This window comes from Mastigoproctus giganteus, chromosome 9, assembly GCF_048544385.1.
Source record: "Mastigoproctus giganteus isolate SK-2022 chromosome 9, ASM4854438v1, whole genome shotgun sequence".
Lineage (NCBI taxonomy): Eukaryota > Metazoa > Arthropoda > Arachnida > Uropygi > Thelyphonidae > Mastigoproctus > Mastigoproctus giganteus.
Window position 1 is genome coordinate 77,553,603 of NC_143583.1, and position 576,716 is coordinate 78,130,318.

General features: G+C 37.6%; 2 protein-coding genes across 4 annotated transcripts; one reads left to right on the forward strand and one right to left on the reverse strand.

Moving 5' to 3' along the window:
• The first annotated feature begins 55,976 nt into the window (after positions 1 to 55,976).
• On the forward strand, positions 55,977 to 61,545 carry Trissin (trissin). Its single transcript, XM_090381604.1, has 2 exons — positions 55,977 to 56,070; positions 61,166 to 61,545. The coding sequence occupies exons 1-2, from the start codon at positions 56,043 to 56,045 to the stop codon at positions 61,519 to 61,521; spliced, it is 384 nt and encodes a 127-aa protein (XP_090237730.1). The 5' UTR covers positions 55,977 to 56,042; the 3' UTR covers positions 61,522 to 61,545.
• A 56,149-nt stretch (positions 61,546 to 117,694) lies between these two features.
• Positions 117,695 to 482,813, reverse strand: LOC150080474 (protein couch potato-like). 3 transcript variants are annotated; one of them, XM_090381012.1, is made up of 10 exons: positions 482,556 to 482,813; positions 193,515 to 193,592; positions 192,552 to 192,605; positions 189,915 to 189,977; positions 181,271 to 181,409; positions 143,382 to 143,518; positions 143,050 to 143,300; positions 137,148 to 137,217; positions 120,003 to 120,110; positions 117,695 to 118,443 (listed from the first exon to the last, which is right to left on the reverse strand). In XM_090381012.1, exons 1-10 carry the CDS (start codon positions 482,631 to 482,633, stop codon positions 118,426 to 118,428), a joined length of 996 nt encoding a protein of 331 aa, XP_090237138.1. In that variant the 5' UTR covers positions 482,634 to 482,813; the 3' UTR covers positions 117,695 to 118,425. The 3 variants fall into 3 exon arrangements, with proteins under 3 accessions (XP_090237138.1, XP_090237139.1, XP_090237137.1); XM_090381013.1 differs by having other exon boundaries at positions 143,050 to 143,270; positions 181,271 to 181,412; XM_090381011.1 differs by having other exon boundaries at positions 181,271 to 181,412.
• Between the last annotated feature and the right edge of the window lie 93,903 nt (positions 482,814 to 576,716).

Sequence of the window (576,716 nt, forward strand, 5' to 3'; positions counted from 1 at the left end):
TAGTACTCTAATACACTAATGAAAGCTGAGAAAGAAGGTGGCATTAGACTCGTATTTAAAAAGTCACCTATGCCATTTAGACATTCATTCCATTGTTTTATATATATATAAAACAATGGAATGCATATATATATATATATATATATATATATATATATATATATATATATATATATATATATATATATATATATATATATATATATATTGCTCTATGGCCAACCCATAGAGCCAATTAATTAAAGTTAAATTAAAAATTAAATTAAGCCAATCAATTAAAATTTAGCGCCGCCCCTAAAGATAGCACCAGTTCCAAATTATGTGAAATATCACTATAAACGGAGACAAAGACCGACTACAACACTTGGCCAAAAAATAAGAATAAATAAATAAAATAGACTGACCATTATATTCCATCTCGACTAGGCACTGAGTTCGCAAGAAAAGCAAAGAAGCATTTCATCCAGATTATTTGCAAAGTGTCGTACAAGCTGGTGGTGGATCAATGATTCTTTGGGGCTGCTTTAACCATAATAAATTAAGTCCCTCAATTGAAATACCAAACCAAGATGAATCAAGTTGACTTACAAATATTCTGAATGATCAGGTTATGTCTTTTACTGAACATTTCAGGAACACTGATACTCCTGTATCCAGGGATGACAACTGTTAGGTTCACAGGAACCCCCTACTGTTCTGAATTGATACGAGGAACACAAGGCAATGAGAGGACATTAATTCTACAGAGGACGTATAGGACTATCTTGAGCGGAAAGTGAAAGCACAACAACAACATCATCAACGAAATCGTAATGAATTAAGGGCTTAATTGTTTTAAGAATGGTCTAATATGATATACACTGTTTAAACGATCGAGTTCAATCCTTACCAACGAGAATTCATGAAGTGATTGCTGCTAAAGGGGGGGGGGGGTTGGTTCACATTATTAAATGAAAAATTACACAAGTGATTATTTTTTTTCCGGTGTGTTTATTTTATATTAATTTTCTATGAGAACTACCTCAGATTCCTCGATTCGAAATCATCACGGCAACTGTCTGTGCATCTAAAGAATCTGGCTGTGTTAATTAGGTAGTATACGTTGTCGCAGTTACAGATGTCATACATTAAAATCTATAAGCCATCGTAGGTCATACAGAGCCCATTGTTAACTCTGCTTCGTTCTGACTGATAGAGCATTCAAGTTGAAAATTTCTCTTTCCACTGGCTCGCTGGTCGAGAATATGAAAGAAAACCTTTAATGCAATATTGCAGAAGAAGAAATGACTGAAGCAATGGTTGCGATAGGTGTCCTTTAACACAGTGTGGAAGAAATCTGGTTTGAATCCTGTCAAGATATGAGGAATTTTACCATAGAATAGACACGATTTATAGATACAATAAGGTGAAGCCCCTTTGCCTTAGTTGTTGCTTTCGGAAGGATATTAACAGAGCACAAGTAAATGGCAGAAATGCTGAAATTTTTGTGATGGTAGAGATTACCATCATAAGTGATCGATTGATTAATGCCCCAATGACCTGTTGTTAAAACTGAACGAAGACATCATAAAGAGAAGAGAAAAAAATCAATTGGAGTTTTTCACTGTGGTTGAGCTAGTTGGTATCAGGTGAAGGTTGTTTTATTTCCAGAAAGCAGGTTTTTTAATCCTGAAAAGTGTACAAACTTGCCATATAATTCACTATTGGCAAATACAGAAGGCATACTGAAAGCACCAAAGCCTTATGTGGATTCGCACACTTTTAAAAGAACTCAAATTAAAGCAGAATGCAAGCTCAGAGAATCGCTGTAATAAGTGCATTTAAGCTTGGAACTTCATGAAAAAAAACTTATGGGTTCAGTATATTTTTTACGTTTATTTCATGGCTTTTAATTATTGAGTTAAGGTTTTTTTCGTCAGAAAAATGGTAACTGTTTCACAAAAATTGCAGGGAACATTAATGATTTTCTTCGCTTTTCCACCCTTAACAGTCCTGCAAAAAATAAACTGCATGATTTGGAGCTCAAAAATGAATAGTGTTCACCATCAGGAGTTAAGGTCTTCGTTGTATAAGCTCGAATTATGAAGCAAATTGCAAGGGGTTCTCCAACCATTCTTGATCAACAAAACTCGATGAGGGGGAGGATACAATTGATTATAATCTGAATTACACAGGTTATCTCCTTTGGAATCTTGTGTCTGAATTAAATAATAGAGCAGCTACCCCCTGATTGAGGAGCGCGCGTATAACCGTTCCCCGAAAACTTTCAAACGTTGTTAAAACTTGGAAACGGAAGCATTACAACATAAACGGGGATCATTTACTTGGCTTCTTTCACAAGTTAGCTGAGCTTCCGCACGACGGGTATTTCGGGAGCATTTCATAAGCCATAACACCTGATGCTTTCGGTCCTTCAGTTCCGTATGTTTGTGAGGTGTTCTTTGCATCTATAAAGGTGCATTGTGGATCATTTATGCTAATGAAGGTTGCTGCTTGATTTGAAGACACTTTCGAATATCCCACGGAGTTCTTTTTATAGCCTTCGTAAAGTTATATGTAATATAGTTTATTGTTGTTTTATATCATTTATATTATTCAAGTGCACTGCTAGCAATATAGCTGAAAAGACGCGGGCTAGGGTTAGCAATACTGAAACTTCGTGAATGAGGCATCAGTGAAATGTGGCTCAAAATTCTGTTCTAAGGCCAGTTTGTCTTTCTGCTTTATGAAATAATTCACGAAAAATCTCCTGAAAACAACAAGGCCGATCAATTCAATTAACTCTTCCTTTCACTTTAAAACGCCTTAGTAGTCTTCAACAAGATTAGAACCAGGATGTTACCAAAGGAGAAGTGAGCGACAAATAATCAGTTAACATGATCTGGACATTCTATTTGGCTAAAAGCGTTCGTCTGGTCATACTGTTTAGTAACTCTACGATTTATGTATTGCATTTAATTTTTATGCAAATTAGAATGGAATGCAATGTACTGTAATACTTCTCGTTGCATGACTGCCAAGTAACATGGCGAGACCATGCTTATAGATCTGACTTAGGGTTACACAGTCAGTTTACTCTTTCCTAACTCCTTCAGTGCAAAGACACTTAAATATTACAGCTACAGCCTGTAGTTCTCTTACTTTTTCCCATTTATCTCCTTTCAACTGCGGTTCCATCTTATTTATTCAATTATTTGGGCTTTTCGCGTGGTGCGAAAAACCAGAAGAGAGGACTATCTATGACTTCACTGAAACTAATACTGATGATGTTTTTAAGCAATAAAAAGATACATATCTAACAAAGACAGTGGAGGCACATCCTCACTTTCCGTTTTTATTAACGCTTCTAATCTGATAAATGTAGGTTATCGTGGATAGATCTGTTTGGTATAACAAAGAATTTTTGATATCTGTTTACCCTTCCTTTCCGCAGGGGAATTTCTTGAGGAAAGTAGGGGAACTTCCTTTTGGATATAACTGTACAACCGACAATCATGGCACATAAGTTTACTAATTTTGTGAAATCAACATTTTTGCGACAAGTTTGACGAGTTGGCTCACTGCTATCAGACTTAAATTTCCTTCTGGGAGGCCAATTATGAATGACTCCACATAACGTCTGAAGAGGTGGTGCAATTTCAGAAACTTGAAAATATTCTTTTACCCGAGGAAAGTAGACTTTTTTGGGTAGCTAAAGACTGATAGATAGATTTCATTATCTTCTCAAGAGTCAGAGGAAGATCTCCAACCGAAATTGTGTCGAAAATGGTATTTGTTTAGCTTTAGTGAGAAATTCATTTGTCAGTTCAGCGGATATTGCTTTTACCACGTGAGTCCTGATAGTAATGCAAAGTCTAACAAACAGTTCATTCGAGATTTTTCTAATATCAGTAAGCAGTTTGTTTAATCGGAAAGACTTGCGGATTCTTGATTTTTAGAGTGAAAAATAGCATTTAGTTGGCCAGTCTGTGAAGTTCATATTCCCTTAAAGAATCTCATAAAAAGTGTTTCAGATAAAACTTCAACTAGTTTCGATCAACTGTCTTTCTGTCTGGAATTGAGGGTGGAGGTGCTGATGATGAGTGGGAATCATTTGCTAAAATTCTAAATGGTGATCGCGATTACAAATTTATAATGGGACTGTTGTTCTTTAATGGATTTTAAGATTCATCCATAATTTCCTCAGGAAGAAGGAATTATCTGTACTACATCATGAGCTGATGGATTCAAGGGACGGTACTTAGTATGCACTCGCAGTAAACAGCGTTTCCGCTCTCTCTTAAACCGTGTTGAAAAAGGCCTTTGTCTCTTTAATGAAACCCTATGAGAAATACCTCTAAAAACCATGAGGTTAACTACAGAAATTATTTTTCTCCGAGAAAGTAGAATTTCCATTCCTCAAAACAAACAAACCAAACCAGCCTTATTAGCTTAGGGCATATTATTAAATTGGCGAGTATTTATTATTAAATCCATTTGTATTATTAAACAATACAACCCATTTGCAATGCGTGAGAAGGGAGACTTGAGTATTGCACGAATTTCATATTTCTATCAGTACTTTCCAATAAAACTGTTACAGAAACGTGCTTGAAAAGTAGTCTGTAACACAGTGGAACATAACAGTATTAGCGCGGAACTATAGTACCACGATGTGTTTAAATTAAACGTGGTTTGATCCCATATGACCATTGAATAGAGTAGATAAAAGTCAGCACTGGTCCGAGATTGACCAGAAAGCTGGTTTCCCCAGACCATGGAACAGTCATCATTATTATTTGAAATCCTTGAAATTGAGATCTCGCTGAAAAATTCGGGGCAGTCCCGATTTCAAGGATTCTTCCGAAATTTCATTGTTTGCTGAAATAGTGACATAGTGAGATAGTGTTCAGTGTCAAGAGTTACCGGGGGTCTCCCCCAACTCCGCTTAGTAACTCTGTGATGCATACAGTTCATGGTAAAGGCCAGAAAGTGTATGTGTGAGTTTAGGGTTTATGAAGTGTGGTACTATGTTGTGTTGTTCTTCTGGTCGTTTAGCCGCGGGGCCCCTTTTGGGATCCTATGTTTTCGTCATTCGCCACGTGGAGGTAGGCCAGGAAGTACGGAAGAGGCAATGACACACTGGCAGTGCTGCCACAGAGTCACTTAAGCTTTCCATGGAGGGTCCTTAAATAAATATATATATATTATAGTCGATCGAGCATGGTGATACAGTGCAAGAAGGGAGTGAAGCAGGTAACAAGTCCCGGAAAAGGAGAACAAGGCCTGGAAAAGGGAAGGAAGTCACACAGCAAGGGAGCCTTTGACCACTACTACGCCAAAGGCATAGTAGTGGTCAATGACAACTAGAATCTTACTCTGTCTAAAGACAGGGTTAGCAAATCCTGATATATCGAAAGTTAATCCTGATATATCGAAAGTTAATCCAGATATAGCGAAAGTTTTATCGACAGAGTAAAGCCTGTGAAGCGTATGGTAGGGGCATTCAGTTGGCTAAAGTCTAGGCATCATCATGGTCCTCAGTATAAGGACGGTGGAGGGTTATCCGTCTTGCGAACAGATCTTGAGCAATTTGGTGAACGCATGATAGTACTGTTCTTCTGTAATGCGCAGGTATTCATATCCCTTGGATCCTAGCGTAAAATATGCTAACAAGGTCGTCATAGAATGGACAGATGTATAGTAGATGGTTCCAGTTTTCAATCTGGCCACAAGAACAACAGAGATTTTCTATTATGTCCATAGAAGTCAATTTATGATTGATGGAACCACGCCCAGTTATCAGATACGTTCCGTAAAGACCTTGGGATGGAGATTTGGGGGAAACAAGTGAAACGTCGGGAAGAACGTTTTTGGTAATTCGACTCTTGACAGTCTCTGTCCATCTGGCTTGCCAGGTCTGTAGAAGCTTGCTTGCAATTAGTTTCTTCTCATTCTTGCTGTGATTGAGGGTGTTGATGGTATACCATCGTCGACCATCATCGACCTGCGAATTGTCAGTGCCCTTTAAACGCCACATACCGACCGACTGCTTATGCAGCACCTTTTTATCATTTCGCTCTGGAAGTCTGTAAACTTCGTCGATCGCGGCATATTGCATAAAAGTACTACAATCTCCTTGAAGGCTTACAAGCAAATTTTTATAGTTGTGTCTGACACGTGGTGCTTGGATAGGTAGGACGTGACCAACTTTCAAAGGAATGGTTCCCGCATATTAATAGTAGGGAAGTGTGTAAGACTAGTAAACTTAGTTTAATACACAGGCAATTTGCTTTCCGATCTGTTTCTGATTGTGGGACCGTATTAGAAGTTGATCCGATTTACAAGGAAGTGGATAATAATCTTCAACGGGCTTCAAGCTGGTCGGGTTCATCCCTTTTAACACTTCTCTTTCTTTATCCCTTTCAAAACTCTCTTTCCAACTAGACTAGTGCATGTAATTGTTTAATGGACTCAGAATAATAAGAAAGAGTAGTGATGGTGCCACAGACGAGGCACTTGTTAAAAACTTCCCGCTTCACCTTTTCTGACTAATTAATCTCCAGCAGGTTGATTACATTTTAAATTACCGAAGCTCACGATCGTTGGTTACAAAAGGTTAACTTGTTACGTAAATAAGGTGCGGTGTGTCACCATAAACAGCATTAACCGAGCTAAATAACGCAACAAATTGAAATCCACGGTTTCTTCTCAAAGTGATTAATATTACTGTCAACGTCACCAACTAAAGGAAGGTCCTGCGTCTGTCACTTCACTCTAAAATAAAATTTATCCATGTAGATCCGAGTTTATTGCAGATTTATCAAACACTTTCTTTCCCGGTTTTGTTTGGTGGCGACGTTGAAAGGGGAAAAAGAGAAATAAAGAGAGAATTCTCATTAATGCTCCTGGAACTGTGTCTGCCCTTTCCTTTATGGTTTTCAGGTATCTAATTTTTTCGTAGCATTCAAGAACTCAACATCTAAAGATCCTCTTCTCATTATAGTCCCCGACTTCCTAATTATTCTGTTGACTACCATAATTGCTTTTCATTCTCTGGTGTAAAGAACCTGTCATATTGCTTCGCAGACCTTATGTTATGATTTTTAACACCTGACGCAATTAGCAGGCTTAAACAAAATTCCTCCTTTTATCTTCGTTATTCGATGCAATAAAAAATGAGTTCCACATGTCATGCGCCTTTCGTTGTCAGATACATTTTGTGCAACAAATAGCGAATAAAACAAGTTAGGAAAGGTAATCTTTGCTTAACATTTCAGGCACGTTCTATACTGGTCTCAAGAAATGTTTATCAGCACTTCCCATGTGATGTTCAAGCGATGCGAAACAGTTGGGCAGTGTAGCTTCGAAGAAATCCCAAATTTCATTTAAAACGAAATATAAACTTTTATGAAAATCCTCTGTATTGGCATTCCAATTGTTACATGCGGATGCTCGGATGAAGATGGTAAAGACAATTATCTCAGCATTGGAAACAAGCAATTCTCAACTTCTGCCTGAAGTGGGAAGAAAAGCTAGGCCTTTTCTGCATGGGGTGAGAGAGCAGTGATGCCCTCTACTGTGCCATTAGCGAGAGAGCGAACAATAACGCACATTTCCAGCTTTTTCCACTTCGTCTACACGCTTTCATCAATATTAAATCATGGCTAGGATTTTCAAGCGCTTAACAACAGTTTTAATAACTAGTTTTTGGTTTGCATCAACACACTTTTGCTTTCCTTTTCTCTTTAACACTTGAAATGATTATATTATTGTGTCAGAAATAATAGAGCCATCTGAGAGAAATTAATATTTTATTCTAAGAAACAATGTTTCTTATCTCTCTTTCTCTCGATATGGCTGGATATTCTCCACTTGATGCTATCCATAAGTGAACAGTGCGCCTCTTCTGACAGGCCGCAAAGGCCACAATATCTGTCGAACATGTGCGAAGGTCATTATGAGATCGGATATAGAACTCTCCTATTGGATTAGCACTTGAATCACGTGTTAAAGAGATAACAGTCCACGGATGAAGACGCATCTATTTTAGAAGCACAATTTCAATCAGCATGTTTAAGAAAACCCTCGCGCCTATAAGCTATAAGTTACAGTAGTGAGAAAACCTTCTAATTACGATTGGAGAGCGTTGCAGTAAAGAATATCATAATTCCAATTCTAATTCTACAATCTGGCAAGAAGGCTAGTTATTAGACTAAGAAATATTTCGGATATAAACTCGGTTTACCATTTTTTCATAAACGTTGCATTCATATTCATAATAAGTGGTTAACTTATTTAATCTTAAAATTTGTTCTGGTGATAGGCTTTCGCATTTAGAGTACCCCCTACATCTTCGCTTCATTTTTAAAGAGTTGAAATGTTTACAGTAAGACCTGACTCATCTATGAAAGAAGGATATGTCCGCTCGTTGATTCACGAAAGGAACTATAAAAAATGGTTCGAAAGTCTCATTCATTTGAGTAATTTCTTGAGTAATTTCTTGTTACTCACCGCATCACAGTTGTCAGAGAAGAAGTCCAGATGAGAGTCGAGAAAGTGGATTTTCAGTGACATGTTGCAGCCTAATAGACGATACTTTTCTAGAAGGTTGTTCACAGTCTCAACGTAGTTTCCAGCTCTTTGGTTTCTCAGGAAGTCAGGCACAACACTTTTAAAGGCTTCCCAAGCTGCGTTCTCATTACCCTGGAGGACTTGCTTAAAGTTTTTATCCTCAAAGTTCACAAATTTGCGAACCAAGAAAGATTCCTTCTTTAACCTTAGCATCACTCAACAATGGAAATTGTCCCCTCAGGTATTTAAAAGCTTCTCCATCCTGGTTCATCTCCTTAACAAAGTTCTTCAGGAGTCCCAGTTTGATGTGTAAAGGGGACAGAAGAATTTTGCTTCGATCAACCAGAGGATTGTGCTGGACATTTGTTCCCAGGGGTGCAGATTTTCCCCTTATAGGCCAGGCTTTTCTCTTGTAGTGTGAGGACCTAGCTCGTCTATACCACTCACACAGGAACCAGCAGTTCTTCGTGTATCCCAACTGCATGCCCAGTAGTATCACAATCACCTTCAAGTCTCCACAGATCTGCCACTGGTGGTCTTTGTACTTCATTGCTTCTAGAATTAATTTCATATTCTCATGTGTCTCTTTTATGTGGACAAAAAATTATGATATTAGAGTCCCTTGTAAATGATTACATCTACCCATATTTATTTTGTCTGTAAATTGCGTGTGTTCTCTGGTGATTTGCCTGTTTGATGTACGAAAAAAACCGATTTTCTGGGGAAAAATACTATTATATTAGGCCATCCGAATAATTAAATTCATATGCCGTGCTTTCTTGGTTCGCAAATTTGTGAACTTTGAGCGAGTCCTCCAGGGTAATGAGAACGCAGCTTGGGAAGCCTTTAAAAGTATTGTGCCTGACTTCCTGAGAAACCGAAGAGCTGGAAACTATGTTGAGACCGTGAACAACCTTCTAGAAAAGTATCGTCTATTAGGATTCATCCAAGTGATCACTGAGTGTATATTTATACAGATGGAGGGTAAAAAAATGTTTGTAAATAAGAATAAGCCCTTCACTAGGATTTCTGGAGGCCGCTGATGATTACTTCAGAGTCTTTAAATGATCCAAATGTCCAGATCTCCTTTCAGCTTCCTATTCATATTGAAGTCAACTTAGTATTAGAGTTAAGCCATGTGATGTGGCCCAACATTTATATTGATTTTTGACTCGTAAGCTTGCTCTGGTTCTGTTAATATTAACGTGGAATGTTAATCGGAATTCCATACTGTGATCTCTGCATGCAATTAACCAAACCTTCAGCATAAAAGAGATGATGTCATTGCCTGTACTTGCATATTAATATGAGGAACACCTTTATAGTTGTTTGTTTGAAGTTAGAAGTGTCATCCATCACTCACCCGTGATTAAAATTCATATTCATTCAATAAACCAATTCAGGTTGAAGGAATGAGTTCTGTTATCATTCAAATTAGCGTTGATGTACTTGTGCGTTATATTCAACTGCTTGATGTCATGTTCTCAAATGGGTTAGAACAGACAGGTACTATTCCAATTTTTGATTTAGAGACAAAGGATCTCGATACATTGTGTTTTAATTTTCAGTAGTAAGATTTATGAAAATTTCGCTAAAGGCTATACGAGATTGATGTATTGCGTGCATTAAATTGAAAATTGGTGTATATGAGCTCATAATATTTGCATATGTGTATTTGTTCTCTCTCTAAAATTTTGCTAGTTATTTTAAATTAAGCCAAATATACAGGGTGTCCATAAAATATTTGCGCAGTGTAGTAACTTAGGTTATACAAGATAAAAAAAAGTCCGTAAAGTACATTGAAAAGGAAACTTTTATGCAAAAAATAATTACTTAATTTACTTTAATTTCGTTTTTTAATTTATTTTTCAGGTAATCTACCCTACAAAAGATGGCTTCAATAGAAGAGACAGTGAATTGTGTCCTGGCTAGCTGTGCTTAAGCACATATCAGCCGTTAGAAGAAATTATAAGACATATTACGGAACCTCATAGAAATTAAATTTCAAACTGGATGAAGAAGTTCAGAGACTGGTTCCAGTAATGATACACAGCGAACTGGAAGGCCCGGATTAAAGGAGGAGACTATGGCATCTTTTGAGGAATCTTTTCAGCAAAGACCACGAAAATTGCTAAGACGAACAACTCTGGAACTCGGTGTTCCAGAGATGGAACACCGAAATCGAACACTTAAAGCAACAATCCTACAAATTCTAAGAGTGAAATTGCACAGCGACCTTACAAGATTCAAGTGCATCAAACTTTGCTGGAAGAGGACTACCATGCATGATTTTCTTTCTTCACAAGTTTCATGAAAATGTTGAAAATGACATCTTATCCCTTGACAATCTAACGTTTAGTATGGAAGCAATGTTTCACATTAATGGTAATGTTAATCGCCATAATTGCTTTATTTGTAGGATACAAAGAAACCACAAGAGGCGTGGGAACATTTATCTCTAAACACTGGAGGTAAATGTTTCTAGAGGTAAACCTTGTATTGTATAAGTATTATATTTTTGAACGACGCTGTAGTGAATTGTATTTTTGAATAGCACACCATCTTGTTTCAAAATGGCGCACTCAATCATTATCCTTAAAACTCATATTTAGATCTAAACCAACTTTTTTGTAGGTGGAGGGGATATTTTTATTTTGATTCCTACATCGCGAACAAAAAGTGAAATAGGTTCCTTTGTACGTACTCAAAGAAACATAGGCTCCATCAGCTCAATTTGAAATCCAGATTTCCCTTGAATCGTACCAACAAATCTTAATTATCAAGGAAAAAACGTGTAGGTGACGCCTTCATGTTTAAAAGTTTAACACATATCTGTTCTCTACTGACTGATTATTAGCATATCTATAAGAAATATTTCTACTTAGGAAGGGAAAAAACTAATAGAAAGAACAAAAAACTCGAGTTGTTCAACGTGCTAAAACAACGTCTTGAAACCCATGAATAAAACATAGTGTGAAAAGTTAGCGTGACTATTTTTAGTGTCTCTTCTCTTGATGCAATGTTCTGCAAGAAACCGGCTACAAAATAATTGCTGTTTAAAGAAATATTAAGTTCAACTATGCTAATTTACAAATCTCTTTTTAACAAATTTCTTAGCGACAATTTTATGATAAAAAACAGAATTAGTTTCTCTTGGTCACTATTTACTTAGATAAAATACACAGGTCTCTCGAAGAAGTTGATAGTCAGAAGAAAAGGTGTTCTGGTATGTAATATTACGATGTGTGTATGCTGCAATGTGTTTTATTTTTAATACGAAAAGTCGCGTTTTTAATTCCGGTTTGAATTGAAAATTAGAAACAGGGTAAGGGAGATCTCGCTTTATTTATAATGTTCATCCAGTAACAGTAAATATTTTTCAGGCCTCTTCATTGTAGAAGATTTCTTTTCGCCTTTGATTCAAGCTTTTATTTATCTAAAACGTCAATATCCAAAGAATGGTAAATATATGCTAAGGCTGTTTGAATGCTGAGTCTTAACGTTTAAATATTTAATTGTGAAGAGTCTATGGACATTCCGAACTTACTCAGGACAACCAATAGTAATTGGAAGGATCAGAAGCAAAAGCTATGTTTGTCCAGAGCATGAATTAAAACTGAACTCTTTTTCAATGCATTGAATAGCGTAATTTTTCTTTCTCAAGATTATATCTCGAAAAGCGAGAAAGTAAAGGATTAGAACATTTTATTTCAACTGTTTGTTTGCTACTGCTTATGTAGATCACATTTAAATCATTGACAGCACAAAATTAACTAAACAAATATTAATCCTAAAGCAGATTACTTTTCGAATAGTTGGCATTTGCGAAATATTTGCAAATAAATAGAATTAGTGGTTGCATAATGGTGATTCTCAAGAGAATGTTATGACAGAAAGATTTATGATAAGCAGTATATCTACCTTAAGGGTTATTTCACGAAATGGCGAACATACTTTATTTTAATCCCGTTATCTTGATGAAAATTAGCAGTGCCAAAGCATTTATTGAAATGATTTTCCTCTAGTAATTATAGTTTTAGAGATATTATAGAAAATGAAGTATTTTAAATGTCATAAATTTCATTTAAACAAAAAATCTCTTGAGTTCAAGAGATTTGCTAAGAAATAGCACCAGTTGCGTACAAGATGATCAAAAACTAAGTTGAAAAACTTACTCTGTTGTAAATTTAAATATGCTCAGATGCGCTATCCGACGAAAAGGATATTAAAGTTATTTCGTTGGTATCATTTTGCTGCGAGTGTGGGTTTTTAATAAATATTTGCGCAAAAAATCTTCATCATAAAATTATCATGTTAAAAAAAATAAAATAAATAACGATTTTTATTTTGTTAAAGAAATAAATAATGAAAACAAAATAAATAAAGATTCTTTTTGTAATAGATTTCAGTCTTTTTATAAAACATAAAAGAAGTATTCTGTAACTGTTAAAATACGAAAACAAAATAAAAATTAAATTTGCCATTCATCATTGTCAGTTAGTTTAAAGAATTTGAACTTTCCACCCATAACAAAAGCGCCAGCCATGTAGTAAATTGGATGGTTCCGATCTTTACACCAAAAAGCTAGTTTCACCTCATCCCACAAGCGCACAATTGAGCTGAGATCTGGAGACTGATGAGCCCACCTCAGTATGAAGAATTCACTTTCATGTTCCTGGAACCAGTTCTGTGGGATATCCTGTAGGAAGGAACCATTTGCAGACGGATACGCTATGGACATGAAGGGATATAATTTGTTGAAAGCAATGTAGTATCCAAATTCTGCTCCACTTGTATAAAAGGAACCCAATGTGAACCACGAAAGCGCTACATACACAATTATACCTGTTGTTAACACCTGGCAGGTGGTCCATGGACTCAGCTGCTTTAGCCATATTTTGTACCACCCATCAGCGTGAAATACCAGGAACTGGAATTCATTCAGACCCTGCTACGTTATTCCAATGATCTAGCGTCCGGTGTTGGTGTATCTGAGCCCACTATGACCGTAATTTGTTGCTAAGAGGACTGAAACCCAGTCTGCGATACCAATAAGTGAAAAAATACGACAATTTGTGCGTTCTGAAATGCCTCTTTGGTTACCGTTGTTGTACCAGTTTATTTGTCTCCGTTGGCATCTCGCATCAACAAGCTACTTCAGGCCATAGAATCGCCATTGGCTGGACGTTATTTGGCTATTGGACCAAATTTGATACCCAAAAATCTAGAAAGAATGAAACAATAATAATGTTTCTCTCTACATTTTCAAAACATGTATAGGACAGGTTTCTTACTAAAACTGTACATAAGTGACAACATACTGTATCCTTTAGGTAGGTTTCGCATTCTTTGTTTGAATTAGTGATTTCCCCCTCTATATAACAGCTGCTAAATATTTATATTCTTTGTTGAATAAAACTCTTTTTGTAGTACAAAGAAGTTCTTATTTAATCCGAAACATTTTGGTTTATTTGTTTAAAGCTGTCTGTCTATAATCTACTTACACTTTGTGCAAAGAACTATCAAAGTTTTCTTATTTGATTGAGAACAATATTAAGTTTGAAGCGATGTGGATGTCGTCGGTAACTGAAAGGCTGCAAAATAACGAAGAAGATTGATTGATTTTGTATATTATCCATAACAAAAGATGCTGTTTTCTCTGTTTACATATTTACTGATAATTGGCTGTTCCCGCAGTTGCCTTTTAACTTATTTGAGGGTATGGTTTGTGTAAACTTTGCTTCCATATGAGGGCTCCCATTATATATATTTTGATATATATTCGGAGTCTTCGGGTCAAGTCCAAATAGTCTTTTTAACATCAACGAATTGAACAACAAGAAGATTGGCAGTTAAGTGGGTTATCACAAATCAGAACACGTCCCTTATTTTTGCCCTAAGATTTTCTGATAAATTATAGAGAACAAAATAACACGTTCTTTAAGGTTTTTAACAATCAATGGCGTCCTGTCATAAGGGCCATCGTTTATTGAAAATGCGAACGAGGGAAAAATCTATTTCACATTTCCAGAGTTTTGTGTTTAGCACAAAGTTGATTATGAAGAATACAAAATGCTGTACAGGATCTGTATTCAGCAGTGTCTCTAGTTGTTTATAATTTACCTAAATAGCAAGGCTATCTGGTATACAATTCAGTACACTCAGGTATACGTTTACAGTCCATACAAAGTTTACAGTTCCTACGATCATTCGTTCTTTCTCTCTTTTTCCATATTAGAAGGACATATCTCTCAAAACATGCTAACCGCAAAATATAATCTCCATAACAATTTTACATCTTCAATTCCTTAATAAGACTTGGCGTTGCTTTTACTGCTTAACAGCGAAACTCCATCCAAAATGGACATTTTAACGATGATATTCCGCATAGGAATTTCTTCTTCTCCATAAAACAATGTTAAAATTTCAATTACTTTGCTAATAATTGTGCTAACGTAGTTGCCTGTATTTAGCTGGTCAGTATGCTTGTTTTTAGGAATGAAAAACCAGTTTCCGGTGGGTTAAAAACGATAAAAACAAACACACAAACCTCCTCTGGCCACTACTCTGTTCATGAGGCCAAAAATCCATGAACAGAGTACATCATGATATTTTGGTTAGCTACGACAACCATAACTCGAGCGTGATCCACATTGTGTCAGAATAAGCGCAGCGAAGCCATCCACTTCACTATTGTGATAATAACCGCATATCTAGTTTGTTAGTTAGGAATAGTAGGATAAGGAGACTATATTCCCTAATGCGACTGCGACTTGGAGCTCCTGTGGTTTTCAATGTGCGTGTTATGACTATGAGAGTCTTAGTACATTTCCTTTTTCCGATCTCATGAAGATTCTTTCCAGCAAATACCACAATTATATTCATTTTCCTCAATATGGATCCTGAAAAAATTTTACACAAACAAACCATATTGAAAAGAAGGATTCACACTCACAGATCCAGGTGTAAACTATATCTGAAGTTAAAATATACAACCTGAAGGTTTCAGACCTCAGTTTGTAAAAATACTCCCTTGGCAATGGATATAAGAGAGAGAGAAATAAACCAATTTTAAGAAGAAGAAGAAGAAGAAAGTACTTAGGAGACCGCTTCTAAAACGGAATCAAAGCCTCTTTGATTCCGAAATCAAAGAATCAAAGAAGAAGAAGAAGAAAGTACTTAGGAGACCGCTTCTAAAACGGAATCAAAGCCTCTTTAATAGAAACAAAATCCTCGAACAGGTTGTTACTTCTCTAGGTCTACAGGACGCTTTGAATTCCTAAAATGTTTTCCAATGTATTTTTAATATTAGATATCAGCTATAAAATTCGTGAAATTATATACACCTTCGCCTAAAAGTTATGAAAAGTTTTTGAAATTAGCTATGACAATATAAAGTTAAATATAAAAAAACAAACTACAAAGTATTTTAACATTGTTATTAAGCACTGTCTGACAATATTGTCAGATTGTTATTAATATAACAATATAACTGGATAGATCCCATCCACCCCAGGTGCTGCTCTTCGTGGACTAATGTTATTAGTGGAGTCCCACAGGGCTTGGTGTTGGGTCCTCTTGTTTTGTATATTTATCAATGATATTGATGAAGGTATATCAGGCTTAATGTCGAAGTTTGTAGATGATACAAAGGTTGGCAGCGTTGTTAATGACAGTAAAGACAGTATGCTACTCCAACTGGATCTAGATAATTTGGGCAGATGGGCTAAGAAGTGGCAACTGAAGTTTAACCTTGACAAATGCAAAGTACTGCATATGGGTAGAAGTAACCCGAGAGAAACGTACCAACTGTGTAGTACTACACTTAAGGTGGTAGAAAATGAAAGAGACCTGGGAGTAATTGTGCAGTCAGATATGAAGTTTTCTGAGCAATGCAGACAGGCTGCCAGGGCAGGTCATGGGGTTTTGTCAATGATATACAGGAATTTTGCTAGCAGGGAAAAGGAGGTGATTATCCCTCTGTATAAGGCAATGGTCAGGCCACGCCTTGAGTACTGCGTACAGGTCTGGAGGCCTCATTTTAGGAAGGATGTAGATTTACTTGAGCGTGTACAGAGAAGGGCAACAAGATTGGTGAGGGGAATGAAGGGATCCTCTTATCAAGAGAGGCTTAAGTTCTGCAAGTTACAGCATCTGGAGACTAGGTACCTGCAAGTTGATCTGATCGAGGTTTATAAGTTCTTGAATGGGTTGAGCACACTGAATTCTGATGGGATCCTTCCAGTTGTTCAGATTACGAACCTAAGGGGGCATAAATTCAAATTAAGAAAAGACAGATGTAGAATAGATGTGCGGAAATTTGCCTTTAGCCAGCGGGTGGAATTGCTGGAACCAACTTCCATCTGTCGTTGTGGGGGTTGATAGGTTGAATAAATTTAAGGAGGAACTGGACAGGCATTTGGAGGGAATGGTATGATTTTTTTTTTTTTTTTTTTGGCTGATGCTGCATAAGCTCATACACTTGCTTTCTTGTATCACATGCCACTGCTACTACTACTACTACTACTACTACTACTACTACTACTGAAAATTTATTTAAAAACCTTAAATGATTAATATTAACAATTGCGCTGATTTTTCATCAAAAACAATTTATCATTGTCTTACACAGACGTGGCATTCTGACGTTTAATCTTATGATAGTGTTTATAATAGTCTAATTTACTTATTTATTTATAAGATGGGCAAACGTCGCGTACTTGATGATCTAAAAATGATCCCATAATAGCTCTATTGGGTTTAAGTCGGGCGATTATGGTGATCCCACCATAATTTGCAATACCCCTCCTTTATTTAGTTGCTAGAAAGTCCCTCGGGTCATTGTCTTGTTACAATATAACATGTCTTCCACAAAGTGAAGTCCAGAGGACATTGCATTATGTTCAAAAATGTTTTATAGTTTTATTTTTTTAAAATTCCTTTAATTCTGAAGATATCACCAATCCATAAAAACAGACGCAACACCAGATTATGATGGAATAACACTTGCTACAGTCAAGCACCACCCTGCTGGACTGTAGGCACTAAATAAAGTACCACCATTTTTTCTTCCATTGATCGATCGACTCACATTAACTCTACGCCTGGATCCAAAAAAATTTAAGTTTCGATTCATCCGTCCACAGAACATTTTTCCACTCCTCAATTGTTTAATGTTGATGGCTCTTAGCCCAAGCCAACTCCTCTTGAACTCAGCTCGGATTTCCGGTCAGTAAGTGGTTGACAGCGTTTAGAAATCAGTGCTGTGGTCTTATCTTGTGCTTCCGTTGTTACTTGAGATCGTCCTGATCGTGGGTTGTCCTTTAAACTGCTGGCCTCCTTGAATCGTCGAATTGTAGTTTGTACTCCTTTAAATGAAACACCTGTTGTTTTTCCAGCACTTCGCATGCAATAAATTTGTTTAATAAATAGCACTTCTTTCTTTTAATACTCAGTTAATAAACTTATTTTTTGCTGCTAAGTATGGTACATGTACTAGGAACAATAATTCTCATCACGGCGACATGGCCAGGAGTTTTACATTACATATGTGATTAAATTGGCTAAAATTACAGTTACATTTGAAATTATGAGTTACACAAAATTAAACATGCAAAAATGAAATTATAATAATAGGGAAATATACAGAGGAACGAACCGTTGTAACCCAGTTTGGAGGAATTTATCCCAGTTCAACAGATGCAATCCACTCGAGGAGAATGTGACGGTATTTGTAGTCGGTAGCCATTTTCTATAGGTTGACTCCAAGACGGAGCAGTGCCTGAATTTTGGGGAGTGCCTGGGCAGGTAGAAACCAACTACACAGTTTCAACCGGTTGTATTTGAAGGTTAGTGTGGGATCTGACCTCAAGAATGACAGAGGATTGTGCCACTGACAGAAATCCCAGATGTTTGTGGCGTTTATCACTCCTCTGTACATTTTTAATGTAGTCATTAAACGCCTGCTGTCAATTAACCTCGGGAGTCTGGGTACATTTAGCTGCTCAGCCATGTCAGTTGTTCTCAACTGAGGGGGTCGGCGATGCTTATTTGTGGCCCATTTCAGGGTCCAGTATTCACACGAGAACACCGGTTTTTGAAGTGAGTGCGACGCAGATGCCCAAATTTCATCAGCATATAAAATAACCGCATAAACAGTGGCTTGAAGATATCTGGTAGTGGTCGCGGCATCGTTGGAATGAAGTAAGTGTTGCTTCGCTCTCCAGCGTAGGGTGTTGAATCGCTTCGGGAGGTATTCTGTGTGAACATTAAATTTCAGCTTCGGATCAAAATAGACACTGAGGTCCTTATGACAGGTAAACACTTGGATGAGAGTACCTAAAACTGATGGTTGAATTACTGTTGGTTGCTGTTTCAATGAATAAATCATTATTGCAGATTTTGACGGGTTAAGGTTTAACCCAAACATCTTCAAGTAAGTTGAAAGGGCGATCAAGTTCCTTATTTCTTCCTATGTTTATCACGAAACACACAAAACTTAGACCAAACATACATTCTGAATGTTTTTTTATTATTATAAAACACTCTACTCCCTCTTTCTAGAATCATCTACAACGTTCAAGTACCTTCTAAAATGTTATACCACGTAACAGTCTTCTACTTCTTTCTAGAATATTCTAGAAATTTCTTAAATATTATTTAAGTTTTTTTTTTTACTTTAATACATAATAGAAGATATTTTAATAAAACTTTGTAAACAAGTTGTTCCTATTTTAATAAAAGTTTTGAAAATTAAGAAAAATGAAACGTTAATCCAAACTTTTAGATGTGTAATTAATAAGTCTCGCTACTTAAGATCCATTTAGGAAGTCCACCAGAAAATTAACCTATCTCAGCCTAAATCGCCCTTGGTCATTTATTTCTTATTATGCTCTCATAAAAAGCAGTGTGATTTTAAAAGGAAGTTAAATTCACCTCTGTATTTATGACCTCTTATATTATAACAAATAAAACTAGCTATTTTCTGTATACGACGTAATAATACCTTTAAGACCCTCCGTGTCTCTGACATTACTTTAAATAGACAACTTTAATCTCAATAAAGAATTCATCAGCCCCATTTTAGACAGTTCACAATTTTTAGAAAAAGAGATCAGTTGTCATCTGAGAGAAGAGCTTTGATGTATGTGCAGAAAATGAAGTTTTGATGCTATACATTTTTCGCGGATGCAGAAAATTAGATATGTGGGTATTTAAATTGAGTAATTCCGCTCGTGTGACTTTTCAAGATGACTTCTGCGTTCACATACACGTATCTTTCATATTTAGAACATGTGGTGGCTCCAAATATCTCATTGGACGCTGCTAAACAGAATTAAGCAGGCATCTGTTGGAATGATGTTTATTTTACGAACTAGTTAAGTATTTAAACAGCGATCATTCCAAAAAGGTTTGTGCAAATATCTTTCCCATCCCCCCACAGAGTAAGAAATTAAAAATTGAGTATCTTCCGAATCGTATAAAGCTTTCATGTTCTTGAACGTCAGATGGAATGCTGGAGCATTTGTTTTTCTTTCATTCTGTCTTTTTATTCCCTCTCTCTCTTTTTATTTACAGATTTCTAAAGATGTTTACGACTCAAATCTGGGCCGATTTTGTTCATTCCATTTGAAAGATGCACTTAATTTTAAATCAGTAATGAATCTATACGACTGAAAATGCCGCTAAAGAGAAACTCAGTTCCCCGATCAAAACGCAGATAAAATAAAATAAAAAAAGATTGCGCTAATTTGCGAATTCAAACTAACATGAATGTTTATTTATTGCAAGCTATTTCACTAGATTTTTTCTGTCATTATTAAGTTGGACAATATCTAAGAGAAAATTTGATGCCCACACTTTGTGAGTAGAATAAATAATCTGACTGCGATAAACTAAAAAATGTGAATTTAATAATAATCGCAACTAGCAATGCAGAACAAAATGAAGTCAGGTAGGTACAAATAAATAATTAAAGAATGGAATGTTGCACCACGTTACCAAAATAACTAACAAGCAGAATAAAGGATTCCTCCTGAAGAAGTTCATAGTCTCTCTCTCTCTCTCTCTGGTTAATTAATTAAAAATTAAAATATTCTTTTACAGCTTTTGAATGACCATGTTGAGAGGACATCACGTGGTTGTTCATCAAGATTCGATGTAATAGTAATAGTACTAGTAATCGTGGCATGTGATGCAAGTAAGCAAGTGTATGAGCTTATGTAGCATCAGCCAAAAAAAAATTCACACAACTGTTCCCTCTAAATGTTTGTCCAGTTCCTCCTTAAATTTATTTAACCACAATGGCAGATGGAAGTTTGTTCTAGCAATTAACCACCCGCTGGCTAAAGGCAAGTTTCCGCACATCTATTCTACAGCTGTCTTTCCTCAATTTGAATTTATGCCCCCTTAGGTTCGTAATCTGAATAAACTGGAAGAATCCCATCAGAATTCAGCGGCTCAACCCCTTCAAGGCCTTATACACCTCAATCAGATCATTAATAGATTTGATAGCGTAGACCTTCTAGGAATAACAGTATGAAGATGCTGTGGACGCCCATTGAAGCAGTGATCGATTAAGGTGGACTGTATCGTTTTTTCAAACACTTTTAGTAGTCCACAGGAAATAAAGATTGCTCTGTAGTCTCTGGGATCTTTTGGTTTATTCGTTTTTGGAACTGGTAAAGCATGGTAGATATTCCATATTGTCGGTGTGACACCAGTCGCGAGGATGCGGTTGAAGAGGTGACGTAACAGGTCAATCACATAGAAACTGCATATTTTTAGAATAAAGAGTGGAAATCCGTCCGACCAACTGTAGATTTATTGTAAAGGCTGTTTATTGCTTTCATAATCATTTCCCTTGATACCTTAACATGCGCAAGCTCGGTCCTGGCATTATCTATGATGGACGCTACATCGGATGTTTTTCCTGGTCAGAGTGGAATATTGGCTGTGTCCACAATTTTATCGTTTCTTCATCCATTTCCACCTGACGATCACCTGTAGACACGATATGCTTGGAATGCCTAAGTCTTCTCTGGATATATATATGATGTGCCTTTTTACGAACACGCAGGAAATTCGCTCCTTGTTTGTTGTAAGCGATGTGATCTAGCATGGAGCCAGACTTTTTCCAGGTTCTGTAGGCTTTTTGCTTTAGATTAAAAGCCTCTTTCGTTTCGGAGTTGAACCACCACTTAGTGTTTTAGGAGATTTTAATTGTCTTCGACGCACCAATATGAGAGCAATGTGTCTCAACTCGTTAGAAATTGCATTGATTGCCTCTTCCACTGGTTTGAAGCAGAGATTATTCCAATTAAATGCTTTGAGTTCAGTGAGGATAACATTTGGCTTGACTATGTTGGTTGAAAATGTAGTTACTGTTTGTACCGGGTCATCTGGTTTGGACACCGCGACTGAGGTTGCAGGTGCCTGTGCAATTTCAACCACTATTGGTAGGTGGTCCGACACGAATTTGGAGTTATAGCGTATGATTTGTATTTGTTCAAAATTGTGGTAGACGCTGTCCAGGAATTGATTTCCTCTGGTCGGTGGTGTATTCAGTGGGATGAGCCCGTAGGTCCGCATGGTATCTTCCATTTCTTGCCTTGCATCCTTATACCTTGGCAGAGGCAGGTTGAAATCTCCTAAAATGGTTGTTTGATATTGGGGCATAGATGAGCAGACATCCATGAGATAAGATCCTCTCTGATTGATGAGGTGTGTTCTGGTGGGAGATACACAAGGCAGATTTGGATCTCTTTTCATTTTTGTTGAAAATTGCAGTGATTGCTTCATAGTTTGATGTTTTACTGCTGTAGACATGTATCTGCCTGAAAGAGGTCTTGTAGAAGATGGCAACACCACCTCCTCTCTTATTCTTTCTGGAGTTTGCAATTTATTGATAATGAGTGGATGAGAGGAGCAATCCAAGTTGTTTTCCCTCATCAACCCATATTTCCGAGATGTATATGAAATCAATGTCTTCCTGGAGGAGCAGGGTTTGCAAGGTATGTAGCTTGTTAGTAAGGCTCCTAACATTTTGTAGAAAAAATCTTACTGTTGTTTGGTTTATATCCATTTGCATCTTGTCAATTCATTGCTATTGGTGTACACTAGGGGACTTGTGGTCGGTATCTTTTTTTGGTTTCGATGAATGGCTTAATTAAGGCTCCTGTCGGTCATACTGCTGGGTTAAGCACCTCGTGCAGATGTGCCTGAGGGTAAGACAGAACAAACGAGGAATATGATGGGTATTTTGTTTTAATGGCTCTAACATCTACCTTTACGCCAAGCTCTATGTTCAGGAAGCTTTTTATAGCAGTGGCCTGGGTAGTAGGCGCCAGCCTAATGATGAACAGCTTGGCCCGCGAAGTCACTGCTGTGATGTTGTAAGTTTCGCAAACTTGCCTGAGCCGGAAAGTTTCCATGGACGTTTCCATCCGTTGAGTACGCTTAATGGCTGAATTAAGGGCGTCCGTTCCGTCTGGATCTAGCATGGTGCATCTGGTAGACCTGTCCACATTTATGCTAGCAACTGCTGTCTGAACGACTTGTGCATAAGATCTGGTGGGTGCCTTGGCGTCAATTCGGGGTTTATGTGCTGTTCGCTTGGCAGGGGAAGAGAGGGCTGAGTTAGAGTCTCTACAGTGACAGCCGAAGGCTCGTCCAAGTTCTGTCGAAGGGGTAGTTGTTAAAGGGGAGCTGGGTAATTGGTCTCCCTGTGAATGCATGTTGCGGGAGGAGGGGGGGACCGAGGGTTCCGTTTGGGTGGCATCTGGTCACTGTGATTTTGCTGGTTATAGTTTGTTTGGTGGGGTACGTTGGACCTGTTGTCAAGTTGTCTGGAATGAGGCTCTATCTGTGCGCTTCTCTCTCTCTGCATCAGCCTTGCATTTGTATAACTTAACAAGTTCCTGTGACGATAGGATGTTGGTAATGACCGAGGCATCACCCAGTTTGGAGAGCTCTGTGAGGTTAACTAGATCCGTGACCAGAAATGTCAGATCCTTAATTTGTTGTAGATCCGTGACCAGAAATATCAGATTCTTAATTTGTTGTAGATCCGTGACCAGAAATGTCAGATCCTTAATTTGTTGTCTGAGCAGAAGTAGGTCATCACTAATTTCCGCATTCTCATTTTTGATTTCGATAATTATCGCTCAGAAGTTTTTCCAGATTCTTTTTCATCGGTTTCACCATAACCTCAAGATTGTGCCCTTGAGGAGACCTACTAAAGTTGTGAGGAGGCGGATCCTGGTAGGTAATTTCCTGTGTGGGATGAATGGTTGATGCGAAAGGGAGGGTGGTTGGGACAGTTTTCAGCTCTTCCCTAACAATAGGATTTTCGAGGTAGCATGTCTGACTAGCTCGCTTCATTCCCGTTCCTTGTTCTGTAGAGAGAAGCTGAGGTTCGCCCATAGTCATTGTTTCACATGACACTATCCGAATCGATGTCATCCTGCGCGAGAACTTGTTCACTGGGAATGCCCGTTTGGGTGGACGGGTTTCTTTCTGATCCTTCATTACTATGGAGTTGCGTAGGGCTGTTCTTCTTCTCAGACTCGACAGAGTGCCTACCACTCTTAGACCGTTCAGTGACAGGTGAATTGCTTTGGCAGTCTATTTTCGAAATCTCGAGCTCTCCGAGTGTTTTCTGACCTGAACGTGCGGCGCAATACATAGCCTCATTGTTGCTGTTTAGCACATCACACGGAATTTCATTCTCATTGACAGCTACGTGGTCTTTTGAGTTGCATAGGGTATCAGGCTTGAAACTACTGTTTTCTTCGTTGGCTCTTGACGGGGACATCGACTTGTCTGTTTTCGTGTAATTATTAGGCTCAATTCCTTAATTGAGCCTAATAATTACCATTAAATAAAAGGTACCATTAAATAAAAGGTCAATTTCAACCTTTTATTTAATGGTACTTTCTGATTTACAGGTGTTTTGCATTCTTGGCATTGGTAGGATTTTTGCTTCGCAATTGTCAATTTCGAAAGATTAATGACACAGCACGCCCCGAAGCTAAGTGAGCAGCTGACACATCGTATCGTTAGCGACGCAAGCTTTTGACATTGGCTGCAAGTGCATATACCGGGGAACATGCCTTTCTTCTGAGTAGGCATATTTAAACTCCGCCAGGTTATACCATAGTGGTATTAGAATATCTTTCTTTCCGTGATTTTAGAACTTAATCTCAGAATGCGAGTTTTCAATTCAATTCGCCACAATGACAATTTGTGGAACAGACTTCCATCCCTTGTGGTGGAGGTTGATAGCCTAAATAAGTTTAAGGCTCAGCTGGACAGGTATTTTGAACGAACAGAGGGGTGAAGTGGAAGTGGGTTTTTTTTTTTTTGGCTGATGCTGCATAAGCTTGCTTTCTTGCATCAAATGCCTCTACTAATGCTAATGCTAATTTGCAGATTTCCTTGCAGATTGCAGGCCTTTAGGCGCTGGAGTAGATACCACATGGGAATTGACCGCACTGACTGATTAAGGGATTTAATCGAGTAAATTGTGTGGCGACCTTGAACTCGGGCGGTTCTACATTAACCCTAAGCTGTACTCGGAAAATGTTTCACTGTAGATATGTATTATAAACGACAGAAAAATGACAATAAAGATTTACCTGTCAGAGATAGTTGGACGATATCTCCATCAATGGGTCGCTGACACTACAAGGAGTCTTCTGGTATTAAATTTATCATGGTGCACTGTTTTGAACACTGTTTTGGCACTAAACGAGGAGCAACCAAATGCGTGGCTGCTCACTATGTTCTAGAATTGGAGAGTGCAACGATCAAACTTTTCTGCTGGCACGGCTAAACTACACTTCTTTGACTGGAGAGGAGTGTTCCCACTTGCGTCCTAGCCTAAAGCGATCTTGTTTTGTCCTTACTGAGGGTAGACCACATATAAATACTTCCCAGAATTCAGACACGAAAAACGTAAATCACCCTATTCTCTCCTCACAAGGTACAACTTTAAAGGAATAGAGATACTTAAAAAAAAGAAAAGAAACATATACTTCTAGAGAATATTGCATTAATTTGATTTATTTTTCTACACACACCTCACCTAATCCGATATTTTTCTTCTAGCTCTTAAGTTTTTAGATGCATTTAAAGAAAAATTCTCTAAGCTGCTTCAGCTACACTCCTCATTGTTTTAACTTTTGCATTTCAATCATAACTGTTGCTCGGATGCTGTAGTGGAGTAGCTGTAGTACAAAGATCTCTGCGTTATATTCGACCCTAAACTCAGTTTCAAACACCATGTTGCAGACATTCACAACAAGGTCTGCAGAGCAAGATGGCTTGCCAAACAACATCTCCTTCATGTCACAGAGCCTGAGTACACGCTCCAATACATATACCGGTTTCTGCAGCCAGTCATCACCTACGGGTCAGAAACCTGGGCGTCGGCAACGAAAGCCACGCGAAAAACCATTGCATCTGATGAGCACTGGCTTCTTCGGTGGGTCCTCTTCAAGCATAAACTGCCACCACTCATACATACTTCAGATATCACCCAACTTCTAAATTACAGAAAAGTCTCCAAACGGATATTTGCTCTCCGCTTGCTTGTGTCAATTAAAATGATAGCGGGTGAAGTCAATACGCCAAATTTTTGGCAGATGTGCAATCGGAGGATCTCCCTAAAACCCTTAAGAGCCCTCCCTTCTCTGCAGTCTGTGGCGTGGAGGCTCAGAATAGGGGATAGATTCCTGCCCATGGAGATGCTCCACAACGTCCAGGAGATAGATGTTGACTACAAAAAGTTCATAGAGGACAAATCGTACAGAAGACGCATCATCAGGGACCAGCTTTCGTCTTCAACCGAGTGACTGTCATCGTCCTTTCATGTGTCTTCATTCCACCTGTTAATATTAATTTTATATGTAAAATATGTAATTATACGTTTTATGTCCTAATATATGTTTTAAGTAATTCTTCTTGTATAAGTTATTTAATGTTAAACCCCTAGCATTGTCGCTGTTGTGGGTATGGTAGATGACTTTCATCAACCGGTGAAATACCACCGCTTTGCTTATTGGAAGCTTGAAGTGGTGAAACCCATGTTTAGTCTCTAGAGCAAAGTTTCCGGCATCCCTCTCCCCCCATACTTCTCCTTCAACCCATGCACGGTACTAAGTACTATAGGTTTTGATACCTTTCGTGTTTGGGGTTTTCATAAAAAATATTATTGCATCAGGCAATCATGTAACCAATCACTGCCTGCAATAAAGATATTTAAATAAAGATATTTAAAAGTGGTGTGAATTGGATAAACTCAGAAAAAGAATCAAATGTTGTCGTGTAGAACCAAATATGATGCATTACCAGGATTACTCATTTGATTCTTTTTCTGAGCTTATCCAATTTCTCAATGTACTGGATTGACTGAACTGATTGTGTCTCTTTGGCAGTGATGCATCTGTATCATGGCACCCAGTGCTATGTTGCCATTTTTGAATCAAGTCCCTCTGTACCGTTTTGTTTCCGTTGTTGTGTTATCATTTCTGTACCTCATGAGGTTTCTTTGGTATGCTTTTCCCAAATCCAGGCCACTCCTATGAGAAGCTACAGGTGAAAACCTGACTGGTCCTTAAGTGTTGCCTTTGAGTAAGTGATTGTCTTCCCTATACAAACATGGAGGCCCGAAGACCAGCTTCGCACAGAAATCCAAAACGTACTCAATTAATTAGTTTTGGGCTGTTTTGATCTAATCGCATACATTTTTTTTTCTCCCCAATGCATTCTAAAAAATTGCACTATATTATCAAAGAGTTCGAAAACTATTTTATTAATTTTAATCCCAAAAAAAAAGATGGTCTTGCTATTTTATTTTACTTATTCGTTCTTATTGTTATTTTCTAATTATTATCTTCCTCTTCAAGCTTTCACAGAAATCGTGTTCTAGAAATCAGCATTCGAAGAGTATTTAAGGAGATTTATATAAAGTGAAGTTTTATTTAAAAACAAAGTCATAAATTTTTGTAGATTCTAGAAATAGTCTGTCTCATTTTGTGAAACAATTTGTTGGAAATATCTGAATAAAAATAAAAATAAAAATTCCTATTAATTAAGTGCCTACTATATTTATTGAATTGATCTTTCAAAACTAACAAAAAATACGCTGAAGATTAATTTATTAAAATATATTTAAAATAAAAATCGAAAGGTTTCGGAATACGAAACAATACCATTTTTTATTTGACAATACTTTTTGCCATAATAATTTAGTAATTAGGAACGGCTTTCTTGCAAAATACATTTTTTTTTTCATAGTTAATAGATATTACTTTTTATTTCTGTAAACTTATTTAATTTTTTGTTCTGTTTTGCGCATTATTACGTTACACGAGTTAATCACAAAAGGCGATGTTCGTTAATAGTTCTCTTTTTATCTACTAGAGGGCAGCGCACTGTTTATCTTATTTCGAAACTAAGACAAGCTTAAAGGCATTTTCGAAGTTCTTCGGAGTGCACTCGAGATGATGTTATCGTTCAGCAACACTCCGGTAACTAAGTTTTAATTAAGAGGATTTTCCTTCTTTATAGGACTTGTTCGGAATCAGTTCTAAGTAAAGGTTATTGAATCATTCCGCGAGTATTTTGAAGTTTGGATAATATTCAGATTTTCAAAAGAAAGTTTTAATAACCTCACAGCACTCACTATCTTGCAGAAAAATCGGGATGGAATATAGCGATTCATCATTGTGAAACAGATTTCGATTATCGATTTATTTTTATGTTCATTAGACACAAAGCATTCTCTGTTTAAATTCCATTTGCAAAGAATTAAAGACAAATATTCATTTCGGGTAATTAAAACAAACGAATTATCGATTCGCTTGTTTCCATTAACTGAATTAATAGGGGACCATCTGTTTGGTTAATATTCTGACGAGGAGGATATCATGTCTCTACAGAGTTTAAATAATTTATCTTTCAGATTTAAAAAAAAAAAAATTATATGCTGTTGTTGCAGAATTTTCAAATTCAATTCCAAAAAGTAGATGAGGTATGTACGTATGTATAGAGAAAGGGTGGCTCGTGCTGGCCTCTTGGCTACCCAAGAGCAGCAATCGCCCAGAAAGCTGGCTTCTGAATACTTGTCCCCACCACGGAAGGGTGGACCAGTTTCAGTAGGAGAGACACATAAGGCCTCAGTTTATGAGACATAAAAAATCACTTCTGGGGGATCCAGTCCAGAGGCACAATTCCGTATTAAGTAAACCTAGCGCAAACAAATTGGTATTTAACGATCCATGATTCATTATTAGAAATAGCGACTGCAAACTAGGTGTAAACCACTTTCTCACTTCTTAATTTGCTAAAAATGGATTGAACTGTTTAGTAACTCTTCTTGCATTAACAGTGTCCCATCTCTAGTCTGCCACAAATTCATTAATTCATCCATACATCTCTTCTTTTCTCTTTGTAATATCTGAATCTATATTAATTTCAATACCCATAACCATAGTAGGTATCTTTCTTTTAATCCTATAACACCCTCCTCGATAAACAATAAATAAATCCAATGGGATAGCCCTGCCAATACCTGAAGAGCAAGAGTAGAAAAGTTCTGCAAACAATGAAGCATATTACGTTGTATGGAGTTAAGTTTAGATTGAAATCTGCTTATCGCTGCTCTATGAAACCATGCTCCGGCATCAGACATTGCCATAGGATGAAATACTGCAACATTGTATAAACGCAATGTACTCAATGACAATCTCCAATCAGTTTCAGAAACTCTTACAATGGATCCGAAAAACTTCCTAACCTTATGGCTTAAATATTGCAAGTGTGGGTAATACGACAGTTTTTTTATCAATCATAGTCCCTAAATATTTAGTATCAGTAACCAATGGCAACCGAACTCTGTTAAGTTTCACTTAAGGTGGTCGATTACTGTCTAATTTAGTTTTTAAATTTATCATTTTAATCTTGTGGGGATTTATACTGAGCTTATAATTATATGCCCAATTGTTTAAATCTTCCAAGATACTATTTACATTTTGTTCCAAATTGGATCTTAGATTTCCTGAGACATTAATTGCGAGGTTGTCGGAAAATTCGGACAGTTAGAGCAAACTTGATTCAACCAATTCTGCAACACAAGTTCCAAATAAGAGGCCCTAGCACAGAACCCGGAAGACACCTTCTCAAAACCTGCCGTTTAAGGTGAAAAAATTGGGACTGTACTAATGCATATCTATTGGAGAAATAACTGTTGAACAGTTTATATAATTACATTGAACATTGAGCACATCTTAATTGAGCAAGAGCCACTTCCCGCCATAAGCGGTCAAAAGCTCCTTCAAAGTCAACAAAAACTGCAAGTTCGTACTTAGCAACAGAACATTCAACATGCCTATGAAAATCCACTAAAGCGTCTTCACAAGACTTACGAGGTGTAAACCCATATTGATTCGGAAATATTCTATTAAGTGACAATAAATCTACAAGACGCAATGCCATCAATTTTTCAAGAACTTTCCTTAGGTTTCCAAGAAGGGCTATCGGACGATAAGATCTAGGTTCCGTTATGGTTTCCCAGGTTTCCTTATAAGTTTAAGTAAGGCTATCTTCCATTCAACTGGAAAAAATCCCACAACCAGACACTTATTCATGAGCAAGCGAATCAGTGTAGAAAACATAAACACATTCTCCATCATGTCCATGCCTGGACACTTAGTCTAATTTAAATTCTTAATAATACCGGCAAGATCCTCCAATTTAAACTCTGCTGTTGACTCATGATTTACATATAACTGATTTTCTCTTCTTAACTCAGCTGGACTCAATATATCGTAAGCAGGATCGTCAATAGGAATAATTTGGACAGCAAAACTTCAATGGAATCATCCCAACCAACAGTTTTCTCAACTTTTGTTTTAACGATACTAAATACATCCAAACTTCTCAATTTATGCCGACATATTTTATATAATAATCCCCAGGGGTTCTAATTTCCAGATTCCTATACAAATGATCGCCACGTCTCTCGTTTCTGCAGGATTATAGCCTTTCTATAATTATTTTTTTAAAGTTTTCCGAACACTGAGCATATCATTAGCATTAGCATTAGCAAGGGCATATGATGCAAGAAAGCATGCTTATATAGCATCAGCCAAAAAAAAAAAAAATAAATAAATAAATAAAAATAACACACGCACACACACCCTTCTTATTTCACCCATCCACTCGCTCCAAATGTTTATCTAGTTCTGCCTTGAATCTATTTAAGCTGTCAACTTCTACAACGACAAAATAGAAGTCTGTTCCAGCAGTTAACCACCCGATGGCTAAAGGCAAACTTCCGCACACCTATCCTACAACCGTCTTTCCTCAATATGAATTTATACCCTCTCAGGCGATTATTCTGAGCAAGAGGAAGAATCCCATCAGCATTGAGCATGCTCAAACTATTCAAGGCTTTATACACCTCAATCAGATTATCTCGCAGGTGCCTAGTCTCCAGACACTGCAATCTGCAAAACTTAAGCCTGCCTTCGTAAGAGCAACCCTTTGTTCCATTCATTAATCTTGTTGCCCTACTTTATACTCGTTCCAGAAGCTCTACATCCTTCTTAAAATGAGGCCTCCATACCTGTATACAGTACTCAGTATTTTATTTGAGTAAATCAGAACAGCCTGTTAACTTCTTGTGCAGCCCAATCCCGATGTCGCTGATATCGTCTTCTTTCCCTATAAACAGACTTACGAGTTACTGTCAAATCATTGGTCTATAAATGGCAAGGCCGTGGTGTACAAACCTTCTTCTTTGTGGATTTACATGCTGCGTTAATAATAAATTCCTGCATAGTCTTCATGATATCTGCTGCCGCAGCCTGTACTAAACTTTGTTGAATCTGATAGAAAACTCTATAGAACTAGATTCATCAAACAAAGACCAGACAGCAGTTTTGATAGAAAATCTAATAAATTACGGCAGTTGATTTTGTCTATCATGCGATGTTATCTGAGTATCTACATGGAAAAATAGAACACGATGATCTCTAAATGTCCAATGTGTTTCAACACGCCAACTATGAATGCAATTTCGCATGAGAGATTATGCTAAAGTGGCATCTATGTTAGATCCTTCCATAGCTGCACAAAACGTCGAAGGCCGATTTGGCTCGTTCAACCAACACAAACAAATTATTACTAATGATGAACTCCTCTAATAGCATCTCCCTCGTATCGGTTGTTGGACTATACCACATCCTAGATTTATCATTGGCATGTCTAGTAATAATAATATTGTTAGAACGTAACCTACTCAATACAAACTCCAAATATTCTAAAACAATGCCGAAGTCCACCGAGGGAGAACAATACAAGGATTTAATACAGTATATTGGTAATATAACCCTTGTACTATGACAACGTCTAACTCTTTGTTATTAACAACAATACCGACCTTCGGATCATCGTGGACCGGGTGTTATAACCCTCGATATCCTACAATTTTGGAAGCTTGAACTAAATGCATCTTTACGCATATGGTTCCTAAATAGATATTACACATACACGATATGGTAGTAGTAGTAGTAGAGGAGGCATGTTGTGGGGGGAGGGGAAATATAAAAGGAATTGGTTTAATTTTATTTTGAATATTAATAATAATAATTCTTTATTAAATATTCTTTATTTGTTCTGTTCCCTTATAACTATATAGACCTCTATTCCTTACACCCCCACGTACACATCTGACTTTGCTTCACAGGAGAATTCCAGATTCGTGGGAACTTCTCAATTGTGTATAATTCCCTTCGGAAAGGCTGAGTGTTCAGGAATAACAAACTCACAAATTAATAAACAACAAAGTTTATTTACATATATATATATATACAACATAATATACAATTGAATTAAAAAAACATGTAATATGCATACAAAGTTAAATCAAGGATACCTTGCATAAATTATTCTTATTCCTGTTTCCATTCACTAGCTAATCTAAGTTGACCATTATATGAAAACACTGATTCATTCTTCTTGCCCTAACTAACTCCTAACACTTATACACCTTCACCATACCTATTTCACTTACTTCTGGATACAATTGTGTTTCTTATATTAACAATCAATATGCTATTTTCATCATTATACTCTGTGTCCTCACCATTCTGTTACAATACACTGAAGACCAATCTTAACTTTCCTAAAGTCTCTATTTGTTATTAGTCTTTCAGATGAACCAACAATTCTTCATCAATACAAACACTATATTCAATTATCTATCTTTAAAACATTCAAAGTTTCTTATATAATTCAATTACCTGTCCTTAACATAATCAAAACTTCTCATATAAACCTTACTACCCTTCTAACACATTATGATCATTTGAACAACAATTTAATCTATTACTCATCCTTCGTTTCCCTTGCATTTTACAATAACCTTTTTTTAACATAATAACTCTGTTAGTATATATAATTTACTTCAGAGATAATTTATCTATTATTTTACTTCTAGTGCTACCCCTTTTTTTAATTAATTACTATACTGTTTCACTATCAGTGCTTCTAGTCAACTTACAGTACTTAATACATATCTCACCTACTTATATCTTTTTTCTTTCCTTTCCTTTCCGGGGAGGTTTCAACCTTCCATTTTTGGCTCTCTGAGGATTGCCTTCATCTGCTTCACCTGAATCTGCTACAGATAATTTTCAGGAACTCTTGGCTGCATGGGACTGGCGTGCTTTCTCCACCTTATTCGGGCTACCTTCCATTCGCTGCTTCCTTCCTTCTCATCGAGCTACTAATTTTTCGGCTTCGCTCCTTCCCTCTCCACCTTATTAAAACTTATTCACAAAAAGAAAATTCACAGAGTATCTCACACTAACTCCTTCTCTACTCCACTTTTTACAGCTCATCCACAAGGAGATAGCTCGTAGGGTGCCACCCTCGCTTCTTCGGTCCACCTTTTAAAAACTTCTTATTAAATTAAGAAATATTTCACAGCGCTCGTTGCATTCGGGTCACTACCCTTGCCTTTCTTCCGATGTGGATTAGACTATAGCATACGGCCACTGCTATTGCCTTCCAATGACGGACAGGCTTATTCTCCTTACACTCCATAATTTCTAACACGACAGAAAACCAACTGTCCATGTTACTCACTCATTATTACTTATACCGATGAATAAACTCAACTGTCCTTCCTTACTCATTTTAACAAACACCGATCAGAATCTCAACTTTGTCTCCCCCTAACTCATTTCCATAAACACCCACATAAACTGAACTCAGGGTTCTGTCTCTCCATAATTTCTAACATGACAAAAAACTCAACCGTCTGCCCTAACTCATTTTTCCAAACGCCGACAAGAATCTAAACTTTGTCTCCCCTTAACTCATTTCCATACACACCCACATAAACTCAACTCAGGGTTCTGTGTTAACTCACATTTTCTAGCACGACAAAAAACCTCAACTGTGCCTCCCCTAACTTACTTCCATAAACACCCACATAAACTTAACTTGGGGTTCTGTGTTTCTCCCTCTGTTCACTCACTTTTTTCATCTGAATTACGTACCACCCCTATGTGTCAGGCTCGTCCTTGTTCTTAGTCTTAACCAATCTTTCTCGTTTTATCAACATTCACTCTGTCCCTATTTGCTCGTTTTATTTTCTCAAGCTGTCTCCTTATTGCTCGATCTAACTTCTTATTTTAAGAAATTTGTAAAATTTCTCAGGCTGTCTGTACCTTTGAAGTCAGCCGCTTATAGTTATACTTTAGCAGACTAATTTCACACGATCTACAAAACTTGCCATCACCGACAGCCAGACGCCAGTCTTAACTCTAATTCCAGCATTTGTCCCGTATTTGCTTCCTGTCTCTTCTCCAGGTGTCACCGATCAAAGAAATGTCCCGACAGTACCATGGTCCACTGCACCATTGTTTTCCAGAGTTAACTTCTATTACTAACAGCAGTTGCTACTCGTTTCCATTGTTTTGGTTTGTCCCTGTGTGCTGGGAACCGAAGTAACCCCTATTGCCTTTCAGCTTACCACTCCCCCTCTATAAACGTTGTCTAATTTAATCCCTTGCGAGTGACCTTAGTAATATTCTTGATTTGTAGGGTTTCGCTGCCCCATATTGCTATATTATAAGTTTTACTTTAAATTTATCTCACTTTTCTATAAAATATTAATCTTGTAAGATTTTACATCTTACAATGTGATACAAGAAAGCCAGCTTATGTAGCATCGGCCAAAAAAAAAAAAAAACATTTCACACATCCTTTAAACGTTTGTCCAGTTCCTCCTTGAATTTAATTAAGCCATCAACTTCCACAACAACAATGGAAGTTTGTTCCAGTAATAAACTACCCACTGGCTAAAGGCAAATTTCCGCAGATATATTCTACAATTTCATTCCTAAATTTGAATTTATACCCTCTCAGGTGCGGAATCTGAGCAAGTGGAAGAATCTCAACAGAGATGAGCCTGCTCAACCCGTTCAAGGCTTTATACACCTCAATCAGATCACCTCGCAGGTGCCTAATCTTCAGACCCTGCAATTTGCAGAATTTAAGCCTTTCTTGGTAAGAGGACCCCTTCGTTCCCCTAACCAATCTTGTTGCCCTTCTGCGTACTCGCTCAAACAACTCTACATCCTTCCTAAAATTAGGTCTTCAAGCCTGTACGCAGTACTCAAGGCGTGGCCTGACAAAGGGATAATCACCTGTTTTTCCCTACTACCAAAATTCCTTAATATCATTGACAATACCCCATGACCTGTGCCGACCGGGCTAGCCGGGTGGGTGAAGTGCCTGCCTAGCAACCCAAAGGTCGCGGGTTCGAATCCCGCCTCGGGCTTGGATCAAAGTACTGCAAAAACCTTGGGAGGTGCGCTATGGCCACAGAAGCCGGTGCGCCAAACTACTAAATTAAAAAAAAAAAAAAAAAAAAAAAAACCCATGACCTGCTCTGGCAACCTGTCTGCACTGCTCTGAAAATTTCATATCTGACTTCCCAATTATCCCCAGGTCTTTTTCATTTTACACTACCCTGAGCGTAGTACCGCACAGTTGGTATGCCACTGTGAGGCTACTGCTGTCCATTTTCAGTACTTTCCATTTGTCAAAGTTAAACTTCAGTTGCCACCTCTCAGCACATCTGCTGAACTTTGCGAGATCCTGTTGCAGTAGCGTACCGTCCTTACTGCCCTTAACAACCCTAACAACCTTCGTATCGTCTGCAAACTTGAACATTAAGTTTGATATACCTTCATTAATAATATCGTTGATTAAAATAGAAAACAACAATGAGCTCAACACGGTCCCCTGGGGAACTCCACTAATAACATTAGTCCATGAAGAGCAGTGGCCATTCATTATCGCTCTCTGTCTTCTCCCACTCAACCATCCCTTTCTCCATAGCAGCAATTTGCCTCCAATGCTAGACCAATTTGTGCAGCAGCCTTCCATGTGCAACAGTATCAAAAGCCTTCTTAAGATACAAGTATATGATATAAAAATTATCTTTTGCATCCAGTTCCTTTGTGACCACATCGTAGTATCAAATCAAATTGATCAGACAAGAGTTTCTTTTAACAAAACCATGCTGTGTCTGAATTATTACTGCAGTTTTGTCTAGATGATCCTGCAATGCAGCTTTAACCAGTGACTCCATTATTTTCCTTGGAACAGAAGTTAAACTAACTGGTCTGTAATTACTCGTGTCACCTTTAGATCCCCCTTCGTGAATTGGAGATATATTTGCACATCTTCAGTCCGTGGGAATTTCCTCTGAGTCCAAGAATGCTCTTATAATTATGTCTAAGGGTTTGCTTCCTGCCTTTGCCGCGTCCTTTAATATGACTGGATAGCTTCCATCTACTCCGGTGACTTTCTTATGTTTAACTTCAACATTTTCTCCTCCACATTGCTCTCAGTTATTACGAAACATTAAGCACCCTGTTACAGTTTGATAAACCGTAACAAGGTGCTTAATGATCCTGTTACAATTTATCAAACTGTAACAGGATCAAGATCATTGACAGTTTATTTGCATTATCCGTACCGCATTGTGACAATATTGCCTAGCAAACATATCCTCACTGGCCCTGATTGCTCTTCCCTGTTGATCTTCTAAATGTAGTAGATGAGGTAATACTTAATTTCTACATGAGTTTTGCTTTGTTCACTGGCAGTAAAAAAAAAACAAAAAAAAAACAAAAAAAAACAACTAATCAAAAGAAAACCGTATTTCGAGTAAGTCGCCGTAGCTGAGGTCAAACGCGAGGCACGCGTGACTGTGGTTTTATCGTATGTGACTGCTAAATTCAGGGATGTTCTTATATGTAAACTCCACTGACTCTATGTGACCATCTAGGAGTATAAAACTGTCATATTACGGACGCCTGAGAAAGATCTCATCTACCCATTTGTATTGTTTTCATAAATTTTGTGTACCCTCGGATAGGTTTGTTTGTTCAGCTGAGTCATCTTAATAGTAGCAACAACAGTAATAGTATTCACCGTAGAGAGCAAGGAAACCACAGGCTTTTGCTTCACTGGCCTTAATGTAAAAAATAAAATAAATGAGAATATATGCTTCCCTCCTCACGCTACGCGGTAACTACCCAGTTGACCTTGAATTTATTCAAACTGTCATCCTCAACTACTTGTGAGGGCAACTGGTTCCAGTAAACAACGTAAAAGAAAATGTAAATCTCAATCCCTGTAATTTAAATTTATGACCCCCTACTTTTGGAATTACTTATTACAGCGAGAATTCCACTTTCATTGATTTTACTAATCCCTCTCAGAGCCTTGTAAACCTCAATCAGGTCACCTCTGAGGTGTCTGGTTGTCAAGCTCTGTAGCCCTCACACGGTTGTCCTTCTGTCGATCTCGCCATTCGAGTTGTCCATCTTTGAACCCTTTCAAGAAGCTTAATGTCTTTTTTCAGATAAGATCTCTATACATGAACACAGTGTTCCAAATGTGCTCTTACAATTGCCTTATACAGTAGGATTATAACCTCCCTATCTATACAGGATAACATTGGATAACTCATTGATAGAACAGCAGGGATTTTTACCCTGCTCAGAAAACTTTATATCTGCCCGTATTGCAACTGCCAAACGCCTTTCTTCCTCTCTGGTTTTTAGTTAAACTCCACCATGTGTATAATTTATTCGGGAGTTGCTGCTCCCCATTTAGCAGCATTAAAACGCAGCTTCTACTTCTCTGACCATCTCTAAAGTTAAGTTTATTCAAGTCTTCCTGAAGGAGCGGTGCTTGATACTGATCATTAATGTCTGTACCACTCTTTACATCGTCTGCAAATTTTGACATCATGCCTTTTATTCCTTCGCAGATATCGTTTATGAAAAACAATAGTCCAAGAACTTATCCTTGGAGGACGCACTCCTGACATTACACCAATCTGAAGAATATTCATTAATCACTGCCTTCACCACTGCAGCCACCGAGTAATCCATCTTTCCAGTAATCCCAACATGTTCCAGCTTATACAGTAACCCCTCATGCGAGACTGGTCAAATGCTTTGTTAAAATCCAAATACACTATCTCAAAATTGTCTTCTACTTCCAGCTTATGAGTAACTGTGTCAAAAGAGTCTACTAAGTTAGTTAACCTCGATTTTCCCTCAACAAAACTATGTTCTTACCATTCTGAAGGATGGTTGCCATATCTATCTAAATATGGCAACCGTCCATATCTATCTAAATGTTTCCGGATTGCACTTTGAATCCCCTCTGAGATTTTCCCTACCCTTGAAGTCAGACTAATTGGTCTGTAGTTACCGATTTCACTCTTAGAACCTATAAAGTGACCTATATAAAAATAACTTATATAACCTTACAGCCTTTAGGTATTGTCGATACGTTGGCACTTCTCCACAAAGATTTTTTTTCCGAGTTTAAAGATAGATGCCCTCATAACTAAATCTCAATTAACCTCAATAGTGCAATACATTCCCTGGCGACCTCCCTCAACATTACTGGATATATGCTATTTTTAAACGATGAAAATATTTATTTTAATGTGCTATTTTTACGCATATCTATAACAAACTTAGCTATATCTCAATATCAATATTATATACTCTAACTGAAAGTTTGAAACATTCAAAGATGTAAAAAAATAAATGATAACCTTTTATAGTTTAATTATTGCACTGTTATCAAAATGCAGTAATTAAACTATAAAATTATAGATATATAACCGCTATATACTGATGCTTCATGGCCATATTGCCCTAGTGCAAATTCTAAACAACCTAAATTAAAACACAGTGTGGGGGGTGGAATAAAAGAACGATATTTTATATATTTAGTTATATTTATTTTATATTTTGTTTTTTCATTTGTTCCCCTTTTAGGTGTTTATCCACTTTATTCTTATTTCCCCCACTTACGCATCTGACTTTTACTTCCTAGGAGAATTCCAAATTCAAGGGAACTTCTCGATTAATTATAATTCCCTTCGGAAGAGATGGGTGTTCCAGGATGACGAACTACACACACAAATATATAATATAACATAGTTTATTTACATATACAGGGTGTTTCAGTTAAACGTTTCAGAACTTCTAAGAGGGGTAGGGTACATCCTGACAACTCGAAATCATATAGCAATGTGGGGTCGGAAATGCTTTCCTGAAGCGGTGTTGTACACAGAAGCACCATAAAGAAAAGAGACCGTAAGTGAGAAATCGTTTTAATAATACATGAAAAGAAGCAAAAGGTACATGGATTAAAGTAAGTGTTCGAAGTTTCTTCCACGGGCTACAATGCACGCCTCACATCTCCGACGCATGGACATCCGAACATTCTGGAATACTCCAGGCAGCATGTCCAGACACAGCAACCGGAGGATTATGCACCTCGTATTGCTTTCGCACAGTGGTACCTTGGAAAATGTGCTACAAATCCCCTTTTTCCTGCTGAAGTGTTGTTTTCCGATGAGGCATTCTTCACAAGGGAAGGAATTTTCAACACGCATAACGACCATATCTGGGCGGTCGAGAACCCGCATGCAATACGACGTCATGCAGCACAGATTCGATTTTCGGTCAATGTATGGGCCGGTATTATGGGAGACACCTCATCGGACCTTACCTGTTACCGTGTCGTCTAACCGGACCTATCTATTTGATCTTTCTGCAGCAAGTATTGCCACAACTTTTGAGAGATGAACAGATTTCTGCATCGACGCAACACACAATGTGGTTCCAACACGATGGAGCCCCTGCCCATTATAGCGGAGATGTTCGTAACTACCTGGATGTCACATTTGGTCAACAGTGGATCGGACGTGGTGGTCCCGTGCGTTGGCCTGCTCGGTCACCCGACCTATCATGTCTTGATTTTTATTTCTGGGGTCATATGAAATCGCTAGTTTATGACACCCCTGTTGACAATGCTGAGGAGCTGGTTGCAAGAATCGCAGTAGCTGCCGAAGAAATTCGAAATTCGCCTGGAGTATTCCAGAATGTTCGGATGTCCATGCGTCGGAGATGTGAGGCGTGCATTGTAGCCCGTGGAAGAAACTTCGAACACTTACTTTAATCCATGTACCTTTTGCTTCTTTTCATGTATTATTAAAACGATTTCTCACTTACGGTCTCTTTTCTTTATGGTGCTTCTGTGTACAACACCGCTTCAGGAAAGCATTTCCGACCCCACATTGCTATATGATTTCGAGTTGTCAGGATGTACCCTACCCCTCTTAGAAGTTCTGAAACGTTTAACTGAAACACCCTGTATATACAACATAAAAAATGAACAAACTGAGGCATGTACTATTAATATTCAACTTTGTCTACTTAGTATTAGTTATATATATAACTAAGTACATTGGTTATACTCTATTAATGTTATCCCTTCCTTTACAACACAAACGATATTAGTACAGCAACTGTTATAGTTTCTTCCTTGCACATGATCCATAAATTTCCTTACATGCTCCTTAATTCTTACCTTATACATTGGTTTAGGACTTTACCCTCCCCTTCCAAAATGCTAATCATACCTACATTTTCCAGGAAACAACTTATGACAAATATTCCCTTTCTCTCCTTTGCTTATAACATAACATATGTTTTATTATTAATCAAAGCCACTACTATCATTAACACCCTTTTCTTCTTCTTTAGTTACTTTCACTAATTACAGAGTTATACCTGTCAAATTTCTATTATTATTACCTAACTTACCTCTCTCTACATTACGTATATATTTTTATACATGTATATATATCTCTTGGTATCTTAAATCTCCACTAATCTGTTATTAGGGTCCTAAAGTCCTTTAAGGTAACGAGAATACTATGTTAGTCACTTACTTAATTTCTTCTTAGGCGGCTTCGCTGTTTTGGATCCTCCCACTCTTAGTTGGAAATGTCATCATCGTATATCAGGGCATTCATTCTAAAACTCCTAGCGAATTTTCTAATGGGGATCACAATTCTGGTATTCTGATGGACTCACTGTACACCTTAACTGGGCTGGCACGTTGCATACTATTATACTCCGTCGATAATATGGAGACTGCTATCTTCATCCTGAGCCCTTTTTCCAACTTACACGGGCTACTTCCATTCGCCACTTTATCGAGCTACTGATTCTGCGGGTTTCGCTCCCTTTCTCTCCACCTTATTAAAACCTTTCACAAGGAAAAACTCATAGGGTGCTACCCTCGTTTTCCCGCTCCACCTATTAAAAAACACTCAAGAAGAAGACCTCACAGGGCGCTACCCTGCTCTTTGCCCACCACGACCAAACACTCAACTGTTAACTGACACATATTTCCTGCAGCAACAGAACCCTCAACTGCCCATGTACTAACTCATCTTCGCAAAACACTCCCAAATTCTCAACTGTGTGTTGTGTCCAAACTATCTCACCCAACTATCAAACACCGACAAAAAGCTCAACTTAGTATAACATTAACCCATTTCCATTAATACCCACATCACTCCATTCTGTCTCTAACTCACATTTTTACAAAACCATCAGATACTGAACTCGGGGTTCTCTCTGTTTCTAACTCATCTTCATAACGATCCACATAAAGCTCAACTCACGGATCTGTCTCTTTCCCCCTGTTTACTCCTTTTTGTCATTTCAATCACGTACCGCCTAGTATGTCAGGTCTGCTCCTTTTTTTGTTCTATAACCAATCTTCTCCTTTTCTTCGACTTTCTTTCTGCCCTATTCGTCCTTCGACCTTTCTCAAGCTAATTTTACTATGTACAATTCAACCTCTTATTTTAATAAATTCTAATTTTCCCAGATGTCTGTTCCTTTGAAGCGCGCCGCTACTTTGTTTGTGCTTTTAACAAATTTGTTTTTCACTATCTTCTAACCTTGCGATCGCCGGTAGTCGGACGCCAATTTTAAATTCTCACCTGAGCATTTGACCCCTATTTACCACCTGGCTGGACTCCGGGTGTCCCCGATCAAAAGGAATGTCCGACCGATTGTGTCCTTCTCGTATTGTTCTGTCCTAGCCTAAATTGTTCGCACCTCCTCGCCAATAGCCATAGCCACGTTCGGCCCATAGTCTCCCACGCTACCTTGTCTACATTTAATCCCTTTGCCTGTGAGCCATTATCTAATTAGTATTTGTGACCAGTACTGTTCCGCTGCCCCATATTGCCATTTCCTAATCTTTATTTTACATTAATCTCACTTTTTTTTCTAAAATATTAAACATGTAAGATTTTACATCTTACAACAGGTTATTGAGCAACTAAGCTATGTACGCTGACTATGAAGACTGCTGTAACCCATTACTTCCTTGCAGTTTCTGTCTGTGATTTCAATTATTTTTTTTTTGTTAAACAGGATTTAGTTTTTTGCGGTTTGCCTTTTTTTCGATCTGTTTTAAAAATCATCTACAATTTTATGCTGTCCATACACATGCATGTGGTTCATGCCTTAACCAAGACGAACTTATTTCAAAAAACGCTGGTAATATATGAAATATTAATCACTGTCTTTTTATTGGTCGATGGAAAAACAACATCGATAACTGTTTGAGTATACTCTGTTAAACAGTTATATTCAGTTAAAGGCATCGCGAACCACATCGAACCCATATCTGTGCTGGCTATTCTGTGAGTTCTCCCTCATAGTGGGTTTGCCCTCTATCACTTTTGGAAAAATCTCTCATATCTTATCGCAGACACGAGGAATTTTAACGACCTTTTAAAACAGAGCTTTAATCATTCAATCCCAGGAGGAGAAATACAGATATAACACAACATAACACACGCTGTGTAACCACGTTATTGTCTCCCTTTAACTCCAAAAACAGCCTTGATTCATCATATCATTTAACTCAACGAGGTGTCAGAAGGTTGCCCGTCCATGTTGATTGAACTGCTTCCCACAGTTGTTACAAATTAGATGGTTGCACATCTCTACTTCGAAGAGCTCGTTCCACCTTATCCCACAGGTCCTCAATTGGATTGAGATTTGGTGATTGGTGGAGGCCACCGCAATTGGCTGAATTCATTCTTATGTTTCTGGAGACATTTTTGTACAATTCTGACTTTGTGAAATGACGTATTATCTTGCTGGAAAAATTGATTCACAGATAAACACACTACAGCCATGAAGGGATGCGCCTGGTCAGAAACATTTTACAGAAAGTCTCTTGCATAAAAATGTTGCTTTCCTAGTATCAAGGGGCCTAATGTGCACCACAAAACACTCCCTACACCATTATACCACCTGCACTGTTGACACCTGGCAGGAGGGGTTAAATGACTCATGCTGTTCTCGCCATATTCTCTCATTGAACTAAAAACAGCAAGCACTGAGATTCGTCAGACCGTGTAACGTTTTTTCAGTCTTTCACTGTTCATTGCTGGTGTTCTCGAGCCCACTGTAACCGTATCTTCTTGTTTTTCTTACTGGCGGAAGTGGAAACCAGTTCAGTAGTCGGCGGCGGTATCTGATATGTGACAAGATATGGCGAGTTATTGCGTTCCGAAATATATTTCGGTTACCACTATTATACTGGGTATAACAGTGGTAACCAAATGTTGTCATACTCAGTTGGCCTTTCTAATCAGCGGGTTGTTTCCAAATACAGAATCGCAGATGACTGGATGGTATTTGACCATTAGACGAATCGCAATACACCGAGGCACGCTTGTCCACGAAAACCCCAGAAGGTTGAAGTTTTCAGCTGTTATACTATCAGGGTAACAACCTACTGGCCGCCAATGAGGGGCCAAATAGCCCTGAAATTGGCGTGTGGGTGGTGGGGCCCACTGAGAATTTACTGGGGAAGCCTTATTCGAGGTATGATGAGATAGGCAACTCGTTGTAAAGGTATTCACAATATGAGATGTTATGTAATGATGCCACTGAGCAACTTCTATTGGTTTACCCTGAATAGAAATGATGAAAATGCATAATTTATATGGTAGTAAACAGTCAAAACATAAGCAAAACTGATTCGGAATTCGTAGGAATATTTCGAGCGAAGTTTATATTCTGAAAAACTGTTTCCTTGAAAAGTGTTGGCATTTAAGTACCCCTGGATGGCGTGTATTTTAAAGTGACCCATTTAAACTCCTCTTTTTCTTCTGGGAATATTAGATTCCCAGTATTTTAAGAAATGCATTTGAAATCATATTAACCAATGATATAAACTTAAGATGATTTTATATTCTTATTTCTATTTACAAATGAAAATCATATCTAAAATGTAGGCGACCCATAAATGAAAGTAACTTAATTCTCCTGAGTGGGATTCGAACAAAATATTAAATCATTAATAATAATTGGAAATTTGAGTAAGTCTCAGAATCCTATCAGGCTAAATTTAAAATGCAGCAAAGTAAACGAGACTTGTTGTTTACTTATCCATTAAAAACATATTTTTCAAATGGAGTAGTAATTAAGGATAATTGGAAACGGCGGTAAGGTAATCTGTCAAATAAGAAATTATAGGAAAGGCCTTAAGTAAAGCTTAACACATAGAAGAAAAAATCATTTTTAATTGATGAAACTGCATACAGCTGAGTGATTTCTAAAATAAAAGAACTTTCAGGGGAATATTACACTTGAGTCAGAATTTCGCAATTGGTATTACATTTTGCTAATTGATTCCTTTCTATTTACAACCGATATGGTTACATTCTTCTTAATGGCTGTAAATATCAATTAGCATTAGAAACTTAAGAATTCATTTGGGCCCTAGAGAAATTTTTTTTTAGGAAACCTGCATAATATTAGTGTTTTGAAACTAAATATTCCCACTCCGTAGTCTCCACTATTTCTGAGAATAGCGTGTATTTTAAAGTTACCCATTTAAATGTCCTTTTTTTTCTCTAGAACATTTGATTCCCAGTCGTTTACGAAATGCATTTCAAATCATATTAAACGATTATGTAATCTTCAAAAGATAGCTCTGCGGTTTACCACCAGGTAATGACCTAATTGAAGACAGTGGGTTTTGCCACAGGCAACTTTAGTTTTTTCTTTATCATAAAAAAATACGGCATTTAAGGGAAAAATCACCATCTACAGCTCCACAGTTTTGCCCGTGTCGTAATTGAGTATGTTTGATGAGCGGCACTTTAGGAATAGATTCTTGGTTCAGCCAAATTATTCAAGATAGTAGTCCTTCTCTGTGATGTTACGTCTGACTTCGAATAGATCAATGTACCAATCCATGCCAATAATAATGAAGTGGAAGGAGATGGACCGAGTGTACTATATTATTCATTCTTTATTATATTAGTAATTAAACGAGCTAGTAACTTCACAGACGGGTCCAGGACCAATGTACAATAATGATGTCTTTCATCATCATTGTTCCACTATCGCAGTAAGTGACACGATGCAGTCAACTTCAAATATACAGTTAACGCATGAACAAACCTCATTGCGTGGATGCCCAATGAAGCAGCACTCATCGATCTACAAAACAGAGGCTGAATGATTAATTTTAAATGTAACAACAGTAATTTTATTATTTGCTATATCTCGAATAAATAAAATGCTGTTTTTTTAAGAACTCCTATATTTTCATCCTTTCTGTATAAGTGAAGGAAATTATAAAAAAAAAAACATTCTAATTATCGAAAACCGATTTGTACTTCAGAAATAATTGTTAGAATCTTCGACCCTCAGTGTGGTCAACCACACTATTAGGTGTTTCGTCGATATGGTTTCTCCATTTGGAGCCCTGATTACGATCACTATCTTTAAGGCCGAGAATAATTTTGTGAGCTTTTTTCCTCACTGCAACTTCTAAAAACCAACCAGCCCAAACCACTCTAAACACAGTCTCCGGTGTTATCGATTTCCTATCTACACGAAAAACTGTTCATGTGTTATGAATAGTCAAACGGCAAATTTTACGCAAACATGATCTTAAGGTTTTAATCCCTTTTATACCCAGAATAATTTATCCTGTTTTATACCTGTTCTTCCCAGTATTTTTTGCTTTGTGACGAAAAGAATTTTTCCGTTATTTTTGGAATAATAAACGATTACCCACCTGGATCAGCTCCTAGATTGATATCTAGAAGTGTATAAACAAGGTTTTATTAAATATAATAAATAGAAAAACAAGGTAATAGTGATTATGGTCAATAGTTTAAATAAAAAAAGACTTAAATGTAACTTTATAAAAATACCCACTGCCACCAAAAAATTTGAATTTTAATTACTTCAGTGGGAACGATCATAAAACCAACAAAGTCTGGGGATCTAAAATACAGTAGATCCCCAACTTATACGTGGTTAGAACGGAGAATTTCTTGCGGAATTCTCACGCCATTAATTAAGCAATGTAGTATCATTTCATTAGTTAATGAAATGAAATTTTAAAGGCTAAAAAAGTATGGATTTCCATAGTACTCTTGTTAAACGTCTGCGTGTAGATTCAGTAGTACATGGATATTTTTCATTATTATTCATAGGATTTTTCCAGTAATTATTGCTAATCCTTGGCTAAAGTGCCCTGATGAGCTATTGTAACAAACAATGCGTGTTTATATCATTTCCTACACGATTAACAAGTTGGACTACTGGAAAATCAATGGGAACCGTCTACAATCGGATTGTTTGGATTTATGGTTGAAACTAAGGAAATAATATTTTTTATTTTTTCAGGCACATCATAGATCATATTAGATCATATTTTCTCCGCATATAAATATCTTTATATTGCGTGTATTCTGTGTTCGATTTGCTGTTTTCTGGACGAAAACCCCGAGTTTCCTGGAGAAAGAAAACCATAATACCCTCACCTGAGAACGACTAACTCAGCCACGTTGTGAAAAAGGTCCTAAAAATTCATCTTCGCATTGATGTAACTCGAATTCAGGTCTTTCCCACTAGGAGTGGGAGGATAGCGATTAGCATTCGTAGAGGCATATGATACAAGAAAGCAAGCTTATACAGCACAGCCAACAAAAAAAAAAAAAAAAAAAAACCTTCCCATTTCACCCTCCCTTTCGCGTCAAATATATGTCTAGTTCTGCCTTGAATTCATTAAACCTATCAACTTCCACAACGACAGATGGAAGTTTGTTCCATCAATCAACCACACGCTGACTAAAGGCAAACTTCCGCACATCTATCCTACAACTGTCTTTCCTCAAATTGAATTTATGCCCTCTCGGCGATTAATCTGGGCAAAAAGAAGATTCCCATCCGCATTGAGCATGCTCAACCATTCAAGGCCTTATACACCTCAGTCAGATCACCTCGCAGGTTCCTAGTCTCCAGACACTATAATTTTCAAAACTTAAGCCTTTCTTCGTAAGAGCAACCCTTTGTTCCATTCACTAATCTCGTTGTCCTTCTCTGTAATCGTTCCAGAAGCCTCTACAACCTTACTGAAATGAGGCCTCCAGACCTGTATACAGTATTCAAGGTGTGGCCAGACCATTGCCTTATACAAGAGGATAATTACCTCCTTTTCCTTGATAAAAAAATTCCTGTATATCATTGACAAGACACCATGAGCAGACCGTCTCTTGCAGACCGTCTGCACTGCTCAGAAAACTTCATATCTGCCTACACAATTACCCCCAGGTCCTTTGCATTCTCTGCCACCCTCAGTGCAGTACCACACAATTGATACGTTACTGGGATTACTGCTACCCATAAGTAGTACTATACATTTGTCAATGCTAAACTTCAGTTTCTATCACTCAGCCCATCTGCTCAACTTTTTCAGATCCTGTTGCAGTAGCGTACTGTCATTAGTGTCATTAACACCCCTACCAACCTTCGTATCGTCTGCAAACTTGTACATTAAGCTTGATGGGCCCATAACATTAGTTCATGAAGAGCAGTATCCATTGATTATTATTCTCTGTCTTCACCGAATCAACCATACCATTATCCATAGCAGCAATTTTCTCCAATGCTACACTGCTTCAATTTGTGCGGCAGTCTTCCATATGCAACAGTATCAAAAGCCTTCCTAAGATCCAAGTATATGATATCAAAATTATTCTTTGCATCCAGTTGCTTTGTGACTACATCATAGTATCCAATCAAATTGGTCAGAAAAGACTTCCCCTTAACAAACCGACGGTTTTTTTTCTGAATTATAACTGAAGTCAATGCTTCGTTAACCAATGCCTTCATTAATTTCCCGGGAACAGAAGTTAAACTAAGAGGTCTGTAATTGCTTGTGTCACCCTATGATCCTCCTTTATGAGTCGGGGTCACATTTGCACACTCCAGTCCATGGGTACCTCCTCTGAGTACAAGGAAGCTTTTATAATTATGGCTAAGGGTTTGCTTACTTCATTTTCTGCCTCATTAAATATAACAGGATAGATCCCATCCACCCCAGGTATCTTTCTTATGTTTATCTTCAACAATTTCTCCTCTACTTTGCTCTCACGAGGGCTAGGCTTTTCAGTATCAACATACCTGTAAAATACGCATATTCTGTGGTCTGTTTTCAGTCAGGAATGGGGGAAGGGGGTTTTCGCCCTCTGCCCGCGACCGACTAACCCGAACTCCACGTGAAAAGCCCATTAGAAGTTTCACTGAGAATTGCGATGAGAGAACATTAAAATGTGTTAAACTACGTTGAACACATTTTGTTAAAAATAACAAAAATTCAGGCATAATTATTTTAGAATTCCAGACTGTCTGCTAAATAGAAATTTAATAGAGAATTTATTAAATGTTTCATATCCTCTATATTTACTAATGCAGAGTTTAACGAAAAATAGGAGCAAAAAATAGACAAAGTACGCCAAGAAAATGATGTATATTTCAGAGAAAGCAAAATGGCTGCTATGTTTCTTCGCTTGCAGCTGTTTCTCCAGTAAAATTCTCCTTTTATTGTGAATTAAATATGATATGGAATGGTGGATGGTGGAAGTTCATGTTACTTGCGAATGCCGCTATTCGCTTATCTCTAACGTGTTTGTATACTCAGCTGGCTGTCGCCATCTCTTCAAACACAGCAACATTTATCTGGCTATTGTACTCTTGTCTTTCTTTTTTCTTTTTTTCCCTCCACATTCCGGAAAAGCCCTCGTTTCTGTCAGCAAAATTCTACTTAATATCTCCAAGCTTTCATATTCAAGACAAGGTTTTTTGCTAAAATGTAAAGAACATCTCTGAATACTCCAAAATAGCTGATCATATTAGTCTTATTCTTTTCTGTTTTCATACTGAAATAATTTAAATGCGAAGGTTTCTCATTAAAATACAACTATACCCGAAGAATAAAAATGATTTTCCACTGCCAACAAACCAGCAAATTGTAATCATGAAGCGAAATTATATTTCTCTGAAAGTAGGTTAGTTGTTGTACGATTTAAAAGCCCATGCTTGTTTTTGTTCCTCCGATTTTCAGCGCCATTGTATTTATTGGTTCTTTGCAGATAGTTGTAATCAGTAAATTAAAATTGTCTCCAAATTTTTTATTATTTTTATTATTAAATTCAGTTTATTTCCCAAGAAACCTTGGGTCACCCCGGGACGGCTCTGTGCCAGAAGGGTGTGAATACAGACTAAGGTGCGAGGAACACAGTGTACAATAAACAAGGGTACATTCGTGCTCGACCCGAGACTTTTACAGGGTTAAATAAACAATAATGTACAAAATATACAGTAATATACATGATTACATGAAAACAGAAAGTCTTTGCCATATACAAATAGGCAAGTTAAAAAAAAAAAAAAAAAAAAAAAGTCTGTCCAGGAGAAGGGGAGTATTATAAGTTCATAATCTGGTAACAGTTCTTGAGGATTTCCTTCCTGTAGGGCTTGTCTTCACAGAACCTATCAGGGTGGATCCTAAATTTATTGAAGATCCGAAGACAATTGGCTGGAAACATGTTCCTCAGGGAATCAATGTTTGACAGAGTAATACGTAGAGGGAGACAGGAGTCGGGGTGCTTCCCTCTTGCCCTCCTCGGGCCAGAGATTAATGCGGATACTGATGGAGCATCAATTCGCCTCGTTATAAGCCGTGCAAGCGTGAGAACATTTTTTGTCATGATGATATGTCTCCAGGGAGTGGTGCCCAGATTTGCTTGTAGGATAGATCTGGAGATAGTTAGGGGGTGCCCTACCACCCTGTTCATCCATCTAAGCAACCAGTACTCTAAACTGAGATACTTCTGAAGGTATGAGGCAGGGGCAGATGACCAAATTTCTGAAGCATAGAGAGGAATCGGCGTAATACATCTCAGGATGTGCCGAACAAGCAGCGCTGGCTGATGCACACCAACGAGCTCTTGACGCACTGCCCAAAGAGCAGCGTACGTCTTCTGCCTCATCCTGGCAAAGTGAGGCTGAAATGTGAGCCCAACGTCCCAGGTGAGGCCAAGATCAGTATGAGAGGTCACCTTTTGCACCGGTTCCCCACTCACAAAGATTTGGATATCATTTTTGGCTCTCCTCTTGGTTATTGTCAGTTGTGCTGATTTGGAAGGGCTCAGATGCAGCCCTATTGTGGCAAGATAACTTTCCAAGCTCAATATCTGCCTAGAAGCTTGCTGGTTGATATCATGAATCTGATGATTATGATCTGAGCTCACGTAGAACTTCAGATCGTCGGCATAGGGAACAAAGTTCGGATTCTGAGCAAGGAAAGGCTCCAAAACTGCTGCAAACAGTATAGCTGACAGTACACTTCCTTGTGGGATGCCTCTTGAGACGTCAATAGTTTCTTGAAAGTCATTGTGGGTCACAGACAGATGTCTAGGAAGTAAAATAGACTTCAAAATTTGAAGTAAGGTTTCCGCCAGGCCGAAGTAGTGTTTCAGAATGGTAAAAAGAGCTGGGAGGTGTATTCTGTCATAAGCCGATTTTATGTCGAGGAATATGATATCAACCTGTGATTTGTTGTTAAGGGTGTGCTGAATTCTGAAGAGGGTATCAAGAAGATTGGTAGTTGTCGATCTCCTTTGTAGAACGGTATGGAGGTACTCGGGCCTGTGTGCAAAGCAATTCTGGGCAATTGTTGGCTGAATTACTTTTTCGAAAATTTTGAGTAAAGAACAGCTGATGGATATTGGTCTCAGGTCTTTAGGAGATTTGGGTTTCTTGATCTTTGGAATGGGCTTAACATGGTAAGTTTTCCAAATTGAAGGAACTATTCCAGATTGCAGGATTTGTCTGTAAAGGTGAAGGAGAAGGTCGACTATATATGGGCTACAAATTTTGATAATAAAGAGTGGGAAACCATCCGGACCTACAGTGGCTTTGTTGGGTAGTTTATTGATGACATCAATTAGGGTCTCTCTAGTTATTTCTATTTCAGACAAGTGTGCCCTAGGTAACCAGTTCTCCTGCGAGAGAAAGGAATCAGAGTCAGGAAAATCTGCCTGCTGTAAGCTGAACTGTGCCCATTCCTGAACAAGCTTTTTGTCAATGGCTAGGTGATGATGATGATTCGAAAGGATCCTTCTACCACTCTTCAACCTATTGAGAACAGCTTGGTTAAGGACCAGCCTTTTTATTTTCAAGAAGCAAGCTCTTTCTTTCTTAAAGATGGAATGGTCTGAGGGAAGTTGAGTTTTCTGCCATTTCCGGTAGGCCTTCTGTTTCTTGATGAAAGCCATCTTAGTTTCCTTATTGAAACCCCGATTCGACCTGTTACCACTCCTGGTGATTCTGGCTGCACCATGTAGTGCAATTAACTTCAGTTGTTCCGACAAGAGCATAATGGCATCCTCCAACGGCTCAGAATAGAGACGCCCCCAGTCAAACCCAATCAAGCATTGGAGAATGATCTCTGGCTTCAGATATTTGATAGAGAAGGCTATCCTAGGTAATTCAGCAGAGTACTCGTCAGGTAACCCAAGGGAATTGTTCTGTAAGGATAGTTTACATGTAATTGGCGAGTGATCAGATTGGAATCGAAAGTTGCCAGGTAGGAGTTTGATATCTTTTAAGTTGTGGAAGATTAGGTCCAGTGCTTGACACGCTCTAGTTGGTTGCGTCACTAACCGTGTAAGGTTAAAGGCCCTCAAGAGCATTCCCATGCCTGGGCAGTGGCAAGTTAAAGTCACCTGCTACAACAGTTGGAATTTTAGGCATTAAGTTGGTTGCTAACCACGTGAGCAGCTCCGCTCTAGAGTCTTCATTGTGGTCCGGAGGAAGGTAAACCAGGCAGCATTGGATTTGAAGAAGAGGACTCCTCAGCGTCAGGGAGACTGCCTCAAAGTTGTTAGACTGGCTCACTCGTGTCCTTATTGGCCGGAAGCGATCGTTGAACAGGATTTCAACACCTCCGCCTCGCCCGTTAATTCTGTGATTTCCGATGTGTTTGTAAGGGGTGTTAAAATGGGTAAGATCAAGCTGTCTATCTGCCGCTAACCATGTTTCTGTATGGCAGATGATATCAAACTCATTAAGCAATAGGAGAGTCTGGAGACAATGAAGCTTGTTTTTTAGGCTGCGAACATTCTGCATAAACCAAAGAATCTCTCCTTCGTGTGAACCTGGTAGCAAGTCATCCTTTTGTAGCTATGGCTGTTTATCTCGCCTGGATCCGCTATAAGCGATCGATCTGCTCCTCTCTTGGAACGGCTTTATAAGGGTGCCTACCGGCCAGCAGCTAGAATCCAAGACGATATGCTTTGCATTCGCAGGGCAGGAGATGATAAAGGAAGAATAGGTAGGGTGTCTGGTTTTGATCGCTTTTGCGTCTAAGTTGATCCCATGTTCTTTGGCAAAGAGTGCCCTGATACTTTCCACTTTTGTTGCTGGTCCTAGTCTGGAAACAAAAATTCTCTCTCGGGTCTGGACAGCTGAAATATTATATATCTCCTCAAGTCTCCGCGACAGAGGGACCGAGGCAGGTTCAGTAGGAACCGACATATTAGGCTCCTCGCATGGAGTTTTGTTACCTTGTGTTTTCACAGTCAAAACACTTTGAGCGCAAGCCATTTGTGGCTTATGCCTGGGAAATTGCGCAAGATGGTTAATTTGGTCAGAGAGACAGAAGGCATCCGCTTGAGCATAGATCCGCTCCTCCCTGTTTTGGCGTGGGGTTTCTCTCATCTCCATCCTCTTGTAACCGCGCTGGGCCTGGTTCAGAACCTGGCCACCAGGCTTCTCGTGACGTCTTTTGCAAGGTTGGTGCAGATTAGATTCACCAGGAATAATACACTTGTCCTGTATAAAAGGGCTGTCAGCCTCGAAGGTCGGATCGCGCTGATGGAGAGCGGTGTGAGGGGGATGAGTACACAAAGGGTTCAACATCACGGCCGGGGCTACGATCTGTTCAGTTGTTTTGTCTGCAAAACGAGGTGAACTGTGCAGATTTTTGAGGTCTCGATTTCCTCGCTGGACGCGCTCAGTTTGAGTTGGAGGTCTTGGTAGTGCATCATCTGCTTCCTGTGAATGCTCCTGAGGTTCCAAATGGTCCATCACTGACGTCTGACTAGAGGGAAGACAGTAATCACTTATAAAGATTTTGAGATCCCTGAGTTGTTCATTCATTGATTCAAGAATTCAAGAATTCAAGAGTTCATTCAAGAATTTCCGTATTTTGGGCTCTGAGTTTTCTATTTTCGTCATTGAGGCAGGCAAGAGAGTCGATTATTGGGGACAAAATCTCCCCGAAAGTGATCTTAAATCTTTCAGGGAGGGCATTGAGTATGGAGGTGTTGTCCCTTAGAGCGCTTTTAATTGACGAACAATCAAAGGGGCTATTAACCTGCAAGTTTGCGGAGGCAGCAGGAGCGGTATCAAACTCCCTATTCGAAAATGCAACGTCTTTCCCAAAGCATAAGCTTAAATCTCCAGGTGTTCTCAAGGCAGGCGACACAATACTACCTTCAATCGAACTGCGCACATCAAGAACACCAGATGGGGTTTCTTCTGCAAGAGTGATAGTGGATATCTCTTCCTTCGAGATGTCCGCGCTTTTTGGGTTACTTGCGCAAAGGTGGCAGGTCCATTTTCTTCTCCGTTGTTTGTTCAACCTTTTAACTTTAGGTGGCTGGCAATCACGACAGAAGATTCTACGACACGTAACACAAAGTAATGCCGGAGCCTCGGGTTTGAACCCACATTCGGCACAGGACTTTTGCTGAACGCCCGTTCTATCCTTCATTGTATACAGTTGAATTAAAAGCGAAAGGTCTGAGCTGAAGAAGGGAGGGGATGGCACGTCGAGAAAGGCAGTAATCGGGTAGGTGAAACGCAGGGAGCAACAAAGTCTTGCTTCAATTGGTTGTGAATTTGTTGCGAATTACTTGTAGGACACCAAGATTTATCATACTGTGGAATCTAACCTACATGACTGCGTCCCTCCACAAGGTCATATGCGTATCGTAAATCGTTCGCACGAAACGTGACTTCGTGCAAGGCATTCCTACGAGACATCGCTGGCGTCTTTTTCACTGGTTTTCAAGATTTTCTGATTGCCGCGAGAATCTCGACGCCCAACAACGTTTAGAACCCAAGAAAAAACTTCTCACATTGATTAGGCTTGGCCTTCGAGTGATGGAAAAACAACTGGACAGTAACAGAGAAACAGCCCTTGCAGTTAAAGATTTCACAAGAGGATAAACAAAAAACCATTCAGACTCAAAGAAGTCATTCATATTGTGCGGATGATTCCTCGTTACTAGATTTGAATGTAACAGGGCACAAGTCGTGGTTTTTATAATACTATCCGTAAATAGAGACAAAGAATTAAATTGCTAACAAGTGTATAGGTGAAGGCAATTATTCTGAAAAATATTAAACGCTTCCTTCATTCTAATCTGGTTTTCTTTAAATTGACTGAGTCCTGGACCTTAATTGTCAAACCTTGCACATAATCTAGTTTTTGGCAAAGGAAATGTCTAATATTACCTTAATGATGAAAATGAAAAGTACCTGAGAGATTCAGAGATGAAATGCCATTCATAATAGTATAAGCAATTTCTAACTCTTCTGATAAGATAGTTGGGTCTAGGTACAAAGGAACAGCGCTTTTGACAGAGGTTATATGTGTTATCCAAGTGCCCGAACAAAATAATATTGCTTTCGTTTTATTTCCTTTATTTTTAGCTGACCAATTCCTGTAATTAAAATTATACAGATTTTATATAAAGCCTAGCACAAATATCTTTAAAATTAGAAACACAAAAATAGACAAAAGTGCTGAAAGGAGTGTGGAAATTTTGCATTCGCTGGACATCTAAAACTCTAAAAATTGATTACGGCCTACATTTAAATAATATATTATTGATCACATGGTAAAATTTAAAAGTAGGGATTCAGTCCCTACTTTAAATAATTCCATTTTAAGTGGAAACGTTTAGCACAGTCAATGAGTAGCTGGAGAAAACGGTTCCTTCGGTTGATTAATATTCAATTTCGAATATATGCCATCATTACTTTTACACATAACTACTATTTTACATAAAGTGTGTTTCGGTTCTGGCATATTGTGGGTTTATATAATAATCGCAGAATTATTACACTCGAGCGGTTTCTTGTCCTTACACTCAGATATAAGCAGTAAGATCATTTTAGAAGTGGTGCACTTAGTGTTAATTCTGCTGTCAAAGGCTTAACAACAAACTGGTGATTATCAGAAGCTGTCCTTTTCATCCTCCCCCTTTTTCGCTGTCTCTCTCCCTCTCTCTTATGGGATTAGAATGAATTCGTCGTAACTAGGCATCAATACAACCAAATCAGTACTCATAGCATCGTCCGTCCTTCCATTAAACTCCTTTATCCCTTGGGTTCCTTCTGCCCACCACTCTATCCCAGACATCGAAACCTCCTGAGAAGTTTAATGGAACTTCTTACTTCGGCGTCTTTGAAAGATTAGTTGTAAACACTTTTTTCTTACTTATTTTTTCCATAACCTTTGCACAACACCTGCTGCCATCTTCGGTAGGGAGAAACACCTATATAAACGAAAGCATGCTCTCATTACCAGTAAACTGATCAGCTGTCCGCGGCTTCAGACACTTCGCCCAGTGAACCCCGTCCTCCTAACTGACCATCACTCCAAAGATGTCACTCAGACCACTTGTAACTATAGGTAAGTTAAATTAGAGAAAACTTCATATAATATAAGATCGCTTTCTAGAATGCGTGTACCATTATCTCTTCTTATTGCCATCCAGCAACTCGATCTAAGCCAGCAAATATTCCGTGGTTTTGTAGTTCGTTTCCTCTATATAAATCAATTGTTGAAATTTTGATTTTTAATTGCAAAAATCTTTATTCTGGAAAGTTGCCATAAGTCGTTTTAATTATCAGTTTTCAGACTTATATTTAAAATAACAACCGTAAATTGCGTTATGAACATCCACGAACTTGTTGAACTTAATTCGCAATTCAATTCAATCTACAAAAAAGAACTTAATCGAACATAGTTTTCTAATTTGATTACCTTTAAACCGTTTTCAGTTTCCAAAAAAATCTACCATCTTTTAAAAATGAATGTTAATTTCTGATAGTTCGGATTATTATGACGACGAAAGGACGCTGTTTGTCCAGGAGCATTATACGAATGAAGTTCATGCATGTAGGAAAACAGAAAACCCCATAAGAGCCTTGTAGATACGTGTAGAATGATAAACAGAAAGAGTTTAACATTTAAGAGTTGGCAGTGATCTCCGTTCGTTTATTTTTCGTTATGATTTGACGTTCACGTTGGGCAGTTACACAGATCTTGGATTTTAGAAGTATTTTCTTGGAGTTGCAGTTGAGAATCGTGAGTTAAGTCTGTGTAGAAATGGTAGCGCTTCTTGGTTCCTGTTCTTTGCTGTGTTGGAGTATTACTTTGGTAAATGTCTGTGGAATCTATACAATGAGATAAGCTTTGACAGCAGCGCTAATTTTGATTCTGCTTTGCAAGGATTTGTTCCTCAATTAACAAATATTAACTAATATATTTAAAATATTTAAAATATATATATATATATATTAGTTTATAATTTTTATTTGTTTGCTCGTTTGAGTTGAACAGTAGCCTACAAAACTAAAGACCAACTTACGTGTCGGTCCTACTTTTAAATAAGTTCTGTAGTCCTAACTTAACGCATTCTTCTTGATATTTCATTAATTTTTCGCTTCCGATAGGTGTCATGCCTGATGAAGGGGCCAAATAGCCCACCAATCTTTGACAAAGTAAATCGCTCCATCAAACTAGATTCACAGAAATTCTAAAGCATTAAAAATTCTTCTATATGGGGTCAATTGGATGCATAATTCTACGGTCGGTTGTTTGAATTCAAAAAAGAACACCAAATTATCTTCTGCCCTTCATGGCAGTGTAGTGATTATTCCTCCAGCCTACCATTTGAAAACTGGATTCGATTTCGTTGTCAGACTGGACTGGTTATCATTATTTATGACAAAACGAACTTCGAAAAAGGTTGGCAAAGATATTCGGTTTCTCTGTTGGGTCCCTTCCTTACTATAACTCGGTGTTTTCATCTCGCAGAATGCAAAAACTGACCATAGAATTCACTTTTTAGACGTGATGTACCGATTGCATTGGTGGTTAATTCGGGTGGCCTAATATGACAATTTTTAAACATAGATTGGCAGGGACAGACAATCTCATGATGAGCTTCTTTACAGCTAAATTAATTAAAAACGTATTTGCGCTTTATTAGTTATCGTAACCAATATCAGTAACCAATTTTCGAATAAATGTTAGTGGCAGTCCCATCTCATATTGTAAAATTTTAAGAAACACATTAAGACATTAAGCCATTAAAGCTCCAATACTCTAAGGTCTCTGTCGATTGCATTCGAATTTGGAATCTACATATTTCAAAAATTACAAAAAAAAATTAGAGAAAAAATTATTCCAAAAGTGGTTTCAAATTCGTTACTACAGAAACAAAGAGCTCTTTTACTCAGAGCGAGTGATATCCTTCAACCATAGTAGGAAGAATGTGTTTTTTATCCTCATATGCTCTAACACCAGGAAATTTGACCACAGTCTCACTAATATCCTTTTGCATCGTAGTACGGAGTCTCAATGCTTCCCACGGTTTCTGATGGTCTTTAAAATGTGTTGTTAAATGATTTCTTATCAAACTGATTCACTTCGCATGCTGATATTCTCGCGACTATTACCAATACAAGTTTTGTACATTAATTCAACTATAATTTACATCAAATATTCGATCCACAATATGTGGGGTGTTCTCAATGTGGCGAAAATTTAAAACTGCGAAGGATTTGATTTATGCTCACGGGTTTGTGCATTTGATATTTACAATTGATCACCTCCAGTTCCGTTTCAAGAGGACAAGAGCTATTCGTGTGTACAGTTCAGTTGTGTACAATGGCGTTATTTCGTTCTGGAAAGTAGTTATTTTAAATAAATGTTGAATTGACTTGTGCAGAAGCAGTTTAAACGTAAATTTTATATGGAAAAGCCAATTGGAATTGGATTTGGAATTCGATAAAGACATTTAAGCGAACGGGAAACTTGAATGACCGCTGGTGTAGCAGAAGACCAAACAGTTTAAATGGAAAGTGTTGAAGACATGGAAATCCGTTCTTAAACAAGTTCTCGCAAATCGATTAGAAAGCTTGCAGAGAAAAGTTAAGAAGGTAGTACATGAACTTAAATAAACGCTGGTAGCCTATCTGCAATTGGTTTTTCTAGCATGTCGCTCTTGGGCTGGACGTTTTCGACAAGACAATTTTCACAAATGAAGTTTTTCCTGATCAAACTATATCGGTCGTTAACAGCAAAAGTACACGCATATCGCCAGTTTATTTTACTAAGACAGTAACCTCACTGAGCTATATTTCCATTCTTTGAATCTCTAGATGATGCAGTATGTGGCGAAGGCTACTCCTAACAGGATGGTTTGCCTCGCACACGTCTAGAGTTCAATGGCAGCTGATATACGAATAAATCGTAGAAAGACACAGTTAGGCTTTAGCTGCCCTTGTGTCGTTAATAATAAATTATTATTATTATTCCGGTTTGGTTACATGCCTAAAAATTAAGTTTAAAAGCAGTTTTGGTTCATAATGGCAACGAATTTCCATCAGTTCCTGTGTTTCATTCAGTTGGACTTAAAGAAAGTCATGAAAGCATGTCTAAGGTTCTAAATGCTATAAAATACAGTACTAGGATTATGGTTGGAACATATGCAGTGATCTTAAGATTATTGATTTGCTTGTTAGTTTGCGGGGGTGTCACAAAATATTGTTGTTTTTTTGTGTTTGTTGGACAGCCGTGCGAAAGAAGAACATTATATTGTGCAACATTCGGACGAGTTCCTACCAGGACAATGTGATGTAAAATATATTCCTTTAGTGCAATCAAACAAGTTCTTCTTCCACCCCAACACGTCAAACTTGGATGGATGAAAAATTTCGTGAAGGGACTAGATAAAGAAGGTAACGGATTTTCATACTTGAGAAGTGTGTTTCCTAATTTAACATATGCCAAACTTAAGGAAGGAATTTTCGTAGGACCCCAAATTAAGAAACTCTTGAAAGACGATGTGTTTGAAACCAGGTTAAAGGAAGTTGAATTGGCAGCTTAGTGATCATTTAAGTCGGTAGTACATGGTTTTTTGGGTAATAGGAAAGAAGAAAACTATGAAATGTTGGCGTCTAATTTACTCGATTGCTACAAAAACATGACTGTCGAATTTCGTCGAAAATTCATTTTTTTTATTCCCATCTCGAATTTTCCCCCGAAGATCTGGGAGATGTGAGTGATGAACCCTTGTTCTCTACTCACGCCTGTAAGGGTTCATCACTGAGATCCTGTAATGATGGGCGATTACTGCTGGTTCCTTGTGAAGGAGAGTAAGCAGGAATACAAGAGAAAATTCTTTAGTAGCAAGCATTTTTAATGATAGTTACAGTATGCTGATTATATATTATTGAAAAATAACTATTTCGCTATGATTTATGATATTTTTTCCGAAGTTAAATGAGTTATAGAGAACGTATGCATAATATTTTTTGCACTTGTATTATAGACTTGAATTATACATATATTCTGCCCTACCATTAATATCAGGACATCCCTCCATGGATGAAGAAACAGGTCCTATGCATGCAACACGTCACAGAACCTGCTATAAATATGCACACTGGGCTTCGAACAGACAATGGCAAAAGTGGGCATGCAAGATGACATGTTCAACAGAATTACCTCAACAGTTCAACAGAATTGATCACCTCAACAAATGCTAGACGCTGATTAACATGGTATAAGGAGCGCGAATCCTGGACTGTAGAGTAGTGGAAAACAGTCCTATGGACAGACGAGTCAAATTTCGCACTCTACCAGTCTGATTGCCATTCCTGGGTGTAGCGAATGCCAGGGGAACAGCTCCTTCCTGATTGTATCCTCCTAACAGTGAAGTTTGGTGGAGGCAGTGTCATGGTATGGGCTCCTTTCATGGTTTGGTTTGGGCCCATTAGTCGTTATCGATCAAACCATGAATGCTGTGCAATACCAGGACAGCCTGGACAGTTATGCGCTTCCAACATTATAGTAATACTTCGGGGAAGGCCCATACCTATATCAGCAAGACAACGCGCCATGCCATACTGCTCGTGTCCTAACAGAGTGGGTTGAGGACATGGGCGTGGAAAAGTTGGAGTGGCCAGCTCAGAGTGCTGATCTGAACCCTATCGGGGATGTATTTAATCGTCGAGATTGCCCAAAGAACAAGGCCGAAATGGTGGTTGCGTTAAAGGCAGAGTGGAGGAACATATCACCTGACATTTATAAAAAGCTGGTTGAGAGTATGACGCGAAGATTGAAGGCCTTCATAAAAGTAAAAGCTTTCAACATAAAATATTAAATGGTACAATAAAAGCTCTTTTTTTGTCTAAAGGCAGGTGGCCGGATATTTAATGGTAGGGCAATGTTTTTCAATTTGTAACTGGCGTAGTTTAAAATGTGTACATTTTTACAAGGTTTAATATGTTTTCACAAAAATTTGTGATGTAAAGAAACTCCGCTTGGGGTTTCTTTACACCTTGCCTTGATGCTTATACAATTTTAGAATGCAGTTTTGTTGATGTTTTATTCGATTAAATTATTCTCAGGTGACTACTCTACGACCTCCTACTTTCTTAAAGATAAATTGTAGGTTTATTCAGGCATAATCACACGTCTTTAATGATTTCAGGTTGCTACATCATGGCCATGGCGATACTTCTGACAGTTCTTCCCAATACCAACGTAGCGTCTTTGACCTGTAACGCGTGTGGACCAGAATGCGTAAACGCCTGTGGAACCGCTATGTTTCGAGCCTGCTGCTTCAATTATAATCGCAAACGAAGTGCCCCAGTGGATGTTCTCACTGATCAAGGATTCGGATTTAAGTCAGCGTCTGGAGATAACGGGGATGCGCTCAGTGCACTGCGTATGTCCTCTTCTCCACTGAAACTCCTCTATCACGATATCCTGCGTAGTATTGTCGATAACGATGATGGCAATTACTCAGACAGTAGGAAGAAGATCTATTTTGATAAAGACTATTAAAATATGACTATTGGGAATTTCCTGGGACCTTTTAATATTTGCTACAAGGATACACCGTCAATATGTAAATGCAAAACCTTCAAAAAAGAAAGATTAGTGAGGATTTGTACCTTTGCTTCATTATTTAATAAACAGTTCAAGTAACGTGTGTGTGTCTATTAGATCAAGTATCAGAGCTAATAGAAATAGCTTGTTATGTATTGATATTAATAGGACATATATTCGTGGATTTATAAACTAAATGAACTTATATTGGGTTTAACCCATTTGTCGATAACTTCTCTTAACCGTGTTGCTTTAAGCACCATCTAGTGATCTTAAATTGAATTGAACTTTCGTTATAATTTAATGAGGACACGGTATAGTTTCAGTTATTCGGGACACCCTATAAACTAAGATGAAATCTTTACTTTCTTTTGTAGTTTTACTCTGTCTTTCCTTTTTGTATGAGTGAGGAGCATGGGTGTCCAAAAAGGCTCAGCGAAACTCGAAGGTCTTTGCAATTCCCTGAGTATTATCTCAATTCTTGATGCCTTGTTAGAGTGCTTCCATCTGTTGACGGTACACGAAACTACCTCTATTTGAAATCATTTACTTTACTCAGCCTACTAGGTGCTGCCATCTAGAAATCTAGTAGAAAATTACAGCGTTATATATTTGGGATGATAACTTCTTTGCTATTTGAGTTTTGGCTCTCGACTTATCACGCTCTAAACAGAATAATAAGATAACGTAGAGGATTGGTAATTCTTTTAATTGTTATTATTGGTTCTTCCTGTTTGGTGCAACCCTCACTTAAAGATTCAGCTGGTAAATCAATTTCCCTTTATTTAATAGAATAATTATAAAACAAGCGCCACAATTTATTCAGAGTAATCAATGAAGTTTTATTTATGAAACTACATGTTGGAAGGTAGAACATCAGAGATTTTAATGCACAAAAAAAGGTAAATAACACTTAATTCACGTTAGTGGTACCTCCTTGAGAATTACTCGCTGCCATATTGTTTCAGTAACCTCATAGCTTCGTCTTTATCTCCATCAAGAATGCTATTTCCAGAATCTGAAAGATATACATCTTTGTTAGAAAGATTTATCACTAGCGGAAATTTGCCAATAAATGATTTTATGGTCATTGCGTATCGTAATATATCGTTAATATAAAGTTAAGCCTATTTTCAATGTTTGTTGAATAAATAAACGTGTATTTATCTATTTCATATAAACTGAACCGAACTTTGTTAACTTTGTTAATAGAACAAAAGATGTTGGAAGGGTTTCAAAAATCAGCTTTAACGTTCCTGTGTGTGTGTGTGTGTGTGGCAGAAATGCGTGGGCTCTGGTCACAGATAATTAGAGATAGAGAAACAGAGAGAGAGAGAGAGAGAGAGAGAGAGAGGGGGGGGGATTATTGTACCGCAAATCCGACGTCTTTAAGTAGAACATTTTGATGTAAATCAAAACCTTCTTAATAACCGGATTCTTGAAACCAACAATTTGGAACAACTTTCTCTCGCTACGTATCCCAAAATCCAATAAACCAATGGAAGGCAACAGAGCTATCTCCACATCTTGAGGTTTACTTAAAGATTTTGAAAAGACAATTTATCCATTCTAGTTGATCTGTGTTTCAGCGAAAGACCACGACATTTACATATCGTTATTCCAAGAAAGTTTATCCTTATGGGCTTTCTTGGATTAACGGTATGCAGATGCTGATTGGTCTTTTATTCATTATCTTTTCTTTATATTCTTTTATTTAACTGAGCTTAACTTTCAATGATCTCTAGGCAATCCAAATTGAATTCCAATTGAACAAAAAACAATTAGTCATTTTGCTACTCGATATCCAGACATCTTTCGACCTGTCAAAACCCATAGAGTTGGCCAATATCTTGCAACATTACTTTAGAATCGAAGCAAACCTTCTGGAAATGCTCGGTCAACAGCTTAGCAACAAGCGTGTTTTTATAGCGCGTGACCACCAAATGGAAACGGTAATTAAAAACTTTAGTCGGTGTGCCACAAGGAGGAATAGAATTTTCTCGTAGTTCTTTGCTATAGCCGTGGAGTTCTTCCTTGCAAAACACCCATAACTTCTTTACATATATCGATGATCTAAAGCTGCGCATCACCTCTGATGAGTTGGAAACTATAAGAACTGCGGATTAGCCTAGTTGTCTAAGGCGAGAGAGAGAGAGAGAGAGAGAGAGAGAGAGAGAGAGAGAGAGAGAGAGAGAGAGATGTATATGTGTGTGTAAAGAGCGAAAGTAACTAAGGAAAGTTATGAGACTTCAGTATACCGTGTCTGTGAATTGAGCGCACTCTATGATCGATTTCACTGTATTCTGAACGAAAAACCGAATTTCCGGGAGGAAAAACCATAGCACTCTCGCCAAAGACCGACTAGGCATTTTTTACCCGACGTAGGGAGGATGATTATTATATTCACTCTGCTGCCCACGAAGGTCGATGTCTAAAACTAAAGCTGAACGCACAGAAAGCAACTAGCTTTCTGCGAGTTCAGTTTTAGTCAGATCCGCTCTGTGTATCTGTGCTCTGGTCTGTTCCCCCTTCCCCATTACTCAACTCAATAGGTTTCTTGAGGTGGAATACCAGCTGCTAAGATGGCTAAACAGGGTGATAGGCAACCCCTTTAACATCCCTCGGAATGCGCTCTAGGGCTCTATCCAAATCTTGGAAAGAAACCCCCAGAAACCATCATCAACGAATTGAAACTGTGGATCTTTCCAAAATTCATCAACCAAATGGACATATCTAATATCTGATAAGTTGCCACCGACCCTTGCGCCATTGAACGAGCCCGGAGGTGTTCAATAACTAGTCCAATAACTCAATAACCACACAGTCGGATCCTACAACTCTCTAAAAATTGATGCCATAAATTTCTAAAGCTCTAAGGACTATAGTAGGAAATCCTGAAAGAAGAGTAAAAACATGAGAGTAATCACAAGTTCAGAATCATCGGAAGTTTTCAAAACTGTATTAATTTTCCAAATTAGTGCCATCAGAGATTACCCCATGCTATATTATCGAAATTCGACTCTCTCTGTCTCTCTCTCTGTCTTATATAAAATGAAAATATAAACTCAAAGGAATTTAAAAAAAAAAATAGAAAGCAAAGTTTTATAAATTATGAAAATTAATGGTTTAAATATATTGGTTCATGAAATTTAGCAATAAACTTAGATTTTAAACAAAGAATAACATATTTGTTTTTCAAAATTTCAACGAATTTTTAATTATCACTAAAACAGAACACGATGTTTCTACTCACTAATTATTCTAAAGGAAACGAAAATATTCAACATATATATGATATTTGAGTATATTATCTGCAATCTTCCTAGTATTATGTCCTTAAATTGCGTGTGTCGTTTTTTTTTTTGGTTGTAGCTGGACGAAAAACCGGAGTTTCCGGGAGAAAATAATCCTTACTGTCCTTACTGTCATGCTTGGACAGTAAGGATTATTACTAGAACAGTCTGAATTTTTTGTACTTAATTTCATAAACTTAAACTTCAGAAATTTCATTCGGTACACAGTATGCGACTTTATTACCAAATAAGCATTTTTTCCCCCTTTTTGATACATCAACTTTTCTTTACTTACCTTTTTGGAGTGTGTTGGAGAAGTCGTAAGTTGCCAAAGCCTGCTTCAATGCCATCTGGATAAACGGAATTTCCAGTAGCTCGTCTGGGGATAGACTGCCATTTCCATCACTATCGTATTTTTCGACAAACATTGACAAGAAATGCATAGTACGAGCCATTCTTTTCTGCCAAGAAAAATACAGAATGATAGCAAGTAATTAAAATATCGCCAAAGCAACTCAGGCTATGAAGAACATTATTTCGTTCCTGTAATTTGCGTATAAGTTAATTGTGGCTAATTGCGCCCTATTAATAATTAGTAGACAGATATAGAAAATGAAACTACATAGCCTTCTTGTTAGATATCTTTTTACTTGAGAAACAAACGTTTATATTTATATATTTTGAAGGAGATTGATGTTGAGGGCTAGTAGAAATGTCTTGCTTGAGAAATTGCTGTAGATAACTTCCTTAAATATCACCCCGGTGTGCCTAAATTTTAAGGAGGATATGCACGATCTTCATAAATGAAATTACTTCTGCCTGAAAGATTAATAGAGGAGAAGTTTCGGAGATAAAGCTGACGTTTTCAAATCAGTTTTTTTAATCTTTTGGGAAGTAGATGGATATTCACCATTAATCACTACGTTGCTAGATATCTTATGAATTCTCATGGAAGGGGGTCGTAGTGCATTGGCAAAGTAGCTTCATAAAGAATGAGAAATAACGATTATTTTAACTTATATTGAATGTTTTGTGTATAAGTTAGCATCACTTTAGTTAAGACGACTTTTACGTTAAGAAAGTCTTTATCGAAATATCCATGGAGTCTTAAATTGAATCTCCTGTTAATCTTGGAAATATATATAAAACGCGGTGTAAGTTTAAAGATAACTTTACTCAGTAATAATTTTAAAATATTACCGTGGGTTAGTACACTCCTTAAACGTTGATCTGCTCTTACAGAGTCAAACCATTCTTAAAAGGTAAATCGCGATGCAAGCTGGCAGTGATCACTGAAGAAACTGGTTTTCCAACTGCAAAAGGCAAGGCATAAGAGAGACTATGGGATTAATGATACTTAAACCTCTCATAAATAACTAGACTTTCATACTAAACTGGCTTAATCAAATACCTTTTTAAATATCAGATCAATTGCGTAAGTTTCTCTATCTTTTTCCATTGAATTTCTCCATAGATTAGTAATAAGTTCCTCTATGGATCCTAAAGTGATTGAGTCATATTGACCATTATTCAATTCTCCCGTTGAAAATTTCTAATAGTGTAAAACTGATGGTTTTTAATAGGAGCTTTTTTCTCTTTTTTGGAATAAAAAATGTTGAATATGTTTAACTTTTTATAAAATAGTAAAAATACCATATAAAAAAGTGTTTGAATGTTTTAGAATATTCCCCGAAGCCATTAAGGCGTCAGTATCTTATCGTAAGGTCGTTTTCCAAATTTTGTAAGAAGGCAGACCAACTCGGTCAAGTTGTGAGAAAAGTCCAAAAAGTCGTTTTTGGTCTTTTCTCTTGAGAAATATAGTTTGGCCATCGATAGATTGGAATCCACTCCTTTTCCATTGTATCTGAAAAAAAACTAAGACACTGTTCTACAAGGTTTTAAATAAGTTCTACAAGGTTTTAAATAAGTAAGTGCATAAAGGTAACAGAAACATGAGGCAAAGTTTTAACAAGCAATGAATAGAAAGATATACTCACTACAAAATCGGGGAGCGGACCATCCGCTCTCCTTCCCATTCTTGGGATAGAATTTGAAGTCTTTGTAAAGAATTGAGCCATGCACTGACTATTCAGGATTGTGCAAATAACAATACAGAGAAAGAAAATACGAAGGGGTAATCCTGAAATAATAAATGAATTTATATCGCATGTGACAACAAAATCATTGCAAGAATACTAAATATTTCAGTTGAATAACTGAACACTAGGAATTCAAATAAATCTGCTTTACCACCCTTTATAGCTACGTGCTAGATTTAATTCACTAAGTTGAATCTTATAGAAAAGAAGTATATAAAAAAAAAACATTACTCACCGCATACCATATCTGTTTAATCGTCCGAGACCCAACCGAAGGTTGACCTAAACCGTTCTTGTAATCTGATCTTGTTTTTCAACGCCGGTGTTCATTTACACATCGACTTGTGTCCGTTACTTGTTCTGGGTGTTGCGTTTCGCTCTTCCTAAATCCGAGGGTAAACGGTTGCCGGCAGGAGCCGTTATCCTAGCAGAAACGAAAGTGGGATGGACAGATAGATAACAGAGATATGTTACGAACGTGCCTCGGTGCCAAAATAAGCATCCTTCACTTTGTGAACAGAATATATACTGGTACCCGTGCCTAGGAGACACCACACAGGAAATTTCAATTACCAGAGGCAATATATTTGCCGACAGAAACTATATGGCTGGCAGTGAGAGGATCACGTTCGGAACATACAGCCAATCAGAGGTCATTGCTTTATCCTGGTCAGCTGAAACAACTATGAAGCCGGCCAACGTGCAGTACTTGAAACAACTTGAACAGTATTGATGTGCCTGTTTAAAAAAAAACAAATTAATTCAACAGCAGCACTAATCACACTCACGTTTCATTCTCTTACACTATCTTGGCAAATGCAATGGAACTGAAATTGAAACCTGCAACCTTTTCATGGTGCCAGCGACAAGTTCTTTTTTTTGCTATGTAAGTGACAGACATAACTGCTTATTCTCTTGATTTAACATTTCGTGATCATTCGCTTGACAAAGCTCATTTAGTGCTGTTGACAAGGAAGTTTACCATTGCTGATTGCCAGAAACCGAGGATTTTTTCTAAGAGATGAACGGCTAATGATGCGGGAGTAGTTAATCGCCACCAAAGCAAACAGGAGGACTTTGTTTTCTACAAAACAGTATGTTGGCGTTGTTGTCTACTTCAAGAGTGGGCTTCGCGGTGAGGGTAAAGAGGAGGGCACGTATAAAAACCCACCGCTCAACTATAACTTGAGTAATAGTCTTACAAATCCTTTTTTTCAGTTCGTTGATGATTTAAGGAAAAATATGGAACACTCGATCTTGTAGAAAACCCCACTAAAAGAAATCCAAAGGGGTCAGATCCGAAAAATGAGATGGGAGTGATATTGTGGCATCATTTCCCATCTATTAAATATAAAAATGTCAATTAAGAAAAGCCCCGAGATTGTTGAAGCATGTAAACATTGTGAATGTTATCATCTGCGATTTGGAGTCCATAAAAGATTGGTCATTTTAGGATTGTCACACAGACTCGTTAGGCTTTCCACTTCCTCATATTTGAATGCTGTGCTTCATGCAAAAGTAGAATGTATAACCATCGGTAACAGCCATGTTATCGTACTCCTCCATTCAGGCCAAATTTCCCCACAGAATGTTTTACATTCGACTTTATCTTATGTAGTAATTTAAGATAAAATTGATACATCTCAAAATAATCAGTCATATAATGAAATATGAATAAATGTTATCATTATTATGTGTTTGTTTTAGACTGGATTTATTCATTGCTTGAAGCATTTCTTGCGTGGCATATAGGTCATTTAATAATATTCATCAACATGGAAGCAGTTAATTTATGCTCTCGGGTATTCAGAGACAATCATACATCTGTTATTTGAGATATATTCCATCATTTTGGCTTAAATACACTATGAAAGCGACACTCTGTAGCCTAAACCCAACAGGCCTTTAAGAATTCCTCCGTTCTCTGACGGGATTCGAACCTATACCTCTCCAAGCGAGCGAGAAGTGTCGAAACACTATACTGCCAAAAGGATATCATCACCAACATCACTATAGTGCTATGTATTGTACCTGATTGGTTTAAGGTTTATTATTAGTATTTTTTTACCTGTAAATTTAAATTTAGATATTATTGTCTATTAAAATGACGGGATTCGAACCTATTTACTCCACTGCTTGATCACAATAAGAATATTCTTTGATAGATTGATAACCATTTGTTCACTAGAAAGCACAAATTCCTTATCCATCGCCTTTAATAACCCGAATTATGCAATTTGCAATCTATACTTGCTCTTGTAAATCATAATAAATACAAATAAATACATGAAATTAATTCCACATTATGTACATTATGTAATGTAATATAAACGACTGAATTTTACCTATCAGATTACTAAATGAATTGCATATTTCTAAGTTGCTTCTTTCCATTTTCCGAATAAAGTTTCCATTCTCCGTTAAAAATATTTGTTAAATATATCTGAAGAGATTTATTGGTGATTGTTTCTGCATCGTACTGCTGTTTATAATATTAAACTAAAGTTTTGTGAGTAAATATTACAGTACTACAGAATCAATTTATTATCAATTTACAGAAAATATACACGGAGCAACGTGGCCTTAGTCGCCGATGCTCTAAAACCCAATAAAAACAACAACAACCCGCCTAATTCTCCCTCTCATCCACCGATTGCAACTTATCCCATCACTCCACAACGTTCCTGTCTGAAAGTAAACTCCATCAGATCTAATTTACTGTTTTTCCCTAAAGATTTTATGGTTATGTCCCCTAGTTCTTGTCTTACTTATCTTAACCATCAGTGAGAATATTCGTCCTCCATTCATTTTACTAATCCTCCACCATGGGGGGAATAACTTCAGCTAAATCCCTCCCTAAGGTATATTATTGCTAAGCTCTGGAGACCACATCTTCTAAGCCCATCCGTATATACTTAGCTCTTTTTACCACCGTGGTCATCCTACTTTGCATCTACTCGAAATATGATCGCAGAATCGTCTTATAGAATGGAAAATAGCCTCCCTCTACTTACGAAATTCAGGAAAATCATAGATACAGTGGCATTCATTCATTTTTTTCATTTATTTACACACTCAAATATTATGTACAATTTCAAGAAACATAAACAATAATCTATATACAATTTTATGTACATTTTCATTCTCATATATATAATTACCCTAGCATATATATATTTTGTTCACAATACAGTTGAGGAAACACAGTACAAAACACGTGTGTGTGTGTCCTGGTATCAAGGGTGGCCCCTAGGCATAGCCCATCTCCACCTAGTGGATCTGTATTGAATGTAGGACCTCTGCAAAGGAGCAGCCACCACCTGGGCAGCTGCTGTCTGGTGCCTGTCCCCAGGCGCGAGTAGCCAGGCTTTTTTTTTTTTTTTTTTAAACCTTTTACATGCCAAAGTGCACGAAATCCCGCACCCACTGGAGGTAGTGCAATACCAGTGGGTGCCCGCTATCCCGCTCACAGGCTGCCCAGGCCTAGAGCCCGCAAAAAAAGAAAAAAAAAAAAAAAACAAGGCTGGAGCTCCAAAAACCCATTGAAGTCACACAGCCAAGACAAACATTTTTAAAGAACTGCAATTTTCAATAGCATTATATATCAGTTATCCTATTAAGTTTAGCATTAACAAGGAAATAAACTGTTAACATTGTTCACTATTTACATTACAGTGAGATTTACCACTCTCTCTCTCTGTTTGACAGTTCTAGCAACAGAATTTGAGAATTATTTACAGTCGTTTTTACAGCAACATTAGTTGTTACTTACCAATAGTTACATGTATTTCTGTTTTATACAATTGTAAAGACTGTCCAGTAGTTCAACTGTTCAGGAAATATAGTCTCATTTAATTTCTTCCCCGGTAGAATCTGAGCTTGTAGAGTAGGGCTATAGAAGTTCCTCAAGGCGATTTCCATGTAGATAGTTCACATAGTACTCCTGAGCTTGAGGCAGGAGAGGAAGTTCCCAGCATGCATTAAAGCACTCGGAGTAACACTAGCGTCCTTGCAGAAGGTTTTTCTATACGTGTAGCATTACATCAGTCAGAGAGCAGAAATTGGAGTTTTTTGTGTTCAATTGGCTTGATGGCATTTCAGATTATTGCAGGATTCATCCTATGGGGAGAAGATCTTATTTTATTTATTTTTCCCCCCCTTTTTAAATAAGATTTCATGAGAGAGAAGCGTGTTGGGGTGCGCAGAAGTATGGGTATTCTTAACTGTACGTTAAGCAATTATTTACAATTCTTCGAGGTTAGCTTCCTAATAATTTAGGCCCGTTTATACACAAAGCTTCTTGGAATCCCATCCAGCATCACTTAGAGGAGAAAGGGGTCTACCTGCTATTTCCTGTTGCGTTGATGGCTATCTTCCTATATGTTCTTCCCAAAAGTGAGTTAATCCGGATCATTATGACACCACAGTAGAGTTTCTAGCCGCAATTCTTTTCTTGAAAACTGCCGCAGAGAACTGTTGAAATGTAGTGAAGACATCAGAATTTTCGATGAGCAAATGTACATTATTTTCTGAGAGATTATTTATTTTACTCAGCAGTACCTGTCTTTCATTCGAATAATCATTACATTCAAAGAGAACGTGCTGCCATGTCTCAGATTCTCCGCAGTGACAGAAAGGATCAGGCTCAAGGCTCCTTTCGAAAAGTTTAGCCCTGAGCGATCCGTGGCCAGTCATTAGATATGATGTAGTCATGCTAGGCACAAACCATTTTGAGACTGTGGGTAATGATGCGAATTCAACATTTGAAATGTATCTTCGTGTAACCTCACCGTGTTCACTTTCAGCCCATCTTTGCTGCCAAACAGCGGTGAGTTCCTTCCATAGTCTTCGTTTTTCCTCTTTTATTCTGTTCGTAGGGTCTGTTACAATGTTAAAAATATTTACAGAAATTCCTTTTTTAAGATTGTAGATCATACCCCTGTAGGAGATATAAAGGTCCAGAGGCAGGGTTCCTGCTAGAACTTGTAGAGCATTATTCGACACCGTCCGAGGAGCTTGTAGAAGTGTGAGCAACACCGAACGCTGTAATGAAAGAAGTTTAGTCCTGGTCTTAGTTTTTGAGACCCTCCAGAACCAAACACCTGCTGCGTACGCAGCAATTGGTAGGAAGATAGTCTTATAGTATAAAGACAACGTCTTTTTGCAGAGGCCCCATTCTTTTCTGGAAATCCTTGCAATTCCAGCCGTGAAGTTTTTAATTTTCTCAGAAATTTTGGATACGTGAGTATGAAAGTTTAGTTTGTCATCGATTGTAAGTCCCAAGTACTTGGTGCTGGATACGTAGGGGATTTGTGAGCCATTTAGGATAACTCTGGGAGGTCTGCCATAATTGAATTGCTTTCGGAAAACCATGAAATTAGTTTTTGTAGGGGAAATTTTGAGCTTATTTAGATTGGCCCAGTTGGATAAATCATCCAATATTGTTTGGATCTTTTGTTCTAAGATTGTTCTCGACATTCCAGTAACGCCAACCGCCAAGTCGTCTGCATATGCAATTTTTTTGCAATCTCCATTTTTCTTTGTCAGCCATTGGTCTAAGACTGCATTCCAGAGGAGAGGCCCCAGGACTGAACCCTGCGGACACCCTCTGGAAGCAGTCGTGCTGTAAGTCAGGTGTTTGGCACAAACCTTGATCTGTCTGTCTTGAAAGTATGATCTCATAATTTGGTAGATATGATTATCACACATGGCTGATCGTAGCGACCCGAGGGCGCTCTCCCACCAGAGGGAGTCGAATGCGCCCTCGAAGTCCACGAACACCACCAAGACATACTTGCTGTGAGAATCCTGGATGTATTTCAGAAGAGAAATTATAGCATCTTCGGTCGAGTGACCCTTTTTGAATCCGTGTTGATGATCTGAGCACAATTGCTGGTCCGATAACATGCTTGCAATTCTGGGAGAAATTAATCTCTCAAATAGTTTCCCTAAGTTAGCCAGGAGGGATATTGGTCTGTACGCCCTTGGGTTTGTTTTGACTTTTCCAGGTTTATATAAAATTTTCAGTAGAGCTAGTTTCCAGGGTTTGGGAAAAAGTCCTTCGAGGAAGCATTTATTGTACATATTCAGTAGTATATTGGGAAACAGTTTAAAAAATTTCACAATTACCAAATTCTCTAGCAAGTCAATGCCAGGGCATTTTTTCTTATTGAGTTTAGCAGTAGCAGCTCCTAGTTCCACGAGAGTGAAAAGGCAAACATCGGTAGATCCAACATAATTCTGGTTTTTCCTCCTGATCTCTGCCTGTTCTGGAGTATCACAGTGAGGTAGATCCTTTGGAAACAAATTATCAACGATCGTTCCGACAGTAGAGTGCCAGTCTGTTGTTTCTAGGTTATTACTAATTACAGTCTGATAGATATCTCCACTTATCAGTTTATTCCTCATTATTTTATATATGATCCCCCAGGGGTTGGTATTCCCAACATCTTTGACCAAGTTTTGCCAGCAGGTCCTCTTACTTTCAGATATGGCTCGATGGAATAATTTTCTTTTCTCTCTATAACTGTTTTTCAGCCTTTCAACGTCCTCGTTAGAAAGATGTCTACTACGCTGATATAAGCGTCTGGCTTGTTGAGTTTGAAGCCTCAAATCAGAAAGCTGAGCGTTCCACCATGGCACTGAAGGCTTTCTTATATGTTTCCTTTTACTTGAGTTTGACATAGCTATATATAGATGTTGCTGAACAGTGTCTACATATTCTGAAGCCGATAGTTGGTTTAATGTTTCAGCATCCTCTCCATTAAATACTGTACGCAGATAATCCTCGAATTTTTTCCAGTTGACTTTATCCGTACGGTATCTTCTTAAGTCATGGACAGTCAAGTCATTGTGTTGGGAGTTCTTTGATATGTTGAACGTGATAGCCCTGTGATCGCTGTTCACCAAGGAGGGTTTTACGTCCCAGTTTCCAGTTTTGTCATCCATCCTTATGGAAGTAAGTGTGACGTCAATGTTTGATTCTCCGTTGGTAGTGGAGAAAGTAAATGGTTTATTTTGTACATTTTTAATACAAAGGCTGTGAGCCATAATTAAATTTTCAAATTGGGCTCCCCGAGGATCAGTGAAGCCACTGTTCCAGAACGTCGATTTGGCGTTCAGGTCCGCCGCCACCACCAAGTTATTATTTGCGAATTTATCACAGATCTTGTCCAGTAGGTGCAATGCTATATGCACATCTTCTGAGGGGGGACAGTATAGTGAAGTTAGGTAGAAAGAGATGGAACTAGAAGATACGAGGATACAGGTAGCATTCGCTGAGCATTCTCCTGTAATCGCAGTAATAACTAGTTCGTTATTAAACACAACAATTGCAGTTTTGGGTGGAGGATCACAAGTTGCTATGATTCTAGTGGAATTGGGGTAGCCCATGATTTTATGCGCTGTTCCACCTACTTGGGATGAATAATATGGTTCCTGTAGACAGACAATATCATAATTATGTTCTATGGCTACATTTCTGATCTCATCAGCTGCGGCTCGAGAGCGCTGTGCGTTTATCTGTAAAATTCTAATTGTATCTGTATTTTGAGAGTAGCCAAAGTTATTTCTGCTTGTAGTTGTATTATCCATCAACGATACGCTTATTTGCTAGTTCCATCGCTTTTAAAAACTCGGGGCACTTTCCATCCCTGACTGAGTGATTGGAGTCCTTGTTCTTGCGTTTACAGTTTATGCATTTTGGTGATTCTTCTCTGTTGGGGCACTCTGCGAAGATGTGACCCCCATTGGCACAGTGACTACATGACACGGTTTTATGAGAGCAATTTTGTGCAGAGTGCCCGTAGGCCAGGCACCTGAAACATTTGTTAACTACGGTGAATTTTCTGAACTTATGCGATGTAAAGCCTAAATATATTCGATTGTTTTGAAGTAAACAGTGGAGAAGTTGAGGATTGAATCCAATCACCCAGTTAGTAATACTGTTTCCAGAACCTGAGCTGAACCTAAATGTTGTACCCTCGTTTACCTCCTGTGTGGCAGACAAAAAAATTGCATCACCTTAGAAAAGTAACATTTGTAATGAAACGTATAAGATATTGTTTGATTACAGTCATTTTGTTTGTCGCAACGCAAAGGTTCACATAACGCTTCTATTTCATCAGACAGTAATTGCAAGGCATTGCATCAGCCGTTTCTATAAATACGGCGTTGGAAGGGTAAACACGCTCATTAGTATCCTGTTTTGGGGAGGTGTAAGCATCGCTCCATATGTTCAGTTGACACCAAGAAAAAAAAGTGTACCTGTTGGTCTGTCCCAGGAAGGGTTTTCTACGCGTGCTATCGCTGATAAAATAGGTTGCCACCAGTCAACAGTATCCCCGGGTTCTGAAATTAAAGTGTGAAACCTGTGATGTGAAGAGAAGACCTTGATCAGGCCATAAGAGAGTGACTACGCCTTATCAAGATCGATATTTGAAACGGCTATGCCTTCGTAATCGCCATTGTAGTGCTCTTGATCTAAAACTGGACTTTGAGATGGTGTTGAAACAAGTGCACGAACTAATCAAAGACGGCTTTCGGAATGTGGTCGTCTGCACGCCTATCGGCCCAAGAAGAAGCCTTTGTTCACCCAACAAATGACGAAGAAGCGACTTGTTTAGGCTAAAATGCACGTTTCATGGACAAAAGAACAATGGGACACCGCCATCTTTTCTGACGAATCGAAATTCAACCTACATGGCTCGGATGGAAAGCGATATGTGAGAAGACGAAAATCGGAGGCATACCATCCTGACTGCATAACACCGACTGTAAAGTTCCCCGCTGGTCAGATGGTGTCGGAATGTATAACAAGCAAAGGGTGGGGAGAATTAAGTTTATTAACGGAACTGTGAATGCAGAAACCTATCTTGGAGGAGTGTCTGAAACCCGTTATTAGGGATCGCCGTTCCGTTAGGGATTCTCAACAGGACTCAGCACCTTACCACACAGCAAAATTGATAAGTTTTATGATATTTAGATTTAATGATTAGTTTGTCTTCTTGTCTCACAAGGCTTAAAACATACTTACACCAATGTTTTCCCTCGTTTTACTCCCTTAAGGTGCAGTCATACCGCAGAAATACTGGCATTACGGTGTTGGACTGGACTGGCCTGGCGACAATCCAGATTTGAACCCTATTGAAAATTGCTGGTACATAATGTCGTCTAAAATAGCCCAGAAGAAGCCATAAGTAAGATTTAGCTGCAGGAGAGCATTGTATGGGCGTGGTACCACGAAATTGGGCAACCGTATATCCAGAAGTTGATTAACTCTATGCCAGATCGTTGCAAGGCTGAAATTGCAGCTCAAGGAGGAGCTGCAATTTCAAACAAACTTTGGAGGACTTATTTTGCTAATTTACAGTACATAATACTATTATGTTAACTTGTCATTTCAGGTTGTACACATAAATGCAATAAAATGTATGTTTGGTTGTCATCATTGCCATTTGCACGATTTCTCATAATTCCGTTAATTACGCATTTTACCCTTTGGGAAGATATTTATGGCAATTAGGTATATCAGGTGAAATCTTTTTATTGGATTTCATTCACAGGGTTATATATCCCATCTAACAAATCCATTTCAAACATTTCTCAACCCACTTTTTCGATGAGGAGAAAAACATTTCTCCTCATCGAAAAAGACATTATTTGCAAAATTCACAAGTGATGCAGTTTTTTTGTCCACCACTGAGAGCATCATGAGCTCTTCTTGCCGGCTATTTACATTGCTAGTTCAAATTTCACTTCTTTCTGTATTCATCCCTAGCTATATCTCATCCTGAATATCCTCTAGACAAACTGGAGCAGTATGGTATTAAGGGTAAGTTGCTGCAATGGGTAAAAGGATGGTTGAGTGGGAGAAGTCAGAGAGGTAATCAATGGACGCTGCTCTTCGTGGACTAATGTTATTAGTGGAGTCCTCCAGGGTTCGGTGTTGGGCTCGGTTTTGTTTTGTGTATTTATCAATGATATTGATGAAGGTATATGCAGCATCTAGAATGTCGAAGTTTGCAGATTATACAAATGTTGGCAGGGTTGTTAATGACAGTAATGGCATTGCGCTACTCCAACAAGATCTAGAAAATTTTGCCAGATGAGCTGAGAAGTGGCAACTGAAGTTTAACATTGGCAAATGCAAAGTATTGCATATGGGTAGAAGTAGCCCCAGAGAAACGTGCCACCTGTGTGGTATTACACTTAGGATGGTAGAAAATGAAAACGATCTGGAAGTAATTGTGCAGTCAGATATGAAATTTTATGAGCAATGCAGACAGGCAGCGAGAGAATGTCATGGAGTATTGTCAATGATATACACGAATTTTACTAGTAGGGTATGAGTTGATTATCCCTTTGTATAAGGCAATGGTCAGGCCACGCCTCGAGTACTGCGTACAGGTCTGGAGGCTTCAATTTAGGAAGGATGTAGAGTTGCTTGAGCGAGCACAAAGAGGGGCAACAAGATTGGCGAGGGAAACGAAAGGGTGGTCTTACGAAGAAAGGCTTATGTTCTGCAAGTTGCAGCATCTAGAGACTACGCACCTGTGAGGTGATCTGATTGAGGTGTATCAGGCCTTGAATGGGTTGAGCAGGCTCATCTCTGATTGGATTCTTCCTCTTGCTCAGATTAGGAACCTGATGGAGCATAAATTCAAATTGAGGAAAGACAGTTATAGAATAGATGTGTGGAAATTTGCCTTTAGCCAGAGTATAGTTGATTGCTGGAACAAACTTCCATCTGTCGTTGTGGAAGTTGATAGTTTAAATAAATTCAAGGAGGAACTGGACAAACGTTTAGAGGGAATGGATGTGTGAAATGGTTTTTTTTGGCTGATGCTACATAAGCTTACTTTCTTGCATCACATGCCTCAATTACTAATGCTACTACTCATCTCCTCATACAAATTACTCCTGGGTTTCTGTTCCCCAATTGCATTTATAGCGTTAAACTTTAGCTGGCGTATTACAGACCATATTTCAGATCAGTCCAAATACTTTTGAAGCAGCATAACCTGGTTCGGATCGTTAACTGCCCTCAACCTTCAAGTGGTCAGCAAACTTTGACAGTGTTCCCACTATTCCTTCATTAATATCCTATAGGAAAATAAGAAGCAGACGATGTCTGAGCAAGGATTCCCGAAGGATTCCATTAGATACTCCAGTCCACTGCGAAAAATAGCCATTTATTATTACCTCCGACTCCTGTCCTGTTCTTCAGCTAACTGAGTTCTCTCTCTGTAAACTTCAATTCGGTGTTATTGATAATGCGTTTGTACTAATTTTATACTGGTTGTATTCTGTATATTCTGTAGCTTTAACTTTTTTTTTTTTTTTTTTGCTCAACACTTACTTATTGTGGAACGTTATCAGCGCTGGGATGTCTAGCTCTTACAGCAAAGGTAACTGGTCATCCAGCGATGAAAGGATAGTAATCTTTGAAATGGTCCATCTGGATAATGAAGTCCTCTTCTTCCTTCAGGTGAGACTTCACATAGTTTGAGGTAAGAAAAACGAATCAGCAGCATCATCAGCATTCCACATAAAATGTACTTAAACATTTCTGCTTATACGACACCCCACCTCCGTCTTCGTTTGAAGGAGTCTACAGAAACACAGCAAAGTTTATAGATGTATAAAGAAGTCATTCGTGGATCTCACATCTTATAATTTTTATTAATTTATATTTAACTGATTATGCCAAATAATTGGACATCGTTCGTTAAAATTTAATTTCAAACGGCCATCCCTTCTTCTGTCAGTCACCAACTGACGTTATCATTATTTGATAACGTGAATTCGTCATCATGGAGGCAGAACATAAGTGTACACAATAAACGCTTTTGTTTGACAAATGCGATTTTAACGGCGATTTAAATTTGATTTTTATGAAACTGAAATCGATATTAAGTGTAGGGACCGTGCCCCTTCTCTGCATGTAGTTTACCACCCATAGTAACAATGTTAGTTACTGTACACCTCCTGATGAACGTTATTATCGGGTTGTTGAGAAACAATAGCAACCCCCCACCCCTTCGTATTGTCGTATAAAGCGCTGCACTCTCTCGACAGGTGTCCGAACTCAATTTAATTACCAAACCCACGCCTCGAGAGATGCCATGAGGGTACCAGGAGACCATAATTACGTTAGTTCGGTTAATAAAAAAGGCTCATACCTTGATCTCTTCGGGGCTAAATTTATTTGACTGTCGGAAGTTAATTGTGCGGTGTCAAAGATTTACCCAGACATCGAGACTCGTGTGCATAAAATGTAATTATGAAGCATCGCCAGGTGACAGTTCTAAGGATTAGGAAACAGACACCATCGCTGCGATGGTAATAAGTCTCTCAGGGTGATAGGAAGCAATTGATAATTGTAAATTTACTCCTTCGGGCTTGCTGTTGAGGGCCATTATGACAGCACAAAAAGAAAGCGCTCGGAAGATATCCACACTATTGTTAATTAGGACGCTAACTGATATTGTCTTATAGTAGCTACTCTCATTAAAGCTAGCGCATGATGAGGGTTGCCGCCTAAAATAGCTTTGCAGATCGATTAAGTTTCATTCAGTAAATCTTTGTGTATCAGCAGTAGTTTATACGAAACTTATAGCAAAATCAGTAGAAATAATAATTTCCTATGTTTCATCTTTTACTCAATAGATGGCGTTGACACTATATGCCACATTAATTCTCTGTTTCACCGTAGGCGGACACCAAAGGAAAGCTTGTCTTAACTAGTTTACATTTAAACCTGTTTTACGTAATATTTTGACATAGAAAACATAATATATAATTTTTTACGTGCACAGTTTGGTATTAAAATCATTTAACGTTTTATACATTTTGAATTACATATTTTTATAGAAGAATTGGCAGAACTGACACTGTGAGAGAGAGAGAGAGAGAGAGAGAGATCGATCACTGGAGTGTTGTCACTTTTTATTTTATATCAGTCCTTATATAAAAGTCACAACACTTCAGAGATCGATCTCTCTCTCTCTCTCTCTCTCTCTCTCTCTTTGACCTTGGGATGTAATGAAGCACTGTATTCAAACTTTATTGTGCAAAGTTTTAGTTTTGTAAAGACTAAAACAAACATCATACAAACCTAAAATCACTTCCAGATGACAGGAGATATCTCCAAGTTCTTATCCACAACCTGAAAATGTGATCAACTACTGTTGATCTTGACATATTAAGCTCACGACTGACAGACAGCATGGGCTTCGCACCAAACTTCCTCAAACCAGCTCTGCTGCATCTCGCTGACGTCTGTCCAGGATGATTCCACAAACAGGTGTCCTTTGTGAATTTTCCTTACCATTAGGGAACTGTAGGTCTGCTCGGTGGCTCCTTTTTAAACCTTGTTCGAAATTTACGTATAACAGCAGTGGCAGACTGGACTTGGTTGAACCAAAGCTCTATTGAGGGGTCGATAAATTAATCCATGACAGTTTTGCGATTATGCTGCCATCTACTGCAGCGCGCACATTCTTCGGTTGGTGAATAAAAATATGAAGATATCTTCTATCATCTCGAAGTGGCTTCAGGTTTGTATCATGTATCTTTTCACAAAATTAGTTTTGAAAAGGAGGATTGTGGACACCCGATATTATGTCATTTGTTCTGAGAAGAGACCTCCCACGCTGTACCTTTAATCAGTAGCGTTAACTTAGGTTGAAACAGAGCAGGAGGTCAAAAGTAAGTAATCTGCGGATTCTTCAACTTTAAACATTATTTTAAAATGTGGTAATAAACCGCAGTATTTTACAAATAAAACTAATTGTATAATTCTCGATAATTTTAAAAAGCCTTTGAAATATACTAAAAATAAGAATATTTTTATAACGCCATTGGATAATTTTTAAAGCAGCGGTATTCCATCTTTGAGTTCACAAATATTTGTAATTTATTCCATCTTTGGGTGTATAATAATTTTTATTATGCGCAATGGTGTTCCTGACTACATCTTGATGAAACTGTTCTGTTTAAATCACAATCGGACGATCTTGAGACAATATATCCAGTCATCGTGAAAATAAGAAAATAAAAAACAGAATTATAACAATTTAAGGCCAAGAATAAAAGTATCGATTTTTGTAACAGCTGGTTTAAAATATGATTCATTTTTGTTAATTTTCAAGACTGTCTCAGGTTTGTTAAATATGGAAGAAATAAATAAATATTTAAATCCATATCTCATATAAAAATTTAAATTGAAATTTATAAGTTGTGTATTAAGAATAGACGTGTGAAATACGTGGTTGGTTTAATAAATATTGGAAATTAGCAGTGTCGTTTTATGATATAAAACTATTTTAGAAATTGATACTAAAACACCCCAAACATAAGTGGTGTCTAGTGTCAGGGGTATGAGAACACTTTCAGCATCTCTGAGTTGGATGTATTTTGTATTGTCTGATAATACGTTCAAGGTATGTTGTATGTACACTCCCAGTAAAATTTTGGAACCACCTTTCATTTTTCTTAATTTTCAAAGTTTTTATTAAAATAGAACCAACTGGTTACCAAATTTGTATTAAAAGAACTTTCTAGAATATTCCAGAAACGTGCAGAAGACTCCTGAATGTGGTAAAATATTGTAGAAGATTCCTGAAAGTTACAGAAGATTTTAGAATATTCTAGAAAGTGGAAGTATTGTTTTAATATTGTAGAAGATTGTAGCTGTTGTACACTGAGTGTACAGAAATCATGGGATACCTACCTAGTAACGGGTAGGCCCGCTCGGATAAGGGCAGTCACACGGCGAGGCATTAAGTTCACTAAAGCGTTCCACAGGTATTTCAATCCATGCTTGCTGCACCGCTGTCCATAATTCCGTCGCATTCCTGAGTGGAGGATCCAAAGCTCAAACGGACCTTTCCACAGCATCGCAGAGATGCTCCACAGGGTTCATGTCCAGTGAACGGGAGGCCATTCCACTGTGGTAAAATCTGCAGAATGTTCTTCGAACCATGTTCTAGTCACCACGGCTCTGTGGGGAGGTGCATTGTCCTGCTGGCAAAGTCCATTGCCCTGTGGGTGCACGACAACCATGAAGAGATGCAGATGGTCTGCAAGGCAAGGATGGACATGTAACCTGGACCCGTTCAAAGATGCTTATAAACGTACCAGAGGTCTCAATGTGTGCCGGTTGAACACGCCACAGACCATTACCGACCGTCCACCTGCCTGAACAGTTCCTTGTTGACATGACGAGTGCATAGCTTCATGCAGTTTTTCCGCCAGATACGTACCCTCCCGTCCGCTCGAACTAAATGGAAATGGGACTCATCGGACCAGGAGATCCATCTCCAATCATTCAAGGTCCAGTGCCGATATGCTTTCGCCCAGTTGAGGCGTAGAATCCTGTGTCATGATGGGACGCCCATAACCTATTTCGGCTAATGATCGCCTGATGATCTTGGTGGAGATGTTTCTGGCAGCTCCCTCTTTGAAAGCGACGGTGATTTTGCCACTGTCGCTCGCAGGTTGGCTGAAACAATACAAGACAGACGTCGACGGCCAATTTCATTCAACACTTTTCTCCGCCCACAGCGCTATCCACGATGAGATGTTATTCCGGAAATGGCGTTTTTTTCCCGATACACTCTTGATACTGTATCGATAGTGTCATTTTTGTACCGCCTCTGCGATAGAGTGATCCATGCGTCGGACACCCACTATCATCCCTGTTTCAAAGGTCGTTTATCCATACTGAAATCGAATTACCGTCTATATACCTGCGAAGCGGTGTGTTCGTGCACTAGCGAGAAGAATGACAGTGTTGCATTGTCCAGGAACCAGGTATCCCATGAATTCTGTCCTTTCAGTGTAGTATAGTAGAGTACTGTATATTGTAGTAGATGTCAGAGTATTTTGGAATAATTATATTGTACTGTTTATTGTAATAGATTCCAGAGTATTTTCAACAGAAATTGAGGATTAAGAGCTATAACTTGTGAAATCGAACACCCATCATTCACAAAGAGTATTTGGTCTAAGCTTTGTGCATTTCGTGATTAACATGGCAAGAAATAAGGAACTGGGTGTTGAAAAACGAAGTGCTATTATTATTCTGTATAAAGAAAGTTATTCCATGAGAAGTACTGGCAAAAAAAACCAAAAAACTGGGCGTTTCATTTAGAGTTCAAACTACCATTCGGCGAATCAAGGAGATCAGCAGTTTAAAAAACAAAGCAAGATCAGGACGACCGTGCACAATAACAGAAGGACACATTTCTAAATGCAGTCGACGACTCACTGGATCTCAAATTCGAGCTGATTTCAATATGAACATAGAAACACCCTTGCCTACATCCACTGTAAAACGTTGTCTTCAACAAGCAGGACTTCATGTCATGTAGCGGTCCGAAAATCCTTATTAAAACCGAAAAATTGAAAAACACTGTTGTTTCGGCTAAGAGCCATCAACATCGGACAATTGAACAATGGAAAAAAGTACCATGGACGGATGAATTCAATCTGAGATTTTTTGATCCAAGCGTAGAGTTTACGTGAGATGATCAACTGAAGGTAAAATGGTGCTATATTGTTTATTGCCTGCAGTCAAGCACGGTGGTGGTTCCATCATGATCCCAGGTTGCTTCTGTTTTTTCTGAAGAGAAGAAATGAAAGAAAGAAAGTTATAAAAACATTCTTGAACATATAGCATAATGTAATATCCTCTCGATTTTGCCTTCGTGGAATAAATTTTATATTACAGAAAGGCAATGAAGCACTCTAAGCTGTGCAGAGACTTTCTAGCAACTAATCCACTGGAGGGGGGTGTTGCAAATTATGATGTGGCCACCTCAGTCGCTTGACTTAAACCCAATAGAGCTTTTATGAGCTCATCTACACCGTCAGTCCGTGAAGTCTGCCGGTCTTCACAAAATTTATGAGAAACCTTGCAGATTGCCTGAAATAACGTTAGTCAGGACACTGTTATAAAATTAATTGCCGGAATGGCATACCTGTGTAAGTCAGTGATTGCCCTGGCATACAAACCTGTGTATACAAGGGAATGTTAGAATAACTCATCGAAAGTTTTGCTATTGTCAAAGAAAATAAAACATTAATTTTATTTTGTTATTTTCCTTTTTTGGCATTTGATATTTACTAGCTGAATTTCAAGATTCAGGTGCTCATCAGAATCGCGAAGCATTAGTGTTTCTCCAAAACTATTGTACAAAAAGTAACACTCAATTATTCACCAACACGCAGCTAAAGAAATCAGATGGTAGGAAAATAAACGGATATATGGAGAAGAGAGAGAGAGAGAGAGAGAGAGAGAGAGAGAGAGAGAGAGAGAGAGAGAGAGACCTAAGTATAATGAAAGACGAAAGTCCAATTTGCGGAGGGTAATAAGAAAGAAACAAACCTCGCAAGAATTCCTCAATTGGTATTTGTGTGTGTCGGGTTGTTTCAAGTTTGTTCATTAGGTTTAGATAACATTTTTCGGTATTGGGAGATAAAATATGATTCGTGTGGTGCACCCTCCGTGCGCGGACTTGACAAAAGTTGTAATTCGGGATATTAACTGGAACTAAATGTTTAATTAGATTCCGAGTGAGCGCACGACACATGCGTGACAATGCTGCTTATATTTCCCGCAAACAACTGACATTAGCGTGTTGGTAACCATAAAGGACCTAAAAGAGAGTTTCTGGAGGTATTTAGCGACTCATTTCGAAAGTTGAGACTTGTTTTTCCTTTTTTGCTTCTCGTCAGATTACTTAGTCATTACCAAAAATGTTTACGAAGGATGTTACATTAAAAGAGAAAACATAAACCCATTATTCCTGCGCGTTCTGCGGCAGTAGTGAATGTATAATGTGGACTTTACACACAGAAATCAACTCCAGTCAAACATCATGATTTATTGAGGTCTCATTGTTGTTAACTGATAACGAAACCTGTTTCAGGTAATGTTCATCGAAAGGACGCCCTCTGTGATCGTAGAAACTATTAAATAAAAAGAAGAAATATTCAGAATTTTTCATTTCAAGTTCAAAATATTATTTCATTTAAAATAATATTTTAAAATTATAAATAAATTAATTAATTTAATTTACAGTTAAAATTAATATACAGGATGTTTCAAAAGTGATGGTCAATAATTTAAAGGTGAACTGTACAAACTACAATATGCAAAAAAAATAACAACTAGTAAACACTGGTCCTTAAGTGAATCGTTTTCGAGATATTGCACATTTCTAGTTGTTATTCACCACTGTCAAGGTGAACTGTACAGAGTTGGGATCCACCACTCACTTGTTTGTTTAGGTTAGGTTATGCTCATTCTCTCCCTTTCCCCTCTCTCAATGCTCTGAGACGTAGCAGACATACCAGTACTTGTCAAAGGACAGTCAACGTGGAAAGAGGTTATAGCAATGAAGAGTGAGCCGACATGCACTTCATGTATGGTAAAGCCAACGGCAGTGCACTCGAGGCTGCATGTTTGTACCAAGAAGCATTTCCCCACCGAAGGCAGCCCAACAGGCGCACATTCATCAGGGTACATCAACGCCTTAGAGAGCATGGGCGCTTCACACATGGTGTACGAGCAGGTAGGCCCAGAAGCATAACACCTGAAGTTGAGGAAAGGATGTTAGAAAGAATAGAACAAAATCCAGGAATTTCGATAAGTAGGGTTGCTCTGCAATAGCGTGTACTGAGTCATAGCAGTGTACATCGCCAATTACCGTACCCCTACCATATCCAGAATGTACAAGGTCTCAGCAATACAGACTACCTTCTCAGAGTGAACTTCTGCCAGTGGGTGCAACAACAGCGTGTACTAAACCTCCAATTTTTAAACAGCATTTTGTTCACTGACCAAGCTGGGTTTACTCATGATGGTATTTTTAATTTTCATAATTGTCACGTTTGGCTCGACGAAAATCCTAATGCAATTCACGAATCACGACATCAACGACGTTTCTCGTTGAATGTCTGGGCAAGACTACTAGGAGACCGTCTAATTGACCACACTTTCTGCCAAACAGGCTAACAGGAGAGAGCCGTACCTTCAGTTCCTGCAGAATGTTCTTGCACACCTCCTTGATGATGATAATGTTCCACTTCAGCAACGCCAGAACATGTGGTTTATGTAGGATGCTGCACCGACACATTTTGCTCGAGTTGTGACTCGGTATTTAACTGGAAGGTATGGTCAATGGTAGATAGGTAGAGTTGGGCCTGTAATGTGGCCTTCCAGATCACAGGACTCAAATCCTATGGATTTTTGTACCTGGGGTCATGTTAAAAGCTTGATGTACACTTCTGGCATTAACATAGTTGAGGAATTGCAGCGTCGGGTTGAAGGAACCTTTCAGCAAATCAGAAATGGCCTGCAAATCAGAAATGACCCAGGAGAGGATTCGCAACTCAATGCAGACAAGACTACAAAGCTGCGTACAGATGCAAGGATAGCATTTTGAACACCTTTTGTAACATCCTGTAACATGTAACATCTGTAAAATCCTGTGGTGTTGAAACCAAAAATTAAAAATGCATTATCTTATGTTTAATAAAACCTGGCTTAGCAAAGGATTCACAGCTTTTTGTTAAACTAGTGCTCCCATAGTCAGTGGCGGATCTTAACCGAAAATGTGCATTATCTCGAAAACGGTTCATTTGCGGCTCGATATTCACTGGGACTTTTTTTTCTTATTTTAGTTTGTACTTTTCACCTTTAAATTATTGACCATCATTTTTGAAACACCCTATTATATATAGCAAGAAATTTTGCCGAACTTGTACTAAACTGTCTGACTAACCGAAATAAGTACACTACTTGAGAGAACACGTTGAAAACGTGTAACTTGTGAAGCTTATGATGAAGCGGTACAAAATTTGGTATGGTAGTGTACCATAGAATAACGATGAAAGTAGGAGACAGAGAGAAACTTTGGACATGTATAAGAGGGCTTAAATAGGAATTAACAAAAAGATCGCATTACAAAAGTTGATACAAGATGCTCGAAAATATGGTCACATGACGTTAGTATGATGTATAATCCCCCCCCCCCTAACGGTGAAACATACCTGACAGCGGTGATCAATGCTCGATATAAGGGATTGGCTGCGGCGTGCAATGCGACGCCAAAAAGCGTTGTAAGATATAAAATCTTACAAGACAAAAAAGAAAAATATATGAGAGATTAATTAAAAGTGAAACTTCTGGTATAGTGAAAGGTGAGGTGAAACATTACAAATCACAAATATTGTTAAAGATAGTGGGTCACACGCTAGGGGATTAAATTAAGAGAAGGTTAAATTTAATGTAGGGACAGGTGTAACGTGAGAGCAAACTGTAGCAAAAGATAAAAGTATCAACGCCCATCAAAACGAAAGAGTAAGCAAGGATAGCGGGACTAAGCAGTGAGGGTCATTTTGTGGAAAGACAGGAGCAGGGTTGCTCGGGAGCAAACAATAGGTCGGGTGACCGGATTAGTCGCAGCGCCTCCTCTGATCAGCGACACCATAAGTTCCGAACAGGAAGTAAGGGTACGTCAGGTGTTCGAATTTAAATTAAGACAAATGTCTGCTCGTCGGTGATGGGAACCTTCACATGCGCTATTAACAAAGGGGTGAGTGGGAATAAGTGCACTTGTGTCCAGGGTCCGGCCAGTTGCGAAGACATGTGAGCCAAGTAAGGAAAGAATGCCAGTCCGCCACGGAATGAGAAAAGGTAGAGCCGAGAGTCGAGTTGTGTCCTTGTTGGAGAGAAAGGCCCAGAAAATAGTCCCCGAGAGAAGTCTAACGGAGAACCAGATATGGAAAGGATGATTAAGTTTCAAAAAGTCTAAGTAAAAATATAGTGAGGTAACGGTGAGGCGAACCTGCCCGAGATGAGATAGAGAAGCCCGAAAGTTCCCGGAGAGAGGAAGCGGAAAGCCCTAGAGAAGAGATCCAGTCCACCAATAGAAGTAAGTGGTCAGCTAACGAAATTATTACTTAATGACTTAAAGGACTCTAGAGAATGGATAGGGGAGTTAAGGGGAACATTTTAGCATACATGTGTAATCAGAAATATGTATGTGATGTGAACAATTAGAATAAGGTTCTAGAATAAGGTAAGAGAAAGGAGAAAGGAGAAAGGAAAAGAGAGATTGCCTTTAAATGAATAGATGTAAATTAACAAATTTCGGATGGGATAATTAGGAAGGATTATAAAGATGAACGTTATATACATGAAGTCCCGAATGTGATGTAATGGATGGTCGGGAGCATCGTTGCCAGCATAAGTGTTAGAAATAAGATATATGTAAGTATTAAAGATGATTATAATTGTACTAAGATAAAGTCTAAATAGGAAGAATTTATCATCATTATTGTGACTAGAAGAAGAGTATTGGATGTAGGAAGATTCGAATGTGGAATCTATGTTGATACAGCAGAGATAAAGGTGAGTTACTTAGAGAAGTCAGTGCCAATTAAATTATGGAAGTGTTAACAGCCTTGTGATATAGAGAAGGGTGATGTGCAGGAAGATAGTTTAACCTAGACGATAATCACATATCTTGTTCGGTAAGGTTAATACCTTTTAATTGTAATATGTACTTAACCATTGATCATTTCCATTCATGCAAATATGTATAATAAACGAATTGTATATAACTTGAGAAAAATTGTGTTTGGTCATTTTTGAACACACAGCCAAGTCCGAAGGGGGAGAGCACTAGTATAGAAACTCACTTCGGACCTGAAGTCTTCCGTGAGGCACCCAAGTCAGATTGCAAAGTGGGGATAGTGAAGGGGAATACATTAAGGATCCAAAGGGAATAAATATATATATATACATGTAAACGTAATTGTAATTAAAGTTAAGGTATAAGGAGGGTGATATAAGACATAAAGTGACAAAAGGGGAAGAAAGAAAACATAACCCTCACAGCGTCTCATACATGTTGGATCACATGGTGAGCTAAGGGATGAGGCCGTTGAGCAGAATTCCTCCACACTCGTGAACACCGTCTCCACCGTAAGTGTCCCTTTCTCTGATGTTGGAGGGATAGTCGCGTTCCTCGTTGTCTCCAGATGAAATAAGGTCTATAGTTTATTTGTAGGCTAAAACGAGACTCATCAGAGAATAGAACTGTATGCTACTTGTCAGGGCTCCAAGTGACATGTTCCTGGCACCAATTTCGATGAGGTTTGCGGTGAGCTGAAGTTTTTGGGATATACATTACATTATATTTTTTTTTTATAAAGCATCGGCGCTCCATCGATTCCATGCTCACTGTTGCCCAGTGACCTTTCAAAAGATGGGCTCAATGGTCAGTCTCTTTTAATTTGTACATCATATTACTGGTCGTTTTGTTGTTGTTGTTGTTGTAGATGTTCAGTTCCTTCCTAATGTTACACTTTTATCCCGAATGTGATGCCCAAATTATGGATAACAATACAACAGCGCTTCGTGGCAGAATCGTGCAAGAATAGTTCGGAGAACATGATGCGGATTTCCACCATCTTCCCTGGTCCCCACATTAACCTGATCTCAATCCTATTGAGAATGTGTGGAATATGCTGGGGAAAGCTATTCGGGAACGAAGTCCTTCAACCTTTGTCGCAGCCAAGCATTATTTTGCTGGAAAAATGGATACAATTTGACCAAAACGCACTAAAACACTTATAGAATCCATTTCGCGCTGCGCAATCGCTGTTTTCGAAACAAAGGCGGCCCGATTCGATACTGAATAAAGGTTCGTTTTTTTTTAATTTAATTTTATTTTTTTTGCCTAATATGTGCGTGTGTGTGTTGTGAAGGTAGTAAAGTATGTAAATGATGCCAAAAGGTTGGAAAGGTTTCAAATTGTAATTCATACTCGCTATAAAACCTCTCATTAATCATTTAATTTAAATATTGACACTTAAAGGTTAGCATAATATAGACAGTGTTTTAATTCCTTGCAAAAAAAAAAAAAAAAAAAAACACTGAGTCAGCCAATTTGTAAGATCACAAAAGCTTAGTCCATACCTAAATATCATCTCTGTTTTACTTCTCCGGTAGCGGATTACTGTTCATCAGGATCCATCGCACGCAGTTATGCCAGAAGACTCCACCGGATTGAAAATCCAGGGCTGCGTCATCGTTTGCTATAAACAGAAATGTTACATTTCAATAAGGAAATAAAATAAATCTTGCTCTTTCCTTCTCTAGCACTATCTGTTGACTTTTTGTTATTATTTCTAAAACTGGACATTATGGAGAATATCGTTTAGTTTCACTTAGACTATTTCCCAATTATTACAAAAAATTGACTTCAGTGACATCTTGGAAAGTAAAATAGTACTATAGTTATTGAAATTTGATATACTTAAAATACTTTAAGACAGTGTCATCTGCATCAGTTGCATTACAACTTCAAATAGATCTCATATCCGCGTGCTGTGAACACAGTTGACGCAGTAGCTGACGCAGGGGACATACTTTATAAAGGAGAAGTAAGTAAAGTAAGCGTACTCCTTGTTTGGTGAACCAACCAGTCACATTAAGGTCACTAATAAGTTAAAAATGGCTGAAAGAAGAACCATCTGATTGAGATTATTCCGCTGGAGAATAAGTGGAAGGGTTTAAACTTGCCATTCTTGAGAAGGTGTAGCTAGGCGGCTGAATGTTGTTCGCAGACTTTGGAGAGGTTTTCAAAGTCATTGTTTGGTACCAGGAGACTTTACGCAGATCAACCAAGAGGAATCATAAATGAATGAAGACGGATACATTCTACTGTTGGCACAAAGATACAGGTTGACAACACCATTTGGAACTACTTTCTGGCCGCGTGAGGGATATGTACTCCAAGTCGCATAACAGGAGAGAGCTTGAATTTACAAGGACAAAGCAATGGTGGTCTGCATTATTTACCTTTGAGTCCAGATTTGACTGGACTCAAAGGTAAATAATTGTTATAAATAGATTTGAAACCTGCTCTCAATTGCAGGAAGGGAGGGATGCAGCAATTCCTTGAAAATTTCATTGAAAGTTATATCTATTTGGGGGGGGAGAGTTTGCCGTGGTTTATTAACCTTCACTAATTACAAAAAGAGCACTGCAGTTGGTTTTTATTCAAAAACCTTTTTTTTTTTTAAATAAAATGTATTGGTTACTAAACGTGACTGCTTAGTGTGACATAGAGGTATTGAAGATTTCCGTTTTATAGACCCATTAATCATATTCAATAGGGTTATATTTTACACCATAATTTTGATATTTAAAATTACTTACTTGATCTTTTTCCAAATATACTTCCATTAAATGGAGGCTTCCGATAGCTTTCTACTTCAGTATTTAGGACGAACAGAGCCAAGCTCAGGATAACATATGTGGTGAGCAACATGATATACCTGCAATGAAAAGTATTAAGAATTTGTTTGCCTGCATAGAGAGGAGTTTTATGCGATAGCGAAATATTTATGGGGGGAATAAAGAGCTAAAATGCTTGATTTATAGCGCACGAAGTATCTTCTGCTTAGTGGCACCCAGGGAGAGCGACGTAGTCCGACTGATTATAGCTATACTACCATCAGCTCTCACAGGAGTCGTCATTACTTGACAGACTTAAGTGATGGGTAGATTAACACATTCGGCATCAGCCTTTCTGTTCATTTAGTTTCGCTGTAATTCTAGAGACAGAAATAGTATCTTGTAAATGATAATCTGATGCTGATGTTAATCACTTGCACATTCCAGTAATAGCGGTGACTGTAATTTTTTTCTTTTTAAAATGGCGCCTTTGATAATTTTTTTTTTATCAACAGTACAAGTGAAATGGTGGAACTTTCATGTTTTATTACTTCCAGTAAAAATATATGTACTAAAAACAGAAAGCTTAAAGCATGAAAATGTTTTGTCGAACCTCCAAAATTCCTCCAGTCTGCCCGAAGGTGAATCCAGTCTTCTCCAAATGAGTGATTCTCACTTGGAAGAGTGTGACTATTATTATTATACCGGTCTTCCAGCGTGATAGAGCCGCATTCGCTTCCGCCAAGGCGGTACTCGAACCCGGGACCATTAGGCTGGTAGTCCAGTGTCGTAACTACTGGGCCATCGCGCCCCAAGTGGAAGAATGTGAAAAGTGGTATGCAGAAAATATCACAAAACTGGTTTAGTCGACATAAAAAAAATATTTTTACTAAAATATTGTACGGATTATGGTAGACTCAGTCCAATCAATCGTCTTTTACACTTAATAAATATTTTAGAGTTAGATCCTGTTGTTGTTGTTGGCATTCACCATTTCATACAGCCGTACATTTATTTTTAGACTTTATTTTTATCGATCTGTGTTTTAAGCAACTTTAAAATGTCTTTAAATTTTATAAATGATCTTCAGAATTTAATTAGTGAATCCCTTGTCTTATTTCATTGAATCACTTATCTTAGTGTATTTACGTAGAGTTTAGCTTTTACATTATCAATATTTATTTAGTATTTTTTTCATGTTAGAGTTTTTGCATTGAAGTTTTTTTTGACAGTTTTAACAGATTCTAAAGACTGAAAATGTTTGTTTGGATGGATTGTTATCTTGTTTTTAGCTTTCATTATTATATTTTTACAGTACATTGTAATTGTAGTTTGACCTGTAATGTATGATAAAATTAAAATAAAAACATCTAACCACCCTAAATGTAGCTGCGAAAAATCCATTTGTCAATTAATTTTCGCGATATAAGATATAAGGTAGATGGATAAGCCGGATAGCAAGCCCTCGTAAGGTGATGCATGTAAGTCCTTGAGGCTGTCGTAGACATTCTCAGGTATGATTTGATAGCGCTTGCTACTTGGGAGTTTAAAACACTGCTGGAACTGAAATTCAGGTGAAACTTGAGACAAATGAACCGAATTTTTTCTGAAGTCCGATCGTTCTGTGAAAACCAAATTTTCTGCTTGCACATTCATGAAGGTGGAACTGTTAGTAGCTATGGGTATAACCCCCGTGTGGAAGCTCTGAAATACGGAACCTATTATACTGGAGGTGACCACCCAGATATGAACCAACGCTAGTAGGAGTCGAGGTGTGGCGTCCGAACACACTGTGGAATGCCTCCTTCCTGTGTTACAAGGCAATACGAGGTGGTAAATGACTTTCATTAACTGGTGCAACACGACCACTTTGCTTATTGGAGGCTATAAGTAATGAAACCCATGGTTAGTCTCCAAAGAAAAGTTTCTAAACCCTCCCCACATCTCTTCCATCGTGCAGTATGATCGATGTATGTTGAGGTTATGGTGGGCATTATGGCGAGATCCAGTTATCCTTACATTTCGAAGGTGCAGTTCTAAAATGGTGTTCACAGTCCTGCAGCTAGATAGTCCATCGGACCAAACCTATTGTTAACTGTCTAGGAGGCATCCGGATTAGCTAGTGTATAATCTCGCTGTCTCTAATCTGCCAGATAGTGACCGGAGAGGATTCCGAGTAGTGAGTATGTGGAGACATTGCAAGGCAAGGTTATGTTAAGGAGCCGGGTATCTACTCGCTGTATATACGCCATATCCATTTTCTTACTACTTAGTACACAATGAATAGTCAAACTAATAGAACAAACTAATCTGCGAAAGAGCGAAACCTCCCAATCACTTCCTCCTTTATTTCACAAATACGTATAAGCGGTCTCAATTCTAATCGGAATGATAACCGTTTCCATTTACAGTCTGTCAAGCTCAATTTATTTTTTATGACAGAATCCCAAGTATCTGTTGATTCAATCACTGACAGTGGTTGAATCTCTACGATTCCTTTCACTTCAAATGTGGTACTTATTCATATGTCCGCTCTGATGTTCCCTGTCAGAGATTTAATAACTTGGAATCTCCGCTTCTCGGTCTTCTTTGGTTTAAAATCTCACTACCCCGTTCTCCCAAATTCATCTCTTGCCTCTATCCATCTCCCAATTCCACTAATCATTCGAAACTCCTTGGCTTTCTCTCTTTGAATCTAGACTTTCTCCATCCAACTTTCCTAACAGTGAGGTGATTTTCATTGGCAATTTTAATATTCACAACTCCAGCTGATGGTAGATAGCTCGCTCGCTCTCTCTCTCTTAATGGTAGTGTTCTCCAAGACTCAATTCTTTCTCCCACTCTGTTCATCTTGTATATTAATGACGTCCTTCCAAACTGTAAATCCCATCCATAGTTTTGCTGATGATAGCACATTTCTAAACAAGATCACATATCACTATTAGGGATATGTGTCTGCCTTCTAATCTCTCTTGGTATAAGCATATTGCAAATACTTTTTTCTCTGCATCTAATAAAAATTTGGTTTTTCTCTTCCTCTCTCGACGTTGCTTTGTACACTGAAATCCGCTCTAGTGGAATATTGTTCCCGCATCTGGGGCGGTGCCCCCATAAGCTGCCTTAGGCTTCTAGACTCTATTCAAAAGAGAACAGTTAGTTTAATTAATGTATGACCCATCTCTTATAAAGTCTCTCCACTCACTGTCTCATAGACGTTCTATGTGCACTCTCTGCTTCTGAATTTTCTTCTATAATTCCCATTCTCTCTTCCAAACTAGTGCGAACACCTGCAGCGACTGGTCAGCAGCATCCTTTTACTGCACAACTTCAAACTTACAGAATCAACTTTTCTTCTTCCTCATTTATTCCTCCAACTTCCGTTTTCTGAAACAACCTTCCTTCATACGTATTTCTTGAAAATTACAATCTACAGAAATTCAAGTTTAATACGAAGTATCTTCTTTCATCTTCTCTATCTTCAACCCACGCATGGTACTACTACGATAGGTTCTAATACCTTTCGTTTTTGGGTTTTCATAAAAAACATGCATAATTTTTCATCGCTACCTTTGTTTCTGTGTTTATCAAAAGAATGAAACAGATTCATTCAGCAACAGTATTAGTAGTCAAAAATGATTCCAGGAAGCAAACGTATGTTCTATCCGCCACAAAAAATTACTAATTTCATTTGCGCCCTATAATAGTTTTCTAATTCCTCTTAAGATTATTCAAACTACACACTCCACAATACTAGATGTAAGTTTGTTTCAGCAATCAAATTCACTTTAGCTGAATTTGATTACCTCTCACCTGTCCCGTAACCTTCCTTCCTAAATTTAACTGTATTCTCAGTCATTTATGTTCTATGAGCAAGGGGAAGGACACTGACAACATTTAGTTTACTCAATCCATTTAAAGCCTTAAACACTTCAATCAGACCTCCTTGCAGGTTCCTGGTATCCAAAAGCTGGAATTTGCACAACTGAAGTCTTTATTGATAAGAATATTCTTTTGTTCCTCTAACTAATCTCGTTGCACTTCTCTGCACCCGTTTCAATAGATTCACATCCTTCTTAAAATGGCGATTTTAGACGTCTATGCAGTACTCAAGACGTGGCCTAATCATTATCTTAAAAATAATTATTACCTCTTTATCTCTGCACACTAAATTCCAGTATATTATTGGCAGAGCCCAACGAGCTGTTCTAGCAGCCTATCTGCACTCAGAGGAATTTACATCGGACTGTACAATTGCTCCTACGCATTTTTATTTGCTGTTACCATGAGTTAGGTACCACCCAAGTGGTACTTTATTCTCGAATTACTGCTGTCCAATTGCCGCACCTTGCATTCATCAATATTAAACCTGAATTTTCACTTTTCCGCCTCCTCCCCCCGTGCCACAAGTGTCCCTTTATCTAGTGCTTTCAGAGCACAGTGCATATCAGCAACTTCTCCCTAAAACGTGTGAGAAGACCCGGTTGGAATCCCGTCAATGACGCGAGAAATTCAAAAATTCCTGGATTTTTTCACAACTTGGCTGAGGTATTTGGTATCCAGCGAGGATTGTTTAGATTTTGCTCCCGGTAAATCGAGTTTTTCGTCTAGCAAACAGGCAAACTGACTATAGAATCCATTCAGTTCACAGACATAATATAAACGGCGCAATATGATCTAAGTCGCTGAAACGCCTAAAACTTTACAACAACAACAACAATGTTCTCAAGACTGAAATGAACGAAGATTTTGAATAAGTATATACACAACGCAGACAACTTTCTTTGAGTTATGTAAAACAAGCAAATGAATATTTAAAACGTATAACTTAAACTTCCAATTGCAATATTAGCAGAAGAAAAAAATCTTACAATAATAAAGGATCTTAGCAGTTGGATCATTAAGATAAATTAATACAGAAAGCTCGAGTCTTACCTCGTAAAACGGTTGCTTTGAATTTTAATCTGGAGGTCTGTTATGTAAATTCCTTTTATAGGTTTAAGGGCGAGTTGAGTCGTGAATGTGCTTCGCTACACAGCGTGGGAACGGTGTCGTGAGGAACACATTTTAAGTAAACTTAGTTAAGTTCTCGCTAATGAGGGAAAACACTTCATTTTGTAAATTTTTTGTGTTGCTGTTTATTCAAAGGAAAATAATTATCTTTCTGCTTCCATGGCGATCTTCTTCATCCTCAGGGTACATGCGTTTTTGGCCAATGACAGACTTTCTCTCCATACATCTTTTTTGTCAACTCTTTTACCATCTAACATGCCTCTTAATTAATCCCGTAATTATTACTTCGTGTTTCGGGTATGATTTTAGAACAATTCTTTCAAGAATCTATTTGAAATAAACTCTTCCAAGTGAAAATCCATCGCTCTTTTGAATACCTGCATATTCGATGGATATAATTAACTAACACGATCAAATAACATAAAGAAAATATTAACAGAAGTATTGACAATACACTGAATAATTCAATTATGCATGTGCAAAGAGATAAATGTGACAGAGGGTACGGGATTATTTTAGTCTGTGTTATATTAGGACCAGCAGTCAAAGTTTATAATAGTTACTGCGAAAATTCAACTCCAGAATGAGAAACAAATGGCCAAAAGTGATGGCTTGATGGATGTGAGATCTTATTGTAGAGACAGCAACCCAGCCACTGATTAAGTGGTACACAGAAAAGCCCTCGAAACATCTGAGCAATATCTGTGATGATTCCCAGCAAAAAAAGAAAGAAAGATTTTGATTTCAAACAGGGAAAAATGCAAAGATTCCTCATAATTCAAAATATGCCACCCTGATTCAGTTTACTCATGCGTTTTAGTCCTTATCCCTACCCCAAATAGGGTATATTTACTAAGGTTTGTACTCCTCACAAACCTTTAGGACTACAATTGGCTAAAACTAATCTAGTTCCCCTTATTTTAAGCTTTTCTAGATGAATGCATCTAACAGCATAATTCACAAGAATGTTCTGATATGAAATACTGAAGAGTTCTTGTTTCACGTTCCACATTAAAGAGAAGTATTTGGCCCTGAGATAATTGACATGATGTTCAAATGTTAGTTTTGTGTTCCAAATGAGATTAAGATCTTTATAATGTTTAGCTTTGATAACTGGAGATCCAAGAAGAACTTGAACATCGCGTCTAACAGGGATGCCGTCAAGACATCATCCAAAAGGCAGTAGCAAAAAGCGCTGCCGAAAGAACAGCCCCCTGTAGAATATCTCTCGTGACCTCAAAATACTGGTGAAAATTATTATGAGAAACCAAAAGCTTGCGTTTCTTCAATAACTTGGATAAAACAATTAGTAGGTTCAATATCTAAATATAATTGAAGTATGAATAGAAGGACACTGACCAGTAGCGTAGCCAGGACTTTTTTTGTTAGCAGGCATAGTCACGAAAAAGGGACCAATTGTCTAATGCTGAAAAGCGCCACAAGACCAGATTTCGACGTCAGGGGGGTACAATGTATCTGCTGACCCTACCCCGGCTACGCCACTGGCGGTGACATAATTTGATAAACGCAAATTTAAAGTTTAAGAATGCTACATCAAGCTGTGACCTTTTGTTGAGACTTCATAGAATGTAAAATAAAGTCTGAAGAAAACTTTAACCGTCGATCGACCTCGAAGGACGTTATGCAGGTAAGGTGGTCGATGCCCGAAACAGCATTCAAACAGTGCTCCATGGATGAGTTGTTGAAAATATTTAGTAGCCAGCATCCAGTTGAAAGAGTGTGTAATTTCTGGGTAACTTTGGGTTTCTGATTTTGACGATACGTTTGAAGACTTTAATCTAAACTTTAATTGTAAAACGTAGGAATCCATGTGCTCCTACAATACCTTTATTCTTCATTCTATAAATTATTTTTTTAAGTGCTTCTTTAGAGAGCGAGACCACCCTTAATTCCAATCTTGGGGAAACCCCATTCCACTTTGGATTACCAAAAGCTGTATTTTCTTCAAAATGTTCAAAGGTCTTCATTGTCCTTTCCTATACTGCCTACTATACTAAAATCCCATGAAGCACGGAGCATAGCTGTCTTTCTGCGTCTTTTACACTCAGACTACATAGCTGAAGCCAATGCACAATTTGGAGATCGTATGACAATGTCGACTTGAATGAAGTTCACTTGAAAGACAGTCTTAGAATTAAACTCACCATCATTCTTTGCGTTTACCAATAAATCAGATTCAAAGACAATAGGCTCATGATCCGAACGGAAACCGTCAATGATCTCAACAACATCCACATCCCTATGAATATGGAAAAGGAGATCAAGTTTCTGATTTCCTCTTGTTTGTCTTTGAGAGAGTTCGTCGAAAAGAACAGCTTTTATGGTTTAGAGTCTAATTAGTTTCAAGCTATAAGATGTCCTGGAGTGGAAAATTAAATACATTTTAATTAAATACGCTTATACTCCGGGACGACCACACGGTCAGAGGAGTTCACAAGACAGAGAAAATATACAAGAAACAGCGCCGTATTTAACAGTTACGGGCTTGAACTCCGGTCATTCAAAGCACCTGTAACTGATGCAACCTCGTCCCTGACCTCTCGGCTAGGGTGGCCGCTATTAAAATCTCCCAGTACCAAAGTAGGTTTAACCGGCTGAATATGGAGAGTCAAGCAATTCATTAGCTATGTCCTGACCTTGGAGTTATGATCCGGTGGTTGGTAGACAATGCAAATCTGAATGGACCGATCATTGTCTGCGCGGTAGCACAGTGGTATCGTCACTGTCCTCCCCACACCGGGTGGAAAAGGTCCGGGTTCAAATCCCGTCGATGACGCGAGGAACTTTAATGGGCTTTTCTCACTCCGTGGCTGAGTTAGTCGGTCTCAGGCGTAGAGAGCAAGGTTTCCCCCCAGAAACTGGGGGTTTTCGTCCAGCAAAACAGACAAATCGACCATAGAACACACGCAATTAACAGACATAAGACACAGCACGGCAGATGAATTTCATTATTGACCGATCATAACGTTTCAGTTTAAGGGAAAGGTCTTCAAACCATTATAAGCGCTTTAACCGTCCTATATGTTCTAAGAAGGTGTAATAGACCAAGGCACCAAAACTTCTTGCCCTTTCACCTCTACCATTTTCAATAAATTTATAGTTCCAGCTTGAAATCTGGAGATCAATATCTTTCTCTTGGCTAAGTCAGGTCTAAGTAAGGCAGATGAATGTGTAATCCTCTGAAATTAGAATGGCTAGCAATGCATCAAGCATATTAGCAGCGCTTCTAAAATTCTGAAGGAAGCATGAAAGAAGCAACTTTTTGGGTTGTCCATCACGTTTAATGGGTGTTTGTTCGGTAAGTTTCTATAAGGCTGAAGATGGTTGGTTTAAATATATCTCTCGGGATAAATTCCATGAAATTAAATCCTTTGGGCTATATTTTAGGATCAAGAATTTTTTGCAGTTCATGTGTTTTGCAGGTTATGTGAAAGGTTGCGTATGTAGAATGTCCAATGTTCATCTTTCTAACTGATGCCCTAATTCCTGTTTTCTCCATTATCAAATTGAAAATGCTCCTAGCATCCATATTTGAGTCCACTCTAGTGATGGATACTTCTCCATGGTCAGGCATCGATTTAACTGAAAAGGCATTGCCCAACCCAAAGAATAGCCAGTGTCTCATTAGCCGCTAGGACAATGAAAGCTCTCAGGTCCCTCCTGCGCCGTGAATATAGCATTGTTTCTCGGTAGTTTAGAGCGCCCAGTTAGATATGGCGTCTGTGTAATGTTATATTTCTTGCCAACATGTTTAATTATCGATGAAATTTGTTCAATTTCATCATGACTACACTACTGCAGCCATTGAAAAAATGATTTTTTTTAAGTGCAGTTCGATCCACTTCATGCATGAAATCCATCGTGTTCTGGTTCCTTTTCACAAGGTAAAATGTGAATTAGATCTGCCAGATTTGTACATTGCTATCGATTGTTTTCCTTGTTTAGAAATTCCCTGCTATTTTTTTGTTTTATTGGTGGTTTCGCTAGTCATTATATTAGTCATCCTGTCATTTCAACGAGGCTGAAGAAAAGATCAGCTGGCCATCTCGCTGTGCGCCAGCGAGAGTCTGTTGTTGTTGTTGTAGGGTTTTAGGAGCATCAGCGACTAAGGCCATATATCTGTATATTGTGTGTAAATTGCGTGTTTTCTAAGGTCGATGTTTTGCTGGACGAAAAACCTAGTTTGCGGGAGAAAAACCATGTAACCCTCTCCTGAGACCGACTAACTCAGCCACGTTGTGTAAAAGGCCCATAAAAATTCCTTCCACCCTGAGGGGATTCGAACTCAGGTCTTTTCCGCCCGGTGTGGAGAGCACAGCAATCCTACCAACTGTGCTACCCACAAGGGCAGTGAAGATCTCTTCCTTGGAGAAATCCTGAATGGGCCAATGACTCTTCCACTTGCTGTTATTCTTCTTCTTCTTCTTTGGTCCTTAGCTGGCAGCTGGGGGAGGCGGTTGGCCACGCAACCAGTATGCTGCTGTAGGTGCCGCAGGGTTTCGGACTTGCTCTGTGATGTTCTTCCATACCTTACGATCCATGGCGTCAGTCCTGGCCTGGTTAAGGTCGAGACGTCGGCTCTTCAAGTCATTTTCCACTTGCTTGGCCCACGTTTTTCTAGGCGCGGTCCGTTGGATGCTCCATTGGGTGGGTCGTTGTCTCCAAAGGAGTGTGGATGGTGTTCTGTTCGTGCCCATTCTACATACGTGGCCAAACCATCTAAGCCTTCGCTTCTGGATTTGGTCGGCAATGGTTGGTTGCTGTTGGCATCTGGCGCGGATGGTATCATTAGTGATGCGGTCGCGAAGAGAGATGCCCAAGATCTGCCGCAGGCATCGCATTTGGAATACCTCAAGTTTGTTCAAATCTAACTTGAGACAAATCCATGTTTCCGATCCGTAAAAAAGAATGGGCAGGATCAAAGTCCGGAAGAGTCGGATTTTAGTCTTTGTGGAAATGTTGGTCCTCTTCCACAGACACCATTTGAGCGAGGCGAACGCAGTGGCCGCCTGTCCAATTCTGCTGTGGATTTCCATGGTGGTTGCAACTTTCTTCTCCTGGACCAGCGACCCAAGGTATTTAAAGTCCTGCACTTGCTCGATCTGGACGCCTTCGAGATAGATGGTGGCTTGTGACCCATCTGTTGTCAGGGCCTTTGTCTTACCAGCATTGATCTTCAAACCGTATGGCCGGGCAATGCGGGCAATGTCGTAGAGGATGTCCGTGGCTTCAGCGTCGTTACCGGCAAGGATAGCACTATCATTAGCAAACATCAGGTCAGTCACATAGTGATCCTTGTCATATTGTATGCCCTGTTTGTTTCTGAATGCTTGCCTTATAATGGCGTCGACCACGATGTTGAAAAGCAACGGGGAGGCTACATCCCCTTGGCGGACTCCAGTTTGGATGGTAAATTCCTCAGATAAATCGTTCTGGATGCGCACCTGGCTGGTTAAACCGTTGTATGCAGTTTGGAGGAGTGTGACGACTTTTCGAGGGACATGTTCAACCTCTAGTAGTTTCCATAAGGCAGGCCGGTGGACACAGTCGAAAGCAGACTTAAAGTCAATGAAAACAATGACGGTTCGCTGTCCACACCGGATCCTCTCCTCCATCAGCTGACGAATGGCAAAGATTTGATCACAGCATCCTCGCCCGTGTCTAAATCCTGCCTGTTCTTCTCGACTGGTTTGCTCGCGATGTTTTTGCAGTTTTGACTGGATGATCTTCATAATCTTGCTGTTAATAAACATTCGCTCACAAGGGAGATGATATTCTAGACAGTTGACATGAGTATACGTGGAAATACCCTTAGAACGCGACTTATTAAAAAAAATTTCTAAGCGACACTCGGTGAGGGGAAGATGGAGGCTACCAGAAATTCATGTAATTACTTGTTCATAGCGTGCATGAAAAATTGAGTAATAATCTTCTACAGTGAAATGGCACTGTATTCTGAGATTTTTAGTTTTTTAGCATTATCCTGAAGCTTATATAGTGACTTTTCTCATCATTCAACAACAACTGTGAGTATTATTGAGCACAATAGCTCAATTTCACATTTTAACTCATTAGTTTTTAATCGAAGTCGTTAAAAACTGACTTGTTTTATTTCGCTTTTTTCTCAATACATGGCAACACTTGCCTGGTGCTCCCTTCTGCTCCATTTTTAAAAATAGAGTTGATAAAAAGTGTAGAAATAATTTTGCTAGTCTCTCTGAAAGTGAGTTTCTTTCTTGATATTCATACATATCTTAAGAAAACTTTTGTTTCTCGGCAGTTTATTTGATTCTGAGAACGGGGCTGGCGTGGTAGACAGATCCACGTAGAAAGGAAGAAAGAGGTAGATTGTGAGAGGAACAGGGACACTGTATAAAAGACATAGTAATCCCAAATGGTTGGGAAACATGGATAGGAATAATACGACCACCTTGTTCTTGGAGACAAGCACCCTAGCTGAGCAAACTCGTCGATGACCCTGTCTTATAGGGTCGCCAGCAGCCGAGGCCCTTGCTCCAAGAACAGCATGGTCGTATTATTTCTAGCCATGTTTCCCAACAGGTTTTTCAGAGTGTTTTCATGGGGGACAGAATTTGTGACCTGTGGAATGTAGTAATAAATTGCTACAAATGGGACCGAAATGTAGGTATTTATTAATGGATGATGGGGACGCAAACTGTAACGATATTTCAGTTATAAAACTACAATTGGTTAAGATAAGTGAAACTGATTTATTTGTGACATTCAATGAGAATCCAAGGGTGGGTTTGTAAAAATTGGCAATCCTTCACCATTCCATCAGGAATGGAGGTAAAGTCGGTTACTGAGTTCGCTGATGTGGCATTTTTCTGTGCTTCTTATTGTGAGATTATCATACCCTTCAAGAATCGTGAGTTCTGATGTACCGTACCTACACACACTCTTCTGATGCTCGCACAATGAAGGGCATTTATCCGATTTGTTGTTCTGGAATTAGCACGATTCGCGAAAAGGTGCTCCTCGTGCAGGCAACCGAAACTTGGACAACTTAAAAGGAAATTGTCTAAAGGTACATTGATGAGGGAAGCGATAAATTAATGTAGAAACTGACTGTGATTGGCATTGTGAAATAAAATTGAGGGAGGAAGAATTCCTAGTTGAAACCTGAGAGAGAGAGAGAGAGAGAGAGAGAGAAAGAGAGAGAGAAAGAGAGAGAGAGAGTTGTACGCCCCCTCAGAAACTTTTTTTTACTAAAAAAAAAGAGCAAATTGTTCATACAATACACATAGTTTACCAATACAACACACTGGACTTAGTTACTATGACACAATAAAAAATAATAAAAGATTATGTCGCTGGCTTACGGGTTATTTATATCACATACCCTCTTGAAGGAGTTGTCGAGGCTAGCACAGAGATTAAAATCACCGTCTTTCTACACCACGTAGTAAAAGTGTGTCATCGAATCCCACCAGCATGGGCGTCACTTTTTTAAGGGCGTATTTAAAACCTCTGACCAATTAGTCGGTTTCGTGCGGATTTACAACTATTTCTTTCGGAAACCAAGATTTTTCATCCAACAAGCAGAAAAATCGACCACATAATACATTGAATGTACAGAGACACATTACACGGATACCTTATTTAATTTGCCTTTATGAAATTGTAATAGTCGAACTAATGAAGTAAGCGTACAAAGGTGTCTTTGGTTGGATGTCAATTGTCATGTGAAATCTTTAGTGTAAAACCAGTCGTTAGCAGTTGCATGCGAGAGAGCGGGGCAACAGAGATATATTTATTTAAATTTTTGCAAGAGTTTAATAGCTTGTAGTCGATGGACTTTGTTACTCGACTTAGAAAACCCACGATCTTTTGCTGACTGTTTGGCTGATGCATCATGGCCCATTGGGTACCGATACTGCTCCCAACATTATAACCTCCTTGGGAGGTTATGATGGTAGTAGGAAGAACAGTAATTAATATCATTGCAGCAGGGGAGATACGTATTTCACAGGGTGTATGAAATTTAGCACTACACTTAATGAATGAAGATAGGAGCGAACATTGGCTGATGGAACTATAACTGCAGCGTTTACGGCAATACAATGAAAACAGAAAAGATTTCTAAAAGGATGTGGCTGGTAAACAATTTTGGTGCATTACTGTGTGCCAGATTCGAACAATGGAGCCAGGACAACAATGGAGGAATGGAACCAGGACAACAAGTCCATAATGCGCTTAACTATGGCAAAGTTATATGCATAGTTTTATTGATATGATGTGGTTGAAGTTTAGACTGCATTGTAGAGTTGTATCCGTTTGAGAAAAGCTAAAATTTTAGAAGGAGAGCAATAGTGAGAGCGGTGTTCGACCTGGAAAGCGAGGCAAACTCCAGCGAGTACTCATTGATTGCCTCATGTATAATAGTCACCGACAGTTTATCGGTCACTATTATATGGGGCAATTAATGAGTACAAGCTGGACAGTAAGCTGGGCGTTACAGTTTGTGCAGTGGTGGATCAGTGGGCGCAAGTAGATAAAGATGTATTACTTGTGTGTGTGTGCTTATCAGTAGATTTCTTCATGTCTCTTCTCTCGAATTTCCTGGTTTGAGAGAACAGACATGAAGAAATCGATTTTGCCGAATGAGTTGCAATTGTTCAAGAGATCGCTTCGTTATAATGAAATTGTAGTCTGAGAACCGGTATACTAAAGATTGGTCTATAGGATATGTAGCAGTTTTGGCAACTAGGTCGCAAGTTTGTTTCCGGCGATTCGAAACATGACCAGGGATTTAACCAAAGAGAAGTTGTTGTTGGTTCTGATTTAACTTAGTCAAGGTATTCCAGATCTGTCTGAGTAAGGGGTTATCATTCTTCTGCATAGCTCGGATAGCGCTGATGGAATTTGCATATATAACAATGTGCAATATGGTTGATGAGAGTGTGAAATTTTCGGCTATGTGGAAAGCACAGAGTTCTGCAGATGTGTTAGATGTGTTACAGCTGCTACATTCAGTAGGGAGTTTCCTGACAATGGTAATGTTGGGAAGTAATGTTGCTGCACCATAATGGCTGTCGGTTTTAGATCCATCCGTCTGGATTAGTATGTGTGTTGTGTATGCTGAGTTGTCAATTTGGCATGAATTTGCAGTATGTTCTATTTGGGTACAGTTGTCTGCGCGGATAGCACAGTGGTATCGTCACCGTCCTCCCCACACGGGGTAGAAAAGCCCCGGGTTCGAATCCCGTCGATGACGCGAGGAACATTAGTTGGCTTTTTTCACTCCGTGGCTGTGTTAGTCGGTCTCAGGAGTAGATACCAAGGTTTCCCCCCCCCCCAGAAATTGGGTTTTTTTTCATCCGGCAAATCGACCAAAAGACCACACGAAATTTACAGACAAAATAAATATATAGGTAGATGTAATAATTTACAAGGGACCCTAATATCATAATTTTGTTGGAGTATAGTGTGTTTTCCCCTGCTGTGAATGAAAGGTCGCGCAGTGGAATTTGATACGTCCAAGGCGGGGTTGTACAAGAGAGGCATATCCCTGTTGATGGGTGAGATCTGTGAAGGTTTGCTCATTTGGGAGAGAAAAGTGCATTCCAAGTTGACTGCTTTGGTTACTCTTTGAGTTTTACTGTGTAGTTTAACAAAAACATTTGTCTGCATAGATGCAAGGAGGTTTCATTTCCTTCGATATATAAGCTCAGAACTGGTGATGTATGGTGTTCCCCTGGCGCAAGACGAAAAGCACTGTGGTGTACAGGATCAAGCCAAAGTAAAGCGCTTGGTCTAGCAGAACTATAGAGTGCAAAGCCGTACTCTAGAGATGACCGTATTAATGCATGGTACAAATGTAGTAGTGCGCAACTGTCAACATCCCATATTGTGCCAGATAGCACTCTTAAAATGTTTAACTTCTTAATAGAAGTAATTCTTAAGAGTGTGCTTTAATATGTTCAAGGAAGGTAAGTTTTTGGTCAAATACCACACCAAGAAAGCGGACACTAGGAACCACTGATATTATTTGATTTTCTAGTAGAAATTCCGAGTATGAATGTAGTTTATGCTACCAGCAGAAGGGTATTCCAACCGTCTTTTGAAGTGAGAGGCGAAAACCATTGTTTTGGACTTATTTAACAATTTTGTTGATGTCACCTTGCATCAACAAAATTAGGTGAATGGCAGGAGATACTGAAGTCATCAGCGTACTAGACAATGGATACTCTTTTTATAGGTTTGCTTTAATGAATTCATTATTATGTGAAATAGAGCGACACTTATCACTGAACCTTGTAGGACCCCTTCTTCTTGGATAAAAGTAGGAGATATGTGGTTGTGAACCCTAAATTGAAATGAACGATGATATAGGAAGTTTTTGATAAACTGTAGCAGATGTTCAGGTAGTCCAAGATCGTATACGTTTCGAATTATACCATTTCATCAAAGGCTTTTTCTATGTCAAAGAGGAATATGACATGGTGTTCTCTCGTACAAAGATGTCATGGATGTTCATTTCTGTTCTAATCAATAGGTCAAGAGTGGATCTGACTTCACCGAAGCCGCATTGCACTGGATTTAGGAGGTCATTTTGAACTAAAAACCAGGATCGAGGGGCATTGATACCTTTTTTTTCCATGCCCTTGCTCATACAGCATACAACATCACCGACGCAATAGGTCGGAAATGTTGCGGATTTGTAGGATGTTTTCCTGGTTTCGGTAATCCCAAAATATAAGCATGACTATTATATTTAGCAATTCTGTGAGCATTGAGTATTTTCTTTAAATATTCTGTTGTAGAAAAGTAACCGTGTCTTAATTTTCAGTAAGTTACAGCCTTGTGGGCGGCACAGTTAGTATAATCACAGTCCTCCCCACCGGGTGGAAAAGACATGACTTAGAATACCGTCAAATATATGATACGAGGAATTTTATTAGGTCTTTTTCATAAGGTGCTGAGTTAGTCGGTTTGAGGCGAGGATAGCGTGGTTTTTTTCTCCCGGAAAATCTTTTTTTTTTTTTTTTCGTCCAACAAAGAAAATTGACTTCAGAACACGCTCAATTTACAGACAATATACATATAATGTATTCCATCTGGTCTGCTGCATTGAGCTTGGTGAAGGCTAGAGCGTGGTGCAATTTTAACATTGTGAAGGAGAGATTGTGTGGAGCATTTGATGCTGATTCAAAATTGAGCGAACATTTTTCGGCTTGTGCTTTGTGTGCCTGAAAATGGGCTGAGTAAGACGTCGTAGCTGAAATTTCCGCGAACAAATCGCCTAGTTAGCACGGGACGGTTGGAAGCAATTTTTTGAGTGCATTTTTTTAATTTTATTTTGGCCCATATCCCTTGTGTTTTTATAATTGTGGAAGAGCACCTTCTTTTTTCCCTTTTGCTGGTCTGCCCATTACGTTTTGCTCACCCGACTGTTAAAGAGCATGAAATGCGCAGTTGTTGGGAATTTCCTGAAGACATTCCATGATCTGTTCTCTTTTTTAGCTGCAATGTATTCGTTGTTCCACCACTTCTTTGAGCGTGCTGATATTTTTGTGGATTGTTTTGGAATCCTTGGTCTGCTGTTTATAGTATTTGTTTAGATATGCTACTGTCAACTTTTATGGATGCTCTTAGACCTACTTTTTTCCAGTACTGCTAGCTACTTCTATACATCCCTTTCAGCTTTGGAGAAGTTCCAAGCTGAAGGACTGGTACCAGTGAGCATATCACAGGATAATGATCGCTACCTAGCAGATTGCTATGAATAGCCCATCCAAATAAAGGATATATGACTGCTGAGCATAGAAAGACATCAGTAGTTGAAGCAGATCTTGTAGAAAGATGCGTATAATTGTGCGCTCCATTACTGAGAGTTATCGGATTGTATTAGTCAAGTAATTGTTCGATATTTTGTCTACGTTTGTTCAGGTTTTGATTTTCCCATAGCGGATAGAGACTGTTGAGGTCCCCTAGGATGCAGTAAGGTTGAAAAGGTAGGGTCGAAGCATTCGTAAGCTAAGTCGGTATAGTTTATATTTTGGTTAAGGGGCAAGTATTTAAATTTTAAAAATTCAAGTCCTTAGTTTTATGGTAGATGTGAGGATTTATTTAGGATTAGGTTTGTGATTTAGTATCTTAATTTAATCAATTTTTTTTTAAAGAATGTTCTCAAATATGTAGGTAGACCAGTTTAACTCGTGGATATTAATTAAGTTTCAGTTTTGTGAAAAGTTAAGAAAATGCTTCTGTAATAATTTACTTGTAGAATGTTTAAAACATGATTTCCTGAAGTGTACGGTTTGATTCCCGAAGCAGGGGTTCTCAGTGCAAGATTTTTTAACTAAGGGGCTGTAGCCAGTTGATTACATGGATGTATAAGTGTTTTCCTTCCGGAAAGGTGCATTCATACCTCACAAAATGTGAAAGTTAAGGTTAATCCAAGTAAAGAAACATAGCATAGTCAAGAAATCCGGATATTATTCATCAAAAGTTAAATATTTCTGAAACAGAAGATATATTATTAATGGCGTTTATTTTCATTCTACTTATATTTACGTACTTGCCTTCTATATAATCTCTTGCAGGTCAAAATATTTCCATTAACCCCATTCTCAAAGATCAAATTTATCAGAGATTAAACGGACGAAGCAGATAGGAGGGCTCACTCTTGAAATAATGTGACATGATGTTTAATTAGGATCAATGAAACAACGCATAAATGAAGGCACATTAGTGCACTGCTTTTCTTCGTAGTCACCATCATTCAGGTACTTGCCCCACAGTGTCAGGATTGCAATAATAACTCTGTCATAAAATTCTGGAACGTTCCCATTCAATGAGGTTTTAACGCGCCTTTTAATTTCATGGTCATTGACAAATGGATTCCTAGCCAGATGTTTTTCAATGGCCAGCGATGTTTCACTACTGAAGGATCCGTTACTTTTTCAAGCAGCCCTCCTATATAGTGGTGAGTTTCTCTCCCATTTGTTCAGAAGTTCGAAGACAGAGCCAGTACTGTACAGACAGTGAACGGCCAGAAAGACACTTGCCAGAGTTGCAAAGAGGGCAAGATCACTACAAGATAGAATTGATGGTGGAGGGGAGAAGTTTTTTGTCATGACTACGGATCAACATAGGAGTTTACATAAAAGGATAACTGAATATAAAACCTGCATGCAATCAATTATTTAAAATTACTTTTTTGAGGCTTTTGGCTATATGATAGCTAGTTTTAATTAGTAGGTTGATTGGCTTTTTAGGCTTGGTAGTACCAAAAATCTTAAGATTTCTTCATAGTTTCTGAACATGGTTACGATATGATTAACTTCCTTTGTCTTTAATTGGTGTTTAGTGTTCCAGTTCACATTAGGGGAGGAGGGCGGAGTTCTGAAGAAGTTCAATGAATGATGAGGGTTTAAAAATGACTTTTTTGAGCAATTGTGAATTCTGTTTCTTTGAACGCATTCCTTGCTACATTAGTTTCTAACTAATTAAAGTACATATTTAATCCGGTTCTATGATAATAAATGCAGCATTATTTCCTGACTTTTCACAGCAATTATAACTGTGGCATTTAATCGATAAAACCGTTCTGCTTTCCTTGCTAAATGAAGATTTTTCGTTATTCGATGTTCGTTGTCTATTTCTCTTGCAGCAATCTAATAAAAGAAATTAATTAAACCTCTTTCTTATGAGATACAAGTCGTGTCTTACCTGAGTTAGAGTGGCTCCTTAAGTCTTTAGTTACGCCTTAGTTCCCGGTTTAATTGAATACGTAACGTCTGATTACATTTTCCATTTAGCAGTGCATCTCCACAGGAAGAGGCAATCGATGATTAACGTAAGATCTTGTAAAGAAATTACGCTATATACACACACACACACACACACACGCGCGCGCGCATTAAGACTAAGCACGTTGTCTTAATGGTATGAGCGACAGATATAATTTATACCTTGCTGGAGTTTCCGTCTCTCTCTCTCCCCCTACCTTAAATGGTTCCCAGATATGACGCAGTGCGTTCCACATGGGCTTTTCTAGAAATTTATTCTAGAGTCAGATAATAGGCAGTGCAAAGTCTGTTAAAGAATTAATAAAATTAATAGCAACTTCTTTAATTAGTTTCCATTTATTTAGAACTAAAGGTTACAAGTTACCAAAGAAAAACCATTTAGAACGTGGCATGTAAAAGGTTACCCGCTGGATCTTTCCAACCAAATTATGTGCCAGTACAGGGAGCTCTCATGGCTAGGCAACCTTTGCTCTCTCTCCTGTTATGTATACTTCTAAATCAAAATTTCATGTCCTGTTCTTCTGGATGAAAATCCCGAGTTTTCAAACGAAAACAATATAACTCTCTCTCTTCAGAAAAGGAATAACACGGTGCTGTCAAACGAAGCCCATTAAATTCTCCCGTCTTTACGGATTTCGACCCAGGACTTTTTTAAAACTATTTAAATTAAGGCAGCTGTTTTGGTTTAGATTCTTAATTTCAACAAAACAGTACCGCATCCTGCATAAAGGGTTTAAAAAGAAACATTACATGTGTACCTTGATTCGTACAATGTTTTGCTTTTGAGGAAGGCATCGTTTCTCCCCTAAAACCTCATTACCTTTATTGGCCCTCGTATAGATACACGTGAATGCATCTCTGCGAGGGACAATTCTACTCGTGACACGGGCGATACCATTATGACATTCACAATATTTTCCTTTTCAGATAGCTGAAAAAAAAAAACAATCAGTATTGACAGGGATTACATAGTATCCCATAATTAATATAGGAGTGACACCAACATTGATTGGCATGTTTCTGCCAATCAATGGTGGTGTCACTCCTGCTTACCTAAGCCAAAGGTAAGTCACGTTGTTAGTGAAATTTTATTTTGCCCTTTTGAACTCAGTTCTTCAACCTTTCTTGTCTGCCACTTAATAGTGACCCCGGCGAATTTTTATTGTACAAAAGTAATGGATATCCCAAATACAGAAATCAGGAACTGTGCAAGTGGCTGATTTTAAAAGGCCAAAATGAAATATAGCATAAACATTCATATAAGTATTCTCTATTTAGTACAGTTAAAAATAATCTGGATCTCTGATTTATTGCGTAACTGCTTGCTTGTTTGCGTGTAGAGTAGATACATATGGCAGATTCATTTTCCATCTATCTGAATTCGATATTTCATAATTTGTACTGAAATGTTACCCAGATTTTTTTGCTTGAAAAGGATTGCTAGAGATAATTCAGTCACTTAAAATAATTTCAGCAATACCCGAATTATAATTCACAAAGGAGGTAACTGATTGATCAAAATAAATTTAGATGAAGCGCATTATTATAGTATTTTCTGTTTCCGCGGTATTTCGGTGTATAGGTGTTGCTGTTCTCAAAGTGAAGCTATCTAAGAGTGAGTCTGTAATTAGCAATAAGAGAGATACTAAACCACTTCACAAATACTTTATTTCAATGCCTCAACAATGCATCTACATCACCACACTGGGATTTATACATGCTATTTTTTTCTAGGGATTTCTACATTCTAGTTTTTCTATAAATTTTTCACAGTCCGAAAAATCACAAATATATTATCACATACGTAAGAAAACAAATACTTGGAATTTTTCCAACGTCTACAGCTTCCAGGTGAACTACAAATACAACTTAGATGATACATTACTCTTGGATTTACAGGAATGGGAAATGAAGCCACTACTAACAACAGAGGAGGGAAGAGGGGGGGGGGGGTGTCTACTTTATACATATACACAAATGAACTTTCTAATACCTCCATCTATTATACGCATCCACCCACCCATCCACACACACACACACACACACACACACACTCTCTCTCTCTCTCTCTCTCTCTCTCTCTCTCTCTCTCTCTCTCTCTCTCTCTCACATACACACACACACACACACACACGCACACACACAGAGAGACATGCATACAACAAAAACACACATCAGCCAGCTGGGTTAACGGGGGTCATAGATTGGACGGATTCGTTGCTGAGTTAACCAGGAAATGCTTCTCATAAGGCAATACCCTGGTGGTTATAAGTTCTCATCGGCCTTGACTTTCAGGGTGAAGAAGGCATTGTTATCAAAGTTGATTGAAAAATTATAATCAACACGAGACATTACTATTATATGCTATTATTTTTTTTTATTAAGAACTAGTTTACAATTTTTAAATGTATTCCAACTTTTGGTATGTTTTTTAGGCAGTTTTAAATTATCGGATGTAGCAGCAGAGGTTTCTCATTCTGTAAAACTCGGGTTCACTGTTGGTTGTAGCTCGTTTAATCTGTTAGTCAGTAATTTTTTTAGGAATCCTGTACATTGAATTTATGTCGTTGTTAACTTAAAGCATTCTAATTATTAAGTTTCGCTGAACGCTACCGTGAATATGCTGTAGAGAGATACTTATTGCTGTATATCAACTGTGTTCTTTCTTCCCTTCTTTTCAAGGAACGAGAGACAGAAAAAAACATGATGAACAATATCAAATAATCTTTAAGTACATAGTACGAACATCTAAGAGGACATTGAACGCCAATTCGTGCTTATTAAAATTAACTACAAAATCTAAGGCTCTTTTATATTGACAAACTTACAGAGAGATACATTTTTAGAAATCGGGAATAATTGTGTTTGGAAATCGGGAATGATTGTGTTTGGAAATCAGGAAACACAAAGGTGCTTTTCAATATTTACTTAGTATTCATTTACATAAATAGTTCATCGCTAATTATTGCTTTATACACAGTTATAGTGGGTTTAAAGTTTGTGTGTTTTAGTGGATCTCAAAGTTCTTTTTTTATTAAATAAAATAGTCCTTAAAATCACTGTAAATTAAAAAGGGACATTTATAGTTTATATATTTATATAATTGCAGTGTTTGCTATTCCTTATCTATATTTAGTTTCGTTCGTTCAAGTGGGGGATGAGGTGTAAACATGGTGTTAGTAATGTTTAAGTACCATTATTTACATCGTTTACAATCTTCACAGTGTGAACAGTGCAAAGTGACACAGACAGAATGAAAAACACTGGCAATTATATACATTTTCTTTACTCTACAGTTTACTTAATTACGATTTTGAATTATGCAATTAAAAAAAAAACCTGAAAAATACTGTTTATTGTTGTTTTAAACAGAGAGAGAGAGAGAGAGAGAGAGAGAGAGAGAGAGAGAGAGAGAGAGAGAGAATTTATATGTATTTGCAAAAAAGTTGGAAAGCTTGGCTTATTTAGTATTACATATAATTTTCATAAAATTAAGCACTGAAAAACAGGTAAACCTAACAGTTTCCATGATTTTTTTGGAATAAATATGAACTCATTAAAAATAATGATGAATATATAAAGAAATAATAAACGTTATCCTACTCTGATTAGTGAAACTCCCAAATTTTTCAATTTGCACAATTCAAAAGGATTGGAAGATACTCATTCTAATTATCATAACAATACTCTGTGATTATCTATTCCGAAAGATGGAATATGAAAAGGATTGTATTAACGCAAGTGATGTGGGACCACGAGATGATGTTGCATATCACAAATGTAAAAGTGAGCACATTACTTTGCACTAATGAGAATATCGGAATGGTTGACAGCGTTAAACGATAATAGCGATCCGGGCAGAGCAGACAATGCCCACGTCACTGGTGATTAGGACAAACTTCACAATAGACGAAAAGGATATTTCAGTAATTGCATTACGATGTTTAGGAACACTGTCCAGACAACTTGGTCTGATGACGCCTTGCTGACTGCAAAGAAAACGCTAATGCTATCCATTTATAAATCTAAAGCGCACTCAATTAGCTGCTTATGGGCTGTGATTTATATCAAACAGGGGGAAACACAAAAGAGAATTAATAATGAAACGCTCCAAGCAACTGGGAAGAATTATGAACAAGTTAGTTGATTAAAATGCTTACGATTCTATTACATCACCCAATAGTCCGATAAATAGCTGTCGGTAAATTTTACATAATATTTACTGACAGCTAAGCGTTAACTGATCTGCGTTCTTCTTAAAAGCTACCACCATTTTAACCTTACAAAGGTTCCAGACTATTTACTTCAGTCGATAACTCCAACATTATAATGAAGTGAACGATGACGTAATCAGACAATAATTATTATTATGAATTCGTACGAATCATTCCTTAGGAACACGCATTGAAACTGAGCAAATTACAAATATCAGTTCTTCAATCTACGTACTTTAGAGCAAATTATGGATTAAACGGTTATTTTTATAATTTACCAAAAGTTGGAATAGATGTAATCTATATCACTAGATAAACAACAGCATATTGGTTCAAAAATTAAGAATTTTGTATATAATTACTATGGCTGTATTAATTTTATTAATTATGGATTGCCTAAAACGAATTTGATTGCGATTGAAATGATTTTGCCACATTAAATTATACCTGATCATTATTGCTAAGAATTTATTCAAATTTTTATAATATTGCACGCGCAAGTGATGTCATAAATTTATAGATAATTCAAATACTTACAGAATGACATTAAAAGATAATGCAATTGTTATATATCAAAATACATTCGCTAGTTTTTAATGTAAATAAAGTTATTAGTTATTTAAGTCGATTTTATATAGGTCTACCTAATATTAAACTGAAAATGAGGCATTCTTCTCAAATACTTTGCAGTAATTGAATAAATAAAACAAAAAAATGTCTGCTGTGGTTAGATAAACATCGACTGAGGGCATTGAAGGAAAATATAAATTATTTGTATTTGATGAGGAGTAGGTTGATTAGGATTGTTTTAATTTGCATATTTAAATTTTAAAATTGTCAATAGATTTTATAAGTTTTTTTTTTTTTTAATTAAAATTCCTTTATTGAGTTTCATATAATTACTTGATTTCTTTTTATGGAATTTAGATTCCATCTATATAATAAATTTCGCTTTGTAATTATTCCTTAGTTTATTTTTATTTATGAAGTAAATTTTTACTGTCTTGTTAACTATTTTATTATTTTTATCATGAATATTGCTTTAAAACAGCCAAAATTTTGTTTGCTGCTGCTTTCGTTTTAACGTTCTGGAATAATTACTTCATTAAGCCCACAGATTTTTCCATTATAAATAGCATTTCATAGAATTTTAACTTTGATTTAAAAAACTTTAATTTGAAAATTTTCAATCGATTGCAATTGAAAATTTTATCCTAATATGACAAAATGCACTTATATTTTTATCCCATTTTAAGTGTGCATCAACCGAAATAATAGTTAGTCCTGGGGTAGGTGAGGTTTCAGTTGGGGATAGCAACATTTTTGAAAATATTGGAGTAACAAGAGAAATAACTGTAAGAATAATTAAGCTTTTTAAAATAAAATCTTATCTGACAACTAAAATTTACAAATAAAATAATAAACGAAAAGCTAAAACAGTTACAGATTAGTACTTTTAAATAAGGAGCATGACAAGTGAACTATTCTAACTTTAAAGAAATTGATATAATAATTTATGGATTGGGATTGAATCTATGAAATTTAAAACTATTATTAACATCGAATTATTTTAACCAACAAATTTAATTTAATTTCTGAGTAACTCTTGTGAATGAATGAGATTTAAAAACAAGATTTGAAGATAAGATAAAAGTGCAATTAGGCATAAATATATCTTTGACTTTTTCCACGCATTTTGATAAATTTTGAATTACTTTGATATTGAAATATTTTATTTATGCAGAAACATAGAACTAATACTACGTTTTATTTTTAATAAATTTCATATAACTATAGGGAAATAAAATAAAAATTAGGAAATATTTTCTTTGTCAGAGAAGGAATGAATATTTGTATATTCGGGACTTGCATAATAACACCATAAACATTTTGCCTACAGTTAGGAAAGAAATTTGAGATTTACAGTAAAAATAATAGCATATAATCAGTCTATTAAAGTCTGTTTTGAAATGATAAAAACATTTCTTTTTACATTTATGATATAATAGTTATATTTTAGTCTCCGTGTGAGTTTAACAAGTGCATGGATGAGCAAGGCTTTCGAAATGGGAAGGGAGAGGGGGGGGGGAAATATCAACTATAATAATATATATTAAATTAAACATTGGATATTTCAACGGCATTCACAATAAAAATAAAACCAATCTATCACAGAATAGTGTCAACACAGTTCATACGTGGTATCTTAAAAATAAGTACACCATTTCTTAAGTAATGTTAAAAAATAAAAATAAATCTTTGAACAAACAAAATACAAATAAAAACGCGATTACATAAATAGGTATCAATTTATACACTTAAACACAGATCCTTGCTGTTTATCGTTAAATTTACTGCTCCTGGCATGGGTCGCTTCAATTAGCGAACTGTATATAATCATAAAGATGTAATAGTAAGAGAAGAAAGTGTCTCACAACTGATTTCATAGATGTTCAAAGCAATTCTAACAAGCTACAAACATTATTTCCAAAGCTACTTCCATTTGCAAACCAGGAAAAATTTATGAACACCTTAACACGTCTTGACTAGAATCAACATCCAACTGTACAAGGAAAGATGATTTACAAAATTGAATAATCACACAAAAGCGCTTAAGTTTAGGAGTATAAATTGTCGCTTTTATCCTTTTAAGGTATCAAGCAAATTGCAACCTAGAAGGTTACATATTTGGTAGCGCCTGCCTCTAATTCTATCTACAAAAATTGTTTCTATATCGACTTATTCTAACGATTCTATTACTCCACTCCCCCCAAGACCTTTCAGGGGTGATAGTGCTTGCAATATAGTTAAGGAACAACAGCTAAATTAAACAACAAACATTATAACGGGTCTTCAAATACCCCCTTTTAATATGTTGATGCCATAATGACTACTTGTCTTTAATTGCAGATTTATCTTATAGATACTATTTGTATAATTGATTTTTTTTACTCTAAAATGCACTTTTATGCCTCGTACCTAAGAATTAGCATTATATAGAAAAATTCAATGGAAAAATATGTCTCTTTGATATGACAAGCAGTAGTATTTGAAACAAGAAAAAAAATTACTTTAATGTAATGAATAAATGGAAAACAAACGATGGCTTTCTTCATTCCCAAAAATGCTTCATTTTCGAACATATTATTTAGCATTTTAAAAACAGCACTAAAACATACACTTTTTGAATGAAAAATATCGATAATTTCCTTACTGCCACTGTACAGGTTTATCCTTCTTTAATAAAACACGAAAATATTATCAATTAATTTTTAATGATTATAATTTATTTGAATAAAAGCGTGCAAATTATCTATAATAAAATAAATAGATATAAAGTGTCATTTTAATTATTCTTACTTCTCCATATGCTATCTGTTTTCTTTTCTTCCTTTTTTTTTTTTTTTTGAAACAAACGTTCCAAATATAAAATCGAAACTTCATCAATGTGGGATTTTATCTCGTGACATGCATAGTATCGTAACGCCATCTATCGCAACAAACATTTACGACAAAAACTAATTCCACGATGATTTATTTATTCATTATTATCATTTTTTTTTTTTTTTTTTTTTCAAAATAGAATAATATTAAGGCTCAAGATATTACATAGGTGGTCCACGCAGAGGCAGCAGCTCGAGAGCTGTGATATGTAGAGGAAAAATACTTACAAGTTATTGGTCCTGATATGATCGCTCCCAAAACCTTCTCGGAAATCGCCGACATTCAGTAATTCTGAAAGTCGTTCACATTGAGGCAATATTTACAAGCATAAACATTATGACAAAGGAAAGGATTGAGATGTATAAAACAACGTTTTGATCTACAAATACAAAACACCGTCTTAGCTTTCTCCAAGTTCCGGGTAAAGAGAAGAGGTAGAATGTAGTATTTGACAAAAAAGCTGGAATATATCGCTTATATCTGCTGTTATGGTCCAAGAGCGTTTTTTTTGGGATATTTAGGCGACTACGCAACACCTATAGTTCTGGAAACACAGTCTGAATTCTCTCTCTCTCTCTCTCTCTCTCTCTCTCTCTCTCTCACTCACTCTCTGTCTCCTTCTCTAACTCTCCTTTTTATTTAAAGGTGGAAACAAATGAAAGAAATTATTATTTTTTGGATAATTCCACAAATTGGGTATTCCTTTACATAGCTGTTATTGGCTTGCTCGTATAATATCACTCATTCCTTTGATACCTGCTGGAAGAGAGAAAAAGAAGCGATAAATTATTATATAACTTTACAGTTAATGATTAAACAATATAATTAAAATTCTCTTCATTCCAATTTACACCGATAATAAAAATAGTTTTGATATTTTGATTAATTAGTTCGACAACTCTTTTTTATTAACCAGAAATCTCTGCAAAGTTTGCAATGAATGTTACAGGAAATTCGCTGCTAATCTGTCTTCGCAAAGCCAGCGAATTCGATTAATACAATAATTTGCATAGAGGAGGACAGACACGAATCCTTTAATTTAATGCACTGCAAGGTTCATTGCTAGTATTGTTCGACAAAATTGCTTTTGTGTTTTCTTTTTAAATTTAAATTGTTTTCAACATATATCTGTGACTTTCAGTGGTATACATTATAGATGTATTTATGTGGACAGAACTTAAATGATTTTCATCTAATTTTGTACAATACCTATTGAAGAATTTCAGGTCCCTTTAAGTACAAAAATTTATAAACAATTATATATTTTTAGTATATTATTGTTAAAATTTATCTGATATTAAATCGATTTCGGAAAATTGTCTGTTCATTTCTATTTTAACAATTTATATTTCTAAAAATCTACTAAACACTAAATTATTTTTTAATCACAATAATAAATTTTACTGTCTGCTGAATAGTCCGAAATATGGAACTCAAATGTACAGGTCATACATTATTTTTGTTCAAGGATTATGGTTGAAATATCGGTGTTATGAAAAATAGACGTTTTGATGTCAATATTTCTCCATCAACAATAATTAAGAGAACCTCAATCTATTCATATTAAAATTAATAAATGTATTTTATTTATCAACTGCTTTGATTTCTCAATAGGTCTGTCACAATCAAAGCTATCGATTCTTGAGCAATAATTTTCATTCAAGTTTATACGACGTTTTTTATTCAAATATAGAAAACTGTTTCGTGTATTTTAAATAATAGAATTTACAGGTATTATTATTTAAAAGTCAGTCCCTTGTTTTAATATATTAATGAATCCATAGCATCTGAAGAATATTTGGTAATTCACAACATGGGAACTATAATAACACGATTAAGTGTAGATATATAGAATTATAAAATTTTGCCGATTTAAGAGATCAAAACGATTATTATTTATGCATATTAAAAACAACTTCACTAATTAATCTTTAATATCACATTTCATTGAATACGATCGAAACTATTATTTATAGTTTGAAATAACCGCCAATTTAAAGAAACCCATTACGAAAAGTTATGATACTGAAAATGTCTAAAACAAAGGTCAGTTATTATAATAAAATAATGAAAATATCAAGAGAGTCAGAGAACTCAAAATCTGAAATATCCGAACTCCTAATTTAATAATTTTATTAAAGAATTACATCAATTATCTGCTTGTTTTAGTGGACATCAAGTAGTTGTCTAAATTTCTAACTGTGTATTTTGAAGTATCCCCTTATATTTTATAAAAAATTATATATTAATTTTTATGGAATTTTTCAAAATAAAAAAAATTATTTTTGTAATAATATTACTAGGCTGATTTTACTTACCTCCCCCATTTTGTTCTTAGCATATTCAATACGGATACTACCCCGGTCAGAAGAAAAAAGAACATAACCCTGGAGTGAATTCATAGCGTTCATAGCCAGGCGAACGTCCTACATGAAAAACATAAAAACACTAAGTCCCCAGAATAATGGCGTACAACATAAAAATAAGCAAATCAATGTTCATCGACAGAATGCAATTTATAATAACTCTCTGGGTTAAGAATTCAGCCATAGTCTTTTTGGCCTGCAGCATTGAGCATCTTAGTTAAATCGCAAAGATTACGGTACGGATAACCTTTATTCGCAATATTTGTTTTTCAAAGTTCGTTTGCTTTTTTTTGAAAGTGTGGAGCTCCAGAAAGAAAATTTAAGAAAGCCATGGATTATTTAAAGATAAGATCGTCTTTTTTCCATGTTATGAATTACCAATATTGCTCAGCTCCAGCGAAGCGAATTTGTCGATTTACCAGTTCTTCAAAATTCGAATTTCGATTCAACAAATATTCGATACTAGGGAGCAGCTCAGTAATCTATTTAGAAGTTGTCTAATGTGATCATAACGAAAGTAATATATTAAAGAAATAATGTAACTGAAGGCGGCATGCAGTATGACAGAAATATAGCTAAAATATAAAATATAGAAAAACGTGTGGTTTTATATACCTGAATACTCCTTTACGCTGCTAAAATCGCTAAAGTTTGATCACATAATGCATACATTCAGGTTACACATTCCACAGTTTGAAAATCCATTAACCAGAAAGAAAATTGACATTTTTATGGCATAGCAAGGTCGTATTTGGAGCATACTGGACTCAATCGGCATATGCGAAGAGGCCATTGCTAGCCCAATGTAAAATGAAGATATAACGAATAAAATGATAAAAGAGAGTAAACATTAATTTGAGCTTCCATGTTCGTACTTACGATAGTTCTACATCTGGATTCCTTTTTCACTTTAATAGACCTGCCTGTATTTTCCTTCAGTTGTTATACTACGGCGCATGCAATAAATCAAGAAATCACAATTGTGTATAGACAGTTACATTAATCTGATATGAAAAAATACATATCTAAAACCGAATATCTAAAAATACACTTTATCTCAATATTCATTGATCTTTTCATCGTCAGTTTTTAGTATTTTTGGTCTTTTGGTTTTAATCTTTCCATCTTTTGATTTTAATCATTTCATCTTTTGGTTTTATCCTTTCCATCTTTTGGTTTTGTGTTGTCAATGTCTTTATAGCTGATGCCAGGTGCTTTAGAAGTGGCGTATAATGTCGAGAAACGTTTCTAAGTGAATGGGAGAAGCACTTTTATTCACATTTGAAAAACTACTTGAAATATTTGATAAATTTTAAGATGCATATTATTAATGACTTTGTCGGAAATGTAAAAGATAATTAAAAAGTTTCGAACCGATTTTAGTCAAGACTAATAATGTATTCCGGAATATTTGAGAATATTTCACTAATCTGTTATGAAAGCAAGTCAGTTTACTGTTAAATAATACATACTGAATTAGCAAAGTATTATAGAATTCGAATAAAAAAAAAAAATCGTCAATATCAGTGAATTCATGAAAGGTATGGTTGCTGTTGCAGTGTGAGTATCCCTAAGGGCAGGGCAAAGGTGATTGCGACATGCACATCGGTGCAGATTGTGTCAAGCGCTTATTATCGTTATCTATGGATTGACAAATAAAAGAAGACGTCTGGACAAAGCAGAAAAGGCACTCCGTGGTCCTAACGAATAACTCTTTCAACGTGATTTGAACAGAAATGGAAAGGCATAATGTTATATTGAAACTGAGGGCATGTAAGGTGATCTATGGGATTGTGTGTCATACTTATTACCTAGATTAAATAATTCCTGTATCAGTTGGGACAAAAACAAACAAATAAAAATATAAGTGAGAAGATTATGTAATGAATTGTATGAATATTTTGGCACATGAAAAGAGAAACGTAGTACAATGAATAATAAAGTTAGTAACACGCAACATTATAACACTTTCATTAAATAAATGGCTTTTTTGCCTTCGCTAGAGGATCAGGTACCTTTCAGTTAACCTTAACAAGAATTACAGTAAATAATGGAACTTTAATTCCGTGTTAAATCCTAATTTATCACACTTTAGTCAGTATCTTATGCTTAATACGTATAATTGGTTTTCTAATGAAGAGACTTCATTAACAAGCGCACGATGACATAAGTGATAAATATTATAGCACTGCTAGCTACACCGGAGGACTTTCATAAATTAAGACAAAGAATGAAGAAACTTTGTTTGCTGTCAAGTTAGTTGTACATAATTTAACATATGCCTTGTTTCTTACTCTCTTACTTCGAGTGCACTAATTACACCCGAACAAGCTTTGTGGAATTAATTTTAAATAGATTAATTGCTTTAAACAAAATGTCCATTTAAAACTGATTCTAAAAAGTTCAAATAGGTTAAAAAATAGTTGAAGACAAAAGGACCTTGCGGAAGGACACTAGCGACATCTGTATTGCGCAAAGTAGGCGGAAGTTTGAAACAATCGAGTTTATTTAGAAATAATTTAAAATGACTGTTACAAATAAAAAGTAGATAAGTGGAAGTAATTTTTTCGATAAACAGATATATTCTTTTGAGAGACAACAACAAATTTGATAAAGAGTTATGGAGAGCAAATTATTAAATGTTAAAATAAATAAGTACTGAGTTTAAATTATCATATGAACATTCTTTAAATGGATTAAGAACCTTTAAGTTATCGTAATAATAAAATATTTAATTAATTTCTCTACTTTTCGCATTATTTCTAACAGTTGTATCATAATAAATATACAGTCGCTGTGTGCTGCCATCTAGCAGACATAATACGAAACTTTCTTTTAATACAGTTTATGGATGATTTTGAAATACTGTTAGGGTTTGCTCAGTTATGCTCTTGCTATGTAGTTTATATTTTATATCAGTTTCTGCGGGTAACTGTTAAATTAAAAATGAAAATAAATAATATAAAATCGATGAGATTTCGGAAAACAGCTTGCCTATTATTCGTTAATAAAATAATAGTTCGTTAATAGATGGTGCTTCAATTAAAAAGCACCGCGGCTATTATTGCTTATTTTAGCTTTAGGCTATTTGCTGTCTGAACTTTTTTTTTATCATATTTAGTGTGAAATTTTTGAATTTTATGTTAAAATTGGACTTAGTGTTACTTTTTTACAATTTGCGATTTCTAAATTAAACTTTTGCCTAATCAAATGTTTTTTCCCCATCCTCGACTTAGTCTAAAATGCCATCGGTGTAGTTCTGAAGTGAGCGTGAAGGATTTTATTTGAAGAAAATAATAAAAATACAATAGTTGTAATCAATGTTCACTCTTCAGTACCTTCACTGACTGTAAGTTAGGTTTTCATTACGTCTCCTCACCCTACAACCGTTCATTATTAATTTTTATAATAAAATCGGTTTACGTTCGTTGCAGAAGTACAATGGCGCTTTTACACTGAGCCAAGGACTGTTAATAATTCTAATTTAAAAGTAATAATAATAAAACCTTCACCGCGTTATAATTTCCTGTTTTTCTGTCCAACTGGGGAAAAAAAATTGCTAAACAAAATCTAAATTTAGAAATCTTAAAATCTAAACAATAATACTCAGTCCGATGCTAAGATAAATTCAAAAATTTCACCCTAAATATGCAAAAAGGCCCTAGGACAAAAAACATTCAACAATAAACAGCCTAAAATTGAAATAAATGAGATACAGACAGTAGAAATCTGTGTTTTTAACCATTTAAAGTTACACAATGCTTCTGACTTTATAATATTTCAAAATTGAAAATTTACATGTTCAGGAGAAGTTCAACGAGTGTGGATAATATATTAACAGTACTTTTTGTGCTTAAAATGAATTAATTTCTAAAAGAGTGAGCGGTATGTCAAAAGACTGAGTTCTTTAAGGCCTGCATTGAAACATTTTCAGTGCTGTAAATTCTCGGAACGGTAGTTCTGTCAGAAGATATATCTCACCCAGACTGATTTCGCCAACTGCAGAAACCTCTACAAGATTTCTTACTTGGGCGAAACCATTTCATAACGACTTCGCACCGAAATATTCAAGAAATTTCTTCACTGCTCCTAATTAATGATACCATAAATAGTTTTATAACCCACGTTTCCGTAACAAACCAGTTCAAAAACTAGCTACAGAACGACCAATAATATCTCGGTAACCTTTAGCAGCTAGGAAAGTGCATTACAGAAGCGAATCTGTGACATAAAAAAGTTCCGGAGTGCAATTGAAATCGGAATGATCCTCCTCTTACAGTCCTTTTCCATTATAGCTTTATTATTCACGGACGTACGAGGCGGGTAAGGTGGTAAAATTTTAACGTGCTCTTAGGCTGCATGGTCAATTTTATTTCCTATTATGCGCTTTGATTTCGCACCAAAAAGCTCCTGTTAAAAATTATTCTTTAGGTTCTATTGATTACCATTGTATGACCTTACTTTTTTCCATAAATCCTTTGCTAGGAAGACCACGAAAAAATGTTTTTGTAAAATAATGAAGGTACGATTAAATATCCTAGTTGATTATCATCTATTTGTGGTGAAAATCAATTTAAAGAAACCACAGTTTTATTATCAATAATGCAATAATTTTTCATTTCATTAGGTCGTGTTGATTAAAGCGCGGATAAAAAATATAAGAAAAGGATTTTGAATGTTTAGAAGATGTCTGCCATATAAGCATTGTTCAATATCCCCATGTTTGAAAAGACATTAAATAGATGAAATATCTTCAACTTTTCCTGGATTAGAGAGAAATGGTCCTTGACCATTTCTCCAAAGGTGTTTAGGGATTCCCGGAACTTTCTTTTACTTGGTAAAAAGTTTAGTATCGGAGCTCTAATTGAGTTACAGTAATGATCCAGACAGAGATCCATGTCTAATTTCGACAGTTATTCCCCAAAGGAAGTATTCTATCTGTCCTGTTATTTTCTGAAACATTATTCCCTTTTTTGAGAATGAATTCAAATATTCTAATCTATACAGATGATACAGTCCTGGCATGGTCACGTCATCGGCATAGCATTGTCATCACTGGCTTATTCGAATCTTAAAGCCATTCTGAGTCTCGACCATTAGATTTTCTGATGGTGTAATCTAGGATAGCTATACTGCAGAATCTAGATCTTCTTGAAATTAAATCCTTGTGGGACTTTCAAGTCGTCTCCATTATCCTGAACTTATTTTCTAGTGAAGATTGTACCATAAGAAAAATCCGTGGAAATTCATTTACTGGAGAATTATAGCCGGATCTCTTCTTAGCAATTCTAAACTGTGTTTATCGATTATGAAGAATTCGGAATGTGCTACTTGCTTTTTTAGGATGTGCCTTCGAACTTTTCTCCATCTGAGACGTGGAGAAAAGTGACCTCGCATTATGGACTGTTTTGTCTTCCTTTAAGATGACTATGAAACAATGTACTGTGAGTTGTGTTTTTGTTGGAAATTTCAGGGGTACCAGGGATTATTATCATATTCTTATTCAATTAATATTATATACATAATTAAACATATATAGTGATCTCTATAGTGATATATAATTTGATTATATATATATGTATATATATATATATAGGCAGAAAAAAAACGAATTACGATAAATGTAATACCTGAAGCAATTCTTAAAAGAATCCATAATTTAAAGAAAATGGAAAACTAGAATTTAACCACTTTTCTTTTTATATAAAAACAAAGACGCTTTTACTCTTTGCAGAATCTCTCAGTTCTTGGCCATTTCTTTCGTCCGGGTTGCCACTTCCGATTATTTCTACGCTAACTGTTTGTGGATTAGAGGGAAATGGTCCTAAAACCTCTGTTACAATACCGAGAGAAGAGAAAGAAAAAGAGGGAAAGGAAATTATTGGTTTCCATCTATCATTTCTGTTTTTCGATATTAAGAAACGACATGAAACAAGATTCTCTGAAGATGGCTTTATTGAGCGGAGATGAGGCGTGGAAAACACCCTCAGACTCGATGCGTTCGTCCATGGGAAATTCGATCATTATTTCAAAAACGAATGGGTGTTGGTCCCGAGCTATTTGTATCACTGCGGTATCCCTTCAATTGATAGTATTTACCCCCGAGTGGTCTCGATGACTTCTATTTACTTATTTTCCTTTGATGATGACAGAATGAAGAGTTAAATCCTCAGCCATGCAGGCTCCCACCGATTTCTTCGAATGGCTCCATAGATATACATGGGGATAACAAAGTACTTGTTTTTATTTTGTAGTCTGCAGTTTTGTAAGATGTTTTATATCATTTTACTTTACAAACAGGTTGAATTTTTATTGGATTACTTTATTTTGCGGAGGAAGAAAGGGAATTGTATGTGTTTATTGTATTAGGAGAGTCAGTCGCAGCTGTGACTTATTATTTATGCATTTTCTACATTGGTAGACTAGGCTGTGCACTCGATCAGTTAGCTGAAGAACTGAGACAAAATTTCGCCTTCAGTCGTTTCTATCTGCCTTTTTGTTATGTCTTGTTTATAAATTCGGAAATATTTTCATCTTTGAATTATGGAAGTCATTTGGAACTGATAGTAACAGCGAAGAATTGATACCTCCCATCCGCTACTTTTGACACCATTATTTGACTAAAAGTTTTGATAGACTACTCAGGCCTTTTATCTCTAATGATCTCCTGATTCGATCAGTCTATCTTATTTTTCATCCATTACTTATCTGCACTGCTTTTAAAGTGATATAAATCCTCCTGAAAGCTTTGAAATTGGTAGGTGTGATGTTATTTTACAATAAATTACATTGGGATTGAGAAAGGCTTTATACAATACAACCAAAAATTACTAGCATATCCCCTCTCTTTCTTTCTTTCTCTCTTTGTCATCTTAAATGCTCGTCTCCCGCCACCTACAAAACTATTACATTTATTAATAGAGGAAGGCACATTCACAATATGCAAAACCTGATATCGGTACTTTGTCATTTATATCACATGGATCTTTTTTGATTTTAAATATATCTGGATGGGATTTTTTATATAAACGTAAAATGAAAAAGTAGGATTCTGAGACGGTATAATAGCTTGTCCACTAGTCGGGCAAATTCTTGGTTCGATTCTCTGTTACCGTTCATGACATTAAGAACTCCTAAACAGTTTTCGAAATAGAATCTTGGTTCCGACAGATGTCGCATTTTTTTCAACTAGTAATATAGTTTATTTCATTTACATAATACATGGTAAGCATAGTTGTTTACTATGTATTATGGTAAACAACTATTTGTATGTTGTACTCGCTTAAAAATCCAGATTAATTCACGAGGAGAAACTCTACTCCAGGAAAAATTTCTAAGGCATTGTGATCTGTTTAACCAGCAGATCATCAAGTCATGATTTAATGGCAAAATCCGAGACCTGATACTTCAGATGGCAACAGAAAATGAACTTGTAAGTGAATTGCTAAATTAGATGTTAGTTGAATAGTTTAATTATCTTACTTGAGTGAAATTAATAATAACTTGAGTTACTTTAATATATGTACATTCATGAACCAAAACATTATGACCATCCCTGTGTCCAGGAGTGGACGCATCCCGCAGCACCTAGAAGTGGCATAACATACCGTCGCAGCATATATAGTGATGGCTTGGTATTGTCTGTCGGTTTGTCCATACGAAGCCCGTGCAATGGGCATAGGGAAGGACCTGGCGGAATTTGAACGTGGAATGATTTGCAGCGCTAGGAAGGCGGGGTCAGCATATCAGCAACCGCAGGAATTGTCGGCTGTATCAGAGACGCTGTAGCGCAGATGTAGCGGGAATGGTCAGAAGAGGGACGCGCAACCACCCACTGTACTGGAACGGGGAAACGACTAGTGGTTGACAGTCGAGGTGAACGGCGGTTGGTACGTGCTGTCTGAGACAACAGAAGCCTCACGATCTCTCAATTAAAGCCAAACTACAACCAAGGCGCATAGAGAAACTTTTCCGAGCACACCACACAGCGGACGCTCTTGCGGATAGGCCTAGGGAGTAGGCGATCTGTTCATGTGCCCACGTTGACCGACTGTTATGGACACTTCCGCTTGCAATGGGCACTCAAGTACTGCTCCTGAACATTTGACTACTAGAAAAGAGCCACCTAGTCTGATGAATCAAGGTTCCAACTCAATTATGCCGATGGACTGGAGCGTATTCGAGGCGAGCAGGTGAACAGTTGCAACCAGACTGCACAGTTTGACGAAAACAGGCCTGCGGCGGTGATATCATGGTTTGGGGGTTGTTTTCATGGACATTAATGATCCCCTCATCCCCGCTGAACATATCCTCACCGCCAATCATATTATGTTGGACCAAGTACTGCCCTACATGATGACCGTGTATCCAGATAGCACTGAACTCTTTCAACAAGACAATGCCCCGTGTCACAAGGCTTGCAAGAATTGTGCAAGAATGGTACATCCAAACATTTCGTGTATTCTCTGGCATCAAACCTGTTGAACATTTGTGGAATGCAGTGGAACGCAACATTTGCCAGTCCACGCCAGTACAGTGCCAAACTTCGGGGCATCCTTCTGTTCAGCTGATCCAAGATACCCAAGGACACCTTCTGCTGTCTCGTGAATTCGATGCCACACCGGGTGTAAGCAATTATAACAGCGAAAGGGGGCCCAAAAAGCTATTAGGTAGGTGGTCATAATGCACTGGCTAATGCGTGTACGTCGGTGTCCAAAAGTTAAACTACAGGTTACAAAAGTGCAATACAATAAAACCTCCATTTTGCGGACTGCATAGGGAGAAAGGCCGATTGTTTAAACTGGAAACAAAATACAAATATTCAATAGAATGTTATGAAAAAGTGCTGTACTATGAAATGAAAAGCATGAATTGCTGTAACATTGCACTTTTTTTTTTTTTAACCGCAGTTGCCAATTGTGTGAGGAATAAAGAGCTTCAACTTTTGCCGTGTCCTCTAATGGCAGGGAAAATTTTGAGTTAAACTTATTCAGAGTCTAAAGAACTCTGAAATACCTTTGCTGGGAGTTCACACGATGGGTACTGATGTCTGACACGCTTGGTAGGCCGATGGAAGGTGATCAAGAAAATTCTGATGTCTTTGCACTCTCTATGACATTTTTCTTGTGAAAGACATAGGACACGTGAATTTGGTTTAGTTTTAAAGTTTCTTCATAACAGCAGGAACTGTGAACGCGACTGCAATACATCATTTCAACAAGTTATTTTAATGATCATAAAAGAAAACAAAAATGGTGTACATTGTTTCGGTTTTTCTCTCTTATTATCTGATAATTATCTGGTGATCTATCTGGTTACATTGATAAACGAAAGCGAAGCCAGTAGCTAGGAATTAAATATAGATTCGGAATACAAAAAACAAAAGGAAACTGCTCATAAAACAAACTATATCAAAAGCTTTATAAAGATCTCCAGTGTCCTTAAGATTCTGCAGCATACATCTTGTAACATGCAGTTGAAACATTATCCAAAATTTTCCAAGTTATTCTCCAAGATTCAAAGTAGCTTTATGCCAGAGAATTCATAACTGCTATAAATTATTTAGAGCGCTTTTATACTTGGAACAACAGAGAGTAAATGGACGAAAGTATTTTAAACCCAAAATATTGCACCGAAGATGTTTTAATGAACTGTTAATAGCGACGTGTATCGCGTTAACTCCTATTTAAAACAATCTTTGTTCATAACATAACTAGGAGAACACTTAACTCGTATTACTGAACTAAAATATTAAAGGAAGAGAAGTAATATACTGGCTACAGGGTTTTAATCTCCCTAAGTACCAGTTAATTTAACTGAACGTTAAGACGCATAACAATCTAAGTACTGCTTTTTCACGCTTGTACTCATTAGTGAAATTTGTGATGTAAAGTTTTCTTCTCCGGATAATGGTGAACCAGACAAAAATGTAAAGATATCGACGGATACTAATTGAAGACAGAACACCACTAGATTAAATGTGGAATAATTAGGTGGAGGAGAGAAAAAATCCATCATTAATCATAATAACTAAATTAACTTAAAATAACGAAACAAATACGGTTTAGTTTAAACAAAATTCTGATCGCGTTCGGTAATCCAACTGTTATAGGTTTGGTGCACTGCGATCATTGTAATTATATTGCTGGCTGTGCCTGATAGCTCTGAATGAGATTGCTGGAAATTCTTTAATATGTTGAGGAAAAATAGCAACGTCGAAAAATTCGGATGTCCCGGTTACTAAAGTATAGTAATGGAGTTTCAGTTTCCTATTAAAAGGTAAGATTTTATTCTGAACAGATGGTTACCAGAAACGTACTAAAGAGATTTAGTCATTCTTCCTTTTTAGCTTTCCTTTATTTTTTTTTCTTAAGAAATTGATGCAGGAAAGCAGCTTGCTTTCCTGCATATAAGCTTTATACGGCATCAGCCAAAAAAAAATCGCTCTAAGCGTTTGTTCAGTTACTCCTTGAATTTATTTAAGCTATCAACTTCCACAACGACAGATGGAAGTTTGTTCCAGCTGTCAACCACCCGCTGGCTAAAGGCAAATTTCCGAACATCTATTCTACAACTGTCTTTCCTCAATTTCAAACTGTATCCCGTCAGGTTCTTAGTCTGAGCAAGAGGAAAAATCCCATCCGCATTAAGCCTGCTCAACCCATTCAAGGCCTTATGCACCTCAATCAGATCACCTCGTGGGTGCCTAGTCTCCAAATGATGCAATTTGCAGAACTTAAGCCTTTTTTGGTAAGAGAACCCCTTTGTTCCCTTCACCAATCTTGTTGCCCTTCTCTGTACTCGTTCTAGCAACTCTACATCCTTCCTAAAATGAGGTCTCCAGAGCTGTACGCAGTACTCAAGGTGTGGCCTGACCATTGCCTTATACAAGGGGATAATCACCTCCTTTTCCTTGATAAAAAAAAATTCTGTATATCATTGACAAGGGACCATAAGATACTCTTGCAGCCTGTCTGCACTGCTCAGAAAACTTCACATCTGACTGCACAAGTACCCCAGGTCCTTTTCATTCTCTACCACCCTCAGTGTAGTACCACACAATTGATACATTATCTGGGGTTACTGCTACCCATAAGTAGTACTTTACATTTGTCAATGTTAAACTTCATTTGCCACTTGTCAGCCCATCTGCCCAAATTATCTAGATCCTGTTGCAGTAGCACACAGCCATTACTGTCATTAACAACCCTGCCAAACTTTGTATCATCTGCATACTTGGACATTAGCCTGACATACCTTCATCAGTATCATTGATAAATATACAAAACAACACTGGGCCCAACACCGAATCATGGGGGACTCCACTAATGACATTAGTCCACGAAGAGCAGCGTCCATTGATTACCACTCTCTGTTTTCTCCCACTCAACCACCCTTTTATCCATTGTAGCAACTTGCCCTTAACGCCATACTGCTCCAACTCGTACAGTAGTATTCCATGTGCAACAGTATCAAAAGCTTTCCAGAAATCTAAGTATATGATCCGTATATCTAGACCCACAGATATAGCTAGGTACATTTGAGCAAAGAGGAAGTCCATTGATGTATGCTCATTGTTCTAATTTACACGAACTGAGTGCTGGGCATGCACCGTAGTCACAATTCAGGCCTGAATGATGTTAATCTTAGGAAGAGAAGATGCGTTTATCAATCAAATATTAGCATATAATTAACCAATAATGGATCATTTTAAAAGTCGAATTTGTTTAAGATAAGTGTTTCAGGGCGGGTCTGCTGCCTGCGAGATAAAAACCGTCTTCCGTGGTAGTACACTCTTAGCTGGTTGGTCACTTGTCACTCATTTAGAGATATGTGAATTGAAATTATTTCAAAAGTGGAGGAACTCTTAAAGGCCTGTTCAAGCGGAGCTCTAGTTACTCGATCACAGAGGTGGGAAAAAGAGGTAGGGGGTCCTCCCCACACGTGCTATTATCTGTTTCAGGCCGCACAATATGCAAATCGCCCTGTGGATATAAACTTCAGACATAATACATGGTGGAAAGATCTCATAAGTACTAATGAACCGGCAATGCCCCAAGAGATCCTAAACAACCAATATTGATCTGTGAGTGTGATCAAACTTCAGATTTTTTTCAAATAGCTGGCAAATCGTGCTGTCACAGAGACAGTAGAATATAAAATATATACTTTATATGCTTGCTTGCACTGTGTTAAAAAAGTTAAAACTAATTAAGATAGCTTTACGTAATAATAGATCACTGGATTTGTTTAAATAGATTATAAGAATTCGTAATCATGGCCATCAGGAACCTAAGCTACAGAGCTCCACTAATGGCATTAGTCCACGAAGAGCATCGTCCTGCATTCAGATATCTCCCTGTCATTATCATCTTCAGCTGATGCTGGTTTCCTGACAAACAAACTGGTGTGGGATCTTGAAGACGTACTGTCCCTTGTGGGATTTACAGGAGCAAAAAACGCTGTACGATTGTGTTTGTTTGTTATTTGGTTTTTAGGAGCATTAGCAACTAAGGCCGTATTGCTCCGGGATATGCGGTGGTCATTCCCTGACCTTTCCGCATCCTCCATATTTGGTGGTGACGGGCTCGAACCCCGGTCTAATCAAGAAGCGTGTGCTACGCACTGCTGCTCCTTCCCACCTGGCTACGGAGGCGCCAACGCTGTACGAGATCCACCTTCAATCTGGAGGGTAGAATCTTGTGGTGTTCTGTATTGTCCATGATCTAGTGTATACGGCAACAAAGATGACCATACCTTTCCTAGTGTGGGACCTGAAGATGCCTCCTTCGATCTCCAGTTTTCTCTCTCTCTCTCTCTCTCTCTCTCTCTCGTATTCTGCTATGTTTCCCTTTCTTTCTCGTATTTTCCTCGTATTTTCTTGGAAATACGAGGATGTTTTTTGTTATCTTCCCTATCATTTACGTGTGTTCCTTTTTCCCCCGTTACCCAACTTCGTTTTTTTTTTTTCTGGTATACCCTCCATTTCACAATTAGGTAGGAATGGCGACAGCCTTGTCAGAGCTTCATACTGGAGTGGCCCGCCTCTTCAAACTGAGAGATCTTCCAACTGATCGTGGTTTCCAGGGTGATAAAAGGCTGGTCATGCACGTAAGCACATTGCAATATACATAACACATGACTGGCTAAGCAGAGCATTGCTTCTCCACAACAATTATCGGAAATGAAGGAAACCTCGGGATCCGCCTAGACAAAGGGGGAAAAGGACACAAAAAAAGGGAATCTCCGAAAAGTGGCAGAGTGGAACTAGCGTTCAGGAGCCGCCCTACATTAGACATGTACCTACACACATACCCTCCGAAAAGTATCCGGACACACGCCGGTTTCACAGTGAGGCCATCGCCACTCGCACGTGTGTTGTTCCTCCACTGTTAGTTGCGACCCTCCTGGGTAGAATTTCCACTAACGAACGATCGACTTCGGCGGCATAGTTCTTTATCGTTCTTGCAGGAATACCAGTTGGGCTACTGATGTAAGACACGGTCGTCTGGCCCTCACCGACATTCAGTTCATCCAAGAGGTGTTCTATAGGGTTTAAGTAGGGACTCTGCGCCGATCATTCCAACTTTCGTACAGTCATGTCTTGAACAGCATCGGTGTTATGGCATGGAGCATTATCCTTTTGAAAAAAAACAAACAAACATGGATCTCTAACAAAGCACCGTCGCATCGCATGGAATTGTCCAAAATGTTAAAGCAGGCGTTGCCATTCATTGTTCTCTGAACACTCACTAAAGGTCCATGAGAAATAGCTTCACACAGCAATTTCGCTGCCTTCTAACTCCAGTTAGCGCAATTCACTCCGTCAGAAGACATTCACTCCACACCCGCACCAACTCACCTGCTAGGAATACGGTGTAGCGAGATTCACTGCTCCATACAACCGCTTTTCAATGATCTCTGGACCAATTGCGTGTTTGTTGCACCATGTCTGCTGATTTGCTTTTGCTTCTGGTGGTGATGTTTGATTTATCTGTCCGCCATCGCTTTTCCATGAAAACCGATGCTATATAGAGCTCCGTACGTCAGCAGTGATTGAAGTTCATACAGATCTCAACCAGCGCTGATCCTTTTGTCAAGTGAAGAGATCAGGGCGCAACATAATTTACGGACTGTAACATAAACATTTCGCCTCGATTTCATTACATTATCAAGAATATCAAGATAGTGCAGGCTGTCTGCAGTTGAATGCAAATCAACCATAACACTTCTCTCGAAATCAGTCAGCTCTACTCTACATGTAACGACATTGCGGTAGTACAGTGGTTATAACCACCGTCCTCCACACAGCGGGTGAAAAAGACCCGGGTTCGAATTCCGTCAATGACTCGAAGAACTTTTATGGGCTTTTCCTCTGCTTGTGTGTTTTTCTCCCTTAAACAGCGCTTTTCATCCAGGAAAACAGGTTAACCTACCAGAAAACAGATGCAATTTATGGACATATTATATATGCATGAATGAGATTGATATCGGGCAACCCTAATAGGTTTCTTTTTTCTGTCACGAACAACTACCTTGTGTTGCTTCATAAGCCTCTCTTATGTACAAATACACTGTGCTGCCACTTTATTAGGTACACCCCTGATGTGCACACAAATGGTTTGTCCCACAACATTGCAAATCACATGACCACAGTTGTGGATATAAATGCAGCAGAACAACCCTTCTAGTATCAGTTAAGTGTACAAACCGTAGCAAGAATTGGGAAAAGAACTGATCTAACGGACTTCTAACGTGGCATGGTAGTAGGTGCAAGACGTGCTGGACAAAGCATCTCTGAAACGGCAGTTCTCCTGAACTTTTCAAGCACCACAGTTTCAAGGGTGTATCGAGAATGATGCAACGAACAGAAAACATCTTCTCAACAGCACTCCTGTGGAAGAAAATCGCTTGTTGATGAAAAAGGTCAGAGGAGGATGGCTAAAATTGTGCAAGCAAACAGACGGGCCACAGTGTCGCACATCACGTCAGAATACAATCTTGGTGCGCAGAACAAAATATCCCAACGGACCACTAGTCGCACTTTGTCGCGAATGGGCTACAACAGCTGTTTGTTTGGTTGGTTTTTAGGAGCATTAGCAACTAAGGCCATATTGCTCCGGGATATGCGGTGGTCATTCCTTGACCTTTCCGCATCCTCCGTATTTGGTGGTGATGGGCTCGAACCCCGGTCTAATCAAGAAGCGTGTGCTACGCACTGCTGCTCCTTCCCACCTGGCTACGGAGGCGCCGCTACAAGAGCCGACGGCCACATCGCATACCTTTGTTATCAATGAAGAACAAGAATGCACGCCTCCTGTGGGCACAGCAACACCAGCACTGGACTATCGAGAATTGGAAAACAGTTGCTTGGTCTGACGAGTCGAAGTACCTGGTGCATCATGTTGATGGAAGGCTCAGAATTTGGCGAAAACAACATGAATCCATGGACCCGTCATGTCTGACGACTACCATGCAAGGTGGTGGGAGCAGTGTTATGGTGTGGGGAATGTTTTCTTGGCACACGTTGGGTCCATTGATACCTATAGATCCACGTCTGAATGCCACATCGTACCTAAACATCGTTGCTGACCAAGTGCGTCTGTTCATGTTGACAGTTTATCCTCAATCAGATGGTTACTTCCAACAGGATAATGCGCCGGTGCACAAAGCCCGAATCACTACGGAATGGTTCCAGGAACATGACAATGATTTCTCTTGGCTGCAGTGGGCCGCTCAGTCCGCAGATCTCAATCCTATTGAACATCTTTGGGATGAGCTGGAAAGGACTGTTCGCTGCAGGCCTACACCTCCGTCGAATCTCAAGGAACTGCGTGACACACTCATGTCTGCATGGTACTCCATTCCTGCACAACGTTTTCAGCATCTTGTTCAATCCATGCCTAGACGAATTCAGGCTGTTTCGAAGGCTAAAGGAGGCTCAACACGCTACTAGGTAGGTGTACCTAATAAAGTGGCAGCACAGCATACAAGTCAGTTGTTTATCTGGAAGGTGCAATGTATTATGAAGAGAAGTGTGCCCGGATTCTTTTGGAGGATAGTGTACATCAGTTTGGTAACATCTCATCAAAGTTGTCGCAAAATTACTACAAAGTTGTCTTTTGACACCGGAATGAATTAAACTAGCGCGGTGCACACCAGACATCATAAATAGCATCCTCTCAAATTTCATACCTTTCTGAAGATTAGATCGCAGACTCATCAAATATTGGATCGATGCTTCTTACCACAGTACCGATGCTGTTTGAGGATTAGATTTGAGAATGGGCATCACAAATATTTGTACATTTACTTCTAAGATAACACTCAGAAAGCTTAGATATTATTTTTATATCCACACAGAAGTCGAACATCACAATCGCGTATATACACTTAATTCTTTACAAAGTTTCCATTTATTAAACTATTATAACGCAAGATTACGAATAAATTTAGAATACAGAAAAAATTACTCCTTAAAGCAAACACAGTATCTACTATATTATCGCGTGTTTAAAATGAAGGCGATCTTAATATTTCTTTTTTAGGTGTGCGTCTGTGTGTGTGTGTGTGAGAGAAAGAGAGAGAGATAGAGAGATTTAATAAGAAAATAGGACATTTCTGAGCCTTCATCACGCTGATTTTTATCAGATAAGGCAATGCTTTGTCTCAGGTGCGAAATGAAAAAGAAGACAAAAGGGAAATATTGCTTTAATTAAAGTCAGCGGCTTTAAGTCAGACAATCGAAGTTAGAATATTCAAGGAAGATAGAATTTGGTTGATTATTCCCAGGTGGATTGGGTTATTTGCGTATCTCAATGATCGAAGGCCCATAATTGATGGCAGTTGGGAAAAACGGACCAGGGAAAAATGAGCGATGGATAAATCGATTTAAAAGTATTGTGCGGTGTTATAAACATTGAATGTTGGCATGAATGATAAGGAAAGAACTGTGAAAGATTGTTGAAAAAGATAGGGGATGAAGTGGAATCATTGATAAGGCTGCCTTCTTTGATGGTGTGATTACACCCCACCCTTTCGCAGTAGGGGAAATGCACTCTGATGAATTTTTCATAATGTTATACTTCAAAATCTCACCTGATACTCCACAAAGGCTACTGGAGTTCCTCCTTTATTGTGCATTCGAAGGCGACAAAACCCAGGGAAGCTAGAGAAATAAAGAAAGAAAAAGAAATAGACACCATGATGATGACATCACAGCATACAATCAAATTAAACTCCATTTGAATTAATGGAAACTTAAAGAGCTCTCTATGATTGCCGAAGTTTAGTATGTATATAAAATAATTCTAGAAATTTCCATATATATAGACAGCACTATATTGCATATTGCCGGTTTAAAAAAAAATATTCTCTCTCTCTCACTCGCTCTCTCTCTCTAAGAAATTCAACAGTCCTGCAGTGATGATGTCTGTTTTGTGGCATTTCTTGGTATTTGCCTCACTGTTCCTTGAGATATGAGGACACGTCTGAGGAAATATAAGGATTTTTGCCATGCATTAGATGCTTTCCTAGGTGACAAATGTTGATTTTTATGTCCCTAATAGTGGGACACGCAGAGGAGAGTCATGCGATATGATCGATTTGGACAAAAAGGATGATTGATTGCCGGCACCTTTTACCGGGGTCTACAGGAGAAAGTAAAATAATAAGAGAGAGAAAAAAATGCGATTGAGAAAGCTTTTGGCATTTTGGATGCATACCGTTCTGCAAAGCAAACCTTAAAGTCTGAAACTAAAGATAAGATCTGGAAATCTGTATTCTGTAAAGAAAGAATTTTTGAATAGAAAATTTTTGCGCTTATGTCCTGCATTGATTTCAAAAATTCTGAGTTTAGTATTATAGTAAGTAGAATATTTTGTACATAACGTTGAAATATAATTCTACAAACTGAATTTTCGTAGCTTGCTTGTAATTAACAAAATTGCTGAATCAATAAAGCCAAGGTGAATGATCTTTGAGGATACAGTGACACCAAGAGTTGTATTATAGTCCTCGCGGCTGACATGGTAATTATAATTGCCATCCAGCGTGGAAAAAGGGTGGCTTCGAATAACCTTTCAGTGGCAGGGATTTTTATGTTTTAATTTTTTGAATTCGTGATCGAATTATTTGGGTTTGGGAAAGGATTGAGTTTTCGCACATTGTATTAGAGCAGCCTAATTTAGAATTCATTAATTAAATTACATTTAATTTTAATCTGTTTTTTTTTACAACAGTAAACTGACAGTTCAGCTTTTCACTCAAACATTTATGTACTTTTCTCTCAAGGTGATGGAGTTAGTCGGTTTCTGATGAGAATTGTGTCCTTTAGTTTTCATTTCCCAATTTTTATTCCTCAATGGACGGACTTTACTATATTCAATGGGCGGACCATAGAATATAGTCAAGTTGCCTGTTGAGAAATTTATAGGTATAAAAACCTTCACCAGGTGGAGATACAACAGGTTTTATTCAATCACTGACCCAGCTCCACGATACGTTTCTTATTTTTCTTGTTTAAATAAGATATAAAAATTCAAGGTACCTAAGAAACTATACATCCATATCTAAAACAAGATAGGTCAACCCCGCTTTTGAGAGAGAGAGAGAGAGACGAATCATCAATGATACCAGAAGGAGCTACTGTCGCGCGAAAACAAGGCTGAGGGTAGTGTAAAAAAGGAAATGTAGAAAATCATGATCGTGTGTGTGAAAATCAGAATTGGGTGCAAAGATATTTACTGAAATATTGAATTCGAGAAGGAAATAGCACAATTTAAAGGGGTGGGGAATACAGGACAAAGTAAAAGAAAGATCATACCAGGGAGTAAAATTCTATAAGAAAAGGGAGAGAGAGAGAGAGAGAGAGAACAACCATGTGTGCGTGTGTTTTCTATGTTAATTCCCTTCTGAGGTAGGATCAGTAGCCAACGATTGGCATTATAATTTAGTGACATTGAGTTTGCTCAGTATAGCAATGCAAGAGTATTGCTAAACCTTCATAGTTTTATACACCAATATCAAGGCTTTGCCTGGGAACGCCATAGGAAATTCTGGTCTGAAAATGATTTCAGTATCAAGAGTTTATGTGGCCGTCTTGGGAGTGATCTAAGATGCACACTGTAGATGGCCAAGGAACTATAGCCCAACGAGGAACCAATGGAAGGAACACGCTTCTATTTTTCTTTTTTTTTTTTAACATGAACTCGTGGCACCTGAAGAGTTTGTGTTAAATTAATTCGTGACGGACTACTCGTATGACGTCTGATGTGTAAATATTTTATCACCATCCTGCCTAATCCGCGTGCTCCAAAATAAAAAAAAAAAAAAGAGAAAAGATGGGCCACAATAGGAACTGCCATTTCTAAGCGTTGTTTAAATATGCATACGTTCTACACACCTGTGTCCGTGATAATGAACGTAGCGCACGCGCTGCATTGCACTCAAGGGAAGGTCGTCTTCTTGAAACCAACGAAAACATAGCGAGTATTCCAACGCTGAAGCAACGTGTGTTTTTTTTTTTTTTTTCTATCTTTCCGAACTGGTAATCGCATTTAGCTCACTATGAATACCGGAATTCTGCGATTAGCACCGTAGGGAGTCGTAAAACAGAAGTTTATTGGAACGCCTCCGTTGTGGCAATGTACGGAAATTAAGGCGGATGGGCGTATTTCATTTTTCCTCTTGCAAAACATACGCCGACTTAAATGTAATTCCTTACCGTAGTGCAGTTCATCTGTCCATCCATTACCCACGTTGAGATATTTCGAAAATAATGAGCTTCAACACATCGGATTTAAATGGAAAAAAGTGCTTTACAGTTTGCATGCGCAAAGGAACCGGGCTCCACCGAGTGTAAAATTTAAACTCATTCAGAGCAACACCTCTCAATAACGGTAAGATGGGCGCCCACATGAGGGTAACCTTTGGCGAGCTGGTTGTAACTTTGAAGGGATAGCTTTAAATAAGGTTCCGTTTGTATTAGGAGGGAATTTAAGAACCCCGAAGGGCTTCCAGTCAGGGCAAAATAGATGTTACCAAGGCTTCATTCTCTTGCAAAATACAAAGATGAATTCCTGCATACCTTCCAAACAGTTATGGGAATACACTACTTTTCAACGTAATCACCTCTACGCATTTATTCCAGACACTGCAAAGAGTTTTGATTCCATAAAAATAGGGTATTTGATAAACAGAACCGGAAACTATGCAATGTGTTTTCAACTTCTGCGTTCTTTGAATTGAATTGAATTGAATTGAATCTTTGAATTGAATGCCAGTAGTTAATTTTTAAGTGGATATGTGAAAATTATGTTCAAGATGGACCTTATGGTTGATGTGTTTCAATTTTAACACCCGAGTTTGTTTGAACTTTATCATTTGGGTATATTTCAAGTTTACCACTTGGATTTGTTTCAACTTTAACTAATTCTGCTGTTAGGGAACTTTTCGACCGAATTATTCGCTAACCCTCACTTTATCAGAATTTTACATAATGCATCAGTCCTCCGAAATGAGATCCTCAGCACGTAGAACTGTATCAGTCGCACAAGTGTACCAGTGTTCAACCGGTACACTTCTGGACAATTTCTAAACATTTCATGCTTACACTGTTGTAACATGATTTTAGAAGCATCAGTGACTAAGGCCGTATTGCTCTGTGTATACTGTTCGTAAATTACGTCTGTTTTGAGGTTGATTTCTGTTTTCTGGACGAAAACCTGAGTTTCCGGGAGAAAAAACCTTTTTGCTCTCCCCTGAGACCGACTAATTCAGCAACGTTGTGAAAAAGGCCCATAAAAATTCCTCCTATCATTGACGGGATTCGAACTCAGGTCTTTTCCACGAGGTGTGTTGGGAGGACGGCGGTTCTACCAACTGTGCTACCCACGAGGGCAGGGTCTACACTTTTGTCGATCAAAAATACTCTGCACGCATTCTATTATGCATTAGTTTCATTAATTTCTCCAAAATGTAGAAATATAGCCGAGCAATCCGGCTATTTTGAAATGTCGTTATGAGTGCCAGTACTGCTAATTTTATATTACGAAGACTAAAACCAGAACGAAGAAAAAAATAAAATAAATAAACTCGAATGTGTGTTATAAAAAGTATTAAATGTGTGCTTATGTTCACGAAAATTTAAATTTTCCTCATCTTATTGAATCAACTTCGTATTTTCTGATTTTGGTATTTTGATAAAAAAGATTAGGTGAAAAAAGGGACAAACAACACGATGGAATAACTTCACTTTTGTTATCAATGTTTCTGTTTGTTTTCTACTTCTTGTATGAGGACTCATAACCTCATGAGTCCGTCATACTCGTATACTATCAGTGCTTTTAAATTATGACAGTAAAACCATCTTAATTATCTTGTATTATCCTATTATTTAATCTCCTCTCCTTCTGTGAATACGATACCTTCTTTTTGCTCGAGCTGAATCCATAAAATTCAAACATTCACATCTTTTTGAGAAGATCCAAAAGCCAGTTTCAGTTAATTTTCTTTTCTGTTGTCCTCTTTTTCCGCGCATATACTTGCACTTGTTCATAAAGTCAAATCGTGATGTTGTGGTCCTCGAAAACTTATAATGCAAAGAACAGATCCAGAACCTCCGCTCAAAAGTCCTTTCTGTAGGTATGAAATTCGGCCTCTGTCGATCTTGCAACCAAGAAATTATCACCCCATTCCTAAATTGCATGTCAGTCCGATCTCAGACAATACGATGTAAGTTTGGTCTGCAGCTCTCTTTAGCTCTGAAGACCACAGTTTGGGATCCAAAAGGGGACAAAAATTTGTCCCAACAATTTGACTCTGTAACAAATTCCGCTCCAATCCCGTCTAGCATAACATACGCGCAACCTCAGTGATATCTGGGAGGCCCTGAATTGGAGGATCCCACGCAGTGCTTTGCACAAACCTGAAAAAGCTCTTGATCTTCAAGAGACACATTCTTAATATCATCAATGCCTTCAGTTCTTTTTATTCCCACTTTGATCTATGGTCCAAGGACTTAGCCTGTAGAGATAATAAGTGCATACCCCATTTCAGATGCATCATAACCGTAAATGTTATTAGATTTAGTTTAATTGTGATTGAGCACATGGTAAAACATTGACCGCTTCCATTTAAAAGTTTTTTTTTTTTCTGAATGGACACCCCGTACATACAATTTCGAAATTTTGTGATGTTAGAAACCACATTCCTTCGACAGCGATCAGTAATAGTTATGTGCTGATGCATAAGCATCAAATGTACTAAGTGCACCCACCTCCACAGAGGATTGGAGATTCCGGTGTATGTGCCAGACTGTCCTCGGGAACTAAAACAGGTTTCTAATATGTGATTTTCCATTGCCTTCGGTCCTTCATCATATGATTTGAGTCCTCATCATGGTTAATAGCATTATAGCTTTACTGCTGCTGCTCTTTCGCAGTTAATTGACACGGCCTGAGTTCGAATTCAGGCCCAGCTGAGAGCTTTTTTTTCACACCATAGTTTTCCTTATTAAAACTGGAGATTTTTATCCCGAAAACAGGCGAACAAACCATAGATTACATGTAACTTTCGCACAAGTTATACTAATGCTTCGTGGCCTTAGCTGCCTTGGTATTTATTGTACACGATCGAACTCTGGAAATCGATTGCAAGTATTTTCTTGCACATGCGCTTATTGTTCTAAATATGAATTATCCAGCAGCCAAAGTAGGACAATGATCGTTGCTGAACAATTGCTAGAAAACTTTGAGAGAAAGGCCAAAGGCCGCAAAAGAAAATTTGGAAAGATAGTCCTAGAATAAACACATTAAATTAAATTTTCTTATTTCTTCTCAGAAAAAAAATTATACAGACCTCCATCTCTTTCAAATTCTCCCTATATTTTCTGGTCTGTGTCTTAAGCGTTTCATCACAAACCAAATTATCCTCTTTAACTCATTCAACAGCCCAGGTCAGAATTACAGTATTTTTAACATCTCCATTCATCATTACCTACCTTCCAAAGAGATCCTTGAGTTCTTGCTCCGATACAAACTGTCCTAGATTGGCTACGAACAGCGTGGAACACGGCGGAGTACTGGAAGTTGAGGACGTGGAACCTGCTGGACTGGCAAGTGTCGGACTCGCTACTAGATGGGGCGGCGGTATCGTGGCATGGATCGTAGCGCTCCCAGCCAACGCAGCATGCGAAATAGGATGTGGTACGGTAAGTGGAGGCTGAAGAGCATAAACAAACGTTAGAGAAACCTGCAGACTTCTCGGGTGAATAAACATTTTAATAAAAATGAAAACAAACAAAAATATTTGTCACAAACAGCGAGATCTTACCGGCAATTGTGCATGAAGTGCAGGGTGCACAAGTGTTGCGGAATGAAGTGCTGTAGAGACTGGAACTTCGGCATACGACAGAGTAGGGTGTGGCCAGCCGTCGTGAACTGTAGGTAGCAACGCTGCTCCTATTTCTTCTACAGTAGAGAAAAATAAAACTTTAGCTCGCTCAAGAACAGCAAACAATCAACAACATCGTATACCACCACTTATAAGTTTAAATAAGGAGACAAAGGAGCTATAGGAGCTTAAGAACTAATTTCATCTAGCGACTATATCGCAAAGAAATGCTAAACTTCAAAATTTCCACCGTAGTAAGTGCAAAATTTAACACCAGATGGCAGTAATCGCCAACAGGGTTTCGAACAGCACTTTGTGTGAGTCGGCCCTAATACATTAGGTGTCGTTTTAAGGGTGTTTTAAGGTGTTAGTTGTCGGGAGTGTTCCTGATTGTCAGATATCCCTAGCGGATACAAAACTGAAATAGAAAGGCCATTGCATGTCTGTCAACAGTAGAGGAACATAAAGTGATCGCATTCTACCCTAGCGGCATCACTTCTCATCGTCGGGGTAAACAAACGCGGAATAAACTTCATTAAAGTGATCGATGACGACTGTAATCTTGTCCCGCACTGTCTGACAGCGCCTATGGATCACAGTTACGGGCCTATAAGGGGATGCATAACTCTTGTTCTCATCACGTCAGAAATTCGAGAGAAACTTACTTTGGAACCTCCGACACGGAAAATGAAGAGGCTGTCAATGATGTAACGTAAGTGACCTACTAAGCCTCTCCCACGAATAAAGTGACCACTCTAAGGATAAGAAAGTAAGCATGTTGCATCCTCATAAAACAAGATCCAATTACCGAATCACTGACCGACTGCTGACCGAATCAGAACTCTTTTTTTTTTTTTTTGTTTGATATAAAACGTAATAAACGTCCTTCAAGTATGTTTCTTTTCCTAAATAGGAGCGCCACCATCTGGTGGATGGTATGAAACACTTAAAGTAACGCTTCAGTAAGATAAAAGAGAGCAAAATAGATAGTCACAAACTAAATCGGATAGAAAAGTCAAAAACTGGAGAGTTAAAAACGTGGATAGTGTCAGAAAAATGGAATAGAACAATCAGAAAAAGGAACTAAATAATCAGAAAGAATACTCAAGCGTTTAGGGCATAAGCCTCAAGCTATGAAGGAGTCTAGACTATGTATAAATATAGTGCAAATGCATCAGGAATACATAGCTATATCTGAATAAATCAGATTTATTAATAAAACGGCATCGTTTTAAGTTATATCTCATATTGTGAATACCTTCTCACAACGAGTTGCCATGATATTGCACTACTTCGAATAAGTAACGCTTCACCTAAGGAGAAGACTAATGTTACTTATTCTCAGATGGATACCACCACCCAGACGGCACCGTTTCAGGGCTATTTGGCCCTTTTTCGGTGGGTAGGTGGGTACCCGAGTGATGCAATGATGGCAAAACAGTTATGAAGTATAACTCCACAATATGAGAGATGCCTGATGGTGTATCATGTATTTAGACTCAAGCGTTTAGGGCATAAGCCTCAAGCTATGAAGGAGTCTAGACTATGTATAAATATAGTGCAAATGCATCAGGAATACATAGCTATATCTGAATAAATCAGATTTATTAATAAAACGGCATCGTTTTAAGTTATATCTCATATTGTGAAATTAGGTGAAGCGTTACTTATTCGAAGTAGTGCAATATCATGGCAACTCGTTGTGAAGGTATTCACAATATGAGATATAACTTAAAACGATGCCGTTTTATTAATAAATCTGATTTATTCAGATATAGCTATGTATTCCTGATGCATTTGCACTATATTTATACATACTCAGAAAGAATACTTATTATTATAAAACCACGATGCATTACTTCTATGGTAAGATATTAGACGTGTGACTAGCTGAAAGATACTAACAGAGCAGAGTGGTTACAATTAGTGTCCTCCACACACCAGGTGGCAAAGACCCGGGTTTGAATTCCATCAATGATGCGAGGAACTTTTAATTCCTACCATAGCTGAGCAGTCAGGCTGGATGGTGCATAAGTATACATGGTTTAAGTGACTGGGGTTCAAGCCTGTGACTGCTAAATACGGTTCTGTTTCTCGTATTCTTTGTATCTTGTGAACTCCTGTGACCGTGTGGTCGTCTTCCGGACTATAAACAAAAGATGTATTATATTTAACCGGCATCAGAACACATGCAGTTGAGATTCGTCATATTGCTGCCCAATGACCTGAGTTCCATCTACTTATTCAACTAGAATTCCACTACACGCGAATTTAAGATGATTCATCCCTTTAAACAGAATGGAAAGATACAGGATAAGGATGGAACAGAACAGAATAGAATGATTAAGCCACTTTCTTAAGCAATTCGTCTCAGGTGTCACCGAATTCATGTTCCAGTTTGTATTGGAAGCATGATAAATGAGAAAGTCAATGAGAAGCTAATTTATTACTTGCCATTAGCCAAAATGGAGTTTTGAATGACTGGGTTTATTATTATTATTATTATTTTTTTAATTCTCCGAGTTTATTACGATATACTTCTGCATTAGTGAAGCTCACATTACTCATTGCTTTTTGGCGTTGATAATGAGAAGTTAGCAAACTCACACCCAGTGAGCTATAAAGGAAGTTAAATGACATTTATCACCATCAGGAAGACGCATAAACTTCGTAATGTCACACTCAAATGCATTTGTGTATGTACGGCTGTGAGGGCATTGCGAGTACGTTTTCTTAATCACTTGTCGGCCTAACTGCAATGTGTACATTAAAAGACGCTTTCGACAGAAGTAAAGGCTTCGAATACGAAGAATTACGGCTTAGTTCGTATTTATGGTGAAATTGTAATTCCCTTTAAAAAGCCAAAAAATAGTCTCAAAGTCAAATCCTAGAGAGGAGTAGAAGAATTTCTCACGTTTCGGATTTAGCTAATGGATGCAGGGGTTTAGCCGGGGATACCTAGCAGAAGGGGTTTTTTCCGAGCTTAATGGAATCTAAAGAAATATATCGAGGTGATCAGCGGGCGGTAAATTGATGGGAACTACCCTCAGCATCCGCAGCGTGCTCTAAGAAGGACTTCTTTACAGTTTATCTTAATACGCTTTCGGTAGCAAAGTGTGAAGTGCGCTCAGGGTAAGAATTAAATGCATTTGGTGTTCAAGGAGAAATACCTTGAGGGACATCCTTTTGTAGGTTTTCCTTTCCTTATGAAAGAACACAGTCGATTGGGATTAAAACAGTGGTAAAAAATCGACACACTATTGCTTCTTTCTCATTCGACAAAGATTCAATGAATCTTTATTGGTTCAGCAAGGATCAGACTCGTTGTATAGGACACAAGTTATTCACTCTTCGCACACTAGTACTTTTATTTCTTTGATTTTTTTTTACTTTTCCGGTTTCTCCAGTTTTCATTCTTTCCAGTTTTAATTCTATTTTTGTTCTTTCTTCTTTTGGTTTCTCATTCCTCATCTCATCTTGTTCTTTCTCCTCTTACTATATGTCTCATTTTCCCTTTCTCTTTTCTTGTCTTACTCTCTCTCTCTCTCTCTCTGTAATTTTGCACCTTTTATTTCAAGGACCATAACAATATTCTAAAATTAAGCAAGCAGATCCAATATGATTAAGGTCGCGAGCTCTCTGGGTTTGACCAGGAATTTCCTGGACTTAAGAATGCCATTTTCGAGTGCAATATTTTGATATGATTTATTCAGGTCATGGAATCGTACAGAAAAAAAAAAGTTCGCATCCATTTTAAGGCGATTATGATATTATTGTATGTTATTATTATGGATTAACAGCTTTTCCCACTGCGCTATTTTAATGGAAATTACAATTTTTACATTTCTAAAAAAAATTAATATTTCTATTTTAAATGAAACCATTTGTCGACCTCTGTTTTGAGTTTGAGTTAATATGGTTCCTAAACACAAATCTGTAATTGGAAATAATTACTATAAATGTTCGTTAAGTAATATTTTTTAATAAATAATATTTAAAAAATTAGTACAGTATTTGATGAGAATATAACCTTAAATATGTGTATTTCTGATCCCTACAAAACTGGAAGAGAAAGGAAGCGACCTGATAAAAGTTCCTATAAACTTAAAAGGATCATGCTATTATGTTTATAGGTCTAAGGAAGCACAGGATGTTCGGAAAGTCACTATACACCTGTGACTGCAATGTGCAAAATGATATTAGTGATATGAGTCACTGTGCACCTAGTGGTGTGTATCCAGGTCATTTGGCTATGAAATAGCTAATGTCTCACTCGATTATGGAGTGCGTTAATGATGGTTTTGTCATCGAAGAAGCATATTTTTTTTTGGTTGAGTATGTTTTTAACGAGCGTGGCAAAACGTCCAAGAAAACTTTTCTAAGAAATTTCCAAGTAAGCCAGTACCACATTGACATGCTGCATGGGCATTAATAGACAAATTTCGTGAGACAGGTGCTGTACACGATGCAGAGCGTAGTGGAAGGCCAAGGAAACTGACAGAAGAGAAACTCCTGGATATTTCAGATTCGATGTTACAAAGTCCTTCAAAATGCGGAAGTTGTCACGACAACAAAACTCGGTTTGCAACTGCGCATTTAGTAAGGAAGAAGCTGTGCCTTTTCCCATAAAAATTTCAATTGTCCAAGAATAAATGCAGCAGATCACCAAAAGTGAATGCATCACTGCCACTGGTTTCAACAGTTCATCACTGAAAATACCGATGGTATTCTGAATCTTACATTAGGCGTAGTTCCATTTGTCGGAGTATCTGATTGCTAAATACCCGATTATGGACATCCGAAAATCTGCACAGTCTACATCAAATACCTCTCCATCAGCAGGAGGTTGGTGTTTGAATTGCTATCTCCAGAAAAGGAATCATTGGGCCTATCTTCTTGAATGAAATAATAACCTTTGTATGTTACTGTTCCAATATTCTCCAACAAATTCATCGGCGCGAAATTTTTTCTGATCAAATAATATCAAAAAATCTGTGGTCCCCTCGTTCACTAGACTTGAATCATCCACCCGATTTTTATCTATGGGGAGCAGCAAAAATTAAATTTTTCTAAGAAAACGCACGATCACGTCAGGAACTTCCAACTGCTGTTACTACCCATCAGAGGCATCGCACAAAAAGAACTAAAGAAGGTTTTTGAAAAAAAATTAAACGTGTTTAGTCCTGTTTGGATGTCCGTGGAGTCAACTTCAACATCTGTTGTAATGGACTACTTATGTAAGTAAAACTGGGACAGAACAATAATTTGTAATAATAACATTCAAAACTTACTTTCCTTTGAAATAGGTATATGATGACTTTCTGAACACCGTGTATTAATAACCACTTCACTTTTAATGTCATATCAGCAAAGAAACATAAAAATATATGCGATGTTGCTCTTCCGGATGATGTGTTGCAAGGAGAATTGAAAACAATTCTCCTTACCCGACTATTTTAGGATTATGTGGCAAAGAATAGATAATAAATTTCACGTATTGAGTCCTCAGAATATTTTCTACTGAAATATTATTATTTCTGCATTATTGGCACATCATCAGCGACCTATGACTATAATAAATATATTTTTATCCTTCTTTCATAAGTAATTGCATTCTTTTGTACATGAAGCTTTAATCTACTTCTTTTTTTTACTTGCATGAGCAGAGTTTTTAGATTTTTATTTGGAAATATACTCAAACTTCTAGCTATTCGAATTTGGAAACCTTTCCAAATTAGAAACTCTCCAAAATTTTAGATTTCAAATCGACAAACTTCCCATTTCCAAATTTCAAAAACGACACCTCCAAAAAAAAATTGCCATCTTAGTAGTTATCAAAAACTGTTGCGTGCTATTCTTACAAAACCTTCTCGTAAGATAAAGAAAAACAGAATGGAGAAATCGGGAAAACGAACAGTCCAGTCCGCCCCTATCAACCATACGTAAGAAAGAGCTTAACAAACACTGATAAAGTTCGGTTACGGAGGCTTTAATCTTATTAATTTCCCATCTTCGCTCGTTTCTAATAAGAAATGTCACTGGAGTTTTCAAACTGACGCACACACACGCACACGCATACGTCTTTGGTGTCTCAGCAAACAGAGCGATTACTTCACCTCACTTCAGAAGCCACAAGCAAAGTTTGTTTACACCGCGCACGTGCGTGTGTGGTACCGTAAAAACAACAGGATCGAATGTGTATATGTTTCTTTTCGGTTCATATTATTCGAGACAGACAGTCCGACGGACAACGACTACGTGATTCGGCTTCCATCGCCAACTGTAAACCTCTGCTTAACGGCAAGTGTCCTGACTTCCAGACAACAAAAGGTGATGGAAGACTGATCGAACGGATCACCAACGAGGTGATCGTATATCGTATCAGACACTTTGCGGAGGTTAATGTGCGGTTGTAAGTATCTGGGCTCCACCATACGCGGCTAGAGACGGATGCGTGAGGAGGGAGAGTGATGGCCCATAAACAAAGGTACCATCAGCAATATTTGTCCGGCAGGCTTACTGGAAAGTGATCATAATAGGACTAATCTACTTCGGCCTTGTGCACTTTTCATGGCAACACAGATAAAAGTAATTTTTTTTTGTCTTCGTCAGCCAAACGGATTCTTTCGTACAATGCAACTTGGAGTAATAGTACCAGATGCGCCTGATCCGCTATAGAAACTGGCATGAAAATGCAACAACACAAGACAGAAGCAGGAGCAGGAGCAGAAATGGCAGATGCTTTATTATACTTTTCTATTACGAATTTTCCCCAACATTCGCTTGTCTTACAGGACAATATACATAGCTTTCAACTGATAAATACGATGCAGTCATTATACGAAAACAGAAGCACGTTTAATGAAATTTGAAATAAAAATTGTGACTTATTTTTATTTTCTCTCTTTTACCCAAAACTCTTAGCATGAATGATGTCAGAAATACGTAGATGTCAGTTGACATTAATCAAATTAAAACGCAATTGAACAAAAACCGTTACATATATTACAGATTTTTCTGACAAACTATGTATATAGTTTCTCGTCTAAGTCAGAACCTTGAAAGATCCTACTTATAATCCTGGTGCACTCAGAATAGTAACCAGTTATAACAACCCTTTGCCTCCTGTCCTTCAGCAACTCCTTAAGCCACCTCACGATCATTCCCAAGATCCCTAAACGCCCTAGATTCTATAGCAACTTCTCATGTGGGATCGTGACAAATACTTCGCTAAAGCTGCTGTGAAAATTTTCTTTTGCATCCAACTTCTGTATGTGAGCAGATCATAGTAGTTTATCAGATTGGTAAAAGAAGATTTTCACTTTACAGAAACCATGGTTTAATCCATTTATGATATTATATACATCTCAGGATTATTCTGTAATGTACCCTTGACCATAGATTCTATGACCTTCACTTCCACTGAGGTCAAAATGACCAATCTATACAGAGCCGAATATCCATTGGACAAAATGGGCACACAGTGTCCAGTGCTTAAAACTAAAAAGTTTTAGCTTCCAAAAAATCTTTGATAACTCAAAAATAAGAAAAATAATTGCTGAATCAAACATAGCGTTAGTTGAATTACTCTATAAAAGTTTTCATTATGATTACACATCTACAAATTGTGAAGTGTATACTGTATAAACATGCATCTTTAGTGGTAAATTTAGTATACTGGAGATCTAACCTATATATTTTATACAATGCAAATATTCATTTATAGATCTATCTTTTCGGTCTATGATTATGAGAGTGTCTGAGGCATACAAAGACTTTAATCCGGCTAATATCATTAATGTTTTGAGAGTAATTTCTCAACGTCTTTTTCAAAGAATTGAGATAGGGAATACATGCCACTATACGAGTAGTTCGACTGCAGTCGTAAGCAGAAACGAAGAATTTATTCGAATAACATTTAAAAGTCTAAAATACAAACAACTTATGAGAAGAGAGAACCTGCACGGAAATTCTATGATCATAAACACGTGGCGCCTATAGACACGAGAAAAGAGAGGAGTAAGCCAGCATTTGACCAAAGCATAGTTCGATAGCAAGTGAGGGGGATCACTTGGAGATTGCATAAATAAACTAATAAACTTTTCGTGCAGAAGGACACACCTCTTACTTGTACCCACGTGTGTGTCCTTCTGCTTGAAAAGTTTCTGAGTGCATTGTGCCTTTAACGTTTCTTTGAAAAAAGAAACTGGGCAACCAGTTTCGAAACTTGAGCGTTGTTCTCTTCAAAATGTGTTGTATGTGGTGCAAATTCGCGAGCTGTTAGAATAAATTTCCGTTCCTAACATGGAATATGATCTTTATCATCATGCTTGCCTTTTTCAGTTCGTGTTCTTCGGTGACTATATCAAAGAAGTTAGTTGTGTTAAGGACAAATTCCCCTTATACATCCAGATCATAATAATATATGGAAATGTAAAATCGATAAAAGAATACATTAAAAAGGTGGTAACCTAAAAGTTCTGACTATTTCAATATATTTTATTAATTTCAATGATTTTATTCTTAGCATCTGTGGTCGTGGAAACATTTTATGAGAGAAAAAGTCTCGCACTGTAAGTGGTCTTCTCCAACTTCTAGATGAAATATTAGAACAAACATTTGATTACCATTTCATTTTACTAACTTTGTCAACGTGTTCATTACCTCTCCAGAAATTTCTGAAGCTTCAGATATTACTGTTGGATTAATATTACCGTTCGAGTGCTGTTGGATTACTGTTGTAAACTTTTCCGACTCCAAGATGGCTAAAATCATCTCCCACTCTAAAGCGTGGTGGAACAAGGACCTCAATATAGCTTTTCAACTGAAACAATAACTTCATAAAATTTAGGAGACAAATGATGTTTGTGCTCGAATATCGTGCTCAAAAGCACGGGCCTACTTTAACAGACAAAAATCATCAGCGATTGCTAATTTCTTCGCTAATTCGCTAATTTCTCAGCTTCATATGGGAAAAGTTCCTTACCGTTATAGGCGCTTTAGCAATAAAATTTTTGTTGATCCTTGTTCAATCCTTGTTGAAAAACCTCAGTTTTTTCGGGAAAAAAGCCTCGCTATATATGCCTGAGACCGACTAACTCAGCCACGGAGGGAAAAAAGTCCATAAAAGTTCCTCGCGTCATCGACGGGATTCTAACCCGGGGCCTTTTCCACCCGGTGTGGGGAGGTGATGATACCACTGTGCTATCTGCATACCAGTTCTCACCAAACAGACTCTTGCAGATAAACCTCCCCAGATTCATTGCGCTCTCTCACAGCGATCGACGACTACAAACCTCCTTGCAATTATAAACGCCGTATTATCAGCGTTCGAGAGCAGTCAGGAATCAGCGATATCATACTTAGTTATAGAGGTTGTGTTTGGTGTTGTGAATGTCCCTTCTGTGTTGTGGCTTTTAGAACCATATTATCACAAGAGAGACATTCTGTGCTTTCTCTCTGCTCACCTTGGCAAGAGGTTGTTTCCACTTGACATAGGAGGAAGATGTTATTGGAGGACTGTTTTCGCTGAGGAACCCACAATATGGCATCCTCTCTGGATTGTTATTGACGGCACTCTCTGGACTGTTATTGATAACACCACTGGTGAGGAATACCAACAAATCATCTCCTACGCCTGGAAAAATCGGTGTATTTCTAGATAAATCGGGGTTCTTTTCTTCAAAAGCAGGAAAGATGGGTCGAGCTAGGGCGAACCGGGCAGTCGTCCTAGAGCTGAAGTTCTTAGGGACAGTTGGTTGGGGAAGGACTTGGGAGTAAACTGTGTGGAGCTTCCTGTTTCCCTTTTGGTCTGGATGGATGGGGAATTCGGGGAATCCCACGACGAAGGAGCTGCCGTTGTTAAGTTTTATGTCCCAAAGCGCCGCTTTTGCCGTTAATCCTTTCCTTAAGAAAAACACAACATGTTCACTCTTTCATTTGCATTTAAAATAATAGCTTCAGGTAGGGTTTTTTTTTTGGCTGATGCTATATAAGCTTGCTTTCTTGCATTATATGTCACTACTAGTGCTAATACTAATGTTAAAAGTAGCGGAATGAGAATATATTAAAATTTAAAATGTAAAGTGATACGTTTGATTTCAAAAACCGCCATATTTAAGGTAGAGTTCTTTGTAATACCATCTCAACAAGCGAATTTATTCGGGCGAGTTTCTCAAGCAAAGGCCTGCAGTTGCCAAAATATCCAGCATCTATTATGGCATAAATATGTAACTACATTATTACAATAAAATAGAGCAAGCGTATATTGAAAAATTTGCCGCTGTGAAATGTGAAAATAAGAAAATGAGCGTAGATGAATGGACCAATTGTAAGATCCGAAGATATTTGAATATTCATCTATACTGCAACGACAATTCTTTGAACCTTGATCTAATAAGAATTCGTAGAAATTGTTCTTCAAAAAAGTGGTTTCTTTAGTTCAGGAAAGATTGGAATCCTTCGAGTCCATCTTGAAACAGATGTGATTGCAACAAGTAGTGATGGTGCCGCAGTTTTGGAAAAATTCGGAAAGTTATCGCCGGCCGTACAAGAGTTATGTTACAATTACCCACTTCATCTTGCTCTGATAAAAGTGTTTTATGTCAAAAAGTTGAAAGGTGAGACAGCGAAAACTAATGATAGCAGCGAAAGTGAAGCCGATGTCGATCCTGACTACGATGAAGATGAAAACAATGACTCTGATTCTGATAACGTAGAGCAGGATGGAGTCTCCACGGCACCAGTTAGTATAAGAAAACCTATGAAAATGTTTTAAGTATTATTCAGCGAGCGAGAAATTCTTTTCTCGCTAGTGAAAAAATGGAGCTGCAAATCATTTTGGACTGTAAAACGTGTTGGAACACGTTAGAAAGAATTTTCGAGGGATTTTTAAAGATTCTGAAACCGATAAAAAGTGTTTTACAACAACTGAAGTTCGCTTACTTAAGGAAAGATGAGTATTTTAAAATTACCCAAGTTATGTTAAACTGTTTAAAAGCTGTGCGATTTTCAGTTGAACCATTAAGTAATTTAGAAAAACAGAATTGTGTTTTAAGCAGTAAGCTTTAAAAATAAATTAGAAAGCAATTATTTAAACGTAGAAATAAAGTATTTGTATCGCTTATTAAACATTTCGACAAACAACCCTAGTTGTTTATAGGAGAATAAGTTTTTTTTTTTTAACAGAAAATAATGTGAACGTTGATATTATGGAAAACACTGACGTGAAATCGGAACCGGATGTAAAATCAGAAATAGATAAAGCAATATCGATTTCGATGGCAAAAGCAGAGCCAGTGCAATCAAACAATGCATTTTGATCATTAAAAAAAGTAACTGAACTTGTGTGAAGCAAGATGAACCCTAACATCGAACCTGAAGATGTTTTTGGACTGAACAATTCAGCCGACATCGACACAAAATGAAAGTATGCAAGGAGATTGTCTGTTTAAAGGACAATCCACGATCAGAACGACCGCAAGCAATAACGAAAGGACAAGATAAGACCATAACACCGACTTTTAAACACAACCGACGATTTACTGCACATGAAATCATCTCAACTGAGTTCAATACAAACAGAAGAACTCCTGCTTCTACATCTACTATACAACTTCGTCTTAACAATCAGGACTTCATGGTCATATAACGGTCCGAAAATCTTTATTAAAACCTGAAAAACGAAAAAAAAAAAGCGGATGACTTGGGCTAAGAGTCATCAGCGTTAGACACCAGCGTTAGCCATCAGAATCAGAGTTGACGGGTGGAAAAATATACTGTGGACGGATGAATCCAAATTGAAATTTTTAGATCCCAACGTAGAGTTTATGTGAGACGATCAATTGCAGAAAAAATGGCGACCCATTTTAGTGCTTACTGTCAAGCACGTTGTTGGTTCCAACGTGAACTGTTTTTTTGTTTTTTTTTGGAGTGGGTGTCATCGTCAGAATTTAAGGAATTTTAAGAAAAGAAGGCAATAAAACATTCTTGAATATAATGCAATATCCTCTGGACTTCTACTTTGTGGAAGAAATTTTATATTACAACAAGACTGTGGCCCGAAGCACAGTTCTAAGCTGTGCTGGGGCTTTCTGTTATACGAGAAGATCGTCGTTAAACAGTAAGGCAACTGGCAGAGACGTTGAGAATATCAATAGGAAGCACACACACAGTATTCTCAATGGCCATTTGGTTATGACACTTGTTTGTTCATGCTGAGTTCCAAGACTACTCACATTTCAGCAACATCAAGTTCGCATGGAGGTTTGTCAGTAGCTACAACGAACGGTTTCTGAAGATGATGAGGTTCTGCACAAAGTGAAAACGGCGGGTGAGACAAGGCTTCATCATTTCGACCCAGACAAAGTTCTTTATGGAAGTCTACGTCATCACCAACATCGACAAAAGTAAAGGTTGTGGCTTCTGCAGGAAAGATTATGGTCATTGGTCATTACTTTTTTTTTAACATTCAAGGAATGGTTCACCAGCATTTTGTGGAATTGTTTACCTCATAAGACTGTTACGGTACTTTATTGCAGAACTGTACTGCACACTTTACGATATTACATTCACCGCAAATTGATGGATGCTGCATCACGAAAGTGGGAGACCTCATAATGCTCATATTGCCATCGTGTACTTAACCAGCATTAATATCAAATGTGTTCCTCATCTGCCTTACAGCCCTGGCTTTGCACCATGCAATTTGTTTTATTTCCAAAATTAAAGAAGGACCTGCGAGGAAAACATTTCCAGTCTTCAGAAGAAATTGCGAAGACATCGGAGACGATTCTCAAACACATGTCAAAAAATGGTTACCATCATGTTTTTGAAGAATTACAGAAAAATTAGTGTAAGTGCATTTCATCAGATGGGGACTGCTTTCAATAGAACCATCAAAATATGCATGATCAATAAAGATACGCTGTGAAAAAAAAAATATGATTATTCTTTATTGAACAGCCTTCAAATTAAACCTTACATTGTCACAGCTAATTTCAGATAAATTCTCTAAAATGAGACCACCGATTAATAAACTCTCTATTCACCTGAACCGAAAGTTGATAAATCATGTGTCACAACACGTGGATGATGATGTAGACGAATCAATGGTCCCACGTTGCAGACATTATAGTTAAAGTTATATTTTAAGATCCTAAATAAAAAAAGCCACGAAGATATATCGAACAACTATGACAAGGTAAAGAAGAAGGTTCCAGAATTCAAGCATTTACGATATAGCAGCGAAGGCAATGCAATAAGTAGACGACCTTCAACTGTCTCAGTTCGGGAAACATTGATTTCGTACATGACATTCTCCTTTTAGATTCTTTTCACGTATTGCCAAGTTATAACTTTATGACATATAACCTCTTCCTCCTTCTTGGACACCATTAATCGCAAATTCTGCCGATAAAATAAAGTTATTATTCCTGAAAATTCATTTCCTATTAAAATTACGTTTGCTTATGGGATCAGGTGTTTATAGTCGCTAGAGGGCGTTGAGAGAAAGCCGCCATTGTTTTAAACGAATGGATGTACACGAATGTGATTGTTAGACACTTCAATTTACTATTACACGAGCAAACAACATCATAATCTCCAACTTTTTGATATTTCCTTGATGTTTCCAACACAAATAAGGAAAAGCAACATGATTGAGTACCGGTAATTTAATTGTAGCTGCATATTGACAGGGAAAAAAAATATAAGGAAGGAAATTACGACATAACATAGTGAAGTGAAGCTGTTGGTTTTCTGTTCGCAATTATGAAGATGTACGAGAACATTATCGGAGCGAAGGGAACTATGATTAAGTACGCAGATATAGTGACGCAGGATCTCTTTAGGGTATTTTATGTGCTCTGCTTAACGTAAGATTTCGTTGTTGAAAATGTTTGCCGTTAGTAAGATTTAGAGATAATTTACATACAACGGCTATCACATAAGTCATGTGATCTTTTTGGGGAAGGTTTCTTCTGGTAGCTATTTTTCATTTAATTCACTGATACGAATTTCTTCAGTGATCAAAGAAGATCGGAAGACTGTTTGAAAAGAAATACTTAAAGTATTCTGAAAAATAGGTTGGAAACACAGCAGTTATAGACAAAAAATGTAAGAAATCTGACGTTTGGAGATGTTTCCCAGAAACCTTCATCAGATTATGTACTCGGACAACTTTTTAGTGCTTTTTTTTATTAAAAAAAATGAACTTTACCTAACTTGTTCCCTGGTCTTAAAATCTTAACTTGGAAAAACTGTCAAGTACTTCGATGTTTTAGAAAAATTAGCATCCAGACACCTGTGATGTAGTTTGGTGCTGTCGAAAAATAGATGCTTTACGTCCTTATCTTATGAACACACCATAATCCACGATTTTGTTACTTTCTTTCCTGGCATCCGGACCAATATATTTTTTAACGTCGACTACCCTTTCTGCAGCAACAAGGAAATTGCTTCGTGCATGAAACGCATCCTGTCAAAACTTGAACGCCAACGTCAGACGCTGTCGGAAATGTCGCTTTACCGAACGCGATTCGTGAATTAAAAAAAAAAAAGTAAGAAAAAGTAAAGGCGCAAAAATAAACAGCAGTAAAAATTTCTGGAGAATAAACACAACACGCAAGGAGATAAACCAGCTTACTTTTTCCAGATTGTTCTTTATATCAACACCATGAAAGAATGCTCTGATTCTTTTTATCCATTTCAGATTGCAAATCCTCCTATCTTGTTTCAATTAAAATTGTATTTACAATTCGAACGAACTGCTTTCTGCAAAGAACTTTATGTGGAAGAACATCGCATTAGATATCAAAGTGCAGGTTTTCGAAGAAAATATTCTACTCTTTCTGTTAAAGTTTTTCTTCAGTTTTACTCATAAATACAAATAAAGCATTTATCTCTATGATATTTTATTTTCTTAGAAATAGTGTAATTTTTACAAAGTGTTAAAAAATTCTTTTTTAAACGCGTTTTTTTTTTATATTTAAATAGATGCCTTTTCTGCTAGAAATAAAAATTACTTTTAATACTTTTTTTCCAATTTAATTGTGAGTATTTAATAAATCCATTTTTCAAACCATGTTACAACGTCTGAATTGTTGAATTCTATAAAAAGAGGTCTGCTACTCTAATCTATTATAAACTGCCCTACCATTAATATCCGGACACCTGCTTGCTTTTAGACAAAAAAAGGAGCTTTTATTTTGTCATTTAATATTTTGTGTTGAAACCTTTTGCTTTTATGACGGCCTTCAATCTTCGGGGCATACTCTCAACCAGCTTTTTATAAATGTCAAGTGATATGTTCCTCCACTCGGCCTTTAACGAAGCCACCAGTTCGTCCTTGTTCTTTGGGCAATCTCGACGTGCACGTACCCGACGACCCAATACATCCGAAAGATGCTCGATAGGGTTCATATCATAAGTTTGAGCTGGCCAATCCAACTCTACCACACCCATGTCCTCAAACCACTCTGTTGAGACCCGAGCAGTATGGCATGGCGCATTGTCTTGCTGATGCAGGTATGGACCTTCCCCGAAGTATTGCCATAATGTTGGAAGTGCATAATTGTCCAGGCTGCCCTCATATTGCACAGCATTCATGGTTTTGTCGATAACGATTAATGGGCCCAAGCCAAACCATGAAAGGAGCCTCATACCATGACACTGCCTCCACTAAACTTCATTGTTGGGAGGATACAAGCCCAGTGTGAATATTTATAGCAGGTTCTGTGTCGTGTTGAATGCATAGGACCTGTTTTCTCATCCATGGAGGGGTGTCCGGATATTAATGGTAGGGCAGTGTATTTCTAGTTACCGCTTCGTAATGAAATATCGTGATTTCAACTTTAATTGTGCAATGGCAAGCCACCATTGTTTTGAAGATTTGCAACAATGACGGGTGTGTAGGAAGACTTAAGGTTGTGTCTGGAAGAAGTGGATGAAAACAAATTCAAGAGATTGGAACCTATGCTAAGAGTGTAGGACAAAGACAATTCAAGTCTTTGTCCTACACTTTATCATGAAAAACACAATACCTGATGGGTATTGTGTTTCTCATGATAAAGTCGAATAGTAAAATGAGATCATTGTCGGCTATCTCACGCGCTATAAGCAGAACACAGTGCAGAGGAATTTTTTTTTTTTTGGTAGTTTGTTGACGCATAGGCTTCTGTGGCCATAATGCACCTCCCAAGGTTTTTGCAGTACTTTGATCCAAGCCCAAGGCGGGACTCGAACCCGCGACCTTTGGGTTGCCAGGCAGGCACTTTACCCACCCGGCTAGCCCGGTCGGCCGCAGAGGAACTAATCAACCCTTCTCTAATTAACATTGATTCACTTTGCAGCACGATTCCAGATGTTGTTTTTGGAGGTGACAGTGAAGTTGATGCCCAGGGAAAGGGAAAGGTATGGTGGTGGTAGTGGATGGAAGTACCCCGACTGCAAAGACGTACAAGGGATCCTTAAACTCTAAATGAGATTTTCTTAGAATTACCGTAGGCCTTACTTTCCTATTTATGGAGGAACAGCGCCTGTCCTCACATAAAGCTCAGGTGACAGAAGGGTACCTGAGCCAAAATTATATCTGAAGAATGAAGCAACCCATGAAATTGGCAGAATTAAATACCATGAAACATAAATGGATGTATTAGAGAAGTGATTTTTAAGCCATCAACCACCTTCCAAGATTTCTCATTAGCTGAAATTGCGCCCCGCTCTCTAAGCACGATCTGAAAGTATATAACCTGCATAGTAGCATGACTGCAGATTGAACGGACGTCTTCAGACATCTAGTGAAATCAATGCCTAGGTAAATAATGGCTATGCTGTCTGCAAGCCTTCCATAATCTCGGAAGAGGTGACTGCATGTCCATACGCATCAGTTCCCGTTCCGAAACTTCCTACAGATGTTCAATTGGATTGAGGTTAGGCAAAATTGGAGGCAATCAAGACAGGTGACATCTTCACTGTGCTCCTCGAACCACTCATCCAGAGTTGGGGGTTGGTGGGCGCCTCCGTAGCCAGGTGGGAAGGAGCAGCAGTGGTAGCACACGCCTCTTGATTAGACAGGGGTTCGAGCCCGTCACCACCAAATACGGAGCATGCGGAAAGGTCAGGGAATGACCACCGCACCGGAGCAATATGGCCTTAGTTGCTAATGCTCCTAAAAACCAAATAACAACAACAGCAGAGTTGGGGCTCGATGACTCGGCGCATTATCGTCTTCATAGGTCCAGTTTATGTCCGGAAAAAAAATACAGAAGAGTAGGTGCATATGATCTCCTAAAATATGTCGGTAGACCTCATCAGTGAAACGTTGGTCTATACGCACCAGGAGTTCTAGTTCTTGCCAACAAAAGATGTCTCATGTTAAGCAACCACCGCCACCTGCTTGGATAGTGGGCAACATTCACGATCGGTACATGGATTCGTGTTGCTTGTGCCACACAAGAAGACTTCCGTCGGGTATTTGGAATCATCCAACCAGCACACTCGTTTCCAGTGCTCCAGTGTACAATGAGCGTGTTGCTGACACCACAGCCGTCGACGATGATCAGCAGTGAGCAGACGATGTTTCTTGGTGGGTTGCTGTGGAACCACATTACGTCTGAATGTGCGACGCATTGTCATTTAGAATATTCTCTTTGCATTCCCAAACTTGTATTGTGATGTTAATTGTCGCACAGTGACACGGTAGATGCAATTTACCAATGCTCTAGTGTATGAAGCTGTTCGGCTTTTTATACTGCGAGGTAGGCGGCATAGTCCATTACGGATGGGGTGGTCACAATTCAGTGATTACTGAATATATATATATAATTACAGCAAACCGATAGCAACGAGTTATTATATTTATTTATTTAAATGTGTAACTTCCTTTCGAAATCAGTATTTATGCGGCACTATTTAAGTTCGTGCATGTTAATTTTGCAATCCCTTCTGCCTCAATATTTCTTTCAACAACGAACGGAAAATATCAACAATGACGCCATTTTCTTTTTTATTTCACAAAATAGTACTGGAAATAGTATTATTGCAAACATTAGTTATCAGCATGCCCAGAGCGGAAGGATGGAGGAGGAGGAATGGGTTGGTAATTCTCATAACTCACTCCTAAAACACTCCACTGCCAGGACTCTTTGGAATTTTTACTGAGTGTATATTTTGCTTTGAACATTCAAGAATCCTATAATAAAACTGGTAGAAGACCATTCATTAGCGAGTATGAGAACGGTAATACATGCAGATGTTACAATGTCCAGAAGATTGGTCGGGATTTATTAAAAAAAAAAAAAAAGAACATAAATAGACATTTGCAGTAGGGCTGTTAAGCGCATTCTTTGCAGCGTGCAGAGCTGGATGAAAATAACTTTCTTACGTTGCAGATTAACGTTTCTTGACAAATTCCCTAAAAGGAATTCAGAACATTTAGTTTACTTAACCCAGAATGCGTTCCTTGTTATTCTATTTCTCTTCCTCCTCAGTATCGTCCCTGAGTCCTCTGTGGAAGTTTATAAAAGAGAGGAAGAGGGAGTTCCTTTTCAATTTATTCCCGACACGGAAATTAATCCAGCCAATTTCTAGGAAGAAGAATTATCATAAATGATGCAACAAGGAAGCAATCGCGTCCAACGAACTAGTAGCGTGTCGTAGTGTGGAGAGGATTCCTACCATCTGTCTCCTTCTTCGCTAAATTTGAAGCGTCTTGAGCAAAAGATTGTATTGGAAATTTTCTCTATCCCCTCGTCCGGCAGACGGAGATATTGGTTTCGGGTCTTCTGTTGCTGTATTCATGAAATCCTATATTGGATTTACAGAAAAGAAACATCAAAATACAGTTTTCCGGAAATTTTGATTCCATGTGCTCCACTTATCAACAGAAGAAAATAATATTCATATCCATACATTCTGCCATAAATTCTTTAGATGCCTTAAAACTGAGCCTCGATGTATGGCCTGTTTTGGTATTTGAATACGTAAAAGTTAGGGTTTTTTTTATGTGATTTACTATTTTCCAGAAACAAACGTTAGAGGGCCCTCCTGCAAGTTTCCGATTGATACCCTTATCATAAAGTTTCAAAAAATTTTGCGAATACGTAGTCACTATTCTAAAAATTGTAAATTGCGAATAACACCTTCACTTAAACTAGATGAATGAAGGTTTTTTGACCTTTTCAACCTCTGCACTCACATATTGCCAAGACCTAATTTTCTGGCAAAGTTCCAGGAATAAAACAGAGAGGGATGCCAGCCAAAAAAAAGTTGGAAATGAAAATGCAGCGCACATGAGTATACTGCGGGGAAATCTTTAAATATCAAATCACACTCGGGGTTGAAAGATGAAAACTTAGCTGGAAGACACACCATTTAAATGTCCAGGGAAAGGTGGAAGCTTAAATGAAAAGACAAAAAAAACTATAAATGTAATAAATTCTCGGTGTTTATATAAACAACACTGAATGGATTATAATGATGGCCTCTTTCGCTAATTGCCTGTCAAGGATAATAAAGTCACTTGATTATTTTCAGTCACGAAACAGGAAGGAAGTAATTAAGAGTAACATGGAAACTTTGGGTCGTTTAACCCAGTTCAAAGAGTTATTTATGCGCAGAGATTCAATGCGTAAATTGCCAAAGCAAGCGGGTTCGTGTTTAATCTTGACAGTAATCCCATAACGGTGAAGTACGCGCAACAGCAAGCTCTATATTGCTAGAGAGGCCTCATAGACAGCACAGTCAGGAAAGAGCAGTCATTCCATGCCATTTTCACTATGAATCTTCTTGACTCTGAGACCTACTCCATATAGAAATCAAGTTGATGAAAACTATGAATTTCATTGGAAAAGTTCCTCCAAAATATAACGAAGAATGTATTTTATCATATTTATAATAATGACTGACTAATTTGTGAAAATAAATTTACATTTGCGGTTTTTTTTCAGCAAAATTCATTTTAGGAAATATTTATAAAGGCATCCTCAAGAAAAGGGAACAAACTGCTTAAGAGCATATTAGCTTTTCTGTCTGCTAATAGTACATTCCGTGCTTAGTACCTTCTCCTAGGCAGGTGTCAATATAGTGTCTGTAATTTCTGTAATTGCGTATATTCTTTGTTCAGTTATTAGTTTGTGTTTCGGGATGAAAAAAACTTCAATTTCCGGAATTAAATAAAAAAATTAAAACATGCAACCCTCGTCCAAAAATCTCTATCATCGTGAGAAAGAGCATTTTTAAAATTACCTCATCCTGGGTTTAAATTTCTTCGAGAAGGAACATGAATCCAGTCCATTTCCATAGGAATGGTTAAAATGTATTATATGAGGACATAGATCAGGCTGAAAGTTCTGTTGGTGTTTACAAAACGTAACTGTTAATTAAAACTGTAATATATCTAAGAAATAAATTGCATTATAAAATTTAGAATGCCCATAAATTATCGCAAGGATCCATTCAGCAATCTGGGGAACGCCAGTGACCGAGTAACATGGAAACGACTTTAATGGGACCATAAACGTCAATCAACACTTCCATCCTAATTGTATTATTTCTCATCATAGAATAATTTATCAGTGAACTTTTGTTTTAAACTCAAACTTTTGTTACCCCTAAAAGTCATGTGACTTTTGTGAGCTTCGCATCTTTCGCCTTTACAGAAATGTAACTTTGTTTCATTAAATGAAGTTTATTAATTTCTCTGTCTAGTGCAGATATGAGAAAAATAAGTTCAGCTCGTTGTCTGCGCCTTTGAATGTATTTTCATATCGCAGCGCTGTTAATAAGCAAAAAGACTGCGAGTAATTTGGCCAAGTTCGTTCTCCAGTTGGAGGATTTCAAGAAAACAGAAGGCTTAAAAATTTTATTCTTTGCCGTTCGCATTTAATGTTGATAATGCTTAATCCAAGCTTTTAGATTCATTTAATTGGCTTTCACTATTAGAAGATCATTTAAATAGCAAAATAATGCTTGAAAATAACTATGAAAGACCCGTCCAGAAAAGGTCTAGTCTTGTTTGATTTCAGATATATTTGTAAACGTTTTATAAATTCAAATTATTTAATAAAACCAAATATTTCTCATGATTGACTGGTTAACGTACAACAGTCATTCATGGGATTCATCTTCAACTTTGAGAATGATAGTTATACGGTAGAAATTAATGAATTTTCCTTTCATTACCGCTTTTAAAGTTTTTTTTGGAGATAAATCGCTTGTACACAAACTGTTCTTCATGCATGACAACTTCACCGCCTCCTGAATCGGGCTATTTCATTAAATGGTCCCGGTAAGCTTATTCACAGACCTCCTCATCTCTGAGAGTGTAAAAAATCACTATCTTGCAAAAGGCTTCTGCAACAATGCGTAAACAGCACAGCCAGAAATAGCATTTTGGTCCTGTAGGGTGTATGACTCCACTCTTACGAGTATTTCATCGCTTGTGTACTTCAAGGTAGCATTATCAACTACTGCACAATGTGCCTCCATTCCCGATTAAGTAGATAAAGACGATTTGAGTTTATTTTTGACAGGAAAAGGATTACAGTGGCTCTAATTAAGCACTTGGAGAAGTGTATGTGTTAGCTTGATACCATCCGCTTCAGAACAACAATAACTTATTAAGTCTTAGACAAATATTGAGAAAATGTTTCCAGACAATCAATTGATGCTGATAATGGCTGACGATAACTATTATCAGTATTATAATGATAATAGAAGTAAAACAGAAAAAAAATATTTTGTTTTGGTTGATCGATTTAATGTTTTCGTTTATATTGAATTACTCTATCACTGGAACGAACTTTGAGGGTGGGGGATTTTTCCAAAGAACACAATGAAGACATGCGCATATCAATGGAAACCCAACTTTTGCTCTGTTGATTAAAATTGATATTAGGGTCCTTTGAAATTTTTACAGAATTTGTCCAATTTTAACCATTTTGTGGCAAACCACATAGTCTATTTGTCCATTAACGCGCCTGTATACATTAGTAACAGTAGCATATCTCCACTCCCACCCAAATCTTTTTAAATTAAGTGTAAGGAAACTATCTTTTGGTTTACAAAAGTGGGTAACACAAACGACTGGGTATTTCTAAAATACATTAAAAGAACTTCAGTTTTAATTTAAACTGGCATTTTTATGCATATTTCGTTGTGGCAGCTTTCGTAGCAATGCCATTTTGGAATGTTAAATGAAATTTCACCGTAATGCCATTCAGTGAAATTTATGGGTCGTCTCTGGCAACAGCGCTATAGGTTTCCGATCTCTAATATAGAGTATGCGATGTCTTTTGAGAATATGGCGGCATCATAGTCAGAACCAATATCCCTTCCATTTAGAGAGGACAAATTCAAAATAGATATACAGAGGGACAGTCGATGAAATCGAACATAGTGATGAGACTTGTGGAGGCTTCCATCCCATCCTGTGACTGCAAGGATGCGTACATGTTCAGTGTAATTTGAAGAAAAGAAGGTGAAACAGTGTCAATTAAAATATTTATGAAAAAGCCACGCAGAAATATATTCTATGGTTGGGCAAAGTTAAGATTTATGAAGTCACAGCTGCCTAGATTAAAATAATCCTGGAAGTTCAAAAAAATATATATATTTTTTGCAATGCAGAAGAAGCGTTATTTATAATATCCCTGATGAGACAAATGAGCATATGTGAAGTAAGTTGTTTCTTGGTGGAAGTCGAGAAGGATTGGTTTAAGAGCGATTGAAATTAATCCACTTCTCTGCTCACTATTAAATAATTTACTGGAGTGGAGTTTCTAAAAGTTCTCTAGAAATTCTGGACTCTATCCAAAAGAGAGTACTTTTAACAATCGTTTCCCTCACACAAATTCACTCCACTCCCTATCCCAGAAGTTCCATTTGTGCTGCATTCTTTTACTATAGAAATTTACTTTCCATGAGAATTATTATTTTAAGGAGGCATCGGTATTCCCTTTACTTTTTTTTACCAGAATGTATTGGAATGAGCGCGGATGTATCAGAATACAGACGATACTACTTGGTGTACTAACGTTTAAGTATTTCATTGGGTATCTCTCTCTCTGTGGTAATCTTCCATGTGCAATTACAATCGTACGAAATTCAGATATAATGCTAATTAAGTTCTTCTTTCTTTTTTTCTAACCCATACTAGAGTAGTAGGGTCCATTAAACTTCATCCTTGGACTTACGATTAAAAATAATACTCAAAAAATCAAACGTCCAATCGCCGTTTCACTGGAAACACGCCGCTAGGTGGCAGTACTCGTAAAAATTGATATATTGACTTTTTAGAAGCTTATTCCAGTTGCTAAAGATTTCGTCTTTTTTTTTCGAGCGCCTGTATAAATATTTTAAACTGCAGTTGTGTGAATAAGATTCAAGAAAAGCGAATGCGTCGTAATAATTCATAAATCCACGCATAAAATTGATCATAAGGGACAAAGAAAGAAGTGAATCTTTCGCGCCAGCCCCAGCTCTAAACCTGCTTGCTTGTGAAGGTCTAGCCACTTTGTCACAGCCAAAGCAATTACAAAAATAGGAGCTAGCAGAAGACGGTCGGAAAGTTGTGTAGGAAACTGAAGTAACATCTTACATTCTCTTGAGAGAGAGAGAGAGAGAGAGAGAGAGAGAGAGAGAGAGAGAGAGAGAGAGAGAGCCGCTCTCATGAAATCTTAAGTAAGCTTCGTGTGTGTGTGTGCTACACCTTGCCTAAAATGGTTTCTCAGATAGAAAAGAAGTTTTTCTAAGAGTCTATGGGAGAACAAAACGGATGAGGTAGCTACACGCTATGTAATGCACAGAAATGCTGTTTGTAGCATTACAGCGGAATGCTGGAGAGTAAATGTGACGTGTCTAGAGGAACACATTAATCTCAACGTTCTCCATCTTCCTTCTAAAGGGAAAATAACCGGAAAAATAAAATCAAAGCGGACGTTTACCATTTCAACACATTACTATTCAAGATTGGGCGAATGCAGTGCGAATTCACTTGCATATTATTCGGTTGAATATTCATCCAGACTCAATCCATATCGCTATAAGCCTTCGTAACTGAGAGAATATGTTAGTTGGGGAAAGTACAGGTTCGAATCCCGTTCGAAAGTGGGAAGAATTTACTAGGTGTTGTGTCCCAGCGGGGATGAGTAGGTGGGTGTCAAGAGGAGAGACTGGGATTTTTTTCTATCCCACTTATATAAAACCTAGCCTTAAAACCCATGAAATTTACAGACACTATGCATTGATGTCTCAGTCTGTACTGCCTAGGCGCCTTACTCAGAGAACGCAGCCCAACCAAGACAGGCTGTAACTAATTCAAAATTCAGTAACTCATTTTGGTATAAATCCAATAAGAATTTTCAGCAGATAAAGTTGCTATGAGTTTTATTCATTTGCTGTGTATTAAAAACATCGTAATTATGTTTTTTTCTGACTGAATTGATACCTTATGTTTCTCAAAAGGATAAACAAATAATCATATACCAAAGTTCAAATTTCGTCGTTCTTAATGAAAATCAGCAATCAGAAAGTAATCGATTACTGCCACTCCCACATTTACTATTCTAAACGCATCTGTTGAAATGTTATTGAGGGAACCTTTGGATGGTACTTTAATAACACTGCAACTACTCCTCTTAGGGTTGCATTTGTTTTGTTAGATCCTACATTTGCTGTTACTGTAATATTTTAAGTGAAAATGCGCGAATTTCCACTCAAAATATCTGAACAAACCAAGGATCCTTAGCAATGATTAAAAACGTTTTTCCTGGCGTTATTCCAAAAATTTTGTAACGAAAAACCGTCATGCCAAAAGCGTTACGGAAGTGACGTCGTCCGCGGCTTCCGCCAGAGGCACAAGATACATTTTCTCACATAATAAACGGGATAATGTGGACTTATAGCATATCGTTGGAAAACAGGAATTCAGAAACAGAAATATTGAAGTTTTAATATACAAAACATAAAAATAGCAGTTCATCGATTGCTGTATCAGATAAAGTTGGAGACATTTGTGGACCTGTATGTAACCTCAACAAGGAACCTCTATTCATTGTTGCTGTTTATGTTACTCCATTTTTTTTTTATAAAAGATGAATAACGTGATATTTTTCTTTTCTTATTCCATTTATACTATTCAAATGGTTGATATCTAGCCTCAACGATTCTGCATTACTTTAGCAATATCCATCTTTTCATTATTTCAGAAATACGATATAATTACAGCTCATACTGCTCGCTCACAGAATTATTGCGATGCATTCTTATAGTCCTTCATTTCTTGAACTTTTCTTTAGGTTCTGAAATAAATTTACTTACTGAAAACTTACAGAAGTTGAGCATAACAAGTTCCGCTCATCATCTGTGGAATCCAATTAAATGAAAACGCTTCAATAATTTTAACGGGCTTAATTATCTTCACTAAGTGCTATGATATTTTGGATTAAAGAGACCATTAATAAAACTATCTAAAAATAGTTTCTGCTGTTCACGAAATGGTACATAAAAAAACCGAAGGATAAACCTCGTATGCCCATGCTCCTGTTAAAACTATTCCAGATATTTTATACTTATGACAAACATTTCTTTTAAATTAAAGAGTACCAGCAGTACCATCCATCGTATTATAAGTATCAGTTGAAATCATGAATATGCGTAATTATTGGTTTTATTTTAACCAAATATTGCAGTCAACATTGTTTTATCAAAAGGATGAGGGAAAAGTTCTTTCGGTTCTTTAGAATTCGTTCTTCTTAAGAAAATGCAAAAATTTACGACCATTTTATTCAAAATACTTGATTAAGTTAAAATAATCTTAGAATTTGTTTTCTATCTGCATATTTTAGCTCATTCTTCGAGAAAATGCCATCAGAACTGAAAAATTTCCAAATGGCATTCTGGTTATGCGCATTTGGGTTTTGCAACTGGAATAAACATACAAAACTAAAATACGGTAATAAATAAGCTATTTTCAAAATTCTTCATGCAGATCTTGACATTTGGCGGGAATGAAACCATCTGTTTCTTCCCCCCATTAATCATAAGTTAGGCCTGTCATTGAAGACTCAGGGGGGACATTTTCCAATTTAGACGACAGTTTCGTGCGTTAGCGTGTTGGCAGCGGAAAGTGATGTTAAAGACAACGTCCCTTTTGACAACGGTATATTGACATTCGTGACAACATATCTGCTTACTGTTGGGACGAAACACCGGCTTCAGAACCAAGGGGGGAAGGAGAGAAAACGAGAGAGAGAGAGCAGAGATGATAATGCACGAAGAATTATTTTGACTATTCATGTTATTCAGAGGAAGAAAGTATGAACAGATCTTGTATTTTAGAAAAGTTCACGATTGATTCATTAAAATAACGAATTCCCCAAGAAATTTAAATTTACATAAATTAATTTATAGGCATCTAAATCAGCTCGCTAACATAATGATATGAAAATAACTTCGTACTTTTTTAAAAAAATAATTTACAAGATTTAAGACTAGAATAATTTTTTATCAAAAGCAAATTATAAAATATAAATATTAATACATATTTCGCTTAATATAATGCGATATATCTCTTGAGAATATCAAACGAAAAAATTAAACTTAATAAAACTAAGAATTTAGATAACTTAGGCTTGTCTTTGCTGCCAAGATGGTGGATGGGATCATCTCTGAACTCATTACATCTGGAGAATCACGGTTCCAAGCTTTAGGGTTAAACAATTCTTCAGACCAACTCAAGCCGGTAAGTTATTGGAGCAGCGATGACGTGTAGATCTGGTGAGACCAGAAATTGGCCCCATTTCAACACCCAGAATTTGAGGCCACATAGTTTCCTGAGGCTGGTGGATGGTGCGGCCGACCAAACTCTCACGGCATAGGAGAGCACACTACTGAAGTAAGTTGCGAGGCATTTCTCATTATTTGTTTATTTTGAGTTTTCCACAGATCTATTTTCATACCCCAGAAGGCTTTCAAGGCTTTGGAATATTGAGCTTGGATTTGTTGTTTATAGTTGAGTTTCGCATCAAGGATTATTCCAAGGAATTTGACATTCTCTGTGGGAGTCAGAACATTGACTGCCAATTCCGGAAGTAGAGAAGATGCAGTATCAGCAGAAGTTATTCGACTTAGAGTAAAATGAGATAGCTTGACTTCTCTGGATTAACTGACAGGCCAAAAAATTTGGCATACTTACAGAATGTATTCAGGTAGCTGTTTACAGTTTCAGAGGAGGTTTGTCTTGCTTGTGAATCACCAACAAGGTGTTTGCATGGAAAGTAACACAAAATATCATCAGCATACGATAGTAACGCTGTAACTTGATCCATAAAAGAAACGAATATTGCTGAAAATGGCAAGGCTGAGAGAGAGAGAGAGAGAGAGAGAGAGAGAGAGAGAGAGAGAGAGAACAACCTTGTGGGATCCCTACCTCCACGCTTTTACAGACTGTAATGTCATTATCTGTGGAGTGAAGCATTCTCCTAGATAGCAGATTATTGAGGATCTCGATTATATTTCCGGATATCCCGTACAATCTTTCAAGTAAGGCGAGAAGGGGTGTGATTTGGACTGAGTCGAAAGCAGATTTCATGTCCAGAAAAATGGTGTGAAGATCTTCGATGTCATTCCAGGCGTGAAGTATTTTTTGTGATAAGGATTGTAGGCAGTTTACAGTAGATCTATTAGGCATGGTATAATTGGTAGGTTCGGTCCTATGCGAAAAGATTGCGAGTGCTACATCATTATAGATGCACTTCTCGAGGCATTTCAGGAAGGGAGAGGCAATTGATATTGACCTGAAGTTAGCCGATGTTTTCGCATGAGGCTTCTTCGGAACTGCCACGACTCTGTACAACTAGCTTGACGGCACCTATGCATGTTTCAATACTTTGTTGTAGAGGTGGGTGAGCTCTCTGCTGATCATAAAGATGATATCAGCAGAGATGATATCTGCTGATATCATCTCTGCTGATGATAAATTCCTGTGGTGGACTTGTCAGGCAGTGAATTTATTATTTTTATCAGCTGTTCTTCAGAAATTTCAATATTACTAGTAGGTGAAGAAACGTTAAGCTCTTAGTTCCAAGAACATAGAGTGTTCTCTCTTAAAACGTAGCACATGCTCACACCATTCCTAGTCATCTAAAGACAGGGGGGTGCAAGTATGACTTGTGGACCACACACGTTTCCCCCTGAATAGTTAGCCATTCATGAAATTATCAATAGCTGATTGTTTACTCTTCTGCAAATCCATCCTTGATTTGGCAAATTTGGCATATGAGTCTTGTGAAGGCGACTTCTTGTAGGAGGCACGGGCTGCCTGTTTTTCCCTAAAGGCCTTAGTCAGGAGGTCATTCCACCACGGCTTTGAGTGGGAACTAAAGATGCATGTTTTGGACATTGAACACCTCGCAATGAATTCCGTCCATCTCGAAAGCCAGTAGGCAGCCTCAGTGATGTTAAGCTTTGCCAGTATATTCCATAGGTAAAGTTGGAAAAGAGTAGTAACTTTTCCCATGTTGATGTTTTTTGGATGGCATACTCTCCTGACAGTGTTTGTAGCTTGTATTGGTGTACGTTCATCCATAGGTGTCTGCAATGATATTATGGCAGCGATTGGATCATGATCAGACAGGAGGAAGTTCTCGGTTATGGTCAGGGTTTCCTTTACTGAACAGTTTGAGAAGATGCGCTGAAGGGTGGCATTGACATATGAAGGAGCAACATGAATAAGACCAATGCCCATTTCCGACATGTTCAATGAAAGTGTGTCTAGGACCTTCTTTAAGGCTGGCAGTGGAAGGTAAAAATCTCCTAGGATGAAGAGCTTTCGATGATGATTGATCGTGCATGACAGCCATGCTGTCAGATTGAAGACATTATGAGGACATTGGGGATTATTCTCAGAAACCGATGGAGGGAAATAAACGGCACACACAGAGATTGCAAGCGAGCAAATCGGTAGATCCCCAGAACTGCTTCTATGTCTCCTCCTGGGTAAGTGGATGCCTTAATTAGGGGATGCGAGCTCCTTTGACAGATTGCTACACCGCCACCTCGTCTCCCAATTCTATAAGCAGCCAGCATGCGATAACCAAGACTTCAGGTGAAGGTAGCAATTTCCATTTCATCTCTGAGCCACGTTTCAATCAGAATTACGAAGTCGTACTCTGCGCAGGAAAGTAAATCAAGTAGCCATCTAGTTATTCTTGACATCCCTGATGTTTTGTAGGAAAAAATTGGATATTTACTTCCACAGAGGGTTGTACCAGGATGGGATTACTCTCCGAACAATATCTGCTTTTCATATACCGATCTGAAATCTCGTCTGGGGACCGATGTCACGTTCGATAATCCCTGTTGTTGGATATTCTAATTGGAATCTAAATCTTATTATACCGAAACTTATTATATGACTCGGGCCATACTATAAGATTTCTCGCTGCGTGGATCCCAGTTAATGTAATACGATCTTGGGTAAGGACGCTTTACCAAAATAGTATTTTAATCCTACTGATTCCTAATCATTTATGTAAACTCCTGGCTTGTAGCCATGAAGGAGGGGGGGGGGGGAAGTACAAAGTATGCGAAATTAAGTGACCGTGTTTCAAGACTACGTGACTACCAAATACGGTGTTATACTTATATTATTTCTATCTTACGAACTCCTCTGACCTTATTATATGTTCGTCTCGGAGCATAAACAGAAAATTTATTTTTTATATGAAAAAAGTGCTTTTAAACATTTCTTTCTGAGAATTACATGTAGGATATCCACAAATCTGTTTTTCAAAATTAAAACGTTATTGTGTGAATAGAGTAGGTGACACAAATCTGAAAGCACTTTATGTGATAGAGAATATCTTCAAGTTTTTATTCACTAATCGGAAAATGTGCGCGCTGCAGTAGATGGCAGAATAATCGCAAAACTAATCATGGACGAATTTATTACTCCCAAAAAGGCACAGCGAGTACTGTGGTTCAATGAGCTGCAGTCTGCCATCAATATTACGCGTAAATTTCGAACACGATTTAAAAAGAAGCCACCGAGTATACTTATAGTTCTGCAATAGTATGGAACATTCATAAAGGACGCCGTTTGCGCAATCATACCGGCCGAGATGGTGGCTGAACAAAAGTCGGAGAGGGCGCAGTGAAGTTGGTTCGTAGAAGTTTTACGCAAAGCTCAGGAAAATCTATACGATATGCCAGCTGTGAGCTTAACATGCCGAGATCAACAGTGTGCAACGTGCTGTGTGAGAATGAAATAATACAGCCTGACAGAAGCTGTCGATCGACGACAAAACCAGGAAGATGGAATTTTATTGGTCAATTCCAAAATGGTTACAGTTTTTCTATTATTCTATCATCTGCTTCAGCGAGCACATTTTCCAGTGGGTGAATAAAAACTTGAAGATATCCTCTATCACCTGTAAGTGGTTTCCCTATGTTATTTTACAAATAACATTAAAAAAAAAAAGGTTCCAGAAAGACAAATAGGCAAAATTCTTGGCTGATATTCAACCTGACAAAAATACATGTAAGTCCAAGTAATTTACTGTGGCCTCCTACTGAATTTAATATACATGCCTTTCATATTAGTGCGTCTAATCTTCTAGCTCATTCGAGGAAGAGCTAAATAAAGGATTACAGTTACAAGCTACGTAATACCCCTCACTAGATTCTCTCTCTCTCGTTGCATGTCAGCTAGCGACTTGCTCACAAATTACACTTCCACCTACGCGTGCAGGAAAGGCACTCGCCTTTGAACCATACAGGTATCCCTCTCTGTTTCACACACACACATAAACACACCACAACGTTGATGCGTTGTGTTATGCGACCAGAATGGCCTCTGAATATTCTTTTATCGCATAATATTCTTTCCTGTGACCTCGACTGACATTAAGACTAATGTTTGCTATTAGCGTGTTAAGTCGGAATCTTAACGGTCTGTTATTATTTCTTGTTTAATTATGTTATTTAAATTAATTTATTACAGGTGTTGTTAATTTTTATCGTAATGAGCATTATAATACATTCCACAATAGCAAATTGGGCTTTTTTATGGTTAAAATTAAAAAGAAAACAAAAAAGAAGTTTGAGAATAGTTCCCCACGAACTCCTTTTTAAGATTCATAAGAGCAAATAGATTTTCCGATATTATTTTTAAAATAATGTTATTAAAATCGATTTGGAGTTTGCTAGATGAAAAACCGGAGTTTCGGGCAGACAAACCCATGCTACTCTCTCCTGAGACCGGCTAACTCAGCCACGATGTGAAAAAAGGTCCACAAAAACACTTCCCGTCATCGACAGGATTGGAACTCAGGTCTTTTCCGTCCAGGGTGAGGAGGATGGCGATCGTGCTAACTGTGCTACCCACGAGAATCTTTTACTCGCGTTTATATTAACTTGAATTTTTATAAAATGGCCTTTTTTTACAGTTACTTTCATTCTTACAAGTTAACAGTAAATTAGCATCTTATTATAGTCATCGTTATAACACAAACTTTTTAAATTGTATCGACTGATAATTGGACTCAAACTTTGTATTTGATTCCTTCATTTTGTTTTTTAAATATGCATATTATTTCATTTATTTTCCTAGCTAATCTGTCTTCATGCGTTTTGGTGCTCTTCTTGAAGTTCTCTGATAGCTAAACAGTTTGTGAAACTTCTGCATCGATAAGTAGCTTACATGGGCACCTCACTGATACTTCACTGAAAAAAGGCAACTGCACCATAAGCATCTAACGTAGATCTTGAAGTAGAGTATGTGTTTCTGTAGGAGCTGACTCGAACTACTGTTTAAGGGATCGAACTACTGTTTAAGGAAGCTTCCATCCTGCAGTGGGTTGATAGTGGCTGCAGTTTACCTTTTACCTTTATGGAAGATACACAGTGCAGTGGTCGAGTTTCGGATGACCCCCGGATACTGTTTTCAAAATGTCCGACACATTCGGCAGACTGATGGAAGATGATGGTGAGGAAACTCCTGGGTCCTCAGTACTTTGTACTAATTGAAAACATTTAACTGATGGTAAATACCATCAGAATGAGGCAGTTTCGTCACGTAGTCCAGTATAAACGAAAAGCCTGTGCAACGGAAACTGTCCGCTATTATCGTAGTCAAATTAGGTCCATTAAAGCGGGGGTTTACTGTATTTGAAGTGTTGACTTATGGTCAACAGCATGCTGAAACCAAGAAACGCGTTTACAACGAATTTACACAAGACATGAGAAGAACTGGCAATATGGCGTGTACTGCATGTGAATGACCTTTTGAAATCATTTTCCCTTTTGCATAATTCTCGTCTGTATAGTTTCCATAATGTGTCTACCAAATACGAACGGTTTTCGCCTATTAGTTTTCTGTGCAGTTGCTTCGGAGTATATGAACTTTAATTACTGACGCCCTATACACATTCTAATTTATTAAGCGCAACGGTTAATTAGCGTTTCATGGTAGGGATGAATGTAATATTAATTTCGCACCAAAGAAATTCTTTATTAATAACTGTCATCGAAACATTGTATTTTATGGTTATAAATAAGAATTCTTTTGTCTTACATAATTAATATTACATTAATCCCTAGGATGAGGTTCTAGTTAGTCTAACCTTAAGTAAATTAGTGTTTACTTAACGCACTTTACAACTTATGTCATTATCGAAGTGTCCGTTAAAGCGTAGGGCAAGTTTCAGAGAAGAAGGGTGTTTTCCAGTACACATTTCTTGAAGATGCTTGAGGGTACCAGCGAATGGTGGAACATGCAGCGGTGACGGGAGAACCCAGATGGCACTAAAGCTTCCTTTTTTGTGTAAGCGAATAGTCGATCCACTCATTTTTAAAAACTGAGAGCAACTATGTAGCATTCGTGGCAAACCATTGGATATTTATTTTTTAATGTTAGGTGGTTTTATCGGATATGTAGGAAGATATTTTTTGACACGCTCAGAAAGCTGTTTCATTTATGCCAGCAGTAGTATCTGTGGAGTAGTACGTCACTTAATTGGTGCTTAATATGGATTTTTTCTGGATTTTATGTGGTGCGCTCAAGAATAGTTTATGTAGGTAACCCTACCACTGTGGACAAACTAAAAGAAATGTTGAAAACTATATTGACGAACATATCTTTGTAGAGTTGTATCAAATACGTTAAACTAATAAATGCATGTCTTTTGGTAAGGACAGGAGAATATTTATGAGTTCTTTTCATACCGTGGCCGAGTTTGTTGGTAAAGTTGTACGGTTTTTCATCCCGAAAGTCACCTTGTCACCTTAACGATAAAACATCAATAGCACTCTCAGAAACTTTCACTCATCCTACTTATATATTTATCAGTTGTGTACTGTTGCTTGGAGATGCCAATGGATACAACTACCACCTTTACAGACGAGGCTTTTTACTTGGAAGATCATGGAACCATGGAAGATCATCTGCTACTTTTGAAATCAGATCTTCACAGAATAGATTAAGCTAGCAGGTAGCAGCATTTTTCGAAATCGCAAGTTGGAAACATCCCTTAGAGCGTATGGGATTTTTATGTTAAACATATTTAAGATTACACGTGCAATATATAATTTTAAACATCGTCTAACTTCGGTTGTCTACAGTTTTCATCATAAATATCTCTGATGGAACGAAGAAAAATAACTCGCAAGAAAGAAAGATAGGAAGATAATGATTATCAGAGACTCTCACTCTCTCTATTTCTTCTTGTTCCTTCTTTTCCTTTTCCCCCCCTTAATGTGTTGTTCTATAACAACATCACAGAACAATCTCTCTAATAACTGCTGGCATCTTCTGTGTTTGCAAATACAACACAAGTCATTCCGGTAACGATCTAGAAAATGACAAAAGAGGGCACTACTGATTTAAAATGGTATATACTTTACTGCAAATGAGAGAGAGAGCTAGAAGAAAAATTGAACTTCCAAGAAACAGTTCTACTGACGAAAATTGTATGTTCCTTTGTAGTTGTGATGAACCTACGATCGATCCCATAACACAAGAAGAGTTTGAACAGAGAAAGATGAAATTTTGGCTACGGAAAAAAGAGAGGAGAGACCCTGTTTATTTCCAAAAAAAATATGATTGTATGAGACTTAGATAATCCATGACAGCATGAAGTTTCGGCTGAAAATAAAGTATTTTTTTAACCTCCCTAGGTTGCTTTGTTGTATTTCTAAGTTAGATTTGATGGTGAATTTTTAGAATTAGTTTTGGAAATAGAAATGGGTTAGAAAATAATCTTCATCAATACCTTAGACAGAATGCACACACAGACTCGCAATTTCCATAATTTTATGTAAACTACATTTCTCTCTTGGATTGGTTCCGTATATATCAGTTTCAGATGCGCTTACTGCAAAATGTATGAGTAAACGTTGATTTTATTAAAGGCTCGCAAGAATCCATTAAATTGGAAGAAAACGCTGTACACCAATTTTAACCAGTACAGAGTTTTATTCCGAGTTTGTTAGTTATGGACAAACGTAGTCCTTTGGAGATTACATTAAAATTGACAGGGTCCTTGATTATGAAAAAAAGCTTCGTTTACTACAGCCCCTACCACATGCCACCAACATTATCGTCCAACTGGTTGTACGTGGCAGGTGGGACTACTCACCATCTCTCATATATTCGTTAGATATCTCACAACGAGTCTCATTTGCCATCGCTATAAATGGAAAATTGTACCATGCCCAATAAACACGAGATGATGAAACATATGTAAGTAATCACCGGTTTATCTCGAAAGGTGGCGCATCAATCTTTGCTTTTGTACGATAGGCTCGAAATGACCAAGAGATGCTTTTAGCACGAGACATGTTTAATTGGTCGCTGTTTCCCCGTGTCCATTGTAACAACGAAGGGCCATTACACTTATATACGTTAACAATGTCCTCCATTGAAGTGTGATGCTTAATTAATTAATTAGGCTTAATTAATTTACAGAACATTGATTCTATTTATCAGTAGATTCTAATTAATTCCAAATAGAGATAGCTGATATTCATATCTTAAATTGCAAAGTTATGTTTCCATCCAGAACGAGGACTTCAGACGATATGTGCTTATTTGGAATGCGTTATTTCGAACTCTACAATAACAAGTCTAGCGATCGCTATTGCATTTAATATAAACGTAAATTAATCCTAACTGGGGCGTATACTTCGGTTACAGATTTGCACAATTCATTATGTTGTAGTTCTCAATATCACGAATAAGAATTTAATTCAAAAATCGAGGGTATTCGTCACTGCTTCTACAATGTGCACACAGGTATGCTTATACAGGTAACCTTATCCGACCTTTAAGAGTTTCGGATCTTTGTTGTTCTCTGGTGCATCTTTTCTTATGATCTTCTACGTAATGGGATGTATTATTATTCGGGGACTGTTGAAACTAAGGAGGATGCCACATATATGAGCAGTGCAGACAAGCTACCAGGACAGTTCTTAGGGTTTTGTCAATGATATACAAGAATTTTGTCAGCGGGAACAAGGAGATGGTATTTTCATTGTATAAGGCAGTGGTTATGTCTCATCTTGAATCCTAATTTCAGGAGGGATGTGGAGCTGATGAAACGGGTGCAGAAGAAAGCAACAAGATTATGAAGGAGCAAAATAGGCTATTCTTACCCAAAAATACTTCAGTTCTGAAAATTCCAGCGTCTGGAAAGGCCTGATATGGTATGACAAGCTTTAAATGAATAGAGTAAACAAAACGTTGTTGGCATTCTTACTCTTTTTTTTTGGACAACACACAAACTGAAAATAGATGGTTGCTGGATAGATGTGCGAAAATTTTCTTTCGGTCAAGAATAACTGATTGTTGGAACGAACTTCCATCTGGTGTTATGGAGGTGGATAGTTTGAATAAATTTAAGAAAGAATTAGAAAAATTATCAGAAGAGTTGTATAGATGTGTGGGTAGTATTTTTATTGGCTGATGATGTATCAGTTTGCTTCCTTGAATCTTTTGCCACTACTAATACAAATCATCTCTTAATAATCCCCATTCTGTATGCGTAGGCATGGGTTTCTTGATACATACATTGAGGTCAGTTATACACCCAAGAAATGAAAGATCCATCAAGGATACTGCGAGGACTAGTATCGTCCCTAGGGTCCTGGACAGAAAACCTGATGCGCTCTTGATCCACAGCTTCTTGTGGATCAAGAGTGGATCATGTTTGATAGGGTGAAATAGGACTTGTCATGCCTCTCGTCCCTCTTGTAAAGTCCCTAGTAAAGCCTTAATGATGATAACAAAGTTACACAGTTCTACTTGCAGGTAAGCGCATTTTCTTTCATTACTAAATGGCAATGGTACTTCACTAAGGTTCGGCAGGAAGCCCTTTGATATCGGGCTGTCCGTCTAACATTTTGGTATGATAGTGTATCCTCGCAGTCTATGCAATTAAATACGAGTCCTCGATACTACTAAACTAATTATTTTAAATAAAAAGTTTTAAAATAATATATTATGCTCTCAAAGGCGAGAAAAAGAATACAATAAAAGACCTTTTTTGTAAATCACAGGAGTGAACCTAGAGAATGATGGAAAACTTTCAAACAAACGATAGAAATTTATAGTGATGAATTTTTGCACATCACTCAGTTATTGGTATAGTCCATGCAAGTAAAGTATTCAGGTCTTATCGGGGATAAACAAGCGTCCTGAGCACCATAATTTACACTCCCCCTGAAGTAAATGATCTATAGAAGAGAAACGACCCATGTCACGGTTGCAAGTTTAAACGGAAAGATAAAGAAATAAATCAAAATGATTCACTAGCCAGTTCGTATTCCGAAATATATTCCTTTGGGTTTTTATCTTCGCAGTAGACTTCAAAATGACCACCCATACTAGCTAGCTCCGTTTACTATCTGGAACGTACAAAAAGCTAAATTTCCTCAAAGTATTTTCCAATAGTTTTTTTAATTATTAGTGAACGTTTGCGATGTTATTAAATAAATCAGAATTAGGTTAGTTTACTCTTCTGGAATGAAGAAAAAAATAGCTCATATAAGTTAGATATATCAATCTAAGTGCTTTGAAAAATTCTAAACATATATCATCAAACAATAGGGAGTATAATAACAAATTATAAAGACAAATCACTTTTTAAAAATTACCAGGCTATTATTAAAGAATTTTCCTCTTCACGAGAACATCTTGGTCTTCCAAAAAAACCAAAGTATAATAACATCATTGAAAAGAATAAGTTTTTCTTTATGCGGTCATGAAAATTGGCGGATAACACCATTGACGCCATGACATCATTAGACGTATATAACAGTAAGGTGGTGTTAAGTGTAATTCCATCGAAGTTGATTAATAATTTAAACTTTTCTGAATGCACTCATCGGGATTACATTTCTCTACTTCGTTGTTGTACGGTGCCGTTGAACGTTAATAACTTTGCCACGAACGTGAATCTTTCCATGTCAAAAGAGAATTAATTTGAGTCCACACTAAATCTTTAATTTGAGCAAAATCTTTTTCAACTCTTGAAAAGACCTAATGGTACAAAATGATAACGAAATGATAGTACATTAACCGCGTGCTTGTGGACATAAAAGAAAAATCCAGTTATTGATCTCAAAGGCTGAGGCCTACATTACATTCATCATTCGATTTGTCATCTAATGTGGCGGTGTTCACACGAAAATAATTTAAGTTGTTAAAAGGAAACTTAAAATTATCTAAACAGAGAAATGTTTAGATAATTTTAAGTTTTAGCGAGGCTTTTAAGGGAAAATAAGGGGTTTTTAAAATGAACTAAGTTTGCCAAGTTTAATAGAAAATTACTTACGTCCTGTAAGAGGGTGAAGAAGTGTTGGGTGAGTTGCTGCAGCTGGAGGTGACTGTTGTTTCGGTTTGCTGACCTTTGTGTTACTTTTGGCAAACTCTAGACGGATGGTCTGTGGAAGTTCGGGGTCAAATCGCACACCCTGCTGGAAAAGGAACGAAAAGATTAGTAATAGATGTCAGAATTGATACAATTATGATAAAACAGAAATAAGATAAGACGACGTACATAAAGAGAACATAATTATTTCTAAAATATTAAGTTGTATTTTAAAATAACAAATGATGTTTGTATAATGCCAAAAAGTCCTGGTGTATTATCTTCAGAATTGAGCTTTCACTGCTGGTTATTCTTCCTGATATCCAGTATATGTAAGTTCCCCCAATACCCGTGATCCATATTTAATCTTCTCTAAGAAAAAGGTCCAAAAAGAAAACAAAAGACCTGCCAAATTAGGGCCACCCAAGAATTAACTTATATGTCCATTAATGGCCTGTATCCTTTGGTCGATTTGGTTGGTGTGCCAGTTGAGAAACCCAACTTGGAAGGGGAAACCTTGCTATCTACGCCTGAGACCCACTAATTCAGCTACGGAATGACAAAAGCCCATAAAAGTTCCTGGGTGATTATAACCATTGTGCTACACTGAAAAAATTATGAAAGAAGTTTAGTTTTCTGAGCATCCATGAGTATAACGTTTTTTGATTTTTCGATTTAGGGGAATAGCCAAAGGATTTCGATATAGAATTAGCATATCCATCATATCTATTCAACTAACTCCCACCAGCTTAGGTTTCAATTACTTTCACGCTAAAGCAAGAATCTATTACATAGTTTCTCTGATCATCTGATAAATGCCTGCATACCAACCACAAGTCCAGCAACTGGCAACAATTTTTAGGGCAGACATTAAATTCGAATTTCAAAACGCGCTGAAGAAACCCACTCTAATCAAGATCATCACAGTTAATAACAGGATGATACATTAAAGAGATCCAATCGAGCGAATTGTCATTTCTTATTTCTCGTCCTAAACAGTCCACTAGAGCATATTCACACTCAGAGGGATCGCGTGGCTATCCATCGTACCTGTAATTGTTCAAATTAAGTCAGAGTAAACAATTTAGCGCCAATAAATCTTCTTGAATTACATGGAGAGAGCTACTAAGCCTGGAGGTAAGCGGAACTAAATCAATAGCTGTAACCTTTCCGTAACGTTGACGGGTGTCACAAGCGAGCCTTTCCAGGAAGATGTACGACAATAACATCTTAGCAAATTTTATATCGGTCGGAAAAATCATCTTATTACGTGTTCCTTTAGTAGCGCAGTATCTCATTACCAGCGCTTGACAAACGACCTATATTAATCGTACTGGAAAGCCCTTGTGGATATCTGAAGTCCCCATTGAGATCTCTTCGGGACTGTGGCATTGTCGTCCGTGCTTGTGGTTAGGTGCGGTAAATATATCTTGCCCAGGTGACATAAATATTGCTGCTATCCTCCTCGTTGGCATTTATGAAGTCGCTCTCGAAAAAAGTGTAACGAAATATGTGCAGGTTTTGTGACAGAGGGCGCTGTATCTCGTCACAGCGAGAAGTGGGCGGAGAGCACATTTAAGTGGAAGTAGAGGGTTTAATTCTTTATTTCATCAGTAAATGAAGTAAAACAAAAAACTCAATGAGGGAAAAGCTGTTTTAATCCGATAAATGAAAAGCCACATGTTCTGTTTGATAGACAGAATAACGGAAGACCATATGGGGGAATATATCACTGCCATCAAAGAGACCGAGGTTGACAAATCACAACTAACAATGTCAAATTGAATTAAGGACTGAACTGAAGGTTTCGCCTTGCATTTCAAGTAATATTTGGGACATAGTTCAAGCCAAGTGTATATAACTCAAGTTTGAAATTAAGGTCCTTGAAGATGACTACTGGAAGTAAAGTATTACCAATTTTATAAATCGTCCCTCCCCCTTTCTGGAAAAATGGCCAATCGGAAACACCCTTTCTTCTGTTCCATACCACCACACCACAATTCCCTCCGACTTAAAATCCAATAGCAGTGGCGCCAAGTATGAAGGACCCGTCAGTGAAATAGCTATTGTGCTTTGATCTCTGTTTTTCTCTCACTCTACTTTCCTAAGTACCTACGCACTCTTACTTAAGTAGTTTTGAAGTCATGAGCTATTGGTTACACAGAGTAATCAAGTTAAACGTTGTGAAAGATAAAGCGCTACCATTATACCTTCGCGAAGTAATCGTACTTTCTGTAACGTAATGTAAGTAAATCCATTTCTCGCCAGAAGGTTGTACTATTGCTGCAGAAATTAAACGTGTGTGTACTCCATCTGAGTGATCACTCTGGTGTTTTTCTGGAAGTAATCCTTCAGGTTCTTCTGCATCATGCAGTGATTTGATAGATTGCTTCGTGAGGGAAGGTGGCATCTTTAACATGTGTCGTCTGTCACTCTGGGGTCATTGGAGATGGATTTCTATAGTTCTTGATGTTGATTACCTGGTCTTGGATGGCAAGCATGAATCCTTCTATCTCGGGAAGAGCCTCCCGCTCTTAAGACACTGAGGACCAACGACGGCTAAATGGCCAGAAGAACAACGATACACAACACTACACATGTACAATATCCACACACTTTTAAATCTAATCTCTGGCCTTTGCAGTGAACTGTCTCACACCTAAAATGAAAGCAACGCGGAGATGGGGAAACACTTGGTGCCGTCAGACACTAAATACACTTCTTAAGCCACGCGTTGGAGGCCATCTTATCTATGTAGTATTCATGGAGGTCATTGTAGTGACTGCCATGGTGTGCATTCTTCGCCCATCTTTTTGTATTCTTTTCTTCCGTCTGGGTGGGTGGAGCCTCATCGTTGAGGTTGAGTGGGGTGTGCCGCTTGTCTGTCTTTCTTGTGGCCTAGTAGATTGGCGCTGTAGTTTTCTGGAACTAATCCTTCAGGTTCTCAATCGATTTATTTTATTATTCGATGAGGTCTGTCAGACCCCTTCCTCCTTCTTTCCGGTCTACGGTCAGTCTCTCGACTGCTGCCTTCGGATGGTGTTGGCAGCTGTTTGTTATCATTGTCCTGAACGTTCTCATTATCTCCCCCAGCTTGCTGTTTATATCTCTTTCTTCTTCTTCTAGTGGTTTTTTCCCATCCTACGATTGCTACCGGTGCGTGGAATGGTTGTTATGTCTCGTTACTGTTATTGGTCGAGGAACTCTCTCACTCCGGGGTCCTTGTTATTATTAACATTCAAGCTTGTTATTATTAACATTCAAGCTTAATGTCCAAGTTTGCAGACGATACAAAGGTTGGCAGGGTTGTTAAGGACACTACTGATGCTATTCTGCTGCAACAGGATCTGGAAAGGTTGAGCAGATGGGCTGAGAGGTGGCAAATGAAGTTTAACATTGACAAATGTAAAGTACTACATATGGGAAACAGCAACCCCAGAGCAACGTATCAACTCTGTGGTACTACATTGAGGGTGGTAGAGAATGAAAATGACCTGGGGGTAATTGTGCAGGCAGATATGAAGTTCTCTGAGCAGTGCAGACGAGCTGCAAGAGTAGCTCATGGTGTCTTGTCAATGATATACAGGAATGTTTCTAGCAGGGATAGGGATGTGATTATTCCCTTGTATAAGGCATTGGTCAGGCAACACCTTGAGTACTGTATACAGGTCTGGAGGCCTCATTTCAAGAAGGATGTAGAGCTGCTGGAACGAGTACAGAGAAGGGCAACAAGATTAGTGAATGTAACAAAGGGTTGCTCTTACGAAGAAAGGCTTAAGTTTTGCAAATTACAGAGTCTGGAGACTAGGCATTGGCGAGGTGATCTGATAGAGGTGTATAAGGCTTTGAATGGCTTGAGCATGCTCAATGCCGATGGGATTCTTCCTCTTGCTCAGAATAATCACCTGAGAGGGCATAAATTCAAATTGAGAAAAGACAGATGTCGGATAGATGTGCGGAAATTTGCCTTTAGCCAGCGGGCAGTTGATTTGTGGAATAGACTTCCATCACTTGTTGTAGTTGATAGCCTAAACAAATTTAAGACTCAGCTGGACAGGTATTTCGAACGAACGGAGGGGTGAAATGGGAGTAGTGGCTGTGTTTTTTTTTTTTTTTTTTTTTTGGCTGATGCTGCATAAGCTTGCTTTCTTGCATCATATGCCTCTACTAATGCTAATGCTAACATTTAAATACGTACTGTAATCCATCAGTAAAAGTTCTTGCATCGATATACAAGCAGAAAAAATTTATTTTTCAGAAATTAAAAAAAAAAAATGGAATCTATCAGGGCAGGCAGGCATCACTGTTATTCTAAGAGTTGCTAGCGCCATACCATCACGTGTAGCACAGTGGGCTGAATCGCCTTCCTCCTCCACACCTATTTCAGTTTCGAATACCGCGTCAATCACGTGAGTAATTTCTATGGGCTTCTTTCACAATGTACCTGAGTTAGTTGGTCTCCGGTGAAGTTAGCACAGTTTTTTTCTCGGAAACTCTGGTTTCCGAGAAATGGTCCAGCAAATTCAAGAAAATCGACCAAAGAATACACTCAATTTACAGATATAATATATACGGCGCAATGTGCCCTAAGTCTCAGATGTGCCCAAAAACAAAAATAGCTAGCATCATCAACGATAGTCATCATCATCATTCTAAAAAGTGTAGAAAAGACCTTTGTTGGAACCCCTTTAAGAAGGAAGGAATTCTTAATGTTTTCTTCTTTTTTTTTCACATTGTGGCTGAGTAAGGTAAATAGGACCATGAATACATACAATTTACGGACATAGTACACCGAAGTTTCATGGCCTCAGGATTCTCCAGACAGGTTATGGATTCTAAGATATCATTAATATTCATCCTCTCACCCTTTGATCTAGCGAATCATTATTCTTGCTCTGGTGGAACCTAATAACCTGATATCACTATTTCAATTTCAAATGGGGATAGATTTTCATATAACACAATTAAATCTGCTAATTATAATAAGTATTTTCAGTTTTAGAGTTTACACAAATCTTGGTTATATCAATGAGTGTTTCTTAAAATTAAAAATTGCATGAATAGAATAAAGCAGTAGTTTATAAAGAAGAGAACTGTGGTTTAAATAGAGCAGAATAATTCGCTTTTATAAGACTTGAACTGAATTTGTTTTTTACTAGGCCATTTTATTTCTCAGAAAAGAAATTGCTTGGCTTAACACGTGAATCCAATGGTCCGAACTCAGCAGGCGACCATTTTTTGTCGGCAACTACGTGGGATTAGTTTCTGGGTTCTTCAAATAACACGTGTAACTGCAGCGATGTGCTATCGTATCGTACGTCTAGTATTAGCGCAACCTATTCGGGAGATTGCGTTCAGGCAGTCCAGAAGAGAAGACATATCGATAACTAAGACAGTGTAGACCACTTACCTACCATTCAGGGTTCAAGTAATCTATAGCAATGTAGCTAATGTAAGGGGAAAGGTTGCGTGACCAGGCCTACCTTCATCGCTGATGAATCTAAGGACTTATGATTGAGAGCAGACGAGGTTATTCCCAGACACGCCTATAGGAGATGGGCGGAAGTACATCCATCATGTCCCTCACATGATACGTTTTTTACCTGCCATCCCTTTTACTACAAAAAATAGTTTTCGTCTGTTAATCTCCCCATCCCTCTTGATGGGAACAGAAATGTCAAAGTATAACAAACTGCCTTCTCTCTGTAAAATTGTCTTTTAAAGCTATAATGCATTTGTTTGATTTGCTGATTTTCTTTCACAGCCGCCATGTTAGGCCTAGTATAAAGTGACTGTTAAACGCAACCTCAATTTTAAGTATCAAATGTGTTTTATACGATATTTTCTGATATTATGATTAAATATCGGTTAAGTGATATCTGATGCTTGAGTCTGGTTTGATTTAACTTTCTTTAGTGCTTAAGTCCGCAGCGAAAAATTACCGGTGTCATCAGAAAAGTCCAATCTCCAAATTCCACTTGGACTTTGTTTGATTTTACTTTATTTGGGAGATTTATGCCGGATATTAACTCAGTGTTTTCTTCTTGGCCTGAAGGAGTAATGAGATTTTCTTCAGCTGCTCTAGTTTTCTTTGTATAGTAATTGTACAGACTGATGTATTAAAGTTAATGAAGCAAACAAAAACTTCTCATTTATACACAGTTTAAGCATCTTCTTTACTTCATCAGAATTAACAATAAAAAAATGGCTGTTTTAATGGTTCACCAAAATCGTTAATTCTGCTCATAAGTAAGAATTAACGGTTTTAGAGCACGTGTTATTTTCTATCGTTCAGAAGTTATCAAAGTTCGGCAGAAAAGATTGATGATGCATTTTCAATAAAGAGACGGATCTCCTAGAATCATTTATCCCATTTCCTCTTTATAGAAGGACCTTTGCCGATCAATATAAAAGCGGATAGAAATGGAACAAGTCCTGGTTCGTCAACGATATATTAATACACCAGGAATTTATATTGTTTAGAGCAATGCAGACCAAACATTTTCAATTCTTGTAAGAACAAAATCTCTTTGAAGTATTGTAAGAATCAGGAACGTCAAATCCTCCAAAGTGTTAATATTTGTTGATGGTAAACTATTCAATCTTAATCCTTCTGTATTTCTTAAATTTTACGATTTAATGTTAATGTGGTATTTATGAAGGTATATATGATATCGGTTGCTTTTATGGTCATAGATTCTGTCCTGGCTTCTCTTGTCTATTTTATAATTCTCGTTTTTATCTTTTATAATCTCTCTATTAAATGGGTTGAATTTATGTTCCAAATGAAACAAGTGTACGCCAATGTTGGAAGTATATGAGTGAATAAAACAAGGAAATGGTTATTTTCTGAGAGAACGAGAGGACGAAAAGCTTAATGAATTTTAACTTTCTATAAGTTTCCAAGGTATAAATATGGCACTTGTTGGACTCTTGTTAATGGAATTTGACATTTGCATTCAATTTATTTAATATTTAATTAAATATTAAATATTTAATTATAATTAAATACTTTTTCTGGAGTATGCAGATACGCGCCATGGAATTTCTCAGAGTTTATTTTAAATTTGGCTTTGTTCATCATGAATTAATGTAATTTGGAGAGTTCTAAAGAGTTTGATCTCTTTTTAAAGAGCATTTTTAAGAGCATTATCATATTATTTAGTGTCGTGCTTCTCTCTCTTTAAATTGAATGGTTCGTTAGAGAACATGATTAAACGAAAGATGGTAAGTTTGTTTCCTTATTATTTTGTTGAAACATTTTGAACGAAAAGTCTTTTTATCTGTCTAATGAATTGCGCATTATTTCATATATACAGGTGTTATTGTGTAGGAAAGCCCAATACGTTTAAAGTACAGCTTAATTTAGAAGGGTGCAATTCCACATTTCCACTGCAGGATGAAGGCCTCTCCAGCAACTTTCCAGTTCCTTCTCTTTTGTGCAATGGCCATCCATTTACTACCCACGAACTCGTGAATTTCATCTGTCCATCTCCGTTGTTATCTTCCAGGTTTTCTTTTAGCTCCTCTTGGGTACCATTCTGTTATTTTCTTAGTCCATCTGTCATCATGTCTTCGAGCTATGTGTCCTACCCAAGACTACTTCATCATGACCATAAATCTATTAGTAACCCCTATACCTAATAATTGTTTGAAAGCACAATATCAAGGATATACTTTGCTCTGGTACGGGAATTAACTTGTTGAATGAGAGCATAGCTGTTCATGGTTTCATAATCATAATTTTGTAAAGGCTGACCTATTTTAGTGAAATTGAAATTGAAAGAACCTAGAAGCAGATCTAACTTGTTTTCCAGTTCCGTTGAAATGTTCGAGTTCGAGGGGTATAAATATAACAAGAGAAAAAAAAACAAAAACCAAATTTAAACTTAATTTTAATATATAATTCTTCGAGATTATCGAAGAGCCCGTTATGCATGATGACGCCTCACCATCACTACCACTACCAAAAAATCTATCTTCACGAAAACCATCTTTTCTTAAAACTATCATTAAGAAGCATGCAATAGTTGGGAGAGGGGATAGAAATTCACTGCGTAATAGAAATGGGTAAAGCCAGTTAAGAATATGATGTTATAGTTATTTATAATTATATATTTTCCATCACTAACTTCATTTTTATTCAGATTTGGCAGTTTTTAAGATAGTATTTCATCAACAGCAGCGCTTTGAGGAAAGGTATGCTGTAATTGGTAGATTGAAAGAGTGGTGAGGATAAAGTAGTAGGATTAGGAGAATAGTTTTCTATAAAAGCGGTGATTAATGAAACTACAAGCCAATTCTCCTTATTAATTATTATAGTCTGATATTTATGGTGTTATTCCACACAGAAAGAACTGTAGCTCAGATATTTTTTCTCACCTGTTTAAACTTAATTAGTGAATTACTTATTCAACGTATTACTTCAAGATATTCTCACTGATTAATTCAGTAACTATGAATTAACAGAAACATATGTTTTTCAAATCAACTTGTAAAAGAGATGAATCGAAAACCATGATTACATAATGAATGCTTATAGAGCTAAATATTATATTCATAGAAATTTTCTTAGAAAAGTCATTAAACTTCGAACTAAGTTGCCTACCTGTAAGTCTTGTTTTGCTGCCTCTGCTCCAGCCCTTGTGGTAAAGGTTACAAATCCAACTGGCTAAGAAAGAAAAGAAAAATCTTCATGTATTTTCAAGAACACAGTTTCCTAATCTAATAAGAGCCATCTACTGATCCATGATAGAGCACATTCGTTTAATGAATGTAGCTGTTGCTTGTGAAATTTGTGATGTTTAATGTTGCCATGGAGAAGAGACAAAAAAAATCGCTTCATTATTCTCCAAACATCTGCGGATGACTTATCGCATTTTCCTCTTTAATTACATGCCAGAGCACAAAAGTACACGGACCCTGAAGCCTATTAAAATCTTCTTCTTTCGGAAATATGAATTTTTGTGATGTTAATTACGTACACAAATTAGGGGAGTGTTTCCAAAGATATTCGGAAGAACAAAAAAAATAAATTATCCGACCCTTACCTTCATGTACACAGTAACCTAATTTTTGTTCTCCAACTGATCACTGCAAGTTTAAATTTCTTCAGAGGTTCTATCACTATTTAAGCTTCCCTAGCCTCGTCTCTCTGGGCATCTACTTCTAATTAATATGTCAATACCGCAGCCTTGAAGATTAACTACTTACCACATCATTATAATCAATTAGAGCAACTAAACCTTGCAAATTCTTAAAGCCGATTATGTAACAATTAAAGGTGCCTTTGTTCAGCTTTATCGCACTACTTGAAACCAAAGGAAGAATATTAATTTTTCAATTTTTAAATTCTTTTACGCAACTCATTAAATGGGTACATCGACTAGGCTTATTGAACTATTGTTAATTATCTGTTAACTAGCCGATTTGTGTGTTCAGTTAATAAAGTGTATCGGTTTAAATGAAAATTTGGTGCTAAAACAGTGAAGAGGATATCTGGCATTTATGGCATCTCAACGAATTACCTTTCGTAGAATTTCTTAATTATATTTAATAATGATATCTGCTGGGTTTCTTAATCTAGTTAAATAATGCGTTTGTTAAACAGTTAATAATATCTTTTTGAGAAGTTCGCCAATAATCAAAGAACATGTCAGTTATCTTGAGTATGCATGCATAAGACCATCCTGTATTGAATATAGAATGGGTTTCAGTTGCATTACGAATAAGAGGAAATGCCAAAACAAAAAAGATGCCCAACTTTCAACATTGACAAAACTCATGATATAAAAAATGAATGAATAAAACTGTATGTAACACTTGGAATGATGCCAAGCAGGAAGGTTACTTTTTTGGATCATTCAAGTTATTTGTTTGTTGCCAACTAAACTTTTTTTGTACTTTTAGGTTAGAAATTCTTTTGTTTTTATTATTAGGGGTGTGTTTATTCGATTAATAGCCAAGGCATAAAGCCCAAAGGTATTCCGTACCCGCTGTCTGAAAATATTAAAACTTAATTTTCTAGCACAGTTAGGATGGTAATCTATAAGCATCCGAATACTGGTTTTCCCAAAGTTATTGCGTTTTAACTTTTAAAAGTAAAAACATTTTTCATATTATAAATTAATATTCACAATTTGCATTCCATTCCACTTCCTATAAAGAAATCATCGTAACAGAATCATTAAATTAGAAAAGGACGCGATAAATGATCTTTTTATCTAGTTGCACCATTTAATACGCGCCTTTGGAATTTCGTTAGATCATTCAGGTAGCACATGAATCCCTGGTAACTGACACTACAGAGGCAGAGAAATTAAAACTGAAGACTGGAAGCAATAGCGTAAGTCCTATATCGTGTTTACAAGGGAACTCTAATGACCCTGTGTGCGACAAGCGATTGGTAATGGTGGTCCGATTGGCGTAGACTTGCTTTAGAAACTCAAGTGTCGTGCTGGGAGCGAACCATTTGCCAAGTACTTGACCTTTTCATTAATTATCGGGAAAATGGTTATGTACTTCGATCTCGTTTACATTTTCTCAGTTCGGAGTAACACCGGAGCACTTGAGCTCATGGTGAACACCAAATAGGTCAATGAATATATTAAAACGATATTAGACCCTAAATAATTCGATCGAATACCATAGTTCCATATAAAGAGATAATTTGGAGGAATCTGTTGTCATCCAAATTTATTTGCAGTGAACTGTATTTAGTTTCCGCTTTAGATCATATTAATGAGTTAAATTATGCTTTTTTTGTGAACCTAGCCCTCTATTGGACATTCTTTTAGCTATTTAATCATCTCAGTTGAATCATGCTATCAATAAAAATAGTACAATTAACAAAATGAAAAATAAAGTTATAATGAAATAATATAAACACAATGCTATAATAAAATAAAAATTTAAACTATAATGAAATAAAGACGTTGCTATATAAATAAATTAAAACAGAATTAATCTTAAAAGTGTAAGAAACAGTTTAATAAATTACCACAAGTAATATAATAAAAATCATACACAAGAAAATAATAAAATAAATAATAACTATTTAAAGATATGAAATAAAACGGTAACGTTGATAAATATTATTGTTAACATGAATGCGGAAACAAAATAAGAATAAAACTTTAAGAATTATTTCATTTCTCTAAAGGTAATTGGAATCAGTGAAATATGAAAACAGAAAGTGGAATAATAATTATTGAAAAAATAAAAAAATATATCAAATCCTGCTTACCGAAGACGTCTTTCCGTTTTTATTTGTTACTTTCAGGAGGGAGCCTTCAAAGCCCTGAAATCAAAGCAACAAAACAATTATCCATCTAATAGTTGTCTTAACATTTTATTTTATAAATTGCAGTAGTAGTCGCACAACACTTCTTGATGCTTCTCAGCAGAGCAGGCTTGCTCTGCAGTGAAGCAACCTTTACAGGCCTCTACTAAGCTAAAAACGATGAAAAATTAATACAGATATGGCGGACTTAGTTTATTTTTTAACCCTTATTTCGAATGGGCGGGAAAATGTCTTCCTAGCATTCTCCCTTCACAAGATATCATTTCATATTTTACTTTACACGCACTTAGATTTTGGTCTATGTGTTCATATTAATTTGGCTGCTGATTGAAAGTTCTGAAGTCAGGATCTTAAATCTAATAGAGGCGTTTTATACCGACTCAATTAAAGATTTAAAAATGCAGTCGAAAAGTGTTCCTCATATAATGTACTGATTGTGCATCAAATATGAAGAGTAGGAAGCTTGGAAATCACGTTAAGAAAGTTCGTGAAAAATTTTGGGCAACAACAAACAGCTATAAACTCTGGAATAAAAATTTATTACAGCACTACTGGTGTATCCGTTATAATATGCTATAAAAATACACTTCCAGAATGTCAAGCGGGGTATTCCTTTTCAAGATTTCATAAACAAATTAGCATGCACAACCCAACTTGCATTCCTCTCTAAATCTATAGGTCTGAATCTAAATCTATAGGTCTGAATATGGATTCAGCTCATCAGAGCTCATGAGACATGCCATATTTCTGGAAGAAATTTTCATAAGCTTGAAATTTGATATACAGTGTAATAAATATTAATTTTTATTATTGTTTAACTCTTAAACATATTTATTTATATTGTTTAAAAAACTAATTACCGTACATTTTTAAATAAAAGTTTGTTCTTCAGTTCACTAAACTTACCTTATAACCACGGAAGAGAAGATAAAGTTCTCGTGGCTTTGCATCCATGGGTAATCCGCTTACAAATAGCGTTCTTACCTGCAATAAAGTAGAAGGTACGATAAATATTTCAGTATATCATTGCATGTTGCAGTGATGCAGTTAATGGAGAATTAACAAGAATGGAAAATTATACATAGGCAATTACCTTAAGGTATGATGTGCGATTATGGCTGATTTGTTAAAATACTAAAGAAAATTAGACATAAACTAAAGAGTATTAAATGCTAAAATGAAAATTCTAAATATTCACATTATTTTAAAGAAAAATTGTATTAATAACTTGTCATGTGTCTGAAGCAATGGAGAAATTCAAACGACGTATCGGTTTTAATGTTCCAAATAGCATCACGTTTCTAGTTTTAATGCAAGTGTAGACACCTTTGTCATCACTTTAAAACAGTTCATGCGTGGCCGGAACACTACGCTAATCCAATTCTCTCTCTCTCTCTCTCTCTCTAATTTCTTCTACTCATTCCGATATTTTGTTTGTTCAGTTGAATCATTTATAATTAGAGTGCAGCTCTAATGGAAGAGTATTTGTGGTTACACATAATTCAAGATTGCCACTCACGGCTATTAGCATGATGTGTGACATTCATGAAAAATTCCCATTTCCAGAATGCTTTAATACGATAAAATCACATCATATTCAACTCACGTTCTGAAACCCAACCTGCACTGCCGCGTGAATGAGAACAAAGAGATAGGAATGCGAGACTTAAACGTCTCTAGTTTGGGCTTCATTTTTAATATCTATTAATATTATTTTCTCTTATCTCTTATCTTCACTAAGGAATAGCACACTATAATATACACTGCCCTACCATTATCCAAACGCCTGCCTTTAGACAAAAAAAAGAGCTTTTATTGTGTCATTTAATATTTTACATATTAAATGACACACAAATGACATATTAATTAAATACTGGATCGTCGGGTACGATCAAATACATCTCCTCGATAGGGTTCAGATCAATACTGTGGGATGGCTAATCCAACTTTTCCATACCCATGTCCTTAAACCACTCTGTTACGACCCAAGCAGTATAGCACGGCGCGTTGTCTTGCTGATAGAGGTATGTGCCTTCCCCGAAGACCTGACATAATGTTGGAAGTGCATAATTGTCAGGGCTGTCCTGGTATTGCACAGATTCATGGTTTTGTCGATAACGACTAATGGGCCCAAGCCAAACCATGAAAGGAGCCCATACCATGACACTGCCTCCACCAAACTACCAAACTTCATTGTTGAGAGGTTAAAATCAGAAAGAAACTTTTCTCCTGCCATTAGCCACACCCAGAAACGGATATAAGACTGGTGGAGTGCGAATATCGACTAGTCTGTCCATAGCACTGATTTCCACTGCTCTATAGTCTAGGATTCGCGCTCCTAACACCATGTTAATGGGAGTCTAGCATTTGTTGAGGTGATCAATGGCTTGTGAACAGCTGCATGAATATTGTAACCCATATTATGGAGTGTCCTTCGTATTGTACTAGTGCTAACATTAGTCCCAATACTCTCATAGAGGGTTTGAGTGACTTGAGACAATGAAAAATTACGATTTGCGCACACAGTTCTTCGCAGAATTCTCTTGTCCAGTTCTGTTATAGTTTTAGGGGTGTACCAGGCCGTTTTTTGGTAGATTCATCCCATTCTTCTTCCATTTGCATATGACGTCAATAACCGTTGATCTAGGGATTCCCAGAGTGACTGCGATGTCTCGTACAGAACGCTTGCTTATATGGCATCCTACTATCATTCCAAGTTGGAAGTCTGTTAATTCTGTCATCTTGAATGCCCATTTTTGCAGATGTATGTTGAAAGCCCAGTGTGCATATTTATAGCAGATTCCGTGACATGTTGCATGCATAGGACCTATTTCCTCATCCATGGAGGGGTGTCCGGATATTAATGGTAGGGCAGTGTAAGTGGTGAGTTATATTGGTTCTTTTACTCCTAGCTCTTTCTCTTACTTGGTATCATTTGGTTCCGACAATTACGGAATGGCTCAAAACCCGTTTTTAGTAAATTGTCTGAATTGTGCACATACGTTCTAATCATAAGAATATTCATTTGTAAAAAAAAAAAAAAAAAAAAAAACACAACATGCATCTAGTCTTTGGCTGGGGAGCAACAACACAGTTTAACGCTGTGCGGGGAAGGTTCAGAGATAACATACACACCTGCAATATACCCTTCATGGTCAGTTTGGCCAGTGGTTCTACAAAACAAAATAGAGAAGCCGATAGGTTGGTGCCTGCATCTAGGAAATTGGGCAACAGTCTCTTCGGTGTAAGTTGATAAGTTAAATTGGTACAGATTATTTGGCACTATGAGTTTGTTTATATTATTCTTTTTTATAATTCCTGTTATCTACAGGTAATGGACTAAAAACGAAAACACAAGTTTTGCGGAAAGCGTTAGGTTTATGGTAAACAGCGGCGTCTACGTGCCACTAACGAAGGCAAAAAACATGCAGATGACATCCTAGCATGCATATCGTCATGTCTGTGAAGGAAAACCCGGCCTAACTGCATGTAGCTGTTGGTACCATGTCGTCAAGGAAAGAAATTAGCGATTTCGAAAGAGTATGATTGTTGTAACGCGTTTGCCAGAAGCTTTAGTCACTAACATAGCTGAAGCAGCTCATGTTGTACGAGGAACAATTTCCAAGGTCGTGTCTGCATGGGAATCTAAAGAGAAGACATCAGCTGCAAAAGGCAACAGAGGGCAAAACAGCACCCCCCCCCCCGAATCGTGATGTTACGGTATCATTGCGATGTGCAAAGCGAAACCGGCAAGCAACAGCTGATAAGTTTGCACAGAATTCAACACAGGAAGCGAGATGCCAGTTTGGTCAAAACCTTACGTCGAGAATTGCATAGAGCTGGATATTAGGGACGAGTTGCACTTTACAAGCCACTCATCACACCTGACAACGCACATTGTCGTGTCCAGTGGTGCAAAGAGCACAAGCAGTGGACTTTTGAGCAGTGGAGGAATGTGACATGGTCCGATGAATCCTCCTACATTTGTTTGCGGCAAATGGACGAGTGCACTTGTGGCGCCACCTAAGGAAATTTACAATTTTGATTGCTTGTTTCCCACTGTTAAAGGCTTTGGCGGTTCTGTAATGGTGTGGTTGCTTTCTCGTGGCATGGTTTGAGTGTAGCTCATGACTGTTAAACAGCGATTAGCATCAACCTTGCCTTCTAGCAGAATGGGTACACTCAAACCATGCCACGAGAAAGCAACCACACCATTACAGAACCGCCAAAGCCTTTAACAGTGGGAAACAAGCAATCAAAATTGTAAATTTCCTTAGGTGGCGCCACAAGTGCACTCGTCCATTTTCGTTCATGAAGAGAGCTGTCTTTCAGAATCCAAAGATTACAATGGTCACCCACTGGTTTGAGGAGAATGAGACTGAACTTTTTCACATACCATGGCTATCGCAGTCACCAGATCTAAACCAGATAAAAAACCTGTGGGAACTTCTGGAACGACGTCTCAGACAGCTTTTTCCAGCCGCATCGGACAGACAGGAATTGATCACATTTCTTGTGAGCGAATATGTCGTATCCTTCCTGCTGACTTTCAGACTCTAAGCCATGACATATACAGGCTGTATTGGACTTACGTGGTGGTACAATGCCATATTATTGATTTTACGTTACTGTTTGCATTTTTCCATTGCTTGTAACTCTTTTTTTTAAGTTAAAATTGGTCATTTAAACATTCCTTTTAAAGATTTTACCGTGGTAGAGAAGTAGAGAAGAAAGGAAAAGTGACAAAATAGATTAATATTAAATTTTTTTGTTTGCTTTCTTCCAATATCTAGCAAATCCTTTAATAATGACAATGTTTGTATAGTTAATTTTTAAAACATTGCAGCATTAAAATGATCTCCCAGAGATTTTCAAACTTTATCAGAAAAAGCCAATACAGTTAGGTTCCCAAAGTTTTATCCATTAAGCAGTAATGTATTTCAGCATTAATATTAGTCGCATAGTATGAGAAAGTTAAGGCTTTTGCTGCGCTTTAAAAATATAATAAACACAAAATAAACAATAAAATAATAAAACTAAAAGTGAAATATATAAAAAGAAATAAATAAAATAAACTAACAATGTATTCCACTCCTCTTATAGGTCCAGCTGACCATTGAGTTTATCAAAGTTGTCAGCCACAACACCCACGGAAACACTCATTCCAATAATCAACAAGTCTTGTCTAAACGAAAACCTCCTATAATCCAGTTTAAATTTATTTCTCCGCAACTTTAATTTATTAACAGCAGAAATTTCACCTTCATTTATTTTACTGTCCCTTCTCAGAGCTTTACAGATCTTGACCAGGTTCCCTCTAAGGTTTCTAGATACCAAGATCTGTAGCCCACATATTCGAAGTCTTCCCTTATACGCGCACCCTTTTGAAGATCGAACTAATACGGTTGGCTTTATTTGGGCACTCAGTGATCAAGAAACTCAATGTCCTTTTAAGTGCATCTTCATATTAGACACAACATTCCAAATGCAATCATAACAAATTTCTCGCTACAACCAAATATTCGAAAAATCATCGATGGGACACCATGGGCCTTCCTCTCCGCCTGCCTCTATTTCTCAGAAAACTTCATGTCCCACCTATCGTAACTCCCGTATTCCTTTATACTACCATTTTTAATTCTATACCACTAAGCATATAAGTTATTTTAGAGTAGCTATTTCCCAAGTGTATCTTGCATTTTGCTGCATTAAAATACATAGCTGCCCTTTTCTGACCATCCTTGAAGATAATTTAAGTCGTTCTCAACGAATACTGCTTGACGCAGATCATTAACTACTCTCCCAAAGTGCATAACTTATGAAAACTTCGACACACCATCCTCCATCTCTTGGTGGTTGTTATTTATGAAAATCAGAGAAATGGTTTCTCATTTTCAGCACACAACCAATCCTTAAGTGATCTCACTTATAACGTCAGGCCAATCTCATAAAAAAAGCAAATTTATATGGTCCAAACAGTGCAACACGGGACCAAAATGAGCTAAGAATACAATAATAAGATGACAGGTGTTACTAGCTAAGGTGCAGGGCTGCCGGATTTTCCATGACTAGAACTATTCAAAACGGTCGCATCTTCTGTGTGCATGCGATGACAACTCAAGAAGACTATAATTTATAACAAGGAATCCTTTTCGCTTGAGAATGCTTATTTTAACTTGCCCGGCACCTAATCAGCCATAGACCGACAAAAAGAGATTCCGCATAAAAATAAGATTTGAAATTCAATGAGTGAGTTGAATTTAGCGAGTACTTTGTTCAAGGATAACTACAATGAGATTTGCGTGTCGGAGAAAATTTTATCGAGGCTTGTATAGTGTTACCACAGCAACGAGAAATATGCGGAGAATTTTAGTTGATGGAAACGACAGTAGCCGAAGTCGGAAGGTAAATACACCTCAACAAAATGGATTGATTCCAGCTTTAGTTTTCTTGCATACATGCGATAGTAATTTTCTCTTTCAATCAAGATGCACTTGAGATTAAATAGGAATACAATATAAACTCGGGTTTTTGCATTTTTACCGAGTGCACAATACTGAAGAATTGCGCACCTTTGCAAATTTCGAAATAAAATTGAAATTTATAAATTATACTAGCCTGAGATCACAAAACTCCATCAATAGGATCTCTTACAACTATTTCAAAGCTCGCCAACACGATAACGTTCTTTTGTCGCAAATATATTTTAGGATCTCGGTTTAAATGCTTCATTATGGATAAATATTCAGCTGATATGCCACAAAAATCCCAAGGACTGAAATAAATACGGGAAGCTGAAAGGGGACGCATCCTAGTGGGATTCAGTGAGAGAAGACTCTCTGTATTTATTATCTTCCTATTTTGATGCAAAGTTAATATCGCGTAGCCTAAGGTCTAATTCTTCTAAACCTAAGAAATAACTCAGAATAAATGCAGTGTAACCTAACCATAAACCTATACTCAGGCATTTGCTAACAAACGTCCCCCTAATAAGGGGGACTCAAAGTTTTTTCTTCCTTTCACAAGCGTGAAAAATGTAAACAATTAAAACTATGGATTATAGCAATAATAGATTAGTAAAATAACATAAAATATGTTAATAGATAAAATAGAATGATAGGAAGTAATGAAAAATAACAGACAGATCAGCAAAGCACAGATGCCTTCTTTGCAGTTAGAAATGGACTTTTATGGACCGTTGGATAATTTTCATGTATTAAGTTTCCAGCACAGAAAGAGAAACAGTTCTGTATAACTTTATGACTTCAACTCTTTCTCAACAACGAGTTGGATTAGTTGCTTATTCGCTCTGAGATCTTCATCTGCAGGGAATATTTTATCACCACGCTATTTAGCTGTTATGCAACTTCCTCACTTGTAAGTTCTCTTAGCTAAAGATGACATAACGCATGAGATAGCCAGTAAAATATATTTATAATGAATAAGTTACTGTTGAGACAGGACGCCTTAATAAAATGGAGACACTATGTCTAGCAACCAAAGCTTATTTCCATTTGTTAATAACGGTGTGTTTAATAGGAACAAATTTTTCAGCGCAAAAATAAAAAAACAAAACAAAAATTATCTTCAATAAAGCACGAAGCTGAAGTTTTCAAGAAGAGATTGTTTGAGTGGTAATTTAAAATCTTGGAGTGGAACAAGTGCATTTGTCCAGACACCATCTTCATTACTTCGCTTAATATAAATCATTCGTTCGTTACAGATGAGCAAATGCAGTTCAGAATTACAAAACTTCCTGTACACTCGTTAAATTAGTTCAAACAAGCCTGGGTTCGCTCATAATATTCAAAATCCTTAACCCACGTATGTGCTGGGAATGCTAATGGGCTATTTTTAAGAAATTCTTCCCTGACTTGTGTGAGGAGAGAACGAGAGGGAAAGAGAGGAAGGTGGGGGAGAGAAGAGAAAAGATGGGATTTCCTATCACGTCTGATTAATTTTGCTTCCTCCACCTCTGTTATTATCTCCACCTTGGTCTCACATATGGATTGCTAAACGTCGGATTTCGCACTGTCTCCAATGCATAATTACAGTTCATTGATACCTAATAGACAGGTAGCGTCACTTCAAACTTCCCCTCGTTTCTCCATAATGAAAGGCCATAAATCTCCGAAGTGGACTTAAGTAATAGTTAGGGCCACAATAAACAAATTAACCTCGGAGAAACGTCGACCGTTCTGCATCAACCACTTGCTGCTTTCCCACGACATGCAACTCAACGCTACTTCGGTTTCTTAAACTAAGGCAGACTGCCTGGAGTTTAAACTCCTTAATTATTCAGAACGCGGGCTTTTCTCCGTAAACAAAACGAAAGTTTTGGGAACAACGTTCTAAATGGCAAATTAATGTTAAACGAACCTTTTTTTTTATGCCTCTTTCTTTCTTTCTTGCTGCTTTCTGTTATCTTTCTGCCCGGATTTAAAACGGATCATTTTTCTTTGGAGTTTTAGTTCAAAAATTATTTTGACACAACGTAAATTGTCTGTACGAGATGATAAAAGTAAAAGTTTTATGAGGTTATTGACAAAAAAGAAAAAAACATCTTTTGTCAGGATTGTTAAAGTTTGTCCAATGACTGCATAAGACCAGTAATGGGTCAAATTTATTATTTACGCTTCTCTGTACAAAGTTTATTAAATAAACGTTTATTTTTCTACATAAAAGTAATAATACAAGTTTAACAATTTTTTACTTTTATTTATTTTTGCTAAGATGACTAAAACTACTACTCTAAACACGAAAATGACAACCAACGCAATTTTTATTACCTTTTATTTGTATTTAATTCAAATTTTGAAATAATAAACTGATTTAAAAGATAATAAAACGTTTATTCATATTCTTATATTACGTAGAAACATTAAAACTAAAAATATTATACAAAAGTGACTAAAAATTCAATAAAACATATTTTTCTCTTATCTTTGCTTTGCAAAAATTCAACAATAGTTGCCCTCAATGTCTGGTCGCACCTTCCTTGATGGCTTTGTTCTATTATATTCCATGGAACCTTTTTCCTTGTTCTGGTCGCACCTTCCTTGATGGTGTTGTCGTATTATATTCCGTGGAATTTTTCGCCTTGTTCATTTTAAATTATCGGAGAAAAATCCCGGAACGAATTCCAAAAGCGTGTTTTAAGAAACATCCAGCAACCTAAATTTTTATAGTTATGCAACAATTCTTCCATCAGTTGTTTACAGTTGACTTTTTTATTACCAAAACGCCGTAAACTAAATACTTAAAATACTGCCATAAAAAGTAAACCGCATCTATCTGGAGTTCAGTTTTTGTTCTAAACTGTCATCATGCAATGGTTTTCTAATTAGCGCTTCAAAGAGGTTTTTTTTTTTAGTTTTTCATCACTTAATTTTGGAAAATTTCCTTTACATAGTTAAAACCATCACTTTCTTCGTCCAAAACTTTCACAGTAATTTTCATTAAGCTCAGCTTTGTAGGCGACTGAAGAAGTATCAACTGAGGCTCTATTAATAGCGCATATACGATATTACTTTTCAGGAACAAAATTTTGTCATTCTGGCATTGACAAAGCAGTTCTGTTCTGTTGCTCAACTGCTCTCATTTGCATCATAAACAGTAATACGTGTTGAATCCACCCTTCAATCCAAGTAAAACCAAAATTACTTTAAAATCATCACGTAATTGTTAGTTGCGCTCCTTATATTTGATTGCAATGAATAATTGGGACACACTCTCCAGAGTTTTCTTCGCTCAAACATAATGGGCTACAGATCCCAGTTTTACCATCTGGCTATTTATATTTAGGCATACATAATGGATTTATATCAAATCACATGCACATACAGTAGAAGTTATATCCGGCCACACTCACAACACTACATAACAAGAAACTTTTGTGTATCCCACGTCATAAATATCGATAATTATTTAAAAAATATGTTTTTAAATATTTGAATTCACAGTATTTGTGATCTTGCCAATTTCTTTCTTGCATTCTTGATTCTGAGAGTTCTGTCTGTTGCCTTTATAGATTAAAATCACGTACTTCATAATTAAGCTCACTTTGAATTTGTTAGATTAGATATGGTTCTTTGCAACACTGTGGTATCTAACTTGGATTTTCCATTAGGCCTCTTCGTTTTCGGGAATGGGAAGTTCTTTCCTTCTGATATAAAAGTAAAAAGGCCTCCTTCAGAACTGATTGAATAAGCAACGTCTGTACATTCTATTTTATTCTTGCTGTTTCTTGTAAAACCTGAACTCTTCGTAAGGCATAAATAGCAGTCTTCATTATGGATGCTATTTCCACACTTGCCAACTGTCTTTATCTCCCAAATGTCTTTCGAAGTAGAGATAATAAGCACGTTTAACCGTTTTTGTTATAGATTGACGTTGTGATTTTAGTGTAAACAGTCCATAAATAACAAAAGTTGCCAGGTGAAATGACACATCCACGATGGTGTCGTCTCTTAATACTGAAGCTCAGAAAACCACTTTATGCAAAGAAAAACAAAGATAATAAAACACACAACCTCCCTTATAAGGGCAAAGATAGAAACGATGGTTGAAAAGGCCTGTAATAACAGGTTTAATAACAAATGGTCCATGATTAAGAGTAACCCTTCTACTCCGATGTCTGGACTACATCCAGTAAAACGATTCTCATTTTCTAATGGTGTCATGAAAATCAATTATTGTCATGAAATTTGTGTCCAGATTCAAAATTATAAAAACAGAATTAATTAAAAAGTAATTTTTTCCATTTTTGGTTAGCAAAACTTTGTTGAATCATTAAAGCAGAATTTTCTCAATAAATAGTGGACTACAACAGATTAAAAATGTTGGCCATTGTTTTAAGAATCATACAGTATTTCTATTCTTAAGCATTTCGCTACTAAAATTAGATTGGTTTATTATGGAGAAACTGGAGTTCGAATTCGAGTCTTTTCCACCCGGTGTGGGGAGGACAGCGATTCTACCAACTGTGACAAACGCTACAGAGGTGGAGCAATGGGGCAATCTTCCCCACGTAATGATGGGGACGAAAGTACTGATTCCCCTTCCGATTGTAAATGTATTTTCCAACGTTCTTTAAAAATGATATTTTTAAAAAGCATTGGTGTAATGAACTAACTTAAATCTCTCCATTATCTAACTTTTCTAACTACAAATACAGTGAGTGAGTAAATATTATTATACTATAAAGAGTCCAGAAATTGTATATTCATAGATTTAATATTATAATTTGCAAAAGTAACGTTAAAATTTCACTTTTCCTCCCTAATACAAAAAAAAAAAACACAGCACAATGTGATTGTACCATGAGTATTTCATCTAAACCAGATACAACCTTATGAATTTCAATGCTCACAGACCCAAAGCCTCCTTTCTTGTCTTCTCAGAGATTTATATTAAAAATACACGCATTACGCTGACAAGCCCTTGCTAACAAAACGAAATATGTAATTAACTGACAGAGAAGTACATTCAGAAGGCGCACGAAGAAATATAAATATAACTTCAACATCGTATTAAAAAAAACTCTAGATTTGAATAAATTCTAAATTAAAATGGCCTTAAAATATTTACATAGAGCGCATTGAAAATTGTAAATAAAACACGACAACGTAAACAGTTTGTTCCTTCGGTCTGGTTTCGTAATATTTGCATTAAGGCCAGTTTTTTCCAACCCTTTACAAATGTCTGTTAGAACTCGACATTGCCAGAGACTCTTTTATATCATTTGATAAACATAAAAGATAGATTAATTAGCAAGGTTTTAGCTTTCAGTTTGAAAGTCTAATTTAATTTTTCCCTGGTATCGTTGAGAATATTTTATTGGGAATGCGGTAATCAAAAATTGAGAATAATCTCGCTAAGACTCGAAAATATACCCAAAAATAAAGCTACAAATTAATAAAAAGCTCCGAGGAAAAATATTTAGACATCATTACATATTTTAATAACGAGAGATTTCTTTTTGAATGCTTTATGACGAATATAAAATTTAAAATTCGGTCATTGACCTTCGATGTTTTAACTTTTTCATAACTAATTATCATCTCTCGCTCGAATCCAAAGTGTTGAACATTCCTTCATTCAAAATGATGGATAATAATCTGATATCTTTGTAGAACTACTCGAGGAATCAATATCTTTGTGGCCTTTTGCATTTTGCGTTTAGCATTTTGTTAAATCTTTGTAGGACATCATAGACTTGGTTGGAGTCATATAATGCTGATTCACTCCACATATTTCGGACAAGAGTACTGAAGAGGAAAGAAAGGATTAAGTGGTGTCTCGATATTTTTGGCAGTGAAATGTATATTATTATTGCTTTTTAAATGCTTTTGATTCATTTGAAATGCTAGTTTAAATAAATGAAAACTGGCTGTAAAATACTTCAACAGAAAAGTACTCGTATTATCTTGTTTTTTCAACTCATTATTTATGTAATATTTAGTTCCAGTACATGCGAAAATAACATTTCTCTCCTAGGTCACATCCTTCAGAATACAGTACAAGACATTCAATGTCCATAAAGCAAAAAGTACACAAATTCCATAATCTGTCAGTGCCATTGTACAAAGCAGCAAAACTGATGCCTGGATGTGTATTTGGACTGCTGCCGGGCAATTTAAATCTATTAGTAGCGCACCAAACAAACCAAAAAAGGATGTTTTTCGCGAGTAAAACGAATCATTACAAGGGTAAGATGATTGATGACTTCATTATTATTAAACCCTGTTCGTGTGCATCATCAGTCACGATGCGAGACCCTAACCCTCGACAGCGTCCGTCACCTCCCACTGTGTAAAACATGTGGAGAGAGAAAAGGGGGAAGGAAACGAGGCTTGCATTACGAAGTTGTCCTTCCGACAACACCTTGGTGGATGGTGCGAATTCCCTCATGAAGCGATAGGTAGCACGACCTTGTGCTCCCATTTAATTATGGCTATCCCGAAATACCAGGAAGATTTCATCCCTCCCACCATTTCCCCCTCACCTTTGGTAAACCACACTCCGAGTGATTCCAGGTAATCGAGCTAAAGTTCCACTACTCATGGAAGAACCTTGTTATGCTAAAAGAGCGGTAATGGCGGGCTCTTAAATTAATGAAAATATGACGAAACCTAGAGGGCGGATACGTGACCTCCACAAACATTTCAGTTGACAAGTCGCTTGTAGGAATTTCCAGCCATGGGTGTGGTTCTTTTGATCGTAGTCTTTAGAGAGGGATGCGGAAAAATTGAAATAAGTCACGATTTCATGTACGTTTTCATGACTCATGTGACTATGAGTCACAGTAAGAATAGAAATATCCTTACTGTAACTCACAATCATGCTTGAGTCACAGAGAAGTCATAATGTAAAGTTAGAGTGAACGACTCACCTTAGAAATTATATGATACAAGTTGAAACTCTTGCTACTTTACAGATGATTAATTTGATTTTTTATAACCATCAAGGACTGTTATGGTTTATGCATAAAAGGTATGGACTGCAAAGTTTTAAAAGTAGACGTCTGAAAGGGGGATCTGATTTAGGTGTATAATTCACTGAACGGATTTAGTTAAATGAACGAAGAAGGTTGATTCTACCTGGTGGCTGAGACCAGGGGACACAAATCTCAGGGAATAACAGAAGATTGGATCTCGTGAAGTTAACCTATGGGTAGCGGGTTATTGAACATTGGAATAAGTTGCCTCCCAAAATGGTTGAGGCAGTGAGTCTGGCCAAATGTAAAGCAGAATTAGATGAGTACGAAAACCTATTTTATAAACCTAATTCTTTATTTAACGTCAATTTGTTTTATTAATTTTGAGACTCCTAAAATTAAGGGTTCTTTTATTTTATTTAAAATTGTTTTAATTTTTTTTTCCATTAGAAGTGCTTAGCGTAAAATTTCTTTACTTAGTTAGCAAAACATGTGGCGCCAGGCGCGCATATGGGTGGAAGATATTGATTTCGGCAGCTTCTGGACCCGCCTCCAGGTGGCACGCGATGCATTTCCAACATATATCAGGCATGCTGCAAGAAGAGGTTTTCCACCCCTGTTATAGGTCATGAGGTGTGTACATCCGTAAGGCAATCGTTTCATATATATTAGTAGCTGTACTTTAGAATCACATTAGAATAATTATATATGTTTAATAACTTGAAGAGCAGCTGAGAAAAACTGAATGAAAACAATCTCAAGTTATTAATAGATTTTCTCGGGTTTCCTGATAATCACCCAGGCAACAAAGAAATCGTTCTAAAATCGTATTATATCAAAACTAAATTGCTAAATTTCTTTGAATAACATTCACACAAGTTCACATGTAGTTTCTCGCGAAACAGAGCCACCTTTTATGTACCAGGAAGACACACCCATCGAGGATTTTATCTTAAGTGGCTACTCATACTCCTAGTGTTTGGTTATCCTTTCCGTTTGACATTCGCCGAAATCTGAGAAATTGCCTCTCGACATGAACTTTTGGTACGTTGCCAGAATGAAGTCTTCAAACTTTAACATAACTGAAACAAACAATGGAGGGACTTATCCAAATACGTGCTCTTCTTCTCCCTCCTCAACCCCCAAGCCTTTCGCGAATAGAGTTTGCAGAGTTTCATCTTTCTGTGCGAAGCGTCAGAATGACGTTTGAATTCGAAGAATAACTACACCGCAGAGTATGAGTGCTCAGCCGAAACGGGATTTCCTTCACTTGTCACATGACAGACACGTGGATATTTATAGAATACAATTTGCTTGAGCGCTCGGAAGGAATAGGATATCGATCACAGTTCGTAGAAATCACACTTTTTTTTTTCTTTTTTCATTTGAATGTCGCACAATTTTAAAGAAATAAAAAGGAAAAATTTCCTACGTGGTATCTGATATACTAAGGTCTGTTCCAAAATTCTGGTCTATTCCAAATTATGTAACTTGACGCAGATTTCTTAATTCTGGTTTTTAATGTTATAAAAATTGATTATCTTGTTGAGACTGCATTCATATGTTGCGTACCTTTGATTATTGGTATTGGATGAAAGTGGATTCGGGTTGTTGAATATGTTTCCTTTGGATCTGTTTGAATATATATTTGATATTAATAATAAAGGCTTTGTCAACTTTAATTTCGTTACTGACATCTGCTCTCTTAATACGCAGGACAGTCAAGTATTTAATGTCTTGTTATTGGGCTTTAGGAGCATTGGCAACTAAAGCCATATTGCTCCGTATATAATATCCGTAAATTGAGTGTGTTCTGAGGTCGATTTTCTGTTTGCTGGATGAAAAATGGAGTTCCGGAGGGGAAACCATGCTATTCGCCTGAGACCGAGTTTCAGGGAGTTAAACCTTTCTATAATCGCTTGAGATCGACTAAGTCAGCCACGAGGTAAGTCCATTAAAGTCCCTCACGTCACTGACAGGATTCGAACCCGAGCCTTGTTCCCCACCCAGTGTGAGGTGGACTGTAATTATAGCCACTGCGCTACTTCAAGACCTAATGAATGATATGCGAATTTTATGCTTAAAGAAATAACGTTGGTGATAGTTCAAATGTTATTTATTCACTTATTTACCAATTCTGTTTCCAGATTATTTAAGATAGTATTTCAGTTTATTTTAAGCCATCGTTAGTGTAGTTCGAATAGAATCACCGTTGCTTGGGAATGGGATAGATGTCTTACGTTGTGTAGAAAGGTGAAATACCGTGTGGTTTTAAAAACCAATTAAAACTGTGCAGTTTGCAGGAATGCTCAAGCCCCTCGAATGGTTTATTCGAGTACCTGGAAGTAATCAGAAAGGATCAATACGAAATCGTAGATGTCACAGTTTTGGAATTTGTGAAATAGAAGATAAATCATTTAGAAAACTTACCTTAACATTTATAGCTCCAGTTTCAGATGAGAAGCTAAAGATATTCAGTAACAGTAAAGCGAAACTCTGTTCGGAAAGAGTAAAGCTGGAGAGAGAAACGATCGTTTCTCTCTCCAGCTCTAAAAACAGCAAGTCCAAACCTATTGAAAATTCCAAGTTTGTTATTCGTATCTGTTTTATAAGACTTGGAAAATCATTTATTTTATATAGCTCTCCGTTGCTGAGCTTTGAATGGAATTTAGAAAAGTCCCATTGCATGCAGATAATATATTTAGTCTCTGATTCCGGTCATGCTCCTTCGAAAAGTGCGAAAATTTGAAAACCAAACCTTCAAAATCAATATTAAATACCAACCAAATAAATTGCTTTTAGTTTTGATCTTTTGAGGAGTCTTAGCAAGCAGTGAACTTTTTCTGCGATGATTTTCTCAATCCTTTACAAACTTTTCAACGAAGAACTGAGTGAAACAAGTGAAGTGTAATTCCTGAGCTAAATCACCTTTGGACTAAATATTTTAAAACATCTTCAAAAGCTTAAGCTGGAAAAGTATACAGGGTGTTTCAGTTAAACGTTTCAGAACTCCTAAGAGGGGTAGGGTACATCTTGACAACTCGAAATCATATAGCAATGTGGGGTCGGAAATGCTTTCCTGAAGCGGTGTTGTACACAGAAGCACCATAAAGAAAAGAGACCGTAAGTGAGAAATCGTTTTAATAATACATGAAAAGAAGCAAAAGGTACATGGATTAAAGTAAGTGTTCGAAGTTTCTTCCACGGGCTACAATGCACGCCTCACATCTCCGACGCATGGACATCCGAACATTCTGGAATACTCCAGGCGAATTTCGAATTTCTTCGGCAGCTACTGCGATTCTTGCAACCAGCTCCTCAGCATTGTCAACAGGGGTGTCATAAACTAGCGATTTCATATGACCCCAGAAATAAAAATCAAGACATGATAGGTCGGGTGACCGAGCAGGCCAATGTACGGGACCACCACGTCCGATCCACTGTTGACCAAATGTGACATCCAGGTAGTTACGAACATCTCCGCTATAATGGGCAGGGGCTCCATCGTGTTGGAACCACATTGTCTGTTGCGTCGATGCAGAAATCTGTTCATCTCTCAAAAGTTGTGGCAATACTTGCTGCAGAAAGATCAAGTAGATAGGTCCGGTTAGACGACACGGTAACAGGTAAGGTCCGATGAGGTGATCTCCCATAATACCGGCCCATACATTGACCGAAAATCGAATCTGTGCTGCACGACGTCGTATTGCATGCGGGTTCTCGACCGCCCAGATATGGTCGTTATGCGTGTTGAAAATTCCTTCCCTTGTGAAGGATGCCTCATCGGAAAACAACACTTCAGCAGGAAAAAGGGGATTTGTAGCACATTTTCCAAGGTACCACTGTGCGAAAGCAATACGAGGTGCATAATCCTCCGGTTGCTGTGTCTGGACACGCTGCACGTGAAACGGATGCATGTCTTGTTCTCGGAGAATCCTCCAGACGCTGCAATGGGAAACCCCGACTGCGTTTGCTAGACTTCGTGTACTCGTTCTTGGATTCCCCTGTACATGCTGCAGCACATTCCGTTCGACGGCTGGAGTCCGTGCTGTTCTTACCCTGTCCCTGTCAGCTCTTTCAAATGAACCTCTCTCAGCTAACCTCTGGTGCAGTCTTGCAAAGAAATTATGACTGGGAATACGCCTCGTCGGATATCGTTCCGCGCACAAACGCTGTGCGGCTGGCCCACTACAATTTGCAGCCCCGTACGCCAAATGCATATCGGCTAACTCTGCGTTCGTGTAATCATCCATCCTACTAACTTGGCGTTCTTGTTCAAGAAATTCGAAATTCGCCTGGAGTATTCCAGAATGTTCGGATGTCCATGCGTCGGAGATGTGAGGCGTGCATTGTAGCCCGTGGAAGAAACTTGGAACACTTACTTTAATCCATGTACCTTTTGCTTCTTTTCATGTATTATTAAAACGATTTCTCACTTACGGTCTCTTTTCTTTATGGTGTTTCTGTGTACAACACCGCTTCAGGAAAGCATTTCCGACCCCACATTGCTATATGATTTCGAGTTGTCAGGATGTACCCTACCCCTCTTAGAAGTTCTGAAACGTTTAACTGAAACACCCTGTATATTCTCTGCATAGATAGTTTTCCTATGCTCTTAGAAGTTCCGATTTTAGCATTAACGTCTTCGGCCATTCGTTTTTATTGAAGTTACTGCTAAGATCAAATTGCTAAACATATTCTGTTTCGCCCAATTGAATCTAGTAGTGTTATCTTGCTTGACAGTTTCTTTTCAGCAAGTTTCTGTCCCATTCCTCTGACCCACCCAACCTGGCTTCTAGGAGTATAACAAACTAAAATTATTTACTTAGTTACCATAACGATAGCAGGTTTCTGTGAGGTTTAATGAAATTGCTTCCTAGCCACCAAACACATAAACTATGGGAGTTTCGATTGAAATTCTTTATCTGAAGATAAAATAGTACAAATTAACCACTGCTAACGGAAACTGCATAAAATGATTGAGTAATATACTTATATTGCTTGTGATGTGATGTGGCAGGAGACAAAGTTATGATGGAAAATATAGTTTTTGTTACCTGAAAGTATTCTCCAATAATAAGTAGAAGAGACTCCTTTAAAAAGTTTTGTAGTGGTCATCACCATTAGCAGTATTATCATTAACAAAGTGAATTCTGCGCACTTGTTTTTGACTGTAATGAATCCCAAACCATTTGGTTCAATTGAAACTTCATAGTTGATTTAAGGCAGTCAGAATGATAAGTTTAATTGGGTCTACGCCGAACAGCGGTTCCCATCCGATCAATGGAGGAATTTGGACTCATCACAGATGGTTACAGAAAACCCACTGCCCAATTGTCTAGTTAACATATTCTTTAATCCCAGTGAATTGGGACAATGGGTTTTTACAACGTCGATATTCTTTCAGATATTTATGATAATTCTTCTTTCGCCAGTATGTTTCTTTTAGGTCTGTCGAGCTTGCATGTCGATCATTGAAGCTTAGACGTCTTAAAAGGACGTCCCGTGCTAGATCACCAATTTGCTTTAGTCCTTCCCTTTTGATATTTCCAGTAACATATTTCTTTTAATAATTTTTACACCGAAGACTGATTCCTCTCTGTCAAGACCAATAATTATACTGGAGTTGACTGCTTCTGCTATTAAATACAAACTGACAGAAGAAAGATCCCTCTATTCACAAGATGATGCAAAAACACCCATCTATTAGGCAATCTGATGCAAAAACACCCATCTATTAGGCAATCTGATATTAAGAAGAATTCAGCATGATTTAATGCAATAGCACGCTATAGGATCGTACTGGATGATGAAACGATACCATCAGGTGACATCATTTCATTTGTGCACGGAGTAATAAACTTTAAGGGGGTTGATGCAATTTTTGTGGGCGCTACTATACGTTCCATTAAGAAATATTACTTTTCTTAGCCTTCTCCAAAAATTTATGGATAAATTGTAGCTTCTGAAGAACCCCGTGTGGCTAGCCCCTTAAGTATCGTTTCACTACATGGTCCCAATACTTTCAAATCTTGCCACCAAGCGAGTTGAAAAAAAAAGTGGAGGAGAAATAGCTTAAATTAATTTGCATTCTACTTTAGTTAATCTATGTACCACGTTTAATGAAAATTAATGATAATATCATTAATTACGCAAAATAATAAAGACTTCACTGTAAATCACAACAGCTTTAGGAGGGGGCATTGAGCTAAGTAGTTTAGCTTCCTCGTGGCATAATAAATTTATCTTAATTCGATGTTAAAGATTAATACCCATTCAGTAAATTAAACTGTAACTTAGCTAGTCTTTAGAATAATGTCTCTCAAATAGATGATTCTAAAATATTTCGTGTGTTTGTTATTTCTTCATTCTCTTAACGCGCAATCAATTGATTAAAGCCACGTTCGAAGCCTACTTGACCTATGCAAATGAAAGAATAAGTTCTGGAAGAATTAAGGAAAAAAATCTTGTTTTTTAATTCGCGAGAATTCTAACAAAGACAATGCTTTTAAAGATGTGTCGAACCTTCACTTTAAAACATTTTTTACAGGAACACGAGCATAAAGAAAGACGACAGGTCATTAGAGAAATGTAATTTATCCAAATAAAAAATACCTTACCATGCATTAAGCACTATGATGTAATGAAATGTGTGTAAAACCCTTTCCAATATGTAAATAAGATTTCTTAATAACCGGACAAATTGCTTTAGTAATGGAATGGATGATTTAGCAAAACCGTTTCCAATCGTGGTTGATTTTTTTATAGAATTAAAGAGAAATATTTTAGAGTGTTAAGCTCCCTGCTGTCTTATGATAAGCAAGCAAAAATTTGCATAAATATTTCGTAATTTGTTTGCGCATTTTCTTTTTTTTTTGTTTCTGGAAAAAGGTTGGTATAAAATTGTTTTTCGGGACTTCTCTAGATATAATAGATTAAGATGAAATATAAACTCTTTGTTAAAGGGCATAAAAAGTTAAAAAAAATGAGTCTAATCTAAATATTTTTGTAATTTCGAATTGCTTTAATGTGTTTTCTTAGCCATCTTTTTATAAGTTTGACATATTCTACATTTTCTACATTTCCAACGTTCAATGCAATTATTTTCATTTATATTAATATTTAATGCACTCAAAAAAAGAAGGAAAAATATAAAAACACTAGTTAGTCTAGTGATTTTTGGATTCAATTTAAATATTCTGGTATAAATACGAAAGCACGTAATGAATTACGCTAAAATGACGCAAAAATGATACGTATTGGTGTGCACTATTGTAAATAAAACCTCTTTTCAAGCAGATTTCTGTACCTTAAATAAGAATCAGCAATAACCCTGTTGTCTCTGTCTATCTGAGGAATGAACAAATTATTTTCAGGTTTGGAATCTGAAGTTCAATCTAATTCAAAGGGTGCAGAAGAAGTTTAAAAGACACAATTAGTTCCGAAACTCTATACCAGAGGTAATCACTGTACTCCCACACTTGGTGGAAAAGAACTGAGTTCGAATCTTGTCAATGATGCGGGAATTTTTATTGGTCTTTTTCACAACGTGGCTGAGTTATTCAGTCTGAGGGAAGGGCAGCATGATATTTTCTCCAGAAAACTCGGGATTTTTGTCCAGAAAACATCAAATTGACCACAGGATATACGTAATTTACAGATATATTATATTCCGCACAATGTAGCCTAAGCTGCTGAAGCCCTACAACAACCACCCAACGACTAACTCTGCCAGAGGGACATTGAAAAGCATAAATACAGATATGGCGCGTTGTCTTGTTGATAGACACTGGAGTTGTCTGGATACACTGTCATCATGAAAGGATCTATTTGGTCGGCGAAGATAGAAGGGTGAAAAAATAAACGTGTCATATTAGGGCCACCAGAAAAATCTAATTTGCCCATGTGTAATGTGTCCATACATTTCATGTGTTCTCTGACCAAATTGCTTGTTTTTCTAGAAGAAACGCCCTGCTAATGCCAGAACAATTTTCCTACCAAAAACCTTAATATTAGGCAGATCAATTCAGCTGCGGAGTGAAGAAAGCTCATAAAATTTCCTCTCATCTTTGACGGGATTCGAACCCTGACTTTACCACCCAATGTGAGAAGGATGGTGATTATATTCACTGTGCTACCTCTCGAACAGTGATAGAAGGGTACGCGTTCCCATCGAGCTGTTGATTAATGGTGATCAGAGGATCCAGGGCATGCCACGAAAATGGCCCCCAAACCACCACCTCCAGCATGCCGAACACCAACAGTGTACCCAGGTATAACGACCTCATGTTTCTTTCTCCAAATACGGATACGCTTATCAGCAAAATAGAGTTGAAGACGGGATTCATCAGACCAAGAGACTGATTTCTATTTGTTGGTGGTTCAGTGTTGCTGCTGACGTGCCGATGGAATACACAGTTTCTTGTGTCTCCAAATGAGCATGGATACACTATAGCCATCGACTGCCATAACCTATACGAGCTGATGCCCGGCGCATAGTCTTTGTGGATACTAGTTTTGCCATTCCTGCATTGTACTAGATGGTTAGCTGAGCCATTGTCCCGCATCGTTGCTGTGCTACGAGACGAGATACGAGATGCTCACCACACGTCGACCACACGTGGCTGTCCCACGTGTGACCTTTGACGAGCTATTCATGGTAGTATCATGACCCCAAAGAACGAGAACACTTAACCACGTTGGCTGTTGTTGACATGCTGGCACCTATGCGCCTTGCCTCAACAGTTATTCTACGTTCGAAGTCAGAAAGATCTTGACGCCGACCTACTTTGCCTCGCAGACAGTCAAAAACTGATCGCCGCATGTGCAGACTACAATGTTATATCAGCTGCCTCGATTACAGTTTAGTTGGATGGCTGTATTCGGTATGGTGGAAGTAGATTTACAAGATCATAAAACCATGAATTAGAGGAGAACTAAAATACCAATGATGCCAAAGTGCTTTATCTTTAAATGAGGATGCGATAGACCCATTGCATCTTCGTGGAAAGATAAATGGACAGATGTTGCAGCCAGTAGCTTTGGCCAGAGGCGAGAAGGCTTGGTTATCATTTGGAAAAGATGCAGATTTCCTACTCTTAGTCTTTTCAAAATTGAGTTGAATTTACTATTAATTTACTTATAACTGCTCGAACTTCAGTGTAGAAAGAAAATTAACCTGAAATTTATATACAAGCCAATTATGATATATTACGTTCTTATCTTGAACACCATTAGTACATTTATTGTGAAACTATGCTTTATATAACGGATGGCAATTTAGGATCAAATGAGGTAAAGGATTTAATTCCTACAATAATAATTTCATTGATACGATCTGAGCAAATAACGTGTAAGATGCATTTTTTACGAGGAGATTTAAAATAGTAGTTCAACCAAAAAAAAAAAAAAGAACGAATAGAAAATGACCCAGATCATTCCATTTCGAATTCATGCAAATAGCACGAGGCCGAGAATGGTTGTAGAATGGAGAATCCACAGCAGAAGAAACCGTCATCAAGCTGTGACATGAGTCACGTAGAGGACAACTACAATTAAGTGTGAACTTTGAACGGTTTCTGCTGAGAAAAAGATCAAGGGTGTTGGGTATGTGGTTAGTATTCTAGTATGCAAATGAACAAATTGTGCTCTCGCCAGTAGCACAGTAGTTATAATCACTATTCTCCCACACCGGGTCGAAAAGGGCCAAGTTCAAATATCGTCAACAAACAGGAATTTATATGGAATATTTTCAGAATGTGGCTGAGTTAGCCAGTCACAGGCTACGGTCGTATGATTGTACTTCCATAAAATCGTTTTTTGTTCCAACAAACAGGAAACCGAAACAGCTATTACGGACACAATATATCCATAGACTAGATGCATGCCAAATCATCTAAGAACACCCTGTATATCCACAGCATATTCCAATAATTCACGTATGTTTAATTTCTTTGGAGATGAGACAGGATGTTCTTAATAAATTGTTTACTGGGTATGCATATTGTCAAGGTGACAACAGGCAAAATGCTTCGGGGTGGAATTCGGCTATCATATATTAAAGAACTATGAACAATTATTGTGCTAATCTACACACGATGTTTGTCTCAAATTGTTAATTTCTAGTTTTTGGCGGACTTCTATGCATTGTACCTATTATTATTAATTTATACCTATTAACGAGGAATTTGGCTATTCCTAATTTTCTTCACAGTTAATCACTGTCCCAATAGAGGGTAAAGAAGTACAAGAATTCGTCCAGTGATGAGACGAATTCTTGTCCTTCTAATGGCGCTGAAGTTTCTGAAAAGATTATAGAGACTCGTTAAAATTATTACCTCCACGAGGGAGTATAACCACTGTCCTAAGTTTTATTAGACCACAATTATTGATAGACGAACAAAATCGTGGGGTTTTTTTTTTCTTCAGTTTGGGATATAGTTTTTTGACGATGCCAGAAAAAGGCAAAAGGTAGGTTCAGTTTTGCTGCTCTTGTTTGAATATGAATATTTGATTCCATTACTTTCTCTAACTTGGTTGCTTTACGGGCAATCCTGCAATTGACTTCTATAAGTCCCGTTCTGTCATAATGCTATAATGTTTTTTGGGAGAATCATTTAAAAAAAGTCACAGAAATGCCATATTGACATTTCTGTGACTTTAAGAACTTAAAGAGGCAGTTCGCAATGTGTTTACAAAAGCCTAGAAACTGCGCAGTGTTATATTCTTTATCTCAGATGACTTGAAAGCGCATTATTATGAGAATAATTATGAAAATACCAAGATTGATACCTTGAAGTTTACACTTATAAAACTTGGAGAATTATTTCTACATAGTTTTGTAATTAAATAATCCAAAAGATTTGAATAGATGGTCTTCAATTTTATTTCGATAATAATTCATGAGTCAGGTTCATGGAATAACAGGAACTTTGAAAAATCCAATAAAACAATCAGCTACATATAAGTATAAGGTTTTCTATTTCTTCAAGTTTTCCTACCTCTCTCTTTGACCATTTTTTAAAATTTTTGTATCTTTTAGGATTTTTTTATTTGCAATAAAAACGCAATAACCCTGGTTCGTTCGGATTTTTTGGCACACCATAGTGACCCAGTTCATATGGCTTATTGTATTAAATCTGTCATACTGTTTCTGAAATCCCAGAATAACTGAGAGAACAAAGGCCCTACTTCTTCATCATGAGGTCAGCTAGCAGCAACCTTAATGAGAGAAGCCTTTAAAAATCATCCAGTTCTTGACGGAATTCGACCGCCCAGACCTCTCCAAACGAGTGACAAATGGCGAACCCATTATGCTGTCAGGAAGGATACAATAATTCAAATATTCCTCTTCCAAGCAGTCCTTAATCCATTAAAATAGATTCACTTAGTTTACTCTTATAAGATTTGTTTATGAAAAAATTTGGGATTTTATATTTTGGAGTTATAATTTGAAGATGACCAAATATATTAGATCTATAATAACACTTTTTGATTCTACGGCCATTTGTTTCTTTGAGCAGATTTTACGTTATACTCTTAAAAACATCTAGTTTAAAGCTCTTTGATGCGGATTCAAATGCTGATAAATTTTATGCACTTGATTATCTATCTATCTTAAATATTGCTGGGTTGATATCAGAATTATAGGGACGAAAGTTTGGCACAGAGCACTCTAGGCTTATACACTTACCTTATATGATCTGCATGCTATGGAAAGAATCTATTTTTTACTAGAATTTTGCACGAAGGTAATTAATAATCTAGCTGTACTATTAATTAGCGTGTCATTAGACACACGCCGTACAGCCAACAAATACTCTCTAATGATGATGAGATATATGGCTGGCTGTAAGGTGAAGAGATGAAGGCGATTATGAATGATGGATAAATAAATAAGCTCTTCGTTAAGTTCTTTCCGATTTCCTTCGTCAGTTGCATAGTGGTTACAAGAGTTGAATAGACGATATTCCTAGTTAGGGGATTAAACGAATTTAATTCTTTGGGACAAAACAGTTAGGCTTCGGATTAACATTTCAAAACGCGAGCCCACAGAAAGAGATACAGAGAATAATACATTGAACGCAATGCTATTTCTTGTTAAGAAATTATCCACTTCCGGTTTAAATAAATTTGGCGGTTCCGGTTTCAAACATATTCGCGAAAATTAGGCTGGAGTAGCATTCAGTTTTATTCTCGAAAGTTTCTTTAAATAATTTTGTTAGTTTTCTAGTATTATGTGCAAGTAATGTCCAGAAACTATTTATCTATTCTTCGGGAGACAAACTATTGACCTCGTTACCCAGTAACAGCTGCCGAGAGACACCGAGGCGCGTGGAATACACACACGCAGCATCTGCTGTGCTCCTAGTGCAGAGTCCCCACGGACCAAAACTCGAGTGGCTGGTGTTTAAGCATGCAGAGACTACAAGTCTATTGGCTTCCTTCGTCAACCCACTACGGACGGCAGAAACACACCAGGAATTAATCGAAGTTGAACAGTTTCCAAATACGTAATTGTCATTCCTTGGATTCATCCGACTTTGTGTGCATTAAACGTGGCTCTCGCTGAACTAGGAAGGCATCTGATATAGCTAGAGGATAATTTAAAGTAAAATTAGCAGGAATAAAAGAGACAGACCGATGTGGAAAGGAATAATATGGGTCCAAAACAGAAAAACAAAGAAGGATTTAAAGCAGAAAGAAAACGGAGAAAGAGAGAGAGAGTTTGGTTTGAAAAAAAAAAAAAATGGATAGAATTTTAAAACGAGAGAAAAGGGAGTGAATCTTAAAAGAAAGAAAAAGAGAAGGAAACGAGAGAGAGTAATCAACAAAACCAGTATTAAGAAATCGATCCACTCAAAACGACTACTTAAGAACTGTTAAGTAATCGTTTTGAGTGGATCTCGATTTGGAAAATAATGCACGTTGTTGTCTATGGTTCTCATATAAATGTTTTTCGATGGCTGTTCATTTAGTAATTATTTCGATGTGTACCTAACTTAGGTAACATTCTCTCTAACATCCTCGTAGTTATGTTCGTGTCCATCGGACAAGACATATCCTGATGTTCATTAGATGGTCGCGTGACACGATTCTTGTGTTATTCGATGCCGCTTAATTTAACTTAGGCAAAGTAATTTTCTGAGTTTCGGGTAAAATCAATATTCTGTCACGACTTTCTAGGAAATGGTTCGCTTATTTGGAGTATTCCTGTATAGCTAGGTATACACGTTTGACATGTAAAATTTAATCTTGCTCTTCATAGTTCATTTGTCTCTCTCTCTCTCTCTCTGCTAAATAACGAGTTACAACATGGCTGCCGTGACGCTGCGAAAGAAAATCACTCAGGCACGGAACTTCATGCTAAAATCTAATGACGCACTTTGGTGAGGCACTGATGGACTAAAGAAACAATTGGAACGAGAGATTAGAAAAAAGATACAGAGAAAACGTGGCTCCTCAGTGTCGGCTGTCTTTATCTCTTTTTAAAATGGATAATATGAATCCATTTGGTTAAAAAGGCTGCCAGACCTGCTATAGTGGAAAGGCCTAGACTTAGAGAGCCCAATGGCAATTTAGTTATAGCTGTTGAAGTGCAGGAGGGAGGAGTAAATGTTAGAAAATACACGGCACCCACAATTTGTAGATGAATTTCTAATTGAAATTAAGAAAGGCTATTTGTAAATTGAAATTAAAAATAGCTAATCGTAAGTCGCATCCTGTAGGTGGAGTAGATCTATACTGAGTAAATTTTCAAAGGGATAGAGATAGTGTTTCTGTAAACATAAATTAACTAACGGTTTTATGTGAACCAAAAATTTGTCCACGCTCTTGAAATGAGGATTTCCATCTATTTGTCGGCTTTGAAACTATATAATAAATTTAACTGAAAAACAGCAAAACCAAAGTGAAATGCTTCCAGTATGATGCTAAGACAAAATTTATTCAACTCAAATTTATTCATTCAATATTATGAAAATCTCCCAAATAAAACGGGTGCAATTGTAATCAAGGATGAACAGATGCTACATGAGTTTTGTTTCCTTACATTTGCCGGCCATTAATAATACTAATGCATACAGAGGTTCAGTTTTTCGGTGTCAGCACAGATTTAGGTACCACCTAGCACAAATCAATATTAGGTATGAAAATTGATTAGAAACTTTTCCCATAATGCATATGAAACATACCTTATTGAAAAACAAAAAGGCTCGCTTTCTTTCTCCTTTATTTTTCTTAGGAATGTCTTAAACGAAACAAAAATATGTTGGTTTTCTTGGAGACAACAAGCAGAGTATGGAAACTGGCCATGCCCATCTTAAGTCTAAGCTAAGTGGCACCCTAATTAATCTCAAAGTTTATAGATTCTCGGGCAAAAATCTACAAGATTCAAACTCTGCTAATTCCAGTAAATGATTCTGATGATGATGTTTAAGACAATACGAATGCGGTAAAACATTTTGTTTATCGTAATGGCTACTCGGTAAATGAGCGATAATTAGCGCATTAAGAGAAACAGGCTAATTAAGACGTAGTCATTACGATATCATAGCACAGAAACAATCCTTCTTTCTTTATGATGGAGAATGATAATACAGAAACAAAACATTAAGTTAAAAACATAAAAATTAAATGGTACTCATAGATGCGATAAATTGACACATCATGGCCTAGGTTTCCTGGAATCAATCCATAAAAACAACAATCAATTTTCCACTAAAAGGGAAGATGAATACGCATTTTCGTGTGTATAATTATGTAATAGGTGTAGGCATCTAGTATTCATCTAATATTCGACATGTCTGAGTTCTTTTCCCAAAGTAACTTAATTTTCTTTACAGAGATTTCTTTTCGTAAGCAGTCTTTACATTATTTACCGTATCAGCAACCTATAATACTGTACAAGGCTTTTATCAGTCTTCTTATTATTTTAGGATCGGAATTTTCTCTTTGCCGTTCTTTGCGTTTATAGGGAAACATTTGTCTCGAGTTTACTAACAACACAGTCGTGATGTGATTAAGGTTTCAGGAGAATCTAACTAAATATCCACCGGGTCATCAAATGAAATGGCTGGTAGCTCTGAACGTACGTGATCTATTAGATCCACGCAAAGGAAACAATACCCTTAACCAAAGATTCACAGATAGAGATGAGGACGTTTCGAGCGATGCTACAAATAGAAAAGTCTGTGTGTTTGTAGGCGTACGTGTTGTTTGTGCTGACAACTTCCACAGGTTAGAATGTGGTGGTCGGTGTATTAATGGCTCGCTGTTGTTCCTTTCCAAATCTCAGGCTTTGCACGTGGAAGCCTTTTACACATCGAAATAAAATCTGGACGATTCTCCAGAAGTAGAAATCTGCATCGTGTTTGATTTATGGAGCATTCATTCTGACTTCACCGCTGACGATGTTATTTTTCTACACTGAATTGCTACAAAAGCATCCAGAGTTAATTTTTTTATCAAAATGCTTACTTAGCGACAGCTTTAATAAAAAAAAAAACCTATACATCTTTCGTTCTTTCATTTAACTATTTCATCTAAATATTTTTAATTAAATTATTTACACATTTTGAAGATTAGTTGAGAATCTGTTCGTGTATATTCATTCCAGGAGTCCAGATGCTTTTCAAAACACGTTTTCCAAATTTATTCGCAATAATTAAGATGGAAGGTAAGAATGAGGTACTTTCTCAAGGGGTGACAGCTTCTGGGTGTTGGTTTTTTATATTTTTGCTTTCAACTGATAGTCAAGAACTTGGACAGTGATTGGACATTGATTGCCCAACTTCAACGTTAGTGAAAACACACTGTTTTGCCTGCTTTACCGAATTTTATACATAAATAAGAATTTCTGCAATCAGATTGGAGAAATTCCTATTTATGTTTGAAGGAATCATAACATTTGAAACGGTACCATTTCAAGAACCCTTTCTAAGAGAAATAATTAATAATGTCTCACAAAAGAAGAGTTTTTCCCCATCGATATTGTTAGAGAATTACACTCTCATCATCTGTATGTTTATTACGTCAGAGGATAAAACCGTTGACAGTCACCTTGACAGCAATTCCCACTCCATTTGCCAAATGAAAATTAATAGACGCTTCCGGTAGTGCTGTGTCATATGGAGAAAAAGTGGAAGGAAACGCTAATTTATTGCACCGTTATTAACGTGGAAAAAATCCCGAAACTCTATTAATTAAAGCAGAAGTAAGCCTCCTCCTGTTTTTTTTTGCATTAGCAAGCTTATAATAAATTGTCACTGGAGGGCGCTCAACAATAGACGGATTAGTGAAACCAAGCTTTGAAACATTCACTTGCGAAAGCTACACAACAGGGCTATTGTGGCGTATTCGGTATGGGTTCCACCCAACACTGTGTTTAATCCAGCTTTATCCGAGAAGATACTGAATCTCATAAGGCGGAAAAATCTTAGGGTATATAAGGTAAGTAAAATGCAACAAACCATGCACCTTTAAACTTCCAGTTATAAACTGTAATTACTATTCAGTAAATTCCCGGATTATGCCAATATTCCTGACTACTAGAGACATAAATGAAAACAAAGTTAAATGCGCTGAAAATAAATACTTAATGGGCCCGAATATTTAATAAAACTTATTTTTTTTTTTCCTGTCCAGTAAAATACCTACGGTATTCCCATTTACCTGTTTAAAATGTATTTCCCCAAAGTATAAGGAATTAAAGAAAGATTTAAGTAAGCGGTCGCCATAATATCATATTTTTTTCTTTTACCCGAGGCATCTGTCTATATAAAATTTAGCCACTGTTTAAAATACACAGAGAAACTTAAAAATAGTGCACTTCAACAACAGAAACAGCGAATAATGCTTCTACGATCTATTCCTGTTGAGAGGGTCCTCAAGGGAGTTCTGACGTGAAGCAAAATGCTTGAAGCGTATTTTCTTTTCAGAAGCCTCCGTGGTGTTTACAATTTTAGTGGCAACACTGCCGGTTATTTTATTTTATTTTTTCCCCCAGGAAATGTTTAACTTCCAATAAAACAATAATAAGAAGCTATTGACTGTCGGTGACATTCACCTGTCGATTCCACTAAGCATTTTAACGCAAAAAACACCTTTAGAAAGTTTACACTACGTCCCTTGATATCATACCTTTTAATAAACAGATTGAATGACATTAAAAAAATACGCTAGTTGAGAAGTTTATAAATCTGGTAGAAATGCTGCACATAGGTATATTTTCAATAGCCAAATTCAACAATCGAAAATAACTCCTCATTGTCCAAATTCAACAATCGAAATAACTCCTCATTATCGACATTCAACAATCGAAAATAACTCCTCATTGTCCAAATTCAACAATCGAAATATCTCCTCATTATCCAAATTCAACAATCAATAATAATTCCTCTGAATTGCACATATCGCGTGTCCCGAATTATGAACATTTTCGCATGTATTATAGTGAGAGACAATTAATTACATTCTAACAGGCTTTCATCCAAAGTGCCTTAATGTTAAAAAAAATGAAATATTTCTTCTGCTTAAGCAAAAACACCAAAGGAAAAAAAATAATAAAATACGGCTTTTGTAATTCGAAGATTTGAGAGACGAATTAGATTGAAACACATGTTAGGTACCCGAAGTAGGAGGATAAAAATTAAAAAAAAAAAAAAAAAGCCTCCCCCTCAGGTAAGGCACCATTTTCAAAATTAATTATGTATCTCCCCACTGTCGCTCGTATGCACGGAAGTTTGGTTCGGCTAATGAAAAATTGATAAAGCAATTATAAGTTTTTATGGCTATTCTGCTTTCATCGACAAACTTCGCCTCATCATTCTTCCTCGTAGGGAGGGAGGGGAGGAGACAGCTCGAATTGTTTGCGCGTCTCGCTCAAGTGTGCTTAGATTTAGTCGGCAGTGGAACAAAGTGGGAGATTTTGTCTCAAGTAATTATGTTACTCTGTTTTTGCATACGTATCATGTTTCTCTAGTTATGGATTAACTTGTTTATTGTTTTGAATTCATGAGGAGATGGGTTCGATTCTCGATTTCTCGGTGATACTGGGTTCAAAACTGAACGTCAATAATTCAGTATTGATACTCTAGCTGGTTACGTCTACTGATGAAACTATCGATAATTTGAACAGTCATAAACTACTTAAAATAATTTATTTTTTATTTTTAAATTATTTTAATAAAAAATGGGAAATTCCAAACCTATCGAATTTAGGAGGATAAAAATAAAATAAAATAAAACCATAAACGATCACAGGCGATTTGTAAATTTCGAAAATATTGGGAAATTTAAAACTTTAGAAAAGTTTAAATCCAACTGAATTTGAAACTCTGCTTGTCAACTCTGATCACACAAATGCGTTTTTCCCTCAATACTATCTGCCACGGATTACGATCATTTGCCATCAGGCAGCTTGTTCATCATAAAACAAGTGTCCCAGTAAACTCCTCAAGTAGAAATCTCGTAGTAGAACGCATTCATCTTTCTCCCGAGTAGTAAGCAGAATAAGCCGTATTACGCAAACGAAGTGGAAATAGCAAAATGGTTTCCCCTTTCAGAATTGATTTCATGTACTTTATATGTTGCTCATAACATGCTTTTCATTTGGAATTAGTCTGAAAACTAACTAAGACATGTGTTATTATTCTGGATTTTTCTCATTCTTGTTTAAGGGATAAATAAATAAATAAAACGCATTCTTCAAAAGAAGTTAGCGAAAAGATTTATTCATCAATTCATTTTCAAGGAGGATTGAAGGATGCAGAGAAAAATCGAATTTATATGCGTACATTGTAGATTTGTAAAATTTAATACGTTTACGTTTTAAGAATTAAAATATCCTTAGTTGTCAGATTAACGTGGACACTGTTTAATCTAAAACAGAATTTCTCTAACTGTAGTCAGAGGACTTTCTGGGGGTCCATACAGATACACAGGTGTACCTTCGAATTGTGTTCTAATGAGTATTGTAAAATCTGGAACAATTCACAGCATAGAAACAATTTTGTTAAATTTGGGAGCACATAGAAAACTTTTATATCACTAAAATTTACATAATTATTAAAAATTATGATTAAATGAAGAATGGTTATATTCTGGTTACCGAAATTGCTTACGAAATTTATGTGGAAATACATTTGCCTAGAAATATCCAAGATTTAAAAATACAATCAAAACACAGCTTTTATCATACAACAGCGACATCCCTTGGAAGCGGTCTGATTTATTGGTTAAAGTGATAAATAATTGCAAGCCGTGCAGAGAGAAATATTTATTAAATGATAAATGCAGGAATAAATACCAAAGACTCCGAAGTGTGGCCTAACTTTACAGGGAACTTTTGTTTATCCTCAAGATACAAAAGACATCAGACATCTATCTACATTTTTTTCTCTTTCTCTTTTTAGTTTGTTTGTTTACTATCTTCTAGCTAGAGCCTTATTGTGAAAGACCGCTTCTATATTCTTCTTTTCGACACTGCTGATACCGAATGCCGGATGATATAGCGAACACCGGAGAAAAAGACGGCCCAGCCTCCCAGATAGGTAGGATCACCGTCAGCAGGTGAAAAATGTCTCTTCTTGAAAGCTGCAGACACAGGCTTTGACTGCGAACAGAATATTTCACTTGGGGACCTTTTCTTATAAGGATCTGTATTTTTGCTTTCCTTAGTTGACAACTAGTTCAATTCAGGCGCTGCCTCTTCTAATCAAAAGTGAATGCAAGAGAGAAAGGGGGAAAAACCGAATAAATGCTGAATCAGAAAGATTTAGAGTAAGACAAAATTAGTCTCGATGTACGTTATCTTCGCTTTCTCTTAAAAGGCGAAAGTAAATCAAGCCGGCGGAAAAAAATTAAAGAATTTTATGTGGGAATAAAGACATGATAAGAAGTCTGAGTAAGCCAACAGTTTGATTTTTAATTACAACCAACGTTTGTCATAAGTTACAATCAATAATGTTTGGGCCATTGTTCGGGCCGATTTGCCAAAGCGAAAAATTCTCTTACAGCGCAGTAATTAATGAATATTGGCCAAGAGGTCTTACCTTACCCAGTGTGGATTTTATATTGGTGTTTATAAATAGAGAAGGATATTTTTCCTATAATCTCTACATTCCTATATGAATTCACTATTAAGTTTAAATATTATGGAAAAAAACTTAAGCCAATTCTATTAAAATTATTGTGATTATTTAGCTGGCTTATCTTTGCTGAAAGAATTACAATTTATCATCCGTGCTAAATTACCTAAAATATTTAAATAGTCTAAAACTATTGTCATTAGTTTTTCAGTTAAATCATTGTCAGTTTTTCAATTAAATCATTGTCAGTTTTTCAGTTAAACCATTGTTATTAGTTTTTCAGTTAAACCATTGTTATTAGTTTTTCAGTTAAATCATTGTCATTAGTTTTTTAGTGTTAAACCATTGTTATTAGTTTTTCAATTAAACCATTGTTATTTGTTTTTCAGTTAAATCATTGTCATTAGTTTTTTGGTTAAACCATTGTTATTAGTTTTTCAGTTATATCATTGTCATTATTGTTTAAAAATATATATTGTTATTGTTGTTAAAATTATTGCTATTATTTTTAAACAAAAATAATTCAGTTAATTAAGCTAACATAACTATGTATATAAAGTGCTTAGCATCATAACATAACTATTATGGCCTATGGGTCAAAATTACTGAAACTTTAAGTTAGAATTATTCCAATATTTTTTTGGATGTTGAACTTAATACTAATGAATTTCGAAATTATTAAATTTTCTAAGTTGAGAGCTACAAGTTAATCATTCTTCTGCCTTATTTTTACTCTTCAAGTTATTAACAGCATAAACTCGATTTATCCTGTGATATGTTTATAACCACAATCAAAAACTCTCTTTACCATCAATAAAAAAATAATAATAATGCAGTTTTTCCCAATCTGACAGTTGATTTGTGCCCGTACGCATCATCATTTATGAACAACGTTACAATGCATTATATATTCTAAAAATATACCGCAGGTAAGTGTGCTAACCCATTTAAGGTCAAATAAATGAGTAGAGCCACCAAAGAAAGGCGCTTTTGTAACGTATTGAGATCAGTTTAATGTTTCGCTTCGAGTTTCGACAAACCGTCCAATCGCCACCAAAAGTACCTAAAGAAGTCTGTCGCCAGAAATCTAAATAGCTCCAAAGTAGTAAAGTCTTTCACCGTAAACAGTATGGTCGACAGATAAATCCCGATTCCCATCCACTGTTTCTCCTCTATGAAACCCCCACTGATGTGTCTTATTTCAACCGTAAGCGTTACCTAAAATTCAATCACTGCAGTCCCAGAGGAAATCCTAAGCCGACACTAGGACGAACAACATACTTCTCTGGCAGCTACCCACCCACCAAGTCTCCCTGGAGATTTCATTCACCCCCTTTAAACTCGTCTTTCATCCCTTTCAAAACCCGATTCGGTTTTCTTGAAAATTCACTTGTGCGTGTTTCAGAGGACTTGTTCCCATAGTAACGTCACTCTCCTCCCGATCGATATTTCATAAAAGTGGATACCTGGTCTGGGCGTTCGTTATGGCTGCAGACAGCAGGTACACGGGTTCCGTCCCGGAATCGCAATAGTCTCTCTCTCTCTCTTTCTCTCTTTCACTCTATTTTTATTCATTTCTTTTGTTTGTGTTACCATAAGGAAATAAAATGTGTCTGTCATGGCGTCACCATCTCGGTCTGTATTTTTTTTTTATCCTCTTTTTCTTCTTATTTAATCAAAGTTCCTGCAGTGTTCCACATTTGTATAGGATTTAAATTACACAGCAGAATGTGAAACGCGGAAAATCGGTGTCCTATGGTGAAAATGGAATAAATTACTAAGTGTTGTCTGTCCATGTGATGACATTTCTTTACGTATGTCGTATTTCAATTAAATTCTAAATCGTAAATAAAGTATTTACAGAACACAGAAGAAAGAAAGAAAGACAGACAGAAAGAGACGCCCTCGTGGGCTCGTAGAATGATTACGATTGCGCGTGTGAAAGTGGCCTGAGTTCGAATCCCATCAAGATGAAACCTTTACCATGCTGTGGTCTGAAAAAAAACGTAGTACTTTTTTTTCATGTTACATAGTTTTTTTCTTCTTCTTCTTTTTGGAAACCTTGGGTTTTCATCCAACAAATGCGCAATTTGTAGACAAAATAAATCTGCTCCTCGTGGCCTTGGTCCTTGCCCAAAATCCAGTAAATAAAACCGACACGTTTAAGAAGCTTTTAAACGTCTATCTTAAAGCGTATTTATTAAATTAATAATATAATATCCTCACGTATTCATAAATTTATCTACATGTGTACGTATCTTTCCATCCACCCTGTCACTTTCTGCTTTTCCTTTGTATCCTTTGGTGTGTACAAAGCCAAATGCTTTCCCATTATGTAGTGAGAACTCTAATTACCTACTTGACACTTAATCAGCTTTAATCTATCAATGTGATTAGCATAGATTGAAAAAAAATCCCATACTGGAGATGCATTGTAGGCTTTCTAGCGGAAGTTGCGCAATCAATCACTCTTTGGAGTGTAGAGATGATATTAATTTGTCGTTAACAAGGTGAAGGGACTTCAATCAATTTCCATCACGTCTTACCTGGAACTGGAATATCAATTTTCTGAGGAAGAATCAATTTTATTTTTGACTCTTTGCGATAATAACGTTGAAAAAGGTACTAACGGCTAATGTTAATTGTATTAATTGTGTTAGGAAAATATCGATTTCTCACGAGTCTGCGAAAGCAAATGAAAGTTGGCCTCGTTTTGAACGAATTAGAAAAGATTGGTCGATTTAATCGAAATTTATTATGCATTTTCAGTTCAAGTAATTCGCCCACATTCAGACAAATGTGTTATTTCGAATCTGAACGCTAAGAAATGCTTGGTAGACCGCGACAAGAAATAAGCAGTTTTTAATTTACTCCAAAAATTGAATTACCATCACACCAACGGAGCAAAAACTTCAAGAAAGTCTTTATACAATTTGAATGAATAAATGGTACATAATTCACTCTGCTAGCAATAGCTTTAAAAATAGATTCAGCAAAATGTGCTTTCACGTTTGGAGTGCATTGAAGAAATTCTTCCTCCCAACTCGGATCGATAAGAATCAAACTCCAGGTAATTGGCTTCTCTAGAGATTTGAAAACTTTTGTAAATAAGTAAGAAATCAATAATTTTCCTCGATAATGAGTACGTCTTTCTTGCCTGATGCTGCTATGCTCCATCTTTGTTTGAACGAACAACACATGCAACATGTTGATATAATTTTCCACAATTTACGATATTGATTGGTCAGCTGTTGAAGGTAATTGGCTACACCATTTTCAATACAGAAATAAGGAGAAGTTATGGCTAGGAATTTGAGCCATTTTTCTGAAATATTCTTTTAATTTCAAAATATAATAATTAAATAAAGTAAGATATCTTCAATGTTGAGTGTATTCAAGGTATGGCGTTATAATTAAGGATTGAGGAACGTTAGAACAAATTTAAGAACCGTAAAAAAAAAAAAGTAAAGTGCAGCCATTATCAACCCACTGCAGGGTGGAAGCCTCCTCAACAATTCATGCTGAGGGAAATGGACCATAATCTGCCACGCTGGTCCAGTGCGGGTTGGCAGATCGACCGTATTCAGCAGTCAGGGGCTTGAACCCCGGTCTACTCAAAGAGCGTGTGCTACTGCACTCCCGCTCCTGCCCACTCGGCTACGGAGGCCGTATTCTGACCTAACTCAAGTTTCTCATTCATCATTTCGTATTTACTGTTCAGAACTATTCGAAGGTTTGGAACCAGTCCTGAAAACTACTTACCAGGAGAAACTAATCCATCACAAGTCTTAAGACATAATTATGAGATATCGTTTATTACTTGATAAGCCTAACAATCGCTAATAGAAATTCGATTCTTTCCTTCTTTATCCTGCCCCTAAAAACCATTCTTTCTCCATCTTTCTTTCTTTTGCTAAACACCGCATTATAACACCAGGCCGAGGTGGGCCAGCCAGCAGGTGCACGCTGTTCCATAGTTCGCTACGTCACCAACGTCGACACGGAAACACTCAATTAGCCGAAGAAGCCGAACATTAACCGATTTCTAGGACATAAGCGTATTTTGTTCTTCCCCCTGGGCGAAAAAAGGGAAGAGAAGAAGAGGAGGATGAAGGATAAGAAACTAATAGAAATGTCTTAGGCAGCTGCATGAACCTTAATGTCTTTTCTTCAATCGAATCGATCTCTCAAACGTACATTTCTTAATGGTATTTCTTAATGTTGGGTGTGGGTTCACCGTATTCAGGTAACTTCAACAATCCCCAGATTTCTCAGTGGTGTGTTGCGAGGATTTCAGAGATACAAATTGTTCCTAATGCATTCGGGCTGTTTGTGTGTGTGTGTACGTTTAAATGAATGAATGACTCATTAAAAATATATATATATGGTGGATAAAGAATCTTTAATATACTACACATGCGCGTAGCACATTTAATTGTTTCCTATCACTCAATGAAAGTTTCACGATGAAACGGAAACGTTCTATCGAAATAACTTGATAACGAAATATCGATAATCGATAATTTATTTTAAAACTGGCACGGAAATATTTTCCCCTTCCTCCCCACTCCCCCCAAAGGACCACTTTAGCCAACCTTGTCGGAAATTAAACACTACAGACTATCTATTTATTGACATTTGACAATTTCATCGTGTTCAGTTTCCTAATTTCATTCTACTGATGCCGTTAACATTTCTCTCTCTCTCTCTCTCTCTCAGCGCGGAGGTTGCTTTGCTCTGCACTGATTACCAGCGAAGATCTATCAACACAATTACGTAGAATTAGGAAGGAGCAACACGTTTTTAATTTCCTCAGCCTCGTTAATTTTCTTGTTGACTTTTCATTACCGACCATTCGACTCGACTGCTAACATGTCGGCTCGCAGAATCTACCGTTTCTTTAGCACGAGAGCCACAAGAAGAGCGGGCACAGATTTGGCAAAATCTATGCTAACGGGAAATCAATTAAGCTCAGGTAATTGCTGTTATCTGAAGAAAATACCTTATGAATTAACTCGCTCATGACACACACACACACACACGCGTGCGCGCCAGCGTATATTTGCTCGCTCAATTTCTAGAACAGCTACTGTGAGTCCAAATCAACTGTTCTTTATTTGCCCCCCCTTTTTTTTTTTCATTAAAAGAAGGGTTCTTCGCTTTAGCGATTGCCTTCCACATTTAATGAGGCTTGCAATGAGATCTCTACCGGGGATAGCATGGATTCAATCTGTTGCATTTGACTAAGATGAAGGAAGGTTTTTGAAGACGGATAAGTGAATATTTGGAGAGTATTTTCTTGAGCGGATGATTGGAAAATCGAGAGTGGTGATTCGAGCACCAAAAAATCTACCAGATTAAAATGCGAATCGTGTATTCTCTTTAAATTCTTTTGGATGGAAACTTTTTTTACCCATCTTCCAATGTCTATGAAACGAGTGACTTGAATACTTATCGAAATTAAAAGTATTTGATATCGAAATGAACGGATTATAAAATACAACCCATGCAGTTAGTATAGGGCATCGACTTCCATTTTTCCCACACTAGATAGAGAATTACATGTTTTTATTTGCATATAGAAGGGAAGTGGCCTTTTTTTAATCTTCGCCAGGTTGGTCTCGGGAGAGGGTTGTATAAATTATTCTAAGAGAAACGTTTAATCTATTGAGAACATTTAACCTATAGTTAATCGATTAAATAAATGAAAACACGATTTTTCATCACTAAAAGAAGCAGATCGATGAACAGAATATACGCAAGTCTACTTACTGTATTCATCTGAGTTCGAGTTCCGACGAAGGGTGGAGGAATTTTTAAAAGTTTTCCATTCGGGGCTGTAGTTAAGAGGAGTAAAGTTCCCCCGTGAGTTATTCGGGAATTTTCAGAACTGTATAATGTGCAGATCAGCCCGTGAAAACATACTTGTATATGTGTAATACATACGTGCCTTAAAATCAATAAAAATGGTGTCTTGACAAAAATAACAATGGTATCTTGACACTAGTTGTTAGCACAGCAATTACAATCGCTTTTCTTCATACCGTACGGAAAAGACCTAGACTCTGGAATCTCATTTGAAAGGGAGGAAAGTTTACTCAGGTTTTCTTCTGGAAAGTCTCACGATGAAAGTCCGGTTTTTCATCCAGAAAATGGACAAACTGACCATACAAAACAACTTAATCTTCCGTAGCCTTCTGGTAATGCAAATCATTAAAGAACAGGTTGTGGAATAACCAAGAAAAGCTGTTAAACCTTCCTTAGCGAACCCAAACTCTGGACCAAGAAAATCTATTGGTAAAACACGCTAATGGTGTATGTCTATAGCATGAAAGTTTTAGTTTGCTTCTCTTTCAAAATATGCGCTATCTTAAGAGGGATGTTTGCTAACCCTGATACTTGCAGCATCAGTGTTGCCCCATAAATTCTGCCAGCATAATGCCAGAATATATTCTGAAATACTTTGCTGAAAGTATTTTTCGAAAATATTTTTAACATTACACTACTACTGATAAATATTTTACGATGCTCTTACGATGCATGGATTCTTCCTCTTCAACTCAGTTCCAATATTCAAAAGTTCAACTTGTTTCTTTATTTACACAGTCACTCTCTCCCACTGTTTTCTGTGTACTTACTGTCAAAGAATTATTTGCAAATATAATTTCTTACATCATTGCGATTCTTAAATCTTCCTCAAATAAGTATGTGCTGTGTATCATAAAAAAAAATTAGATCGTATTACTCAAAATCCTCTTAGGAGAGCCAAGCGAACAGTTGATGGTTATGTTTACCATCGTACACGTTTCCTACTACACAGTGTTCGTAAAAAGTCAAAAGAAAAGTTTACTGAAGCCATGATGAAGTCCGTAACGCACGACATCAGTTCTCATAACTAAAAACACGCAACCCGGAGAATGCAATTTATCAAATTTAAATTAACCTGCTTGTTCCGAGAGTTTTCTAACTAAAACAAAATAAGCTTAACCGCAGAAGTTACATCTGTAAATTACATTTTTACATTACACCGCGGAAAATCACTCATTTTATTGCAATGCGTTCATTTAAAGGGAATATTTTGTGCGCCATCCTCAGACAACACTCCAAAGATCAAATGGAAAGTTTATTATTAAGCCAGAAGTGCATTTTCCAATTAAAAACCACGTTTATTTATAGACATTGAAAACTAATGAGCGTGTTGTATTGTCAAATTACTTGTTTTCTCTAGTTAAGTGTAGTTATTAACTTAATGTTGTTAAATTATATTACTTTTCATTAAACATTAAACTATATTATTGGCGTTTATTTTTTCTCCTATTTAATCTCAGGATTAGGATTTTTCTACGTGATAACGTTTAAATTTAATGGAATATTTTAATTCTATACAGCAGGACTTAGAAATTAGAAAAAATATATGTACGAAATAATTTGTTTATGATGGTCATCGCGCTTACCAAAGTGGTGTCGTATACATTGTAGGCAAGGGCCGAAAACTGCTCTTTTCCATCGTTATCTTTTTAATTATTTGAACAATTTATATATTCATATATAAATCTTTATATAGAAAATCTTAAGATACTTAAGAAAGGCATCTTATACAGTACCATGAAACCAAAAAGCATAGATCATGTTGGGAAAAAATACTTTCAGAGAACATTTAAATTTAAGGAATTTTAGACGATAACCTCTCCTAAAAATGGAGATTGTTAATAACAAAATGTAGACATTCCCATTCGATCTTTAATTTTCACTTTTCAATTAATTAATCATGGAGAATATATACTCTCAACATATGAACATGAAAACTTTATTTATCTGTCCATTTACACCCTTGAGAAACTGTGGTAAACACGACCAAGGATAAATTTGCCATCGCAATATTTTCTGAAGAAAATGGGAAAATTAATTAATCAGATTAATGTAATCTTATTTATGATTAGCTATTGCACACTGCTGGCTTGTTTTTGAAATTATACCACAATTTATCTCCCAGATGTGCTTGTTCTTTATTTTACCGGTCATTGACTTTAAGATAGACTTTAGTATTTTGGTAACTATCAAAATACCAAATGCTGTCATCTGACAACTAACCCTCCCCTCCCTTCCCATCTTACAGAACTCTGCAACTTGCAACCATACTATCAAACAGCATGCGAGAAGCATAAAGCACCACCGTATTCTGTAGTCATTTTCCCTGTTTCGTACGCGATCATGTGTGCATTCTAAGATGGAGAATTTCAATGCTCTTATAAAGATAAATCATTTATATGCAGCCATCTAGCGATATGATTAGCAAACTTAAGATCCTACATAATTCCAATCTTTAGCGTTACATATGATCCGTGCATCTGTTACCGAAGACTAAGTACAAATTTCATAAAGCCGATGGTTAAAGAATGAACGCTGATTCAAAGGCAAATGAAGGTACTTAATCTTCCATTGACAGCGTCCGGATATACATAATTTGAAGAGTTTAGGAACCGCTTATGCAAATAAGGCTTTGTGTGCCTGGAGATTTACAGATTAGAACCCATTGGTAATAGACTTATCTAGCAGGCCTCTCTCTCTCTCGAAAACAGTCACATGCAGTTCCTACCAAATGAGCTTGTATTAAAGATACGTAATCTTATTCTAAAGGATTCTACTCAGTATCGGACCGAATTCAAGTGATTAAATTACCGATCTTAGTTTAGGAATCAGCATTACCACGCAAGGAGATTGTCGTGGAAGTAATAATCACTGTAGGGGGGATGTAGATATTGAATGTCTGTGTTGCTAGTTGCAGTTATAGGGCTTTGTACTGTTGATGAAAGAGGGATTTAGCAAAGGATATTATGAAAGTTCTAACTTCACCTATTCTTATTGACATACGGCGCTGTATCCTTCACGAGATGGACTCAGTATTGATTGCTATCGTACTTTATCTATTTGATATAAGATTAAATAAAAGCGATATAGTTAGGAATGATGACTCCTAACTTATCATTAGATTTCAAACTAAGAAAAAGTCAGTTACCAAGAGGAAAGCAAATCCTTCTCAAAGAAATATAATCGATAATTTCCGTCCTCTCTCTCTTTTAGAACATAATAAACCGTAAGTGGCTAGAAACAGTTGTATCATAAGTAAAGCCATGACTTCGACTTCTCCGATATTTCTGTGATCTAATGTTGTTATTTGATTTTACCCCTGAGGGAAGATTCTTAAAGAATCCTTGAAGGTATCAAAGTCAAAATAAAAAGAGAAAATACCGATATCGGTCGTTTCATCTCTCACACAGTGAAAACCACATTCTAACAAAATAATGGACAAACCAAATCGTAGAGATATTCAAAATGAATGCTGCTACGCAAAAATAGCTTTTTTTTTACCTTTGTGCTTTAAAAATAAGCGCAGGTTTGCAAGGTTTAGAAATCTAATATGAGGGAACAATATAACAATTTACATTTGTGGACAAACTTCAAAAGAATCAAATGTGAGTTTTATCTAACAAATACCACAAGTCAATCCTCGCTTAGTTTGTGAAGCTTTCTAGGAAATTCCATGTAAAATTTACTTATCTCTAAAGAAATTACCAGTTTGCAATAAACCTATTGAAATTCATTTTATTATTATTATTATTTTCAATTCTGTTTCTTTTTATATATTCTTATGAAAACTACACCACGTTTTAAAAAGCTGTAGGGACCAATGAATTGAACTACTTCATCAACCAACGAATACTGGTGCAGTACCCAAAGGGAACATGATGGACGGTGGTTAGAGATCTAAAACTGGTTGCGGGTCTTTCTGATATAAATGAGACACATCAGGCAATGGTTTCTATATTTACAGGCATCAATCACTTAAAATGCTACATTGATGGCCCCATTGAAATCACTGGATGAATAAAATGTAATGGAAGATTGACAGATGACTTTTCATCTTCCAATAGACAGAAAAAAAAAATACCATAGAGAGCGAAACGGATGGACTTGAGCGAGTTATAGATAGACAATACATATATAAAGTTGAAAAACCAGAAATAACTCACTCAAGGGAGAAGCCCTATTCCCTCCGCCTAAGATTGGTTAACTACAGCTCCGATTAAAAGGACTTTAGAAATTCCTCAAATCATCGACGGAAATCGAAATCAAGCCTCTCCAAATCACTATACTATCATCCAGCACATTATTCTCATCAAGCCATCGTTATACTGACCGTGCTTTGTGACACGGAGAGTTCTCATGCTGATACAAAAACGTTTCCTCCGAAGACTTACCTGAATGTAAGTATAACAAAATTATTCAAAATGCCACAATATCCAGCTGCGGTCATGATTTCATCGATGACAACTAAGCCAAACCACGTCAAGTAAGGCTAATCTAAGCGAAACTGTTCTTTGCGCCATATCAGGTGCATCCATCTGAGGTTGAGACAGTGTAATGTGATTTATCATTCTCTATCACACTCTGCTACTACTATAATGGCCAATAATTTCTATGAACCGGGATAGGCGATGACATGCACTGCTAGGAGAGAGCATCCACTGACGAGCAACTGCGCAATCATAGAAACCCAGAAGTGTTTTTCTGATTGTTGTTGGTTGTACACTTATCCGAGTTTTGTTAACTGACTCTCGAGTTAGCTCATTAAGGTAGTCTACCCGCCTTGGGAAATAATTACGTTACCTTCTTCTGTCGTCCATAGAACAGTGTCTGGAACAGTCGATTTTGCTATCTGCCTATTGGACAAACGAACATGTGTGTCGTCTTACTGTCACACTTCTAGTGAAGGGATCTAGATTATTTTTGTCCCATTCTCTTCCGTCTACCTGTTCTTGAGTGTGCATACCTTTTAATCTTAGTTTTAACTGCCATCTAACTGACACGTGACCTCGGGTATTAACCATTACTTCCCAGGGTGCAAGTGCCTTGATGTATGGTGGAGGATAGTACAAGACTCCCCGTCCTATAGTGGCGATACCATGATGCTATTCAGTCCAAAATCGTGCTTAATATCTTCTTGAGGTATAATATGTCCTTTCATGCCTGGGTTATACATTCCCTTTAATTCGACTATGATTTAGGATGGTTGAAGCATGGAACTTAGTTACAGGACCATCCTCTCCCAAACGTGCTCAATAGAAAATATTGGCAAATACAGCGATATTTGCCAATGTTTTCCCAAATGACGGCGACGTAAAGAAACTATCTGACAATGTTAGCAGTGTGGTGCCATGCATCGACTTTTTGTAATACAGAGTACTGGCAAAAATCTAGTTGTAAATGTAGTTTTGACTTAACATAGACCTATCAGATTACCTTGAACAAAATCCAATAATTGTGGCTAGTATAGTCTTGTCCATCATAGGTAACAATTTGTCTAGTTAACAATCCACCCTTAAGGAGTGAGACTGTCATTCAAACTCATTCAATTGGATGTAGACTGATTGTACACGTGGTCTAAGTATTTTGAATTCCTTTTAGGCAAAGTGACTCACCAACATTCGGTCTATACTTAATATTCTTATGCAACAACCAATCACGTGTCACGCTGCTCACTTTAAGATTTTTGTATTCTGCTTATTTTCCCTTCCAATTTATAAGCAGTCTCTTTATTTGCACATTATTACGATGTGCTGACATGCAAATTTTCTGACACTGATTGAACACTGATTGAACTAGGGTTTTGGTTGTTTCTTCTGAGAAGGATGTGTTCTTCTTTACTTCTCTCAGATCAAAACTAAACGCGCAATAATTGGAGCGAAATTAGAGATTGTAGAGGAGCGTTTTGTCCTCTTTTCTTGACAACCTCCTAAATCTACGAAATGGGCGAAGTACTTCAACTTCTTGATCACATATACCTTGCAATGTTTTAAAGAGCAGTTTCCTTGGTTATAAACGAAAGACTTCAGACCTTGAAGACAAATCTCATAGGCACTCAAAGTGACTCAATTAGAAATGAAAGTCTCAGAAAACTTCTAAAAGCAGTTGTAAAAAAGAAAATGCGATTCCTTTGTCTCTTTTAGTAAGTGATCCAATGAGTGTGACTCCACCAGGGATGCCTTAGCAACAAGATTAACGAAATCGAAGTACTAAACAGCAAAACATAAATTACAAGACATTTTCCGAAAGCAATATTAAACGAGCGGAGTTGTCGGCTCTCTCTCTCTCTTTCTCAGACATACACACAAAACTGTTATTTGCTATTTAAAATATCCAGTGGAGTGGCACACAACCCAGTGATCCATGCATAACAACTTCCTGATCTAACTGAATGCTCTTCGCAAGTCTCAAATGTCAGAGAACAGTTGACTGTGGAAACAGATGCATAGTTGCTGTAATGAAGTACGTTAGTGGACATAAAGGGAAAGTTCGAAAGTAATTATAAAGGAATGCATTGGGAATTTGATAAGTGACGTGTTATGTGATTCTTTTATTGATGAGATTAAAATTTTCCCCGGAACTGCAGAAAATGAAGATTCTGGTATACAAGGGCCTATTAACAGACCAGCGAAACTAAACGCTGAGCAGCCAGTTTGCTGCATTGGTAACAGACGCAGGCATAAGAGTAGATTAATATGTACATTTGGATTTCAAAAGTATTAGCATGCGACAGTAGACCGAATTAATATTCAGTGAGACGCATGAGGGTTGTGCAGAGATATAACCTAGTAGATTATATCTCTGCAAGATTTAAGAAACTATCAAATATACTGAAATGGATACTAATAATTACTAGTTTATCCCGTGAAGAATTGCAGTATTTTAACGCGGAATAAAAGTTGGAGTTCTCGGATTGAAAAACCCTCCATATCACAACCAAGATTAAATTACTTCGGAACCAAAGGTAGAAAATCCCTTGCACATAGCTGGCGTACCTTCCAGGCAATATAAGCGCCGCGTTGTAGCTTTTCACTTCTATTTTTATTAGCAATTTGAGCCTAAACTCTGGGGAAAGACATCAACTCATAAACTAAGTGTACTTTGAACAAATGTAGCGCGCTTAACAGCCCATTTAAGAGAGATGATTGGAATAGATTCCTGAAAGAATTTTATTAAAGCTACATTAATTTAAATTGTATTTCTCTACCAAGTTTATTAATATCTTGGGAGCTCCTCTTCTTCCTCTTTCGCTTGGAGTGAAATTGCCAATCAATTATCAGCATGGATCGTTTTCGTGGGTGATAATAAACAATTGTTTCAACTTGGCAAACAAAGTACTGAAAGCCATAATTGACTGGAGCCATAGTAACAAAGTTATTAGTAATAAAGGCCACGTGCTTCTTAAGGGTAAATTATGGATTCGTGATTGTTCATTTGAGAAAGCTCATTCTTCATTTGTGACGGTGGCGCATGCGCATTGGCATCGTACATGTACTGCCCTATGGTGATTTAGTGAATCGTAACTACCATTTCAAAGGAACACTTAGGCGCATAAAAATCGGTGTAACTCAGACGTAATGGATGTGTATGTGCTTGAATAGACGTGGACACCATACAAATGGCTCGACTTTGGCATTCATTTATTTATGACAATTCCTGGTTGACTGGGACCTAGTATTTTTTTAAGGTCTGTGACTATCGTATCGGACTTGGATATTAGTCATATTGTCCAAACAGATAAAGAAACTTTTAGATCAATATCTATTCTATTTATTTATGATTTCACGTGATTTATGATTCCATTTCATTATTCTGAAGTCCAATTTCTACTTAAAAGTAAATCTGTGGAAAACACTTTGTATTTGACTTCGTAATTACTGGTGTCTCAGCAAATGCTGGTTAATTCTGGTTTAACCAGTTCCTTGAACTATTTGTTGTTTTAATCAGATATTAAAACAATGAATCCCACTTGTATTTTGATATTTCTCAGCCGGATTCGTCAATAATTTGGGTCTGGCTTTCTTTTGCAAGTAGCCTCTTGACAATTGACTTGAGAACGACCAAATATACACAAATTGCATCAATACGCACTTCCCTATATGCATAGCTAATAACCAGTGCATGATGGAGATCAATTTTGATTACAATTGACTGTATTCTTTTACAAAACTTTACAAGGTCCATTCTGTTTTTATGGTTTGTGCCCAGTGAATGTAATTTTTTATGTTGGTAGCTATCACGTTCCTTTAGTGGAGGAATAAACTTTTAAGAGTTATTCGCGAGAAAATTGGTTGCAACCATACAAAGTGGCTCTCGAATGCATGCGATTTACAGAAGCAATAAAATAACTCTTTATGTCTTGAATTGCTTTGGCATTAATTCAAAATAAAAATTCATAAAAGAGACAAATACCTATTTGATTAAAAAGAGACACCGGATCAACAGGTGCCTTTTAAAAGCTTTCTGCGTAAACAGAAAGGCAACCTGGTTGTATTACTGTACAACGAGGTTGCACACGAGACTACAAATGGGATTGTACAAGCAGTCGCACTGAGTCCAAGAGCAGCTTTCAAAGCTCTCCCTCAGTATGACGCATGTAGAGAGGGAAGGCGGTCAAAGATCACGTCAAGATAATGTATAACATCCTATGGGGTTTCCTAAGCTCACGTTCGCTTGTGATTATTTATTAATATGTGAATTTATTACACTGCAATATGTAGCTGATGCAACCGTAATTTCCTAGAATCAATGAGGGAAGTGTGCAATTCCCGATATAGTTGCATATTCACCTTTGAAAACTAGAATGACTAATCTACATGGAGAAAATATCCTTCATTTCCATGATCTAAATAGCCATGGTAGCATTAATTAGCTACAAACAAATTATTAAATTGCTCGCTTTCAATATCCTCTGCATCATTCGCTTTGATACGTCTTCACGTTACGTATCGGGACCATATATCAAAATCATTTAATGTTTGATTTCATTTCCATCTATGACAACAATCTAATCATTTTGGGTAATTCAAACTAAATATTTTCTGATATCACGGTAATTTTCGAAGACCCTTAATTTGCAATAACATTTCAAATCTCTTCTTCCAACATTGAAAAGCTTGATCAGGACAATGTGGAGCGCCCCTGTAGTTTTAATATTAAATATAGACCTGCAAGTATAATGGTTTTGATCGATTTAGATAATACGGGACCGAAGTGACGGTTTGGCTTCTATATACCTACTTCTATGTGGTTCAATGGGATTGCAGATGGTCTACTCCCAGTTTAACATCGATTAACTAAGCTAAATGTATTTTATCTATTTCATAGCGATCACTGCAATGCAAATAACATTTTCATTTTTATCGAGGCAATTTGAATTGGCAATTTCAATTGGTAATTATCACACATTTAAATATATTTCGATATATTGACAGTGTTCCCTGAAACAAGAACGGACAATGTTTTTCATTTTACTAGAACTGCAGCTTGGTTGCTTTGGCAGCCCGAAAAACACGTTATGCGCTCATCCTAAAGCGAAATATAACTGTAACACGAGAATACTGTTAGCAAGGCTGACAAACTATACTATAGGACTACACGGGTATTTCAACGCAGTAGTTGAAATCATGCAGGCGCCATTTTATAATGGAATCAAACTTTTTACACAACAGTAACTTTTAAGTGTGTCTGTTTATGATGAGCGATCTGTTCAACAATTTGAATGGATTAGTTTTGCCAATAAAGGATAACTGTGTACATATACATATCTGTGTATTAAGCGCCAAAGCAACTAAGATAAGACCATGAAATCTTAACCTGAAACCGAATAAGTTGGCCACATTGAGTCTGCAGCAAATACATCAGCCCTGTAGAATACGGTGTTCAGACATGCCACCAACAAACTATAAAAGGTCACTTGGCATTATGCTCAATACTCTAAGAGCATTATAAGTTTCAACTTCGAAAAGTAAACAGAAATTCTGTAATACCTGCTGTACAGCATCCACCGCACAAGACTGTAATTTCTCAAATATAATTATCAGAATCAGTAGAATGTTCAAATGAATAAGTTACGTTAGAAACTAGGTAAAATAAAACGGAAATATGTTTTTACTGGTTAAACTGGCAAGCTGCCAAAGTAAACGAGCTGCTGTTCTGGAAAAACTAAAAACTCCTATCTCTCCTTTTCCATATTTAGTAACTTTTCCATCCTTAAACATATTCTCATTTCCTGCCACATCATCAGAACGGTATCTTTCTTTTTATAGAAAACCACGTATTTATTGTGGTTACGAATAATATAGTTTTCTCTGCAATCGCAATCGATGGTCAGAAAGTGGAACAAATATCAATAATTTTCTGAATCAAACCGAGAAGGATAAATTAAGTTCCATCCGGAAGTAGCCAGCCCTTTAAAGATTACAATTTTCATCAAAAGTAAGTACAGCACTATTTGTTAAAATACCGAATTTCTGACTAAATGAACCATTACAGTTGAAACCTCATGCCCATTAGAGGGACCAAAGACAAATGAGAGAATTAGGAAAGAACGCAGTAGCGGGTGACTGGGCTTAATTCAAAATTACAGTTATGAGTTACGTAAAGCTTTAATTGATGCATTTAACTGGAAGTACTTTCTTTTACCGGACTGTTTATTTGTAAATGTGTCACGTGCTCACACACACACACACACACACATACACACACACTCTCTCCTGCCCGCGCGAATAAAAGAAGTTAAAACATTTCTCGGTCTCCAGGCGTGCAAAATCATGTTTGGAGTAGTCCCATCAAAGGAGAAGACGAAATGTAGAATTAATAATAAATGGATTATTGATTCCTGGCGTTAATATATTCCTAGAGAGAGTGGAGAGTAGCTTAAAGTGTGTTAAACATCTATATTAAATTTGTTCCTTAATAAGTCCATAATAATTAATCTAATCCATATTCTCCTAAACACTCTTTCAGAAGTTTGTGCCGTTTACGGTTTCCCATTACTTTAGTAATTTCATATCTGGACGGACGTAACGATCTCCCATATACAGTTCAGCCAAGTTTACGGGTGTATAATTAGGCTGTGCTATTAGCACGTGTCTCTAGAGAATGCCGCCTAGCTACCACACTTTGTCAGGCACATAATTTATATGTGAGGCGGCATTAAGTGTGGCTAAGAAGGCATATTTAAATCCTTCGAAGAGTTCGCCGTTCGTGTCAAATTTATTGGTGTGTGCGTGTGTAGAAGGACATCCTCTCCCCGACAGTCGACTTCTTATCTCTTTGGCTAAATTTTCTGGCAAGCCTAAAGAATCGAAAGCGGAAATGAAGCTACTCTTCGCTAATCGACCACAGCTGAAGCCCCTTTTATGTTTCCGAAATTTGAAACTTCACAGTCGCGTTTCTTTCTTCTTCTTTTTTTTTGCTATAAGCGAGGACCTGTGCTTCCCTCCCTCGGGGGACCTGACGAAAAAATGCCCAGATGACTAAGGACGGTGCGGAAATAACTTCCTTTCATAAGGCACATTTCACGGCCTGTCTCGCTCAGCGAGGCATACCCGACTCTTAGCCTAAGGCTTCTTGAAAATGGCTATCAAAACTGTCTCTCATTTTTGTTCCAATCCCGGCATTGCCTAGCTACCGGATGTAACGTGGAGAGGACCTAGACAACTAGCTGCAGAACGGGAGTAAGTATGCTTTGTTTGCCTCAACTACGACTAGAAGCAGGGATGGGGGATCTGATGGAGGATACTGGAGAGAGAGAGAGAGAGAGAGAGAGAGAGACATTTTTATAAACAGAATATAAAAGAAATCGAGATGAAACTTTAATAATCTAACCCTACATTAGTTCCATATCTCATTTTGTATCGGCTTTCTCTGACAACATTTTCATTTTTATTTTATTTATCCTTTTTTTTTTCTTTTTTTGTATTTTAATTGAAAAAGGGCCGAGGCAAAAAAAGACGAGTTTTTTCAATACCACTCTGAAAATATTCCTATTAGAGTGCATTTATCTTTGCAAACAGGGGCGCCGAAAATCGATTCTGACAGACCATAGCGGCAAAGCAGATCATTACAAAGTTTCTATCCGGAGAGAGACCTAGTTAAATTTAAAGGACACAATGCGACTCCTGGAATGAATTGAAAAATATCCATTGAATACGATAATACTTTCCTTTGATAAGCCGGGACATCCAGAACAGATAGAAAAGATGCAAATCGAATATTGCTCGAATGTGGTGAGTAAGCTAATATGAACCACTTGCGTCAGTTCGCAGTTTTATAGAATTGGTGAAAGGTAAAAGAACACTAAAGGGCGACTCTATTGGAAACGGCCAAGAATAAGAAAGCCTACCTGCGTGGATACATCTTCAGTTTTCAATATCGAGATGTAGAAATGATCTTGGCTAAAACCACGCCACGGTGTTACTCGCAACAGAAGGAAATACAATACGCACAGGGAAAGAGGAAGATATTACTAAAAGATGCGGCTAAGATGGGGGGAGGTAACAAAACGCGGATCTCTACAAAGAAAGAGAATGAGATAAAAGATATATCTGAAATATGCGAAGCGGTCTTTTAAAATAAGTGGTGGGTTAGTTCGTTTGCTCCATGAAAAACAAAATGTTAAGTAGACGAATCCATCAATCGTTACCTGACACTGATTAACTTGGCCACGGTTTCACAAAGGCTCAAAACATGCACTCGTTCCAGTGGGAATCCACTCAAAGCCCTTTTCCAGATTCACCTTTTTGGATGAACAAATTTATTGTAATCGTTGTATTAATCACAAGATAAAGTTAGAACACGAAAAAATTTAAAGAGAAAGATTATTGAAATTAATCCAAAATGCAGAGTTTAAAATAAGAGTTTGCGACAATTGCACAAATTATAAATATTTAATTATGTTAAGAGTGTGCTTATTCTTGTGACTTGATGATGAGGAAGTTTCTAAATATAGATTGTTTAAATCTGTTTAAAAATCATTGAAATAAAGCCATTTCTATGATTTATTGCATATATGACAACTGCTTAATTTTAGTAATTTGATGATGACACTCATTTAAACTAATTGTTTAATGTCAACATTTACTTTTGTGGACAGTTGCTTTTCTTCACTACTTCGGTTTGTAATTTTCTGGAGTCCTTAAAATATTTTTTTCTCAAAAAAAAAAAAAAGAACATTTTGGGTTAATTAGAAGATGCTCTACAATTTTAAGATTGGAATTTTTTTTTCCTAATTACCATTTCAAAGTTATCCTAGATATTACGTGATTTCATCTTCAACTTGCTGATGAGATTTGTCGCAGATTTCCACACGCTTGCTTTAGCCTACAACAGGCCACTTTAACGGTTCAACTTTAACCATAAAGCATCAGTCGGTTTGAACAGAGATGGGAAATTCACAGCAGGCAACAAAGCTTGCTATCTCTGGGCATCAGGTTGAGAATATTTGATCTAAGCGTTACCATGTTTTTATTCATTCTTGGAAAATTTATCTGGGGCATCATGCACTTTGTTCTTTTAGTATCTTTTATGGTAATATAAATATGATAGGTTGTTAAACTGGATTGTACCGTGGATAAATTAAGAGTTAGGGCACCAGGAGAAGCTTGTCACCACTGAACTTCACTTTCACTAAGTTGCAGTTACCAGAAAACATTGAAATTCTTGATTCAAAGAACTTCAGGTATTTTCGTATTCAAATACAAATGAATATTAATTGAAGCGAATTTGAAGTGAATAAAATTTGAATGACAAGCGAATTAATTTGCTAAAGATTAATTAATTTACGAGATATACGGTTGACATTTACTAATCTGTTTTGCAATGCTTGGATTTAACAAACTTTGCATTGTAAAAACAAGAAGAACTAACATCTCAAATCAAAATAAAGTGCTTGCTGTTCTTCTCTCAACTTTTCTGCATGAATGAAATATCACTCATACAGAAAACCCTAATGAAATACCGGAGAACACTTATGGATCGACTGATAAAATCCATATCGGAGATAATCGATCATTATATAATCCTTTCTTTTAAAAAGAATGCCTTGAACCTTGCGATGTACTGCATTTATGCTTGTCTACATATGCGATGATAAAGCACTTTTGTGCATTGTCAGAGACCTTGAATATTTCCCTTAGGTTTATAGCTGGAGCTCTGCAGATTATGGAAGTCAGTACCATCGCTAATGGCAGTAGAAAACTTCATATTATCTGCAAAGGCTAAACATTCCATACGGAAATATAAACAAATTAATGGAGCATCTTTCTCAGAGATGTAAAGTATTAGGAGAATCCAAATTCATATCTTTTGGAACATTCGTCTTGATAATTAGCCTTTTATTGCTGTTCAAATAAATCGAAGCGACTGTTACTTTTAACCCAACTGAATCTACAGTAAATTAGGAATCCACCCTGATGGTGAGGACAAGCTCTACAGAAAGGAAATACTTAAGAACTATTACCAGCTATTGAATCTATAACGTTCACCTACACCTGGACTTTTTTGCCTGCTGCATTTATCTTGCTGTTTATTACAAACTTTGCTTTTATTTCTAGCTCTTGTAAATATGTAAGGTCGAGCACCACCCACGTTCTCTTGTACATTGTACGTGGGTTCCTCACACCTTAGTATGTAAATTTCACACCCTCCAGGCAAATTGCCGGTTTATTACCCCAGTAAACTGTGAGGTGGCCCACAGTTATATATATTTTAATCGTTTTATAAATATACTGATACTTAGAGATAGAATGGCCGACAAAATATACTGAATAAAATTCCATGTTAATAATCTTTACTGTACAAAACAACTTATGAGTCAAGCAGGAGTAATTTAGAACTTTTAAAGGAGTATTATAAGTGTTAAATGCATTTCAACATATCTTTAAGAAGAGGAAAGGAGGTCGTCTAAACTCGAAGATAATTAGCCATTAGCGCTTTCTGCAACCATTTTGGTGTTTACCACAGAACTTTGTTTTCAAAGAACTCTGTTTACCTCTCTGGGCCATAAGTTTCAGTTGCTGTAGCGCCCATGTGGTTCCAGTGTCATGTTTGTACGCTCAATAGCCAATCTTGGTACAGAAATTGTCATAAGCTGATCTAACATCTTTAATAACCTTTAACGGTCTTTGCACAATGGCCTGTGCTGATTGTCTGTCAAACTCGTCAATATTTCGAGACTGACCCTGCTAAGCTTAATCTATCGGTGTATAGGGCAGTAATTTAGTTACACCGATTGAAAATTAGTGTTGATATTCTCATATAACCTTTATTTGGTCTATGTGTCACAATATAACATTTGGATTAAGTTGATTTGGGCTTCCTAATATCTGCTCATTGAATGGCTGGCTAGGTAAGTCGGGAGAGGTTAAGGACTGGATTGCAATTCGATTTCGCGATTAATGGAAGATAAAGACAGAAATAAGAAGTCGATAATTAACAAAGAGATAGAGAGAGAGAGAATAAAATAATGACAGCATAAAAGATATATTCACAAAGAAACGGTCAAAAAGCAATCCTAATGGACCACTCTGTATCGTGTGGCAAGGTGAAAGTTCAAAGAGTTAAAGTGTTTGTTTTCTGCGCGATAAATACGATGCGAAGAAAACTGTAGGTAGGAATTGCAAATTGTGTCACACACGAGCGAAAACAGAGTCCTTTTATAAACAGCAGTCACGGTCGGCATTAGCACGTACAAAACTCTAGAAAAGGAGTCAGTTATCCGAAATCGATAGCCCGGTAATTACGTCCCCACTTTCATTGTGTCACCGCTTCTTTGGAACCCCCCAGTAAAACGTTTCTATTAATTCAATTCTGGTTGCAGAAGTGACACAAAGGCTGACAGGTTAGCGGATGTTGAAAAGTCCGTGCGACAAAAATCTATCGGTACGCGCGCACTGTGGTTGCGGTGAGGATGTTATCTGATGAACATCTGTGACACCTGATGCCGGCGGCACGGAAAAGCAGCGAGAACGTCACAAACAGTTACTAAATGTCTCCGAGTAAATGAAGTCGAAAGATAGAAAAGACACAAGTGGAGAGCGAGAAAGAAACAGAAACGCTGGTGGGAAGAAGAGGTGGGGAAAGACGGTTGAAGTCTGTGCAAAGGAGTGTGCGAGAAAGAAAGCTGAAACTCCACAGTTGGAAAAGTGTTCTGATGATAGAAATGTCAAGTTCAGATGACAAATACCATTCCCTTGCAACAGTATTAAAACATTTAGAGTTTCCCCCGATTCGGACTTGCTAAAAATTCCATTAGGAAGTGTCTCCATGCGGAAGACAAACGCAACCAGCAATGGGCTTATCGTGACTCGGCGTGTTCTCACACAACTGTGTGTAGAAATTCGCCCATCCTTCTAGAATTGGAATTAAAGAGAAAAAAAAGTTATGCAGTCAGATGGCACCACACGGATACTCTCTGTTTTAAGTTTATTTGAAAATTCGCAGATCTGCAGTGGATCATCTGTGGATCCTCTGGTATCTAATACCATCCTCAAATCCATGTTAGATATTCACTCTTAGGCTTCCAATACGTTACTACTGAAAGTTATTTAATACTATTGAAATGCTCGCCATTTTAACATCTGTTATAATGGCGAGCATTATAACAGAGACATTATAACAGATTATAACGAGCCACTGCACTATTGATGAATACTTGGAGGACAAAAGCCAATGAATTCGCAGAATGTCTCCACTGTTGATTAGACTGACACGCACCTTTCCGCAAGTGGTAATATTAAGTCACATTCATTTCCAACTGAAGATAATATTTAGTTGCCACTTCGCATACAATTAATGACAAATTATCTCCTTGAAAGGTAGGTGTTAGGGCTTCAATTTCACTTTATCAAAAGCGATATAACTTTTCGATCAACTATTGGCAGTTATCTTCTCCGGGGTATCATTTTAGAAGGCTCACAGTGAAATCCGATACATCATCATCAATATATATGAGTTGGATGAAGCCTTATTCGTGGAAAGAGCTAAAAGAAAACAAGGTTTGTACAAAATGAATCGATTTTGTACTGTGAAGCAAGTTACCATCAGTTTCCTCGGTCTTGTCACTTCAGGTAAGCAACCTGAACTACCTAAGGAAAAGCATGTTGGCTATTAGTAAGTTGATTATTGGTAAGTGTTATTATCGAAACGGCCGTTTCAGTTGTTATTGTCTCCCTGTCGATGGATAACTATCAGAAGAGGACCACAAATCGAGAGCAGCTACCAGAAAATGTTGTAATTTCAATGGCCCGAGGAAACTGTCAATGACCCCAGGAATTTTATGAGTGTTTTTCATAAGGTCGCTGAATTATTCAGGGTAGCATGGTGTTTTTTCTCCCCGAACTCAGGTTTCCGTTCAGGAAACAGCAAGTCGACCACAGAATGCACGTAATTCATAAATATATATACGGGCAATATAGTCTAAGTTTATGATGCGTCTATAACCCTACAACAACCAACCTTAACTGGTTTTTAGTCACGTGCACAAATGAGGTTTTTTACCCTACTCGTGTACATCAATGTTTTTAAGTCTTGAATGCACGAAACCTTCTGTTTAAATTTACTTCTGGATCAAGACTCGTATGGAGTACATGATAAAGTTTTAAATTTCAACTCCCTGTTGCATTCCAGCGTTGGTTTTCAATATGGAGGATGGTTATCCTACTTCAGGATAATCCCTGGTTTTGAAAAAACACGCCTTTTCGATAGAATTGTTGGCTAATGTCCAATGTCTAATATTCGATTTATCGCAATATCCAATCAAACAGATGCATCGTCCATTTGAACGCTTTCGTAACTATATTGGGCGTTTCTGTTCCCGAATGATTTATCTGGCCGATATTTATCTGAAATTTTACGTTATCAACTCATTCAGGCAGGAAAAGTAAAACGAAACGTGACTACGCAACGATAGCGCAACTGAAAGGGCAACCGCCATTTTGGAAACCGATTGTCATAGTTAATAATAAAAAGTCAAAAATATAGACGAATAAAAGACAGCTAATGATCGTGACGATAATGGGGATAGTCGACTTCTTTATGCTTCTGAATAAATCCCACAAATAATTACCCCGCATAATAATAATACGAAATAAGTTATTCCATCGTTCTATTTGGGTTCGACTGTTTCAGAAGATAGAGGAATGGAATTCGCGTTATTTTTTCTTTTCCTTCCACCTCTGTATCTGACGCCGGTTCATCTTCCCGAAGGATGAGTGAACAGCGTTTACCCCCTGTCGATTTTCTGCCGGGATAATTTCAAGTTGGAAAAGAAGCAGAAAGGAAGCCACAATGAAATTGTCAGCAGAGCGGTGATTACAAGGGAATTGTTGCATTTAATCCGGCGTAAATACGGACAAACTAATGGATGGTTAGTTAGCTGCACCCATCTTCAAACTCTTAATTAACACTTCCCAAGTCGCCCTTACTGCTAATCCTCCCTAGCCGCTGTTTTGGCTCGTGCGTTTCTCCAGTTAATTCACGTGTAGCTACACACTTCATTTGGCAGTGATTACGACCACTAGCTGTCAGGAGGTGGGTTTTACTTTGTTTTGTTGTAGCTGCTGTTTTTTGTTGTTTGTTTGTTTGTTTGTTTCCGTGGCGTTATGTTGGCGGCTACCCCTAGAATTAATTAAATTAACTCCGAGCACGGATCATGGGACTGTCTCCGTGTGCTTCAGTCAACACTTTAATTTGCTTCCACAATCTTAACGCGTGAACACATTCGTGTTTGATGAAGTTGCCTTTCCCTTTTAAAATAGCGTCACAATATCGTGGAACTTTTATCTGCTCGCTTACCGAGAATGTAGAACCGTCTCAAAATATTCTACAGCAGCTTCCTTTAGCCCACAGATCGGTGCGTTTATTTTAAGACATTTTTAATTATACTCGTAATTCGTATTACTGACAATATTAAGAAAAGTGCAATGTGGTAACCCGGAAATACTATTCAGGCAAAGAAATCGTACGATAACGACCATAAACCGATAGCTGTGGTAACTGTTGTAATGGTGAATCTCCAAGTTCGGTTATTTAAGGTTGAGCTCAGTCTTTGCTGAAGCAGGAAATACTACTGATATTATGATAAGCCCTGTAATGAAATTTAAGTGCATAATCTCTTCCAAAGAACAAAAATTACTTTTTCCAAGCAGGAATAGAAATGTAAGATGAAGTTAAATGCTTATTGTTTTATTTGGATTGGATTTTTTGCCAAGGTAGTTTAGGCCACGGGGCATAGGGATTGTGTCAATAAAATGCATATATTTTATGGTCGGTCTGCCTGTTTTATGGGATGATAAAACTGAATTATAAATCGGCCACGGTTTGAAGAAAAGTTTTAAAATGTTCGCATTATATTCAAACTGTCATACACTATCTAAACCTTGTTTGTTTGAAAATACGTGCTGAGATAAATTTAAGAATATGCATGTATTTATATACTGGCGTGCAAAACTTAAGGACCAACATTATTTCTAAAGATTACAACCACAAAATCTTTACTTAAGGTACTCTTTACTGATGAGAGTAGATTCAGTCTCAAGCAGCGATTCTGGACGTCAGCTAATCTGGCGAGAGGTTGGTGTTCTCGTCTGGGGAGGCGTTACCTTGGATGGATATGCACAACTCCAGATACTGGAAGGCGGGAGTCCCGCCAGGTGGCGCCTAATAGTACACCGTGTGTGTTTAGCACTCTTATTCAAAAGTAATTTAAATGAATTATATTAAATGCTCGACCATAGAAGTGATCCAGTAACCATCGATGAACGCCCGTCTACTCGTGTATGAAGTTTCAGCTGCGCTGCTCCAGCAAAAGTTAAGTATTTTGTATATTTCTCCTTTTGGCTTGGGACAAACAATGCACTTCTATTTCAAGATGGACGCTATCTTGTAGTAATTCTTGTATAGCATAATTTGCAGTCAGTGGTCACTAGCTTCGCTGACCAATAACATTTTCCCTTCGCTCTCTCTCCGTTTCGTGTCACCTCCCTGCCTGCGGCGATACTCTACAGCAGGAGGTCCCGTTCACAATTGGAGAAAGCTTTGTTTTGCTGCAGTGACAAACAGGCTTAAGTTTTGTGTGACTACCAAACGAGTTGCTTAATTATGGAAGAAGAGCCTCGTACTAAAAATGCAGATATCTGCAAATTATGCACAAAGAAAATCAGTAAATTAAACAAAAGTGTAAATATTAAATGCTCGAAATGCAAATTCCAAATCTGCCAGAGCTGCTCAGGCCTATCCCAATTAAGCCTGAAAAAGCTATCAAGCGCAGCCCGCGCGAAATTTGTGGCATACTGCTGCCGGGAAAAGCCAGCGAATGAACAAGGGAGCCTTTCCCACTCAGTCTTGGCCTCTTCCCCTAAAGTGCTGTTCGACTCCCACTTAACGCCACCTTGCCCACTGCAGCGGAATAGAAGGCGGCACGTCAGTGACAGCGAGGTGTATTCCACCCAGTTTTATGAACAGGTATATCTCGGCCAGCCTGGTAAAGAAAGCCAAGTTGACATGCAGGTAATCCGGAACCTCGTTCTTCCGAACTTTATGAAAATGCCTTCACAAGACTCAAACCACTCAGAAGTAAGCATGAAAAACGTGTCTGGAACTGTTCAGACTGTAGACATAACAGGCGATGTGGAAAGCCAAAAGCCCGCTCCAGTCCCAAAAAAGCACAACAAGAAGGTAGAAATCCCAAAACCTGAGAGAGAAACTAGATCTCACTCTGAATCCAAGGAACAAACTGAACAAAGGAGCCAGCAATGCGACTGCGTGGAGGAGGAGCATGCTCTGGACCCCGCACTGCGAGTGGGCCCCGTCCTGCAACAGGTGCTCACCCTTAGGACGGCATTAGAGAGTTTGTTCAAAGAGCAAGCGAACAGGGTTACAACAAATCTCCGCGCCGAAATCGTCTCCTTATGGAGCAAATTGGAGACTATCCTCCTCTCTACACAATCGGAATATGACAAAGCAACTGCCAAGTTGGAGGCCTACTTGGAGGGAAGGGCAAATCAAATGCCACAGCGTGCCCCTTCCTACGCACAAGCGCTGAGGACCACACCTTACCAGACGCCGAGTGCAGATTGTAGTGCACAACCTGCCAAACGGAAAACACTCCTAAAGCAACCAAATCTGGTCGTTCTACGCCCTGCGACACTGGACGAAACGCAATCCAGCGAAGAGCTCAAGACACAAGTAATCACCAATCTAAGAAATGACCTCAAGACAACGAGGATAAAAGCAGTTAGGAAGACCAGAAACACCGGCATACTAATAGAGACGGAAACAAAAGAAGAAGCAGAAAAGATCATCAATAATCCAAAAATCCCAGAACTAGGCCTTACCGCGACCTTGCCCAAGCGAAAAGGACCGTCCATAACAATATATGACTTAGAAAATGACCTGACACCAGACCAGTTGGCAGACGAGATCTACCAGAGAAATTTCTCCAACTCCCTACCTAACTCTGACGCCCAAAACCTGCTCACCCCAAAGTACTCCTACAAATCTAAAGACGCTAGATCCACCAACTGGATTGTGGAACTTACTCCTGTCGCCTGGCAGGCCCTGAAAGGACAGACACGGATCTTTGTAAACTGGAGCAGCCACCGCTTCCGCGAGCACGTGGGTGTGCTCAAATGCTTCCGTTGTTGCAAATATGGCCACACTACACATACTTGCAAACAAACGGCACCAACCTGTGGTCACTGTTCTGAAAAAGGCCATTATTATAACAACTGCCCAAATAAAAGCACACAACCAGTTTGTACAAATTGTAAAAGCCTAAAAATTAACTCTGCGCACTCCATAAGAGACAGCAAATGCCCAGTGTACCTTAAGGCTAAGAGTTTATACCAGGAAAGACTCGATTATGGGGACACGCCTTAAGGAGTACAACACCACTGAGGTTAAGTTCATACAAATAAACGCACAAAGGGCCAGGGCAGTGGCCGATCAGTTACGACTCAAAGCTGAAGAGGAGAACATTGATGTCTTAATTTTGCAAGAACCATATGCCCACATGAAAATGGTCCGGAGGTATCCCCTAAAATACAAAATCATCCAGGTGGAGGATGAGACTCCCTGGGCAGCCATTGTCATCCGGAATCCAGACATCACAGCTACCAGAATTACTCACCTCTGCACTGCTTGGGCCGCATGTGCTCACATTGTTACCGCCATGGGAGCCCTTTATGTTGTGGCACTGTACTGCCGCCCAGGTGAGGACATCACCTTCGCTATAAATTACCTTTACACGGTAATCAACACCTTTCCAAACTCGAGAATAATCATTGGCGCAGATGCGAACTGCAGATCCCCGGTGTGGCACAGTCACACACCTGATCGACCGGGCACAAGGAACGGTCAAAAACTAGAGGAGTTCCTGGCAAACGCACCAGTAACGGTATTAAACCTCCCACACAACCTGCCGACCTTCTGCAATACGTTGTGGGAGTCAACTATAGATGTCACCATGGCCTCCACAAACATAGCCAGCAATATTACTGGGTGGTCGGTCCAAGATGCCTGGACCACCTCTGACCACCGTGCCATAACCTTCCAGCTTAACCGCTCACTAACTAGGAACCCAGTACCAAGACAAATACAGCACAGGTACGCTGTTCAGAAAGCAAATTGGGACATCTTCCAGACTGAAATCTCAGTCGCCTTACAGGAACATAATGCCGAACTCCAGACCATTAGCAACCCGGAACTCCTTCAGCGAAAGACAACAGCCCTCATCACTCAGGCGTGTGAAGCTGCAATACCTAGGAAACACCCAGCCCCGGGTGCAGTGCCATGGTGGAACCGGGACTTGCAGCACCTTAGAAAGGAAACACATATCCGACGCAAAGCTTTTCAAAGGGCCCGAAGATCTTGGCCAGCTGCAGAAGTGGAGGCCTTACGGCAGCGTTACAGAGAAGCGAGAAATGCCTACACCGCGCAGATACGTCACTGCAAACAGGAGACTTGGCAGCGATTGGTCACAACTACTGGCAATAACGATCCCTGGGGGGTGGTGTACAAGATCACCACAAACAAGTTCCCTCGGGGGGAGGTTGTCGCTACTACTAGAACTCCACAAGGTGCCATGACTACAAACTGGGAAAGCACCATAAACAACATTCTTGACGTGGTCTTTCAACCACCGGCTGAATCACAGACTGATGATCAGAAGAAAATGTGCCAAGATAATGCGACCTACAATAACCAAGCAATGGAAATGCCTTTCACCAGGGAGGAGCTAACTGCAGCAGCATCAACTATCAGAGGAAATAAATGCCCAGGGCCAGACCTGCTAGAACCAGAAATTGTTAAAAAGACAGTAGAACTCGCCCCTGACCTGATGCTAAATCTTTACAACAAATGCCTCCAGACAGGAGCCTTTCCAACATCTTGGAAGGTTGCCAATGTTAAACTTATCCTAAAAAATCCTTCCAAGTCGCCTATCCTCCCAGACTCTTACAGGCCTATAGCCTTGCTCTCCGTGGTCAGCAAGCTCTTTGAGCGCCTATTACATGCTCGTCTCCAACATCACTACAATACTGCAGGACTAGCAACGCCCAACCAGTTCGGCTTTCGACAGGGTCATTCTGCCATAGATGCCCACCAGTACCTCCTGGGGAAAATGGAAAACTGCAACAGAAAATACTTCTTGGTGATCTCTGTGGACTTCGCTGGGGCATTCGACACACTTTGGTGGCCAAGCGTCCTGGCCAGACTCAGAGCTGCAAATCTTCCCAGTAACCTCTATCAGACTTTACAGAACTACCTATCCAACAGATTCATAGTAGTGAATGCGCCCTATCAAACCCTCTCTAGAAGCATCCACCGGGGCTGCCCGCAGGGTTCAGTCCTGGGACCATTCCTATGGAACATCGTCTTGGACAGCTTCCTCGTCTCGGACCTCGGAGAAGTGGATGCTCAAGCATTTGCCGATGACCTCATTCTCTCCGTCTCGGCGAACTCAAGGGCAAAACTGGAAGAATCTGCAAACCTGGCCTTGGAGCTACTGCAGAACTGGGCAAAACAGAATCACCTGAGAATATCACCAGAAAAAACCAACTCAGCCTTGCTGAAAGGGAACTTGGACCTACGACGGCCTCCTCAAATTAAGATAAACCAGAGGACAATAAAATTCTCCAAACAACTCAAGTATCTAGGGGTCATCCTTGACCACAACCTATCCTTCAAAGACCACCTACAAAACATCCGAACCAAGATTAGGAAATATGCTGCCCTTGTTGCTAGGGTGGCTCGAAGGGACTGGGGCCTTGGCCGGCGTACGCTACATATCTTCTACAAAGCCATATTCATACCTATCATCACATATGCCTCTGGCGTATGGTATCACAAGGCTACTACCGCAGTCAACCGACGTATCATCAACTCAACCCAAAGGTCGATTCTACTATTTACTTCTCGTGCCTGCAGCACGGTGAGCACCCACGCTTTACAGGTCTTGACCGGAGTCCTCCCCCTTGATCTGGAGATTGTGGGCAAAGGTTTACTTTACCATCTTGCAAAGGGCACCTCAAGGACCTGTCTCGGACATACAACTGACCCAGCAAATAACCGCACCGCTGAAAAGAAGAGGCTCTATGCTCACCTGCTGCAGGTGTGGCAAGAGAGATGGACAAACTCCCATACAGGGGAGATAACCAGAAAGTTTATACCTGACGTCAGCAGGGTCTACCCTAAGTTCCCAACGTGGTTCTCACCTGGACTCCATGCAGCATACCTTCTCACCGGACATGGCGCCATCAATGCCAAACTTTGCCTTTTGGGAATTGAAGAGGACCCTACCTGTGTTTGTGGTGGTCTAGAGAGCTGGCAACATCTAATGTATGATTGCCAGCTTTATGACGACCTCCGCAACATCTTAATAACAAAGATCCTATATTGTCCTAGAGGACGGGAACACAACATACTGGAAACAAAACAAGAGTACCTGGCTTTCTCCTGCTACGCCCAAGAGCTCTTCGCAAGAAGACGAGTGCTCGCTGCAGTGGAGCAGAACTGAACCCTATACATGACAACCAGGAATAACAACTGAACCTACTTAATAAAGGACAAGAGCTGACTTGACTTGACTTAACTGGACCGGACCTTGTCCCATGAGTGATTTCCCAAATGGGAACACCAATGCCACTGAAGACCAACTGCAGCTTGCTGCTCGCCATCTTGGCTCTCAAACCATGCTCCCTTGCATGGTCCTATCTTTTCCTCTCTCCCCCGGCAGGGGGGAGGGGATGGTATCTTCCATCCCCTCACCTCCTTGCCGCTCCCCTCTTCGCCTGGTGGGGCATGGGCCTGCCCCGCCGATTATCTGGGGTCGCCTTCTCTATCGTCCCCATATTTCTGTCTTTTCCCCCCCAGCCTTCTGTCTCCCCCACCTCTACCTAATATGCAAGTGTATACCCCACATAACTTAAAATTTAATAATGACTAAATTTAATTGCGTTCACACTGAACTCATTTGGCCTTTCTACACAATTTTCTTAACCCCCACTGAGCGAAAATTTCGTTTTATTATATATATATATATATATATATATATTTTTTTTTTTTTTTTTTTTTTTTTTTAAGGTCCTAGCCACTGAAATCTCAGGAAATTAGGTGGCAGGACCTGCCAGAGTAAATATTTCAATACTAGTGTACCTGGTCTGCCTCCACGAGGCATAGTGTGGACAACGTTGGGCCCCAGCAGGGGTCTAGCGGCTAAATGGCCAGAGGAACAACGATACACAACACTAGACTCATACAATATCCATACACTTTTAAATCTCTGGCCTTTACAGTGAACTGTTACACCCACAATGAAAGCAACGCGGAGATGGGGGAAACCCCTGGTGCCGTTAGACACGAACACACTATACACTATACTGGAAGGCGGTACTGTAACCGGTGCATGCTACTGTACTGAGGTAATCCTTCCCCATGTGCGTCTGTTCCGAGTTGCCATTGGCCCCGAGTTCGTGTTAATGGACGATAACGCCGCACTCCATCGCACTGCAGCTGTTGATATTCTTTTGGAAAATGTGCACATTGTTCCTATGGATTGGCCTGCCCGTTCCACCGATCTAAATCCCATCGAACACATATGAGACGCTCTGGACAGACGCCTAGCGGCACGTCCACACCCACCAGAAAATGTTCACCAGCTGAAGATGGCGCTGAGAGAGGAATAGACGATGTTACCGCAAGAACTTATCAACAACGCTGTTCTAAGTATGTACAGGCAGTGCAAAGCCTGCATCGACATTAGGGGTGGCCATATCTCCTACTGAGGACCACCTCTTCCCTTTGTTCCATCTTTGCCAGTGATGCATCTGTATCATGGAAGCCAGTGCTATGTTGCCATTTTTGATTAAAGTCGCTCTGTACCGTTTTGTCTCCGTTGTTGTGTCGGTGTTGTTTCTTTCATCATTTCTGTACCTCACGAGGTTCCTTTGGTTTGCTTTTCCCATATCCAGGCCACTGCTATGAGAAGCTACAGGTGAAAAACTGACTGGTTCTTAAATTTTGCACACCAATGTAGTAAAAGTAGGGATATGAAAAATCATGGGGAAGTAAGTTAGGGGGAACAGAAGTATGACTTGCGTGTGAACAGAGAATGGAACTTTCCTTCTCTCTAAACGGTCGTTATAACACAGGTTGGGGACCTCAAAACCAATTGCATGCCAGGCCTCATGATATCATTTTGTGGGCTTGGGTACAGTGCATTGAGCAAGAACTTGAAATTATTGATAAGGTCAGCATATCTTCGCACAAACCTGAATAAGAGTTTGTAAGTTACGCTGTTTCTCTAACCTTCTGTGATCAGTGGATTCTGAAAAGTCGCTTGTGTCTCACCATTTATATCAGTGTGCCGAACAAAGCGCACTCAGACATTAAAATCGGGAATTCGGCATGTGAAACATTGATGTTAATCATGAAGAGTGCAAAAGATTTTGAATGCCCAGTCGGTTCCAAGGACAAACAAGTAACTCGGAGAGCCTAAAATGACGCTTACTGTTTGTTTCGTCCAGAGAATCGTGCACACTACAGGAAAGCAAATAATTATTGAACCCTTCTACATGTTTCTGATGAAATGACGAGAACGCTGGAGTTCCAATTCTGGATGATTAGGAAATTAATCCATAGGTCATACATTTGGTTTCTCACAAGAAACCATTAAGTCCCGGAAATCTTATTAAACGGATAACGTATTACAAAACGTTTGCATCAATCACCACTTGCCACATACCGAAACTCACAAAAGCAACATAAATTTTAGACGTCAAAAAGTCAAAAATATCATTCAATGACCAAATGACAATCATGCTTTCTCATTCGTCGATAAAGGCATCGACACTCCGTGCATTTGTATTTCCACTTGAGTTTTGCTTGAAATAATTTTTGAATTTTTCACTATTCCTTTCCATTTCGTCGCACAGTATCAAACTCCCACAAAGATAAACCACAAATTAACAACTCTCCGATTTTCATATCTAAAAGAAATCGCTATTTATTTATATCGATTTCTTTTAGAAAAAATATAATGGGATACATTCATAAAAATGTAGGGCTCTGGGTAGACAAAAAATTCCGGAGAAAATTCATATTAGGAACTTCTAATAGATATATCTGTTTCACTTATTTCTGTTTATCTGTATATAGTCACTCCAGAGAGTAAAATACAATATGCATAGTCGCAATGACTCTCAATTGGCTGGTGGTTCTCCCAGTTAATTAAGGGTCGACTAGGGTTCTCCACCTGACCGTGAATAAGAAATGTTTCCCACACCGACAATTAACGTAGGTGTTTTACAAGGTGGAGTTCTATCTGGGCTCCTCTTTACTTCTGCAATTCATCTGTTCCTGTGCCAGCAAACGGATTTTATTGGCTATGCTGCTGATCATCAGCATAGCTAATAAAATGAAGCTCTTCTATCGGATACGCGAGACCGACAGACCAGATACTTCCCATCTCTTCAGTCTGTGGCATAGGAAGGTTGACAGGTTCCTTCCTATGGAAATGCTCTCCAAAACGTTCAAAAGATAGTTGCTAAATTAAAAAAGTTTATTGAGAACAAATCCTACAGAAAACATGGAATCAGGGAACAGTTCTCATCATAAGCTCAGTGGTTGCCTATGCGGCTTCAAGAGAAGTGATCCAGCAATGGCTAGGTGACCCTGCCGATGCCAAACAAGCGTATCACTCTGATGACCATCGCGGTTTAAAAAAATAATGTAAATAACTATCCTCTGTAGACAATTATTCTTTGTAGTCATCTTTTCATTATAATAATATGTTAAACCACTAACATCATTGCTGTCATGGGTATTGCATCCAGCCTCTATGTAATCCATTTATTTCTATTCACTAATTGCAATAAAGATATACATATCCATATTTGCAACGTCAATTGGCTGGGGAATCGTTTCCACATTGAAATACCATTTGATATTACAACTGATGAAAATTACTCACTGAAAAAGCAAAAGTATTGCTAAAAGAGATTTCAACTGCTGTTCGAATCTACTGTTATATATCCATCGATCCAACCTTGACGCTGTTCTATTTCTTTACTAGTTATTTTATTTTTTATCCCACCAATCTGTTTTCCACTTCAGAAAATTTTATATTCCATCCCATAAAAGCTTGGTGCAATATCTCAACGACGCTTACTAGAGTACTATAGATTCTGTAGTCGTATCACTGCATTAAGAAATTTTGATTCTGAATGATTCCTGCCACTTTAAAATTGAGCAGTGAGGAGGGGGGGAGAAGATTGTCTCTAAATTCACGTGGAAAGTTAGTCACACAGCAGTCCTATTAGGATCCCGTTACCTAACATCTCAATAGTGAAAGCCTTCTGGAGCTGAATTATTATGCTGGTAAATCAGATAACCTGTTCCGATTTCCTTCTCAATTCGTGAGTTTTGACTCAGAAGAACATGAAGGACATTACCATGTTCGATGCTTCAATCTTCCTCTGTTGGTAACAAAGAAGCTCTTCGGCAACAATCCTCGAACCTGTCTGATTTATGCGTTGACTATATTGATGTCCCTTCGTCCCATTGCGAAGCAACCCTGCGCAGTATCTTCACAAATTGTGAAGTAGTGGAAACAATAATCACGTTAGATACGCTTCTCTCGTCGGATCTTGAACTGGTTGCTGTAACAATATCGTTCTTAGCACCCAAAGACCCACTCATGCGCGAACTCAAGCGATGGAACACTGTTAGGAGAATATACAACCCTAAATACTGTAATATCAAAAAGGTTATCGCCCTACTTCATATAAGCCCGTGGAAACTGGATTTCAACGAATGTGCTTATTGTTTAGCAAAATGGATGGACTTCATTGCCAAGTCTGCAAAAATAAAAATATGTGTAATGAGTTTCCACTCTACATCATCGTAGAAAGATCTACCAGAGTCATGCATGGATAAGCAGACAAATTATGCATCCTACAGGAAATCGCCCTAAGACGATTCACAAATTACGCTGCTTTTGATGACAAGCATAATGTGAACATGTGTTCTGGTTCAGGAAAGGAAATTTCTTTTCCTCTGCGCATTAGTATTAGTAGTGACAAATGATGCAAGGAAGCAACTTTTACACATCAGTTAAAAAAAGTATCCACCTCATATTATATCCCGGCTATAATTTGTCTAATTCTTCCTTAAATTTATTCAGAGTACTCACTTCCACAACACCACATTGAAATTTTCTCGAACAATCGACCTGCAGCGGCTGAAAGCAAACTTTCGTACATCTATCCTGAAACCACCTTTCCTCAATTTGAATTTATGCCCTCTCCTGTGTGTTGTCCAAGAAAGAATAAGGTTTCCATCAACATTTTGTTTGCTCAATCGATTTAAAGTCTTAAGCACTTCAATCAGGTCTGTAAGGACCCGTCCTTACATTAATTAATAAAATTTGTTAAATATTATGTGAATTTAACTGTGATACGAATAGTGGTTTTCTGATAAAAACAACATGGGTTAAGAAGCTCTGGAATTCAAAAATACCTTCCAGTCACTCCCTGTTTAGTTGTAGTTTGTTTGTATGGAAATTCTTTGACGAGTCAGTAAAAGTAAATAACCGTGACAAATCCCCATTAAGACAGAGGCAGATGCACCATAGTAAGGGCCAAGAGCACTTAAGTTGGCTCTCTTAGAAATTTCACGGTGGAACGCTAGTAGAGGTGGGCGACGTCACCAGGTGTGCGCGCGTGAGGTCACGGGAAGAGCTGTGACGTTTCTCAGTTAACCTGAACTTCCGCCTCTCGTTCTAGATGGTTCTCGTATATTCTAGGCCACGGAAGTTGGGAAGAAGACCCGCCCACGGAAGATGAGAGGAGACAAATGAGAGCACAGGAAAAGGGATGCGCAGATCTCCTATTGGCCAGGAAGAAAGTGGAGGGAATTTTGAGAGGGAGACTAGGAAGAAGTTTTCGTGGCATTCAGAGAGAAGCTTTCGTGGCATTCGGAAGAAGTTTCGTGGGATTCGGAAGACGTTTTCGGAGGATTCTGGAAAAGTTTTCGTGAGAATCGGAAGAAGTTTTCGGAGCGGTCTGGAGGATGATTTGAAGGAGTTGGAGAACGATACAAAGCAGAGCAGCAGTCTAGTTTGGGTGATAGCTGCAGCCCTGAGGTAGATGGAAGCAATGATAGAAATTCTGCGTATCCCGACAGCCCGTAGGAATGTTCACCTGTAAGCATGGAAGCCGTAGCAAAGAAGAATCACATCCTGAAAATTATGTAGGCAAAGCCAGTCGAATGAGTGGTCGAACCATTGACCTACTCGAAAACCCCTCTATCCACGGAAGAAGAAATGCTGACCGGTAAAGAGTATGCGACCCTGATTGATTCCAGCCGTGCAGTACCCGTTAGGGAGACACCATAAATCACCGAGATCCCCAAATGAGCGCCCCCGCATTCCAGTGCCTGAATGACCGATATGAAAGGAAGCCGAGCAGAGAGGAAAGTTCCAGGCCAAACATGTAAGTGCTATAGAGTTTACCGAAATAGGTGTACCTAATTTATTAAGGAGAGGACTTTAGGAGAAATAAGTATATATATAGTTAAGGAGGGAGATTTAAGCAATGAATATATGTATAAAGGTGTAATGTATTTAAAACAGACGTAGCCTAAATTTGAAATGAAGCCCCTCATATAAATGCTTGATGGAAGGAGAGGTTATAATAGATAATTGAGAATTGTTTAGGGTTGGGAAAGTTTTTTATATTATATATGAAGTTAAAGGTTGGAATTTTGAATTATTTATGAGTTGATTTGTGGAGAGTATTTCTGATTTGAGTAGGGGCTAATTAAAAGTGATATATATATAAAGGTATAGAGGATTAACGGTCCTGAAGGGTAATGTTAAATTGAATGGATTAATATTTCCTGTTAACCTGATTGCAGTAAAGGTGTCTAATTGAATAAATGAAATTTTCTTACAAATTGAGACACGAACTCTGAAGGTTTTTGTGAGCCAGTTCATTGGCTGGTAGTTGTTGGTGTATTATACAGACTGTTCAGAAGAAGAGTGGGAAGAATCTATGTGAAGTGAATACCACGACCTATCCAAGTCCCTGTAAAGAACACGAAGAGACACCATGTCATAATGAATAATAATGTGCATTAGAATAGGATATCAGATGATGAAACAATTGAGTTTGAACAAGATATTTACACATATAAAGGTTAATGAATTAACAAGTCACCAGCCAAATATAGTTTGACCAAATACTATTGCTAATTTCTGTATGATATGTTAATAAACATTGTTTTATTTTACATTCATGTGTTGGAGTCTGTCATTCCGAAACTCAGCCAATCCTGTGGAGAAATACTTAAAGTAATTAAGGTCCCCTACGAGTCAGGTAATCTTCTGAGAACAAACAAGTCAGATGCTAAGTGGGAGGATTGGACTACGGGGATATACATATATAAAGAGGGGATATAAGTAATAAAAAATTAAAATATTAATACAAAAGGAAGATATACAAAAAAAATAACCCCATAAGTAATAAACGTTACCCCGCCCCCCACAATTGGCGAGCGAAAGCCAGGATAATTCTGCACAACGGAAGGCTGAGTTCAGAACGACAGGAAAATAGATATACATGTATATATATGTAATCCAGTTGCTGAAACTGATAGAAAAAATTCAGCTGGCGAGCCAGAAAGCGTAAGTTAGAATTATATATGTATTACTGAGTTGATTATTGTTGAATGAATTTTAGATGGAACAGGTAAATAACGGTGGATTTTAGAGACAAGTATTGATTTAGCGTTGAACTGGAAATTATTATTTATGTACAATTGAATTAATTAGTGAGACCAGACAGGGAAACCTCAAGGATAGATAGGTAAAAATTAATAAGTTTTATAATTATTGGGTGTTGAAATTTTACTAATTGATTATTGATCAAGCAGGTAAATGTTAATGGTAAATTGAATTAGATTATCTAATATAGTTAAAGAATTCTAGAAAGATTAATCGGCAGACATATTAATTAGTTAAGGTTGATAGCTAGAGATTAATAGATATAAAATAAAAATGCCAAGAAAGGGTAGGAAACGCGGCGAGGACTGCGAAAATTTTTGGGGCCACAGTGACGAACATGAAGGCCAAGAAAAACCGGAGGTGAGAATGGTAAGCGGGGTAGCAAAGGGGTCAGGACAAATCAAATACAGCAAGTATTTGAAACCATTTAAGGGGGAATCAAGTGAAAGAGTGGAAAAATTTATTAATAAATTAAAACTAATTAAGGATAAGGAAGAGTTAAGCGATATGGATGTCATAACTATAGGGGAATTTAAACTAGAAGGACAGGCATTAGAAAAATACAGGCAGGCTACAGTGGCAGAAGAAATAGTAACGCTCCACAGATTCACTGAGACATTAAGAAAAATATTTGGGAAAAAGAATGACTTGTTAACAAGCGTAGGAAAGTTGGGAGGATACACGCAAACCACTCGCGAAACAGTAAGCGAATTCCACCAGCGCCTCCTAAATTTAAAACTAAACACAGAAACATCGGAATCGGAGAAACAGGCATTCGAAAAAATACTAACTGGGCAGTTCATCACAGGGCTCAGGCACAATTTTAAAAAAGAAGTACTAAGAAAAAATCCAGAAACATTAACAGACGCGTACACCCACTCATTAGAGGAAGAAAGGCTTGAGAACTTTAGCAAAAATACGGGGGCAAAGGAGATAAACGCGATAACCGACAGAAAGCAGCCTGAAACAGAAAAGGAATCGAGGGAGTGGGGAAGCGAAATCGAAGGGTTAGCTAAACATTTAAATAGCATCGAAAGAAAGATGGAGTGGATGATGGAAAGGCTCTCCTTAAGCAATGATGCTAGAGAAATTCAGCAACAAACGGAAGTGAAACAAAGATTGGGTATAGTTTCACGAACAAACGAGGGGGGAGACAAGGACGGCGGTCGTAAATGGTGCTATAAGTGCCAGAACTCAGACCATTGGACCCGCTACTGCAAAGTGAAACAGGGTGCTAAAGAAAGCTGGGAAAGGGAAGAGTATTGGGAACGAGACAGGTACCCACACGTAAAAAACCCCAGAAACATGGACAAGCACAGGGAGGAAAGGCATTGCGCAAAACAAGGGGGGTATCGGAATGAACGAGAGCGCATTAACAATGCCGTAGTCAAGAGACATGGATCTTTTAGACATGCCCGCTGCGGGAGGCCATCATTACACTTAAACACCGCCAAAGGAAAGGCCATATCTTTAGGTGCGGTAAGTGCTAAGGGCAGTAGAAACGACCTGTTATATGTGAGAGGCAGCTTAGGAGGGGTACCAGGTAAGTTTCTGGTGGACACAGGAGCCTCGAGGTCTATTTTAATGTGGGACTACCTCATTAAATACTGCAAAAGGCCGAGTAAGGGAGATATAAGATGTTGCCGCGATTTTCTTGTGGAGGGGGTAGGTGCTGGAGAAATTCACACCGATTACATTGTCAGAGACAAGGTAAGAATACAGGGGTGTGATAACTTGGTGGCCCATTCATATTTTGTGGCAAACAGAATAAACAGTCGTCGACACGACGCAATACTAGGCACGGACCTCCTAAGGAAGTTAAGAGCCAAGATAGATGTGAGAAATGGCCGCATTACCTTCGGCAGTAATACCCAGGCGAGTCCAAAGGTAGACAGGAGGCGAAAGGCAGGCGTCAGAGCCCAGTATGAGCCAGAGAAAGGGGAAACTCCAAAGGAAGCTAGTGGGGAAGAATTAGAAGGGTGTAAGGCAAGCACAGATAATAAAGTTCTGGTTACACAAAACAAATGGAAATTAAATAAGAACACCAAAACAAATAGGAATAATGAGGGAAGGTGCCAAGAGAAGGGGAGGGTGTTACACGTAGGAATTTTGGAAACGAGAGAAAGGGTCGGTTTACATTCGGGAGAGAAAACACATGAAGGGGGAGAGAATGGCTGTGATGAGAAGGATCGCAAATTAAATGGAGCAACAGAAATTAAAGGAATCGAAGGATTAGGAAATTACAGAACTGAAGCTTCCAGTGAGGAGAAGGCACACAAACTGAAGGAAATAAACAGGATGCAGCAAATGTATCTAGGAGCAGTATTCGACGAAAATATGGGATGGGAGTAGTTAATGAAGCTTAATATAAGTTTAAGTAATGTCTGGTATATAAGTGTAATTAGAAAATATAAAAAGGCAATTAGAGGAGATTGGCTGTCGATTAAGTGGATCTGGGATAAAGGAAAATCCGTCTGAGGACAGAAAGAAAGAAAAAAATTTACATATGGAATATAAATTTTTTAGGGGAAGAGGAATGCTATGTAAGGACCCGTCCTTACATTAATTAATAAAATTTGTTAAATATTATGTGAATTTAACTGTGATACGAATAGTGGTTTTCTGATAAAAACAACATGGGTTAAGAAGCTCTGGAATTCAAAAATACCTTCCAGTCACTCCCTGTTTAGTTGTAGTTTGTTTGTATGGAAATTCTTTGACGAGTCAGTAAAAGTAAATAACCGTGACAAATCCCCATTAAGACAGAGGCAGATGCACCATAGTAAGGGCCAAGAGCACTTAAGTTGGCTCTCTTAGAAATTTCACGGTGGAACGCTAGTAGAGGTGGGCGACGTCACCAGGTGTGCGCGCGTGAGGTCACGGGAAGAGCTGTGACGTTTCTCAGTTAACCTGAACTTCCGCCTCTCGTTCTAGATGGTTCTCGTATATTCTAGGCCACGGAAGTTGGGAAGAAGACCCGCCCACGGAAGATGAGAGGAGACAAATGAGAGCACAGGAAAAGGGATGCGCAGATCTCCTATTGGCCAGGAAGAAAGTGGAGGGAATTTTGAGAGGGAGACTAGGAAGAAGTTTTCGTGGCATTCAGAGAGAAGCTTTCGTGGCATTCGGAAGAAGTTTCGTGGGATTCGGAAGACGTTTTCGGAGGATTCTGGAAAAGTTTTCGTGAGAATCGGAAGAAGTTTTCGGAGCGGTCTGGAGGATGATTTGAAGGAGTTGGAGAACGATACAAAGCAGAGCAGCAGTCTAGTTTGGGTGATAGCTGCAGCCCTGAGGTAGATGGAAGCAATGATAGAAATTCTGCGTATCCCGACAGCCCGTAGGAATGTTCACCTGTAAGCATGGAAGCCGTAGCAAAGAAGAATCACATCCTGAAAATTATGTAGGCAAAGCCAGTCGAATGAGTGGTCGAACCATTGACCTACTCGAAAACCCCTCTATCCACGGAAGAAGAAATGCTGACCGGTAAAGAGTATGCGACCCTGATTGATTCCAGCCGTGCAGTACCCGTTAGGGAGACACCATAAATCACCGAGATCCCCAAATGAGCGCCCCCGCATTCCAGTGCCTGAATGACCGATATGAAAGGAAGCCGAGCAGAGAGGAAAGTTCCAGGCCAAACATGTAAGTGCTATAGAGTTTACCGAAATAGGTGTACCTAATTTATTAAGGAGAGGACTTTAGGAGAAATAAGTATATATATAGTTAAGGAGGGAGATTTAAGCAATGAATATATGTATAAAGGTGTAATGTATTTAAAACAGACGTAGCCTAAATTTGAAATGAAGCCCCTCATATAAATGCTTGATGGAAGGAGAGGTTATAATAGATAATTGAGAATTGTTTAGGGTTGGGAAAGTTTTTTATATTATATATGAAGTTAAAGGTTGGAATTTTGAATTATTTATGAGTTGATTTGTGGAGAGTATTTCTGATTTGAGTAGGGGCTAATTAAAAGTGATATATATATAAAGGTATAGAGGATTAACGGTCCTGAAGGGTAATGTTAAATTGAATGGATTAATATTTCCTGTTAACCTGATTGCAGTAAAGGTGTCTAATTGAATAAATGAAATTTTCTTACAAATTGAGACACGAACTCTGAAGGTTTTTGTGAGCCAGTTCATTGGCTGGTAGTTGTTGGTGTATTATATAGACTGTTCAGAAGAAGAGTTGGAAGAATCTATGTGAAGTGAATACCACGACCTATCCAAGTCCCTGTAAAGAACACGAAGAGACACCATGTCATAATGAATAATAATGTGCATTAGAATAGGATATCAGATGATGAAACAATTGAGTTTGAACAAGATATTTACACATATAAAGGTTAATGAATTAACAAGTCACCAGCCAAATATAGTTTGACCAAATACTATTGCTAATTTCTGTATGATATGTTAATAAACATTGTTTTATTTTACATTCATGTGTTGGAGTCTGTCATTCCGAAACTCAGCCAATCCTGTGGAGAAATACTTAAAGTAATTAAGGTCCCCTACGAGTCAGGTAATCTTCTGAGAACAAACAAGTCAGATGCTAAGTGGGAGGATTGGACTACGGGGATATACATATATAAAGAGGGGATATAAGTAATAAAAAATTAAAATATTAATACAAAAGGAAGATATACAAAAAAAATAACCCCATAAGTAATAAACGTTACCCCGCCCCCCACAGGTCTCCTCGCATCGCTGCAATTTTCAGAACTGAAGTCTTTCTTAGTAAGAGTATCCTTTTATGTTCTTCATTAACCTACATCCACATCTCTCCTAAAATGAAGTTTCCGGACATGTATGAAGTACTGAAGCTGCGGCCTAACCAGTGCCTTTTACAATGGGATAACCACCTCCTGTCCTCGCAGGTAGCACAGTTATTACATTACCGTCCTCCCACATTGGATGGAAAAGACCGGAGTTCTTATCTGTTCAATGACTCGAGAAATTTTTATGGGCCTTGTTCATAACGTGGCTGGGTTACCAAGTCTCAGACGAGAGGGCACAATGATTTCTTCTCCCCAAAACTCGGGTATTTCGCAGGCAAATAGACTACAGAAATATACTCATGCCTCATACCCTTAGTTTCTTTGGCACTTAATGCAATCACATCACTTAATCACGCATATAGGCAGCACTAATCCCAGAATAACAAACCAGCTGAATAAAAAAATATGATGATTGTTGTTGTTAAAAGAGTTTAAGCGCGTCAGAAACTTGTGCCATATTCCGTAGTATATAATATGTCTGTAAATGTGTCTGAGGGTAGATACGTCTGATGGCTGACGTGTGGTCTATGGTCGACTTGTTCTTTGCTGGACGAAAAACCCTAGTTTCCGAGAAAATAAACCAATTCTTCTCCCCTGAGACCGACTAAGTCAAGTTGAGAAAAAGGCCCATAAAAATGTCCGATGTCATTGATGGGATTCGAACTCAGGTATTTTCAGCCGGTGGGAAGAGGATGGTGATTGCACCAACTGTGCTACCCATGAGAGCAAAATGATAGCATGCTTGCATAGCTGTACATTCAGAGGAAAACCATTTCCTCCTAAATATTGTATGATCATTTTTAGTTGAATGAGTCCGGCAGTAACGTCACTATCCTCCAGTGCCAAACTCCCAGGGTCTGTGTAACATAGTCACAGAAGATCAAAAGTTCGTACCAATGTAAGCTCATGGATGATTAATCAAGACAGATTCGGAAGGTGTAGAATTTTTCAAGAATTCCAGCATTAACCTCAAAATTCGCATTTCTTATTCTCCAACGAGTTCCAGCTCTGCGCGAAAAACACATAATGGATTTAAGAAATGGTAGAAAAACAAATTAAATAAATAAATTATAATCCGGGAATGATTTTAAGTAACAGCTTACCTTCTCCAGGGATAATGCTGTAACATAAACCAGGTCGCCACTAGAGAGAGAGCTGTTTTAGTTTATAATCAGAAGATGCTTGGGGGCACCAACTCTCAAGTACTTTTCTAATTCACGGCGATATTCTCAATGGGATTTAAATCTTATCTTTAATGAGAGTAAAGACGTAATATTGAAACTTGAAGTGACTTCACCACTTTATTAAGGAATAAATCTTTATCTTATTAGGTAAAAATCATTGAAGATTGTCATGGGTCCGGTAGATCATGTCTGACACCTTTCACATAATGCAAAATCACGCACTGAAACAATTGGATCATGACTTTGCGTAGAAAGCACTCAGATGTCACCTTAAAGGCCAAACTGTTTGATTCTACTGTTGTCGATAAGTTTTCTCAAGCAGTAAATGTCATAGGGATGCCCACTGACTTAAGACCCGTCAGTATATTACGTCGCCATTAAAAGAGGGAGTGAACTGAGATTTTGGAAGCATTTTTGACAGTTGAAATTGAAAATTCGAAAAGAATAAGTCCAATCTACATTCAACAGCCGTTTTTCTTCATTGGTCGCTTTTTTGCTATCACTATTTGCAGACGGTACACAACGAATACGATATTCCAGTTAGCAAAATAAAACCTTAGAACTGCACAGAATGGAGCAGAGAATTGGTTGCACTAATAGTTTGTGAAGAAAAGCAAAAATATGAGGATATTGAGTGGATCGATGAGTCTGTGGCTGATTTAGAATTACAGTGACAGATGTCTGATGGCATTAATTCTATTTTTCAAGCTCCTTCTGCTTCGATGCCTTCCAGACACCATGGCTCAATGAAACTATTTGTATTTAATCATCCACGTTTTAATTCCTATTAAACTAAATCGATAGATAATAATCATTAAAATTTTAGAGAATTGGTTGCTGTATATCAGGACGAGTTTTTTTTTCCTTTCTGATTTATCCAAAAATCTAATAAAAAACAGCTCAAATTTGGTATATGGCTCCCTTTAAAAATGCCGAAGATGACCACATAGAGCGTTATGAAGTCCTACAAGCTAAATTTAATAATCAGAATACTGTATTAGTTACGAAGTCGAGGGATATTCTCCATTGGGGTGAGATGAGCCTTAACGAATTATTACCACTCCATAGCCGAGTTATTCAGGCTCAGTGTATACGTGCAGTTTCGCAACTCTGAAATAGGCCTAACTGCTGCCTGAATGTAAGGATTCCTCCATCTTTCAAATTCAACCACTTTATCACTTAAAAATCCGAAATTAGTCTTCTCTGTTTTTTTTTCTTCAATAAAGAATTTAAAAAAAATTGTAAATTATTATGATGGCTGTTCCAAGTGTCGCTTATATCCGAATCAAGTGAATTATGCCTACAGAAGTGTGTATGTTCACGGGCTGTTTGAACGTTGTAGCCTGAAATAACCAGAATAACTCAAGGGGAACCATATTCCCTCCTCCTGAGATCAGCTAACTACAACCTCGATTGAAGAGGACTTTAGAAAGTCGACGACTAGAGGACTAAAGAAGAGGTGTGAGTTCTTGCCATACTCGTTTTGCTAAGTTGGTGGATATTATAACAGTTCGGGAGTAGATGAAGAATAACATTGTCGGTGGCAACAAGTTTTGCAGTGCAAAGGAAGCTTATTTTTAGGAATGACAATGGCTGATCAAGACAAGCTCAAGAAACCTTATATCTTCTGTGACCTTGCAGGGTTTGCTGCAAATAGTTCATTTGTTATAAAGGCTCTCGCAGTAGCTCATTTGTTACAACTACTATCCTCCCCACACCGTGTGGAAAACGCAGAGGTTATATACACGAGTAGAGGAGGTAATTCTCCGGTGTCCCTAATATGACAGGTTTTTTTATTATTAATTTTTTGTAGTGGTTGCACGTCAGAATTAGAGGGATAGTTTCTGGTAGTCGTAAATGTGTGCCTTTTGCATACACCTACGACTACCAGAATAAGGAGAGCAATTCCACACCTGCACTGCAGAAAAATGATAATATCAGAATCCGAACCAGGTTTTTTGTAAATAATCTTTATGGTATTCTCTTGGAGGGTTTTTAGAGCAGAATATATGGAGGGATTTTTAGAGCAGAATATTTGGAGGAGTTTTTAGAGCAGAATATTTGGTGGAGTTTTTAGAGCAGAATATAAGCGAGGATTTAGATTGGGAGGTAATTTGATGGAGGCTAGGACATTAATTAAGATTTTAAGAAAAGCACTTCACTCCACTTAAGCATTGAGTAAAATTACATTTATTGGTTCTACGTAAGCAGATTAAATAGTTTAAATTGAATGGCCTCTTCTTGCAGTGAAATTATGATAAGAACTCCGATAGGTTGTTCTCTCAAAAAAATCTGAGGATTTTGTAGCGTCAAAGTGCTAAAATTTACAGTAAGGTGAGTTTTTTCTTTATTTGGATACTTTTCTTTATAGCTCGAGATTATTACAAAAGCAAGGAAAATATTCGACATTTGAAATCCACGCTGGTAGGTGGAGAATGACAAATATGTCTTAATAAGTCAAATCCAAATCTTATTTATCTTCCATCGCGCTTAAAAATACAATGGACGTCGTTCTTAAGAACTTAATTTTTCGTTTTACAAACGAATAACACCGCTTGATAAATGGCGTGTCTTGACCTTTGGGTATCACCGGTGGGAATTGTGGTCCATATTTCTTAGAGATGCGCATAAATATTCCTTGAGAAGTTGTGCTAAATAAGTTTCCCGCATCTCTAATTCGCTATTTATTTAGAGTAATCACTATTCTTTGTAGGAAGTTGAAAATGCCAATTTGTGGGCATCGCAGTGGCTGTTTTATCTCTGCGTTAATCCCCAGCAATAATAAATCACTCCAATGTATAACGTGTTTCCTTGGTAACAGACAAGTAACAATCTAAATTATTGGTGCTTATTTAAAGGTCTGTATGTACTTGAAATGAACAACATTCTCCTCACTAATGCATTACTCTTGGAATGGTTAATTATGACGCGATCAATTATGTTGAACTCAAAGCGTGGATAACTGCTGTTCGCCTTTAACGTCAATGAATCTGAAAAACCGCTTGCAAAATCTCACACAAAAAAGCGGACGAGAAATTCTTGCTCGATGAAAGAGCTCAAGTATGGAGCTGCTGACATTATTGTTCAACTGAACTATGGATTATTGGAGACAAATGTCCGCCATCTTTCAGTTGAAACGAATCTTATGAGACAATCTGTCATTTATACAGAATATCTGAAGTTAGGGGATATGTAACCTTCTTGGTCAAAGTTCAGAACTAAGAATTATGCTCAGCTTCATGAGGAAGAGGAAAAATTTAATTAAACGGGAGAAGTTTTTATGGCCTTTTTTTCACCTTTTTCTAGATTTGGGGACTTGATTTAAAAAAAAAAAAACAAAAAGACTCTTACCAAGTTATGATTGTTCTGTTTCTCTAATTTCAGAGTACTTTACCGTGGACCCTTGAAAACCAAAGAGACTGTAGTCACTTTCGCACACAGTGTGGCATCTTAAACTATCCATTTATACAGGCATCAAATGTAGTGAACTTGTTCAGACAAACCATTTCTCAATAACTCGATTTCTCCATCCAGAAATCAAGTTACTGAGAAATTGTGATATTGTTCATTGTGAGGATGGCGAAAATTTACGGTCACCACCCTCACATTGAACGACGTAAAATACATTCAGTTAGTTTGTTTGCTTTTCCTTTTGTAATTATCAGGACTCTCCTCTGGTCAACGTCCAGCAACAGTTTGCCAGCATACTCGGATTCCCACCATCATTGCAAACGTTAAGTATGTGAAAACCAAAATATTACTAAACGTAGTAACTGTCTCACTTACCGATGATGTCAAGATATAAACAAAAATTTCATTATCAGATACTGCTATGATAGCCTCCAACGATACCGAATCAGAACTTCAGGCCCTGTCAACATATCACTCCACATTCAACCTCCATATGAATCCAGCCAAATCTCTTTTCAGTTAAACCGCATCCGACACTCATCGTAACCTCCCTGGAAAGAATCAAAATCCTCCTCGTGGATCATCATTCTGATCTGGGAGTTTGATAAAAGTTGTCCTTCTCTGACTGCATCGGTAAAGTTGCAAAGAAGTTTTTCTCCCTCACATGGGCCAGAAAACAACACCTTCACCTGAGGGATAAAACTTTCGCACGAGATATGTGACATCGTTCATCTATCCTTCTATTCTTTATGGAGCAGAAAATATGGATATCAGCAGCCCCAATAAGCATGAAACCTCTCTATATTGCAGAATTATGGTACCTGAACTGGACGATTCACAAACTTCACCTCCTTCCAGACATTCGCACCACCGATATGGCAGTCGCGCTGACGATTCCACAGCTAAAACTCTTCATTTAGGACCAACGTTTTTTTTCCCCCTTTGTGCTGCAGATGGTGACGGGACGGATGGCGGATCTTAACATTTAGGATAGATATGTCTGGAGGATTCCTCCACTAAGCCTGCGTTCACAACCTCAGATTGGTTCCTACTAAGGGAGATGCGGCCATTGTAAACACAATTTATGACGACCCTCAACTTAATCAAGGACAAGACAAGGTAACGAGCTGTGTGGTCTCCCTGTCTGCCCGATCACAGTAGTAGATCCGAGGAGGTTGCAATCTCTGGTATTCCTAGCTAGCTTACTGTTCTTAATTCAATTTATAACTACTTCTTTTTAATTATATTTATATTCACTCGGCAGAACCTACGCTGTGGTGGGAACATTGTATATATTTCTGTACAATAAAGATGATTCAGTTATTTGTTTATATGAAATGTATTTTTAACTGAAGTTACTGTTTATGCACATTCGAAATCAGCATTAAAAATACAGTAATTCCATTATATTTCTATGGTTTTTTTTATGGGCTTTACGGCGCATGGGGAAAAAGGCCATAATGCACCGACTACATTTCTGTTGAAAAACGTTTTCACTCTGGTTCAGCGTGATTGGTTAGTAAGGTTTAACGCTAAGGTCCTCTATCTATGAACCAGAAAGGAAAGCCCAGAATAATTTGGGCCAAAAAATGCCGAGTGGGAGAGAAGTTTCAAAGCTTACGATACAATCAGATTTTAAATTATATAAAATTTGCTATTTAGCGTGAAGAGGCAACTAGGAAGGCACACGGTGTCATGTTTATGATTTGTAGCACCTGTGAAGTAAGGGGAAAGCTGTTTTCCCCCTTCATGAGATGATGAGGTTGTATTTGGAATATTTTATTCCTGTTTCTTCTGGAGAAGTTTCAGCGTGGGATCATCTGATTGGCGAGAGTTAACTATTGCCTTTGTACGGGACAGCTTAGCGGGAGGTGCGCACTACAAAACTTGACAAATATCGAGGTCCATAAGGTCCTGAATGCAATGAGTAAAATGATGATAGTTTCTTGCTGGAGAAAAGGGATACAAATATAAAACAATTAGGATTAACAGAAGGCTGGATCTTGTTAAATTTAACGAGATCCAACTTGTTGTGGATCACTGGAATAAATTTGGCCATTTTAATGCTATTTAACTCGTAACTGTTATATTAGGGCTACCCAAGCGCTATCTTTTCTGCCCATGTGTAATATGTCCATAAATTGCATGTGTTCTATGGTCGATTTACCTATTTGGCTAGACAAGAAGCGCAGTATCCTGGGGAAACTTAGCTTGTAGCAGAGTGCATATAAACACCGTACACTGGATAGAAAAGACTCGGGTTCGAATCACGCCAGGAATTTTTTTTATAGACTTTTTTCACAACGTGATTGAATTAGTCGGTCTTATGCGAGGGAAGCATGGTTTTTCCCTAGGAAACTTGGGTTTTTTTGTCCTGTAAACAGGCAAATCGACAATATACTAATATGTGGTACAATATGGTTTAATTCGCTGATGCTCTTGTTGTTGTAGGGTTTTTGGAACATCAGCGAATAAGGCAATATTGCTTCATGTATGCTGTCTATAGTATGTTCTGAGGTCGATTTTCTGTTTGCTGGACAAAAAACCCGAGTTTTCAGGAAAAAAAAAAACATGCTACCTTCACCTGAGATCAACTAAGTCAGCCACGTTGTATAAAAGGCCCATAAAAATTCCTCCCTTCATCGACGGATCTCGAACTCAGATCTTTTCCACCGCGTGTGGGGAGAACGGCGATTCTACCAACTTTTACTACCCACGAGGGCTCTCTGATGCCCCTTAAACCCAACAACAACATGTTCTTTGCCGAAATCATCGAAGAGTGGAATGTAAGTAGCTGGAATATGTCGTCTGGGAGGAAAAACCCAGTTTAATAGTGTTCGCTTGAGAGTATAGTAATCTACAGAATGTTATGTGGTCATGAACTTAATAATGCACTGTCGTAGACCAGATTTACCCGAGGATCAGATTACGAAGACCTACCAATAAAAGTTAGGCACTCAGTGAAGCTAGCTAATCCCTAATAACTGCACATTTTTATCAACAACATGCTGCATACCTTGCATGCATGTTGTTGATATAAAGCCGTAAATTATTATATATCTGTATCGACCATTGATCTACTTCATTTCTATTAATGCTCAGTTAATCTTTGACCTACTTGAGTTTGGAATCTGTTCCTCAATCTAAATAGTTTATATGAATCTTTGCCGAATCAAAAAACAGCTTAACTTTGGGGAGGGGATGATAACTACTGTCAATTTTTACGATCCAGAGGTCAAAGAATCCACTCAAATCTGCCAATATTCTGCAGCACAGATTTAAACAGTCTTCATATATGGCTCAACTGGCTATTAGGTATACCGTATCACATTGTAATAGCCTGTTATTTCACCCCTTGAAGGAAAACTGGAATTTAGTTTCCATATAATAGTAGGATTAAGTCAGTTATAAGGCAATACAGGATCAACTCAAAGCTCACATAAAATCTTCTCTAGCAGTAGCTAAACATAAACCCACGAAGCGGGAGGATAAAATGGTAGAATAGACAGCGACAAAGCAATGGAGTCGTTTTGCCCTGAAACAATTAGAGGCTATGGGAACCAGAAAAGAAGAGCAGAGAAGCCCGCACTAGAAGCTATAATCGGATAAAAGGCAGAAAAACCGCACAACTAAGTAGGAGGGGGACCGAACGCCTTCAGATACTCTATCTTGTTAATGCGTCCTTTGGCCGTTAGTTTCCCCCTCTACGGCGTCGTCTCCTTACTTTCTTGATGACCTTCTGCTGGACGGCAGTAAGGTAGCAACACAACGGCTAATGTTCAAGCCGGGCAGCAAAGCTCGCGGCCACAAGGTTACAATGATTCCAGCATAAAGGGCTTCGTGATGAGAAAGAGATGTGTGTTTGTAGTAATCGACCCCTGTTTCGGGATGTAGAAAGAAAGAAAAAAGACACTGTCAGAAATTGCAGGAGTTGGTGTGGAATGATGTCAATATTCATGTGATACTCCAAATGAATTTCAATCTTCTACAGAATTTGGAGAGCAAGTAACATATGTTGTTTTGTTTGTTTTTATAAAGGAAATTTTCGTAATAGTTTTAGGATATAATAATCCGATAATAAAGCAATTATTTTTATTTTATTATCTTATTAACCAATCGATGTTTGAACACTGATTGGTTTCTTTCAAATGAGAACTGATGCAGTTTGAATTCTGTCCACAAGATCTGAATAAAGTGGATAAAAAGTAATTAAGAATTGTATAGAAATCACCTTTCTTAAATTCTAATTTCTCATTATAATAGATAATATGCATGGGCGCATGTCAACTGATTCTTAAGAACTGTTCAAGTAATCAAGTCTCTTCCATCTGATTGTAAAATGCACCAGAAAACTAAAATTGTTACATTTTACTTACTAAAAATCGTTATAACTATTTTTAACAACAGTTTGTTTCGTGGCCATCGTTTAAAGTTTTGGGATACTTTTTCAGATTAAGGGGTAACCTTTGTGGGTCATTTTCATGGAGTGGACCAGTCAATAGGTCTCGCGAGAAGGTTTATCGACCAGCAAAGGCCTGCCGATCGACCGATTATAGGATAGACTTCCTGCAAATCAAAATCCATTTCAAGTCTCCCCCCCCACTTGTAACGTAAACGTCCCCTACAGGGTCTTCCTACAAGAGCGAACAAATTAATTTAATTAATTTGCGATTGCAAATAGAATCGGTCTTTACAAGCTAATTATCTAAAATTCGCAAATCATCTTAACTATGTAATTAGCAATGCTGTTGAGCAATCTGTAAACCTAATTAAGGAACTCCGCATTTTCACTTGAAACTACACTCGGCTTTCCTTGTCTATAGTGATATACACATGAGAGATCTCTGTTTAACCTTTTAAACAAGTGAAAATGATCTTATACGTTCTCTATTTCTCTTTCTCAAACACGCATACATTCACGTTGATATTGTGGCAACCGTGTTATACCATGCTCATAAACGAGAAGTCAACAGTCTGTATTGTTTCTTCAATCATCATAGAAGGTTGCAAATTTATCAGTATTTGCGTCCAGAACTAAGAATTGTTTCTTTACAGATGGTATAAATGTGTGTGTGTGTTAAACGCCAAAACAACTAAGTCAATGAGGCATCGGAATTATGTCTGTAATTATGTGAGTTATTCGGTTGGTTTGATTTTTGAGGAACGGAAAAACTCAAGTTCACGGAATTAAAATTATGCAACCCTCGCCCGAAATCGACTAACTCAGCCAAGCTGTGAAAAAAAAACTCATAAAAACTCCTCTAGTCATTAACGGGATCCAAACTGAAAACTTTTCTAAGCACTGTGGGAGGACAATGCATAATACCACTGTGCTATCCTCGAACTCGAACTCCAGGAACTTCCCACTTTGCTCAAAATGAACATACAGAGGGTATTCAATGTGCACATACGATAAGACAATTTCAGAACGCTAGTAGGATGAGATCTTAGAGAAATAGTTTTAGGGTTGCTTATAAGACTGTATACCTTATGTATTGTCATTGCTGAGTTCTAGGTACATCAGTGACTAAGACCATCTTGGTTCTGTATCATATGCTGTCAAAGAGTGTGTCCACGGATCGATTTGAAAGTTGTGCAACTGAAAAATCCAAAATAACATAAGGGAAAGCACCCTCCTCCTGAAATTGGGTCATTACTGACTCAGTAAAACCAGACCTCTCCAAACGTGTGACAAGTGACCACTATCCTATCATGGAGGATTTACTTCTGTAGAATAAATTATGAAATATGGCTAAATACCATATGCAAAAGAGAAAATAAACGTACTAATCCTTACTTGGGTTACTGGCTCATTTGCACGTTGTGTTACAATATGAAGGTTTCCTATCTGATATATAAAGCAGACGGTATCTGCAATGAGTGGAGCTTAGTTAGATCGGTATGTAAAATCGGATTCTGGAATGAGACAGTTTTTTGTGGTGTCGGTTGATTTTAAAATCGACAAAACAACGACTTTAATTACGGAACGCAAGATCAGATGATCAAAAAAAGCTCACTCGCTAGCTTTAGCTTAAACGAACTTGCATTTCTCCAGACAAATATTTTATTTGTTTATTTTTCACTAGAATAAATCGTGATTCCGTAGCTGTAATAGTAGGGTTTTAGACGCATCAGTAACTTAGATCATATTGCGTCGTATATGTTATGTCTGTAAATTTCGTGTCTTCTGTGATCGATTTGCCGGTTTCCTGGAGAAAAATACTGATTTTCCGGGAGAAAAAACCACGCCTGAAATCGACTCACTCGAATGCTTTGTGAAAAAGACCAACAAAAATTCCTCGTGTCATTGATGGGATTCGAACTCAGGATTTTTCCACCCTGTGTGTGTGTGGAGGACCCCAGTTATATCAGCTGTTACTCGGAATAGGGTCCCATTAAGAAGATCCCAAGAAAAAAATCTTGGCAGCCTTCTTGGGTAATTCTTCAGAACTTAACTGATTTTTGAAAATTAAAACTGAACTCAGTACGTTCAAAGATGGGCGTACCCAGTGGTGCTCTCTACGTCTCAGAAATCTTGTGGTCTGCATCACTCACACAGTTTAAATTCTTTCTTAGAATACAGGATTTGGAAGTGGCTCAAAGAATGTGCACGGAATCCGCCTATTACCTCCAAAACTGTCCTTCACTCGCATAGAAATAATTCAACAACATCATAATGAATGATATAGTCATGCTTGCCAAAGTTATTTCAAAAAGACGATGCAGCGTACACCAAAAAAAATGATTCTACAACCCACCGATAGAAGAAATTCTAAAAGCAAGCAGTCAGTGTTCCGATCTTCTTCTCATCAATCGTTTTGCTTTCCTTGAAAATCACAATTTTCAAAGAACCTTACCACGAACACCTCAGATATTTCATTTCTTCATGCGACAAGTCAATGGAATTTTGATAGACTGATGCAAATAATTTTCAACGCACAATAGCATTCACTATTAATTTTTGAAATCAGTCCTGTGATTATGGTTTCATAAAATGCATTGCAATCCAAGTCATGTTGCGTATTTTAATTCTGAACAAAGATTTCAATCCTCGTTTATTTTGTTTCCAAAAATATTCCACATCTTAATATATTTAACAATCTCTTCTTGAATTTTTACTGATCCAGGAGTTAAGACGTACCCAGTGATGTATCTTAGAAATGCAAATAAATAAAATATAATTTCCCTAATTTTAATTCTGCTAAAATGTGTCCCTGCAGATTTTCTAGAATATCCTCCTGAAAAATGTTTTCCAAAAATAATTTTTGGTCTTTAAACTTTCAAATAAAGGAAACCTACAAACTACAATAAAAAAATTGTGATTTTAATTGATACCAACATTCAATTTGTACTTTTTTATAACCACGTTAATTAACGTTAGAAATAAAATAAACAAACAAACGTTAGAAGAGTCCAATAGAGCTACACCCAGATGGCTGCCTGTTTTGTGACAGGTCTGGAGGCGATTCTGTTATTAGTAGCCCATTATTTCTACGGAAAGTTCAATTCTAAGTTCGGATGAAATCTTTGTCGTCGATTCTTATTTGCTTTTAAGTTTGTTTGTTTGTTTTTTGTTTCGTGTAAGCGCACTTTTCTTGAGGTCTGCTATTTCCTATAATCTCTCTCTCCTAACTTGTGTCACCGAACTAAATCAATCAGTCGAATGGAAGTAAGAACCCTTGTACCACTTTGTCGAAACCATTACCTGAGAAAGCTTTTCTTCCTTAATCAGTCTTGCGGCTTTGAATTAATAAAAGCCTGGCACTCAGATGCTATTGGTTTTTACTTGTCGGAAGAAACTAAAGATCTGCATCTCTTGGCCACAGTTTTCCTTAACATAAAAGTCACTAAGAAGAACGGGGTTGGGGGAAAGGAATAGTAATTCCTTCAGTCAGTTAAAGTCAAAGTTAGTTGAAAGGAAGAAGAGTGAGTTAGAAAGAAAAAGGAGACAACAAGTGGGTATTGATGGCCCTTAGGGTCCCTCGAACTACTGTTTTTCAAGTTGGTGAGACAAGCTGAATTAATAATGAGTTAGTAATTGAAAAAAAAAGTTTTTATTTTACTCAAAGCACAATTTTCACTTGGAAATGGAGATAAAAATGAATATTTCTCCATTTTTATCAATGATATTCTGTAATGAATGTAACCAAAGGCATTGAGAAAATAACGAATGAGTGCATTTTACGCAAATTATTGGCTATGCAAATATTGTAGAGAGCCGTACATTGGTGCACTGGTGTAAAGGAAGCTATCAAGTGATCATTATTCAAAATCGTCAAAAGTGAACGAGCTCAGCGAATTTGAATGCGAATAGGTGGTGGAATACTATAGGACAGGACTTGCCGTACGGATTTCGGAATTTCTAAACTTTCTGGGAGGTCTTCGGATCATCGAGAAGCCAAAGGCTAACATCGACTAGCCACGCCTCATATATCTTGAAAACAAAAGATTCCTGAAATTGTTCTTAAAATTGTTCAAAGTCTCATGTACATTATCAGCCCTCTTGACAGAAGGCTGATAATGTATATGAGCTGTTCTCAGTGCATATACTGTAAACAGGGCATTGCATCAACAGGGGTTCTACTAGCAAGAAATGGAATCATGCTCGAACGAATTGGCTTCTGGAGGAATAACATGTTATTCTTCTACCAACAGCTTCAAGAACTTAGCTATATTCACAACCAGGAGAACATTTTGAAAAAGATTGCGCTGTCCCAGCTACAGGTTGGTAGTCTGATAGTTTGGATGTGATACGCTTTTTTTGCAATTTATGGCAAGCTGGTTAAAAAAAAAATAGTTGATACTGGTTGAGGAAAAGAGTAAATACATTATATTGGACTCTTTTCTATATTAAAATTGAATTTTCAAATGCCGTAAGAGAAACCAAATGCATGTATTGCTCAGCTGTACATCTGCAGATAAGTAGTGAAACGTTGGTATTCTCTGCTTGTACTATCTCGTTATCTTTAAAATCTTTACATTTTATCTAATTGCATTTGTTTATGAAATATGAAAGTAATTACGTGTTTATAAAATACGCTAACATATCCGAGTAGGAGAGCGCATGAGAATGGGATAATTTTAAGCACACGTCACTCCCACAGTTGCTCAATCCTTGAGGGAAATTAAAACATCTCATTTTCTGCTAACAGCAAAAGCGTACTCATTTTTCTCTTGTGCATAAAGTGAACGCATCGTGGTTACATAGCGGAACAGGATCTAATACAAAACGTCTTCAATATATCAATCAAGAAAACACGACATTGCGAAAATATGAATTCAGGTAGCTAACCAGGGGAGAAAGAAGGAAAAGAAGAAATTCCACGATATAGCTGTGGAGCTGATTATGCTGGAGTTGTTTATCGTTGAATTTCACAAAAAATATCATTTCTGTTCCATAAGTGGAATCTGTTTCTTGACTCCATGAATTTTGAAGAAAATGAATTCTATCAATACTTTAAAAAAAACAAGACCATTTAATTTAATTTTGAAAGCTAAGAACCAAGCAGGTTTATCACAATGCGTGTTTCGACAGACCCCCATGCTTTTCTCTTTTGTAGTAATTGACTGTCCAATCACGACATTCTTGACTCAATCAAATCGCAGTTGTCGGGGGTGTGAGGTTAGCTGGGGGTTGTGATTTGGGTGTCTACCGTTAAACCTGAATTAGCTGTGGATACGCATGCATTGTCTTACAAGAAATGGATCTGGACTGTTCGGCTTTATATTCCTAGATACATGTCTGATATTCTAGAGTTCCAATAATCAGTTCAATATTCCATAAAAATTCGTCCCCTCATGACAGGCTATAGGGTATCATTTTGTATGAAATTACTATATGCATTCCACATAAAAAGTGGTAAAGCTCACCAATATGGGAATGTTTATTAAGGAATGATGAATACTGTATTAATGCTTTTTTGCAATATCAAACATATCAGATTGCCAATTTTAGTTTGGTAAGTGTATTTCATTATTTTGTGACGTAATGAATGAGTGGTAATATTCTTAAAACTAGTATTTATTTCAGGCTGATATTATCAGAGAAATGCTTAAATCTGAATGTTTAAATACTGCATACTAGACATTACGAGATCGAATTCAGAGCACAAATCCGATATGTCTGTATCCCTTGAAAAGATATATCTACATCTTGGTTTCTCAATTGCTAAAGTTTTGTCGAGTAGGAGTGAGTGATTGATCAACAGAGCTTAACGTTTAAATATGAAACTTCGCTAGTAATTAACAGATGGTAGTTGAAACCAAATCTTGAAACGGAGACTACAAAGTGCACTTCAATGCAACTACCCATCTCTCTTTGAAATGTGTATTATTTCTAATTAAGACAGTGCGGTGTATCATGTTTAAAGTAGATATTCATGGACATTATATTAATGGACAGCTTTCATGTTTTTTGCGCTTTAGATACTACCAAACTTAGGACATCCATTATCTCTTCGATATCAACTGGTATCCGCAAGTTACGTTATATTTCTACATGAAATTTGACGTTCCCATATAATTTATCTTGATAAACCAGAATATAAGGTAAGAATACGATATTAGACTTCTAAAACTGCAAATCAGACCTGCTATTAAAATGTGTACTACAACAGAACCATTCTCTTTTAATCAAATGCATCTGGGAGGTATCTTAGTTGACCGGTTACATTGCTGTCTGCCACACGTTTTGAAAGGTATGGTTTCTGTTCCCGTTCGATAAGTGGAGGAATATCTGAGATCCTTTTCGTATCAAGCTATGGTTAACAGATCTCAGGCGGGAGGAGCAGGGTTCCCCCTGCAAATTTATTCTTGAACACAGTTGGTTCTCATCTGTGTTCGCAACTAAACAGTTTAGTTGGTTTCTTCAATCGAACACAGAGACCCTCCCCCAACTTTGGTTCAATAAAGATCTTGACAAATGACCTTTTGGCCTTACGTCGGTGACGGGCACTAGACCCCCCCCTAACCACAACGAAGAGGTAGGTCTCTACTATCGATTTTGTCTTATTTACAGCTACATCTAGCAGCCGTAGGTCCATTAAGCAACTAGTTTCATCTCCACAGCTATCAGGAAAATATCTTCCTGAATATATAATTCAGTCACGCAAGCAACTAATAAGGTTAAAAGTCCCGGAGTATACAATCCCAATCCACCCACGAACTGGCCAGGAGGGGTCTTTTGGATTCAAATAAGCCATCGCTCATCGCATGCAAACTCCAGAGGCAACGAACCTCCAACCACGCCACACAAGCTATCAGCTGTAATCGGTTCTCCGTTTCTCGATATTAGAAACTCTTGTGAACTCCGGACATCTTCTGTCAGCGGCAGCATGATCGGAGGAATACATGCCTCCAGCAGTTCACACACTTAGGATCCTGATCTAAACTAGGACAATTTCGAAAAGAGTATCCCTCCCGGAACACTGACCACATAAGGAGTCGCCTTTAAAATGCCTCGCTACATAGCCAAAGGCCATGCAGGTAGTACTGTGTCAGCATCACAAGATCTCGCACTCAATGAAAAGCCCAGTCCAGAAAGACGTTAGTTCTTGATAACAACACCTTCCGAAATGCACTCCAGAAAATCTGGTACACAAAGTTATAATCAACCTTGTTTCTAGTCTTATTCCTTATTAAAATCGTCACATCGGATTTCACCATGTATAAGGCAAGACCAGCATCCTTGAGGTTTCTTACCCAGAGTTACTCAGTGAACTCGCCTCAAGAGACCTTTTATTCACATCAAAGACGACCAATCGAGGTCGCTTCTTATAGGCCTTGTATCTTCAAAACCCATTTCTGAGAACTTAGGGCACGCCAAAATCTTGCTGACATCCTGTTCATTCAGACGGTGCCTCCAGCACCACTCTCTTCTCCAAAATGGGTCTCATAGTTATGAACTTAACGTCCTTGGGCTCCGACCGTACGTAACTAAAATGTTTCTTCTTAACTTCGTCGCTAGTATTAATCTGACCCGAGACGGCTTTCACAATGACTGTTTTAGGTATGAATTGTTTCCTAGATATTTCAGAATAAACAGCATCAGAAAGTATTTAATCTGAGTTGGTCTCCTCAGTTAGTCTTGTTCTAATTTTGCAATCAGAACTTTGTTCTTAATGTAGGACTGCATCACTACATCTTCGAGTCTGTCCCAGAGTTTCAAAATATCACAATGAACTTCCTTCCTTCGGTAAGTTCACATCGTTCCGAAACAATCGCCCGCTTCAAGGTCTTTTATTTATTTATTGGTGTATGCACCCCTAGACAAACTATGGCAACTCCGCGTTGTTATGGGTAGATACCGTACAGATAAAAGCCAATCAATGTAGTGGTGTATATGTATGGACCATAGTGTATTGTTGGATTATGCCATTCGTGTTGTATGCTGACCATTTCGCCTAGTCCACTCCAGACAGCTGTAACGGACTAATTACCATCCCTGGCCCGCCTCCACATACCAGGGATCTACTATTTAGCACCCGAAGTTTTAACTCTTCAACCACGTACTATAAATACACTTCAGTAGTGCGAACGTTGAAAAGAATAAGAAGACGCGTGCAAGCTAGGACAGGAAAGAAACAAAGCAAAGAGGGAGGAGGAGAAAACAGAAGAGATAGCATATGTGACTTCATGCCCATCTATCCAGCATATACAAATCTGTATAAATTTGTATATCTGAAAACACTAGAGTAGTGCAATGTATGTAGAGTGAAATTAACAAGAAGAAGAAAAATACTAGTATAAAGACAGGAAAGAAAAAAGAATAAAGAGAAGAAGAAAAAGAAACGGAAAACACAGTTCCAATCCATCACAGTCGTGCACAACTTAATCCAGTTTTCAGCAGAGACTATCATAATCTGTCTTGCCCATAACAAACCACAGGGCTTCCTGAAATGAAGGACAAGTAGCACCTGGACAGAATTAGTCACGCAACGATTTGCTAAAAAGTTTGCACAAGTTGGTGTCGTATCCCTATAACAGCAATCAACATAGGAATGTCCACGTCTTGCGCAATGTGAACAAATCAAATTTTCTGTTGTGAGTAACACCGTCCAGCAGTGTTCATACCTTAGACACTGATATCACATCGTGGTCAGGTAACATCTTCTAAAACGATAAGCACCATAACCAATAAAAACACACTTCGAACGCTCAAAATATTCTCTCACTTCGTGACTAACGGCCAAGATCAAATTCCTACTCTAGTCCAGCTTATTGATGCTTGAAAAGGAAACCGTACACTCTTTTAAAAACTCATCCTTCCCAATCTCAATCCCTGGTAAATTCCTTTCATATAACTGTTTCAACAAGTCTTGCTCCTGTATTTCCTTTATTACATCAAATATGATGATCCTTGGCTTTAATTTTGTAGCTTTCGTCAACACTTCAAGGGGTTAGCAGAGAAGCCATTCAGGGATAGCCACAGAGAGATTTATTGAGGGCGCATTGAAGCCGCTGAGAATCGGTTATCTCCTTCACAGCAGAATAGATATTGCGGTCATCCGCGTATAGAGCAATTTGAACGTCAGAGGTGTTGATGAAAGAAGGATGATCATTAATAAAAGTATGAAAAACAGAGGACCATGAGAGATTGAGATAATCCACTTAGTGAGATAAAAGGGTCCGAATTCACCTCGTTGATAACGCTCAGAGAACGTTGCATAATATATGGTCTCTTTCGGCCATCAGAGCAATGGCTCAAAGAGATGATATAGCTTAGGTTTTTCAATTAGTTGTTCATGAGGGATTTTATCAAATACCTTAGATATGCCTTTGTAAAAACAGCTTAAACTTGAAGATGATTATCAAGAGCTTCAGACCCTGAATCTGAGTGACCAGGTATGAGATGCTTTAGCCAGACGAAGTTGGGAATGTCGATTTCCTTCTCCTCTTCCTAATATCTTCGATCTCATTCCTCCGCAAAAAAATCTCTTTTTGTAGGAGACTGGGTTTTATTTGTTTCATTGGGATCTCACAGCCAAAACTAGTGTCTCAGATTTGCATCATATTTATGATCTTTGCCAGTAAAAGAATTTCTCTTTAAATCCAGTTAAAACCGATTTGATAAAATTACATTACAACTTGATTGTAATTAAACTTTAGGAATCAGTTTATGTATTTCGTTTCGCTTATCACCTCAAAGCAATTACTTCAAATAGAAAATGCAAGAACATTTATACGTAATTTATTTAACAGAAATCCTTTTCATTGCAGAAAGCACCATATAAGAAAAACATATAAAATGGAAAAAATGTTCATTTCAATATTTTTTCTCTCTCTTTTGCAAACACAGTTACGATAATGTGACTTGCGCGATGTTCATCCGTTATTCGCACCCTTACCTTCAAAGACTACATATGCTGTTTGTTCCGAATAAAAATTATTTTTGTTTTGTTTCTAGGTGAAGCCAGACGGACTGTGGAGTATCGAACCGCAGCTTTCAGGAAGGAGAAGCCAAAAATGGAAACAAGGTGAACATTTTCAAAATCTGGGATGTAAAAGGCTTTCGTTCAAATCCTTGAAGGTAAGAAAAAATGGGATGAAATGGAAAAGGAGATACAGGTAATGAAATCGGGACGTTAACCTCGGTACGTTGTCGAAAAGAGAGTGTAGAAAAGGCAGGTCAAAATTCTTTTGAGGGATTGTGATGTCTTTTTCATGCGGACAAGGTTACAAGATGTAGGGAGTGAAAAAATGGGAAATAGTGGAGGGTAAGTGGAAAAAGGAGACACAAAAGGCGAAAGAATTAATGATGGAAATAGTGGATAAGGTTATGTTGGTTTTGATCAGCACGAAAGCAACTTAAGCCATGAAGCTTAAAGGTGCCATGCAGATACAAATTGAAATCCAAATTTGTAACTTCTTTTTTGTTCTTTGTGTCATAGACATATCAAAAAGAAGAGCATGCAAATTTTTCTCAGTTTTAAGTGTCATCTTAATCTTTTCGTCTATAAATTGCCATTGTAAAAGATGCCATTATGGCTAGATTCCCGGATTGACATTTTCCATGTTCGGAAATTCCTAGAAATCTAGAGAAGCGAGATATGAAGAAAACGCTGGGCAGGACGCGATTCCTTTCTATTTTCAATCAAAATATCTAAATTATTTTGGACCTTGAGTAAAATAAAGGATGAAGTGTGTAACTATAGACCTTTAAGTTTGATTACTGTGCTAAGGAAAATATTAGATTCAATAGATAGAGAAGTAATGCAAGATCATCTTGACAGGAGGGGAATCATAAGGCAACGGATCATGGACTCGTTAAAGGGATAATATACTGGATCAATCTGATTAACCACCATGAGGTCAATACAAAGGAACTAGGTACAAAAAATATTTTTACATTACATTCTTAGATTTCAGTAAAGCCTTTGGAAGTGTATTTCATGTAGGATTGTTATAAAAATTGGAGCAGAGTGGCATTAGGAGCGAGTTACTACTACGGATAAAGTGATGATTTTGAGTGGGAAAATTATAGATCACTACTGCTCTAATGCGATGAGTATGGGGCCACGGGGATCGGTGGTCCCTACTGTTATTGATGTAGGTGTTTCGAGGTTGGCATCCAAGTTTCCTGATGATAATAAGGTGAGCAGAGGGGTTAATGACAGTAAGGTATGCTACTTATAGAAGATCAAGATAAACTAAGCGGATGGACTTTAAAAAAATACTAACCGAGGATGAACATTAACAATAATAATCCCGAATTGTAAATCATCAAACTCGCCGTATTTGATTGAGGCAAAATGACTAGGGACAATTATACAGTCTAATATTAAATTCTTTGAGCAGCGCAAAGAGACTGCTCGAACAGTTCATAGAGTTCTCTCAGACATACAGAAACTAGACCAAAAGGTTATCGTCCCATCATATAAGGCCACATCTGGAACACTGCATACGAGAAATCACATTTTAGGAAGGATGGAAGACATATAGACAGTCAGAAAGGGCCAAGGGGAAAACAACAAAATTAGTTGAAGTAACAAAGGAATATTCTTACCAAGAATGACTAGGGTTCTGTAAAGTAAACCCTCTAATTGAAATGTACAAGGTTTTAAAAGGGTTAAGTAAACTAAATACAGATGGCATATTCATGCTTTCTCAGATTGCACATGAAAGGGGACATTTTAAATTGAAAAAGCGTAATTGACTTTAGAATAAACTTTCGCGTAATGTGTGGAGGTTGGTTGTTTGAATAAATTTTACAAAGGTTTGGGCAAATTATGGCAAAGAATGGGGAAATTTAGTGTTTTTTTTTTTTTTTTTTTTTGTTATTTATTTTTGGCTGGTGCTGTTTAAACTCTGCTTCTTTGCAATACGTTGTTAATAATGATATTAATAATGTGTAAAATTTTTAAGTTTCATTTAAGTTCGGGTTGTTAAAGGAAATCCCAGCCTCATGAACAATGAACTTAGGTCAACTACTCCACAATGTCTGCTCTATAGTCAGAAAGGACATACCGGGAGTCGATAATTCCAGTTCATTTTTCCGAGTCGTCATCCGGCCTTAGTGACATCCACCGCGAATTCACTTTTCTTATGCACAGTTGTTCACTGATGATGATGCGACAATTCATACCAAATGAAACCCCAAATATTCACAAATATCTCCAATATACATCTTTGGTTTTTGATTGGTTGTTTTAATTTTTTAGGCGTATCAGCAACTTAGACCACATTGCACTGTATTCTGAAAATTGCGTGTCTTCTGTGGTCAATTTGCCTGTTTGTGTGACGAAAATCCCGAATTTTTGTGAAGGAAAACCATCGCCTGAGACCGACCAACTCAGACACGTTGTGAAAACGGCTCATAAAAATTCCTCGCGTCACTGGCAGGATTCGAACTGTGGTCTTTTCCACCAGGTGTGGTGAGGACGGTGATTATACCAACTGTGCTACTAAGAGGGCATATATCTCGTCCATGGTCCTTCAGCAGTTCCCTTGAACAGGATGTGGTTTAAGATATATATGATACGCACAATTTTCAGCCTTCAGTTCAATATCAGTTGACTTTCTACCGTTTGAAATCGGTGAATCCCTTTAGTAATATTCCTATCAGACAATACATATTCGAGATCGAAAGTAGTAGGTAGCTGGAGAGGATGGAGCTAATTGAAATATGTTTTTGAAACTTATCATCACATCTTTATAGCAGCAGAGGCTTCAATATCCCACAGCGCCTTGGAGTCACCAACTGAACTAACTGCGTCACTGATTTTTTGTACAGAGTTAATCATAAGAGGTTTTAGACTCTAAATAATATGCATCGCTCTATCTACCATTCTCACTTTCTTTTATTTCTTCCTATTTGTCTTCTCTGCTTATATTATCTGCGACATAATCAGAATCAAATGTTTCAGGGTTCTCCTGTGGTGTTTTTTTTTGCGGATGCTGAATTTGAAAGGAATGGATTCGATGTCACTAATCAACTATTTACTATATCCCCATTTGTTGCTTTTTGTGGAATTCCATTCTCTATATCATTTAAAGTTCTGATTGGTCGCTTTCTGTGCGTTCTTGGAAAGTTAGCCGATCGAACGATCTTTGTGAGGTTTTTCTCACAAAGAGAAAAAAAAAATGTAATCATGGCGGAATTCCACGACATGCAATCTGCCACCACTATTACGCTTAAATTTCGAACACAGTTTAAAAAGAAGCCACCGAGTAGACCTACAGTTCTGCAATGGAATGGAAGATTCAAAAAGGACTCCTGTTTGTGCAATCATCCCAGCCGAAAGTCAGTGAAGGTGCAGTGCAGGAGGTTAGAGAAAGTTTTACGCGAAGCCCAAGGGAAAGAAAGCTATACATGTCAGTCGCGAGCTTAACATGTCAAGGTCAACGGTGTGTAAATTATTACGGCGGTATCTGTGGATGAACCGCACAAGTTAAAGCTCTCACAGACGATGTCGATCGACGGCAAAACCGATAGGAGAGAATTTTCGGAAATGTTTCAGCGTATGGAAGACGTGAAAATTTCTGGGGTTAAATGATCTTTAGTGGAGAGTGTATTTTTCACATCAGTGGGAAAATGAACAAGCAAAGTATTAGAATATGGGACACAGGAAAGCCCCAGGAAATTTTGAAGTCCGAAAATAGCTGCATTTTATGCGTTGAGTTGTCGTAGAGTGTATGGACTTTTCTTCTTTGGAGAAGTTATCGGCCTCGTATCTGCACATGCTAGACTGTCCTTATGCCCCGCTGCAAGATGACAGTGATGGCGATTATTTTGCAACAGGTGGGGATCCGCCATATTATAACAAAGAAGTTCGTTCATGCCTCAATACAGTGTTTCCTGGGAACGTTCTGGAACAGAAAGACCGATTTTGTGGCCCGGACATCCGTCTAAAGTGACTCCTTTAGATTTTACTCTCTGGGGTTTCATGAAAGACCATATGCATGTTCAACTTTTGCCAAGAATCTTTAAAAATAGTAACAAAATATGCGTTTCTGACGATTATCGTTGGAATAGTATGCAGAATACTATACAAGTTTAGCAACTGAGGTGTTTTAAACTGAAAGAAATCTAGGAACATTTCAAAGTTGCAAAAACATCTAGAGAAATAGCTGAGATAAAGGAAAGTACAAAAATTAAAAGGATTTGAACCATACATCGATCGATTCGAAACTGGACTTTTCCAAGCGAGTATCACGCGGTATAATCCACCTGTTTATGTAGAGGGTGAGACAGCGAGTGAAAGCAGAGATGGTAGGCACCTTGATGAGGTTTAATTAATAACCGAATCAATATTCAACTTAAATAAAAACGACACTACGGTGACGTTTCTCTTCTGTCGATTCCAGCGGCTTAGCCAGTCAACGAACTCGTACACAAAATTGCGCTCAGGCTACCATGAAATCTGTCCTTATTACTGCAGCCACTGACGTTGTCTTAATAATATTTTAGCATCGGAGGAACTCATAAAATACTCCGTTTTCCATATCGCTCTTGACACCAGAGTATTGTCACGCATGCATGCCAAACGTAGTAAGCCTACGAGTTTACGCGAGTTTCCATTTACCATTCCCCTGTTTTAACACAGCCCTAGCAAACCACAAATCCCTTTCTCTCCGTTTCTCCCTCCCCATCCCATCCCCTGAGATTCATGAAGTAAATGGCTAATTAACTATTTTACGTTTGAAATTTCAGCGTTCCTTATGCGTTCTCTTCGGCTGAATACCGCTTTCCTCACTAATCAGGGTAGGCTAATTAGGCCCTCCGGGAAAATAGAACCACGCAGTCTTTTGGCGGCGAGATCAAAGGACTTTCAAGAAAATGAACTTACTAAAGTGCTGAACAATAGTTCAACCCATTTGCAAGTCAGCTGGTGTGAAAATTCTTCGTGCGTTACACGTGTCAAGTCCCCTTTATTTTGAAAGTGTTGCCTTTTTTTTCTTGTTCATTAAAATTAATTCCGAATACACAGTCTCGGGTTTAGAATATCTCGCGAGCGAAGATAACACGTAAAGCGATGGCACGGTGTTCCTCTGGGAATTCCGTGGTGCATCTTAAGGCGAATTGTTGTAGGCAAATTTCGCTCTTCACAAATAGCTGTTTTGTTTCTAAGATTTTGATTTAGTTTCAGAAATTTTACAGCAAAGATTTTTATCACAATAGAGAATACCTTATTACGCCCTTTTGGATGAAAAAGGCTCTTTCCGCTAAGTTAATTTTACCCGTTATTCTGTGCTAGGTTACTTATAAAGATTTACCGATGAAGTGAATTCATTATCAGCATTATCATCGTGTGGAATCCGTGCAACCCTTCAGAGAAACTTGCTACTGCGGAAAAGCTTTGAAACGTTGGTATTTTTTGGAGTAATGAATAATTGATGCATTGTAGTCTTGTGGTCAGCGAATGATAACTTCTTTGATTACAACAGCTGAGTATACCAAGCATTGATTTCACTGGACTAACAAATCAATTATATATTGATGAAATTATATCAATGAAGAAAGAAAATTAGAGAAATACAAATCAGAATTCGATGCTCTCATTAGGACTTCTCAGAACTCAATACTCATCTCATTCAGAACTCAATACTCATCAGGGAAATGTGTCATAAGCCTAGAGAAAATCAAATACTGCACCGTATATAATGTCTGAGTTGATTAATTCAATTTTTAGAAGCATTTGCACATGCCTATTGCCTTCAGCATGTCGGCGGACCATATGTACTCTTGATCGCCTCCAAGACAACAGATCGGACGACCTCTTCTTTGAGGACAGATATTCATGTAATCTATTCTCTGGAAGTCGAGATTTGGCTATTTTAGAATGGAATTCTTATTGGTCTTTTTCAAAGTGTGGATGAGTCAGGCGAGGGTAGCATGGTTTTTCCTCTCGAAAACTTGGGCGTTTCATCCGGCAAAACAGCAATTCGACCAGAGAACACGCAATTTACAGACGTTTTATACGGCGCAATAAAGGCACAAGTGATTGCATGATAATACAATTGGAGATCAACGATTTAAAGATTTGATGAATTGTTTATGGAAATATAAGATCATGTTGAAAAATGTCACGAGACACATAAGTGTCCCTCTATCCCTTAGCTTCTAACTCCTGGTGGAAGCCTTCCTGTTATCCACCATCTTTGCCTTCACCTATCATCCATAACTCAAACTATCACCCCCGCGTCTCCAGCCAATAAAAACTTCTACTGTTCCTGGCAAACTCAGAAAAAGCTATGCGTTTGCCCAACCAGAGAAGTTAGTCCCTACTACCTGGCCCGGCTCCCCACTCCTGGTACGGTAACTAGGGGTCAGTGGTATTTCACGGGCCTTTAGGCTAAGAGGCCAGATAAACGAAATTACCCTAAACTACCCTACATGAACCACATATCACCCACACTATCTGGTGGGTGATATGTGGTTTACAGAGTACTGTATTCAACACAAGAGAACTGATAGCGGAGTTGGGGGAAACCACCGATTCATCCTAAACATTAAATACTATGAGGAAGCATTAATGTTGCGAGATTGTGTGCAGTTATTAATTACCCTAAACACTGAAAGGGAAAGTTAACAGAAATCACCAGGCTGTCAAATTAAATTATAAAACTTACTTTGCCTATTCAGTAATATCAATAGTACTGTTGACAAATTAAACGAATTTTAGCTTCTGATCACCTCAACTAATGTTTATGTATTTGGGCTTATTGAGTCAGGTGTCACTCATAGATACCAGAAGAACAATTTCATTTCGTTGAATACTCTCTATTAAGGAGAGTTAGGGAAGGACGGAGACGAGCGTGGGGGAGGGGGGGAGAGTCATGTTTCAGATCACAAACTGCCTGAAGGTAAAGGGGAGATAATAGTTGAGGTATGTTAGACCAAATGCCTCAGGAGTGACAAAAATCTCTTTAGGCAAATTGAATGGGCTGGTTAATTTTGCGTTTTAGATGCGTCAACGGATTAGGCCATAGTAAGCAGTTTATAATATGTCCATAAATTGCGCGTTTTCTGCGATAGATTTGCTGTTTTCTGGACGAAAAACCCGAGTTCCGGGAGAAAAAACCATGTTACTTTCTCCTGATACCTGCTAACTCAGCCACGTTGTGCAAAGCGCCCATAAAATTCCTTGTATCATTGACAAGGTTTGAGCCTGGGCCTTTTGTGAACCACCTGGCATAGAGAGAGAGAGAGAGAGAATGATGCTCGTATAAACTGAGCTATTCCAGAGGGAAAGGCTCCAGGGGAGAATGGTATATATTCAGGTAAAACTAAAAAGGCTGTGTCCTCAAAGTGTTCTGATGCTGTGAAGGCGGAAAGGATAGTTAACAGTTCAAGCCAAGTTTGATGACTTTTTTTATTTTTTTATGAGAACCCCAAACATGAGCGGTATTAGAACCCATAGTACTTAGTACCGTGCTTGGGTTGGAGGTTGAGAAGACGAAAGAAGATATTTGTTGACATTGGACTTGAACTTCTGTAGACTGTAATTTTCAGGAAATACGTATGAAGGAAGGTTCTTCCAGAAAACGGAAGTTGAATGAATATGGAATGAATGAATGAGGAAGATGAAAAGTTGGTTCTGTGGGTTTGAAGTTGGACAGTAAATGGATGTTGGCTGGTGGCGGCACGTGTTCGAACTGTTTTGAAAGAGAGAGCAGGAATTATAGAAGCCAATTCAGAAGAACAGCGTATATGGAAGTATGTGTAGAAGAGGAATGCAGCAGAAACAGTGCGTCTATGAGACAGCGAGTGGAGAGACTCTGTTAGAGATGAATCATTAATTAACCTAACTGCCCTCTTCTGAATGGAATCAAGAAGCCTGAGAGAGGTTTGGGGGCACCACCCCAGATGTGGGAACAACATTCAGTGGCAGGGCGCATTTGCGATTTGCGATTTATACGGACTGAATCTCATGAAGTTCATCTATCGGCAGCGGATTGTCGAAAACAAGAATAAGTTGTCGCCCAACATAAAGAGGCAATGAGTCTCTGATTTCAAAGTGGAATGTACATTAATCTAAAAAAAAAAAACGTTACACTGATACCAGTTCTTCAGGTTGCGATTAGATTCTCTCGATGTCGAGAAAACGATTGGCCCAATTATGATTCCCCAGCCTCAGATCTCTCTATAGAAGCGCTGTTTGAAACAGCTGCTCTTAATCTTTTCGAAATTTCAGAGTATCCTGGGGAAACCTTCGAAATTCTTAGGAAGCTTGTTGCCAAATTTAATGTTGACCCATTTTCTCTATGCATCTCCCCTTAATAAGTTCTGCTACGCAAATCTCACCTCGCAACTACCCGTCACTTGAACATCACGTGACGAAGTTTGTTAGATATTTCTTGAGTACAATATAGAAGCTTTTAATCCCTGAGGTACGTAGTGTTACACAACCGAATGCTCACTGCGAGGGGGTACAATAATACCTGTTTGAGGTGGCTGTGGTTTGAGGCTGCATGACCACTAAATACTGTAATGTTATTACATTCTCTATCAATTTCTTTAGGATACCTACGAAAGAATAAATATTTTAAAATTAGAAACGGGTTTTCTTATAAAGCAAAGCATTCGGCAACACTTTCAGCCGCATATAAGACAGAATGTGATGACCAACTGATACATTAAATTTGATCTAACCGTGTAGAAGCATTCTTTAGTTGTTGCACATCATTTGATTCAAGATATAGTGGACATAGTGTTATTGTTATGTGGTTCCCATGGCTTCCACAAATCTGCGTTAAGTACTCTTAACATTGCAAAGCCAGTCAGTGTGGATTGTGTGTTGTTTGATTGGCCTCTTCTTTACTGGGAGGCGCGATCACCAGGAAGGAGCCTCCCAGCATCAGTCCACTGGCACGAGTAGCCGGACAAGGGAGTAAAAAGACATCTGACGGACCGTCCACACTCCTGTAGGAGCGAGAGTGTGGAGGAGCCAAGGAAAGAGCAGAGAAGAGACAGGAAAGTGGAAGGCAGCGGGGGAGATGAGAGAGCGTAGGTATCCCCCCCAGGCGAAAAGGAGCAGGAAGAATACTAGGTGCAGTTGTGGGGGAGTCCTGGAGAAGGACTGTGGGTAGGGAGAAGAGAACAGGTAAAGTTCAAATTAAAGAGAGAATCCAGGATCGTCACAGTGGGGAATCACGGAGCGGCGTTGGCAGGGCTGGCCGCAATTTGCAGTTTCATGAATGGATGTTTCCGGTTCTGGGTATCAGTTGCTGTGTGTAGGAGGTTATCCAGGAGTAGTGTTCGGGAGTTGCAGGTGATGGCAGCGACGACAAAAGACCTCGTTGGCATAAGTGGTCAGTGCGCGGAAGACATCTTTAGATTCCAATCACTTGGTTTCTGCTCGAAGTGATGTAGTGTGGAAGCCTAGCAGTAGTTGAGTTCTTAGGTCTAAGTATACGTTGCATGAGTGCATCACGTGGTCCCAGTCTTCAGGTTCTCCGCAGGTACAGAGGGCATCCTCGACGAGGCCGAACTCTAGAAGGCGTCTCTTGGCCAGTTAATAGGGAGGAAGCGTAGACGTTAGGGAAGAACCAAGTGGAACGTTGTTTGTTGATGTAGGTTACCTCGGGGAGGAAAAGTTTAGTAGTTGCACCAGTTGCGGTGTTATTCCAGCAGGTTTGCCATAGGTTTATCAATTCTAGCCAACACACGTTTATGTTCCTGTTTGATGTCGATATCGGTACGGGTTTGAATAGCGAGGAATTCTGCTTCCTTATTCTTCTAATAGCATGAGAGAGTCCAATAAAAGCGACGTGGAGGTCCAAGGGGAGGCAGCCTGTTAGTACCTGTAGGGTTGTGTGGGTAGCACAGTAGTATCGTCACCGTCCTCCCCACACCGGGTGGAAAAGGCCCGGGTTCAAATCCCGTCGATGACGCGAGGAACTTTAATGGGCCTTTTTCACTCCGTGGCTGAGTTAGTCGGTCTCAGGTGTAGATAGCAAGATTTTTCCCCCCAGAACCTGGGGTTTCTCGTCCAGCAAACAGAAAAATAGACCATAGAACACACGCAATTAACAGACATATGACACATAGCACTGCAGATGAATTTAATTATTCGGGTGACCTAAAAAGAATAGTTTGGTTTTTTTTTTTTTTTTTTTAGTACCTGTAGGGCGGCAGTTGATGTCGTTCTACCTGGCGAGTCATTTGTATTAGCATAAGTCGTTGAATTTGCTGAATTTGACGTTGTGCATGTACTATAGTCATTCGATGGTACCATACTGCAGCTCCATAAGTGACAATTGGTATAAATACTGCTGAATATAGAAGGCGTTGTATTGGCCCGTTAAGACCCCAGTCCTTGCGGGTAAAGCATGCTAACATAGTGATGCAATTTTTTATTTTTTCTCTGATAGCTTGGTTATGGGGGATGAAAGTTCTCCTGTCGTCCAAAATTCTCCTAGGTACTTCACTGATTAGTAGGTTTTCAGTGGGCTGCTATTAAAACGTACGGTAGGAGGTCTGGAGAAGTCCAGTTGCCTATCAATAGGAGAGTTTTGCTCTTCTCAGTGGAGACTAAGAGTTGATTTCCATGGCCCATAAAGACAGAGCAGGGAGAACAACTGCAGCCTGGGTTTCTATGGTGGCGCGGGCGGGTCCCTCGACGATGATAACCATGTCATCGGCATAAAAAACCTGAGTAGTGTGTGGGTAGTCCCTCAGGAGCGAGTCGTCGAGTGTCATATTCCAGACAGCAGGTCCCAGGATGGAGCCCTGGGGACAGCCTCAGGTTAGATGTCGGGTGATGCAGTGATATTTTGTTTTGATGCTGACCTTGCGGTTAGAGAAGTAGCTTTTGAGGCAATGGTAGAAATTTCAGGTACAGTTTGAGCCCTCTGAAGAACGCTCTGCCACAACACTGTGTCAAAAGCTCCTTTGAAGTCAATGAAGATTGCCAGTACATAAGTTGCATCCAACTGTTCTGCCACTTTGAGGGTTTTAGATAGAGCATCAATTGTGGAGCACCCTTGTTTGAATCCAAATTGAAGCGAGGATGCCAAACCATTGGCTTCATGTAGGGGTTGGAAGTGGGAGAGCAGCAGTCTCTCAAAAACCTTGCCGAGAATGGTAAGCAGCACAATCGGGCGGTATGCCTTGGAGGTACCTGTGGGATCCTTAGGTAAGCGCCTCAGGTTAGCATGCTTCCAACGTGATGGAAAGTTGCCCTCACTCAGACAAGTGTTGAAGAGCTGAAGAAGTATCATAAGAGCTATGGTCCAGAGAAGTTGCACAGTCTCGCCTTCAATAAAATCCAGACCAGGAGCTTTACCTTTTTTGATTTTTTTAAATGCTGCATCGCCTTCCTCCTCTGTGAATGATTCCTCCATAATGTCTGGCTGGAAGCTGTAAATTTGTGCTGCAATCTTCCTGTGGATGTCAGTGTCAGAGTTGGTGTTGTCCTAATATATTAGTTTATCCAGAATCCAGTTGATTGAATCTTCCCAGTGTGTAGTCTCAGATGAGTCATCAGAGCGGACAGCGTTTATGACATCCATGGGTCCCAGCTTATTCCTCACGAGTTTGTGGAACCCCACGGATTCCCGTTCAACTACTGCGTAAGGCAATATAGCGACCAAAAAGCGCTGTTCCCAGCAGTGACCTTCAGTCGGTCAGATAATGGAAGTAGTTTGCTTCGGCTTAACAAAATTGTTCAAAGACAAATTAAAATTAAAAGTTGCTTATCTGCTATAGGTCCTGTGCCTCCATAACCCGTATGATTGGAAAGCTTTTGACGTCCACTATACGATGATATCCATCATATTGGGCAATAACCTAGATTTTGTACTAAATTTAAGTCACTTTAGGGAGCAAAATCAACCATCAACTGTTCTACCGGCCACCTCCTGATTCAAGATGTCCTCGTATCATACTTGTGTTCCATGTTGAAATTTTCTTTTTTGTATTATCGATATGGTGCAAGGAAGCTTTTGCTACGCCAGCCAAATAATAATAAAAATAAATAAATAGCTACGTTATTCCCTGCTCACGTAGGTATAATACCTATACCCATTCACTGACCTTTGATTTTTTTATCTCCAAACTGTTAGCCTCAACCATCCATGGAGGCAACCCGTATTCCAGTATTAACAACATGCCGGCTAAAATAAATCTTCCTACATTCTAGTTTAAACCACTCCTCCCCGGTAATTTGCACATATGACCTAGTTCTGGGTTAAAAGATATAAGAAATAAACTATGAAAAATTGACACAATTTGGCCTTAATAGCCCTTGTGTAAATTAAATTTAATACAATTTAACAACCAATTCAACAACCTTAGCTTTGGAATAATTTATCTCAACGAATTCGCCCTCATTTTTACTATCCACTCTCAAAGACCTCTGTTTCCTTATGGACCTCAATGGGATCCCTTCTGAGGTGTCTGCTTACCAAGCTCTATAACCCACATATTCGAAGTCTTTCCTCGTATGAACTCCCTTATGTCCATCTTACCAGGCGTGTTGCCCGTTTTAGTTAATGTAAGTTCATAAGAGGGATTCGCATCACCATAATTGGGATCTACAGAATTACGCGTAGATGATATGCAACGAATAAAAACGATTTAGTTGAAAGTCAAGAGGGCTAAAAGAAAATTACCTTCAGACCACGATAAATCCACAAAAGAACAAACCCGGTTAAAACAAAAGATGCTCAATCCTTCACTAATCTTATTCTTTAATTAGAATTATTAATTCCGGAATTTAATTCCATCTCTATCAATTTCATTATTTAGAATTCTAATTCGCGATACCACCATTAATAACCTCGTCTCGCTCGTATCGACAAGTTAACTTAAAAGATTCCATTACTCGCCGAGTACACAGTGACCATGGACACACGACGCCCGAAACACATTAGCACGAGGCTTGTTCGACACATCTACTTCGGTTCAATATGCACCAACGCTTGTCATCCGCATTTTCCTCTCTCTGTTCGACATAAGCCACAAACAAAACGTACACGTACGGGTCCTCAGGGGGATCCCGCCGCCTGTCTGTGTGTGTGTGTGTGTGTGTGCGCGTGCCAGATAGCGATTCTCTTTACACAGGTTGCAGCCTGGACGACATAATTTTCCGCTGTGCCTCGCGTCATCTTGTCAACTACACCACATGCCCTTTCATCTGTCAAATGGCTCTCAGAAGGTGACGGAGACGCTCGTCTCCACCTCAACGACAATCATTAGAGGCCTCTGTGGCATCTTGTTACCGCAGGATACGCGCGTGTGTGTGTGTGTGTGTACGGGGAAACTCTGTGAAAAGGCCATCGCTTAGTTTCGGCATTCCTCTTCCAATAAGCCGTAATGAGTGAAATGCCTACTTGGCTTCGAATCAGATCAAAGATGTGTGGGTGTGTGTGTGTGCGCGCGCCTTTCCTCTCTCTCTCTTTGTAAAGACAGATTAAGTATTTAGCAAAAGATTCTCTCGCTCCCGAGAGAGTTCTCTTATTTGCCGTGATTGTCTTACAGGTATTAAAGTTTTATTAAAAGGAAACAGAATGCACTGTTGACGAAGTTAGGTGATTCTCGAAAGAACCTGTGAATCCTCAAATGGTAATGTTTAATTCAAATCTCGCAGGAATTTGACTGCTTGTCGACTGTAGATGTCTTGACAGAAGCCGTCTGTTCTCAGTAGTTCAAATTTGCCTTTTTTTTGTTCTGGCAGAGCAGACTCCGATGGATTTACTAATTATTTACGTAGGAATGTCATCTGAAAGAATAAACAATGCAGGCTTATTTGTTTAAAGATTTCTTAGAATGCCTAAATTATCTATTATTCAATTAAGAGATACAAGCGAGTTAGAACACACCGACAAACATCGTGAGGGAGTATACACTGCGTGAACAAAAGTTAGAGTTCATCGACGCGAGTGAAAGAACAACGTTATTATTAAAATCTTTGCCATAACAAATATCACGTGGACACATTTGCCTGGCATACTACGCAAAAGAGAAATGCCTTCTCTTAAAATTCGTTATAAGAATAAAATACGCTGGTTCTCTTTTAGAGTGATATTCACCCTATCACCAAAAGCTACAAGTAAGAAGTATATCTTATTAGGTGTTATGCCTGAATCTAGACCAGCAATTCTTCACATCTTTCCGACACTGCGATTCGTTAGCTAACTGAATAAAATTTGAATGGAACACTAATATCATTTACTGTAATACTGGTTTTACTCTTCCTTCTGTTTGTTTAAATACATAAATCATATTAATAAGTTGTAACAAAGATATTACGTGGTTTGCTATCTTAAAGATTAAACTAGTAATAAAATCACTTTAACCGCCTGAAAATTCGGATTAAGAATTTTTGTTGAGAAACCCAAGATACGTACTCTTAATAAATAGGCTAAATTGCAAGACATCACTGTTCCTGGGAGCCGCGTATATATGAGACATTCCGTTACCAAATCTAGTTTCGGCAAGTGCTGTGGCATCGGATGATAATTAAAACCATTTGACTTCGATACAGCCGGAATCACTTTGTCCTTCAGAGAGTCACGACAGCTGTTAGAGGTCGACATTTCACTTACATGCTCATTTGGAAATACTGTTTGAAGAAGGGCGTGATCTAGAGCTGCTACAATCTTCATATTGTTCTTGAACCATACACACGGAACAGACTGCACCGAAATCATTATCCAGGAATATACCTTTAAACTGTGCATGGATGATTCGGTGTTTCTTAAAAATCCTGTTGCTTCTCCGGCTGTGTATTTCGTGTTGAACGATTTGATTGAGTCGGTTTTGGCTTCTTCGCTTTTCGTTAACGACTGGGCTTCGAGGACTCTTCCTCGTTTTCCTTCGCAGTATCAACTTCTATGACTCCTTCCAAATTCACTACTAACGTGTCTGGGGAGATGTAAGTCTCTGAAGATGTGGATGGACCTTCTCCGTCTTCTTTGTTCAACTCCATCGCACGCTGTAATTTCTTCCCTCTCGAAATAGCTTAGACCTCTCCTTTGTACTCACTGGAAGTGGTTTCGGCATTGCACATATACGTGCTCTATACGCCTTACGATGCTCACTATTAGTCTTCGACATGTTGAATTATAAACTTTTTTCCGTCGAAATTTGTTATTAAATACGGCGGAGAATGACGAAAGACGCAATGGAGTACTGATTCGGTCACGCGTCGCTTTTGCCTAATACGGATTTGTGCAATGGTCGGTGGGAGAATGAATCATTTTGTGTCGCATTTTCTTGGCGATTTTGGTCAATCCACGGACGCATTACACGTGTACGTGCTCTATACGCATTACAACGCTCACTACAGAGGATCCCCGCTTTACGATTGGTTCTTTTTTTTTTTTTTTTTGGTAGTTGTTGGCGCATCGGCTTCTGTGGACATAGTGCACCTCCCAAGGTTTTTGCAGTACTTTGATCCAAGCCCGAGGCGGGATTCGAACCCGCGACCTTTGGGTTGCCAGGCAGGCACTTTACTCACGTGGCTAGCCCTGTCGGCACGATTGGTTCACTGTACGATGAAATCACTTTATGATGGACACTCCATAACAAAATACAATTCACTATACGATATGTAGTAAGCGCCGGTCATTGTGATCACATTTATGAATTGAATTTTAATTCTATTAAACGGTGGACTCTAATAAGCGAAAATAGGAGGAATATTATCCACGGGCTATAAGAGTAAAGATAAAAACAAAACAGATTTACACTTTATTGCCTTATGAATTACCAAAATTAAAAGATACGAATATTTTACACGGGTTAAGAAAATAAAGAAGATAAATTACACCGGGTATTCCCACGTGGTCACCCTCCAAATCATTAACCAGGTCTAACGCTTCGTAACTACAACAATTGTACGAGAACTGCTGTATTTAGTCTAGTACAATAGTTGATTGTTCAAGATGCCTGTAATGCGTTTACTCATGGCAACGGGCGCCTCCGTAGCCAGGTGGGAAGGAGCAGCAGTGCGTAGCACACGCTTCTTGATTAGACCGGGGTTCGAGCCCGTCACTACCAAATACGGAGGATGCGGAAAGGTTAAGGAATGACCACCGCATATCCTGGAGCAATATGGCCTTAGTTGCTAATGCTCCTAAAAACTAAACACCAACCAACTCATGGCAACGGTCGCATTTTCGTTGCTCTTTTTGTCAATCCACGAACGCAAGTTACTCCCATCTGAAAACTGCCTGGAGTGCGCCTAAAGAAGTTTCACTTCAAAAATAAATAAATCTTTCTTGATTAGTACAAGCGTGAAGACGATAGTGCAGTAGTCTAGTCGTTAAGAATATTAGCGTTTTTTCAATAAATAATATTAATCTTAATCTCAATTTTCGAGCGGTATAAAAAGTTTTGTCATTATTAATTTAATCTTTAAGAAATCGTTTTGATTTATTATTATGGAAGCATGTCTTAGATTCTGAGAGATACTGATCAAAGAAACGTATTTGTTATAAAAGTAAATAAAATTCAGCTTATATTAAAAAATGTAATCAGTTTATTTACTGATAAAAGCTCTCGGACTATTGATTAAGAAACATTGTTCTAGACATCAAAGGTTGCTTATTTTTTTTCCTCTGTCTAATTGTTCTTTGGCTAAAACCAAGTTTTCTTACAACCCTAGTTAGTGTTAATTCTCTTTTCTAGTTTGGCATACGAGAAAGAGAAATGACATCCGTGATACTTAATTTACTCCAACTCCTTTAAAGATCTAAATGCATCTTAATGTTTCGTAATGAACCCTGGTTATGTAATGACATCTGGAGGTGGTATCATGGTATGGGGAATTTTTTTCGGCACGAGCTGGGTCGTTGATATCGGTGGAAGGTCGAATGTCATTCAGGCAGTACCTGAATTTTGTATCAGATCAATTGTCCCCTGCAATGTTACACTTTCATCCAGAAGATGATGTCAACTTTATGGATCAATGCAACAGCGCATCGTGCCAGAACCGTGCAAGAATGGTTCGGAGAACATGATACGGATTTCCACCATCTTCCTTGGCCCTCAAATTCATCTGATCTGAACCCTATTAAGAATGTGTGAGATATACTGGACAGACACATTCGACAACGAAGTCCTCTTACTTGAACCATGTCGCAAGAACACGATATTGTACTGGAAGAATGGTTATTACAATTAGACCAAAGGGCAGGAAAAACTTATAGAATCCATGCCGTGCTGCACACTTGCTGTTATTTGGAACAAAGGCGTCCTGGTTCGATATTGAATTAAGGTTCGGTTGTTTTTTGGCCAGTGTGTGTGCGTTATAGTATATAGCTTGAAACATTTTCGTTATCTCATTTACTAAACAGATGAACTCTGATCAAACTCAAATTACTTTATAAGATTTGTATTACAAAATGTCGATACACCTGTGTCACAGGTATATCGAGATTGCTTCAGTAAAGATGAAGTCACGGGAAGGCGAAGGGATCATAATGTCACTGATTCCGGATCGAAGGATGGAGTCGTTGAGGGATGAATTCTTATTTTTCTGAAAGCAGATTGCGTGTTATTTAAGAAAGCACTACAGTTTAATAAAATCATTAATTTGAATAGATTTATGTCGAACGAATGTGTCGATTATGGAAATATTTTTTCATTGATTTGTGCAATGCTAAAAAAAAAAGAAAAAAAGAAAGAGAAATTTCCCAGACAACAGACTCGAGCATGAAATATAATAATGAATTCTTTTGCCACATCTTTAAAATCTTGCTTTGCGATCTCTCTTTATACTCTCTTTGCAAATCAACTCTCTTTATTCTATCCTTAACCGTAATGACAATATGCAAAGAAAAAGGATACCACGCAGACCTGTGGGACTGGGAATTTCCATACTATAATAATTAATGATAAATACCAGCCAAGAAATTAAACTGGAATTTTACTATAAAATAAATAAAATAATATACAGTGAAATGTGATGAAAATAAAATACAATGATTAAATTATAGTTACACTATGGCTAAAATATAGTTAAAAGCAATAAAATTATCTAAAATAAACTGGGTTAAAAGCGATAAAACAATGAAACCTGGAGCTTTCGGAGACTGCCGTCTCCTTCTTCAAAAGCATACTACTAGTGCTAAGACACATCCTTAGGTAGCAGGTCCATGGCACTCATGCACGTGGTCATCAGACACATGATCTACATTCTCCATGCGCGTATCGGAAACGGAAGTGGCTCGGGAGCGTGTCAAACAGAAACGGTCATCCCTTCTGAGGACAACTGCCTCAAACAGGGGGTGTAAACGGATCCCCCTGTCCCTATTAATAGTATTGTGACTGGATGAACCGATTTGCAAGCTCTCGAGCCACTTGCATTCCCAAAATCCATCGGCGCGGTCAGTAATGACCGCGTCTTCAGGGGAGATCCGATGCTGCTTTTCTCAGAAATGCTCTGCCACAGCAGACCTCGCATAGTTAGCAGTCTTGATAGCGGTCGTGTGTTCCCCCAGACGGTCCTTTAAACGTCGGCCCGTTTCCCCCACATAACACTCCTCACAATCCGGGCACTTAATCTCGTAGACCACATTGCTAGTATGGTCCTGGGCTACGGGATCTTTAACTTGGGATATCACTGTGTGCAACCTCCGACCCGGAAGTTGCACACAGCGAGTCTGGCACTCCCGCAATGTCCGTACGATGCGTTCTGAAAGGCCCGGATAGTAAGGAATGTATGCAGTAGCCACAGGGGCAGGCGACTCCCTACGATTGGACTTAGCCCTATGAATATATTTGTGCAAGACCCTCTGAGGGTATCCACATTTCCTGAGGTCTGCCGTGACTCTGCAAATTTCCATTTCCTTTTCTTCAGGGGTACTACAGTGGGTCCCCACCCCATTCAACAATGCCCTGGCTACACTGTTCTTATGATGATAAGCCTGTGCTGAACTATAATGAACAAATTGGCCACGGCACATATGCTTTCTATAGATCGTTGTTTTCAATCTAGATCCATCTCTGCTTACCAAGACATCCAGAAACGGGAGGGACCCAGCTTCTTCCACCTCCGAGGTAAATTGTATAAATGTGGAAAAGCTGTTGAGTAAATTGAGCACCTCATCTTCCTTTCCCTTTTTTTAAAATAGTGAAGGTATCGTCCACATATCTCCTCCACCCGCGCATGGGGAAATCCAACTGATGAAAAACCCTAGTTTCCAGTTCCTCCATTGCCAAATTCGCCACAATGACACTGATGGGGGAACTTATGCATAACTTTTTGAAACACCATGGTAGTGCTTGCGAGGCAAAATTCAACACCTTTACAAATATCATCGATGCTTAGTGAAGATCTAGCACTAAAGCAATCATCCCGTTCCAAGGCCGATCTTACACAATGCACCCCATGTTCAATGGGGATACATGTGAACAAGGATACCACGTCAAACGAAATCATGAGTTCGTCTTCACCTATAGATTGGCTTCTTATAAAGTTCACAAATTCCTTGCTGTTCCTGATTACTAAACTGGAGCGTCCCACTATAGGAGAGATGACTCCAGCTAAAAATCCAGATAAAGCATAAGTGGGACTACCCACAAATGATACTATAGGTCTCAACGGAATGCCCACCTTGTGCGTCTTTGGGAGGCCATAAAACCGGGTTAATCGACACCTTGAGGCATGAAGGGACCAATAAACTTCTTTGGTTATTTTACCAGCCTTATGCCATCCCTGTATGATGTTGTTGACTTGTCTCTCCAAACCAGCTAACGGATTTCGATGGGTAACTTTATATATGTTGCTATCCTGTAAAAGATCCAGAGCTTTTGCACAATAATCATCCTTATTCAGTACCACTGTGGATCTGCCTTTGTCGGCAGGTAACATTATGATATCCTCATCTTTTCTAAGTTGTCTTAATGCTCTTTCATGTTTATGACTGAGATTAGAATGTGCTGTCGTGGTCTGACTCAAAATAGCCGCAACCCTAACCCGTATCTGATCAGCTTGGGTAACAGGACTGTAATTTACTATAAAATAAATAAAATAATATACCATAGTGTAACTATAATTTAATCATTGTATTTTATTTTCATCACATTTCACTGTATATTATTTTATTTATTTTATAGTAAATTTTCAGTTTAATTTCTTGGCTGGTGTTTATCATTAATTATTATAGTATGACAATATGCAATGCGCTCGAACCGGTTCTTTCGAAAGACTTTCAGCCAAGCCTGACGAAACCAAACTAATGTTTATTTGTTGTGGCACTTCCATAGCTGAAATTTATGTCTGTTTTATGCGGAAAACCAACTAACGCTATGAAGCGTCAGTATATTGTCTGTAAACGTGTCTTATTTATTCAATTTGCTGTTTGATGGTCGAAACCTGAGTTTCCACCATCAAACAGCAAAAACCAGAGAAAAAAAGAAACGTGCAACCCTCGCCTCGAACTAACGAACTGAGCCATCTTGTGAAAAAGCTCATAAAAATTCCTCTTGTTGTTAATGGGATTCAAATTCAGGTCTTTTCCACCCGGTGTGGGAGGACAATGATCAAAACCGCAATGCTATCTGCAATGGCTTTCTGACACAAATCATTCATGATTGCCACTTTTCTTGAGACCAAATACAGTTAATGAATAGATGAATTTCAAAGATTATTTGTTGTACTTAATCGCCAGAATTATCTCATTAAAACTAGATCTTCAAAGAATTGTTAATAAAAGAAGTCTTCCGAAAACTGGAAATATTTTCGATATAGCGAAATTTCGTTAAAACGGCATTCGCTTGTAACTGTATTCTACAACATTGAACTGTATTCTTTCTATCAATATAACCAATAATCAAAACAGGTAGATATTGGCCCAGTGAATTTATATAATGCACCAGTGATGGCATTTATCTCTGATTTCCATTGCCGAGGTCATCGTATTATGATGTCACTGATCTCCAATGCCCATTACCAGAGTGATTGGTGGCCGTTTAAATCCTGTTCTTTGCATGATTATCCGTGTATTTTTATTTTTACTGGATCATTGAGTCTTTTCATTTGTTCGGTGAATTAGCGTTATTTTAAGTGTCCTCGTGTTCTTTTGTTAAGATTCGTGTTTAACTTCCGCCTAATGGGAATCGGAAAGGGCAACCGAAGTGTACTGAATAATACGAGAAATAAGTTATTCATAGAGAAATGCGGCGTGAGAACCATCTCATTGGTCATGCAGTTTAAAAGCCGACCAAACAAAGTTTTGGAATTTTTCTCGCGTTGCACAGGACACAAGAAAAAACAATCAGTTGTGAAAGACACTTATTCTGAAGATACAGAAATTTCTGTAATTAAATAAAAGCTTTCGTTATGGAAAATCAATGAATAAAACATAGAGAAATCATGTGATTTAATTTATCGGAAACATTTCATTTTGTTACTCTGTGCGGAAGGGTTGTCAAGTAACAACTAGATGCGAGTGCTTCTGCTTATTAATTTACATTAGAAAGTATAAAGGCAGCAGTCAGTACAAAAAATCAATAGATAAATGAATAAAAATCAGAATTTCTTTGAAATTACACATAGATTAAGAGTAGTTGCATCAAAAGAGGAAACATCTATGAACAGTGATATCACAAGCCGATGATTCTACCCTCCCATTGGGAATCAGTGCCAACGTCGTCTTTCAGCCTTCCTATGAGTCCACTCGCCGAAGGTGCCCCGATACTTCAACCTCGCCCATTGTACAATGGAGGATTGAAGAAAACGTTGGGGGTCTGATGAATCCAGGTTCCTGCTGTTTCAGGCTGATGGAAAGATCAGAATATGCAAAAAACAGCACGAATCCATGGAACCATTCTGCCAGGTGTTAACAAAGGGCTGATTTTGGCGATCCGATGGTGTAGGGAGTGTTTTTGCAGTGCACATTTGATACCAATCGTATAAAATTTATATGATACACGTTACTTCTGGAAATTGTTTCCGACCTACCGCATTATTTCAGGGCTGCGAATCCGTTCTTCAAACAGGATAATGAGCCATTTGACGAGGTCAGAATTGTACAAAACTGTCCCCAGTAATTCTGCCTTTTACAGCAGTCTTCTCAGTCGCCAGATATCAATTTAGTTTAACTTGTGGAATGAACTGAAAAAAATCTTCAGATGAGAGGTCTGCAACCATCCAATTAAAACAACCGTTAGGATCAGCATCAAAGCTGTTCTGAGGGCTCAACATTATGATACGCATTACGATTTAGTTCATCTTGTAATGTTTTAATTATTTCATTCGTTATTACTATTATTTATTATCTTCATGGTTTTGAACGTCACGTAGAATTCTGAACGAACCACTACAGATGTGTTGGCGACCCGTAGGATTGAAATAGGGCTGTAGATATCCAGCCATCATCCTAATATAGACCAATCACTCGGCTGCCAGCTCAAATCCCCATCTTATTTATCGCCATAAGAGATCCAGAACTCGCATCATCTCATTGACTGCATTAAAACCACTCTATCAACGCTATTTGGAGAAGACAATGACATTAATGCGATTGTGGACCAACGACACTGCGTAATAACAACATCCCGAGACTACACGATGAAAAGTCGATGTTTGTATTCCGCCAGTACGTCACCATTTAACTTATGTAAATTCCAACGTGGGCGATGTCTATCAGTTCTAAGCCCTTGCCGCAAGCAAAGTAAACAGGGGACTCAGCCTTCTGTTGAGATAGACGCTCATGGCGATGAAAGAGAGGGGGAAAAAAATCCTCGTGTTTTTTTTATACTTTTATCAGTTATGTAAACAGCGTGTTCTACTATAATTACGCATTATGATGAAGGTATATATTTACGGATATTTCACCCGATGCACGCAAAGACTTATCTCTTCTAAACAGCATAGCATCTGCAGTCGAAGATGGCTCGTATCCGACTATCATTAGCATGTGAACGGGGGGGGGGAGTTCGTTTAACTAGGTACACAAGACTACCCATGCTTATCTGAAGTCGTGCGTGTAATTTTATGGTAGTTTTGCGTTGTAAGTGGCATCTTATAGAGAGATCTATTTGCTCCTAATACATTTAGGCTTAGTAAATAATGGCACGCGATGGAGATATTTGAAATAGGCCAATGTTGTTGCGTTTAGAGAAAATCAGAACATTATCGAGATGGGGAAAAACCGATATGTGCCAAATGTTTATAAAGCTCTACTGTGCGCGTGTAATCTGTTTTTATACAAATATATCTGCTTTAAATCTATTCTGTACGAAATAAAGCAAGATTAAAGGGACCCTTTTTTCGATTTCTATTATTGCGTCCGTGTGTGCGTGTGTGTCTCAAGGCCTCAGCTCCTACTGTACAGTGAACACAGAGATTTACCACCAGAACTCTGATAGCTCTTTATCTATAGTAATCTAGAAAATAGCATCCTCCCAGGGAGACAGAATCACGAAATAGGAACAGAGGATGAACGCATTATGGATCCTTAGAGATTTCTCGTTTCTTAATTCACTGGTTGCCTCTCTCTCTCTCTCTCTCTCTCTCTCTCTCTCTCGTTCTGCAAAGAATAGACGAATTACCTACCATCTTTGATTTCTTCGTCTTATCAAGTTTAAGTAGAAAAATTTAATGAATATATGATATACCTTTTTTTTCAAGTTCCAGGGCATTTCTAACAGATGTTTTGGTTTCTTCTGTACAAATTCTTCTAAGTAATCTATGAGCATCCGGTTGGTCTACTTGAAAACAAAATAAGGAAGCCACAGAACAGTAATAATGTTCTCACTGGAAACGTAATTCTATCGCATCCTTAGATTACTTAGTAAAGTGTTTCTCAGTCTGGTTATTTATCCTTTGGTGTTCCAATTTTCTATGAAACAAGACATTATTAGACTCAGTTTGGTGCGGAATATATTTAAAGAAAATTCGAAATATGGTGTGTCCACTAGAGACCAACTTGGAATATAAGTCGAAAGCTTATATTCCAAGGCTTTGCTTAAATCAAGGAAGATGGAGTCGACTTGTTTTCCTTCGTCAACGCCTGGGATATATTCGAGACAAACGAAATAATATCTGTGCAGATGAAACGACCCTTGATAAATCCGTGAGAGTAATCTGATAAATTAAGTTTCATAAAGTTAAATAGCTGCTTCATTAGAATGGATTCAATTATCTTTGAGAGTGTATTTAATTGACAAAGTGGTCTGCAGTTGTTGGGTGACGATGGGTTGTAAGATGTAGATCTACAAATTAAAATAGAAATATTGGTTTTGCTAAATTAAATCCAGGTAGGGCAGTGGAAAGTGAGGATTAGCATTAATGCCCGAGTATTAATTAAAGTTAGTAAATGTTAAGATTGGATATTTAGTTTTAATTCAAATAAGGTTAAAGTTTGGCGTGGGAATTAAAATAGTGGCAAAAAAGGTAAACAAGTAATTTAAATAATACAGGAGAACAAACAGAGATGGCGCAATGACTAGAGAAGGGGAGCCATTTGAGAACAGGCGTGAAAGGGTTGCTGACGGAAAGAACAATAGGACGCGAAACGGGATTTACGAAGAGTCGCTTTTGATCTAAGCCACTGTTAGAAACTAAACAGGAAATGAGTGGACATCCGGTGTTCGCGTCAAAAGGAAACGGCGTCAGGCTGACTGATATTTGGGTGTTTCGATATATTTAGAGAGAAAAGTGTGAAAACGAAAATGAGTGTTTTTGGAGGTTACCGGCAAACATGAAAAGGTCATACTCCCGCGTGAAAAAAATTTCTACAGAAGGGTTGTGCTAGGGGAGAGTTGTTTTGGCAAATAGAAAGGAATGGAAAATTAAACAGAAAATGGGGATTGGTTGGAGTCCTTGGGGGAGGCGTTCCAAACTTGAAGGAAAGAGTAAAGTTCGGGGGGAGAAAAATTGAGAGGGTGTCCATTCTGTATCTGACTTTTGGTGGTGTGGTCTAAGGGGAGAAGGTCGTGAGTTGCGGGTTGAAGTAGAGGTAGGCGAGTTTGGTAATGTAGGACTTGTAGGAAAAGTCTGAATAGTAGCTCGCGAAGAAACCATTCATGGGTTCCAGCTCCCACCCATAGAGAATGAGCCAAGAGTGTACAGATGTGCCTATATAGCCTACCTGAGATGGTGCGCCCTGTCCACCACTAAGAAAAGCAGAGTGCCCAAGAAATGGAGAAACCCAGAGTGCCACATAACTGAAGTAAACCTGTCAGCCAGAAGGAAGCCTGAACGCAAGGAATGTGATGTGGGATCAGCGGCCATTTCGGAACGTAAGTCTGTTCTTTGTTCTTTTTTTTTTATTGAACCCCGAACTCTTGGATTCATAATCTGAACTCTGTAAAAATTGAGTGATTGACCTTTTAAAAAAAGAACATTCCCGTTGTATTAGGCAAGTTAGTTACTAGGTTGAGATAGTTTGTTATGAATGTAAATGATTATGAAATAACGTAAGGGTGGTAAAGGGGATGACAAAGATGATAACTAAAGAGTAAAATAATAAGAGTGACTTGTATTGGGTATTACTGATGTATTACTTTGGGTATTACTTTCCAATAAAGCAAATCAATAGAGTCATGTGGATATCCAGTATGTATTTTAGGGAAGACGTGAAATTCTAAAGGAACTGAGTTTTAAATATTCGACCTCAACAAACCATCTCTGTTGTGTGATTAATGCCATGGTTTACCCAGGCCATGATGACATTACTGCAGGAGTGAATCGCATGTTTACAATGTACACTACCATCTGTCTTTAATCTTCCGATCTACACATCAACCAAATTATATGTTGTTTCCGCAAATAAAACAACGGTTGTTGTAGGATTCTAGACGCACCAGCAACTTAGGTGGTCATATTGCACCGTATATAATTTGCGTTCTTCTGTGGTTTATTTGCAGTTCACTGGATGAAAAACATGCCGCCTTCGCCTGACTAATTGTGAAAAAGACCCATAAAACTTCCTCGCATCATTAACTAGATTAGAACTCAAGTCTTTTCCACCCAGTATTGGGAATACAGTGATTATACCAACTGCGCTACCACGAAGGCTTTTAAAGTAAACCCGTATAAATATTTAAGTCTATAAAATCATAATAACCGATCACAACTTATCTGGATTGTTCCCAGTTTTAAATTTTCTATTCCTCGCTTTGTGAAAGATTTTCATCCCATAATCAAAATTTTCCTTTCAGTTTTCAAACAAACACCAGAAACAGCGTAGAAGTTAAACAAATAATATCCGTTCTTTATATAAATCAGTGAATTCGATGGAATATTTAAATATACGTTACAAATACCTTCATCGCGGTGTTAAGAAATCTTCGACCTTTATATAAAATTTGTTTTAAAGTTAACTGGGCTGTTCAAACAAGTTTGTCGCATAAACTTCACATACGCGCCAATACATATTATCTAGAATTGCTATTATGACAATATTTGCTGTTAAGAGGAAGGAATTACGTAAACACACACTTGCATGAGCGGAACTATTCAGTCGGAAATAAATCCAGCTGCCTGAAATTTATACACGCTGACACCTACCGAAGATAAAAGACAAACGCAGTTTTGTTTAGCTTCAACGAACAAAATGATGCGCTGTTCTTTTTAAATTGATTCCTTTTTGTCGGTTTAAACAATAAAAGAAGTTCCATTTTGGAGTATTTTTAATTAAAACTACGCACACGATATTCAAGATGAAGATAAATATTAAATGTTCCAACACCGGTGGTAATATTTCACTAGAGAAGTGAATTTCATTTTGACATTCTCAATTTTCAGCCAAAGAAGAGTTCAGCCAAGGCACAATCCAGTAATTAAATAATAATGTTTTAATTCTGAGTCGGAAAACCCATCCTTGAATGTTCGCTATCACGGTATAAATACAGTTCAATACATTATTTAAACAAATAAATGGAATAAAAATTGTTTATAGATGGCGTGTTCTTTATCAATAGATATTTGCAACTAATATTTTTAATATCTGACAATCTGTGTCAACGACAGTTTCGTTTTTTTATTATCTATCACTGGAAAGAATGGCTTTCTTTGTAGATGGTCGTACTCTGCTATGATCAGAGCCTAAAACCTAAAACTCTGCAGTGATGGGAGTGGAGTGGTTTACAAGCACCCATATTGTACGACTAATTACATCCAGGAAGCTGAAAATAGATTAGAAAAATGTCCCTCCTAAAATAAAGTCACTGTAGTGAAGGGCATGGCCTCAATCTGTTCGTAGCGTTGAGCATACTAACTTTGCCATTCAGTGTATTGATCTCATATCGCGGTGGCGTTCCATCACGAGTTTCCTTGACATTGCACTACTCTATTAAGGAAGTATATTGGTGAGTGTGCTCCACTACGCAGACCCAGGTTTGATCCTCTTTGCAATCTCATTGCTAATTTATAGCAGTAAGAGTTCATCATCATCATCATCCTTTCAAGGTTTTGAGGTCATTGAGGTACATTCAGTACCTCAATCCCTTCCACCACGAAAAGTTGGTGTCCTTGGAAGGGTTTGTCCTGTTTGCGACTGAACCTTGGTCTGATTTGATCCTCTTTGCAATCTCATTGGTTATTTAGAGCAATAAGGGTTATTTATACAATACCAAGGCAACTCGTAGTGGAGTGCTTCCACAATATGAGATCGATGCACCAGGTAGCGAACTTAGTTTGCTCAATGCGTACAGAATGAGGCTATGCCCCTCTCGTAGCGTAAAGGTTTTGCCGTGAACTCATTTGACCCCTTGAAATAACGTTGCCATCTGCACAGCTAACTTCACATGGCTTCAAGATCGCAAGCCAAGGATTCCTTTTAAAATAGCTGTTGCTTTCACTGAGACAGATTATATGTGTGTAATTGAATTTCAAAATGTATTTAACTGATGCCCACATTTCAGTATTTCTGAAAAGAAAAATCATATTGATATTGGGGCAGTCGACTTATTCTTTTCTAGGGGTATAAGTGAACATGACCAGCATATAATCATACTTTTAGTAATGACTACTTTATTCAGTAATCTCTTTATTTGAAATAGTTAAACTTCATTAGTAAAAAATGTTCCCGTAATGACAAAAAACCCCTCATACAACTCAATCTCCGGTTTTATGAGCTGCCTCAGTATTGTTTAAATAAACTACCTCATAGTTTAAATAATCGCTACTGTCCTTCTTCACAACACTCCTATCATGCATCTCGACTACCAATTAATGAATGCACATAATTTTACGTTAACACTTCCATTAGCCACAGATGACAATAATGTCTGGTGGAGTTTGATAGCAATGGCATAAAGCGCAAAAATTAATAATTCAAAAATTAGATAATGGAAGAAGAGGAGATTTTAGGTTAGGGTTGTGGATGAATGGTATCAAATAAGAATCGAAAAATTGATGGATCCATCATTTTGAAGGCCTCTTATTCAAGTTACGAGTATTCTTATTCTAGATACCTCATAAACAAAATTGCCTTTGGGAGATTTTGCTCTGTTGACGCACTTTTCCATCAGCTTCGAAAAATTAATGCAGCGAAGGAAACATTTTCATCTTCTCTCGTCTACTTAACATTACAAGTAGGTACTCTACAGGAAATACTGTGGATAATTAAAGTCTTTCTAGCGTTCAATTTCCATTAAAAATTATGAAATCAATTTGCATTTCATTATTCTCAGTTAACTTAAAATAATGACTTAGTATCATCCCAGCTAGTGTTGTTATGCCGTGATTGTTATAAAACTTTATCAAGTGCACACAAAGTATTTATCCCCTTTCATTATGTGATAAGGAGAGGACGTCCCCAAGGGAGATCTTCCCTAACATTATAGCGGTTTCGCTACTGGGATGGTATAACGGTATCCCTCCTGTAACTATCCATCTTCCTATCAGTAGGAGAATAAATATCGCTGACCAAAAATGTAAATCTCTTTGATAAGTCCAACTTCAAGATTTCCGAAAGTGAAAACGTCGTTGTCCTTAAATAAAAATGCAGTTAAATGAAATGTGACAAGCACTTTCCACCAATAGTATCCATCGACAAAAAGCTAACGACTTCACAGCATGTAAAACGCATTGCCAAAATCAACGTCAGATGCGCTGAAGTGGACCATAATCGACCCAATTTGCCTGAAATGGATTCGATTTTTAATCGAGGAAAGACTGCCTACAAACTATTGCCAACAATGAGGGCGTTGAGGAAAGGATGTCCCCACCCCAACCCTCGATAAGACGCTTTATTACAACATTGGCGCGCTGTCGACGTCCATCAGTACAATGTTAAGGAAAGAGGGAAGGGATATCCAGCTCTTGTGTCACTGTGTACCATGGCGCGAATATGTTCTTCTGATTCACCCCCAGGGAAATCAAATGTCGGCGAGAGTTGCCGGAGATTAAAAGGAGGAGACGGACGAACTTAGAAAGCTTCCAAGAAGAAATTAAACTGGTTCTTTCAGTAGCGAGCGCGAGCAATTATTAAGCAGACACAGTTCAACCGAGCGAGTGATTCGCTACGAAAGGGGGTAGGAAAGAGAGAATTCGACATTCAGTTTTCTGAGAACTTAAATTCACTACCAGGGGGAACGCAGAAATGGTTATTTCAAACCCGAACGTCTGTGCACCGATATAACAAGACGTCTCTGATGCTTCGCCCCCCTCATCCATCTCAACAGTGACACGATGGGGAACATTTTTTTTCTTTAAATTCTAATTAGTAAAACTTTTATCATAAAGTTCTATTAACTTAAAATCGAATTTTCTTAATCAAGAGATAGCAATATCTGCTAAATGAAAATTGTTATCGAATTCTGATTTTAAACATAAGGCTAATGATGGGACTTGGGGGTTTTCTTTTTCTTTTTTTTTTTAACGAAGTCAAGATTCTTAACAAGTATTAACTTATTATTGCATCCATCATGTCTTATAACTCGCACATGCAATAAATCAGCCATACACGATCTTCATAAAACATCAGAACCGGATGAGCGTAAATCTCTCTCTCTCTCTCTGTTTCTTTCTATCCTGTTATTAGTTAACTGTGGGGCTTCAGTATATCGTGTTTGGCATCTGCGTATATTTCATGGGATAAAACTTGAGTTGATGGCAAAAATCATGCCTGAAACAGTGAAACTCAGTCATGGTGTGGAAAGAACACGTAAAACTTCTATCCAGTGAGAGAACAGAGACAGTAAGCTATTCGAGAATTGCTAGTAAAGAGAACTTCTTGTAAAAGAAGCGCTATTTATCAGCAATACACCTCGAGTGGCCAGTTTCATTAAAAAACACACGCGTGTCACTATCAAAAGACTATTCTTCACAATTACAAACTCCAGTGTATAAAGATGCGTCAGTACAGTATATTGATATATCTTTCTATTTTGAATATTAAAAAGGAGGATCATTTCCTTTTCAGTGATCTGATGTAGGCCTATTTCTGGTTAAAAATTGTTTAGCTGTTCATAGAACCATTCTTCATTTTTCAACTGACCAAAAATAATGGGAGTAATGGTAACAGATCTTGAAAAGGGGTGCGTAAAAGATGTCTGAATGCCTCCCATCCCCTATCCTGGAGCCAGGCCCGAATTCAGGGATCGACAATCTTTTGTTCTGAGACAGAGAATGCTTCTACTTTCTTCTACATTGATCGCACATAGCCAATATTACTAATACTTATACTAATACTAATATTCTGTTATGAATGGCTTGTAGTTTCTGCTCCTCAATAGTCAAAAATTTAAATAATACATGCTTATCGATTTGAAAGCCAGTGCACTTGAAATTGTTTTTTTGGTATTTATATTCCAGCGCGATCAGTTAGGTCAGAGAGGTTTACAAACTAATCATTTGATCAGAATATTATCATTACTCTATTTTGTATGTTATTGTCATTCGTTTGAGCCACCATCAACCAAGCAACTCCTTTTATATCACTAGCACATCATTGTGTTTATTTAAGGTCTGTCACGCTACCGACAGGACACGATACGACAATTCACCGCACCAGCAATAATGAAGTGAAGCATTAACATGGTCCATCAATGACGCAAGACACGCACAACACCACGAAACCCTAGAAAAGAATATCGGTGGTGTCTCTGTGGAACTGTATGGACGAAGTCAAAAGCTGCCAGAGTGAGTCAACTCAACATCTCTTCCGAAATGGATAACAAAAAGAGTGTAGAATGCATTTTATAGAATATAAATAATTTCCCCCACTTATTTAATCGTAAGCACATACAGTCAGCATAATCTGGAAAAAGATGTTCTTAAAATTAGAAACAATAAAAGTGATATTTTATAACCAACAGATTTATGCAGTCCCATCATAAATCCTATTATATTTATTCAATTGACCATACTTTTTTCTGATGATTATGTTTCCAATTTTTTCCTTTACTTCTATCCAACAAATTACTGAAACGTTCCGTAGAAAGCTGAAAGATTTAACTATCTATTTATCTCACTTCTCTTTGATGATCAATCCCGCAAAGTCAGCATTATTAACATACTCATCAAAATCTCGATCTTAAAATCTAAGCCTTTTCTCCCCCGATCTTCAAATTCCAACAGTTTATCAACACACACAGTTGGGCATCACTTTTGAATCCCAAGCTGCGCTTCAATATCCACATACAAGCACTGCATATAAAATTTTGCGAACAAAAATGGCAAGCATATGGGCAAGTACTCCATATCCGACATCAAAACGATTCCATCCAATATGGATATAGGGTAATCTATCCCAGCCATCGCTCTGGAACACAGAACCTCCGACGTGACTGCAGTCTTTAACTACTGCAAAGTTCAAACGAAGATAGAATCCAAAAGGCTCTTCGCAACCACCAAAATGATCACCAAGTTTTAAAGTTCCCAAAATGCCTAGGATGAATATCAGTGGAGGATACCCAACCATTTCCACCGTGCTGCATTCTCACAACAGTAGATCCAAAGCATTAACGCTGACCTTCGCAGGTTAATCATAGACGAAAATACGTAAGTCAGGTTTCCTCTACATCTACTTTTCACCAAATACCTGTCTTTCGATTTGGTCACCGATATAACTTATCTTGTTGCGTTGAGTTGAATGTGCATCATCCACTGATCACAACGATTATCTCTAGAATCTTCATCTCCCCTTATTCATCAACTTTAAAAACCAATGAAACTCCTACGAAAACCAACACAGTTCCATCCGTTGTGTATGGATTTCAAGGGCCCCCCTAATATTGTACTTTGTATTTTAGTTCATCTGTATTATTTTATACTGGATGTTACTGAATTTAATTTTTTTATTTGATTTATGTTTTAAAAATAAATTTAATTAATTGTTTTTATCCTTTTATACTTTATAATTGTATACTTTTTATAATTTATAATTAAATTTATTTATATCTTTTAAAATCTAAGATACCTTATATCTTTTAAAAACTGTTATCCATTTTCAAAATTCTAAAATTAAATTTGGGTATTCATGTGGATAAGTAATTTATAATATTTAATAGTGAATAAAATATTAATATTATAAAAAATTCGCTCGTTAAACAATAAAAATTATTATTTAACAAATTTAATATTTTATTTAAATAACTAAAATACATTTAATGCTTATTTTAAATAAATAATTATATAATTCTTTACATATTTGAATTAATTACATATCGTGTTTAAATATATATCGCTGCGAAAAAATAAGAAATGCATATACATTTCTTATTATTTTTATAAATAAGAAGATGAGTCTACTATCCTAAATTATGCTTTTCCTTTTCCAGTATTCTAGAAGTTCCTGTAAGCCTTGCTCTTTCACAATACATACGTTTAGCCTACTGCGCAATGCTGTTTGCAATTAGCGTTCTCCGATTCCTCTCGCTTGGGACTAACTTTGCCATCCCAAGCTTGAAATTAAAATTGAACGCTGCGTGATTAATTAATGTCCATTTGAAATCTTTTCACGAGGGCTGCTCGCGGCAAGCAAACTTGAAGATGCCGAGAATTTCATCTGCTCCATGCATACGGACTGTTATTACGTGCAACTGGTTGGACACGACACACAATGGCTGATACCTGGTGGCTAACAAGAGACGTTCTCTCAGGAAATGGCATATGATAATTTGCTAACCCCCTTCTCTGTCTGGTAAATCCGGTGAAGGGGGGAAAGGGATAAGGCAAACTTTGAAGCATCAAAACTCTTAATATCTTCGAGAGAAGTGGCGTTAGTGGCAAACTCCTGTCATGTCCAAGTTTGTTAGGTTTGTTAAGCCTACTGTGCTATGTTCGCAGGAAACTGTGCATCGCAGTTTCCGCGGAAGTTTATTGGACTGCTAAGTCCCACGTTCTCTTAGCAGCGTGCCTTCAGCCATCCTTTAAGCATTGCTGTTTAATGCGCCAACATCTCATCCTATTAAGGAGTAACAGTCAAGCGATAATTTTCAAGGAATATACAATCTGCTTAATACCACATGAATGAATCTTCTAATACCATATTTTTCACTAATTAAAAAACGAGACTAATTTAGTTTTTTTACCTTTTCATTGGTCTTGAGAATCAAGTCAGTGGTTTCGTGATACAGAACAGTTAACATCAAGGTTTGAGAAATATAATATTGATCCCCGACCCCTTCGCAGCGTGGGACGAAGAAGAAGAACAACAATCACACAACTCGGCGATTGCAGATCTATGATGACTGCAGTGAAAGGTGGTAGAAGACCAGTAAGATGGATTTTATCAGCAAAAGGGGCGCTTTACAAGTCTGCGAAGAAGAAAAAGAAGAAAAGAAGAAGAAGACTAGTAAGATGGATTTTATCTGCCCCATCTTAATCCAAAAAATCGCTTGGTGTAATAGTGCTTTCTCTTCTTTGATTATTACTTAATGATGATATGGCACGTACCATCACCCTTCCAATTTATCAACTCCTGATATCCTCGAAATTAGATGAGAAATGAGTTGGTGTTGGCCAAGTACTATAGGTCCGGATTTTTACTTCCGGATTGGTGGACGGATTGTCTCGCCAATAGAGTTTTTATATTTCAAGGTACCATGAAGTACAAGGTTCGCCATCTCTTTTCATGGGGCGGGTAAGAACTGATGCAAATGAATTATTGCATTACATTTGACACGTTGTAATGTACGAGGGATGACGAAAGATAAAATGGTTTAGCTTACTGATTATTCCATGGCGTCCCCTTCGAAGTGGTTCCATTATGAGATACGTAAAACCTTGTTCAGCGACGTTGTCATTACTGGAAGCACCTCTGAAATTCGTTTTGTAATCTATTTCAATGTCTCTTCGATTTTTGTTGAATCTTCGTTCGAGTTTAAATTCTGACGGTGTAGAACAAATTCACGTGCGCGGCCGCATCGATATGAAAACGCATGATCAATATGGTCTTGCTATTTTATTTATTTGTCTGTTTATTACAAATCACCCCGGTACAGCCGTAAAGGCTGGGAGGATGGATCATAAATAAACACAATTTCTCGTTTATACAATTTTATTAATTTGCAAATAAATTAATATGTTTACAATATTTTTCTTTCAATACTTATTTGCAAAAGACAGACTCAAAGCTATTCCTTTCCTTCGACTTACAGTTACTTATACATTACAGTCCTGGTATTGCTCCTATCTACTTCTGTCATTTTTACTTTCTCCTGTAATTCCTTTATTTTTAAATGAATTAATTTAAACTTAATTTTTAAATTAAACTTTAAAGCAACAACGTTAAAACATTAGAACTAAAACGTAAGTGATTTGTCTTTGCATTACTAAGTTAATATTGTTAACTGATTAGTAGAGTTCACAAATATAAATGTATTTTTGACACTTCGCAAATAAGACTTGAAGAATATCTGCTCCACCACAGCACCTAGTTGTAAATTCATAACCCTTTTGGGATATTTGAGTCTTGGAAAGTTCATTGCATAACTTTATCCTTTTGTACCTTTGGTCTTCATTAAATTTCCTTAAGACTTATCTTAAACTTGTTTACTAAATCAAGTATATTTGCCGAGAACATTCTCAAAAGATCATTCATTCCTTTAACTTCCATTCCAGTTTCTTTATTAGTTCTTCTGTTTTGTTCTTTGGACATCTGATCCTCCGTTAGCTGCCATATTCCACTTAGGTTTGGCACTCCAATTTGTCCGTTGCTAAGTTTTACAAAAGTACTTTGCTTTATTTCTTGTAATCTATGTTTCCAGGGCTTAAGGGTCGGCTATTTCAACTAATCCGCCGTCTTATTTCCTTTGGTGACCTCTGAAAGGAAGGTTTAGTTGACCTAAATGTGTTCTTCAAAATCATGATGCTGTTCTTTCAGATCCGTCATCCCACTAAAATGTCCATTCTGCCAAAGGAGTCCATAACTTATGGATAGTACGTTGTATATGAAATAAAACCAAGTCGCATGAAATTATAATTCACGTAAGAAATCAAACTATATTTATTAATTTATACACCACGATAAATAACGTTATTTATTTATTAATTCTAACAATTGTATTCTAAATTTGAACCATTCCGAAGACTAGCAGACATTGAGAAAAATCTCTTTGGCTGAAGTAATTTCGGCAAACTGAAATTTGTATAACTGCAGACAAAATTTCCAGAGAATTCAGCTTCGTTGCAGGCTCACTGCGATCTGAAAATCAACCGTGAAGGAGCCACCAACCACCTAAAAAGCGGCTTTACCGTTCTTCTGAAGAGAGTTTACCATCTTAATAGTACGCTTGCATTCAGGATGAAAATAGAATCGTTTGAAAATATATCTAATCTTCAAGGAATCGGATATATTTATCCAAATATAACTTCGAATTCCGTGTCATAGAAAGAAATAGAAGCACTTAAAATTCTTACACCAAGGCGAAGAAGTCAAGGCGAATGCCATGGTAAAAAAAGAATGAAAGAAAAAGGGGGTGAGGCTGAGCGAGAGAAGGAAAATACTCGAGAAGATCGAAAGGGAGAGATGAAGAGAAAGGGAGAGGTGGAGAAAGGAGATTATATTTTCTCTAAATCTTAAGAAGTTTACGTGGAATGAGGAGCCAGCTATGGGAACCGTGTTGCATGTTAGACATTAAATATTCCATTATTTTTCAGGATGGCTTTCGTGTTGCCTGCTAAAGCCGGAGTGAAGCACAGAGTAGGCTACCTTATGTAATTTTCTGCAAGTAATCAGGTGAAAAGAAATAAAGTTTGTTGTAAGTTCAAAGTGATGTTTTTTCTTTCTTTAGGAAAGTCATTGTTTCTTGTGATAAGTCTACAGTTAGTTTAAAACTGAATGGCTTTCTGCCATTCCATCTTACCTTTGAGACCTCAATTTCTCCCTTCTCCATCTCAGGAAAGTTCTCACAGGTATCGTAAGGCTTTTATAGCCCTCCAAAGACCCCTTAACGCCAACATGCGTAGATGTCTAAGTTCTAGAAGACACCAGTAGGCGTCTTGTGTTCCACACATCAAGTAGCCAAGAGACCTGCCTAAGTTCTTCGGAAAATCACAGCATGATGAGATTTTTATGCTGAATTCCGAGCACGAAGATTCTGATAAAACTAATTCATGCCATCAGAAGATGCAAATGCATCGAACAATGGCTAATTTTGCACTGTGCAGTACTCTGTTTTGGAAAATTCTTAATTCAGAGTAAACAGGGTACACTGAGTATCTAAAATATAAATGTAATGCCACAATTGGAAAGTTAAACACAGATTCTTCTAGTTAAGAACCAAATAGTTCGTTGTTATATCTCAGCTGGCAAAAACGTTTGATGTTTCCCAAAAAACCAGTTCATAAAACCCAAAGGTTTCAGATTTTGCAACCCAGATTTGATACCACTGGAAGATAGGCATCGAATGTGGGGAATGAGGAATGTAGTTGATCAGTGGTCCTTGCTACTTATTAAGAGAAATAAGTAAATAATAATAATGGTAATAATACAGTTAGTTCTATAAGAGCTCATGAGCTGAAATCAATAGTGCATGTGTGGAGTATTGCCAGTCGAACATAAGAACTCCAGATTATCAATCTATATCGTTTCTACAGTGATTTCATATTTCTCTTCTCCTCACATTAACCGTACTTGCGCATGAGTTTACTCATAGCTGCAGATGGCATCTGTAGAAGTTAGTAAGAAGATGGAACAGTGATGTGGTACGTGAACGGTGTCACATTTATTGTGACACCGTTCTCCAAACAGCCATTATTATTCTATTGCAAGGTGACGGGACCATTGAGGATCCCGAAAAGGTAAAGAAATAAATCATTCTTCGTGTCAGATCTTGGTCCCAAATGGCCAATAAGATCATCGTAATGCTCAACACTAGTGGTTGGGGTATGTACCCGGCTTGTATCCGTCAGATTTCAATCTCTTCAGACTATTAAAAGAGTTTTTGAGAGGACAGAAATTTAACAGCAACATGGTAATGCAATAATGTGTTCTTCTCCAGTGGTTGCGAACCCGACCTAAAGAATTTTCTGGTGCAGAGATATCCGCGTTCCTACATCGATGGATCAAGGGTGTACGTGGAGATGGAGAGCATACCAAGAAGGCTTCCTAATTTGAAACAAGCAAAACGATTTAGTTATATGGTTCAATCAATCAAAATTCAGGGTAAAATCTGAACTCTCCCTCTCTTAAAAAAAACAGAATGCTCACTCAAAATCATGGCTTAATTTCATAGATTTTTTTCCTTTATTTTTTTTTTGAAATAAAGCTAATACCTAAGTTATCAAAACTGGGCTGAAATGCTAAAATAAAACTAGAGGTTATATCCGTACCAGTTTTAACAAATTTTGAGTAATTTCAAGAAGTCGAGAAATTTGGTTGAAGAATGAAATCCACAGAGAAATATTGTGGGGGAATGTCCCGAATCTCAATGCAAATTTTCATCTTAGTATCTCGATCCTTTCCCTAGAGGCTTCACACATACTAGTTAATAATCCCAACCGAAAAATCTCTGCTTTTGTGGCTGATAATCAGCGTGTGCTGCCAGAGATATCCACCCATCGCCTGTTCGAATCTACCCATTGCTACCAAATACGCTCCACTTTGTTATAGTTGTAAATTACTCTGCCTTCTACAGCCACCACGGAGCACAAGCAAAAATATATTTATAGAAACTACAAACGTGCCCACTTTAAGATTTAAAGCTGGCCTATGCATATTTAGAATTTGTTCACTGAACAAACATTCAAAATTAGGAAGTGCAATCCAACGAGCTCCATGGCAGTATGGACGATTAAGCCAGCATATTAACGTTCAAGGAGGTTTTCTTGAAAGATGTAGTTAACCGACAGTTCCTTTAACTTTCCCATTTGCAGCTGTTGTGTGTAAGAAGTCTGAATGATTCACAGAAGAAAATAAACATTCGGACCGGCCCCTCGGTACTTTGCTGTAGGGGACGGACGCGGTTGAATTTTTCCAGTAACGATTTACGAGAAGCAATTACGCATTTTAAGACATCCTTAAATTTTGCTACGCCGAGCAACACCCCGAGTTTAATTTAAAAGTGCGGTAGAGATTTTTGGAGGTTCGAATGGAGGGTTCAAGTATCTCCCGCCGTCTTATAATAACCGAAGAAATTAATGATCTCTGAGGTAGAAACCAAGCTCGATGCAACAGACGCCAAGTACGTTGGAGTGGGATCACTAATTACAGATGACGCTCTACTCTCGGAGCTTCGCGAGGCGTGTGTAAACACTCCATCGTTGCTGTAGCGTTGGATGATGAGGATGTGCAAAGGTTTGTAGTAACCTTTCCTTGATCAAGGAGAGCTGACAACGTCATATTTCATTATTGGAACACAGGAATAAGTATGGTTCATATTGGCTGCCTTGCCCACACGTTGGGATGTTTTCTGCCGTCATAATTAACAACCTTTGCCCCAGAAATGACAGAAGGACGAAAAACAGACTACAAACTTCCGGTGAATAATGGCCGCGTGCTGATAAGAAGGCAACACTGCTAAATATCACATAACATGGAATGCAGTCTCTCCCCTGTTTTCTTACTTTGTTCCACATCTTTCTTTTCTGATCCTATTTCTGTTCTCCTAATCCGTATTGTTAATTTTATGCGTGGGTGTGTCATCTATAAAAGTAATTTTAATTTAATATTATGCTTTTCATTTGATTTTCTGTTCATTAACATAAATCGTATCTTACTAATTCAACTTCATTATGCCTCATTTAGTCAGTCTTCTCAGTCCTTCTGTCTTCTTTCTTATCTACATATCATTGTAAAAAGTTTTAGTCTACTGTATTGTCAGACTAAATGTTCGTCTGCTGCATATCATTATAAGTCCATTGTTGTAATCTGAACGCTGCGTATTGTTTATAAATGCCTTTTTCTAGTTTGTCTTCTGCATATTATCATAAGCGTGTTGTAACTGGTTCAGATAATACGAATCAGAGTTCATTTGTTTTCACACATTGTCGTGGATGCATATTGTGGATAGAAATAAAGGAACTGGATGTAAAAAAATAATTTTGATATCATATACTTGGATTTCAGGAAAGCTTTTGATACTGTTGCACATAAAAGACTATTGTACAAAGTGTAACACATGTTGTTACAGTTTGTAGCACCACCAATTTTTACAAGTTTGTATACAAGGCAATGTGTGAGGTTGGCTGCTCACCTAAAATTGATCGCGACCTTCTCAAACGTCCAAAATACACGAATAACTATAAGTAAGATAAAACTACTTGAACTTAGCCATCCATCTGTGATTCATTTATGATTTTACACACGGTCTATCCTTCTTTATTTGACCAATCCTTACGTTAAATACCGAAGATCTCATTTTTATCAGAAATGATAATCCGGGAACAATACTCCGTTTAAATTTTTGATTCGTGTGAGTTTACTTTCATTTAACAGCTCAGCGTTTGCTTAAATGTTCACTCTATAATACCTATGAACTTCTAGTTCATAGGTATTATAGAGTGTCTAATTAATAATGTCGTGATGGCTATCGCATCGTAACTTCTTAACGGAAAAAATGGATTATAAAAAAATCAATTAAGGATACTATATGAAAGCAGAGAAAATCATAGTGAAAATCAAACCTCGGAGTGTTTAATAAATTTAAAAAAAAATTGGATAGCAGCTTCTAGTGCTTCTGTATTTATCCTCATGATTTGATGCATCTAGCGAGAGACTATTAAAAGAAACCTATTTGGTGACACTTTGGGAAATGTTGTTCGCTTTAATCCAGGAACAGACATAAAAAAGACAGTAGCAATCAATAGACATTCCTGCTGGTTTTCAAGCGAGAATCTTCGTTAAAATAATATTCGCCATGTTTATTAAAACAATTCTGAACAGCATTATTGTTCTTGTTGGTTTTCCAATTATTTCGAGTCCTTATTCAACATGTTTAGGAGAAAAAAAAAAAGCATTCTGATATCTTTCAACTATCCTTTCGCCTTTTATTTAGCGAGACGGGCGCGGACGAACGTCACCAGTACAAGTGTGTGCGTGTAAACCATTGCGGACATAAAGAAACATTTAAATCGCTGTCGGATCTTTTTTTTCCTTTTTTCCATTGCGGAACTCGTGAAAGAATTTACAATGCCCACTGTTCTATTACTTCCACAAGTTAAAAGCGATCTACCCGCGGAATAGAGTGCGTCATTCGCAGCAACACCTACCCGCAGTGTTGTGTGTGCGCGTACATCATTCCATTTCTATTTACGAGACCACCCCGTCGCTGCATTCTTCTTCTCTGATGGTGCGAAAGCGACAAGTGCTTTCTTTCAAGTGTTTTGTTTATAGCTGATCTTGTAGTGTCCCCGTTCTGTTATTTACTTTGCATTTCCAAGGGGGAGTGGGTTACATAAAGAAAAACTTGTCTCGCGTTTAATTCTTCGCTGATCTCTCTCTTTGAAACCATCTTTTGTCTCCTATTACATGTATGCAAATAAAATACGTTCTCTGTTGCATCAACATCTGTAGTAGGGATTCGTTTTGCTTTGATGTTAGCTGTTTTCTGTAGATGCAGTGACTGAGAAGACAAACATCAGAAAACAGGCCCAAACTTAAGGCAATAAAAGAAGCCACAGCTCCAAAGAACGGTGTCTTGAGACAGAAATTCCGTACTGTACCCAATATTAATTCCACTTGTATATTCAATTCGCACTAATTCTTTAGTTCCTCTCTCTCTCTTTCTATCTCTATTTCGCAATTTTGAGAACGTCTAGCTACACATTCATAATGCAGTTCTCAGTTCTTTTGGGGAGCTTTTTCCAACAAAAATACCAAGACAAATCCGGTCTCGAAGGAAACCATTTTTTTTTTCATCTTTACAGGCATCTGATGTAAGAAACCCGTGAGACATTGTATCGAACCTCAAACTGCGCATTCCCTGTTCTTAGAAGCTCAAACTTTAGGGAAAAAGAAGCATAAAAACATTCAAAGCTCCGATTTAAAGGGGCATGTGTGAGATCTCGTGGCAGACAGCTACCTACAGGGACTTGATCCAGAGAACGCTGTAAAGTCGCACTCTGGAAGTATCGAGAATTTATAAATTACGAATGAACAGCAAACACGAACTTCGAAAGGACTGCGACAAAGGCAGAATTAAGTGCAATTTCTTCATACATATTGTTGGTATTACTTCTAGAACTTGTCGCATTCTCGGAATGATTAAGAAACTTTAAGAAACTTAAATACTCTTTAAGAAATTCACATCTTAACCATAATCGAAAGTGCATCTCTGGTGTAGCTCCCACATCGTGTAAAATATAGAGAAATATCGGAAACTTTCAAATCAAAACCCTTAAATTTGAACTGCGCTGTAATATTTTACCATAGTAATCCATGGAGGTGGATTATCCTTGAAGATTATAAAGCAGAAACTGTAATAGATAAAGTTGCCTGTTGTATTTCATACTGCGGGTTATCATCTTTGGGTACGATAAACACTTAAATAAAAAATACCTCATTTAATGCCCAATGTTGTACCATGGTCTGCCTGACCACTTTATCAAGACTATGGGAATTTGGACTATATGCAACAATCTATGCAAAAATGTGAAAATTAAAGTTGTCACTCGGCGTGATGTGTGGCCTCTTCGATTTACACAAGGGTATAGTCCTCTTCCAAAAGATCCGCACACAGATGCAACTGCAGTAGAAAATGTAAGACAAAGAGTGAGGCGCTGGAAGGGATTATCTAGCGTAATATTAATGGCTGTATTTAATGTGGAAACGTCCGAAGGCATCGGTACCAGCACCATACAGAGAATTCACTACGTAGTAGGACACCTTCCCGGAATTTTGGATGTCCTACCCTCACTCAATAGTCAATCTAAAAAGAGATTATTTTTACAAATTTTACCAATTCGCACGACATCCTAAAAGCTGGACTTTCAGCACGAAATGACGCGACGGATTCGAAAAAAGGTGGTTGTTCGATACGCAAAAACCGTTCTATTCCGCTTCCCACTCTGATGACTATCCCTGTTTTGTTTACTAATAAAAGAAAATATCATAAGTTTCATACTATCTGTTTATTAACTGCTGCATGCAGTAGCATAATATTAACTTTCCTCTCAGTCAAAGAAGACTGCAAATAATATCGAAATTGCTTAGTTAAACAAAACTTTACCAATGTGACGGGTATATTGCATTGAAGGCGAAGAGTCCTCACTAATTCATTTTAATCTTCGGCTACCAAGTGTGTTATGAATGGCAGACAGACAAGAGTGTGTCGCTGGATTTAAAACTTAAAATATCTACGTTGAAGCAATACTTCTTTTAAATTTGTTGTTCCTCACTTTGTCAGTGATGCTTGGTAAATTCCTTAATTTAACCATGCAGGTTTGCAAAGCAATGAACTCTAAAAGCTTATTAAATGACCACATCTCAATAAGTTTGCGGATAACCTGTATTGTGATATTCCAATATAAAAACAAGCTATTTAAAATACAGAAAACTTATTTTCCTTGATAGATGGGTGCTCAGTAATAAGTTAACTGTAAATTACCTAAAAGGTTGCGCAGAAGCTAAAATTAAAAATAAAATGATGGTGGTACTAAAGTCACACACGCGCACTCTGTCTTATCAATACTTAAACTGTTGGAATCATGCCAAGGAGACAAAACGACATTTCCAACGAATAAAAAATAGCATTTCATTGTACGTCCTCAGTATTAAGTGCAAAAGAAGTCAAGATTTTTATTCCCTTAAGTTCCTATTAATATTGTGCTTCTGTTTGCCTTTAAGGCTCTCACCCACCCCAATAAAAATGGAAAACTGTTCCCGAAAAAAACAACTTGTGAATGGTTATTGTAATAAGCTAAAAGAGCTTACTGTATTCCGAAGCAACTAAGGTCATTGGGTTTGTAATTAGCGTACCTGTTTTGCTGGATGAAAAACTCGAGTTTCCGTGGGGAAAAAAACATGCCACCTTCGCATGAGATCGACCAACTTAGCCACGTGATGAAAAGGCCCATAAAAATTCCTCACGTCATCAACGGGACTCGAACCGAGGTCTTCTACCCGCTGTGGGGTGGAAGGAATTCCAACCAACTGTGCTACTCAGAAGTTGGGCACAAAATTTTGAGAACGTGTCTTCCTCCAAAGCACATGGTATTTCTGTTTTCCGTGACTCATTGTTTACCCTGCATGGATTAGCAAATAAACAAGTCATCGAGCAACAAATAAATCGCTTCCCCCAGGCAGATCATCCTGGAATATTGGTTGACCACACAAATGACCTCTCCTCGCTCTAAATGTTTCACAAATTTTAACGAGGATTAAATGAAACTCACACAATATAGATCAATTTACTAATTACTTTTTGATGGCAATGCCTTCTCGGCCACAGAAGCACACCTTACTCCAAATAAGATCTTTAATGGCAGATGATTTGGCTTTTCATGTCGAAATAACAAACTCATCAAGTTCATTTTGTTTAAGCTTGTTCATTGCAAAACTTATATTTTGCTTATATCAATAAACAGCACAATCTCTATTTTAATTATTCTTTCTCTCTTTTTTGCCAGTCATTATTTCCCCTTTGGATTGCCCGATCTTAAACTTTTTTTCTTCCAGCCGTCTCGCTTTTTAAGTGATGTCCTTTTGTTACCATGACGACCGTCATTGGCATATAGCAACACTTACCAATTCTTTTATGGATTTACTTTTCTTTCCAGCTTTTAATTAAAACTGCTTTACTGACTGAACCTTTTTTTATCAATTAGACAACGTATCTTCTATTCTTAACCCATTATTAATCTTTCCATTGGTTTGATATTTCAGTTTGGTAGCCAAACCGCATATTATAGTAAAAGCTACGTGTGGCTTTCCATTCCTTGGTATACAGGGTGATCACTTAAACATTTTTATTTAAACCTTTCGAGAGAAATAAATAAGAAAGAATAATAACTAGTTTACATATCATTGATTAAACAACAAAGAAAAGATCAAAACTTTAGCCGAAGAAATAATTTCTACATCATTTATCATATTGAATGCGTTCTTGTGCGTCAATACATAAACGCGTTCTTTTCTGAGGATGTTGACATACTCTTGTGGTTAGTGCATGATTAATTTTGTAAAATTCTTTACCAATGAATGTTTTAAGAGTCTAATGGTCTAAGGTTTTGGCAGTACACTTTTTCGTTCAAATATTCCTCAAAATTTGACCTGTACGGGATTAAATCGGAAGATCCTGGAGTCCATCCAATGAATTCGTTGTTCGTGAATAAATTCTTTTACAGTTAGAGCATAATGTGCGTGCTTGAGCACCAACCTGCATAAAATACAAAGCCATTCCTTTTAGTTTGGTGAACCCTATAGCTAGAGCTGTCTAAAGAGCCAGTGCTCTCAAAAAATAATGGTTCAATCAGTCCAAACAGATCCCCCTCTTCTCCCCTAAACAACTAATTCAGGATAAAAAGCACAATTATGACAATTAACATTGCGGAGCAATGTTAATTGTCATAATTACAATTCTAACCTTTTGCAATTCTTATAAGAAGTTCGTGACCAATTTCAATTTCAATTCAGCCATCGTGTTGACTTTGAGAACCGTTTCGGTTTCATCAGGGTACCCCAGAATTTTCTGTAGTTGTCGTAGAACTTGATCGATCACTTCTAGACGAGTGTACAATATTTTTAGGACTGTTATGTCTCTTAATTGTTTAGAAAATTGTTGGTTTCGATGGTAGAGCATAGTCCAGCTGTTTTGACCCCACACTAAGTTTGCTGAAGACTTCACTGTTAGAAGTCTTTATCCTTCATCTAATCGCTGCATAACTTTGAAAAAATAAACAAAAAAAAAAAAAAAAAAAACCAAAAGTTTCTACAACAAAACAAACCCTAATTACTTTTAAGATTTTTTTTAAAGAATAAATTAACTTAATGACTCAACAGAGCGTTCTTGTCTCCATTTTATCCTTAAATATTTCTGAAGATTATAGTATGATAGGTAATTAAAAATATCTGGTGTAACCAAATTTAGGCAACAGCCCATAATGATCTTAACAATTAACATAGCATCAATATTGCCGAAGAAGATGAATATGAAATTACTTTATCTAGCCTAACAATCGACATGATTCCGATGACTCAACAATGGAAAAGCAGTCGAAGAACGCTACATCGATCTTAACAATGAACATTAAATTGTCTATGTTGCTAGAGGAAGCACAGAGTCAGAAGAATACTTACTAATACTAAAATCAAACTGATTGGCGTTAATTACGAGCATTCCGCCTGATTCCTGAGTCTGATAGAACATGAAAATTCTTCCTAATTTTATGGGAAGTGGCGCTCACACTTTGAAGCCGGTCCTTTGATTGTTGTAATGATTCTGCCTGTTCCTCCAGCCACCACTATTCCGATAAATACTTGCTAGATACATCATACTTGACGCAGATATTGATCTAAAAGGTTTGCACGTTGCTTGATAACCACCGATAATGATCAGCTAGAGCAGCGTTTTGCTAACAACACACGTTTAGTGACTGTTCCTTGTAAGAGCGAACAAGCTGTGTTTGCTATTCCGTCTACATCACGAAGGATATTATAAAGGCTGCAACTGTATGTACAATGCATGGCGGCACATGAAACTGCCCGGGTTTTTCATTATTTGCACCAAACTGCTATAGGCAACAATGATAGTAAGAGGACAGAATGGTTGCTATTCACTGAATGGGGATTTTAACAGAAACCGGGGTGGGGGTTGGAGTAAACTGGTGGAACTGATGACAGAAGCACCCCATTATTTAACGCATAATCTCTAATATACAGCGTGGGGAAAGGTTAAGAAAAAAAGTCCCATACGAACGATACCATCTTGTTTGTGGTAGGTTTGTTGGATGAAAAACCTGATTTCAAGGCACTGATAACAACCGTAGCGTCATCCCGAAACCGATTAACACAGCCACTGTGTGAATGACCCTATAGACACAGGTTCGAGACCCAATGGGGCTCGAACCTGTGTCTTTATCACCGGTGTAGACGATCGTAATCGACATACGAACACAACAAAAGCGAATTCTATAAAGTTTATCGAAGGCTTCCATCACGGTGTCGTTTGTCTTGTTTAAGTCCTTAACGAACTTAAATTTTAAAAAAAATTTAAAAACAATTTTCTGTTTAATACTCCTCCGAGATGGTCACTCAGTCAGAGACGTTTAAAAGATACATAGAACGCAATAACATTGCTGTATTTATCGTCACGTCGATTTCGGTCAATTCAATCGCGTGTACTGCTGCATTCGCGCGTTAATTAATTCTCACCGCCGTTCCGTCTTCAGTTCCCTTCAGTGATCATACAATTAAAACATTCGCTTTCTTTTATAAAAAAAAAAACCAAATATTTTAACTCTAATTTCATCTTGTTCTTTTAAGAACATTAAAAAATTAGCAAAAAAAAAGAAGATGCTTCTTACGAGTTTTCAGCTTGTCACTTTGGCGTACGATAAAAAACCAATATTTTCTCGATATCTGCCCGCTGAATATTCCCTATCTTCGACCCGACACTGTTAATGCCGGTTAAATACCGCAGTTGCGGGTAAAGCGATGTAAGACTGAGCGACCAGACATAATGTCACGTCTGATAACAACGGCACCGCTTGCTAATGACAGGTAATCTTCTCTAAATATTTTCTCGTGAAGCGATTCTCTCTCTCTCTCTCTCTCTCTGTCCGTCTCTCGCTCTTCGGTAGAAGTCCTGGAGCGAGCACGCGCCTGTGTGTCACGCCATAAAACGACGAAGTTTCTGTGGCCCCCCCATCTGTACATTGGCAAAGAGAATGCAGTCTAAAAATCTGCCATGGCTAATTACTTGGTTTCACTTTTGAATACCATGCGGATAATTTGTTAGGACGCTCTAAGTAAGTGCTAGCGGAACCGTACATTGGACGCACACAATAATCAACCCCTCCCCCTTCTTCTCCCTTCCCCTCCCTCTTTCTATTTCTCCCTGCCCCGAAAGGTTAATGAGAGGAAGATCCGCAGCAACGGAAGTTAGGATTCGTTAGAAAATTTTTGACTTTTCGATTTTTTGTTTCTTTTTTATTTTTATTCTACCATGATTGCGAGACTTTGTAATAATGGTCAAGTAAAGGATGCTGTTAAGTATACGTAAGGAATGTAATTTTATACGCAGTTGGAAAATAAAGGGCGAAGATGGGATAAGTAAATTATAATTTGATCGTCTCTGTATGGCTTTGTGGTAACTTGTAAAATACACAACAGCCACTAAATTGATTATTATTCAGCTGACAGCTTAATGGATATTATAACAGATATTATTGTTGACTTAACTAAATAGCTGATGAATAATTCTGTCGTGAAAATTAACGTTGTATTTCTGATGCATACAAAGGGCATCGGCTGTTGTTCATGCATGGAATGATACAAGGGTGAAACAATAATTACGATGAATTTTCGTGTCTTGTTGGCATAATTATCCGTTACATATTTTTTACCTTTTTTAAGTTGCGTGTGTTTTGTTGTCGATTTGGATGAAAAACCCGAGTTTCCCTGTGAATTTTTCTCAGTGGATCATTTCCATGATCTCCTCGCTTGAGACCGATTAACTCGGCCACGTTGCGAAAAAGGCCCAAAGAAATTCCTCGCGTCATTGATAGGATTTGAAATAGGGTATTTTCCACTTTGTGTGGGGAGAACGGTGATTATATCAACTGGGCTACCCACGAGGGCATCTTAGAATGAGGGGATAATATGATGACAGTTGTGTTTGAATTTTAAGTTTGTCAAAGCTACCCACGCTACCCTCGCCTAAGATAGACTAACTCAGTCACGTTATGAAAAAAACCCATAAAATTTCCTCCCGGGATTTGAACTTAGGTCTTTTCAATCCGTTGTGGGGAGGACGGTGATAATGCCAACTGTGCTACCCACGAGGGCCCGATATAGTTCTGATCTTATTACCTCTCACTTTCACTTCTTTAAGCTACTTAAAGGTGCATTTCGGATGTTAAAATTTAAGAATGATGAAGAAATGGATAATTTCAGAACCCTCATGCTAGCACAGTGACTACCATCGTTGTTCTTTCACATTCTTTCGAAAAGACCTGGGTCCAAAAGACCAACCGGAAACTTGCCCTCGTACAGTGGCCATAATCACCATCTTCCCACAACAGGCGGAAAAGGTCTGAGTTCGAATTCCATTTATAACGCAAAGAATTTTTATAGACTTTTTTTTCACAAGTTGGCTAAATTAATTGTTCTCAGCTGAGGGTTGCATGGATTTTCATCCAGAAATACGAGTTTTTCGTCCAGAAAACAGCACATCGTCACAACATACTGACGCCTCATAACCTTAGTTTCTTTGGCGCTTAACACACACACACAGGCCCAACACACCTAATCCGGAACCTAGATTTTAGATGGTGGCAGTGTAAGATCGGTCTAGAATAATTTCCTTCTTTACTATAAATAAGGACAAAATGTGTTTTTCTTCTTCTCCTTACAATTTTTGTAAGTTTAGCGGATTTTTTTTTTAATAGCGAGTATCTGATAACATTTTTAATTAACCGTTCTTTCAAATAATCCATCAAAATATAAATAACCTCTTCTTTCGGTGTACGGAAACTTCATCTGCTAATTTCTTTTAGCCGAAGTAATGCCATTAGCAAATATGTGTAGCTGGCACAGTGATCCCCCTGTTTATGTGTTTCCGATAGCATTATGTTTGTGCTAGCTTTAAACCAATTTTAACCAATTTTTAATTAAAATTCCACGCAGTAATAGCCATTATAACTTAAACACAAAAGCGCAATCACTAACAAAAAAACACCCGCATTGAAGAGATGGATTGGCGTGTTTCTTTGTGTAGGGAAAAGCATCGCAAATATCAGAGAAGTTTTAGGCCTATTTGTAGTGCTCGGACTTGAGCATCGACAGAATGAATTAGGATAAAAGTGGTTCGTTAATCTTCGTTATCAGACCACACGGGAAGGGAATGGGATCATTTGCTCTAGTTATCCCTTTCATTGGAGCAAATTCAGTTACAAACGTGCACTTTCCACCAAGTCCAGTTTGTTCTCAAGTGGAACTTAAGGCTTTCAAGTTCTGTGATCTGTTCTTGAGAACGAATTAAGTCACAATCTGTTCACTTCATTGGTTCTTTCAAGGAAATTGTGAGGTAACTCATCCACGCCTTGTGCGACCGGCCCCTTCTGTAATTTAGTTAACCGAAACTGGTATTTTGATAATGATGCTGGAAGAGGTAGTCGAAGTACAATGGAAGTGAAGTGTCTGCTGATGAGGATTCAATATATCCCTACTGTGTTGGAGTAGTTGGTGGTTTTCCACTAATCAATTAGACTTTTTGGTGAAGAAAATGCCACTGAAAGCTGTGTACCACGTACATACTACGTATGTATGTCTGTGTGTATATTAAGACGCGCCAAAGCAACTAAAGCTGTGTGTCTTTAAATTGCATATATTCTGCTCTCAGTTAATTGACTGTAGAACTATTGATTAATTAATAAACTTCATTAAAAAATCATGACTACTTCATCACAACATATTAGATTGGTTAGCCAAGAGTTCACTTTAACCAACTCATTTTCTGATTCATTTATAATCTCATTATTATTTCTCAATCAACCCTGGCCCAAGACTATCGTGTGAAAAAGCCCATAAAAATTCGAGACCACATCGTGAAAAAGCCCATAAAATTTTGAGACCACAGAGCGAAAAAGCCCATAAAAATTCCTCTCAATACGAGAGGAATTTTTATGAGCTATTTATCCATATATTTATTTCCTGCAATGTGGAATGACAGAGATCATAATCACCGTGCCACCTGTGAGGGATCAAAGAGTTAAAAGAAAAATAAATTATTCTATGCATGTGCAAACAAAAGGAAAAGAATCAACTGTACTGTTCTTCAACTACAGTAGCAGCGAGATCAGTGTCAACGATTCTAAACAAGTACATGTTGGTGACAAGTACAGGCTTTTCAAGGCGAGAGGAATGCTAGTTTAGCATTCAAATTCTTTAGTATAAAGTGAATTGCTGATTATTAAAAACAATTGCCGAAAGAAAGTGAAGAAAGAACAAAGGGTTGATGGTATCTATACGATTATACTAAAAGAAGAGGCTAAAGAAGTAAACCTAAATCTGTAATAATGTCATTAGACACGGTGAACTCTGGAAGATTGGAAATGTGCAAATATCTTTCATATACTGAAAGTGATTTCAAGGTCCCAATTTTTTCTGCCAGTTTGAATTCTGAAATACAACTCAATGTCACCTCAATAGTAATGATATTAATAAGAACCACGACGTGATTTTATTTTATTAAGCAAAAGTCTTGTCTGGTAATCTGATGAGGCATTATCAGATAGCCACGAAGGAATTGGATGCAAATAACTTCAACATACGAGGACAAATCGAAATCTGAAATATTTCATTTTCAAAAAAATGGTGATGTATAGATAAGTAATTATGTGTAATAACAAAGAGGAAACTATTTTCTGACAAAATATCGCTTATGGTGAAGAAACAGATAGAAATCTCAAGGTCTTGTATCAAGGCTAGTGTGGAATACTGTAAAATCACCCATGCAGACTGAACTAACCAATCTGCTGTCAGTTATGTACTGTCTGGTTTGCGTTTTCAAGAATTTCAGGTTGAGTTTGGCAAATGTGTTTTACAGTTACACGACGATTCACCTTAATGAGATGTTAGAAAATAGTTTCCTCTTTGTTATAAGATAATAGTGGGGAGTGTCTTACAAGCCAAACGACTACAAAGAGTACCGTCTAATCACTTTACTCACTTGAATGGGTAAGAATGGCTGGTTCGTTTGTGAGCAACCCTTGTGTCTTATAGACTGGAAAGTTCGGACTGATAATACCTTAAAGTGGGACAGATTTTTTGATCTGGTTTGACAGCAATCCGTGTCATGCTCTTCGAACTATTCTTACACGATGCGCTGTTGCATTGTCATTCATAAAGACGCCATCACCTTCGAGATAAAAGTGTAACATTGCAAGGCACAGCAAATCGGATACAAAATTCAGGTACTCCCTGGATGACATTCGACCTTTCACTTGTATCACTGGACTCAGTCCGTGCCAAAAAACATTTTACATACCATGGCACCACCTCAAGATGCTTGGGTTGTCTTAACAAGGCAAGCAAGAATCATCGTGGTGAGGTTCTCGCCACGCTGTCTGTCTAGAATTCAGCTGTTATTTGCTACACACTGGATATACTATTTTTCTGCTCAGTCCTTACAGTACGATGGTTTTGCACTTGAAGTATTGTTTTTCTGCCACAATTACGCCTTTGAGATGTGGAAGAACCGCTTGTTTTCCAGCCATTAAAAATCTTTGAGATAGATGCTTTTGAAACACCGATAAAAAAAATTTCTTGAATTGTGTCTTCTATTAAACGTGCACCCGCCATAAAACGTTTTGCAAAGTTTGACATATTACGCCTTTTCTCCATTCTGGCTTCAGATTGCCGCAGTCTTTATACTCAACAAGGCAACACGTCATCACCCGACGTCACAGTTTTCTTTGCATTTATTCGCATTTATTTGTATTTCTTCTGTCTCTGTGACTGTCTTAATACAAAGATTCGTATTTTTTTTGGCCAGCGCGTGTAAAAAGAAAGTATTGAAAGAAATGTCGGTGCTCAAAAGAAAGGGGAAAGCTTCAATTTCCATAGGATGGGGGCTATAAGATACTGAGATATTTCCTGGGCTCTATTACCGAAGTGACAACTGCATAGTGCGGGATACGGGTCGTTTAAATTCCTTATTTATATAGGATTTATCCTGGAAGTGACTAGCACATGCGTTTCACGCGTGAAGTGTTGCAAGGACAGACATCAAAGTGAATGAGAAGAGAAAGAGAGATGAAAGGATTTTTGAGGAAAAGAAAAAAAAAAAACATAGCATAGTTGCAAACCATTAGCTAAATATCAATTTTCATTGATATTTAGCTAATTTTATAATGGTAATTACAAGATCTGCCTTCAACACATCACAGGGTATCATGACTCACACGGAAATAGCCGATGGCGATTTACGTGTGAGTCATGATTTAATCCGTTGCGGAAACTGTGGAATGTTTTCCAAGGTCGACCCGGTGACTAATCATAGCTCACCTGGGGATTCTTTTCTTTGTGATCGATGTAAGGAGTGCACCGATCTTAAATTACAATTTGGTGCACTGATGGAACAGTTTGAGTCACTGAAAAAAGGGTGCTTGCCCTCGAGAATAATGCATCTGGGAGCTCGTCAAGGACTCAAGACTCCAGCAATCTACCAAGTGATGCACTGCCGATTCGGGACTCAAAACAGAAAAACCAAGTAGTGCAAACTACTCTGGTTCAAAAGGACTTTGTTTTATTAGGAGACTCCATTGTCAGGGAAACGGGGAATATTTTTTGTAATAAGCATAGGTGGAGAAGAACCAGGGTATGTCTGCCGGGAGCAACTATTGATGATGTCACCAACAGATGGTCAGATTTTAAAGGGGGTAAAGAGAATATTATTATTCATGTGGGGACTAATGACATTAAACGTACAGGATCTGACGATTTGTTGGAAAATACAGGACCATGCTGAGTAAATTCCGCGAGCTAGGCCACAATGTCTATGTGTCTGCAATTCTGCCCAGACACGATAGAAGGGATTATATGTTAAAAGCCTTGTGGATTAACTCAAGACTTGAAGGATTCTTCAAGGCTTTAGGGGGAAAATTTCTATCAGTTTGGCCCACACTTGTAGGCAGAAGGAATTTGTTTTGTAGAGACGGGATACACTTAAACGAAGGTGGTGCAAAATTTTTGCCAGTATTATTGAGGACACCTTAAAGGTTCAGGGAAACTGCTAGTTGGGGGGGGGGGGATATGGGTAATACTTACACGCGTTTATCTGATAATATTGATCAAAGTAACTCTTGCACATACCTTAAGAGTTCTTATCTGTCACCCCAACTGGACATATTATCTAGATGTTCTGGGGCAGAAACGTTTCAAGTGAGGGGGTAGCTAATGCCAGGGATGAGAGCCTAAAAATCTTCAAGGGTTGTGTTAGGGTTGTTAAGCATACAAGAACAGTAAGTGTTAATCGTTTATTTAGTAATGAAGTGTCGTCAATAAAATGAGCGAATTCGAACTGCTGGTTAAAACAAGTAACGCGGACATAATAGGGCTTACAGAGACGTGGTGCCACCCGGAAATTGGGGATGATGAGTTCCAGTACGGCTTGTATAATGTATTTAGGAAGAATAAGGTAGATAGAAGGGGTGGTGGGGTGATGCTTCTTATCAGAAGCCGCCTGAGTGCGACGATAGCTTTCCCGAATTCAGACATTTCACATGGTAGTATAGAGTCTGTATGGTGTGAGATAGTTGGAAACAAAGGTATAATGCGAGTACGAGTAATCTACAAACCAGGTGATTGTGAAGTTTATGACGAAAACCTCTACATGCAAATGGAATGGGCAAGTAAGCGCCAATGCCTTATTATGGGTGATTTCAATTTGCCTCTAATTGATTGGAGAAAATGGGAAAGAAACTCAACATGGGGAACAAAGTTTTTAAATCAACTAGATTACTGTTATTTGTATCAACATGTCAGGGAAAGTACTAGAGAAAAGAATATCTTAGACCTGACCATCACACATGAATCAGATGACATACCATGGCTGACAGTAGAGGAACCAGTAGCAGGAAGTGATCACGGAGTTCTACGGTGGATGATGACGAGAGAGGTAGCAGAAGTAAAAGGCAAAGGAATGGGTTTTAATTTCAGAAAAGGAAATTACGATGCCCTAAGGTACAACATGGCCTCTATTAACTGGATAGATATCGCGCAGAGAATGAATACAATTGAACTGTGGTATGCTTTTAAAACATTAATCACAGATGCCTTGAATGCGTATATACTATTAAAAAATACTCCACGAAGAGGGTTCCAAGTTGGATGAATAGTGAAGTTGCCGCATTACTTGAGCAGAAAAAAGGTGGCATGGAAAGGTTACAGAGCAATAAAAAGTACTGAAGCCTATAACAGCTACAAGATGATCTGTTTTTTTTTTTTTTTTTTTTGGTAGTTGTTGGCGCATCAGCTTCTGTGGCCATAATGCACCTCCAAAAGTTTTTTTTTTTTTGCAGTACCGAGACCGAGGCGGGATTCGAACCCGCGCCCTTTGGGTTGCCAGGCAGGTGCTTTACCTACCTGGTAGCCCGGTCGGCTAGATGATCTGTAATAGAGCCACAGAAAAGATTCGACGCAAAGGCAGTTTATGAGAAATCGCTAGCAAACAGAGGAGGATAAGGAATTCTTCACATATGTAAATGCTAAGAAGAGCAGGACAAACCAGATCGGACCTTTTCGTAAGGGAAAGGGGATAGTATTAAATACACCAGCTGCCGTTGCAGATGAACTCAACTCAAACATTTTGTGGCAATGAGAAATTGTGGGAGCGAAGTTGAAAAATATGTAATTAATTATATTGAAATTTCGCAAGATTATTTAATGAAAACCTTTTGAGCCTACAGGCCAGTAAGGCTCCTGGAGTTGACGGAATATACCCTATAATCTTAAGGGAGGCGGCAAGTGAGTGCATTGAACCATTGAAGCTAATTAGGCGAGCATCACTAGACTCTGGGGAGATTCCCTTGGATTGGAAAAGTGCAAATGTATCTCCTATACATAAGGGTGGTTCTAAGAGTGAAGTGGGAAATTATCGACCTGTCAGTCTGACTTCAGTGGTAGGGAAAATCATGGAGGCAATGATCAAAGGTGGAATTCAGGATCATTTGGATCGAATTGAAATTCCCAAGGATATTCAGCATGGTTTTGTAAAGGGAAAATCATGTTTAATAAATCTGGTTCGCTATTTTGAAAAGGTCACTCACGAGCTGGATTTAGGGAATAATTTCGACATTGTTTATTTAGATTTCAACAAAGCTTTTGACTCAGTCCCACATGAGCGGTTGCTTTATAAGCTGGAACAGGTTGGAATCACTGGGAAAATCCTTAGATGGATAGAAGGATGGCTTCAGGGCAGGAGGCAGAGGGTTGTGATAAATGGCTGTTCCTCAGATTGGGTTAATGTAAGAAGTGGGGTTCCCCAAGGATCAGTATTAGGACCACTGTTGTTTTTAATTTTCATAAACGACATTGATGAAGGGACAGAGGGCGTGATGTCTAAATTTGCAGATGATGTTAAAATTGGTAGAGTAATTAATGATCACTGTCAGCTGAGCTTCTTCAGAGAGACCTAGATAGACTTCAGGAATGGTCAGAAAAATGGCAGCTATGCATTAATCCAACAAAGTGTAAGGTATTACACCTGGGAAACAGTAATCCCAAAATAACTTATTCACTTGGTGGAGTTCAACTAAACCCAGTACTGGAGGAAAGGAACTTGGGTGTTACGATACCGTTAGACGAGAAATTCTCTGAGCATTGTAAACAGGTTGCAAGGAAGGCCCATGGTGATCTATCGAACTTTTGCAAGTAGAGATAGGGACGTGATAATCCCATTATATAAGGCTTATGTTAGACTACACTTGGAATACTGTGTTCAAGTATGGAGACCGCACCTAAAGAAAGACATCGAGCTTCTTGAAAGGGTGCAAAGAAGGGTAACTCGCCTGGTGAGATCGGCAAAAGGGCGTCCTTATGAAGAAAGACTTCGAATATGTGGGTTGCAGAGTTTGGAAACTAGACACCTTAGAGGAGATTTGATTGAGGTGTTTAAGGCTCTGAGAGGCATCAGTAAAATGAATGAGGACGAAATTTTCAAGATTATAAATGATGCTAGAACTAGGGGACATAAATTCAAATTACGGGGGGAAATGTTTAGATTGGACTGTAGGAAGTTTTATTTTAGCCAGCAAGTTATAAATTACTGGAATAAGTTGCCTACATGGGTAGTAGAGGCTAAGAGTTTGGGGAAATTCAAAGGTCATCTGGATAGTACCTTCGGGTGAGGGAAGTGCATAGGATGATAGGTGTAATATCCTTTTCTTTTATTAATTATTATTATTATTTTTTTTTTTTTTTTTGGCTAGTGCAGCATAAGCCCTAGGCTTTCTTGCACCATGCGGCATTACTAATATTAACCATCATGAAACAACTATTCACTTGAAAATTATTAGCATAATTTTAACAAAACCCCTGGTGGGGTTAAGAGAAGCGTATGCTGAATAAGAGAGATTTCTGTCAAAGAGAACTAAGCTCTGGGAGATGGAGTCTACTACTAGTATGTGAACACAATAAAGAAGAGTGAACACAATAAAGAACACAATAATATGTGAACACAATAAAGAAGAGTGTAAATTAGATATATCCCTAATAAAGATGGATTCGTAGAAAACCCCATGGGAACTTGAAAGCGCATTTGTACCGGGAGGAAATAGTGATTGGAAGTCAATTTGCTGTCAATTAACAAACTGAGACAGAGGGAGGATAATGGACAGGTTGATGGTATACATCCAATTATTACTAACACAAGCGGCATGTGAGTGTGTGAAACCATTAATAATATTAATGACGTCATCATTAGATGACGGGATGGTCCGCTTGGACTGGAGAATCACTAATATTTTCCCAATACGTAAATGAGGACTTAAATGATTGGAAATTATGGATTGGTGAGTGTGATTTCCGTGGTCGGCAAGGTCATAGAGACTATGATTAAGGATATGATTCAGGTGAAGGACCACTTTAAGAACAGAATCTTGAAAGGATCAAAACATAGGTCTCTGAAGGAAAATTTTTTGCCTACCCAATATGTTTAACAACTACAACGAGCTCAAAATTACAGTTGGATGCAAAAATCAACTTTCATGTTATATGACTATATTAGTATACGTTTTAATACTCCTCCCCACAAGGTGGTTATTATATAAACTGGAGCAAACTGGGATTACAGGGAAGACCTTCAGTTGGATCAGTGGCCATCTGAAAGATAATAGATAGACCGTAATAAGAAAACGACATTCTTCAGAATGGACTGATAGCAAGTGTCGTGCCTCAGGGACCGATTTTTAGCACCCTCTGATTTTTAATATTCATTAATAATATTGACGAGGGAATACAGCTAAAGCTGTCAAGTTGGCTGATGATCTGAAGGTATAATGGGTACTCAAAGACAAAAATCAGGCCGTGTTTCTTCAAAATGATTTAGACTGTTTTAAAATATAAATGGCAGTAAGGCTTAATCTACTAAATGTAGGGTTGAACCTTGAGAACAGGAAGTCACGGAAGCATGACATTCTTGCATAAATTTTCATCAATTGCCAATGAATTCCGGCTCAGAGAAGTTGTATAACATTTTGCATCTCCTTCTGTGTACTCAGTTATCGACATAAGCAATTACAAATAACTGTCAAATCGCAATCGAGAACTCGATCAGGACTGTCACTTAATTCTGTAATACACACATGTTACTAAGAGTTTTCTCGAACAACTCCAACTAACGTCGTTTCTATAATGAGAGAAAGAAAGAACCGGGTTTTGTGATGCCTTTTCTCTTAAAATCTGTTATTTCGTTTGATCTGTTCGTAGCGTATTAATTGAAGCGGACAGAACATTATCAATGCCGTGTCGGTAGTAATTCATAAATATTACGCTACACCTGCTCCTTTTCCTTCCTTTCATTTCTGCCTAAATGTCAATATTTCTTGTTTCACCGCATATAGTGCATTCAATAAATATAGAGCGATCGTGCTTTTTGCGGATAGTATAGGTCACCCCATAAATTTAACTCTTAACAAATCCCCCCACAGAAAAAGCAGCAATGTGTCCATTCCGCCAACTTACTCAAGTGCTACCATAGCAACCATCGTTCGTTATAAGGCTCTGGAGTCAAATATCGTTTGTTCTTCCAATGCCAAGCATTCGTCTGTGGGGAACTATCTTAGGGATTTCATACATTTTATGCAGCTTTCCTCAACCCCCATTAAATCTGAAGCGGTAGCAGTTCACCATATCAAAAGAATGAAAGAAAAAAAAAACAAAATACAGAACTTCGGCACTAGAATGAATGGTCACAAAAGAGGTTTATCTCGGAAGATGACAAAGGCGTTTTTTCCCAAACCTGCCCACACTCTTCACCCTCATCGGAGAGCGATAGATTTACTGAAAATAAATGGTAGAAGAGTTGAACCAAGAGGGGAAAGAGAGAACTACCTGCTGCTGGTAGGCAGAACTTAAGATCGTATATTTCTTTCACATTTGACGAAGAATTTTAAGTCCTTCTTAATTATTGTCAACCAAAAAGATAGATTATAATGTCAAAACATTTTTTCTATACTAAATTCCCAACGTACTTTTCTACTTTTGAACGTTGTGTTTAAAGTTCCAAAAGATTGTTTTTCTCCCTGGGGGGAAGTTCTTGGCAGATTTCATAAGAAACCTTGCCACTTCTAGATATCAGAAAACCAAATCTTTTCGGCAACTTTAACGCAAACTTTAAAACTTTATTAATTTCTTCTAAAAGAGCACCTCCAGTACTAACCGAAAAGCATCAATGTTTCCAGTTGACGAGAAATTGCAAACGGGTGACATCATTGACGAAACTTTATTAAAATAGTCAGTACACAGTAGCGAAGTAGATGCTATCCAAGCTTCGAATTATCTTCTTGTCGCGCAGGCAATTTCTACGAAGAAAGAGGTATTAGCAACACCTCTAGAGGCGCCGTGAACTGCAAACAATAGTGAGGTGTTTTCCCCGCAGACCCAAAAACGGCAACCAATCCAAGCTTGGCCTAATTAGATTTTCCAGTGGAGTGATCACACAAGTACACACACACACACACACATGCTCACGCACGCACACACACAGATGTGTTGACTATTGGACTGGTGGATCTCTAGTAACGCCTTAGAATTGTTACACTAGACGATACTTGACAGTAGGAAATATTTGTTGTTATCTTACTTGATCTGACAACCTGTTTTTTACCACTCTTATGTACACTGCTCACTTGAGCGACTTCTATTATATCTGCTAATGAGTACTTAGCCTGATCAAAAGTCTTCAGCACACGACTTTTGTCTGCTCAATAAAAGACTGCGATGCTTGTAAGTGCAGACAATTTATTTTTATACAGAAAATGGGTAACAAGACAGATAAATAGATATTGAAGGATGGCATCCCAATCATTGCGCTGGAGAAAGAGAGAGGGAGAGAGAGAGAGATATCTCTTTTGGACTTCTTGTAAGATTCTTTGGATTGTTATATTCGTTCGATTAAGTTCGTTAGAAATAACACCATTTTAGATTGAAACTCTTAAACTTGAGAATAGTCTTGGGCACCCTCAAAGCAAAGCGTATATATTTTTCACAATTAAAATACTTTTTTTATATATATTTCTTATTATTGATTTCTCTTGTTTATTTTCGCTCGATAATTCTTAATTGGGTTTAGCAAATCCTAATTAATATCAGCGTTTTCAATTGAGTCTAAAACAAAAAGCTAAAAGTACTTTTTTTTTTATATTTAAAACCAAAAAAGGATCACACAGATGCCACGCAAGTATCCTTATTAAAACTGAAGGTTCGAGTGATGGAAGGTTTAATGGTAATTTCATGTTATTTAGAAGTCATGTTAATTATGGAGACTATTTCGTCCCCACAACGAACTAAAAGTCATGATTCATTTTGGTTATTTCTGCTTCTCACGTAATAAATGACTACAACTTCGCAGAAATGAACAGGTTCGTATATTTTATAGAAATTGTTGTAAAACATGTCCGTGTCATTTTATGTACAACAATAACAAATGCCAATTTTAATCCAAAGCTACTAGTGCTCATGTTATTGTCAAAAACTTAACTTTTGATTAGGTCAGATTCATAATGAAATCTTAAAGAAATAATCTACCAAAAACGGTATTCTTGTGTGCATTGGTAAAATTTTATCATTTCACTAGCATCTCATTTTGGATGGGACATGCTGTCAAAGGAATGAAACTTAACAAGTCAATTCGATGTGCGTTAGCAGAGGATTTAAACTGGCAGTGGAAAACTAGACATTGTCTAAAACTTTGACTGGACTTGTTGAAGTAAAGGGACACCTTTATCAAACGTTAAGTACATGTCAAAGTGCCTCATTAAGTACTACATCGATGGTATCACGCACAAATCGTTGCAGATTCGAAGTCAAGAGAAAGCCAGAGAGCGAGGGATAGAATCTGGGTAGAGTAATTCATAATTTCGAACGCAACAGCATACAAGTCGTACATCGAGGCGTGTTTCGGTAAGGGGGAGGAAGGCAGGGGATGTAGGGCTAGACACTGTGCTGTCGATCACGTCGTAACAAGCACGAGGACGCATGTTGTTTCCGACCGGTAGTCACGTAGATTCCCGAAGGGCTTGCGTTCCACGGAACGTGCCTCAACTACCCGCGAAATCACGAGTTATGGTCGACATTAGACTAAGCAAAAGCTGCTAACTCTGGCCCACTGAGGCGGTACTTATTATTTATACAAAAGGTCTTCGGCAAAAGCTAACAAAACCGACCACTGCGTAATGGTACACTAAGCTAATTTAGCAGAGGGCTATATTAGTACTTATGGATGGTACTGGAATTACTGGATGGCTTATGCACTCACGCTCCGGAGAAGAGTTCGTTTTATGGGTGAATTTTGCATTATGGCCCAAATCTAGCTAGGAAAAATAAGCGCCACGCCATATAGAAGCAGATACAGGCAGAGGAAGTTAGGCCTAATCCATTATTGATTATTAGAGGAAGGTTTATGTACTCCGCGTCATAGTTAAATCTGGTTATTATGGACGATGTATGTACGAGAGTCGCTATGCGAACAAGGTAAGAGATAAATAATGCAGCGGATATAAAGTTGCCATGATTTTATTCACCGTCCGTTCTTGGCAGCCATTTTTCAAGTAGAGTAGTTAGTCCGTTTAGCTACGGATAAATTTCAGTGAATGCTGGCTCTTTCCCAGTAGTGGTCAATTGGCGAATAGATCTACCGTTATCTTTTTGGTGTAGAGCCAGTGAGCTTCATAGAGTGCATAGGATAGCAGCTTCATCTTTTCGTAAATCTCTGTCCATTCAGCTAGAAACATTGTTCAGTGTTCCAAGATGATACTACGTTAAGAAGCAGCTTATTTTAAAGTCATTTATGTAATTTTTTATCATTCGTGACGTGTTTTGCTTCTAGATTTTTCTGAATAGACTGCACCAGCAGCTGTAATGGGTGTTCAGATTGTTTAGATTTCAAAAACTTCTATTAGAAGTTTTTGAAAACAAACTTACAAAACAGCGAGGAAATCTCTCAGCTAACCCATAAATAAATGTTTCAGTTATAGTAGCTACTTGAAACATTTATTTATGGAGCAGAGAAAGAGAAAAATGTAAAAAAACAAAACAAAAAAAACGCTACCTGCCTGAGTTGGTGCTAATCCTCTCACGTGAGATACAGACTCCAAAATTTTGAGTAGTAGATGAGTCATCACAAACCAGACGATGATTACTTGTTAGCTAAACTCGGTCCGGTATTGACCTCTTCTAAAAGAATTCTGAGGTCACTGATTTCCACAGTGAAATCGATTTTCTGTCTATCGGCGCTAAAAACGGTCCTGCTGATAACGTTATTTCTGGATGTCTACCTTTATTCGTTTATCTGTACTGAATAAAAGTACTCGACGTCTTTGGCAGAAATCATTTTCTGAGTAACTTTATGTCATGGTCATCATTCCAAACACGAATTACTCGAAATTTTTTCGAATTTTGTATAAATAATGCAGTTAATACAGCTCCTGTTGGATTACCTACAATTTTTTTTCTCTTTTTAATGTGCCTTTCTTTTAGATGTATATAATGATGAATGATGTTAATTGGGACCACCGAAAATAAAGAAAATTGAAAGAAAACACTGAGGATTCCTAAAACCGCATGGTTTGAAAACATACATCATCTCTCCTCCAAATTTCATGTTACTACTTCTACAGTCACAGCAACTGTTCTCTGGAAAACCGAATAAGTGGTTTTCCAGAGAACAGTTGCTTCTTGAAATACTTCTTGATTTCTTCTGTGGACAAAGTCAAGGTGAAGGCACAATTTCAAGGAAAGCACAATTTCCTCATAATCCTAGAAAACTGTTATTGTGTCTATTTTCTGTAGTGTCTGTCGCAGGAAATTTCATTTTTGTTGAGACTATGCGTGTTTTCAAAACATGCTTTTTCGTTTGGTCTCTGGGTTAATATGGCCAATACATTTTGATTCGTTGAATAAACCAAGTTTTGGTTTGTTAGAATCCTTGCTGTAAGTGCTTATATTAAAAGAACGACGCATTAAAAAGATAATAAATTTTGGTACACAGGCCTCGGAAGATCTCTGTTGTTGTAGTAGGGTTTTAGGTGCATCAGCGACTAAGGCCATATTGCTCTGTGTATTTGCGTGTGTTCTGAGGTTGATATTCTGTTTGTTGTACAATAACTCTAGTTTCCGGGAGAAAAAACCATGCTGCCCTCATCTGAAACCGAACAACTCGGCCACGTTGTGAAAAAGACCATATAAAAATTCCTCAAATCACCAACGGGTCTCGAACTAGGGTCTTTTCCACTCGGTGTGGGGGAGGATGGCGATTTTGCCAATTGTGCTACTCACGAGGATAAGAAAGATCTACGTTCGACTAGATTGGTCATTATCTATCTCTTAATATACTAGAGTTAATTTTCGACTTATTGATCAGTTAATTAAATCGCAAAAGCGCTCTCAATCCCAATCCATAATTTCATTTTTGGCAGCAATATGTGTTTATTGAATTAATTTTGTTTTGCTAATAATTCCTACAGCATAGTAAGCGAGTTCCTTTCTCTTTGGCATCTTCATGTGAGCAACGGAGAAAACGCACCGACTTATATATTAATACAGCCTTTGTTAGTGAATCAAGGGGGAGGTAAGAAATACAGGAAGGGATGTATCATTACTTCAGATCGAACATTGTGAAACCTTGTGTTCACTGCTGTGGACTTATTATCTGTATCCGTCCACATCTATCACTTTTACCATTCCATTATGGGAGTTAAATGGACTTAGTATATCTCCATTAGCTGTAATTATCAAACTGTGCAATGTGGTTGTGATAACATCCTAATATATAGATACCGCTATTACCATTCAACTAATCCTCCCCTGTGGATTAAGTCATTGCCTATGTACCGTTCATCAATACACAATGTCTTCCACCTCTTGCGATTAATCTAACAGTAATTAACAAGCCCCCAAGTTTTAATCCCCCCCGGATTAAAACAGGTAATTTTACGAAAGCACACCTTACCGAGTGGATCGAAACGTACCAATAAGCGAACACTGCGATAAATCAACAGATGTGCTCATGAAAATAAGAGATGATGGGATTGGATACAGAAAAATGACTCTCTGAGAGTCATCGTTTGAAGGCAATCTACCTTTTTAAGCAGAAAGCGAAATGTAATCCAAATTTGATTCTTTTATCCCAAAATCCCAGAAACTGATTTAGAAGTCAATGGATTCCACAATAGTGCCATTTTTTTGGAAATTGTATGTCGAAAGAGGTCGCTACGAGTCCCAAAACCATAAAGATGTAAAAGTTTCCTGGAAGATGCGACTCTAGGAGAGAAGGAATGCCATTTTAAAATTTAAAAAATAAAACAGACCGAAGTCACATGACTTCATAAATACTAAATAACAAATAGCTTTTATGACGCCGGTCAGTGGGAAAATATAACATGCGATGGGTACTTGTCGATCGCCATCCATCGTAAAGTTCTCTTTATGGCAGGCTTAGCTTAAAAATTGGTCTCCATCAGTGATCTGAATGTTTCTCTCCTTCTCGAACGGCATCACAAAGCTGTAAGCCTGAGACAGGCCATGAGACAACTTTCAGAACTTTGTTCAGCGCGCATGAGAACGGCGCAGCACGTATAGGCGTGTGATAAACATCGTGCATCACCTGCAAGTAAGTTTAAGTTATAACATCCCAAGACAGCGTATTCGCAAGGCAGACACGAAGCTAATAGTTATTTATTTATTTATTTATTCATCAGTTTAATACAGTCAGAGCAAAGTGCTTTCGTACAGTAATCTTGTTTCATGTACCTGGCTAGAAGATGAGAAGGTTCTGGGATCGATTTTGGAAATTTTCCCAGCGAATATCATTTTGGAAATGTAAACACGGTCGCTTACATTGGTCAGTGCTTTCTCAAAAATGAAATCACAGAAAAACTTAATTTAATAAATCAATAATGTTGGTTTGGATCAACGAGGACTGGCAAACGGTGCAGTGTGGGTACAATGAGACAGATATTTTTTCCTAAATGTGATTAACTTCGGATTAAAGCAATTGCGGTGACATTCAGATCCTTATGTAGGTTACAAGACCTTTAAATGAATAGTTAGTGTGTCTCGAAAAACCGCTTAGAGAGAATATAAGACATTTATCAAAGAATTTGGTCTGAATCTGTGTATAAATATAGGACTTGGAAGTATCCTGTGCATGATTCTTTTCTCCCGTGGTCAAAGCACAAAGTTCAGTTGAATGCCTTTTAATAGCATCCACTTTTTGAATGTTTTTTTTTTTTTCAATTTAGAGTGGAGAAAGACAGAACTAAACAATACTAAAAAGTCCAGTTGTAAAAATATTTCATAATATCTGCTTTGTTAGAATAATTGAAGTTTTTGAAACTTTGAAACGTTCTTAAATAATGAAGAACTATTTAAAAACGTTCAAGGTTCCCTACTCTTACCAATGCCTAAATGCACAACTTTTATAAAGTCCTAACTGAAACGCTATACAATTTATATTGATAATATTACCTGAAAGAGAAGCAAAAATGTATATACATCCCCCAACTTGGAATATCTAGAAGGTGGTCTGTCCCAAAATTACCCAAACAAAATTCAATACATCAATACAGATTAATAAATTTAGTCCAGTTGCAGTTTTCATGCCTACTGAAAGCTGTTAAGAAACTTCACCTTTCAACATTAATGAATCCTTCTAACAAGGCTGCCTGAAATCCACTTTGCCTTACCAAGAAGATTATACTTGTTACAAATGTCCTTGCCTCTACACAAATAATACTCAACTCGTACCATGATGCAAGTGAGGTGGGCACAGACTTTGTTGACAAATGCAACTTTCGACGCAATTAATCTCTAGATTATTCTGAATTTATATAATTAGCAATACTCCATAAATGACGGTCTTCTGGCATTTAAAAGGAACTGTGCCTTGAGGTCTAAGGCAATCCTTTCAAAACTCTATCCATATGGGTGCCTTTCAAGAGGTATACGTTCAGGGATTTCTTATCACTTCCAAGCTAGCCCCTTTATTTCTAATTGATAAGCTGAATTTTTTATTAAATCAGTTTATTTCCCAAGAAACCTTGAGTCACCCTGGGACGGCTCTGTGCCAGAAGGGTGTGAATATTTACAGACTGAGGTGCGAGGAACACATGTACAATAGACAAGAGTACATGCGTGCTCGATCCGAGATATTTACAGGATTAAACATACAAAAATATACAAAATAAACAGTAATATACAAAATATTAAAAAAAAAAAAAAAAAAACAGTCAGTCATGTCCAGGAGCAGGTGAGTATTATAAGTTCATAATCTGGTAGCAGTTCTTGAGGATTTCCTTCCTGTAGGGCTTGTCTTCACAGAACCTATCAGGGTGGATCCTAAATTTATTGAAGATCCGAAGACAATTGGCTGGAAACATGTTCCTCAGGGAATCAATGTTTGGCAGCGTAAGGCGTAGAGGGAGACAGGAGTCGGCGTGCTCCCCTCTTGCCCACCTCGGGCCAGAGATTAATGTGGATACCGATGGAGCATCAATTCGCCTCGTTATAAGCCGTGCAAGCGTGAAGACATTTTTTGTCATGATGATATGTCTCCAGGGAGTGGTGCCGAGATTTGCTTGTAGGATAGATCTGGAGATAGTTAGGGGGTAGCCTACCACCCTGTTCATCCATCTAAGCAACCAGTACTCTAAACTGAGATACTTCTGAAGGTATGAGGCAGGGGCAGATTATCAAATTTCTGAAGCATAGAGAGGAATCGGCATAATACACCTCAGGATGTGCCGAACACGCAGCGCTGGCTGATGCACACCAACGAGCTCTTGACGCACTGCCCAAAGAGCAGCGTACGTCGTCTGCCTCATCCTGGCAAAGTGAGGCTGAAATGTGAGCCCAATGTCCCAGGTGAGGACAAGATCAGTATGAGAGGTCACCTTTTGCACCGGTTCCCCACTAACAAAGATTTGGATATCATTTTTGACTTTCTTCTTGGTTATCGTCAGTTGCGCTGATTTGGAAGAGTTCAGATGCAGCCCAATTGTGGCAAGATAACTTTCCAAGCTTAATATCTGCCTAGAAGCTTGTTCGTTGATATGATGTATCTGATGACTATGATCTGAGCTCACGTAGAACTTCAGATCGTCGGCATAAGAGACAAAGTTCGGATTCTGAGCAAGGAAAGGTTCCAAAACTGCTGCAAACAGGATAGCTGACAGTACACTTCCTTGTGGAATGTCTCTTGAGACGTCAATAGTTACTTGAAAGTCATTGTGGGTCACAGACAGATGTCTAGAAAGTAAAATAGACTTCAAAATTTGAAGTAAGGTATCTGCCAGGCCGAAGTAGTGTTTCAGAATGGTAAAAAGAGCTGGGAGGTGTATTCTGTCATAAGCCGATTTTATGTCGAGGAATATGATATCAATCTGTGATTTGTTGTTAAGGGTGCGCTGAATTCTGAAGAGGGTATCCAGAAGATTGGTAGTTGTAGATCTCCTTTGTAGAATGGTATGCAGGTACTCGGGCCTGTGTGCAAAGCAATGCTGCGCAATTGTCGGCTGAATTACTTTTTCAAAAATTTTGAGTAAAGAACAACTGATGGATATTGGTCGCAGGTCTTTAGGAGATTTGGGTTTCTTGATCTTTGGAATGGGCTTAACATGGTAGGTTTTCCAATTTCTTCTCATACCCTGCTGATAAACTACATTATTATCATCAGAAGACAGTCTCCAGCAAAATTCTTATGATTGTAACAATAGTATTTCATAGTTATGTCCCACCTTCAAAGCTACTGCTGTCCATTCGACTTTCTAAAGTCTTCCTTCACGTTTTACTCTCTAAACAAGAATTCATCTTCTATACAGCCCATTTTCGAAAACACTCCATTACCTGTTTTGATTCATCACAAGAATCTTTGCATAGCACCGAACTGCAAAGTTCTTATCTTTTTTGATAACTGTGATCTTGTTTCTCGAATATTCTCCGTTGTACAGCCTTGAGTCATATACTTTGAAGTAAACTTGGCGTAAGCTGATCCGACTTCAATTTTATCGATATAGCCAGCCGAACACTGGTTGCTGAAATGGCTAGTCTTGGACTCCGACCAATGAACCAGACTGCCGTTATGATAAAAGCACCATTATATCTATACCACTTTATATCAGAATTGATCATATCATATTCAATTGATACATATAACTACTATCAAATAAGATGCTGAATCGATTCGTGTTCCTATATTCCTAGATATTTTAAAATAGAGAATCTGGTCATGACTCAGAGCCATGCCACCAGCCTTATTTATTACTTATTGATCATTCGATATTTGGCACTCCGAATAGCAGGGTTTTCCAATTACTTGGTTTAATACGGGGATCATATACTACTATTCGTGTGATCCATGCATGTTTGAACTAGCTACACGAGCAATGATCTACATTCATCTTATTACGACGTTGGGTCCAAACTACATCCTTAAAATTGCGGTTGAATATTGACATAACTATAAATAAAATTACAGTTATGTCAATAATTTTGATATTTTACACCGCGATATATCTTCTTTTATTTTATATTTTGTTTTGAAACAAATCAAACATGCAACCTTCGGATGTCGAAAGTGTAAATCTTCGGCGCTTTTCTGCACGTAATTTAAATCGTTCTTATTTATTCGATGAAGAAAACATCGGAAAGTCAAGATGAGTCTGCAAATACTATTTGTATATTTGCCGCAAAATGTCTGCCCTCTTCCAAGGAAAAAGATAAGAAACACGGAACGAACACCAATATTGTGAGTTCCTTATGTTACCATAGCACGTCTTACTGTTATGCCAGTGAACTTTACTGCGAGTTATAAAAATTTGACATCTAACAGTAGTTCGTCACGTTTTCTCTACTGACTGTGGAAACATCAGAAACACTCGCCAAATGGATAAGGCTCTCGTACATATTTGAAATGGCAGGAAGCCACCCCGTCACCGCATTAGCATTTGATATACATAAATTTGATTTTATATCGGAAAGGCACGACTAAAGTATTGCTCATTCGCATTTCCCAAGTGTTCCTACACACCAAACTCTTTGCGAACTGAAAGGCTAAAGGCAATTTGTATATGTGTCCTAATTTATTATGGAATTGTCTGTCAGTCGGAAACTTTGCCAAAAAAAAAACCATAATAAATTTACCTATATCACCTTTCACCCGATTTTGCTCAAAGATCCGTCTGCAGCAATATCCAACTGCTTTTTGATTGTTAGAAAAATGCCAGGTGGCGCTACGCTCGGTATGGAGTTTTCACTTCAACGTGTACTTCTCGTATTAGATTACGTATTAGAATGTCTGTAACCTTTACTCCTGCTCGTGGAAAAGTATGCCCGCGGTGATTTATTATTTAATTTTGGTTTATTTACCCCCACTTGCGCGTGTAATCGATGAAAAATTCCCTTTTAAACCGGAGGGGCGTGGGGGAGTTCAAATATATTATTTAATCTTTGAACCGCACTTTCTTTTTTTTTTCTACTTGTGGTACGAAAGTAAAATTATCCACGACCTGTCATTCCTATTTCTTAAATTTCTTTCATTGGATCTGTTCAATATCTCGCTATTTCATTGATTTCGTATGATTCCAGCCATAATGCTGGTTCGAAAGCTTTTAAGTCATCAGACTGGTAGAGTGTGAACTTGGACTCGTCTGTCCATTAACGTGATGTCCTTACATCGTGTTAATTGGCGTCTAGAATTTGTTGAGATGATGAATTCTGTTGAACGTGTCGTCTTCCATGCCCACTTTTGCAATTGTCTGTTCGAAGCCCAGTATGTGTATTTATAGCAGGTTCCATGACGTTTGCATTCGTTGGACCTGTTTCTCCATCGTGGAGGGGTGTCCGGATATTAATGGTGGGGCAGTGATACGTACACTGCATATCACTGCATTGGTAAGCGTGTTTTAATACCAGCTATCAGAGGTCAGCATCGAAGGAGTGATTGTTGTCCAGAGCGTTTATAGGATTATAGCGTGAATTAAATAAATATTGATTTTTTTCTGAATACTCCGTAAATAATGGATTGTTCTGCATTTAACTTATCATCTGTTCCAGGAAAAATAATGGAATTATTGGTTAAAGAAGTAATCCAGGACCATCTGGATAGGCATGCAATTATACTGCAATCATAGCATGGATTTGTTAAGGGACGGTCTTGTCTAACCAATCTGATAGGTTACTATGATGCAGTGACCAAGGAACTAGATAAATTATTTTGATATTATACTATACTTGGACTTCGGGAAGGCTTTTGATGCTGTTGCACATAAAAGACTGCTATACGAAATGGAGTAATGTGCATTAATACCTTCTTTGTGAACTAATGTTATCAGTGGAGTTCCCCAGGGTTCAATGCTGGGCACATTATGGTTTTCAATATTTATCAACGATATTGATGAAGGTATATCAGCTTAATGTCTGTTTTCAGATGATACAAAGTGGTTAAAAACAGTAATCAGGGCGAGCTACTACAACAAGATCTAGGAAAATTGGGATAATGGGCTGAGAACTGGCAGTTGAAGTTAACATTGACAAATGCAAAGTACTGCACAAGGGTCTGGAGTAACTTTTCAACTGTGTGGTATTACACTTAGGGTAATGGACTGCAAAAGACTTGGCTGCAAAAAAAGAACTCTGACTGCAAAAGACCTGGGGTTACCCCCAGGACTTTTGCAGTCAGACCTGTAATTCTCTGAGCAGTGCCGACATGCTGCCAGGACAGCTCACGGCCTTTTATTAATTATACTGCTAACAGAGATAAGGGAATTTGCTAGCTGGGATAAGGAGGTGATTATCCCTTTGTACAAGGCCATGGTTAGGCCACATCTTGGGTACTGTATACATGTCTGGAGACCTCACTTTAGGAAGGATGTAGAACTGCTACAATGGGTGCAGAGAAGGGCAACAAGACTGGTGAAGGGAACAACAGGGTGCTCTTACGTATAAAGGCTTCAATTCTGCAAATTTCAGCGTCTTGCGACTAGGTACCTACGAGGAGATCTGATTGAGTTGTTTAAAGCTTTGAATGGATTGAATAAGCTGAATATTAGAGGTATTCTTCCACTTGCTGAGACTACACACAAGAGGGAGCATAAATTCAAGTTGAGGAAGGATGGTTGCAGGATAGATGTGCGGAAGTTTGCCTTCAACCAGCAGGTGGTTGATTGTTGGAACAGTCTTCCATCTGTTGTTGTGGAAGTGGATATGTTATGGAAGCTGAATAAATTCAAGAAAGAACTAGACAAATTCTTGGAGGGTACGGATAGGTGAACTGTGTGAGTTTCTTTTTTTTTTTTGCTGTTCTGTAATCTTGCTTTTTTGAATCATTTGCCATTATTATTATTACTACTACTACTACCACTACTACTACTACTTTTTTGTTTACCTAATTAAACAATAATTACTGAGTGCTCGGTTTTAATTACATATTAACTGCTGGTTAGTAGTTCTGCTAATAAGATTGCGTTGAGTTAGTTTCTTTGAATTCGCAACGTGGTATCTGAGGCCATTAAGCTACGGTATATCATGTCGGTAAACTGCAGGTTTTCTGTGGGCAGTTTTTATGTTTTGGGATGAAACTCCAAATTTCTGGGGGATAAAAATCATGCGACACTCTCCAGAGACCGAATAACTTGGCCACACTGTGAGAAATACCCCAAAAGTTTCTCATGTCGAGACGGGATTCAAACCTTAGCCTTTTATCTCTTTACCAGATTTTTCTAGAGCTTCTATGAAATAAAAAGACATGACTTCAGCCTAAATCCGAATGATTTATTTCCATTTGAAAACGGACTTACAGTGTTCATAAATTAATCATGAACGTTCCATTCTTTCAACTTATCGAAGTGTATTCATAATAAATCTCCTGATATCTATATTTTTATAGATAATTAAAATGGGCCTAATTTAAGATATTATTCACTGAGTGATGTTTTAAAAATTTCAGAAGACCATAAGAAAGTGACTTCTAATGGCTTGCGTTTCTTTTCACCAAGAATGCTGAATTCTTGGGCACCCACACTGTGTAATTATTCAAATGCGTTCTCGCCGGCTCTATTTAAGATGATTATGCATGATCATGAAATAGTCAATACCATAGGCATCGCGAATATATTTCAGAAAATAATATTGCAAGTGGCTTTCTTAATTATATAATCATGTTGTTTGCGGCATGGAAGATCCATATATTGCATGAGAACTTTAAAGTGAACTTTTAGTTTGATGAGATACTGCTGATATTCCTGGGCTCTCGTTTTCGAGACAGAAATTATAAAATTTACTTACAGGTGCTTCGGTAAGTCACATAGAAAAGGAGTAGATTAATATACTGAATAAAGTAGACATTTGACTATAATAAAATATTGTCAAAAAGGTGGATACGCAGATGGAGACGAGCCAGAATCGCTCCAGTATGTTAAAACATTGACGTGAGGATAAATTGATTTATATTTTCCATAAAGAAAAAAGAAATGTTGTATGTATGTAAAAAATAATATTATAAGGCAATATTCTGACCCCATAATGACACAATTAATTATTCCATCCTTAGAAAATTCTCTACTGGAAAGTGTTAAGTGCCTTACAAGAATGTCTCACTATTTTCGTTGCTCAAGGAACAATGAACGCGCTTAATTTCTAATTCTTTATCGAACGAGTCATCTGGACCTTGTGACGTGTATCACTAGTGTCTTTATTCCTCACGTCCCTTCCTTCCTCTTCCTTAGTTCACGACGACAGGATCAAGATAACTGCGACAGTATCAAACATGGCTGGATGCCCCCACAATGAACATCCCTCTGTCACCCAGATTCATCGTCTCAGTGGTAAACCGCAGCTAATATATACGATGGCACTTGAAGCGCTGGTTAAATGGTGTGGAGTTAATGCCGCACGAGCGCCTAGTCAGCCACCGTACACCGTACACACGCACGCACGCGCGCGCGCACTCGCGCACACGCACACACACACACACGTCGCAAGTAACGGGCTGGCGAACGCGGCAAGTCTTGTCGAGGTCTCTGAAACTGATGGTCCCTATGTTTGCAGGGCTGATAGCAGTCACTGAACCGAAGGAGGCGATACAGAAAGTGAGCTTGCTGTCGTAATCTCCTACTCGGAAACACTCCTTGCTACCATTTCTTCTTTCTTGGAGAAGGTCGCTGTCAATAGACGACCTCTCGGGGAGTGTTTTTAGGCCAACGCATCCTGGTGATTGTGTTTCGTGAGACGAATTAAGCTCCATGTTGCTGCTATAGTCGACTATATAAAAGAAGTCTGTTTGATTTTTCCATGCGCTCTCCTTTACTGTTGCTATTTATCTTCCGTCTTGTTTTCTTTTCTTGCCAACTCTGCTTCTTTTGCTCCCAACACAAAGGTTCGGGAACAGTGGGAAATGGACGTTGATAACATACGTTCACTTGTCCTCACCTGGTTGGGATTTTAGAAAGGTTTCCACAGAACCAGCTTCCATCATCTGTGACAAACCCAATGTTAAATATTAAACGAATTGTAAAACCAGCTATAGAATACATTGTAGTTACTGAATACCAAACATTTATTAACGTGCTTAAAAAAATAACCATATTTCAGAATAATTAAAATCACTACCAACCCAATAAACGTATTTAGGCTGAGATAAAATGGACGAAATTTAAAATTATCATGGTCAAATGAACATTTTCGAAATTATACCAAAAGATTAACCATAAAATCAGTGTCTTTCAGACAAATAGGGTGACCAGAAGATGAAAATATTTTCTATGGACAGTACAGAAAAAAAAATTGGCTTCAAAGTGTTAAATAATGCGTACTACGACTTTTGTTCATTTATCCTAAAATTTCTCGAATAGCGTATTAAAACCAGTTTTGTTTAAACTGTTTGTCCTCCTCACCAGCAGAGGGCGATACACTGTATGGGTGCTAAAAACACCCCTTTTTTTAATGTTTTTATCTGAACGAGTTATCGCATTAGAAATTTAATGTTTTTAACAAATTTTCTCTTCTCCTTTTCGTAAAGAAAGACATTACAAGCATCAATTTTCTTGAGTAACAATCCTTTTGGACCATTCATTCGCAAATCTTGTGGAAGGTTACTGTTTCCTATGACAACAGAAAGCTCATTCAAAAGTCGACAGTAATCGAATCCAAGAAAGAAAGAAAAGAACATTACTTCTGGTGGATAATTTCCTTATTCGCAGTTGCCAGTGAGCAATCATAATTTGAGTTAAAGACGTTACATTGGGAGTCCGTTTGATAAAGAATGCACACATGCACGTAAGAAAAAACAGACTAGGTGGCGAATGTGTATGACCTTAAAGACCGTTAAAGTCACTGATGAGGTTTGACGTCGATGTAGATAAAAAAAAAAAAGACATTTTACGTATTTTCTTTCTAATGTCTTCGAATATGAGACTTAGGTATAAACCATCGAGTCTGACAGAAATAAATGGACAGTTACAAGGGATTTAGATACTCACTTCGTACACTCTGGTTGTCAGAGGAAATAGATATTATTGTGAAAATGCAATTATGAATGAATATCACCTTTGATAGAGACGTATAAACATCAGGCTTTCAGTTTATTTGGGTACAATAAGATCACACCGGAAAGGGTCATGGAAAAAGCATTTTCAATGCTCAAGTCGTTCAAAATATTTAAAAATAAATAACGAACGTTAAGGAGTATAACAATAGTTGAATCTTTTTTGGGCAATTTAAGAGATTTTATTAAGATTTAAAGAAATAGGAGATTTTCGTTTCCAGTGGCATTCTTTCGAGAAATTCGATCTCAAACAATTGAATTGCAGAATATTTCAAAGCTCCATAACATTAAACGATGAAGGCATTTTATAGAAAGATCTTAAAGACTGATATCCCATTAAAACAATTAATTAACTTAATATTTTTCCCAGTTGGTACCTTTGCATATCTGATTTTGTGAAGATATCAAAAGCTTCGGGCGAACCTGAGCGTGATTAGATTATTCTTAATAAGTAGTAAAGCTACATTTATCCATCGCCTTAAAGATAATGGAATTAAAATATATTCAGTTCGATCGATATTTTCGATCGATATGAAACCGTGTGTGTGTGTGTGTGTGTGTGTGTGTGTGTGAAAATGTAGTCCGAAATATCAACTGTTCTACTGACGGAAAATTTATCGGTAAAATTTCCGAGTTTTTGACAGACTTGGCCAACACTTTCAAGAAGCCCATTCATCATTATGTTAAGACAACAGACATCAGGGCAACCAAAATACCTGGAGTCTGCACACACAATACGTTGTCGAGCACAGTATGGTTTCTGCGCTAGCTGGTGTCCCTTATTGAGAGGTTTCTTCCGCTTATACAAGAGTGGTGATGAATGACAAAGGAGCACTCAATCAATTAGTTTGTAACCAACCAAAGTGGCAACATGTTAATGAAAAACGTACTGAATCATAAACATATTATCCTTTGTGCGTGAATTTTTTCTCTCTCCTAAGAGAAGCTGTCATACACGTGCATTGTACTACATTGCATTATATCCAGACGTTTCGTGGTACTTACTGTACCACTTTTTTAATGAACTCCTGTAATGCAGTCCTTACGATACCATTAGCCTCATATACCAGCTTGGTATGTAAGGTTGATGATATCGTAATTTTTCTCTGTTTTCTTTTTATGTCATTATCTGTCTACGTTGGGATTGCTAAATATTCCAGTAGATCACGTCTTTCTTTGCTAACACGGCAGCCGCAGTACATGAACTGCAAATCTATGGGTAGCAGCGTGGACATGCAAGGCAGCAATGAACATCGTTCAGCTAACTCTTGTAACCCACAATAGCTTTAATCGTTCTGCTTGTTCTAACCGCCTACGAATAACTATATAAAGATGGTAAACTCACTCCTTGAATGATGATAGGAATGAAAATGACCTCGTATAGACGCAGCAGATTCCTCCAGCTAAGACCCCCAATCACTGCTGGTTTATGTAAGGTCGTAGCAATAAATCTTTCGCGTTTTTCTTCAATATTCTTTAATCGTGATAAAAACGACAGCTCATTGTCAAACTGGATGTCCAGGTACTTGACTTTTTGCAGGAAGTCTACTTATGTGGTTCTGAAATTTAACGGTGAGCGATCTGTTTGTGTTGAAGTGGCCTTGGAACATCACTTTGTTATTCAGGTGACAGATATTGTTAATTTATGAATGATTATCCACATATTTCAAGCTCACCTAGTATATGGTCTGCACATTTCTCCAACGCAGCCCTCAAGGAAACTTTATCAGGATTAGAAAGTTCTCAGCATTTTAATCATAGTGCTCTTTTTAAATTTTTAGCCATCTACTCACCAAGGACATTTCAGGAGATCAAATGTAGGACCTAAGATGGAACCCTGTGAATATCTTATGGTAACATGTCTGGTTTTTTGGTGAAACTTAGTTTGAATGGTTATACCTGTTTGTCCCTAGTAGCTGTTGATACATTGGTCTACTTCCCTGGAACAGGCTGGTTCCCGAAGAGTTTTTTAATAATACTTGGTCACAGATAAAAGCAAAAGCTTCCTTGCAGTCAATGAAGGGGCTAAGTTTAGTTGGAATATTTTGTTCTTTTGGAGTATCTTAGTCGCAACATTTACGTATCTGCTCATTTTAGTTACTGGATTTTTGAGGACAGCCGTTTCCGATAATAATAGTGGAGGAATCGGTTCATTGATAAGTCTCTAAAATACATTTACGAGGACAGGGAATAGAGAAGTGGATAAATACAAATGGCTGTGGAAACAGACTTGTCCGAGTTTTAAGGATTAACATTATGTTGACAGTTTTCCAATAGTGCGGATACCGGCCTTCATTCAAATAGAAGTTGAAGAGATTTCTCAATACCTTTGGTCCCGACATCAGGCACTCGTGGGAAGTAGAGTTGGTAGATCCTCCCCACACCGTATTGAAAAGATCTGAGTTCGAGTCCTGTGAATGACGAGAGGAATTTTTATGGGTCTTATTACACAATTTGAATGAGTTAGTCGGTCTCAAGCGAGAGTAGCATGATTTTTTCCTCTCGGAAACTAGGGTTTTTCGTCCAGAAAACAGAAAATCGACTACAGAACACACGCAATTTACAGACAGTATATAGAGAGCGATATGGCCTTGGTCGCTGATGCTCCTAAAACCTACAACAGCCTGACATCATGGTTAGGTAGGATAAAAATTATCATATTAGGGCCACTCGAGAAAAATCTTATCTCCTTATGTTTATTATAATCCATAAATTGGGTGTGTTCTCTGGTCAATTTGATTTTTTTTTTTTTGTACGAAAAATCCGAGTTTCCAGGGAAAAAAAAAATCCTTACTACCCACGTGCCTGAGTCCGACTAACTGAGCCATGGAATGAGAGGTTAGGTAGGACAGGCGTGTATACAGTTACCTGAGTTACAACTTACACGTTTTCGTTACAACAAAGAGGCCCCGCGGCTAGCACAAAGATTTTAATCACCATCGGGAGGAAATTTTATAGGTTTTGCTTAAACAATGACTGCGTTGGGCGACCTTGGAAAAGAGGCTGATGATTCTTGCTGTTGTAAACTTTGGTTTTTTCATCTAAAATAGAAAGCCGCTCTCACAATACATGCAAAAAACTTAGAATATACCAATGCTTCATAGCCTTAGTAGTCATTGTTGTAGGATTTAGGAGCATCGGCGACTAAGGCCCCCCATGTATATTGCGTGTGTTCTGTGGTCGATTTTCTGTTTGCTGGACGAAAAACTCGAGTTTCTGGCAGTAAACCATGCTACCCTCGCTTGAGACCGACTAACTCAGCCAGGTTGTGAAAAAGCCCATAAAAATTCCTCACGTCATCGACAGGACTCGAACTAGGTCTTTTCCACCCGGTGTGGGGGAAAACGGCGGTTCTTCCAACTGTCCTACCCAGGAGGGTGCCTTAGTAGTCATTTATAATTTTTAATCCGTTATTTAAAACAACATTGTTATAATTTAAATTAAAATAACTCATTTCAAGTGAATTTAATGCAGCTTTTAAAATTTATAAGCATTAATTCTTCGTGAGCAGCAACAGGAATCATGAAAGTTCAAAGGCATACGAAACTCAAACCACCTAACAAAAAGACAGAAAAACCAAATAAAACAAAATACTACAAAGTCCCTATTTATCAAAACCGCTTTCGTTACATAAAAGGAGGTAGTATCAGATTTTATTGCTGTTTATCCATGGCTAACTCTGCCAAGGAATTGTGCAATGTATTGTCTACACCAAACTTTGATGGGCCTTCACGGCATTGACTGGAATGTGAGATTATCTATTCTCAAGAATTATTCTTGGCTGAAACTATTTTATGTTGAATTCTGTGTGCATTTTAACCATGAATATTTTCATCATAAACCAGCACGAATGTCGCTGTCATAAACCTACAAGGTGCTAACTTCTGCAGTCGATCTTCCTTTACAGTTGCGACTTAGAAGTAAAATGTGTAACGGTTTCATGTCAATCATTTATGGTTGAGCATAATTTTCGACAAGGTACACAAAGGCGAATTAAACTTTCTTCAACTCCACGCATTACAAAGAAAACAGCTTGGATTATAGATAACATCTGTATGATGTGGGAAATGTTCTGAACGTGTAGAAAATATTTGTTTCATGGTCAATTTCTACTTTCTGTAATTCCAGAAAGGTTACGTCTATCATTCGTATACGCAGCATCCAGTGTACGAATTCATTGATTGTTACTTGGGTATTTCCAGGCTGTTGAACTTCATGAGATTATCTACGGATAAAAAAGAATTTAATTCCAAGATCAAAAAGCGACAGATGGAATTTCCTGGAAGAAGAAAGAAACTTAAAAAAAAACCTTCGTATTTCGTAAACATAATGGCTTTATTTCTTTAGCGATAAAAGCAACCCTTGCAATTCCTTATTAGACATAAAAGAAGGCAATCCATTTTTATTAAATTCCACCAACAAACTGCTTCTCTCAGAGAGAGAGAGAGAGAGAGCGACAGACAGACAGAGAAGAGAGACAGAGAGAGTTGTTATGTCTGCACATTTTGCAGGCAAACACTATCAAAAACGCTCACCGAGAATTTCAAAGTAACCTTATCTCTTTCTCCGCAATATGCATTTGTTTGTGTGTATGTTTGACGGAAGGGATTTCTTACTCAAATATCTACGGTTTAAGGGAAAACAGATTTCTTTGTGTCATTCAACTCTTCATTTGTATTTTGATTTATTCTTTCGAAATAGAAAACCTTCAACAGGAATTAGAATGCATGCAGTGCACTCAGTAGTCAATTGCCTCGCGACCAGAAGAGAAGTTATAAAATCGCCATCCTTATATGCCACGCAGAAAACACAAGGTTCTAGTCCTATCTACACGGGAGAAACGTTTATGGGTTTCTCTCACGAAAACTTGGCCTTTTTCATCCAAAAAAAGGAAAAAATCGTTTGAATACAGGAAATTTAGTGACACTCTGCATTAGTTGCCCTTGAAATTTGAAATAAACCACTTTTTAATTGATTATTTATATCTTCAGAACTTCTCTAAAATTACAAATTAAATCAGCCAAAAAAGTCATTTCAATTAAACAGGGTAAGATTGAGGGGGATGGGACTGGATCACGTTACACTTTTATCATGTAATTCACTGTAGTTTTAAAACTAAAATTAGTTCATTACTAGATGGAGTAGATCTCCTTCATCCTGATACTTATAGAGATAAGTATATTTATGACCACCTAAGGTGAAAAAGCTAGGAGAACGATTTGAATTAAACGCCATGGTTAAGCAACCACAATAACTGGCTTTGCAAAGTTGGTTTTTTTTTTCTTTTTTAAAGAATTTTATGTTGAGCCAAACAAGGTACCACGGAGGCGCTCGTGTATCTTCCGTACCTGCAGCATATCCGAAGTATAAAAGAAGATTCAAATTAGCAAAATGAACTCTTTAATCTATCAGAGGAAACTGTATTGCTATCAGGATATTGGCAGGGTTCGGTCTCTTCCTCTGCTTCCTCTGGGATTTCTGTGAATGGAGAAGTCTTTCAGATGGACCTCAGAGAAGGTCCTTCTCTAGTCCACTACTAGGAGGATCTGATAGATTCTTTCTTAACCAAATGGTACCTTTCGTCCAAAGCAGGGGTGGCCAACGAGTCAATCGCGGATTTAATTTCGGTCGATCACGACGAATTTTAAATATACAGTCATCCCTCGATTTGTGCACCTTCCTTCCTTCCTTCACAAAGAAAACGCATTAGGACATTCGTCTTCTGTAATAACTGATGAATGAAAGCTTAAACAAACCTGTTTTAAAAATGAGAATATTAAAGAGGCAGTGGAGAAGTTGTAAAACTGTCCAGGTTTGAACCCCCTTCAATAATGTGGATTTTTCGGAGATGGTGTAGCCATCTTGGACAAAAGTAGTAGGGATGTTTCTAACCCTGTATTTTTTCGAGTGTTTTAATCCCTAAAACTGACAAACCGACCTTGGAAGGCACTATTGCATTCCAAGGCATGTTACCACTTCTTGGCCTGAATGTCTTCGAAAATAAATAAAAGCAACATAACCAAAGCACCGAGCAGGGAAGATGGCATACTTATTTCACTAATATTTGCATGCACACTGTATGTGCACGTGAAGTCACAGAAAAAGAACCAAAGGAAGGGTTCAAATATGCCAACGAAGGCGGCTGTGAAAGCTAAAATACTATTTTATAATAAAAATACGTTACTGCTATTGAAACTGTTACATTCTCTCTATTACGCTATTTTCTAACGACAGTGAGCTAAAATAAAAATCGGCATCGCGATAAACAGTGTACACTACGAGAATTTTTAAGGTTACGCACAAACGAAATATATTTTCTTTCATGCTCTGTTATGCGATGTTTAATTTATTCATTAAGGCTGTTCAGCCATACGTGACTCTCTAACGAGGACTACATTTCGTTACAACTGTAATTTCTGCAGGGGTAGGCACCGAAGAAAGGAAAAAAAAAAAAAACACGAGCACTTCGGAGGAGTAGGTTCAGAAAGTTTCGTGTGTCTGTGTGCTTCGCTATCACCTTTTTCTTAGCATCTGCTTCATTACGTCCTCCTATCGTTCCAGACAACCCACCTAGATAAGAACTGTCCTAATTAATTTGAAGTATGAGGGGGAAAGAAAGGGGGCAGGTGGGTGAGTTCCGGAATGGAATAGTTAGGCAGCAACTGTTTTCCACTAATAATCCTAAGGTCGTTTATTCCGGATCGATGTGCTCAACTTTCTTCTCGAGTGAGGGCAGAACAACTCTTCTTACAAATTACCTGGCAAAGATGGCATGAATTTGAATAAAACTCGAGCATTATCTCTCGACAGAGTTCCGTAAGAACTATTCCCTCATACAGTTAAATGAACAAACTTTCCTACTAAAGTGCCATTTCTAGTTTTAACGTTTGCTTAGTGACAACAGCATTCCTCATGGAGATTGGCTCCTTTAGTGAGGTCATGACACTCGACTGAGACCCACTTCATCCCGGTTCTGTAACTGCCTCTTGCTAGTGAACGAATCGGCGTTTGCTTCAGACAAAAGAAATGACTGTTTCTTCATAATTTTATTGAACTAAATGCAAAACTGGAGACAATTTTCGGAGGTAGGATTTTACTCTCATATTTCTGGACTGACTACAGGGAATAAAAAATAAATTTCACTACTTTCTTGTAATTAAACAGACAACGTGAACTATGGGAATAGAACTCGCATGTTAACCTATAACTATGTTATTGAGAAATAAAATCATAAAAGTAGATAACGCGACGAATTTTCAAAAAATATAAATTTGATGGTAGTAGAAGTAGTAGGGTTTTCGGAGAATCAGCAACTAAGGCCATATTGCTCCGTGTATATTGTCTGTAAATTGCGTGTGTTTTGGTTGATTTTCTATTTGCTGAACAAAAAACTCGAGCTCCAGAGAGAAAAACCATGACACCCCTGCCTGACACCGACTAAGTCGGCCACGTTGTGAAAAAGGCCCATAAAAATTCCTCTCGGTGCGTGGAGGACGGCGATCCTGTCAAACTATGTAAGCTAGTTGAAAATTTTGCCAGTTGATAAAGCTCTATCTGTAAATTACATAATGTGTGGTCAGCAAGGAAACCGACCACCCAAGTGCAAAAGAGGAAGACAAACTCTAAGATGGAAATTATTAAGAAATGTTTTAAACAATAATGACTCAAAACGCTTCAAGGAGCAAATCCCCGGGTTTCGAATGTTTTCATGTCATTTCTCCAAAGACAGATGATAAAAGCAAGAAGAGCCCGTGCAGATCGACAGCAAATAAATCCATGCTACGCATCATTAATTAAGTACGAAGTTAAGGCAACTTAGTAGTTGGGTGTTAATGGATTTTTGCTATTAATTTAGAAAGAATTGGAGAAGGGTATTAGGATGATAATTGGATAATAAAGATTTTGTTTTGCTTTTTTTTTTACTTGTGATATCTGCTGGATAAGGTGTGTTTTATTGTTTCAAAGGTCAAATATATTTACTTTCGGAAAACTGCCAGGATTCCAACAGCAGAATGTGAGAAAACATAAAATAGGAGAATTCTGAATCTGTCTCAGTCTTTAAGGAACAATTGGAGAAATGGCGTTATTTCTAAAATGGTAGGGGACTATTTTTCGGGATCAAGTATAAAAGGAAAAGAACGACACTAGAAAAGTCACTTAATATCCTACATTAATTTTCCTCCAATTATCTGGAGACAAACAAATTCGAAGAGTTGTGTACAAGTCAAAATGTAAAGAAAGTATAACCAATATCGCTAAGTGCTGCATTTTTCCTTCGTTTTTCTTCTCAAAATCATTTCGAATTTATTACTAACTTGATGGAACTATTATCAGAAAAGAGAACCTATTGATTTGATAAAGAGAAAGCTAAACAGTTATGTTTTATTCTTATCTCGAACAGTCTTAGTATAGTTTTCAGAAAATCAAAAGGAATTTAGTTAAAGAACAATAATTCCCAGCGTAATGTGAAATTAAAGTCTTACTTCCTAAGAGAACGATTTCAGTGATGTGATAGAATCAAGGAATACTGAGCAGGAGATTTAAAACAGTAGTCCAACAAGGGGAAAGGAGGTAGAGAAATCATACAAATCATCCCATTTCACATCATTATAACGGTAAACCAGAAACAAGTCGAAAGTAATTGCAGGAGGTTCCATGGGAGAAGAAATGAACACGAAGTTAAAATCTCGGGTATCCAGGGGAAGCGCTAGCATCGGTGGTAATCTTGGAATGAACGTTGGTGTGGGAAAGATTAAGTTGGATGGTTACGATTATCTCTTTTTCTAATAGATAAGTTAATGTCTTGATATTCCTACTAGGTGGATTAGTACAAGAGAGAAAATGAGCCAGTTGAATTAATGTGTATTAAAGTCATGAAGTGAAAGAATAGAAAAGTAAACTGCTTATTAAGATACGTTTCATACATATTAAATAGACACGATTCATGCATATGTACTTAAACCAGAAGTACTCAAAAGGCACTTCCATTTAAACAGTGAGATGTTTAAGAATCTCTCATGAGACTCTTAAACTCATTAAATTCTCTTGAGATTCTTTAAACTCCCGTCAACCAAAGTATCCTATCTATATATTCCGATTCTGATTGTGTACATTAGCACATCCTTATTCTATATTTCGAGGCTGTAATTAAAATATAATTACAGTTTCGACTGAAGAGGACGTTAGAAATTCCTCCAGTTGTCGCCTTGGGAGGAAATGAACCTAAACCACTCCAAAACAAGTAGCACATGGCGATTTATCATGCCGACTAAGATGTCATAGAGGCAGATCAGCCTGCTGAAAATGCAATTTGAGGATATCCGCGTATACTTTCTCAACAAAGCTTGGCTTCAACAGCACCACCATTCAGATATTCTCTCTCTCTCTCTCTCTCTCTCTCTCTCTCTCTCTCTCTCTCTCTCTCTCTCTCTCCAGACTTAATGTAACAGAGTAATCAAAAAAAGGCTTTAATAAACTGAAGTAGAAATCTCCTTGAACGATACCATTAAGGTCGAACTGCTCCATGACCTCAAGATCTGATGGCATATCTGTTTTACAACTGCATACAAGAAATATACAAAGAGAATAAAAAGTTAGAAATTAATCCAAAAAAGGTTTAGAAACAAGTATATACAAAAGATTATATTTGTCCATTTCTTGTATACACATACAAAAGGTGGAAAAAGGGAACGAAAAGTTGAAAATTTATTCCAAAAATAAAACGTTTCGTAAAGTGAAACCTTTATAAACCAAGGTGATAACATCATATCAAACGATGAAATTCATTTTTGTCCTTTACTTTGTCTTGTATTCTTATATTGTTTTATTATCTTATTTTTATTGTCTTATACTGTCTAGTATTCAAAACCTTCACTGTTCCTTTCTTCAGTGGAATTCAGTTGTTCTACTATAAAATATTCAATCGGAAGGGAACGATTCCTTCTTAACCCCATGGGACAGAAGATTTACTACAGTAATCTACTAGCAATGGGCAGTAATCCACTTTTTTCAAGCCCTAATCTAGTTAAATGGCACCGATTCATCCTCCAAAAAAAAAAAAAAAAAAGCACAAAGTTCGAAGACTACACGCAGTTTAAGAAAGTAAACTTTCATATTGTTATTAGCAATTAAAAGACATTTTATATAATACATCAGACAACGATATAATTCATACAGACTGGTTACCGGTCTCCCAACAATGCATAAGATCCTGACCAGTTGCATAGCCAAGAAGATACCTTGGAGAACCAGAACATCAGGGCCTAGCAACAGAATGGATGTAAACAGACGAACAAAGGATGTAAGGAGCAACTGGCAATAGATGTGACAGCCATGGAGCAAGCCTACAAGAAGCACCGCAACGTATACAACGCACTAAATCGACTACAGCAAGGCCTTCCACTCGATGCCCCATAGCTGGCTGATAGAGACACTAATGATCTACAAAGTCAACCCGACAATTAAACACTTCCTAGAAGCAACGATGGCGAAATGGAGGACCACTATCAAGATCAAGAACGTCATGAGACGAATCCCCATCAGAAGAGGAATCTTCCAGGCCTTGAGTACAATGTGGGTCTGTTTAGCACTCAATCCACTATCCACCATGCTCAACAACAGCAAGTAAGAATATACCCTAAAAGAAGGAAGGAAGAACCCGTACCCCCTCTCTCACCTGATGTACATGGATGATATCAAACTCTATGCGGCAACCGAGAATCAACTCCAACAGCTACTCCGGATTACGAAAGAGTTCAGCACTAGTATCAAGATGTAATTTGGTTTTGGATGTTTGAAACCTACGCTGTCCGAGTATTAACATACTCCTTCTGAATCATGGACAGGGCCAACACTGAGCAGAAGGGGATTATGAGATCGATCAGGATAATGATGACCAACAGCCGCCAATACCACCCTAAATAGCCATCGGGAGACTGGCCATAGCCCAGAGAGAAGGAAGGAAGAAAGGAGGGGTTTGACTGAGCTCATTGAACAAGAGAGAGAAGGAGATTAAGAAACGGAGGGATTACTTCCATGAAAACACAGTGCCACTATACTAAGCCACACTGGAGATAGACAAACTGCACACACCATTTGGCCTCGACAAGGAGACCCAACTCGCACAGACAGAAGAAACAAAGACAGAAAAATAGGCGAAGGCACTTCATGGCAGACACTACAATCACCTGCATCAAGACTATTATGATAACAACAGTAACCCGACGCAACCAACCATCCCATGCACTTGGTAGCAATACCCGTCGGGGGTGGAAAAAATCCCATAAAGAAGAAAAAGTTTTTATAATAATTACACATGGAACTCTAGAAAGCTGCAATCCTGAACACTTGCAGGACAGTCAGAGAGTTCCTCGACCAACAGCAGAAATAATAATAACAGTAACCGAACACAACCAATCACCCCATGCACTTTGTATCAGTAGCCTCACGGGGTGGACAAAATCCCATAAGGCAAAAAAAAAAAAAAAAAAAGAAGAAGATAATCTGGCAGCGGAAAAAGCAAGCCCATTGTGCCTGATGCCTTAGCTGTCTAATAGCCAAGAGCGAGAGAATATTCAACATAAATCTACGTATTTACCCTACGGGAAACTAGATTACTATTTGAATATTGCCAAGAGCAGTGGTATTTGACTAGGTTCTATGCCATAAGGAAGATGTGTACGGAAATTAGACAGTGGAGGCCACACATAAATTCCGTTGTTAAGAACGAACTTCCAAGCAAATGAAGTATTCTTTAGTTATTCAAGATAAAGAGAGTTGCCAATACGTGTGCATACAACAAATGTGGTGAAAGACTACATCACCAAGTAATATCGCGAGGCTCCTGTGGGGGATTTATTGGTGATCAGAGAAAGCCAGTTAAATTTACTATGTGGGCTGCCACCCATGACTCATTCACCAAGCGACTCACTTTCGCATAAACGGTGGGCATTCCCCTTGTCCCCCACAGTTTTATAGCGCTCATAAAAGTTTTGAGCTAGCTCTGCGAATCAATATGTTATACATCAGAGATATCGACTTAATAAATCATTATTAAAGGCTTGCAAGCAAATAATGAGTTATTTGGCTCGCTTTGTTTACGGATGAGAAAAAGTTGAACTAAACTCTCTTTTTCATATAATTTTCTAGTTTCTCTCAATTTTGTTGTTCTTCTACGGCCACGAATTCAAATAAATCGCTACCATATGTTCTCTGTTACTTGGTAGTACGCTGACAGCCAGAACTTAATCAAAACTCCATTTTTTCCGGTTCCTAACCCTTCATGTTTGCTTACGATGGTAAAGTTTAACGCTAAATATAGCGTTGCAGTAATCAGTGAGGAACATATACGGTTTTATTCTTTTAAATAACACTATATTTTCTCTCCGTTAATCATACCAATAAATTTGGGCTTTCAGGGATGAAAAACCCCTTATTTATACTGACAGGTGAGTCAACTGAATAATCATTTGTGAATATAACGAAATATTTGCTACAGCCATTGGCTTCCAGTGCTGTAATGAAACTGCTGACTGCTGTCCGTTGCCAAACACGGTTCGATGTCACTCACTGCATGGCACTGAACAAGGCCCATTAACCCACTTGAACCCTCTGCCTCAGGCCACGTGGCAAGTTGAGAAAGCTTACGTTGTAATTTCACCTGGCTAATTAGTCCGTCAACTGAATCAAGAGTGAACAAACTGCTTGCGGGCAATCACGTAGATGTAAACACAAGAGGTATATCACGAGGTCCTGTGATACGACAGCACGTGAAATCATATTGAAGGTTTCTATATTGTCCCAATAACAACGGTGTTTAACTTCCGTTAGATGCTGTTCTCACTGAACGAGAATTTCTTCGTCAAAGGTATTTTCGCATCTGTAAAGGATTGATTGGTCCAGTAGAGGATTACCATAGGTACAAAAGGTTGATAATGCCATGAGGCGACAGTATGTTATCCGAAAATATATTCTATAGTTGGTTAGCCTATTTTGCAGGATCGAAAATCATAGTTGAGGAGTTAAAAACAACCACTACCCGGCCTTCTTAGTGACCTGTTAACTTGGCCGCCACTTGAAATGCCCTTCAGAAAATTCTCCGTTCACCTACAAGAATAAATCATTGTGGTCTAGCAACTGGATTGAAACAATGACCACTAAATTAATAACGATCTGATCTTTTCCATTTTATCTGCTGTGTCGTATATACTTTGCTGTTTTGTATCTAATTATTATGTTTTTCTACTGTCTTGCGACACTTCAAGCTGCTACCAGAAATGAAAAATGGCGGCGAGAAGTCCAGTATCCATCTAGATCAATTTTCCTGTAAGTAAGAATAGGCTATCAAGTGTGAACATTATTGAGTTCGTAATATCAAATAATGCAAGTAAGGGGACTTTTCTACATCAGGCAAAAAAAATAATAATAATAACAAAAATAAAATAAAACAAAATATTCATACAATTCCCATTCCCAATCCAATTTCATTTAGCACTTAGCCAGGCTCACTGCCTCTGCCACACATGGAGAAAAATTATTCCAGTGTTCTTAAATGGACTAACTTAAGTGGGCTACATGAGTTCCAATCATCTATTATTCCCTGAGATTTTATAATTGTGTCTCAAGAGAGAGCACGCCTTCCTCATTTATTTTACTCAATCCCCTTCAGGGCCTTTTAACCCAATCATATCATCGCTTAGATGTCTAGGTGTGAAACTTTACCGTCCACACCTTGTAAGTTGCTCTTCATATGTGCATCATTATGCACTTATCACTAATCTGGATGCACTTCTTTCAACTCTCCCCGGAAGTTCTATATCTTCTTATGTGTGGTTTCCAGTCTTCAATACAATATTCCAAATGTGGTTTAACCAGTGTTCCAAATGTGGTTTAACCAATATTCCAAATGTGGTTTAACTATCGTCTTCTATGAAGGATAATGACCCCATTCTCCCTACCAGCAAAAGTCCTACAAATATAGGACAGGATACCTTTTGCCTTCCTGGCCGCCTATTTACACTGCAAGGAAAATTTATTGTCAGACTGAATCGTTACACTTAATTCTTTTTGGTCCTGAACCATTTTAGCTCCTCACTTTCTAACTTAATAAGTTTACTAAATGTTATACATTTAGGAAACTAAACTTTAGTTGCTGTGTTTTGGACCATACATGCAACCGATCCAAGTCTGTTAATTACCTTCCGACCTTCAAATCATCAGCAAACTTAGAAACCTTTCCTTGGATACCGCCTTCAGTAATATTTATGAAATTTTGAATAGGAGGAAACATAATACCAGCCCTGAGGGACTCAACTTCTTATGCTGGTCCACCCTGAAGACTGACCATTAATGACAAACCTCTGTCTCCCATCTTGTAGCGAGGCTAAACTCAATATTGGAACTTACCAACTTCCACCAGTTTATATAGCAGTCTTCCATGAAGGACGGTATCAAAAAAGTTTATTAATGTCTAAATATATACTTAAAACTTGTTACCTGCATCCAACTTTTTAAAGACTACATCATAGAAATTTATCAAACTAAAAATGTGTGACTGCCCCTAACGAACCCACATGGGGATATACTCAAAATACCATTCTTGTCGCGATGGTCCTGAATCATGTCCTTGACCAGAGACTCCATGACCTTCTCTACCACTGAAATTATTATTATTATTATTAATATCAATTTATTTCAGAAGAAATGTCCCTTTACAGCTATGCAGCTAGAGGGCATGAGTTACATACAGAGATAAAACATAAAATACAGACAAATGCATTGTATACAGAGCCAGATACAATATACGGCCTTAAACAGCCACTGGTGAAGATACAAAAACATAAAGTTACAACAAATAAAAGTGCATACGGATACATCGGAGCGTGGATAGTGCGGCATCACAGAGAGTCCACCTAGAACATGACTAAGGAATACATGTCTGCAAGAATGGAAGCTCTGTATGTTCTGTCCTTGCAAAGTTTCTCAACGTCTATGGCTAATCTATTAAATATCTGGAAGGAGTTGTGTGGAAACATGTTGTCCAAGGGAGGACATGCTACGCAGCTTCGATCTGTATGGGGAGGTGTTGGACTGGCATCTTCTCCTGTACGACGGTCTGGCGATGATATTCCATATATCGGGTGAGCTCAGTTTTCCGGATAGAAACTAAGAGAGGGTAAGAAGGTTCCTAGAGATGATGAGATACCTCCAAGGAAGCGTATTAAGATTGGTGGCCAGAACAGATTTTGAGATTGTAGGTGTTAGCCCGGCAACCCTATTTTGCCATTTCAAGATCCAGAATTCCAGGGAGAGGAACCTGGTTTGGTATGATGAGGGTGCTGAGGACCATATAGTCGAGGCATATAATGGAATTGGAAAAATGCAACGAAGAATGTATTTGATGATAAGGTCCGGGTTATGGAAGTTGGAGATCTCTTGTTTTACTGCCCATAAAGCAGAATGTTTTCGTTCGAGTGGCATTAAAGTGAGGCAAGAAGGTGAGGTCTTTGTCCCAGATGACACCCAAATCTTTATGTTGGGTGACTTTTTTAACTGGAGAGTTCGCTATAATGATGTTCACATCGTTGGTATTTTTCTTCTTGGTGATAGAGAGTTGTGCAGTTTTCTCTTTATTAATGGAGAGCCCAATCGCATGAAGGTAGTTTTCCAGTTCATGTAGCTGTCGGTTGGAGCTCACAGTAATAGACTGGAGAGACTGGGGACATTTTGTGTTGATGAAGAACTTAATATCATCTGCGTAGGTGGTGAAATTAGTACGGTTTGATAGGAAGGGTTCTAAAGATGCGGCGAAGAGGGCGGCAGAGAGAACGCCCCCTTGGGGGAGCCCTCTGGAGCAGAGAATGTGGTGATTATGGTTTTGATTTCTGATCCATAGGGTCCTGGACTGAAGGAGTTTCCTAAGGAGAACTAGGATGTTGCCAGAGATTTTGAAATCTTGTGGAAATGGGTTGTTTCAATAAATTGAAGGAAGAACTAAACAAATTCTTAGAGGGACATGGATGAGTGAACTGTGTAGGGTTTTTTTTTCTGACTAAACTTGCATCATTTTCCACTACTAATACTAATCAAACCCACTAGCCTATAGTTACAGAACTCCTGTTTAGCACCACCTTTGCGTACTGAGGAGACATTAGCACTTATCCAGTCCAAGATTCCCTTGGATCGCCTGAGTGTACGGGTATGAAAGCATTGGGAATGATTTGATACCCTCCCACTCAGCCTTTTCAGTTATAACCGAATATACGTATATCATCCTCCAAACGAGCCTTGATCTCTTCCTCAGAATCTTTTCTAACAAACGCCTTTCTAAGATAATTCACTGTATTGCGATCTGATTGCTCAATATTCCAAAACATTACAGCTTGCTTTCGACTGTATATATTGTGTGAACATCCCTCCCCTTTCTTAGCTCTGTTTTCTGGGGCTTTCTCATAATCAGGTTTCGCTGGTTTGACGCCATGATTGGTTTGTTACAAATTCTCTTATAATGCTGATACAAATCGGATTCACATGATCGTCTCTAACTATCCCATGCTTATCTATTTTGCTCAATTGAACTCACCTGTAATCAATTTTCCCATCATAATGTTTGAGGAATTTGTCCACTAAGAATACATATATGATTTCAAGATAAATCTTTTGAATATTTCTCACAGCTAATTTGTATCTGATAGCATACAGTAGTCTCTCCAGTTAATTGAACTCGAGATATATCACATTCCATTATAGTCCCCACTCTTGAAATCAAAGCGAAGTTCTAGCCTTTGTTTCTTTAGATACAAACCATTTTATGGTATCGTGGTCACTGGCCTTGCTATTCAAGCATTCTTCAATATCAAGTTTTTGATAGTCCTCCGTGAGAGTATAGAGGTTTCGCAACTTGTCCCTCGTTTGGAAAGCTTTGGCTTCGAGTAACGTCGATGTCCGATGGCTAAATGCATCTCAATCTATTCAATGGAGGGCATTTAACCGATTTCGGATGGAAGGCGCAAGGTTCTTCCCGTGAATTATTTCGGGATATCTCACCCAGCACTACATGCAAATTGGTCCATTAACACACACTTCTATAGACACAATCCACACATATGGATTTGGATTACGGCCGGGTCGTTAAAATAATAATAATTATTAAATAAATTAAAATTATCAAGCGTTTGATACTGCTAATCTACTCGATGAGAACCACATCTAAGATATTAGAGTACTTTGATACTAGAGCAATCATCCAATTTGTTCAAACAACTGTTACCATATAGGATATTTCCAGTACAAGTATTTCATTCTATAAGAGGAAGATTGAAGTCGTCCACAATAGGAATTGTCCTTACTAGCCTGTTCTACTGGCCAGATAGATTTTATCACACTCCTCAGGGTCACTTGGGCTGTAACATATCCCAAATATCACCTTCCTTTTATTGTAAATAATTTCGCACCACACTAATTCAACAATCTTCTTGTCACCTTCCGGTAGTTTTTGATGAAAAGCATCATGCGCCCCCTTCCTCTGTCCTTCCTTTATTCTCCTCTCTTAACGCAAAATATTCACCAAAATGAAATTCTTCACCTCGTACATTTGTGTGGCACCGTATCTCAGTAATAGTTGACTTGATAAAAGGTCCAAATTCATTTAATTTCGTGTACTTCTACTTCAGTTAGCACCTGTCATAAGTTGGGTTGCTGTCTGTAGGAAAATGGCTCAGGTTCGTTTCCAGTCCGGATTGGAGAAACACATTTATGGGTTTTTTCATACAGTGACCTCGCTAGTCGGTCACCGCCGAGAATGGGATACTTTTTTTCTCGAGACAACACAAATACAAAATACGTATTCCATTCTGTTTCTTTTTTTAATTTTTACTCTCATAGTATGTTGAGATATAAAGATAGTGCTTGTTGCTTTTAAGACAGGGAGAATAGAGTTTGTTTTCCCTCGTGAGTCGCACCAGGTTTTGTACCTTGCCCAACGTGCAAATCAGTCCCCGAACACAAACCTGTAGAGACAATACACTGGCGCCATATGGCTTAAGATGTTGATATAAAACCGAAGACAACAGCTTGATGGTTGGTTTGCTTTAAATACAAATACATTCTTGTAATATTTTTTAATCTCTCAACTCTAAGATTACGTTATGAATATAAAACTAATTTTTCGATACTGACGTCTTAATTTGCTGCAGTTCAATAACTGAAGCGTGCCTGTAGATGCACGCGTTAATTAATACTGCAACTCGTAAATTCCACCTCTCCAGAACAACCGCAAAAGAGGCAAGAAAAAAGAGCCAAAGTAGTGGTAATTGTATATTATGTTAAACCCTCTCGTTAGGCATACACGACTTTGCATAAGTCCTGCCACCAGGAGAAAAACATCGTCAGTCTGACGGATAAAATATTACACGAGATTCTTCATATTTAACTCACCATAGCAACGGAAATAATGACCTCGCAATTTTACGCAAATGCGTTCCTCGTTGCTGACGTCAGTGGTTGACACAGTACTCTCGCGCTTCTACTTTGCCCTCTACCTTCGGGACCAGGGGAGAGGGAAAAAAAAAAGAAATAAAAGTGAGCCGCAGGTTTTTCTTTTGCTACGTTGCTAGAAAACAGAATTTCCATACTTCTACGACACTTTTATAAGCACTGATTATGACCTCGGCTTCGCTCGCGTGCAAAGCACAACTCCCCAGACCAACACTAACATAATTGGTAGCGCTCGTTAATCTTCAGTTTTCATATTCTAAATCTCAGACGAACAGGAGACAGAAGAGGGATGTTACGAATCCAAGGCTTCGGTGCGTGCGCGTTGTTGCCTTTTCAGTTGATCCCGACCCAAGTTCTCCGTCAGCTCCCACGAGGACTTGAGGAAATAACGAACGCACAGACAAAATAAGGGAAGAGACAGTTGTGTAACGAACACTGTCGTGTCAAATTTCACGGAGTAGGATGACAGCAAGAAGAGAGGGGGAAGAAGACGAAGGGGGTTTGACGATGTCATGTAAGGAGGTCGTTTGTGCGTTGTTTGAACAAACCCGGCACGTCCGACCGTTTCTATTGAAGAATACCTCTCCATCACACACACACCCACGGAAAGAACTTTCTTTCCTCTATTTCCTTAACTCCTCAACGATCCTTTTCACCGCGAACTCCAGCTGTAAGTTTTCTTTGTCCATGAGATGAAATCACACAGTTCGTTATTGTCCGGAGGTCAATAAAGGATAAGGAAATTTCGGTTGCTTAAAGAAGTCGGATTTGATCACCGTGTCTAGAGTTTCGGTAAATAAACAGTTTTTTGTTTGAATTAAAGTTTTTGTTTGTGCCAAGCATAGAAATAGTTGAATACGAGAGAGAGAGACAGAGAAGAAAGAAGAGGTTGATTTTGCTCAAGGTAATAGAGTCATGACCCCCTCAAGATGGAATGAACGTGTATGAAATAAAAGAATTTACAATTCCAGTGCATGCGAAGATTGCACATCTCCAATTCTCACAGTCAATCCTTGTCATTTACTTTGTCTATCTGGTCGTCGTGGGACTGTGAACGTATGAATTTATGAAGATCCATATTATGATAATAAAAATTTGGAGATGCAGCAGCGATAAATCAAAGAGAGCACTTCTACTAGAACTTGTAAACAAATATTTGTTAATGCAATAAGTTTCAGATATTCAGTAAAATTCGAGTAGGAGCTTTATAAGAACTAACAGGCAACCTTCAACGAGTCAATTAACTTTTAAGAATATTACGAAGGTTGTTCAAAAATTAAGGTTTAAATCTTGCGTGTAGTTGCCGTAATTCTTCGTAGGATTGTGTACCATATTTCTGGTTTTTCTAATTTGTCATTTTTCGTAGAAGGTGTCTGCAAATTTAGTGCCATATACTTTTACAGATAAACAAAGGAAAATTCAATTTCAACCATTAACAGCATGCTTCCGGTTTTTCAACAAAAGATGAAGAACTTTACATATTCAACGTTTTGATCCAGAGGCCAGAGTATGTTCTCAAGTCAAAATTATGGCCATAATTTTGACTTCAGAATAATGAAGTCAAAATTAGGAAACCAAGAAGCAAGAGTTTTGCTTCTTGGTTTCCTTTAGAGAGAGAGAAATTCTACCACCAAGGGCAATTACCATTTTCCAAAGAGAAAGAACTCCCAGAATTTTTTCGGTGACCAGGGGACGCTGCTCTGAACAGTGTACTTGTGGGAATAAGGGAATGGATTTTTAAAAGTGGGTTACAAGTTTTAGAGTACCGACAGACCAACAGCATTTCAGTTCTTGGAGATTAGATTACAAAAAAAAAATCATTTGCAATATATATCCATGATATTTAATAATCAAAATATGAACTTTGTAAATGGCTCTTGCATGGAGTCGGTCGATTTTCTCAGCAGTTAAAAACAATTTATCCTTTTCAAGGCAGAATGCTTCATCCAAGGATGCTGTATGATTTGTCGATTTATAGATCTCTGTGACTTTACAGTGACTTTCACACTTGTCACTCGTTTAGAGAAGCCTGGGTCTGAATGTTTCCGAAGACTGGAAGACTTCTTAGAATCCTTTCAATCGTGCCTGAATTTCGCCGACTTCAAGCAGAGGAAATAGAGCTCCTCGGTGAGTTATTCGTTTTTTCAGCCCACAGAACATGAAAATTGACTTGAACAGACCTAATACACAACATAAATCACATGTAGTACTATGTAACAAAAATAGACAATGCGCTCTCTTCATATTTGGGAATCGAATCTTCATGTTTTGGAGACTCCTCCTTCATGTTTTGGATCGAGCTGTTTCTACAATTAATTTTGCAAGCCACCATGCATTATACATTTGTACAACAAACTTTGATAAAGGCAAACGATATAATTATAAAAGCACACCAAAAATAGTAATTAATCAATAAACTATTCAAAATGTTTTACGAAGTGAATAGTAGTAGTACAATAATCTATATCAAGACTGTTAAAAGGAATATAAAATTACAATAAAACAACGAGGAATCGTTACAATAATTGCAATGAAGCAAACTATACTTAAATTTAAGCCCAACTGCTTGCGATCATGTAAAAGGAATCCTTATAGTTCACTGTGAGAAAAACAACCCTGCGCCATGAACTTAACAAACACTTAATTAGCCGTCTTTAAATATATTCTGGTTTGCTCGAATACAAACAAACACTACTGCAATTACTCCAAGGATGGAAATACGTAATTATTTCAGAAACCTCCAAGGTTAATAAATTATTCTATTCTTCACTCGTTCTCTTACGGTGCCCACGTAATATTTCGAAATAGTCATGTCAGAAACTCCTACACTGACAAAATAAAAGATGTAAATAAGATTATAGTCATATTGGTACCACCACTATTAAATTACGGTGGTGTTACCACCGTAATTTAACAGTGGTAACACCAACTGACCAGGTTTGTCACCACTAAACCTCCAAAGCGAAAATAATGCCGAGAAGAATAAACTAGATATTTTGAAAGAAAAAGGAAACCTTTATGCGGACAATGAAATCAGGTATGTTAGCAGGGCTGTTTAATTGGATAATCGATCTGTAATTCCGAGTCTTGCTTAAAGTTACTTTGATGGAGTGGCGTGATGTAATGAAATTTAAAATTTAGAACAAAAGTACTTGAACTAAGACTTCTTTTTTAAAAAAAATAATAGAAGTATAATAACCAAACAATTTTTCCCTGTCTAATTTCTACCTCTTGAGACAGAAATTCAGAGATCGATGCGAACTACTCACACGTTTATGAGAATCCAGAATATTGCTTATCTACAATGATTCCACGATCACCAAAAGTCCCAGTAAATTTCCAACGGATGTGTGCCATGTTGTTGGTCTTTAGGAATCAGAATCAAGACCAAGACCAAGACCACGACCACTTTACAGCCTTCTTATAGATTGTCATCACAATGAGACATCTATGATGACACCTAAATAGCCAATAACCAAGAACTAGACAAGATTTTACAACAAAGCCAAACACTACAATCAAGGTCGTTGCTTTTGCTGCATTCTCCTACTGGTGGTTCTAAATAATAAGTTCACTATTAATTTTTTGTATCACAAAGGATCTATAGAGATGGATAGACTTATTGATTGTTGACTGTTACTTTATTGTGTAGAGATCGTTATTGGGGCTTTCACCTTGTTATCAATCGTATATTTATCATAATAATAAAAATGTTTTTCTGTAACTTTAATGGTGCTATTCTGAGAATCGCTCGTTAAAGGAGAAGGTTACGACATATGTGGCTACCGTGTTCCAATGCTGTAAAATCTATTTATAAATTCCATCCATTGGGTATTTCTTAGTGTGTAGTTTCGAAATCTCTACAAGCGCACAGGTGTATACTGAACACCTTCAGTAAGTTACATTTAAGACATCCCGGAAGTCCGCAGGTCGTTATAGGTGAAAACTCAATGACGATCCAAATATAACAAACTGCAACTGACATCAGAAGCAGCTAGACCCCGCTATCATTCTGTGATTGCGCGCGCGGGAGAAAAGCGTATAACACCTATTTTGCTATTGATTCCCGATGGGGGAACTTCATTTCTACCGCTTCAATCTGCTAGAGTTGAAGATCAACTAGTAAGATGGCCGATCGGATTTTATAAACTCTTCCCGTTCCTATTCCACCCACCCCTATCGCTACCTCCAGAAATACAAAAAATATATAATTCTGTCGTCAGCTACTTTCTAACAACAAAACCTCAACTGAAAGGAGCGACTTTAAATCAAGTTGCGAAACTTTTCAAAGTTAAAGCAAATCAGAGAAAGACCAGGTTTTTAACTGGGTGGAGAAACTTGTTATGTGCTGTATCTACTTTATTTATTTAGAAAAATCCTGTTGTAACTTCTGGCAAGAAGAGCAAACAACCTGTTTACAGTCATTGATTAGCTTGGAAGACCAGAGTACTCCTGGAAGCGATGCTGGAAAAAAAAAATCAGACAAATCGAAACTGGCTTCTTTTAATGAGCAGAAATATTGGAAAACAGATCTACATCCAGCGAACGTTAGAAATTATTCCTGAATGTTTTATTTGAGCGGATTACAAAATAAAGACGTCAATGCGGATGTGAAGGATAGATTTCATCAAGACATGAACTGTGCGAAGCGAAGAATATATTTTTCTGTTGTGCATCCTGGCAAAAAAGGAACTGAATTTTTCGCTTGTTACTTTTAGTGGATGAGAAAAGAAAGATCTGAATAGCATCGTTGATGGCGCATTGGTGTTATTCTTTAAACGAGAATTTCCTAATAAAATCTACTTTAAATCAGCATAAATATCAAAAAAATATACAAGGATAGAATTAAATTAGAGAGGTGGGCGCTAGAAAACTACAATGAATTAGACATCTAATACGAAGGCACACTAATTCGCACAGCATCTTTTTCTTCTAGCATAACGTTGGCATTGAATAACAGATGCATCTGTCTCCTGCGTTCGAAGCTATTTTTAAAGTCTGGCATATGAAGATTTTTAATGCCAGCTTTGTAATTAAAATGGCCTTCTTTTCGTTCGAAACACAACACGCTCGTTCAGATAACAGCGACGTCATTCAGTTAATATTTTAGAAATGTCAATAACAGCTTCCCTGCGATGGCAATCACCAGCTCTGGTTAAATAACAACCCATTAGTGCGCTGCGAGTTTCAGTATTCGATAGGAGGTGTCGTCTAAAAGACAGTTTTAAGTGCGATTTACAAGCCATCGGTCAGTCTAGAGCAAAATATGTCAAGTCCCTCTCTTTCAATCGCCACTGGCCCCGCTGTACGAAGTACTATCCAAAGTCATCGACATTGCCCAACAGTTAAGGTTGATGTGTTTTACAGGCAGTATATTAACTTGAAAAATAGTTAAGTTAAAGTTATAATAACTCATAAAAGATTAACAGGGATAAATTTTATTGAAACGTCTGGTAATGATAGCCCATGGGGTGTTTTATATATTTCCGGTTGATGATTTGACGGTTGATTATGATATACATTCTAAAATTCAAAATGATAATTTATGGTACAGTCCTGATGGGACATTCTTCCCAACAGATTGGAGTACAGTTGCTAAGAGGATAAACATTGAGAAGTGTCCTGGTATGGATTTGGTTGAGAATGTATTTATAACAAGATTTATTAAATTGAGAACGGATGTACTGATAACATTGTTTAATAAGTGCTTAACTGAGGGTACCTTTCCATCCATTTGGAAAACGGCCATGCTTAAGCTTATCTGTAAGACTGATAAACGGATAACGGAACCTAGATCATATAGACCGATAGCGTTGCTATCTAATTTAGGAAAACTGTTGGAAACACTTATGGCTTTACGTTTACTGGAACTTTTACAAACACATAATTTGCTTTCTCCTAATCAATTCGGATTTCGAGCTGGCAGGTCTTGCGAGGACGCATTGGTTGAATTCGTTTCCCATATCAAGAACTCGGTGTCTAAATATATACTTGCAACTTTTATTGACTTCGAGGGCGCTTTCGATTCCCTTTGGTGAGAAAGCGCTCTCGAAAGACTTTGGCCCATTGTCCTTTCGTTTGGCCCATTGTCCTCCACATCTGTACTGTGTTTTAGGAGTTATTTTTTGGTAGATCAGTGGTAGTGATATCTAAACACATGCCGATCTTTCGGGAAGTTTCTAGAGGATGTCCTCAGGGGTCAATTTTAGGCCCTTATATTTTGAATATGGTATTGCAGAATCGAATTTCAAAAGTTTTTTAATATACTAAAATAATTGCTTGCGCAAATGACCTTACCTTGTTGGTAAGCGAAAATTCTCGTCTTGCACACCTGTAGTGGTCGTCATACAACCACTACAGGTGTAGTGGTTGTATCCCATCATAAACATATACTAACATGTTTATCCCTGCAGTGACGTTTCTAATGGATAAAAAGAACCAGAGATGGTTTTCTATGGGGTTATATTTATCTTATATTCTTACGGGACACGGTTCAATGAATGCTAAACGTTTTCAGTTTCGATTGTCTGACACGAACTATGTCATTGCTGGTTTCCAGAAACCTGGAGCCATATTCTTTTCGATTGTATTCTTTATACAGATCTTCGAAAAATATTAAATCATAATGTTGGGAATATTGCCCCAGGGCATATATCAAGACTCGTCCAGGACAAACAGTTCTTTATAGCTTTACAGGGGTTTCGAATGAGGTGTTTAAAAGAAGAGCATCAAGCAGGACACTTTTGTCTATTAGAGATTAAGGGTAATAAACGTTTCTAGAATAGCTTGAGTGGTCCGTAATTCTGCTACTAATAAAGTGCAAATTTCTCCAGATAGGTGATATCGCTGTAGTATTTTTCTTCTTAGGCATTCTATTTTGCGTAGTCATCTGTATAAAGCCATTGAACAGGCAGACAACACGCACTCAGCGATATTTTTTTAAACGACCAATTCAAAAGAACCAGAGGTCTGAATCAAGATTTTTAAGCTTAGTAAAATAGCTTCAGAGCCATGTTAAGAACTTCCTTTTGAGAGACGCTTTATGAAATGCACAAAGGTTCAGGGTATTTTCAAGATTTAAAGCTCATTTACAGTTTCCTCTCTGTCCAACAGTCTCTTGATATGAATCAAATTATCTTGGCGCTTCCCATCCGCCCAACTCTTTGGACTTGGCTCTCTGTGCTTCTTATTTCAAACGGTGAACTTGAAGACCAAAGGAAAGAGATTTAGCAATGTCTTGTAGATTCAGCAAAGAACTCCAGAGATACAATAGTAGAATCGATTAGGATCGGTGATTAAGTCCCAATGACAGTATTTTGATGGGAGATTATTTTAAAATACAATTTCGTAACTAAACAACCGGGTTTCCAGAAGCGGAAGCCTTGGTAAGCTCACCTGAGACCAACTAACTCAGCCATTGAGTGAAAAAAAAGCCCATAAAAGTTTCTCGGACATTAACGGAATTCGAACCCTGACCTTTTACACCCTATATGGAGAAGACAGCAATTATAAACTGTGCTATCTGGAGGACCGCCATTTTAAATGGCGGTCCTCCAGATAGCACAGCATGGTCTTTTCTACCATTCAGGGAAAGGGTTAGAGTTATTTTTGATTCCAAGTAGTTTGATTTTAGCTGTACTAATCACTGCAGTAAGTAGTGAACTAACAATTCTTTTGATAAATGGCTTCCTCTTTCATTCAGGAGAAGGCCTAAGCTATGATTTAATCTAAAACTTTAATCTCCTGCAGTATTTTGGCTGCCTTGGAGATTTTTATCCTCATAGTAGTTCGATTGAGGTATTCTGTAGCACCACCAAATAGAGATCCAATAATTCATTTTAGGAAGGTTTCATATGTTTTAAAATAATAAGAGCAAAAAGATTTTAGCTTCAAAATAATTTAGAAATTGTTCAAAGCAACATACCTATGGGCTAATACGGTATTACATTGAATATTCAATTTTCTGGCAAAGTCGAGCACTTCAACTAGTTATCTCTCTCTCTCCCTCTCTCTGTTATTATTATCTTTATGTGGAAGAACTTAAGAATATGAACGCTGCTTTTAGCGATGAAGGAATCCTCGATCCCTAAGAGATTTGTTCAACAGAAATAATAAAACTGCATCCCATTTGAATGATTGCATGTAATCCTCCCGCACAAATAAATTCTTCAGTTGCTCTCACTAGATCACATGTTTGTGCAATGTAGCTTATTTCGGACAATCTTATTTCCAATCATCTTATTCATTTCACAATTATATTATGTAAAGCAAGAAAATGTAAGCTTATCAACAAAGCCTTATCATCAAAGGACCCACTTTTAATCGAAAACAGACAAAAAAAAAAAAAGTTTAGCTTATTCACGAACATAATAGGAAGTTATTTGAATTTTGCAAATTAGTGAAATAGCAAAATTTTCTAACTCCACAAAGATATTATTTTAAATATTTAATTCTAATGGATTTCCCCTAAGGGAGAAAAAGTAGCTGTTAACATCGCACGATATCTTTGTGGGCTCCTCTTATTCTTTCAACCGGAAAACATTGAAAAGAAAGAAGTCTTCATAATGGTTCATCTAAATAAGTTTCTCTTACTTTATACCGTAATTCTCTTTTTTTAAGTAGCTCAAATAACAACTTAGAATGTGCAGAAAAATTTTATTATTGTCTTCTGAAAGCGCACAAGGCTTCACTAAGAACATAATCTACTGAAGCGGTCTTTGTTAGAGTCCAGCCGTTGTTTAGTATTTACTGTTACTAACAAAGTTGTGCTCAAGAAAGAGATAAGAAAAACTTAAGGTTTGTCGAGAGGATTTCTATTAAAATTAATAAAAAAATATCATAAACGGATCTAAGAAATTCTACAGGATGTGGCGTTTAAGAGCGGTAATGTTAATAAGGAAAAGTACTCCGGATTTGTTTACTCTAAATATTCTGATTCTAACGAAAGCGCTGATTTAACTTGTAGATTTGTTACTCTTGAATAACGCAGTCTTTGCGGAGTCTTATCATTTGTAAACAGCGCCCACGAGCTCTCCAATCAAACGGACTTATCTCGCTCTCTTCAAGGGTCAACTGATCATTTGTTATTCGCAATTTATACTAATGGCAAGCTCTGAAGTTTCAAACATCCACGCGATCCTCCAGTTAAAACTCTCTCCTCTCTACAGCTATTCAAACTAATTGTCGGAACCCCTCGGTCGTAACATTTTCCTCGAGTGTGTGGATGGTATGCATCTTCTCTGTACACAAGGAGAACTCACTCAACAGACATGAAACAGTTCTGAGCTGCTTTGGACCAGTTGCACGCTGTAATTGATCACGTTTGCCTGTAGCCATTGACTGTTGGCCATAACACAACCTCTCTCTCTCTTTCCTACCCTCCTCCTCGTGAACATGTGCATGGGGAGAAGCGTTATGGTGCAGAGTTCCTTTGTGAAATGAGCATGTGTAGATACCTTCAAGTGGGCAGTTCCTAGTTTGTGATGCTAATTGCACACACTTGAATGATGTTACTGTATAGAGCATAGTGCAAACCAATCGATTTATCATTTGACTGAAACTAACGTTCATCGATATCTGTTTATACTAGGAAAGCTATGAGGAATATTTTGGCATACCTAATCCTGTCTGATTGCTGAATATTTGAAAGCTAGTGCAAAAATTTCACTTTCTTTTTACACAGTAACATGATATTTATAAAATAAACTAGGACGGCCATTGATCAATTTAAATTCCTCACCCCTGAGGTGAATATATCTCTCAACCTGGCTATTGTGAGCTCTCGCGATCGAGGTATTCCATACAGGTGGCATAATGTATATAATAACCGTCCTCTCCACAACTGGTGGAAAAGACCTGGGTTCGAATTACGTCAATGACGCCAGGAATTTTTATAGCCTCTTTTCAAAATGTGGCTCAGTTAATTGGTCGCAAGCGAGGATAGCTTGGTTTTTCTCCCTGAAACTTTGGTTTTTCGTCCATCAAACAGATAAATCGACCATAGAACACAAGCTATTCAGTTGCAATATGGTCTAAGTCACTGATGCACCTAAAACTCTACAGCAACTTATTTTTAAAAGTAATAAATTAACAATTTTTTTTTGTCTTTTGTTTGTTATCGGGATTCGAAATCAGGTCTTTTCCACTCTGTGTGGGAGTAAATTGATTATGCCAACTGTGCTATCATGAGGAATTTTAATATTAATCTCATTGGTCTTGTAAGGGAACATTGCAAGGAAAGGAAATATTGTGCTTCGTTAATAAACGCTTTTACTTGAATAACCGTAGCATCTTTGCTGCATTACAAGAGCACTACCGTCGAAAAAGGCAATCTGGAGAGCCCCACCTGAAATAGATTGTGAAAAATTAGAAGGAAATTCTAAGGAGAAAGTAGCCTGTAGTTCTCGGTAAAGGATCCCGCCCATTTGCGATAGCTGTTATGAACGAAGTCGATGGATGATGGTGACACAAGAAATTTACATTTATTCGCTAGTGACCAAGCAGTGTCACAACAAGTAGACATTCCATGGATAACATTCTGCAAATTGCTTCAATCCCTCCTCCACTGGTTGCCTTACAAGATCCATGTGCTGCACCATTTACTCCACCTGATCCCAGCAACGCACCAACTTCCTTATACGATCTCTAACTAGAACGGAGTTGGTTGACAATGTGGCCTTGGAACAGTTTAAAAACCGATAAGGCTCATTTCTGTCCAAGCGAAGGTGTGAATATCCACAATTATCCGATATTGGGAACATCGTGTCCACATGTTATGGTTGAAGTTCCTCTCCAATGTCCATACGACATGTTACTGTTTGATGTAGATCTACAGCAAAGACATAACAGAACCATTCTTCTTCTTCGAGGAGGTTTGAGCAGTGATTCCGTTGAACGTTGCTATGATCATCTCCGACGCCATATTATTTCTTCCCTTCAGAGAAAGAGAAGGAGAACGTTTGGACATAACTATTTTTATGAAAAGTAGAACTCCACCACAATATTACTCGGCAGCTAAAACAGCTTTTTCGAGATATATTGACAATAACCACAAAGCTCTTTTTCTAATATTTTGTCATCTCGCTATCTGGTTAATTTCGCAGCAGCTTGACTTACTCACTTTCCGGACCTTAATTCCTGTTACTTATGAATATGAGGAAATTTTAAGGATATAGAAGAGGATTTATCAAATCAATATTCAGTTTTTGGTTGATCTGAGAGAAAGCATCACGATGCATGCTGTAGTTGACCCTGCTATACTACGCTCCCACGTAATAATATAATACAAGTGGCTATCACATGAGCCCTCGTGGGTTGGTAGAATCGCTGTCCTCCCCACACCGGGTGGAAAAGACCTGGGTTCGAGTCCTGTCGATTACGAGAGGAACATTTATGGACCCTTTTCACTACGTGACTGATTCGGTCTCAGGCAAGGGTAGCATGAATTTTTCTCTTGAAAACTCGGGTTTTTCGTCCAGAAACAAGAAAATCAACCACAAAACACGCGCAATTTACAGATAGTATACACAGAGTAATATGGCCCTAGATGCTGATACTCCAAAAACCACACAACAACATACTGCTTAAAGATGACCCTCGTGAGATCTGATCATCTATTCCTTCCCAAATTTTATATTTGTGTTCTCCTTGTCAAATATGAAAATACCGCTCGCTCTCATTCATTCTTTTTATTCTATTAAGAAGGCCTCAAACACCTCTATCCAAGACACTCTAAGGTGTCTAGTCTGCAGGCTCTTCAGTTCACATCGTCTAAGATGATCCTCATGGTAACGTACTCAGCAGTCCCAACCACCAATCCAGTTTCTCTACTTTGAATCCCCTTTCTAGAAGTTCTAAATCCTTTATAGGTGAAGTTTTCAGACGTGAATACAATATTTTATACGAGTTGTCATCATCAACATTTTATAAAGAGAAATAATATCTTGCTCCTTGCTGGAGAAAGTCTTACCGATCTGATCATTGCTAGCACACCCTGAGCCTTCCTTCTTGTATATGATTGTACCATAACCACTGATAACTTGATATTATGATTCCTAACTCTTTCTCATCCTGAATTTCCTTTAATTTGGTTCCCTTGATCTATACGTCATTTCCGGATTTCTTTTCTCCAAATGCAAAACATTGCATTTAACAAGATTAAAAACTTCAGTTGCCATCTTTCAGACTATGTCTAAGTCATTCTGAGCAGAATAGCCTAATTCCGATTGTTAGCCATACTATCTACCTTTAAATAATCAGAAAACGTTGTCAATTTTCCCTATATACCCTCATCAGTATCATTAAGCAAAATCAGCAATAACACTGAGGGATCTACCTCCCTCCACGTTATTCACTCCGAAGAATGCCCATTAATTGGCACCCCTTCCCCTTTGTCTCCTTTCACTTATCCATCTCTGACCTTCTAGAAGATCCTCCCAGTACTTTCAAAAGATTATAAAAAAAACCTTTAAAATTAGAAGCAATTGAACATTCGGGGGAAATATAAAGTTCCGAAATCTCGATTTAAAGTTCTAAAAAACTAAAATCTTCCACGAACAAGTTTTTTAGCCCCATTCGACTGTTTATTCTGTTCGCGCCAACAAGAAAATCAAACATATTACATTAATAATGCTGCTGTCTTTAAACATAATCTTTAGTTTTAGCACTGTCTAAAGTAACAGGAAATGCAACCTATTCTTTGAGTCTATCAATTTCTTCTACTGCTTGATAAAAAAAAAATATATATACAAGAACACCAAAGTGAAGATTATCAGCTTAGTCTCGGCCATACAAACTGCCTCACGTGATAACATCAACCCCCCCCCCCTTCTCCACACACGTTTCTATTACACACAACAAAATGCTAACTTGCGCTGAACTGAAATTAAGGTGTGTTTATCAAAATCATCTTACCATGTTCCATTCTGTCCACGCCTTAATCTTGTTTCTTTCTGATTCTTCGTCAGCAAACCGGCCTAGTGAACTGATCCTAAAATAAAGAATCCCTTTAATGCACCAAGTTAAGTTTCCAAAGACGTATTTCTTAAGCCATTAGTAAAGCACACCCAGTGTAACACAAGAGACCCTCGCTATCAAGAGCATGTTGCAACTTTATTATTTCAAATGAACCACACCGAAAGATTCGCTAAAGACACGCCATGCAAATGGATCCCTGTTATGGTCATTAAGCGAGCAACATGGAATATCTCATCATAATGAAGGATGGTCCCTACAAATAGTGTTCGTGTCATTTGCTGCGTGATCAAAACATCCGACCTCCCGCTACATCTTCCAGAGACTTCATTATTAAAGAAGACCCGTGACAGGGTATAATGGCCATAATGCTCGGTAAATGTCTCAAGAAAATCACTCTACATAGTCTTCAAAGATCTCATTTCAGCCTTTTAGAGAAGTTATTAGCCAAGACCAGCTTCGGATAGCAACAATGGCAACCCTAATGCTTGAAAAATGCAAGAAGGCTAAAAGGACATTATATGAATACACGTAAACCGTACAAATCACCTTATTATGTGATCGCCAGTCTATTAGAATTAGAAGTACGAGTACGCTTATCTTTCATTTCATCTTTCTCTCTCTCACTTCAACATTCTTTCTTTCCTGCTCTCTTCCACTTTATCTCTTTTGGTTCACTTATTTCCAAACAAAGTTTACCCATCAGAGCTTCCACCATCAATTCTCCTTGTCTTTTGCATTTTATGACAACTTCCATCTTTTCTTTTCAGTATCTGACACTCAATGCACGCACGCGAACATTTCACACAATGGCACCATAATATTTTTGTCTTCGTTTGAAAGTTGTTACTTTTAAAAACTCTATGAAGTTCACGTGATCCTCGGGGATGACACAGTACATATAATTGCTGCGCTTCCATCTTCGATGGTAAAAAGGGCTGGGCTCGAATTCCATCTCTACGAAAGGAACTTTTATTGACCTTTTTCCCCACCATTGCAGAATTAGACGAGTTCCGGCATGAAAAAAAAAAAAACCTAAACTTTCTGGCTTTTCATCCCACAATATGGACAAATCGACCATATTTCACACGCAATTTAGACACGATATATCAAAAATACAAGCGCGAGTAAAATACAATTTTTGAACACCACAGGTAACCATGACAACTGGTTGCCATGGTTACAGATGTTTAAATTCGTATTTTTTTCACTCGTCGCATCCCGAGGAAGACGCTAGTGGACTCAACAGTTGATTGAGCGCCGATGCATATCAGCTGGTTAAATCTTTAAAATGAAAGAGTAAAATGATCCTGGATTATTCCTCAATGGCCTACGTTGTAGTCAAGAGATGTACGATTTCGAGGTTAACATTTCAGGTTAATTAATAAATACGATGGTGTTTATGATTTGCATTGGATTGCTGCAGCAGACACGATGATCATCGTGAAACCTCCCTGAGCAGTATTACGGCAGTACGTCCTTTAAATTTCTCACTCAGCTGATCAAGAATCAGGTAATAAAGTAAGAGGCGTGTACTTTATTCGTTCAAATAATCCACAAACGCCCCACCGACTCCGGGATGTGTGTTCGGCATCTTACTTCTTAGCTGAACATTATTCTTCTCTTCGTATGTCGTTAATGTGGGGAGCGTCAAATATTTCAGAGTAATGAAGGATATATAATCGAATATTACACCGCCGGTTACAAAGCTAGGAGGATGTTTATGACAACGGTCACTGTTAGTAGGCACTTAAAGCATGTCTCTTCTCTAAATTATCTCAGTATCAGCTCCATTTTGACACGAGCAGCGCTCTGAAAACGAAATGGACGCATTTTAACATTCCGAAATTGTTGAAGCAGCAGAACTGAGGTCGAAAAAAAAAGGAGGAAAAGATTCTCGAGTTGTTTATGGGTGAAGCTGAAATATTTAAAATTTCTTAAGGGGATTTCTAAGCAGCAGTTTTATTATTTCTTTTTTGGATGGCACAGTTTTTTTTGGGGGGGAGAGAGGTGGTTACAGATGCTGAAACGATATTAATGGAAGACATCCAGATCGCTTCTGTCTCATTATCCTCCACCATCTCAACCATTACTTCATTTTACTGTTGTATTAATCATTACTGGCATCTACAGAAATATTTAGGGATCTGGATATTCTCCATTGAAAGGGGGGATGTTCCAGCCTGAAACAGGCAAAAGTGTAACATCTTTTCTTATAAAGACGATGCTACTTTGAATGGAAATTATCTACGTGTCTGATTGCCATTACCGATCCGGTTGCCACGGTTACCAGATGTTTTAAACGCACTTCACGATTTCAGTTTGCTCTACTATTTCTGAGCGTATGAATTCTTCCACGATAAGCCAAGGAAAGTCTGAGCGGTGTTGTGGCACTACGTGTAAAGACACACGACACCATTTTTCATTTCGCTAAAAGGAGGAACTCGGCGTTTTAGAAATACTATTCCCGTTATTCGATCCGTAAGTACGAGGGCGGCTTAAATGAAGACCACAAAAGTTATATAAAAACTGTTTAATTGACACCCAAGATGAACAGATCATATATTTTGAAATTCAATGCAGACCCACAGAAACAATACGTACACAGTTTTCTTTATCATCGAATCAGTAAGTGCATTATTCGAGATACGATTTCTTTGAAAGCCAGTCACACATGCAACACCATCTTGACGCCTACGCCCTTCCTTTGAAGAGGTCAAGATGGAGTGGAATGAGTGACCTGCACTGCTGCAAGCACACATGCTACTAATTACAAACCACTTGTAGACGCCGACATTATACAATGAATTACAACAAGTTTCACCCCATCTGAGCTCAAAAACCCATTAACCGATTGCTTTTCAATCTTCGTGCATGAGGGATGAGGATAAGGATGATGTTTAGCCGAGGAACAAGGCATGAGGGCTCAGGTTTTCAAATGTTAAGGAAATAACGGACCACAACAGTTCCATCACTTTCAGTTGCGTTCGCATACACGTAAAGCGCCTACGGTCTTCACAATGCCAGTTTGTCTGTCCGTCCACATTCACTAATTCAACTTCCAATGGGCCGATTTTCATGAAATTTTATATTTGGATCTTGTAGAAAGATTTGTCAACCCATCTCAAAATTCTTAAAATCGTACAAAGAGAAATTCATCAATTCGCTAAACGGTAAGTTATAATTTATAATTCCTGGGCCTCCCCACATTCACCCTATTATATTTCTTAAATAAGCCAGCACAGGGTATATTAGTTGTTTCGTTTAGACCTTGAAAAGTTAAGTCGCTGTTTCTATTTACATTTCAAAACGAGGTGCTTTCCGGACCAATAATTTATCGGATGATATGTAGGGGTCTTTCCCACAGTTGTAATTGAGATGCTACATAGAACTATTTCATTAATGGAATCAAGAGCATTGAATTTAAACGTAAACTAGCTGCTGATAAAACTTTATTAATTTTAGATTGCAATGGGGCTCACTACTACATTCGAAATGCTTGAAATAGTAGATAAATATAATTGTTTCCTAAGCCATATCAAAAATTGCAGGTCCATCTTTCGAAGTACTTTGTGACCTTAATATTTTATTTTAATCTGTATAGTTATGAAATCATACAGAAAGGGAAATTACAAGATACCAGGATACCTTTTAAGGAAAGGCTTGGAGAAGATTGTCTCAGCAGGAGTCGCACAGTCTGGATTCAAAGCGATAAGGATCCATTTCATCCTGACCATTCCTGACAAATTTTTAGATCTAAGAATCGTCCAAGGGCATTCTACTAATCAAAATCCATTAACACCCACACTTTAATAATACTCTGTATTCTCCTATCTAATTAACCTCAGCTACAGATGCCAGGTTCTCCACGGAAGACCTCAATTCTCCCTCTCACAAGAGCTTTATTTGGCCCATCCCAAAGATTCTTCTTTCTTTCAACAACAGAACGAAACGGCTATCCGAGATAATTTTTCTGTTTATACTCAGGGACAGTTACATTAGATCAGAGAAGTTTACAACGTACAGAATAGAAATACACCCGAGTTTCCGGGATAAATGACCATGTTGTCCTCTCCTGAGACCGAATAACTCAGCCACGTTGTGAAAAAGACCCATAAAAGTTCCTCACGTCATTGACGGGATTCGAACTCAGATCTTTTCCACCCGGTTTGGGGAGGACGGCGATTCTACCACCTGCGCTACCCACCAGGTCAAACTGACAGCAATAATTTCCTGATCAAATCAGGAAAGTGATTTGATCCCAGTGAATCACTTTCACTTTACAAATACATTTTGTAATATATAAAATATTACAAAACATGGAGGAATAGTACGTTATGAGGAGTGTGCATTTAAATGAAAACAACCACTTTTATAATTATATTATTAGTTAATTAATTGGTAACAAGATAGTTTTAACTTTCCATTTCTATTAACAGAAACATTTAAAAAAATACATTTAATTTAAGAAATCAGAATTAAACGTACCTGAAATATAACGCTGCGTATATCAACTAATCTGTTTGTATTTATTATAATTTATTCAATTTTATGGTTTTGTTAGGACCACACTCCTGATTAGCATCGCTCACATATTGCAATCCGAAGTATTTAGAGAATAATTTTTGAAAAATGGCTCTTAATAGCTCGGTTCTCTCTCTGTTTCATTTTAAATGGAAAATATATCTCTGTAGCTTTACCAACAGCTTTAACTATTTAATTTTCTCAATACAGAACTCCCTCAGAACGTCCCCCATTTCATTACTAGAAATGTCAGTGAGTTCATTTGCTGCGCCGTGTCAGTCCACTTCCATTTTTCTTCATTTGGTCTTTTCCTCGACTTCGCGTCGCGGCCAATAACGACACCGCGTGGCACAATAGGTCAACCGCAAAAGCGCAAAAAGGTAAGCTCCTTCAGGTATCCGTTGAGCAGTGGCCATCTAGTGGCTTATCTTCCCGTCATCTTGCTGATCCCCTGTACAACGTCCACTTGCTCGAAGGGAATACGAATGTCAACGTCTTTCTGCCACTATCTTACTTTATAGGCGCTGGAAACGTACGGGATACGAGGCAGGCCGTAAAAATAGTGAAAACAGCATCACATAACCTACCCCCGAGGATATATGTTTTGTTCCGATTCCTTCTTTACTGCCACTGATGCCCAGATGTAGCTCCCAGTTGTTACACTCCTGATAAAATTACCGTAATACACAAGTGAATGGTGGAACTTCTGTATACATTTCTATGGGCAAGAAAAACCACGATATCTTCTGAAAGTGGACCATCAAAATGAGTACTCTACCGGGCAAAAAAGATAGTTTATTAAAGCGATAAAATGACTACGATGTTTCCCAGAAATGGCTGCGAAATTTCCCGAATATTATTGAACCCTATTCTACTCAGATCATGTTTTATATTCCCCAACGATATTTGAAGTTTTCACCATTGTATTTTGGGTGTATTGTTACATAATTTCGAGGCATAACCTTCTGGGTGTCGTTTTTTAAGCCAACTTTCTCCGGAAGGGCCGAAAATTATTAGTTAAAATATAGAAAATATCTGTCCGGGGACGAATAACGTTTTACATAAGGTTGAAGTAACTGAAGCTACTCTCCTAGATCAGAAGACCGTTTCCCAGCATGATGCATTTTTGACGTTCAGGCTACTCATTTGTCTGAATATTTGAAGGAAAACAAGTTTCTCCTCGGGTGGTTAAGCGTATTTTATGTTCTTTGCTTGTGCAATTTCATTTCTTTTTGTCGAATGTTTTGCCTAGACAAATCCTTGCAGTTATTGTCTATGTTCCAATATTTGTCTGACTACTGAAACCCCCTCCCACCCAAAAATAAACGTTTATCTCCGCCTGGAACCATCTTAGCCCAACTGGAAAGACGTCAACAGCCGTCGCATAAGAGGGCTGTTTGAAAAGTAAGGCATCAGATGTGTAACGACAATGAAATGACCCATAAAACATATTAACTCACTAAAATGTTTAATGGCATAGTCGCCAATCATATTTAGGCAAGTGTCACCTGTATAGTCATAATTCTATCGTAAAATTCAGGGACATTTTCAATCAACCAAGTTTCAACAAACCGTATCTCATCAAAGAATCGGTTCCCTGCCAGGTTGGAAGCCGATTTCTATTCTGTATTCTGTAGATGAGCAAACATCTTCCATCCACGATGCTGTAAGTAAAACCTTCATCAAAAACAGACGTGTGTACACAGCTGATGTGTCACGGACAGTCTGCAGTTGTTGATAACGGAGTGCGTTTTATTTGCCCACATTTCAAGTTGGACAGCCATTAGCTTAGTCACCTAACATCAACAAATCTGTACAGCGTCCTGTACCAAGAAAATAAATGTTATTATGTGTCTTTATTCATGCAACGTTCCATTATTGGAATACGCACAGTCCCTTCTCCAAAACATGAATTGCTTTTCAAACAGCTCTCATATATCGATCCTCGCTGGTAGCACAACGGATATCATCGTGCTTCACACATGGGAAAGATCTGGGTCCGAATCCTACGCAAGGAACTTTTATGGGCTTTTCCTCTCAGGTGTTTCATGGATTTATCTCCACGAAGCTCGAATTTTTCGTTCAAAAATCAGTCAAATCCACCACAGAACACAGACCAGACAATTTACCTACACTATATAGTGAAGTCTCATAGCCTTAGTTGCTTTGGCGCTTAACACACAATAACTCACACTTCATATACTGACAGAATTCATATAACAGCTTAATATTTAAAGTTAACAGAATTTTGAACTTCTAACGTGGACAAATAACAAGAATATTTTTTTTTTCTGTTTTAAAATAATAAACTTCGTCTTGATGTTTGATGGCGCCATCTTAGCTGATATATGAGTTGCAAATCATGCTGACTTTTGGAAAGCATGCATTTAATATTAAAGAGAAAAAAGCAATTGACGATAATTCCAAAGATTTCTAACGACTGCTAACAGATCATTATAAACATCAAACATTCGGTGGTTGCAAATAATCTTCACCTAATAAATCACGTATGTATAACGAAAATAAAAACATAATGCGATTTAAGAAAAGACGTTGCACCTGTAAACACGATATAACTGTCCTTTTCCCTGAAATTGAAGTATAAAGAAATTGCATTTTATTTCTGAGGAACTTAACCTGCCACCAAATGAAATCGATTTACAGTCTTGCTAGGAACACCTCCCTGCGCTATCTGGCTATACGGGCACTGTCCTCTTTCTTGAAAACAATCACAACGAAATTGCTTACCTTTTCGTCACCTGACATGCTGTGTGACATCAAATCTATGGAGGATAAACTCCGACCCTTCTGAGAAAATAACAATTCCTTCGATTGCTAAACCAATTGGCATGTTCTCGGATCCATTTCAATCGAACTTAACCTGCATTTTTTATCAGAAGAGGCTTTTTCCTAGGACAATAGGCTCTTAAATCCATGCTGTACAATTGTCGCCGAACGGTTCTAGTACTTCCAGATGGCCCATTCGTTTATGGGCACAGCTGAGATTGCCTTCATATTGTTAAGAGAAAGTCCATATAAAAATGATCCAGATTGGCAACCGAGATTTCCTTCCACTGTCCACTTTCCTTGACACATATCTGTTTCTCCAAATTTCGTTATTAAACCAGATAGGAACCGGGGAATAATCTTCATTATAAAAAGAAACCACTGTATTTTAGGAGGCGTTTATTAAAGTGCTCATTCATCTCCAGCATGAAAACAAACTGAATGGATTTTGCTGATCTTAACTTAAATGCAACGTATGGATTATGTAAACCCAATTAAAATTGCATAAGCCTGTGGCATAATTCAGATAACGTTACAGTGTATATATTTTGCATATGTTTAATGAATTTTTTGGATTATTCTGACCGGTACGGAATAATTAACGATTATTTTATCGATTGCTTACCCATTTTCAATTTTTCAATATTACTTTTTTGTCCACTACAATACAATTAATAAAATTTGTTTCATAGCTCGAAAGTTTTCTCTACCTTTTAGGGCTCCCTTTTTCCGTGGGCTTCAATGGATGGATTTTTATAAGACCCTGCTAGCACGTGATATATGTTTATCTCTTCTCGTGGACATATAGCTCGTCTACGTTTCCATATCGATGTTATCAGAAAATATAATGAGAGTGATGCGCAAGCTATTTGTCTTAGCATTAGCATTAGCATTAGCATTAGTAGAGGCATATGATGCAAGAAAGCAAGCTTATTCAGCATCAGCCAAAAAAAAAAAAAAAAAACCCTCTCCCATTTCACCCCGCCGTTCGTTCGAAATACCTGTCCAGTTGAGCTTTAAATTTGTTTAGGCTATCAACTTCAACAACAAGTGATGGAAGTCGGTTCCACCAACCAACCACCCGCTGGCCAAAGGCAAATTTCCGCACATCTATCCGACATCCGTCCTTCCTCAATTTGAATTTATGCCCTCTGAGGTGATTATTCTGAGAAAGATGAAGAATCCCATTGGCATTGAGCATGCTCAAACCATTCAAAGCCTTATACACCTCTATCAGATCACCTCGCCGGTGCCTAGTCTCCAGACTCTGTAATTTGCAAAACTTAAGCCTTTCTTCGTAAGAGCAACCCTTTGTTCCATTTACTAATCTTGTTGCCCTTCTCTGTACCCGTTCCAGCAGCTCTACATCCTTCTTGAAATGAGGCCTCCAGACCTGTATACAGTACTCAAGATGTGGCCTAACCATTGCCTTATACAAGGGAATAATCACCTCCTTATCCCTGCTAGAAAAATTCCTGTATATCATTGACAAGACACCATGAGCTACCCTTGCAGCTCGTCTGCACTGCTCAGAGAACTTCATATCTGCCTGCACAATTACCCCCAGGTCCTTTTCATTCTCCACTACTGTCAGTGTAGTACCGCAGAGTTGATACATTGCTCTGGGGTTACTGTTACCCATATGTAGTACTTTACATTTGTCAATGTTAAACTTCATTTGCCACCTCTCAGCCCATCTGTTCAACCTTTCCAGATCCTGTTGCAGCAGCATAGCGTCAGTAGTGTCCTTAACGACCCTGCCAACCTTTGTATCATCTGCAAACGTAGACATTAAACTTGATATCCCATCAGCAATATCATTCATAAACACCGAAAACAACAATGGACCCAACACTGAACCTTGAGGAACTCCACTAATAACATTAGTCCACGTTGAGCAGTGTCCATTGATTACCACTCTCTGTCTTCTGCCACTCAACCATCCCCTTATCCATAGCAGCAATTTGCCTCCAATGCCACACTGCTCCAATTTGTGCAGCAGTCTTCCATGTGCAACAGTATCAAAAGCCTTTCTAAGATCCAAATATATAATATCAAAGTTATTCCCTACATCCAGTTCTTTTGTGACTACATCATAGTATCCAATCAAATTGGTCAGGCAAGACCTGCCCTTAACAAAACCATGCTGCGTCTGAGCTATAACTGATTTCTTGTCTAGATGATCCTGCAGTGCTTCTTAAACCAGTGCCTCCATTAATTTACCTGGAACAGAAGTTAAACTAACAGGTCTATAATTACTTGTGTCAGCCTTTGATCCTCCTTTGTGAATTGGGGTTACATTTGCACATCTCCAGTCTATGGGTACCTCCCCTGAGTCCAAAGAAGCTCTCATAATTATGGCTAGGGGTTTGCATACTTCCTTTGCTGCCTCCTTTAATATAACTGGATAGATCCCATCCACCCCAGGTGCCTTTTTTATGTTTATCCTCAACAATCTCTCCTCCACTTTCCTCTCAGTTATTACAAAATCATCCAGCTCACTGCCAATGTTTACTTTACCTACATCATTCTCCTTCCTGAATAACTCCTCATGCGTGAATGTAGATGCAAAATACTCGTTTAGATTGTTAGCCACCTGAGCAGGATCCTCAACTGTTGAACCATCAATATCCAGTGGACCAATCTGATTCATCCCTTTCCTTCTCGAGTTCAAGTATGTAATGTAGTCTTTAGTGACTGGAGGGAATAACAGATGATTAGCACATTGTTCTCTGTATTAACCATCAGTATAATAATAATTTCTATATAACAATGGTTCTCAATCTTTTGTCAAGCAAGGCAAAGAAACTTAGAAATAAAATAGCGCTATTTTCAGCTCTCTTTAAAAGTGATTGCTGTTAATGTGATTAGAGTTTTTTTGTAATTTCACAGCATCCCTTTAAGAAGTGTGTGGCACCCTTACGTGCCACGATATCACCATTATGAGCCGCTAACTTCTACAGCGAAAGGAATTTTACATTTAAAAAGCAAACAAACCAATAACTCCAACTCAACTATCCATCGCAACAAACTTCACAATCTTATCATTTGTATTCACACCCACCACTCTGTCAATAATTGCAACAGTCGTATGCCTTGATAAAAATTATCAAGAAACACAACCTGATGGAGGTTCTGTTCTGAATTCAATTCTGATGCATCATGACCCACCCGGAACATTCTTACTACTGATAACATTGAATTCTGACAAGTGAGGAGTATTTTCAAGTCGTCGCCTATTGCTTTCGATGTCACCAAAAGATGCTGACCCTCATCCACATGGATGAAGCTGTCTTCTACAAACAGATCATTCGTGATCAGAAGCAGTATATGACCGTTATGGTATTGGTCATGTGGATGCCAGCCTATTTCAATGGGCGAAAGTTACCCTTTTCTTTGTCTGTCTCATTAGGATGCTTATGGACTCTCATCTTGGAAAAGGGTTTCTGTTGCATCAACTTATTATATGATCTCACCGCTTTTGTGGATTTTCTCTGCCATTTTATTTCAAGTTAATGCTGTATGACTTGTTTTGTGATTTTTAAGTCTTCACCTATTGTTTTCAACATCACACCATCAAATGATGCTCGACCTCATCCGGACGGGTAATTTCTTTTTTGGTATCATTTTATCGTTCATCTTTCAACTAACTGTTGACTACACTAGTAGTTATCCGCTTTCTGAAGGAATAAATACATAAAAAGTAACTCCAACTATAAGAGAATTTTAAAAGGAATGCTTCGATTAAATCCTGCTATTTTTAATACGTACTAGAAATAAAATTTCGAATTATCTTCCTCCTAAATGACCACCCTAATTTCAAGAAATCTTTATATATTTCTTTTATAAACAAATCTTATTTCGAATTTGTGCATTAAAATTATTTTACATTTAATACCTCATCCGGATGAAAGAGAATTATATGAAGAATTCGCAGTAAACAGAATCTCCATCGGTGTCCAAAAACATTAAAATGCGTGCAGGAATACATTAAGCCTATCTAAATTCGCTCAGGCGTGTACTCTAAATGGTTGTTTGGAAGATTGTGGCATAGATCTACCCAGAAAAATTTAATTGCGATCAAATTCTCTTAATTAGTTTTGTCCAGGGAATAATTATTTCTCCAATAAAACAAATGTTCGAGATGGCGCCGCTGTACAATTGCTGGAAGGAAATAAATCTCGTTTGCACTACAAATAAGAAGGAGACCTCCAGTTTAGCTAAAATACTTGCCCTCGCGCGCACACACGTACACACACACACACACACACACACACATTGAGAAGACTTCGAGTAGCTTATTTCTAAGTTTAGCTATATCCCGCTAATGACTTCCACCTGAATCTCCTAACGTCTAAATTAATTCAAACCCTCGCGGTAGTTAAGAGCCCTTTTCATTACTTAAACATTCATCAAGTCTGCTACCTGAACGCTAGCAGCAAGCGTAGTACTACACCTTAATGTCAATCTAGCCACGTTCAAACTTTATCTCTGTAATTAGGTTTTCACTGTTTTGGACGTTGAAGGAATGGATGATCATGTGAGTGTGTGTGTGTGTGTGTGTGTGTGTGCGGTTCGTGAAGATGAAACATAGTTCGGACGAGAAAGTAGGGAATAAGTTTGAACTAAGTGTAAGAGGTCAAGTAATCTTGCACGCACTTTAAAATCTCGTTAGAGATGGTGCAAGTGTTCGGTCGGAATGTTTGCCTTTGGTGTTGTTCAGGATTTGCTCGCACCTTGATTTTGCTGATATTTCAAATTCGGTGGCTGAAAATGTTTTATTTGCGCAATGTAAGATGATGTAGCGAAGAGATCGAAGGGACACCACCTTCCCCCCCACTGAAATCACGTAAGCAGTTTTATTCACCTCAGTAATTAGTCATTATCAGTGTTGTAATTAAGTTGTTAAAAGAGAACACGGTTTATATTCGCGTAATTAACTCCGGCACAAATATTGTAAAGGGTAAAAAAAAAAAGGCGGAGTTCTGACAGCAAATTGGTGATCGGAAAAACAGCCAAAGGCAAAGAGGATGGAGAGAGACAGAGATGGAGACAGAGAGAGAGAGAGAGAGTAGAGGCGATAGAAAAAGGTAGAGAGGAAAGAATGAGAGACGAAGAGAGCTAACTGCACAGAAAGAGTAAGCCACCATGTCCCTTATTAAGGTATGAAAATTCCTCCCCCATTGGACTCTGAATGGATGCTTTTAACTGCACGAAAGAATTGACAATATTTATTGTATTTGATGTTTGTTTATATTGAAAAAAAAAAAGAAGAATGTATGAAGGTACAAAGAAGAAAGATAAAAAGAAAGAAAGGAAGCTTAAGGGAAACTAAAGAATTTTAAAATGAGAAAATTGTTGTTTTTTAATTCAGTTGCATTGCGTTGTAAGATTAGCGTTATAACAGCTACACGATGAAAGGAAGCAGACTGTCAGCATCCCCTAAAAAAAACTTTTTCAATAAGTCATTTGAAAATAATTTATTCCAGCGATTTCCAACACACCTAAAGTAAATTTGATGAGATCCCTTCTGTTATGCCTTACGATTCCATATTTGTACTTGCCTTGTTCTTGTCTTTCCTACCCGTGAGAATCATCTTAAATCCCAGAGTATAAATCGACTTCTTTTCTTTGGCTTGAATATTCGTGATTAATCATATATTTCGTGCAAGTCAGTCCTCCCCTTTTCATAACCAACTTTCGCATTTCGAATTGGTATATTACAATAAAATGAATAAGGCACTGACTATTTTTAGTTCAATAATTTCTGCTCTTTCTTTTAAAAGTTTTCATTCTGGCATTTTATTACACGGCACAGTAAACTGTAAAGAAAGCGGTAATCGTATACAGTATTACCTTATACAGGAAATTGCAAACCAAAACCTAGAGGAATAGAGGGAAGACTACAAGAATCCTTCTCCTTATTTACTTGCAAAGGTCTGATAAATCATTGGTAGAACACTGTCTGTTTCTACCGAAACCCTTAAGTCTTCTTATCCTGCACCACTTTAACTCTTTCCTCTTCCCCTACTCTATTAATTAATAACAAACACAAATGTCCAGTTACATGCTCAGCATTCATGAAGTTAGAAAATATTAAAATGGCACAAAATTCTATGGCTGTTATTAAAACTAACAACGAATAGAAATAAAATTAATTATTACCAACAAAATGGACTATGTTTTCTCCATTTAAGATTTTGTATTCGAAGGCTGCTAAGTTTTCAGGGAAGATTTCAGACTGGCCCTTAATACTGATCCACGGTCGGCATTAAGATAGAACAGAGAGATTCCCCTCATTAGACTTCAAGCAAAAATACTGAAAATAATTCGTAATATTTTTCCTATTTAATGTCTGATTATATCGGAGGAATTTCCCTCAAGAAGATCAAGATCAACTTCAGCGAACGCGCACTTTTCTTTTTCCAGAATAACTATGTGAACGTGTAAGAGAATCTCTTTCTCTCTCTCTCGATCTAGCAACTGCAGACGTCCAATTCGTCATACATCCAACAGAAAGATAAACAGAAAGACAAGAGAAGGATGAGGTGAATATTGATCTCTTCGCACCTACAATAAAAACAGGATTTCACTCGAGGAAGTCCGTATTTCAGTGATGAGTTTGTTACCGCACAACAAAAGGATCCAGTTAACATTCTTTCTCTTTTCATAATTTTTCAACAACAATCGCAAAACTTTATCTTTCTAAAAGTGTCTCCAAGTTGAGCGAGCCAACAGTGATGCCGTGTTTTTTTTTTTTCCCCGCTTCATTCTAAAAATTGAACGCCCGTTTAAATCCGCCTTCTGTTATCTGGAAAGGTAGACAAAAGGGATTGTGAAGTGGAGGAACAACACACGTAGACTATACTGATGGAGACGCCTTCGGAGCATCACAAAGGGGATGTGTAATCAGCTGTTTCTCTCGCCGTGGTATCAGCGAAATTGCCGCTACTGTACAATCTCAGTTAATGTCCGTGTTTAATGAACAACATATAATTTTCAACCGATGCTGCACGCTCAGAGGTTTTGCAAGCTGCTTCCATTTACCTTGGAAGATTACAGGAAAATATCCCACGTTTCCATGAGAATTTTGGAGTAAATCATCTCACCGATAATTTTTTCGTGCGGTTTCTGAACTTTTCTCTTATTTCTCAGAATTTCTAAATCGCTTCTCTTTGTCATCCAATTAAAGTAACAATGGCAAAACCTTAAGAAGGTAATGTCTTCACGGTCCTAACAGAAGCGTGTCCCTCCCACCAGCTACTCATATGTATTCATAGCACGAGTGGCCTGCTTTTTTGTGACACCTATCAACGATAAACTCCTCCTTAGCTATTTCTCTAATAACTGCATCGCTAAACCGTCCGAGAGAAGCACATCTCCAGCATGTCAATGGTCAGATTTTGTGGATGAGTGCCTCGAATTCCAGATCGATCTGTGTCAACATCATGGGTATTTCGAACTTTTCGAGTTACGAGTGAAGTATTTCGGGAAATATCGTTAAAATTTCAGTGGATGGCGCTAATGATTATTGCTTAGGATGTATAAATATGTAATTTCCGTAGATTTTGTCAAGATTAATTAGCATGTCCGATTAACGGATGTTTAGTTTCCGTTTAGATAATCCCTCCCCAGTAGGTTATTTCGCTTCCACTCTGTTTCCGATAAGTTGATTGGAACATTGAACATTAGCACTATAGTTAATAATAAATAGATCTCGTTTCATCAATAACTTCCAGTGTTTCTTTTCCTCCTCTTATCCTCCCACCTTTGCCCCCTCAGTGATTAGCTAGGGAAATATGTATGAATCACAATATGTATTTGTTCGTTATTTTAGCTTAAAAAAACTGCCTATTTATGTGTTTATAAAAAAACTTTGAGAAAAGATATCTGCAACAATCATCTGACATATTTCAGAGGTTTTCAAAGCATCTCAATAATAGTGATGCATTCCACTGACTGGTCACTAGGTTGTTATTTTTCCTTATTGGTGAACAGTCCCTCCAGCGGTTCTACTTCAGCCCATGATCAAGTAAAAGTAGTCGAAATTATTAGGTTAAAGGCAGATTTTTAAAGCCTTCAATGATTACAACTGTAGTAGCTGGATTTCTCATAAAGACCAACCCTGCCAAAAAAAACGGTGAATAGCAAATGTAACCAGAAATCGATGCAAGGGAAAAACACCGCTGGTCTAGAGGAAAGAGACATAGCAGAGAGATATAAATATAGTCACACAGCCAGCACGGGATATGAAAGAGGAAGATGATGTGGGTGGATTGAAATTTCATGGTATTCTGTTCAGATTTAAAGAAGATTCGTAGCGAATGATTACTATAAGGGAATCCAAAAGTAAAGCAATATTCATTAATGGAAAAATCCAAAAGCTGCGGTTCTAAGAATAATAAAAATATCCACAGGCAAAATACGAATGTCCCATACAAATGAGGTCAGAAGTTGTAAAATCAAGGTTAGGAGAGGGGATCTCATATTACAGATGCATTCCACTTCTGAATTGGTCAGACTATATGAACGCGACATTATTCCGTCTTAAAGGTAATTGCTTCTGTTCGAAAAACCATGCCTTATCCACCTAATTGATGCTCTTGTCAAATAACCTGAATTGTATCGTGCATTTCTGGTTGAAAAAGAGAGTTAGAGAAAAAAGAGAATGGGTAGATAGAAAAATTATAAACCTAAGATTGGTCAACCAATCCCTCTTGAAAATGCATTTTACACATAAAAGTAAGGAAACGGACTTTTGGAACAAACAGTTTTTATATGCACGAAATGAGTAACCATGTTCTCAGCAAAAATAATGATGCCATCTTGGATGGGTGGGTGAGTAGATACTTAATGCGAGACAGTGTAGCTGTACTTTGCGTTGCTCAGAAGTGAATAGTCACAGGTATACTCAAAGTGCGGTGATGATATTTCGAGTGAAGATATTTTGATAGATATTCTGAGTTATTAACTCAGAATGATTTAATATCTCAGAAGATTTTAATTGGCAATTAAAATTTATTGATATATCTTTCACGATTTTTCCAATGGTGGAAGAAGTTCACACAGGAACGTCAGTCGATGCACAGCCTGCTACAATTGAGTCTATCAAACAAAGCCATTCGTGACATTTTTCCAGGTGGATGGGTAGATGAGACTTAATCACGGAAGTGCTGCAGCATCCGACCTAAAGATCTGACTGACCTGTCGTATAGCTGCTACCTTCTCTTCGTTCCTTTAAAGAGAATATGCTTAGCAGTTGTCGCCGTCACACAGATGATCGAGTGAAGACCGGACACACTGGTATCACCAGGGACCAGCAAAGTTCTGCTCCAACAGTATGTCTCAACGCTGCTGATATTTATTTTTTAACCAGGTGCTTCTGTGAACTGTTTATTCGAGAGTCTGTGTTTCATTTGAGCGACCTTTATATACTTTTATCTCTGGTAGAGAAAAGTATACAATCGTAAGAGTGTTATTTGCATCTGAAATGGTAAAGTAAAATAAAAGAGCAGTAAGTGAGAATATTTCCAGACAGTAAAAAACAAAAAATCTGTAAGTTTTGATTATTGAATTCGAAATCTGCAATTCAGAATAATTTGAGGTATTTGTGGTAAAAAACTTTATAAAAAGGAATATATGTACTTACAGGTTGGTTTAGAAAATGTCAAATTAATAATTCTGCGGTGATATTTGGCAAAGAAACAATTAGTATTATAATGTATTTGCCTTCGACAATCTCTGGCGATATTCTGGCAAAAATACCACTTGACATAATCACGCCAAAATCTTAAACATCGCCACCTGATAATGCCACCTGTAACCATCTGCCACATCGCTCTTCCCCACCCACTTTGTCATTTACAGCCGATAAATCACTTAGGTTTTAAAATGCGAAAGAGTGACGTACGTAACGTAATACAATCGGCATCTTCTCCAGTAGCATTCTGCGGTATTCTCACAGCCAATGGGACTAAGGTTGAGAGCGTTTCGGAGGTTATTCCTACGGGAGTCTGTTCAGAATTCCATGCAACACAAAGGCTGCTGTGCGACAAAGTTTTACATCGTCATCCGTGTTTGTTTGGTGGAGCATTGTGATACAGAGTGAGGGTAAACTGAGTGCCATTAGATTTAGATAAATTTACTCCAAACACCTTAACTAGTGAGCTAGAGATCGGGTCTTGTATGCAGCAACTGGGTATTCGAGTAAGGCCACTGGGCCTTGGAATCAGAATGCTTTAATCTCAGTGCTGGTTTAGTTGTTTTAAAGTGTGTATCACTTAGGAAATCCAGTGTTAAGACCTGGTGACTTGTTGATATTCCTGAACTACGCCATTCTTGGCTGTTTGTAATTAGGAGGGAAATGGAAACTCTTAAAATAGGCAATCCAGCTATAATCTACAATCCTCCGGTTGTAGGCAAGTGAAGTAGCCCATGAATTGTGTAGGTCACATGGAATACAGACCTGTTACAACTTTAGTGTCTCGGTGAGTCATTAAAGAGATGCAAAATGACGGTAGGTGAGGTTCGATGAGAGTAATAGCTCTGATCGTACCACGCATGAGGCATTATCAGAGATGTTTATGCAGCGAGAGCATCGTTTAAGCAATGACAAAGTTCACCCATGTATGGACGAAAACAATATCTATAGTATTCAATCAATAGCCACTATGGGACTAAATTATAAACGAGAAGAACATGCTCATTCAAGATTTTAATCCAAGACCTATAGGACCACACATGTCTGACTCTCCGTATATGCAAAAATCGACAGCCAACATTGCAAGCAATTACCAGACCTTTGGCGCTGCACGGAAGAGACCTATTTCCAAATGTACTTGCTCTTTGTATAGGTATCTTGCAAAAGTTTACTCCATTTCCTACAGGCGAACACTTGGTTGTGGTAGTGGTGGGGCATTCTCCTGTGTGAAATATTTTCGGTTTAGCGCGAGTCAGCTCATTATTCTAGAAAGTCCCTGTCGTGGAGGATGTATTGCACATTCTTGAGGATCAGGATCATCTTGTAATGTGGACGTTATATCCAGGTCTTCTCGGGTAGCACAGTGGTTATAATCACCGTCCTCTTCACACCGAGTGAAAAAGACCGCGGTTCGAATCCCATCAATGACACGAGGCACCTTTTATGGGATTTTTTCATTCCGTGGTATGTTATTCAGTCTCAGGAGAGGACAGCAAGGTTTTTTCTCCCAGAAACTCGTGTTTATCGTTCAGAAAAACAGGCAAATCGACCAGGGAGTGCACGCAATTTACAGACATAATACATACACCCCATTTACCTAGATAAGGTAATTCTCGGGTGGTCCTAATATGACCTTATTCCCTGATGACAGATTTTCCAAAATCGACAATGCCCACAGGCCATGAATCGTATAGGTTCTGGTGCTGCCCATTCCAGGGACAAGGTCTATAATGGTCCGCAGTTTTCAAACATGAATCCTATTGATATCACTTAAATTATCTAGTTTATAAAATTAGTAGGGAAATTTGAATTTTAAGACAGCCTTTGACACAATCATGTTTCTCTTTTAATCAGGAATAAATATATTAAAAAAAAATTTAGTTTTGTTGAAATTAAACGGCCTGTGTAGTACATTGTACCAAATACACATACCTGGTTTATATAAGATATGTCGAAATATTGCACGTGATATCGCAAAAAAGGAAAACATAAAGAGAGACGAATTATACGTATACGAGGCAAAGAAAGATGAAGGTAAAAAAGGAATGGAAAACTAAGAATGAGACAAGCTGAAAGAATGACAGAAAGAAAGGAAAGAAGAGAACAAGTAATCTGAGATAAATGAATGAGATCACACGAAGAAGACAGATGCCTAACAAAAGGAGGAGAAACACGTAAAATGAAGAAAAGGAAGAGAAAAAAAATAAGAGAAATAAAAATTCGAAGAAAGAAGAAGTCAGCGAAAAGAAATCCAAACGATATCTGCGATAATGGGATGGGTGAGGAGATCACACGAAGAAAGGAAGCTACAGAAACACGGAGAGGGAAAAAAGAGAATAAGAAAATCTCAGAGAAAGACACGAACAAAGGAGATAATGAGAATACTTGAGTAAGTGAATAAAGACATTTTCTTAATTTCGTAAGATAAGCAAATAATGTTCAGACAATGGCTGTTTTTGTTCCTCATTTACCTATTCAACTCCACTTTTAATTATTATTACGGAAGGAGAAGAGGGGATAAAAAAACATGAGCTGTGCCCTGTTTTGTTGTTCAAGCTTCTCGTTGGTAATTTGTTCTTAACAAGTTTCCACGAATGCTGTCAAGAAATTGCCAGCTCTCTCTCCCAGAGTCAATAAACTTTAAGTGCCTTATACTGAAGTAAATATTTAATTGCCCACCCAAATACTTTTTGAGGGGGAGAGGGGAACACGTCTAGCGCGCTCCGAGTAACATATTTATAAGAAACATAATGCACTCAAACCAAACATAGGAGGAGCTGAGAAAACCTGATGGAGATTTAAATTAAAAATGACACGCTAACATGTTTGCCCGCCAGGGTGCCACAAAAGAAGATGCCTTTTTATTTACGTGTCTCAAATCCGCCTAATGAGCAAATGGAGAAAATAACAGAGAGCGACATCTAGCTTCGCAATGTGTAGAGGAAAAAAAAAAAAGGTACAAAGCTATGTGGTTGGGAGGGAAACGCGGAGATGATGGATTAAAATAGTAGTGACAGCATCTTCTCGTTCGTGTGCCATATTCGATAATTTTTTGTGATGTACGCTATAATAAAATGTTTTTTTCTTCTTCTTCTTCCCGAGTAGCAGCGAGCGGTTGAGTCAACCCTTAGGAGAGCCGCTGTGATTATTGTTATTACTATGATGCTGATTTTCTTCGTCTTTATGAACACGGAGATATTAGCGCGCTCCCTCACGATCATGTAAGGAATGATTATTAACTTTGAGACACAAGGGATGTCTACAAGTCCTGGTAACGAGCGTCATTTTCGTGATGTCACTATGCTTAATGCTCTAAGATGTCTTTAAAACGAGGCCATACTCTTTTGATGTAGGAAGCGATACTTGGACCTTTCTCTTTTTTTCGGCTCCTGAGGTTAGAGGGGTTAGAAAAACCACATTTGTTAGATGACACCTTTCCAATGAATTTAAAGGTTGTTCCTTTATGATTGTCCAGGTTGCAGAAGTCAAGCTACTCCATTTAAGATAGCTTAATAAAAGAGACATCAGATGTTTATAGAGGGACTTTTAATTTACCAAAAAAATATAATTTTAACGTGTCTTAGAAAGAAAGAGGAAAAATAAATTAAAATATTCACGATTTTGAGGTCAAGATTGCATATTGCAGATTCAGTGAACCACAAACACATGAACTGCGTTTTCCTTGAACAACCGAAGTCAACAAATTACAAACCTACTGATATATTTAATATGACAAATGTTTGAACTTCTCTCCAGAGTAAATAACTGAACTTTTAAATATTCTATGGCTATTTTCGTAGATTTCTTCGGAGCATTTGTCTCCCTTTGATGGGACAGCATCTTTGCTCGCCTCAGGGCTGCTCAATGCTCCTCACAATTCTACAACTTAACCTGCAACTACTTTCTCCACTGTTCTGTACAAGTCATTTCTGGAACTCAGAAACTTAGTCGCTCTGTCTGTCGAGAATGCCCACAAGGTTCAGTGCTTGGTCCACTTCTCTGGGATTTGGTTCTAGATGAGTGGCTTCTCCGTTCAACTCCCAATGCTTCTAAAATAGCATATGCCGAGGATCTAACCCTTCTTGTCCTTGGTAATTCTCGTGTTTCTTTGGAAAGTACTGCCAGTAGCATTATGAATGATCTGTGCTCTTGGTCCGTTATTAATAAACTTACCATTTCTCAAAACGAGACTAATCTTCTTTACGTTAAGGGCAACCTCTAATATTTTCGGGCCTCTGACTGTTAAATTAATTGTTCGTTCTCTCTCCATGGTTGACTCATAAATTTTTGGATATTATTGTAGATCTTAAGCTAAACTTTGAGAAGCATATCTTGCACCTTCATGATAAAAAAAGCCAAGTATACATCTATGCTTGTCCATCTTTCGCGGCATCAATCCTGGGATATTAACCATCGTACCCTTCGTCTTTTCTACAAAGTGGTGTTTGTTCCAATTTGTACCTATGGCGCTGGCGCCTGGTTTTGGTATACTAAGAAGGTTGCCTTCCAAGAGAAACTCTCCTCCTTCCAAAGACGTATGCTCTTAACGATGGGGCGCCTCCTTAGCCAGGTGGGCAGAAGCAGCAGTGCATAGCACACTCTTCTTGATTAGACCGGGATTCGAGCCCGTGAGTCACCAAATACGGAGGCTGCGGAAAGGTCAGGGAATGGCCACCGCATACTCCCGGAGCAATATGGCCTTAGTTGCTAATGCTCCTAAAAACCAAATAACTTGACTAACTCTTAACGATGAGTCTTACCAGCCGACCGGGCTAGACAGGTGGGTAAAGTGCCTGCCTGGCAGCCCAAAGGTCGCGAATTCGAATCCTGCCTCTGGCTTGGATCAGAGTAAAATTCAATAACTTTGGGAGGTGCATTATGGCCATAGAAGCCGATGCGCCAATGATGATGAGTCTTACCTGTCGCACTGTCTCGATAGCTGCGTTCCAAGTTTTAAATGGTTGCCTACCTCTGGATTCCAAATGGCTTATCGAGGTTTATGCTATTACCTTAGACATGAGATTCCAGTTGACTCTTTAGACTTAACTGTTAATATCCACTGCGATCCTAAAACCGAAAAACCTAGTTGCTGGAACCACTTGGTTCAACTCTGACAAGATCAGTGGTCTTCTTCTTCTAAAGCTATGGTTACAAGAAAGTTTATTCCATCTGTGTCCTTTGCCTTACAAAAGTCTATTCTAAAATGGTTCAGTCCGAGTCTCCGTGCTCTTTTTCTTCTAACTGGCCATGGTTCCCTTCGTGCTAAACTTGCTATGTTTAACCAGTCTGATTCTCCCCTCTGTAACTGTGGCAGCCCAGAAGACTGGCAGCATGTTCTTGTCACCTGTCCATATGACTTGGATCTTCGTCGGCCTCTGTCTGCTGTGTTTCTCCAAGCAATGAGTCGTCTCTCTTGGACTCCAAAGAAAAATTTCATCTTCTGCAAGATTTTGCACATAAAGCCTTTGCCAGACGTGGACAACTCATCAATAGTGCCCCAATTTCCGGAACTACCCCTATTCCAGCTCTACCTCCGGTCCAGACCAGCATCTCCATCGCCGCCATCTAATGATACCACCACCATAGCCACTACCACCATTTTTTAGCTCAAGTACCATCTTCATCACCACCTTCGACTTGATCAGTTGGTAATCAAACTTGTACGATGCCGAATAATATTACTGTGTCTTCTTGACTTCTATATCCTACTGGCCTCAGGCCGGTCCTCAGGTGGGTTCATCTGCTGGCACCACCTTGCACTGGTGCGGAATTTTTATTCATTTTATTAACTTATTTTTATCTTCTGAATTTTATTTTTATTTCATTTACTTGTGTTGTTTGTGTTTAATTATTTTTATTTAAACGTTTTTATTTCTTTAAACTTTTAATTCCATTTATTTTTATAATTTTTATTAATTTACTGTTTTATTTTATTTTATTTGCTCATATTTTGAATGGTTTGGATATTCAATACGTGAAACTCGAGGTTTGCTGCGGTTTAGACGGGTATCAGGGCGCACCGCCCTGGTGCTTGTTGCTCCCTGATAGCAAAGCGGCCAGAAACAACTAAACAACATAACAAACACATACATGACACAAACATAGTATTACACACATTTCTGGCCTTTCTGCAGAGTTTTTGCAACATCACAGTGGAGTTGAACTACCGTTTGTGAGCCGCCTTACGTAAGATACTATACATGACTACATTTCTACATGGCAAATGTTTAAAAGTGATGTGAACAACAATATACAAGATGTCTATAAATGGTGGGAACGCTTTTAATAATTTATTGCGCATGGAGTAAGAGAGATACTATTCACTTATTTATACCGTGTGAAACAGAAAACACGAAAGTTTCCCAGTTGTTACTGCCGAAGCGTGTAGTTCCATCATTCATCACCAGCTGGAGTTACAATCGTACCTTTACCACACGCATAGCCTTGTTGAAAGATGGTGGCTTCCTGTCCCGAGAAGGTATTTTGGGTGCTACTGTTTAATAAGAACAAGTGTGCAACAGACGTTCAAAGGAAATTTCGAAGTGCGTACGGTAAGGAGCCACCAACCAGGAAGGCTATTTACAAGTGGCATAGCACTGTAACTGGGCTATCCTACCTCGATATGCTTCAGCAATGGTTGATGCCTCAAGTTCAGGAAGATAGTGATGACTTTATTTCCAGCAAGACGGGGCGCCCCTCCCCACTTCCATAATGACGTTCGGGCCTACCTTAAAACTGAGCTACACAAGCGCTGGATCGGAAGTGCTGGAGAAAGGGACTTAACTTCGGACTTAGTGTGATTTCTTCTTGTAGGGCTACATAAAGGATCGTGTTTATGTACCACGTTTAGTCCAGAAACTAAAGCAGAGAATTGAAGAAGCTACCACCACGGCCACACAGGATATGCTGGACAGGGTATGTCAAGTGTTCAATTACCGTGTGGACATCTGACGTGTCACTCGTAGTTCCCACATTGAATCGTTGTGAAGTGATGTGATGTAAAAAAAAAACTTCGGCATTTTCTCTTTCAAAAGGTATGTATATGACACAGATATATGTCCCAGTCTTTGTGCAATAAATCACTTTCAGTGATTTATTGCACTAAAATTAGCTTTGAATATAATGCAGAACAGACCATATTCTCATCAGGAATTAAATTCTGAAATCGTAGTTAAGGTGACTCTTAATATTAAAAGTGTCTTATTAAATACACCGCTACTGGATAGACTGAAAGGTACTTTGTTAAGGTAATTTACGCTATAAGTACATTATAAATAAGTATAAAACTTAGGACTTCTTAATATGGATCGGAAATGAAACAGGACCAAAAGCATAACGTAAAATTAATAGATCAGGTCATTGTTTATCAAATTCAATTCATTCTCCTAGTAAAAGCAAAATCTCGAAGATTAACCACAAACAGCCTCTTCTAGTTTAATAAAATATTATGGTCTTTATTTATTTATTAATACTGGTAGATTTTAATAAAGAGAAAACCATCAAAAATTGGAAGTATTCCAAAAGAATGCGGTTTGGCAAGCGGCATTTATTGCATAAATCCCATGAAAGAGCAGAGAGAGAGAAATTCGCAGTTGGAAATGTCCCACGAGAACGAACCGTCCATCCCTGAAAAAGAAGAAAAACTGCGCATCATCACCAACCCTTCCACTTGTGTAAACAGGACCATTTCTGTGTCTCACCGACCGAACTACCTGACTCTTGCACGTGGTCTCATCTGTAGAAGTCACCCCTACAAAGTGTGAACGGCAAGGGACGCTGTTATGACACACTCATTCCAAACTTGACGGCAGGCGGTAATGGAGTACGGAAGACACACTACGTCCGGCAGTAATGAACTCGTGCACGATCGATAGGCGACCCCCAGCTTCTCTACGCGGTTGGTGTTTTCTCGCAAATCGGTCACAAACGAACGATCATGACTCGGTTGACCAGGAATACACGGTGTGAATGAACACACTCAGGAGATGGTGAGATCTTCGATGGATTTCTAATAACAGACGGGAAATATCACTCAGTAATAGGATGTGGGAATAAGTGAGTTGTCTCCCCTACCCTCCATTAATTGACAACTCAATAAAACTGTGTGATTTTATTTGCTTAATTAAAGAACTTCAGTAATTCCACTTCCACATAATTACTCCTCGCGTTAATCTTCCAATTATAAACTTTTCATTTCAAAATTAATTATAGAAATATTTTCGAAAACCTATATCTGTTTGTACGAATTACTTTTTTTATTTATTTTAAATGTATCGATAACCGAGTAACTTTTAAAAGCGATTAAATTTTAATTTTAGATCAAGTAATATACACGTCATTCCAATGTTATATATTTATTAAACTAGTATCATCAACTAGGCCACAAAATGGAACCTGAATTTTTACATTCCCACACAACAGGAATTTTAACCAAATATTAAGGAGATAAAATAACTGCGTAATAAGCCTTAACTTAATTTTCCACTCGTGTACTGTGACGCACTTGAAAAACGTATGTTGGACGCTCCAAATATCGAAAGGAGTGGATCTAAAACTCCACACTATAATTCGATAATAATCCAAACTATTATCGTTCTAGATAACAACTCCATGCTTCAGACCTAATTATCAAACACAGATGGCCTCTTTGGCGTCCAACACCATGCCTGGCCCTTCATAGTCCAGACTCCTATGGAACACCTTTGGGATGAATTAGAACGCTGGGTGAGGGTGCGGCTAGAACGCCGTCTTCCGCAGCTGAGCTGGCGACTGCGTTGAAGAGGGAATGACACAAATTTCCGCTGTCTGCTACAAGGAACTGATCGAAAGTGTTCCAAGAACAGGCCAATGCGGTCATTGGAGCCAAAAGCGACTCCCCGCGTTATTAATTTGTTCATTAAAATTCGCGTTTTTCCATACATAATGGTGTCCTGACACTTTTGGTTGTGTAGATTACCATTGGATTGCGTGTTTGAACCGTTTCGAATGAACTGCTGGAGTATAGCTTAAAATACAGCGTAAAGGTTTTGATAAAAGTCACTAGAACCCTCGTGTTGGAGCATAAAAGGAATTTGCGGATTTTGTGGCTGCTTATTACGATAAATACTTCGGTGGTTTCTACCCAATTACCCAAAATAAGACGTCCTCTTTGGAGTTACCAACTATGCAGCTGAATCCTGGTTCTCTTGGTGTTATTTTTTGTAAAGATTGTAAACGTTGTAAATTCGGTTAAGTCCTTCGTTCGAAGGTCCATAATGAAAAAAGAATATGTGTTCAATTTAAAACGGAAATGTCACTGAGACCTTTTTCCCTTTAATGTAATTTCCGAAAGTTCATTTTATTATTAATAAACTCTTTTGAAGTTTCGATATTGAGTTTATACGATATTTCTAGAAGTTAGATTCTAAAAATTTTTAAATGTCATATTTGCTGCAGTAATGAAATAACCTAAAAGAAAGGGATTCTTTGGTTGCCTAGCAAGAGATCGCCGTGGCAAATCTCATTTCTTGCAATAATATTCATTGGAATCACGGGGTATCATATTTAACTCCTGATGCATTATTAGAAATTAATTTTGATTGGTGAAGAAATTTATAGAAAGTGTTGGAATATGTGTTTAAATTTCCAATATGAATTCATTTTGGTCTCGGTTGTCCGACTCTGCAAAGTTCTTGATAAAATATTGCTCTCCGCATTAAGACTGGTTAATACACTCTTGGTTAAAGATTAGGCCACACAAAAGGCACTTACCAATCAAGTCCATAAAACAGAGATAGGTCCGTAAAGTACGTACATAACTCTGTTTTGTTGATTCGACTTTTTCTACATAATCTGCACCCTGTAAGCGCTGGTGGACGAATTCATGGATATGGCTCGACAAGCACCGTTGCCCCTATCCATGGCGAGAAAGAAACCCGGCTGGAGAACTAGTATTTTAAAGGTTCTGTGTTTTCGTAGGATTGGCCCAACTTTTGAAAAAGGTACAATTTGGCACAACTTTCGATGGACCCTTAGTACGGATGCAATAAGATTCAAGGAATGAATCTTAACCGGATGGTAAAAACTTGACGGCGCTTCACACTTTGTCCACGTTCCTATCATTTCTGACATATTTACATTAACGTTTCATAAGCATGCGCATAAGTGTAGAGCAGTCGGCCGGTTGTTTACTGCACATACCATAACCCCAACCCCGCCTACCATGTGAGGAAATAATGCTCTATGTTTTGTATGCCTGTTTCCTAAACTTTCTCCTAACCAGGATATTAAAAGTTCAAACTCCTAACATTTTTGGATGAAGTACATTCAGATATGTCGGAAATTTGAATAGAGGAGCAATAAAAAGAAATATATAAACAAATAGCGAGAGAAACAGTGGCCACATTCTGAACTTCAGTGCATGGAATAATCTTGAAAAGAAAGTACATCTTTGGAAGGCTGTATGAGGTGGACGATGTTGTAATGGGTGTAATGGGTGTCATGGCCTATGGAAGTGACTTCCATAGGCCATGTGCAGGAGTCCAATAATTATTGCTACTGCCATAAACCAAAGCTAGAAGTTACCCTTCTGAATCATCAAGAACTTCAGTTGATATAATCCATGCTCTCTCTCTCTCTTTCTCGGACAAAATCATGCAGAAGCACTGCCTCTGTTCTCTGAAGATCAAACTACAATTCGCTTGCACAAAAGCACAGTTTATGCTTCTTCTGCTATCGTCGACAAGCATCTTGACACATGCAGTCAGGGTACTGAAAAAGTAAGTGCATTACTCCTTATAATTTGGCGTCAGAGAGGAACGCTCAGTAAGTCTTCTGTGTTTCCGATTTCACAGCAGGAAGCAATTCATCTCACACACACACACAAGCAATCTTGTTAAGTCTATCATGAGAAGATCTAATCATGGCAGTGGTGTACTGAGATATGAGCGCAATATATAAGCTTATATAAAGCCTATTTAGAAATACCGAAAGCACAAACATCGTTGTGCTTTAAACATTTCTAAATATGCTTAAGCTGTGGAATATTGAATTACTACTTGTGTATGTTTCGGAATTAGATATTGCTTGGTCTGGCAGAGAATTACCGCTTCTATTATTTGTACAATTAGAGAGAATCATCGCTCTGCCACATGTACACTTACCTGCAAAAGTTTCGGCTCATTTACTTAATTAAAAAAATTGTGACACATTTTCTTTGGAGTTCTCTGAATATACTGAACTGGGAAACTCTTTACAACCTTCCTTGGGGTTTGATTTTGAACTATGTCGTGTTGTCTTCACACATAGGATCGTTCTGTAGCCACTACCAACACAGATTGATGCAAGAAGTACATTGCATCCCTGAATCGTTATTGCTTTTAATTACAGCCATCACCTGTGAAATTTTATTCACAATAAAGCAATGTTTATGTTATTCATCACGCTTTACTGTTAAATAAAACGCTACTATTCCATTTGGTTTCTCATGTGGAACGATCCTTCAAATCCATAATCCAGGATGGTGCATATATCGGACACCTCTTGATCGCTATAATAACTAACAGGCGGAAATTTTAAGTGTTATAATTAACCCCAATCTCTCTACTTAATGAATAGAATTTGGATATTCTCAATTTTTGTCCTTTAATACTAATGAATGAATTTGCCGCATTAAGTAAACAAATTCCAGAGTAGAAAGAAAAAGTGCTGCACTCGTTGTTTACAATCTTTGCATTATTAAGTGGGTAGGATAAACGCTTAATAAAGTCTTGCTGGATCAATCATGTTATTTACATGGTTCACTGTAAAGGACAGTTATTAGCAAAGAAACAATAAATCTTTACCAAAAGTCACTTGATGAACAAACTTTTAATTAAGTGATTCCTTGGAGCACTAAAGATAAATATCACAATCATTTATGTTGATTCTGAGGGATTTTTTATATATGCTCAAATGGTAAAGGCAGTAAGAGATAACTAAACAATTTTCAGGTTATGAGACGTTATTAGAGGTAGCAAAAGTCTTTTGCTACCAGATTTTCTTTTAATAAAGTACTTTTAATATTGTCCAGCCAGTAGTGTTTGCCAATCTTTATGCAGTATTTAGTAGAGCCATAATTTGCCCGAATACAGACTGCTCACTTCGTGGCATGGATTCCACTAGGTGTCTGAGGGAATCTACCTCCATATTTGGCCATTCTTTTATCAAGATATTTGCCAGCTGCTGTACTGTAGTCCGTAAAGAACTGCGAAGATAAACTGCACTTTCCAACAAATCCCAGACATTCTCAGCTGAATTCAGATATCTGGAGAATTAGGTGGCCAGCGAAGATGTTGAAAATATTGGGAATGTTCCTAAAACCATTCTGATACAATTTTTGTACGGTGGATAGTTGCGTTGTTGTCTTGAATGAATTTATTCGTGTCCACCGCTCGAGTGGTGGACACAAGCATGGCTTCATGTGGTTCAAGCTCTTGGTACGATACCCTATATATATCCTACCAATGGTGTGGTGCAAATCGAGATTAGTTAGACTAGATGATCTAGATGCTCTCAATCCCCTTTTTCATATCCAGTCGCTGGGGACATCATTCCAGTCGAACATTTTTTTATAGTTTACATTAAGAAGTTCAATCTATATAGGATAGTTTGTTGGAAATGCGCCTTTCTTTGCCAAATTGAATATTTCAGTTATTTCTGAGAAGTGGTTTATTTAATCTCGTTAACAGATGATTTTGTGGACACCAATCTAACGAATTATCTTTTGTTATTTTTTATGTTTATTTCCAATATGGAAATAAAGATAAAAATACCAACGTAGGTTTTGAATGCTTTATTATCTTCAAACAAGAAAATTATTCATTTAATGTTTTCTTTTTCGGTGGTGTTTTTCATGCACGCCAAGATAGAGTTAAACGGGGACTAATAAGTATCCTTTCAAGCAGAATAGTGCTTGAAAGGTATGACAAAGCTTATTTCTGATTTTGGGGAAGATTGAAACGAATTTCTTCAGTCGTCTGAGCGCATTAAATAATATCAGCGATCAGATGGAGATGTAAAGCAGATTTATCCAATTTAAGATGCGATGGCATGTGGACCACCATACAACCACATCAAATTAAAATCGTCTCATGGAATTCAAACAATAAATAAATAAAACAGTTGAAGTTCTTCTTCGGCTTAACTGAGACTACTTTACTGGAAAATTTCAGATGAGAATGCTTGACAAGACCAAAGTCTCTTAGAGTATTTCATTCATAAGTGGATTTGCCCACTCTAGAGTTATCAGTAACATTTTATTGGAGAGAGATTGTAGTTCTTAATTGTGAAAGAGACTCTAATTAAGCACCCGATATTTATTAAGTTTCATATTTCCTACTTCAAGTGATGCCGTTATTCTTTTGCTCGACTTCTCTAAATGGACTCTTGTAGGTACTCTGATTTTGCTTATTGTTCTCACATTGGCGTCCATTTTTCTGCACAATTTAATGAAATAAATTCGAACCAACCATCTCTTTTACATCTTTTTCAATTTTCTCATAATGTTTCGTAATTTTACGCATTCAAAGTACTGAATGAGAAAAATAAGTCTAAGCACGTTGACCTTAATACTTCGCTTATTTAAATTTCTATACGATAATGTCTTTCATATCCTTCCGATTATGAACTTTACTATTATGTGTTTTAGCCAAAATCTCATTTTACATTTGATCAAGTAACTTAGATGGCACTGCAATTTGAATTTTCACTCAGCAGGGTTTGCAATCGGCAGGGTTTTGCATTAGGAGGATTAAGATGCCAAAGAGTGTCAAAATCTAAATTCTTAACCATTGTTTCTTTTTAATAATGTTTTAGATCAACTGGTAATCCTGAAATATTACTTTTTTTTAAAAGAATAGGTCTCATTCTCATAGGAGTCTGCTATTGCAATTTTTCAAATAGCAAACCTCTATAAGTTTTTTTTTTTCTTTTTGGAACCTTTCGTTTATTTCTTTCTCCTTTATCCATTTCCTCTTTATTGTCTCATTCAACCCGCCTCAGTATAATTACTTTTCAATTTCACAATCCTTTTACTAACCACGCGTTGGTTCGAGTATTTCCTTCCGTTCGCGTAGAAAGGTTTTCCAAAATGCTTTCGAAATTCAATGGCGCTTTCGGAGATTTATTAACGTGTGTAAAGTTGAGAATACTTATATGAAGAGCGACGATTTTTTTTAGAAAAGAAATCAATTCAACATTAATTCTACTCACAAGTTTGAAAGTTTGAGGTAACATTTACCACTGACTTTACGTTGAAGAATTGTGTGCCCTCGTGGCTTACCTCAAAGAGGTGGCTGTTCTACACCGTGTGGACAAGGCGCAGGTTCGATTCTATTTGAGACTGGAAGAACTTTAATGAGGCAAGGAACTGTCTTGTCCTTTGTTTGTTTTTTTCGGATGTAGAGAAAAAAATGCTATGGCCTTGTGACTCTCAGCAGAAAGAACAGTGCCGTTTTTTGGAAGCTTTTCCTTGATATTATACTACTTTCAAATTAACGGCACTGCCAAGGGACCATTCTGCTCTTTGCTTAAAAGCGACAAATACTTGTCAGTATAACCTTTCGGCGTTGTTATTTCTTTTAAAGTGGGGACCATGGCAACTCGTCAATAAGATGAACTTCGTTTTGCTGTCACTAATAGAACTATAACGTTTTCCTGTACGATTTAAATTCTTAAACCGCAATATAAGAAAACATATTTTTCTCTTTCTGAAAATTTCAACTAGTTCAAGTGCAGGGTGATTCAAAATTCGCTTAATCCATATATCAGAAATTGAAATGCATTATTATTTTACACCCATACTACTTGTATTATCAAATTATTTCTTCATCAATCATCAAACCAATGTTCTCTTCTGAATATGGAATCCTAAAGAGAAGTCTTCCACAAGGTAAATTTGCAACCTCAGGTCCGCACCACTGTGATGGCCAAAACTGTCAACATTCCGAGGCTCCTACGACTTACAGAATAAAAGCGGCTCTTCTTAATGATTAAAGTCCAGACTGGTTTTATATCTTGTAAGATCCCAGTGGCCCATCTCCGCCCAATTACGCAGCTGTCCCCCCTCTTCAATCACCCCTTCACCGGTCCGACCGTTTCGCCCCAGTGCAGATGCTATCGCATGTTCAAGATCAGGATGTCGACTTCAATAAAATTCATCACGATCGGGTATACAGAAAAAGAATACTCTCTGATCGTCCACGAAGACAACCATAGTCATCGCCCATTACCCAATGACCTACATTCCCAAACAGCTTGTTAGAAGGACCATGCAACAACATGTCTGCATACGATCGAAGAATTGTCTTGATATCTAAATACAATTTCAACTGAACGATTCGCATAAGCCTGTAAAATTAAAGTCCGATGTGTGCGGATAACTGATTGAGTACCAGCCAGCTATGACAGTGACCATTTAACTTCTTTATTACTATTTAATGTATTCTCTTATTTTAATCTATTAGGATTTTTATTATTATTATAGTATATTTAATATGCATTTCTTTATCATTTAGCCACTGGATATTCTAAGATAATGCTTTTAACTCCTAACCAATATTCTGTGACTGGCACTTTGTGTGTGGGGTTCTAGCGCCTTAACGATTTAGATCATGTTGTGCCATATTTATTAAGTCTCTAAAAAACACCCATAAAAATTAAGAGCGTCATTGATGGGATTCGAACTTGAGTCGTTTCCTCCCGGTGTGGGGAGGACGGTGATTACATCAACTGTGCTACACATGACAGCTTTCGTCACGAAGGAACCGACATGGATGAGTTTGTGTAAGTTCAACCTTACAACCATTATCCTTCGTGCGGAAGTGTAGTGTTGTCACCAATGTGGTTTTGTAAGGATCGCGTATGGTTAAAAGGAGAGAAATTAGTTCTTTCTTTTTGGGTTTCGCGAACTGTGTAGTTATTTTATAATTTTACAGTTTTCTTCACAAAGTGATCAAAACACCATGATACCATGGCCAAAGACCGTCTACTGACTATCTTGGATGTGAGTTGCATTGTTTCCCTTTCCTTCCAGAAACTCAGATTCTTCAATCTACAAATAGACATCCCAATAACTTTTTACGAAATTATTGGATTTAATTACGACAATTGGATATCATGAAATAACGAAGAGAAAATGTATATTACCTTTTTTGTTTATTCATCTAATATAAACTCTGGATATCATTAATTATCTAGTAGAATATTGAATAACTTTTTAAAATATTCTAGATTCATGAGCAATGTTTTATTTCACTCCGGAGTCTTGTACAATGTTCTAAGACGTTAAGAAGTCTTCTATAACTTTCTGGAATATTCTCGAATATTCTAAAAATTTCTTAAATATTATTTAAGTATTTTTGATTTTTGTACACAACAGAAAATATTTTAATAAAAATTCGTAAAGAAATTGGTCGTATTTTAATAAAAATTTGAAAAATTAAGAAAAATTAAACTTAATTTCCAAACATTTTAGGAATGTACATACACTGAGTGATCACTGAATTATGACCACCTACCTAATAGTTCGTAAGTCCTCCTTTTTCCCTTAGTACAACAGCCATTCGACGTGCCATTGATTCAACAAGATGTCAGAAGCGTTCGGGAGGTAGGGCCAACCAAGCCGTGTGTAATGCGGTCATCAATGCAGGTATGGAGGTGACTAGTGTATCCAGACGCCTGATATGCCTTTCCATAGTGTCCCACAACTGCTCTATGGAATTGATATCGGAGGAGTTCGGAGGCCAATCGCTATGCTGGAAGTCAGAACTGTGTTCCTCAAACCATTCCTGCACAACAAGTGCCCAATGGCTCGGCGCATTGTCATCTTGGAAGACACTAGCGGCATTCGGGAAAAAGTAGCATAGCGGGGTGTACACAGTCAGCAAGAGTTTAACGATAGCGAAGACCAATGACACGTTGTTCCACATGCACCAGGGGGCTCAAGTTCCTGCCAGCGAAATGCCCCGCACCATACAACCGCCTCCACCAGCCTGCACTTTTGATACCATGCATGGTGGATGAAGAGCCTCATGTTGTTGACGCCAAATCCGTACACTACCATCCACGGTGTGGAGTAAATAACGCGACTCATCCGACCAGCACACCTTCTTCCAGTCTTCTAACGTCCAACTTGCATGCTCTTTGCACCAGGCTAGTCTTTTACGCCGATGAACCTTGGTTAGGAGAGGATGGCGTAGGGGTCGTCTGCTGGTATAGCCCATACGTGCGAGCGTGCGACGCATAGTAATGCCAGATATTGTTCCTGGTTGGCCCATGTTGTATTGGGTAGTCAACTCTTCAACAATGCAGCGCCTGTTCGCCTGTACGAGTCGTCGGACAGGCGAACAGGCGCCTATCTGACCACTCGCTTCGTTGTTTGACCATTTTGACGCCAGTTCTGGTACCCTTTGACTACGGCGACTCTCGAACACCCCACCAGTTTAGCCGTTTCGGAAATCGAGGCACCACCTCGTCGATCACCCACAATCTGTCCTTTATCAAAGTCCGATAAATCCTTCCTTTTACCAATCGCGCTCAGAATTTTACTACCTACTGAACCGCTGACACCTTATCTATGCTACGTAGGTCGACTAACTCCGCACTGTCGCACCTCACGTGGTCAACGGATGGCATTCAGTTTTCATAGGGGTGGTCATAATTCAGTGATCACTCAGTGTATATGGCTGAGTTACATTTAATGGATCCGTGTATGGAGATTTATTGTTTGACAAAACTATTTTGGTTTTATTTGTTGGTGTCCTGTTGCGCGATTTGTCTCGTCGCATAGCTGTGAACTGTGTCACCTGTTGCTGCAAGAGAATATGAAACTTAACCCAGAAAATGTCCTACATCTGCCCATTGAAGAACTAAGGAATAAATGGTATTAATGATGAAGCTCTTAAGTAAATTCTTACAGTCAGGCATTAATGAACACCTGGTGCAGGATCAAACAACAGTGATCTATCGCGTGGACACCTAGGTCGCTCTACATTATCATATAATACCACTCAATATGCAACTTATAAAACTATACATACTTGAATCCTTACAGCTTTAAACATAGAATAATACAATACTATCTAATATATATTATGATTTTAAACTGGTACGGTGTTTTTCAATCTTTGGTTACGAGTTCGGTTAGGTTATGTTACGGTAAGTGCCGAGACAAAAGGTGTCACGAAGCATCTGTATTTCCTTTACAAATTACAAGTATTCTAGTTCAGCTTGAAGGTATGCTGGAAGAAAAGCAAGAGTTAACGACAGCCCCGAGCGTGAAAGCCTTTTGTAGAAAGTTTCTGGTCTTCAACGAAATCGAACCGTAACTCATTTCCAAAGGGTTTCAGGGCGGTGTCCAGCATGCTGCTGTAGGGGCTTTGTGGCTACAAAAGATACCACATTCTTGAGGAGTAATTGAAAGTTCGCAGATATTTCCAGTCAGTTATGAAAAAAAACTTCTTTAGTCAACTCCATTTGGTGTGCCAGAAACTACCAATTTCATGTTAGAAAAATATTGTAACATAGAAGCAATGGCGCAGTCTTTAAAAGATGACAAAGAAAAGATTAGTATCAGGGATCTAATCTTATATTGTTAATCTCAGCAATGGCACAGTGCTAAGAGAATTATATTTATCGCTTAAAGAGATTGGGCACTTGGAGAAGTTCATTTACTTGTATACAAATTGCGCTAATCAGTTCATAGTTGAAAGTGATGTTGCTCAATATTATAGGAGATGGAAGCTTCTCAGAAATTCTTTTCTCTTAAATTTGTTTCTTTATTTCAAGAAATCGAATCTATTTCTAAATTTCAGAGATAAACGAATCTGCATTAATTGGCTACGGTCAATCAGAAGCGCATTAAATATAATTTGTTTACGTATTTCAATTACACCTAAGCAGATTAACTTTGGTTGCGAAAAATTCTACAAGTGGTAAGTTTGTTGTATTGTATCCGTGGACTAAATTCTCGGTAATTGCAATTAGTGATCGTTCTTGATTTTCACGTACTTCTGGATTATTTTATCCGTGGGCATTAATCAATACGAGTACATTGAGCTGATGTGGCACATTTGTTGCTTTAAAATCATGGCTGTACTATCTATTTCAGTCTGTGGTAAGCGGTCCTGGTGCCGTTACTTGTTGGTTGTTCCGCCTAAAGCATAGAATTATCTCCAACTCTTTGCGATCTTCGCTAATGATTTAGTGCATTGTGCAGGAAGTCCTTCATATTACTTCGCTGACGATGCAAATATTGTTCGCATTAGAGATGAGCAGAAGGAATATGACGAAGAGGAATTTTGGAGGATTTTTAAAAGCTTTAAAAATTTATTAACGATACACTTATGAAATAAAATATGAGACGACACATTTTCAGAAAAAAATTTAAAATGCGTTGACCGTTATAACACTCTTGCTTATAGCGCTCTTTTTCTTCTGGTTCCATGGTCAAATGAATCGCTGTACACTTTTAACGCCTATAGCGTACCCATCTATAAGGTCTTAGCAGTTGACAATTTATAACATTTTATATAAACATTGCCTAGAACCTATCAATTCAGCAGCGTTGATGAAAAAATTCCAAGCAAATTCCTAGTGTGGTTGACAGGAATCGAACTCAAGTCTTTTCCACTTCGTATGGGGAGAATGGTTATTGTATCCATTGCGCCACACGCGAGGATATTCTGTAATGACAAAACATTATGTCTTCCCTAATAGAATAACTGTGGTCACATCATGGACTTAGCTACAATAATCCATTTCAATTAATTATTTTGGTTTTAATGTTACCAGTTCCTTCTCTCTTTCTTTTTTCGTTTTCTACCCTGAATGTGGTACCACACAGTTCGTATGTTATTCTGGGATTACTTCTATCCGACTTCTATTCACTTCCAGCACATGACCCTCGATTTATATTTCTTCGTACAAGTCTTTACCCTAAACTGATTCGCTTCATTCAATACACAAAATTCAGGTCATCTACTTTACCCGATAATGAGGAATAATTAATGTTCTTTTTGTTAACTTCTTTAGAAAATTACATCCTTTATAATACAGTACAAATCAATGTGCAATAAAAAATATTTCTACTCGGGATACTTAAACTGAAATACACTTTAGGACAGATGTTCTTTCTCACCGTATGTTCCATTCCCTTCTGCATTGAAGGAGTTTTATGAGGTTTTTTCATACCGTGGCTTAGGTGTCTCAGAAGATTGTATAGTTCTTTTTCTGCTCGAAACCGATCGCTGTATACACAGAATTTAGAGACACGATATATGTTCTTGGCTGCCGACTAGGGCTTATCAGAAACAACCCAAGAGTGGGCCAGTAAATCAGAATGTCTTGTAATGAGGGCTTTTAACTTTCCAGATATTGGCTAGAATTTTTGGTTTGTCAACCATACATAGCAGAAATTTTCTAAATTTATTGAATGATTGATTTCTAACTAGTATGCTTGAGAGCAACAAGTGAAAGCAATTCTCTTTATCAAATCATCAGCAATGATTATAATGCATTAAGAATCTTCAGAAAAAGGAACCACTAGGTGTCAGTAATCACAGTGTGATTACTGACACTACTAGGTGGTTTACACCTAGTAGAGACAACTACTATCTTGGGCAAAAGGGAAGGGTTTTGCTTTCATAAACCCGGTTACAATGGTCTTAGAGTTTTAAATTATTTTTGGTGGAACCAACTGATGATGTTACCAATTGCAAAATCTAAATGGGAAGTATTCAGAGAAGTAATCTTAGAAGCTAAGAGGCTTTTCATGACATCTAAGAGATATCGTTCAGGATTGGATGTCAGATATTCATCTTTCATCCATTTAGGGACTTAAATGGATGCCAGATGAATAAATAAGACTAGCGACAGAGATGAAAATGCATGGGATGATTATAAATTATCCTAAAAGCTGAAACTTACAGTGGGTGCAACTAATCTACAATCAAGTCACTAAGGGGGTTACACAGACTAAGGCAAATTACAAGAAGTCTTTGGCGAGGAGTGTGAAGAAAGGTAGCAGTTTACGTTAACAGTAAAAGGAAAGGAATGAATCACAATGATCCCCTATATATGAATATGAATGGTTTAAGTATTGATGCCCTGTTCAGGCTGCTGATAAACTGAATAAATATTTTGCATAGACGATCACGTAAGGAGTATATGTGGATGAAAATACCAGACGTATGCCCAGTTTTAAATGAGAGTTAAATGGTTTTGTGCGAAGAGAAATTTTTACCTAAAAGTAAATAAAGCACTGATGGAATCTGTCCTATTATACTGAAAGCAGCAGTAAGACAGCTAAGCAACCTTTGGTCATAATTATGAGTGCAACCGTGGATTCAGGGAAGGTTCGGAAGAGACTGATGATGCGCAAATATCTCTCCTATTTAAAAAGGGAGAATTAAAGGGCGAAGTGGATAATTACAGATCTGTTACCTTGACCTCTCTTCTAGGGAAAATAATAGAACATTGGACTAATAATCATAGAAGACTAATAATCACGTTTAAGTGATTATTGGTCAATTTAGCTGTCTTCTGGAAGAAAAATCCACGTTTCCAGAAGAAAAACCCTGCAACCTTAGATTGACCAACTCTATCACATTGTGAAAAAAGCCCATAAAAAGATAAGGTATCCTTCATAGAAGGATATCTTATATGCTTGTCACAGTCGAAAGGCATTGAATCAAGTTTAGCACTCTATTTTAAAAATTTAAGTTGTTTTTGAAAATCCTCACTAGCAAAACAGCTTTCTTCTTATTCTCCAACACAAATAGTCTTGAATCCAAAATTTTCAGTTACAATACCTCATTGGGTTGCTTGATATTTCCTCCTGGAAACTTGAGATTTTGATCTGTTGTTTATACTAAACTACTACACTTGTTTCGCTTGAAACCCGATGGACTTCAGGTATTCTACCTGTTGGTTCACTTCTCCTTTAACAGATATTCTTTTGGTTTGTTATGAGCTTTAGATAAATGAGGTGAATAAAAAAAAACTTACTTAAAATTATAAAAACAGCAGCAAAATAAGGAAATTAAGCCTAAAGAGAATTTTTTTTTTAATTTAGAACTTAACAGACGAGATTAATTCCGTAAACATAAATTAAAACATAGCAATTCATCTGTAAAAATGCAAAATTATGCAAATTAAATTACACAGTACAGAATTCAGTCACCTTCTCCTTTATTTCGTCTGATGAAAGCCGAGTTTTCAGGATTAGCATAATTTTTGCCCCACTTAGTTTATCTTAAGTATTTTCTGCATAATTCAAAGGTTGTACTTGACCGTTCACAGAACTGCGTTGCTTCAAGTTTACTAATAATCTTGTTTCCCTCGCTGAGAAACGTGATCAATATCGGACTATTATCACGGTTTCTGGCTTTTATGCAAAATGAAATCCTTTGTTTCAAGAGCTGCGATTCGAGGAATAACGTTAGCAAGGGTTCTGACTGAAGGCATCCCTCACACGACCTTATGGGAATTTCGCTGTTTAATTTCATGATTAATGCTTGGATTTTACCTCCTTAATGTAGATACTTCGTGATGAATAGGCTCGTTTTCTGTAACTAAATGCAACTACAGCCAACCAGCAATGCAATTCCATTGGATTGGGATGTTTTAGCCAGAAATGCAAATTAAATGGATATATCGCCATGTTGCTTAGCTACCTTTACCGTTACATACTGCTCTGTATACCTTCATAACCCCCGCCTCTCTTTCTTTTTTTAATTTTTACATTTTTAAAAAATGTTATCCTATAACTATCGTGTAAAATTTATTCATGTTTTTCGATTTTTCTGATTATTTCTGTTAATTATTGTCTCCAGAAAGGCCCGGGTTCGAAACTAAACAATTATACAAGGAACTTTTTCTGCTTCTCGAGTTTTTCATTCAACAAAACAGGAAAACAGACCAGAGAACGCACGCAATTTATGGATGTAATACTATTAAGTGGATGAGGTTGTCTCGACTAACCCTAATGTGGTATTTTGACCTTTTCAATTCCTATATTAAACTCTGAAGCAGTCTCTCTCTCTCTCTCTCTCTCTCTCTCTCTCTCTCTCTCTCTCTCTCTCTCTCTCTCTCTCTCTCTCTCTCTCTCTCTCTGCGCACATTTATATTAATGCACTGTAGTCCTCTTTTTTCCTTATCATGTACCTCACTATTACACCGCTATGACTCTTCCTCTTCTGAATTTCCCTTTTTTTTTTTAATTTTCTAACATTTTGATAAATTTAAATAAAATCTCGAACCTTCGTATAGAGTTTAATCGAAAATATAACGATAAAAACCGGTTACCGCGTGGTTAAATGTTTAATAAGGTGCTCATATAGAACCCTTAATGAATAATCAATAAAGCCGCGAATAGTAAATAGAGGTCAGAAGTACAGTACTGAGATGATACCCAGGAAAACTTGGTTTTACTAAAGGCAAACAAAAACTTCATGTTACCATTTTTTATAAAGCGGTAAGTCGGAGAGCATTAAATATTTGATTCATTTTTAAACCTTCGAGTATGTGGGATTAATGCACATAGCTGATAATACTTTCAAGACTGCTATTGCACAAAAACAGCTAATGCACGTCGAAACATTAATATTGAAAAGCTGCAGTGGAGAAACTGGGAGCAGACGACAAATTCGGAATGCCAACAATTAGTAATGTTATGTCGTTTGGCTAACTTGCATTAATAATTACATTGTTCCTGTTCGCCTCACATTCCAAGCGGACGTGCTGCAACAACCAAACGCTAAACTTTCTTTTTATCTGTTCCACTGCCCATTAGCTTAAGAAGCTCTCGTATGGATAAACGGGGAGCTGGTATCTACTCCGTCTCTTTGACATACCCACTTTAGCTTAATGTAGACTTACTCCAAATCCTCGCATTTTATCCACCGCATGTAAATACGTCTATTATATTTTATGCATTGCAAACGTCGTGGGTTAGAAACATTGCAGTCAGATAATTGCGTAAAAGCAATTTAAATGCTTGGATCGAAGTATTGTTTTTTAAAGAAATCTTGCATTCAATTTAAGTCTGCTAAATGCAAGAAGACTAGTAGGATGCTCTGATATTGCTTTTGCTTAAAAGTTAGATCTTTGCGTTTTTCATATTTATAACGATGCACCACTGTTGGAATAAGATGTAATTATTTGTTATCTATTAGAATATTTTTATCTCAGTGGCATCCGCGTTTTCTGTTATATTCATCTATTACTATTTATAATTTTAATTTGGAAACGTGAACCAGAAACGCGGATTTAAACACGCACAAACTAGCGAATAGATTTAAACAAAATAATTATTAACAAATGTCCAAGGCGGCTTCCCTGTAGAACGTCTGTGTAATGCGGTAAAGCTACGTTTGCAGGGTAGGTGTTTGGAATTAAATTACTGTATTTCGTATTGTTTTAATATAACAGACAAATTGTAAACATAAAAATGCATCCTTGAAAGCAAACGGTCTTTCTGAAATATCTGTAGAATACCTGGAAAGTAAATGTTAAAATATTACTTGGGTTTCATTTTTTTATTGTGCTGAATCGGTAGTTACTACCAAAATAGCTCTCCGAGGAGCTGCAAAATTCTTACAAATGGACCCATGAGATTACATTTGCACAGCAAAGAGAATAAAGACACGAAAATATCGCAAAGTGACTGAAATCGATATTTTCTACTTGCTTGTAAGAAAACAGATGATGTCAGAAGTAATCGCAATAAGCGCTTTTGAAGTCTTTCTACACTATCACTGCTACACATAGCTGAAGTGGATTATAAAAACTCCAAATATGATAATTACTCGAGAAACTTCTTAAATACGTTTTCCAATACTCCTTGAAAATATCTGTAAAGAAGGACAAGCATTTTCTAGAGATGTATTTTTGTAAACATGGAAACTAAAAAGAAACAAGATCATTTAAGATTTTCTTCTTGAGTTGAAACTACTTCAAAAGGATGCCGTTCTAGGCGAAACAGATTCCTTAAACTTTTATTTTTTTTCCCGCTGGAAACAGTTTTTTGGAAGCACATCAAGGCATAATCCAGCCGCGATCGGTGGAGTAGCTAATCACCGTGAATATCTGAATAGTCTTCTGGATGCTCTTAATGCAGTGGGTAATGAAGTTTCTTTCCTGCCATGAAACGTTTATGGAGTAACTTCGCAATTTGGTTTTGTTTCTAAAGATCTTCTGCAGAAGTGCACCAAATGGATTTTATCTAGTTTATCAAAAGAAACGTTTTTTTTTTCTTTTAGATTCAGAGATCCCACAAGCCATTTTGAAAGCATAATAACACGATTTCTTTTTCCTGCCATTAACTATAAAACTATCACAAGCAAACATTATTAAAGTCGTTCTTTTTTATTGTGTATAAGAACAGCCACTGATCATAACAAAACTTTGGTTACTTCGTTGGTGGTTTAAACAGTAGAGAGACAAGAAGATATCTGTAATATGTCTTTCTTCTTCGCTTGGAATGCGTCATCCTCAGAGGACAATCATTGTACTATGGAAACATACCGCAGACTATTTTCAAAAATAAAAAGTGATTAAAGATCAACGGAAAACAATCAGAAATCTTGCTGCTTATTTTTTCGTTCTCATTTTCTAAATCCTTCCTAATTTATTTTTTATTGTTCTGTTTGCTTTTTGTTATTTATACCTCATTTAATCTCTTCCTCTTCTCTCCTGTAAAGTCGTATTTTGTAAGCTGCAAAACAGTTAAAACCAATTCTAAAATAAATACAATTTACAGACATGACTGCGCATGGCTTTAGCTACCTCAGCATAAATTCTAAACAAAAACAAGGCAACCCAATCTATTTAGACAACAAAGGGTAGACTATATGACAGGCTTGGCTGAGCAAAATAAAGTGCTGTTCGGATTAACCAACCATCTTTTCTTCTTACTTTATTTTTCTTCTTTCTTGCTTTTCCTCTTACTTTATTTTTCTTCTTTCTTGCTTTCCCTCTTTTACTTTTTGTCTCCACTTATTATCTTTTTTATTCTATCGTGGTCTGTCTCACTCTCTTAAGTAGCTCGAGTGAAAAATTTCCGCTTCCATTTGACATTTTCTGGGTGTATGGCGAATCATTTTACCTGAAATAAAACTGAATTGTTGCAGTCATAAAAAGCAAAAGAGAAATTCTATTGCTAAGGTACATTTTTATGTGTGTTATAATACTAAATTATCCTGGTCTTGATTAAGGGGTGGCAGAAAACGTAAGAATTTATATTGTCTTCTATCGCGTGTGCCTCCAATGTCTGGGTTTGCTGATCATTAGAAAGGTAAATATTACACAATAGCAATCAGGCGAGCCTTCTTTATAACCTATTCATTTTACATACAAACAGAAATTATCCCCGAGCTTAATACATTCGGAAAAATCCTTGAAAAGACGGCAAAGTATCTAAAAGGCCTCAAACATAATCCAGATATTCTAACGTATAGCCACATCTCATGCAAACTGCTCGTTCAGCAGAGATAAGTTCACTTCCGTTTTGTTGGGAAAGTGGGGGGGATTCCTGGAACGCTGTTCTGTGCGTGCCGGAAACAGAGCATGAACACGACATCTTCGGACTGTAGCTACACCGACGAAGGAGCATCTGTGCTTTCTCATTTCTTGGATTTAACCTGCAGATCTGAACAGCATATTTCCTTTTCTCGTGAACCGTTATGAGGTAGTAGTTTCTAAAACTTTCTCCCTCTCTCTCTCTCTGCCTATTTACATTCTGTTCTTGTATTGAAGTGAGTATTAGTCCATGAACAATTCCCCCACCTTTATTTGTAGCAACGTAGGCAATGCTGCAAATAAGATAATATTAATGCCATCACTCATTCAGAAACTTCGACACGAACTGCATCTCGAATGCAATAAGCATCGGTCACTTAAAGAAAGAAGAGAACAAGATTGCAGAGGACGTAAGTACTGGTTGCAGTGGAGTTAGATTTGGATAGCTTGAAAGCATGATTGGGAAAGTACCTAACTGGAAAATTACTCTACATTATAGATAGGCAATTTAAAAATGTAAATTGCATGCAAAAAAATAAACAGTAAACTCCCTGATAATAAATATAATAAAAATAAATAATAAATTGATAAAAAATAGATAATAATAGTACTAAAAGTAATATAGGCCTTTTCATTCATTAATTTCCTATTATTATCATTATCAAAAATCGATAATTATTGTTATTAATGATTTTTATCTCAAATTTATCGGATTTTTGAACCTTCTCAATAATACTTATGTATTTTATATTTGAAAATACTGCAAGTCAGTTTAGTTAATTCAATTAATTCTCCAAATCAGATTTATCCCTCAAATTATTTCATAAACTTAGAGCAGCTTAGGTTTCAAGAGCCATTACAACAAAAATTGATTTCTCCCTTCCTCTCCCCGAAAAGTTTTCAGTTTAATAGTGCACCCTCCCTTCGTTTGGATGAAAACAAACAAAGCAAACACTTTCAATTGCCATTTACCCTGAGAAAATAGCTGGCATACCCAGAGCATAGTGTGCTTCTAAATTGCATGTATTCTTCGGTCGGTTTGCTGAGCAAAACACTCGAGTTTCTGAGAGACAAAATCATTATGCAACCATTCCCTGAGATCAATTACCCATCCACATAGCAAAACAGCCTCTTAAAAAATGTTCGCCTCATTGCAGGGGAGTTCGACCTCAGGCCTTTTCCACTCGGTGTGGGAGGAAAATGATGACGGTTACTATGATACCTGCAAGGACCTTCTTTTTGGGCAGTAGATATATACGTTGTGCTGCGATATACGATAGCTACTGCTTATGAACATATTTCTACTATATAAATGAATAGAACGGATAAGAAGAGATTGGCAACTTATTTATGTTAAAGGAAAACCTTTTTCTCATAAAGAAATGATAAAGAAACAGATCGAAATACAACTTGAAATACTACAGCAAACGTGACAAAATGATTTCGAGGAATGGATTCATTAAGCGAACGGTCAGATGGTCATTACTTTAACACTATAAACGATTTGTTCTTTATAGTATGTACTACTGAAATTTAACTGATAAACTAAAATCAACACGTAGTTTTGTATGTATGATTCATAACCGGATTACACGGTTTATCAAACTTGTAAAACCTCATGATTTAATCAGTAGCAGTTCGTCCACTGGTTTGATATGGGCATAGAATACAGAACTCAGTAGTTGAAGACATTGAGTGTTATAGGTAGTTGGGTTCTTAAAATTTGCATTAGATAGCAACGGTTATAATTTTTATTTCATCTTCATGCGTCCTTCGATAAATTGTTCCGAATTCTCAATAAACTTTCAAAAACATCGAAAATAAACAATAAAATAGTTTAATATATTTGACCAAGCACAAAACATCACTTTTTTGCACCAGCTAGCGCATCATGAACTCTTTGGTGACCATTCCAGAGCAGATCAGACAACATGAATCATATATTGATTATCAGTGACATGTTCTCTTCTTAAGCTTGGTTTAAAGAGGAACTGATAACAAAAATTTGACACCAGTGGACTTCTATTTCTGCTCAGGTAAACTATCTAGAAATAATTCAAATCCATTTACTTCCTATAAAATATCTCCATTGCCTACTGCTAACTTCTACAAGGTCACTGATAACAACTTAGCAAGGAGAAAATCGTGAAATATATTTTTATCCAAAGTGACCTACAAAGTAATCGAAGTTTCTATAGCAACGTCCAGTAGATATCATTATCATATAACACACACAACTTTGCACACGGTACTAGTATCATTAAACAAAGAAAAAAAGAAGAAATTTAAAGAATGAGAGCGACAGAGAGAGAGAGAGAGAGAGAGAGAGAGAGAGAGAGAGAGAGAGAGAGAGAGAGAGAGAGAGAGAGAGAGAGAGAGAGAGACTTGAATGAGGATCTATGAACTACGAAAGAAATATTACACTTCAGACTAGCTCATTAGGTAAATTTGGAGTCTACAGTCACGCATCTAAGAAAAAGACACTGCTATTAATGACTGAAGACGATAACTGATACGTGGAAAACGAAAAAGTCCCTAAATCACATTTATGAAATTGCTGGGATAATCAAAAAGATAATTCATCGTAGTAACATGAACTCACTGATCATCTTGGTTTATTGAGTTACGTAGAATTATTAAATATTCAAAAAATAAAACCAATATATATTTTAGGCAATTAAAATGCTATATGTTTTAAAAGAATTATAAAATAACTTTTCGGAATTAGGAAAAAATACGTAATTTTCAAATTCCTTAATGTATACTTATTTTAAAAATGCCCTTTAAATATGACCTATTTTATGAGAATGAAAACAGTGCCAATTTTCGAAAAGAATCAAGTTAATACTTATTTTGGAAGAAATAAAACTAATATCTATTTCAAACAATTCAAATACATAAATACCTATTTCAAATTATTCAAACCAATTCTTATTTCGAAAGGAATCAAGTTGAAATCTAAAGAAAAAACAGCTTAATGCAGCCCAATTTTTAAAAATGGAGTAATACATCAAAACAATTAAAATAACTTAATATTATTGTAAACAAAAATAATTAAAAATAATAGCTGTTTTCAAAATAGTCAGCCTCTATTTAGATTCATCTAAATGGATGCTTAGTTTAAAACACAAACACTATTGTTGCATGGTCCATTCTCTTGATAAATATCCTCGAATAACAAAGTTTACGTTGCACCAAACAAAATTCTTCAATAACGCCACAGTGGAGTATTCCACACTTCGTTTCCCGTTATGGAAGTTCTGGGCAAGCAACAGCTAATGAACACAATGAATGCAAATGCAAATCGCACACAGATGCTAATAAGTAGTGTAAAACTGCGTTTTACTTTTATTCGGAGAAAAATACGGTTGCTACCTGCAGGATGGAATTAGTAATCCATTGTTCCAGGCAAATAAAGCCTACTAGCTATCCGAAGAGTCAATATTGTCTTTTGTTCTGAAAACTATTCATATTCTGAGATGGCAGCCCACTGTAAGAGATTGCTCCAAATAACGCACGTAACCTGATACAGAAAACTTCCTCACAGCCATAAAGGCAAAGTTGCTATTGCTATACATTTAAGCTGGGGAACAAGCAGGTGCTTAGATGCAGAATACTAATTAATTATAGTGGGGAGCGCTGCTTGCTGACCCCTCGAATTTAAAGCGATCTCTCTCTCTGAACAGTTGCAAAAGTTCGGTACTCATTTGTTGCAAGTTTGTCTAACAATAAATTTTACTCCACTTTACTAACAACATCCCATTTGTTCTCTGTAGTGTTTTCGGAATGGACTGATAATTTTTATGAGGTTTTACAGATGAATTTGCCTAAATTTTGGTTTTAGATTGAAAGAATTAAATGCGTCAAGTCAGACAGAAAATACAATTAAATTTTTTATCCAACATCTCGTCTCTTAAATCTCTTAAATCCAACATCTCAATTAATAAATCATTAATAATAATTTACAGTAATTATGCTAGTCGGTTTAATCAGTAGTTTGAAAGAATGTTATTAGAATATTATATTATACTGATATTCAAATACGCATGATGCGTGCACAGGAGGTGTGAGCACGAGAGAGTGAAGTATTACACGATGTTCACTAAAACAGTGTGGTCTGATTAAAACTCATTATTACGCAGTTTCATCCATTGGAATCTCGCAGCTGCCCTCTGTTATAATTTACCAGCAGTTCTCTGTACTTAGTAGTGACGTCATCAGTTTACGTCATCATCTCTCACAACACATAATGAGGGATAATTTCCAACAACTGTTCCAGTTCACATAAGCGTAGAGAACCCGTCTTCGGTTTCCTTCATCCCAAAAAAGAATTTCGAACAAAACTTGTTCTAGAAATGAAATTTAAGAAAAGAGTTTGTACTCATCGCTTTAAAAATATGTCTTGAATTTGAGTTCTGTCTCAAGCACCACCGATTGCAATAAAAAAAAAAAGAGATCACCAGAGCCATATTTCACCGCGGTATGCTGATGTTGCAAACATCCCAGGTATATTGATCTATGAATTTGAACAGTTTCATATTGTTTAAAGAAAAAGTACCGCGGAAGTATTTCCATACAGATATCGATTCTTAATCGCTGCAGATAGTGATATAAAGTCCACTTAGTGTACTTCGTATTTTTATTGATTATGTCGGGGTTTTTTATCATCAGGAAGTATAGGCACTTAATAGCACGAGATACATCTTAGTGAGAAAAAAAAAACCGCCATATAAATTCCCACAAATAATTCTCATTCCATGACTGTTCGTGGATTACGATCTACAAATATAAAGATGGATATTACAAAAAATTTATTAAATCCTATTTATCTACATTTTATTTTGATTTTGTAGATTTATCATAGATGGATAAGGCAGAATGGAAAAAAGAGAGATAGGTGGAAATTGAGCGATAAACATTGGCAGAAAAACCGATACGTAGAATATATAGATAGAATATTTTGTGTTGGTTGCCAGTTGTCCCTTGATAGAGGAACTGAACAAAAAAAAAAAAGAATCCGTCGTTTAGTTGGATGATCGATCAGACAATAAGGAAAGTGATTTCCGCTAAAACGTCTTTAATCGTGCACTAAACCTGTTCTCCCGGATGAAGTCGCGGGCGTCCGCCAGCTAAAAGGAGAATTGGTGACGTAATAGTAGCAGCCCAAAAGAAATCGAATCCCGATTAAGAAAAACTGCAGCGTCACAGTGTGTACCTGTATGGTGGAACAAACAGGAAAAGCAGCATCTATCAAGTGATCAGAGTTAAATAGAAAACTCGTGGACAGAATTTGGATAGATAGATGGAAGCAATGAAATCGTGCCGAACTCTGAGCGACAGACTTCAATTACCGGTTTGTAATAATACTCCTATGGGTGATTTTCTCGTGCTAGCCCTCTCTCGAAGGATCCCTCACTCCTTATTTAAATAAAAGAATAAACGGGGGAAAAAAAGGAAATGAATGAAATTCTTTTACTTCAAAATGTCTGTCGATTGTAATAGTTCTCCAGTTGAGTGGTTTTCAGAAAGATAGGCACCGAAACTACCGCCTCTCGAACAGCAATGATGGGAGAAGTGACGTTTCCATTAAATCACAAAGCACCATCGTTTACACATACCATAATGTAGGGTAATGTGTTTGACATTAATGAAATTTGTTAGTAGCGGTCATGTGGGTTGATTGAATGCAGGCAGATATCAAAACAAACATTAGTTAATAATCTATTATGTTAACCATAATAAGTATGTCGCATTAAGGCTGATAGTTACGTCATATGAACTCTGTAACCAATCCTCATCATTAGTTGTAGCAGTACAATAAAGGTAAGAAGGAATTACATTAAATGAAAAGAACTATAGCCTTTGACAACTCTGACAGGTGTCACCTCGTAGTAGATAAGAAGTCTCCGTGTATTGTTGTTGTTGGTTGCAGTGGAAATTCCAAAACACCATAAATGATCAGTCCAGATACCAACCATTGGAAACATCAATCGAAGCCTGTCAGGTAATACTATTCGGTGTACATAAGGTGGCCTATTTGATATCCAAAACGTGCTACTGATTGGCTTCCTTTTTTTTCTGATCAGGAGGTACTCTGAACTTCCATGAACTACGAACTGGCCCTTTAACAGTTAGGGCATCACAAAATTTCACATAGATATGAATAGCCTACCAATTAATTTGGAAGATAAGTCCAGTTGCTGATTTTTTATTTAAAATCATTTAGAAGACGAAATAAACGCCTTCTTTTTCTTTAAACTTAAAGTCGAATGTTTGTTTCTGGGACAATTGCAAGCTGTCAGAAAACCACTCCTAAGTCTTGTGTCATAACGAATTGCTTACACCATACATGAAAGTATTAGAGCCGATAGTATTTTAGTATCGTGTATGGGTTGAAGGCTGTGAAGACGGAGGATGTTTTTTTACGATTGTCTAAAATTGTTGTAGATTGTAATTTTCAGAAAATATCTGTGAAGGAAATTTGTTACAAAGAGCAGGAGCAGAAAAGTTAGAGGAAAAAGGATATAAGTTAGTTTTGTGAGGTTGGAGTTGAACTGTGAATGGACTTTGATTAGTTGAGGCATGTATCTGGAGTGGTTTGTAAGACAGAACTGGAATTAAATAAGCTAATTCAGAAGAATAGACAATGGATATATATATATATATATATACTGAAAAGGTATCCAGGATACACTGAATGTCTGTACGATAGAGAGGAGAGGGAGTTTGTAAGAGGACATTAATTAAGCCGACTTCCGCCTTTTGGATAGAGTCTGAGAATTTTAAGAAACTTTAGGGGGAAATCACTCCCCAGATATGTGAAAAAATTTCCGTAGGGGTGGATTTGATATAGTAGATGTTTTGAAGAAATAATTCCGAGAGTTAAAAACTTAGTTTCTTCCATGCAGAGGAAACACATTGGTGATATCCTTATCAGAAGACAATTTAGAAATCAGGATTACCCCCGATCAAGATAGTGCCCCTATTCTGCTGCGCCTATTCTGCCAGTCTCTTCCCACATACAAAAGTAATTAAATAATTAGAATTGATATTAGAATTAGTATCTTATGCAGATGACATTAAGATCCTAACACCCATCCAACCGTCCATGAACAACAGGGCATTGTGTGAGCAGATTAATTATAAGCTTCTGAACTTATTCGTGTACTTGGACAAATTTGGCTTGGCCCTAAATCCGCAGAAGACTGTAATCATGGTGTACTCGCTCAAAAAATCGCCTACGCTCGTACACCCGAAACTTAATGGCAAACCTATCCCAGTTGTTGAGACGCATAGAGATCTGGGAGTAACATTTGATACGAAACTTACGTTCAACTCTCATATTGACCTGACTGTAAAGAAAATGAACTACTTACGTTGGGCAACAAAACAGCACCTCTTGCACGTGAAACAGACTGCAACAACCGCACGATATTTAAGAACCACAGTGTATTCAGCCATTTTGTATGGCGCTGAATTGTGGGCGTCAGCCACCCCTACCCACATTAGGAGAATATATGCGAGTGAATTCTGGCTGCTGAAGTGGGCAAACCATAAGCACCACCTCCCTCAACAGTTAAGGACCACGCAGCTCTCTGAACAGCTTAAACTGCAGCGTTTACCAGACATCATTTCCTGGAAACGATTAATAACTACAATCAAAATGATGACTGGCACGATATCATCACCGTGCTTCTGGCAGCTTTGTGAGTGGCACATCCCGCCATCTGCATTGAGAGGCACAAAATTCTTGAGAATGAAGACCAACAGACTGAAGATGGCCGACAGGTTTATACCCGCCAGTGCGTTAGAATCAATTCAGTGCCTAACACATATCGGAATTGACCTACTAAGGCTCATAGAAGACCCGAAATATAGGAAACAAACCGCAGTGTGGCTCGCTGAGGGTACTGTTGCCTAGTAGTTGTGTGAATTTCTGTCGAACTGTGTGTACGCAATTGAATAATGTATATCTCGCACAAGTTGATCAGTGGATGTGATGTTAAGATGAACTTTTGTATTACAATTGCCAGGACTCTAGACAGAAATGTAGTGAAGAGGAATGTAGTTTAAATGTAATCTTTTCGTGTATATTTAACCTTTCTTGTATATTTTAGACATTCTTTTATTCGCATTTTATGATAATCCCCTGGCATTGTCTGCCGTGAAGGGAATTTGTCACTTACCAATGTACACCTATATTTTAAATTTGGTAGGACAAATAAAGATTTATTTATCGGCCACATGTCGAAAGGAAGCCACGGGATTTTCCTAACTATCTTAATTAGTTAGCAAAAACCCTTTAACTAATTTCTAAATTATTCTCACCTAAATTCATGAAACTAATTGATTTCTGAGTAACATAACAGTTACTCAGAAATCAATATTGATATAATTAGACTAATTTAATATACTGAATATACTTGTTTTTGCTTATGATTTCGTTTATAATATTTTAAAGAATTGCTACTGATGTCATTTATTTAGTGATAATAACTGTGGGATAAATTGATAAAATATATTTTGTTAACTAAAAGGAACTTCGTCATTTTTCATACATAACCTGAAATTGAATTTTAACGTTCTTTCAAGCCTTTTCCAACTGTAATTAGCGCACCGAGAACAGATGATGAAAATATCAAAACTGAGAAAGGTTATAAGTCAAGCACACCACATACCAACTATGTTTATTTTGTTTTTCGAGACGGAGTTGAGGGGATGAATTCATATTTGCTCTGAAGATACCCAGAATTTTGAAGCCACATTGACGAATGGAAAAAAATCATACGATAAGTGTAAAATTTTTAATTTTATTTTTACGCAATCCATTTAATAAAAATCCTACCCGAAAGTTTGTGTGACTTTAAAAAGTCCAACGCGATCTATATTGAAATGACAGACCAAAATAAAAATTAAAAATGAAAGCAATCCTTCTAAGCGTTGACCTTTTCATCAGTAACGAATTTTCAGGACTATTGTGATCATTCACCAGAGGATAGAGAATATGAACGGTCTGGAAAACACACCAGGAAACTACATCAAATATGATGGATGTTCCGGAACTTTCCTGCCCAGCGTAACAGAAAATGGATAAAGATGTCATCTCTATGAACTTTACAAACTAATTACTTTGACATTTATGTAAACAGATGAAATCTGTCTGCTGAGTATTTTACTGCACAAATAAAGCTTATCGTCAGTAGAAATGAAGCATACAAAAGGTCTATCAGTAGCGTATAAATATTCGTATTTATATGAGGTGGCGAATAAGTTAAAATCTTATCTCTGAACATTTCGATCAAAAGAATTCTATCATCCTTCAAAAGAATGTGGATTCCTGTAACGTCATCAAACCTTATACATAATTTGGACTGTACTGATTAAATTCGTTAGAGTCCCTTTTTGCTAACTACCTTTATAATCTAGTGATATCATAACAGCTCTTACATTTAATTCCCCAACATTCACAAACTTATTCATTCTAAGCTTTAAATCAAAGTCCCATTTCAAATACTTTTCTTATCTCGATTCCAATTCAGAGGATGTCGCCAATAAATAAAAAAAAGAGTCCTTCGCGTGGCCAAGAGGTTAACAAGAATGACAGAGAACTGTTTGGGATGATGATGTCAGGAGCAGTTTCTTTGCCCAGACAGTAGAGAGCAGAAATTAAGATTAATGGCTATTTTGATTGAACGAAAATGATAAATTGCTACCGTTAAGTAGTCTGCATTATTAGTGAAAGAGGAAGAAAGAATGAAGAGGAAATTTCAAAGACGTATAAACAACGCCTTTGGCATCTTTATACAATTACAAAGAACAGGAAGTTTCTTTACGTTCAAGCAAAGAAAAACAACCTCCCTCTGCAGTGAGCAGAGAGGATCTCAAGATACGCAACCACAACAACAATTAATTCTTATTACAAAGTGAGCGAATTCTTGTAAACCGAGTTTTCGGGAGAACTTTTTTTTTTCGAAGAAGGAAAAGAAATAAAAATTAAGGCTTACTCTATACATTACACCATGTTAGCTTCCATTAACTAATTCGCCAGTGGGCAACGAATTAGAACAGCGAAGTGACGTATTTGCCAAGAGCTGAAGACTGTAAAAATACCAACATTCAATAAGTTCTTTGATCAGTAGGATTTTCTTGTGAATGGAAATTCGTGTTTCAATTAACATCCACTTGAACTAAATGAAAGCACACTACAGTGACGTGCAATTTAATGCGGATTCGTTTTACTCTTATTAGCAGTTCAGAGAGGTACCATGGCTTCAAATTAATCTTATTAGAATGTGTGAGACAGTTGTAGTGTCAAAAGTTTCCTCTCTTTTTTTATTTAATCAGAGATTTATTATTCAAAGGTTATTTTAGTCAGGAGATTATATACTTTTAGTCTGGAAGTGATTTTCTAAAGCCAACTAGACTAAAGTTAGTGTAATGAAGCAATTGCGACGTTATAGTGTCCCTTAATGGATGGGCAACGTTATTGCGAAAGACCGTTAAGCGAAACTTGGGAGGTTTTTACACCAATACCCTTTTCACACGTCAACGAAAAAAGAGCCAGGTTTTAGCTCAATCTGTAAAGATCTTCGGCCTTCGATCTTCGCTCTTAAAAGACTGAAATCCACTCTTTCGTGAGCAGAATTCAGTCTTTAAGGATACGGCGCATTTCATTCTTCACTCAGAGGCGCAGTTTGATTTGAATTTTGGTATGAATCTAATGGATTTTTCTTCTGCATTACCGACTGATTTTTATAAGCTCCACATAGAATTTTTGAATATTCTCATACTCTCCTCATACTAGAAATTCTCACATCACAAACTTACAAAATATGCTTACTTTCATTATGACTCTCCTAACGAATAGGGTTCTGCACCTAAAGCTCAACGGAAAGAACCGCAGTTGAAATATACATGGAGGAGTGCTCAGGATGGTGCGCTGTCTGCAGTTCTCTCCGTGTTTATCATTTATAGTGGAATTCGTTTATGTCATAACATATGCGAATGACATTAAACTGCCAGTGCTGATTCTTTCCGCTCCGGAACTAATTAACAGACTTAAACAAAAAAATCAGTGATCTTCAATGCTTGAAGCAATTTCAGTTGCAGCTTAATCCACAGAAATCTAAAAATTTTAATATTCTTTCTCGAGCAAGTACCAAGAAAAAATCCAACCGGCCTTTCAACAAGCTCCAATTCCCGTGGTTCGGGGTTTATATTTGTTGCCAAGATCAGGTTCGAATAGCATATTATATAATATTTCAGTAAGATGAGATATCAGTCCACCTCAGATGAACTGCCAAACAACTTCTTCCATGTAAAGGATATATAATTTACTCACTCAAACTCGATGCAGAAGAAAATATCTCAGAATCAGCTATCCCCACATATTAAAAACAAATTTGTGAGTCTCAGTATTGGTAGATTAAGTAGACGACTCATCGGCTTCAGCCCCCAAATTCGGAAAACACAAATGGCTGCAGGATCATTTTTTACGACTACTCACCATAATATCCCGGAAGAGACTGACCATTACAAAACTATCAGATATCAGAAAGCATTTTGTTTTTCCTCCGAACACCACGTATTTGTACATCGTCATGCACTAGTCATGTTTTTTGTTATGTGCCGGTACTGCAATTAAGATTAACCAGACGGGAAATCATCAACAGATTTCTACCAGCCCAAGCACTTTCAATGATTCGAATCCTGGAAACATATGATGAGGACCTCAAAAGTCATTCCACCAATGCTACATCTCGCTCTAATTGTAAATCTCTTTCCCATTCTGTTTACGGTGCGATGAAGGGGTTGTTAACAAGAAATTGGTAACTTGATTTACAATTAGAGCGAATTGTACAAGATGCTGTGTTTAGTTTATCGTCTCGATTTACACTTGAGTGTGTTCTATATCTTAGCACTGTTTAATTTGAACTTTGTGATTTTTACTTAACTGTATACAGATTAAATTCTTCGGCTTTATGTATCTCAATAATTATTATAATAATTTCTAAAATCCCTAGATTTTTTGGATATGATAGGTTTAATTGCCTGCCGTATCCCGATGTATAGCAAACAAAGAAGGATTTTTAATAATTTTTTTTCTTCATTATAAAGTTTCTTTAATCTTGCACAGAATTATCTTTATTATTTGTCCATGATTTCTAATCCAGCTGGTCTGGTTACTTCGTTATCTTTTTAGATATTCTTAGTGTTCCTTCAAGGCATTTGTCTTTTTTATAATTGTTATATTTTAAGAAATTACCACAGGATTTAACAAATAGATATTTATTTACAGTATACCCAGTATAAAATAAAATATTTCAGTAGCTTTCGGAACTCGAGTTCCGAAAGCTACTGAAATATTTTATTTTATTTTATTTTATACTGGGTATACTGTAAATAAATATCTATTTGTTAAACTATGGATCCCAGTACTCCAGGCCCATTTGTCACTACCACAGGATTATTTCCAATCTCCCACAGGATTATTTCAAATCCTGTGGGAGATTGGATCTATAAAATTTTGTATTTTTATAGAAATAATTGTATACTCTTTCTATGAGAATGCGGTTTTATCAAATAAAAATGTGTTAAATTGTACGAAATTATATATTTTTATTATGACTTTCGTGCAGTCTTTCCAAACACTAATGACGTTGTAGAGGATCATACCACGAGGCATACTTTTGTAGAGACATTTTAAGAGATAAATGCACATTTATTCCAACACAGAAAGAAGTGCCCGATTATTTGCTTAAACTTAAGATTATATCTGCGAAAAATGCCAATCAAGAGTCACATTAAGAGTTAAATAGGACATTGGAATTGTAGAGTGATGAAATTTATACGTTGAGGGTACCAACCTTCGATAATAACCTGCAATGTATGTACATCAATACACGTTCCACACTCAGTTATTTAAGGATTTGTCCATAAAAACCAAACTTATTCTTCCAAATCATTCATGTGGCAGCATTTCCATAGCTATTTCTGTATACGTTTTCAAGATGTGATGTTTAGTTTCACTTTGTTACTTTGCCTGAAAAATCGGAGAGAAACACGTGTGACATCGTGCAGGTACTTAAAAAAATCTTCTAAGAGCCCTCAATACTGTCGCATCGTGTTTCATTTTTAATCTAATAAAAGCAGAGTGCTTAAGTCTGCCCACCATACCAAATGTAATTAACACTACAACCGTTACTAGTTTAATCGGAGACCCGTCTTTGTTTGTTTTTTTTTTTTAACCAAAAAAAGTTCTACGATTCCTCTTCTTCTTCTTCCATCCATTTACGGTGGCATGCAAGATTATATTAGGAAAATAACGCGACAAACAACCGTGTTCCAGAAGATAGTTTAATCGTATAAAACGCCTATTTTGTTCTCTTCTGTAGATGACATTTTCAATTTTCCACCGGAGTGGCTTGTCGTAAATAAATTGCATAAAAAGAGGGGAAAAATATCGATATTTGAAGTCATACTTCAAGTAAAACACCCCAGCAAGACAGATCACCCTGGAAGTATTTTTCTTCGGCTGGTGTAAGTGGTGGGTTTATACGTGGGAAAAACCATATTTTTATAATTATTACGATTTGTATTACCATTCTATTAGACAATTTCAATTTTTATGTTCAACCCGTATAGTAAAGAGGGGAAAAAATAAAATTGTAAAGAAAAGAGTTTAGTGAGTCGTTTTAAATAGGTATATTTTCGTATAGATTAAATTTATATTAGAAATGGTGCGAAATCATAGTATTTGTGTATACTTGAAGGAGGATCTTTCTAGTGGAAAGATGCTCACATGGAATGGCTTTGAAAAGATACCCGTTAAACCGAAAGGAATCTTAATAATCCATTGTCCATTTTGTATTAAAACATTTCATAAATAATATTCAAATAAACACTGAGAGAGAAATAGAGCGAGAGTAATTCGCAGTGAATCTTCAAGCTAGTTGAAATTCTTTTTTGTCCACGTTATTTCGCACTAATCCTGTCTGTTCAGCTAATTTCATCTGTTGATGCTAAGATTTAAATGTAAAGTCTGATTGCATCAAATAGAAGGAGACTGAAATAATGAAAAACGAACATTACCTGTGACACAGTAGGTCAGATGACCACATTAGAAAGCTTTCTCTCTGCCTCCGATATAAAAAACATCTTAAGCCAATTCCCGTCCACTTTGCTGATGGTACAAGTAATTCGGGTTGAAAACGATCCGAGCAGGACAATTAGCGAACCTGGTCTTCGCTAACGACGTCATTTTTCTCTAAGCTGTTATGTATGGCGGGGTTGCACCGAGGGCAATAACCGACGTGGCGAAAACACCGAAGCGGGACTGCGGATCGCCTATAAAGTACAAAGGTAAGCGACACCCATGGGAATAGGAAACATGGAAGTAATATGCTCTCAGTTTATAGTTCAGTAGTTGTAGGCACTGATGTTGAGGGGCAAAAAGGGATATAACGGAACAGGGAGAGCATAAACATTTTTGTAGAGCATTTTCTAATGCTCTTTAAAACACTTATTCGTGTCCCCTGTAAAACACACTTCGCAGGATAGCATAATTTACATTAACAATGCTGAAACTCCTAAAAGTACAATTTGTGATGTACGCGTACTTATTACGGTATAAAATCGCTGCTGTCTACCCTCTACTGCGTTATCAGTAGGGAGAGACGATGGGCGCATAAAGATACGTGGAGAGTCGGAAATTGGTCGAGAACAATTTGTCAAATTATGATCGAATAAGTCCCGGTGAAATGCAAAGTCCAACTTAGCAAAAGAGTAGAATTTCGCTGACTTTCAAAAGGGGAACACAACGCCATGGCTGAATCAGGTTCTGCACGTGAGCCCGTCAGAAATAGAGTCCTCTTAAATAGGTCGTAAACCGAGAGAAAATGAACGAAGGCGGAAATCAAATGGGGGCTCTTTGGAAGCACCAAAAGCTGTTATCTGAGCGGGGAAAGTGCTAATACACCCACCGAACACACTCACACACATACACACACATCATTACCACCAGCGTCATCCATGAGTCACAAAACACTTTCGCCAAACCTTACTTTCATTCAATTAATTATTTGTTTTCTTAAGTTACTCAAAAGTAAACATTCTCAGTGTATACAGGTGATAAAGAAAATTTTATTCTTCTTTTATAAAGCATAATCACTTCAGATTTAAAAAAGGTTAACAGAAATCGTTAATGTAATTTACAGATTTACAGAGAGGATTGCAGTTTTGCCCACCTCCGCTGCACACATCACCTTTTAGAGTCACAAATAAAATCACAAAAGATCAAAATACTATTAATTACTGATTGTTAATAATATATTCACGATGTCTCCACCTCTCTCTCTCTCTCTAAAATTGATATTCGCTTTTCCCTAAAATATATGCCCTCATGGTATCAAAGTGGATAGCGTCCGATAAGAAGACAATTTTTTTTAACACTCTGTCGTATTTAAGAAAACCTGGGTTCGATCTCTGCTGCCACTGAAATTGAGAAATAATTCTCCTCTGGACGAGAGGAGCGTTTATTGGCTTTTTCCCACCATGCTAAGTTAGTTGAAATTGAAAGAACATTGAATGACGTTTTCTCCTCTGAAACTTTTCACCCCATAAAATATATAAGCTGTTCAAAAAATGCTTATAATTCACGCAGACCGTATATTGACATAACCGTACTATTTTCTTAGTTACTTAGAATTTTCACCGAGAAAATAAGTCCATGAGACGTCATGGCTTTATATTGACATAACCGCGTCTAAAGCCATGGCTTCTCATGGCCTTACTCGTAATTGTCTCGGTGAAAATTCTAAAAGAGCCCAACCTAAAACATACAGGAGCTTTTCGCTTTATAACTGCAAATCAGCTTGCGTGTATGATCGTGTTAGATTTTAGACCTCCTTAAGAGCAACTTAACTGACTAAAATTCCTGAGCGCGTATTTTCCAAAGGCTTGTGCAGAAATTAATACCTTGAAGGTCAGGACACTGTACTGCAATAACGCCCTTCTCAAAATAAAAATAAAAAACATTCAGAAAATTTCTTATGGGTTCCCCCGAGCTAGTAGATCCGGACAAGTGGATAAAATCCATTACAATATTCAAAGGAAACGATACAAACAGAGATCTCAACTCTCTATTAATCCCACTTTATGAATTTCAAGCCAATCCATTGTAATCCAACGCTCTAACTAAAGGCGCCCTCGGTGGTAGCGCTCTAGCTATAAACACCGTTCTCCCACACAAGGAAAAAGGCCCCATGTCAATGACGCGAAGTCTTTATGGGCTTTTTCATAACGCTGCTGATTTAGGCGATGGTTGCATAGTTTTATTTTTCCTGAATCTCAGTTTTTGTCCAGTAAACAGCAAACCGACCGAAGAATACACTCAAGTACAGATACAAAATACAGACTCCTCATAAAGTTCCTTTGGCGCTTGATATACACCCACCCTAAATAAAATGCAGTTAATGTAAGCAATCATCTCTCTATTATCGAGCATATCGAGATTTTTCCTTGTGTGGGCGAACGATGTCAGCCCATTCATCACAATCCCAATACTGGATATTCTTAATATGATTTCGATCAATTACAACTTCCCTCCTCATTTGAGTAACTATTGTGTCTATCCTCTGCCAAATTCTCTTCAGTCACTACGGACGGACAAATTTCCAAGGTCTCAAGTCTCTTAACGCTTCTAGAGAAGCAACTTCTATCGATTCCTCACCAAGTAAATCCTAAAGGACTGACCATCACAAATCCACTACGACATACAGCTAAAATTAATTGTAACAAACCTGTTGTTAAGATAGAAGAAAATTCTTGACCCTTTAAAACCCTTGATCCTGGACTACGATCAGATCCATGGCGTCACTTTTACTAATCAATTGTGAAATCAAACTACACGTCACAGGCACCTCACAGGTCGGTTTTTCCACCCTCCATCTTGTTGTTCCCTGATGTTTTAGCACCTTTGTGAAAAATATCATCATCAGTTATGCAAATAAAGGTCTTTATTTCTCCAAATGATAATCAGAAAGAAATCAATTACAAATTAACAAAAATCTCCGTTTTATTTAGTCCAGCACGTCCAACAATTCATCCTCAAAATAAACTCCGACAAACCATAAATCCTACTGGTTTCATTAAACGTTTTTTTTTTTTTATTTACTATCATCAGACCTCTTCTTCATGGCGCATTAACACCGATTGTACCGAAACACACAGACTTAGGAATCACCTTCGAAAGATTGAAACTGATGTTCGATCATGATCTTGATATGTTGCTAACTCGAGCCACGCTGTAAATTAAAATTAACGTCATCATTTGTCGATCGAATACTCCTTTTAATATATGAAGTTTGTACATTAATACCCCTACCACACTAACAGGCATCTTCGCTGCCGAGCATTGGCTCCTAAAATGGACAACTAGATACAACAAACTGCCTCCTTAGTTTCTCACCACAATGATGACACAAGAATTAGCTTGTCCAAATCTTTCAGTGCTAGTACCAAAATGGCGCCTCATCACCATAACTAAGCTCATGACTCTGAGCCCTTATTCTTAGATTTCTGTAGCTGACGATTTCTTCATGCTGTCGAAGGGTAGCAAGGCTTTACTTCCAGGAATCCAAGGTTTTCTTCGTCCAGTAACAGGTAAACCGACCAGAGAATCAACGCAGTTTGCTACATAATTCACATTGGTGTATAATGTTCCTTCTCGGGTAACTCTAATGTGAAATGTTTATTTCAGTTTCCTTTCCGGATATTACTGCGCTCTGTTCATCACAAAATGTCTTCATCTGGCAGATAGAGTTCTTGACACCAAATGCTACAGGAAACCCAAAATCCGAGCGACCATTTTAGTAAACTAGCCAGTGATCGATTTTATCTCAACTCAATCCTGATGCAACAATATCTTCTGCAATGCGGTTCCTAAAGAACCAGAAACCTAGGTGATGTAAATAATCCCTCCTATTTTTCGTACAACCTACATTCTCTGTAATGTTACAATGTAATGCGGGGAAAGCTTTGTTCAGAAGAAATTTTATCGAATATAATTCAAAACACTGTAGATTTTTTGAATCCTAATGAGGCTAGTGTTTGATAGCAATAATTAGTTTATGTAGTGACGATTATTAACAGCAGTGGATCTCAATTTTATAAAATCTGCCTCGTCCCTTCATAATAAGATGAATTAAGAAAGAACTGGGTATTATTATTATAAGACGAACTTAAGTAATCCTTTTACTATGAAGAACCATGAAAACAAAATTACGGCTGAAAACACTTTCGTTTATATCAATAAAATTATCTCATTTGATGTTATTGATATTATTATTATTATTATCCTACCACTGCATCCCGTGGAAAACGTGGTCTTCCCTTACAAACTTTTAAATGAATTAAAAGCTAAATAGAAATCATTGTTAGAGTACAGTATTAGTACAAAATAATTACAAATATTAATGCTACTGACTATTACAAAATAAATAAATACTATTAAGCAGAATATAAAAAAATCCGTACACTGTAATAAAGTGAAAACACATCATATCATCCACCACTATTAATCAATATTATCCAAAATTATTTCTTAATATTTTTCTCAATCATTCCCTAATGCTAATATCAACTATTCCCTAATATTATCTGCAATTATTCCTTAATGCATATCAGGAAATATTCCCAAACGCTCCCCAATATTATACCTAATACTCCTTTCAATTAATCCTTAATGACATGCTCTAGTTCCTAATAGCCTTCCAATTATTCCCTAAAACTAATGCATATCAGGAAATATTCCCAAACGCTCCCCAATATTATACCTAATACTCCTTTCAACTAATCCTTAATGATATGCTCTAGTTTCTAATAGCCTTCCCAATTATTCCCTAAAACTAATGCATATTAGGAAATATTCCCAAACGCTCCCCAATATTATACCTAATACTCCTTTCAATTAATCCTTAATGATATGCTCTAGTTTCTAATAGCCTTCCCAATTATTCCCTAAAACTATTGCTCCATGTTATTCTCTGAAGTTTCGCGCTTAATTATGAAGCTTATTACTTCCTAAAATGTGTTCCTATTATTTATTAAAATTTACTTATTTTACTCCCTAAGTGATATAAAATATGTCCATATTATATGTCCAAGGGATATCTAAAATGTATCCCTATTATTTCGTAAAATATAATTTTAGTATTCCTTAAAATATCTTCCTATTAACCTAACTGAAATTTCGTAAAATATACTTCTAGTATTCCTTAAAATATCTCCCTATAATTTCGTTTAATACTCCCTAAAATTTATCCCTATTATTTAGTTAGAAATTCCTTAAAATGTATCCTATTATTTCATTTAATATTCCATAAAATGTATCCCTATTATTTAGTTAGATATTCCTTAACGTGTATCCTATTATTTCATTTAATATTCCCTAAAATATATCCCTATTATTTCATTTAATATTCCCTAAAATATATCCCTATTATTTCATTTAATATTCCCTAAAATATATCCCTATTATTTCCTAAAATATACTCCTAAAATGTATTTCTAATATTCTCTAAAATGCTTTTTGTACTGTTCCAGTATAATATTTGCAGTTGTTCATTTGTAGGAGGTTTCCGATCACAACGGTCATTGCATATTGACAGAGGATGTTCCTTCTCTTTTTAAAATGAGAGAGAGGACGGGAACCAAAAGAGATTAGAGAAGAAAAAATATGCACGGTGAACAAAAGGAAACGGATGGACATTAAATAAAAGAAACTGCAAAAGAAAGAAAACAAATATTTCACAGTGACAATAAGGAAGGTGTAGTAGATGCAGAAAAGCATTCCTGCTGGCTCACCAGGCTCGAATGTGCACAATTAATATTAATTTTAGGTGTGAAAGCTATTAGCCAGCTACGGAATGCAATAAGTAAATTTCCATTAGAAACACGTTGATAAGGCTTATCAGTGTGCAGCTACTAACTTGGAAAATTAATGAATAATAGTTTTGCCTTAGCCTAACTGAAATGGCTGGGCATCAGATAAAGCTTGACGGCACGTTCGCGCATATGAGGCCATCATCCGGGTAATCATCGGAGGATTATTCCCCTCTAAGAAATATCCGGGCGATACTAAACTAGCAATGTTTGGACTTCCTCTCTAAATCGCTCGTGTCCTGTTGCTACTGAGAGATTTGCCTACGCGTGTGTAACTTTAAATTAAAAGTTTCGAATGCCAAAATCCAAATATTTAGGTAACCATAGCAACTGGGGAATTGACGTGAACTTTGGCGCGTTCTTATTGTGTTATGATACACCGAAAAATTTTTATCGCCCGGAAAATATTTCAACATTTTTATATCTAGATGGATGAAAAGCAGAATTTCGAGGAATAAATATGTAACAGAGTATAACAACAGAAAACGTTAAGTTTAAACTGTATTAACAACATTTTAAATGTATACATCGATTAAACGTCCATTTCTTCTCTGTTTTCCGAAAATTGGTTGTTCCTCTAAAAAATACTCGAACGTTTATGAATATTTATGGATTTTAATGATTTCTGTGGAGTCAGCGAGTACGAGGTTGTTTTGGCTTTAGTAAATAATGTTGGTTTCCTTTTCTATTCTCTACTTTAGGTAACCAAGATAGCGTTAGATGAAACTTTAAAAGACTCTTTTGAAATATTAGTAACAAAACGTGTCGCTCTTATTTTTACGCTTCCATCAGTTTCCTTGCTTCAGTAGGATGTGTTGCTGAAATGCTCGGGATAATTTTACCATCAGCTATGGAAACAATCTTTTCATTTTTTTCGGAACGTTGCCTTTAAAAAAAAACTTAGACATTTAGATGGAACGTTTTTGCTAGCGATTCACACATTGCCTTGAAGAGTGCTTTGTGCCTTTCTCTACTCAGTTTTTATACCACCGAGAGAACCAAATACTCTTTTAAATGTGGCGTAGCAGAATAACATATAAAAAGCAATCATTTCCTACTAGGAAATCTATTCGTAATTTTTCTTCTTTTTCTAGAGATAGTTAAGCAAAACTTTGGACTCGTTCATTGCCTCGGTGTAAATCGGAAGCTTAAAGATGGAATTCAGACCTACAATTATACACGCCCTTTTAAGATTTTTATAATTTTATTAGCAGCGATCTCTTGAATAGACTATTTAAAATAACACTGGTCTTTGTTCTGTTGCAAGACGAATTCCTCCCCTCTTTAACTCGCTTAAAGTGAATCCGCTGGACTTCAATTATAATTTTTAAAATGAAATAAAATCCTCCTACAAATGTACATATCACAATCTTAGCTTAATTAATTAAGAAAACGTATATATTTCATTTTAGATATTAATTTCTGAACAGGTGGATACACGTTAAGCCAAGCCAACCTTCGGATCATATAAAATCCGTTAGTCTGAACCAGGTGTACCATTAAATATCTATTGTGGATTGCCCAGTCAGGGAGAACTAATCAGGTTTGTAATTAGAAACACATCAAGACCGTAGAAGCATAAACTAAGAAATAACTTCCAGCTAAGTAAGAAACAATACTCCGTATTAAGACACACACAGAAAAGAAAAACTGCACCTAAGAAAAGGAAAAAAATAATCATTCATTTTTTGGTCATGCTTTTAATTCTTCTGAACAGCAAAAGAGAAGAAATTGAGGGAAGATTACGCGGAAAGAATAGAGGAGACAAGGGTCTTAGGGGGATTAATTATTCCTCCTTTATGAACAAGTAGAAAAAAAAAGTGCAGGCAATAACCAACTACCTGCTAATTCTCCGAGACATGACAACACAGATAATTCTAACAGGATTAATCAGGTTTCTAAAGATAAGCCGGAAACCGTAGAAAATCCAGCGGAAAAGTCCAATAATAAACTACAAGTTAATTATCACCGACGGAACTCTCAGAGAAAATTGGTAGTGAGCACTCATCAAGAGAAATTCTCTTAGAAAAAAGATCGGTGAGGTGGTCTGTTACAATTTAATACTTTAATGTGCTGCGACAATGCCTGTTCTCCTCCCCTCCCCGTCCACTCTCTTTGTAGTGATTCACCTGATGGTACTAGACCTGATACAATAGTCTTGCGCGTTGTCTGATGGAGGTGGGGGTGGTCCGATAGAGCAGTAAAGCATAAAGAATGTGACCCACACGACTGTGGTCGAAAGTGATCGTTCCCACAAGCCTGCCAACTATATGTCACTCCAGATGGTGCCTGAAGGGAGAGATGTCAGGTGGAGCTGCATGAATAGGAAATAGAATCGCACTGGTGGGTTTCGTATTCGATGCGTGATCATCATACTAAAAGCAGTGGGAGCAACACATCGGTATACACACATACACACACACACACCGGCGCGCGCGCACATACACAGTGACACAAACACATACACACATCATGCTATCCACCCTCATATGCGTGGCATTACTTTTTTTTTTCAGACAATTTTGTTTTCAAAGTGCAGAATAAAAAAATGCCGATCCAACAAAAGTGAATTCCGTTATGGAACATTTGTGGCTTCCTGGCTTTTCCACTCAGCAAAAGAAATCCTTCATAGGATAATGTCATCTTCCGTATTCGATAAATATAGATTTTTTTTTCTTTTTAAATCTATTTAAGATAGAAATCCTCGCAAAATACGTATACTTGAAATTGGTTCATTATGGGGACATAATCTGGTTATTTGTTTATTGGACATCGATTAAACTTTATCCAATAGCTGAATTCTGACTTTCTACGTTTTCTGTCCATGATTTCTACGAAAGAACTTCATCTGCGTCTCCATCTGTATTTAAAAACAACGGAGGGACTTGTATATGTTTTTTTTTTAAATTGCGTAACCATTAAACAATTTAGAAATGAAAATTCTTTTCTATGAATACATTTTGGATAAAACCTTACAAAATCCAATACCATTACAGAATACAAAACAGTATCTTCAATACAGATTATTTTAGTATTTAGAATTTTCCCATTAGATAACTATTTGTCACATCATCTAGCAAAATACGTACCTGGACTGAAAGAAGACAGATAATAGGTCATTAGATTATCTATTGGTCTCAAGATAATACAAGATGATGGAATTCTCATAACGCAAATCAAGTCCCAAGGGAGAGATGAGGAAGATGGGGAAGGAGATGGGGAAGCTGAATCGCTCAAATTCCTTCAATATTAAGTGTAGAGAACTGGAAGTTCACAAAGTACATCAGTAAATAAAATAAATCCCATTTCATATCATCTATTTACGATTGAGTAGCCTCGGGTGCCTTCGTTAATGCTTTATCATTGAAAAAGCAGTCAAATTACTTGACTGACAAGAAGCATTATTGTTGACTTTAATGCCTCTTGGGTCACTCCCCTTGCCTTTAAGAAGATATCCTGTTTAATGTCAAGAACTGATTTTTTCCTGCATTTTTATCTTCAATATTTGCTTCGAAAACGTTCATCTTTTACCTTTATTTTTTTTCTTTTTCAAAAAACCAGGAACCTCACACACCTGAAGGTTTCATTACATAAAAACATAAAGAAGTAACAACAACAAAAAAATATGTTCGGCGCTCTAAGAACAGCAGTAATGATTTTAACGAACAAAAGAAGTCATTGCAAGAAAGAACTGCGTCTTTCTTCAGCAAGATGAATTGTCTGTCTGTTTTATGTTATATGCACCGGTGTAAAGGGTGAAAAGCTCACTTGGGAAGAGTTGTGTGTTTATCCGAAGCACACTACAGGCGATTAGAAAACGGGAGATTCCTCAGCGGACATACAAACCGGACACACTTGCGGTGTGTTGCAATAGCCAGCAATTTCGTAAACAGTAATTTCGACAGAATGCTGCTAAGAATAACTCACACTAGATGCGTTGAAACCAAGCTTCCGGTTTAAATGAAAATAATTTGAAATCCTGACGCTAATAAACGTGTTTGTAAGAAATTACGACCATGGCAATAAAAGAATAAAGCCACACTGAAAAGCTATGTTAAAGTTAATACAGCTTTCTGTCAGTGCAAATGCTTTTAATATTTTTTGTTTTCAGCGCTATATTTGAACCAGCAGATGGGGCAGTGACATTGCCAGCTGCAGAGGTAAATAAATAAATTTTCATTTGCTTTTCGGTTTGTGGTAAGAGAACGTGCACATTCCTTCCCCTGCAAACTTTTATATTCTTGTTTCATTCGCCACCAATTTCACTCTAAAAAATTGCTATTCTTTTCTCATCCAATGTCTTAGAATTAAAATAGTTTGCAGAAATTTACAAGTAAACAAATAAACTCTCTCTCTCTCTCTCTTTCTTTATTAATTTATTCTGTACAAATGTAATTTTTTATGCATCCAGCCATTTCATCTGCGCCTGAAAGGAAAACAGTCTGTGGAAAATACACAAACTAGTGGTTATTAAAATTATGAGTATAAATGAGAACTTTGGTCTTTGTGAATAAAAATCTTAGATTTTTCCTCCTTTTTGTGCAACGATCTACTAAGTACGTGGCAAAGTTCCTGAGGATGACTTGCAACGATGTGCAGAGCGAATACGAATTTGCCTTTAAAGGTAGATGTGTGTGTGGATCGGTGATGAAGATGTTGTCGTTGGGATTTATTCGTTCAATGAATAGTCATGCAGTTCTAGATCAGGAGAAAAAGGTGATCGAGCAAGATCACCACCGTGAACCTCAAGTTCTTTCGAAAACCTTGATGCAACGACTACTGTAGAAGATCTCGGGCCGTCTTCCAAACTGTGAGACAAAGCCATGGGTTAAAATCCCGTCTCGATTGAAAGAGCTTGTGGGCTTTGTTTTTACACTTTTGGCCAGTCTTGGGAGATAATTGTGCCGGATGAAAAACTCAGGATTGCTCTCCCATTCTTTCCATGTAGCAAAACAGATAAATCGACCATAGAATTTACGAAATTTATAGATTTCGAACAATTTTGAATTGTAGTCTATATTCGTACCTCCTTACATGCAACTGCTGTGAAAGATAGCGCATGTTGTTATGAACATTCTGTAAGGCCTGCAAACTGCAAACTCCCTCTTTTGGCGCACTATGGCCAAAGACGCCCATGCGCCTAAAAAATTCCCAAACAAACAAACGTCCTCTTCTCTAAGTCAAGCGTGCAGATTGATAGATATCCATCGTTTTTTAAACTACTTGACCAATATCAAATGGTCAACTAGTTTAAAAGTAGTCTACGCATCACAGAGGTTTATTTTACATTGGAGCAGTTTCGGTGTGGAAAATCTGTTTATAATATTTACTTCACTTCTTAAAATGTACTCTTCCCTAACTGCAAAGATGAGAAAAATATAAGAAAATAAAACATTAGATGAACAAAAAATCGCTCTCTGTCGTTTCTTGTCCAATAGATTTCTCTATGCATTAAGAAAAGAAACACTTTTAGAATCAAATTATAATAAGACCATCAAAGGGGAGGAGAAATGATCTTTTCCTGTTCGACAACCGCCTCTCTACATCTGTTCCTGTTCTTCGACGACCGCCTTTCTAGATATTACTTCGTGATCAGCAAACAATCTTATCTTATCCACAAGGTTACATTGTTAAAATCTGATATTTCAGCACCTGTCTCGCTCTTTCTCAGCACCTGTTCAGACATCCGATAATCCCCTGATAACTAGTAGCAGTGTCGCGTAGTTTACCGTGTAATCCCACTTAATGTACACAACAAAGACAGAAAGCAAACCCAATTCTCTTCTCTGATCGCTACAGAAAAATAAATGAAGTCCTTAATATTTTATTCCTGTAATCAGACAAATCCCCGTAATCCTAAATAACAGAAGAATGACGTTATGTTTTGCCAGAGATATTTTCTTTAATACTTTTCTCTGCTATAAAATTACAAAAAAATCCAATATTTTCGGCAAGAAATGTGATTTCATCTCATTAATTTAAAATAATCCATACTTTGTGCATTATCCCAATAGTCAATGTGCGCTTTTGTAATTAACTCAACGCCCACAACTATTTCGACAAATTAAAAAATTGTTATTCACAACATTGGACAACAGATGCTTCCTTGTTTATATACCTCCTTATGGATATATATAAACAAGTGTGAGTGGATGCATTACCTGCCGAAAACTTATTTTTAAAAGAACATGTTAAGACTAATTCCAGAAAATCTATCTAAGATTAGAAAACTCTGCTTGATGTTGAAACGAATAAAATCCCATCAAGAGGATCCAGTCAATGATTTCTTTTAAAATATTAAGGTGGTAAAAACATGTATGAGAGGTAAAAGGCTGAGATTATGGGATACACTGCATGACTGTTTACTTGGCCACTGTTGCTACGAAAGCCATTCCTGATAAAAACATACCTATTGAGAAGATAGTGTGGGAAAAGTGAATGATGCTCCAGGTGTGTTTGGAGGGATATGTTCAGCCATTACAGAGATTAATGGACCAATCAGATGTAATTTCCAGTAGATTGCATTGTGTGTGTGTGTCTTTCTGAAAGGGAGGAGGAGAAAAGGAAAGCTAGTCATATCACCACATTCGTTGAAGAGAGCTGGAATGGACAAAATGATGGAATGATCATGGTTTAGAATAAATAGGCCATTTAGGCTATGAATGAGAGAGTTTGGGTTTGAAATTCCCTTCAACCGGTGATTTACCCTCAAGAGAAATTGACGAGTTCTTTCAAGTTGATTGAAATGCAACATTGCATGACCAACAATCATCAGAATGAATTTAATATATCACTTCTCCAAATAGAGCATATTCTATGATGTGTCCTATAATTTGGCCATGCGATATAATCATAACTTCCAATTCGGCAATAATTTGTAAAATCATACATACGTGCGAGGCAGTATTTGTAGTCATCTAACACCGTGGCCGAGTTACCAGGTCTAGGGCGACGTCTCCTAGTTTATTCATTTGTCAAAATACAATTTACAAACATGATATGTATAAGTATAGTGCAAAAGCATCAATAATGCTTTATAGTCTAAAACATGATATGCTAACATTTCATTGCTTAAGTTGTCATGTGGTGTTAGGGCACAGTGCAAAAAATTCCTAAAGATCATCCCGTCCAAACATCAAATGAACCCCAGAACTTTTCTAGATGGTGTGGAAAGACAACAATCGTAACCACCGCACTAGCGAGAAGAACCCATATTTCAGCACCAAAAATTTATATAAAATGAGCCAGCTGTAATAAATTTTATTAAAGGGAGATTTTTGATTCCTTTTGAAATTCGGCCAATGAATTTCTGCTTGTCTCCAGTTTTAAGATAATCTATATACGCGTTTTTCTTGTGGGAGGGGGGGGACTTTTAGTTTGATATTTATCATCAGTCTATGAACTTCTGACAACTGTACTGTCACATAATTTAACGATTTAAAATACAGCAAACCACTCTCAAATCAATTCGTATTAGTAACTCGACATCGTTTTCGTATAATATAGTTATATAAAGTTAAAAATTATACTAAGATAATATCACTAGAGTTTATACGATATTTAAAGGAACCCCTGTTTTAAAAAAAAGTATAAAAATATATGAATAAAAATTATCGTTGTCCTAATTCTTTTTTTTTATGGGAAAAACATACATTACTCTGCCAAAGTGTTTAGTCACGCATCTCAATGTACTGAACGATGCGAACAAGATATATGCAGAGCGAAGCATTTTAAAAGTGTGCAGACAATAACAGAGTTATAACAAACAAGCAGAATGAGTCGTAGCAAGGCCATTACTTAATTTTAAAGAGGCGTAATAGTCAGATTTCATATAAGTATTCTGCCATTGCGTGAGATAGCCCCAAATCTTGAGCCTCAAAAAGTCAACTGCAGCCGATGAAGTGAAAGAACGGACCGACGAATGAGGACGCAAAATGTCAGTTAGACCAAAAATAGACGGAGAGGATTCGCCGATCCTTGAAGAAAGTGATAAAACCCGAACCGAGCGATGTCCTTGGAAATGGGGCTTTAGATATTCGCAGGAGCGTCCGTAAATCGTCCATAGTCTCTTGGGGTCGACAAGGTATTGGTTTCCATGGTAGAGTAGCCGCTCATTAGACCCACATCACTCCCAACGAATTCCTGACGTGAATTCGTTTGCAGCGTACTCCATTTTAAGTCCTATGAACTGTCAAGTAGCGTTGCATAGTCTTCAGATCAAAGCGTAGAATATCGGTGTGGCGAATGGTTGATTGCTATTGCAGAAACTAATTATCGAGTTGTACGTACCCTGATAACTTGGCCATGGTGTACACATCTTAAAATTCTAGAGAAATCGTTCCTTTTGTGTTCCAACTCAATACTTCGCCATTCCGTACAGCTAGCAGTTAGATTTTTTTTAGCTTGGTAAAAATCCGATTTAAGACCTTTCTGGATGAACTGGAATGTGGAATCAGAGTTCGACCAATATTCCCTCTTCTACAGCTGAAATAGCCATTGCACTGAAGGGGAAATTGACACAAAGCCCTGCTGCTGATACAAGACTCTGGTAGAAAGTGTTCCACGATAGACAGTTGTTTTTACTGGAGATGACTGTGGCCCAACACTTCATTTTTTCATTAAAATCGTTTTCTTTCCAAACGTAATGGTGTCCGAATACTTTTTCTAGAACAGTGTATTCTAGGTCGGTGAATCAGAAATGTTAAAAGCAACGCAAGATCAATTTTCTTACTTGAAATGTCTTTCTTGGAAATCCATAAGTTTCTATGAGCCAGTCGTTCGCATGCCTTATTATAAAGTGACCTTCTCAAGGAGACATGTTAGTTGCAATTTATCAGAGCGTAAAATATAAGATGTAACAATCTAAGAAACATCACTTTCTGATTTGCGGTAGTTCAGAGAGAAAGAGAGCGCGTGTATCTGCTACGTGTTCATAACTCGCGTCTTATACATCGCGCATAATTTTCTTATTTTACCGGTGCTTCCCATGGATATGTCGAGGTACTCTGGTGATGTTGACTCCACCAATGACGGATAGTGGAGTTAAGATACTTGTTCCAACAACGCGTGTTCTGCTTATTCACCACGACGTCTATTCCACAAGAGACAACAGTGAGAGAGTGACTGACATAGCACGTTCTAATAAACAACGCCGGTAAACAGTGAAGTGTGTTGCCTCTAGAAACACAGCAAGCCGACTGGAAAATGAGATTGACTACCAGTCTCCAGCGATACCACAGCTCATCATAGAAATGTTACGAACACCGTCGAAGGAAAAGAAATCATCACATTGCTTTGTGAGACGGTGTACTTCGGGGAAAGCTAAGCGAAGTTTTGAGGAAATAGGAATGACTTTGGTATACCTAACACGCGTCCTTTTATTTGAGGTTTAAGTTTACGCTTTTCACAAAGCAATGAGAGAATTAATTCTACGTTGAATTAATGTAATTTCCATTCTTATGTTACGCTACAGCGAATTATTGCAGATATTTGCTTCGGTGTATTATACGCTTATCAGTCTCAAATGCTAATTAATCTGTCTCTCTGTCTCTCAGATAGCTAACCATTTCTGCGTAATTTCGGTAGTTGTTGAATGGATACCGACTGAATATTTAACTCAACGAATTTTATGATTAGAAAATCAATCGGGGCTTTTTTTGAAAACCTGTTCTTATTCCAATAATTCAACCAACAATAAAATAACTTTTAAAATCACTGGGATGAAAACTGTAAGATTAAAAACTAAGATTAAAAAAAATGTCCACCATGGTACTGGATTCTGTGAGCGTCCAATTAACCAGCCTCATAAATCCGGACCGAGCACACATAACATGTTTTAAAAGTCTAGTTTTGTGAAGGTTATGTACAAACTAAGTATTCGTGGGCAATTCGTTATTTTTATTATAGTACAATAGATCTGATTCCTATAATCTCCACAGAACAATAGTAGCCATTGTCCAAACTGTTATACCTACTGCCGGATTGGTCTAGTGGGTAATGTCCTTGCCTGAGAAATAATGGTTGCAGTTTCGAATGCTTCCTTCAGTATGGGTTTTGCGATTGCCGAATATTTTTAAATACTGTACTGTGAACTAGCATCGAACGTCTCAAAATGAATGCATTGACATGCATTCTAGGAAATGTGTAAAAGAGAAATAAATTGGTGTTTAGAAATTATTAATGGAACGTAGTGATTAAATCCACCACCGTAGTGCTTTTTTAAGTTCGAGCCAGCGTATTTTTCCTCTTCTAGAGAAGTTTGATATACAGTGTCTCTATTTGTATGCAGTATCTCTATTTAAGATAAAAAAAAGGTAAGCAGCAGCCATTATCAATCCACTGCAGGATGAAAGCCTCCTCCTCAACGATTCATGTTGAGGAAAATGGACCATAATCTGCCACGCTGGTCCAGACTGTGGTTGGTAGATCGACCGTATTTCCTAGTCAAGGGCTTGGACCCTGGTCTGCTCAAAGAGCGTGTACTACTGCACTCCCGACCACTCGGCTACGAAGGCCTATCTGTTTAAGATACTGTATATCAAAATTTTACAGTATCTCTCTTTGAGAGATACTCAAATAGAGTTCTTTGAGGGATACTTTGAGACAGATACTCAAATTTGAGAGATATTCAAACAGTATCTCTATTTGAGATACTGTATATTAATTTTTTTTGCATCTGTAAATCTACAATACAACAATGTGTGGATACCCGTTGTCCCACCTTGACCAAACTACTATATGTAATCGTATTTAGGCTTTTGATTAATAAGTGAAAGTAATATCAAAACTTAAAACAATAGTAATAACGCTGTTTTTGAACATATACAGATCGAACTATTGCTGGTTTCTTAATTCTACTCGTAAACGCCATTGTTGGTTATGCATGAAGATATCAACTTGGTGTTACCACTGTTGTGGTCCCTAATGTTTAATTCAGTGAAGAGGTTTGGCTAATCAAAGTGAGTTTCAGCTTGTTGATTACAGAACCTGTGTAACATTTCTTGTCCCATTATCGAGTGTTGGACTTTATTACCATAACCCAACTGGACACATGAGTCGCTTTCGTAGTTTAATATTTTCTATCGCTGTTCAGATATTAATAACTTCTGCATTATTATTTATATATCACGGTGTATTAGTGTTCTTATTATTTTGATTCTTCTTGTTGTATAAAAAAGAAACTACTACGAAAGCGTTCATTGACCTAATGCTTTCCTTGATAATCTGTTATCTGTTTTTGCCATAAGTTGAAAGGATACTCAAATACATATATTGTTTCCTTATGACGTGAATTAATAGATAATTGATTATCACAGACCTAAACCAAAACATTTCTTTGGGTACTTGTTGAAGCTTTCTAAAATAGGCGATTCAACTGTGAATTCTAATATAACACGTTAGGAACACTCAACAGTGAACAGGGATAAACAGTAATCATTTAAAAAAAGAGCATAGAATAACCTTTCTCTAGGAGACACTGCTGGAATTTGAACACCCGCATGATCAGACTACGGGTCCCACCAAGGAGATTCAACAGCCATCGAGCTTGTTGAAATAATCCAAGGAAGTGAACGTAGATTTTACCAATGTTCATCGGATCTTTGTGTAAAACGATGTCAGGATATAGCTGTACATTTTTTTCCGTGACTCTCTTTGTGAACAGGCCAAACTGCGCATGTTCCTTACTTCAAGAGACTCTAAATAATATTTTTTTGCAATAAACACCCTTACTAATGCAAAATAAAGAGAGGAAAGAACTTAAACGAATTCGAATCCATTGTGTCACTTCCACCAATCATCCAGGCCACCATATTCATCGCCAGCGTCTGAAATTCGTAGAATGCCTCTACTCGCTGTACATGAGTAGCTCTGCAGTCGACAGAAGGAGCCATGATTAACTGTGCATGATCGAATCTCACCCTTCGTTACTATAGAAACGTATACTCAACAACTGCTATTCAGAAAGCTTTCGTTATGAATAGAAGATAACGTGGCAGGTATGTGAATCGGCCAGGATGTTCAGGACCTGACTGATAAATGGAAGTGCGCCACACAGAACATCTGGACATGCAGAAGACTCGCTGGAATAAATTATAAACTCTGCAGGATCCCATTACATCGAATGCAGTATGCGCTGCTTGTATTAGGCATATTACTATCATTAACTTGATTTTTTTGCCGGTGGTTCCATCCATAACTCCTTCAGAGATTTATCAATCTTGACCTGAATTTGACTATTTGTATCGCGTACAGCTCGTGGCCACAATTAGATAATTTATGAAGCATTCCTTATACATCTCGCCCACTCAGCAAGCAAACACTCCCTATCTCAGCAAATATAACTCGCTTTTGGTAATTATATAAATAAAAACGTTAGAATTTAAAGACAGACAAATCACCAATTTAGTAGAATTAAAAACTCCGGCGATAATAGCATTGCAAGCTGCTCTTCAGATAATGTAAAAAAACCAACTCTGAAAATCAGTTAAGTAAATTACAGAAGTATTGACGAAATAAGTGATGGGAAAACGGTATTGCCTTGAAGGAACCGTCAAGGTCTAGAATAGGCTAATTGCTTTCGTATAATGATTAGCGCGAGAAAAATAAAGAAATAAAAAGGCCAAATAATCTCATAATGACATAATGCAGTACTAATTAAGCCATTTTTCGAATGAAGTTGGAATGAGAAAGTCTGCACCAAACAAACTAGAAGGCAGCCCCAGAAATTATTCGGCACTTTTGTATAAACGAATGCCATAAATAACGTACAGATTACGATCATAAATATTTCTCGCTGTCCACTGCTTTTTACTTTACACTTTATTTAAAGAAACTCAGACTACATGTACTATAAAAATTTTGTAATTATGGATAAAACACGTTCAAAGAAATTAGTTGTGGATTGGCCCTTGATGACCACTTCATAAGCAGTTTTCAATCATCCAGTTCTTGAAGTTGATTTTCATCCCAACTGCATGAAGCTCCAATACATCTACCGTATCTCTTCTACGTCTAGTTATTCTAAAAAAATACAATTTGATTCCAATGTGTCAAGCATCATGTATGCTCTGTTTTTTTTTTTTTTTAAGATTACTGAAAAGTCAAACACAAGTTTTTAAACGTGTAATTTACATTACTGATTTTTCCTGTTTTCGCTGTTTAAAAATTACGTTTCTGTACTTTCCAGTTCTTCTGGAAAGTAGCCCTCCTATCCAATTACATTAAGAATTTGCCGTTCGTGTTTTTCCCAGTCGTGAGGGTTTCCGTTCCTTAACTTCTGCGATCAGTGAGAGAAACGTATAGTTAAAACAATTGAGGAAGGTCCTCCAAAACACTTCCTGAGCCCATTTGTGACTGTCAATCAGCCCCTATGGTGAGATGAGGTTACCAGCAGTATCAAGGCGTGTCGGCCCGGTTCAGTTTAGCATGATAGACTTACCAAGTCGTTTCGTAGGGCTCACTTCTAGACCTTCATTTGTTTTCAGCAACTTACCAATTTTTGACTGGGAATATTTAATTCGTAAACAACAGCAATGGAAAACAGACATTTTCCCCGCATGCTGTCCAACTACCGTTTCCCTGTGAATCTCTGTGGAAATTCTTTATGTGTGTATGCACAGTTTCCTACAACGAGAGCAATAAAATCCGTATACAATTTATAGACAATCTATAACGATTTTCATGACTTAAACTTCAATTTTCAACAATACAATTTATAGATAATCTATAATGATTTTCATGGCTTTAACTTCCGTTTTAAACAATCCAATTCCAGTAACTAAGTTATTATTGAGTTATTCATTTACATCGTCACGACTACCAATATTGAAATTATTGCTAACTTCACTGAGGAGCAAGTTGGCGTGCAAATCGCAGCGAAAGAATTTTAGGATTATATTTCTCACAAAGAAGTGAAGACGCCTACTTAACACGCTGTAAAATCATTGCTAACTTACGTTGTTTAGAATAACGACAAAAGTACACTGTACTTTGGTTGTAGGAATTTGTTGGTTTGTAGGAATTTTCCTACAAACCAACCACTCGTCATCCAGAATAAAGATCCTTAGATGTGTCAACTAAACAAAAACCTAACAGCTACAATCTGAAGAACAACTAATCATTAACTTAACCTGGATCCGACCACTGGCGTAAACTGGACTTGACCACTCATTATCTGGACTTGACCACTCACACGGACGGGACAACATGTCCCAGGAATGGCATACGAAGACCTGACAAAGACATTGTGCAGTTTGCTGCCGAAACATCATTAGGCGATCTGAACCGGATACCCTCACTCGGTTCACTTTCCATCCCTTCCCTTGGCAGGGGGATGGTTACTCGACCCCTCTTCTGGAACATAGTTTTGGACAGCTGGCTCACGCAAAAACCTGACAATATCTCTGCCTTCGCCTACGACGATGATTTGGTTCTTCTAATTCCAGGTCGATCGCGTCTTCAACTAGAACAATCAGCCAATATAACTCTTTCTGAGCTAATCAAGTGGTCAAGTATACATAAACTGCGAATATCTGCCACAAAAACAAAACTGATGGTTTTTAAGGTTTTCAAGTTAGATTACAGAAGGCCTCCAAATATAAAGATAGACGGAAAGCAAATCCCTTTTGTTCCTGAATTAAAATATCTTGGCGTAATTTTAGATGACAGGTTAACCTTCTCCTCTCATATTAATCACCTCGCCTTGAAGATTAAGAAGTTCACTGCAGCAGTTATCCGAATTTCCAAATCGGACTGTGGACTAAATAGGAAGACTCTCTTACTATATTATACAGCAGTATTCGTACCAATAACAACATATTCTTCGGGAGTCTGGTTTCATAGAGCCGTCACTGTTAAACTCCGTTCCAAGCTCATCTCCATTCAACGGATTATGCTGCTTGCCATGCTCCAGGGCTGCAGGACAGTGTCCTCTGCTGCTCTGCAGTTCCTTACTGGAGTCTTACCACTAGACCTGCATGTCATCTTCAAAGGACTATGCTGTCGTCTAAAGCAGGGAGTTCGCGGCGAGATTCTCGACATCTCATGCAACTTAACTGCTAACATCAAAGACGAGAAACGGAGAATCTGGAATGAACTTATCAGTGTGTGGCAATCACGATGGGATTCCAGTACTACTGGTCAAGTCACCAGCTCTTTTGTTCCTGCAGTTACCTTCCCTCTCAACAAGAATGTCCGCCAATGGTTTTCTCCCAGCCTAACAACATCGTATATACTTACTGGGCACGGCTCAATCAACTCCAAACTATTTCAATTTGGCTTGTCTGACACCAGTCTCTGCTTGTGTGGTGTTGAGCAAACCTGGACGCACATTCTGTATCGCTGCAGCCTGTACACGATGACAGATCTACACTACAAGCCGTTGTCAGCAACTTCTCTGAAGGAAATGAAGTGGCGCTGACTGAAAATTCTCAATCGTTCTCAACTCTGCAAAAGTTCTGCTCTGCTGTTTTCACCAAAAGAAAGCAACTCTTCTCAAGTCTATCAACATATCAACAACAAGGAACCAACCCAACACCTGCAATGTCTATCGATATTTCTTAAAACTGATATCGCCTGCCATCCACTTTTTTTTTTAAGTTGGTACCCCAGTGTGGGCAGCTGTGGACACAGAATTAGCTAACATCCATTGGTATAGCACTACCTCCAGTGGGTGCGGTTTTCGTTCTTCCTAGGACAGAAAAAGACTGCTGTCTTCCGGTTCCTGTGCCACAATTAATACTTCTGATTAGTTGCGTGATGTAATTTGCCGTGTGAACATGTTACATGTTCATTACACTTATAACATTGTAATTAACACGATTATATGTATATATCATTGTATGTATCATTGTATATTGTATCATTATATGTATCATTGTATATTGTATCATTATATGTATCATATATATATCATTGTATATATATACAGTCGGTCCTCGTATAACACGTGTTTGCATTACACGAATTCGATCATACACAATTTATAAATAGGGGAACGTTATCTTATATAACACGAACCGAATTCGCTTATGCATGATTCGCCTTTGTGTTTACAAGAAATGGCAGTCGAATGCGGAATCACCCCAACTGAACGCAACACGATAGGAACGAAGAAGATTCTGAAAATGTATTTATGTGTTTTATATCAGTGAAGGGGAAACACATTTCACCATAATAACGTGAAAACCAACACAATTCCAGCTATCGATATAATCGCAAATGCAATTAGATGGAGTTTACTACCAGTTTATAACAGATTCCACTAGCAGAAACGAAACTGGAAATTGTTTTATGGTAGTAACCCCCAGAAATGTGCTTTAGTAAAATGTGAGGTGTTAATAGTGTATCTCGGCCTTTACGGTGTTGTTTATTCAGTTGCTACACGCGCGCAGCTTTGTTTCTGTGTATCAAGCGTGCCACCTCGTTTGTAATTGTGCTTTATTCCCTAAAAATTAGTAAAATACTTAAAAGGTGTGAAAAGGAAGCGTCCTGGCTAAGACACTGCAGATTCAGAGAGAGAAAAAAAAAGAAGCAATATCGATAAACAGAGGCGGACTGGGTCAAAAATTCTTACCCAGGAAAATTTGTAGTGGCCTCATACTACAGTTTATGGCCAAAATCACACCGGCCTTCGGCCCACCGTGGTTTCCCCCGTAAGGCTTATGGCCAGTCCGCTTCTGTCGATAGAGGAAAAATATGAAATTGTGAAACGCTTTGAGCGAAATGAAAGACCATGTGATATTGCACGTGCTACAGACCTAAATGAGGAAACGCGGAGAATTACAAAGAATGCGGAGAAAATAAAAACAACTTTCATAGCGGGAACAACTCAAACTGTAATTAAAATCCATTAGATTAAGACACAAAGAAATTGGAAGAGATGGAACGGCTGTCATCTGTTTGGATAGAAAATCAAACAAAAAGCAAGTTTGCTTACGATAGAAGCAAAAGCATTAGCAATATTTTATTACGACTTACGTATTATAATTTATACTTACGTATTATGAAATACGTAAGTATTTTATTACGACTATTTTATTTAATATAATAAATTTTTTACGAATAAAATACGTATTTTATCCGTAAAAAATACTTTTTTAGTATTAAAAATACTAAAAATACTTTATTATAATATATTATTATTTTTATTACGTATTTTAATCGCTATAAAATACGTAAGTATTTTATAACGATTAAAATTACCCGATTATTTATTGTGTTTGGTAATGTTTTGGTTCCAAATGTGTGTTCAATCTTGGGTGGTCGGCACCTAACCCTACTTTTCCCATAGGGCCTGTTATTTATATTGCACGATTTTGCATTGCACGAGGGTTTCTAGGAACGCAACTATCGTGCTATACGAGGACAGACTGTATCTATGTATGTACATAGCGGATTTGCCAGTTTCTGGCTAGGGGCCGCTTGTTGTTTTGTTAATAATAACAGTTATCCTCTATCTTAACCTGGTGAGGCATGGGCCTTCCCTACCGACTTTTGGGGTTATCTTCACAATGGACCCCATATTTCTGTCTTTCACCCCCCAATCTTCAGTCTCCCTTCCCTCTCTAGCTATCTTGCGACTAGCGTTTGACCCTTCTCAAAATTACACAAGTTCCACACTAAAAAAAAAAAAAAAATTTAACTCTACCCCGCATAACTTATATCTCTTTTGGCCTGACCCAATTTCTAGCGTTTCTCCCCCCCCCCCACTTTTTTATTTTTAGGTCCTAGCCACTGAAATCTCAGGAAATTAGGTGGCAGGACCTGCCAGAGTAAATAGTAAATCTCTCAAATACTGGTGTACCTGGTCTGCCTCCACGAGGTATAGTGTGGGCAACGGTGGGCCTCATTTGAGACCCAACGGCTAAAATACCAGATGAACAACGGTACAAAACATTACACACCACAATATCCATACACTTTTAAACCTCTGGCCTCTACAGTGTTCTGTATCACACCACAATGTATACTACGCGGAGATGGGGGAAACCCCTGGTGCCGTTAGACCCTAAACACACTATACATATTCCGCTTTTCCAAGTGGTAATTCGCAACTTCAGAACCGAATCAAAGCCTCTTTTACAAGGTGTGAAAGAACAATAGGCCCTACCCCCTGTCCTAACCACAATCGCAGATGCTTTATAATCTTCAATGATAACACATTCCTGGTCTGCCTCTTCCGGCGGAACAGGAACTTTATATTAAAGAAACATGGTAGACACTACCGATCCGATTCAAATCGTCATATTAGAAAAATAAAATGGTTACAACAGAACGTTACCATTCTTAGTCGAATAGAAATTTGGTTTTAATATAAGGTAAACACAAACACAAAGAGAGCTCTCAATCATCAATGATCTCTTTAATTTATCTCGTTATTATTCTGTAAACTCTGCCTGTAATCAGTCTTATTACATAGGCAGAGTTTAGAAAAGACTTAGGAAAAAGGGTAACACATTCTACTTGTATTATTAACTTCCATAACACAGACTCAGTAATGTCGTCAATCATATGGTTACCAAACCAACTGCGACATAGGTCCAAATATCTTAACGTATCAGTGTCAAAACAAAATCTGATAGAATTCTTATCAATACTCAAAATACCACTTAATACAGTTGCCCGAAACACCATTTCGGAAGCCAAACAGATTGTTAGAGTTTTATGGGCGAATGCTCACAATTTGTTAAAATATTCTAAGACCAGAAATCTCAAAATTAAAGAAAACTAACTGACATAAATTGTCCAGTTACGACGAAGGTATGGCTTCGCCTTCGTCGGTAATCACACTTTGTACGTGTCAATAAGTGATGTTACACAAGATAGTGTTGTATATGAGTATATTCGCCCATAGAAATTAGCATTTAGCATTAGCAGTGGCAAATGATGTAAGAAAGCAAGCTTATTCACCATCATCCAAAAACAAAAACACGACACCTCCCATTTCATCTATTAATTCCCCCCAATACTTTGTCTAGTTCGTCCTTGAATTTATTTAAATTATCAGCTTCCACAACAACGGACAGAAGGTTGTTCCAACAATGAACCGCCTGTTGGCTAAAGACAAACTTCCACGCATCGATTCTGAAACCGTCCTTCCTCAATTCGAATTTGTGCCCCTCATGTCTGTGGTCCGATCAAGAGGAAGAATCCCATCAGCATTGAGCTTGCTCAATCCATTCAAAGCCAACGGGTTGTTGATTGCTGGAAACAAGTCAAACAAGACTTCCCCTTGACAAACCCGTGCTGTGGTTGTAGTATAATTGTGGCCTTGTCTAGATGATCCTGCATTATTTATTTTACCAGTGACTCCACTTATACCAAGGAATTATGGACCTTTTTCACAACGTGACTGAATTAGTCGGTGTTAGGCGAGAGTAGTATGGTTTTATTTCCGGAAATTGCTGATGCGCCTAAAACTCTACAACAACCAACTTATGTCAGAGGAAACATTGCCGCATTTTCTTCGCTACTTCACACTCTGACGGCAACACATTACTGATAAATTTGGAGGACACGCTGAACATGTTGTAACATGAATTTTATAACGTTGCTAAGTATAGTAAAAGTGTTAATTTCTGTTTCTAAACAATGTTTTATGTCGTTCTAATGGAAAAAAATAGTATGATGAATTAAATAATCATCCTGGAGAGAGAGAAAATTGACTTGTTGATACCAAGGAGGTCTGCTGCTCTCATTACAGCTAAAGGAAAACCAATTTCCTACTGATTGTGTTCTGTTATATTTTGGAGGGCAATATATTATTAATTTGATATCTGGCTAAGTATTTAAACTAAAATCATTTGCATAAAACCAATAGACTATAGTGTATAGAAACTGGTGTACCTCATGGGTCTTGCTGTCCGTTTTTATTGTTTATTTTTTGGAAAAATTGATTTTCGTTTCCACTTGGTATAATCTAACTCCGAAAATGAAGAAAGATAATATCTTTGCATGGGCAGGATATTTCTGTGGCAGCAATTGCCAATGAAATTGGTGTTTACTATAGAAGTTGATGTCCAAAGTAAAAGAAAAGAAGTTGTTCTCTCATAAGAAAAGAAAATTGGAACATAAGAATCAACTACACAGCAAATGAGAAATATTAGGGCTTTAAGAAGTATTTGTTTCCAAGCATTCCTGACATGTTCCCGAATGGCAGGATCATATTCGAGGATACCATCAAATAGAAAGAATGAATGGCTGAAGCAGAACAAAATACGCTCTCCTAATTTATATTCCAACAGAGAACTGTAGAATCCTCTGAAGCACTCCAGAAAAGACAAAAATTTTGGGACAACATTCATTGACAACGTCAGAATAAACGAAAGCCGAATTATACTCATCAACGTATTGAAAATGGAGTAAGTCTGCGCTCTGATTATGATCCGATCAGATGGAATTTATTTTAATATTTTCTGAGAGTTAAACATACACATCCCTTGGCTCGGTTTGGACTTTGAATTTGCTCCCTGGCGATTAATGCAATGAGGTAGTCCGTATACTGTGTCTATAAATTTCCTATTTATGGTTTTTTTGTTTGGTTTTTGAGGGATGAAAAATCTTAGTTTCCATAAGAATAAACATAGAGCCTTCACCCGAGACAGGAGCTGGAAAATCGGGTTAAAAACAGCAGGTGTTGCAGTTATTATGACTATTTTTATATATGTTCGTATGTACATAATTTTCATGCAAACAATGTCCCCATACAAGAAATAAAGATTATTTATTTCAATCCCATTGTCGATTCTGTTTAAGCTTCCATGAGGATGTTAACTTATTTATAACCTAATCTACCTATGAAGAGATTAGTATATAATGTAATAGTTAATTTAGATTACAATACCATTAATAAAAGATAAAGGAATGAAAAATTTGTATTAATAATACGATCGATTACACTACCGAATCCCTCTTGATGCAGTGCTAAGGCAACTTGTATAGCAAAACCAGGCCTTGGAAGGCACGCCCGCCTTCCTCCAGTCTTACTCTCTTCAAATCAACAAGGCTTTCTTTGACTTTATGATGACAGCGCGTATTTAAAGAGATCTGTCTATCTTCCTTTCTTCATTTCTCCAGAAATACTTGGCTTTACAGAGTACTTGAAAATTTCTACAGAAGGTTTTCTAGTGAAATAAGAATTGATGGCGAAATCATCCTTGCTTCTTTTGTTTTTGGTAGAAGTTATAGACAGTATTGGCAGACACAGGCAACAGAAAAAAATTGCAGAAGGCAAGAAAAAAAATAGAATAAACAGAGAGAGAGAGAGAGAGAGAGCATAAGCGTAGGTGCTGTGTTTAAAATCCTCCCACGCTAACAATATTCATTACGGTAAGGTTCTTATCTTATTACTGGCAGATCAGACAGTTGGATGATTCCTATTCATGCTGCCTTCATCGTACACGTAAAATAATTCGAACTCCTGCGCACATGCACGGCTTTCACTTGCTGCTATTTACACTACCCCGGCACATCCTATTAGTTCCGCAGCTGGAATTCACGACGCTTTCACGTCCTTTAAAGAAAATCTTCCTTGGGATTTCCCTTATTGTCATACCACGGCAACCCTTCTTCAAGCCTCCATTCACCTTTTTGCACATCTTTACTCCATTTAAAAGGAGTATTTCCCATTGTACAATATTGCATTTTATATTATCCTCTTTACTACTCCAAATATCCAACGTATAAACCAAAGACTTATAATTACTAATTATTATTAACCACTACACCTCTTCTGCCAAGATCGTCAGATATTCAGATATACCCCCTTATATAATGCCATTTTCCCCTTTTACTGTAATTTTTTCAAGCGCCACACTTTAATCCAACAAGTACAAGTCTTCACCAGTTATTATTATCCCTACTCAACCTCATCAAAGCCTATTTTTCAAATATTGTATATTTCTCTTCCAGAGACTTTCTCGATACGTCCTCACTTACTGTAACCCCCCATCCCCTTGGCATTTTTGTTATCTGCTACAGTCTGGGATATTCCCAGTTGCCAACCTTACTCTCTACTGTACATCTTACAATCCCTGTCAAGAAGCTACACCTTAACCATTCGGTATTTTCCAGTAAGATCGTGCACATTAACTTCTTCCTTCCGTTTCTGATTCTTTCCCTATTTCAATAGAATGTTTCACCAGAAAAAAATGTCTACACTTTTAGTACGAAAATTACAATAAAAATAAAAATAATCAAACCAAAGTTTCCCTTTCTATATTGTGCTTCCAGGAAGCACAATACTGCAAGTAATGAAAGATCGAAAGAAAAAATGTCTCGAAACTTGTACGATAAGTGCAAAAGTTCTGTTTTATCTTCCCCAATCGATTCGGTAGAAGTTTGAATAACTTAGAGAACTCGCAATATTACCACCAAGGGAAATATGAGTCCTTATCCAATACTTTCTCAGTGGGAGTCGGAAGCTGTCAATGTCTGTGGAATTCAAGAAATTCTTTAAGCATGCCTGTCGAATTGATAGGTTTTCTTCCCCGTGCCACGCTGTACGGTATTAAAAATGACGAACACAACGCGTACTGGGGGAAGAGAAGTTATGAGTTTTGACAGGGCTTTCTGCCCTGTTAACACTGGCAAAAGAATATTACACCAACACGGAATATTAAATGATCAGAACATGCTGTATACCGACACATCACTACTGAGGGGAGTTTCTGTGAACACTCCGTACTCAAGTGGGCACATTGTTGAGTGGAGTGACTAATAATAACAAGGGATTTTACATTGATGACACATTTTGGAGGATTAAAAGCAAAAAAAAAAAAGAAAGAATATTTAGTGTCGCTTCAAAATTATGTTTCTGTTATTTTCTGATTTTTCTATCAAGAAAAATAATATATAACTGTCCAGTTTTATTATTATTATTATAAAAAAGTAATTGTTTCCTTTTTATACGCAGTATATACGATATTTATGACAAATGTTAAAAACTAAATTTTTATAAAGATTATTAACAAATATCGAACTAAGAGAAAAGATTACATTTGATTATTTACAATAAAATAGCTGCGTAATATCCTAAATAATTTATTTTAAAACAATACATTTTCATACAGAAGAAATATTGTTAAAAATTCAACAATCAGAAACTCTGTTTAAAATACAGACGATAAAAATCTACAGTGATGAAATGTCAATCAAATTTCAATGACTGTAAACAAACTGTAAACAATACAGCTTTTTCAACAATTGGATCGCTATTTTTCCAACAATTGGATCGCTATTTTTCCAACAATTGGATCGCTATTTTTTAAACAATTGGATCGCTCCTTTTTCAACAATTAGATGGCTACTCTTTCAACAATTATATGGTTACTTTTTCAACAATTGTATCGCTACTTTTTCAACAATTGGTTCGCTTCATTGTTGGAATGAAAATAATTTGCATTCAATTCTATAAAAACAGCATAGTTGTAACTCCGAATTAAAAGCTGTTGGTGTTCTCAGATTTGTTTTCTAAGATTTATTGTTTTTTTGGTTTTAATCAATTAAAATATAAATTGAAATTATTATTGTTATTACAGCTTTTAATGATATTACAATGGGGCTCACATCTGGTGAGTATGGGCTTGGCAAACCCAGGATCCTGAGCTGGATATCATCATTCTTCTCTTTCTTGGTGATTTCCTTCTCTCTCTCTCTCTCTCTCTCTCTCTCTCTCTCTCAGGGTAACTCGAGATTTTTTTTTTTTTTTTTTTTGCTGGTGCAGCATAAGCCTCAGGCTTCCTTGCACTATATAGCTAATAATAATAATAATAATAATAATAATCAATATTCAAACACACCTTAATTAAATTATTTAAAGAATCGCAATGTTACTATAGTGAAGGTTTTAAGACCTAATTGGAGTTTAGTATTTTCATATCAGATATGAGTAATTCTAATCAGTATTTTCAGGAAGTTTTGGGTGATTCGTTTGCTAACGCCACATTTCATAACTCTAAACTTCGTTTTAAATATAATGTACTGTAGTAATAAACAGATCGCTCCATTTCCAATAGATTTCATTAGATGCACCAGGGATTGATTTAAAGGTGTACTTACTAACGTAACCTTATCTTTCGATTAATAATTCGTCCTAAAATACTAATAAAAAGACTATGAATTTATTTCTAAATGCAAAATGCACGTAGTCGCATATTCCTCTTAAACTCGACCTAATATTTCCGCTTTGGGGATTCATAATGGAAACACTCAGATGGCGTGTTTGCTAATCTACTTTTTCTCTATCGAGCTTGTAATTAACCATACAGAAGTAGCATTTTCCCGGAAGAGCCCTAACGGCTTTTACATAATTATTTTAAAAACCGAACTTTAATAATAAAATCCAATACAGCCAAACGATCGTAGGTGTGGTTGTATAGGAAAACTTGGCGTGTGGCTTAACTGATGCAGCGATGTGATAAACCATAAAATGCGCGCTATCCGGCAGTTTCCTGGAGAGACGGTCTGCTTGGATGAAGTAGTAACGTACCTCTTTGCCAAGTACTCTTAAAACCTGTACCGGGCGCAAACATGCGCTTATTACAAGACGTACTGCAATACAACAGCCAAATGTGCGTTCCAACAATTAGGCCAAGTATTTAATGCTCAACAAAAATATGCATGAGAGTTATTCTTGCGTATTATTTCTCTAAAATTTTGCAATTGGAGCGTTCTTCTAGAAAATATCTATTTGTGAAAAATAGGGATGAAGAACGAAATTTCTAGATGCATTACATGAATGCTGACGTCACTGACTAGCCTATGAAATCACCATGACAATGAGTCACGTGCATTTCATTTCTCGACAAATATTTCGTAATAATAAAACTGTCATAAATAGCGATCCTTTTGCAGTTTTCTTAACAATGAAATTTTACGCAACAATCAATCTCGTGTCGTCTGCTTCTCGCAAAAATATCGGTAACAATCGAACTCTTTATTTGTTAACAATGGAATTAACACTTGAATAAAGCTGTACATTCTTCTGGAAGGCAACGATGAATAGTCATTTTTTTTATTATAATTTCGTAATCAAACAGCTGAACCTTTTCTTAACACTAACCACGAGGCTTATTTTTTAAGAAAAGCGTTATTCGCTTAAGCGAAACACCTGCCGACTTTGCAGAGGCCTAAGGATGAACTAAAATTACTTGAACTTAACAGATATGTCTTAATAACTGAACCAACATCCCTTTATGGGTGTTTTTGGCAAAAAATTAGAAATAAAAGTCAAAGATTTCTTACCTCATCTTCGGGATTAGTATTAACCGAGTCCATACTCTGACTTAGCGTCATGGAACTTTCCGTGCTACTGATAGCCATCCCCCGATCGTCTTCAGACACAGGAAAATGGTTTTTTCCCCCCAAATGACAGATGGAAAGAGATAGTGGGCCGACACACTTCGCTTCACACGTTTGCAGAAGGTGCTTCTCGGAAAAACTGTGTGAGTGCTACAACACAAACTACACGCCGACACCACGTGCTGGTGTTTCACGAGTGACGAGGACGATCGGTGCGAAGGTGCGGTGCGACGACGAGTGCAGTGTACGGGAACTGTGAGACTCGGCAGCGATCCTAGGAGCTACATGTACACACACACACGAACACGCGCACACACACGCACACCTAATGGCTAGTCCACGTCGCGAAAGGAGGGATGGCTTGGATGTGTATCTATCGCGCGCGCGCTCCTACGAAAGCCGCCTCCGTGCAGGTATTCCGGACCAGTAAGTGCTTGTATAGGCAATAAATAAAACATCCCCGACTCAAATAGAGACGCGTCCCAACGTGTGTTCGGTTTGTTTTTTAATGCGTTCGTGAAATTTTAAATAACGCTACGTTACTGGATTAGAGCACTTAGCCAATTGATTTTACGTATGCAGCCATGTAAGTCGTTGTTGACTGTGGATCAAATAAACTACTTCGGGATCGCTGGCAAGGACTGTTCGTGGGCACAATACTATCGGCTATTTCTTTACTGTTTTTTCTCACAATTATTCCATTTTTTTTTTTTTTTTTTGTTTTGTTTTGTGGCGGACGCTTTACGGTAGAGTATTTCGTCCGCTCTTAACCCTTCTTATTTAAAAGATTCGCGCGCATTGTCATGTGCAGCATTTCTTTCTCCTCCCCCTAGACAGAAATACACATAAATACCACGTGAAAATGAAAAATTATAAAATATATTATTCGTTCCAAGTATATAATTAACACATTCTATGACAACATTTATTTTTACACATATTCTTGCGCACATTCTATGACAACATTTGTTCGACAACATAACTACATGACAACATTACATCTTATTTGTACATTTCTATGACAACATTACACATGACAACATAATTAAGACATTCTATGACAACATTTTTTTTTATTTGATGATTAAAAATTATAATTTTTTTAATTTTTAAATCCTCTGAACAAGCAAGCAGAGAAAAATCAAACCTTTGTTTTCTTTTAGACGCTGTTAATTACAATTTCGAGATTTTATTGAACTCCGAGAATTAAATTCCAAATTATACTGAATAAAATTAATGATAGAATATATATGCACGTATATTTATTGATTATTTAACATTTTGAAAGGCAATTAGCATAGTTTCTCTAAGATGTAGTTGTATATCATTTGTTCTGACTTTGGCAACGTATTTTAAATTACTTTGTATTATATTATGATGAACTGTAGTTAAGTTTCTGTTAAAAAAACAGTCATTACTTTTAATTTTGCTGAATAATGAAAACTGTACTGATTAATATATAAATATGGAGAGAGAGAGAGAAATCTGAAATGCATTTATAATCTTCCCTCGTGAAAGTACAGCACACCGATAGTTTCTGAATTAATGATCTGCGGTGTAATATTTTTTGGCCTAAATGTTAAACGGACATGAATTAAAGACTTCTAAATGAGAGAGAGAGAGAGAGAGAGAGAGAGAGAGAGAGAGAGAGAGAGAGAGAGAGAGAGAATTGTTATCAGGATTAAAACACCAAAAATGCATGGTCCTTCAAAATAGAAATGTGACAGAGTACGGTGTTTGAATAGAATCTCGTACAACGAAAAATGTTAGCCACTTTCTGAAATTACATGAAACTTGTCGAAACTTGTGTGATGTTTCAACCGGAAGCTCAAAAGTTACTGATATTTATTCATACAGATGTTGGTGGTTCTCCGACATCAGATTCATGCAGATGCGCGCGTATGTTGGGGAATCACCGGACTTGGTTGAAATTAAATTAGCATCTGGTGTAGAAATTAAATTAAGATTTTTTCTTACACCGCTATTATACGGAATATACGATAAACATTTCAGAAAGAGCACATTTACCCTTCCTCAATTAAAAATTGTCACACTGGGACTTCAGTACTACAAGTCACACTGTTGAAACTTTAATCTTATACTGTAATCATTCTTCAAGGTTATAGGATCTTTACGTGCATGTTTCGCATCCTTATCTAGCTTGACAGTCTCGGAGGAGGATTGCATGGCTTTTCATTCAGAAAACAGTTTCTTGATTGTGTTAAGCACCAAAGAAACTAAGACTATGAGACGAAAAAACTCGAGTTTCAAGGATAATAAACCATCCTGAGACCGACTAACTCAGCCACGTTGTGATAAAAGCCCATAAAAATTCCTAGCATCATTGATGCGATTCGAGTTCAAGACTTTTCCACCTGGTCGAAGAATGCAATCTTCGCATCTCAAGACAAACAACACTTCGAAAAGAAAGTCTTTGTAATGCGAAGTCCCCACACCCTCCTCCACGATGGCAAACCTTTTCGTGCGAAAATCTTGCCGAGTGTAGAGAACATCTCGATCAAACCTAACTCCTTTACAAGTGCCCAAACTGCAGACAATTGTGCATTAATTTTAAGATGGAAATAGGAAATGAAGGCACCCTTTTCAACAACTTGAAAGCCCAACTTTAAAGATGATACAGATCTGCAAAAATTGTGTTAGTAAACTAATAGGCAAATCAGGTTAGTGAATTACGAATCCAACTACCGCTTGAGCGCTGGAGTCGAGATAATAATTTAAGAAATTTTGCTTACAAGCACTGAAATTAAATTCCTTATTTCCAATAAGAAATTTATAGCAGGATTTGCCTTTGAACTGCCTGAAGCTCAAAGGCAAATCCCGCTACTATATGTTGGAATGCGAATGAGTTCAGGAGAAGGCCAAAACGAGATATTAAGAATTTCTTAAACCAATTTCTTTTATAAGGAAATCTCCACAGACCTACAAATCCAAACTATACTAAAAGAGCCGTTTATCCAACTAAGAAAACTAAAAGAAATTCTATAAGGACCAAATGGAGCTAAGAATTAAGCACTCGCATTTAAAACAAATGGCAGAAGAGTTGCGGAGTTACAGTCTTATAGAATCGAAAAGGTAAAGATAGTTTGAAGAAAGACCACCCCATTCATTTCAGATTACGAACATCCTCACAACAGTGTCAGGCCACTAAAGATCGGATTCAAATCCAAGATGGTGGCAACACGATCAACAAGTCTCAAGATACGCGGTTTAACGTAGTGTCTGCACTGAAGGCGCCAGAGGTTTCCAGTGTCGAAACTTGTATCATAGTTTGCTGATTACTCTTAAGTAAGCATAAAATCGGTGTGACTATCTTCTTAACCAGTTATCTGACCCTACGTGATGTCCGCGATTACTGATTCGCAAAAACAACAAACAAAAGATACGTTTTGAAAGAAGTTTAGAGTTTATATCCACAAACCCGATTAAAACATTTTATTTGTTACAAAGATACTCTGCTACATCTTCCAAAATATAGAAAAAGACTCTTTTTATTCTTCAATCTTTCTTAAAAGTTACCCAAAACATGATTTTTTGATGCATGTCATTAACATCGGCCAGCAAGAAAAATGTAGTTGTCTGAAATTTATACTTCGTAAGTGATAGGCACTTACAGAAGAGAGGGTGGTCGTGACAGCGGTGACGTCCGTTTCCAAAGAACGGGAGAGTCATAAAATTCGGACAGAGCGTAGCGTGGTAGAAGATTTTTCAAAAAATTGTTAAACATTAAGGGGCTTATTTCGCGGATTCTTCTAAACTTCTCGTAGATTTTCAATGCGTTTAAAACCCATTGCAAACAAGTCGATAAAAAATAATTCCGAATAGTCCGGAAATAACTTTAAAACAAGAGAATCGAAGTCACGTGAGCGAAATCGAAATATATACGAGTTCTCTTTTGGAGTGACAATATCTCCAATGAGTTTTCATTACTCCCATTGCAGAGAAACGAGAAATGCAATAAATAATTTCACCCTACGGCCTCTGGAGCATTTTTACGTAATCATGCGTCGAGCCTCTCCCTCGGTTCAAGACATGGTACAGCACTAATACGATAAGGGAAGGCGGACAATATTATCTTCGTTCCTTAATGTGCCCTTTAATCCCTGAAAAGAAAGAAGTTTCTGAAGCCATAGAGTTCTTTGATTAAAGATTAGCTGTCCTCGTAGAATACCCTCGACAGGCACAGCGAATTCAGACGGTTATCTGTAGGGAATCCACGGGTGTTATTCTTGTGTTCCTGTCAAAGGAACAGGTCTCGAAGATTTTTTCGCCTAAAGTAAGTATCAGTAGTGAAGGGGAGTGGCAGAGAGGGAGGGTGGGAGAGTAACACAATGCTTTTCAATCCCGAAATCTCTCTCTGAGGCTAGAATTACTGAAAAGAAGGTAAACATCGCTGTTTAAACAAATTGCCCTAGCCGGCAAGAAGAAGAAGAAGCAGAAGAATGAAAACAGAGGAAGAGAGAGGGGGAGATGGCAAAACAAAAAAGACAGAATCTGAAGAAAACTAGGCGAAATAAATGCAGAGAAACGAGGAGTTGAAATAAAAAGAGACAGAAGGGAACAGATGAAAAGAAGAAGAGATAAGGAAGAAAAACAAGATATAAAGAAGAGGAGATAAAGATTAGAAAGAAGAGAAGAGAAGATGGGGAGATAAAGATTAGAAAGAAGAGAAGAGAAGATTGGGAGATAAAGATTAGAAAGAGAGGAAAGAGATAAAGAGGAGATAGAGAAAAGACAGATTGGTGTCAGTTTATAATTGAAAATAAAATGATGGAAGGGAACGGACTTTTCCTGTATGTGGCAAAAAGAAAATCCTCAATAGCTTGTATTTTTTCTATAGTCAAAATATGGCATTTAAGTTCGCCTTGAACTTTATCAAACTCTTAACTCCAAGCCACCTTGAGAAATAATTTATGCTAGTGATCTACAAAAAGCTGCCCGAAGGTAGTCTTCATGAGATCCAGCTTTCTTACGCCTTCTTCGTTCGCCTTACTCATCTCTTTCAGGGCCTAATGCACCTGAGAGGGTTGAGTGATTAGGTTCCCGCAAGGTGCCAAGTTTCCAAGATTTGCAGTTCGAGATAGCGAACAGAATACCAGAGAAACGGAAGGAAACAGGAATGGAATAGATAAAGCGAAACAAAATCTTTATTGTATAATTATCACATGCTAAAAGAGATGATAAACACAAAGACGATAGATTAAGGAATGAAAGAAGAGTTGAAGAGAAATTAAATAACTGGAGAAGAGAACAGAAACAGAACAGATAAAGAACGCAAAGAAGATAGGGGAGAGAGAGAAGAGGTAAAGCAGTAGATATAAGAAACAGTAGAGATGAAGAAGGCAAGCAGAGGAGGAGATAAGAAACAGAAGAGATAACGAAGAGCTGGAAAGAAGAAATAAAGGAAAACAAAAAGGAAGGGAAGAGAAGTGAGGAGACAGAAGAAAAGAGAAGAAATTAAAAATTAAAACAGAAAGAGGAGAAATTGAAAAAGAGATGGATTGGAGAAAGGGGGAAATGGGAAGCAGCAGAAGCCGACGAAGTGTAGAAATTTTTTTGTTGTTGAAGTTCCGTCGCTAGAAGAACTGTGAGCCAAAAATGGTTATTTCGAAAAGTGCTATCAATTCGCACGACAAATCTGCACGGCACTAATTATGAATAATAAGAGAGCGGGTGAAAAAGTAGCCGTAATACAACACGCAATACGCAATCATTCTTCGTAATTAAATTTTCCTGTCTTTTAGTGTCAGGTAAAAATGACACGCGATTTATTACTGCACTTGCGTTTGTTGTTTTCCTAACCACCCTCATATGTAAACAGTCACAGGCAGACGAGGGTGGAGAGAAGGCAAACGATGATAATAAAAGGGTCATTCGGGGTTATTCCATTATGAGTCACCATGTCTGATTCGCTCTGAACGTTACAGATGCGCGTGTGTGTGTGTGTGTATCCACTCCGAAGGAATTGAGACCATCCAGGCTAGTGAGAATGATGCGCAATTTCGTCAAAACAAATCAAACCATCTCGGTGTTTCCTGAGGACGTTTAATTGCAAATGAGGATTAATGTTGGTGTCATGGTTGCGAACGTGTAAGTTCAAGCGGCGAATATATCAGTTACTATCAGTCTGTCTATGCAGCATCCCATTACAACTGTGTTCCATTCCAAGAAGGAGAATAATCGCCTCTTTTATTTCATTCATAACTATTCTTTCTCTAGTATAAGTGGTAGCACAATTTTTAATCACTCCTATATTACGTTTTTATGTTTCTTAAGAAAAATAAATGTAACCATCGATGAACACGAATAGAAAATACACCGGTAGAGCAATGTTTGAGTATTGTTTTGCCATCCTTACTTAAAACCGATGGTCAAAAAAGAATACCGATCCTTGGCATCAAATAGCCATCAATGACTGCGCTATGTTGTCTACAGTGACAATCATTCTAGTTGTGCATCGGCAAAGTGATAATTCACGTTCTCGTTTCTGGCACATCACAGGCTGAATTCATGATACATACATGCTTCATACTTGGACTTACAACTGAGAGTATCATTAAAAGCTTGTGGAAGAAGTAGGCACCTTTGGACAAAGAATCCAATTGCTTCTTCCTCACAGCTAGATTGAGAGTTTTTAGCAGATCATAGTGGTAACCATTATTAATTGTATTGCTTTGGTCTAGGAAATCAACATGTGGCAGAGCCCAAAACGTGGCGGCCATAACGTTTCTGATGCAAGCTTTAATTTTTTTTTCTATAGTGATCATTATGTGTTTTCATTCCGTAATAGAATAATAAATAAATATCATATTAAGATTACCTGAAAACAACTCATCTACACATGCGTATTAAGTCCATAAATTTCGTGGGTTTTCTGGTTGGGCTGCCTATTTCGCTGGATGAAACACCTTACTTTTTGCACGAGTGAGCCAGTAAATCAGAGAGTCTTATAATGGGGTATTTTAATTTCCTAGATATTGACTGGAATTTGTGGGTTGGTCACTCACACACTAGCAAGGCTTTTGTGGATTTATCTGATGATTGTTTTCTACATCAGCATGTTCGGGAGGCAACTAGAGGGACGAATACTCTTAATCTGATTATCAGTAGTGATTCTTCATGCATTAAGAATCTGCAGATAAATGAACCACTAGGTGGCAGTGATCACAGTGTGCTGAAGTGGGATTTACTCAAAGAGGTAACTACCATCAAATGTAAAGGGAAGGGTTTTTGCTTTCGTAAAGGCGCCTCTGGTGGTCTGAGATAGTGTTTAAATTCTATACGGTGGTACCAACTGATGATGTTACCAACAGCAAATTCAAAATGGGAAGCATTCAAAGAATTTATCTTGGAAGCTACTAGGCTTTATATACTAACTAAGAAATATTGTTCAAGCTTTAGGCCTAAATGGATGTCAGATGAACTAATGAGATATATGGCAGAAAAGAATGCATGGAATACATATAAATTAATGGGTGACATGGAAGTCTATTATGGATATAAGCTGGTCTGTAACCAAGTCACAAAGGAGATTAGGTAGGCAAAGGCAGATAATGAGAAATCTTTGCCATAAGATGCAAAGAAAAACAGATCTAGGAGAGTTGAGCAGATGAGCTGAGAGGTGGCAAATGAAGTTTAACGTTGAGAAATGTAAAGTACTGTATATGGGAAGCAGTAACCCCAGATAATGCATCAATTGTGTGGTACTACACTGATAGTGGTAGAGTACGAATAGGACCTGGGGGTAATTGTGCAGGCAGATATGAAGTTTTCTGAGCAGTGCAGACGGTCTACAAGAGTAGCTCATGGTGTCTTGTCAATGATATACAGGAATTTTTCTAGCAGGAATAAGGAAGTGATTGTCCCCTTGTATAAGGCAATGGTCAGGCTACACCTTGAGTACTGTATACAGGTCTGGAGGCCTTATTTTAAGAAGGATGTAGAGCTGCTGGAACGAGTACAGAAAAGGGCAACACGATTAGTGAATGGAACAAAGGGTTGCTCTTATGAAGAAAGGCTTAAGTTTTGCAAATTTTTAGTCTACATCCTTATTAATCTTTCCTTATTTTAGTTAGCGACACCTTTTTTCTTTTTTTTATTTATTTTTTTTTTTCAAATTTAATCTTTAGGATTCTCCTGCTGTCTAGGCCTCTCAAAAGTAAAGTAAAAAGTAAAGTGCAGCCATTATCAACCCACTGCAGGATGGAAGCCTCCTCAACAATTCATGCTGAGGAAAACGGACCATAATCTGCCACGCTGGTCCAGTGCGGATTGGTAGATCGACCGTATTCAGCAGCCAGGGGCTTGAACCCCGGTCTACTCAAAGAGCGTGTGCTACTGCACTTCCGCTCCTGACCACTCGGCTACGGAGGCCTCTCAAATCCGCCTTGTAATACGCTTGAGACCATGCTGCAATCGTCCATCACCTGAAAATATTACAAAGCATTATTTATTTTTGCCCTAAAAACCAGATATCGATCGTTATAAAAAACACCAATGTTGACGATATCACATCTCAAGCAACTTCCAAGTGATGCAGTTACATTTAAAATAACATTATAACACTTATTATAATCATCGTCTCCCTACATCGTGTGTAAAAGACCAGAGTTCGAATCCCGTCAATGAGGTGAGGAATATTTATGGGCATTTCTCACAAGTTGGACTGATGTGGAGAACCTGACTGGGTGTCTTGTGACCACAGAGTGATCAAGTTTCATGTTAAGGAATCTAGCAATGAGTGGGGCTTTGTACTAGGCCAGTTGCGACGTTTTTCGTTACATTCGGCTGACTGGCATAAATTTGATGATGAGCTTCGTTGTCTTAGCTCTGAGTTTAGTAACGATGTGTTGGGTAACCTGGATGGGACGGAGGCGTTGTACCTACTGCAGACTTGGTTATACCTGGAGTCATGTGCATCCATGGGGCGAAGTCAAAACAAACATGCATCAGTGGAATGGTGGACTAATGAACTGACAAAATTACGGAGGGAGCAGATTGGAGAAAGAAAGAGGTATCAGCAGAGTAAGCCCTGCCTGCAGCAGTGACCACCTACCAGTAGCTGCTAAAGGAAGAATTTCAATGGCTGAAACGAACTTATACTCGAACTATAAACGAGTGGAAATATTGATCCATTGGGACTGGTGTATAAACTTTGCGCAAATAAAATAAAAAGGCGCGCCGAAGATATTGCATGTCCGATCAGGATAAATGGGCATGTTACGAAAACATGGGTTGAAAGTGTGGGTGTGATCCTAGATCATTTAGTTGGAGGGACAGATTTTGCAAAAACTGATGAGCACATTTCAGGAATTTTTAACGAAATGAGAGTGCTGAATGAGACCTATCACGGTGAAGGTCAAGGAAGAGAAATCCGGATGGAGGAATTAGCGCTGGCTGTAAGGAGCATACAGAGTAATAAATGCCAGGGGATGGATATGATAGAGGGTGAGGCAATAAAACGGAGTTTCAAGATCATCCCATCACGCTTGCTAAGTATATTCAATGCCTGTCTCAGAAATGGCATCTTTCCGTTAAACTGGAAGGACGCATTGCTGAAGCTTACTTCGAAATCGCCAACAACACCTAGAGATAATGTGGTGTCCTACCGCCCCATAGCATTACTTAATAGACTGTGAAAAGTTTTTGAAAGAATGATAGCTGCGAGAATCTTAGATTATGTACATACTCACTATCAGATTACCAGCATGAATTTACACCCGAAAAGGGAACTGATGATGCGCTTGAGAAATTGGTGGCGACTGTCCGAAACTGTAATAAAAATAAATACTGTCTGGGTATATTTGTAGACTTTTAACATCATATTTCGGGATTAACACGTAATGATGGGGCGTTCCATTTCATGAAAGGGGCAGGATACACCGAGTGGCTACATAATAAAGTAGCCACTCAGTGTATCCTTCTTAATTATACTGCGAAACTCTCTGACAATACAATTTAATCTGATTCGCGTGTTTCTATTCCGAGTAATAAAAATATGCTTCGTATTACCGAAATCTGGGCAGGCAGCCTAATCCTATCAGATCGCTCCATTAAACAATAAGAATGTTATTAAAGAAACGCCATATAACCGACATCCATGTCCATTCAGCTTCTTCTCAGTATGTACTTGGATTAATATAATGTCTAATCAGGACCAATCTCTCTACTAGACATTAATACTGAAAACATTAACACAGATATAATTAAGAGACACAGAGATTAACATAAATGTAATTAATATATGTTAATTAACTGGATCAATTAACATTAAAATGATTAATATACTAATTGTTACAATTATATTCTTAATAAAATTAAATGTTATAATTAAATCAATAACCTTAATTAAATTCTATCAATCCAATAATTTCTTTTTCAAACTATTGTCTATTAATCAAGACAATCACTTAACCATATTAAAGAAATTCCTTAACTAAATTAATTTAATTTTATTTCGTTTATAAGGGACACTTAATGAAAACATATGACCCTACAATCGATTAATTAACCGAAGGATTTCTTGATTAAACAAATCTGATTACTCCAGTACGAGTCTCCTTAGAAAACTATGACTAATAATCGGGTTAGTCTCTTAAACAGATTTATCAAACTTCGTAAGCAAATTAAGACAATTTCCTTAACTCACATAAGTGCACCAAGGCAACTGAAGACAAGAACCACCACTGAATCTTGTTGGTCGGTATTGGTAAGGCCAAATGATGCAAGAAAGCGCAATTTATCTGCAGCAGCCAAATGATAATAGTAGCAATTCGCGCTATCCTCATTCCCACAAGGTCACCATCCAATTTCACTTTGAACTTAGACTCACTGCTTCTGTTTGCAGATTGTCGAACACTGCGATAAGTTGCCTTCCCACTGTTCGACAACCTGCTGATGATAGTGAACTTCATGAGATCCAGTCTTTTGATATTCCCTGAGATTTTATATTTGTGTCCCCTGGTTTGTGTCATACCCAAAAGGAAGCACAGGCTTTCCTTCATTTTACGCCTATTTACAGCAACCTTTAAGCACTGTAGAGACATCAGCATCCGTCCAATACAGGGAGGGTTCTTCCTGGAGTCAAATAACTGTCTTATTAACATCAGTAATTTGATGTATTATACTCGCATTCAGCCTTTTTAATTATAAAAAAAAATTCGCACTACCTTTCACTGGAGCCTTCCTTTAACTTCAGTAGCTTTTCTAAGCTCTTTTCTGAAACCATTATATCTCTTATTTTATAGCACTCTGTCACCTTAGCATTCCCCTGAGATTCGAAGTACTGTATATTGTCCTCCGTGACAGTACAATTGTCTCCACTTGTCACTCGTTAGGAGAGGTCTCGGTTTAAGTAGCGTCGATGACTAGAGGAATTTCTAAATGTCTCTTTAACCGGGGCTGTAATTATTCGATCTCAGGCGAAGGGAATAGGGCTTTTCCAAGTGAGTTATTCCGGGATTTCTGCACACATAACCTGCAAGTCTGTCCTTGAGCCCACACTTTTAGAAAAAAAATGTCACATTAGAGCCACCAGAGAACCAACTCATCTGCCCATGTGTTTTTTGTCCATAAATTGCGTTTATGGACAAAAATGTTCCTGATCGATTTTTCTGTTTTGCTGGATGACAACCCGAGTTCCCCGGTTGAAAAATCTTAGTATCCACGCCTGAGACCTACTAGCTCAGCAGCCACGGAGTGAAAAAAAGCCATAAAAGTTCCTCGCGTCATTGACGGGAGTCAAACTCAGGCCTTTTCTTCCCGGTGTGGGTCTAAGTTTCTGATATGCTAAATTTCAACCATAACAATGATCTTTTAAACTCATCTGCCATTTCTACTAGGCTTTCTATGAGTCGTTCACTACAGCCAATTAAGGGACCTCTTTGATTTACTCTTTTTTTTGTATTAACATATGATAAGAACTCCCTATCCCTGTTCTTAGCTTTCGTTGCTACAGCTTTCTTGCAATCAGTTTTCTCTCCTCTTACTCCATCAGCAACTTTTTTCTCTAATAAGGTTCATAAAAATCAGAATAACGTGATTATTTGTAACTTTCCATGGTTGTTTCTTTTGCTCAATTAAATTCAAAAATTAGTTGTCATTAAATTTGGAATTTTACTTTTATGGATTTCGCCACTGTTCCAGATACGTTGTTGGCTTTGAGAAAAAATCCCTTGAACATCCCCATAACATAATCATATCCGACACAATACAGTAGTCTGTAATTAACCGATACAAAGAAATATCTCATTCCATTATAGTACCCTCTCTTTCTTGAAATTGAAGCTTTTGCCTTTACCTTTGACCACACACTCAAAAAAACACGCAAAATGCTCATAACAGTTCCTTCCGTTGATTCGAGATTCGAATCCAGGCCTTTTCCACACCGGTAATGAAACGACAACAATTATAATCAAACCAGTATTTTCATTAATAAACCAAAAGTCTCCTAGAAAAATTTAAGACTATTAATCAAGTTAATCTCATAATCACGTTAAGAAAACTTTTTAAATAAATTAAGATAATTTCATAACCAGAGTCAAAGAGTAACAAAATTTCTTTCGTTTTAAGAAGAGAGATAACTATTAAACTACTGAAATGATACTACTTCAGCTTTTATATCTTATAATCAAGGCGTAAATACTTCTAAGAATCCACAACTAATATGTAACTGGGCACGAAGAAAAGCTAGAAACTCTTTCATTTCTTTAGAATGTCAACCAAGAAAAAAGAAAGAACATTAATTACACGAGTATCTTCTTCCACTTGTTGAATTCATAAAGTACTGGAAGACAACTGTCCACTAATCTTCCTTTTTTTAATCTTTGCTCAATTAGATTACTTGAAATAATCCTATCTGCATCGGGGAGTTCTCCGAGATATTTCTCTGTCTCGGTATTGTCCTTCGCTGTCCACAAAGAAACACGCTCACAGGGACTGCTTTCACATCAGTGATTCTCAATGGATTTAAATTCCTTTCAGACCAACTCATCTGTATCTTCCCTCCCTGTACTCTAAGATTCGGTGATCTCCGTCAGATACCTTTTATATCTTTGTTTCCTTAAGCGCAGTCTCTTTTCTTACTTCGTATTGTTTCGAGTTTTCAATCGATGAAACATCACAAAATCCAGACCGTATCGTCAGTCATTCTTCTTTGTAACTCGGAGGTTTTCCTCCCTAGATGCACACAGTCCTCGCGTAGAATCTTTACATAGGAGGTGCAAGGATGCAAAAGTCTACTCTTTACTGAATTTCTTACCGCATCAGTACTGTAACAGAAGGATACAGTTCTGACTCCATCAACTTTATCTTTGCCACATAGTAGAAGAACATCGAAGAACATCCATCATTGTGGTGCTGGCACGATACTTATTGGCTATAAATTCTGAATACTTCATCTATCCGAGAAAGCAGGTGTACATCGGTACTCACAAAATATTGTCACTCTTTGAAAAACACACCTGCCTTACTTCTCTGTTATGCAGGAAAGCGAGTATTACAGGCGCATTGATTTCAGTTTCATCACTTCTTGCGTTATTCCATTGAAAATTAATGCAGTTCCTAAAGTAACTGTCCAAATTAATTCTGCCATAGTAGAGGGAATTTCTATAGGCGAGTTAACATCATTCACCAATTTTAAATTGTTGAAACACTAACTAGAATCAGTATCAGTCCTACTAAAATCATCTTTGTTTGTTTCTTCGTGCCAAGTGCTACAGCGGCATACAGGCGAAACCCTGGAGACCGGAATTAAAACAAACATACCTTGACGCCGTGTTCGTTTGTACCCCCATAGCAATTATGGCATGAAGCCTTGGTGTATTTTGTCTGCATTTAGATGTAAAACTCGGTTTCTTCTTTAGATTAGCTAGATGGACTCTTGCCCTGGGTGCCGATCTGCGATGGAGAAGAGCAATGGGATCCTTGAAGGCAATCCGATTAATTATACATATCCAGTAATCTTCTGTTATGTTAATTAACCTTTAAAAATTATATTTACAAAATGATAACATCTTTACAGAATGTCATTTAAAAAATTCTAAAAATTTTGCCCATTAGAGACATTTTCTTATGATCACAAAGTTATTAGTTTCATTATTTTCTAAAAAGTTGGGAAGTACAAATGTAACTATAAATATTTAAGATAAGTTACATTGTTTGTCTATACAATGGTTGATAAAAAATATTGCGAGGTAATTAGAATCAGGTCAAAATAATGCACGTCCCTTAGAAAGCTGAAATAAAAAGTTTAAAAAATAACAATAATGAACAAAACATAAACTAAATTAGAAAATAAAGGCGGTCATTCTGATTTTGTAATTTTAATTATTTCGTTTTAGAATGTCGTTTTTAAAACCACATAAACTGGTTTAAAAAGTAGCCATAAACGTAGAATCCAAAGCTTGACGATAGAGTGAACGAAAGAGAAAAGTAGAAAGAGGCAAAGTGCCGGAAGAGAAGAGAGAAGTAACAGGAGAAGGAGTGATGGAGTGCAGAGAAAGAAGTGAGGTAAGAGGCGATGGAGTAAGCAGATGGGGAAGGTGGTATGAAGACGATAATGCAAGACACAGTCATAACACAAATTTTCTTCCGAAAATGCTGCGTGCGGTCTTACTGAAATTTCATATGCTCTAAGAAGTAAAGCGAACATGATTGATGGTTTTTTCTTACACTCTTTGTCTTCCATATATCAAACTTCCAATGTGATCAACAGAAATGGAACAGTGTGCGTCACGTGAGACCATATAATATATTATGAGCCACCGAAAAACAAAAATACAATCGGCCAGCTCCGAGTTTAATGAAGGTTTGGAAAAGTTGTTGTGAAATATTGAATTTGGCTTCGAGATGGAAAAGTAATTGCAAAAGTATTTTGGTAAATGATGAGAGAATGCAACAGTAATTGTCAGTATTGGCATTGCGCTTGCATTAATGAAATATTTACATTTCGCTGTGTTGTTATCGTCCAAAGCATCCATCAGAATAGACTGGAGTATTCCACAAAAAATATGACCGACTTCAAACAAACAGAAATTCGACAAACCACGAAATTCTACTATTAGTCTATTCGTGCGCATAATTTCATACTTATTTACTACTCTTGAGTCAGTGCTGACTTAAGACCATTGTGAAGATGTTCTTATGAAAAGAAAGAATGAATTCGATGTTTGTTTTATCTGTCCTTAACATCCATTGTTCTTGCGGCCACACTTCGTTTCCATGACAACGATAGCATAATTCATTAATGCACTCTATCTGGACTGTACTACAGTATTTTTGCAGTTGCCATAATAGGAAACAGACTCGAAGCTGAAAAGCAAAGCAAACATTGCGAAAAAGGGTAATTTAGGAAAAAAATTAGAGTTATTAGTCAGCTATCCTTTCTCTATTCTAAAGATTCTCAGAACGTAAACGACAGTTTCAACTAAAAAAAACTAACGAATTAACAGCTAAATTGGTTATTTTTTTTCCTTCTATATAATCAGGAGAATGAAAGCATAATGCCCATTGTTTCTATATAGAAATAATGACAATAGATTTAATGAGTCGATTCACAGGAGTTGAATTCATTTGGACTGAACTTGGAAAAGAAACAAACTCTTTATAAGGATTAAAGCATCATTTCATTCTATAGAAAAATGCATACTTGTCTAACATGTTACAGGCCTTATACAGCCACCTAGAAAAATCGTGCAAACAAAAATAAACAATTAAATAAAGCCGCTGTAATTCCATTCGTCTCCTACTAAGATCAGAAGAGCATGGGCAGAATCCATGGAATACTCAGGTTCAATGACACTCCAGAAAGCAACAGATTTCTTCGCAGAATGGGCTACAAATAATTGTTTTTAATTGGAATATCCTGTAATGTTCTTATATCAAATAAATAAATAAATTAGAGGAAATGGTGATATTTTATATCAAAGAAGGTTTTTGCTGATTAGGCTTTACACTCCGCTTAACATTAACTTAACATTTTTATGGAGATGGTCCTGAATCGCATTCTTAATCACAGACATCATGACTTTATCTATAATGAAGTGAAACCTACCGGCTCAGATGTTACCTAACGCCTTTTAGCACCACCTTTGTGCCATTTCGGCTGGCCTTTCTACGGACCATACACTACAACCAATTCAGGGTCCTATTCGGTTTACCTCTTCTATTTTGCCATCTTTCCTTAAGGAACTTGACCACTGGTATGAATAATACATTTGTGGCTTCGAGCATACATCCCTCGAATATTTCCAGTATCATATTTATATCCCACAGCCTACAGTTATATTTCAAGTTAATAGAGCCCAAGAAATATAGCATTCCATTATAGTCCTCTCTCTTAAAATTGAATCTTTCACCTTTACAGTTAACCACATATAGATTTAAAATGAAAACAAGAGAAATGACCGTCCATGACGAAGTCAACAATTTTTAGAATTAAAAGGAAAAAGTGTCTCCGATGAAATTACAATGCTTCTCAGTTTTGTTTACCAAAATGAAAGAATTCATTCTTCTGTTTAAAAGAAATCAAGACCAAGGGAGGTGGCAGTTGAGTGAATTGAACAATTGAGGATAATTGAGAGCATCATTTGTCGCTGGAGTATTGGATTGGAAAAGTGCCAATATATCTCCAATACATAAGGGCTGTTCTAAGAGTGAAGTGGGAAATTACCAGCCTTTATAGGGCTACTTTATAAGATGGAACAGGTTGGAATCACAGGGAAAATCCTTAGATGGATAGTTGATTGGCTTCAGGGCAGGAGGCAGAGGGTTGTGATAAATGGTTATTCCTCAGATTGGGTTGATGTAAGAAGCGGGGTTCCCTAAGGATCCGTATTAGGACCACTGTTGTTTTTGATTTTCATAAATGATATCGATGAAGGGGTAGAGGGCGTGATGTCTAAATTTGCAGATGATATTAAAATTGGTAGAGTAGTTAATGATCACCGCCCAGCAGAACTTCTTCAGCTCTTCAGAGTAACCTAGATAGACTTCAGGGATGGGCAGAAAAATAGCAGCTATGCTTTAATCCAGCAAAGTGCAAGGTATTACACCTGGGGAACAGTAACCCCAAAATAGCTTATACACTTGGTGGAGTTGAACTAAGCCGGTAGTGGAGGAAAGGAACTTGCGTGTTACGATATGGTCAGACATGAAATTCTCTGAGCATTGTAAACAGGTTGCAAGGAAGGCCCATGGTGTCCTATGGATGATTTATCGAACAATCGCTAATAGAGATAAGGGCGTCATAATCCCATCATATAAGGCTATCTTAGACCACACTTGGAATACTGTATTCAAGTAAGGAGACCACACCTTAAGAAAGACATTGTGCTTCTTGAAAGGGTCCAAAGAGGGGCGCCCTTTTGCCGGTCTCACAGAAGGGTAGCTCGCCTGGTGAGACCGGCAAAGGGGCCTCCTTATGAAGAAAGACTTCGAATATGTGGGTTACAAAGTTTTGGAAAATAGGCACCTTAGAGGAGACTTGATTGAAGTGTTTAAGGCTCTGAGAGGCAAAAGTAAAATGAATGAGGACAAAATTTTCGCTGTTGTAAATGATTCTAGAACTGTGGGCTATAAATTAAAGTTACGGAGGAGATGTTTAGACGGGATTACAGGAAGTTTTATTTTAGCCAGCGGATTATGAATTACTGGATTAAGTTACCTACATGGGTGGTAGAGGCTGACAGTTTGGGAAAATTATAAGGTCAGATGGATAATTACCTACGGGAGAAGGAAAATGCCTAAGTTTTCTATTTCCTTTTCTTCTTTTATTATTTTTTAAATTTTCTTCTTGTTATTACTTTATTCTTTTTTTTCTGGCTTGTGCAGCATACGCCATAGGCTTCCTTTCACCACGTGGCCTTTTCTAATACTAATACTAATACATGTATAGAAAGTGCAATTGTCCTCTGATATTCTAAGATCATAGATTTGATGAAAGTGAGTAATTCCGATACTTTCAAGGTGGTCAATAAAACGGAAGGGCCATTAGATGTGTTGTTTTTTGTGGGATGAAAAATTGGCTAATCTATCAGCCAAACTCTATAGCATTATCCAAAAGGATTACTGGATAACGTTTCTACTTAAATATCAAATGCAATTGATTAAAATAAAGACCTAAACTTTTCCACTCTTACAATACACAAAAGGATGAAACCCAAATGGCAAACTCTGCTATAATCCAAGAAAACCTTCACTGAAGAGCACGTTTTGAAAGATAAACACTCTAATTTTTCCGTTTTATTCATTAAGATTAATTACTTCGAGCGTTACTAACACTGATGAAGAATCTGAGAGATCGAAATCGTAACGTATGCATGATTCTGCTTCCTGCGAAAAATAAAGTATTTGGTGAGCATAAACTTAAAGTGCAATCAGTCAATTATCTATTTTATTTACGATTATGGTTGCGAATTGAGGTAAATGACGTATTGTTGAGAGCGCACCTCAATTGTATGACACTGAATTAAGAGAACTAACAAATACAAATGTCTATATGTTATTTTCATTATTCATTACTTCAGAGGATTAAAAAGCAAAGCAGAAAAACAACGCAGCTCTTTGCTTTCCATTAATTCTCTGCCAAAACACCACACTTAAGTACGTTCTTAGACCAGATGCTGCTGCCAAAATAAGAATTTCGCTAACATCAGCGAGTTTCACTTTATTTTTCCCCCTACTTTACACAGAGAATGTATATTCAAGTCGTGACTGGGTAGAAGGCTTAAAATGAAAGGCAACACACGGAGAAAATACATAAAGAAAGTATAATTTATACTACAAAGTGTGACACTGTTGAACACTTTACAAAGACAGATGACATCTCTTTCTGTTTGGCCTTCCCGTTACCCGAAAGACAAGCAAGCCACACCGCACTTCCCCGGGTTTTGCCTTGGTGTTCCTCCGCTTCGTTATCCTCTTTGCACAAAATACATGTCAACTGTGTGCGCTGAGGTCATTTATAACATTTCTATCGGCCGCACTTTATCATCTCTTTCTTAGGAGTACCTAACTTAGCTCTTTCTGCCGTTGCTAGGAAAATTATGAATGCATGAACATAAAACCACCTGCGAGGTCTGAACTAGATCACGTGCATGTGCGAAGCACAGCTACAAATCGTTTCTGGAAGGAACAATCCCATTCGGTAAAGGGGAAGTAGGATGCATAATCAGATGTTTGATCTATTGAACTTTACATAATGTTTTTGTTATTTACTGTTTGGAATAATGTACTCATCTAGTGTATAGTTAGATGGGCAAAGTTCGTTGGGAAGTTCAAAGAGCATTTCAAAAGTTTATGCTGTTCCAGGCTGCTCATTAATATTCCTTGAATTTGAATTCGGATATTGTTGAAGAGAGAGAGATTAGGCCATCTTCTTCTTCCTAAAAAGGTATAATGTTTGCAGGTTTTATTTATAATAAATGCACGAAAATTAAGTAAACGAGAACTACTTAAAGGATTAATATAAGTTGCTTTTTTTTATCCTAACTATATATAATTTCTGATTGTTCTTGAACATTGAAACTTTTCAGACTGCAGAACTTTTCAAATTTCCTGGATTAGCCAGAGTTACAAAATAATCGATAGATTTCAGTGCTAATTTATTTGCGCTGGCCAATAGTTAGCTGGCAACCTATGACTGGAAAGCGCCAGTAATGACTGTGGCATGCTGAGAATTAGTGATAGGCATTATTACGAAATGAACAGCTAATTCCTTGTACCATACTAACAATTAGGGGGAATAGTCACTTTAGTGACCATGGAGAAAATAGATATGGATGCGAAGTTTGAAATGGTATTAAGATGAAATTGTTGTGAAAGCATCACTACGATTACATTAACAGATATTCGAATCTTAAGATATTCAAGAAGATAAACACTTCTTCGAAATCTGAGAGGTTGTTGTTGTTGTTGTTGTTTTATATTAAACACAAAGACAGCTAAGGCCATGAGGGGTTAGTAGATTGTATATTTCCTCAAAGTCGAAATAATCTCATTGCTGACTGACAACATTATGTGCTTACAGTACTTTGCGAGTCGTATATTTATTAAGTTAGCAATTATGTCTTTAAATTTTTCTTCTTACTCGCTGTGACCGCCTTCGGAGAGGTGAACTGTGGAGGCAGCAGTTAGTAGTGAACGAGACCATGGATTCCAGCCTTGCAGACGTTGACCCAGTTTACCAGAGTTGATGTAGTTAGGCAATACGAGAAAGTCGACGCAGTCAGCGGAGATGTGCAGGAGACTAGACGTTTTCTTTGTCCAAAATCGACAGTCTAGTTCCGGTTTCAGCAGAAGATAACGCCGTCAGCACAAATAGGGTATACCGGAACTAAACTGGCGAAGCCCTTCAGCGAAGCCTTCGAGCGATTAGGAGTGACGTCTTCAAAACGGTTGCCGCTGTGATACAATGGACATTGGGCTGCAGAAACGCGGCCATGATCCACCTCTTGCAAAAGTCTACTACGGAAGGATACTAAATACAAGCTGATCTCATATAATATCTCACGTCTTCGTCAATATGGTACCTCCATCATCCTTCCTGGAGAAACTTCTCGGATCTCCTGACAGTGGATGTATCTCAGTGGAAATGTTCATCCCAATAATTCTCATACCAATATAGCCAAACGATAACTCAACATTATACATCCAGTCAATGTTTGTTTGATCCGAAGAATATCTAGTTTGAATGTCTGTTTCTTTATTCATTATGATGAAATTTATCAATCATAATTTCCATCCACCAGCTGATGTATTTGTATATATAAATGACTTCTAGGTAGCCAGGAGATGCTGAAAAGTTGCCTTTATTTGATAGTAAATCCATATACGGAAGCCAACTTGTTACCGGACGTTTATTCATGTAAATGTTTATAAATCTCTGAAATTTCAGCATAATTAGAACAATGAGAGACTCTTCCAAATAACGCTACGAAGGAAGACACTTCCTTCCTACTGCTTATGGAAGGCAGTCAGTGAAAAGCTCCTGCTGCATAACAATAGCAGTCATATAACCTTCTTCTATGGTATAATTGCGAAGCACATATTTTTGTAACGCGACCCATGATCTTGGTTGAAATGTTTGGACATGTCGCATATCGCAAGGCAGCTAATTAGTTTCAGATATTCCCCAAATTAATGAAGGTTATAAGCAGTGCCCTACACGCTCAGACTAGAAAACAACAAAAGAGTATTGCATAAATAATGTATCAACTCCACTGACAAGCAGTTAGAATTGCAGCAAATACCATGTGATACGTGATACAAACAGAACGAAGCAATTCGTGAACTTCTATAGCTTGTATAGGTACCTAGCCTATCCGTGCATGACGCAGGCATATGCTGCACAGTTCAGTTAGGCAAGATTAACTACCTAGAAATAGCGAGATCAACCAGTTAATAAGTCGAGTTCTCTTATTAACTAGGTGTACCAGCTGGATGCTCCTTGGCACCTGTGGTATATTGGATCTCAACAACAATATTCTCGTCAATTCTTTCTGGAATTTACGTTCCTGTGATGGTGACAGAGAAGCTGTTAATAATTTTTTCAACTTTCATAACACTCTAGTGGTTTGTGGTCCTGCCCGTGTAGATTTGATTCTTCAATAATCTTTTAAAGTAACACATGCATTGCTCTTATCACAACACAAGTTAACAAATATTACTTGCTGCATTGTCAACGAATATTTATATGAATTAGAAATCATTTTGGCTTTGATAACAGACTGATGGCAACGAGTGATCGCTAAAAATGAAAAATTGACAGGGTGCCTAATGAGAAAGCAGTTGATTGCCTCCTAGCAATAATATGCTGAACTCGTTTCATTTCTTAACTAGCCTTTTGCTCCCACTGTTCACATTCTAAATGTTTATATGACTTTTTAGATTGCTCTGTGACAAAGCTGTGTTGCTGTTGTTGTTGTTGTTGTGTCTTAAGCAGCAAGTCACCTAAGAAAATGAAGTCATAGTATATTTCCCTCTATTTTCGTGAATTCTTTGGTCAGTTTGCCTTTTTCTGGGCAAAACAATCCAATTTTTGGCCGAGACCGACTAACTCGGCCACGTTGTGAAAAAAGTTCTTACTGTCACGAGGGAATTCAAAATCAAATCTATGCCTTTTCCAGAAAGTGTGTAAGAATCACGATCATAGTTGCTGTGATATCACGTCAGTGTGGACAGACTGATAATTTACATTAAACAATTTGGAATACAATCAGTCTGTAACAATAATTAAAACTACTTTCTCTTGGTCTCGATTGCTTTGACGTTTATCTTAAACAGTCCACCCCAATTCTGCATTTTAAGCGCGAATTTAGGTTCGTTTAACTACTCGCTTATTTTATAAACTTTTAAATTTTGCTTTTGTGTTTTTGTCTTAAAAATAAGACTGAATCCTTTTTTCATGAAATATTTTCGCAATCCCTGCCTGGTAGCCTTAAACACTCAGTCGATAATCCACCTGTTTAAAAAATATATAAATAACGCAGCTTCAGTTACTGTACGACTCCTTCTTAACTACATTTAAAAGAAACTGAAAGCTTATTGCAGTTCGTCTCGTGGTAAAAATAACGGCAAAAATTTTAAATGGAAGTGTCTGCCGAGGTCAATGAACCCCTTCGAAATATTTTTCCCGAGAACTAACCGTATGCGTTAGGTGCCACAACATTCAGGATATTATGGTTATCAAATGTGTGATTAGTTTAAATGTTCTTTTCCTTATAGAACTTCCAAAATCAAACCGCGACTCGTACACCAATGAAAATAAAGAATCTTTCCGGTCTTTGATCCTTGGATGTGGATACTCAGCAAAAGCTCTTCGTCATTTAAACTCCTTCTACACTTTACCCCGCAATCACCCCTCGAATAGGTTTTACAAAAAGATGGATGCTTCTTTTTGAGTCTAAGTTTGCACGAATAATCAGTCTTCGTCATCTGTTTTTGCATAATGGAAAGTACAGAAGACTGATCTTTATAAAACATCTTTTACTGAGTAGAACCATAATCTGTGTGAGTGGAAGTTATTGGGATCTTTATCGACAAAAAAATTCTTAGAAAGACCAAAAAGTAGGTCATAATGAAATACACGATAAACTGGTAATTTTCCTCACTTCCCATCTGCATGTTTTAACCTTATCTAAAATATTAGTCTGGATTTGTGTGAAAAGACAACCCATAAAAAAATCTCCTTAATTATCCCTCGCTGGTTAATTTTCAGAGCAGAAAGATAGAAACTAGAGACCGCAGAATGAACATTCTCAGGAACTAGATGCATCGTGTCAGGAAGAATTTACCTAAGAGATATGCGAAGATTAAAACCATCAACTCTAAAGCCCCTAAGACAGGCGTCAGCAACGCAGCGATAAGAGGCAGATAGCTGTGTTAAGCTGAGAAGATATTGAAAGTATCGTGATGGATTAGAGAGGAGAAAGGGATGTCAGATAGGTCAGCGCTGTAAAGAGGAAATACTGACATCAGCAGGCCATCATATTAATTAGGCATATTAACAGCGTCCAGAGCAAGCCCCCGTCAACACCTTAAAAGAGAAAATAAAGAATAGCCGAGTCATTTTATTTCATCTATCCATCTGGTGTGTCTCATCCTTTCTAGAAATGCAATCTACCTAAACTTAAAACTAATTCCTGTTTGCTAACTATAGTATTATGAGTATTATACTGAATATTAAGAGTATGTTGAATTATACTGATATTGAGGTGCCATTAAAGTACATAAGCTTATCATTATGCTTTCAATTCAGTGATAAAAATATTTTAAAATACTAAAATACTGGATTTATATTCTGATATGTTTTTAACCATATTACGGTATTCTACATTCTGTTCATATCGGTTTTGTATTGGATTCTGTTCAAGGAAAGCGATCCCTTTTGAACAGAAGCGATGATTTCAGAGAGTTTTCTAAGTCATGCCACCCCATCCCAAATGTGAGCGCAAACGAATCTGAGATTTATAACAGATTAATAGTTTACTGGGGAAGATGCTTATGCAACGTAGACCAGAAAACAACAAAAAACATACTAAATATAGCTCATTATCTTCGCTGCTCACTTTATTTAAGGGATGTTTGGAAAGAGTAGTCAAACAAAAATAAGTAAACAAAAGGTTAGAGTATATTTATACTGACCTACGAGGATGTATCATAAAGAAAAGTGCCCCAACAAACTGATCTACTGTATTAAACAACTCACGATGCAAAAGGTAACTGCAGGAGCTTCTTGGATTCATTCTTTCAGTGCAGGCACCATTTTGAATGATTACTGCGCAACAGGTAATGACTGGACGAATCACCACGAGCGTTTCTAAAGGTATTTGATGTATTAAGTGTCAAAACAATCAAGGCTATGTAGAGCCAATTTAGACCCTCGCGGATGGAATTGTCATTATAATCCCCGTCCTCCTACGCCGTGTGGAAAAGGCCTGAATTTCAATCCAGTCAATGAAGTGAGGAATCTTTATGGGTTTGTTTCGAGCGAGGATAGTTTATGTTTTTTCTCCTGTAAACTCGAGTTTTTTCTTCGAGAAACCAGGAAAGCTGACTAGAGAACAGGCTCAATTTACAGATATGATTCAACTATGGATAATGAGCTACTTTCTAGGATAGTTAATTAAAAATTGTTTTAATTGATTCTCCTCTTAAGTACGAATTTTTTTATATACTTTTGGTTAAATTTTAAATTTTTAATATGCTGTTTTTTGTTTTATACAGTTTTATTACATAAGGCTTAATGGAGTCGGGCCCAAAATCCCTAATAAGATCTGATTTTTTCCACCCGGGACAATGTGTTTGGAGAAAAATTCAAGAAAGTGGACTGGCATCTCAGTATGGCACCGATAAAGAATTTAGTTTGCTGCTTCAACATTTGTGTTCCTTTGCATTTATTCCTTCTGGTGAGATACCACAAGCATTTAATATTCTGAAGTCACATTTACCGAGGGAAGCTGGTGATGGGATAGAGTGGTTTGAAGACAATTATATATATGGAAGAATTAGAAGGTATATACGTAATGGTACGGTAATTCGCGCTCCACCATTATTTCCACCAACATGGTCCGTAGACGATTCCATTCAACTGGGAATTCCACGCACCCAAAACAGTGTTGAGGCTTGGCATAGAAGATGGGAGTGTATAGAAAGACGAACACATTTGGCTTATATAGGGTCATCGAGGAATTTTAGAAAGAACAGCAATAGGTCGATAACCAGGCTGAATCTATACTTCTTGGTGAATCCTGTCCAAAACACAAGATCGCGAAAATAGATCTGTGATGGATTACCTTCCCGGTATTGTGCACAATGTATCTTTATAAATATTATTTTATTTTATGCATATACTGTATATAAAGTGTGTGTTGTTTATTCATTAATATGACATTGAATATTAACGTGTGGCCATTTTGATTACATGAAAAACATTTTTTTATTGCAAAAACAGTTTCTGAGATATGGACTCTTAACTTTATTTTTTTAAATACAATCAGCATGTCGGGATTTTGGGCGGCACCGGGCTTAATAAACTGAAATATTTTGAAATCAGTTAAACCTAGAAAACAAATGCGATACAAGTTAATTTATTAAAAAGAATTCCTCACCAAATATAATAAACTTCAATGTATGGATTGTTATGTTTGGCTTAGAAATTTCCATTATACCATTATGCATGCAATGTTGGTGTTGTAGGATTTTGAGGAGACACATCAGCTACGTAGACCATATTACGTCTTATATATTATACCTGTAAACTGAGTGTGTTCTCTGGTCGATTTGCTTGTTTGCCAAATGAAAAATCCGAATTTCCGGGCGGAAAAACCATATTACCTTCGCCTGAGATAGACTAGCTCAGCACGTTGTGAAGAAAGGACCATAAAAATTCCTCGCATCATTGAAAGGATTCGAACTCAGTTCTTTTCCACTCAGTATGGGGAGGACGGTGATTGTATTCACTTTACTACCCACGAGGGCTGCTAACTTAAAGCCAATATTCAGTAAAGAGAGCATCGTACCATAATTAGAGAGATGGAATAATTCTTTATAGAAATGAGCTCGACAAGGTGTAGCGCATTCCTAATAAGCGTAATGAAAACAACACAGACAAACAGTGACACACTCGCAAAGTTGAAAAACAGATGAGAAAATGTTGTCAAGATCTTTAGATGTCCTAGTATCAAGATTATTCAAGATTCATCTAAACTCATTCTGCAGAAAAACCAAACAGACATTGAGTAAGGTGCATTTGGTGGATAGAAGTTTACCAAATGCAACAATGCAGTGTTGGGATTTACATTTTATATGAAAAATAACTTCATTAAAATTAGAATTGAGACTAATAGAACAAACTTATCTAACAAAAACATCACTCCCCCTCATGACTATTCACTTCGCTCCAGAAATATACGTGGGCTTAATTCTAATGGTGAAATTTGTAATTATGTGCCGGACATGGCAATATTTCTTTTAATATACAATTTCTGCAGATCCCATTCGTCAGGGATTAGTAGAACAGTGGCAAGATGATCCACAAACCTCATTCGGTTCAGTCCATCTACATATTAAGATACAGAACCCTAACCAAAGTTATAAGACTCTCCTCTGATTACAAGAAATTGTGTATGACGACAAAGTATGCAAATATTTTTCATCTATGAAGGTGATCATTCCAGATGAATTCTTGGTTAAACAACCAAGAATTCATCTGGAATGTGCACTCCGAAAAATGAATACACGGAAGGGGTAAAAACAGTTCCAGTGAGGACTGATAGATGTTGTATCTGGAATGAATACGTTGCAGCTAGTCTACGAAACTGTTTAGAATCTGCACCTTCAGAATATAAGGGACGGCTGATGTCCGTCATAACTCTTCTCCGGTGATTTTATTTATTTGTCTGAAGAATATTTTTACAGTTATACGTTTAACTCTTTATCTAAGGATTACCATTTTAGTCTTACAGTTTTCAAACTGAGTCACTGTCATACAATGTCTTTTCCAGTCCTCTTTTGCATTTCATAAACTGTGACCACAGCACTGACTCGAACTAAATGAGTAACTTGGATAAATCTTCAACAACCGCTTCCTGAAATACTACTTCGGACTGTTTATGCAAAAGATTGTTTCGAGGTTTCTGCAAGTATGAAGTGATGAGCGAAACAAGCTTAGTAACCCAGTTACAAAACGAGAAAGAGATTAAATGGGTTTTGCTGAAAGCTCTGGTCAAAGATTACATTTTTTTATATTAAACAAAATGCAATTTTGCTTTCAGTAAATACAAATTAGAATGTTAATAGATTATGGGATAAAAAACATATTTGTTTTTAATAATTAGGTCAGCCTGTTTAGAATATAATTAATACTATTCATATAATTGATGATTTGTACGATAATTTTATAGAAAATTGCTATAAATGTCACTATACAAATTTCTAAGTTCTCAAATGGAAAACGGTTTGTTGAAATCATCGATTCAGACACTCTCTCTGTCTTTCTTTCTTCCTCGTCCTTTTAATCTTTAATTCTCTTGTACCCATATCTTTTTTGTCTTTCTCTTTTCTTATCTGCATCTGTCTGCTTATGAAATCCAGTAGAGATTTTCGTAACGTTCTTCTTCGATCCTATTACGTGTGCTCTGGCTCAACTTCTGAGTTAACTTTTCTTTTTTTGTAAACAATAAGAAAGTCTAAAGCATACCTGTTGCAAAATTTCCCAACGAATCACCGGGCTAATTTGTTTTGTCTAAACAGACTGCAGCACTGACATCTTTAGTCGCATGAAGAATATTCCCGCCAGGTTCATTCGCAATCAACAAAACTCTACTTTCGCGATTACTTCTTTCCTAAAAGCTGACGCAGCATTTATAACTTTTATCTACTTAAAACGTCCACAGGCAGAAAAGCTGAATTTTATTTTGAAGGATTGCAAAGAAAAACAACAGGTTCCATTTGGATTTGTTGCGCCAGTTCAAATCCTTGAAAGAAACAACTTTCAGGAAAATTATTTATTATTTATTCGCATATTAAGATACAGAACCCTAACCAAAGTTATGACAGACAATCCTCTGATTACAAGAAATTGTGTGTGACGCCAAAGTATGCAAAGATTTTTCGTCTACGAAGGTGATTAGCGTTTAACCAGGAATTCATTTGGAATGTGCACTCCGAAAAATGAATACACAGAAGGAGTAAAAACAGTTCCAGCGAGGATTGATAGATGTTGTCATCTGGGATGAATATCTGAGCTTAGGCATTAAACGTTGGCAGATCGAAAATTCGTATTATGTTGAGGAAATGGAAGTCCAGAGGTGATACGGTGTCCAAGAAACGACCACATGGACGTGATATACAATATTGACTCCCAGGGGCTAATGGTCTCCATCAGACCCCAGAAAATTTGTAATTATTTCCACAATATATGGGGAACTATATGCCAAGAATTTGATAAGAAAACAACAAAATTGCATACTTTCGATTGGCATGATGTAAGACAAATCGAATCTAAACTGGGGATCGATGGAAATCAGTCCTGCGAATCGATTAGTCACATTCCTCCAGCTGTGTTTTTGCAGATGCCTAGTGTACTCTATTTTTTTTAAACTGTCATATTAAGGCTACCGGAGAATAATCTCATCTGCCTATGTATACGCAATTTATGGACATACATCCATAATTGCAATTTATGGACATAAGTCTATAAATTGCGTGTGTTTTCTATCTGCGCGTGTTCACTGTTTAGCTTGAAGAAACACTCGAGTTTATAGGGAAAAACCTTGTTTTACTCTACTGAGATCAACTAACTCAGCCATTTACTCAGCTACTGATCAGTGATAAAGCCATTCCTCGCGCCATTGACTCTGCAGACGGAAGGGGAAGGAGTCTTGGCTAGGGGTGCTTCTTGTGGTATGGACTAGATCCGCTGATCATAGTATATGATACCATAAATACTTCACCCTACACTGACGCTGTGAACAGTTCTGTGTGTGTCCCTTTATTCCGGCAAATTTATGGAAACCACTCTTAAACATTCTAACATGATAACACTGCATGCCACAAAGGCAATGATTGCGAACGTGTGGATTTGAAAAGAATATCTTCGAAGCATTGCAATAGTCAACGCAGACCTCAATCAAAAAGTGCATCCATGGAATTAATTTCGAAGCAGAATTAGGAGCAAGGTAAAAACTGCCCTCTTCCTCTTGGAACTCGCGAACTCTTTTATGGATGAATGAAGCGTTGAATGATGAATGTTGCGCAACTTGTTATTCTATTAATTTCTTTGAATAAATACTTATTTTGTGTCCCACAATTCGGATAGGACACCATACATCTCAAGAGTGTAGGGCAGAATATAAGAGTACAAATTCCACCGGGCTTATCAAAGAAATAGCGTTAAAAAAACCAAATAACTCAAATTGAAATTAAATGAGCTCATTTACTTTCAGTAGAATTGCGTGAATATAAATATTAAAAAGAACAGATAAAGGGTGCACAGCGAAACATAAGTATATTGCGATGTTTAATATTGTTCCTAAATAAACAAACACTCAGTGAAGCTCATTGCTATTCGCTTCACATTTTTTCACTCAATAAAAATGCGTGCAGACAGGATATACTGAAGCCTCTTGGCCTTAATTACCTCTGAAAATATTTTAAACAATCCGAACTCAGAAAGACGCATTAGCAAATGACGCTGCCATATACTCTCTCTCATACTCCCCTGTAATTTCGTGTGTGTGTGTGTGTGTGTGTGTGTGTGTTTCTAAAAATGATTTTGCCTATCTGTCACTGCCATTTTCCAAACTTTTTCCACTTAGTTTTTTGCGTCTCCATGACAGTATGTGATAGGAAGGGATTAAAAATACTTTTAATTATGCTAATAAACTCTCTTAGTTATCCATACGCCTGTAGGTAGAAATTAATTATCTTGGTCGTCCATGAGGCTAAATTAAAAGGACTTTGGTGTTGTCCTGTGACTGCCGGAATTAAAGCTGAGCGTTCATTTCGAACGCTTTATTAAAGAGAGAGAGAAAAACAAAAAAAATTCCTAACATGTGGAATCCTACAGCAAACAAAAGCAGGTCTTACAAATATCTGTTGCATCGCTAATTAAGCAATTTATAAAAATTTCCTGATGGTACAAAAACGTCACTGATAATGAGAAAGTGCGATAGTCCAAGAGAAAAACCTGATATCTGTGGATACGTTTGAAAACACGCACCATCTTCACTCTCTGTTTTTATACTTCCTAGCTCGCTTTTTATTGCTCGGAAGGAATGGGCTGGATGTTCCTGTGAGAAACAAATCCTCATCTGCAGCCAGTACGCTCATATTAACTACCCTAACGCCTAATTAATTACTCCTAGTATTAAGTATTTCCAGAGCCTAAAATTAATATCTCGACGGGAATCCAATTAAACTATCTGGAGAGATTGCGCAAGAAATATGATATTACTTTTGCTTAATTTGACTTCCAACCTTTTCTTCTTTCTCTGTCTTTTGTCTTCTAGAACCGATAACGAAGGCAACTTGTAGTGTAAGTGCTTTCTCTACCAAAAGAGACGCGAGTAATGAGTACTTGTCTTCCTATGACTTTCGTATTCAGGAAATTGCCTCTTCTGCAAAAGTTTTTACATATCTATTTCTTCTACCACTTTTTTTTTCCTCTCTCTCTCTCTCGTTGGCTTTTGTTCTCGTAACCTGTCTGACATTTATGCCTTTCCTTTCGCTGAAATTTCTCCACCAATGGAATATAAAACTACCGATAATCTCGTACCACAAAACTAACAACAGCTATCACTTAATTTAGTTCACTGTTTCAAATGTGTCCACCATTTTTATCTCTTCTCCTATGTTTACCTCCATCTTCTGTATCTACCTGTCTGCATGCACCCTCCCTACCCCTGTTTCAATGATTAATGTGCGTCCGCAAGAAAAGAAATTCGACATCCACCCGAGCAACGAGCCATCTTCTTTGTGACTTTTCAACAGCGTTACGGGTTATGTTGACGCTTTCAAACCCTCAGAAAGACTTTGCTGGCAAGCCTGGGTTTTCCACCTAGAGTACACCACGCTTCTTTCAGCCTCCCTCCGATCCTCTTTAACCGGAAATTTCACGTTCCTTGCCGAAACTAGATGCGGGGAGTGAAGCGCAGCTATCATTCCGCCTACTTGATAGCCAGGAGCTAGAACGCATTCACTCTATAAAACATCTATAAGGTAACTGAAAGTTTCTTCCATAAAATGCGATTTTTTTCTTGATAAAAATCGCAAACTTTTACAGCATTGCACGGACCACAAAAACCTGATCCATTATTGGATGGGACAGAAATACACTCCACGAAGAAAAACTTCTTAAGCACAGGAATACGATTTTAAAGTATAAAAGATGGAGATAATCTACATTTAGCCTAGAGATAAAAGTGCGATGATTTATTCATTTTAAATAAATAATTTCGGCATCCTCTCTTTTCTGAAAGAGACCATATATTCCCGATACTATTGTTCCCAAATAATCAACATCCATTATGAATATTCATCTTTGTTTTCTCCCTCTCTTTTTTTTTTCCTATTGCATAATTTGCTACATAAATACTCCTAATTTACTCAAACGTTTTATATCCATTTTCAAACACACTCAAAGTTGATTTTTCAACGATTTTGTTCGAATAATTTTGAGCTTAAATAAATTTTAACGATTTTGGGTTAGTTTTATCATTTTGCACCAAGGAAAAATGATAAAACTAACCCAAAAATGATAATGATCAAAGTCAAGAGGCGTCATAGATTGTATCAGATGTTAATAAATTGCGTGTATTCTATGAACAGTTTGCTTGTGTTGTTGGATAGAAAAAAACCGAGTTTATTATAGTAGGAGAAGTAATAGTGATGGCAAATGATGCAAGGAAGCAAAGCTTATATATATATATATATATATATATATATATATATATACGTTTACAATAGTTCGATTTTCTTAAGTACTGGTGTTTTCTACATATAGGTATTGGCGTTAATACAATACTGGTCTTTAAGTTAGCCTAGTCTCGGTTATCTTAAATTCACATGGCCTATACATTTAGGAACTTATTGCGTATTGCTAAAGAAATTTTCATGATAATTACTGATGAAAATATTTTATGTATCTGTAGCAATATGTAATCATCAATACTATTTTATAACTATATAATAATATTTATACAATTTATACATTTTTGCTTTACATCACGTGGCCGTCAATCCCCTACTTCATCGGGGGCTTTGAGTGGATTAACAGCCCATTCGATGTAATGCTTTTATACTCACCCGTTTCTGTTTGTATCTATCACAGCTTTGCTACTTTATTTTATTTAATTCTGGATACTAAGGACTGATGTTTATATTAATTTTCTTAATTATTGTTAGCTAAACTAGTATTAATTATGAATTAGTTAATTTTTTACAATCTCTTCAGCAACTGTGATAGAATACACAAAGCCCAACGGGTAAGCATTTTATATTGTTATACTACAACTACTTACTTAAATGTGGTCCAGTGGAGGTCGTGGAGTCGAAAAGGGAATTTCCCGCTTTTAATTTGGTTTTATGTATGGTAATTTTTATGGCGCAGTCGCATTAGCATTTCACTGCGTGCTGATGTCGCATTGGCCGAAGTCCCCGATTTTCAAGCCAATGCCTATTATGGTGGTTTGTTGTTGGTTCGAATGTAAATACACATGTAAATACAGGAATTAACCACAAGTTAACACAAAACTACAGAAATTTAACAATTTCATCGAACCAACAACAAACCACCATAATAGGCATTGGCTTGAAAATCGGGGACTTCGGCCAATGCGACATCAGCACGCAGTGAAATGCTAATGCGACTGCGCCATAAAAATTACCATACATAAAACCAAATTAAAAGCGGGAAATTCCCTTTTCGACTCCACGACCTCCACCGGACCACATTTAAGTAAGTAGTTGTAGTATAACAATATAAAATGCTTACCCGTTGGGCTTTGTGTATTCTATCACAGTTGCTGAAGAGATTGTAAAAAATTAACTAATTCATAATTAATACTAGTTTAGCTAACAATAATTAAGAAAATTAATATAAACATCAGTCCTTAGTATCCAGAATTAAATAAAATAAAGTAGCAAAGCTGTGATAGATACAAACAGAAACGGGTGAGTATAAAAGCATTACATCGAATGGGCTGTTAATCCACTCAAAGCCCCCGATGAAGTAGGGGATTGACGGCCACGTGATGTAAAGCAAAAATGTATAAATTGTATAAATATTATTATATAGTTATAAAATAGTATTGATGATTACATATTGCTACAGATACATAAAATATTTTCATCAGTAATTATCATGAAAATTTCTTTAGCAATACGCAATAAGTTCCTAAATGTATAGGCCATGTGAATTTAAGATAACCGAGACTAGGCTAACTTAAAGACCAGTATTGTATTAACGCCAATACCTATATGTAGAAAACACCAGTACTTAAGAAAATCGAACTATTGTAAACGTATATACACTGGCACGTATAATGTTCAATTGGCCAACAGGGCAATAACAATGGCATTAACGATGCACAAAAAACAGATTAAGAAACAATAGAATGATAATACAAAAGAATTATAATACAAAAGAATAATAAAAATATATATATATATATATATATATATATATATATATATAGAGAGAGAGAGAGAGAGAGAGAGAGAGATAGCATTCAGTCCAAAAAAAAAACAGTTCACTCATCCATTCTCTCCAAGAATTTGTCTAGTTCTTCCTTGAATTTATTCAACCAATCCACACAATCAACCAAATCATTCTTCCACACATCTATCCTGCAACCATCCTTCCTCGATTTGAATTTAATTCCCTCTCATGTGTGTAGTCTCAGCAAGTGGAAGACTGCCATTCACATCCAGCTCACTCAATCCAATGAAAGCTTTAAACACCTCAATCAGATCTCCTCCATACAGGTGCCTAGTTTCTAGACGTTGCAATTTGCAGAACTGAAGCCTTTATTGGTAAGACAGCGTCCTTTTGTTCCCTTTACCAGTTCGGTTGCTCTTCTCTACACCCATTCTAGCAGATCTATATCCTTATTAAAGTGAGGCCTCCAGACCTGTATACAGTATTCAAGATGCAGCCTAACCATGGACTTATGCAAAATTATAATCACCTCCTTATACCTGCTAGAAAAGTTTCTGTATATTATATCATTGGAAAAACCCCATGAGGCTGTCCTGGAAGCATGTCTGCACTGCTCAGAGAATTTACAAAAGCAAAACCATATATCTCTCGGCTAGCCCTGACTAACTGAGCTACGGTGTCAAAAAAGTCTTTAAAACGGCCCATCCAGACGGGATTCAAACCCAAACCTTTTTTGCATAGGGTGTGGAATGACACCGATCGATGAACTTCAAAAATCAAATCTATTTTAATATTGAAAATCAGTATTTGTAAATAATATAAAAATGTGGAATTGTTTAATAAAATTAAAAATAAATATTAGTTTCTAAAAACAAGAATAAAACTTTAGAAGATGCCATCTTTACTGTATTTTACTGTGAATTCTGAAATCCTGCGACAAATATATCATTGAAGAAATACGATGTGGAAATGAAGTCTAAAGTTTATCTCCGTAGTTTTATTATCGTAAATTCCAGAAAAGGAATTTCTCGTACAGCTTTGAGAAAGAAATGCTCCTGCTCTAATTTTCGAAAAGAATTCTCCAAAGATGAGGTTACTTCCATTTGAACATTAGTCTCGTGGAAGCGATGCGGGCGTTGACGAAAAACGTATTTTGAAGATGTTTCTGAATGGTTCTTGCAATTTGTCTTTGAATAGACATACACCAGGGATAAACATACTCTGTGGATTTACATGGTTTCTAGAAGAGACCGATAGTTCTCTAGAGTAACAATTCTCTTCCCCGGTGTAGACGCTGAAAATCAGAACAAATTGCTTACGCGACCTTTGAAAGCACCACTCTTCTCTGTATGTGAGTGCCTGCAGGTGTGTCGACTTGTGTCTTACTTCAGTGAACAGTGAGAATTGCTGACCATGGAGGATCAATATTTAAGTCTCCGGAGAGACGTTGAAATTACTTTCAAGAATGTGTTCACTGAATCTTTAAACTTGTGTTTCTCTAACTGCAATATTGTGACCTCAACAAAATGTTGCGGTTTGTTTTGGAGTAGCGTTTTTCAGACATCAGAATAAAATGTAAGTGCGAGAGAACTTAATCTTTATAGCAGAAGAAAAACACGCTCCACCAACACCTTTTAATCTTGTCACATAAAATCTTCGCAATTGATAACACGAGTCTGTTTATTGTTAGTGTGTATGGAACGGCTCACAACTGAATTTATTTCTCAATTCAGAAATTTCCCTAAGTTTTTAAACTATGCATCCGATTTAAAATCAAATATTGAAATATTTATTTTTTTCAGTTGCTGTACTTCGAATCTTCTTTCTCCTTTTCTGCTATTTTGTAAATGATAATCATACGATACATTTCTTTAAACCGCATCCATCACCACAAAAAGAAATAAATATTTTCAATTAACGTTTGCGGTTTTCTTTTGACGCATAAAACTTATTTTGATTTTTAGAAGCTTCCAAGAATCATTCTCTTTGCTATAAAATTTTTTACAACATGGATTGTGAAAAATGAAATCAAACCACAATGAAAATAATTTTGGACATCGAAACTGGAGATAAATTCTATCCAACAATACAAATCAAGTTGGCAACCCACATGACACTCGTTTGTAGATGGTTTCATCTTCGAGCATGCATTTAAAGGCTCGTGATGGTAGATACAAATTATTAATCCATTTTAAGACGGAGGACATAATAAAAGATATTTTTAAAACGAAGAGGATTACAGTAGAGTGCAAACAAAAACGTAAATAAAAAAACAGAATGCACTCTCCATTACAAATACAGGGTGATCATAATATACCTTCCAGAGTTTGAAGCCTCTTATCTCTCATCGTATATACTAGGAGCTGAAAGTTTATAATCTATTACACATTATTAAAACAGTTCTTGAACATTTGTTAGTGATATTTACCTCAGGTGTCAACCAGGAATTGAGTTTATGATGTTAACCAGGATTTAACAAGTTTTATAATGATGTAGAATGGGAGCGAATTCTTTAATTTGAAGCGAATTACTGTGCTAGGTGCGCGATCACAGAACTTCTTCTAAAACTTAGTCTTATGTTCAAATTAAAGACAAATACCGTTATATTACTATCCTTAAAGTTAATATCCTTAGTTACGTTAATATCCTTTTAAATGTTTAGCATCACTTAAATAGATAAATCCGCTATGCACTTAAAATTCTCAGACACTGCCAGGACAGCTGCTACGAGAGTTTACTGGCTTCTCATCAGCCGGTGGGTGGCCTCCATTAACATGTGTATGCCGAACTGAGAGAATAATGCATTTTTTTTCGATCTTTTGGGAGAGCAGAAATTGACTAACTGATATTATAAATCAGGATATTAAAGCATAAAGATAACAGTTGAACCAGTAGTGTAATGGATAAAAGAGTTTCATGAGTGTTTTGATTGGATATACGAGATCAAATTCAGACGTAGGCGCGTTCCTTTATTCATCAAGCGAAGAGATATAAATAAAAAAGGTTGTCATTGGCAAAAGTTATTTTACTGATTAAATAAACTAACCACTGAACGCGAAATTGGAGGTTGGTATCTTTGACCTTTATTACCAACCTCTAATTGCGTGGATACCTAATACTCCTCTATTAGGCATGCACTCAGAATATCCCGAATTACATGGGTCGAGCTTATGCAGCCAGGTGGAGGATGATCTGGCTAGGACAAGGAGGATGATCTGGCTAGGACAAAGTTTCAAATGAAAACCTCAAGGTATTATCAAAGCAGTTAGAATCTTTGAACTACTTATATATTACAATTTAAACCCTACTATTCCACTACGTTACTAGCTCCGTGCTACGATATTCGCGCCAAAACATCGATATAATAGAGGTGCTATTGTATAATAAATCGTAACTTACAAAATCGCTATCTAAATTTAAAAATAAGTTAACGATTTTTAGTAAGATTTTTAAGTTATTTGTCAAACACACAATTTAATATGTTAATTAATCAAAAAGACTAAAAATTTCCAAAAAAAACTTCTGTTCCTACGAGCTCATCAAAATTCTTCGTCCTCACATTCGTATTCTCGTACCCCATATAGGTTCATATAAGATGATAACTTCGTACAACCAAATTGCAGGCACTTGCTTTAGTGTTGAAAACTGCAGGAGCTGTTCCTTTTCCATATTTTCAAAAATAACGCAACTATATTTATTTCAGCACTGAGACTAGCACTGCAGTACCGTCCTGATATTGAATAACAATTTGGAGGCGTGGAATGTGTTGAAAGATGCAAATCACGAATGTTGATTGATGAACAAATGGCAATCCGACTTCAATGCTCAGCAGCATTTTCTGACAGTTATTCCAAAACTTGTGTTCCGATATTACTTTGACTGAAAAATGTGTTCATTATTCCGATCGGAAAAAATAGAAGTACAGAATATAACTTTTTCTTTTGCTCATTCGTTCCCAATACTTTTTTGCATCTCTGTCTTAGCGAATTTAGACCCTCCATCTTTTGAGAAATATGACTTTGAAGTACTCTCCATGTCAGTTAACTGAAGCGAAGATTTTCTATCACAGAAAACTGATGCCAGTGATTAATTGGCAAACTGCTGCTTCAGGTACAGATAATAGGTCAGCGATGGAGCGAAGTGATCTGATATTTCATGAAGACCTGTGAAAAAACACCTTTTGGAGGATATAAATTGTTAAGTGACTATAAAGAAGCGTTCTCTGAAAAATGGTATGTTTTCATATACGTTATATACACTATATTCCAGCATGTATTGGGATATCTCAACCCTGGAAATGATTTGGACTCAGGTCTTGTCCACCCGGTGTGAGGAGGATGGTGATTATACCAGCTATCTACCAGCGAAGACTACGAGAGAGATAGATGACAGTACCAATTATAAGTAAGACATAAAATTATACACACTCGAGATGGGTTGATGGACATGTTGAACGAAAAACGTACTTAGATCCTATCACCAAAGGCGATAAAGACTAAATATTTTTACGTTACGGGTTACCCGAGAGAGGTAACGCATTCAGCCAAGTGTATTTTGTGTCTCTGTAAATTTCACCTGATCTCTGGTCATTCCTGTTTTACTGGACGTAAAACCTTGCTACTCAGGTCCGAGACTGATTAACTCGACCGTAGTGCGAAAAAGCCCATAAATGTTCCTCGCTTCATAGATATGATTCAAACCCGGACCTTCTTCCACATGCTGGGAGACGAAGGTGATTATAGGTGATTATACCCTCGCAAAGTAATGACGACTGTTACATAGCATGTCTTTGACAGATATCACAAAACATGGAAGTCCATTAACTGGTGGAAACGTTATATAAAGCATTAGAAGATATAAGGCAACGTGACTATTGATTTCACACCAAATAGACTACCATTAATGACCCCTCCAGATCTGTCGACAGTTGACACGGACAGTGAGAAAAATCACAAAAGTGCTCTTAATTCAGCTGTCTCCAGAGGCAGTTTCCAGAACTAGAATAAGCGTACGACCAAACCCTTTAGAGAAACACCCCATATAATGGATTATTGTGATTAGTATCTGCCTGTAAATCGAAGCTGCCATCCATGAATGCATGTCACTACCATCCTATCGCAGAAAATGGTAGAATTGAAGGTTACTGCCGTGGTAGAAGGTGATGTGGAGTCGAAAATCACGGTACATCACCCCAGCATAGGATAGACTCAGTTGAGTGTGGCATATGCCCAAAGAATGGTTTCAGTCAGATTGTACTGCACCGAAAATAATTTTTTCTGGTAGTATTGTGATGGTATGGGTCCGATTTCCGTAGTTCGGATTGATTCACTAGCTGATATTAATGAAACCATGAATGCAATTGTCTATTGTGATATTGTGGACAATTATGCCTCGCGTGCGTTGTGCAATTCTAGAAAGACGGCCATATTTGTAACAGCCGTTATAACAGCCGTTATACCGAGCGTTATAACAGCATTATAACGCTCGGTATCACAAAGCAGGGTCAGTACAAAAACAGTTCTCTGAGGAGTATAATGTGATGAACCTGGTATTTCCAGCCAGAGCTCAGATATGAATCCAACTGAACACTACTGGAATGTTTTGAAACAACAAGTGAAAGTCAGAATAACATGTCCTACTTGAAGACAAAAAACTAGCTGCAGCCTATCGGGAGGAGCGGAGCAAGATTTCAGTCTTATCGTATTCTACTTCCGGAGAATTATTAATGTCATTCAAGCGCGAAAATAAAACTCGATAAAAATTTCTTTTTTCTAACCAGATTTTTCCCCATCTGATATCCCAAATACTCGTTAAAGATTAATGTATTCGTTATCCCTATAGGGTATATATGCTGAGCAGCCACTTTAGTAGGTAGACTTGCCCTCTTCATGAAATGGAGAGTTCCTTCAGTAACATCATTACGTGTTCGTGCATGGTATATAAAGCATAGAGAGCAGATACGTAGGGATGCTGAATGTACGCAACTCATTGCGAGAATGGGCAAGGTGAAAGATTTAATTGACTGAACGTGGGGTAATAGTCGGTGCAAGACGCTTCGTTATAAACATCTCGAAAAATACAAGTCTGCTGGGGTTTTTACGAACTACGGTCTCAAGTATAAGGTATAAGGTATGTTAGTGTCTAACGGCTCCTGGGATTTCTCCCATCTCCGCGGGTGTACATTGTATCGGGGCCAGAGATTTGAAGTGTGTGGGGGTCATGTGCTGTATATTGTGTTGTGCCCTTTGTTCCTCCGGTCTATTAGCCGCCGAGCCCCTAGTGGGACCCGCCGTTACCACACCATGCCACGGGGAGGCTGACCGGGTGTACCACTGTAGCTAGAGTACTCTGGCGGGTCCTGCCACCTACTTTCCTGGGATTTCAGTGGCTAGGACCAGATTTGAGAATGAGATGATCGCTGTTTCTTGAGCAACGGTTGTAATTTTAACAGAGCATAGGGTTGTTCGCTGATAACTTGTTCTAGGGCCAAATAGGTCGGGCAGTAATTTTGATGTTTTTAGATTTAGACCTGTGGGGCATGCGTGTGTGTGTATATATAAATATATATATATATATATACACACACGCGCGCACACACGTATATATATATATATATATAAACTAAATAAAAAAATAAAAAAAACGTTGTGCAAGAGAAAAGTAAGGGAAGAAGGCAGAAGACTGGAGGGTAGGAAACAGAAGAAAGGGGCCAATAGGGAAGATGGCCCCTGATGACAGTGTGACGATCTCAAGTATATTGAAATTGGTCCAATAGCCAAGATACTGAAATGTCGATGTGGTCCAATAATCAAGATACTATACGTGTTGACATGTCTAATAACCAATAAAATCCAGCCAATGGCGATCCTCTGGTCAGAAACAGCCCATTGATGCGAGAAGTCAAAAGAAATAAGACTTGTGCAGGGTAACAGAAAGGCAGCCAGCTTTTCTTCCCAAGAAAAAATGCCTTTGATATTTTGAAAAATTTCAATTCTCGATCGATCATCCAATAGGGCTTGAGAAAGACTGGATGTAGGGACTGAGTCGGTAATCATCCAAGGTTATCCCATAGAGCTTGAGAAAGATTGAATGTAGAGACTGAGTCGGCAATAGAGTAACATTAGCAGAACTCGTAATGCAATGGAACTTTTTGCTACTCTCATTTCAAGACGCATAATAGGTTCAAACCTTTCAACGGTGGGAGTATAAGAACAGAGGCTAAAAACAATGCATTTTAAAATTCTGAAAAGTAGCAGAATTGGATCAGAGTAGGTCAGCATAAAGTTTGCTGAGTGTTACAATAAGCTTGGCACGCTACATGTGATCCGATACGTACACAAAGAAAACAATATAAGTCAATGAACTCTTCCGCATGTTGTAGCGACGATAGTGTCATGGTTTTGGGGTGTTTTATTGGGGGCTTAAAGTCCCTAATATTCTCGATAGAGATTGTTTTTTAAGAAGAGAGCCATTCTATCTGCTCAGAAATTTGAGTCGCAATATTTTGAGCCATATCAAAAACAAACTCAATCTTCTTTCCTGCATAATTCCCATGTCTCAAACCATCGCACATTTGGGGAGTAAAGCCCAAATGATCCGAGAGCCCGGATCTCTCTCCATTCGGATTATAATAACCGTAGGATATTCAGCAGACAGCATGTACAGCTATACCACAGGAGATAGTTTTTGCATCTGATGAGGTCTGCGATGTGTCAAAATATAAAGACTCCTACATAATATTCCTATATCAATATTCTTCTGTTGCCAAATCGCAGCTGTAGTTATAATCCATTAAATGAAATGAAACTATCTTTGTCTCATAAAAGTCATGTTGTTTTGTTACCTTGAAAAAAAAATAATCCAAGCTTATCGGTAATTTATGCTCATTTCAACTAAAGTAGGAAATTCTTGGCAGATACCGAGCAATCTGCCCTACTTTCCCAGTATTTTACGACCTTAATCCAGTGGGCAAATAAAGCAAGAGTCTACTCACTTGATATAAATTTAAAAGCGATATACTAAATGGGAAGATAACCCAGATGAATTGTATACTTAATATCAGTTTCGGACATTTATTCGAAAATGCTGTACATTATTAATAAAACAAAACCTAAAATGTGTAGCCAATAAAATTTCTCGTTGATGGAAAATTCTTTCTTACACAGCATACGGTTTCTGTGTTATCTAGAAACGACTTAACTTCAGGGTGATAATCATTGCACCAGCGAGCTTATACGAGTCTCGCCAACCATAATTCAATATTTAAACTGCTCTTCTAAGTTACTTCTTGGCTAACACAAATAAATACGTAAAATTCAAATCTCACTTTGTATTCTAGCAATCAATTACAATTTCGTACGTGTAATGCATATCTGCCATGCAGTTGAAAAGCCTTTACAGGGGCGAGTGTCGGGTTTTCTTTTATCTGTTCTCACGATGCAATCAATACTGCGCGTTATTGGATGCCGTCCCCACCATTCCCAGAGTACGACATCATTGTAGACCTCCATGCCATCATACAGTTGGTATAATTTAATGCTTACGTATTAATAGTCAGATAAACATGAGTCAAATCCCACAGCAGTGGATCTATTTGTACATTTGCTCAGAGCGTTATTATAAATGAGCTACTTTGCATATTGTAGTTACCAGTGCATCTGCATCTCGGCAAATCGGTATGTTACATATTCCGTCAGTGAACAAACCACACCTCGGGATTTCCCTGCCGCAATAATGGTTCATTACCCCGACAAGCCACAACTGCTCTCCTATTGATCATACCAGGTCCAATGTATAACATGTGTCGGAGTTGAGTTAGAGAAATATTTGTTGAATTATTTGATAATTATTTGTGGCGGGAGATATTTATTAAGGTTGCATGCAGTATCATATGGCTTCGCATGAAAGGATCATCAACTGTATTCACAGGCAACGTTCAGAATTACAGAGAGGCTCTACCTGTCTTATTCTAATCGATGTAGCCACCGCGTTTAAATACCTACGCAGGGTAATTATACGGAGATACGCGTCGAGTGTCTATAAGTGACCGTGTTTCCAAGCTTGGAATTTCATAGTTACGTCAGATATTCATAAACAACATTAAAAGTTTGTTTTTTTTTAATTGAAATCTGCGATTGGGTTAAATTTTATAATCCATTCTTGAGAGAGAAAAAAATATCAAATAAAAATTGAATGCAAAACGTATGGATTTATCTTTGTTTTGACTTCAAAAATAAGGCAAAGTTCTAAATGGTTTCTTTATTCCTAATATGGTATAAGTGTGTGTAGGATGCCATAAAACTGAATATCTCCTAGAATGCGAGTAATTAGTGTTTTTCATGCTTCTTTCCTCTTTCTTTTATTTTTCAAACCATACAGGTTCAGTCATTAATAATGCATTGCTGGCTGCAGCGTGCTTACCTTATGACACAAAAATTGAAAAAAAATATATATAGAACCTACTAAAACTTAGAATATGTGGTGCCATCTGTTGGAGCATTATGTTTGAAGGAGAAATAAAAATAGGAATAAAAAATATAAAAGTTCCTGCTGATCCGAGTTAGTTAACGTTGTTTAGTATTTTTGAAAAAACAACTGAAACCAACATCGGTCTATCTGTCTGTAAGCGTGTATCCTGCTGTTGGTTTTCCTAATTTGCTGGAAAAAAAATCCAGTTCTAAAAGATAAAATCATTCATTCCTCGTCTGATGTAAAAACAACAGATGTGAAAAAAAAATAATAAAAACTCCTTCTGGATTCATATCCATGCTTTTCCTACACGTTGTAGAAAGCGGGTCATCGTAACCACTGCTCTAACTGCAAGAGCTTTATTGTCCCTCAAGTTTTTTACGGAAAACCCCCCCCCAACTCCGCTAGTAAACTTGCAAAGAGAAAAATCCCCAGTGCTGCCAACTGACCTGTAACGCTATACCCCTAATTTTGTCCTTCTTCGTGGAATTGCCTCTAAGGAAGCTAACAAACGCATGGCTTCCAGTCATCGTCCTACTGGTCTTTCCTTTTATCTTTCCAAAATAGTGGAAAATTTCGCTACTTACTAAGTCGAAACTAACCATTTCAGTGCCCTCGTCAGTAGTACAGTAATTGCGATCACCATCATTCCATACAGTGTGAAAAAGGGATGGATTAACATCCTGCCTTGAAAGGAACAACTTTTATTGGCTGGTGTTCGCAGGGTGGCAAAGCTAGTTCGGTCAGGCCGAGGTTTCCATGGTTTCTTCTCCCAGAAAATCTGGTTTTCTTATCTAGCAAGCAGGCTCCTGTCGATGACAAGAAGAATTTTTATGGGTCTTTATCACAATGGCTGAGTTAGTCGGTGTCACGTGGATAGCATAGTTTTCTCCTTAAAACCCTACAACAACAACAATGATAAACAGGCAAACCGATCCGAAGAATACATGCTGTTACAAACACAACGCACTGACTCCTCATAGACTTAAATTCTTTGGTGCTTACCACACCCTAATATAACCCAGCTGATTAATGGTCGTCAATATAGATTTCGTCAGCCAGATTCCTTGATAATGTCCTACCACTGAATCTGACTGATGGACGGTCCTATTACTCATGTATGAGTCTTCGCGGGTACCACAATAGTAATAACACCGTCCTTCCTACACCGGGTGAAAAAAATCTAGGTGAGAATCTCGTTAATAACGCGAGGATTTGTTTTCACTCCGTGGCTGAGCTTGTTGGTCTCAAGCTAGAATAGAAAGGTTCCCTCCCCCCTACACACACACACGAAATACAAACTGGGTTTTTTGTCCAACACAACACGCAAACTGACCAGTGAACACATGCAATTTACAAGCAGGTGCATGAGGAAATTCTCGTGTTGCTTTAATGTGACTGTTTCTGTTACTCATTTTGGACACGAAAACCTCCGAGAAATCTTAAATTTTCACACTGGACATGTTAAAGGAATTTGATCAATTTTGGCATAAAGGCCTTCTAAGAAAGTTCTCGCTTTATGGTCTGTGTGCCGGATATTTTAAAATTAAAGACTAATCTCGTTTCTAGCTGTTCACTATGTGCGATAGTAAATACATCTTTCCACTTATCAATTAATGCTGAAGCATCATATATAGGGCCTCTGTAGGCCGAGTGGTCAGGTGCAGTAGTACAGTAGCATACGCTCTTTGAGTAGACCGGGGTTCAAGCCCCTGACTGCTAAATACGGTCGATCTGCCAACCCGCACTGGACCGGCGTGGCAGATTATGGTCCATTTCCCTCAACGTGAATCGTTGAGGAGGTTTCCATCCTGCAGTTTACCTTTTTTACCATATGTACTGTTCTTTCACTTGCTCTCTTTTTGTTATAAGTAACCGTCGAATGAGTGAAAACCTGAAAATTCTGTCCACAGTTTTTCCAATAAAAACATTTTACATTAAACTTTGTAGTTCGATAATTATTGCTCTTACAAATACTCAAACGTCCACCAGCAATTATTTTAAATGCTGATTTCCAATTGGAAAGAGGTGGAGAATTTAATTTACTTTGGTCCTTTCAAAACCCACCTCTTTCTTATTTCACGTAAAATTAATCCACTGCTCATACTTCCCATTATCAACATCAACAACACCCAGATCTCTAGATAAGAACATATCTCTCTCTCTAATTGAATTAATCCTAACGTCTGTGTTCTCTCGGCATAAGCACGTTATAAATGTTTCTTTCGCTTTCTTTCCGATGCTACCTTTTCTCAGAGCGAATTCTAACTGTACAAATTGCACATTTGCCCAATCATGAAGCACTATTCCAACATCTGGAGCATATGTCCCCAAAACTACTCCAAAGGTCCTTGGTTCCATCCAACAAAAATGCAGTCAGATTAATAAATAATCCTCTTCTACCAGTCCGCTTCATTCCCTGTTCATCCATCAGATGTTCATTTTTGCTGCAAACCTTTTCTACAGATATTTCCATGGCACCTACAACTCCTCCTGTCCCTTCTGTACAAATCCAACATCAGCTATCCAACATCCATTCCGGATTCAGCTCCAAACTCTCCAAAAAGATGACGAAAGATTAAAAACAAACTGATTACCACCGCTGTACTACCCACGAGGGCTAAAGAGACAACGTCTTCAAAAAGAATAAAAGAAAGGGAGTGAGGGGATATTACATTAGAGAAATTGCCACGCTTAGAGTGACCGTGAACCGAAATATTTTCTTGTCCATTACTTACATGGCACCGCAGCCGATGGAAATATTAGATGCAATTTTCATACATCAATATGTGGTTCTCTTCATCACATTTAAAACATTTGTCAAAATAACGGCGGTGAAAGATTTAATAACATCACTTTCAGTCCTCCATCCCCTCGTACACCTTTGTAAGTTTCGAAGCTGCCGAGTTCTACAAATGTCTGCATTTTGCGTTATATTCGTGTTTCTTCCAGGTAAGTACATTTTATTGGCTCACTTTAGCGACTCGATAGAGAAACTTGTGCAAAAACACAAGCACGGATTCACACAGGGACCAAATATATATATATATAAATATAAAAAAATAAAGAACCTTCAGTTGAGTGGGTTAGTGCTCATGTTCGCTGATGTGCACTTACTTTTATGTGGACTCGGAAATATACTTAAGTTGTTTATCGCCTTATAAGGTTCTCAAAGAAAACAGTCGCTGTTTCAGCCATCGACGCACCAAAAGTTTAAATTGAAGACCTGGAATTGTAGGCGTTAATCTTGTAGAAAGTACGACTTTAGTGCCATTATGGCAGCGAGTGAGTGTAAAGTGATTTACGTCCTGGCACTGATAGAGGGAGGGAGAGAAGCGGATGGATAGAAAATGCCTTTCTCCCAACGCCTACCTGGGACTGTCGTCTGTCTGTGCGCCATTCTCTTTCGACGCTGTCCTCCTCTCTCTCTCTCCAATCTCCTCGACATATAAATTACAGGTAACGCACCGTCAACTCCCCTGAGGCTTAATATCGATCTCTGGTGTATCATAGACCCTGGGATCGAGAAGCTCTAGCGTAAATGCCCACATGAAGGGCAGTTTTGCCGCACTCTAGGGGGGTTTCTGTGTGATCCTACGCTTACAGAGGGCTCGCCCTATTACTCGTAGAGAATTCGCCTGTATGAGAGTGTCTGAATGCTTTGAACGACTAGGCACTGTAATTAATTCTTGTCGACAGGATATGAATGTACAGGATACGAAATTAGTGCACCAATGTGAAGAGTCATCTGCTCCATAGAAGCTCATCTATGAGGTCTCCATTGTTCAAATGACTTGCAATTCCTTTTCAGGGAAGTTCCGGGAGAGGAAGAGATCAACTTGAAAGGGGGGATTAGCTTTGTGTGAGTGATAAGGGGATTATAGGGGAGGATACGATCTGTGTGGATTTCTATTCTGGTGACAGGTGTGACTTCTCATTTGACAATACGGTTTATCTACTTACAGAAAGCGAATAGCAGAGTCCCTCTTAAATTCCAGACGGTTAGACCAAAATGTTTTCATGACATTTTAAGCTCAGTGTGGTGAATAATGCTAATGTAATATAGTTAGTTACCTTACAGCAAATCGATGTTTTGTGTTCGCTTGGACAGATAAAAAAATGGTTATATTGGATTACATTTATGCATCCCTTAATCTCAACTCTAAACCTTACAATTTATCTCATGTTTCTGTACATACTTCTACCCTGATGAAGTGTCCAAACTCTTTTATTATATTTTTTTAGAAATATTGTAAAATCCCCTTAAACAGCTCAAGTGGAATCATTGGTAATTAGTGATGGATCTGCTTCTCCAACCGCATTAAGTATTTTAAAGTGGGATTCTTTAATAGTTTCGATAAATTTCGAAATTTATTAACAAAATAAGACAACCCTAATTGTTTAGAATTGTATTTTCCACTTCCAAAGCACAAATAACTTTTAATTTAATAAATTCATTAAATTTAATAAAACACTTAAATAAAATAAAACATTTAATAAATATGTTTGATAGTTCAATAAATTAGGTGGACATTTCTATGTGACTTCTTGTTCATAGATATTGTACGAATAACCCAGTTTTCAAGAGAAAAGTGGGTTCAGAACGATACACATTAGAGTACATATTTTACATGATTTTACGCCCTGTGATGCTTCCATCACTACATTAGAGACATATGAGTCCCAAATCTACAGACAAATAACAATTTTGAATCATACTACAGCCATTAAACGTTTGTAGAAGCAGAATTCTGAAGCTTTAGAGAACATATGATGACAGATGGATCGCGCTGTGATAGGAAGATAAATTTTTATCATATTGGATTACATTTAAACTTCTTCACTTCTCAAAAAGTATTCTTTCGAGAGATGGAGAATGAGCTTATTTTTCATGGTGGATTTGAATAGTTCTCGGGTAATAGCTTCGGTATGTATATTTATCTACTCCATTCTTGGGTTGATTTAATGGCAGAATTGTTTGTTTTCTATTATCATAAAGATTTAACACCTCTTTGAAATCTTTGAGTGACATCTGTTTGTTTTGGGGAGCGAGGGGGTGGACTGCTTACTTTGTCACTAATTCATGTCAATCATGCTCAAGTGGAAACGTTAAGGACGGTTGCTTCTAAACTGTCCAACATCTTCTGAATCTAATTATTCCTGGTTCTGTTGCAAAGATTCCGTAAACAAAGCCCCAGGGCTTCTTTTATATATACGGATGCACTAAAGGCATACTTTTTTTAAACAGAACTATGGTTTTAAAGAGTAACTTTATTATATTAAAAGAAGTTGATTTTGCGATGATAATAAAATCTTTTGTCATCAAAATTGTAGTCAAATATTAACTTGGAAAAATCCAGAACAATATCTAATGTTCCAATACACTTTTTAGCAGGCTAATTATAGTCCTGAGTGATAAGAAATTTGCTTTTACACAGAATTCTTACGATGATGCAATGGAAATCGAACTACAGACTTTTTCCAAAGAAGTGGAGGAGGATATACTCGTGCGCTGACAGCAAAGAAACTATCACAATATTAAATAAAAAATAAATGAGTACCTGGGCCGAAGTGAGTTTATTATTTAGTTAATAATTATTATTCATTTTGATAATTTCTTATATGGTTAATGACATTCTTGAAATCAAAGCGTTGTTTGTAGAATGGGTCCTCATTGACAGTATAGTGGTTTCGTGACTTTTCACTCGTTTAAAGAGGTTTGAATTCGAATCCCGACGGGATTCGATGGAGTTCTGTCGTCTTCAATCGAGGCTGTAATTAGCCGATCTCATGCGGAGGGAGTAGGAGTTTCTCCTTAAGTTATTCTTGGTTCTTCAATTCGCACCACATGAAAACCGGCTCGTGACTTTGTTGTTGGATTTTAGGAACATCGGCAACTATAACCATGTTGCAAGTTGCTCCATGTATATTGTCTGTAAACTGCGTGTTCTGAGGCCGGTTTTCTGTTTGATGGAGAAAAAACTCCAGTTTTCTGAGAAAAAAAAAACATGCTACCTTCACCTGAGACCAACTAACTCAGCCATGTCGTGAAAAAGGCCCATAAAAATTTTTCCTGTCATCGACAGGATTCTAACTTAGGTCTTTTTCCACCCGGTGTGCGGAGGACGGCGATCCTATCAACTGTGCTACCCACGAGGGCCCGGCTCGTGAACGCAGATAAATAAATAAATTATTATTATTTATTTGGAGGATGGTAGTGGTGCTCCACTTGCCTGCAGATAATTGCATGATAGATTGCTGCAGCTTGCAAGATGGAGATTTCCTGAGAAATTTCTCAGTTCTGTGAAATATTTCTCAGAAATACATGGATAATATTGTAAAGCTATTGTTTTTTCTCCATATACAAGGAAAGGTCTGAGGATCACGTGATTTTCAATTGGCAAAACCAGAAGAACAAAAATCTTGTGCATGAATAAGTTTCCGAACGTCTGTTTACTTAAAGCAGGTAGGAACAACAACCTGGGCATTTCTATACTTATATTTATTTGGTTCCAGTTGGTATTAGATGCTGCACAATTCTTCCAGTTGTTCTTCGATGATTCCAAAGAATATTTTGGGCATAAATTTCGAAAACTAAATAAAAGAGGATTACTACGATGTCTGGTGGACGTACTTCGAGCTGTTGATGATCTCCAACATTGCGTAAATATTTCATTGCCTGTTCGAATTGGTTGTGTTTAATGAAGAAGATTTTATTTTCTGCTGAGATCACATGCGCTAAATAAAGCAAACACACGCTGCAGAACCACCAGACGAAACACAAATTCCCTATCTTGCGAGAGCTAATTTAAAAGAGTGTCGTCAGTGAGTTTATCATCAAAGGGTAGACAGCCGAAAACCTATTTCACTCGGATAATGCGGTTCTCTACAAGCAAAGGTCGCCCGATCACGTGATTTCCAATTGGCAAACAGTTCATACATGGAACTATCAGCCAAGAGGCTACCTTTCACTTGTAAAAGAAATTGAACAAACTGACGGTCGCACTATTTCTGTGTCGAGGATTAACCGAAGAGAAAATAAAAGTCGAAGATTTCGTTCTACAAAGCTCAATAACGAAAGTGCAGTTCCAACATCGGCTGGAATTTATTCTTCTCATTCAAAGAAATCAAACAATCATAATTTATAGAAAGCAATTTAAACAAGCATCATTCTTGTCTAAACATAAGACTAGATTACATATTTTTTAGAAAGTTTGTTACTAGAAAATACGTAATTTCTTCATTCGCCTACGTACAAAGGCAGATTATTTAATTTGTTGGATGACAGCGCCACCGTACAGCCACTCAAGTTTCGGAAACTGTCGGTAAATGGCAGGACAGTGTACCCCAAGAATAAGCTGACACAGTTACAAGTTTTGACATGTTGTGTGGTAGTTGCAAAGGGGCTTTAAGTTAAGTATTAGAAATGTGAACCGTGTTTTTCAGCTTCATAATGGAACATTTGAAGACTGAGCAGCGTTTTGTTTTACGTTATAATGTTTGGCATTTATGAGCGATACAGAGACTGCGCATTGAGGCTGACGACTCGCAGGCCCTCGTGAGTAGCACGGTTGGTAGAACCACCGTCCTCCTCACACGTGGTAGAAAAGACCTGAGTTCGAGTCCCGTAAAGCATTAAGGTGTTACAGAGTACCTTAAAATGTCAGCACTCTGTGCTCGCTGGATTCCACATCATTTGACACTTGATCAGAAAGAAACAGCGTGGAAGTGTATAGGGAAAAGCTAATACCGTTTGAGAGACGTGGTGAAGAATTTCTTAGTTGCACAGTGACTGGGAATAATATATTAGTTATGATTGGTCATAATGTGCTAGTTCATATAGTTTATGGTAAATTTATTGTGTTCTAGTGTGCACGGGCCAAATGCGTGTTTTTCAGGTTGAAAAGCTCAGACTGAAGTGACTTCACCAGCTTGTGAGCAGAATCACTTGGCATGGACTACATATAAAATGAGACAGAACGGTACAAGAAAAATTATCGATCGAATTTGCAAGTCGACAGAGATAAGTCATTAATAAAAATAGAGCTTGTGATGACAAAAAAACGAGCCTTCAGATATTCCTGCTTTAATCGAGAAATTTGGTAACAAAGAGTCGTCCACGATCACGAGTAAGTATGTCATCACATCTATCTAATTCCCACCCCACTGAGAAATTTCCTGCTCTCGATTAGATGGACAGGTCCATCTAATCGAGAGCAGGAAACAAGTCATAGGATAAGAGTTTGCTTAAAAGACCCTTATTTCAAACACGATCAAATGCTTTTAAAACTTCCAGCGCTTGAATTTCTCAAATTTTTTCATTATATTTGTCGGCAGGTGAGTGACGTTAGCCAAGAGATATCTTTTCATCGTTCATCGCTAGAATCAATATTTGTAATCTCTAATCAAGATGACATAAGAACTGCTAGTTAATGAGTTGTTCTATTACTTTACAAGAAAGGGTTAAGATACACGTAAGTGTGATAGCACTAGAAAAGGATGATAACTGAAACTTTCCTTTACTAGTATTTTATGCCATTACAGAAGGGAAGTTTAAAAAGGATGAGGTAAAAACTCTAGTGAGAAAGTTTTAAAAGAGAACTGGAGAAACGTTGCCCTTTCAAGAGATCAGCAAGAACACCCACTGTCATTTTTGCCTAACTTAAATTTTCAACGTTTAAGATTTCTTGAAATGAGTTCGGAAATATTAAAAGTCTGTTTAGAACTGCAAGTTTTATTACAGATTGGAAATTGCATTCATACAGTTGGGAGGTGTTTGTCCTTATTCGCATGTAACCACAGAGGTCAGTACTCGTATCGTTTGAACTAGTTTGTCAATAAAAACAATACCAAAAATACCAGTGTTATTCGTAAAACAGTGGCAACACCCACGCGTACACCAGCTTGTGAGCAGAATCACTTGGCATGGACTACATATAAAATGAGACAGAACAGCTGTGCGTGATAAGATCTACTCTCCATTCTACAGAAAGAAAAAGCCTAACCTTGGGGTACAGCATTAAAGTATAAATGAATGGTGGTGTTGTTGTAGTGTGTGCTTTTTCAATGGGTCCCAGAATTTAAAATCGTATTCTGACTTCATAGGAATTCAGTCCTCGCAGGTATTACAGTGGTTATAATCACCATCCTCCCCACATGGGGTGGGAAAGACCCGGTTACATACGTGTAGCGTATTCTAGTAGAGTATTTTGGCGATAAAATGTCTCTGCCATCTGTCTACATACCAGATTGACAGTAAACCAAAAGATTCGCCGTTTATGTCAGGAGACTACCTTCCTCGCGTGGATATTTACACTCAGAGGAAGAAAATCCGAACCTAATTCATGTACAGTTCAGGAAAGCACCAGTCGAAATGCTCATCATAGGCCAAAGCAATAATATACAGAACCACTTCTGCTTACATCGCACCAGAGCAGTTGGAATAACCATCACAGCGACAGTTGCTGCGGGCTACCTCTACGAAGGATTTTGCAACGGAAAATAAGAAGCTGTCTGTTGCACGAATACTGTCATAACTGTGAAGATACCACCTTCAGCCAAAACTGGAACGGAAAAGAGTGACTGCTGGATGGTCAGAGAAGTACCTAACACAGTCCAGTTTTTATACGACCACTACCGTATCCAAACTAGCAAAAACAGACAATTTATATTTTATTTGCATATTATTTTATCTATTCTGCATTCTTGTTGAATATTATTTTATGAAAGCATATTATATTGCCGATCTTGCATCATATATATCGATATATTTCATATTTAAAAATATTTATGTATTTTTAAAAATAAAGAACTTCCTCTACACCCTGTAGAAAGATTTATGTGGCTTTGTTTCGGGACAGGACATGAATCAAGTAATGTCCAACGAATTTAAATTTGTTTTCTTTCTGCGTAGTAAAAATTATCAATACTTTATTTAATTTAACATGAACCTTAATAAAATATACTCTGCACTACCAAAATGTTGCAGAATACCGTTAATTGTTAATTCACCCTTAGCAGCTCTAACAGAACCAATTCTCTTTGGTATTTACTCTACAAGATGAGCAGAGGTATCCTTGGTGATGTTAGCCCTTTCTTGTAAGGATACTCCACAGATTTCCCATATTCAACAACAGATCTGTCATTCTCTGAGACATATTTCCAAATGATTCAACAATTTTCCGATTGGATCCAAATACAGAAACTGTAAGGACCAAGAAATCATGGCCCTTACAGTCACAATGATTTTCAACCCAACTTTGCTCGTCTGGCCACTGTCGTCGCTTAAGAAACATTATAGATGGTTTCGTTTAGACAGAAGATTGCAAAGCACGGCTATGTAAAGTACTGCACTGATTTTTTCCATAGTTCTTGATGGTCTCTCCATTTATTTTTTTCTTCTTTTACTCCCGTTCGATTTTCTTACATCCTGGAAGAGAAATCATGAAGTTCCTCCCTCAGCTTACTTCTTCCTTGTCGTTTCAGGCTTTCCTAGCCGACAGTCACTGATTATAGATCCTTGATACATTCGGTACCAATACATAAGCCACCTGTTCGACGTTAGAGATGCCCCTGCTGCACCACTGCAGACGCTCATGTTGCTTGCGTAATCGCCTACACTACCTGACCTCCCCTTAGTAAAGTATCAATGATGACATCACTGCTATGCAGTTCTATTTATTAGTAATTTCATTTCCATATGTTACATGACAGCCTATTTCATTTCGATTGAACGGGGGGCGCACAAATACCCCCAATATCCGATTCTGTAACATATCGGTAGGACAAGGTAATATTATTGCGAGGGTACTGCATAATCCCAGCATCACTGAATAATCCATAACAGCTGTATGCAATAAATCGTAAATTACACGTCTTCTTGGTTTATTTGTTTATCTATAAAGCATTTCTCGACTGTTTCCGTTATATCTTGAAGAGAAACTATTTTACCAGATTTAGGAAAGTCAAAAATAAACAAAAGAAATTAAACTCGTAATGACCAGTTAAAATCTTAAGCCTATTTCTCAACTGCTTAACTTTCAAGGCCTATAAGTTATGTAGATTTTTTAATCTGTAACTTGTAAGTTTTCAGATATGGCAGATGGTCATCCTATGTTGCTCAAAGGCTGGTCCAAGAAAACAAACATCAAAATTTACATTTTGATGTTTGTTTTGAAAACCCAGGTTAACTTCTTAACAGAAGATTCCATTACAGGAGTAAGGGGGGCGATCAGTAGACCAGAAAGGAGGTAATCCAACATATCACACTCTGTGTGTTAACTTGATGATCCACATTTAGGTGTGCACACGTTTCTGTCATTTTCCTGAAAGTGGTTTATTCCTAGGCCGTACAATTAGCGACAGAAGTGTGACTTAATAAGCAAGTTGGCTCCATGTCGTTCATCATCGCCTAGCATCTGCACGTGGCATTATTTCCGCCACCTAGGATCACGGCCATTTAAGTGGCGCCACTCGGCCAACAAGGATCGCGGATGGCACATTCATATCTGTGTACCCCGAGTGCTTGAGGGGAGATATCGGAGGAAAGATTTATACCAAAGACACGCGCGTGCTCCGAGTAGAGGCCTCTTGACTAGCAATTGACTCCTTCGCTGCCTTCTGTCGTGCATAGAGAAAGAGTCTAAACTAAAAGGTGACTGATGTCAGATGAGAAATTCATTTCGGCTTTACTGTTAATTATAGTTAAAATAGTAATGAATCTTTTAAAAAGCCTGTCTATCATTAAAAGTGAAACAACGGCTCCTAGCAGAGTCAGACTAGTTATTTTTGTGAAAATATTCTTTATATCCTCAGAAGGAATTCTGTTTTGCGAAAATAAATGCCACTTCCATGATATCGAGTGCTATCTGTTGACAACGAAAGATGAAATAATCAATGTCGTTAATATTTAACTATTAACTAATATAAAACCGAAAACGTATTACTAATCATATTACATGAATTATGTGGTGCTACGTTATTAATATTTGGTACCAATTATAGGTCATTCGAATTATTCAGAAAACGAAATAATTCTAAAGAATTAGAGCGTTATCCAAATTGTCTGAATTGATTATGTTAACCACGAACATGGATTCGCTCCAGATAAGCAAGTCGTTCCTAAATTTTCCACATTTTGGCAGTATCTTCTGCTCCCTGATAGAGTTTTATTTTTTATAGAATTTAATTAAACAAACAGTCAATGACACAAGATTAATAAGAGTTTATACCTACCACTAACCTTCGTAACGCATTCTCTGGAAGGTTGGCAACCGCTGCTTACAGGGTTTTCAGAACATTGTTAAGTACATCGTACTGGCTTTTATTATTTACATGATCCACATATCTTGGTGTGTTACGATACAGTTTTTCCTTTGCCCACTCCCGTATAACTTATTACTACAAGAATGGCCTCCCGCAGCCATGGCTCTTGTAAGCAACTGATACACTTCGCATCTATCGGTCCACTGGCCAAGAAAATGTTAGTGCAGTCACTCTCGCTAAACGTTGGCAAAGTAAGGGCGATTCTCACCCATTCTGGGGATTATTACCCATCCTGCATTAAGTGAAGAGATTCGGTGTTATCCCATCGAGACAACTGGCCTTTTTTACACACGTTTGGATTTTCCTTTGTTCAATAATGGCAAAAAGGAAAATACAGACTATTGTGATTATTGATAAAACTGCCAAAGTGAAAAACTATCTTGTCGCTCTATATGAAGAAAACCCACAGTTCTTTAAAAAAAGTTGCATAAAATGATTTATTGAGATTTTTCCGAAAATATTTCGTCCACCATCGCCATGTTCTTGGGAGTCTACGAGGTTGATGGTAAGCTTGATCTCCTTCCGTATGCAGGAGTACCTATGAGTTTGGATTTAATGAATAGTGGCTGATTGCAACATGTGTTTGTAAAATTCGTGATGCCATTTGCTTGATGCAACTGGATCTGGAATTCGTCGGACCAGACAATAATTCTCCTTCTTTCCAACGACAATTTCCAGTAATTATTAGTCTTCTGCTGCTGTAGTCTAGATTTCACAATATCCAACGCATCATTGGTGTTTCCGTAGTCCGTGGTTGGTACGTACTGGTTGGACCAGTGTCAATCTTTGAATTCATTCAATTCTGATCAACCTCTGCTAAAGGCTTATTTCTCCTTAAATATTTTGTGCCGATTTCTTGTTTTCTCGATACTTTGATTGTGCTTGAACTGGCCCGAATATATCCCATTCTTCGACTCCTGTCATCATTCAACATCCAAAATCGGTTGGGTCACGTGAATTGCTTGTTTTCCTGTTGCAAACAGTTGCCGGCTTGCATTTAGTTGTGAGGCGAGGATTAAACGTAGACGTAATCGTCAATTTTAATACTCACCTCATTGAAACAACAAAGAACAGCAGGCGTCAGAAGGATTTGAGCAACTTTTCATCTATGTGGCAAATCTTCACCCATTCAATTGTGATTCTATCACAATTGAATTGTGATTTTTGTGATTTTTTTAAGTGGGAAAATTACATATAACAGCTGGTACCTTCTGGAATAATACGCCATTCTATTAAATACTTATTTAATAATAAATAAATAAATATAAAATATTTTTTTCCTATTGAATATAATATATACTTTATTGAACGTATAAATGGTTCATAAAAATGCTGCGTTTAATTTTTTTCCTGATCTGTTTCAAATTATTCACTCGATTAATATATACACATGTATAAATGGTCCAGCACACAGAAATACTGAATAAAATTCAAGCAGAAAATTATTTCATTTCTTTTATTGTGTTTACCAGAGCATCAATCACCATTTTAGGAAAAGAAGAGATAGGTGGGGTGGGTCACACCTTCCTCCCGCTATTTCCATAATCACCACGTTCATTAGTTCTCCAAGTACGATCAACGATTCAGGACTGATGAAGGTTTGTTGTTTTTCACTTGGCATCCAAAATCCCCCATCTGACCCTACCCCCCACCAATCACCATGAAAGTAATATCGCGTAGCATTGGTAGTTTGGAAAAATTCTTCAGAATATCGGAAGCATTGCCATGATGGATAGCCTTATGTAGCAGTTTAAATATTCGGTTGAAGATACAGGTGCTGAAGACTAGGGGATCAGGATAGAATAGAGGGGGGGAGGAGGGAGAATCTACCTTTATAGTCCTCATCACTAATGGGACAGATATTTCAAAGGACGTTTGATAGCGATTATGGTAATACTGCTTGGAATTCTGGGGAGTAAAAGTAATCTCGGTGTGGTGTGTTATGTATTTTTTATGGTTATAGAGAAAGATTACGTGCAATTTTCCATTTTCGAACCGAATGTTTTGCGGTATAATACACGAGTGTACACACATTCCGTCTGGAAAATAACAGAGCGTTTCCCACGGAAAACTCGAAAGAAATTTTTCTTCATATTAAGGGTACGATTTCTTCTTTGAACGTTCTCGACTGACGGCGAAATATAATGGTAGCAACGTCTCCCCTTTACATTCTAATGGCACGCAATATATATACCTCCGCACTATTACACGAGTAGTGTAGAATAGTCGAGTGAGGCGGTTTGTTCTATCTGTGAGTAATGCCCTGTGCAACTGATACTTTTAATGCGCAACTTCTTTGGGGAGGGAAGGATAATAAACAGTAATTCTGGGTGACAGTGGCCGAGGGAGTTATCGTTCTTCTATTCCTGGAGAGAGTATAATATGGGACGTGCATTTTATAGCTGTTTTTTCATTTTCAATCGGCCTGATTTTTTATTACCAGTTGTCAGTCAAAGCAGAAGTTTTTGTTGTTTTTTTAATAGATTCTTTTAGGCCAGATTAACTAGTTCAAGATTGTTTTTCAAATCATCTTAATGGAGAGCTATTTCAGAATTAATGTCTGCAAATTGCATATATTTATTATCGGTTTGAATGTTTGCTGGATGAAAAGTCCGAGTTTCTTGGAATGAAAACCATGCAGCCCTTGCCTAAGACCGAATAACTCAACCACAATGTTAAAAAGCTCATAAAAAGTTCTGTACCAGATACATACGTCCACAATTATCGCGTTTATTACGTGAGAAAATTTCCTAGATCACGTGTTAATATTTTCCACTATCTTCGAAAAACTACTGCAATTTTCAGAGGTTTGAAAGAGGTTTTCACAGATTTTTCCTCTAGTATAGAGCTAAGAAGCTCCGTACAAAATTTCGTTAAATTTCGTCCAGTAGAAGATAAATTATTGTTGGCATCACACAAGTATAACTGCAACAATACAAGTTACAATAGTTTTGCTTCTGGCGAAAGCTGAAGATGACGTCACTTCCGTAACGCTTTTCGCATGACGGTTTTTCGTTACAAACGTTTTGGGATAACGTCAAAATATCTCTCCATTCGCGACGAGCTCATACAGAAGCTTTTTTACACGGTGTGGTAAAACAAAAAGAAAACTTTCCATATTACTGCCACCCAAGACAGAACTTATAAGCTCATTGTATTATGTCCATAAATTGCGTGTGATCTGTGATCGATTCACCTGTTTTGGTGGACAAAAAAAATGAGCGATTCCTGGATGAAACACTTTGCTCTCCTCGTCTGAGACCGATTAACTTACCACAGATAAGTTTAGGGATTCCAAAGCTCGGTATGAAAAAGTACTGGCTAAGAGAGCAAAGAACGGTGGCTAGGAGTTTTTCATGTATATGAATACAAAGACGAAGAAAACGAATCAGAGCGGCCACTTGCGTATACCGGATGTGGGAAAGTCTCAAGTAACCCAGCTGATGTTGCTATTGAATTGAATAGATACTTCGCATCGTTATTTACTGTAGAAAGACCTTCCCAGCTGATGTTGCTAATGAATTGAATAGTATTAGTATTAGTATTAGTATTAGTATTTGTAACGGCCGTATGGTGCAAGAAAGCCTATGGCTTATGCTGCACCAGCCAAAAAAAAAAAAAAAAATCCGAACAAAACAATGATAAAAACAAAAATTAAATAAATAAATAAATAATAATAATTAATAAATAAATAAAAATAATAAAATGAAATTAAAAATTAAATAAAAAGGAAATTAATCCTATCATCCTATGCGCTTCCCTTACCCGAAAGTACTATCCAGATGACCTTTGAATTTCCCCAAACTGTCGGCCTCTACCACCCATGAAGGCAACTTATTCCAGTAATTTATAACTCGCTGGCTAAAATAAAACTTCCTGCAGTCCAATCTAAACATTTCCCCGCGTAACTTGAATTTATGTCCCCTAGTTCTAGCATCATTTATAATCTTGAAAATTTTGTCCTCATTCATTTTACTGATGCCTCTCAGAGCCTTAAACACCTCAATCTATATATATAATAGATACTTCGCATCGTTCTTTACTGTAGAAAGACCTGTAATTTGAGAAAAGGCTGTACGAGCATATGAAATTAGTGATTTCCAGATTAAAGATTACTGTTTATTAGAAAAGGTTTTAAGCCTAAAGATAAGGCTCCTAGAATTGATGACCCATACAGTAATTTTTAGGGAGTCGGACAGAGGTTGAACCATTGAGGTTAATTATGAAGACATGATTGGACTCGGGAGCGATTCTTTTGGAATGGAGAAGTGCCAACATATCACCAATATGTAAAGGCGGTTCTAAGAATGAAGTTAGTAACTACAGACCAGCTACCCTGATTTCAGTGATAGGGAAAATCTTAGAGGCAATGTTATGAATGCAATCCAAGGACATGTAGATAGATATGGCATTCAGAAGGACAACACACAAGATGGTTTTGTTAAGGGAAAATCATGTTTAACTAATTTAGTTGGCTATTTTGACTCAGTTACTCATCAGCTCGATTTAGGGAACAATTTCGAAATAGTTCATTTAGATTTTACCTAAGCATTTGACTCAGTTCCTCAAGAGTGGTTACTGGTAAGCTGGAACATGTTGGGATTACTGTAAAGATTCTAAGATGCATCACAAGGTGACTGCAGGGCAGAAGGCAGAGAGTTATGATTAATGAATATTCTTTCGATTTGTATAACGTCAAAAGGACTCACCCAAGGATCGGTTCCTAGGCCATTTATGATTTTATAAACGACATCAACGAAAGATTAGAAGCCGCGATTTCAAAATTTGCAGACGATGTAAAGGTTCTGAGAGTTGATAATGATCAGTGACAAGCAGCGCTCCTTCAGAATGATTTCAACAGGCTCCAGGAATGGCCAGAAAGGTGGAAGCATGTTTTAATGCAGCAAAATGCAAGATATTACCTAACGGCCAGAGACTTGAGGACTACATCTCCAGCAGCAACCTTGTGATTTTCAATAAACCTAACCATCTCCATACCTTCTCCAGCACCATGTGGAAGTCAACCATTGATGTCAACTTTGCCTGCTGCTCCATCGCTGGATACCTCTCTTCATGGACAGTTCAAGACTACTGGACTACTTCAGCCCAACAGGGTGCTGACCTTCCAGCTTCACCGCTACCTAGTCACTCAACCAATCGCAAGGCTCATGCCCCATAGATATGCCATCCAAAAGGCTGACTGGAATCTCTTCAAAGAGGTACTGACCAGATCAGTTGACAACTTCAACTCCAATGGCCTTAGCCCAGATCAACACCAGCAACAGATAGTAAAAATTATAACGGAAGCTGCAAATGCAGCCAGATGACCACTAGGGGACAGCTTGAAAAGAAAAAGCCTGCTTATAAAGCTGCCCCCTGGTGGTCATCTGAATTGCAAACACTAAGGCACCAAGTCAATACCAGCCGCAAACGCTTTCAGCGTGCTCGAAGATCCTGGCCTCAGGCTGAAGTTGATATGTTGTTGTTGTTGTTGTTATTTGGTTTTTAGGAGCATTAGCAACTAAGGCCATATTGCTCCGGGATATGCGGTGGTCATTCCCTGACCTTTCCGCATCCTCCGTATTTGGTGGTGACGGGCTCGAACCCCGGTCTAATCAAGAAGCATGTGCTACGCACTGCTGCTCCTTCCTACCTGGCTACGGAGGCGCGTTGATATGCTGAGACAGAGTTACCGTGAGGTCAGGAATGAGTACACGGCCAAAATCAAACTCTGCAAAAGGCGGTCCTGGGAACCTCTCGTCTACACGGAAGGAAACACTGACCCTTGGGAAGTGGTGTACAAAGTCACCACCAACAAATTCCCCAGGGAAGAAGTGGTCTCAGCCACAAGGATCGTATACAAGAACATGGAAAGATTCGATCAATAATATCCTGGACACTGTCTTTCTTCCACCGGTTGATCCCCACACTCCGGAACAGCTAAAACTCGTTGAAGAGAATGAAACTTACCAAACATCAACCATAGTAAATTCATTTACCCTGGATGACCTCAATACAGCAGCATCCAAAATGCGAAACAAGAAAATACCAGATGAAGATCAAATCAAACCCGAATTAGTGAAAAAAATCTGTTGAAATCGTACCACATAAAATCCTTGATCTCTTCAATCACTGCCTCTCAGAGGGCACCTTCCCCTCTGATTGGAAAACTGCCAATATCCGACTCATACCAAAAAATCCGACCAAACCTCAAGCCCTCTCAGGGTCCGGCCCATTGCCCTGCTGGCAATGCTGAGTAAACTACTCGAGCGACTTCTTCACCACAAAATAGAAACACACTATCAGGAAGCTGGACTCCCATCACCGAACCAATATGGATTCAGGAAAGGGCGCTCCACTGTGGATGTACTCGAAAATATCACCGAAGCGACCAAAAACTGTGACCGCAAATACTTCCAAGTTATATCCATCGACTTCGCTGGAGCCTTTGACTCCACATGGTGGCCCAGCGTCCTGGGAAGGCTCCAGAGAGCTCATATGCCTGGTAACCTCTATCAATGCATCAAATCCTATCTTAAAGACAGAGAAATCACTGTTAGTGCCAACATACTGTAGACCGGTATTTCCAGGCCGTCTACATGGGTTGCCCTAAGGGGTCTGTCCTAGGACCTCTCTTCTGGAACCTGGTCCTGGATGATTTTCTTAACCTTGACCTACAGGGTGTCAGAACCCAAGCGTATGCAGATGACCTAGTCTTGATGCTTGCATGTGACAGCACGGCCCAAATGGAAACCACGGCAAAACAAGCTATTTTCACCCTACAAGAATGGGCCAGCCAAAATTTCCTCAACATCTCGCCAGAAAAGACAAGCTCAATTCTCCTAAAAGGCTCTCTTGACCAAAGAAGGCCCCCACAAATCAAGGTCGGAGGGACAACTATAAAGCTCAAAACTGAACTCAAATATCTTGGTTTGGTTCTGGACAAGAATCTCTCCTACATACTGTACCTCTGCTATCTACGAACCAAGATAAGAAAATTTTCTGCACTCATTGCTCGGGTTACCCGGAGAGACTGGGGCCTGAAAAGGAAAACGGTCTCCCACTTTTACAAGGCCGTCTTCGTTCCGATACTGACCTACGCAGCGGGTGCATGGTATAAAAAGGCAACTACAGTAGTGAATAGACGCAAGCTGGAAACAATTCACCGATCAATTCTGTTAACGATCACTAGAACATGTTGTACAGTCAGCACCCACGCGCTCCAGGTCCTCGCAGGTACTCTTCCCCTAGACCTGGAAATTGTCCGCTGTGGGCTGCTTTTTCAACTGTCAAAAAGGAGAATAACCACTTGCATTGGCTTCACTACAGACACAACAAGCAACAACAACCTGGAAAAGGCACGACTCATGACATTCCTGAAACAATCCTGGCAGGACAGATTGTCAGCCTCGACAAAAGGCACAGTTACCAAAAAATTCATCCATGAGATTAATCTGGTATATTCGCAACCTCCTGCCTGGTTTTCACCTAGTATGTATCTCCTGACTGGACATGACTCTTTCAGAAAAAAAACTCTGACTTTGGAATCTCTAAAACGCCGCAATGCTCCTGGGGGGAAGAGGAATCGTGGGAGCACCTCATATATGACTGTGAAATCTATGAAGACCTGCGATGCCAGCTGGTCACAAGGATTCACTCCTTACTCCGAAACCAGGAACACCTAATAATACAGGAAGAAGAATACTACAGGGCATTCACACAATTTGATCAGGACCTCTTTTCACGACAAAGATCCCTGCACCTCCATAACAACTAGTGATCTCCCAACTTTGGCCGACACCCCAACACTAAATGGCGATGGAATTGCACAGCCATATGACAACAGTACTCTACAAAGACAATATCAGGAACAGATAACCATGGCGCAGCAAGCCAAAGTATTCCAAACTCAAAACTCCTGGAAGACTCTGTCCCATGGTTCACGAACAGAACTGGACAAGACAACTACAGCATTCCACCTGATTGCCAGTCCTTAGACCCCCGTACCAGACACTCCCTAACTGCAAACTCAACCACTAAACATCGACATGTAAACTGGAACCGTCAATGGACTCCAACAAACTTAACAGAACAAGGACTCTCAAAGGAGTGGGCCCCTGTCTTCAACATGACACTGAACTGAAACCACGAAACGTGACCAACAAACCAATAAAGAGAGACGTCAGAGATCGGCCTTACACTGGATTGGACTGCCTGATAATGACCCATTGGATTGGACTACCTTCCAACTCACCAGATTGGACTAGAAGAATGTGGACTACATGATATAGGGGTTCACATCTGGTGAGTATTGGCTTAGCACACCCAGGGTCCTGAGCTGGATATCATCATTCTTCTCTTTCTTGGTGATTCCCTCTCTCTCTCTCGGGTGGTTCAGAAATTTTTTTTTGGCTGGTGCAGCATAAGCCTCAAGCTTCCTTGCACCACATGGCTAATAATAATAATATGACTTCCTCTTGCCTATTGGATCGCCAGTGGGCGCCTCAGCTATGCTGCTGGGGCGCCCACTGGAGATCCAATACCAATGCTCCCTTGCATGGTACTTTTTTTCCACCACCTGGGGGTAGGGACAGACTCTCTGTCTTCTCCCCCTCCCATATTTTCTTCCTCTTGGTGGGGAATGGGTCTGCCCCAGTGATCTTCCCAGGGGTCACCTTCCCTATCAACCTCCGACTCTGACTTTCACCCCCAGTCTTCAGTCTCCCCCCCCCTGTTCTGTCTAAGTCAATAGGGAATGTTGTTGTTATGTTGTTGTTTGTTATTTGGTTTTTAGGAGCATTAGCAACTAAGGCCATATTGCTCCGGGGATATGCGGTGGTCATTCCCTGACCTTTCCGTATCCTCCGTATTTGGTGGTGACGGGCTCGAATCCCGGTCTAATCAAGAAGTGGGTGCTACGCACTGCTGCTGCTGCTGCTCCTTCCCACCTGGCTACGGAGACGCCTCACACAGCGAATGTCACACACAACCTAAATTTAAAGGATCCAAATTAATGCGGAAACTCTTTCGGCCTCTCAACCCTAACAGCGTCTCATCCCTCTTTTTTTTTTTTTACAAATAGGTCCCAGCCACTGAAATCTCAGGAAATTAGGTGGCAGGACCTGCCAAAGTAAATATCTAAATATTGGTGTACCTGGTCTGCCTCCACGAGGCATAGTATGGACAAGTTGGGGGCCCCAGCAGGGGTATAGAGGCAAAATTGCTAGAAGAACAACGGTACACGACATTACACATCTCAAGATCCATACACTTTTAAATCTCTGGCCTTTATAGTGAACTGTCACACCCACAATGAAAGCAACGCGGAGATGGAGGAAACCCCTGGTGCCGTTAGACACGAACACACTATACACCATATATACTTAGCCAGAATCAATCCCAGAATAATTTATACAGTTGCGGGGTTGAGTTAAAAACAGTAGAGAAAGAAAGGGTGTTATAATAAGTCCTATTGATGATTTATCGAACATTATCCTGTAGAGATAGGGAGGTCATAAGACAATTCTAAGTTTACATTTTTAATACTGTGTCCAAGTAAGAAGACCTCATCTCAAAAAGACTTCGAGCTTCTTGAAAGGGTCTAAAGACGGAGAACTGGCATGGTGAGATCGGCAAAAGGGAGACCGTAAAACGTTACTCTTCGATTATGTGGGCGACAGAGCTTGATAACCAGGCACTTTGAAGAGTACCTGACAAAGGATTACAAGGCGTAAGAGGGGTTAGTAAAATGAATGAAGGCAGAATTTTCACTACTATAAAGAATTATAGTAGTAAGGGCCATAAAATCAAATTACAGGAAAAGAGATTTAGACAGAATTGTAGGAAGTTTCCTTTTATCTAGCGAGTTGTTGATTACTAGAACAAGTTGCCTTCGCATATAGTTAAGGCTGAGCCCTTGTGAGTAGCACAGTTGATAGGGTCGCCGTTTCTTCCCACACCGAGTAGAAAAGACCTGAGTTTGAATCCTGTCGCTGACGTGAAAAACTTTTTTGGGTCTTTTTCACAACGTGGTTGAGTTAGTCCGTCTCAGGCGAGGACAGCATAGTTTTTTCTCCCGGAAACTCGGATTTTTTGTCCAGCAAACAGAAAATCGACCTCAGAACACACTTAATTTACAAACAATATACACAGAGCAATATGGCCTTTTTGCCGATGCTCTTAAAACCCAAAAACAACAGAACAAAGTTGAGGTTACTCAAGAGCAGCGAGACTTTAATTGTGCCATTATTTTATCTCTTTCATTTCTTCTCTAATTACCAGAGAAGAAAGGTAATCAATATAATCAACATTGGTATCTGCACGGTAGCACAGTGGTTGCAGCAGCTGTCCTCTCAACATCGGGTGGAAATGGACCGGTTTCGAATCCCGTCAATGACGCGAGGAACTTTTATATGCTTTCTTCATTCCGTGGCTGAGTTAGTCTGTCTCGGGAATGAATAACAAGGTTCCCCTCCCCTCCCCGCTGGAATCTTGGGTTTTCGTTCAGCGAAACAGGCAAATCGATCACAGAACACGTGCAATTTACGGGCTTATTACACATTGGCAGATGAATTAGTTCTCAGGTGGACTAAATATGCCAGACAGCTACTAATGTCGGTTACATCATTATACATATTGGCATCATCTTCGATTATTCGAAAGTTTCCTGTATTTTAATCTCTACTTTATTCTGCAACTGAGATGTTCAACTGCTGTTGTACCAATGTGCCTTCCAAATACTGTAGATATATCTACTTTCCATTCTTGCAGGAACATAAATTAATATGTTCCTGCAAGAAAGCAACAAGCTGTTTTCCAAATAGGTAAACTCATTTAGTTAACAGTTCATACAATTACATAACAATTAACAGGTTACTCCCCACAAGAGCGCTCACACACAAATACACCCACTCATAATCCCCAATTACAAAACAGCAAAAACAAATCGATGTTTTTATTACTTTTTTTTTTGGAGCGTATGCAACTTAGGCCATCTGTGCCATTGTGTATTGCGTCTGTACAAGTGGGGGTGTGTTCACGGTCTTTTATTTGCATGTTCTGCGGGCTGAAAAACCCGAAATAATTCACTGGGATTTTACTCCTTCACGTGAGATCAACTAATTACAATCCTACAAGGGGCAAAACTACTATCTATCACAGACGATGAAAAAAAAGTCTGGAAACAACAAGCTCTAGAAAGCTTGGGATTCCGTCAACAATTATTTGAGCTCCTGTTTGATGGCTTAGTAAATAACTTCTCATTTTAAAAGGTCAATAAATCAATCGAGCGGGCCAATTTAGTCCAATCAATGACTGTAACTTTTTGTAAAAGTGTTTTGAAGTAGTGACTTATTTAACTGGGCCCATTTAACCGGTGTCTGTCCAGTTTGAGGAGCATTTTTTCCAGTGTTTTTCATTGTTCATTCCACAACCACAAAATACACAACTTGCACAAATGATATTAATACCAATCGCCAGAAATGACAATCAGAAACAAGCCAAAGGTCCTTGTGGTGGCGGTCTTAGATGGCATTACTTGGAAACTCATCTTCAGATTCAAAATTCTGTCTAGAGTCCAAACTAAGGAAATTCCTATTACTTAATGCTAATCTAGTTTCTTCTTTGCACAGCACTGAGGAAGTGCTACAGTAAATTAGTTTTAAACGTGCGCTTATTCTGTATCATTTTATCATAGAATAAACTTGAGTCGCCTTGCTAGTTGCTAGTAAAGTAAGGGTTCCTTTATCTGACTTGTTCACGAATATTTCCTATGCTGTTATCCTCATACATAGATTACAATTGGGAATTTCATCGTTCGCTATTAAAAGGTTACGAAACTCTAAATAGACTACGAAAGCAATTAGTCAAGACAGCTTGAGAGATGGTCGTCCCTTGTTACCAGAGCGAAATGGAATTTATTGTTTTGGTATTTAATTAGAAGGCACTGTCTCAGGTAGTGAACGAATGTCTGAAGATTACCTTCTAGGAGTTAGTATTCAAAATACCAAACGCTTTCTGGGAAGATAAGGACATCGGAGTGTTTCATAACATTTCGTACAAGGAAGTTTCCACTACTAAGACATTGTTCCATAATATTGGGTGAACCAGCAAAGGAGAAAGAGATGTATGAAACAGATTTCCAAATTTAAATTTGAAAAAAAGCAACGCTCTAAAAATGCAAAGGCTCTTGGGATCTTAATCCAATTTTCATTAATGGTAGGAGTCAACAGCCAACCACTTTCTAGGTTAGCCATTATTCTGTCTATTTAAAGATCGATAGAATAACAGCTAACCTAGAAATTTTTAAATATTTCAGTAAGATTATGTTGACTGATATAAATATATTGAGGACTGTCATAAGTAGTAGGTCAGCGACTCAGAGGTGATGGAGTGGCTTAATTTTCTCATCTTCGTTTCTCCTTTGTTTTAATTTGTTCTGACGCTCCCGCGACCCTTCAATAATGATGGAAATCTGAACATTAAGGGTGGATGCCTTTTCTGATATTCTATAAATGTGGAATATATCTAACGTGTGATGCAACCACAATATAAGAAACTCCAAGTTGATCAAGAAGTCCAGCATATCTTTTAATAGTTACAATGTAACTGGGTCTTTGTAGAATTCAAACCTGAGCGATCACGAAAAAGGGAAAAGAAATGAAAAGATTCACATCGAACAGCTGACACGCTAGATGCACACCTTTAAGATGTGGATCCACTTCCTACATTGTTTTCTATTTTGGTTTTATGTCATATTTGCTTAAAGTATTTGATTTTTGTTGGTATCTAGAACAGTGATGTACTGCATTGATCTGATCTCTCTGTGATATTTATTTTCTCTGCTACTTGTGCTCCACTAATTCTTGGGAAGTACATCTTTGGCACTTTTCCATCAGCTCTTTTATCGTGAGTAAGATAGCCAGCAAGAGAGCGAGAGCAAAAGCTAGCAAGAAATACAGCATAAAAAACTTTCGGAACATAAATCTTTGATTTCCTTCCAGAATCACTATTCTCCTTGCGAATAAGACACATTTTCTAGAAAAAAAATAAAAGTTATGGACCCCTCCTCTATAGAAGACCTCACAATATTTTTTTCCAGCATTCTGCTGTTTCTAATTTTCCTTTTTTATCCAAAGACCGATGTATCACCTATCGCTTGTACCTCAATTATTTCAATTATTTTAATTTCCTTCAGAAGTCACATTTCAGGTGTAGCACATCCCTGTCTTTATACCCTACGTTATAAAAGCACATGAAATGTTATTTACAATAGACATGCCAGAGATCACAAGTCAAAAGAGACCTACATTTAATTAAAATGTGATCCCAAACGTGCTTCGACTTTTAGTTGAAAAAGCCTTATACTCATATGCCGTTCAAAGCCAAAATCACATAGAACATTTGTGAAGGATGAGGTCATCTTTGAGGAAAAAGTAAAAACCAACAGTTTTGACTACTACTTTGTCTGACGATGACCATGAACATTCCAAAATATTTTTGCTGTCAATTGATCTGCGTGACCATTTTTCTCATTATTTCAAAATAATTGGAGCGTGAAGATAGAAATTCTTGAAAATAAGAATAAGAGAAGGATAAAAAGATACTTAGGAGACCAAATCATCCTGGTATGAACAGGATGTCTATGAAGCTAGACAAAAAATAAAGAAAGCCAGTAAGACAAATCGAACGTGAGAGTGGGATCTCAAAATTACCTTTGCCCTTGTTCCATAGTGGACTAAGCAAAAATTGATTTCTATAAGAGAAAAAAAATTTGAAATGGCACTGATTTCTCGTATCCAGTCCAATCACCAGAAACACTAATTTTAAATTTTAAATAAGTATTTGCAAAGCCTACAAGATCAATTGGCTTAAGAGCGGCCACTCTTAGGCCATTCTTAGAATATCACGCCTCTCCTGCATTCTGTGGTATATTTCATATCTGCCGGATAGAAGACCATCATACCCAGTGGGTACAATCGCTGTCCTTCTCCCTCTTGTGAAAAGGCTTCGGTTCGAATCTTGTCAAGATGGCGGAAATTATATGGGCTTTTCTTGCACCCTGGAATCTGCATCGTGGATTAACTCGTCCAGGGTGAAAATCCCACTTTTTTTTTTTTTTGGGCTATTTCTCATCCCAAAATTGGCAATTTAATTTGCAAAATTGACATATTTTAATTCTAATCTTCTTCTCTGAGGTCTGCCGATGCATTCTCCTTTTCGAAATAATCTCACTCGTGCCATTGATGAAACCTATTCTAGAAGCCATTTCTTGATAGACCTTTGAGGATGGTCGTTGTGGCATTTTGAGCTTTCGATACTTGAAAATTGCAGTTTTCTTCAAATGCTTGTCTCCTCCATAAGTCTCTGATATTTCACTCGCAGCGTCTGTAGCACTCATACCACGAATTTGCAAAGATGAAAAACAATAGCGTATAAAAAAAAGATGTTGCTCAGTTTTCAAAAGAAAATCTTCCATTATGAAGCAATAAAACGGGTCACACTTGGAGCGCGTAAATTAAGGCCACTTTGAAATTTTCAAACACAGCAGAACTTGTAACTGTGTCTTGTACATTCACTTTCGTGCCATCTACCGGGCGTTAGCCGAACCTTGAATGGTTGTACGGTGGTGCTTCTATTACGCAAATTATATAATCGGCTTGTGCAATTGACACGCTACATTTCATGGTCATAGCTGCTTTGGCTCAAAATAAATAACAATAACACTACTACAGTGCCCTAATATATATTTTTTTATTTTAAATTTGCCTTTTTTTGCTATAATAATGTACAGCATTTTAAAATTTTTTTGAAAATGCCATTTTAATTTCTCATCTGAAAAATTGAATTCCCATTCCCAGATTGTTTTTCTACTTAGGTTTTCGTCCATAATGAAATTTGTTGCACATTAATTTCTAAACAAAACTTCATAAGTTTAACTCGTACAATCAATGAAACATATTAACGGAATATCGTAAAATTCTGATGGCTCACACAACGTGGAAACAACATTTCCATTCATTGTCATTTACCTTTGCTCAAACAGAATTAAAAATGAGGACACTGAGGCGAATCAATAATAAATTGGCCTTCAGTATCACAATTGTTAACCGTCCGCCACTTAATAACAAACTCTTTTCTTACTGAGAAGAGGGCAACATCCGTGTTTCAAAAGAGTATCTCATGAAGATCAGTTCTTGCAAGACACGTTTGTTCATTAAGGATATGCTTCAGGATATATTTTATCGCATACAATCTGTAATTAAATTCTCTTGTGGAGAAACCAAAAAAAAAGTTTTAATCATAACATCAATAGGTAGCGATAAGAGACTATCACTACCCACTTTGAATACACTGCCTGTCAAAAAAAATTGCGGCAGATGATAAAAATATTTACCAAAATCACCCCAAATATTATTCAGATCGAATCGATATAAATCCGGCATTATTAATTCTTCGTCCGTCCGTCCGCATGTAATAACTCGATTCCCAGTAGATGGATTTCTATGATGTTTTATATTTTGCTCTTTTAGAAAGATTTATCCAGCCATTACAATTTCAATATAATCGGACGAATATAAAAGTCGTTGCTTTTTTTTTTTTTTTTTTTTGTAATAAATCACGAATTATTACGATTTACTATCGCGCCTGAAATATAATGCACTGCGTACATGAACTAATGTTTAATCATTAACTTTATTCTATTCACATTTTTCTACATCTCAGTCTGAGTACCACGTGAGAGTGTGAAATATATAAATAAATAAAAAAAACTCGAAAAATTACGCTATTCCACTCTGGGAGTTTCTGATTACTTTGGAGATGAAATCACCGTTCTAATAGTCTTTAAGAGTCTCATCGTCTCAAAAATGTCTAAGAATTGAGCGCGAATGATCCATTTGGTGGCTTTCAGAACGTTCTAATTCGATTATCGCTAGTGCCCTGACGGAATGTTTCGGAATTCATTTCAGATATGGACGCCAGGTATTCCTCACAGATGGAAACCTACCCAGCAGTACGTCTGCAATTTCAAATAACTATGCTTAACGCACTCGAAGGCTATATTAAAAGCTAAAGGTAAGATTAGCGTAATTTCCAAGAGTCCTATTTAATTGGCCATAGAAGAGACTGTTGGAAGTGTAGATTTGTTCCGGATATTACTGTTGACTTCCTTCTCAGGGGAATGGATTGCATGAAAAACGAGAAAGAAACCTTAATAAAAGTCGCTTCTATTAGTTGCCATTATTAGACGAATAAATATCAGGCTAATAGCCTGACATTTATTCGTCTAATAATAGCAACTAATATATTCATTCAATGATTACGATTATCATTGAATGAATATATTGTATCATTATTATAATATTATTTTATTTTAAATTAATTTACTTTAAACCTAGAGTATTTTATATTTCAGTATAATGGCATGGAATTTTTAAGATGGTTTTGTTTTAGGATATTTATAAAGCAATAGTGGATACAAAAAGATGCAAAGAAAAACAGGAAAAACTTCTTTACTTATGTAAATACTAGAAAAAGGAGATGAATCAAATTGGTCCACTTGATATCGATGGTTCCACTGTTGATAATCCTGCTCAGGTTGAAGACAAACTGAATGAGTTTTGCATCTACATTCACACATAAGGAACTATTTAGGGAAGGGAGATGCCACATGTTTGTCAAACTCTGTCAGAGAGCTAAATGATTTTTTAATAACTGAGAGGAAAGTGGAAGAGAAATTGTTGAAGTTAAACATAAGAAAGACACCTGGAGTGGATGGGATCTATTCAATTATATTAAGGGAGGCAGGGAAGGAAGTAAGCAAACCTTTAACCATAATTATGAGAGCCTCCTCGGATTCAAGGAGGCCTCAGCGCACTCGTGATGTATGAATGTATCCCCTATTCACAAAGGGGTACAAAGAGTGACACGAGTAATTGCAGACCTGTTAGTTCAACTCTGTTCCAGGAAAAATAATGGAGTTATTAGTTAAAGAAGTAATGCAAAATCATCTAGACAAAGCTACATTTATACTTCAGACACAGCTTGGATTTGTTAATGGGAAATTTTGTCTGACCAATTTAATTGGATACTATGATGTGGTCACAAAAGAACTCGATGCAAAAGATAATTTTGATATCACATACTTGGATTTCATGAAAGATTTTGATACTGTTGCACATAAAAGACTCCTGTACAAATTGGAGCAGTGTGGCATTAACGGAAAGTTGCTGTTATGGGTAAATGAGTGGTTTAGTGGGAGAAGATAGAGAGTGGTAATCAACAGAACCTTGCTCTTCGTGGATTAATATTATTAGTGGTGTACCACAGGGTTTGGTGTTGAGCCCATCGTTATTTTCTAAATGTATTAATGTTATTGATGAATGAATATTAGGCTTAATGTTCAAGTTTGCAGATGATACAAAAGTTAATGACAAGAATGATGGTATGCTACTACAACAGGATCTAGAAAATTTAAGTCGATGGGCTAAGAAATGTCAATTGAAGTTTAACATTATCAAATGCAAAGTACTGCTTATGGGTAGCAGTAGCTCCAGAGTAACGTATCAACTGTGTAATACTACATTTAGGTTAGTGGAGAATGAAAAAGACCTGGGGATAATTGTGCAGTCAAATATGAAGTTTTCCGAGCAGTGCAGACAGGCTACCAGAGAAGATCATGTGGTCTTGTCAATGATTTACAGAACTTTTGCTAGCAAGGATAAGGAGGTGATCATTCCATTGCATAAGGCAATGATCAGGCCACATCTTGAGAACTGCATACAGGTCTGGAGATCTCATTTTTGGAAAGATGTAGAGTTGCTGGAACGAGCACAGAGAAGGAAAACAAGATTGGTGAGGGGAATGAAGGGGTCGTCTTAGTGTTATCATCTGTTTCAGTTAAAGTTATCATCTGTTTCAGTTAAAGGTTTCAGTTCTGTAAAATTGCAGCGTCTAGAGACTAGACTAGGTATCTGATTGTGGTGTTTAAAGCTTTGAATTGATTGATAAATTCAGTGCTGATGGAATTTTTCCTCTTGCTCAGAATAATATTCACACTAAGGAAGGACAGCTGCAGAATACATGCCTGGAAGCTTGCGTTTAGCCAGCGGGTGGTTGAATGCTGGAACAAACATTCATCTGTTGTTTTGGAAGTTGTAGCTGAAATAAATTCATGGAGGAACTAAACAAACTATTGGAGGAAATGAATAGACATAATAGGATGTGTCGCGGTTTTGTTCTTTTTTTCCTTTTTTGGGCAATGCTGTAAAGCTTGCTTTCTTGCATAATTTGCACTACTAATGCTAATACCATACTGCAGCACGACGACAGTCACTTGATGTCAAGTGACTATCGCAAGGTTAGATTTTATCTCTTACGAATCTTTGCTATATTGGCCGTCATAATTTCCACAGATGTTTTTGTAAGGGTGACGCCACATAATTTTTTTCTGCAGAAAAACGAATATGATAGTTGTGGTTTATAATTGCTCTTCGATACATGTCGCACCTCTTCGTGCTTATAACCGTTGTGTTTAGTTTTATGTTTATTTCTTTTTTTTTTCTTAAAATAAATTCAGCGTATGTTCATTACAGAAGCATGCGGTTGTTATTAGATTGGACCGAGGACGGAGAACAACTTTCCCATTGCGGAAAAAAAGCAGTTGATTAACCAAAATTTAAATTTAGAAACTGAAATCAAAACAATAGTATTTAGCTCAATTTTGACATCTAATTCAAAAATTTCAGCTCAAACATGACAAGAAAGGTCCAGATGACACCCTGCCTAAACAAGACTCCGATGCCTTTTAATTGAAACACCCAGTATAGGTAACCTTTTAAATACTTAGATAAATACAAAACTAAGCTAATGAAAATAAGTGATACGTGAGATTATAATATTATTTAGAGTGCTGTTTATGTTCAGTTAAATATGATATTTATAATTACTAGCAACAGCTGTTAATTCAGACAATTACATCTTCTGAAATAATTGCTTGATTTAAGTAATAAACCTAGCTACGTGATAATCCAGATGAAAACTATAAGATGAAGTAAAAGTTCGGTCACAAACAAATGAAAAGAACTATGACCGATCCAAGTCGCTGCAGAGTGTCCCCTCATTGTATGATACCAATCGAAAAGATAAAAATTCCACATTAAGAAAACAAAAAATAGGATGCCGCTTTGCTTAAGCTAATACCCTCGGTATAACGTAGTTCAGTAATCAGCAACTGAGCTAATAATGGCTGGCTGTTATTTTTTGCTCGTTAAAAATATTTATTTAAGAAATCTTTATTTTCTGAATGGTGATGGCGTCGTACAGTATTTAGCATTACCGCAAGCAGATGCCAGGGATTTTGCAGAAGTGATATAAGCCTGTACTTATACGGTTCTAGCAACATAAAAATAAACAAATAATTTTTTTTCAGTCATCATTTTGTTAAAAATCTTCGGTTAATGAGCTTCTTCAAACTGAAAGTATCGAAATAAATAATAGAAATGAAACAAAAGGATGCGATGCTGAGGATTAGTTTATCTGTATTTCGCATAAAAATTCATCTCCTGTATTGGGACTCAGTCAAGAGAGAGAGAGAGAGAGAGAGAGATTAGAAAGGCAAAAGGAAGTCTAGAAATTAAAAAGAGTAAATTTCGTTGTATTACTTTTATATAAATTCTTAGTTTAATAGAAACTATGGAAAGAACACAAAACAGCAGATCAAAAGAGTGAAGTTTTGTTCTCAGAATGCAAGGTTTAAAATGGGAAAAAAGGAATTATACAACAGGTTGTAAATATACTAACAAAAATAGCTGGGGATCCTGTCCTCCGTGATAGTAGTAGATTCGCCACTTGCCACGCGCTTAGAACGATCGAGGTTCGAGTCCTGTCATAGACTGGAAGAATTTCTAAAAGCCACTTCAATCGAGGCTGCTGTTAGGCCGATCACAGGTTAATTGAAGCTTCTATTCCTCCTGAGATCAGTTGCAATTATCCGATCTCCGATCTCAGGAGGAAGGATTTCCCTGTAATTTATTCCGGATTCTTCATCCTCCACAACATGCCAATCCTCCTCCCGTGGACACACACTTCTACAGACATACTACACAATCGCAGATGAACCTAAAACCTAACACAATAATTTTAAATCCCATCCTAATCCCATCCTAATAATATGTAGTTAATATAGAGTGGTTGTTATGCTTCTCCTTGGAATAAGTATAGAAGTGAGGATGAATCAATGAATAATATATGAATTTTAACTTATTTTGGAAGCGGCTTATTCTAGAAGCACGCGGTTTGCTATTATAAAACGGAATAAATCAGGGGAAGGATCCTGCTTTCTCCTCCTAAAATCGACCTTCTATAACCCACCACTGAAGAGAGCCTTCAGAATTCCTCCAGTATCCACTGGGAATGGAATCTAGTGCTCTCCAAAAGAGCGATAAAGTAGCAAAACCACTGTTACAGAGGCTACTTGTTTAAATGTTCAATGGCAAAGGCATGCAGTTAGGTCTGACATAGTTGCGTGGTCGGTGAATTCAGGAGTGCAGTGGGCACGCTCGTTGGAGTTTTCCGTGGTTCGAACTCACGTACCCGCTAAATACGGTTAAGGATTGTATTCATTGCGTGAATGATATCTCGAATATCTCGGCACATATTTTTTCCTAAAAACAATAGAACCAAAAATTTGGGTGAACAAGTTGTTCTCGAATTTAAAATGAAACAAGAAATGAATCCTCCGAAAACAAGTGGAGAAAGAAACACTTCTTTCAACCCTTCAGCGCCTATTGGATGAACTGGAGGAAGTGTAAAAGTGTAAAACTGTCTCAGCTGATGCCACGTATTGTATCGATCTTCCAAACTCACCTAAGAGGAAAAGGCAGAAATCAGAAAAGAAAAAAAAAAGTGTCGTCATTATGGAATCTGAGGAATGCGAAACCCCCAGACGTGTTTTGTTTTAGGACTGCTTCCAGTCACGTGCTGTCTAGGGAGGGGGGATTGATATACCGATGGTGTTGTCCAGGGGTTCCAACATCACTCTTTTCCAGTTCCGTTTATCTCTTTCGGAATGCTGACGTCGTACTTTTCAAGCTATTCTTCCCGTCACTTCGAGAAAGAATGAATGTGTAAGCGCACGACAGAGGACGGCACTCGGTAAGTTGTCCTCGTGCGAGATTGTGTACACTGTGTTATCACAGCTTCTCGTTATTGCCGAGAGAAGTAACGGCAGTAAAAGGGGGATGGGGGTATTGTAACTCACGTGTCTGAGGAGGAAAAACTACTTGTTCTTGGTCATTTATTAGGGTAAACAACTGTAGCGACATGCAGAATTTCATGCAGAATGGTAATAGGACTGTTTGTCTCTTCCTTCTTCTATGTGCACTCTTGTCTCCAGTGTGTCATCGTGCGTTGTTCCCATAATAGAGATGCTCGCGGAGAAAAATGCACGGAGGAGAAAAACAAGCGGACGAAGAACGGTGAGTAATAAAGGGGAGGGAGGAAAAGAATGAGAGAAAGAAGAAGGAAGAATATAAAAGATGCAATAATGGGACAAAAATACGGAGACAAAGACCGACAGAGAGCCAGAGATAGAAAGAGAAAGAGAAGATAATCATATGTTCTCAACTTTCAGATGCTCCGAATCCAGGAATTCTTAATTTGGTCAGTAATGAAATGTGTGGTTTTATTTCTGTAAATTCCTTATATTACTCTCTTCATCCACTCTATTTTTGTATTAATTTTCAATCATCTTAATCTCTATTCTCTGTAAAAGAAAGGTTAATTTACAAACGAGGATCACTGTAGAGTTCGCAATTTGACCCCAGGGAATTTATATACAGTAGAAACTCAAGTATCAGAGTTGAGCGGATGGAAATGTCAGATGATGGATACTGAATTTTTTGTCGGGGTTTAGGATTCATTTATTACTAGAAAATAATTTCCTGCGCAATTTTCTCCTGACTTAATCAAATTCAAAGCAAACCTAAGCTCCTTAACGAATTATAGAGATTTATTTATATAAGAAGTCTAGAATTCAACTCGATATTTAATCAACAAACAATGCAAACTTTGCCCGAATTGTGGTCAGTCGAATGCAAGCTTTAATTAGTAATGCTAATTCTTTACTATTAAATCATATGAAATCCTAGAATTCTTTCAAAATTGACGATCCTTTAGCTCGAAATTCCGATAACTAAGCTACAATAGTGGAATTTTTTATTAATATTTTAGATATCAGTGTAATTTCACCTTGTAAATGATCAGCTTTATGATTCCATCCATCACGTTATCTTTTAAACATGCATTGCGATTTTATCAGTTGGGGGGGGGATGGGATGATCTACTTTTACCAATCTAATTTTTGCTCAAAATGCTTTATTTGGAGCTCTGGTGCTAACCATCAACTTGATATTGAGCATATTGAGTTATCTATAGCGTTCGATTAAGGTGATCCCGTATTTGCCAGGCCTAATTACCTATTCTTTACTAGAAATACTGCCCTCTTGAGTGGCATAGGGCGTATAAGTACCTTCTTCCATTCACCGGATAGAAAAGGCCGGGGTTTGAATTTCTTCAATGATGCCAGGAATCTTTATGGGCTTTTTCCACAACGTAGCTGAGTTAGTCGGTTTCAGGCGATGGTTGCATTGTTTTTTTCCTTCCAGACACCCCTCCATGGATGAAGAAACAGGTGCTATGCATGCAACATGTCACAGAATTTGCTATAAATGTGCACACTGGGCTTCGAACAGACAATTGCAAAAGTGGACATGCAAGATTACGCGTTCAACAGAATTAACAGACGTCCAACGTGGAATGATAGTAGGTGCCACATGAGCAAGAGTTCTGTATGAAAAATCGCAGTCTCCGGGAATCCCTAAGTTAACAGTTAGTGATATCATACGCAAATTAAAGAGGAATGGGACCGAATTTGTTAAAAAAACGGCCTGGTAAACTCCGAAAACTAACAGAACGAGATAAGAGAATTTTGCGAAGAACTGTGCGCAAAATCGTAATTTGCCATTGTCTCAAGTCACACAAACTCTCTATGAAAGTATTGGGACTAATGTCAGCACTAGTACAATGCGAAGGATACTCCGTGATATGGATTATAATGGTCGTACAACTGTTCACAAACCATTGATCACCTCAACAAATATTAGACGCCGATTAACATGGTGTAAGGAGCGCGAATCCTGGACTGTAGAACAGTGGAAAACAGTCCCATGGACAGACGAGTCGAGGTTCGCACTCTACTAGTCTGATGACCGTTCCTGGGTGTGGCGAATGCCAGGGGAACAGTTCCTTCCTGATTGTATTCTCCCAACAATGAAGTTTGGTGGAGGCAGTGTCATGGTATGGGGCGCCTTTCATTGTTTGGCTTCGGCCCATTAGTCATTATCGCCAAAACCATGAATGCTGTGCAATATCAGGACATGCTGGACAATTATGCACTTCCAATATTATGGCAATACTTCGGGGAAGGCCCATACCTGTATCAGCAATACAACGCGCCATGCCATACTACTCGGGTAGTAACAGAGTGGTTTGAGGACATGGGTGTGGAAAAGTTGGATTGGCCAGCCCAGAGCGCTGATCGAACCCTATCGAGCATTTTTGGGATGTATTGGATAGTCAGATACGTGCACGTCGAGATAGCCCAAGTTAAAAAAGGCCGAACTGGTGGCTACGTTAAAGACCGAGTGGAGGAACATATCACCTGACATTTATAAAAAGCTGGTTGAGAGTATGCCGCGAAGATTGAAGAGATTCATAAAAGCAAAAGGTTTCAGCACAAAAAAATTAAATGGCACAATAAAAGCTATTTTTGTCTAAAAGCAGGTATCTGGATATTAATGGCAGGGCAGTGTATATATGCAGAGCAATGTGGTCTAAATCGCTGACGTTCCTAAAACCACTCAACAACAAAAACTTGAAATACTCTACCTTCTCAACTTTTTTATTTTTTTCCAAACCACAATCGTGAAACAGTTCCTTCTGAACTGTTTTCTGACGACTCTCTGAAAAGGTTTTATTGAATCTTCTCATTGAGTGAAACGTTTTCAGAAAGTTCTTTTTTTAATCTCCACAAACAGCAAATTCGCAGGGCGGCTGCTAGATAGTCCACCGGACGAGCCTGTTACTAACTCTCTAGAAGGCATTCAGATCAGCTAGTGTATAATCTCGCTGCCTCTACTCTGCCAGATTGTGATTGGAGGGAGTCTGAGCAGTGTATATGCGGGGGGGGGGTACATTATCAAGAACACGTTAAGGAGTTGGGTATATTCTTGCTATGTGTATACCATATCCAAAATTTTCATTATTTCATACAACATGTCCCCTTCTACTTCTACTTTACTGCTGAATACCATGAATAGTCACTCTAATTGAACAAATGTAACTGCGAAAAGATCTAAACCTCCCAAAAAATTCCTCATTCATTACACAAATACAAGTGGTCTCAGTTTCAATCTCAATGATGTCCTTTACCACTTACAGTCTACCAGGGCCCCCTTAATTTTCCTTGGTAATTTTAATGTTCACAACTCCACCTGACTTCCGTTTTCAAGTCACACGGACCCAGCTGGTCGAGATGCTGAGGCTTTGCAATTATAAATGACCTCGCGAAGATTGTTCATTTATCTACCAGAATACTAGATAATCTGAACCATAGACTCCTGAACACTTTCTCGCAAATAACCTTTCAAAGCAGACAGTAAAGATAAGTGGTCCTCTAGGCACCTCAGATCACAAATTGGTAATGGTCTCTTCTCCAATGGAGCCTTTCTCCCATGGCTATTCTCAGACTTGTGTTGTTTGGCATTATAAGAATGCAAAATAGATGATCTTCGAGATTTCTAGTCTTCTTCTCGTTGATTAGATTACTGTTTTAAATCTTGTGATATCAATATTTGCTTGGATCGTGTCTGTTAAATTATTCCTGTAGGTATGAAATGCTTTATTGCACACTCCACCTTAACATCTCGTCCTTCATCTAAACCTTGGTTTTCCATTAAGTGCGCTAAGGCTGATCAAGATAAAAATGTTGAATATTGCAAATGGCTAGCATATAAATCTTTCAGTTCATTTTCTACATACACTAAAGCTAGCAATAACTGTAAAGTAGTTATTAATCAATCCCAACTAGATTTTGAACAGGCTAATAGTATAAAACTTTCTTCTTGCGCAAACAGTAGTCGAGCATTCTGATCTCTTACCAAAACTATTGGCCGCAACTTTTGTCCATCTCTGTTCCCACCTCTGTCAAAACTTCTTTAACCAAAGATAAAGCGGACTTTTTAGCATCCTACGTTTCTTCTAACTCTTATATTGACGATCTTAGTAAACTACTTCCTACCATTTCCAGTACATTCCACTCAATCCCTTCAGTGGTTTTTCGTCAAGAGGATGTCAGAAGAACTTTGAACAATCTTCATGCCAAGAAAGCTACAGATCTTGATGATATTTTTCCACTTGTTCTCAAAACCTGTGATCTCGAGGTTACTCTTGTTCTGTGTCGCTTAATACACTTTCTATTTTATTGGTGTTTTATCTCCTGCTTTGAAATTTTCCGATAAATCCTCCCATTCAATTATCATCCCATTGAATTTACCTCTACTCTTTCTAACGTAACGTATGTATTCCACCAGTGTCGATCCACTGATGGAATACATATTGATGATATTTTGGCTTATTATTAGTAGTAGTGGTAAATGACCACTACTACTAATAATAAGCAAGCTTATACAGCACCAGCCAAAAAAAAGAGATAATACTTCCCATTTCACCTGTCCATCTCCTCTGTTCTTCTTGAATTTATTCGAACTACCCACCTCTACAACGCCAGATGAGAGTTTTTTCCAACAATCAATCACCCTCTGACTGAAGGAAATTTTACGAAATTTTTACCTCTAATCATCATTCTTCAATTTGAATTTATGTCCCCTCTTGTAAGCAGTTTGAGCAAGAGTAAATAAGTCATCAACATTGAGAATACTCAATCCATTCTAGGTCTTCAACACCTCAATCAGGTCTGCTCGAAGGTGTCTTATCTTCAGACGCTGAAAGCTGCAAAGCTGAAGCGTTTCCTGGTATGAGTACCCAAGAGCAACAAATCTTGTTGCTCTTCTCTACACCCTTTTCAACAAATCCACGTGTTTTCTAAATTAGCCTTTCAGACCTGTATACAGTACTTAAAATGTGGGCTAACCATTGCTTTATACAATGGGATAATCAACATATTATCTTATCCTCGCTGGGCAAAATACTTGTATATCGTTAAGGAAAACTTCATGAGCTCTCCTGGCAGCCTGTCTGCTCAGTTCGGAGGTACTTCATATCTGATTGCTCTAACGCCTCCAGGACTTTTTCATTCTCTGCTACCTTGAATGTGTTACCCCATGGCTAGTATGTTAATCTGCGATTACTGATCCCCATATGAAGTAGCTTGCATTTGTTTGTCAATATTAAACTTCAATTGGCACTTCTGAGCTCATCTGCCTAATTTCTCTAGATCTTGTTTTTAGTAGCATACTCTGATTATTGTGGTTAACTACCCCACCTTCGTATTATCTGCAAACTTAGACATTATCCTGCTCCATTGTCCATGCTCCATGCTCCATTGCAACGGTTTGTTGAAACTTAGGCAATTCCTCTTAACATTTCCAAGGCTTTTGATCGTGCTTGGAATAAAGGTCTTCTAAATAAGTTTCCATCTTATGTATTGTTGACTGTTCTTTGCAAACGGGTGTGAGTGATATTAAGTGGTTCTCTGTCTTCTGTTTTCTGCAATAATGCTGGTGTTTCTCAAGGTTCAGTTCTTTCTCCCACTTTTTTTCTTCTTGTATATTAATAACCTTCTTCCACTGACTGGAAATCCTATCCATAGTTTTGCTAGTGATAGTACATTGTATTCCACTTTTCAGTTTGAGAAATCTTGACCTGCAAAAACGAATTCACCTTCTCGAATATCCACCACAAATTCCTCAAATGCTGATCTCCAGGTAATTGTCTAATGGAACAAAGATAACTGAGTTAATTTCAATTCTTGTAAAACTCAGTCCTGTCTTTTATCTCTTAAAAACGAGTCTGTTGCTCCTATACTTATATTTGATAATACTCAGATTTCTAGACAAGATAATATATCTCTATTAAGGATTACTCTGACTTCTAATCTCTCTTAGCATAAGGACATACAAATATTGCTTTCTCTACAACCAAAAAAACTGGCTTTTCTCTTTCGCTCTCGGAGTTACTTTCCTTCCAAACAGTAGTTCACTCTGTACAAATTGCAAATCCGCCCTACCGCGAAATATTGTTCCCATATTTGAAGTAGTACCCCCATAACCTCTCTCAGGCTTCTAGCTTCCATTCAAAAGAGGGCAGTTAGTTTAATTAATGACCCATCTCTAGCAAATTCCCTCCACTCTCTGTCTCATAGACGTACTGTTTCTGCGGCATGTCTTTTCTACAGATACTTGCATTAGCACTGTTCTTCTGAATTGGCTTCTGTAATTCCACCTCTCGTTTTCCAAAGTAGTCCGAACACTTGCCGCAACCAGTCAACACCTATTTACTATCCAACTTGAAACTCACAGAACCAACTTTTCTTCCTCGTTTATTCATTCAACTTCCGTTTTCTGGAACAACATCCCTTTGTACTTATTTTCTAAAAATTACAAGTTGCAGAAAGTCTAATTTCAACGTCTTCTTCAGTCTTCCCAACCCTCACGTGAAGTACTACCACAGTTTCTAATTACTTTTGCGTTTGGAGTTTTCATTAAAAAAATTATAATACTTGATTATGGCGATACAGTCTAGTCCACAACAAGAAATTACCTTTAACACGTCGTAATTTAAAAGATTCAAAAATAAATTAAAAGAATTATAATCCATCCAACACAGAATTGACTTTCATGTTCTTACTCTCTCTAAAAATATGAGGAGGTTTCTATGGAGTTTAAAATACGTAATTTTTCAATCATAGAAAGCAAATTACTCAAAAAATTAATTTCAAAATCCCCAGAGTAATTTCCAGAATTCGTTCTGCATTTGTTAGTCAATTTAGAACTCATTTCCTTGGATAGTCCCCTGATATGATCTTTTATTTCTTGAATAATCAAGATTAGACATTTTCACTCCTCTTGTTTTAAAAAAAACAAACGGTTCCTACTGTATCAGAAATTACTTTGATGTTCCTTAAAGTATTTCCCATGTGTCTTCACTATTAGTGAACCATTTTATATATAGCGTATTAATGATGCTTTTACCGTATTCTGTATAATTGTAATTAAATAAATAAATATATATATGGCTTTATAATTTATGCATTATGTCTGAGAGCATTTATGCATTATTTATGTCTACTGTGTAAAACATTATACCAGTGAAATCTTCAGAAAGTACGTTACCATAGACAGCCTTCATTCTGCAGCAGGTGTTTGTTAGTTTATCATCTTCCACTTCCAAAAGTAATACTGCACTTTGTATAATACTCTGTATTCTACAAATCTCTATAATACTTTGCATAATACTCCACATTGGTGCATGAAGCGAGCGATAGGCATTGGAATTTTCAAATAGTAATGCAATAAGTGCACGCTACTCTCTTCCTAATTTCTTTCTCACTATTGCTGATGGTACTGGAGAGGGGTGCCCAGAATCTGTCTCTAGGTATTGGTCTTGGTGGTTTAATAGGCTTTTAAATTCCTAATTCCTTTCTCACTATTGCTGTTGGAACATGACAAGAAATATTATTAAAAAAAACACACTGTCATGTTAGGGTACCCGAAAACAACTTCATCTACGTGTATATGTTCAAACATTAACGTTTCTGGGCATCACAGATGATCCACGCTGCCACTGTGGCACTGACGAATCTTGGCACCATATAGGGTATGACTGTCCTGATTATGAAGACTTGAGATCTATTCTGATCACAAAGATTACTAATTTGCCAAAGGACCAAGAACATATACTAATTCATACCCATGAAAATTATAAATACTTCACCACTTTTGCACAGGAAAGGAAGCAGGATATATAACAAGAAAAGGCGTACGGATATAATGCCCGAGCACATCTTCTCAGAATGGACCCAAGCCACCTTTGGAACTCCTCTGGCGGAAAATCAAGTCAACAGTAAAGTCGACACAGAGAAAATCCGTGAAGCAATCAGCAAACTGAAGACAGAGGTCTATGCTGAACTGTCTCAAATCAGTATCGCTAGAGATGACATTAAAGCCGCTGTGAATAGCCTCAGGAATAAAGCCACAATTTGGCCTGATAAATTCCCACTCTTCACGATTAAGATCAGCAGTGTATACATCATAGATCTGCTCCTTAACATTTTCCACAAAATTTTAAGTAAAAACCACTTTCCGAAGATATGGAATACATATTTCGTTAAACCTGTTCCCAAAAATAACAATCCTAAATCCGCCAAAGACTACCGGCCTATTGCAATTGGATGTTCGTTTCAAAAACTATTTGAGAAATCCATTTTAAATACCATCAACCATCACTGCTTCGGGCATAGGCCGGAGTACCGGAGTACCACAAAGATCTACTACCACCAATCTCATGGAGACTCTATTTCGAATCCAACACGCCCTTAACTTCAGACAATTAGACATTGTCTTCTTAGACGTTGCATCCGCTTTCGACAGTATATCCATCGGCTATTACTATCATCTTGGAGGAATATTTCCATATAACTGGGCACGTATTAGCTATAATAACGAGTTCTTTGAGGGAGAGACACATCACTGCCATAAATGGAATTTACAAAGAGACCTTCCAAGTCAACAGGGGAGTCCCACAAGGTGGTGTCCTCTCTGCTACTCTCTTCGCAACAGCACTGCATCCCTTCCTGACCCAAAATCATAAACAATTTGTCGTATATGCAGATGACTTGAAATTTTTCGTCACCTCGAATGACCAAAACACATCTTTACAACGCAACAACGAAGCAAACTCCAAAATCTCCGAGTTGCAAGAATACCTTAATTGCATGGGGCTTCGACTAAATGAACACAAGACAGCCCAAATGGTTTTCACCAACAAGGTATTAAAAAACCACATATCAATACGCGTAAATGGCAGTGTGGTCAAAAAAGTCAGGATACATATTGATCTTGGTCTGAAATGGGACGAAAACCTAAACTTCACACCCCATTTCGGACATGTAAAGAAGAAAACTTATGCAGCGCTATGGACCTCCAGACAAGAACTGATAGGTATCAGGAACCCTGACCTTTTTAAACAATATATTTTAAGATGCGCCATCCCCATCCCTCTCTACGCATCTCAGATTTGGTCTTCTGCCCCAGATGCTACCATCAAGGCTTTCTTGGGTTTAGAGTACTGGATGCTGAGATGGTTAAACAGGATCACTAAGCAGCCATTTACAATCTCAAGAACCATTCTATATGCCAACTTGGATGTCACGCCTTGGTCTCACATTATTGTGACCAAGAACATTCTCACGCTTGCAAAACTGCTCACCGGGAGACTCGACTCGCCGAAAACTGACTACTTGCTGACTCGGCCCCGCATGACGCAAAGGTGGGCGAATAGAACACCATCCCCTCCAATCAGTAGCGCGCTCACGCAGCTGGAAAGCATTTCGGCGATTTTTTCCTTTGAGCACCATTAAGATGTTCAACGATCTTCAAGCAGACTCAGAAAGGCTTTGCGCAGAGAAGATATACAGGACTGAAGTGTTTCAACAAAATGCATTACTCCACCTATAAATGTTGAGTGATTCCCACATATGAAAACAAAAGAGAATGCAGGAAATGAAGAATGAACTGGTCGGGCCTGTTTTTGCTCCGCACTGGTGCTCCTGTTATGTTGATATTGGACGTCTTGTCTTTCTGTGAACTCGCTGTAAATAGTGGTGTAGACGTGAACATTCTCTAATTCCTTGTAAAATTGAAATTATGCTTGTGCTCTCTTTCTATCTGCCTGTCATGTAAAATAAGGCAATGATATATATAATATAATTAATTAGACAATGTATAATTTAGAAAATGTATAATTTGTATAATTTAGACAATGTATATTTGTATAATTTATAAAGACTGATTTGTAAAAATTATAAATAGATAATTATGTATATAACTTATATTTGTATATATGAATGTGCACCCCCTGGTTAATAGCTGTAAGCGGGTGTCTCTTAGGAGAAAATAAAGATAATAATTATAATAAAAAACAGACGAAGAACATTAAGGAGCCTATTAAACCACCAAGACCAATAACTAGAGACAGATTCTGAGCACCCCTCTCCAGTAGCATCAACCGCCAACCTCATCGAAGCTCAATTGAACTGAAATTCACTTCCTTCATCCAAGTTCCATCGGGCTAATATTTGCAACTGAATCTGCAGGCAAAATCAACCGAGATCTGACTCCAAACGCAAGACTCCAAACCCAGACATTGGAGACACCAGCAGCTTCTCTGCTACAAGCCACATTGGCAATCAAACCGAGCACTCTATCCTGGTTTTCTTTTACTCTCCTCCCCGGCCGGGGGAGGAGACTGGTCCTTGTCTCCTCCCCCCTGCCGTGCCCTTCTTACGCCTGGTGAATCATCATCTTTCCCTCCACTTCAATCTTCCTCCTATTCTGTCTAACGGCGCCTCCATAGCCAGGTGGGCAGGAGCAGCAGTGCGCAGCACACATTTCTTAATTAGACCGGGGTTCGAGTCCGTGGCCTCCAAATACGGAGGGTGCGGAAAGGTCAGGGAATGACCACCGCATATCCCCGGAGCAATATGACCTTAGTTGCTAATGCTCCTAAAAACCAAATAACAAACAAACAACAAACTCTGTCTAACTTGCAGTGTACACCCCACACAATTTATCAATTAATGACGTACGTCCAAATTTAAACCGCGCTTACATAAACCTCTCTCGGCCTTTTATATTCTAGCGTTAACCCCCATTTTTTTTCATATAGGCCCTTGCCACTGAAGTCTTCGGAAACTAGGTAGCAGGGGGCCTGCCAGAGTACAAAATAAAATCTACCGGGTTCCTGACCTGCCTCCCCGAGGCCAAGTGTGGTAACGATGGGTCCCAATAGGGGCCCAATGGCTAAATGGTCAGAAGAACAACGGTACACAACACTACACATCCTTCCACTCCACACACGCTTCTTAAATCTCTGGCCTTCACAGAGTTAGCTACTACACAAATAGAGTACACAACGCTGAGATGGAGGAAACCCCTAGTGCCGTCAGACAACTAACACACTTTGCACTTGTCCATAAATTGTATGCGTTCTCTGATTGGTTTTTCAAACGTTTGGCACCAATGCAATATAATTTAATATAAAGAAAAGATTCTTCACCAGGCTTCGCTTGTATAACCACGGTTTCAGCTTGTATAACCTCAATTAGCTCGTATAACCACGACTATTATTGTCCTTGATTTATATGAATATGTGTGCAAAGTGGGAAAATGGATCAAATAATGAAAGCTTGCAAAACAATTATCATATTTTTCGAAAAGAAATAATTTGTAACTTCTATGGGCGAGAACATACAAGTATATGCACGCTTTGCTGTTGTTGTAGTGACTATAATTGTTATTAATCCACACTATCTGGAAAAAGGACAGCGTTCGAATCCCATCTGGAAGGAAAGACCTTTTGTGGAGCTCGTTTATATTGTGGCCAAGTTAGTTGATCTCTTCACGCTGCCACCCTTCCTATCATAAACTTCTTCATACCCTCTTCAACATGCATAAACAGCTACAATAGTTGTTTATTCTAAACCAGTGGTTGTTTATTGTGTTTATTTAATGTTTACAACCAGGACAACTGACTCACAGATTAATACGAATTGCCGAGGCTGTTACTGTGGTGAAAATTTCTTCTTTTGGTTTTTAAAATTTCTACTAAGATCATGATGAATGCATAACATGTCTTTAAGTTGCGTATATTCAATGACCTTTCGGTTATTTTGTGGGATGAAAAATCTGAGTTTCCCAGAAACAAAATGAAACAACTCGTCTGGTAATAGCTGAAAATACAGCAGATACATCAAAAATTTGTCGACGGACCCATTGTGGGAACTCTAAACTTTGGTTCTATGAATATTATGTTTGAGTAAACTGGAAATACTTTACACATAAGAGTTCTGGAAATTGTGCCTATTTTTGCCTCTTTTTGCATTAATTTATCGATCCACTTCACCCATGCTAAAAAATTCGGGTGATCCACATCACACACGTTACAACATTCGAGTGATACACTTAAAAGCAACTGCATGGTTACATAAAGTGGATCAATGACAGTATTTCAATTAAACTGTTATAATTATATTTATTTTAATTTTGCGGATTTTCTAAGTTTTTTTCACGGAGCATATAAAAGAAAATAAAGTTGTTTAATTAATTATCGTAGTACAACGCGCATTTTGTAATATATATATTTTATTAGCGTGTATTTCAAGGCATCCAATCAATCCTTTCGGTGAGAATATTATAAAGATATTGATTCTTAAATAATTTCTCCATTTCAGTTAAGGTACATGTGCTTCATAAATACTGAGAACTGAATATTTCATTTTATTTTCTAATATTGGGGCCAAATTTTCGGTGTGTGACTGCAAGATCGAACTTGGCAATTGGGGCTTTGGAAGCTGGCCAAACTTGTTTGCTCACAAAAATGTTAACGATGTCTCTACCTCATTCTCTTGTTATCTCTTTCTGTTGGCCTGCAGCGTAAAACCTTAGGATGTCCACAATCAACACAGCAGTACTTTAAAATGGTGTTGCATTCACAACTGGAGTCCGTACCCTTGATGGCAAAGAATCGTTAACGTGCAAGTACGCACAGTAAAGAAAACACAATCCTTACAGGTTCTCCCACCATAAATAAGTGGTTGCAGCTGTTGATACTTGTGTGTTTACAGTTTTGGAAGTAACATATCGAACACTGTCCTGAAATATTACACCTCAACTCAGTTGTAATGTTTCCCGTCACTACAAGTGATAAGAAAATAATTAAGATAAGACCTAGCATCTCTCAAAATATGGCCCTGTGATTAAGACAATTTTTTTCCTGTTTCGTGAAATCAAAATATTTATGTTTGTATAACAAATACTTACAAATCTGGTTGGTGCTTTTTTGGATTGCAGAAAAAGAAGCTGCCAGTTTTGTTTTCCTAATTTTGTTTCTGTTCGAAAGCTAAAAATTTGTTTATTTTAATTAATCATAGCCTCAATGCAAATTCTAGACACCAATATTTTGATTTCTACCACCGTTTCATTGGTTATTTTCGGGATGAAAAATCCAAGTGAGAGGAGAAAAGGAATCATACAGTACTCGTCCATTGCTGAATTAGTTGGATACAATGTGAAATGAAGGCCATAAAAGAAATATTTCTGTATACTCTCTACCAGACCACATAAGTCAGAGGAGTTTATAATTAATAAGATTTTTAAGTAGCCTTTTTGTTATTTTATTTCAGGAGTGCATTTGAGTTTCATACCAGGTATTTCTACGATTCATCTCGAGTAGGGAAGACTGAGGTCAATTGTAACACTTCAAATTTCTCACCTGCTTTAGTTGCTATAGCGACCAAAAGATGTTCAGAGTAATGCACCATCGTGCTTGCACTATAGAAGAATTTTTCTTTCAATTGTGAGTTGTATGGACTTATATAACATTTTTTTTTCCAAAACTGAAAAATGAAATTTTCCTTTCTTCGACTTTTTTTTGTTGCTGTACTGCAGATAAGCGTGTACTATGTTGCCATTATATTAAAATGAGTTGAATTTATTCCTCTTTTAATACTTTGCAATTTAAATCGATTTAGCGAATTTTAACGCGAAATATTTTTTTCCATAACGCAGTCAAGCGATGGCGATATCATTTCAAATGGAAACGTTCGTAACATGTTATGATTGACTCCGACGGTTCTATTGTATAAGTCGACGCATTTGTACATTTTTATCTTAATTATTATTAGTATTAGTAACGCCAAAATGATGCAAGGAAACAGACTTTCTTCGTGAATCAAAAATAATAATAATAAAGAATATAAACTCGACGCGGGAACCAAAAACAACTCCAACAACTAATCCAGATCAATGAAGACTTCAGCAGTGACATCAAGATGAAATTTGGACTAGACCCAAGACCCAAGGATTGCATCGGGGGAAATTAGACGACTAAAACTACCAGCTGCAGACTACTAAAGAGATCGAAGCCATTCCAAAGTGAGAGACCTTCAAATACCTGGGGATGATGTAAGCTCAGCAGTTAGATCGCAAGGAGATCAAGGCCTGACTGAAAAATAACATCATAGACTCAGAAGCCTGCTCAAAGCAAAGCTGGAGGGAATTAACCAGTACGAATTTTTCTATGATGGCCCGCCTCCTCCTGGCAGGGACGAGCACCAGAAGGCAGCCTGGTGATCGCTTGCTTCCTAATAGGTAGAACATAATGCACTGCGACAAGATCAGGTACCGTTAAAGCAATAATTTTAAATAGCACATACATTAATATCGTAATTTACCCTTAAAGCACCTTTCGAGATTTCGCAGGATAAACTAAGATACTAAGCAAACAAGTGCATTTAAATAAATGTAACTAAACTCTCTAAACTTAACTAAAATCTTTATTTAACTAAACAGTTTGGTTAAATAAATATTTAACTAAATTTTCCTATCTTTCGAGAAGTATATCTGATTTGAATGCGTAATATAAAGTCATAAAAATCAGTATATCAGCATCCTACGCTGTGATAACTCATAAAATCGCTAAAAGAGACTTTCATATTTAACCGCTCATTTCAAGAAAAATTCTTAATCAAGAAGCGTAAAAGAAACTCAACTTATGTTCTTCCCAACCAACATTATCAGTTCGTTACATCAATAATGATGTTCTACAAACTTGCACTATGTTTTTGGAACCATCAGCTCTTATTTATTCTGACGTTTAGTCTCAGTAATTATCAGCTTTTAAAATTAAATGAGGCAAGTTTATGCTGCACTACTTCCGCTTCAAATTGCTTCATTGGGAGCGCCGTTCACTGTATGATTAGAAACAAATGAAGACTAAAGAAAGTTAATCTTGTGATTCTAGAGCTTAATGAACTGTGCACATTAATTAAGAATTGACCTCAGTTACGACATAAAAAACCACACAGATACACGTACACAAACTGTGCATCAGTCTGTGAAAAAATCGGACCACATTCATTTTTTTTTCGACTTCTGAATGATTTAGAAGTTTTAAATATCGAAATGTCTCTATTACTGAGCACATAAAAGAAAGTTTCATCATTTATTTACGAAACAGCAACTAATCAACTTTTAAAAGATACAACTGTTAAACAACTGAACACTAGAAATAATCTGGGTTTCGTATAAATCTCAAATCCATCGACCAAATCTTGAATTTTAATTGAATTAAATCTTAATTATAATTATGCTTATGTTTAAATTTTATTTATATTTTTATTTAAAATACTTTAAATAATTAAAAGATAGATTTAAATTTTAATTATGATTTTTTGCAGAGAACCAAGATTCTTATTTTTAATGGCTAAGTTTCAGAGGTCAAATATCTCGATGTTTTATTTTCAAACAGCTCTACGTTTGACCCTCAGAAGAGCAATATACACTCCAAGGAAGGAAACAAGTCGGGTTTATTAAGAAGCAGACACATGTATGGCCCTTCGAGGGTAGCGCAGTTGGTGAGGTGGCCGCTCTCCCCACACCGAGTGGAAAAGACCTGAGTTCGAGTTCCATTAATGAAAAGAGGAATTTTATGTGCCTTTTTCATAACGTTGATGAGTTAGTCAGTCTCAGGCGAGGGTAGCATGGTTTTGCTCCCTGAAACTTGAGTTCTTCGTCCAGCAAAACAGAAAACTGACCTCAGAACACAAGAAATTTACAAACAATATACACTGAGATATGGCCTTAGTCGCTGATGCTCCTAAACACCCTACAACAACAACACATGTATAGGAATCTCAGTTTCTCAATTCTTCTCAACAAGACTCTAGTACTGCTCATCATTGTCATACCGCTTAGGAATCCATATAATCGTCACCTAAAACATCGATTTTAACAAGTTCCAAGTCACTTTATCAGTTACCTCACAAAAAGGGCCAGTGTTTTATTACAGGATATTTTACAAACAGCTATGCAGTCATTTTGCAGTTTGAAATTCGCAGGGCTTTGTATGGTTTAAAACTGCTCAACCAAATCTTCACCAGCTGGATCTTCGCACCAGATCTCCTTCAGCATCTCTCTCTCTCTCTCTCTCTCTCTCTTCACATTCCAGCAGCTGGCACAAGACAATTTACCTTCTATATACTGAGATCCCAACTTGACATCCATCAGAACTCTTTCTGCCCCGATCAGCATCCTTTTTTAATGAACTCAAAATTGGATATGTCTGAAAGCCTTAAGGAATTCACTCAGACAGCTTACAGACTTCTCCAGGCCAAGGCATCCCCCTGCTGACTGGGAACCATCTGGTTAATTTAATTGTTTTTACTATGCCTTTTTGCTTTTCATGTTTTCATGTAAATAGTTCATTGTAAATAGCTTATATAAATTGTAAATACTCTAATTATTTTTATAGATATTATAATTGTCCTTTTAACAGCACTTTTCAATGTTTTTTTTTTTTTTTTTTTTTGCATTACAATTAACTGAATGTTGTTTTCTTCGCTATGCACAGTAAGTGGATCTTCAGCTATGCATACTTTTCTATAATAAAATAAAATAATGAACGTTAATCCATAAACTTTAGATAAGTTTATCTGGAAAATGTAGTACACACTGTTCCCGGAGGTGGCGCTGGTATGTACTATATTCTTCAAAGTACTTCTTTATTCGCACACTATCATCGATGGCTTAAAATAATTGGTTGCTTGTTTAGGCTATGAGACATTAGTATATTCATATGAATAGATTGTAGTTTTTCCCTTTGGCAGGATGAAAAACCGGAGTATGAAAGATTAATATGGTAAATTATCCAAGGGTTTGTGTTTTTGTTATCACAAAAAATTATGAATATCTACATAAGGCTAACCACTTTTAAAATGAAAAAAAAAACATATTCCATTAAATTATATTTTCAGTTATTAAGATGCTAGCTCTGTCTTGCTGGATATCAAATCCATCTGTGATAAACAAGAGTAAGAAAATATCCTTTTCGGAATCAAATTAATATATGAAATATTTAGATAATTTCCTTGGAGTGACAGCCAAAAATGCCATTATACGCCTAAGACAGAAACTTCATCTTTTTCGCAGTGTCTAATAGAAAAAAAGCACAATAAACTTATTTAAATATAAATTCTGAGTTACCATAAATTATACATTCATGTCCCATCTCTGTGTGTGTGTGTTTTAGCGAGAAAGAAGAAGACGGTAAATTTCAACTGTGTCATCGCACTCTCTGCACAATTTCAGAGTTTGTATATCAGTTTCAAAGTAATGGAATGTTAATGGAATTCTAAAGTTTTAAAAGCAATTTTAAATTTAAGCGCGCTCACTTGCATTTAAATGCAACTCCGATGAATTATACATAGACTGTTTTACACTGCTGATCGCCATATGAATATATAGTCTCTGTTAGGTTTCCCTGCAAGGCTTAAGAGTTGTGAT

What these genes read in the sequence shown, in the direction of transcription:
- Trissin (XM_090381604.1), top strand. Translation starts at nt 56,043, where the DNA reads ATGTCACTCAGACCACTTGTAACTATAG. An exon ending in CAGACCACTTGTAACTATAG is followed by an intron (nt 56,071 to 61,165) that starts GTAAGTTAAATT and finishes TAATGATTTCAG; the next exon opens with GTTGCTACATCATGGCCATG.
- LOC150080474 (XM_090381011.1), bottom strand. Translation starts at nt 482,633, where the DNA reads ATGGCTATCAGTAGCACGGAAAGTTCCATGACGCTAAGTCAGAGTATG. An exon ending in CAGCAAAACAAGACTTACAG is followed by an intron (nt 181,413 to 189,914) that starts GTAGGCAACTTA and finishes TTCCTTTTCCAG; the next exon opens with CAGGGTGTGCGATTTGACCC. An exon ending in CACTTCATGCACAATTGCCG is followed by an intron (nt 143,301 to 143,381) that starts GTAAGATCTCGC and finishes AGAAGTCTGCAG; the next exon opens with GTTTCTCTAACGTTTGTTTA.